The 565,460-nt window shown below is 37.7% G+C and overlaps 1 protein-coding gene, 2 long non-coding RNA genes, 1 other non-coding gene and 1 pseudogene across 4 annotated transcripts; 3 read left to right on the top strand and 2 right to left on the bottom strand.

The window, feature by feature from the left end:
- Window positions 1-27,380: 27,380 nt before the first annotated feature.
- LOC119538969 lies at window positions 27,381-27,486 on the bottom strand. Its single transcript, XR_005217746.1, has one exon. It is a non-coding gene; the product is annotated as a U6 spliceosomal RNA (small nuclear RNA).
- Window positions 27,487-35,893: 8,407 nt separating this feature from the next.
- Window positions 35,894-39,496, top strand: LOC119538325. Its single transcript, XR_005217541.1, has 3 exons — window positions 35,894-36,373; window positions 36,981-37,044; window positions 39,319-39,496. It is a non-coding gene; the product is annotated as an uncharacterized LOC119538325 (long non-coding RNA).
- A 90,098-nt stretch (window positions 39,497-129,594) lies between these two features.
- Window positions 129,595-146,211, top strand: LOC119538328. Its single transcript, XR_005217545.1, has 3 exons — window positions 129,595-129,634; window positions 145,243-145,414; window positions 146,061-146,211. It is a non-coding gene; the product is annotated as an uncharacterized LOC119538328 (long non-coding RNA).
- A 67,620-nt stretch (window positions 146,212-213,831) lies between these two features.
- TRPC6 (transient receptor potential cation channel subfamily C member 6) lies at window positions 213,832-456,361 on the bottom strand. Its single transcript, XM_037841196.1, has 12 exons — window positions 455,758-456,361; window positions 314,731-315,505; window positions 285,434-285,619; window positions 282,868-283,032; window positions 277,726-277,942; window positions 271,749-271,982; window positions 269,689-269,953; window positions 268,348-268,543; window positions 267,464-267,667; window positions 216,877-216,960; window positions 215,538-215,613; window positions 213,832-215,011 (listed from the first exon to the last, which is right to left on the bottom strand). Exons 1-12 carry the CDS (start codon window positions 455,919-455,921, stop codon window positions 214,860-214,862), a joined length of 2,718 nt encoding a protein of 905 aa, XP_037697124.1. The 5' UTR covers window positions 455,922-456,361; the 3' UTR covers window positions 213,832-214,859.
- Window positions 283,700-284,183, top strand: LOC119535876 (annotated as a pseudogene).
- Window positions 456,362-565,460: the final 109,099 nt, after the last annotated feature.

A 565,460-nucleotide genomic window follows, 5' to 3' on the forward strand; every position in this document is an offset into this window, starting at 1 on the left:
CTCTATGTCTTATCTGAGCCTTGGTCTTGTCATCAGCAAAACTGTCATCAGTATTGTTTAAAATTCTCTGTTTACAGGAATTGTTATGCATCCTCTACTCCCTATAAAACAGACTTTCTCCCCCTCTGGGTACTCTACTCTATGCTTGAAGCAGCTAATCCTTTGCCCACAGGCCGCTTTGACTTTCATTGTTTCTTCATTGCTTTAACTGCCCTCAAGCTGCTGCTTCCTGCAGGGCAAGTCCCAGGAGGTCAAACAAGAGGAGTTTCCTGGTTTAGTCTTTCAGGCTGCCACCTATAGTTTGGCACTGACATGTAGGCACCCCAGTATAGCCATTCACAACCATTAGTCTGCTGCCTCCGGAACAGTGCTTGGGACCCACAGTGGGAGTGCAGCCCAGCTCCACACCACACCAGGGAGGAGCATCCCCTACTTATTTTTAAGGCTGCATTTTGTGAATCTGTTACTTGCCCAGTTACTGCAACCCTTGAACTGTTTTGTAGTGTTTTCACGAAGACATCTCTGACAGCTTTTGCTAGTTTTTCAAAGATTCTGTGGAGGATCAGAACCCTGGAGCATCTTATGCCACAATCTTGTTCATAAATGTGTTTTTGATAATACTGTTTTCTCATTTTAAAGTGAAAATGAAAGAAAGATTTAAGAGAATGTAATTAGCACAATAGCGATTGCAATTGTAATTTATTTAAATCGTTTTTCCAGTTTGTTGAGGGTCTGTTGAGTGTTAGTATTATAATGTATATGTGAGTACTGGGTTTAATATTACCATGCATATCGATCAGCTTTGTTATCACAATGCTGTAAACAAACTACCCCAAAGTCAGTGGTTTAAAACAACAAATCACTTATTTTCACACACACATTTGTGGGTTGACTAGGTTTTGGCTAGAACAGATTGGACTCAGCTTGGCTTCATTCCAAGCTACAGGTTATGTCCATATCTGTTCCATATGTCTCATATTCTCCTTGGACAGAGGTGGATTACCCAGAATGTGGAGTGTTTGTGTGTGTGTGTGTGTGTGTGTGTGTGTGTGTGTATGTGTGTGTGATATATCAGAAGTACAAGAGAACAAATCAGTCTGCACAAGCACATTGATATTTGGGAATTTATCTGTAACAACACTAGTAATACTGTAACTAATAAACTAGGATTAATGGAAGAAATAATACTTGAAATGGGAAAAATTTCAGGGAAAAAGTAAATTGATTTTAGTTGAGCACTTACGTGTCAGGCACTTTATATAAGTGATTGTATTTATTCTTCACAAGTGGGTATCATTATCCTTGTTGTAGAAATGAAGAACAAGAGGTTCAGAGATATTAAATGACTTATCTGGGTCAATAAACTAGTGGTGGGTCTGAGATTAGAAATCAGGTCTTCAGAGCCTATATTTAATCATATTGCAACCCCTGAAAATAGGTGGAAAGTGAATTTCAAAGTGAAGACTAAGGCAAGCAAAAGTGTGCAGGTGGGAAAATATGGGATGTGTTTGACCATTTGCAGCTAATCAGATTTGGAATGTATGATGTAAAAGCCAAAGCATGGAAGATGAAACTGCTCAGGTTGGATAGCAGGCTAATTTGTATTTAATTATGTGCAGGTTATGATGAATGATTGAACAGAAAAGTGATCATTCAGAGATATTCTTTGGAAATATTAACTCTTCAGGTATTATGGAAAATAAAGAAACATTTGGAGCTGTGCAGACAACTCAGGAAGTCATCACAATTATTGAGGTGAGTGGTAATGAGAATTGACATGGTGACATGGAAACAGAAAGGAGGAGAGGAATGGGGAAGATACCAACCAGAGAGAACAAACAGTTTTTGGGGGGAACCTGTTAGATATGGGTAACGAGAGAAAGGAAAGAGCCAACAGTTACTTCAGTATCTTGAGGAGGGATAACTACAAGAATAGTAGTGTCATTAAAAGGTGTTGAAAAGGCAGAAAGATGAGCAGGATTGGAGGAAAACAATGAGTTTTGTTTTGGATATATTGCATTTGAGGAGAAAACGACATGCCTGTCACTCAAAGAAAGGTTAGAGTTAGCTGTCAGAATAATATCTCACTTTCTTTCATACTAATAGCTGGGCTAAGATTGTGGCAATTCATTTCTCAGCCCCCCTTAGAGTTATCTCATGTGAATAAATTTTCTCCAGTGGAATGCAAACACAAGTAATGCATGCCTCTTTTGGACTTCCTCTGTGTGCACCTCTGCTTAAATGATGTTGACTAGAGCCACTTTGGACACCACATGTTGAAGATGGTAGCACTACTATCAATTGCTAATCTACCTGGAACACCCTCCCTAGAAGGTTTCCTGAGAAAGAAAAAAAGAAGGGTCTAGAAGGAAAAGAACAAGATCAGAAACAAAGCAGTCTGGTATAGAGGCATGTAGATGGACATATGGGAATAGGCACAAAGTGTAAAGACTTTTGTAACACATGTTAACACCTGTAATATAAGACCATCAACAGAAGGGGCACTGAGCAAATAGACACCATGGCTTAACAGTTGATGTTGGCCAGACTTGGTCATTGGCCTCCCCGAAACTGGCACAATAGGCATGAATTGAGTGGCCATGGTGACAACAGTAGAGGCAACATGTGGGTCCGACAGCATGTATTCCTACTTATCAAGACTGATCTAGCACCTGCTGCCTCCAGATGTCTTACCTGCCAATAACAGAGACCAATACAGAGCCACCAAGTTGGCATTAATCATCAGGAAAATCTACCACCCACTTAACAGCAAGTCAGCTTCATTGCACCTCTTTCATCCTGGAAGGACTCAAGGTTCATTCTCACAGGGATAGATATTTCTCCAGGAATGAGTTTGCCTTTCCTTTCACAGAGCCACAATTAGTATCAGGGATTTGCAGACTGTTGAATTAACAGGCCCAGTATCCTGCATAACAGGGGATCCATTTTGTAGCATTTTGCAGTAAATGAAATGTGTAAGTGGGACCATATCTACTGGGTTGCATCACGTACCACACTTTCCATATCCATACTACAGTCAGCCTACTAGATCACTGGCATGGCCTGCTGAATGCATGGCTGAAGCACCAGCTGAGTGGCAATACTCTGCAAAAATAGTGTGCTATCCTTTCATAAGCAGTATGTACATTAACCATAGACCTCTGTACGATGCTGTATCTCCAGTAGAAAAAATACATGATTCTAGAAATTAGGAGGTGTAAGCAGGAGTGACCCTATTGACCATTACTCTCCATGACCACCAAGGGACTTTATGCTTCTTGTCCCTATTACTTTAGACTATGCAGCTTTAGTGGTACTGATCCCTAAAGGAGGCACAGTCTTGCCAGGGGACACAACAAAGATCCCATTGAAATACAAGCTATGACTGCACTTTGGGTTCTTTGTGTCCAGGGACCAGCAGATGGGAATAAGGGTCGCCATTTGGGGAGAATTAATTGACCCTGACCAGAAGGAGGAGTGAGTGCTGCTTTTCTGTAATGGGGCTGGTGAAGAAAATATGCGGAACCCATGTGATCTGGTTGGACAATTCTTGTAGTTATAAATGGACATGTGCAACAAGCCTGACCTGAGAGAGGTTTAATTATCAAGGGCTTAGACCACTCAGGAATTAGTGTTCGGTCATATCATCTGTTAAGTCCCCAAGTCCTGCAGAGATGATAGCTGATGTTGAGAGAAATTTAGAATGGATAGTGGAGTACTAGTTGGAGCCCTGAGCCCACTGAAAACAATGGGTCCTATGGTTCATCCCACTGTCTTCCCTGTTCTCAGTTTCCCCTCAGGTGGAGAGACCCACAAGAGTCATGACAGAACGGCCCCTGAACATGTGTAGATATGTGGATCTTTGCAAGGGATGGACTGTGGAGGTCAATAAAGTTGTATTGTTAAGATTCCAAGGAACTTTACCTTGAGCATTGTTGGCCAATAGCCTTTATCTGCTGCACCTTCGCATCTTCTGCAGTATTCACAATTAGGTCATTTTCTGTCCAGGGATACTTCCAGCCAGTGACTGAGCACGGTGGGGAGACTAGAGCTGGGCCATTCCTGCCTGATGTAGAATTTCTCTGATGAGCAGTTTTTGGTCTGGAGCACCCGTGATTCCCGGCTTACACATTCTCAGAGCAGCACTGGTCTGAGGCTCCTCCTACCCAGTCTTCCTTTCTTTGTGCTCTCCTTCACAGGTGTCTGAAAAGCTCTCCCCACTACTCCTGCTGCTCCACTCCTTTTTCTTCTTCTCAGGCATTTTCCGCAATGAATCTCTTGCATATCTAATTCTGTCTTATTTGCTTTCCAGAGAACCAAACTTACAATAATCTCTGAAAGAATGAAGAGAAACCAGTTGAGCCCTTTGCCTAGAAATGCCCTTTTTCCTGAAAAGCCAGTCTGCCTCTTAAGATCATGAACCTTGGATTCTAATGCCGTCTCATTTTGCATTTCTCTATTCTAATGTAACCTCCTGGAAACTTTCCATAACCTTCCTGAGTAGAATTACACCCTTCTTCGGGATTCCTGTTGTACTGTCCAACTTTCTCTGTTACAGCACCGTCAGCAGCACTCCAACAAATGTTTTTTTCAAAAGTGTATAAAGACAAAAATAACTACTGTTATCATTTTGATATGTTTCACCAGTCTTTGCATTTGATGTATTTTTCCAGTCTTTATTCTTTATTTTCTATATATGAATTTGTTCAGAAATTTTAAATGAAAGCTTATCAGCTGACATGTACAGCTTTTTTTGCCGTGCTGTTTTTCACTTAATATATAGTGTTTTCACTTAATATAGCTCTTAAATATTCTTTGTCTTCACAGTTCTTGAGCTTATTGAAGTAGTTGTGATTTCTGCATTTGAAGGGAACCAAAGGAGAAGGGAGTACCTCTTAAAGGAACAGAGGTAATTAGAAAGTAGAAGGAAAGATTTTTTTTAAGACTGCACACAGGTTGAAAAAATAAGTAAGAATGGGAGTGGAGCAAATAGGATGACTTGAAACTTAATATTGGTACCCTGTGGAGGCAAGAACTGAAAGCAGATGGCCATATGATGCACCTAGAGATGCTGACCTGTCCATATGCATTGCCATTCCCAGCCTGGGAAAAGATTCCTGTGTGAAACATACTTTCCACAGCAGAGACTCTTTGGCTTCGAAGACATTGTGGGCCTTGTTAGTGAGGATATCCATGGAACTGTAATGCACTGGAGACGAGAGGTCTTTCCTCTGCCTTCCAGGACCAGCCACCTCTTGGACTCTTGGGCTGCCTTGAGAGATACAGATAAGACTGGAATTGAGTTTCTTGTCAGATGAATAAGACAGGAACTCAATGTCAGTTTTAATTTAATCAAAAGAAAATAAAAAAACAGACATACCTTGCACACCTGCATTTAGAGACCAAGATTTATACCCACTATAATCTTAATCTTAAACTGATTCTAAGGAGATCTTCCACTATATCCAATCTGTTCTCATATCCTGAAAAGTTTCTGCTCTTATTTCTCCTGTTCTTTGCATTACTTTCCCCTATCCCATTCACAACCCTTCATAATACAGTTTTATGGCAGATTTAAGATTCTTATTATTAGATAAAAAAAACAATCTGTTAAAACATATTTGAGCATATTCTTTTGATTCCATTAGATTTCTAAAATTGTGTGTGTCAGATGGGGATGGCAGGGAGGGAGAGATTAAGCTCTTTGTCCTCCTGTTGGTATAAATCTAACTTCCAAACTGTTTTTCCATTCAGCTGGTGTAAGAGAATCACTACTTCAAAGCAGTGACTTATTGAAGTTGCATAAAATGATCAGAGAACCTGGGCTGAACAGCTGCCTTCCTCCTGGGACTATACCTGGGCAGCACATTCAGTCATGATTTAGTTTGTGCGTTGACTGAGCACAAAGGCACTCTGCTCCCATGCTGGGGGGTGCGTGCTCTCTTCTGTCCTCTGGGAACTCTGTATACATCATCTCTAAAACTTTACCAAACCAAAGCCCAAGTGAAATTCACTCCATTTGATCAACCAAAAAGGCACCAGAGAAAACAGGAAAGAGCAAGGGCTGAAGCTAGACAAATCGAGGGTGACTACCCAGTGCTAAAACCTTGGACCTGCTACCGACACACCCTCAACTTGAGTATCTGTGTTTGTAAAATGAGAATAATAATGTTTACCTTGTGGTATTTGGAAAAGTAAATGAGATATATAGGTAATGTGTCAAGCACAGTGCATAGTATATAGATAATCAACAGATATTATTAAAGATACAAGCGGTGGTTCATCTTTAAGTATATATCAATAATGGTAATAGTAAGTAACATTTTGAAAGCTGACTATAGATTAGGCATTCTGGTGATGCTTTACAAATCCCCCAAATCCCGTGAGATAAGTGCTGTCATCGCTTGCATTTTGTAGGTTAGGAATTTGAGGCACAGAGGCTTTAAGTAAATTTCCTGGTATCCCACAGCTGGGCTTCAACCCAGGTATTCTACCTGTAGAGTTTGTGCTCTTAAATATCTTGCCAGATAGTAATGTCTCCTTTTCATACACAAAAAAAAAGCAGAAAAGGATTGGATTATCCAAATAAATTTAAGATCGGAAATAATAAAGTCTTTCAATGGGATTACTATATCTAAACCCATTGAAAGACTTTATTATTTCCGATCTTAAATATAACATTCAATAGGAGCTCTTTCTTTGAAGTCCAAATGGAATAATGAAATGTCCTTTGGATTTGGAATCATAAGACCTGTGAACAGTCTCCAGTTTTTCCACTTAATATGTCACTTAACATCTCTGGGTTTCTTCATATATAAAATGGGGATAATCTCTATCTTACCTTGCTGAGAGGTATAAATGTATAATAGATGTGAAATCAACTGATAAATGTAATGTCTCACAAATGCTTGTTGGTACTAATAAATAAGCATAATTACATAATATTTGAAAAATCTAAAACTGAAGTAGGGATTACAATGATTTTCTCTTCATTCCACCTGAAAAATGCAGCAGATTATTTTCCTGCACTTCATGTATAACATATAACCAATTTTTTAAAGATTTTTAAAATATCTAAATTCCTAGAGCCATTTATAATATTTCACAATTCACGTGGATGAAAACTAAGAAAGCTTCCCTACAGTGATGCCTCGTTCTTTATTTTTGTAGGATGTCTCATTGAAAGGATAAGGAACAACAGGTACCCAGTATTCTGAAGAACGTCATTATGGGGTTGCCTAGGTGACTCACCAGGATCTATTATCACGTTATGCCTCATTCTTTTGGAGTAAGTAAAAATTGCCAAGATGTGAAACAAGGTGGTTAGGACTTTTGAAAAGAAACTTGCATCATCATCATCACTATAATTATGACTATGAAAAGATTTATTTATTCATTTTCATTCCTTCATTATTATTGGAGATGTCCTATTTATTGCACTGTGCTAGATGTTGAAGTTGTTATTTAGAAACATGCACTCTCGTTGAAAGTACAGGATATACACATATGAGGTAAATAATATTGTAGAAGGGTGTTCCAGTTTGCTAATGCTGTTGTTATGCAAAATACCAGGAATGATTGGCTTTTATAAAGGGGGTTTATTTGGTTACAAAGTTACAGTCTTAAGGCCATAAAGTGTTCAAGGTAAGGCATCAACAAAGGGTACCTTCGCTGGAGAAAGGCCATTGGCATCCGGGAAACCTCTGTTAGCTGGGAAGGTATGTGGCTGGCATCTGCTTGCTCCCAGTTTGTGTTTTAAAATGGCATTCTCCAAAGTGTTGCTCTTGGGGTGTTTTGTCCTCTTTTAGCTGCAGCTGCTCTACATCTGGGCCTGTGTGGCTCTTTTTAAAATACTCCAGTGATCCAATAAAGACCCACCCTGAATGAGTGGGGCAACACCTCCATGGAAATAATCTATTGAAAGTCTTGCCCACAGTTGATTGAGTCACATCTCCATGGAAACACTGAACCAATAGGTTCCAACCTAATCAACACTAATACGCCTGCCCCCACAAGATTGCGTCAAAGAATATGGCTTTTTCTGGGGGACATAATATATACAAACCGGCACAAAGGTATGTTATTAATTGACAAAACAAGTGATATAGCTAGTAAGTGCAAAGAGAGCTCATAGAAAGGAGTAACAGGTGTATTTCTTACAGAAATCAGAAAAAAAGACTTGGGTTCAAGAATGTTGTCTTTATCTTTGGGGAACCTATGAAGAAGAAAAACTTTTTTAAAAATGTGGTGGTTTTATTCTAGAGAATATCAAGCCAAAAGATTGAATAAGTAGAGTAGTGTTTAATTATAAAGTAGAGCTTTGAATTTGGGCTTAGGAGTTTGAATTGTATGTATACAGGCAGTGGATGTCGAAGTGGCAGTGGTGTGGAGCAACAGAAGCCCTCTGTCCATTCAGAAAGCAGCCTTCTCATGGTAGAGGGATATCTCTTTAGTTTTCTGAGGTCTAGATCTTAAAATACACCAGTTACAAAAGAGTTCAGCTTTAAGTATCAGAAAATCTACTGAAAATGGCTTTAAACACATGCATGCGTGCTTTTATTGTTTTTCATGCAACAAAAAGAAGGGAAACCGGCAAGTGCAGTGGTCAAAAACACACGCAAAGAAAATCTGCCTCTTTAAAACAGTTTCCTGGAGGTTTCACCCATTAATCCCTGCTCACATTGATTGGCGATAATTAGATCACAAGACCACTTCTAATTGCAAAGTTAGCTGTGAAAGCCACAGTTTTAGCTGGATAAATTACTGCCTCAAGCAAATTTGGAGGTTTGAGTAAAAAAAAAGGATGAATGGATTTATACAACAGTGTTTATTTCCTTGGATCTTTGCATCAAGAGGCAGTGGGGGGATGTGAAATATTTTCTTCATATCTTTTTTAAAATGTGTGTCTGTTCTATGTGGTAACATAGGGATAAGTAAGTGATGAGAAGTCCAAGTGAGTGAATTGTTTTTTTTAGTTCCATCAGCTGAATAGTTGGTGGATATTCCTACCACATTTTGACATTACACTGTCCTTCAGTCTAACTTTCCTGTGTAATCATGTCATCTTTTTCAGGGCTGTATTGTGAGAAAGTTTGGAAAGCTTCACTAAGAAATGCTAGCCAGATTCCATTTTGTACCAATATTTCATAATTTCTTAGATTTTAATTTAATGCTTTATTCTCTCCTTGATCTAAACAGACTATTTTGAATCTCGTTTTGGGGGATTTGTTTTTAATGTGAGTTCTTATTTCTAGTTTTATTGCCTCTGTTTAGTTTGTTTTTACAATTTGTTTGTCTCTCCCTGCAAATATTTCCAAACATGTTTTCTCTAATCTTAAACATGGTAAGCATAGTTATTGTATAACTATGAATTCTGTTAATTCCACTCTCTTAAATCTTTGTGGGTTTGTTTTAGTTGTCTCTTATTTCTGATGGTTCTTGTTGTGTATGTGCCTAATTATTCCTATGTGTTTAAGAGAAAATATATAATATGATATCCAGCACAGAGAGAGATTTTTGTTTACTTGTAGCAGGTGCCAGGGCACTTAGTACTCCTCTGGGACCACCTTAATCCAAGTTCAAGGCTTGAAATTCTCTGGGCAATTCAGGTGATTTGCATCCAGACCACAAAGTTGACCTGAGAGTTGTATTACTTTTTATTTCATCCTCTGCTCTAGCCCTTTGGAAAGTTGTATCAGATTTCCCATCTTGGACTAGCTTTGGCTTTTGTACTCCTTCCCAAGGTCTGTTAAAACCCATTGCTTCTCGATTTGCAGATGTCCTCAGGGCAATAGTGGTTTAAAGAACTGGGCTTCCTTCTTTGAACTTCTATATTTGAGCAAGACAGTTCCTCACACTATTAGCTATGTGATGCTTTTACAATCAATTCATTCATTTTTTTTCTTTTAGTTGTCAGTGAATGGTTAATCCAAAATACCTAGACCACTTTTACCAGAAGTTAAAGTCCTACTCTATTATTAATCTTTCTTTTTTCCTTCTTCTCTCCCTCCTATCCTCCCTTTTTCTTTTTCTCCATTCTTCCTTTTTTTTCTTTTTTCCTTCCTTGCTATTTGCAAAAAATATTGATTGCACATCTACTGTTGCCAATCACATCCTGTGTTATTGTTTATACTTAACTGATATATTCTTTATAATTTATGTTATTATTAACATTGTTGTGATTGTGTGTTTGCAATTTTAAATAGCATATGGTATACTATTCTTTAACCCAATGTTTGTGTTTTTTTTTCTTTGAGGTTTATATTTTGTACTTAATAGCATAATACTCTGCTGCTTTCAGAGACAGATATGGGCCACCATTTAGCTATGTGTCCTCAGGCAAAACTAACCATCTTTATTTTCATGTTTTGACCCCTCATTAATAAATATAATATCTCCTTCATAGGACTGCTTTGAGTAGTAAATAAAATAATATATTTAAATATATTATTCACAGTATTTGGAAGCTTAATGTATATTTTCTATTGCTATTATCATTTTTATTATAATGAAATGTAACTGATAGGCTTTCCTTTACTTCTGTAACCTTTTTATAATTTCTTTAAATATTTATATGTTTTGTTTCTTCTGTTTTGTTTAACACATACACACATATATATAGTGATTTCTGGGAACACATTGATTTAAAGTCTACCAGTGGTTTACGTTTATAAAATACATAATTAAATTTATGTTTTAATTTTATTGATTGATTTATTGAATAATTCATTAATGGCTCTAAATTCAAAAGACATTAATTGGCTCTAAATTCAAAAGACATAAAAGGAAATACAGTGAGAAATTCCTATTCTAGTCTCTTGGCCACCTAATTCCTCTTTCCAAAGGGAACTAATTTTTAGTTTCTTGAGTGTACTTAAAGGTACTATTTAATGCATTTATATGTATGTATGTATTATTTCACTCCTTTACCTTCTCTCACACAAATAACTACATAGTGCCCATGCTCTTCTGCTTCATTTAACAATATCTTAAGTGTTTGCTCCATACTAACATAAAAGGATGCCCTGATATATTTTATATTTTATGGATGCTCTGAATTCCATTGTATGGATAAATCATAATTTATTTAACCATTCCTCTATTTAAGGATATTTAAGTTGTTTCCAACCTTTTTTTAATATATGTTTGTCTTTATTAAAGAGGTTTACTTCTTTATTAAAGTAGATTTAAAGAACAACAATGCATAAAATACAGGATTGCCATACACCTCTCTATCACCACCACCTTTCATTGGTGTGGAATATTTGTTAAAATTGATGATAGCATAATTTTATAATTGTACCACTAACTAAAGTCTGTGGTTTAACTTAGGGTTCACTGTGTAGTGTGGTTCTGTGGATTTTTAAAAAATTTTTATTCTTACACCATATGTACAATCTAACATTTCCCCTTTTAATCATATTCAGATATATATTTCAGTCCTGGTAATTACATTCACAATGTTCTGCTACCAACACTACCATCAAGAAAACATTTCCATCATTCCAAATAGGAACCCTATGAATTTTAAGCCTAAAATTCCCATTCCCTATCTCCACCCAGTCCCCTGATAACCTATATTCTAGCTCCTGACTCTGTGAGTTTGCTTATGGTAATTGTTTCAAATCAGTGAGATCATATAATATTTGTCCTTGTGTGTCTGGCTTATTTCATTCACATAATGTCTTCAAGAGTTCATCATGTTGTTGCATGTATAAGGGCTAAATTCTTTTTTACAGCTGAATAATATTCCATTGTGTGTATATACCACATTTTATTTATCCACTCATTGGTTAATGGTCACTTGTGTTGCTCCCATCTTTTGGCAGTTGTGAATAATGCTGCTATGAACATCAGTGTGCAAGTAACTGAGAGTCCCTGCTTTCAATTCTTTTGTATACGTACCTAGTAGTGGGATTTCTGAGTCAGATGGTAGTTCCATTAGCTCTCTGAGAAAGCTGTCTTCTATAGCAGCTGCACCATTTTACATTGCCACCAGATCCATGTCAACACTTGTTATTTTCCATTTTTGATTATAAAAGCCATTCTAATAGGTATGAAATGGTATCTCATTGTGGTTTTGACTTGCATTTCCCTGATGGCTAATGATAATGATGTGGAGCATCTTTTTATATGCTTTCTGTCCATTTGTACATCATCCTTGGAGATGATGTCTGTTGAAGTATTTTGCCCATTTTTTTATTGAGTCGTCTTTTTGTTCTTAAGTTGAAGGATTTCTTTATATGTTCTGGATACTAACCCTTATTGGATGTGTAGTTCCTAAAGATTTTCTCCCATTGTGTATGTTTTCAATTTACTTTCATGATAAAGCCGTTTGAGGCACGAAGTTTTAAATTTTGTTGAGGTCCTGTTTATCTATTTCTTCTTCTGTTGTTCATGCTTTGGATATAAAGTCTAGGAAACCATTGCCTAACACAAGGTCTTGGAGATGCTTTCCTACATTTTCTTCTAGGAGTCTAATAGTTCCAGCTTGTATTTAGGTCTGATCCATTTTGAGTTGATTTTTGTATATGGTGTAAGGTACAGGTCCTCTTATCTTTTTTGCAAATGGAGTTCCAATTTGCCCAGCACCACGTGTTGAAGAAACTCTTCTTACTCAATTGAGTGGTCTTTGCCACCTTGTCAAAGATCAGTTGCCCATAAATGTGGCAGTGGATTTCAGAGCTCTCAATTTAATTCCATTGAAGTATACGTCTTTCCTTGAGCCAATACCATGCTGTTTTGATTACTGTAGCTTTGTAATAAGTTTTAAGATTGGCAAGTGTGAGTCATTCACTACATTCTTCTTTTTCAGGATGCCTTTAGCTGGTTGGGGCCCTTTACCCTTCCATGTAAACTTGAAGATAGGCTTTTCCTTTTCTGCAAAGAAGGTTGTTGCAAATTTGATTGGAATTGCATTGAATCTATAAATTGATTTGGGTGGTATTGGCATCTTCATAGTATTTAATCTTCTAATCCATGAACATAGAATGTCCTTCCATTTATTTGTCTTCTTTTATTTTTTTAGCAATGTTTTTTAGTTTTATGTGTACCAGTCCTTTATACCCTTAGTTAGATTTACTCCTAGATATTTAATTCTTTTAGTTGCTATTATGAACGGATTTTTTTTTTCTTGATTTCTGTTCATTACCTGTGAGTGAAGATTTTTTGGTGTTGATCTTGTATCCTGTCACTTTGCTGAATTCGTGTATTAGCTCAAAGATCATTGTTGTAGATTTTTCAGGGTTTTCTGTATATAGGATCATATCATCTGCAAATGGGGAAAGTTTTACTTCTTTCTTTCCAACCTGATGCCTTTAATTTCTTTTTCTTGCTTAATTGCTCAGGTGAGAACTTCCAGTACAATGCTGAATAATAGTGACAGTGAGCATCCTTGTCTTGTTCCTAATCATAGAGAGAAAGTTTTCAGTCTTTCACTGTTAAGCATGTGAAAGTATATGCCTGTTATCATGCTGAGGAAATTCCCTTCTATCCCTAGTATTCTAGGTGTTTTTATCAAGAAGCGTGCTGGATTTTGTCGGGTGCCTTTCAGCATCAGTTGAGATGATCATGTGGTTTCTTTACTTCATTCTGTTAATGTGGTGTATTTCGTTAATTGATTTTCTTATGTTGAGCCACGCTTGCCTACCAGGAATTAATGCCATTTGATAATGGTGTATAATTCTTTTAATATGGAGTTGGATTCAGTTTGATAGTATTTTGTTGAAGATTTTTGCCTCTATATTCATAAGAGATATTGATCTGTAGTTTTCTTTTCTTGTAATATCTTTATCTGTCTTTGGTATTAGGCTGATTTTGGCCTCATAGAATGAATAAGGCAGTGTTGCCTCCTCTTCAAATTTTTGGAAGAGTTTGAGCAGAATTGTAGTTAATTTTTTTTTGGAATGTTTGTTAGACTTCCCCTGTGAAGCCAAGAGCTCCTGGGCTTTTCTTTGTTGGGAGGTTTTTGATGACTGATTCTATCTCTTTACTAGTAATTGATTTGTTGAGATCTTATATTTCTTCTTGAGTCAATGTAGGTAGCTTGTATGTTTCTAAAAAGTTGTCCATTTCATCTAATTTATCTAATTTATTCATATATAATTGTTCATAGTATCCACTTATAGTCCTTTTTATTTCAGTGAGGTCGGTAGCAATATCCCCCTTTTCATTTCAGTCTACCTAAAGGTTTGTTGATTTTGTTGATCTCTTCAAAGAACCAGCTTTTGCTTTTGTTGATCCTTTCTATTGTTTTTCTTTTTTTTTTTTTTGGTTGTTGTTGTTTTATGGTTCATTTATCTCCTCTCTAATCTTTGTTATTTCCTTCCTGCTGCTTGCCTTGGGTTTAGTTTGCTTTTTTTTTTTATTTCTTCCAGTTTTGAGGTTAGAACTCTGATTTGAAGTCTTTCTTCTTTTTTAATGCAAATATTTAGACCTATAAATTTCCCTCTCTGCACTGCCTTCGCTGCACCCCATAAATTTTTGTGTGTTGTATTTTCATTTGCTTCAATATATTTCCTAATTGCACTTCTGCTTTCCTTTTTAACCCATTGGTTGTTTAAGACTATGTTGTTTTAATTACCACATATTTGCAAATATTCAATTTCTCCCTCTGTTATTGATTTCCAGATTCATTCTGTTGTGGTTGGAGAAGATCTAGTGTATGATTTCAGTATTTTTGAATTAAGTGAGACTTGTTTTGTGATGTAACACTCGAGAAGAAAGTATATTCTATTTTTGTTGTGTGAAGTGTTCTATAAATGTCTGTTAGGTCTAGTTGGTTTAAAGTATCATTCAAGTCCTGTATTCTTTATTTATCTTCTGACTAGATGTTCTATCCATTATTTAGAGTTGCGTCTCGAAGTCTCCAACTATTACTGTAGAACAGTCAATTTCTCCCTTCAAATCTGTCAGTATATTCTTCATGTATTTTTGGGCTCTGCTGTTCTGTACATGTATGTTTATAAGTGTTACATCTTCCTGTTGAATTGTCTCCTTTGTAAGTATATAATGACCACCTTTCCTTCTTAACTGTTTTTGACATAAAGTCTGTTTTATCCAATATTAGTACAGGCATCCCAGCTCTCTTTTGTTTACTACTTCTGTGGTATATTTCTTTCCATCCTTTCACCCTCTCTCTGGCCCACATTGTTTCACCCCAAACTCAACATGTCTAAAGCAGAATTCATTTTTTCCCCACTCTACAGAGAAGGAGACATTTAGTTTCTAGCTCTGATGTATTTGGTCCTTTACATATATTAACCCTGAAATTCTTGCTATAAAAGATTATCCTCATTTTCAGGTGAGGAAATAGCTTAGAAAGTTGAAATGACATGCTTAGGGTCACACAGGAAGTCAGGGTCAGCAGAGATTCAAACTCACTTGTCTAACTTCAAAATCCCTGTTCTTCTCCTATGTGCTCTGCAGTAGAAACAATCAAAGATTTATAACAAACATCCTTTTAGGAGGTGAAGGTTTGCAGGAGTTACTGAAGAGGCAAAAATCAATAGGATTCATCTGAGGAGGCCCCATGGAGAATGCGACTACTGAATAAGAGAACTTTTGTGAACATGAAGATTAATATAGCAACCAAGAGTAAGTAGGAAATTGAAGTTTTATTGGGGAATCAGCAAATTCCAAGAGGAAGCAGATACGGAGTTCAATTTGATTGTTGTTCCTTGGCTAAGGTTTAAATGTTAACTGAAGGAAGAAATTTGGCCTCAGAAGTGTGAATGCAATATAGACAATTGGCAAAGTACCTTGAAATGTGTTTGTAAATAGGTGCATTCAAGATGAGAAACTACTTTTTTTAATCACTGAGCACATACGCTCAAAATAATGCTTAAAATTTCAGTTAAGCTAGAATTTCAAGATTTTGGAAACAGAGATCATGCATTCCTTAATGTTAAATTATAGATCCAGTGGCTGAGTAGTTCTAACTTTTGACACTTTTGACAATACTGCTACATTTCTGAAAAATAATACCAGCAGTTCTCGGTTGATTCCCATATTTCTTTTCTGATTCTGATCTGCCTTGGCAAATTTTTTAATCTCAAAATGTGCTAGTGTGCCATACTGATATGTTCCATAAGGTAAAGGACCTCTGCCCATATATCAAAGAAATTAATTAAACCATAGGTAGAAATAGAATGAAATAAAAGATCTCATGCTAGAAAGGGTTTGCCTCTGTTTCAGTGGCTTAATCAAGAAGATGAGATGCCCTTTGGCTAATGAAAACCTGAGGAGAAGAAATGTGACAAGTTAGGAGAGAAGATATCTCAGGATAGTGAATGTGCAGACAAGGGCAGATGATGGGATTCATTTCCCTAGATGGCAGCTACCTCTTTGGGCTGGCTTTTCTAGCCTACACCCATGGCTTTACCACATCAGCATCAAGAACGAGCGTTGAACACGTCTCATGGGTGAGTTACATCATGTTATATCTAAGGCTTTCTGGAGATTCCACGGTGAATAAGACAGACGGGGTCTCTGCTCTCATGGAGCTTCCATTCTGTTGGAGGGAAACAGACAAGAAAATAAGATGGCATCTTGTGTAATGTGATAGAAATTGTGCTAGAAAGACTTTTATTAGGAATACTAACACATTACAGCATTCACACATATTAGTGTGAATTTACTTCTTTAATATTTTCCAAAGAGCCAACTCTTTGAAAAAAGGTTTGTTTGACGGGAGAGAAAGGTTAATGGCACTAAGAATCTTAGCTTTGACAGAGATGTGGAAAATAATAGGTGGAAAACAGATACCAGAAAGAGAAGTTAGGAGATTTGTAAGCAATGACTGTTGCAGAGTTTGTACTCTGCTGGCCTTTTCTACAGCATTGTTACATTTACCTGCTCCAAGTACTGATTGGGTCATCATGACATTAACCTGCGAACAGACTTTTTCAGAGTTGACTAGCTAGACCTTTTGCTTCAATATCATATGAGTGGCACTCATAATACCTACTTTCAATATAAAAACGCAGCTGGCCTGCTCCAACCCACCTCTCCTTTCCAGAGATTTCCACAGAAGCCCGTGTATCAGGTAGGAATGAGAAGTCATCTTGCCTGCATAACCCTGAACGCAGCTTGAGTACAATAAAAGGAGCACTGGAATCTGATGTAATGGAAATGCCAAAGAAATACTTTTTTTCTCAAGTTCACCCTCTATGTTTGATTTAGGGCTGAATAGATTGGCAAGACCCACTTTTGTTACCACAATTCAGGTCAAGATGTATAAATGTGAGTGAATCAAAAGCCAGCATGACCTGAGAAATATCTAATCAATTGCCTTGTACACTATAGAGATCAAAAGCTTATTATGCCAAGAACACATTTACTACTTGGAGAGAAAGGAGTGATGTTTCAGCTTTCTTCACTTGTCTGCTTGAAGCACATAAACTATTTAACTTCAAGCCTGAGAAAGCAAAGCATATGTGTTGTTCTGTAGTTTCCATATGGTACTAGGGTTTATGTTAAACATTTCTCAAGTTATATTAAACCAATGGAAGTAAATCTTTAGGTTATAAAATTATAGATATATTGTTATATTAACAATACAGTTATATAAATAATTACATATAGTTATATAAAAATTCATAAAAATAATATGTATGTAAATTATAGACAATAATTGTTTTTAAAAATTTTATAACATTTATTAAAATCTTCAGAGCCATCTGCCTTTAGCTGCTTAAGGAAGGACAACTAAGTTTTTCTGTGTTTATTCATCTGTGCATTCATTTCCTTCTAGTTCTACATTTGTAAAATATTTTTATCTAAATAATACTGTATCATATTGTTTTAAATGTTTAGTTATGAAGTTATTCATTATGCTAAACTGTATATGTATTAGTTTAAGATATATACATATATACATATTTTTGAAGGCATAAGAACCCTAAAACAGACATACCACCCAATGTAAAAAATCAAGCATCATCAATTCTTTAATTTTTTTATTAGAGAAGTTGCAGGTTTACAAAAAAATCATGTAGAAAATGTAGAGTTCTCATGTATCCTCCCCATATGCACATAGTTTTCACAACTATTAGCACTTGGAATTAGTATGGTAACTTCGTTAAAATTGATGAAACTATATTATTATAATTATACTATGAACTGTAATCCATAGTTTACATTAGGGTTCACTGTTAGTGTCATAGAGTCCTATTTTGTTGTTTTTAAAATTTTTATTCTTGTGAAATATATATAATATATAATCTAGTAATATATCTGTGTGTGTATGTATATATATATAAAACCTAAGATTTCCCCTTTAGCCAACATACAAATATATAATTAATATGTAATTCAGTGATGTTAATTACATTCACAATGTTATACTATCATCACCATCACCCATTATCAAAACTTTTACATCACCCCAAACAGGAACTCTGAACTAAGTATTAACTCTCCATTTTACCCCCACCCTGGTCCCTGGTAATCTGTATTCTAGTTTCTGACCCAACATCAATGTGTTTTAAGCTTCCTATGTGTGTCCCACCCCACATTGTATCTTCTCCCTAACCCCAAAGGGTGACCACTTTTTAAAGTTTTGCATTAATTATACATAGTTATTTTGTTATAATATGTTTGTATGCTTATAACTGTGTAATATTGTATTTTTTACTTTAGATAATTGGTATCATATTGTTTGTGTTTTTTCTGCAACGTTTTGATTTTGCTTTTTTTGCTCAACATTATGATTTGAGATTTATCCATGTTGTTGAGATCTTCATTCATTAATTTTGTTGATATATAGCAGAGGTCAGCAAAATTTTTCTGTAAAAGGCCAAATAATGACGTTTTAGTTTGAAAATCATACAATCTCTGTTGCAACTCTCAACTCTCAACTGATGTAGCACAAAGCAGCCATAGACAATATATAAATAAATGGGTTTGGCTGCATCCTAACACTTTATTTACAAAAACAGGCAGCAGAATTGATGTACAGTATTGTGCAGTGTAAATATAGCTCAACTTGTTTATTTGAATTTATTAGATGGGTTTTTAGGTTGTTTCTAGGTTTTTGACATTATGAATACCTTGCAAATATTTCCTGGATTTTAAGGTATGTGAATAATGACAAGTGATGAAAGATAATGTCAAACTGTTTCCAAAATAGTATTATCAAATAATACTGATACCAAAATGTGTAACTATTTCTCACTTCTTTACATCCTTGTCCACTCTTGGTTTTCTCAGACATTTGGTGTTTAATCCAACTTATTTTTGTATAGTTTGATAAGAAATATCATATTTTTTCTATGTGAATAACCAACCAGTTATCAGTTATTGAATATTCCAAACTTAACACCTGAGCTGTAAAACTGCCTTGGTGTAAATTTCTGTTTGGGTCATTTTTTCCCTGCTCTCCAGTCTGTTCCATTGGCTGCTTTGAGAAAGTGTGGTGATAGTACAGGAATAGGCAGTTACTAGAGTTTTATATTAAGATTGGCATTTGGTAGAGTGATTTGCTATATGATGGATCTCTACCTTATATTTGAGGGGAATCCTAGTGATTTTTGGTTATTTGCTCTTCCATATAAATGTTGGAATCAACTTTTCATGTTCAATGATGAAATGTGTTGAGATTTTTATTATAATTGAATTCAATCTCTAGTTCAAATTGTGGAAAATTCACATCTTTATGATATCACAGTGTCCTATTAATGAACGTGGTTTCTGTCGCCATTTATTTATGTCTTCATCATGTCTTTCAAGAAAATTTATAATTTTCTCCATATGATTGTGGTAGTCATTAATGCTGCTGGCTAATGCCCAGGTATCCCCTCCTGGGCACAGGGAGAACTGAACTTCCTTGTGCCATTGTGACTGGATGGGGCCATGTGACTAGTTAGAGTCAGTGATTGTGACTAGAGGTGTTCTGGGTCAGATTTTCTAGAAGCAGACACTGACACAGAGTTTGGAATGCAAGATATTTCTTAGGGATCTTTTCTCACAAAGGAAGGGGGAGGAAGCAGAGTTTGACAAAGGGAGACCTCAACTGAAATAAAGGTCCAATAAAGCTTTGACCACCTGACAGGAATATTACCTGTCAGAGTTGCCCTCCACTGAAATGGCCAAAATTTATATTCCTCACTCAGTTACCAGATCCTGGCTACCCTGAGAGGAACTTGACCTTGGGCAAAGGGACTTTCTATGGATAAAGATGACCCTGAAGGAGCTAACAGCACTCTTTCTTTAAAATTTGATGTTTTGTTCTTCATGTCTTTTTTTGCATTAATTTTGATTTTTTAAGAGTATTGCATTAATTACTGAGATTTTTAATGTTCTTTTAAATTTCTACTTTGGTTTTCCATCTTTTTTTTAAAATTCAATTTTATTGAGATATATTCACACACCAGACAAACCATCTAAAGTATACAGTCAGTGGCTCACAGTATCATCACATAGTCGTGCATGTATCTCCATGATCAACTTTAGAACATTTTCATTACTCCAGAAATGAAATTAAAATAAAAAAGAAAACCCAAATCCTCCCATAACCCTTACCCCCCATATTATTGACTCATAGTATTGATGTGGTGCATTTGTTACTGTTGATGAAAGAATATTAAAATATTACTGTTAACTATAGTCCATAGTTGGCAATAGGTACATTTGGTTTTCCATCTTTTAAAATACATATATTCCAGTTCAAAAATGAATTATATTTAATATCTTCTAGTCTCTAAGAAGCAAATTATAAAACACGATGATCACTCCCTTTATTCAGGACACCATATTATATATACAGCCTTAAGGTTTTTTTTTTATTTTTTAGCAGCTACATCAGGGGATCAACTGATAGCCCTGTCGTCAGACTCCTTCCACCTGCCACATCCAACTTATTTTTGTATTAAGCTTATAATCCACTAAAACCTCTACTTTTTCTTCAATATTGACTGCTGTTTAGTTACATCTTCCATATTATACACCTGTACATATTTTTAGACCCAAGTATAGGATTTACATTTATCTGTAATACATATTGCTTCCTTGTATTTATCCTTTGTTCCAGCCCATAAATATTCTTTGCATATTGTAACATCCAGTTAATCACTATTTCAACCTTCTCACCTCTAAATTTGATATTCCACCACGTGCTCTCATCCAAGTGATTATTAAACCTTAAATCAGAGCTCTGGACACCCTACTAGAGATTTCATCCTGATGTTGACCAAAACCAACTTTTGTTTTCATTTGCTAGGTGAGATTCCAGGAATTTTTCCATAGGTCCTAGGGGCCTAGGTGGGATACGCTTTAAAAGAGGCATTCTTTGTCACCTCAGTTCCCTTACCTGTCTGTTATCTGACCCCATCACTTGATTTGCTCTAAACCACATTTTTTTATTGTAAAGCAAGTAGCAAACTGAAAAGTTGGCTTGTCCTTTGTGGAGAATAGAGGTTGAATAGAAATTGTAATCACCTGTTTGGTTTGGTGGCTCCCTTTCACATGTTTTTTCAGGATTACTTTTTCCAGAGTGTCTCATTATTGTATTTCTCTCTTTTTGAATGTTTCATTACATAAATTTTTTTCCATGCATGACTTTATTTTATTACTCGTCTAGATAAAGGGGGTGTCAGTCACAGGTTTTTACAATCACATGATCATGAGATAAAAGCTATATAGTTATGCAGTCATTATCAAAGATCAAGGCTACTGGGTTACAGTTGAACAATTTCAGGTATTTCCTTCTGGCCATTCTAATACACTAGAAACTAAAAAGAAATATCTGTATAATGAATCAGTAGTCATAATCATTTGTAAAATCCTAACTTCTCTGTTACAACTCCTTCCTCTCAATGACCATTCTAACTTCTTCCTGCTGAAAAAGGGTGTCGACATTATGGGGTAGAGGAATGAAACTGGTTGATGTTCTGAAGAGACTTGTGCCTCTAGGTTTCAGGGCTTATCTGGCATAGGAATGATCTGGAGCCTTTACGTTTCAGAAAAAAATAAACTTAAGAAAAACTTTATAGAGTCTTAGATAGAGCCCAGGGTATCCTTTAGGGTTTTCAGGAAATACCTGTTGGTTGGGACTGTGGCAATTTGCAATATCTGGCTGAAGCTTGCATAAGAGTAACCTCCAGAATGACCTCTCGATTCTATCTGAAATCTTCTGGCCACTGAAACTTTATTTTGTTTTACTTCTTTTCTCTCTTTTGGTCAAGAATGCATTGTCAGTCTCACAATGCCAGGGCCAGGCTTATCCCTGGGAATCTTGTCTCATGTTGCCAAGGAGATTTACACCCCTGAGAGTCATGTCCCACGTAGGGGGAAGGGCAGTGAGTTTATTTACAGAGTTTGGCTTAGAGAGAGACAGGCCACATCTGAGCAACAAAGGTTTTCTGGGGTTGACTCTTAGGCATAATTATAAGTAGGCTTAGCTTTGCCATTACAGAAATAAGTTCCATAAGGGCAAGCCTCAAGATTGAGGGCTTGGCTTATTAAATTGGGAATCCATAATGCTTGAGAGAATATCAGGAATTCCCCCAGGTAGGGAAGTTTAATAGTTCCACATTTTTTTCTCCAGTTCCTCAAGGAACTTTGAAAATACTTTTTTTATTTTCTGCCCAAAATACTCAGGAATGTATCAGGGTATTACCTGTATAGAATAACAAGATCTCATTCCCTATTCTAGGTTCCACGTAATTAGGTGGTTAAATAAACTGACCAGATAGTTAGATAGTGTGCTACAGAAAATTAAAATTTTTGGCCAAAGTAAACATCTCTTCCTTTAGTCTCCCAAAGAAATTCAAGTTTTAAAATACAGACAGTATCATCTGTACCCAGTATTTTGATTTACCTTAGTCCTAACCAGATAAGCTTCATTCATATCTCTAATTGAAGTCTGATCTTTTTTCACCTTCTTTAATTTGTTGTAATGCTTACTGTCAGAGCTGCAGAACTCTACCTCTGAGTCTCAAGTGTCACACAGATACCTAAATTCCAGAGAACTACCAGGTTATACATGAAGAACACAGCATCTCAGAATTTATAAATAACAGCTAAAACTCAGGCATAAATGTGACTGCTCTAAGAGCTGACAATCTAGGCCCTAATTTTCTTATAAGCGTTTTCTTAATGAAGGTCTTTTCAGAAATAACAACATTTGACAGTTGACTTATACTGGAGTCATCATCCACCAACCATAGCTGATGTTTGGCCCTGTCTAACCTTTACACATTTACCAGGATTACGTTAATTACCAGGTAGGACATAATTCATATGCTTGCCTTGCTGCTCTTTTTTTTTTTTTTTTTTTTTTTTTGTAATAGTTCTGTCCCCATACCATAAATCCATCCTCAATGTATAATCCATTGATCTTGGTATAATCACATAGTTATGCATTCATCACTACACTGAGTATAAGAGCATTCTTTCTTCCAAAGGGAGAAAAGAAAATACCATACCGCTTATATCCCCTGATTATTTACATGTAACTTTGGTATAGTGCTTTTGTTATCAATAATGAAAAAATGTTAAAATGTTGCTGTTAACTATGGACCTTAGTTGACATTAATTGTATTTTTTCCATATATACATATGTGATAGTGACATATGTTTGTTCTGGTTCATGTAAGAACTCTCTTAGATTTATACAACTAACCATCATCATTGTCCACTCTGTGTCACTCTTGCATTTTTACTGTTCAATTGAGTGGAGGAATTAAAGCAATGTATTGTGATTCCCAAACCTGGAACATGACAGAATCATCTGGGGAAGAGTTTAAAAAATGCAAATGCCTAATATCCAACTCTAGGGATTTCGATGCTGTAGGTTTAGATGGCAGGGACAGGAATCAGTATTTTTGAATGATGTGCATTCACCTCAGACCCCAAGTAACCATGATATGCAACCACCAAACCTGACATAGAATAAACCAATTTACTTGTAATGGGCAAGTGTGCAGACTTTAGACTAGATTGCTGATTAGAATAAACAGACAGCTTTGTAGATTTGCAATCAAGATTTTAGAGACTTTTTAGCAATGAGGGACTCAAACATGGTTGTAGGAAGATTGCTGGCATGAGAGTGTTGCCTCTTTGCTGTAATATATTGGTTTTGTCTTTTTTCAGCCCAATCTCAGTGACATTAAAAAAGTATTGAAAATAGTTGGATTAGGATGGTGGTATATCATGGACTTCTGATTTTCGTTTTATGCTTATATATTTATAGTAGCAATCGTGTGCATTCCAGTATAGTCTGTTCTTTTTGATTAACAGTATTTCATAAACCTTTGCCCCATTGCTATCTTACGTTCTTGAGTATAACTTTAATGTTTCATAACATTCTAAAAAGCTGATTTACCATAAATTCCTTAATATGTTCCTATTACTGTTTGTGGTTGTGTGTAATTTTATGATTTTATGCTATTATGGATAACTGAAATAAAAACTCTTGGCTGAGATGGTTTTCAAATTTTTTAGAAGTTATTTCCTTAGAGCATATTCTGGAGTGGGATTAGTGGGCTAAAACAAAAACATTTTAATAGTTCTTATGATTATTTTCCTGAAGGCTTATGGCCAAATTACAATGCCATCAGGAAAATATGTGTACAAATTTAACCAGAATGTCACCAAATCAGATTTTATCCATTTGATTAGGTAGGTAGGTAGGTAGGTAGGTTAGGTAGGTTAGGTAGGTAGGTAGGTAGGTAGGTAGGTAAGCAGCTATGTACGTACGTACGTAGGTGGTAGGTATGTAGATTTTAAAGAACCATGATATACCATCATGGTTTCCTGGTCTGTTTTGCTGGTCATTGTATTAATGCATGTAAGATTCAGGTATATGGCTTGGTCATACAGAAAAGCTGTGATAAACTGAGATTGTCAAACTTAATTGTATTTGTCAGCCTTTGCTGAGGTAAAAAAAAATACTTGATGGCTTATAACAGCAAGCATTTTGTGTGTGTGTGTGTGTGTGCTCATGGGTGTGTGGGGGGAAGAATTATAAGAGATCAAGCCAACGCAAGCAGTTGACTTTAAAGCTTCTGCTCAGTATTGGCACAGTGTTACCTCTGCTCGTGTTCCATTTGACCAGGCAAGTGACATGGCCAAGCATGACAATGGGTGGGGAAGTTTACTCTGTTTACTGATGTACCTCAGTTTACATGATGTGCATGTGGTCTGTAATAATCCTCAGATGAGGTGAGAAGATAATTGGGGATAGTCTCTGAACCTTCTCTGCTTAGATGACACCATCATTCCTTATGCATTTCCCTGTCATTGCATTTACCACAGTTTTTAAACATTATTTATTGCTATATTTGTCTCCCCTTCTAGACTTCAAGTTCCTCAAGGGCAGAAATAATACTTTCTTCAATTCTTTTATCCCCCATGCCTGGGACAGCATATAGTAGGTTCTCAAAATACGTACGTGGAACTGAATGATTTTAGTCTGTACTTCTCCTGGAGTAATGATCAACTTCAATGTTCTTTGTTCTTTGAACTAGAAAAAGGTAACACATTAACATTTTCTAAAATTATTAGACTCCCTGATGTGTCTTTTCTTAAAGTAAGAAAAGATGACTATTCATATTTATTTTTAAATTCATTTCAGGACTACAGGAGAAAGAGTAGGCTTTTCCTTGTATTAGGTAACAGTACAGGGAGCATATTAGCACTACTCTGATTCAGACGTCCAGAGCATATTAAACTGCACTCTCTCTTAATTCAATAGAATCTCTCCAGCCAAGCCAGGCTCTGCAGAAAGGAAGATAAATGTATAACAGGCTGATTTCTCTACTCTCAGAGAGAGAAATTAAAAGGTTGTCTGCCAAAAAAAGGAAATTTTCCATTAGAAAATTATTAAAAGGGTTTGGATTCTGGGTATAAAGCCCAAAGTACACATGGCCACTGTTCAAAAGAGTCACTTAAGATGGTAGGGAAGTTGAACGGGCAAGGAAAATATTAAAAGTCAAAACGAATTCAAGAAAGAACCCTTACAGTCAGGGTCAACTTGTCCATTAGGCACAGAAGGAACAGTGCCGAGGGCCCATGATGCTTTTAGGAGCCCACCCAAGTTAAAACGATTTTAATGTCTTTCAAAATCAGAAGAAAACTGAATATAATATTAATTACTCTATAATCATAGATCCGGGCTGGATTGTATTTGTCATTACACCAACACTGTCATAAAATACCATTTTTAATATTGTTTTATGGAGGAAGGGACCTATGAAGGCGAAAGTGCCAATGGCCCACAAAAGTCATGACATGGCTGTGTTTACAGTGAGTAAATCTTTTGGAGTAGGAGAGGGGATAGAGCCATTGAGCTGAGCAGAGGCCTCCATGCCTGTAATCTTGGCCTCATGCTCTGGTCTGTGGTTAGAATTATTTTTAACCTTTCCAGTATCGTTTAGATGTTGATAGGGTTGCTTTGGGGCAAAAGAAAATTTTGCTTTGCTGTCTCCTTTTTCTTTTGATAATGATTTATTTTTAATTGTAATATTTTTGCAACATAAAAATCATTTTAAGTGGACAATTCTTTGACATTAAATACATCGACAATGCTGTGTAACTTCCACCACTGTCTATTTCCAGACTATTTTCATTATCCCAAACCAAAACTTATACTCATTTAACAATAACTTCCAATTTTCACTTCCCCCACCCTTGGTAACCACTGTTCTACTTTCTGTCTCTATGAATTTGCTTATTCTAAGTAGTTCATTTAAGAGAAATCATAGTTGTCCTTTTTGTGTCTGGCTTATTTCACTTGACAGGATATCTTCAGGGTTCATCCATGTTGTACCATGTACCAGCACTTCATTTCTTTTTATGGCTGAAAAACATTCCATTGTATGAATATATCACATTTTGTTTTATCCATTCATTTTTTTTTTTTTTTGGTCATTCTTTTTTATTTTTTAAGCATTGGTATAAGTCTAAAGAAAAGAAAGCGCCTTATTTTCCTTCATGGTCATTTAGTCAAGTGACTCTAAGATCAGCTCCTCCCTCAGAATACAAGTCAGTGCATGTTACTCAGTCCTCCAGTATGTGAAAAGAAGATAAGAAGGGAGACAAATGAGTTGATGGTTGGAATCATGTGATTTTTGCAACATTACCTTGATGCAAATTTGCCAAATCTGATACGGTGAAAAAAATTGATAGCTTTTCTAATGTCCAACTAGTAAGTTTGTATTTTTTTTAAAATTTCAGTTTTATTAAGATATAGTCACATATCATACAGTCATCTGTGGTGTACAGTCAACTGTTCATAATACTAACATACAGCTGTGCATTCATCACCCCAATTTATTTTTTGAACATTTTCCTTATACAAGAAAAAGTAAAAATAAGAATAAAAAGTAAAAGTAAAAAAGAACACCCAAATCAACCCCCACCCTGTTTTTCATATAATTTTTAAAAATATGGAACACTTCACAAATTTGTGTGTCATCTTGCGCAGGGGCCATGCTAATCTTGTCTGTATCGTTCCAATTTTAGTATATGTGCTGCATAAGTGAGCACTCCATCTTCTTTTATTCATAAATTGTTCCCACTCAAGCAGTTATATAAATATTTATTGAATAATTACAATGTGTTGGGCACCATTCTAGCCACTTAGGATACATTAGTTAAGAAAGAAAGAAAACAAACAAACCAACAGAAATCTGTGCCCTCTAGACCAGTGATACTCAAAGTATGGTCTGTGATCCAGTTAATGGATTTATTATTTTCATTTTAAATTAATAATATATCTTCCTGGCTTACATTCCAAATATTTGTGGGGATTTTTCTACATTTCCTTTTGCTTGTTATTTCTTGTGGTTTGGTCATAGTAGAAAGTCTGTAAAATTTCTATCATTTAACTATCCTAAGGACTTGTATTAAGGCCCATTATAAGGTCTATCAAGATGAATATCCTATCTACATTTGAAAAGAGTGTGTATTCTACAGTTCACTGCAGTTTTCTATTAAAGTCCATTAGGTCAGAGTAGTTTGAAATGTTCAGATCTTCTAAATTCTCACTGATGTGTTGTCTGGTGTTAAAATCTCCAGCTATGATTATAGATTTGTCTTTTTTTATTTTAAATCTTTCAGTCTCTGCTTCATGCATTTTGACACTCAATTATTTGACACAGAAGTACTTATGATTGTTACAAATCTTCCTGATGAATTGACATCTTTATGTCTTGTATTATTTTTGTTTTGAGAAATTGCCGATATTAATATTGCCACTTCAGTTTTCTTATGCTTACTGGCTGCATGAGGTATCTTTTTTCTGCCTCTAACTTTTAAACTATCTGGTATTTCCAGTTTGTCTCTTTTAAACAACATATAGCTCACTGTTGGTTTTTCATCCATTCTGACAGCCTCTGCCTGATATGGTTGAGTTTAGGTCTACCATTTTGATATTTGTTTTATGTTTTCCAAAATGTTTTGTTTTTCCTGTTTCTTCTTTCTTTAATTCTTTTTGGCCAATTTATCTTTCATTTTTTTTTTTTTTTTTTTTTTTTTTTGGTATTCAATTTTGATTTTTATACTGACTTTTTTGAGTTATATCTCTTTATACTTTTTTTTTTTTAGTGATTGTTCTAGGGATTACTATATCATCTTTAAATTACCCATTCTACTTATATTTAATATAGTACTATTTCTTGAAAAATGTAAGAAACTTGCAGCAGTATTTTTCCATTTACCCCTTTCCCCCATTCTTTTTTGTATTTTTGTCATATATAATACTTGTATGTATGTTATAAACTATACAATACAGTGCTGTAATTTTTTCTTTATGAACCATCTTTTAAAATAGAAGAAAAAAATGACATTATTTATACCAACGTATTTGTCAATTCCAAGCTTTTTATTCCTTCCTATAGATTTGAATTTCCATCTGGTGTCTTTTCCCTTCAACCTGAAGAATTTCCTTTAGCATTTCTTGTGGCACAAATCTGCTCCTACAAATATACTTCTCATTTATCTGCAAATGCCTGTTTTCGCCTTAGCAATTTAGAGGATATTTTCACTGAATCTAATTCTGTGCTGATAGTTTCCAGTCCCACCATCCGCCTCCCCTGGCACTTTAAGATGTTATTCCATTGTCTTCTGGCTGCCATAATTTCTGATGAGAAGTTAGCTATAATTCATATCATTACTCCTGAATGTTTACTGTGAACTATTATTTCCTCCTGGCTGGTCTCAAGATTTTCTCTATATGTTTGGCTTTCAGGAGTTTGATTTTTCACCCTGTTTGTAATTTCATTATGTGTTGTTTGTTGACCCTTAGTATCTGTAAGTTTGTTTATTCAGCAAAATTTTGGGAAAATTCAATCATTATTTCTTTAAGAATTTTTCTGTCCTGACTATATTCTCTTCCTATTTTGGAAATATAATTATGTATATGTTAGAGTGCTTCATAGTATTCCTCAAGTCATTGAAGTTCTGTTCATTTATTCAATCTTTTTTTCTATTTTTCATTGGGTTGGATAATTTATATTAGTATGTTTTTCAAATTCTTTGCCTTGCTTATTACATCTTCAGTATTTCTATCAAATCTATCTAACTTTTTATTTTAGACTTTGTAGTTTTCAGTTCTGTAATTTCCATATGGTTTATTTATTTCCCATTTCTCTGTTAATATACCCAATTTGTTTATTCCTTATGACCATATTTTCCTTTATTCCTTGAACATATTTAGAACAGCTGTTTTAAAGTCTTTTCTGTGCTAATTCCAACATCTGGGTCACCTTGATTTCATTTTTTACTTACTACTATTTTCTTGACTTTCTGTCTCAGTTTCCTTCTTCCTTGCATGCCTAGTAATTTTTCCTTGACTTCTGGACATTGTGAATGATACATTGTAGAAATTTGACTTTTTTTTTTCTTCATCTGAAGATTGTTGATTCTGTTCTAGCAAGCAACTTACTTACCTAGACTCAAACTCCAAACTCTCTCTCCTTTGGTGCTGCTGAAATCACTGCTCAGTCCTTTCAGACTTCTTGTTGCTTTACTCCTGGGCCTTGTGAATGCCAAGATAGAGATCAGCCAAAGTTTGGGGCAGAATTTTTGCTCATATTTCAAGGCTCTGCCTCTCTGTGACTCCCCCATTTTCCAATATCTGGAAGCATGGAAATTGCATCCTATTATTCCTCAAGCCTCTAAAACTACATCTTTCAGCTTGACTTCCAGCTTCCCCAGTCCAAGCAAACTGGGGAGTAGTTTCCGGTGAAAAGCTACATAGATACAATTCTAACCCAGCATAGTTCCTCTCTTTAAAGATTTAGCTCCCCTACAATTTTTCCCTGTTTTTTGTTGTCCTCTAATACCTTTAAAAAGTCTTTTATATTTCATTCACTGTTTTTAATTATTATATATGTGAGGGTTGGTCTCCTACATGCTACTTTGCCATTACTACAAATGGAAGCCAGTGTTTGACTGATTTTTTATATTTCAAACTTTAAGAATAATTCTTCAGCATTGGGATAACTGTTTGTATCAAAATCTTTTTACATTCACCATTTTTTTACTTTTTTCTAAAATAGCTGAATATTCTTATTTCTGTATTATAAACCTGATTTTTGTTTGTGTATGAAATATGTGAGTTTGAGAATGTGTCTCTTGGAAAGCAAAAGGAAGTTCAGAAAGAAAGGAAAGGAACAATATATTGTTGAAAATATTTGCCCAACCTTTTGATTGATGAAATATTTTTTTTCTTTGGGCCTTAGATCATATTTATCTAACCAAACATTTTATCTCATGGTAATTTCTTAAAAATAACATTGATTTAGAAATGAGGAAACCTGGATTTGAGGGTTAAATATTCCATACACTATCTCTGTGACCTTAGGCAAGTTATTTGTGCCTCAGTTTTAATCTAAAAAAGAAAGGATTGAACAAAATAATCCTAAAGTTTCAATTCGTAATCTCATAAATTTATCAATCCCATCCTTTGACTTTGCTCTTAGGCCAGGTGTTCCAGTGTTATCTTTAAATTTTTTCTTTGCACTCTTCTTTGTTGCTAATTGGGTCTTCCTTCTAGAACCCTGCCTTTGCCTTACTGGTAGTCCATCCATCATCCCCTCCCTGTTGCTTATTTGCCACCTACCAATCATTACTGTATTCCGACTGCTAATCCAAACTGTAAATACTTTGACTTACTTATCTGGTATCTGTAGTACTCAGATCTAGGGGCTCTGTGTCTTCTCAGATACCTCTTGACAATTCTAATTAACAAAATTACTTGTTAATGGGAGAACATAAGACCAAATTTGTGTTTTAGGAACTGGACTATTTCTCCCTTGTACAATTGAATACTTGCTATCCCATCTCACCCTAATTTGAAGAAAAAAAAAAAGCACATATAGAATTTTCTACATTTTATTTTAAAAAGTATTTTCCTTTTTTCTCTAGTTTGAAATATTGTCTAATATTATAAAATTGTGTGTTATTTTTAATGTGTCAAGATTTTACGCTGTTCTGTAATAAGCATTATGACTTCCTGGGAGTCCACAACGTAAAGATCTGGAGGAATCCCTGAGCAAAGAGAGTGGTTCTCCTTAAAAAATTTCAATGACTAAGAAAAAATGCAGAATTTTTTCAATTATATTAAAAATTATATCTACAAATCTTAAGAAGACCTATTATGCTGACTTGAGGGAATTTTTTTAATTGAACTGAACTTACAGTTTAATTTAAGCCTCTGAGGATTCTTGCCAATTTATTCGGGAGTCAAATGTTTTTCTATTGATTGTCAGTAAATCAAGTTAAGCGTCTGTTCTTGTATTGATAGAAATTAAGAATAGTGCCCTGATATTTGTATTACTGATAAGGAGTTAAGGTTGCTCAGAAAATCCTACAGAGAAATTTAAACTGTTCTCAGGTTCTGTATTAGCTACCAGATTAGTAATGATGGCAAAGTAATTTACCAGAGACCCAGAGGTTTTACTTTCCTTAAGAATAAAAGTTAAAGGAGTTAATTCTCTTTAATAATTAAAGAGAATTGTTGTTTAATACACTTAATATGTTCTCTATTGTACATATATTTGTGAATTTGGTACTACTTTCTATGTTCTACTTCTGAAGAAAGGCATATATAATTTAGAGCAAAGCTAAAAAAAACAAAGACTCCTGATTGCCAACTAAGTACCATTTCATTAATTTAATCTTGACTTTTCTAAATATTGGCTTATCTTTCTTCTACCTGTTAGCTGCCCTCTGCCCTTTTCATAGCTTCAGGCCCTGTCTATTCCATATTTTCTAAGGTTTAATTGTCTTCTCAATACTTTCCTATTCCTGCTATTCTGAACTTTAAACATTTCTTACCCTTATGTTTTCCCAGTCTGCACTATCTTTCTTACCATTTGAAGCCTTGGCATCTTTTATCTAAATCTGTAGTCTCAAGGATAAAAAGTAACATGGTTTTTTTGTTTGTTTTGTTTTTGTTTTGTTTGCTTGCTTGCTTTGCCCACCTTTTCTAAATTAAGCCACTAAAGATGAATGACTCATTATTCCTAGTAAACTTACCATATATTAAACAAGACAACTTTAACATGTTTCATGTAATCATTAAAGTGCTATTTGTAGGTAGTCTCGTGTGCATGGGTTTCTTGCTTTTCTCAGTTGATTTTATTTTTAATCAACTATTTCTCAATAACTATTCACTCAATTTTATAAATATTCTTTAAGGGACAAAAAATTACATAAAAACATATTTTAGTGGTATTTTGGCCATTTGTTAAAATTGGTGTGTGTATGAAAATTTTTTTACATAGTTTAATTAATTAACTCTTTTCTTTCTTTATTGGTTTAAGCATTTCAATGCCACCTTTAAGAGACCTTACTAGGCAGAAGATACAAAAATGCATAATACATGGTCTTAGTCCTCAAGAAATAAAGTATATAAATAAATACATGGGTGACCATGTATCTTGGTTTGCTTGAGACACTGATGGCGTATGCCTATTTTCTGGTTTACTCATATATTGTTTCTTTTATATTTTAAAAACTGTCCTTGTTTGAAAAATAAATTATATGGTAATCTATTATATTTGAAATAAAACAAATAACTTTTCAATCACCTAACACAGTTATTCAGAGTATGTAATTACTTACCTATAAACTGATTGAGATACATCATTTTCAGGGGAATTCATGCATGAAGTAGAAATTTTCACCTTCTTTATAGTAAAAGGACCATTTCCCCCCATTCATTCTGTAGATACATATTTGTGATCTTCATGAGACCAACTATTCTGCTGCTATTAAGAGGTATTTTTAAGGCTTGTTTACGACTTCTAAAATTTGCAATTGCAAGACTACTACAGGAATAATTACTAATTCCACATTACATTTTTTACCTCCCCTCCATCAGATGAAATATATAAACACCACAAATTTGCATCAGTTGAGGTGTTCAGACTAGTATGTCCTCCCCAAAGAATACTTTGTCATTTAAAATAAATAATTTAGAGTTTCCCAGCAATGAAAGTGGCACTTTCTTTTCTGAGAGATTAATTTACATAAAACAACTTTCAAGTGTTTGGTTATATATGAAAATTAGAACAATGTAGTGAGTTCTGTGATGGAGGCCTATATGAAGTGTTGGAGAGAATAATGGAAAGAACTCAGACTTGAAATTTTTTCAGGAGGCAAAAGAGGAAATAAGAGGAGGGTGCTCCAAGGAAAGGGAAGAGCACGTGCAAAGGTACAAAAGAGAGGAAGATGATGCTTCAGAGACCTGCCAATGCCTGGATCCTGGGATGTATGTGAGGGAATAGTGGGAGAATGGCCTAGTGGGGCTCACCAGGAGAGACTATGGTGGCCACATCTTCCAAACTTCAGATTGCAACATATGAGCAGACAGAGATGTCTTCTGATTTGTGAATTTATTTACTAGAAAATTCTGATGGGATATATTTTAAACTACATTTAACTATATATTTAACAAATTTCTTTTAATAAAGAAATTTTTATGATATTGGACTATTAGATGTAGTAGTCAACATTGGTATAGCTCAAACCACTTCCTTCAGCCAAATACAAAATATCAAGTCAAATGAACTTGAGAGACAAATGAGAAATCATTTTGCACATTTATAATTTTTAGCATACAGCATGGGAAATCTTAAGACACATTGACTTAGCATCCTTCTGAGAATACCAGTCCATACCCAGCAGTAGAGGATATACAGAGGAGAGACAACAAGTAGTTTCAAAAAATACCTAAATGGTGAGTTGAAGTTGGAATTAGGGAACATGAGAAGAACAAGCAGAAGAAATACTGGAAATGACTGCTAAAGTTTATTTCAAATAGGGGAAGTAGCACTCTAGAACTTTGGAAAATGACAGTAGCTAATACAGAACATCTTGACACACCACAGCCCAGGACAGGAACAGTTCTCTTGAGAAAATGTCTCATGACCTCAATCAATGAGTCCATTTACCAGGAGTACTCATATTCCAAACTTCCATGGGGCATTTATTAGGAAGAGCAGATATCATCGCCCTTGCCCACATTACAGAGACAGAGTTCCAAGAAATAGTTGACTGAGAAGGTTTAGTTTCTTATGTATGACATTTTTCTGATCATAAAAGTTAATACCTGCTTACTATAAAATATGGAAAAAATCTAAAGAATAAAAAAAAAATAGAAATCAACCCAGAGATAGGACCAGTAATCTTCAGTCTTATACCTGTGATATCCACTGATACATGTAGATACGAAAAGAAACAAGGAGCTTCCTATAAAATGTGTAGCTCTTGTATTTAGTATTTGAAGCAAACCTATAAAAGTAATGGGGCACTTTCCTACCTCTACCTCTACTCCTGCCCTACTCTGTATTAGATATGCTACTTTTTTGAAGATGAGGAAGGAGTGAAAGCTTGATCTGGGAAGAACAGGCTAGAGGAAGAAGACTGAAAGAAAGAATAGGTGACATTGCTGCTATTGCCCCTGAAGCCCCAGGGCCTGGGTTTGAGCATCTGTGATAGGGGTGACAAAATCTGATGCAACTAAGCCAAGCAACTTCATAAGGCTTTAGGAACAAGCAGAGCTCTTTGGAGACCGGTGAAGAAGACTCCTTTACCCCAAAGCAGACAGCCAGTCTACCTGCCAGATCCCAGCAATATACCTGTGGCATGAGACAGGAAGTTATGGATGCATTTGGAGGCAGCACCCTGGGTGTGGATATTGGTGTTCTCCTGGCAGGCAGTAGTAGCAGTGGGACATCCCCAAATGACTTTGCAAGAAGCAGATGTGGAAAATTGGAGCTGCCACAGGAGAACAATAGGCTGGATGGATGTGGAAATTGTAGCTAGTCAGATGGATTATGAACTTGTTCCTCTTGAGAAAAGCTTTGAAGCAGAGCAATTTTCCTGTAAGTATATTTATATTTTAGCTCTTCGTTCTAATAAATACTGATTTCCTAAAGCATATTTTCTTCTTGGTTCATCAGCCATGAGAACCCAATAAATGGGAAACAGTGATCTGTGCAATGCTTCAGGAGTCCACATATTGGGTATTACGTGGTTAAATTATAAAGTCTTCTAGTTTAGGTGCTGCTGCTAGGAAGATATTTGTCAAAGTCAAACGAAATTTAGTGCGTTCACGTTTTTTATGCAACATGTGATCTCTTTTCACTTGGGCCCAATGTAAAAGGCCTCACTCTGTTTCAAAATGTGTAGACAATGAAATGCTCGTTCCGTTATCCAGTGAGGCAGGTTAGGAATTAAATAATGTCCTCCATAAAAGGTATGCTCACGTCCTAACCCCTGGTCCAGTAGATGTAAACCCATTTCTAAATAGTACCTTTGAAGGTGTTGCTAAAGTGTACCCAAACTGAATGAGAGTGGGGTTTAATCCAATATGGCTGAGTTCTTGTAAGCACAGGAAACTGGACACAAAGAGGAAGCCATGGCAAAAGCAAGAAACTAGAAGTCAACAGAACCCAGAAGAGAAAGGTGAAGACAGTGCCATGTGCACTGCCATGTGATGAAAAAGCCAAGGAACCGCAAGCAAGCCTTCTAGCCTCTGAACATGTGAGCCAAGACACTCCCGTTAATTAAGCCAATCCATGGTATAGTATTTGTTTTAGCAGCCAGGAAACCAATACAGGCAGAATAAGGAAAATCAACTGAGCACAGATCACTCAATGCAGAGAGATTGACGTGAGCAATAGCACGCCCCACACAGTCATACAATTCTTGGGTAATAATTACCATGAGACATTTTGCAGCTGTAGTTGAGGGAAAGAATCCTCCTTAGTACAACCACAAAGACTCAGTCTTTTCTGCAAATATATGTAAGCTACAGAATATAAGGAGTCAGCTTTCTAGGGAAGACCTACCTGGGAAAGCACAAAGAAGAGCAGCAACACAAGAAGAAGAAAAGAGACTATAGCAACTACTCAGTGTGGAGGTGAGAGATTTAGTGCCCCACTACATTTAATTTATTATGCTAATTTTTAGCACAGTAAGCTAAATAACTCAGCTCCTTTGTTTCTGAGTTCCATTTCCTGCTTGGCTTGTGCATTTCTTAGGCTGTGCCCTTTGTTCCTTCCCAAGGTTGTACTTCAATTTGCTGGATTTAGGCCGAGCTACATCACCTAAGTGGGGAATGTGGGTGGAACTGTCTGGTCCCTGTTTCATTGTCCTTACCCGCAAGGCCTATTTAGTCTCCATTGCTTCAGTGCTGCATCTGGGGAATAGAAATATTTTAAATGCTGCCCGTTTTCTGTGTGTCCAAATGTACCCCACACTATTTCTTTTTTGGGGTCCTATCTTCTCTGAACAATGCTGCTAAAAAGTCAGGTAGCGGGTGGCTCCACAGGATGTTCCATTTTCTTTCCCTTATTCTTCTAGCCTAGGAGAGACTCATTCTAATCAAGGGAAGGGGTTGGATTGGGAAACAACATCCCTCTTCCAAAATATTGGAGTATATGTTCACCCCGCTTTGTTCTTTAGAGAAACAAAAGACACAAAAGCTTACATGTCTTTCTGTTTTCACCCTAACACATACTTTTCAGAAATAACTACCTGTTGAAATATGGGAAAAGGAAAAGAGAAGATTCAGAGAGACCAAAATAACATGTAAGTCAATATCTCAAAATATGTTCTAGTTATAATTTTTGGCTGTGTAATTATTTGTTAAGGCAGATAACTAAGCAATGCATGCTGTTTTATTTGGTAGTTTGGTGGGTACCCAGGCAAGGCTTGCAAAACCAGTTTCAGAAAATACAGAGAAATACGCTATTGGACCTGCCCACAGCCCACACCCTTTGCTCACAATCTGAACATTATGAAGTAACATAGCAGGGAGAAGCAGGTGATGTGGTATGGTGCAAAAAGCACTAGTGCTGCTGTTAGAAAAACCTGCATTCCAACCCCTTTTTTACTCACTAAGTATATGACTTTGGGTAAGTCATTTATTTATGATTGTCACGTATCTGTACAGCAAGCTCCTTGAAAGAATGTATCATGATCTTTCTGTCCCCAGAGATGAATACAATTCTGCTACATGCTTGGCAGGTAATATATGTGGAATGAATGTACACATTTAACGTTTCAGAACTTTAATTTTTTCATCAGAACAACGTGATCGTATCAGCTGCTTTTGGAAAGGTTTTATGAAAACCCATATAAATAAGCCTGAAACCCTGGAAAAAGGCATTCAATAGATGAAAATTTCCTCCTTCTCTTCTTTTCTCCTTTCTCCCCTGCTTCTCTCTCTTTCCTCCCTTATATTCAGTGAGTACCCATAATCAGTGTTTGTTTTTTTTCCCCCACAGTGGGCACGGTGTCTCCCCATTTATTGACACACAGTAGATACAATCACCGCTATAACATAATAGTGTAAATAGAAACTGAGTGTCTAATCTGCTAGACATTAGGCTGCTGACTTGACAACTACTTTGGATTAAGAACGCTCCCCCAAACCTTCCCCCACCTCCCAATATCTTGATGAGCCTTTTACTTTACTGCCACTTACCCAGGTAAATTAACTGCTGCTCTCCTTGTTTGGATCAAGTTAATTCTTCCCTTTAATGAAACCTGTCTATGTCCCCACTAAAGTTTCTAATCCATCGTTCATCTATACTCAGTTATTTAATTTCTTTTCTCAGCTTAAATTTTTTCTTGTATACTTTCTCAGTTTTGACAAATCATCCCGAAGAATGATACTTTGTAAATATGATTATATGGTTTAAGATTTATATGTATGCATTTCATTTATCATATCAGCTGAAATCCCTAAGGGATGAAACATTGAGTAGATAATGCCCATTTCTATAACCTAGAGCAGTGATTCTAAATTGTTACAGAAATAAAACATCTTTTCCCACAGATAAATGCCAATTATATTTTTCTAAGTTTAGATTTATAAACATAATTCAATTTATATTTAGTTTATTGTAAAATCAGTCAATGAGATGAGTTTTTTTGATGAATACAAAGACTTGAGTTGGCAGTTTTGCCAGTTTTACATCAGTCTTGGCAACATATTTATTTCTCTATTTCATTTGGTTCACAGTTTGGAAAGATCCTGATTCTTACAGGATAAGTACTTTCAAATGGTACTTGCTGTGTTATTTGTACTCATCATGCAATTGTAGACACTCTTCAAATAATTAGGAGGTTGGAGAAGCGAATCTAAGATCCACCTACAAACCAGTTAATCTGGCACCCTCTAATATCTTTTGAGGAAATGTTCACTATAGTTTTATAAAATTGTTAAAAGATTCTTAATCTAGAATGGGAATCAAATATTCAGCATTATTTTCTTACAACGTCTTTGTTGACAAGTTATACCTAAAGTCACTTGAAAGTTCATTGCCTAAAATGTTCAATGTTACTTGCTTTGGGTTATTAAATTGAAAACAGCCATTTGGGAAAAACATTAACTTCAGTTGTCTTTGATAGGCCTTGTTATGCTGATAAACATGTAGTTGTAATGATAAAAATGGCTACCTTTCATTGGTGATACATTCTGTGATAATTATTTTACATTTGTGATCTCATTTACTCCCTATAAAAAGGGTATTGTTATCTGCAGTCAACATTTGAAAAGAGGATTTTTAAATTGCTCCAGATTAGACAGCTGGTTTCAAGAACTAGGTATTCAAACACAGGTCTCTGTGACTTGGACGCTCAAAAGCACTGAGGGGTCCCAAGATGGCATCATCCACAGTTTGTGCCCTGGTAATGGCAGCCCGTGTTCACTGAACAGAGGGTCTAGGATGTACTTTTTATTGTTTGTTTACTAAAAACAAACCTTCAGTATTTATCAAAGAATGCATAGGGGGAATATTTTATTCACAACAGTCTTTCTTTGAGAGAGTACAGTTTTTTTGTTTTATTGTTTTTAAGGAATGCCTTGGAAAGTCTTAAAGGGGTAGAAGTGGAACTCTTCTCAGCACCTGGCTGGTCTGGCTCCAAATCCTAAGAGGAGAAAACAGTTCTACATCACTGCTGGAGAATGAGGAGGTGAGTAAGTATAGAATAGAAAGAATTTTCTCTTTTTTTAAATCTCAACCAGTGGTAGCTGATAAACTTAATTTTTCTGTTCCTTTTTTTTATTTTATCTGCTTTCTGAACATAATGTAAGATAATCTGAATGGTCTTTCACTGTGGCCTTTAGAGTGCCCTGTGTCAATTTAGGGGTTAGGAGCATTTAATATGGTAGAGGTCATGGTTTGAACCCAAGAAGTCAGATTCCAGATCCTGCCTTCTTGGCTCCTACTCTGCTGGGTTGTCTTCCATGCTGATGAATGTATTGTTTCTAATAGCCTTCATTTCTTAAGGGTAAAGAACTATTCAGACTATTCAACATCACCCAAGTTTTCTGACACTTGTGGTGTCCATGCAGAAGCTGAAAAGCCACTAGTTAAAATGTAGAGGAGATTCCTTTTTTGGACAAGAAGTTTGATTGGAAACTTCTTTGAAATACTTTGAAAATACTTTGAAACCAGTATTTTAATACTGAGGCCTTTAACCTCTGAGATTCATAGACTCTAAATTGGATGGGTTGCAAAGAATCCATGAACCCCCAAAATAATAAGCAAAATGTTATGTATGTGTTTAACTTTTATGTATGTATATATAATTAGCTTTTACCATATTTATTACTGAAAAAAGGATTAAGAATTAATTTATTCATTGATTTCATTGATTGTAAATACCAAACTCAAAGGATAATATTTTCTATGAATTATTAAGCAGTCATAATATTTGGGAAAGATTATAATTTAAAATGGGTTAAGATCTTTAATATTACTAGAGTAATAGATAATATAACATATAACTATATAAATAAGATGTATAAAGTAAGTGATACATAGTGACACACACATCATGTTTGTATGGTGTGTTTAGTTTACAAAGTGCTTTTTGCATATTCTATCTCATTTAATCCAGCAACCACTCTGTGAGATGAATGGCATTATTACCATTTTACAAATAAGAAAACAGAGGTTATAGGCCATGCCAATTCACTTGCTATTAAGTAGGGGAGCCAGGACTCAAACCCACGTCTATTATCCAACTTCAGCCATTTTTAATATTAACATTAGATTCGTCTTTCTATTTCTTAACCTTTTTGCAGCTTCGATGAAGAATAATAAACAATACACTAAATTTATTTAAAGCGTTTAAATTGATAACTTTTGATAGATATACACATCTTCAAAACTACTACAATCAAGATAATGAACATAGCCATCTCTCCAAAATGTTTCTTCATGGACCTTAGTAATCTCTCCCTCCTGCCCCCATCCCAAGGCACCCACTAATCTGCTTTCCTTGACTGTAGATTACTTGCATTTTGTAGAGTTTTATATAAAAGGAATTATGCAATATGTATTCTTTCTTTTCTGCTTTCTTTTACTCAGTATAATTACTTTGGAATTCATTGACATATTAGCATTTCATTCCTTTTTATTTATGAATAGTGTCTTTTTATGGACACACTAAAATTGGTTTATCCATTCACCCGATGATGGACATGTACAATTCTTTGCATAGAAATGTTCTTTCATTTCTCTTGGGTAAATAGGAGTGGAATGGCTTGGTCATATGGTGTATGTACAGTCAATCTTTTAAATTATAGTCATTCTAACAGGTATGTAGTGACATATCATTGTGTTTTGAATGTGAATTACTCTAATGAATAATGATGTTGAGTATCTTTCATGGTCTTATTTGCCATCTCCGTATGTTCTTTGGCAGTGTCTGTACAAATATTTGCCCATTTCTTATTGTGTGGTTTGTTTTCTTCTTATTATTTTTTAAGAATTCTTTATATGTTCTAGACATATGTCCTTTATTAGATATATGATTTGCAAATGATTTCTCCTAGTCTGTGATTTCTCATTCTCTTAACAATATCTCTTATGAAACAGAGGATTTTAATTTTGATAGAGTTCAGTTTATCATTTTTTTTCTTTTATTGATCATACTTTTGATGTCGTATCTAATAAATCTTTGACTAACCCAAGTTTTGTCTAATCACAAAGATTTTCTGTGTTTTCTGCTAGAAGTTTATAGGTTTATATTTAGGACTATGATCTATTTAGAGTTAATTTTTGTATTTGGTGAAAGTAATGGACCAAAGTTCACTTCTTTTTATGTATGGATATCCAATTTTTCCAGCATCATTTATTGAAAAAACTCTTTCTTCACTGAATTGCTTTTGCATCTTTGTTAAAGATCAGTAATCAATATGTGTGTGAGGGTATTTCTGTTCATTTCAATAGATCTGTTTATCTTTATGTCAATTCCACAATGTATTAATTACTGAAGTTTTATAAGAAGTCTTGAGAACATGTACTATTGATCCTCCAATTTTTTTTCTTTTTCAAGTTATTTTGACTATAATGTTTGCTTTGTATTTTCATGAATGTTAGAATCAGTTCATTAACTTCTATCACATGAGCCTGCTGGGCTCTGAAAAATATAGTTGAGCACCTCCTTTTTTCACTTTACTAATTTGTATATTTACAGTTTAACTTTTTGTCTGTAGACTCTTTATATGTTGGAATAAAAATAACTGTTTTTATCCAATATAGTAAACCCACTGTCTAATACAATTACCAGCAGATAATATTCACCTTATAAATGTTTGATTTAATAAATAAACAAATATATAAAATTCCAGCTGTACTAGGGGAAGGGGGGACGAATAAGTTGTTTATGTAATGCATAGTAGTTTTAAAATTGAAATAGAAGTGAAAAAATAAACGCAGAAGGAAATTCAAGAAAGACTTGCAGAAGTAATTAGCTCTTGCTTCAACATAAGGAGGGAATCCAGGCTTCCCAAAAATAAATACAGCATGTAATACACCAGGGTTTTGAAGATTATGTTCTGGCCGTTTTTAATTTCTGCCTTTGTATATTCTCTCTCTCTCTCTCTCTCCCTCTCTCTCTCTCTCTCTCTCTCTCTCTCTCTCTCTCTCTCTCTCTCTCTCTCTCTCTCTCTCTCTCTCTCTGTCACACTTCCAAATCTGATATTACAAATACTATATTAAGGAGTCTAAAACTCATTAGCCAAATAACTGTGTTGATAAGGGTCATTGGAGACTAGACAGACTGCCAAGTATGACTGTAACTGAAATTGAACAAGATGACTTCTAGGTACCTTCTAAATCTGTGTTTCTTTCTTTACGTGGGTGATCCAAGGGGAAGTGAGCAGTCCTCTGGATTGCATGGAGGGTGCTCTATGTCATTTACTGTTTTCATCTTACAACTGAATACGTTCACACAATTTTTCCTTTGATTTGGTGATCCTCCAAAGGATTACTACTCATTTAAGATGTTATTATTTTAGAAGCATTTTACATGTTAAATGCTGTATTTGTTACTTTTTAAACATTAATTTTCCATGGCTACAAACAGAGGCATTGTTTTAAAATAATTCAAGGTTGGGGCAAAATCAAATTACCAAAATAATAATTGTACATATGAAGTCTTTCAACTAATGTATCAGTGTTCCCAGAAAACAAAATAAAACAAACCACAACAATCACTGCCTTTTTGAAGCTAATTCTTCCATGAAAACCATGATGGGTCAGGACACCCTTGTGTATTTTTATACCTGCCCATCTTGATATAATGTCTAGAACTTTTTCTTGCTTTAATTCTGTAAACATTCTGTCCTTAGAGTGCTTGTTTTGATGCAATCAAATCCATGGCACACCTGTCTCTGCAGATGAAATGTGTGAGTCATTTGGGAGGAGGGTGGTTATATTCACTCTTGGAAGACACAAAGGATAATTTATGAAATTAGGTTTTGATGACATAACATGATGTCCTCATGACTGAAAAGAACACAGATGACCTGAAAGGGGTCATCTCCTCTACGCTCACTGAGGGACTACAGAGCCATTAAATGCCAAATTAAACTCTAGAGTCAGTGTTGCAGGGTTTAGACAGTAGTCGTAAAGTATCTGTAAGTAGTTGTATCGAGTATTTGTAAGAAATACCATTTAGAATGTTTATTCTTTGGCTGCTCCTATGTGGCTTCATATCAACTTACTGAACATGTTTGTGCCTTGCTGTTCTTCACTTTTGGAAATTCGCTTTTGCCTCTTGTATGTGTTCTGTGTTTTAGGGACACAACTCTAAAGAGTATCTGAGCCAGTATTGGATTTTCACTGTGGTCTTGGATTTTCACTGGAAACTGGACTCTTCATTTTATCACTGAGTTCTTTTCCTAGCTATACTCTGTAAAGGGAGAAAAGCATAAAAATGAATGGTAAGAGCCAACCCTCGGATGGACCAGGGCAAAGAGAACACAGTGTCAGGATGGCATTTCATAATGATAAGGAAAAAGCAGTTTGCTCATCTAGGTGAGTGCTTTATCCTCTAGAGTGTATAACCTGAAGAAGGTAAATTACTTTTTCCTGGTACTACTTGGTATCCAAGAAGAGGTAATTTACTTCAGAATGTCATGACACCCTGCTGCTATGAAAGTGGTTGTATCTCTGGCTTGCTACAAGGAGTGTGCTTGGCTCACAGTCGAGCTGATCCTTTCATAAATCACCCAATCCAAGGCTGAGATGTTTCAGAGCTTTCGAAGCAAGTGAACAAATGAATAGATACTTTTTTTTAAGAGGATACATGTTTTCTGCTCCTCCATTGGTTGTGTTTAACTGTGCTGTTCCCTTGGAAACAATTTCTTTTAAATTCTAAAATGTTTAAAAGGAAAGTAAACTCTTTCCACTGGTGCATAGGACTAACTTCAGTCCTACACATGCTTCACAGCTGGATGCCAGGGGCATGCCGCCTTCTGCTTGCTCTTCTGTGGTCCCACATCTGGAAAAGGGGGTTTTGTCAGTTGAAGACCCTGGGAAAAGCCCACCCCATTAGAGAGGGTTTAAAAACTCATTGTAAACAAGAGAGCAGCCTATAAACAGAATGGTCTCATTTGAACTCTTTCATTATGAAAAGCTGGGATGTCATTACTTTTGCTACATCTTTTGAGACAGAACTTTATGGAAAGTAACACTGAGTGTTGCTATTCATTCTTAGGCATTTTTGAACAAAATAGTAACATTACATCAAGCCACTCAAACTGAGTGTCTAAAGCTCAGCTTTGGCACATCTGTCTTTCACAAACTGATGGAACTGCATTGCCATTTTCCTCCATAATATATAAGAAACTCAAAGGGAACACGATTGTGTACATAGGTGGAGGGTGGGGGTATCATTTGTTCATTCATTCATTCACCAAATTTTTATTGGGAACTACCATGTGCTGGATACTGTGCTAGATGCTGGGGTTAGAACATGAACAATACAAATACATTCCTAGTGCTGGCATCCTGGACCATCTAGTCTGGCTAGGTACATGGGAACTAGGTAGAAAATCATACAAAATCTCAGTTGTGTTGTGTCCTATAAAGGAAAAGAAGAGAGTGCTATGGAAAAATGTAATAGGGGGTCTTATCTTAATCTAGAGAGTAAGGTGGCAGTGAAGTCCTCCCTGTGTAAACTGTGGACCTAAGAATGAGTGGGAAGTAACAAGGATAAGAGGTGGGAGATGAGAATTCTCAGTACAGAAATTAACTTGGACAGAGGTGATGAGAGAACTAGCTTAATGTACTCAGAGAACTAAAGGGAGCCAATTTAATTGGAAAAAATCAAGGGAGGGAATAATGACTCAAGGTAACATGTATTTATTTGTTTGTTTAATGAATGTGTATAGCATGAATTCTGGGCCAGAAAGAAGCGGTTCAAAGTGCTTTACAAATACCAATTTGTTTAATCCTTATAATAATCCTAAAAGGCATATAATATTATTTTCACCTTTGTATACATGCAAAAATTAAGGAGCATAGACTTCGGTAATGAGAGCAGGGAAGATATCATCCAGGGACTGAAAAGCCATACTTAAATATTTAAGACAGGCCAATGTAGTGATATAGTCTGTAAAACTAGTGAAAGTTTTAAGATGATAGAGACTATACAGATTATATGATAGCATTGGGAGTGTTTATGCTACATATGTATAGCTGGTTGAGAGGAAAAGGAGGCAAAAGATTCCTAGTCATCAAGTTTTGATCTTTTAATAGCAGAAATTTTTGGTAGTTTCCAAATAAAACTTTAAGAAAACCTTCACTCCATTGTTATCTTAAACCACTGAGGACCCCAAGCCCTGATGAAAATCACTAACACCCACTAAGAGCCTTCTCCTAAAATCATGATCCGAATTTGTAATAAGCTGTTCTTTGACAATTTGTGACACCTAATAGCATTTTCTGAGAAAAGAGCAAGAGCTTTGAAAGCCATTGTCTTTACTTCAATCCTACAGTCTACTTTCTCCATAACCTCCTATTCAATTTATTACCTTTTGCTTTCCTATATTCTCCAAGTTTGGCTTTTCCTAAATCTTGTCCCAAGTTTTCTGTTTATTTTCTCCTTCTGGTTCATTAATGGACATGTGACATTGCACTGTCTTTGGAGCTGAAGAAATCTGTGGAAAAAAATTTGTGTGTATAGGGTGTGTGTTTTTGTGTGTGTGTGTAAATGTATGTGTATATGACTCTATCACAAATTTATTTATAAAACATGATAATAGGCAAACTAGCTTTCCTTTCATTTAATGCCCTCTACTTTTCTAACCAGTATGAAATCTGGAGGTAGATTCTCAGGTCCTTGAGTATGTGCTCTGTGCTCTGTAGAGTGGGAGAAGGGCTCTATAAAGTGTCAGTTCAACTTTTGATTCCGTCGGGTAACTTCTTGGACTCCAGTAGCTCAAAAGGTTGGACAAGATGATCTGAAAAAATCCCTTCTAGCTCTAACATTCCATGGTTATGTATTTCTGGAAAAATTCTAATTTATGATAGAATTTTAAAAGAAGAATATCAGTTTTAATGAGGCTGAAACATCTTTGAATTTTCCAGAAAAGACTGGCAATATGAGGATGTCAGATAAAGCAGATTGTAAGGAAAATTGTCATATTTTCACAACAAAAGTACCTGTGAGCCAAAAGAGATAATTAACACTTCTGTAATATTATGTTCTTTTCTCCAATCAAAAAGTAATAATTGAGAATGGGAGAAGGATAGGAGTGTATTTCCTTCCTCAGGGAGTTTAGGCAACATAATATAAGTTACTGTTCTAGTTTGCTAATGCTGGAGAATGCAAAACACCAGAGATGGATAGGCTTTTATAAAATGGGGGTTTATTTCGCTACACAGTTACAGTCTTAAGGCCACAAAGCGTCCAAGGCAACACATCAGCAACCGGGCACCTTCACTGGAGGATGGCCAATGGCATCCGGAAAACCTCTGTTAGCTAGGAAGGCAGCTGGCATCTGCTCCAAAGCTCCGGCCTCAAAACGGCTTTCTCCCAGGATGTTCCTTTCTAGCAAGCTTGCTTCTCTTCAAAACATCACTCCCAGCTGCACTCTCTTTTCTCTCTTTGAGTCAGCTCATTTATATAGCTCCACCAATCAAGGCCCAACCCGAATGGGTGGGGCCACACCTCCATGGGAACATCTCATCAAAATTATCTCCCACAACTGGGTGGGACACACTCCAAGCAAATCTAACCAGCACCAAAACTTCTGCCCCACACAAGACTACAAAGATAATGGCATTTGGGGGACACAATACACTCAAACCGGCACAGTCACCTAGGGGTCAAACAGCAGACCCAGAAACAGTTTCACACCTCCAAATTCCGGGACTCATAAAGAAAGATCAAAGAGTCAATCAGCTTATCCTGGGAAGGCTAGATGAGTGTAGTACTTCTGATGCCACACTGCTCAGCCTCCAAGCCCAACTTACATGTTTGCATTGATTTCTTTTGCTAGTTCTACATCATTGGCACTGTAAACATTTAGTTTCTGTTTCTGGAATTTAGAAATTTCAAAGGGATATAATAAGGAAAAAATATAAAATAAGGGAAAATATGCTTTTTTCTGACCTAAATGGCAGTGACACTGTGAGCATAACCTATTCTGTAAGAAAGCTGTGAGCTATGCTCACAAAAGATGAGGACAAATACGAACAAGTGAAAGAAAATGACCTAATGGAAATATGCCAGCATGGTGCAGAATAAGTTCTAAGAGAATTGGAAAACATTCTCAACATGACATTATTTCAGCCCAAGGAAAACCTGAATAGCATGAGTTTCGCTTTGGGCAGAAATATGTAGCCCCAAGAGTGGCAGCTCTCAGAGCACTGCTTCTGAATATCAAACTGGGCACTAAGGTGAGAAACTTAGCTAGTCTAGCACAAGGTCTCTACATTTTTCAAGGGCCTCTATTGTAAAAACTGTTTAAAGTACATGAAATTATAAAGAAGAATGTAAAAATGTCGTAAAACCTCACATGCAGAAAGATAATGCCTCATCACACTTTCCAGTAGTGCAAGGATGAGAGTTAGATGAGAGGAGGGATAACAGTTCTGAGGAAGGGAGTGAAGAAAGTTAGGATGGATTTGGAAGTGAGAGATGAAGGTGAGAATAAAAGGACCTCTGTTCATTTTGTAAATTAGGACATATGCTATCTGTGGTTTCACTGTTACTTTCTGACTCTTTTTCCTACCACTAAACTGTAAGCTCCTTGAGGGAAGGGACTGTGTAATTTACATCTTTAATTCCCCAAGGACTATTACAGTAGCTGTTACAAAATAGATTCCCAAAAATTATTTGTTGAATGGTAATAGGCAGGTAAGTAGATGCTAAATTTAAAAACATGATAAAGACCAGAAGGAACTGAGGCTTGTTAGAATGTATTAATGACAATGAAAAGACTTGTAAAGATTGTTGGGGATTAGGGAAGGATAAAGAGGGTAGACACATAGCTGTGTTCCCTAATGAAAGGTAGATGGAATACCAGCTGTCTCTCGCTTTTGATTCATCAGTCTTCATCAAGAATCTTAAAATGAAAAAGAGCAGAACAATCTTTGAAAGTGAAGACCCAATATAAGAACACTTCAGTGATTTAACGTCCTGGAAAAATACACATATGTGGAAGTGCTTGAAGAATCACAGAAAATAGAAGTACCGGAATTCTGTAGGGGAAAATGAATCCTGGATCTTATGGTCTAGTTACCAAACTTGACTATTTTCTGCAAAATTCTAGACTGGATTATTAGGCAAAGCCAGATGGACTTGGTTGAATCCTGGCTGTACCACTTACCAGCTGTATAACTTTTAATAAGATACATAACCTCTCTATGCCTCAGTTTCTCATCTTGAAACTGGAATATTCTTAGTACATAGGTTATAAAGATGATGTGAAGTTTAAATCCTCTTACAGCATGTACAGCATGTCAGCTATGTAGCAAAGTCTCAGTAAGACTGAATATTATTATTATTATTATTATTACTAACACTTTAAAAGTAAGTGATTATTACCAGGGAATAACTCTACTTAGAATAAATCATATTTTACAAACTTATTTTCCTTTTCTTAAAAAAAGTTTTTAGATTACTTATTCAAAAGCATTTCATAGATATGTCTAGATGACAGTAAAGTCCCTTGACAAAGTCGTTATGACTGTCCTCGTGTGGAAAGAGACGGCATCATTGTGCAAAAGATGTTTGACTGGAATATAATATATTAAGAGGGCATGTGGCTCAGTACACATTCTGCCCTTAAAAGCCATACAGAATACTAGAAAAGTTACAGTGAAGATTTTTGCTCGTTATAAAGAACTTTTTACTAATTAAAATTTCTTGAAAATTATTGACTTTTGAAGTTGAACCTAAAGGACCTTCCAGTCCTGAAGTTTATATTATAACTAGAAGCTGAGGCTGAAAGAAATTGACATAAAGGCGAACAGCTAGTGTGTGGCATAACAGAGCCTTGAACCCACATTTTATGGTATCAAATATGCTTCTAATTACCTTCTGGCAAGGAAAGTCAGAGTATAGATACTACTTGTTTCTCCATTGTGGATACCATCTATAGGTGGCAATTTCTTCCTCAGTCAGTAATACAAAATCAAGGTGCTCAATGGCTGACCATAGTGGCAAAGGTAGTGAGGTTATCTTGTTCACCTGTCCAGCCAAAACATGAAGTGGACTCTAATAGTATTTATTGAGGGGTTTAGGCAATTTTCTTGAAGCCATACAGAAGCATCAGGTCTAGAGCATGTGTGTGGATCAAGCAGGTTTCCTTTGTATTTTAACACAAAGCACAAGGCTTCACTCGCTGGGTCATGGATTGCAAACTTGTGGCATTAAATTTAAATGCCTGTAGGTTGGGCAGGCCTTCTTTGGTTTGAGAGAGACTCCAGCACTCCCTCTCTTTCTGCCACTTGAATTCATTTGAGTTGTGGTCCCTGACCTGACACAACTCCAAAGTTCCACATGGACATGTCTTCACTTCCAGACATTCTCTTCATATTCAGCATCTCTTATTTTTAAATTTCTCTATGTGAGTTTTCCTACCCCTACCAGCTTTTCCCCATAAGTACCACTTCTCTTCACAGAGGATAGCTTCTATTTCTATTGGGTTCTGAAGATATTTGAGAAGGGTGGAGTCTGTTCTCAGGGCTTTCTATTTTGAGGAATAGGGAGTCTTGTGACTAGTAGAGGGGGGCATGTAAGAGTGAGAGGGCTTTAACTGTACTTTTCCTGCAATATCCAAAATCAGAGATACTTTACCATAATATGAATTATTTCCTTTCTGAAATTACCTTCAATTCCATATTAGAAGCTCATATTTTTCAACTTAATATTATGTTGACACCACTTTTGGGTATAATATAACCCTGACCTTTGAATGTTAAGAGTGCATTAGCCTTCTTATTGCATTTGATATGTTTATAAACTTTGTTACATTAGCTGCCAGTGAATGGCCCTGGACTTAAATTGCTTTTCTGTAATCTTAAATTTAGCTCTGGACTTCAGGAAGTGATGAAAGGATTTTTTTCTCACCCCCAACTTCTGTACTAACTTATTAAAAAATCCCAAAACATTTCTTGAGTGCCAGTTATGCTTTGGGCAATGTGTTATTTATCTCTGCATTCCAAGTGTCTTAAGACAGAGCTCCTGCGCTGGAGGAGATGACAACATTTCTGTGGTTTTTAGTTTTATGGGAATCCAATGAAGAATAAGGTCAACAAGAACTGGAAACATCTGAGAAAACCTCATGTATCAACTGAGGATTCTGAGGACTCTGTGGGATGTGGATGCACAGAACAGATAGGGAAGATGTTGTAGGTAAAGGGAATAGCTTTTATGAAGGATTGGGAATGTGACTAGCAATGGAAAAGGAGACTAAGCTAATTCTAGAGGAAGGTAAGAACCATGCTAAGAATTAGCCATGGAAAAGGTAGGTAAGTAGGTAGTGGGGTAGGCAGGTAGATAAGTCAGGTTCAGAAGTTTATTCTTAATGAAGCAATATGGCATTTGACTGTGCTCCAGAAAATGACGCTCATTTCCTTATTCACCATTTTTTGAACATCATGTGTTTGCCAAGCACTATGTTAGGGTTTTGTAATAAAGATTGAATAAAATACCGTCTCCTCTGGTAAGCAGCTGACAATCTAGTGATTCCAATTCAGTCTTTCCAAATGAACTTGGAGTGTTCCTGCAAGACAAGCATGCAAAACAAAACAAAACAAAAAAAAAAAAAAAAAGAAAGAAAGAAAGAAAAGAAAAAGAAAAAACTGTTTTAGAAAAATGGCAGAGAAGAATTTTGAGGAGGCTGAAGATCGGATAGCATTCAGTTGTCCACTTGTTGATAAAAATTGCCCCAAGCTCTTCCTAGGTATCTAATAATAAACAATACCACCCTTATATATCTTCTGTTTTGTTAGCATTCATTTATCTATTTGTTTTTAATTTAGAACTTAAAATTGAATCCCTAATGTGGGCCAGGCACTGTGCTAGATTCTGGGTATTCAGAAATAATCAAAATAGACTTATCCCATACCCTTCCTGAATTTATAAACTGTTATGACTAGAGAGTGTAAGGACAGTTATGGGAGAGACACATAATATAGATTTAAGAGGGGAGAAGATTTGAGAGAGCCTCTTAGAAGAATCTATGCTGAGAATAAATTGGAGTTTTCTAGAAAAACAATAAGGTGAAAAGTGTTCCAGACATAGGGAACTGCTTGTAAGAAGGTCTGAAGAAAAGGTATATTTGATGGAACTCAGAGAAGTTCAGTGTAACATGAACCATCTGGGTCTTCATGCATTTACCTTACGGCCTGTTTTCATGTAGTGATACATTCAGAAGAAACAAAATGTCAATTGACCAGAAAGCTTGGGAATGAGCTAAGTCACACAATATATAGCAAAGTTCCTGAAAGTCCTTTTTAGAGACTATCTGTGGTTGGGTTCCCTAGAAGCAGAGCTAAGACAGGAATTCAGGTGCATGTGTGTGTGTGTGATTCCTTGAAGGTTTATTCTTCAGGAAGGTCCTGTAGAGCTGAGCAAGGATGTGATCTGAGGTGAGAGCTGGCCTTTGCCTGATCCACTGGGGGAGGGTTCTGGAAGCATAAACTACACCAGAAAGTTGCGCACCCGCTTCCTCCCCCTTGTGGAAAGAGGCCATCACAGCCAGTCACTGGTAGAAGGCATGATGTTGGGAGCGTAATTTGCTGGTTCTTTCTCATATATATAATTTTAGCCCTTCCTAGCTTCTCTGTCTCCATTATCTTGACCACACGGTGGTGTCCAGAGCTAAGTAATACAAATGCAAACTTCCTGATCGGGGAGGGGTGCAGAGAGAGCATGGATGTTTTTGCTGTGATGTCCCTGTTGGTATTGCTGGTGTGCGGAGTGTGAGGGGAGGGGGCTGAAGAGACATGGAGGCTGGGGACGTAAGAAGGAGCTGGTGATATGGAACATAGAAAAACATCTGACTGCACTCAGGATAAATTTAGTAAAAGTTTCTGAGATGGAGGTCTGAAAATGTGAACTGGTCTGACTCAGTGTGGCTCTGAAAAGACTTGACAGTTTGTGTTGGCCTCTGTTTTATCCAGTGTGAATCATGGATTCCTGAGGGAATCATAAACTTGGTTTTTAGTTGTGGAGGTTAGGGCAAGGGAGAGTATTTTTCTGTCTTGTGATTGGGGTTGGAATGACCTACTCCTACAGTGATTTTGTAGGATCATAAAAATAGAGAAGGCTGCCGCGAACTATGTCCTCTACATGTCTCCATGTCTACCCCACCCCTCAAATTTGATCTTTCAGAAAGAAAGCATTTTATTTACGCATTCTGTTATTTTAATTTACATACTTGTCTATTTTTTTTCTAAATGTGCCAGTTGACTATCTTTTTGGTAAATGATTTTACTCAAGATAAGGAAGTTATTTTATTTTACTTTAGAGTTGGTGTATTTTATGGTGATTGTTAATTAATAAGACATCTGCCTTTATGGATAGTACATTGAGAACCTAATGATGCTGTTTAGACACCAACTCTTAAAAAGTAATAGTGATTTGTTCAGTTTCCTGATTTCTGGAGCATGTAGTCAGATAATGTATGTTTATAAACCATCCTTCTTCTTCCATAATTTTTCCTGACCCTATTGGATGTTATGATGGAAAAAAAGTAGAAATAATTCCTATTTCTGAGGAGATAACAAAATAGTAGAAGAAATAGAACAAAATCAAGTGAAAATGCCCTATTCAACAACAGTGTCACAACAACCTATAAACTGGAGGCAGCCTTGAACTGTGTTGCTACAAAAAGCCCTTATTTCTTTGAGGAGCAACGCTAGGCGTTTCATTATCAGAAAACTGAATGACTCAATTTCATACAACATTTGCAAGTCAGAATTCTTACAAAAGGTAATTAAATGGCTCATAATATTCAGGTACTCCGAAGTTGTTTTTTAAAATATTCCAGATGCAGTGGACGTGCATTAGAAACTGGCAAAATGGTCAGTGTGGTGTGAGCTTAATGTTTACACTCAGTCTTCTCAAGAATGACTGGGTTCCACAGATGCCCATGAGGCTTTAAAAATAGTTTCCAGGGCTCATGCCAGATCTAGTGAATTAGAATTTCTTAGTTTGAGGTTTGCGTTTTCAGAAAGCGTTGTAGATGATTCTGATGCTTGGCCAGATCTGGTAACCACTTCCCTAAGGATTTATTTCAATGCTCATGTATTCTAGATCTAAAATACTGTGGTGGAGAGTTTGTATTCAACGTAGGATTCTGGTCTGTCATCTGCCCTCCAGAGGTCTGAGGGAAAACTTCCTCAATGTACTCTGTATACTAGAATCTTAGGCATCTAAGGGGAAGAATTTATACCCATTCACCAAGCCGTTTCTGGGACTACCCAGAGGATAGGCTAGAATAATACATCCACTCAGGGTTATCTCTGAATCCCAATAAATCCATCAAAATTTCATTTATTCATCTCTTGAATGAAAAAAAATATATATATGTATATATATTTTTATATGAATATATGTATACACACATATATAGAGAGGGATTTAGAGAGAGAGGAGAGAAAAGAGCAAGCTGTGGGATTCATGGGCAGACCCATGTCTTGGCAGGACTGACAGTTGCTAGTCTTGATTCCTGAGTCTAGCAGCTTCCCTAGGAAATGGCTATAAGTCAAAGAGCTCCTCTAGGAATATCGGAAGGGTTAGGGGATCATTTGGATCTAAAGCAGTTGAGGGTAATTGATCTGGAATGATTCAGACCTCTATTTTCACAGAAAAATGAAAAGTGACTTGTGCTAGGGAAAACCTTCTTACAGAAGACACAAAACTTTAAAACCCCTGTTCACAAGAATGAGAAAAGTAGCACCATGGAAGGAATTCTTGTAAAAACCAAACTGGAAGACAATATTTGCAACACGGATTAAAAATGGAGGATGAATGCCCAAAATATATTGAGTTCCTGCTTATTAATAGTTAGAAAAAATAACCCTGTGGGAAAATAGAAAAAATGTGTAAACAAATAATTCACAGAAGGAATAACAAATAGTCAAGAAACTTGAATATGCCAAATAGGTTTCTGACTAATTGTTTTTTCAATTGCTGCTACCAGTTGCTTGAAACACTATTACGTGCAAATATCCACGTAGGACGTCACCCTCGCATTTCCTTCAGGTCTCTGCTTTATAAGTCATCTTGTCAGAGATACTTTCCATAGCCAACTGTATAAAATATCATGCTCTCAAGTTACTCTCTGTCCTCTTTTCCCTACTTTAATTTAATTTATACAATTTACAAGCCATCTAACACATTGTTTGTTTATTTGTGTATTTTCTATTTCCCTGGGTTATAAGTTCCATGATGGTGGGGAGCCTGTCTGTTTTACTTACTATTTATTATATCCCCAGCACCTAGAATCAGCCTGCATGCAGTAAGGACTCATAAAAAAGCTTTTGAATTAATAAATAAAACTCATCTAACTAATAATCAAGGAAAGTAATGCTTAAATGAGTGTGATGTATTTTTCCTGTCAGATTGGCAAGTATTTTTAATATTATTCAGCTTTGGTAAGGATGTGGTGAACTGGGTACTAGCAGACACTGCTAAGTAACCCTCTAAAAAATTATACCAACTACAAAACCACTAATTAAATATGTCAAATTTAAAATACACACACCTTTCAATATAGTAACAGTGTGTGCAGTATTCAATACAGTAATATTGCAGCATTAATAATGATTACTCAAACTTATAAGCAGCCTAAATATTCATCAATGGAAAAAAATCTTAAATAAATTACTATATCCACAGTACTGTATGCTATTTAGCTACTAAAATAATGATATAAATCTGTATTAACAATGGTAGAAAGTTCTCTGAGATATATATGGTTATGTGAAAAATCAAATGCAGAAAAATGATTCTGTTTATGGAGAAATTATATATTTGTATATAACATGTGCAAATTGCACAAGAAAATAACAACACACACTAAGCCATTATGTAATGGTTCTCTCTGGGAAAGGAAGGAATTTTGGTAGGTTTTGGCATGCAGCAGGGACTGTACTTGAAACTGTTTACCTTATATACTTTCATATTTTAATACAATTAGAAGATATGTATACATTACCTAAAATAAAAGGAAAATTGGGTCAAACAAGTTAATATGAAAACTTCAGTTAATGAAGAATGCCTTCAACAGTTTTGTTGCCATACCTTCAGGATCTAGGACTAAATAAATAAATAAATAAATAAATAAATAAATAAATAAATAAGACTGTCAGTTCTTCATCAAGGAAGAGTTACAAGATGTAGTCATTTATCAATAACTAAGGGAAATTGTCTTCATGGCCCTTCACAGGGACTTGCTGGGTCACTGTGCTCTCCTATCCCCACTGAACCATCTTGATTTTTGACCATCTGAGTCAGGTTTTAATGACAGATGAATTTTCTTTTGCCAGAGAAGAGATTCTCCAGGATAATTCTAGTCATATAAGGGTAATATTAATAGATTCTTGGAAATAGTCTGGGAAAACAACCTCTTTTGAAACAATTTTAGTTAGATTGTATCTATATAGAAGAATCAGGATAAATATGTATTTACTACTTATTACATATCAACAGGGTACCAGGGTACTTTAAGAAGACATGGTTTTCACAAGTTGACTAATTTGTGAACCCCAAAGGTGAATGACCAACCCTCCTGGTTTCCCTCAGTCTCAGGGTTTCCTAAGTGCTAAAACTGAGAAAGTCCTAGGCAAATCAGGACAAGTTGGCTACCCCATAGAACAAGGAGTAAGACTATTTAATTCAACGATTAATTTAACATATTTATGAAATGCTTAGTACATGCTGTGCACCATGCTAGACACTGGGAATTCCAGTATTGAACAACAGACAAATCCCCACAGTTTCTGCCCTTTTGTAGCTTAATCCTTATTGAAAGAGTAAAAAAGTAATACTGATTTTGCCACCCATTTTCCTCCATTATTATATGCGGTTTAGTTAAGTGCTATTGACACTCAGGAAGAGGAGAGATCTACAGTCCACTGGTTGGGAGGAAGCATACAGAATTATCGACCAGCTCCTGTTTCCTATTGTTTAAAAGTTTATTCTACAGTGCATGATGCTGCTTTTCCTGGATTATATATGGGTGAACATCACATGAGGTCCCACTACTTTCCACACTTTGGGAGCAAGAAGCATCCCTGGGGAGGAGGTGAGAGGTACATTGCACCTGGACCAGCTTAGACACTCTGCTTTCAAGTTGCTAGAGAGTCCATACAGTTCACTCTGGCAGCAGCTGGACCAAAAGACAGGAAAAAGGATCTGAAGTGGTGTTTAAGAGGTAATTGATACATTTCCCCCCCTGGGAGCTAGATAGTGTGGGGTGTATTCATTTTTATCTGTAGAGAGGAGATCTTCCCAGTATTTGAAGTGAGGTGAGGCTATCCAATCCATCCACTAGATTCATATACAAAATACCACCACAGAGTCAGAATATTTAGGTTTGATCCAAGGTTCACTAGATTTTTGACCATGAACAAACCACTTTAATCTGTAAAAGTGTCCTGGAAAGATGCAGGAGAAATCTGGATTTGTGTGCCTGGCTTCTTCTCCCTGATAAACTACTCTGTAGTGGCTATAAATTCCTCATTCTTTGAAAAGTGGATGTACACCAGTAATCAGAATATGTAAGGATTAAGTTTAAAATCATGAGGAGAGCAGAGCTGATCTGCACAATAAATGTTTTCCTGGTTTGTCTAGCAGATGAGCCAGAGGGGATGGGCCTGAAATCTGTCCTGATTGATGTGTCTGTTGTGAGTGTTCTGAGCTCCAGCCACAAGGTCATGTTAAACTGTCCTGAAAGAGATAAAAGCCTGACTCAAGGGAGTGGTCAGCATGACACTGCTGTGAGTAGAGACCTCTTGTTGTCCTTGCCTTGATGCTCCCAGTGATTGTTTCTTGTCTCTTTTGCCTTCCTACAATGCCCAGAGGAATTAGCCTGTCTAATTCCACCCAGTACTAGAATGACATTATGCCATCCATTGGCAGGAATAGGCTTCACTACTAACCTGATGATTTCCCTCTTCTCCCAGATCTGTGTGTTTACACTGTGACTGATTGAATACCGTATTCATTAACTGACCCAAGACCAGGAAAACCTGTAGCCTCTCTTATCTGCATCTCTTGGCTAAAAGGAAGCAGGTGCTGAAATAAAGCTTGCTTTTGTAGTAACCTTAACACTAATATATGCATCTCAAAGTAGTGTGGATCAACTGAAATAATAATGCTTGTGAATCAGAAATCTCAGATTAATCATAAGCACTTGACATTGGTAAGGGTTCAGATGTTTCTTGTGACTTATAGTATGACCCAAAAACAAGTCAGCCCAAGGAAGCCAGGAGCAGGCACCAGGTGTTTGATTTAATAAATAAAAACTTTAGGTGCCAGAATAGAGATTAGCAGAATAGAGTGAACTATCTCTTTCACAGTGCCACAAACCTGGGTCTAGGTTCCAGTGAGACAAGGACCCATAATTAAAAATGGAGACAGCTGCTTCACTAAAATTCTGTTGGAGAGGAATGAAAGCAGCCCTTTGTATGTTCAAGGGTTTTATAGACTGGAGTACAAAATGCTGTACAGCATTGGCAACCCGAGGATTCCAGAGCATCAGAAGCAGGAAGCAGCAGAAGTGTGGAAGTATCAGAGGTGTCCAGGAGGTAGTACACAGACGAGGACTAGATTGTTTTTAAGCTCTTGTGAAATACTCCCAAAGACTCTAAAACATTGAGATCCTGTGTTGGTAAGTGGAAGCAACAGCTATGAAATTTGGCTTGTAGTCTATGAAAAATGGGAAAACTTTGGCTCTAAGTTCAAGAACACACAACAAATGAAATTTTTCCAACAAATTTTATGTCACAGAAACTCATTGTCTTTCCCTTCCTCTCATTCCAGCCATCCAGGCCATACTGAAATTGCCTGTATAGACATGTGGTTAAGGCTGTGGTCAGCTTCCCTATTGCAGCCACCTGATGGTCTGCTAACTGTGGTTTTAGTGTCATTTGAAAGGACTGAATGGTCAAACTTGTTTCAAAATCTCTCTCACACTCCCTATTTTGGAACCTAGGGTTCTGTCCAGTAATGCTTGAAATGTCAGTCATTCTGGTTTTTTAGTCATATGAAAGTGAGTATTTACAAATCACAACTCAAGTTCTAACTTCTTCAAAAAATCTCTTCAGCTAACCCCACTCTGTTAGTACCCTCTGACTGTATCAGATAGGATTAAGTTCAGCTGCACATAACAGAAAATCCAAAACAACAGTAGTTTAAATAAAATAGAAGTTCTTTTTCTCTCATGTGGTAGAAGACCTGAGGTGGGCAGCTCAGGGCAGTTAGGCTGCTTCTGTCTGTCTGCTTCTCTAGTCTTCTTGTGGGGCTTTAGTTCTCATGGCCACCTGATGGTCCAAGATGGTTGTTGGATTGCCAGTCATCATAGCTTCATTCTGGGCAGGAAGTTGAAAGAAAGAATGAAGAGCAAGTAATAGGTATACCCCAGATGTTCATCTTCCTTTCGAGAACCCTTCTGGAATTCCCACCCCAAAACTTCTGCTTTCATTTCTCTGGCCAAAGTAGTGTCATATAGCCACATATACCTGTAAGTCAGGTTGGGATATGTCACATTTTAGCTGGGGACACTGCTGCCCTGCACACCATGAGGGTTATATTAGTAGGAAAAAGGGAGCAATGGATATTAGGGACCAATTAGTGGCCTCTGCCACTCTGAGATCCCCTCCCAAAACACTAAATACTTATTACTATGGATTACATGATTTCTTGTGGGTTTTTCTTTTTTTTTTTTCCCAACTCTTTCTCCTTCATTAAATTGTTAATCCTTTGTAGGAAGGATTTCTCTCTAATCCTAAACACATATTCCCCAGGACATGTCCATTGCTTTCTATTCCAGGTTGTTATTCTCCTGGGAGTCAGAAAGGGAAGGATTGGGGAAGCTGTGTTGATGGGACACTTTATGGGTCACCATGTAAGAGAACTGTTTGTGTCCTCAGGGGACAAACATAGCAAGTTGATGTAAAGATCAGTGTGAGCTGGAATAGGATGTGGACTGCAAAGCCAGCTCCCCTCCTTTGCTCTGTTGTGGTAACATAGTCTCTCACTTGAAGCCCTGTTGTCTTTCTACATTCTTTTGTTCTGTCTCTACCATCCAGTTTCTTCATAATTCTGTTGCCTCATTACTTCCATGGATACGTAGTCATCATGGCCTCCCCCTTCTCTTTTTAGATCATGGACGCTTTTTTCTTCATGTCCCACTGCCTCCTTCCTTTGATATTTCCAATGTTCATGAGCACCTTGGCTCACTGTTTTGCACCAGGCCACAAGTCAAGTACCAACCCCTGGTCCCATCAGCTATGGAGGGGGAGATCTGGGTCAAGTGCTACAAAATATAGCCTACTGGGCTTACCCCTTCAGTCACAACCGTTGGCTGATATGTTCTCATAGATACCACAGGTCAAGCCTAGACAGTTAAACCAAGAGGAAATGTATTAGACAACTTTCCACATTGTCAGATCTAAGTGATTTTGATAATGCTTATGAGACAATCCAAGGTTGAGGTTGTCAGGTGTTGACAAGGAAAACTAAATGGGTCCAAATCAGTTCTGACTTTTCCTGGGGAGCTTCTCAAAATTGAGGCTTCCAACCTGTTTCAGCTTCCAAAAGCTGAAAAAGAACCCAGACTTTAATTAGAGATATGCATGAAGCAGATGTTTAAGTCTAGGGCAAATCGGGCCAAAGGGTGAAGGTCAAAACTGTGTTTTAAAACTTTAACTTCCATGTGAGACCAAGGATGCTTATTTTCTAAACCATATAACTTCTACAGTCACTTCAAACACCATAATTACATGGAACTTTAAATAGGAAGTGAGATATGGTACGTTTGTATAGGCTAGAATGAAATAGCGACACATCCCGAAGTAATTTGGGCGGAGAATGAAAATATATATGCAGGGCTCCTGTGAGAAGATGGAGGAAATGCAGAAGCATTGAACTTCCTCACCTGGATTGTTGCTGATGTTCTCACAAATATTGAGGACTGACTGGTATGCCAAGCCCTCTATCTTGGGGCTTGCCCTTATGAAGCTCATTACTGCAAAGGAGAGGCTAAACCTGCTTATAATTGTGCTTAAGAGTCTCCCCCTGAGTACCTCTTTGTTGCTCAGTTGTGGCCTTCCCTCTCCAGCTAAGCCAACTCAGTAGGTGAACTCACTGCCCTCCCCCCTTCGTGGGACCTGACTCCCAGGGGTGTAAATCTCCCTGGCAACGCAGAATATGACTCCCGGGGATGAATCTGTACCCGGTATCGTGGGATTGAGAACCATCTTCTTGACCAAAAGTGGGGTGCAAAATGAAACAAAATAAAGTTTCACTGGCTGAGAGATTTCAGATGGAGTCAAGAGGTCATTCTGGTGGACATTCTTACGCACTATATAGATAACGCATTTTAGGCTTTAATGTATTGGAATAGCTAGAAGTAAATACCTGAAACTATCAAACTCCAACCCAGTAGCCTTGACTCTTGAAGACGATTATTTGACAATGTAGCTTACAGTGGGTGACAATGTGATTGTGAAAACCCTGTGGCTCACACTCCCTTTTTTCAGTGTATGGATGGATGAGTAGAAAAATTGGGACAAAACCTAAATGAAAAATAGGGTGGGATGGGGGGGATGATTTGGGTGTTCTTTTTTACTTTCATTTTTTATTCTTATTCTTTCTGGTGTAAGGAAAATGTTCAAAAATAGATTGGGGTATCAAATGGGTAAGTATATGATGGTACTATGAACAGTTGATTGTACACCATGGATGGTCTGTGAGTATATCTAAATAGAACTGAATTTAATTTAAAAAAACTGAATTTAAAAAAATTGAGGCTTCCATTTTGAAATAGCACGGGTCTCTTTCAAAGTAAATTAAAACATAAACATAGAAGGCATTACAGTCTTCTTTAGTGCCTTTCTTTGTAATTAGTAAGCATTGCTTTAGCAAAAAAAATCCCTCTTCCCATTCATAATTAACAATTACTATATATTTTCTTTATGTAATATAGGAAAAATAAATTTTATTTTAAGTATTGAACAACTGACATAAAGTTTAACAAGTGGTAGTTGTTACATAGCAGTGATGATTAAAATGAGGTTCTTCTTAAAGAAGGAGATACTGAAATAATAAAGACCCTTTTAATTCATTCCTTATTATTAGTAAAAACAGCTGAATTCTCTATTCTATTGATGTTGTTCTAGATCCATGCTTTATTCAAGCATATAATTCTGATAGTTTATGTGACAACAGGGAACTTATTTTTTTTGTACCACATCTTTCATATTTGTGAAATGATCATTACAAATTTCCTAATAGCCAACCAAAAGGAGTGTGAAGTAGTGATCTCATTTGCAAATCCTTGGAAAGGATATCTATACTCAAGGTATCATTAATATATTTATATTTTCCATTTGAATTCAGCCATTCATCCAGTAAATATTTATTGGGAGTCTTTAATGAACAATCACTGGACCATGCATTTGCATTTTATATCATTTTAAGTGATTACTTGGAATTCTAATGTCTGGTCTGCCACAGTATGACACTCATAGCTTTCCAGTTAGGTGCCATGAATGGAAATTTTTACTGCAAAGTCAAATCCAACTCTACATAATGACTTTCAGATTTAATGTGTAAAATATACTTGCCAAAATAATAATTTAGATAGAGTATTGTAAAATTGAATTTTCTTTAACCTCTCAAAATTCCAGTTTCCTCATCCATGAAATTACTTGTTCAAAACACCATAGCTAAAATTAGTGGATCAGGGATTTGAATCCCAATTTGTCTGAATCCGAAGTCCAGACTGTCAACTACCATCAATGCAGTGTGCTTAAAGTATATGTTTACTATGTGGAATTTAGGCTGTCAAAGGAAAGGAGATGTTAAAGTGTATTCAAGATTGGGAATGAATCATTTTGATTGTTTACTACTCCTGAGTAGGGACAACTTTAGAATAACCTTCTAAGGGCTAGGGAGGGGTGAAAAACTAGTTTGGGTCCATTTCTTGAACTGAACTCTAATGCCACTCTTTTGAACTATTTTAACATAGGCTATTGTGGCAGTTACTATAAACTAATATTTCCCTCCTCTCTTGGAGAAGTAAGAATGAATTTTCAAGACAACCATACAATTATTATTGATGAGTAGTGAACCCCATGAAAACTCTCACCTTAAGTTGGATATTTAAGATGGAGCAATGAGCCATACATCATGTTAAAAAGTATGATAAATCCCATGACTCATTTCTTACTGAAATTATATGGCTTGGCTTTTGGTAGCATTCAACCAGCAATTCCAAATTTTGGTTTACCAACATTGCTTAACTATCTCAGGCAGTGTCATTAAATTTTAAAAACATTCTGAGCATAAAATTTGCTCTAAATTTAGGAAACCTGCACACATTTCCATTTTGCTCTTGAAAAGATGTTTTGAAATTCACAACCCAAAAATGTTTGTGTATCATAGTTTTAGACATTCCTGTCTACTGGAGGAAGGGACTCATTCATAATTTACATAAGGATCTTGAGATTCTAATCTTCTCATTTATAGGGACTTTACGTTCCTCTCAGTCTTACCTACAAAATAAGTACAGGATGTGGGTGATCTTGCCTGCACTCCAAAATGAATTTAATTTATGTCAGTAGCTACATTGATGCTGATGGGGAATTTAGAGTGTCTGTGAATGTGTGACTTTGACCATGCACACGCAGTCCAAACACATACACACAATTCCAGAAGAGCAAAGCTTTATGGTTTCTTTTCATATACAGAATTGCTGGAAGACCTGTTTTGAAATGTTGTTTTATTTATATTGAGTACCTCATCATATAGAACATTTGGTATGAGAACAAAGATTTTGGCAATGTTCAGTTGTGAATTTCAGTCCTTAAAGATGTACATAGATATCCAGGAGGCAGTATACTCTGGAAAAAACAGAAGTCTAGATGGAGTTTATATCATTATAAACATCCTCACAGCTGCGTGTCCCAGGGCACATTCAGCAGAAGAGATGCAACGCTCTGCACTTTGAGGCATCGGAGTCCTGTTGCTTGAACCCAGATCTTTGTATGTCCCTGGACAAGTTGTTTAACTTTCCATGCCTTAGTTTTCTGTACCAAGTAAGATTGTTGTGAAGATCAAATGGAACCTTTACATAAAGCAGTTTGCACAATGCCTGGCTCATAATGATATCTCAATAAGTTACGTATTTAAGCATCTCAAAAATTCACTTTTTTTGTTTCTATAAGATGAGGATGGTAATAGTTACTGCCTCATGAGTAATTGTGGGAATTAAATGAGGTTCTGTGTTAGGTGACTTTCAATGCTTCAGACACATAGTAAGTTCCTCTTCCCTCCTTATAATAGTCATCCTTTCATTCCACAAATATTTGTTGAGAGAGTAATATGTGTTTGTGAGTCTATAGATAATTACATATACCAGGGTCTTATAAGTAGAATAAGAGAGACGGCATGGGCAAGTGAACAAGCACTGGTCCTAGAGGGAGAAGGCCAGGATTCCAATCATAAATTCACTTGTCTTTAGCTTTGTGAATTTGGTTCTCAGTTAACCTTCTTGTAGACAGCTTCCTAAATTGGGATAGTAACAACTGCCTAACTTCAGGGGTATTGATAGGACCAAGGGGATGCATGTAAGTGTTCTGTGTAAAGTGCCAAGGTTGTTGTTATTGATAGCAATTTGCTCCTGTTCCCCAGACTGAGGGAACAGAAGAGAGGAATTTCCTTGGTGCACTAAGGTGAGAAATAGACTGGCAGGAAACTGTTATTCAGAGTTTCCCCTTCTCGTTTTTGTAGTCATATTATATGCAAGGTCCTAAAAGTAAAAATCATCTTAACTCCAAGGAATACAGTCCCATAGAAATTAAAAATTGAGTTTGTCTGTGGTATCGTAACACTTGGGCTAAGAAGTTGATTTGTTTGCTATAAGCTGTAGTTGCTGCAATAATTTTTATACTCATTACCGCGAAATAAATTAATCCTCCATGCAGAACTAGACCTTGCATGCCCATCCCACATCTCAATATCTCAGAAACAGATTTATTACCACCAAATCTGGGCTATTACTATTTAATGCTCCCCACAGAGCACACCTCTAGTCAGTCTGTGCTTTGCTGGCTTGTGGGAGAATTCTCCAGACTAGCAGTGTGCTGCTTCCTGCTCCCTTATTGGCAAATTGTTTTCCTCAGTCCTTGATAAACAATATGTAAAGGCTTAGGGGTCCTTAAAATGGTTCAGATCAGCAGGGTATATCAACACATTCTGGATTATAAACAAATTCTGTCCTGTTCCTGTGTTTATAATCCAGAAACCTCAAACCTTAAGCCGAAGAAAATGTGTAAGGCAGTCAGCAGTAGAAACACAAAGTGTCAAGGAGCCCTGGTTTTCAAACTGGCATGGTACCAACTGTGAAGTAAAGAATTTTCTTCCCAACATTTTTTATGCTTTCTCTCATGAAGAGAAACAATTTAGTTTTATGATAACAAATCTTTTTCATATTCTTTGCTCAGGATGGAATTGTGAAAGTTGTGTCTTTACAAAAAACAGCCATGTACAAGTTGGAGTTAAGGAAGAAACTCATGATTATCTCAGAATCTCAGAATGGTTTTCCAAAATCTGGAAATGCCAAGCAAACATTTATAATTAGTAAAATAACCTTTCTCTGAATTAGAGATATATTCCTACATTATCTCCAGGAATAGCAATGACTATCCTAATTGTCAGAACATTGAATCCCAGACATTTCTGAAAGTTGAAAGTGACATACTGCCACAAAAGGGACCTTATGTGTTGACAAAGCAGGCATTCTTTGGTGTTATGACTTGACCAGAAATATCTCATCTACATCTATACCTAGATTACCTGTAGTTAGTCATTCCTTTGGGAAACTGTATTGGTCATAAATATTTTGGGGTGGGGGAAATGTGAACCACTGTTAGACAAATGAGCAAGTAGATCCACAGGAGAGATCAACACTGACAGATCATAGAGTGACTAAGTTTTAATGTGGAAGAATAGAAGAAAACCAGTTGATGCAGGACACTAGAGAATCTAGGTTATCTTGGAAGTTACATGACAGGAATGTGGGATGGGAAGAAGAAAAAGGAAAATTGTGCCTCCTTCTTTCCATCAATTCAAGAAATAGCATAAAAATGTGTTAGGTTCTAGGAACATGTAATATCCTTCCTGAAAAACCTTAGAGGAGCTGGAGATATAGAAGTAAAGAGGTAATTTTCATATCCAGTAAACTGTGCTACAATAGAAGTAGTAAAGGAATATATAGAAGCACAGGAAGGGACACCTAATGAAGTCAGTTTCCTAAAAGAGGTGACTTCTGGACTATGGCCTTTAGGCAAAGAGAGGAATGTCACAGGCAGAGGAGAGAGGATTCTCTCCATATCATCTTCAGGCTGCATTTCAGGTTAGCTGCATGGAGTTCAATACAATGCAGTAGAGTACTGGGGAGGAACATAACTAGAAATGAGGCTGTTAAGCTTGATCCATGAAAGACTCTGCCAGCTTTGTTAGGAATTGAACTTTATCTTGGGGGCAATGGGGACAGTTCACTTTTAACGATGCTGTAAGAAGAGGCAGCACAGTAGAATGTTTATGATTCTGGTCTCTGCGCCTTAGTTTCCTCATCTGCAAAATGGGGGTAATAATAGTAAAACCTCCCTCATAGGGTTGTTGAACAAATCGAACTTAAATCATATCAGAAACTTAGAACAGCGCATGAAACAGAGTAAGCCCTCAATAAATGTGAACTATTGGAACTATGACGTGTTTTAACCTAGGGAAAGACGTGATTAGACTTGTGTTGTGAAATGATTACTCTGACTTTTCAAGGGGGAATGGTTTCTCAGGACTAATTTATCCAAAAGTGTGAGTTTTTTCAATGTGGAGAACACTTGGATGCCTGTGGTGGTTGAGGGAAAGCGATATTTTGATGTTCAGAGTAATTGTTTTGTTGAAGCTAAAGAGCAGAGCTTTAGACTTTTGACATTGAAAAGGAAATTTATATGATCATTTAGGTTTAATCCTCATTTAAGATAGGAGTACACTGAGGGTCAGAGGGGTTATGTGACTTACTCAAAGTCTCACAGCTAGCAAGTGGCAGATTTGGTAATAAACATTGGGACCTTTGGGTCTTAGTCCATAGCTTTCTCCATATTCCTCTGTGTCCTTAAAGGACCATGAGAGAAGTGGGTAAATAATGACTTAACGTCTGTTCCTTAGACCCTTTTCCCTATGGCAAGTCCTATTCAAGCTACCAGGAACCACTGTGTCCTGCATCTCAATAACCTTTCTAGGTTCTATTCCTGTTATTGAAAGATTTTTGTTGATTTTGTTTTCTATCTTACATTTAAAAAACTGAAAGGAGCCCTCAATTGAGTATATTCTATCTATTTTCCAATTTCTGAATCAAATCCCTTAAGTGAAATGAAAAACAAACTGCCCTCTCAAATGTAAGTGGTTGTTAGGAACTGAGACAGCCTGGAAAATGTTTTGTTTCACAGACAGTGTCCCATAATATAACCTTTTAAGAACTAATTCAAGAGCAGCATTTTTGACTGTGGAAAATGCTGCATCCATTCAAGAAACTTAGAGCAAGGGAAGCTTTTAGGGCTTCCATGTTTCTCTACTGATGCATTGTTAATCAGAACATCGCAAATGGCCTTGTGTGTTTCTGTACTGGGTGGTGGGATCATGGAGCTTGGTGCCAACATTGTTTGTCCTGTGACTTTGATCAAATTATTTGATCTCTCTATTGACCCACCCATGAAATAAGAAAGAATGAATGGCTTAAAAACATAGCTCTGAATGTGACAAGGCACAAAACATACAATATACTTTTTTTTGTAGATTAAATGTTTATTCTTCCATTGAAATTAGGTTGGAAAAGTTTTATGGTTTAAATTTAGGTTAAATTGTTTTAATGGTGCTTGAATATGTTCCATTTACTTTTTTTTCAATTTTATTGACATATATTCACACACGACACAAACCATCCAAAGTATACAATCAATCACTGGCTCCAAAGTATCATCACAATAGCTGCACATCCATCCCAATGATCATTTTAGAAAAGTGTCATTACTCCAGAACAGAAATAAGAATAAAAAATAAAACCCAATCCTTCCTTACCCCTTATCCCCACCATTAATGACTCATAGTATTGGTGTGGTAAATTGTTACTGTTGATGAAAGAATATTAAAATATTACTGTTAACTATAGTCCATAGTTTGCAAAAAGCTGTATTTTTCTCCATATGCCTATTACTTTTTTGTACATTTGTAGTAGTTCATGCAAGAACTTATATCTTTGTAGTGTTAATCAGTGACATACATGACTTTAAAAAAAAATTTGAATCAAATTCACCTACAATATGCCACTATTACTTATAATCCCAATAACGAGCTAACCATCACCTCTAATCTATTCCCAGACGTTTAAGTTCATCCTCATTAACAATTCTGTACATATGAGTATGTCTAACTCTAACCCTTTAGTCTTCTAGTCTATCTCTAGGTACTCTATATTCCTAAATTTAAGACTGAGTTTACATGTTCTATTTAATTCATGTTAGTGAAATCATACAATATCTGTCCTTTTGTATTTGGCCTATTTCACTCAGCATTATGTCCTCAGGGTTCTTCTATGTTGTTACATGCTTCAACACAATATACTTTTAACTCAAGAGAATTGAATTGAAAATAGTGATTATCATATTACTTTTTTAATACCTTAAAAATTGATTTGTTGAAAAGAGTGTCATTTATTGAGGCAGGGTTCTTAAGATTATGAACATGTAAATAGATAACATAATATTTACTGTGTTTTTGGTCCATTTACAACTATCTCTTGCCACTCTGCCAAAAAAGATACCATGTTGGTGAGGCCCACTAATAAAAAATACTGTCTATTGGAACAGTGAACATCAACTGAATCCCTTTCTCTAGAATCAAGCAGAGTGATAAGCAGGGTTGGAATAAAGGAGCATTTGTTGGAATAAATGGGCATTTTCCTGAGAGCCTTACCTATTCTATTCGCATTTATTCTGGGTGGGAAAAGTTGCAGATAGGGCCTGCTGCCCCTGGAAAGGGGGCTTCATGTTATGTAGCGGTAACCAGTGACTCCCATTTTCAGCATCTACTATAAATTTCCAAGTAACATGCTGAACCAGACCCAGCACATAGTAGGTGATTAATGTTTGTTCTTCTAAGGAGGCTGTTCAGGTGAACAGTTTATTTCATGGGTGTGTAGGAAGAGAAGGGAGGAGAAGGGAAAGGGCATTTTCAGCAGAAAAATTAAGTGAAGATGCTTGGGAGTTTGAGGGATATAGATAGATATTATTGAACTAATACTTCCATTATTCATTACACAAATAATTTGTAGGAACTTCCTATTTATAAATGTGTGTACTATAGAAGATTTTCCTAAGGACTTGTAGGGTGCAGCACAGTGGAGACTAGACTCATTTTATTGATATTTTAGATGGTAGTCTTAGCCTAATGCCTTTAGAACTATAAGAAGCAAAGAGGTAGTGAAAAGAGTTTGGACATTAGAGTCAGACAGATCCAAATTCCAATGTTAGCTCCTTCCCTTATTGGCTGTTGGAATTTGGCCAAGCTACCTTAATCTAGTGAATTTCAGTTTCAGGATCTGTAAAATGAGCACAATGATATCCACAATGCTATCTATTTTTATGAGTATTCAGTGAAATACCATACATGAAATATGTGGTACGTAGTGTGTAATTCATAAATGTTGACTATAATAATAACTATTATTGTTATTATTAGCAACAAGAAGAACTATTTCATGCCTAGCTGGTGAGCATTGACCTTCTAGATGCTACACTGAACTCAGCTCTCAATCTGGCTCCTTAGACCCCAGGGCAGTGTTCCCTGGTCCTGCTCACCTCGCTGACCCGATTTTACAATGTGCTGTTGCTCCTCTCTCCATCCATCAAGTTACCTATATCCTGATCTTATACCCTTCTTTTTTCCTCTACTGAGACCAAGTCTTAAAGCCCAGCTCTGCAAGTTTTCTCTACTGGCAGCTATTTAATCTAATACATAAATACGACTTACACCTAATAGAGAAAAGGCTAGAGCAATAGGAGTGTACCATACTTCTAAGGTCCTTTTTTAAGAAAGGATTGATAGTAACGGTGGGACTATCATGCCCTGAGAGGGACCTGTAAAACTGGAGTCTCAAAGCCCATCCCATCTGGCCTGAAGGATCAGAGCACAGCTTTGAGAAAAGTTACAGGGACAGCAACAGTGAGCTTTAGGAAGTACCTGTGAGTGGATGTTCTCTCATCTTTTCACTTTCTCTCTCTCTCTTTTTTTTTTGTTTGTTTACGTGACTATGATGGACAATAGTGTTTCTGTTAATAGTAGTAATAAAGGCCAACTCATCTTCTCTTGACTAAGGACTCAGCCATTTGAGTATCTTGGCGTTACGTGAAAGTCTCGGTTCCAAACCACCCCTTTCATGAAATACCAAATTAAGTCTGTAGTGGAAAATTATATAATCCTCACCCCACTTAAACACACACATTACACACACAACACATACACATACACACAGACACTGCCAGGCTTACATCAGATTTCTGCTGAGTTCTTCAGTTTATGCTTTGATTTTGGGACCTGGGGATATTCCGTCTTACCTGGAGAGCTCAGCTGGAAACGTATAGTGTGCACACACCCATGCACATACACACATATATGCACTCATACACGTCTATGTATAAACTTTATACATATCACATTTATATAGAATACAGCCTTTCTGTGTGCATGTATGGAGAGTTTTTGTATTAGTTTACTCTGCCCTTTACCTGCAACCTAAATTCTTCCTCAAAAGAGAATTAATATGAATTTATCCTTCACTTTTTTTTCCTCATTCACTATACAAGGCTACCTATTGCAACAAGCCAAGAAAATTTTGTATTCAACTTAAGCTTCCAGTTCTTTCCTTGTAACTCACAGAATCGAATTTAATTTGAAATAGAAGTATAATTTATTTTGAAACAATGAAGGAAGGAAACAAACTGGAACTCATGGTAACTAAAATGGGTTTAGATTCCCTCATAAGAGATCTTGGATTTTTTTTTTTTTTTTGCTTTGACTGAGTCTTTTATGTAAATAAATGAGAGTCATTTGTGTGTGTGTGTGTGTGTGTGGCAGTTTGAATGGATTAAATAAAACCTGAGGGAATAAACACAAAAATTATGGTCAAATTTTTTTTGGAATGTTATTGAGTGTAGTGGAGATGATTTCATTCAGCTTGTTGGGTGGCTGGGAGAGGTGATGAGGGTAGCAACCCTGGGCTGCTGGGTTCATCATATGCCTTTTGCAACACCCCTGTGAATCTGTTCCTAACTCCTAACTCTAGCAGGTATGCCTTTGAAAAGTTACATGACTTGCACCTCAACAAATGGTTAGAAAAGATAGGAATTCTGGATGGATTTTCTTTAACCTTTATTATGGAAAATTTCAAGCATATCCCAAAAAGGAAAGAATAATATAATTAAACTCCCTCATGTTCTCCTTACTGAGCTTCAACAATGACCAACACATGGTCAGTCATCTTTCATCTGTATCTCCAGTTCTTCCTCTTACCACTGGTCTATTAGGAAGCAAATCCTGGCAGCTTATCATTTCAATTGTAAATAATTTATTATGTATCTTTAAAAAAGTATGGGGTTTAAAAAAAACACATGAGCAATATCATTTCAGACACACAAAAATAGACAATTCCTGAATATCGTCAAATATCTTTGAAATGTTTTCTGTTGTTTGTTTAAATGAGGATTTTAATAAGGGGCCTCATATTGCATTTCTTGATATATCTCTTAAGTCTCTTAATTTATAGGTTCCCCTCCCCCTGCCTTTTTATTTTTGTTGATGATTATATTGTTTTTGGATAATAAATAGGTTATTAGGCCTGTAGGGATTCCCACATGCTGGATTTTATTAATTGCATATCCATGCTGTCACTCAATATATTATTCTAACCTCTGAATTTTCTGCAAAGGGTATTTAGATATATATGCTTAATCTACCCCAGTTGGATTTTTTTGTTTTTGATAACACTTTTTCATGGGTGCTATTGTGTGTTTCATCAAAAGGCACATGATGGCCAGTTGTTCATTTTATAATGTTGAGCCACTGATGATCATTGCTTAGACCCATTATTTCACTGGGGTTTGCAAAATGGTGACATTCTAATTTCTATCATTCCTCCTTAATTTATTAGCTAGATTAGTACTATAAAAAGAAGCTTTTATCAGCTATTTGGTTACTCTGAGGAAGTAGTTCTCAGTAGGTTCAGGGAATCAAGCCCTAAAGCATGCATTATATGTAATAAACTACTTTTCTCCTAGGCTTTTAGAATGGTACTGGCTATGTACCATCCTTGGGAGAACTAAGAAGCAGCCACTCAAGAAATTTTCTGTTGGGTCTAATTTTCTAACAGAACCCCAGTTAAGAAAGGTTGCTATGAGGATCAGTTTTTTAAGAACAGCAGGTCAAATGCTTGATCCTTTCCCTCCATTAGTTTTCTACAGTACTGAGTTCGTTCCTTTTCATTGTCCAGAGGAAATGGTATGTATCAGTCATGTCCAATAAGAGACAGTCACCCCACCAATAATTTGAACAAGTAGAAGAAACAGACCTCAGAGTAGGGAATATGACTCAGCTGGCATCAGAGCTCAAAGAGAGGATCCAGAGGGCCTGGTTTCAGACCTCAGAGGAAGGAGCACTGGTGCTAGTGTCCTTGAGGGAACATGATGAGGCAGTTATGTGAATGCTGCAGATAAAGCAAACTGATTCAGCTGCTATTGCTGGAATCAACTTTTGCTGGTGGAGTAAGTTTTGCCACAGTAATGTTGATAGGAAGAGAAAGTAAAAATAAAGTCAGGAAATAGAAAGGAAAAAATATATCTCTTCATTTTTTTTGGTCTTTGAGTCTCCCTCTAGTGTCTTCTATTAGCAGGATGTAATGGAGAGCCGGTTGCTGTATGAAAAATAGTTTGCCAAAATTCTAGCCCTGGCCTCACAAGGCAGAGAATAGAAGGGTGGGTTTGAGGCTGAAAGACAGTAGCTTAATATCTGCTACATTCCAAACCTTTGACTACTCAATATTCATAAATACCCTTACACATATTTGAGTTTCCTTACAAAGGAAACAAAAGAACTCTGCTTCTACCTAACAAGCTACAACTCTCCTCTATGTAAACAAAGTTGTTCTCACCCCCTCCTCAGCAGTACAAATTCCAACAGCTAATTTATTCATCTCAGGTATAGAAGGTATACTATTTCTGGACTATGTTAATTACTTTTCAAATTTGTAGTCCCATTTGTTCATTAAAGATTAAATTGCAAAGTTCACCACCACCACCAAAACTTGTATAAAATAACAATAGGCAGGAGGAGAAAGAAGAAGCCATCCAAATATGCACACAGAGACAATAAGGAATAATATGCATGGCTGCTACAGTCCTTATTTCCATAACTAGACACAAGATATTTATAACTTCCTTCTTCAGCTATCCATTCTATGTATCCCTTGCCTTTAGCCAGGATTTCAGTCTTAGTTGGTCAGAATTCTTGACCTGGCAGGATGATTCTAGTCTTCATTTCTGAAAGATTTGTGTCCTTCTTGAGCCGCCCTTTTTTTTTTCCCAGATTGCTTAATTAGTTATCTGTCCCTGCATAACAAATTATCTGAAAAGCTAGTGGCTTAAAAAAACAAATATTTATTATCTCACAATTTCTGTGGGTCAGGAATTTAAGAATGGCTCAGTTGGATGGTTCAGGGTCAGGTCTCTCATGAAGTTGTAGTCAAGCTGTCTTCTGGGGCTGCAGTCATCTAAAGGCTTGGCTGGGGCTGGAGGAACCCTTTCCAAGAAGGCGCAATCATATGGCTGTTGGCAGGAGACTTTAATTCCTTGCTGGCCCTCGGCAGGTACCTCAGTAGTTTGGCACATGGGTCTCTATATAGGGCTGTCATATGTCAGATGATTTCCCCCAAACAAATGATCCAAGAGAAAACAAGGAGGAAGCCACAATGCTTTTTATTAGTAACCTATTTGTTAGAAGTGAGTCACTAAGCACAACCCAAACTAAATGAGAAAGGAATTAGTCTCCATTTTCTGAAGAGGAGAATATCAAGAGGTTTGTGCACATACTTGAAAATCATCACAGCCTGTAGTTTTTCATGAGGTTTTACTATTGCTCATGTAAGTTCTAAGATGCACTCTAGAAAGCATCCCTGCCCCAGTTGTATAACAACAGCCCAGTGTCTCTGATGAACATCAGGCTCAAGCACCAGGCTAGCAGAGTGATCTTTTCTATGTCTGTTGATTCATTGCTATGAGGAGTCCAAATGGCCAGATGGCAGTCTCAGCTTCCAATTCAGTGAAACAGTTGTGTACCCTGGTCAAAGCATTCCTCCATTGGGAACCAAATCAGCAGAGCTCAAAGTTGCAGGGACAGGAAGCAAAAATTCTGCTTAAAGAAAAAAAAAAACACTTATATTTTTGTCCTTAAGTCATATCCCACAAAGGATGTACAGTCAAAATTCTATTTGTAAGCAGTTCATAAATACTTCTTCTCTGGGTGGTGTTGCCTCCCTTTCTATAAGCAATTACTTGTTTCATTTTACATTTTATTTTTAGGAGTGTTTATTATTTGATTTGTTTTTATAATTATATAATTCATCTTTATCTATCAGACAAGTTATATTTTTAAAAGTCTAGTTTTAAAACTTGTGACCTCTACCATGTTCCTTCCTTTCCCTTGTAGAAAACCACTTTTAGTGCTATTGTTTACCTAGCAGTCAGCATGCACAAGCGGACAAAGTGGTCCCGAGAAATCAGAGTGACCCATAGCAGAACCATTGGGAAGCTGTGCACCCTCCCAGCCTGGTCCCTAATTGCTGGGGTACCCAAACATAGAATAGAGTGTTTTTGAACATTAACACCGTCTGGCTCCATGGGTTAGGACCCCTAATGCAGAAGTTACTGCAGGTAGAAAAGATGAATGAAATGGGGCAATTGAATTGCTATAGGGCAGGAAAGACCCAGAGCTGAAAACTGGAGTGAAAAGACAGCCCACAAACACAAGAGAGAGGTTGAGCAAATCATAACCACTGGGTAGGCAAATTTGTATACAAACAAAGAGAATAGCCCAGGACTCCCAAAGAGGAATAGATGAAAGGAAATCCTCCCTTGGAGGGAAAACGGTGGCAAGTAACAGAGTATTCTTAAGAATTGTTATGCATACTTAAGGTAAGAGGTAGATGTGGAAAGACCTGAGGAATTTGAACTGTTGAACAGGGTCAGTTCTAAAAGTTCAGTGTAAGCTGGAGCAAGTGTTGAAAAAGAGCTTTAACACACAGTCAATCTACACTAAAACCCTAAGCAAGAAGGAGAAACTGAATTCCAGAGTTAGCACATCAAAACAACCAAATGCCCAGACATAAACAAAAGATGACAAGATACAAAGAAACAGGAAGAGATGACTCAATCAAGGAAACAAATTAAAACTTAAGAGAAAACACAGACAGTAGAACAACTAATCAAAGATGTACAGTTAAATCTCCTAGATCAAGGAGCTAAAGGAAACTATGGATAGAAATAAAATAAATTTGGATATAGGACTAAAGGTTATAAGGATAAGCATGTGTGAACATAAAGAAGAATTAGAAGGTATAAAAAGGAACATAACTTAGGGGATGAAAAATGCAATAATGGGTATTAAAAATACACTAGATGCATGAAACAGCAGATTTGAACAGGCAGAAGAAAGAATCAACAAACTAAAAGACAAGACAATCTAAACCATACAGTTGGAAAAGCAGATAGAGAAAAGAATGGATAAAAAGTAAGCAGAGCCTAAGGCAAAATGAAGCATAAGACATATGCATTATGGGAGTCCCAGAAGGAGAGGAGAAGGACCGAGGGGAAGAAAGACTATTTGAGGAAATAATGACTGAAAAGTTCCCAACTCTTATAGAAGCTATAAATATATTTCTGAGAAGCGCAATGATCTCCAAACAAAATAAACCCTAATACTCTTAATTCAAGACACATACTCTCTGAAAGCAGCAAGAGAAAAGTGATTTGTCATATAAAAGGGATTTTCAGTAAAAGTAGCTGCATGATTTCTCATCAGAAATCATGGAGGCAAAGAGGCAGTGGTATGACATATTTAAGTGATGAAAGAGAAAAACTGCCAGCCAAAAAGTCTTTATCTGGCAAAACTTGCCTTCAAAAATGAGGAAGAGTTTAAGACCTTCATGGATAAACAAAAATATAAAGTTCATCACCAAGATTGGCCTTACAAGAAATGTTAAAGGGAATTCTTCAGATTGAAAGAAAAGGACAAAAGATAGTAGTATGAAAAGCATGTTAGAGTAGTATGGAGAACTGAAGATCTCCAGTAAAGATAATTACATGGGTAAATGCAAAGCCCAGTAGTACTGTACACTCAGTATGTAATTATGCTCTTTATTTCCTATAAGATTTAGAATACAATTAAATAAGAAGTAATCATATTACCATGTCAACAAGCAAAATATAAACAGGTAATGTGTGATAAACATAGAGGGGAAATGGAGGATTATAGGAGCAGAGACTGTATGCTATTGAAGTTAAGTTGTGTCTTTTCATACTAGTAGTTTATAGACTTGGATTTTTTAATATAAACCCCAGGGTAACCACAAAGAAAATATTTAAAATGTATGCAGAAATGGAAGTGAGAAAGGGATCAATCACAAAAGATCAACTATACACAAAAGAAGGCTTCAATAAAGGAAAAGAGGGACAAAAAAGATATAAAACATACAAGAAACAAAAGTCAAGATGGTTTATGTATGTCTTGCCTTAGTAATTAAACTGAATGTAAATGGATTAAACTGCTCAATCAAAAGGCACAGATTGGCAGAATGGATAAAAAAGTGTGACCCAACTACATGTTGTTTATAAGAGACTCACCGTAGACCCAAACAAATTGGTTCGAAAGTGATAGGATGGAAAAAAACATTCATCGCAAATAGTAACTGTTTTAGTTTGCTAAAACTGCCAAAATGCAATATACCAGAAATGAGTTGGCTTTTGTAACAGGGGTTTTATTAACTCACAAGTTTACAGTTCTGAGGCTGTGAAAAATACCCAAATCAAGGCATCAACAAATGATACCGTCTCCCTGAAGACAGCCTACTGGCAATCCCCAACACCTCTGTCCCATGGCCAGGCACATGGCAACATCTGGTCTCTCTTCTCTCCCGGGTTTTGTTGCTTCCAGCTTCTGGCTTCAGTGGCTTCCTCTTTGAGCTTCTGTGTGTCCTTCTCTCTCAGACTCTCTGTCTCTCTTAGCTTCTTTGGGGCTTATTTCTGTGTCTTCTCTCTGTTTTTTATCCTCTTATAAAGGACTCCAGTAAGAGGATTAAGATGCACCCAGTCAGGCCTATAGTGAAATAACCTAATCAAGAGGCCCCACTCACAAAGGTCTGCTCCCACAGGAATGGATTAGCTTTAACAACATGCTTTTCTGGGGTCCATGCACCTTCAAACCATCACAGCAGCCAAAAGAGAGCTGGGGTAACTATACTAATAGCAGAAAATGGACATTAAGTAAAAAACTGTTATAAGAGGGAAAAAAAGACACACTCTATTAATAAAAGGGTCAATTTACCAAAAAGAAATAACAATCATAAACACTTACGCACTTATCAACAGGGTCCCAAAATACATGAGCCAAACATTGACAAAACTGAAGGAAGAGGGCTTCTGGGGAAGATGGAGGAGTAGGGAGCTCCATGACTCAGTCCTTCCACCAAAATAACTATTAAAAAGGCAGGAACTGTCTGAACCAACTGTTTTGAAACTCCAGAGGTCAGAACACTGTACAGCATCCAGAGAAGAGCAGGAGGAAGTGGCTGATAAATTATGGTAAAGAACAGTAAATTGTCTCCATGCAGCTATGAGGCCCATTCCTCAATGCCCATTGCTCACTCTCACGGCAGACTACCAGGGGTCCAGAGCCTAGCTAGCTGCTGCAGACAAAATGGGAGTTCCCCAAGAACGGGAGTACATGGCTGATCACTGACCACAGCTTTTGATTAACAAATTTGGATTGCTGGGTTCTGGCTCTGAGGGCAGCTATTGTATTAACACTCCCTAGAAAGGGGCAGAGGTGGTGGAGATTTAAAGATACAGGGCTTCCTCAGGATTGCAGAGGGAAGTTAGCTGAAGGCTGCATTTACTGGCTAGGCCAGGAAAACTCAGCTTTGGGGAGCAGTTGGAGAAACGTTGGGCACCCTTCCTGAGTCCCTCCACAAGGCATTTTGGAGCCTCTCTGCACCCCCTTTGTGGGTCCCTGGCCCTGTTTTGACTGGGAACGGCCAAATTGGGAACATCCTCCCTGGGGTGACCCTCTTCCCAGAATCTTCCCTCCAGGCAAACACAGCATGAAACAATAAAAAGAGTGTAAAAAATTATAGAGGTGGAGAGTCTGAGACAAAGGCCTCCTGGCTTTAGATACCCAGGAGAGGAAGGGTTGTCCCTTGGGAAACAGATGACCAAACTCCTGTCTACAGGGGAACTCTGAAACAACTAACAAACAAAAGCCCAGGACAAGATAAAGGCTCTGTAAGAGGGAAATCCCTATACACTGCATTTGCTTTGGGTAGACCTTCCTGATAGAAGGGCTGAAGCTCAAGAAATCTCTTTCAAAAATCATCAGCTTGTTACAAAACCAGGAAACAGATATCCCAGGGAGTGAATCCCAGGGATTTACAACAATAGAGTACAAGACAAACAAATAACAGGAACTGATAGCCCATCCAAAAAAATATGATAAAATACAGAAAACACCAACAAAGAGAATGTAAGCAAAGCCTTTGAAAAGATGATCTTAAAAATGTTCAAGGAGGAGAGGGGCAAGATGGCAGCATAGAGAGGTGTGGAATTTAGTTAGTCCCCTGGAGCAACTAATAAAACATCTAGGAACAACTAGTAAATAATCTGGAACAACTGCTGGGGAGCAACCATGATTGTCTACACATCATACACCAACCTGGATTGGGTGGAATGGCTGAGATCGCAGCATAAAATCTGTAAGTTAAAACTGTGGACCCGTGCTGGGAACCCCCCGCCCCCATGATAGGCTGAGCTGTAAGACCTCACTGTGGGAGAAAGCAGCATTCTTGAAGCAAGTGAATATAGCTCAGCCCAGCTCCAACTGGGGTTTTAATTAACAAAAGTGGACTGCTGAATACAAGCTACAAACACGAAACCCTAACAAGCAGCTAAGTATCCTGACGTCACTCCCAGCAGAGAGGAGGTGGGGCTGACAGAAAAAAAAAATTGAAAAAAAAAAAGGAAAAATATGGAGCCTTTTAGAGACTGACTTTGGAGAGCTGTGGAGGACACCAGTGCCCCAGGAAAGGGAGCCCAGAGGACCAGGTGCTCTATCTGACCAAAGGGCAAAATCGGGGGGGGGGGGGGCTATAGACTGGCTCTGAAAGGGGACTTTCTTTCCCTTTTTCTCTCTCTCAACCTGAGTGGCCATTTTCAGTTTATAGCACTCTGACCTACACAGGGGTGGAGTTACAGAGTTAGAGAGAGAAAGGAGCTATTCAAATGCAGAAGATAATTCCCTAGGGGGTGTCTGTTCCCTAAGAGGAAGGAAGTGGGGCCCAGCTCTAGTGCAGGCCTGCCCTTCAGAACTCAGACCCCAGGGCCTGGGGGAAACAGTCAAAGCAGAAACAAATTAAGCTAAGAATTAAAGGGGCCACACCTCCTTACACCAGGCGGGAGTGATAGGCTGACAGGCGCCACCTGCTGGGCAGATTAGGAATAGCACAGTGGCTAGAGGCCTCACAGGAAAGTCTGTCAATCTTCTAAGACACACCCTCAGGGAAACTTGACTCTGAATATAGCCCCACTCTGAGACCTGAACCCAGTCTGCTCTGGGAAAATCTGATTGGGGTAACCAAGGAAACCAGATGCCTAGACAACAGAAAACTGCAAATTACATTAGGAAAAACAAAGATATGGCCTAATCAAAGGAACAAACTTACACCTTAATTAAAATAGAGTTGAGATATTGTTTCACTTTAATGAAACAATGAAAGATTTTCAAAGAAATATGCTAAATCACATCAAAAACCAAGTCAACAAGTTCAGGGAAGATGTGGCAAAAGAGATGAAGGATATAAAGAAAACACTGGGTGAGCATAAGGTCGAAATCAAAAGTTTGAAAAAACTGGCAGAATCTATGGAAATGAAAGGCACAACACAAGAGATGAAAGACACAATGGAGACATACAACAGCAGAGCTCAAGAGACAGAGGAAAACACTCAGGAACTAGAGAACAAGACACCTGAAATCCTACACACAAAAGAACAGATAGGGAAAAAAACACAAAAATATGAGCAACATCTCAGGGAATTGAATGACAACATGAAACACACCAATATACATCTCATGGGTGTCCCAGAAGGAGAAGGGAAAAGGGGCAGAAGCAGTAATAGAGGAAATAATCAATGAAACTTTCCCATCTCTTATGAAAGACATAAAATTACAGATCAAAGAAGTGCAGCATACCCCAAACAGAATAGATCTGAATAGCTCTACGCCAAGAAACTTAATAATCAGATTATCAAACGTCAAAGACAAAGAATCCTGAAAGCAGCAAGAGAGAAGCAATCCATCACATACAAAGGAGGCTTGATAAGACTATGTGCAGATTTCTCAGTAGAAATCATGGAGGCAAGAAGGAAGTGGTGTGATATATTTAAAATACTGAAAGAGAAAAACCTCCAACCAAGAATCCTATATTTGGCAAAACTGTCCTTCAAATATGAGGGAGAGTTTAAAATATTCTCTGGCAAACAGACAGTGACAGAGTTTGTGAACAAGATACCTGTTCTACAGGGAATATTAAAGAGAGCACTACAGACAGATAGGAAAAGACAGGAGTGAGAGGTTTGGAACACAATTGTGGGTGATGGTAGCACAACAATGTAAGGGCACTGAACAAAGATGGCTGTGAGTATGGTTGAAAGAAGAAAAGTTAGGAGCATGTGGGACACCAGAAGGAACGAGGAATGATAAAAGACTGGGACTGTATAACTTAGTGACAACTAGAGTGCTCAAAAATTGTGATAAAATGTACAAAAATGTTTTCACATAAGGGAGAACAAATGAATGTCAGCCTTGCAAGGTGTTAAAAATGGGTTGGTATTGGGGGAAAATACAATCAATGCAAACTAGAGACTATAGTTAACAGAAACATTGTATTATGCTTCATTTAATGTAACAAAGGCAATATACCAAAGCTAAATGCCTGTAAAAGGGGGATATAAGGGAGGGGTATGGACTCTTGGCATTGGTGATGTTATCTGACTCTTTTATTGTACTTTAGTTTAATTCTGTCTTTCCTTTTGTTGCTTTTTAGCTGTCTTTTTTTCTTTCATCTCTCTACCTTCTTTGACTCTTCTTCCTTCTTTGTAGAAGAAATGGAGATGTCCTTATATAGATAGTGGTGATGGTGATGAATGCATAAATATGTGATTATGCAGGAAGCCATTGATTATTTACTTAGGATGGAATGTATGGTGGGTGAACATAACCATCTTAAAAAACAAAAACAAAACAGGTTGATGAAGAAACCTTGAGGGCACTATATTGAGTGAAATAAGTCAGACCCAAAGGGACAAATATTGTATGGTCTCACTGATAAGAACTAATATGATATGTAAACTCATAGACAGGAAATATAAGTTACCAGGATATAGAATGAGGCTAAAGAATGGGGAGCAGTTGCTTATTATGAGCAGAATGTTTAACTAGGTTGAGCTTAAGTGTTTGGAAATGAACAGAGATGATGGTAGCATGTTATTGTGAGAGTAACGGTGCTGAATGGTGTGTGAATGTGGTGGAAAGGGGAAGCTTAGAGTCACATATGTCACCAGAAGGAAAGTTGGAGGTTAAAATATGGGAATGTATAAAATATGGGAATTTTGTGGTGGACAATGTCCATGATTAACTGTACAAATATTAGAAGTCTCTTTCATGAACTATAACAAATGTATGACACTATAACTAGAAGTTAATAATAGAGGGGTATATAGGGAAAAATATACCTATTGCAAGCTATGTACTAGTAGTATTTTAACATTCTTTCATCAACAGTAACAAATGTACTATACCAATACTATGAGTCAGTAATGGAGGTGGTGGTTAGGGGTATGGTAGAATTTGAGTTTTCTTTTTTTTTATTTCTTATGTGGAATAATGGATGCATGACTTTATGATGGTGCTGTGGGCAATTGATTGTGCACTTTGGTTGATGGTATGGTATGTGAACAATCACAATAAAACTGAATCTTAAAAAAATATTCAAGGAGATGAAGGAAACTACAGAGAAAGAACTACAGGATATCAGGAAAGCAATGAATGAACAATATGAGAGTCTAAGAGATAGAAATTTTAAAAATGAACCAAACAGGATTATTGGAGTTGAAGACTATACTAACTGAAAGGAAAAATGCTCATAAGGGTTTCAAGAGCATAATGAAGCTGGCAGATGAAAGAATCATTGAACTTTAAGACAAAACACTTGAAATGAGTGAGGCTGAGAATCATAACAAAAAAAATATTGAAAGTGAAAATAGCCTAGGATAGCTATGGGACATCCTAAGCACACTGTGGTAGTTAGTTTCATATGTCAACTTGGGTAGGTGGAGGTGCACAGGTGTCTGGTCAAGCAAGCACTGGCCTAATGTTACTGCAAGGACATTTGTGGCTGGTTAATAAACCAGAAGGCTGATTTATTAAATCATCAGTCAGTTGATTGCGTCTGTGACTGATTACATCAACGAAGGGAGTGTCTTCCACAATGAGAGAATTCAGTCAGCTAGATTTAATCCAATCAGTTGAAGACTTTTAAGGGAGAAGAGAGAGAACATTTTTCTTATTCAGCCAGCCAGCCTCTCCTGGGGAGTTCATCGAAGACCTTTATTGGAGTTGTCAGCTCGTTGCCTGCCCTATGGAATTTAGACTCGTGCATCCTACCCTGAGGAATTTGGATTCATGCATAACCACCATTGCATGAGAAAGTTTTATAAAATCTCATATTTACAGATAGCTACCTCCTGTTGGTTCTGTTTCCCTAGAGAACCCTAATAATAAATACACTGATATGCATGTTTTGGGAGCCCCAGAAGAAGAAGAAAGAGAGAAAGGGGCAGAAGGAATAGTCAAAGAACTAATAATGGAGAACTTCCCAAACTTAGCAAAAAAGGTGAATAAGCATATCCAGGAAACTCAGAGAATACCAAACAAGATAAACATGAAGAAAAATACACCCCATCATATATTGATTACACTATCAAAAGCAAAAAACACAGAGAGAATTCTGAAAGCTGCAAGAGAAAAGCCACATGTTACATACAAGGGAATCCCAATAAGATTGGTATGATTTCTCATCAGAAACCACGGAGAGAAGAAGGCAGTGGGTTGACAAACTTAAAGTGGTGTCAGAAAACAACTGCCAGCCAAGAATTTTTTTATCTAGCAAGATTATCTTTCAAAAGTAAGGAGTAGAGTAAGACATTCTCAGATAAACAAAAGCTGAGGGAGGACATCACCACTAGATCTGCCCTACAAGCAGTGCTGAAGGGAGTTCTTCAGACTGAAATGAAAGGACACTAGAGAGTACAGAGTGGTTCAGAGCCTCATAAAGAAAGATCTGTAGTAAGGATAACCATTTGGGTAATTATAAATGCCTGTATTATTCTGTTGTGTTGTTTGATATGTAATTCCACTTTTGCTTACAGATGCTAAAATGCAAATGCATAGAAAGTAACGATAAACCTAGATTTTAAGACAATGTACAAAGATATGTGATAATAAGTACCAAAAATGGTGGGGGGACAGAGGGATATAAGAAAAGTAAATGTGCATGCTATTGAAATTAAGTTGGTATCAAACAAAATATAATTGTTATCTATTTAGGATGTTACATGTTAAACCCAAGGTAACCACTCAATATGGTACAAAAGAATTGAAAGGAGGGACTCAGAGAGATGTTTACACACTGATGTTCACAGAAGCATTATTCACAATTGCCAAAAGGTATCCATCAACTGAAGAATGAGTAAATAAAATACGATATATACATACAGTGAAATATTATTCAGCCATAAGAAGGAATGAAGTCCTGATACAGGCGACAACATGGATGAATCTTGAGAACATCATGTTGAGTGAAATAAGCCAGACACAAAAGGACAAAACAAATACTCCTCAACAAAATACTAGCCCGCCGAACACAACAGCACCTTAAAAGAATTATATGCCATGATCAAGTGAGATTATCCTAAGTATGGAAAGGTGGTTCCACCATAGAACATCAATTAATTTAATACATTGCATTAATAGAATTTAGGGGAAAAATCCATTTGATCATCTCAATTGACATAGGAAGGGCATTTGACAAAATCCAGCACCCCTTCTTGATAAAAACACTTAGAAAACTAGGAACAGATGGAAACTTCCTCAACGTGATACAGAGCATGTATGAAAAACCTACCACTAACATCATACTCAATGGTGAAAAACTGAAAGCTTTCCCTGTAAGATCAAGACAAGACATGGATGCCCACTGTTGCCACTGTTATTCAACATTTGTACTGGAAGTTCTAGCAAGAGCACTTAGGCAAGAAAAAGAAGTAAAAGCATCCAAATTGGAAAGGAAAAAGTAAAACTTTCCCTATTTGCAGATGACATGATCTTATATAGAAAATCCTGAAAGCTACGGTGAATACATATAGATCTCATGATTGGCTTTTACATTTCTGTAAAGTAGTCTGCTGGCATCTTGATTGGGAAAGTGTTGAATCTGTATATCACTATGGGTAGAGTTGCCATCTTAAAATATTTAGTTTTCCAATCCGTAAACATGAAATGTCCTTCTGTTTATTTGGGTCTTCTCTAATTTCTTGAAATTAAACATTACTAAAGCAATGTTTTGTAGTTGTCCATCTACAAGTCCTTTACATCCTTGATTAAATTTTTTCCTATGTATTTGATCCTTTTTAGTTGTTATTGTAAATTGAATTTTTAAATTGATTTCCCCTTTGGATTGTTCATTATTAGTGTGTAGAAACACCACTGAGTTTTGTGTATCCCACCAGTTTGCTGAACTCATTTGTTAGCTCTAGAAGTTTTATCATCGATTTTTCAGAATTATCTATGTATAGGATCGTGTCATCTTTAATAGGGAGAGTTTTACCCATTGATTGTTTAAGAGTATATTGTTTAATTTCCACATTTTGTGAATTTTCTAGTTCTCCTTCTGTTATTGATTTCTAGTTTCATTCCATTGTGGTCAGAGAAAATACATTGTATTATATCAGTATTTTGTAATTTATTGAAACTTGTTTTGTGAATTAACATATGGTTTATCCTGGAGAATTATCTATGTGTACTACAGAAAAATTTGTGTCCTGCTGCTTTAGACTGAAGTATTCTGTATTGTTTGTTAAGTCTTGTTGGTTTAGAGTATCATTCAAGTCTTCAGTTTTCTTATTGATCTTCTTTCTAGATGTTCTATCCATCATTGAAAATGGTGTATTGAAGTCTCTTACTATTGATGTAGAAACATCTATTTCTCCCTTCAGATCTATCAATATTTGCTTCATATATTGTGGGGCCCCACAGTTAGGTACAAATATATTTATATATGTTATGCTTCTTGTCGAGTTGACCCCTTTATCAGTATATAGTGACATTCTTTTTCCCTCATAGTAGTTTTTAACTTGAAGTCTATTTTACCCAATATTAGTAAAGCTACCCCAGTTCTCTTTAATTTACTATTTGCACAGTATATTTTTTTCCATCCTTTCGCTAAGTGAGTCTCTTGTAAGCAGCATCTTGTTGGGTCATGCTTCTTTTTTTTTGAATCCATTTGCCATTCTCTGCCTTTTAAATCCATTTACATTTAAAGAAACTATTGATAATGCAGAACTTTCTAATGCCATTTTGCTACATGGTCTTTGTAAGCCTTATACCTTTTTTTGTTCCTAAATTCTTCTGTTAAGGCCTACTTTCATATTCAATTTATTCCCTTCTTATTTCTTTCTGTGTATATTTTTCATATATTTTCTTTTTGGTTACCATGGGGGTTTAAATTTGATATCCTAAATCCATGACAATCATGTTTGATTTCATACCAACTTAACTTCAGTAGTGTAAACATACATTGTTCCTATACCCTTCTTTACCCCGCCTTTTCATTATACTTGTTACACATTTTATCTTCATACATTTTATGTCCCAATCCATAAACTTAGTACATATTATGCCTGTGCATTTTTTTTTAATCCTGTGGGAAGGAAAAAAGAGGAGTTATATGCCAAACATATAACAGTACTGGCATTTATATTTACTCATATGGTTACCTATACAAAAGGTCTTTATTTCTTTCTGTTGTTTTGATCCACTGTCTAGTGTCCTTTGTTTCCCTGTCTGAAGATCACCCTTTAACCTTGACTGTAGGGCAGATCTAGTGGTGACAAACTCCCACAGCCTTTGTTTACCTGGGAATGTCTTTATTTCCCTCTTACTTTTGAAAAGACAGCCTTGCTGGATAGTAAATTCTTAGTTTGAAATTGTGTTTTTTTCAATACTCTATTTAATCCCACTGCCTTCTTGCCTCCATGGTTTCTGATGAGAAACTGGAAATCCATCTTATTGGGACTCCCTTATACATAATATGTTGCATTTCTTTTGCAGCTTTCAGAAACGCTCTCCTTATCTTTGGTATTTGTCAGTTTGGCTAGTACACGTTGGGGCATGTTTACTTTTAGTTCATCATGTTTGGGGTTCTTTAGTATTCTTGGATGTGCACATTCATATCTTTTGCTTGGTTTGGGAGGTTTCCTGTCATTATTTCTTGGAGTATTTTCTGCCCCGTTCTCTCTTTTTTCTCTTTGTAGGACTCCCCTACAGCATTTATGCCTGGTGGTGTCCCACAGGTCCCTTAGGCTGTTTTCGCTTTTTAAAATTCTTTTTTCTTTTTGCTCCTCAACCTGACTCATTCCAAGGTCTTGTCTTTGAGTTCACTCATTCTTTCTTCTGCCACCTCAGATCTGTTTTTGAAACCCTATACGGAAGTTTTCATTCAGTTGTATTCTTCAACTTGAGTTTTTCTTGGTTCCTTTTAAAAACTTCTGTCTCTTTACTGAGATTCTCTTATTCATTCATTGTTTTCCTATATCCTTTAGGGTTTTTTTTTCTCTCTCTCTCTTTTTTTCTTTTTATCCCCTTGAAATATTGAAGGTAAATATTTTAAAGCCTTTGGTATGTCCATATTCTGGTCTTCTTTGTTGATGTTTTCTGGATTTTCGTCCTGTTTTTTGGATGAGCTATTATTTCTTGTTTCTTTATTTGTCTTGCAGTCTTTTGTTACTCCCTGTGTATTTTAATATTTTAGGGTGTTAACTCAGATTTAGTCCCTGAGCTCTCTGTCCCTTGAGTTTGTAGCCTGCTCAAGTGTTATGACAGTAATTTCCTTGACTACCAGGAGCTAACAAAACCAAACAAACCAACACACAAATAAAACACCTTTCATAGTGATTGCAAATTGGCTTTGCCTTGGCTGAAGCTCTTTTTCAATATTCAGTCCTGCTATCAAGATGATCAGCCTGAGGCAAATGCACAGTGCAGGGTCCTCCCTGTCTTTTCTGAGCCTGTGTCTTATCCTGGGTTTTTGCCTTAGGAATTCTCCCATTTACAGAAATTCAGATACCCCTTCTATTCCCTATGAAATAGACCCTCTCCTTTTCCCAGGTGCTCTGTTCTATGACTTAAAGCACATAAGCCTTTGTGACAAGCTGTTTCCCCCTTATTGTTTCTTACACTGCTTTAGAGGTACCAAGCTGCTTTCTGCCTGGAGGGCAAATTCTGGGTGGAAGCCCAGGAGGAGTTTCCTAGATCAGTCTTTTAATAATGCTTCGAGATTGATTGGCACTGAGCTGGAACAGGGCCAGTGACCCATAATGAGAGTGCAGGCTGGCTCCAAACTGAGCTGCCCAGCCTAAAGGTACCAGGAGCTTCTCCTGTGACTTTTGAAACCGTGTTTTCTTGATTCAGCACTTGCCCAGTTATTGCAGCCCTTTAATTGTTTTCCATAGTTTTAAAGATGGTTTCTGTCTTTAGATTCCTCTGCAGCTTTTGCCTGAGGAGTTTGAACAATATCTGCCATGAGAGCTGCCCCTCAGTGATCTAAAATTGTTGATCAAAAGCAGTGATCAGTGATCAGATGACACCCCCAACGCACAGTGCCAAATATTGGAGGACTAGGTCTTTATATCTCACCCTGTCACCAGTAAGCTGCACCAGGAGTCAGAACTTAGATCCTACTGCTGCCTGCCAGGAGGCTGGGAAATGGAGGACGGTACCACTGCACAAAGGGTGAAATTCACTAGTTTTTACCTCAATTTACCAGCCTCTTCCTTCAACTCTTTCTTGGGTGCTCTACAATGTTCCATGAAACTCTAGAACTTCAAAACAGTTGATTCAGACAGTTCCTGCAGTTGAATAGTTGTTTTAGTGCAGGGACTGATTCCTGGAGCCTCCTACTCTGCCACCTTCCCACAGTTCTTTGCCCCTATTTTATTTTAATTCACTACAGATTTTTCCTTCTGAGATGCAGATTTCATTTTTGGAATTTTTACTTTGGAAAGTAAAAATAGTATTAAAATTTACAAAATGGCAGATAGATGACAATACATTTAGTTTGGGAATTAATATATTTTATTTTTTTGGATTTAAATATTATTTCCATTTCCTAGAGAAGTTATGGGGTGATAAAATTGTTCACTAAAGTCATTTAAATTGACTATCAGAAACAGAAATAACCAATTGAAAGTATTCCATCATAATATCATTGCATACTTAGTTGATATGGTAAAGGGAGAGATTAAGTTAGAAATTAGGCCTTTTCATAGGGACTTTGTTGGAAAATAATGTATTTTTAAATGTAATTGATGTATTTTAAAAATTCTTTTGGTTCATTCCATATGTTGTCATCTCTGTTCTTCAGATAGAACAATCAAATGGAAAAGAAGTTAAGCCAATTAACTAAGATTACTGGTAAGTAATCAAATCAGGATATACAGTGGATCCATAGAGGTCTCAACCTGTGATTGAAATATTCAGGGAGTGCTCATCCAATCCAGATTCCTGGGCTCTATTAAAGATACTGTAGTGCATCGTTGTGTATTAGTTATAGATACACCATTGTATCTGATAAATAGTGCACTAAAGTATACTCAGTAAAAGATACATAATACTGTAATGTCCAGAGATGATGATTTTAATATGCATGTTTGTGAATGTTTGTGTGCATTTATTCTGTAATGGGTGAGTGTTAACTTACAAAAGAAAGGTGCTTCAAACCCTACAGGAATCATTTTGACATCAGTTTAATCAAAGGCAATTAGTTAAAGGTAGCCCCGAAAAGAAGTAAATGGATAGTGGTGGATAATTATATCTACTGAGCTTTTAAGGCAACTCACAAAAGCCAACTTAGGACATTTGAAAGATATATCACTTAACAGTTAATAGCTTTGTAATGAAATAGTCCTATATTCTTGTAAGTCATATAAAACATATTTATATGGTGTTTGTGAAAATTATGAATTGAATTTAGACCTTTATTAATAGAACAGATTTGATTTTCTACAGCATCTTTTTAAAGAAACTGATAATTACATATCCATCTCTAGCTCAGCAGCCTTTTCATTATAACATTTAACTCTAAAAATATCAGCTATGTTAAAAATGGGCTTCCATTAAGTATTGAAAAGCCTCTTCTCTCATGGAGTACTCATGGAGTTGTCTGCTTGGCAGCCTGACATACTCATGTACCAAATGTCCACTTTTGGATCTCTTGGGGAGCACATAAGAAATAGCAGAAATAGCACCCCTCTTTTGTTTCTGGTTCTGAATTATTTGAAAAGTAAAAGAAAAATGCAGTAGATAAAGACCAAAATATCACTGATAGAAGTTAGAATGTGGTTTTAGATCTGTCAGTAAACTGATTGCTAATACTAAACCCACAAATTAGTCAGACTTACTCAGTCCTAGGCAGCACTGGATGGGACAAGCCCCGTCCTCCTAAGAGTGCTGAGCACAGTGTATACTTCTTATTTATAATTCATGCCCACAAGGAGAGAACAGGAACTATGCATGCCTTGTTGTTTTTCCTTCCTTAATTCCCCAATCAGAAAAAAAATCCCTCTAAACCTCCAAGGGCTGAGTGAATAAAAGTGTAGAGAAGGGCCCAGAATGTGTTAGATAATGCCTCCTTAGGTTCCAGAAGAGCAGTCACTTAGGATACATCTCCACAGTTCATGTCCTCCACCTTTTCCAATATTATTTCTGTATGATGCTGGTGTGACTTTTTTCCCCACTGAAGATCACATTCATCATCTTTTAACCTGTTAATTATATGCTGTGCCTCCACTCTTGAATCTCCTCTAGAGTTATCAGGAGTCCTGTATATGTAGGACATGCCCTATATTTAATTATTTTGGGGCACATCCTGTATTGACTTTGTCAGGGCACCCTAAAAAAGAAGTCATATATTCAACTTTTTTAAATGAATTACAAAACTTCAGCAGTTAGAGCTGCTTTTTCCAATTTAATTGTGCAACCTGTATTTTTTATTTGTAAAATCTGGCAACCCTAATCTATACACTGGTAAAACTAATGTATTAAAGTGCTTTTAACTATAAGAAGACCAACACAAACTAGCTTAAGCAAAAAAAAGAGAAACTTACTGATATATAAGTTTATATATATGTTTATATATAATCAAATTTTATATATATGTTTATATATAATCAAAAAAACATATATGTTTATATATAATCAAAGTTTATATATATAAGTTTATATATAATCAAATAACTGAAGGATAAGTTAGGAACATTTGGATCAGACTCAAGCAATGGCATCAGGATTACATTTCTTTCCATCCCGTGGTTCTATCTTTTGATGTGTACCTCTGTTACAAAATGATGGCAGGGGCATCAGACCTTACTCTTCTTAACTTAAATCTCCATGAGAAAGAGCAGAAGTCTCATTGTGTCTTGTTGATTCTGTGTCTATCCCTTGACAATGGCCAGTAGAGTACAATGTGTTAATTAATTTATGATGATCAGGTCCCTTCTCTGGAGTTGGGGATATTTTTCTAAAGGACAGAGTACACTTGAAGAGGTTTTGAAAAGGAAATTTAAGATACTGTTATCCAAAATAGACAAATTGATTGTGGGCAGCCAAAACCAAGAAATTTCACTACAGATACCTTGCCCCAATAGGCCACTTGGAACCCAAACATGATTTCAGTTTGTTTATTGTTTAGACTGAACTCTAGAAATTAACCAAAGGCCTGTGGCAACATGGGAAATGTTTATTCAAGAAAAATGACTAATTCTCAATAAGAACAGTGAACTTTGTGGTGTTTTAACTTGCCCCAGTCCCACTCCCCTCCCAAACTCAACAGTAGCTGTGAAAATGACAGCCCACATTCCTGGTACTACAGATAGCTGAAAAGACCTCATTCATAAAGAGATGTAATTAATTATTTGTTCTGACCTGTCTGGTGGCTCCATAGAAGACCAGCTCAAAAGCTTGTCTTTGTTTAGCCTAACTCAGAACTGCTCTAGTGCTAAAACTGATTCCCAAGAGCATTTGTTGAAAACTTTTACAGGCTAATGTCTGAAGTTTTTTTTGCCTGAGGTGATAGACTAACCAAAATCTTGGGAGGGAAGGCTAGGGAATGAGGTGTCCTTAAGGGCATTCAGGACCTCCAACAAAATCCTGGGAATCTAGAAAACCATGCATCTGTTCAGGGCTGTGCCTGTGCTCAAGAAAGACCTGAGAAGGCCCTAAGCTCTCACCATCTGCTGATTTGAGGCTCTGTGGAAGCAGGAAGTGAAGGCTAAGACAGAGTTGTAAGCTGCCTGGGTGAGTGTTGAAGGCATGCTCCAATACATACAAAATGCCCCTTGGCAAAGACTGGAAGATTTTTTCGGATCTAGGTGCTTAAGAAAAACCTCTGTCCAATGGTAAGCTGACCACTAAGCTAATGTATTAGAGGCTTAAGGAATCACATATAACAAAGAACACACATTTTTCAGAATTATTTTAGAAAAGCCACTAAAAAAAAAAACAACAAAAATAATTACAATAACTGTAGCAACTACAAATGCTGGAGAGGGGAGAGAATCTGATTTCTGGAGTTACCACATTATAACAGTCTCAATGTCCAGTTATCAACAAAAAATTAAAATACATGCAATGAAAAAACAAAGTTGGCCCATGTACAGATAAACAAGAAATCAATAGAAACCATGCCTCAGATCTTCTAGACAGATATTCTAAATCAGCTATTTTAAGTATGTTCAATGAACTAAAGGAAACCATGCCTAAAGAACTAAAGAAAGGTATAAAAATTCAGTCTTACTAAATTGAGAATACTAATGAAATGATAGAAATTATAAATAGAAGCCAAATAGAAATTCTGGAATTGAAAAAATACAATTAGAAATCACTGTAATTCACTAAAGGGGCTCATGACATATTGGAGCAAGCAGATGAAAGAGTCAGTGAACATCGTGACAGGTCAAGTGAAATTATCCAGTCTGAGGAGCAAAAATTAAAATGAAGAATAATGAACAGAAGCTCAGAAACCTCTGAGGCACTATCAGGCATACTAACATACATATAATTGGAACCCCCAGAGGAAATGTGAGACAGGAAGGGGCAGAAAAAATATTTGAAAAAATAATGGCTGAAGTCTTTTCAAATTTGATGGAAAGCAGTAGTGCATATATCCAAGAAGCTCAACAGACTCCAACTAGGATAAAATAATAATTAAAAAAACATACCCAGACACATAATAAATGGTCAAAAACTAAAGACAAAGAGACAATATTAAAAGCAGAGGGAGAGAAGTGACATGTACAAGGGATCCTCAATAAGATTAACAGTCAATTTCTCTTCTGCAAGTTGTCTGTGTTTTCCACATCCTATTCATTTTCCATTTATTTTTCTTATTTTTCTTTCATTCACGAAAACTACATAGCAGGGATTATGGGAAGAAATCATAAGCGAGAATTTACATGGATATTGTTTAGAACAATCAGTATTCAAGTTGTCTATGTTTTCTTCTTTTCTCCATCACCACTGTTACTACTAAAGAACCTTCTTCACCTGAACATTTCACTGGTCTTTCTCTTTTATGACTGTCTTCTACTATCCATTTCATTGGCTCATTTTGCAGTTATTTTTCTAGCATTTTTCCTAATATAAGGTTGTAGGGTTGTAAAATTATCTCTATTGCTTTAGCTGCATCCCACAAGTTTTCATATGTAATGTTTACTAAGCTGAAAATATTTTCTAAATTTCATCATTTCCTCTATACATTTGCATTATTTGGTATATACTTCTTAATTTCCAAGTACTCAGAGTTTGTGTAGCTGATGTTAGAGAAAAAAACTCTGTGATCATTTTTCTTTGAAGTGTATTGTCTTGCTTTATTGTTCAGTCTGTGTTCTGTTTTAATGTTCTGTGTGGGCTAGACTAAAAAAAAAAAAAAAAAAACCACAATCCTGTTGTGTTGTGGTGCAGTGTTCTGTGTGAGTGTCCATTAAATTTACTTTATTGTTTTATTCACATTTTCTCTGCCTCACTGATTTATACATCTCTTAATCTACCAGTCATTTAGACAAATGCACAATTATATCTTCAATACGTAAAGCAAAAATTCACAGTAAAAGGGGAAATAAATGTATGTGTTAAAAATCTTCCACTATATTTTAAGTCCTTACATTTTAAAGATAATTCTTGGTAATTCTCCCAACTTTTATGGAGCTGTCCTCTTCATTTCTGTTAATACCTTTGCTTCAAAGTTTATTTTATCCAATTTTTTATATAATTTTTCAATAACTTTCTTTTGGTTAATATTTGACTTAAAATATCATTTTCTGTCCTTCTACTTTTAATCATTCTGTACCCTTATTATCCTTAAATATGTTTCTTATATAGAGCTTGTTCCTGGGTTTTGTTTTTATATTATTTAATCTATATTTTTTTCATTTTTAAATTGGAAAATTTTGTTTATTTGTAATTATTTTAATTGCTGATGTATTTTGGTGTTCATGTACCATATTATTTTATGCTTGCTATTTGTTCTGTCTTTCTGGGTTTCATTTTCTCTTCTATCTTGTTTTCCTTTGGATTTATTGAATGGTTTTTCCTCTATTTTTTTTTTTCCTCTACCAATTTGCAAGTTTTACCCTTTTTTTCTCTTTAAGATGCTAGACCAGGTAGTATTACATGCACCTTAACTTTTCAAAATCTGAAGTTGATCAATTACCTTCATACTTCCTAAACATACAGGGGAACTCAGAAAATGTTAATTCCATTTTTCCCCACTCTCAAATTATGTGTTATTTTTCACTGTGGTTTTTTTTTTTTATCTTTTTAAAAATAGGATAAGATATTTGTGCCAGTTTGAATGTATTATGTCCCCCAGAAAAAGCCATATTCTTTGATGCAGTTTTGTGGGGCAGACATATTAGTGGGGATTAAGTTGGAACATTTGGATTAGGTTGTTTGCATGGAAATGCACCCCACCCAACTGTAGGTGATAACTGATGAGATATTTCCATGGAGGCGTGGCCCCACCCATTCAGGGTGGGCCTTGATCAGTGGAGCCATATAAATGAGCTGATGGGCAGAGGGAACACAGTGCAGCTGTGAGTTGACGTTTTGAAGAGGAGCTACAGCCTAGAGGGACACTTTGAAGACAGCACAGGAGCTGCAGATGGGAGAGAGTTTGAAGGCAGCCGTTGAAAGCAGACTCTTGCTCCGGAGAAGCTGAGAGAGGACAAATATCCCAAGTGCAACTAAGAGTTACATTTTTGAGGAGCTGCAGCCTAGAGAGGAACGTCCTGGGAGAAAGCCATTTTCAAGCTAGAACTTTGGAGCAGATGCCAGCCACGTTCCCAGCTAACAGAGGTTTTCCAGACACCATTGGTCATCCTCCAGTGAAGGTACCCAAATGCTGATGTGTTACCTCGGACACTTTATGGTCTTAAGACTGTAACTGTGTAACCAAAGAAACCCCCATTTTATAAAAGCCAATCCATCTCTGGTGTTTTGCATTCCAGCAGCACTAGCAAACTAGAACAATATTATTATTATTATTATTATTATTATTATTATTACTATTATATACTAGCAATATTAGCTTACATTTATCTATATATTTAACAGTTTATTTGATCTTTATTCCTTGTTTCATCTCAGACATTCTATTTGGTATAATTTTCTTTCTAAATGAAGTCCATCCTTTAGAATTTCCTTTAGTGAGTGTCTGCTGTTGATAAACTCAATCAGTTTGTATGAAAAAGTCTTTATTTTGCTCTCATTTTTGAAAGATGTAAATGAATTTTTTTAATTTTATAGGCAGAATATGCATAATTCTTGAGTATTCAACTCAGTGAATTATTGCAAATTGTATATTCCTGTGTAACCGCAATCCTAACTCAAAACAAAGAACATCTTGGAGTGCTCTACTGCCATTTTTTAATCCTTTCCCTGGTGCCCTACTCTGTTTCCCTCTTCCCAGAGGCATCTTCTATCCTGGCATCTAACAATGTCAGTTATTTGTTGCTCTTTCTCAAAATTTACATAAATAATTTCATACAGTATGTATTCTTTGGTTGCTGCTTTCTTTTGTTCAATATTATGTTGGTGAGATTCATCCCTGTTGTGTGTGTAGCAATAGTTTGGTCATTTTCATTGTTATAGTATTGAATGAATATGGTACCAACTTTTTATCCATTCTACAGTTGATGGACATTTGGATTGTTCTGGTTTGGGGCTGTTACAAATAATACTGCACATGCTTGTACATTTCGCTTGTTTACATATACTAATTTCTTTCCATTGGTTATATACCTAGGAGTATAGTTGCTTAGGCAAAAATTACGAGTATGTTCTGTAATATTATAGTTTTCCAAAATCTTTGCACCAATTTGCACTTCCACCAACAGCATATGGCAGTTCCAAGTCCTTGACAACTTAGAATTGTCAATTTCTTTAATTTTCATCAGTCTGTTGGTTATATAGTGGTATCCCATTGTGGTTTTAATTTGCATTTCCCTGATAACTAATATTTTTGTCTTGCGTACATGGCGGTGCGGGGAGGGGTTAGAAATCTTCCTTCAGTTAGGATTTACTTTGCTTCCAACAGTTAAGGTTGAGACAGGGTGTTTAAATTTGATTAGACATCAAAGCTGTTTCCAAGCTGGCCTTGAGAGTCTGTATTTATTTCTAATTTATCCCTATTCCTAAAGTTTTCTCTTTTTGGTAGTTCCAGTTGACAGCCTGGGGTTTGTCCCCAACTCCTTGCTGGAACTAATCTCTATTTTAACTTTTGTCCTTCAGCTCCATAAGATTACTGAAAGTTCTGCTCAGATTCCAGGATCTCAGTGAGAAAAGTGGCAGTGAATGTTGAGTTCACTTCCCTTTGCCTGGTCCCTCAATTCCTTGCTGCCTGGGTAGGTCTCTGATGCTTTCAGACAGATGTTTTGTTTTGTCTTTTGTTCAGTCTTCGTAATTGTTTTTGGAAGAAGTTTTGATCTGCAACAAGCTGCTTTACAATTACCAGAAGCGTCTGGTAAAATATTCTAGGTTTGCAGTTATTTTCTTTTGACATATTGAAGATTTTATTCCTAGCCTCACTTCCAGTGTTGCTATTGTTATGCCAACTAGCATTCTAACTATTCTCCTTGGAAAAACATCTTTGGATGATTTTAATATATTATCTTTATCTTTGGTGTGCAGACTTTCACTATGAGTGTCTAATTATGGATTGATTTTTATCCTGCTTTGGAAAATTTTGCTCCTTGGGGGATTTAGGAAACTGTGTCTTTTATAAGATTTGGAAAATTCTCAGCAATTATTCTTCATCTCTGTTCTTCTTCTTTTTTTTTTTTTTAGCCTCTGTTATTTTTTATCTAGGAGTCTGAATTGATATATATTGGACTTGCTTATTCTGTCCTCCACGTATGTATACCTCTCTTTCATATTTTCCATACATTAGGTCCTTTTGCTGCCTTGTATATTATTCTTTCCTGACATATTTTCCAGTTCACATGGCCTTTAGTTGCAGGTAAGCTGTTGTTAAACCCATCTATTGATTGTTTTAAATTTTTATTGTTGGTAATTTTTTTCTTGAATTTATATTTGCTACTCTAATTTTTTCCTAGATCATTATAGTTTCCTGTTCCTGCGTTTATAGTTAAGCTTGTTTTTATTACCTTGAATAGTAAACATAACTATTTTATATTCTCTGCAGGTCTGTTTCAGCTGTTTGTTGTTTCCGCTCATGATGCCTTGTTTCATTTGGTGTTTAGTGATTTATTTTAATTTATTTACTGTGAGCTGCTCATTTTCCCTGTAGCGTTATTTGTGGGGATTCTTTGGAGCTTAGGATAAAGGTGATTTCCTTCACTGTGAATTTGCTGTACTTCTCAGGCAGTTGTAGAGACTACCAGTATGGGACCATTTGAAGCTAAAATCACCACTTAAGGCATTTTGCTCTGCACAGACAATGTGAGCCTGAGCTGCAAATCTGTGAGTGGGCCAGACAGCTGATGTCACACTTCACAGGGGTGTTTTCCCCCTTTGCTTAGTGCCATAGTTGAAACAGGCAGTTTTCCTTGAAAAAAGAGGGATTAGGAGATGATGAATATATGTCTAATTCACCCTAATACTGAGGATATGCCTTTTGGGGTAACAGATTTATAAGGGGAGGGTCTCCTGTTACCTTCCTTACTTGGGTGATCTCGCACTGTGTCTCCTTTTGCCTGTAACCAAAAAGCCTGAAGAACAAAGCTCAAGTTCCACAGGACTGGCTGAACTCAGGCCAAAAGCTGGTTTCTGTTCCTGCCATTATAAAGATTTTGACCTCAATATCCCATACATTCTTTCCAGTTCATTGATGGTTTTTATTTTTATTTAGAATTTTTAGTTGTGTTCAGTAGGAAGTTTGGTCTACTTACTAAATCTGTCATAACTAGAAATGGAAGGTCCCTCCAAACTATTTTATCTTGGAGGCCATATGATCTTACTTTTAAGAAAAGAATCTTGCCATGTTACAGCAAAGCTGAAACTCTTAAATGGATTTCTGTTTCCCCAAGGATAAAGTAAAAAGGTCATCCTGGCTTACAAAACCCTGCATGATCCAGTTTCCTAAATCTCCAGTGTCATCTCAGGTCACATTATCCCTTTGATTTCTGTGCTTTTGTCAAGCTGTTCTTACTACAGTTCCTTGCATGCCTCGTTCACATTGTTGGTGATTTGGATTGTGAGTTCATGTCTGAACTTAAGAGTTTCTGTTTTCCCCTTAGCAGATGCTGGTTATGTGATCATGGGTGAAGTGTGGGGTGTCCCATCACCTTGACTTCTAGGGGAGACTGGTCTCTACCTCTCTGGGAGTCAGACTCTATGGGACTTGCGTTGCATCTCCTCCCCGAGTACCTATGCGGAGCTGCAGGCTGTGAGCCAACATTGCCACCACCCAATGCTCATCTTAAGTCAGGAAGGACAAACAGTCAACTGGTCCATCTAATCTGAGTATAGCAACTAAATTAATAATCCTGACCATTGCTTGAGGGCTTTCTTCTATAGATTGTATCTGTTAGTGCAATTGTGAAGAAAATAATGGTTTTTGAAAAAACCTTGCTCAGTCTTCCCTCACGTGTGTTGAACCATGATTCCTTTTTTGCCAATAAATATTGTTTTCATTTTCTTCTCTTTTTTAGGAATTCCTCATATACTAATCTACTTCGGAAACCCTTTCTTATTTTATACACTTAATGTAATTATATTATATTTTCCCGTTTCATGGTTTTTTGGTGGACTTTTGTTTCCAGTATTCCATCTTGACCCAAAAATCTGAACTTTTCTTTCAAAGAATCACTCAGTAGCTGTAGAAGAATTTGAAAATGTCGTAGGTCAATGAGCATTTCCTAATAACTCCTGAGTCAGTTTTGGTGACAGATTTTTCTTTAAAATTTATTTTATTAAGAATTTATTTAACTTTTATACCATATATCCTGATTGTTTATCTTTTATCTCAATAGTGTTTCCTTGCAATTTTCTGGCTTCACAATCAACCTACCTTTTATCAACACTAGAAACTATTAGTAACTGTGTACAAGAGAAGGATAAGGGAATGAGATAGAGATGGGCCAACCTGTGGAGAAAGTAAAGTTGACATGATAATGTATCTAGGATGTGCTGGTTTGGATCTGTTTTGTACCCCATAAAAGACCATGTTCTTTTAATCAAATCTTGTGGGGGCAGACCTATTGTGGGTGGGACCTTTTGATTAGATTGTTTTCATGGAGATGTGACCCTACACATTCAAGGTAGGTATTAGTCCTTTAATAGAGTCCTTTAAGAGAGCTCAGAGATAGAGAGAGATATTTTGGAGAGAAGCTAAGATATGTAATCCAGAGTTTGCCCCTGGGAGAAGCTAAGAGAGAAGTTGAGACAGATGCCCAGAGACATTTTAGAAAAAGCCACAGTCTTGTCTGAATCTATTATTCCCCCCACAAAGCCATGTTCTTTTAATCCAGTCTTGTGGGTACAGACTTATTGTGAGTGGGATCTTTTGATTAGGTTGTTTCCATAGAGATGTAACCCACCTAACTGTGGGTGAGACCTTTTGTTTTTTTAATCTTCATTTTATTGAGATATATTCACATACCACGCAGTCATACAAAACAAATCGTACATTCGATTGTTCACAGTACTATTACATAGTTGTACATTCATCACCTAAATCAATCCCTGATACCTTCATTAGCACACACACAAAAATAACAAGAATAATAATTAAAGTGAAAAAGAGCAATTGAAGCAAAAAAGAACACTGGGTACCTTTGTCTGTTTGTTTGTTTGTTTTCTTCCCCTGTTTTTCTACTCATCCATCCATAAACTAGACAAAGTGGAGTGTGGTCCTTATGGCTTTCCCAATCCCATTGTCTCCCCTCATAAGCTACATTTTTATACAATTGTCTTCGAGATTCATGGGTTCTGGGTTGTAGTTTGATAGTTTCAGGTATCCACCACCAGCTACCCCAATTCTTTAGAACCTAAAAAGGGTTGTGGGTGAGACCTTTTGATTAGATCATTTCCATGGAGTGTGACCCTGCCCATTCAGGTGGGTCTTGATTAGTTTACTAGAGTCCTTAAGAAAGCTCAGGGGCTGACACAGCCCCAGATGATTGGAGATGCAGATAGAAAGATGTTTGGAGATGCTAACTTAACACATGAAGCCCAGAGTTTGCCCTGAAGAAGCTAAGAGAGGACCTCCAGATGCTTAGAGAGAAATACCCTGTGAGAACAAGCAAGAATGCAAGAATGCAAGAGAGAGAAGCTAAGAGAGACAGAAGCTCAGAGACGTTTTGGAGAAAGCCATTTTGAAACCGGAACCCAAGAGCAAAGGACCAGCACACACTAGCTACATGCCTTCCCAGATGACAGAGGTGTTCTGGATGCCATTGGCCTTTCTTCAGGGAAGGTATTCTCTTGATGCCTTAGTTTGGACACTTTCATGGCCCTAGTGCTGTAGATTTGTAACCTATTAAATCCCCTTTATAAAATCCAATCCATTTCTGGTATTTTGCATAATGTCAGCTTTAGCAAACTGGAGAAGATTTTGGTACCAGAGAAGTTGGGTGCCTCTGAGTTTGCAAATATGTAACATGTTGGAATGGCTTTTTAAATGGATAAGGGAAAGATTTGGAAGAATTGTGAGGAGCTTGATAGACCTAGATTGCTTTGAAGAGACTGTTGGTAGAAATACGGACTCTAAAGATACTTCCGTTGAGGCCTTAGACAGAAATGATGAATGTGTCACTGCAAACTGGAAGAGAGGTGATCTTTGTATTAAAGTGGCAGAGAATTTGGCAAAATTGAGTACTGGTGTCAGATGGAAGGCAGAATTTGAAAGCGATGAGCTGGGATTCTTAACTGAAGGGATTTCCAAACTAAATGTGGAAAATGCAGCCTTGCTTCTCCTTGCAAACTGTAGTAAAATGCAAGAGGAAAGAGATAAGCTGAGAATTGAACCGTAAATTGATGGTCTGGAAGATTCTGGGCTTCCAGAAAGTGAGACTCCAGAGGCTAATGCTCCACTGAGGATTTAACCAATCAGCCATTTCATTTCAGGACAGAATTGGAGGTGGAGTTATCCAGAAAGGATTTGTGGAAAGTCCTATTGTCTGATGGCTTTGACCCCAGTATGCTGCATGCCAAGCCAACAAATTTCTTATGAGATCTGTATAAATGGAACCTCTGCAAGTCTGGACTAAAAGGGACAGAAAAGGGACAGATGGAAGGAAAAATATCTTCAAAGGCAGAACTACAAAATCTGAGATCTGGAGTTAAGAAATCTTGGGCTAGGAGAGTGGACCCCCCCATGCACGTGGAAAGGTGAGTTTAAGAGTCCTCCAGAGTTTAAGAGTGCTGCTGCCTAAGGGTTCTCAGTTGCCTGGGGAATTCAGGGAACTTGGCCACTCTGTTGTTCAAGAGTGTTAGTGCCCCAGGCCTCAGAGGGGGTGGAGCACATTTCCTGGGATTGGGGAGAGCTTGGCCACCACCCCACTGTTCTGAAGGGGTTGAGCATGTGCCCCAGAAATGGCAGAGAGTTTGGGTGCTGCCCCAATGCTTGAGGAATGTGGGGCCAAGAACAAGTTGGTCTCCCCAATGTGTGGATATGTTGAAGCAATCACATCAGCGTTTGGAGCCAACAGGGCTGCCATGAAGGCCCTTGGGAAGGGTGGGACTCCTGCTACTCTCAAGCCCCAAGGATAAAGCGTCATTTTATAAATGACAGGTTTTAGGAACTGTTTTGCCCTGTGGGTTTTAGGAACTGTTTTGGTCCAGTGACCCTGTTTTTCTTTCAATTTCTCCCTATGGCAATAGGAATGTTTAGCCTATGACTGTCCCTCCTTTGTACATTGGAAGCAAATACCCTGTTCTAAGTTTCATAGGTCCACAGCCAGAGAAGAATTTTGCCTTAGGAAAAACCATGACTGTAACTGATTTTGATAAGACTTTGTACTTATCTGTTGTTACTGAAATGATTTAAGGCTTTTGTGATATTGTGATGGGGTGGATGTGTTTGCATATGGAAAGAACATGTCTTTTGGGGGTCCAGAGGGTGGAATGTGCTGGTTTGAATTTATTATGCCCCCTACAAAAGCCATATTCTTTGAATCCAATCTTGCTGCAGGCTTATCATGGATGGGATCTTTTAATTAGGTTGTTTCCATGGAAATGCAACCTACCTAACTGTAGATGAGACCTTTTAATTAGATTATTTCCATTGAGGTGTGACCCCACCCATTCAAGGTGGGTCTTGATTAGCTTACTGGAGTCTTTAAGAGAGCGCAGGGGCCACCACAGACCCAGATACTTGGAAATGTAGACAGAAAGATGTTTGGAGATGCTAAATTAAGACATAAAGCCCAGAGTTTACCCCAGAGAAGCTAGGAGAACCCCAGATGCTTAGAGAGAAACGCCCTGTAAGAACAAGCAAGGATGCATAGGAGCTGAGAGAGAGAAGCTAAGAAAGACAGAAGCCCAGAGACATTTTGGAGAAAGCCATTTTGAAAAGAAAACCCAGGAGCAAAGGGCCATCAGAGGCCAGCCACCCCTGCCTTCTCAGCTGACAGAGGTGTTCTAGATACTATCACCTTTCCTCAGTGAAGGTATCCTCTTGTTGATGCCTGAGTTTGGACATTTTTATGGCCTTAGAACTGTAAATTTGTAACCTAATAAATCCCCTTTATAAAAGCCAGTCCATTTCTCATGTTTTGTATAATGGCAGCTCTAGCAAACCAGAACAGCCACTGAAACCAGAAGCTAAACCTGGGAGAGAACAATCAGCAGACTCCAGTGATGTGCCTTCCGATGTGACAGAGGAACCCCAGATGCCAATGGCCTTTCTTCAGAGAACGTTTCATCCTATTGATACCTTAATGGGACATTTTCATGGCCTTAGAGCTGTAAATTTATGGACTAATAAACACCCATTGTAAAAGACAATCCTCTTCTGGTATATTGCATTCTGGCAGCTTTAGCAAACCAGAACATAGGGGATGAGACTTCCCTAATTCTGTGTCTCAATATTGAATCAATTTTGCTTATAAGCCTTACTTGATCTTTTAATGAGTTGATCATAATGAATTATATGTTAGTATACTACCAGATCCTATTTCTAGTATTTTGTATAACTCAAAAAATGTTTTCCTTACATTTTATATTCATACAGGTATACTGAAGACATACCAACTGACTGATACATTTTCCTTTCACCCCTTTCTTACTACTTTTAATATTGAAATTGTGGAATTGGAATGCAATTCTCTTTCTTTGTGTACCATGAGCCTTAGACTTTTACTTTGTGCCCTCTTCCCAAAAGAGAGTTATAGCCAGGATAAGCAGCCTTACTTTTTTTCCTTTAACTGTATGATTCCATTTATTTAAAATTACAAAAAGCAAACTAATCTAATGACAAAAAAAAAGCAGGTCATAGTCTTCTGGGCATAAGGGAGGTGTGAATTACTTAGGCTCACATAGAGACTTTTGGAGATGATAGAAATTGTTGATTTATAGTCATGATTTTTATATTTAGGTCTTTAATCCATTTTTAGTTAAATTTTGTATATGGAGTGAAATAGGCATCCTTCTTCATTCAACTGAACCCATAAGAAAAGGGAGAGGCCAGGAGAGTTTGCCATGTGCATTGCCATGTGTCGGGAACCCAGGACCAAGAGTTACCAGGAAACAGTCCCAGAACACCAGTCTTTGGGAAAAAAACATCACCTTGATGATGCCTTAATTTGGACTTTTCCTAGCCTCAAAACTATGAGCCAATAAATTCCCATTGTTTAATCCCAGCCCATCACATGGTATTTGCTTGAGCAGTCAAGAAAACTAAAACACTGTGCACGTGAAAAGAATTGCTGTTTGGGGGGTGCAATGTTCTGTATAGTTCTGTTAGGTCTAGTTAATTTATCATATTTTTCAAATTTTCTCTTACCTTGTTGATCTTCTGTTTTTTCTGGATGTTCTATCCATTGATGAAAGTGGTGTATTGACTTCTCAATCTATTACTGTTGAGTTGTCTATTTCTCCCTTCAGTTTTGCTAGTGTTTATATATTTTAGCACACTGTGGTTAGGTGCATAAATGATTGTTATTTCTTCTTGGTGTATTGACACTTTTATTAATAGAGTGTCCTTCTTTGGACTTGTTTGTAATAGCTTTTGACTTAAAGACTATTTTGTCTGATGGTATAGCTACCCCATCTCTCTTTTGGTTACTGTTTGCATGGATTGTCTTTTTCCATACTTTTTCTTTCAGCCTACTTGTGTCTTTGGGTCTAAGGTGAGTGCCTTAAAAACAACATAATTGGATCATGCCTTTTTATCCATTGTGCTAATCTGTGTCTTTTAGTTGGGGAGTTTAATCTATTAACATTCAGTGTTATTACTGTAAAGTCAGGACTTACTTCAGTCACTTTGTCCTTTGTTTTTTTATATGTCATGTATGTTTTTGCCTCTCTTTTCCTTAAGTGCAGCTTCCTTTTGAGTAGAGTTGATATTTTACAATGTGTCTTGATCCCTTTCTTATTTCCATTTCTATATATATTTTTAAATACTTTTTTTGTGGACACCCTGAGGTTTGTATTATACAACATAAGTCTATAACCTACCAGCTTGAAAAGATACCAACTTAACCTCAATAACATACATGTTCTCTGTTCCTATATCCCTCTGCTTGCCTTCTTTGTATGTTTGTGTCCCACATTTCCTGTTTATATTTTGCATGTCTGTTATCAGGAAATGTGATTATTTCTTGTTCAATTGTACTCTCTCATCATAGCTAAAGAGTAATGTGTTGAGGATACAGTACTATAGGGTTTTGCATTTGCCCATTTAGTTACCGTTACTGAAGATCTTCACTTCTTCATATTGCTCCAAGACACTATCTCTTCTCTATTCCTTTCAACTTAAAGGACTCCCTTTAGCAGTTATTGTAGGGCAGGTATTTTGTTGATGAACTCTCTCAGTTTCTGTTTATCTGTTAATGTTGTAAACTCTCCCTCACTTTTGAAGGACAGTTTTGCTAGATAAAGAATTTTTGTTGGCAGTTTTTCCCTTTCAGTGCTTAAAATATATCATACCACTGCCTTCTCACTTCCATAGTTGTTTATGAGAAATTGGCACTTAGTCTTATTGAGGATCCCTGTATGTGATGAATTGCTTTCTCCTGCTGCATTCAAAATTCTGTCTTTATCTTTGGCATTTGACATTCTGATTAATATGTGCCTTGGAGTAGATCTATTAGTTTTTATCCTATTTGGAGTATGTTGTACTTCTTGGACATGTATATTTATGTCTTTTGTAAGAGTTAGGAAACTTTTGGTTGTTATTTTCAAATATTCTTTCTGTCCCTTTTCTATTCTCTTCTCCTTCTGAGACTCCAGTATTTTGTACTTAGGTATCCTTCATGCTGTCACACATGTCCTTTAGCCACTGCTCAGTTTGTCTGTTCTTCTCCCTATCTGTTCTTCCAACTGTTTGAATTTTATTGTCCTGTCTTCTAGTTCACTGATTCTTTCTTCTGCCTGTTAAAATCTATTATATGCCTCTAGTGTATTTTTAATCTTCATTATTGTGCTTTTCATCCTCATAATTTCTGTTTTGTTTCGTTTTAAACTTTCTAATTCTTTCTGCTCACATTGTCTTCCTAATATCCTTTAACTCTATATCCATATGTAGTTTATTTTCTATCCATATTTTCCTCAACTCCTTGAACTGATTTAAGAGATTTGTTTGAACTTCTTTGGTTAGTTGTTTCAAAGTCAGTGTCTCCTTGAAGTTTTAATATGTTTCCTTGACTTAGGCATTACTTCTTGTTTTTTAGTATGGCTTTTCATTTTTTGTTGATGTCTAGGCATCTGAATATTTTGATGTGCTAAATCTGAAAGTCAATTTCTTCCTCTTGCCTAAATTTTTATTGTTGATTGGCTATGGGTTAAGGTTCTTCTTCAATGCTTGGTTCAACTTATCCTGAACCTTTACATCAGCCTTGTGATTCAGATTTCTTGCCATGGACATGCAATACAACTTTTAAGATTGCCTTTTATATGCAATTGTTTCATCTCCAGGAGAAAGTTTCCTTTTGTCTGTATCTTCTTCAGGGGTCCTGAGCTATTCTGTTTGTTTTTGTGCAGACTTTTCTCTTCAGCTACTACGATTTGCTCAAATATATTCCCTCACTCAGTGCCCCATTTTCATTTCTCTTTTCAGTCCTGGGGCCTATCCTTCCTTATGGCAGTTCAACTTTTCCTTTTTTTCTGTGAGGCTTTTCTGTCTGTGCTAACTTCCTTGTTAGGGTATCTCATTCCAGGGAGTTAGATGGGGTTAACATTCAAAAAAAATTTTTTTTTTCCATTTAGGTGTTCCAGGTTGGGTGTGTGTTCCACTTGCCAAGTTCTGCCCTGTGTCTCTTTTGTTTTCACATTACGGTGTCCCTCTCCAGGGAGCCAGATGGGGTCAACATTCAGAAACACCTGTTTTTTCATTTAGATGCTCCAGCACTAGAGGCCGGATTGGGTGTGTGCTCCCTTTGCCACAGTTCTAACAAAGGTCTCTCTTGTTTCTTAGGGTCTCGTTTGCCAGCCACTTGGGTTCTGTCCTGGATCTATGTGGCCTCTGGACCCTGTACTCTGGGTATGCCTGGGGTTCTAAGTTGATGCTGTGAGTAGTTTGATGATCTGCATCCATCGCAGAAGGTACTCATGCCAGAGTGCTACCTGTATGACTCTTAAGCTAGGCAAACCAAAGATGGGGAGGGGTTCAGTCCAAATCACAGACTTCCTACCTTCTTTTTGGTGTTTTTTTCTTTTTTCTTCCTTTTTCTGTTTTTTGTTGTTGTTGTTGTTGTTTTTGTATTCATCATTTGTGGAGTCCTTCTCCAGTCTTTATCTTCTTCCAGAGTTCCAAGCAAGTGGGATTTGTCCTTTTATTACTTGTTTCTGTGGGGAAGCTTTTCCAGGGAATGTCTTATGTAGCCCACCAGTCACCCTTCATTTACCTGGGCGATGATGTTGAGTGCCACTTTGCACCAGCCCTTTGTCTTCATTAATAATGTGTTTTGCCAGCCAGTGATTGCAGGTGTTGTTGTGAGTTTGAGGGGGTAATTTACTTCCCTTTCTCTGCCGCGTACCTTGAAAGTGACTCAAAGCTTTTTACTGTGGTTCAACGGGGATGGAATCAAAACCATGCAGGATTAGGGGATAAAAAGTTGAGTATGGCAATTTTAAAGTAGCAGAAATATTCCCAAGAATCAAATAAAATGTGCTATCATGGTGCAGACCTTTTAAGAGCCCCCTCAAGGAGATTCTGTCAGTATTGCTAATGCATAAATTCTTTGCCTCCTCTGCATTCCTAGTGTGCCAGTTCAATGTATTATGTCCCCCCAAACGCCATTATCTTTGATGCAATCTTGTGTGGGTAGACATATTAGTGTTGATTAGAGTTTGGAGTCCTTTGGGTGTTTCCATGGAGAAGTGATTCAATCAACTGTGGACAAGGCCTTTGGTTGGATAATTTCCATGGAGGTGTTGCCCACCCATTCAGGGTGGGTCTGAATTAAATTACTGGAGCACTATATAAGCTCAGGCAGAAGGAGTAAGCTTGCTACAGTCAAGAGGGACACATTTGAAGAATGCACAGAAGCTGAGAGAATAGCTGCAGTTTACAGAGACATTTTGAAGACGACCATTGAAAGCAGACTCTTGCTCCAGAGAAGCTAAGAGAGGACAAACACTCCAAGAGCAACTGAGAGTGACATTTTTGAGGAACTGTACCCTAGAGAGGAATATCCTGGGAGAAAGCATTTTGAAACCAGCACTTTGGAGCAGACTCCAGCCACGTACCTTCCTAGCTAACAGAGGTTTTCCGGACACCATTGGCCATCCTCCAGTGAACGTTCCCAATTGCTGTTGACTTACCTTGGACACTTTATGGCCTTAAAACTGTAACTGCAACCAAATAACCCCCCTTTTTAAAAAGCTAATCCATTTCTGGTGTTTTGCATTCCAGCAGCATTAGCAAACTAGAACACCTAGGCTGGGGCCCTTTCTCAGCCCAGTGTGTTTTGGTAGCTGGGTGCATAAGTTACAGCTTTAACTATACTCTTTTGCTGCTGACTAGGTGTCATGAGTTAGGGTCCAGCTACAAAGCCTGAGGTAGCAGTTCCCACACAATTGCCCTCACTTCAGATACCAGCTGCAAATTTGGGGTATCCGAGGGCCACCCCAACTTCTAATCAGCTGGCTACAAATCTAGGGGTTCTTACCACCATGTTCAAGTTTGAGAATTTGCTACAGTGTCTCATAGGACTCATGAAGTTGCTATACTTATGATTCAGTTTTATTATAACAAAAGATACAAACCAGAACCAGCTAAAGGAAGAGATGTATAGGGTGATGTCTGAGAGGGGCCCAAATGCAAAGATTCTGGTCATTCTCTCCCTATGGAGTCTTGGAAAGCATTACATCCTCCTAGCTAATATGTGTGAGTATATGCAGAGTATTGCCCACCAGGGAAGCTCACCCAAGCCCTTGCTGTCCAGAGCTTTTATTGATGCTGATCACATGCTGCCCATGTGAATGACCTTTCATCTCCAGCACCTCCTGGAGATCACCCTAATTCTGTGACCTGAAACCCACATCATTAGGCACATTGTTAGGCTGTTTTGATGGCCAAACCCCCCAGGCAAACAAGCATGCTCCTATCAGGCAGGCCTTTACAGAGGTCTGGAGATCACCTCCCAGTAGTTGGAGGCAAAGGCTGGATCTCTCTGTAGGTAAGATTAATTTTTCACTACCCACCAGCAAAGGGAAAAAATTCCAATTCTGAGGCTAGAGCAGCAAAGGAAGACTTTAAGGTTATCTTGAATCCAGACGCTGGTTCATATTGTTTTACTGTGCCTGCTGGCTTTAGTTGCACCCCAAAATTTGAAAAAAAATGAAAAAGATCAATCTTCTGCCAAAAGCCCTGTCACAGTCTACCTATGAGGTACATGTCCTCTCTGTTAGCATAATTTTTATTTGTTACAATCCTGAAAGGGTGTTGGCTTCCTTTAAAAATCTGCATTGCATTATGAAGCTTTTTCTGGTCACTTAATCTTGAGGCATCATACCCATTTGAACCTTCTGGATTACTTTTCTTTAATTGACTGCAGCAAGAAGGGCATTTTCTGCCTCCCCCTCCCCCCATTGATGATTTTACTCTTCATCAGTTGTGAGAAGACTATATAATTTTTTTTTTCTACACACCTGCCTTTTTGCTTTTGAAGTCATTAGCAGCTATACGGAAACAATGGTCACAGTGGTGGAAATCTCATCAAAGTTATTTAATCATTAATATATATATATATACACACACACACACATATGTAAAACACATATACATCTATAATTTGTGTATGCATTTATTGAACACATGTAATATATTACACAATGTGCTATGCAATATTCTAGTTAATGAAAGTACAAGATAAACTACACAAAATATTTTCACTTATTTTGTGGAGATTGGGGAGACAAACAATTCAATAAATAAAAGTAACTTCAGATTGTTGAGAAATACATGAAAATAAAGTGTGTTAAAGGGATAGCAAGGTGGGAGAGAGCCACTATGCTAAATTGAGTGGTCATGTGGCTCTCTCGAAGACCCAAATGAAGGATTGAGGCAATTTCAGTAGGCAGGCATCACTATTTTGTTAAAATGAAGGACTGATGGAGAGTTGTTCTGTTGGTTTGGAGCTATGTACCCCAGAAAAACATATTCTTAAACTTAATCCATTCCTATGGGTGGATGTGAACATGTTGTAAGTAGGACATTTTGATGAGGTTACTTCAGTTAAGGTGTGCCCAGCTCAATCAGGATGGGTCTTAATCTTCTTACTGGCTTTTTATCCTATTCGTTTGTAAGCAGAATGAAATTCAGACAGATAGAGAGAAAGCCATGAGCAAGAATCTCAAGGTCAATGGAATGCAGAAGAGAAGGAACAGGCTTAGGAGAGTCCGCCATGTACATTGCCATGTGACAAAGGAGCCCAGGACCAAGGATCACCAGCAGGTAGCCTCAGAATGCCAGTCTTCCCTGAAAAAAAGCATTGCCTTGTTGACATCTTGATTTGGACTTTTCCTAGCCTCAAAACCATGAGCCAATAAATTCCCATTGTTTAAGCCAATCCATTACATGCTATTTGCTTTAGCAACAAGGAAACTAAAAACAGTTGTTTAATGTGGTTAACTGACCCCATGTTTCCTGCCTGTAGTAACCCACAGACCTGATCTTTTCCCATCACCACCCCTGGACCTCCCTTCTCCTTTTCCACATGTGCTATTAACTCTAAGGGGAAAAATATGTGAGTAAATGTCTAAGTTTTGGGATATATAACAAAAAATTCTTCTGCTTTCCTTAATAAAGAATTAAATCTATGTTTCACAGGAAAACCTTCCCTGTCATTAATCCTTTTGCCATTCTGGATGATTTTTCTTCCCTCTGGATTCACAGTTTTACAAATCCTCTCAATTTGAGACTGTCTACTGACTTTTCCCCCTGTTTTGTAATCTTCTTGTCAAAGCTAGGCTGGAGGAATATGAAAAATCCCCTTTGCCCTCCCCATACACTTTGAATCTAAATGTGCCTGTGGCAATGTTCACTTGTCTTTTCAGACTAGCCACAAATCATATTACCACTTTCAATGGTATATTACAAAAACCATTGTAAAGTACTCAGACAGCCTTGTTTTCTCCTTGCACGGCTTAAATGCAAAATGACTATCAGATTTTCTAACCTAAAATGTGATAGACAGGAACACAGTGGACTTTTATCAAATTGCTATATTGGCAACAGCCTGATTTGTCTTCCAAGGGAAAGAGTGATTCTTTTTCCCTTTGCTTTAGTGGAGCTATCAGAGAGAAAGTTAGGACAGCATTCTCCAGCTAAGGTAGAGTGATAAATGGCAAGAGAAACATTAGGACTATACAGAGGTGGATTATAAAGAAAAAAATAAAAACTCTGCTCCAGGTTTTTGTTTTGTTTTGTTTTGTTTTTTTTAATAAGAATGCCTGGAAGAGAGAAAGCCTCTTGAAAGTAAAATAATAATTAAAAGGGAAATTGAGAAAAATAGTAAAGGAAATTAATTCAGTAAACATTTATGAAGCATTTCCTAAGTGCCAGGCTTCATACTAGGTGCTGAGAAGACCAAGATAAATAAGATGCTGTCCTTGTCCTTAAAGAGCTCATGACCCATTAGGTGTTACATGGTGCTCATTTTGACTTTTTTGGTACACAATTTAGTATTGTGCTCAGACTTGTAAAGGAAAATGAGGAAACCCAGCAGAAGGAGTGATTATCTCTCTATGTATTGAGTAGAGATCCAGAAAGATGTCCCAGAAAATGTTACATTCAAGCTGCGACTGAAAGGCTGAATTGCAGCTCATCAAGTGGCTGTGATGAAGGATAGCTGATGGTTGGAAGAGCATTTCAGGCAAAAAGACAGGCATTTGCAAAGGCTCCAAATCATGAAGCAGCCTAGTGCACTCAGGAGTTCAGAAACAGGTTGAGATTGTTGGAGTATAAACCCCCAATGGGAGCAGATTGGAGAGAGAAAAGACTCATTGGTGAGTCATGAAGCCGAGCCCAGATCGTGATGAGTCTTATGTTTTAAGTAAACAAGCTTGGATTTTATTTTCTAGAGCTATGAATCTCAATCTTGATGGTATATTAATCATTAAGGGTGCTTTAAAAAATATCCTAGAACCCATTTCCAAAGATTTTTGTTTAGTTTTTATGAAATAGGGCTTGGGGTCCAGTTTTTATGAAATAGGGCTTGGGGTTTAAAAAGCTGCCCAGTGATTTTTATTTTTGTTTTTGTTTTGTTTTTTTCCTGAGAAGCCAGAGATGGGAACCACAGTTTTAGAAATTGGTTCTTAGCCAGTAAAGAGTGTGACTCACTCTGGGCATAAGGTCAAAGAAAGAATTTGGATTCAGGGGTCATGTCTGGAAATAAATGGGACCACTTTATAACTAGCTACATGCTCTGGGGTTCCATTCCTGCATCTGTGGAACTGGGAACCTAGTAATATCCACCCCAACAGCATTGCTGTAAAATCATATATATGAAAGCAGTTTCTATTAAGTGTGAGTTATAACCTGGCTAGACTCAATCTACAAGCTGAAGTAGACATTGTTCTTATTTGTCCAATACCCATTCCACCCAAGTCAGTGATGAGATTCTCATCCCCTGCCTACAAAGTTGTACTGATTCTGAGAGAGCGCTATAGAAAGAGAGAGTTGCTCTTCTTTCTCTGGATCCTGTTATTTCTGGAGGTGAGTCCTAGAACTGTTGCTGCCATTTTGCTGTGGAAAGGAGAGTTTCAAAGAACCTTTTTCCTTTAATGACTGTGATGACTTGATGAGTAAACCAACCCTGGAGACCACCCTACTTCTGGATTTTTCCTGTTACGCGAGATAATAACTTCCATTGTTGTTTGGCCAGTTTGAATAGCATTTCTTTGTAGCATCCTAATTGATATATAAACTGTGGTTCAATAAAAAAGAGTATTAGTGGAGCAAATACTCACAAGTTGAAGGCAGACTTAATTCTATTCTGAGCCAGAACTGGTTGAACTGAACAAAGACAAATCTGAGATGTCTGCCTTGGATCTGATTTAAACTTACTAAGAATGAAGAATTGATTCCAGTTAGATGGAAGAAGTCGCAGAACTGTAACGGAACATTAAGGGCATGTGGGGAAACTATTAAATCCATTTAATCTTAGGTCCTTGGAGCCAATGTGACTTTATCTCATTGTGATTCTGAGACTCCTTAGAATACAAACCTCCAAGGAGACCATATAACATAATGCAAAGCAGTTTTGAGGTCTCACAGACTTGGTTTTGAACTTTATTGCTTTTTGTGTCACATCTGACAGATTACTTAACCTCTCTGAGCCTCATTTTCCTTAACCATAACGTGAAAACAATACTACCTACTTCAAAAGGTCTGTTGTGGATATTAAATAAGGTGCTAGTGAAGCACTTAGTGCAGTACAGGGTATATCATCATCATAATAATTACAATTGTGTTGGTGAGAATATCTGTTTGTTGAATACTTAAATGGAGAGGAAGGGGCCATGTTTGACAGTGGTATCCCCACTAGGGTCCTTCCAGACAAAACCTAGTGCCCAGAACTTAGCCCCCAGTAGAAATGGTAGAGCATAACTTGTCTTCTTCTTTCTTTAAAAATCCTAAGTAGCTTTATGGGAGCATTTCTTTATTCAGTGTAGGATTTCCACAGAGAAGTTGAGAATTCCACAGTTTATATAAAGAACAAAGGAAGTGCAATAAGCAGCATGATAGCTTCATGCAGTAAAAATGTAGTGCATACTTAAAATACATAAATGATTACCTTTTATCTTGATTTTTGGCCTCTTTCCTTAGACCAACAGCCTGAATTTCAGGAATTAAGGAGTCATTTCATAGTGATTAATATCCCACACAAGTTCAAGAGTTGCTCAGACTCTGAGAATTAAAAGATAGAGAAATGAGATTTCCCTGGGAAACTGGAACATAATTTTCCCTAGGATAAAATGGCAAAACTATAAAATCTGGAAGGAAGTTAGGGGAGGAGAATCAAAAGAAATATAAAGAAGACTCTGGGATGCAATTGAGCTTCAAATCAAATTGAAGCAAAGTGTCATGAACAGAAAAGCCTGGGATGAGAGTATTGATGAACTGCTGAAAGGAAAAGATGAAACTAGCAGATTTAAGGAATGAGCTGCTGCTTTTCACAACTGTTCCCAACCTACTATTTCAATGTCATCAGAAATCTAATCTGGTCAAAATCCAGACCCAATTTTATTTTTGGGTCATTTTGCTTGACCAACTCTATAAATATCCTTGAATTAAGTTAGAGTTGTTCTCTGGTACCAGCCACTGCTAGCTGTGTGTAGGGCCCTGTGTAAACTCTCTCCAGCTTCTGCTAAATTTGGTTTTGACTGTGCTTTATAGCATAAAGAATCTCATGTTATAAAAATGGGAGAAACTGGTTTGGTATTTTGTCTTTCAAATGGAAAGAAAACGTAAATACAAAAATTCAAAATGATATATTTGTTAAACAATGTTATGATTATATGGAGTATGCTTTTTATACAGCTGTACTTAAAAAAATATCATTTTCCTTGTTGGCAAAAAGTTCAGACATTCTTTAGTAGAACAATTCTAAAATTTAGATCAATAGCATTTTCAACTGACTGTCTCTCAGAAGATGTCATGGTTAAGACTCACATCTATCACATGATTTTGTATCAAAAGAAGCTGATATGACTTAGCAAATGTATTTTCTTATATTCAGGTATTTCATGAATTTATAGTTAATACAGATCAGGCATTCCTGTAATCTAAAAATGCCTAAATGATGAAGTTCAACTCTATCATTTTACTAGTGAAGGAAAAAAAAACAGAGAATCAAAAATTACTTTCACAGGGTCATACAACATAGTGAGTTGATGGCCTACATCTTCTAATGCTTAAAGACCTTTCCAAAATGAAATTTACATTGGTCATCCTAGTATGCCTGGTTATTTCCCAGAGGCAAGCTAGGCATTTAGTTTAAAAGTTACTTCATTTAACTCCCTCTTTACTCAAAAGGAATGTTTTATCTAAATTTGGATCAGATGATTATTAGCCAAAAGAGTAGAACAAAAACTTAGCTGGGTTCTCGAAGTCTCATCAGTACTTCTTAAACATTGATTAGATCCAGCTAAGTATAATACATATAAAGTCAATATTTCCTTTTCTACAATTCTACCTTCAGAGAATTATTAATTTGTGGTATTGGACTATTCTCCAATATTGGAAATTTGGTGAATAGGTCTTAAGTTGAATCTAAGTCGTTTGCACCCTAGTGCAATTTATTTTAATGAGCCATTTCCTCACACCCACCCCCAACAACCATAGCTAGATAGATTTGAAAGAAATGTGTTCAGTTGATATGGATGATTACAGATTATTGAAAATTTCCCAGTGAGGGCAGATTTTGTCTAATAGCAGAGAATAGTCAGTCACATAGTAGATGGGGGATTTGGGGCACCTGGACATACGGAAAGAACAAACCTCAGAAAGAGGAGAGAGGCAGCTTGGTATCTTTTACAGAAATGGTCCTAAAAATCCTCATTCTAATAAATTAAACTCTGATATTCCTTTTAAGTCATACTGGTAAATAATTTCTTAACACTAAATGTTCCAATACCATCACTAATTTCCCTAAGGATAGTATCAGCTATGACAAAGCCCTAGTGAGCTGAGCGGGAGGAGTAGAATCTACAAGGGATTTGGTCCTGGGTCCTGAAGACAAAGGGGTGGGAGTTTCTCTCCCTAAAATGGAATCCTTCAAGGAGATGAGCAGGAGCCAAGGCAGCTTTATCTAATGCTACTCCCACTCTGGCATCTTCAAGAGATACTAATAATACAGCAGGTGGGACTAGAGGCTTGTCCCCTCTGTAACTCAACTTTAAGACAGGAACCAGTTGCCCTGGCCAGAAAGACCTGTGAAGACTTCTCATCTTGTCTGTGCAATGGTGAAGGGGAAGACGGCACACAGATTGGGTTACATACGTCAACAGAGACATGTTCTTAATCTTAATCCACATTCCTGTGGGTGTGAAAACGCACTTATAAATAGGACCTTTTGAAGATGTTATTGTTAGTTAAGGTGTGACCCAACTGAATCAGGATTGGCCTTAATCCATATTAATGGAGCACTTTTAAAAAGCCAGAGGAACCCAAAGCTGGAAGTTGGTGAAAACTGGAAGAGCAGACACAAGGAGAGAGAGAACAAGCCATAGAAGCCCAAGGATTGCAGCAATCCAGCACCAGAATGCTACAGACTTTGGGGAGAAAGCATGACCTTTGGGACTTCTGGCCTCTGAAACAATAAACCAATAAATTCTTGTTGTTCAAGCCAAACCATTGTGTGGTATTTGTCATAGCAGCCTGGAAAACTAAGATGGACTGAGAGGTAAATTTGTGTCTCCTCTGGCATCCATTTCCAAATCACCTATCAGCTTTCTTCCCCAAATGCTGTTCTCTCACACTATCCAACATCCCTTAGGGTTTCCTCTAAGCTCTTCAGACTTTCTTTTCTCAAGGCCTTGAACCCATTGGCCCCTCCACTAGAACTTCTCTTTCTCTAATTCTTCACATTGTTCAAAGGCTGAAATACCACTTTTCCTGACTGCTCTTTCTAGAAAATGTCTTTCCTGTTGTTTTCTTTCCCAACCCACTTTTTTTTTTTTAATCATCATTTTATTGAGATATATTCACATACCATGCAGTCATACAAAACAAATTGTACTTTCGATTGTTTACAGTACCATTACATAGTTGTACATTCATCACCTAAATCAATCCCTGACACCTTCATTAGCACACACACAAAAATAACAAGAATAATAATTAGAGTGAAAAAGAGCAATTGAAGTAAAAAAGAACACTAGGTACCTTTGTCTGTTTGTTTGCTTCCCCTACTTTTCTACACATCCATCCATAAACTAGACAAAGTGGAGTTTGGTCCTTATGGCATTCCCAATCCCACTGTCACCCCTCATAAGCTACATTTTTATACAACTGTCTTCGAGATTCATGGGTTCTGGGTTGTAGTTTAATAGTTTCAGGTATCCACCACCAGCTACCCCAATTCTTTACAACCTAAAAAAGGTTGTCTAAAGTGTGCGTAAGAGTGCCCACCAGAGTGATCTCTTGGCTCATTTTGGAATCTCTCTGCCACTGAAGCTTATTTCATTTCCTTTCACATCCCCCTTTTGGTCAAGAAGATGTTCTCCATCCCACGATGCCGGGTCTACATTCCTCCCCGGGAGTCATATTCCACGTTGCCAGGGAGATTCACTTCCCTGGGTGTCTGATCCCACGTAGGGGGGAGGGCAGTGATTTCACCTTTCAAGTTGGCTTAGCCAGAGAGAGAGGGCCACATCTGAGCAACAAAGAGGCATTCAGGAGGAGACTCTTAGGCACAAATACAGGGAGGCCTAGCCTCTCCTTTGCAGCAACCGTCTTCCCAAGGGTAAAACTTATGGTAGAGGGCTCAACCCATCAAACCACCAGTCCCCTATGTCTGTGGTCATGTTAGCAACCATGGAGGTGGGGTAGGCGAATACCCCTGCATTCTCCACAGGCTCCTCAAGGGGGCACTACATCTTTTTTTTTTTTTCCTTGTTTGTGTATGAAAAAAAAAGTTAAAAAGAAAACAAACATACAATAAAAGAACATTTCAAAGAGACCATAGCAAGGGAGTAAGAAAAAGACAACTAACCTAAGATAACTGCTTAACTTCCAACATGTTCCTACTTTACCCCAAGAAAGTTACATAATATAGCAACATTTCAGTGAACTTGTTCCTACTACATCCATCAGAAATTAACAGACCATAGTCATTTCTGGGCATCCCCAGAACGTTAAATAGCTTATCTGTTCTTCTTGGATTATTGTTCCCCCTTCCTTAATTGCTCTCTACTGCTAGTTCCCCTACATTCTACATTATAGACCATTTGTTTTACATTTTTCAAAGTTCACATTAGTGGTAGCATATAATATTTCTCTTTTTGTGCCTGGCTTATTTTGCTCAGCATTATGTCTTCAAGGTTCATCCATGTTGTCATATGTTTCACCAGATCGTTCCTTCTTACTGCCGCGTAGTATTCCATCGTGTGTATATACCACATTTTATTTATCCACTCATCTGTTGAAGGACATTTCGGTTGTTTCCATCTCTTGGCAATTGTGAATAATGCTGCTATGAACATTGGCGTGCAGATATCTGTTCGTGTCACTGCTTTCCGATCTTCCGGGTATATACCGAGAAGTGCAATCGCTGGATCGAATGGTAGCTCTATATCTAGTTTTCTAAGGAACTGCCAGACTGACTTCCAGAGTGGCTGAACCATTATACAGTCCCACCAACAATGAATAAGAGTTCCAATTTCTCCACATCCCCTCCAGCATTTGTAGTTTCCTGTTTGTTTAATGGCAGCCATTCTAACCGGTGTTAGATGGTATCTCATTGTGGTCTTAATTTGCATCTCTCTAATAGCTAGTGAAGCTGAACATTTTTTCATGTGTTTCTTGGCCATTTGTATTTCCTCTTCAGAGAACTGTCTTTTCATATCTTTTGCCCATTTTATAATTGGGCTGTCTGTACTATTGTCATTGAGTTGTAGGATTTCTTTGTATATGCAAGATATCAGTCTTTTGTCAGATACCTGGTTTCCAAAAATTTTTTCCCATTGAGTTGGCTGCCTCTTTACCTTTTTGAGAAATTCCTTTGAGGTGCAGAAACTTCTAAGCTTGAGGAGTTCCCATTTATCTATTTTCTCTTTTGTTGCTTGTGCTTTGGGTGTAAAGTCTAGGAAGTGGCCTCCTAATACAAGGTCTTGAAGATGTTTTCCTACATTATCTTCTAGGAGTTTTATGGTACTTTCTTTTATATTGAGATCTTTGGTCCATTTTGAGTTAATTTTTGTGTAGGGGGTGAGGTAGGGGTCCTCTTTCATTCTTTTGGATATGGATATCCAACTCTCCCAGCCCCATTTGTTGAAAAGACCATTATGGCTCAGTTCGGTGACTTTGGGGGCCTTATCAAAGATCAGTCGGCCATAGATCTGAGGGTCTATCTCTGAATTCTCAATTTGATTCCATTGATCTATATGTCTATCTTTGTGCCAGTAGCATGCTGTTTTGGCAACTGTGGCTTTATAATAAGCTTCAAAGTTAGGGAGTGTAAGTCCTCCCACTTCGTTTTTCTTTTTTAGAGTGTCTTTAGCAATTCGAGGCATCTTCCCTTTCCAAATAAATTTGATAACTAGCTTTTCCAAGTCTGCAAAGTAGGTTGTTGGAATTTTGATTGGGATTGCATTGAATCTGTAGATGAGTTTGGGTAGAATTGACATCTTAATGACATTTAGCCTTCCTATCCATGAACATGGAATATTTTTCCATCTTTTAAGGTCCCCTTCTATTTCTTTTAGTAGAGTTATGTAGTTTTCTTTGTATAGGTCTTTTACATCTTTGGTTAAGTTTATTCCTAGGTACTTGATTTTTTTAGTTGCTATTGAAAATGGTATCTTTTTCTTGAGTGTCTCTTCAGTTTGTTCATTTCTAGCATATAGAAACATTACTGACTTATGTGCATTAATCTTGTATCCCGCTACTTTGCTAAATTTGTTTATTAGCTCTAGTAGGTGTATCGTTGATTTCTCAGGGTTTTCTAGATATAAGATCATATCATCTGCAAACAATGACAGTTTTACTTCTTCTTTTCCAATTTGGATGCCTTTTATTTCTTTGTCTTGCCGGATTGCCCTGGCTAGCACTTCCAGCACAATGTTGAATAACAGTGGTGACAGCGGGCATCCTTGTCTTGTTCCTGATCTTAGAGGGAAGGCTTTCAGTCTCTCACCATTGAGTACTATGCTGGCTGTGGGTTTTTCATATATGCTCTTTATCATGTTGAGGAAGTTTCCTTCAATTCCTACCTTTTGAAGTGTTTTTATCAAAAACGGATGTTGGATTTTGTCAAATGCTTTTTCAGCATCTATTGAGATGATCAATTGATTTTTCCCTTTCGAGTTTTTAATGTGTTGTAATACATTGATTGTTTTTCTTATGTTGAACCATCCTTGCATGCCTGGAATGAACCCCACTTGGTCATGGTGTATGATTTTTTTAATGTGTCTTTGGATTCGATTTGCAAGTATTTTGTTGAGGATTTTTGCATCTATATTCATTAGGGAGATTGGCCGGTAGTTTTCCTTTTTTATAGCATCTTTGCCTGGTTTTGGTATTAGATTGATGTTAGCTTCATAAAATGAGTTAGGTAGTGTTCTATTTTTTTCAATGTTTTGAAAGAGTTTGAGTAAGATTGGTGTCAGTTCTTTCTGGAAAGTTTGGTAGAATTCCCCTGTGAAGCCATCTGGCCCTGGGCATTTATTTGTGGGAAGATTTTTGATGACTGATTGGATCTCTTTGCTTGTGATGGGTTGGTTGAGGTCTTCTATTTCTTCTCTGGTCAGTCTAGGTTGTTCATATGTTTCCAGGAAATTGTCCATTTCTTCTACATTATCCAGTTTGTTGCCATACAGTTGTTCATAATATCCTCTTATAATTTTTTTAATTTCTTCAGGATCTGCAGTTATGTCACCTTTTTCATTCATTATTTTGTTTATATGGGTCTTCTCTCTTTTTGATTTTGTCAGTCTAGCTAGGGGCTTGTCAATCTTGTTGATCTTCTCAAAGAACCAACTTTTGGTGATATTTATCCTTTGTATTGTTTTTTTGTTCTCTATGTCATTTATTTCTGCTTTAATCCTTGTTATTTCTTTTCTTGTACTTGGTTTAGGATTGGTTTGCTGTTCATTTTCTAGCTTCTTCAGTTGATCCATTAGTTCTTTGATTTTGGCTCTTTCTTCCTTTTTAATATATGCGTTTAGTGCTGTAAATTTCCCCCTTAGTACTGCTTTTGCTGCATCCCATAGGTTTTGGTATGTTGTGTTCTCATTTTCATTCGTCTCTATATATTTAGCAATTTCTCTTGCTATTTCTTCTTTAACCCACTGATTGTTTAGGAGTGTGTTGTTTAACCTCCAGGTATTTGTGAATTTTCTAAGTCTCTGATGGTTATTGACTTCTAATTGTATTCCATTGTGGTCAGAGAATGTGCTTTGAATAATTTCAATCTTTTTAAACTTATTGAGGCTTGTTTTATGACCCAGCATATGATCTATTCTGGAGAAAGTTCCGTGAGCACTAGAAAAGTATGTGTATCCTGGTGATTTGGGATGTAATGTCCTGTAGATGTCTGTTAAATCTAATTCATTTATCAGATTGTTTAGGTTTTCAATTTCCTTATTGGTCTTCTGTCTGGTTGATCTATCTATAGGAGAGAGTGATGTGTTGAAGTCTCCCACAATTATTGTGGAAACATCAATTGCTTCCTTTAGTTTTGCCAGTGTTTCTCTCATGTATTTTGTGGCACCTTGATTGGGTGCATAGACATTTACGATTGTTATTTCTTCTTGCTGAATTGCCCCTTTTATTAGTGTGTAGTGGCCTTCTTTGTCTCTCAAAACATCCCTGCATTTGAAGTCTATTTTATCTGAGATTAATATTGCTACACCTGCTTTCTTTTGGCTGTAGCTTGCATGAAATATTTTTTTCCATCCTTTCACTTTCAGTTTCTTTGTGTCCCTGTGTCTAAGATGAGTCTCTTGTATGCAACATATTGATGGTTCATTTTTTTTGATCCATTCTGCGAATCTATATCTTTTAATTGGGGAGTTTAATCCATTTACATTCAACGTTATAACCGTGAAGGCATTTCTTGAATCAGCCATCTTATCCTTTGGATTATGTTTGCCATATTTTTCCCTCTCTCTATTAATATCCTTTATTGTACCCATACCGAATCTCTTTAGTACTGAACCTTTCTCCAAGTCTCTCTGTCCTGTCTTTGTTTCTCTGTCTGTAGGGCTCCCTTTAGTATCTCCAGTAGGGCAGGTCTCTTATTAGCAAATTCTCTCAGCATTTCTTTGTCTGTGAAAAATTTAAGCTCTCCCTCAAATTTGAAGGAGAGCTTTGCTGGATAAAGTATTCTTGGCTGGAAATTCCTCTCACTCAGAATTTTAAATATATCGTGCCACTGCCTTCTCGCCTCCATGGTGGCTGCTGAGTAGTCACTACTTAGTCTTATGCTGTTTCCTTTGTATGTGGTGAATTGCTTTTCTCTTGCTGCTTTCAGAACTTGCTCCTTCTCTTCTATGTTTGACAGTGTGATCAGTATATGTCTCGGAGTGGGTTTTTTTGGATTTATTCTATTTGGAGTTCGCTGAGCATTTATGATTTGTGTATTTATGTTGTTTAGAAGATTTGGGAAGTTTTCCCCAACAATTTCTTTGAATACTCTTCCTAGACCTTTACCCTTTTCTTCCCCTTCTGGGACACCAATGAGTCTTATATTCGGACGTTTCATATTATCTATCATATCCCTGAGGTCCATTTCGAGTTTTTCAATTTTTTTCCCCATTCTTTCTTTTATGCTTTCATTTTCCATTCTGTCATCTTCCAGGTCACTGATTCGTTGTTCAACTTCCTCTAGTCTTGTACTATGAGTGTCCAGAATCTTTTTAATTTGGTCAACAGTTTCTTTAATTTCCATAAGATCATCCATTTTTTTATTTAGTCTTGCAATGTCTTCTTTATGCTCTTCTAGGGTCTTCTTGATTTCCTTCATATCCCGTACTATGGTCTCATTGTTCATCTTTAGTTCTTTGAGTAGCTGCTCTAGGTGTGTCTCTTCTGGTCTTTTGATTTGGGTGCTTGGGCTTGGGTTATCCATATTGTCTGGTTTTTTCATATGCTTTATAATTTTCTGTTGTTTTTGGCCTCGTGGCATTTGCTGAACTTGATAGGGTTCTTTTAGGGTTTGTAGACCAGTTGAAGTCCTTATCTCTAATTTATCAGATCTACAGCTTCGTGGAGTACACTTTCTCTAACTAACCAGCAGGTGGCGTCCACGAGCCACCTGTTCTCCACAAGCCAGATCTCCCCTGCTTAGCCTTTTTGGTGAGTGGGGGAGTGAGTCTTGTGGGGCCCAATTGGTGTACCAAGCTTGCGTGTGTAGTTGGTGTTGCCTGCCCTGTATGTGGGACGTGTTTCTGGGCAGTCGGGGAGGGGGGGTGGCCCTAACAATCAAATCTCCCTGATGATCCTAGAGTTTTAAAGCTACTGCAATAGTCTAATCCTTCAGTTCAGTCCTGCCACAGTTTGTCTCTGCCACTGACCCACAAGTCTTTGGTATTGGCGTATGGCTCCTGAGACTTGCAAGTGGGCCCCTCTTCCAGGCTGTGCACCCCGGGTCCTCTGTTGAGGGATGACTGTGCTATGTCACAGGTGAGTGCCGTCCCCCCAGGGCAGTTCTGGGCTGCTGGTCTGTGTTGGGAGGCTCCCAGTCTGCTCAAATGATGGCTGAATGGGGCTCTGTTAATTCACACTGCTCCCCCTTCCCAGCTCTGGGACATTCAGCTGAGGTTGCAGGGAAGGCTAATGTCCACGCCCAGTTTTGTGGTGTGTGCCTGTTATTTGAAGCACTTCCGTCACACTGGGTTGTCTGGGGCAGCTCTGGGCTATGGGGCTGGCGATGGGCAGGAGTGTTTCCTGTCCACCAGGATGGTGGCTGTGAGCGGACACCCCCCTTTTCTTGGGAAGTTGTGTTGTTTAGTGAATTTTCTCAGCCACTGGTTTATTGCCTTTTGTCTCAGAGCTCTCTTAGTTCTGCTCTTGACTTGACGTGCCCAAATTTCAATTCTTTGAAGCTTTTTGTATTGAGCTTCTTAGAGTAATTGTTTTAGAAAAAGCAAAAAGGATTTAAAAAAAAAAAAAAAAAAAAAAACGGCCCTCCTCAGAGATCTAATGGGTTATTGAAATGCTAATAGACAAAGCAACCAGGGCCATTAAGGAAAGGTGCACAGGGCAGAGAGATCAGCCTTGCTTCGGGATTTGCATATGCGCCTCAAGGCCTGATCTCCACCCTTCCCCTTTCTGTGTTCACCAGAACTCCAAAAATCCTCTGCTTTTATTTTGGAGTTTTTCGTGTTGTTTTTTTTCTATGCCTGTCTCCTCTCTGCTGGGCTGGCTGCTCTCAGAGTCTCTGGTGTCTGGTCTCAGTCTATCTATGGTTGGAGTTTGAATCAGTAGAATGAGTTTCCGATAAGAGCAGCCACTGCAATTCTCCCTTCTCCTTCCTGGAGCTGACAGCCCCTCCTCCCCCGGGACTGAGCCTGGCAGGGAGGGGCGCGGGTCCCCTGGCCGCAAAAACTTACAGATTTCGCTGATCTCAGCAGTTCCACGTTTTCATGAGTGTTGTATGAAGTATGCCCAAAGACAGATTGCTCTGTGGTGTCCAGTCCACGCAGTTCCTGGCTTTTTACCTACTTTCCTGGAGGAGTAACTAAAACATACAGCTCACCAGTCTGCCATCTTGCCCCGCCTCCCCAACCCACTTTTAATTACTTGAATGACTTAAAGGAAATAATTCCAGGTTCTGATGTTTAGTAGTTTATTTGCTGTCCTCTCCCTCTCACTAGAACATTAGTTATGTGTAGACAGGCTATGTCTTATTTACCACTGTTTCTGTAGCACCAACCACATGATTGGATTTCTTAAATTGCAGCTGCTGTTCTGGTTTTAGTGAGAGTACGGTGCTATAGCTCACAGTTCTGGCAATGGCCAGGCTGCCATTCTTCCATGGAAGATGAAGAGTGGGATTTGTGGACTTGCCCTGACAGAGGGGCACGTCATCACAGCATGAGGCAGAGAGAAGCAGGGAGCAGGTGTCAGCAGGAGGAACTGGCATTTTTCTCAGGAAAGAGCTTTATCTCTTTTTCAGCATTTGCACAAGCCACTTGTTGAGGCTCTAGAATTCTGCACTATGTGGCATGAGGAACTTGAATCTTAAAATGAAAGATTATTTGGTCAGACATTACCTACTGCTTATTATTTCCAGAGAAACAAACAAGCATGAAACCTTGGATAGCCTTGGGAAACCTGAAATTTTAATAATTGCTCTATCAAAAGTGTAATCTTTATGAAGGAAGGCCCACTGCCTCATTCATCTCTATGGTATAAAGCCAGACACACACACACACACACAAAAGCATGCACATTAACTGCACCTAAAGAAGGCCTTCCAGTGTGATAAGGCTGCCAAGAAAACCCGCAATAGCCAGAGTCATCAGATTTTGGTTAAGTTTGGGTATAATATACATGTTTATTATTAAGTTAATAGCCATTTCTAGCTCCCTGCTTTCCTTTTTCTCTGGTTCCCCTATCATTGAAATTGAGTAATCTTGGAGACTTCACCAAGTAAGGGACAAGAAAATTTATGAAGTGCTCCCTATATATCAGACCCAGTTCCACATGAATTCCTTAGAGTTTGTTGTGAGAGTTACATGGAATAGTTTCAGTGTAGGTATTATTTTTAATGTGATACAGAAGAATAAATTGGGATTAAGAGTGATACTTATGCAACTTGCTTACAATCACGAAGCAAGAAAGTGGCAAGGCTGAAGTTTGAAACAAAGTCAGGTGTGTTTGAAAAATGTCAATTTCTATTACAAGACTGTTCTTAGGAAAATGATCCAAGAAACTGAAGAAATTACTCACTAGTAGAATCCTAGGGCTCTCCTTCAGTAATGGCAGGAAGAGCATCATGCTTAGACCAAAGAAAGGGCTCTCTAATAGTACAATCTTAAACATTCTAGTAACTGCACTGGATAGACTTTGGGGAGGAGAATCTTTCACTGTCTATAAAAATGATCTTCATATGGGCCAGCCCTTGAGCTTCCACATTACTTTTCAACCACACCATTTTTACATCTTATTTCCCTTGGAGGTTGGTCATCCTATATTTCTAGTGCATGGCGATTTTTGCAGAATCACTGCAGCATTTGAAGAATCACCGTTAGTATCCAAATTCTTGAAAGGGTTTTAAATAACATAAGTTTTGGTTCTTTCTGCAAATGCAAATCATGTCTAAAGCTTCCGGTTTGTTTTTAGCATGTGATTGCACATGATAAGTGTGCCAGATGCTGTCCTGGCCTTTGTTTATTCCTCTTTGAGGATCAGAATGACAAACTATTAATCTAGGTTGTCACAGTCCATGTCAGAGTTTTTTGTTTGAAACTCAGCTATATCACACAATAATATGTAACCCAAATAGAGTTTCTAAAAGGACCAGGGCACAAAGAAATACACTTTTTTTTTTTTTCCTTTAAGTCTGATGTAAATTTATTATGTAAATGCAGTATAATTACTATATAAAATATACATTTGAAGGTAAATTTATACAACAGAATTTTTTTTTTTAATCTTCATTTTATTGAGATATATTCACATACCACACAGTCATACAAAACAAATCGTACTTTCGATTGTTTACAGTACCATTACATAGTGGTACATTCATCACCCAAATCAATCCCTGACACCTTCATTAGCACACACACAAAAATAACAAGAATAATAATTAGAGTGAAAAAGAGCAATTGAAGTAAAAAAGAACACTGGGTACCTTTGTCTGTTTGTTTCCTTCCCCTATTTTTCTACTCATCCATCCATAAACTAGACAAAGTGGAGTGTGGTCCTTATGGCTTTCCCAATCCCATTGTCACCCCTCATAAGCTACATTTTTATACAACTGTCTTCGAGATTCATGGGTTCTGGGTTGTAGTTTGATAATTTCAGATATCCACCACCAGCTACCCCAATTCTTTAGAACCTAAAAAGGGTTGTCTAAATTGTGCATAAGAGTGCCCACCAGAGTGACCTCTCGGCTCCTTTTGGAATCTCTCTGCCACTGAAGCTTATTTCATTTCCTTTCACATCCCCCTTTTGGTCAAGAAGATGTTCTGCGTCCCACGATGCCAGGTCTACATTCCTCCCCGGGAGTCATATTCCACGTTGCCAGGGAGATTCACTCCCCTGGGTGTCTGATCCCACATAGGGGGGAGGGCAGTGAAGAAATACACTTTTAAACTCTTTTTAATTCAGTTATGAAAGGCATCTTTTGAAATCCACTCCACGGTATTACCATAAGCTCAGCAACGCATCTACATCCTGTCATAACACTAACATAACCTAAAAATCTAAATATTTTCACATCTATATCCATTATCTTATTTATTTCCACAAAAGTTCTCTGAGGTAGGTATTGCTATACTCTTTGTATGAGTGAAGCAAGTGACTTAAAGCAAAGTGAACCAACAACTAACAAATTTGTCTGGGACAGGAGAACCTAGTGATGGACAACACAGGTTTTGGAATCAGACAGAGCTACTTTTAAATTGTGCTTCCATTATTTATTAGCTGTCAGACCATGGACAAATTTCTTATCAGCTCTATGCATTGGGGGAAATAATCTTAATAGTCTTACCTCTTTTAGAGGATCATGTGTGGATTTTTAAAAGATTATCTATTAAGATTAATTATGATTACTTCCTTTTATTTGGGTTTATCATTCTTTCCAGCTCATTTTAGCTGCAAGTGAGCAGTCCTGCAGCAGTAAATAGTTGAATCCACCTCTTGGCTAGAAAGCATCTTGCCATCTCCCAGGGTGCTTTGTACATACTCTTTATTCTTACTGCAGAAAACATAAACAAGGAATACGTTTTTCACTGAAACTACATTTCAAAGTGAAACTGGTTCTTGGTTCTGTCTTTAAGCCTAGATGGATATGAACACCACTTCCAATATTGATAGCTGTAAAAGCAAGGTATTGGATTCCCACTGCCTGCTAAAGAAGATATATTCCTTAAGCATGCAAGGCCCTCTGTAAGTTCCTTTGAAAATGTTTAAATAAATCCTCTCCAAAGAGTAAGTCCTCAACCAAGGCAATCGTGTTACCTGTGTGTACAAAAACAAGGAAACTAGGCTTCTGGATAAAGGCGCCATGAGAAGCAAGAAGTCACAGTCATGGGGCTGGCAGAGAGTGGGACCAGATCTTAAGCAGCATTGGGGCAGTGGTGAGGCTGAGAAGAGTGGGGGTTGTGGAAGCTTATCTGAGGCAGCCCTGAGGAGGAGGAGAGGGAACCAATTTTAAGGCACCTGCACCAAAGTAGGGGAGGGAGGAAGGGGAAGGGGCAGGAGGATGGTGAGGGTGTGGTAGAGGGTCAAGTTCTGCCACTCAGGTGATACTTGTATGGGAGTGGGTAGCAGCATTTTAGCCTGTGTTCAGCTTCTGCATCAAATATTAGCTCCAACACTTCTCAGATTCACAGAGAATTTTGAGGGTGTTAAGACGTCCAGGACCCTGTGTGGGCTGCTTCCAAAACCAGGAAGAATGCAGCAGGCTTGCCAAGGGATGAGCTGCCCCTGCCTGAAAGGAGGAGAGAACAGTTCTTTATTCTTTCTTTCTCCCACAGCAAAATGAAAGGCCATGGAGACCTGCTCTCTAGGACATCATGACCGTTCACGTCCCAGGCTGGCCAGGAAATGGGGCAGAATCTGCTGGTTGGCCTGTATATCTAGTTTGGGAAATTGTTTTGCGTTTTTGCTTCTCAAAGATGTTGTGCAGAATACTTGTACATTTCTTTTAACTTTTCCTGGTTTAATATTTAACTAATGCAAACATTTGGATATGACATGAAGAAAGAGATTTAGAAAGATGAAATTTAGAATACAGAATTTCCTTGTTTAATTATTCAGCATCTTCTTCAGTGACATGTCAACAAACATGTAGAATCAGGTTTAATTCTGCTTCTGAATTCCATTTTTATATCAAAGTCAAAATTAAAAATGACTAAAGCATTCTGAAAGATATAATGCATTTAGGTTCTGTAATGACATTTGTCAAATGTTGACTTCATTGACAATGAGGCTCCGTTTATATCACAACGAATTGAAATTTTAGTAGAAAAATGTCTGAATTAAAGTTTGACTAAAGCAAAATTCAATTAAAAATAATTAGGGCTATCATTCTATTTTGTAATAAAAGGTGACACAAAATAAAGAAGTGAAGGAATCCCAGACATTAAAAACAGGTCATTACAGCTTCTCTTTCACTCTGCATCATTAACCACACTCTACGTTGATGTAAATAATGTAATCCTTCCCTTGGAAATTGTTTTAAGATAAAGAATAAAATAACAGTATCACTTTATTTCTGCGGGGAAACAAAACAAAATTCTATTTGCTTGTTGAAGTCATATTATTACAGACATTATGAATTATAATGAAATGCTCAAATTGTTAACTGGAATCTCTCCCTCACTGTATGCAGGTGGTTTATCTGGGAACACCAATAGACAGTTTTGATTTTCTGCATGGGTTATTGGTGGCGGCAACTGGAGTGAGACATTTGAGTCAATGGGAATAGGAATTTTGGCACATGAAAATCACCACTAAAGCATTTGAACACCCTGACAGCAAACCCAAAATGTCTCATGTAGCCAGTTTAGGTTTTGCTAAATTACATGCCTTTCCAAAGCTATCCTACATCAGCATTCAGATTCAGGCTTCCCAAGATTTGTTATGTGCTAAGAACTATGCCAGACTTGCTTGCATATTTCATCACAGGTAATTTCCACCACAAGCCTTTGGAGTAGACTCTATTGCAATTGTTACCCTATCTAGGATTGGGTTCTGGCTCCCACTTTTTAAGAGAGTATAACAAGTGAATATTCTTATCAGTTTTATTGATGCATTCAAAGAATGAACAAGGAAATACTAAAAAATAAAATATCGTATAGATCATCATAAAAAAAAAAGCATGCAACTTTGTACACATCTATTGACCTATCTTAGACAAAGGTTTTGTTTTGTTTTTGTTGTCCCTCTATGTACTGCAAAATCACAGATAGACAAAAGCAGTGTTGTTGACCTGGGGAATTTTGCCCCATGGGGGCAAAGTTGGCAATGTCAAGACAATTTTGATTGTCATAACAAGGAAGGTTCTACTGGCATCTAGTGGGTAGAGGCAAATGATGCTGCTAAATTTCCTATAATGCACAGCAAATTATCAGAGCAATCAGTTATTTGGCCCAAAATGGCAATAATTCTGAGGTTGAGAAAACCTGGGCAAAAAGAAGAAATTGGGCAGGTAAGTCATGGAAGATAAGTTTAAATTGGCAGTAGACATGAGCTCAATAGAAGGAAAAGAATAGAAACATTTTTAAACTGTATCTCTTTCAACTCATCCATTCTTTTGACAATCCAAAGATTTTTTTTTCAGGAACAGTGAACACAGATTTCCAGTTACTCAGTATTTATTAAACATTGGTTGTGTGCCAAACACATGAAGACATAAAAATAATTAAGACATGGTTGCTGTCCTTCGGAAGTTCAAATGAGGTAAGGCTGACTGAAAATCCAATCATTTTTCTATAATGTGTAAGTGCTGTGATAGAGGTCCCACATAAAAGGGTGATGGAGCTCTCCAGATGCAGTCAGAGAAGTTTTTCACTTATGAAAATTAAAAAAAAAAAAGACACACATTTTAGATATTTAGGACATTTGACTACAATTTGAAATTATGGTATGCTGGTAGAATTTCAGTCTACTGGATTTTTCAATGTGCTTAGTCATTATGTACTTTCTAGTATGCTTTTAAAGTCCCGGAATTCATTTCAAATTCATTCATTTGGGCTAATGCTTTTATCAAACATGGATCGAATAAAAGATATTCTCTACATTCTTTATGAATAGGATTATGAGTCTGGTTTAATAGTCTTTTTCTATGGAAAATGGCCATCCTAATGTCACCCCCCACCATGTAAGCTCTTAGAATTCTGGTAAAGCACTCACCACAGTCCTTTTAATGAAAATAAAGAATTGTGATCTCTTTATTCAGATCTCTTCACATCCTTAGCGATTTTTACATCTAGATAATTTTTATAACTTTTACTTTCTAAGTAGCAACACCCAGAAAATAAATCAACATTTTTCCAGGGCTATTTGGGAATAAAGATATGTTAATTGATAAGCAGTTCACAGAATACTTACTATGTGACAGTTACTAGGTGAGGGAGTGGGGGCTACAAAGAAATTAAGGGGGATAGACAAGTGTAGGAATGAATATAAATATGAACCCGCCATCCCTTTAATCACCAATGACACTGGTTCTGCGTTTCGATACTTTCTGAATCTGTGGACATCTCTTTTAACTTCGCTGCCACTATGGAGTCTTGCAGTCGCTTCCTAACTGGCTCCCAACAGTCTCTCTGGCTACAGAGTAAGGAATGGCCTGGATGGAAGGGCAGGAGTAATCCATTATAAATGGAAATTCTGATCACTTTGATCCTCAGTTTAAACCTCCTTAATGGCTACCCTAGCCTTTTATGAGGAATTAACTCTTCGAAAGTACAAACAGATCAATAGCCTTGCAGGAAATTGAAATGTTATCAAAATGACCCAACAAGAGATAGATAATTTATATTTTCTTATGAATTCATTTATTTCATTTAGCTATTCAAATCTGTTTGTGTATTTTTGCAAAGTTCTTTTATAATTTCTAATAGAATCTTTCAGTGTCCAATTTTTTTACTTTGTGCCTTCTTATTTTATTCTTGTTAGCTAATATCTATTTTGTTGTGTGTACATTTGAAGCGCATCATGCATATATTTAGTGATCAGGCTCTGATCATTTTTTCTCTTTTTTAACTTGTTCCTTTCTAACACACTGTAAAATATTGTTATTTACTTCTGATCCTATAGATTCATTTTGTTGCTCTCTTCTGTCTTTGTAAATTGCATATTAAGATTACCAAAATTATATAAATGGATCAAATTTTTTAAGCTATGATTTTTTTTTTGGTCATAGATTTAGCCATATTTCAAAAAATGTTTACATATAGTATATTCATTATTAGTGTCTTAGATATTCTGAAACTTTGTTTCTTTTTAATTTCTACTTTGAAACAGTTATGTAGGAAAGCTCTTACCATGAAGTGAGGGAATTTTTTGTTTTTGCAATTTTCTCTGTAATTATTTTCTAATTTTACTGCATTTTGGTCAGATAATTTCTAGTTTGGTAAGTTTACTGAGTTTTCTTGGTGACTTAATCTTTGGTCGGTTTTTGCAGAATGTTCCATGCGTTTAACCATCAGTCTGATAAAAAAAGAAAATCTCTTCTGTTAAGGGACTTTATCCTGATGATGAAGAGCAACTGTAGTAGTCATAAGGTTGTGAGAGGATTGTAAAAAGATTGATTGTGAGAGGAAGATTCTAAATTTAAAATTTCTGAGTGGAACAATTTCAGATGAGATCAAGCTCTGATGTGTAACCATGGAAGTGGTTAGTGATAGACAAGGTGATGAGAAAGTAATGCTGTGCAGCAGGCAGTGTGAGCCTCAAGCAGTCATGGGACAACTGAGGAATTAGGAGCAGCCCTCATTGAAGAGATCTTCAGTGGGTGCTGTACCCTCTAGGGACAGCTCTGAGTTAGTTAGGTCAGGGAGGTATAGGGAAAGTTCTTTGAAAAATGTGAATATTTCATTTGGGTTGACCATATATCTCTGTTTGGCCAGGACAGTCCCTCTTCAAAATCTGTTGTGTGGCCTAGTTAATCTCACTCTCAAAAGTGCCTTGGTTTGGATAATAAATTATATGGTCACCCTAGACAAAAGGAAGTTTGTTTTTGAAATCCATACAACATTATAAAGGATTCAATATAAATGCTGGGAATAGGAGAGAGATGGAAGTAATGATGAAGACACAGGCAGCTGCCTTACTTCCCCAGGGCTGCTGTAACAAAGTACCATAAACTGGATAGCTTGAAACAACAGAAATGTATTGTCTCACGGTTCTGGAGGCTAGAAATCTGAAATCAAGGTGTCAGCAGGACCATGTTCCCGCTGATGTCTCTAGGGAAAATTCAGTTCCATGCCTCTCTCCTGGCTTCTGATGATTTGCCTGCAATCCTTGGGATTCATTCTCTGCCTCTGTTGTCACATGGCCTCCTCCCCTGTGTCTGTCAGTTTGGGTCCAATTCTACCCTTCTTACAAGGACACAAGTCCTCTTGGATTAGGGCTGATCATAATTCAGTTAGGCCTCATCTTAACTAACCATATCTACAAAGATTCTATTTCCGAATAGGGTCACATGTACAAGACCAGGAGTTAGGATTTAAACATACTTTTTGGTGGTGGTGGTAGGGGAGGGAAAGAAACTCAACCCATGAAAGAGGCATAAGGGTTTGGCAATAAGAATTTTCTGTTGTTTGCAACTTTATAGAGAAAATTAAAGCCAGCAGATGGTACCTCCTTAAACACTCTCCCACCAGGCCCATACAGTTATAGAACCTACACCTATATCCTTCCCTCCTTCTTGCCCATTAAGCAAAGGAGTCCTCTTCTTCCTTTAGGCTAAGCTCTCCACCTATGTCCTGCACATCTACATATTTCCACAGGAAATTTGCTTTTAGCGTTACTGATTGGTCTCTTAAACTTCTGACTCCTCAGCATTTAAATATGTCTAAGTGTTTCCTACCTTAAAAATAATAATCTTTCTCAAAAATAATAAACTTCCAGGTACTGTGTTGTGGTTTTCTATACCTGGTATTATTTCTTCTTCACCTTCCATTCACTCTTCAACTCTGTTATCTGGCCTCAGCTCTTTCAGCTTTATTGAAACTGTAATTGTCAAGGCCATCAGTGATTTCCTTTTACTAAATTCAGTGGTTACTTTTACATTCAAATGTTACATGCCTGTGGACTGAAACTGCTGACCACTCCTTCCCCTCTTCTTGAAACCGTCTCCTCTCTCGGGAACACCCTAATGTTCTTCCAAACTCCCTGACATTCCTTGTTAGAGTTTCCTTTTCAGTTTCTTTTTCATTATCCACCCTTTCATTATTGGTGTTCTTTGGATTTCTGCCCAGGTCCCTCTTATTTTCTCACTCGTCCTGATAATTCTTATCCACAGACATTATTTTAACTTTTATATATATATAACTTGATGCTTTAAAATCTCTATCTCCCACCCAAATCCTGCTCTTCTCTCCTGAAGTTCCCCAGTTGACTGTCCCCAAAATACCTCAAATCAGCGATTTTTACAACTATAGTCATTATCTTGTCCTCAGACCTGCTCTTTCCCATGTTTTCATCATCTAGGTGAGCGGGGCACTGCCATCCACTCATTTGCTCAAGCTGGAAATAGGGGAGTTGTTTTGACCACCTTCCCCTTTCCCTCATCCATAATATCTAGTTAACTCCAAAGGACTTTGAATTCAACTTTTATTTCAAAATTTGTCTAATTGTTTCCATTTCTGCTGACACTACTCCACCTTCTAACTGGTCTGTATCTTTCTATCTTAATCTCCACATTCCTCCCCTTCCATGTTATGTGGTTATGTGTATATTCACACACGCACACACACACACACACACACACACACACACACACACCTACAACCCATTCTCCATATTGTATATTGCACCATGTGGTCTTTCTAAAATGTAAATATGATAAGAGCTTCCTCTTTCTCAAAAGACTTCAATGTTTCCTCATTGCGCTGAGGAAAATTTCAAACTCTTATAGCTAGCTTCTTGGAGTGTCTCCATCTGGTGGGGTATAATCCTGAAAAGGGTTTTATTTTTCTCCATTGGTGGTCAATATTGATTATCCCTTGTTTGCTCAAAAGCAGAGCCCTTCATGATGTTTTGGGCAGTTTCCTTAAAACCAGATCATTTTTGGCGATTTAAGGTCCCCCACAAGGCAAGATATACTTCCTTTAAGAGCTGACCCTAACTCTTCTTCTTGATGACAGGCTGATAACCAGTGGAGATGTGCTAGGCCTGATAAGAGAGAGAGGAGACTATACACCAGAGGAGCTCCAAGAACTAGGTAGCACAGACCAACATTGGACTTTTTTTTTTTTTTTTTATCTTCATTTTATTGACATATATTCACATACCACGCAGTCATACAAAACAAATCGTACATTTGATTGTTCACAGTACCATTACATAGTTGTACATTCATCACCTAAATCAATCCCTGACACCTTCATTAGCACACACACAAAAATAACAAGAATAATAATTAGAGTGAAAAAGAGCAATTGAAGTAAAAAAGAACACTGGGTACCTTTGTCTGTTTGTTTCCTTCCCCTATTTTTCTACTCATCCATCCATAAACTAGACAAAGTGGAGTGTGGTCCTTATGGCTTTCCCAATCCCATTGTCACCTCTCATAAGCTACATTTTTATACAACTGTCTTCGAGATTCATGGGTTCTGGGTTGTAGTTTGATACTTTCAGATATCCACCACCAGCTACCCCAATTCTTTAGAACCTAAAAAGGGTTGTCTAAAGTGTGCATAAGAGTGCCCACCAGAATGACCTCTCGGCTCCTTTTGGAATCTCTCTGCCACTGAAGCTTATTTCATTTCCTTTCACATCCCTCTTTTGGTCAAGAAGATGTTCTCCGTCCCACGATGCCGGGTCTACATTCCTCCCCGGGAGTCATATTCCACGTTGCCAGGGAGATTCACTCCCCTGGGTGTCTGATCCCATGTAAGGGGGAGGGCAGTGATTTCACCTTTCAAGTTGGCTTAGCCAGAGAGAGAGGGCCACATCTGAGCAACAAAGAGGCATTCGGGAGGAGGCTCTTAGGCACAACCATAGGGAGGCCTAGCCTCTCCTTTGCAGCAACCGTCTTCCCAAGGGTAAAACCTATGGTAGAGGGCTCAGCCCATCAAACCACCAGTCCCCTATGTCTGTGGTCATGTTAGCAACCATGGAGGTGGGGTAGGCGAATACCCCTGCATTCTCCACAGGCTCCTCAAGGGGGCACTACATCTTTTTTTTTCCTTGTTTTTCTTTTTTTTTTTTTAACTTTCCCTTCTTTTTTAAATCAACTGTATGAAACAAAAGTTAAAAAGAAAACAAACATACAATAAAAGAACATTTCAAAGAGACCATAACAAGGGAGTAAGAAAAAGACAACTAACCTGAGATAACTGCTTAACTTCCAACATGTTCCTACTTTACCCCAAGAAAGTTACCTAATATAGCAACATTTCTGTGAACTTGCTCCTACTATATCCATCAGAAATTAACAGACCATAGTCATTCCTGGGCATCCCCAGAACGTTAAATAGCTTATCTGTTCTTCTTGGATTATTGTTCCCCCTTCCTTAATTGCTCTCTATTGCTACTTCCCCTACATTCTACATTATAAACCATTTGTTTTACATTTTTCAAAGTTCACGTTAGTGGTAGCATATAATATTTCTCTTTTTGTGCCTGGCTTATTTCGCTCAGCATTATGTCTTCAAGGTTCATCCATGTTGTCATATGTTTCATGAGATCGTTCCTTCTTACTGCCGTTTAGTATTCCATCGTGTGTATATACCACATTTTATTTATCCACTCATCTGTTGAAGGACATTTGGGTTGCTTCCATCTCTTGGCAATTGTGAATAATGCTGCCATGAACATTGGCGTGCAGATATCTGTTCGTGTCACTGCTTTCCGATCTTCCGGGTATATACCGAGAAGTGCAATCACTGGATCGAATGGTAACTCTATATCTAGTTTTCTAAGGAACTGCCAGACTGACTTCCAGAGTGGCTGAACCATTATACAGTCCCACCAACAATGAATAAGAGTTCCAATTTCTCCACATCCCCTCCAGCATTTGTAGTTTCCTGTTTGTTTAATGGCAGCCATTCTAACCGGTGTTAGATGGTATCTCATTGTGGTCTTAATTTGCATCTCTCTAATAGCTAGTGAAGCTGAACATTTTTTCATGTGTTTCTTGGCCATTTGTATTTCCTTTTCAGAGAACTGTCTTTTCATATCTTTTGCCCATTTTATAATTGGGCCGTCTGTACTATTGTCATTGAGTTGTAGGATTTCTTTGTATATGCAAGATATCAGTCTTTTGTCAGTTACATGGTTTCCAAAAATTTTTTCCCATTGAGTTGGCTGCCTCTTTACCTTTTTGAGAAATTCCTTTGAGGTGCAGAAACTTCTAAGCTTGAGGAGTCCCCATTTATCTATTTTCTCTTTTGTTGCTTGTGCTTTGGGTGTAAAGTCTAGGAAGTGGCCGCCTAATACAAGGTCTTGAAGATGTTTTCCTACATTATCTTCTAGGAGTGTTATGGTACTTTCTTTTATATTGAGATCTTTGGTCCATTTTGAGTTAATTTTTGTGTAGGGGGTGAGGTAGGGGTCCTCTTTCATTCTTTTGGATATGGATATCCAACTCTCCCAGCCCCATTTGTTGAAAAGACCATTAGACTCAGTTCAGTGACTTTGGGGGCCTTATCAAAGATCAGTCGGCCATAGATCTGAGGGTCTATCTCTGAATTCTCAATTCGATTCCATTGATCTATATGTCTATCTTTGTGCCAGTACCATGCTGTTTTGGCAACTGTGGCTTTATAATAAGCTTCAAAGTCAGGTAGTGTAAGTCCTCCCACTTCGTTTTTCTTTTTTAGAGTGTCTTTAGCAATTCGAGGCATCTTCCCTTTCCAAATAAATTCGATAACTAGCTTTTCCAAGTCTGCAAAGTAGGTTGTTGGAATTTTGATTGGGATTGCATTGAATCTGTAGATGAGTTTGGGTAGAATTGACATCTTAATGACATTTAGCCTTCCTATCCATGAACATGGAATATTTTTCCATCTTTTAAGGTCCCCTTCTATTTCTTTTAGTAGAGTTATGTAGTTCTCTTTGTATAGGTCTTTTATGTCTTTGGTTAAGTTTATGCCTAGGTACTTGATTTTTTTAGTTGCTATTGAAAATGGTATCTTTTTCTTGAGTGTCTCTTCAGTTTGTTCATTTCTAGCATATAGAAACATTACTGACTTATGTGCATTAATCTTGTATCCCACTACTTTGCTAAATTTGTTTATTAGCTCTAGTAGCTGTAGCGTCGATTTCTCAGGGTTTTCTAGATATAAGATCATATCATCTGCAAACAATGACAGTTTTACTTCTTCTTTTCCAATTTGGATGCCTTTTATTTCTTTGTCTTGCCGGATTGCCCTGGCTAGCACTTCCAGCACAATGTTGAATAACAGTGGTGACAGCAGGCATCCTTGTCTTGTTCCTGATCATAGAGGGAAGGCTTTGAGTCTCTCACCATTGAGTACTATGCTGGCTGTGGGTTTTTCATATATGCTCTTTATCATGTTGAGGAAGTTTCCTTCAATTCCTACCTTTTGAAGTGTTTTTATCAAAAAGGGATGTTGGATTTTGTCAAATGCTTTTTCAGCATCTATTGAGATGATCAATTGATTTTTCCCTTTTGACTTGTTAATGTGTTGTAATACATTGATTGATTTTCTTATGTTGAACCATCCTTGCATGCCTGGAATGAACCCCACTTGGTCATGGTGTATGATTTTTTTAATGTGTCTTTGGATTCGATTTGCAAGTATTTTGTTGTGGATTTTTGCATCTATATTCATTAGGGAGATTGGCCGGTAGTTTTCCTTTTTTTGTAGCATCTTTGCCTGGTTTTGGTATTAGATTGATGTTAGCTTCATAAAATGAGTTAGGTAGTGTTCCATTTTCTCCAATATTTTGAAAGAGTTTGAGTAAGATTGGTGTCAGTTCTTTCTGGAAAGTTTGGTAGAATTCCCCTGTGAAGCCATCTGGCCCTGGGCATTTATTTGTGGGAAGATTTTTGATGACTGATTGGATCTCTTTGCTTGTGATGGGTTGGTTGAGGTCTTCTATTTCTTCTCTGGTCAGTCTAGGTTGTTCATATGTTTCCAGGAAATTGTCCATTTCTTCTACATTATCCAGTTTGTTGCCATACAGTTGTTCATAATATCCTCTTATAATTTTTTTAATTTCTTCAGGATCTGCAGTTATGTCACCTTTTTCATTCATTATTTTGTTTATATGGGTCTTCTCTCTTTTTGATTTTGTCAGTCTAGCTAGGGGCTTGTCAATCTTGTTGATCTCAAAGAACCAACTTTTGGTGATATTTATCCTCTCTATTGTTTTTTTTGTTCTCTATGTCATTTATTTCTGCTTTAATCCTTGTTATTCCTTTTCTTCTACTTGGTTTAGGATTGGTTTGCTGTTCATTTTCTAGCTTCTTCAGTTGATCCATTAGTTCTTTGATTTTGGCTCTTCCTTCATTTTTAATATATGCGTTTAGTGCTATAAATTTCCCCCTTAGCACTGCTTTTGCTGCATCCCATAGGTTTTGGTATGTTGTGTTCTCATTTTCATTCGTCTCTATATATTTAGCAATTTCTCTTGCTATTTCTTCTTTAACCCACTGATTGTTTAGGAGTGTGTTGTTTAACCTCCAGGTATTTGTGAATTTTCTAAGTCTCTGATGGTTATTGACTTCTAATTGTATTCCATTGTGGTCAGAGAATGTGCTTTGAATAATTTCAATCTTTTTAAATTTATTGAGGCTTGTTTTATGTCCCAGCATATGATCTATTCTGGAGAAAGTTCCATGAGCACTAGAAAAGTATGTGTATCCTGGTGATTTGGGATGTAATGTCCTGTATATGTCTGTTAAATCTAATTCATTTATCAGATTGTTTAGGTTTTCAATTTCCTTATTGGTCTTCTGTCTGGTTGATCTATCTATAGGAGAGAGTGATGTGTTGAAGTCTCCCACAATTATTGTGGAAACATCAATTGCTTCCTTTAGTTTTGCCAGTGTTTCTCTCATGTATTTTGTGGCACCTTGATTGGGTGCATAGACATTTAAGATTGTTATTTCTTCTTGCTGAATTGCCCCTTTTATTAGTATGTAGTGGCCTTCTTTGTCTCTCAAAACATCCCTGCATTTGAAGTCTATTTTATCTGAGATTAATATTGCTACACCTGCTTTCTTTTGGCTGTAGCTTGCATGAAATATTTTTTTCCATCCTTTCACTTTCAGTTTCTTTGTGTCCCTGTGTCTAAGATGAGTCTCTTGTATGCAACATATTGATGGTTCATTTTTTTTTTATCCATTCTGCGAATCTATATCTTTTAATTGGGGAGTTTAATCCATTTACGTTCAACGTTATAACCGTGAAGGCATTTCTTGAATTGGCCATCTTATCCTTTGGTTTATGTTTGTCATATTTTTCCCCTCTGTCTATTAATATCCTTTATTGTACCCATACCGAATCTCTTTAGTACTGAACCTTTCTCCAAATCTCTCTGTCCTGTCTTTGTTTCTCTGTCTGTAGGGCTCCCTTTAGTATCTCCAGTAGGGTAGGTCTCTTGTTAGCAAATTCTCTCAGCATTTGTTTGTCTGTGAAAAATTTAAGCTCTCCCTCAAATTTGAAGGAGAGCTTTGCTGGATAAAGTATTCTTGGCTGGAAATTTTTCTCACTCAGAATTTTAAATATATCGTGCCACTGCCTTCTAGCCTCCATGGTGGCTGCTGAATAGTCACTACTTAGTCTTATGCTGTTTCCTTTGTATGTGGTGAATTGCTTTTCTCTTGCTGCTTTCAGAACTTGCTCCTTCTCTTCTGTGTTTGACAGTGTGATCAGTATATGTCTCGGAGTGGGTTTATTTGGATTTATTCTATTTGGAGTTCGCTGAGCATTTATGATTTGTGTATTTATGTTGTTTAGAAGATTTGGGAAGTTTTCCCCAACAATTTCTTTGAATACTCTTCCTAGACCTTTACCCTTTTCTTCTCCTTCTGGGACATCAATGAGTCTTATATTCGGACGTTTCATATTATCTATCATATCCCTGAGGTCCATTTCGATTTTTTCAATTTTTTTCCCCATTCTTTCTTTTATGCTTTCATTTTCCATTCTGTCATCTTCCAGGTCACTGATTCGTTGTTCAACTTCCTCTAGTCTTGTACTATGAGTGTCCAGAATCTTTTTAATTTGGTCAACAGTTTCTTTAATTTCCATAAGATCATCCATTTTTTTATTTAGTCTTGCAATGTCTTCTTTATGCTCTTCTAGGGTCTTCTTGATTTCCTTTTTCTCCCGTACTATGGTCTCATTGTTCATCTTTAGTTCTTTGAGTAGCTGCTCTAGGTGCTGTGTCTCTTCTGATCTTTTGATTTGGGTGCTTGGGCTTGGGTTATCCATATCGTCTGGTTTTTTCATATGCTTTATAATTTTCTGTTGTTTTTGGCCTCGTGGCATTTGCTGAACTTGATAGGGTTCTTTTAGGATTTGTAGACCAATTGAAGTCCTTATCTCTAATTTGTCAGATCTACAGCTTCGTGGAGTACACTTTCTCTAACTAACCAGCAGGTGGCGTCCATGAGCCACCTGTTCTCCACAAGCCAGTTCTCCCCTGCTTAGCCTTTTTGGTGAGTGGGGGAGTGAGTCTTGTGGGGTCCAATTGGTGTACCAAGCTTGCGTGTGTAGTTGGTGTTGCCTGCCCTGTATATGGGGCGTGTTTCTGAGCAGTCAGGGAGGGGGGGTGGCTCTAACAATCAAATCTCCCTGGTGATCCTAGAGTTTTAAAGCTGCTGCAATAGTCTAATACTTCAGTTCAGTCCTGCCACAGTTTGTCTCTGCCACTGACCCACAAGTCCTTGGTATTGGCGTATGGCTCCTGAGACTTGCAAGTGGGCCCCCCTTCCAGGCCGTGCACCCCAGGTCCTCTGTTGAGGGATGACTGTGCTATGTCACAGGTGAGTGCCATCCCCCCAGGGCAGTTCTGGGCTGCTGGGCTGTGTAGGGAGGCTCCCAGTCTGCTGAAATGATGGCTGAATGGGGCTTTGTTAATTCACACTGCTCCACCTTCCCCACTCTGGGACAATCAGCTGAGGTTGCAGGGAAGGCTAATGTCCACGCCCAGTTTTGTGGTGTGTGCCTGTTATTTGAAGCACTTCCGTCACACTGGGTTGTCTGGGGCAGCTCTGGGCAATGGGGCTGGCGCTGGGCAGGAGTGTTTCCTGTCCACCAGGATGATGGCTGTGAGTGGACACCCCCCTTTTCTTGGGAAGTTGTGTTGTTTAGTGAATTTTCTCAGCCACTGGATTATTGCCTTTTGTCTCAGAGCTCTCTTAGTTCTGCTCTTGACTTGACCTGCCCAAATTGCAAGTCTTTGAAGCTTTCTGTATTGGGCTTCTTAGAGTAATTGTTTTAGAGAAAGAAAAAAGGATTAAAAAAAAAAAAAAAGGGCCCTCCTCAGAGATCTAATGGGTTATTGAAATGCTAAGAGACAAAGCAACCAGGGCCATTAAGGAAAGGTCCACAGGGCAGAGAGATCAGCTTTTCTTCGGGATTTGCATATGCGCCTCAGGGCCTGAGCTCTGCCCTTCCCCTTTCTATGTTCACCAGAACTCCAAAAATCCTCCGCTTTTATTTTGGAGTTTTTCGTGTTGTTTTTTTTCTATGCTTGTCTCCTCTCTGCTGGGCTGGCTGCTCTTAGATTCTCTGGTGTCTGGTCTCAGTCTATCTATGGTTGGAGTTTGGATCAGTAGAATGAGTTTCCGATAAGGGCTGCCACTGCAGTTCTCCCTTCTCCTTCCCGGAGCTGACAGCCCCTCCTCCCACGGGACTGAGCCTGGCAGGGAGGGGCGCGGGTCCCCTGGCCACAAAAACTTACAGATTTCGCTGATCTCAGCAGTTCCACGTTTTCATGAGTGTTGTAGGAAGTATGCCCAAAGTCAGATTGCTCTGTGGTGTCCAGTCCACGCAGTTCCTGGCTTTCTACCTACTTTCCTGGAGGAGTAACTAAAACATACAGCTCACCAGTCCGCCATCTTGCCGGGTAAACCCAACATTGGACTTTGAGGGTTTTTATTCAAGGGTGCTGGAATGTAAGAGTAGATAAGCAAGAATTCATCGACTTGGTAGAACTTTCTCAACACACTTAATTCAACACTCTGGCAAGGATGGGCAAACTCACTGCAAGGATGGCTATTAGAAGCCTGGAGAAAGTGACGGCCCAGGCTGAGTAAAGTGTGAATGCCTAGATACCCTGGAAAACAAGAGAGGAAGGAAGAAAGAAAGAGGTTGGGAGGAGTGGGCAATGTTGGCATGGATATATTATGTGAGGTTGAAAGACCCACCAGAGGATTCTGTTTCACAGGCAGGTCCAAAGGACATACTGTTCACCAAGGCCATCAGGAATGCACTGATAACAGTGGCCCCAACATCCCTGACAAGTTTAGGGTGACTCTCCTCTGCAGGCCAGGGCTGACAGTGGGAGAGCCAGTCACAGAGCTCACAGGGCTGGGCTTGTTACTGTCCATGGGAATAGTGGAGCCTTGAAGCACTAAAGGTCAGGTGGTGGCACTTAACTGCCAGAAGCCAGAAGGCAGTAATTCCTCTTATAACTGGCAAGGGCAGAGGGCAGCCAAGAGCTCTTGAACTTCAGGGAGGTTTGGAGATGGTAAATGGTAAATGGAGCACATGGTTCCTAGGAGCAAAATAGATGGGAGCTAAAAAGAATACTCTAAAAATCTACAATCAGAAAAAAGAATAATGAAGTAGGAAGCTGAGGATGGTTAGTCCTATAACAAGCCAAGATCCTTGTTTGGTTCCCAGATCTGAGCCAAATCTCAGATGTAGAACTTACTGACGTAACTCATCCTGCAGGGAATGGTGCACCCATTAAATACCTAAAGGATCCATGGGTGGCAGCCCCTACTGTATCTTCATTTAATTGACCAGTCTGGCCTCTATGGAAACAGGATGGATCCTGGAGGATGACTGTAGAGTGCTAAAGTACAGCTGAGTCATAGCCTGTTTGTAGCTGCTATGCCAGAGGACATAGCTGGTGAATGCATTTTATTTCTATTCCAGGTAGAAAAAAGGATCTTGAACAGTTTGCATTCACACAGAAGGGACAGCAATACTCACAATTTCATCCCAGAGCTGTGTTAACTCCCCTGCTCTCTCTTATAATATAGTACAAAGAGCTGGACTGCCTGGATATCCCACAGGATGTCACATGTTCACAGAACATTCATTATATTGATGACATTGGGCTGATCAGACAGGACAAGAAAGAGGTGACTAGTACACTGGAAGCCTTGGTAAGATGCATCACTCCACAGGGTGGGAGATAAACCTATGAAGATTCAGGGACCTACCATTTCAGTACATTTTTAGGGCTCTGGTGGTCAGGAGCATGTTGGTTTATCCCTTCCAAAGAAAAAGACAAATTGCTGCATCTTCCATCTCCTACCTGGTAGGCCTATTTGGGTTCTGGCAACAACACACTCCACCCCTAGGAGTACTTATTTGGCCCTTACACTGGGTGACACAGAAGTCTTCCAGCCTTGAGAGAGGCCCATGGCAGGAGAGAACTCTGCAACAGGTCCAAGCTGCAGAGCAAGCTGACACTGTGGGTCATGCAGTCTGGCCAGTGAGGGGGAAAGATTCAGTGTGCAGCTTGTGGTGGTGGGAGAATCACATTGCTGACCCTTAACATTCTGGAGCAAGGCTATGCCTTCTAGAGCAGAGAATGACACAGCTTTTGGGAAATAGTTCTGGGAGTGTTTCTGGGCCCTGGTAGAGATGGAACCCTTGACCATGAGGCACCAAACAACCATACATCCAAAACTGCACATTATGAGCTGGGTTCTGTCAGACTCACCAAGTCATAAAGTTGGACAGGCCAGATTTGCTGTGGGGTAAAATGTGGGTCCATTTCTGTGACACATGGGACTCCTTAAAAAAACACTTTGGAATGCTCCTCACTGTCTGGCGGAAGCTTCCTTAGAATGTGCTGCCAGTTTTCTCCTCCACCCAACTGTACTTGCTCCCTCTTCTCCCTCGCAGTTGCGTGTTCCTCCTGCCTTCTCTGTTTCCTGCCATTTCTTCTTACAGCCATTTCCTCCAATACCTCTCTTGCACACCTAATCCCATCTTGGTGTCTTTTCAGGAGGATCCAGACTAACCCAGGGAGCCCCCTGATGATAGTCTTAAGAGGGAAAATGCCAGAAAGAATAACAAACTCCATGAGGACTTATTTTTCTTGAGGAATTTCTACACCAAATCTCCAGTAAACAACTTTAAGTTATAAGTTGTTTGTCTTCAATCTGTCCCTACACATTCAGACTAAGAATTCAATTTCCCAAGGCCAGTCCCCTCCACAGGAGAATATCACTTCTAACCCTAACTACAGCAGAGATGGAAGAATGTGAGCTCCAGTTTAGGCTTCTGGGCCCGAGTCCTCTGTCCTCAGGGCCCCCATTCCAATTCAGCTTTCAATTAACGATCATGAAAACAAAAGGAAGCTTGCTGACCTTAGTCTTGTGTGGTCTCTCTGTGTGCAAAAACTTGTGTCCTCTCCCTCCCTTTACTTTCATTCTTTGTAGTTTTGTAGGTGGCCCACTGGGGAGCCATAAGGCCTGTTCCCACATACAGCCCACCCCAGATGAATCCTTGTGTGGTTCTGATCAAATTTCAGGATCTACCCTGCCCAGGACTTTTGTGATATTACAAGGAGAGCTGCCTTGGGAGTTGATGGAAATATCTGGAGGTGAGAGCCCCTGCTGTGCCAGCCGCCTTCCATTTCAGCTGAAGTTAGCAGTCACCTTAACTTCTCTGTATGGAACCCTCAGATCTTAGGGTAGACCCTTAGTGCTTACAAATACACCTCACTTGTAAGCAGTGAACCTCCTGGTCGATACTGACTGTCTTCATTGCAGTACTCCCTAAGTCTTCTAGAGCATGGATTTATACACATATTCTTCAGCACCCCTCACCATGATTAGGTTTTTCCATGGTAATCTGTTGGGTGAGATGCATGTTTCTTTGGTATGATTTAGAATAGACTTCTAAAAACGGTATCGTGGAACACTGATTCCTCGAGATGTTGATAATTTTTCTGCCAAAATGTTTCCATGGTCAAATACAATTTTTTTTTTAAATGTGGAGTTAAAAATATATAAAAGAATACAATAAAATTAAAATGTTTTGACTTCAGGACTTTCCAAAGTCTTTAAGATGATTAAGAGCATTGTGCATCTTCAAGAGGAAAACAGAGTATGTAACATTTCCCAAAATTATTTACTGCAGAACTCATGGAGTCCATCCTGGTTTTTGCAGGGTGACTTTCCAGAAGTAATGTCTAATGGACAGCATATATAAAATTAAAGCCTAGCTGTGAGATGGATTCAGAGTGCTGTCTCCTGCCTTATAAGGTGTCGCAACTGGAGCAAAGCTGGTCCCTGTTGTCCCTCTCTGTGGAGGGTCCTGCAGCCAGAGGCGTCAAGACTAGGTACAATTTGATTTTGGAGTCCTGGATGTTTCTCTGACGACACAAGAGTGTTTAACTCCTTGCCTTCAACTTTAAACGTTGCCAGATGCAGACTGTGAGGTGTGTCACTAATTATTTTACACTCATTTGGGTCCCATCAGAAAACAAAGCTCATGGTAGCTGAGAAAAACAGGTCACAGTTTGAATTTATTTGGCAATGGAGGGTATTGGATTTTGTCCCTGAATATCTCCTTTGGCAACTCTAAAACCTCCCAGCTTTTGCTAAATAAACTGTCTCTGTTTATGTGACACCCTCTAACAGCCTGGAGTGCAGACCGTCCTTCTGATTGAAGGCCTCCTAAGTTATAGTTTATGTTCAACCTATTGCATATCACCATGCAATATTTAGCAAACAGTCGTAGGATACATATACATTCAGAGGCCCCCTGGTATTTGCTGTGATCTAAACATAACCTGGATTTAGAGTGAATGACTTTGCTAATTACTCTCTGGAGTTAAGGATCAGCAGGACAGATAGAAGCAGGGAAAACAGCCTAAATCAAATTGAAAAGATTTAAATAGTTGGCTGATACTCACAGCAAATCCTAGGGACGTAGGTTTGGGAAACGTATGCTTGTAGGAACAATTGTTGTTGGTTTTCTTACAGGTTTGAGGCTCAGTCTGGCTACTGGACATAATTCAATTTTTAAATACTCCATGGCTGGCTCAATGAGACTAGCTTCGGGAACTGTCTGGAAATGTAAAGGAACTTGCTGCCGCACTGTGGTATATTCGGTTCTTGCACGCAATCTGTTAAAAAGTCTGCAGATTTTCTGAATATAACATTGAGGATTTATTTCAGCATTTAATTATATTTATATATTTATCACTCACTTCTTTTCACTGAAGATCTAAGGGCATGGATTTATCTTTAGAGTATCAGATTTTTCCAGATAAACAAGACATTTTCTGTCCCTTCATTGCTCTTATGCATTCTTTCCAAAACAGCGAGCTACACTGCTATTTCTGTAGTGATAAGATGTCAAGTCTCTCCTCTTTGCCATTTATTTTTTCCTAGAGAAGTGTAACCGTGTAGACAAGACAGACTTATTTGTAACATAACAGGTAGATAGGGAGAGGGTCTGTGTAAGACCAGGATTGATAGAGCATGTGTCCAAGAAAGGATGAGGGGGAAAATGAGGACAGAATCAATGAGCATGTTAAGGAGGTGAAGATAGATGTCAGGAAACCCTGTGTGTTTGATTTTCTAATGTTTCCAATTTAATTCTATGTTTTCACCTTGAGGCTTAACTACGGAGCTTTAGTAATGCTCTTTTCCTAAGGGAAACATTGGCACTTCTGGCCTTTGAAGAAAAGAATACTCTACTTGAATACGTTTTCCAGGATTTTCTTTTTTTGTCCAAAGGAAATAAATTGAACATCACAGATGATTTTGTAGGAAAAAAAAAAAGTAATGAAATTCGACTCACAGACCCTGAGGTCGTACTGAGGCCATGGCACCCTTCTGGGGGCAGGGGTGGAACGCTGCAAGGAGCTGGAATAGCAGGGACCCTGACTATTTGCAGGGTCTTTGGAGGATGCTGGGAGGAATCTCTGCCCGTGTAGATGAGACCAGTCCTTTGACCCATGAACTCTCTTGTCATCACTTACAGGAGGGAAAAGTTAGGATTGTGTGCTAGAAACCCATTTGAATTCCTTCCTATGGAGTTCTCATTTCCATGAACTGAGGAGTTTTCCATAGTGTTCCTCATTGTACAGTAATAGAGTAAATGACTCCCATGTCTGTACTGCATCTTTGTAGCTTTTGTGCAGAGACCTATTGTCACAATTACCACCCCATTTGATTGCAGGTCTGTCTTCTGTAGTAAACTAACCCTGGAAGGGAAGGTAGCATGTCATACCCATCTTGCCTCCTCAGTGCCTGCTACAATATCAGACCTTCAATAAGAGCTCAGCTGATGTTTGCTAGACTTAATCGAATTGAAAGTGTCCACAGTGGGAGCAGAGAGGGGAAAGAGAAAGGTGTAAAACCTACCTTCTTTTCATTCTCAGAAGGAAATTAAGGAGAGACTTCTTAGAATCATTAAGCTTCATTTTCCCACTTGCAACCAGAAATCCATCAACTCTAAGTTTGCACAGACACACGAACACTGACCACATACCCTACCTCTTTTATAGTTCAAACTGAAAACCAAGGCTCTGTCCTCATAGTTCACAGCCTAAATAAGCCAATCTGGGTTTGTACCAGTTACCAGCTGCTCCTTGTCCTTGTCAGACAGAAAAATAGATACATGACTTATAGCTGTCACAAATTACAGTGCTCATGCTACCTAGAATAGTACAAGCTGTACTTTCTTTTTCTCAACAATCAACCTAGATGTGGAAAACCCATTAGGACATCTTTGCTGTGCTTTCCCCTGCCTCCCTCATCCTCTCATTGCATCTCTGCAGGACAGCCTCTAGGCGTATTTCTTTTTCTAAGTTAATTAAAACAGGGGACAGCCACTGCTACAGTTGCAAGGTGATTACACACACAAGTAGATTTCATCATTAATGTCTACCCCTTAAACTGTTGCATACTCAATTTGCCATTGCTCAGTTTCATCCATTACTCCTAATTGGAGCCTGCACCTACTTATTCAATTCATCAGGTATTTATGGAGCATCTACCAAGAGTGAAAAGCTGTGTCGGTGACACTGGCAGGGAAAGGACAAATCTAAATATAGGCTATGCTTGATCTTCTGTGTGCTCACACTTAATACAAGCAGGAACAGCTCAAAACCATGGTGAGGTAAGAAGCTAGTTAGTGGTCACCTCTTATTGCTGGGGGTATTTAAGCAGAGACTTCATTCATTTGTTCCTTCAACCAATATTTATTAAGTGCTCACTGTAGACAGAACTCCCCATATTGGTCACTATTGTACTACCATGCCAAGTAAAGTGGCTAGAAGAGAACTTAGAAATGATGTTGGTAGTGGTTCAGGATAGGGCTAAAGATCATTCCACATCAACATTTAAACTCTCTGATTCTTCTGGCAGAACTGGGCAAAACTGCTTATGTACAGACTAATCCTCTCGACCTAGAAGAGGAAATGAGTTCTTCCAACAGAAACAGCATGAGTTATTGTTTTCTCTCCTGGGTCTCATTTAGTCATGTCCTAACATTTTATATCTAGTCTAGTGAGTTAAAAAAAAACTTTCGAAGACAGGTTTTTATCTGTATACATAAAACTAAGTTATCTATACACATAAAACTCAGCTACCTGTTTGCTTATAAGAAAATTTTCTTACGGTTCTCCTAAATCTCATGAAAAGCAGATGCAGGGGTCTTATAGCCCCTAGAATTTGTGGACCTCTCTCCTGGGCCTCTCTTCCTTTAGGCGAGACAGGCAAGCATTTCAGGAGTGCATTATCACATCTACAGGGAGGGGCAAGAGCACCCTCTAGTGGCTCATTTGTATCAAGATGACTTTTGCTTCTACCCTCTCTTGGCAAATTGAAAGACAATTTGTTCTTTACCAAACTTCACTGCTGGAGCAACTTGACCTGAGTCTGGTGAGTACTTCAACTCTCTTCCTCTCAAAGATAGTCACTTCTTCTACTATTATATGCTTGTGTGCAAAAAGTACTGGCCTTGGCATTAAAAGAGCTGGGATTAGAATCCTTGTCTCAAGCAAGAAAATGGTCGTCAGTTCTTTTCTCTAATCTTCAACATGGGAACTGCTGTAAGGATTAAACAAAAAATTGCATTAAAATATGACACAAAGGACACACAGGGAAAAATAGGTCACATTAAATTAGCATTCTGTTAGGGAATGACTCACCTATTTTTTCTCTTACTTTGGGTATCAGCATAATATTTTACTTTAATAATAGTCATATGGGTTCCAAACAATCACAGTATCTAAAAATAACCAGAGTGGTTCAGTGATTCTTAATAAATCTTTTAGTCATCTTCATTAAGCATTGCATTAAGTGTTGAGTTAAATTTTCTGCTAGGAGAATTAAACAAAACTTACTCTATACATTTATCAGAACCTTCTATGTGTGGTTGTGTATGTGTGTGTGTGTATCTTTAATTGGTTGCATAACTCAGCCTCCAAATTCTTACTAAAGAGCTGTTGATTGTGATGCAGGCAATAGAAGAGAATTCAACAAAACTGAAATTCTCACCAGAAAAGACCATCCTTTTTATATCTGTTTCTTGCTTTGAGGCCTTCGAAATCAACCAAAAAATTTTTGTTTTTATTAACTCCGGACATAGCAGTGCCAAGCAGGAGCTGTCTCTGAGACCTGAACTTCTGTATACCGGGATTGTCACAGGTTCCCTGAGGGACCGGTTTTCTCCTTGGGCTCTCATAATGAGTGGGGTGAGCTGTTTTTCTTCTCAGAGTGGGAACTGAAGTGGGAGCTGAAAATACAGTGCAACAATATTACATAACCTGTTCAACACCATTAAACGTGTTCCCCTTACCCTCCAGCTACAAAAGCAACCACAGCTATGTAAGTTAAATGCATTTTTTCTGTATTCCTTTCACTTCAAGGTAGTCTGAAACAGAGCTGTATTCAAATCCTGTTTCTACCACTTACTAGCTATAGGCTTTGGGTAAGTCAATTGACCTGGCTAAGCTTGAATGTTTTCATCTCTGATAGAGTAATATCTACGTCACAGGGTTGCCATGACGATGACATGAGATATTGTAGATAGAAGATCTAGCACAGAACCTGGCATTTATGTTTAATAACTGATAGTTATTGCTGATAAATATTACTAAATCATCTATAAGTTATAAGGATTTTAATGATTTAAAAATAATTATTTTTAGATGGCTTCATGTTGTATTTGCACACATTTATTTGCAAAAACCTGAATATCACAGCCTAGTCCCACTCATTGCCGGGGAAGAGAATGTGATGAAATAACTTGTGTGACCATTGTACAAGTCAAGGCCATAATTGCATCCACCCTTCAGTCTTCAGGGACCCGTCTCAGACTCCATGGTTAGGAGCAGGGTTATAAAGCCTTACCAGTGACCTCATAAAAGCCATTGAGCCAGCAAGTGTAACAGTGTTCCTGGCTGCCTGGCAGCCTGTTCCAGAAGCTGGAGCCCAAGCTGCTCTTCGCTGGCTGCATCGCACCTGGGAGCCCTGGGAGCTGGGCCAGCCACCTGGAGAACCACACTCATTGCCTTTCTCTGCCACAGAGAGTGGTTTGGGGAATATGGGCTCATGCTGGCCCTGGCTTGTTTCAGTTACAAAGCACTTTTCCTTTGCCCTGAAATGCTGAGTCAAGTCAGTCAATTTCAAGAAGAAAAAAGAAGAACTTCTTTGTTTCTTTTTCTTTAATCGATTCTCCTCTTGGCCTATGATTCCTGAGGCAAGCACTACACTGTTTTAATTGCCGCTTCTTGGCAGAAATGGGTGGGGTTGGAGGCATGGAAGCTTCAGGTTCAGCACCCACCAGACAACCTGGTAACTGTCATCTCTAGCTTCTCAGTGGGTATTTAGAAACCCCAAGGTTGGTGCCGGTTACATGGCATGCTGGGATGCGAAAGAGCCCCTGTCAAGGCAAATGTGAGGGAAGAGTTGGGGGAGGGGGAGAGTGAGAGTCCCCTGTAAGCTGGCAGGAATGAGGAGCAGCTGTGGGGAGTGGAGGCTGTGATAAAGGGGGTTGTAAACAGGGGCGGAACTGAGCCTCGTCAGTTCCTGCAGGTGTCCCGAGTAAAGGCAATGCTCTCTGCAGGTAGATTCACTGCACGGGTCTTTCACCCAGCCCGGTTCCCAGGCTCCAAGTTGCGAGTTGCCATTCAGAAGAGTATAAAGCAGGAAGATGAAAGACAGGGCTCCGCTTCTAGAAAACGAAGGTAAGAAACAGGTCTGGGACAGAGAGCTGGAGAACAGTGTTGCTGTCAGTGTCTAAAATCCTCCTATAGCGTCCTGCTCCCCTCAGGTAAAACCAAGGCCTTCCTGTGGCCAGCAAGGCCCTCTGCCGCCTGGCTTGTTCAGGTTGCGTCTCTGATCTCCCGTCCTCCTGCTTTTCCCTCCCTCCCTCCCTTTGCTCCAGCCCCACTCTGTCCTCACTGTTCCCGAGACACAGAGGCACACCACACATGCCCCTGCCTCGGGGTCCCTGTGCTCACACTCGCCCAGCCTGGAATGTTCACCCGCTTGGCTCCCGCAACTCCTTATCTCTTTCCAGTCTTTCCTCATGAGACCTGCTCCGAACCCCTATTTAAAATTGCAACTCCCTCACCTCTTCTTTATTTTTCTTCATAGCACATATCACCTTTTAACACGGTGCACTTTTTTGTTTATTGTCTGATTCCCCCTTCCTGAATGCATGCTCCATGAGGAGGCCAAGTTTTCCCTGTTTTCATCACTTGAAACAGTGCCTGGCCCAAATTAAGCACTCAGTCAATACTGATTTACAACAAATGAATATTGGACTTGCTGTGCTCAGCACCATCTCTTTGGTGGGGTGGGTAAACTCCACAGAGTCCAATCCCCTGAGCATAAGTGATCCATCTGGAGGTATCATGGTGGGGGTTCTAATCCAGTGGGGATTGGAAATGCCTGTGTGTTTACGACTTGGCACCAGAACCCTTCTGGTCTGTGGGGTGGTAACTAGGATGCAGTACCCAGCTGACTTTGAGGAATAGGGGTTAGGCTGGGGAAAACAATGCCCAAGACCCTGACATCAGGAGCCTGCGAGTGTCAGAAATACAAAGCTCAGGATGATGCCATATGTTGAAGGCAAAACCAGTGTGAAGTTTAGAGTAAAAACACAGTATTCAGATCCATCAAGGGCTATAGAAAAGCACGGGGTGGATCACCTTGTCGTGGCTCTGGACCATCTGCCTCCCCCAATTCCCCAATCTGCTCACGTCTTAGCCTGGGCTTCACTGGCCCAAATGCACACCCTGAGGCTCACCCTGGGATTGTCTGACAGGCATGATGGCATCTGACATGCTCAAAACTTGAGTTGGGTGTCTCAGGTGGATGGAATGGAGAGGCATTGTATCAGCTCATTTCCTGACAGAGATGCTCAACTGTAAAATCGTCAAAGGCCAAGTGCTTTATGTACTTTCGATATTTAATTCTTGCTTGTACCTCATGAGATAGGCATCATCAAACAGATGAGAGAAAGTTAAAAATTTGCCCAAGCCCATGTGGGAGGTGGTACATGGCAGCATGGGGGTTTCTTTCCAAACCTGTCTCTGGAGCTATGCTCATTTCTGTGAACCCCATTACCCAATTATCCCATTACCTCTTGAACCGAGTCAGTGTGACCTCCCAGTCTGGATAGACTACCCTGTGGTTTGGCCAATAACCGAATAAGAGCCCACATAAAACCAGGTTTGTGCACTCTGATCATCTGTGTGTAGATGGCTATGTAGTGAGACATTGGAGATCCGTGTCCTTCAGTAGGTCTGAATGCTGCTGAAGATTACTGAGGCACCCGCATCCAAGTTTTTAGCCATCAAGTCCCTCAGGAGTGTTTCTCTGCCTGGGGCCTGTTCTGTTTTTTTCCTCCTGGGGTGCTGCTGCAAGTCCTACTGGGGGTTGCAGTTGTCACTAAACAAAGGATTCATTCAACAAATTTATTCGTTCAGCAGACATTTTTAAAGCAACAGATATGTGCTAGGCACTCTGAAAGTGCCTGCAAAATAGCTTCTTGGGTTATGAGTCTCCAAGCATCATGTAAAGTCTTTCTTGGGGGTGGCAACAGGAACATGAGTATTAAGAACTAGGCCAGGTAAGGGAAACTAGTCATTGCTGCTCCCCACTGCGTATCATTAAGGCTGCCCTTGACTTTTTTTAAATGCAATTTTATTGAGATATAGTCACATGCCGCACAATCCATCCAAAGTACACAACCAGTGGGTCACAGTATCATCACGTTGTGTGTTCATCACCACAATCAATTTTAGAACATATTCATTACTGCAAAAGAAAAAGAAAAGAAAACCCAAAACATCCCAACTTCCTTATCCCTACCTCCCATTATTGACTCCTAGCATAGATGTGGTACATTTGTTTCTGTTGATGGAAGAGTATTAAAATATTACTGTTAACTACAGCATATAGTTTGCAAAAGGTACATTTCCCCCATATTCCACTCTATTAACTCTTTGTAATAGTGCTGTGCATTTGCTTCAGTTCATGAAAGAGCTTTCCTATATTTGTACTATTAATCACAGTCATCATCCATCACAAGATTCAGTGTATTCGGTCTCATGGTTTAACCCATAGCTTTCCTTTAACATATGATTCTAAATTTCCCCTTTCAACCACATTCACACACAATTCAGCATTGTTAATTACACTCATAATGTGCTACCATCACCTCTAACCATTTCAAAACGTTTAAATTCAAAGTTGTTAAAAATTCTGCACATATTAAGTAACCACTTCCCATTCTCTAGCCTCAGTCTATCTCCTGGTAACCTGTATTCTAGATTTTATGTCTATGAGTTTACATAGTATAATTAGTTCATATTACTGAGATCATATAATATTTGTCCTTTTGTGTCTGATTTATTTCACTCAACATAATGTCCTCAAGGTTCCTCCACGTTGTGGCATGCTTCAGGACTTCATTCCTTCTTATTGCTGAATTATATTCCATTGTATGTGTATATCACATTTTGTTTCTCCATTCATCGGTTGATGGACACTTCGGTTGTTTCTATCTTTTGGCAATTGTGAATAATCTCTCTATGAACATGGGTGTGCAAATGTCAGTTCATGCCCCTGCTTTCAGTTCTTCTGGGTTTATACCGTGTAGCCAGATGGCCATATCATAGGGCAACTCCACACTTAGCTTTCTGAGGAGCTGCCAGACTTCCACAGTGGCTATACCATTTTACGTTCACACCAACAGTGAATAAGTTTTCTATTTCTCCACATCCTCTCCAACACTTGTAGTTTCCTGCTTGTTTAATAGTAGCCATTCTTGTGGACATGAAATAATATCTCATGGTGGATTTGATTTGCATTTCCCTAACAGCTAGTGAAGTTGAGCATCTTTTCATGTGCTTTTTGGCCATTTGTATTTCCCCTTTTCGAAAAGAATCTCTTCATGTATTTTTCCCATTTTATAGTTGGGTTGTTTGTCTTTTTATTGTTGAGTTGTAGGATTTATTTATATATTCTGGCTATCAAACCCTTATCAGATATATGGTTTCCAAATATTTTCTTCCATTGAGTCGCTGCCTTTTCACCCTTTTGACAAAGACCTTTGAAGCACTGAAGTATTCAGTTTTGAGGAGGTCCCAGTTATCTATTTTTTTCTTTCATTGCTTGTGTTTTGGGTTTAAGGTCTAAGCAACTACCGCCTATTACCAGAACTTGAAAATGTTTCCTTACATTTTCTTCTAGGAGTTTTAGTTAGTGGCTCTTATATTAAGGTTTTTGATCCATTTTGATTTAATTTTTCTGTAAGGGTATGATACAGGGGTCCTCTTTCATTCTTTTGGGTATGGATATTCTTTTCTCCCAGCACCATTTATTGAAGAAACTGTTTTGTCCCAGTTGTGTGGACTTGGAAGCCTTGTCAAAAATGAATTGACCATAGATCTGAGGGTCTTGAACTCTCGGATTCCATTGATCAATTTGTGTATCTTTAGGCCCATACCATGCTATTTTCACCACTTTGGATTTATAATGTGACTTAAAGTCAGGAAATGTGAGTCATCCCACTTCATTCTTCTTTTTCAAGATGTTTTTGGATATTCGAGTCTCTCTACCTTCCAAATAAATTTGATAATTAGCTTTTCCATTTCTGCAAAGTAGACTGTTGGAATTTGGATTTAGATTGTATTGAATCTGTAAATCAATTTGGCCAGAATTGACATATTAACAATATTTAGCCTTCCAATCCATGAGCACAAATGTCCTTCCATTTATTTAAGTTGCTTTGATTTCTTTTAGCAATGTTTTGTAAACATCGTAGCTTTCTGTGTACAGGTCCTTTACATCCTTGATTAAGTTTTTTCCTAGATATTTGGTTCTTTTAGTTGGTCTTGTAAAAGGAGTTTTTTATTGATTTCCTCCTTGGATAGGTCTTTAAAAGTGTATAGAAACACTGCTGATTTTTGTGTGTTGGTCTTGTATCCCACCACTTTGCTGAATTCGTTTATTAGCTCTAGTAGCTTTGTCAGTTCTTTCAGAACTTTCTAAATATAGGATAATGTTGCCTGCAAATAGTGAACGTTTACCTTCTTCCTTTCTGATTTTGATGCCTTATATTTCTTTTTCTTGCCTAATTACTCTGGTTAGAACTTCTAGCACAATGTTGAATAATAGTGGTGACAGTGGGCATCCTTGTTTTGTTCCCAGTCTTGAAGGGAAAGCTTAACATTGAGTCCAGTGTTAGCTGTGGGTTTTTCAAATATGCCATTTATCATGTTGAGGAAATTTCTTTTGATTCCTACTTTTCGACGTATTTTTATCAAGAAAGGATGCTGGGTTTTGTCAAATGCCCTTTCTGCACCAATCAAGATGATTATGTGGTTTTTCCCTTTCCGTTTGTTAATGTGGTATATTACATTAGTTGATTTCCTTGTGTCAAAACACCCTTGTATCTATGGAATAAAACCCACTTGATCATGGTGTATAAATTTTTTAATGTGCTGTTGGGTTTCACTTGCAAGTATTCTGTTCATGAATTTTGCATCTGTATTCATTCGGTAGATTGGTCTGTAGTTTTATTTTCTTGTAATATCTTTATCAGGCTTTGATATTAGGGTGATGTTGGTTTCATAAAATGATTTATGTAGTGTTTCCTCTTCTTCAATGTTTTGGAAGAGTTTGAGCAGGATTGGTATTAGTTCTTCACGAAATACTTGGTAAAATTCACCTGTGAAGCCATCTGGCCCTGGGTTTTCTTTGTCGGGAGAGTTTTGATGACTGATTCAATCTCTTTACTTGTGATTGGTTTGTTGAGGTCTTCTATTTCTTCTTGAGTCAGGGTAGGTTGTTGATGTTTTTCTAGGAAATTGTCCATTTCATCTAAGTTGTCTAGTTTGTTGCCATACAGTTGTTTATAGTATCCTCTTATTATCTTTTTTATTTCTTCAGGGTCCATGATAATGACCCCTCTCTCATTTCTAATTTTATTTATTTGCACCTTCTCTCTTTTTGTCTCTGTCAGTCTAGCTAGGATTTGTCAATTTTATTGATCTTCTCCATATCATTAAGATTACCTTCAATATTTTATCTGTTCATATTAGATTGTCATTCGCCTTCAGTGGCTGCTGTCTATCTCAAGGTCCCCTATATTCCACAATATAAGACACTTGTTTACATTTTTCACAGAGTTCACATTAGTGCTCATAATGTCTCTCCTTTTGTATCTGACTTATTTCACTCAACATTATGTCCTCAAGGTTCATCCATATTGTCATATGCTTCACAACCTTGTTCCTTCTCACTGCTGCATAGTATTCCATCATATCTGTGTACCATATTTTGTTTATTCACTCATCTGATGTAGGACATTTATGTTGTTTCCATCTCTTGGCAATTGGGAATAATGCCACTATGAACATTGGTGTGCAAATATCTGTTCAGTTCACTGTGTTCAGGTCTTCTGGGTAAATACTGAGAAGGAAATTGCTGGATCATAGGGTAACTCAGTACCTGGTTTTCTGAGGAACTGCCAAACTGTCTTCCAGAGTGGCTGAACCGTTATACAGTCCCACCAGCAATGAATAAGAGTTCCAATTTCTCCACGTCTTCTCCAGCATTTGTAGTTTCCTGTTTCTTTAATGGAAGCCATTATTATTACTGGTGTGAGATGATACCTCATTGTGGTCTTGATTTGCATCTCCCTAATAGTTAGCAAAGATTTTTTTTTTTAGCTATTTATATTTCCTCTTCAGTGAAAGTCTTTTCATACCTTTTGCTAATTTTATAATTGGGCTGTTTGTACTATTGTCATTGAGTTGTAAGAAATACAAGATATCAGTCTCTTATCAGATAGATAGTTTCAGATATTTTCTCCCATTGAGTTGGCTGTCTCTTTACCTTTTAAAAAAAAAAATTAGTTTTATTGAGATACATTCACATATCATACAGTCATCTGTGGTGCACAATCAACTGTTCACAGTACCATCATATAGTTGTGCATTCATCACCCCAGTCCATTTTTTGAACATTTTCCTTGTACCAGAAAAAGTAAAAATAAGAATAAAAAATAAAAGTAAAAAAGAACACCCAAATCATCCCCGCCCCCGGACCCTATTTTTCATTTAGTTTTTGTCCCAAGTTTTCTACTCATCCATCCATACCCTGGATAAAGGGAGTATGATCCACAAGGCCTTCACAATCACACTGTCACCCCTTGTAAACTACGTTGCCATACAATCGTCTTCAAGGGTCAAGGCTAGTGGTTTGCAATTTGATATTTTCAGGTATTTACCTCCAGCCACTCCAATGCCCCAAAACCAAAAAAGGGTTATCTATATAGTGCATAAGAATGCCCACCAGAGTGACCTCTTGACTCCATTTGGAATCTCTCAGCCACTGAAACTTTATTTTGTTTCATTTCACACCTCCCTTAACGGTCAAGAAGATGTTCTCATCCCATGATGTCAGGTCCAGATTCATCCTCGGAAGTCACATCCTGCATCCCCAGGGAGATTTACACCCCTGGGAGTCAGATCCCATGTAGGGGGGAGGGCAGTGATTTCACCTGCCAAGTTGGCTTAGCTAGAGAGAGAGGGCCACATCTGAGCAACAAAGAGATACTATAGGGGGAGAATCTTAGGCACAATTATAAGCAGTTTTAGCCTCTCTTTTGTAGTAACAAGCTTCATAAGGGCAAGTCCTGAGATAGAGGGCTCGGCACATCAAACCACCAGCCCTCAATGTTCATGAGAACATCAGCAACAATACAGGTGAGGAAGCCCAACACCTCTCCATTTTCCCCCAGCTCCTCATGGGGGGCCCTGCATATATATTTTTCTCTCTGTCCAAATTACTTTGGGATGCGTCGCTATTTCACACTAACCTATAGAAACCTACCAGGTCTCGCTTCCTAGTCAAAGTTCCATGTAATTATGATATTTGAGCACACTCTATGAGTTAAATTTTTTAGGAAATATAGATCTTGCACCAACTAAACATCTCTTCCCTTGGTCTCACATGGAAGTTGAAGTTTTAAAACACAGTAAGTATTGTCCTTTACCCTTTGGCCCGATTAGCCCTAGTCCTAACCAGATCTGCTTCATTCATATCTCTAATTGAAGCCTGGATTCTTTTTCAGCTTTTCTAACAGTTGCTGTATGTGTTAATACTGACATTCATATCTGCTGAGTTCTAACTCTGAGTTTCAGGTGTGACAGAGATACCCAGAGATCCAGGGATTGATCAGGTTATACACAAAGGGATCAGCATTTCAGAATCTGGAGATGGCTATTACAATTCAGGAATAGATGTGGCTGCTATAAGAGATTACAATCTAGGGACCATTACAATAAGCATTGCCCTGATAAGCTGTGCTCTAAGATTCCGTTCTGAGTTTACACATGGTAGTTAGTCCATATTGGTGAGGCATTATAGTGTTTGCCTTTGTTTCTGGTCTAGTTCACTCAGAATGCTGTCTACATGTTCCATTCACCTCCTTGCGTGTCTCACAGTTTCACTCCTTCTCGCAGTTGCTCAGTATTCCATTGTATGTACACACTGCATTTCACCATTCTATTCCTCAGTCGATGTACCCTTAGGCCACCTCCACCCATTACAAATCATGCATACTGTCTGCATAAACACCAGTGTGCAAATGTCCATTCATGTCCCTGCTCTCAGATCCTCCAAGTAAATGCCCCCTAATGAGGTTACAGGACCTTGTGGCACCCACATACTTAGCTTCTTGTGGAACCACCACACTGTCCTCCAGAAAGGCTACACCATCTGCCTCCTAACCAACAGTAAATAAGTACGTCCCTCCCTCCATGTTTTCTACAGCAGTTTTATCCCTGTTTATAATTTTCCATATAATTTTATAGAGCTGTATTCACATGCCATATAATTATCCACAGTGTACAATTAGTTGTTCATGGTATCATCATATAGTTGTGCGTTTATCACCACAGTCAGCACTTGAACATATTGATTACTACAATAGAGGTTTTTTTTAACAAATAATAAAAAAAGAAAAATAATATATCCTACAGTACAATGTAATAGTACAACTATTATTAACAAATAATAAAAAAAGAAAAAGAAAATCTCTTACAATACAACAGTACAACATCACCACTACCAAGAATCCCGTATCCCTCCATATATCCCTCTCTCATACACATCTAGAGTATATTGCCTTTGTTACATTTAATGGAAGCATATTACTATGTTATTGTTGACCGTAGACACCAGTTTGCCTTGATTGTATTTTTTCCCCAATACCATCCCCTTTCCAACACTCTGCATGGTTGACATTCGTTTGTTCTCCCACATGCAAGAACAGTTTTATATTTGTACATTTAGTCACAGTCATTGACCACTCCAGTTTTTGCCAAGTTAAATGGTCCCAATCTTTATCTTCTATCTTTACCTCAGGTGTTGTTCATGCCCGTAGCCCATCTCTTAAAGCTTTACTCATGGGCATCTCTGTTTGGTGTAGTTACAATATTGTGCTACCATCACACAGCAGTATGCTATCTATTTCTGGAGCTATACAATCAAACATGCTGAACATTCTGTAGTCCTTCAGCATCAAATGCCGAATCTCTACCTTCTTTCTATTTCCTGGTATCCTGTGTTACCAACTTTTAACTCTCAAAGTTTTTTCATTAATGTTATTTCATATTAGTGAGAACATACAGTATTTGTCCTTTTGTTTCTGGCTAACTTTGCTCAACATAATGTCCTCATCCATGTTATTATATGTTATGTGTCTTTGTTATTACAGCTGTTTAATATTCCATCGTGTGCAGCATGTACCACAGTTTGTTTATCCATTCATCCATTGATGGACATTTGGGCTGTTTCCATCTCTTGACTATTGTGAGTAATGCCTCAATAAACATCAGTTTACAAATGTCCATTTTTGTCTTAGCTTTCAGTTTCTCTGAGTATATACCTAGTAATGGAATAGCTGGGTCATATGGCAAATATACACTTCGCTTCCTGAGGAATCACCGCACTGTCTTCCTGGAGTGGTTGCACCATTCTACATTCCCACCAACAGTGAATAAGTGTGCCTCTTTCTACACATTCTCTCCAGCACTTGTAATTTTCTGTTTTTTTGGATAGTGGCCATTCTGGTAGGTGTGAGATGATATTTCATTGTGGTTTTGATTTGCATTTCCCCAATAGCCAGCTAAGGTGAGCATTTTTTTCATATGTTTTTGAGCCATTTATATTTCCTCTTCAGAAAAGTGTCTATCCATGTCTTTTGCCCATTTCTTAATTGGGTTGTTTGTCTTTCTCTTGTTGAGGTGTAGAATCTCTTTATATATTCTGGATAGTAAACCCTTATATGTGGTTTCCAAATATTGTCTCCCACTGTGTAGGAGACACTTTTCACTTTTCTGACAGAGTCCTTTGATGTACAAAAGTGTTTAATTTTGAGGAGATTCCATTTGTCTATTTGTTCTTTGGTTGCTCATACTTTGGGTGTAAGGTCTAGGAAACCACTGCCTATCACTAGATCTTTAAGATATTTCCCTACATTTTCTTCTAAAAGTCTTATGGTCTTAGTGCTAATGTTTAGATCATTGATACATTTTGAGTTAATTTTTGTATAAGGTGTGATAGGAGTCCTCTTTCATTCTATTGGATATGGATATCCAGTTCTTCAAACATTTATTGAAGAGGCTGGTCTGTCCCAGTTGCTTTGGCTTGATTGCCTTATCAAAGATCAATTGTTCATAGATGAGACGGTCTATTTCTCAAAACTCAATTCTGTTGTACTGGTCAGTATATCTATCTTTATCCCAGTACCATGCTGTTTTGATTACTGTTGCTTTGTACTGTGTTTCAAAGTCAGGTATTGTGAGACCTCCCACTTCTTTCCTCTTTCTTAAGATATTTTTGGCTTTTGGGGGCACCTTGCCCTTCCAAATTAATTTGGTTGTTGGTTTTTCTGTTTCTGCAAAGTAGGTTGTTGGGATTTTAATTGGTATTGCATTGAGTCTATGAATCAGGTTAGGTAGAATTGACATCTTATCTATATTTAGTCTTCCAATCCATGAACATTGTATGTTCTTCCATTTTTTTACATCCCATTTGATTTCTTTTAGCAGTTTCTGGTAGTTTTCTCTGTATAGGTCTTTTGTGGCCTTCGTTAAGTTTATTCCTAAATACTTGATTCTTTTGGTTGCTATTGTAAATGGAATTTTTTTCTTGATTTCTTCATCCTGTTGCACATTACTTGTGTATAGAAAAACTACTGATTTTTGCATGATGATCTTATAGCCTGAGACTTTGTTGTATTCATTCATTAGCTCTAGTAGCTTTCCTGTAGATTTTTCTGGATTTTCTGCACTGTCATCTGCTAAAGTGAAAGCTTTACTTCTTTTTCTCCAAATTGAATGTCTTTTATTTCTTTTACTTGCCTAATTAATTGCTCTAGCTAGAATTTCCAGCACAATGTTGAATAACAATGGTGACAGTGGGCATTCCTGTGTTGTTCCTGATCTTAGACAGAAAGCTTTCATTCGCTCCCCATTGAGTATGATGTTAGGTGTGGGTTTCTCATATATTGCGTTTATCATATTGAGAAAGTTCCCTTCAGTTCCTATCCTTTGAAGTGTTTTCATCAAGAAAAAATGTTGAATTTTGTCAAAGGCCTTTTATGCATTAATCAAGATGATCATGTGGTTCTTCTGTTTGGCTTATTGATGTGGTATATTACATTAATTGATTTTCCTGTGTTGAACCACCCTTGCATATCTGGAATAAACCCCACCTGGTCGTGGTGTACAATTCTTTTAATGTGCTACTGTATTTGACTTGCGAGTATTTTGTTGAGGATTTTTTTAAATTCAATTTTATTGAGATATATTCACGTACCATACAATCATCAAAAGTGTACTATCAGTTGTTCACAGTATCATCATATAGTTGTGCATTCATCACCCCCAATCTTTTTTTTTGAACACTTTCCTTGTACCAGAAAAGGTGAAAATAAGAATAAAAAATAAAGTGAAAAAGAACACCCAAATCATCACCTCCTCCCTCCCTATTTTCATTTAGTTTTCTGTTCCCATTTTTCTATGCATCCATGCATATGCTGGATAAATGGAGTGCAATCCATAAGGCTTTCACAAACACACCATCACCCCTGTAAGCTGCATTGCTATACAACTGTCTTCAAGTGTCAAGGCTACTGGGTTGCAGTTTGATAGTTTCAGGTATTTATTTCTAGCTATTCCAATGCATTAAAACCTCAAAAGGGTTATCTATAAAGTGCATAAGAATGCTCACCAGAGTGACCTCTCGACTCCATTTGTAATCTCTCAGCAACTGAAACTATTTCATTTCATTTCGCATCACCATTTTGGTCAAGATGTTCTCAATCCCACGGTGTTGGTCCAGATTCATCCCTGGAAGTCATATCCCACATTGCTGAGGAGATTTACACCCCTGGGAGTTAGATCCCCTGTAGCGGGGAGGGCAGTGAGTTCATCTGCCGAGTTGGCTTAGCTAGAGAGAGAGGGCCACATCTGAGCAACAAAGAAGTACTCAGGGGAGACTCATAGGCACAACCAGTAGCAGGTTTAGCTGCTCCTTTGCAGTAATGAGCCTCATAAGGGCAAGTCCCTGATAGAGGCCTCACATATCAAACCATCAGTCCTCAATGTTTCTGAGAATAGCAACAATGCAGGTGAGGAAGTCCAACACCTCTGCATTTCCCCCCAGCTCCTCACGGGAGCCCTACATATATATTTTTATTCTCTGTCCAAATTACTTTGGGATGTGTTGCTATTTCACACTAACCTATGCAAACCTACCAGGTCTCACTTCCTATTCAAACTTCCATGTAATTATGATATTTGAACAAACTTTATGAGTTAAATTGTTTAGGAAATATAGAACTTGTACCAACTAAACATCTGTTCCCTTGGTCTCACATGGCATTTGAGATTTGAAAACACAGTCAGTATTGTCCTTTACCCTTTGGCCTGATTTGCCATAGTCCTAACTACGTCTGCTTCATTCATATCTCTGGTTGGAGTCGGGACTCTTTTTCAGCTTTTTTAACAGATAGTGTATGTTCTAATACTGATACTGTATGTTCTAATATCTGCCAGATTTTAGCTCTGAGTTTCAGGTGTCACACAGGTACTCAAAGTTCCAGGGATTGATCAGGTTATACACAAAGGGATCAGCATCTCGGAATCTGGAGATAACCATTACAATTCAGGAATAGATGTGACTGCTGTAAGAGATTACAATCTAGGGACCATTACAATAAATGTTCCCCCAATAAGCTGTGCTCTAAGATTCAGTTCTGAGTTTACACATTGTAGTTAGTCCATATTGGTGAGGCATTATAGTGTTTGCCTTTGTTTCTGATCTAGTTCACTCAAAAAGCTGTCTACAGGTTCCATACACCTCCTTTCATATCTCACAGCTTCACTCCTTCTTTCAGTTGCTCAATATTCCATGGTATGTACACACTACAGTTCACCATTCTGTTCCTCGTTCGATGTACCCTTAGGCCACCTCCACCCACTGCAAATCATGCATGCTCTCTCCATAAACATCAGTGTGCAAATGTCCATTCATGTCCCTGCTTTCTGATCCTCCAAGTAAATGCCCTGTAATGAGGTTGCAGGACCTTGTGGCACCCACATACTTAGCTTCATGTGGAACCACCACACTGTCCTCCAGAAAGGCTATAACATTGTACCTCATAACTCTCCATGTTTTCTCCAGCACTTTTATCCCTGTTTATAATTTTCCATATAATTTTATAGAGCTGTATTCACATACCATATAATTATCCAGTGTACAATCAGTTGTTCATGGTGTCATCATACAGTTGTGCATTTATCATCACAGCACTTGAACATATTACTATGAAAATAAATTTTTTAATGAGTAATAAAAAAGACAATAAGTAAAATAAAGTTTCATACAGTACAATGTAATAGTAGGGTCAGACAACACCACTACTAAGAATCCCATATCCCTCCCTTCTATCCCCCTCTCATACACATTTAGCTTTGGTATATTGCCTTTGTTACATTTAATGGAAGCATATTACAGTTTTACTGTTGACCATAGACTCCAGTTTGCTTTGATTATATTTTTTCCCCAATACCATCCCTTTTCCAACACTCTGCATTGTTGGCATTCATTTGTTCTCCCTCATGCAAGAACAGTTTTATATTTGTACATTTAGTAACAGTCATTGGCCACTCCAATTGTGGCTAAGTTACACAGTCCCAGTCTTTATCATCTATCTTTCCCTCTGGTGTCATACATTTCCCCATCCCACCTCTTTCAGCTTTACTCACAGACATCTTTGTTCACAAAGATGCTACCATCACGCAGTATTATGCTATCTATTTCTGGATCTATACAATCAATCCTGCTGAACACTCTGTCCTTCAGCATCAAGTGCCTGATCTCTACCTTCTTTCTATCTCCTGGTATCCTGTGTTATCAGCTTGTACTCTCAAAGTTTGCTCATTAATGTTAGTTCATATTACTGAGAGGGTGCAGTATTTATATTTTTGTTTCTGGACAACTTCGCTCAACATAATGTCCTCAAGGTTCATCTACCTTATTATATGTTCCATGTCTTTGTTCTGTCTTACAGCTCTGTAATATTCCATCATATGTATGTAACAGTTTGTTTATCCACTCATCCGTTGATGGGCATTTGGGCTGTTTCCATCTCTTGGCTATTGTGAATAATGCTGCAGTAAACATCAGTTTTCAAATATCCATTCCTGTCTTAACTTTCAGTTCCTCTGAGTATGTACCTAGTAGTGGAATAGCTGGGTCACATGGCAAATCTACACTTTGCTTCCTGAGGATCTGCTACACTATCTTCCAGAGTTGTTGCACCATTCTACATTCCCAACAGTGAATAAGTGTGCCTCTTTCTCCACATCCTCCCCAGTACATGTAGTTTTCTGTTTTTTGAATAATTGCCATTCAATTAGGCAATTGTAAGGTAATATCTCATTGTGGTTTTGATTTGCATTTCCCTAATAGCCAGTGAAGTTGAGCATTTTTTAATATGTTTTTGAGACACTTCTATTTCCTTTTCAGAAAAGTGTCTGTACATGTCTTTTGCCCATTTTTAATTGGATTATTTGTCTTTTGGTTGTTGAGTTGTAGGGTCACTTCATATATATATGGGGTATTAATCCCTTATCTGATATGTGGTTTCCAAATATTGTCTCCCATTTTGTAGGTTGCCTTTTTACCTTTCTGACAAAGTCCTTTGATGTACAAAGTGTTTAATTTTGAGGAGATCCCTTTTGTCTGTTTTTTCTTTGGTTACTCATACTTTGGGTGTAAAGTCTAGGAAAACACCTCCTATCACAACATCTTTAAGAAATTGCCCTTTATTTTCTTCTAAGAGTCTTATGGTCTTATTGCTAATGGTTATGTCTTTGATCTATTTTGAGTTACTTTTTGTATAAAGTGTGAGATAGGAGTCCTCTTTCATTCTTTTGGAAATGGATATCCAGTTCTCCAAACACCATTTATTGAAGAGATTGCTGTGTCCCAATTGCTTTGCCTTGACTGCCTTATCAAAGATTAATTGTCCATAGATGCAAGAGTATTTCTGAACACTCAATTCAATTCCATTGGATAGTATATCTATCCTTATGCCAGTATGATGCTCTTTTGAGCACTGTAGCTTTGTAATATGCTTCAAACTCAGGTAGTGTGACACCTCCCACTTCATTCCTCTTTCTCAAGATATTTTTGGCTATTCGTGGTACCTTGCCTTTCCAAATAAATTTGGTTATTGGTTTTTCTATTTCTGCAAAGTAAGTTGTTGAGATTTTAAATGGTATTGCATTGAATCTATAAATAAGTTTAGGTAGAGTTGACATCTTAATTATATTTAGTCTTCCAATCCATGAACACGGTATGTTCTTCCATTGTTTTTAGGTCCTATGTGATTTCTTTTAGCAGTTCTTTGTTTTCTTTGTACAGGTCTTTTGTGGCTTCCGTTAAGTTTATTCCTAAATACTTGATTCTTTTGGTTGCTATTATAAATGGATTTTTTTAAATTTCTTCCTCTTGTTGCACATTGCTTGTGTATAAGAACACTGCAGATTTTTGCATCTTGATCTTGTAGCCTGACACTTTGTTGTATTCATTGATTAGTCCTAATAGATTTGCTGTTAGTTTTTCTGGATTTTCTACATATAGAATCATGTCATCTTCAAAGAGTGCAAGTTTTACTACCTCCTCTCCAGTTTGGATGCCTTTTATTTGTTTTTCTTGCTTAATCACTCTACCTAGAACTTTGAGCACAATGTTGAATAACAATGGTGACATTGGCATCCCTGTCTTGTTCCTGATCTTAGAGGAAAAGTTTTCAGTCTCTCCCCATTGAGTACAATGTTAGCTGTGGGTTTTTCATATATTGCCTTTATTATATTGAGAATATTCCCTTCTTTTCCTGTCCTTTGAAGTGTTTTCATGAAGAAAGGATGTTGAATTTTGTCAACTGCCTTGTGTGCGTTGATCAAGATGATCGTGTGGTTGTTCTGCTTAGATTTTTTGATGTGCTTTATTACATTAATTGATTTTCATGTGGTTGAGCCAGCCTTGCATACCTGGAATAAACGCAAACTGCTCTTGATGTGTACTTCTTTTAATGTGCTGCTGGATTCAATTTGCCAGTATTTTGTTGAGGATTTTTTCATTTATATTCATTAAAGAGATTGGTCTATAATTTTCATTTTTGTAGTATCTTTGCCTGATTCTGGTATTAGAGAGATGTTGGCTTCATAGAATGAGTTAGGTAGCTTTCCCTCCTCTTCAGTTTTTTTGATGAGTTTGAGCAGGATTGGTACTAATTCTTTCCTAAATGCTTGGTAGAATTCATATATGATGCCATCTGGTCCTGGGCTTTTCTTTTTTTGGAGCTTTTTGATGACTAGTTCACTCTCTATTTGTGATTGGTTTGTTGAGGTCGTCTATTTCATCTTGAGTTGATGTTGATTGCTAATGCTTTTCAAGGAAGTTGTCCATTTGGTCTAAGTTGTCTAGTTTATTAGCATATAATTGCCCATAATATGTTTTCATTATCTCCTTTATTTCTGCATGGTGAGTAGTTTCCTTTCCTGTTTCTGATTGCATTTATTTGCATCTGCTCACTCTCTTGCTCTCTTGCTCTCTTTGCTAGCCTAGCTAGGAGTCCAGCAATTTTGTTGATTTTTCTCAAAGAACCAACTTCTGATTTTGTTGATTCTCTCTATTGTTCTCCTGTTCTCAATTTCATTTATTTCTGCTCTAATCTTTGTTGTTTCTTTCCTTCTGTTTGCTTTGTGGTTGGTTTGCTGTTCTTTCTCGAGTTCCTTCAGATGAACAGTTAATTCCTCAATTTTTGTTCTCTCTTCTAATATAGGCATTTAGGGCAATAAACTTCCCTGTCAGCACCACCTTTGCTGCAACTCATAAGTTTTTATATGTTGTGTTTACATTGTGATTTGCCTTGAAGTGGTTACTAATTTCTCTTGTAATTTCTTCCTTTACCCACTGGTTTTCTAAGAGTGTGTTGTTAGTCTCAATATGTTTGTGAATTTTATAATCTTCTGCCTGTTTTTTATTTCCAACTTCATTCCATTATGATCCAAGAAAGTGTTTTTTTATATCAATATTTTAAAATTTGTTGAGACTTGCTTTGTTACCCAAAATGTGATGTATCCTAGAGAATGTTTCATGAGCAGTTGGGAAAAACGTGTATCCTGCCATTGTGGAGTGGAGTGTTCTATAAATGTCTGTCAAGTCTAGTTCATTTGTCATACAGTTCAACATCTCCGTTTCCTTATTGATCCTCTTTCTAGATGTTCTATCCCTTGAGGAGATTGGTGTATTGAAGTCTCCAAATATTACTGTAGAAGAGTCTACTTCTCCCTTTGGTGTTGACAGTGTTTGCCTCATGTATTTCAGGGCACTCTGACCCAGTGCATAAATAATTACGATTTTTATATTTTCTTGATGTATTGTCACTTTTATTAATATATGGTATACTTCTTTGTCTCTTTTAGTTGTTTTCCTTTGAAGTCTAATTTGCCTGTTTTAAAATAGCTACTTCTGCTTTTTCTGTTTGCTGTTTGCATGAAATCTCTTTTTCCAACCTTTCACTTTCGGCCTATTTTTTGTCCTTGTGTCTAAAGGGAGTTTCTTGTAAACAGCATATAGATGGGTCATGTTCTTTTAATCCATTCTGCCAGTCTGTTTCTTTTTACTGGGGAGTTTAATCCATTACAGTTAGTTTTATTACTATAAGGGGAGTAGTTTCTGCTGTCATTTGCCTTTTGGATTTTCAATGTCTTGTCTTATTTTTTCCTGTCTCTCCTTTTACCCTTTCTGATAGTCTTCATTTCTACACTCTTCTCCAAACCTCTCTCTCCTGTCTTTTCCTAACTGCCTGTGGCACTCCCTTTAATAATTCTTGAAGCACCAGTCTCTTATTCACCAACTCTCTCAGTATCTGTTTACCTGGAAACATTTTAATCTCTCCCCAATTTTATTTCATTTTATTTTTTTTGGTAAATAGTTGTTCATTTTCTTTCTTTCTTTTTTTTATTGTGATTGTTCACATACTATATAATTATCCAACGATCCCAAGTGTACATTCAGTATGCCAATGGTACCATCATACAGCTGTGCATCCATCACAAAAAAAGGAAACTCAAATCCTCCCATACCCCTAACCACACCCCCTCCATTACTGATTCATAGTATTGGTATAGTACATATATTATGGTTGATGAAAGAATGTTAAAATACTACTAACTGTAGTATGTAGTTGGCAATAGGCATATATTTTTTCGTATATGCCCCCCTATTATTATATTCTAGTTATAGTGGCATATATTTGTTCTAGTTCATGAGAGAGATTTCCAGTATTTTCACAGTTAATCATGGACATTGTCCATCAGAAGATTCTCTGTTTTATACACCCCCGTCTTTTAACCACCAACTTTCCTTTGGGTGACATATATGACTCTGAGCTTACCCTTTCCACCATATTCACAGACCATTCAGCACTGATGATTATTCTCACAAACATGATATTATCACCTCTGTCCATTTCCAAATGCTTAAGTTCTCCCTAGTTGGACATTCTGCTCATAATAAGCAACCGTTCCCCATTCTTTAGCCTTATTCTGTATCCTGGTAACATATTTCTCGTCTGTGAATTTACATGTTATGATTAGTTGATATCAGTGAGACCCTGCAATATTTGTCTTTATGTGTCTGTCTTATTTCACTCAATATAGTGCCCTCAGGCTTTCTTCATCAACCTATTTTTTAAACACAGTTTTGTTCATATACCATACATTCCATCCTAAGTAAACAGTCAATGGTTCCATGTATAGTCACATATTTATCTATGTGACTATACACCAAAGAGAGAATCCTGAAAGCAGCAAGAGAAAAGTGATCCATCACATACAAAGGAAGCTCTGTAAGACTATGTGTGGATTTCTCAATAGAAACCATGGAGGCAAGAAGGAAGTGGTGTGATATATTTAAGACACTGAAAGAGAAAAACCACCAACCAAGAATCCTATATCTGGCAAAACTGGCCTGTCACCACTATCTGTAGAAGGACATCTCCATTTCTTCCACAAAGTAGGAAGACTCAAAGAAGGTAGAGAGAAACAAGACAAAGAAAAAAAGAATGAGAAAAAAAAGACATGACAGGCAGGAAGCAACAAAAGGAAAGATAGCATTAAACTAAAGTAGAATAAAGAGTCAGACAACCTCACCAATGCCAAGAGTCCCATACCCTTCCCCTATGTCCCCCACCCATAGGCATTTAGCTTTGGTATATTGCCTTTGTTACATTAAAGGAAGCATAATAAAATGTTTCTGTTAATTATAGTCTCTAGTTTGCATTGATTTTGTTTTCCCCCAATCCCACCCTATTTTTAACACCTTGCAATGTTGACATTCATTTGTTCTACCTCATGTAAAAACATATTTGTACATTTTATCACAGTCATTGAGCACTGAGTTATACAGTCCAAGTCTTTATCTTTCCTCTTTCCTTCTGATTTCCTACATGTTCCTAACCTTCCTCTTTCAACCATACTCTCAGTCATCTTTGTTCATTGTACTTACATTGCTATGCTACAGTCTCCCAAAATTGTGTTCCAAACCTCTCATTCCTGACTTTTCCTTTCTGTATGTAGTGTTCCCTTTAGTGTTTCCTGTAGAGCAGGTATCTTGTTCACAAACTCTGTCATGTCTGTTTGTCAGAGACTATTTTAAGCTCTCCCTCAAAAGCCAGTTTTCCCAGATACAGGATTCTTGGTTGGTGGTTTTTCTCTTTCAGTGTCTTAAATATATCACACCACTTCCTTCTTGTCTCCATGGTTTCTATTGAGAAATCCACACATAGTCTTACAGAGCTTCCTTTGTATGTGATGGATCACTTTTCTCTTGCTGCTTTCAGGATTCTCTCTTTGGTGTTTGATAATCTGATTATTAAGTGTTTTGGTGTAGGTCTATTCAGATGTATTCTGTTTGGGGTATGCTGTGCTTCTTGGATTTGTAATTTTATGTCTTCTGGAATTGTAATTTTATGTCTTTCATAATAGGTGGGAAATTTTCATTGATTATTTCCTCTATTATTGCTTCTGCCCTGTTTCCCTTCTCTTCTCCTTTGGGGACACCTATGATGCTTACATTCCTGCATTTCATGTTGTCATTCAATTCCCAGAGATGCTGCTTATATTTTTCCATCTGTTCTTTTGTGTGTAGGCTTTCAGTTATCTTGTTCTCTAGTTCCTGAATGTTTTCTTCTGCCTCTTGAGATCTGCTGTTGTATGTCTCTATTGTGTCTTTCATCTCTTGTGTTGTGCCTTTCATTTCCATAGATTCTGCCAGTTGGTTTTTTGAACTTTTGATTTCTACCTTATGTATGTCCAGTGTTTTCATTATACGCTTCATCTCTTTTGCCATATCTTCCCTAAACTTTTTGAATTGATATAGCATTAGTTGTTTCAGTTCCTGTATCTCAGTTGAAGTGTAAATTTGTTCCTTTGTCTGGGACATACCTTCCTTTTTTTTTTAGTGTAGGTTGTAGTTTCCTGTTGTCTAGGCATCTGGTTTCCTTGGTTACCCCAGTCAGGTTTTCCAAGACCAGAACGGGCTCAGGTCTCAGAAGGAGGCAATAGTATCAGGTCTTAGAAGGTTGATGCACCCTGTGAGGCCTCAAGCCACTGTGCTTTTCTGCCCAGCAGGAGGTGCCTGTCAGCCTATCACTCCAGACTGGTGTAAGGAGGTGTGGCCTGTGGTTGTCTTCCCTCAGGCTCTGGGGTCTGGTTCTGAATGGAAGGCATGTAGTAGAACTTGGCACCACCTCTTTCCTCTTAGGGAAGATATACCCCCTAGGAAGATATCATTTATATTTGAATAGTCTCTCTGACTCTGCTATCTCCACCCTTGTCTGGGTCAGACACTGGGATGTGAAAACAGCTGAGGCTTTCTTCACTGAGCCAAAAAAGGGACAGAAAGCCCCCCTTCAGGGCTAGTCCACAGCCACCCTCAGTTTTATCCATCGGCCAGAGATAGCACCTGGTCCTCTGGACTTGCCCTCCCTCCCAGGGAGGTCCTCCAGCTCTCCAAAGTCAGACATTATCAGAATTTCATAGCTCATATTGAGCAGTCAACATTTGTTAGTTAAAACCTCAGTTGGAGCTGGGCTGAGGTATATTCCTTTGTTCAGAAAGTGCTGCTCTCTATCACAGCGAGATTTTGCAGTTCAGGCTGCTGTGCGGGAGGGGTTCTCAGCACAGGTCTGCCATTTTTACTAACAGATTTTATGCTGTGGTCTCAGGCATTCCTCCCAATCCAAGTTGGTGTATGATGTGTGGACAGTCACATTTGCCCCCCAGCAGGTATTCCAGATTATTTACTAGTTGTTCCTGATTGTTTATTAGTTGCTCCAGGGGGACTAATTATCTTCCATTCCTCTCTATGCCATTATCTTCTCTCTCTCCTCTCCCTAATTTTTGAAGGACAGTTTTGCCAGATATACAATTCTTGGTTGTTCTTTTCTTTTAGTATCTTAAATATAGCACACCACTGTCTTCTCACCTCCATGGTTTCTGCAGAGAAATCTGTACACAGTCTTAATGAGTTTCCCTTGTATGTGATGGATTGCTTTTTTCTTGCTGCTTTCAGAATTCTGTCTTTGTCTTTGACATTGGACAATCTGATCAGTAAGTATCTCAGAGTAGGTCTATTGGGATCTATTTTGTTTGGGGTTTACTCTCCTTCTTAAATCTGTTATTTTCTGTTTTTCATAAGAGTTGGGAAAATTTTAATGTTCTTCTATTCTTTCTGCCCCTTTTCCCCCTCTTCTCCCTCTGGGACACCAATAACATGTATAGTCATGCACTTCATGTTGTCACTCAGCTCTCTAAGACCCTGCTCTTATTTTTCCATCCTTTTCAATATCTGTTCTTCTATCTGTTTGAATTCAAATGTGTTGTCTTCCAATTCACTGGTCCTTTCTTCTGCCTGTTCAAATCTGTTGTATCCCCATTGTGTTTTTCATCTTGTCCATTATGCTCTTCATTCCCATAAGTTCTGCTATTTGTTTTTTTGAGTATATGAATTATTTTTTATGGCTTCCAATTCACTGGTCCTTTCTTCTGCCTGTTCAAATCTGTTGTATCCCCATTGTGTTTTTCATCTTGTCCATTATGCTCTTCATTCCCATAAGTTCTGCTATTTGTTTTTTTGAGTATATGAATTATTTTTTATGGTCAGCCAGTGTCTTCCTTATATCCTTTATCTCTTTTGCTATATCTTCCCTCAGTTCATTGACTTGATTTTTGAACTGATTTGGATTTCTTTGAACATCTTTAATTAGTTCTTCCTTCAGTTCATGGAATTGATTTAGCATTATTTGCCTCAACTCCTTATCTGTTGAACTATTAGTTTGTTCCTTTTGCTGGTCCATATTTTCATATTTCCTAGTATGGTTCATTATCTTATGCTGTCTAGGCATCTGACTTTCTTGATTAATTTATTCTGGAGCTTGTTTTCACTCTTTTACCTAGGGTTTTCTTGTTGGTTTTCTTTGTTCTCTAACCTTTGGTGTTCAGTTCAACTTATTCTAGATCTCTAACTTAGGTTTTGTTTAGTTGATCATAGTTTTTCACCTCTTGTTTTTCTGTTTCTTGCCCTGCCTCTATGTAGCCTTGTTCTGTGAGGGTATCCTCAGATATGGTCAACCCCAGTTAGGTTTTCTCCATCCAGAGAGGCCCAGGTCTCAGGAGGGATGTATGGAGTTTCCTTGAGAATGAGACCTCCTGTGAGGCCTTTAGATTCTGTGCTTTTCCTGTCCTGTTCAGGTGGTGCTTGCCAGCCCACAGCTCCCCCACCAGTGTAAGGAGGTATGGAGCCTTTAGTTCTCCTTGACCCTGGGCTGACTGCAGTTGGTTTCTGAATTCCTGCCCTGAGAGTCTGAGTTCTCTGAAGGGGGGCTGCCACTGGAGCTGGGCCACACTCCCCTTGGGGAAGTTATGGCATTTTTAGTGAATTGTCTCCCCCACTAGTCCTATTGCTTGGTCTTTCAGAGCTACCTTAGCTCTGCTCTTGCCTAAGCCCAAATTGCAAGTCTTTGAGGCTTTCTGTAGTGGGCACTTTGGATAGTTATTTTAAAAAGAGAGAGAGAGGAAAAGATAAATAAAAGAAAAAAGAAAAAGATATGCCTAGTATAGACTATTTAAAGAAAAGTGCTTTAATTCTGTCCTTGCAGTTCTGATGAGCTATTTAAATGCAAAAAGACAAGGAGTTGGAGAGCAATTGATGAGCAAACATGAAACCAGAAAAACCAGCTTTTCAGAGAAGGGCACTGGCCCTCTGGGTTTGCATATGTGCCTGATTCTGTTTGATCCCAACCCTTCTCCATATTATGTTCACCACCAACTCCAAAAGTCTCTGTTTTTGTTTTTTTCTGCTGTTTTTGCTAGCTCTATCTCCTCTCCACCAGGCTGACTGTTCGCAGATTATCCAGTGTCTGGTCTCACTTTATCTGTGGTTGGGGGTTTTGTTCATCAGTCTGAATTTGTTAATCATTTCTGCAACTGGGACTGGGTTGAGCCTCTCCTGGTTCCCAGCACCAGTGGCCCCTCTTCCCTCAGGGAACCAGCTGCAAAACTGTCCACTGTGCCTGGCAGGGAGGATCATGGGCCCCCTGGCTGCATAACTTACAGATTTTGCTGATCTCACCTGGTCCACATGCTTGAGGCTGTTGTGTGACATGTATCCAAACTCTGATTCCTCTGCAGTGTCCATTCCAACAATTCCTGGCTATCTACCAGCTACCCCAGTGGAGTAACTAAAACACACACCTCACCATTCTGCCATCTTTCCCCACCACCCTGTTGAGGATTTTTTCATCTATATTCATTAAACAGATTGATCTATAATTTTGTTTTCTTGTATCTTTATCTGGTTTTGTTATTAGGGTGATGTTGGTGTCATAGACTTAGGTAGCTTTCCCTCCTCTTCAATTTTTTTGAAGAGTTTGAGCAGTATTGGTACTAATTCTTTCTTGAATGTTTGGTAGAATTAGCATGTGAAGTCATCTGGTCCTGTGCTTTTCTTTTTGGGAGCTTTTTGATGACTGACTCAATCTCTTTACTTTCTTTGTTGAGGTCGTCTCTTCTTGAGTCAATGTTGGTTGTTCATGCTTTTCTAGGAAGTTGTCCATTTCATCTAAGTTGTCAAAATTATTAGCATACAGTTGCTTATAGTATCCTCTCATTATCTCCTTTATTTCTGTGGGGTCAGTTGTTATATCCCCATTCCCATTTCTGATTGTGTTTATCTGCATTCTGCCTCTCCCTCTCCCTCATTAGCCTAGCTGAGGGTCCATCAATTTTATTGATTTTTCTCAAAGAACCAACTTCTGATTTTGTTGATTATCTCTATTGTTTCCCTGTTCTCAATTTCAATAATTTCTGCTCTAGCCTGTGTTATTTCTTTCCTTCCATTTGCTGTGAGTTTAGTTTGCTGTTCTTTCTGTAGATCTCCCTGTGAACTGTTAATTCCTTGATCTTTGCTCTTTCTTCTCTTTTAATATAGGCATTTAGCACAATAAATTTCCCTCTCATGACTGCCTTTGCTGCATTCCGTAAGTATTGATATGTTGTGTTTTCATTGTCATTTGCCTCAAGGTATTTACTAATTACTCTTATAATTTCTTCTTTTACCCACTAGTTATCTAAGAGTGGGTTATTTAGCTTCCATATATTTGTGAATTTTCTGAACTTCTGGCTGTTACTGATTTCCTACTTCCTTCCATGATGTTCTGAGAAGGTGTTTTGTAGAATATCAATTCCTTTAAATTTGTTGTCACTTGCTTTATGACCCAACATGTGGGCTATCCTAGAGAATAATCCATGAGCATTTGAGAAAAATGTGTGTCCTGCTGTTGTGGATGTAGTGTTCTATAAATGTCAAGTCTAGATCATTTACCATAGAATTCAACATCTCTGTTTCCTTATTGATCGTCTGTCTAGATGTTTTATCCATTGATGAGAGTGGTGAATTGAAGTCTCCAACTATTATTGTAGAAGTGTCTACTTCTCCCTTCAGTGTTGACAGTGTTTGCCTCAGGTATTTTAGGGCACTCTGACTTGGTACATAAATATTTATGATTGTTATGTTTTTTTTTATTTTGAAATAAATTCAAAGTTACAGGAACAGTTGCAAAAACAATACTAACCCAATACACAGAATTCCATCATACCCTGACCCCCCTCCCCTGATAGCTCAATCCACCAACTTTAACATGCTGTCACATCGCTATTTCTTTCCCTCCCTCCCTCCCTATCTATCATCCATCATCTGTTGCTCTGTCTTCTGAGCACATGAGAGCTAGCTGCACACATCCTTGAACAAACACTATAATTCACATATACACTTCCCATGAACAAGAACATTCTTTTATGCAATCCCATTAAGCACAGCTAAGAAGTACAAGAGATTCAACAATGATACAAAGCTTACATTCTGTATTTCCTTTTCCTTATGTCTCAACTGTGTCCCTTTGAGCCACCTGTCCTCTGTCCTCCAATCCCATCCAAGTTCATCCTTGGCATTCAATTGTCATCTATTTAGACTGTCTTTTTTTTTTTTTTTTCAGTTGTGGAAACATATATACAGCCTAAATCTTCCCATTCCACCCCCTCCCTAGCCTTCCATTAGTGGAATTAATCACATTTAGAATGTTGTAACGCTCTTTCCCATCATCCATTTCAGAAATTTCCCTTCACCTCAAACAGCAACCCTACACTCATTTCTTAACTCCCCATTGCCCCTTCCCCCATTTCTCTTAACCCACACTCTACTTTTCATCTCTCTGGTCATATTCTCTGATAATTTCTTTGTGTTTACTGTGGGGCTTAAAATTAACCTCTTAAATCCATATCAATCTTGTTTTTCTTTGATACCACCTTCACATCAATAGGACACGTAAACTATGTTCCTATACTCCTCAATTCCCCCACCTTTATATAGTTGTCTAAAATTACATATTTTACATTGAGTTCAAAACCACTGATTTGTCATTAGAGTTTGTATATTTTATATCATGTAGGAAGTAAATAGTGGAGTTACAGTTTAAAAATTATTGACTTCTATTTGTATTCCATTGTGGTTGGAGAATGTGCTTTGAGTATATTCTTTTTTTTTTTTTTTTTTTTTTTAATTTCTTGAGGCTTTGTGTCCCAGCTTATAGTCCCTTCTGGAGAAAGATCCGTAATCACTACAGAAAAATGAGTGTCCTGGTGATTTGGGATGTAAGGGACTATATATGTCTGTTAAAATTCTCTGTATCTCTTTCTCCTTTGTTTCTCTGTTAGTAGGGCTCCCTTTAGAATCTGAAGTAGGGCAGGTCTTTTATTGGCAAAGTCTCTCAGCATTTATTTGTCTTTGAAAAATTTAAGCTGTCCCTCAAATTTGAAGTAGAGTTTTGCTGGATAAAGTATTCTTGGTTGGAAATTTTTCTCTCTCAGAGTTTTAAATATGTCATGCCACCGCTTTCTCGCCTCTGTGGTGGCTGCTGAGTAGTCACAACTTAGTCTTATGTTGTTTCCTTTGTATGTGGTGAATTGCTTTTCTCTTGTTTTCATAACTTGCTCCTTCTCTTCAGTATTTGAGAGTCTGATCAGAATATCTCTTGGAGTGGGTTTATTTGGATTTATTCTATTTGGAGTTCACAGGGCATTTATACTTTGTGTGTTTATATTGTGTAGAAGGTTTGGGAAGTTTCCCCCAACAATTTTTTTGAATAGTCTTCCTAGACTTTTACCCTTCTCTTTCCCTCCCAGAGCACCAATGACTCTTATTTTGGATGTTTTGTATTATCTATTGTATCCCTGAGGTCTATTTTGATTTTTTCAATTTTTCCCCCATTCTTTATTTTATTTCTTCATTTTCCATTCTGTCATCTTTCAGGTCACTGATTCACTGTTCAGCTTCCTCTGTTCTTGTACTGTGAGTATCCAGAATTGTTTTAATTTGTTCGACAGTTTCTTTTATTTCCATAAGGTTGTCTATTTTTTTATTTACTCTTGCAATTTCTCCTTTATGCTCTTCTAGGGTCTTCTTCATGTCCTTTATATCCTGTACCATGTATCTTTTTTTTTTTAATCTTCATTTTATTGAGATATATTGACATACCACGCAGTCATACAAAACAAATCGTACATTCGATTGTTCACAGTACCATTACATAGTTGTACATTCATCACCTAAATCAATCCCTGACACCTTCATTAGCACACACACAAAAATAACAAGAATAATAATTAAAGTGAAAAAGAGCAATTGAAGTAAAAAACAACACTGGGTACCTTTGTTTGTTTGTTTGTTTGTTTCCCCTATTTTGCTACTCATCCATCCATAAACTAGACAAAGGGGAGTGTGGTCCTTATGGCTTTCCCAATCCCATTGTCACCCCTCATAAGCTACATTTTTATACAATTGTCTTCGAGATTCATGGGTTCTGGGTTGTAGTTTGATAGTTTCAGGTATCTACCACCAGCTACCCCAACTCTACAGAACCAAAAAAGGGTTGTCTAAATTGTGCGTTAGACTGCCCACCAGAGTGACCTCTCACCTCCTTTTGGAATCTCTCTGTCACTGAAGCCCATTTCATTTCCTTCCATATCCCCCTTTTGGTCAAGAAGACGTTCTCTGTCCCACGATGCCGGGTCCACATTCCTCCCCGGGAGTCATATTCCACGTTGCCAGGGAGATTCACTCCTCTGGGTGTCTGATCCCACACAGGGGGGAGGGCAGTGATCTCATCTTTCAAGTTGGCTTAGCTAGAGAGAGAGGGCCACATCCGAGCAACAAAAAGGCGTTCGGGAGGAGGCTCTTAGGCACAATTATAGGGAGGCCTAGCCTCTCCTCTGCAGTAACCGTCTTCCCAAGGGTAAAACCTATGGTAGAGGGCCCAACCCATCAAACCAGCAGTCCCCTATGTCTGTGGTCATGTTAGCAACCATCAAGGTGGGGCAGGCCAATACCCCTGCACTCTCCACAGGCTCCTCAAGGGGGCTCTACATATTTTTTTCCTTGTTTTTTTTTTTTTTTTTTAACTTTTTCTTTTTTTAAATCAACTGTATGAAAAAAAAATAAAAAAAAAACATACAATAAAAGGACATTTCAAAGAGACCATAACAAGGGAGAAAGAAAAAGACAACTGACCTAAGATAACTGCTTTACTTCCAACATGTTCCTACTTCACCCCAAGAGAGTTACCTAATATAGAAACATTTCTGTTAACTTGTTCCTACTGTATCCATCAGAAATTAACAGACCATAGTCATTCCTGGGCATCCCCAGAATGTTAAATAGCTTATCTGTTCTTGGATTATTGTTCCCCCTTCCTTAATTGCTCTCTATTGCTAGTTCCCCTACATTCTACATTATAAACCATTTGTTTTACATTTTTCAAAGTTCACATTAGTGGTAGCATATAATATTTCTCTTTTTGTGCCTGGCTTATTTCGCTCAGCATTATGTCTTCAAGGTTCATCCATGTTGTCATATGTTTCACAAGATCGTTCCTTCTTACTGCCGTTTAGTATTCCATCGTGTGTATATACCACATTTTATTTATCCACTCATCTGTTGAAGGACATTTGGGTTGTTTCCATCTCTTGGCAATTGTGAATAATGCTGCTGTGACCAAAGGCTTGCAGATATCTGTTCGTGTCACTGCTTTCCGATCTTCCGGGTATATACCGAGAAGTGCAATCGCTGGATCGAATGGTAACTCTATATCTAGTTTTCTAAGGAACTGCCAGACTGACTTCCAGAGTGGCTGAACCATTATACAGTACCACCAACAATGAATAAGAGTTCCAATTTCTCCACATCCCCTCCAGCATTTGTAGTTTCCTGTTTGTTTAATGGCAGCCATTCTAATCTGTGTGAGATGGTATCTCATTGTGGTCTTAATTTGCATCTCTCTAATAGCTAGTGAAGCTGAACATTTTTTCATGTGTTTCTTGGCCATTTGTATTTCCTCTTCAGAGAACTGTCTTTTCATATCTTTTGCCCATTTTATAATTGGGCTGTCTGTACTATTGTCATTGAGTTGTAGGATTTCTTTATATATGCAAGATATCAGTCTTTTGTCAGTTACATGGTTTCCAAAAATTTTTTTCCCATTGAGATGGCTGCCTCGTTACCTTTTTGAGAAATTCCTTTGAGGTACAGAAACTTCTAAGGTTGAGGAGTTCCCATGTATCTATTTTTTTCTATTGTTGCTTGTGCTTTGGGTGTAAAGTCTAGGAAGTGGCCACCTAATACAAGGTCTTGAAGATGTTTTCCTACATTATCTTCTAGGAGTTTTATGGTACTTTCTTTTATATTGAGATCTTTGGTCCATTTTGAGTTAATTTTTGTGTAGGGGGTGAGGTAGGGGTCCTCTTTCATTCTTTTGGATATGGATATCCAACTCTCCCAGTCCCATTTCTTGAAAAGACCATTATGACTCAGTTCAGTGACTTTGGGGGCCTTATCAAAGATCAGTCGGCCATAGATCTGGGGGTCTATCTCTGAATTCTCAATTCAATTCCATTTATCTATATGTCTATCTTTGTGCCAGAACCATGCTGTTTTGACAACTGTGGCTTTATAGTAAGCTTCAAAGTCAGGGAGTGTACGTCCTCCCACTTCATTTTTCTTTTTTAGAGTGTCTTTAGCAATTCGAGGCATCTTCCCTTTCCAAATAAATTTGATAACTAGCTTTTCCAAGTCTGCAAAGTAGGTTGTTGGAGTTTTGATTGGGATTGCATTGAATCTGTAGATGAGTTTGGGTAGAATTGACATCTTAATGACATTTAGCCTTCCTATCCATGAACATGGAATATTTTTCCATCTTTTAAGGTCCCCTTCTATTTCTTTTAGTAGAGTTATGTAGTTTTCTTTGTATAGGTCTTTTACATCTTTGGTTAAGTTTATTCCTAGGTACTTGATTTTTTTAGTTGCTATTGAAAATGGTATCTTTTTCTTGAGTGTCTCTTCAATTTGTTCATTTCTAGCATATAGAAACATCACTGACTTATGTGCATTAATCTTGTATCCCGCTACTTTGCTAAATTTGTTTATTAGCTCTAGTAGCTGTATCGTCGATTTCTCAGGGTTTTCCAGATGTAAGATCATATCATCTGCAAACAATGACAGTTTTACTTCTTCTTTTCCAATTTGGATGCCTTTTATTTCTTTGTCTTGCCGGATTGCCCTGGCTAGCACTTCCAGCACAATGTTGAATAACAGTGGTGACAGCGGGCATCCTTGTCTTGTTCCTGAGCTTAGAGGGAAGGCTTTCAGTCTCTCACCATTGAGTACTATGCTGGCTGTGGGTTTTTGATATATGCTCTTTATCGTATTGAGGAAGTTTCCTTCAATTCCTACCTTTTGAAGTGTTTTTATCAAAAATGGATGTTGGATTTTGTCGAATGCTTTTTCAGCATCCATTGAGATGATCATTTGATTTTTCCCTTTTGAATTTTTAATGTGTTGTAATACATTGATTTTCTTATGTTGAACCATCCTTGCATGCCTGGAATGAACCCCACTTGTCATGGTGTATGATTTTTTTAATGTGTCTTTGCATTCGATTTGCAAGTGTTTTGTTGAGGATTTTTTTTTTTATCATCATTTTATTGAGATATATTCACATACCACGCAGTCATACAAAACAAATTGTACTTTCGATTGTTTACAGTACCATTACATAGTTGTACATTCATCACCTAAATCAATCCCTGACACCTTCATTAGCACACACACAAAAATAATAAGAATAATAATTAGAGTGAAAAAGAGCAATTGAAGTAAAAAAGAACACTGGGTACCTTTGTCTGTTTGTTTGCTTCCCCTACTTTTCTACACATCCATCCATAAACTAGACAAAGTGGAGTTTGGTCCTTATGGCATTCCCAATCCCACTGTCACCCCTCATAAGCTACATTTTTATACAACTGTCTTCGAGATTCATGGGTTCTGGGTTGTAGTTTAATAGTTTCAGGTATCCACCACCAGCTACCCCAATTCTTTAGAACCTAAAAAAGGTTGTCTAAAGTGTGCGTAAGAGTGCCCACCAGAGTGATCTCTCGGCTCGTTTTGGAATCTCTCTGCCACTGAAGCTTATTTCATTTCCTTTCACATCCCCCTTTTGGTCAAGAAGATGTTCTCCATCCCACTATGCCGGGTCTACATTCCTCCCCGGGAGTCATATTCCACGTTGCCAGGGAGATTCACTTCCCTGGGTGTCTGATCCCACGTAGGGGGGAGGGCAGTGATTTCACCTTTCAAGTTGGCTTAGCTAGAGAGACAGGGCCACATCTGAGCAACAAAGAGGCATTCAGGAGGAGACTCTTAGGCACAAATACAGGGAGGCCTAGCCTCTCCTTTGCAGCAACTGTCTTCCCAAGGGTAAAACTTATGGTAGAGGGCTCAACCCATCAAACCACCAGTCCCCTATGTCTGTGGTCATGTTAGCAATCATGGAGGTGGGGTAGGCGAATACCCCTGCATTCTCCACAGGCTCCTCAAGGGGGCACTACATCTTTTTTTTTCTTTTTTCCTTGTTTGTCTTTTTTCTTTTTTTTTTTTTTAACTTTCCCTTCTTTTTTAAATCAACTGTATGAAAAAAAAAGTTAAAAAGAAAACAAACATACAATAAAAGAACATTTCAAAGAGACCATAACAAGGGAGTAAGAAAAAGACAACTAACCTAAGATAACTGCTTAACTTCCAACATGTTCCTACTTTAACCCAAGAAAGTTACATAATATAGCAACATTTCAGTGAACTTGTTCCTACTACATCCATCAGAAATTAACAGACCATAGTCATTTCTGGGCATCCCCAGAACGTTAAATAGCTTATCTGTTCTTCTTGGATTATTGTTCCCCCTTCCTTAATTGCTCTCTACTGCTAGTTCCCCTACATTCTACATTATAAACCATTTGTTTTACATTTTTCAAAGTTCACATTAGTGGTAGCATATAATATTTCTCTTTTTGTGCCTGGCTTATTTCGCTCAGCATTATGTCTTCAAGGTTCATCCATGTTGTCATATGTTTCACCAGATCGTTCCTTCTTACTGCCGCGTAGTATTCCATCGTGTGTATATACCACATTTTATTTATCCACTCATCTGTTGAAGGACATTTGGGTTGTTTCCAACTCTTGGCAATTGTGAATAATGCTGCTATGAACATTGGCGTGCAGATATCTGTTCATGTCACAGCTTTCCGATCTTCCGGGTATATACCGAGAAGTGCAATCGCTGGATCGAATGGTAGCTCTATATCTAGTTTTCTAAGGAACTGCCAGACTGACTTCCAGAATGGCTGAACCATTATACAGTCCCACCAACAATGAATAAGAGTTCCAATTTCTCCACATCCCCTCCAGCATTTGTAGTTTCCTGTTTGTTTAATGGCAGCCATTCTAACCGGTGTTAGATGGTATCTCATTGTGGTCTTAATTTGCATCTCTCTAATAGCTAGTGAAGCTGAACATTTTTCATGTGTTTCTTGGCCATTTGTATTTCCTCTTCAGAGAACTGTCTTTTCATATCTTTTGCCCATTTTATAATTGGGCTGTCTGTACTATTGTCATTGAGTTGTAGGGTTTCTTTGTATATGCAAGATATCAGTCTTTTGTCAGATACATGGTTTCCAAAAATTTTTTCCCATTGAGTTGGCTGCCTCTTTACCTTTTTGAGAAATTCCTTTGAGGTGCAGAAACTTCTAAGCTTGAGGAGTTCCCATTTATCTATTTTCTCTTTTGTTGCTTCTTCTTTGGGTGTAAAGTCTAGGAAGTGGCCTCCTAATACAAGGTCTTGAAGATGTTTTCCTACATTATCTTCTAGGAGTTTTATGGTACTTTCTTTTATATTGAGATCTTTGGTCCATTTTGAGTTAATTTTTGTGTAGGGGGTGAGGTAGGGGTCCTCTTTCATTCTTTTGGATATGGATATCCAACTCTCCCAGCCCCATTTGTTGAAAAGACCATTATGGCTCAGTTCGGTGACTTTGGGGGCCTTATCAAAGATCAGTCGGCCATAGATCTGAGGGTCTATCTCTGAATTCTCAATTCGATTCCATTGATCTATATGTCTATCTTTGTGCCAGTAGCATGCTGTTTTGGCAACTGTGGCTTTATAATAAGCTTCAAAGTCAGGGAGTGTAAGTCCTCCCACTTCGTTTTTCTATTTTAGAGTGTCTTTAGCAATTCGAGGCATCTTCCCTTTCCAAATAAATTTGATAACTAGCTTTTCCAAGTCTGCAAAGTAGGTTGTTGGAATTTTGATTGGGATTGCATTGAATCTGTAGATGAGTTTGGGTAGAATTGACATCTTAATGACATTTAGCCTTCCTATCCATGAACATGGAATATTTTTCCATCTTTTAAGGTCCCCTTCTATTTCTTTTAGTAGAGTTATGTAGTTTTCTTTGTATAGGTCTTTTACATCTTTGGTTAAGTTTATTCCTAGGTACTTGATTTTTTTAGTTGCTATTGAAAATGGTATCTTTTTCTTGAGTGTCTCTTCAGTTTGTTCATTTCTAGCATATAGAAACATTACTGACTTATGTGCATTAATCTTGTATCCCGCTACTTTGCTAAATTTGTTTATTAGCTCTAGTAGGTGTATCGTTGCTTTCTCAGGGTTTTCTAGATATAAGATCATATCATCTGCAAACAATGACAGTTTTACTTCTTCTTTTCCAATTTGGATGCCTTTTATTTCTTTGTCTTGCCGGATTGCCCTGGCTAGCACTTCCAGCACAGTGTTGAATAACAGTGGTGACAGCGGGCATCCTTGTCTTGTTCCTGATCTTAGAGGGAAGGCTTTCAGTCTCTCACCATTGAGTACTATGCTGGCTGTGGGTTTTTCATATATGCTCTTTATCATGTTGAGGAAGTTTCCTTCAATTCCTACCTTTTGAAGTGTTTTTATCAAAAAGGGATGTTGGATTTTGTCAAATGCTTTTTCAGCATCTATTGAGATGATCAATTGATTTTTCCCTTTCGAGTTTTTAATCTGTTGTAATACATTGATTGTTTTTCTTATGTTGAACCATCCTTGCATGTCTGGAATGAACCCCACTTGGTCATGGTGTATGATTTTTTTAATGTGTCTTTGGATTCGATTTGCAAGTATTTTGTTGAGGATTTTTGCATCTATATTCATTAGGGAGATTGGCCGGTAGTTTTCCTTTTTTGTAGCATCTTTGCCTGGTTTTGGTATTAGATTGATGTTAGCTTCATAAAATGAGTTAGGTAGTGTTCCATTTTTTTCAATGTTTTGAAAGAGTTTGAGTAAGATTGGTGTCAGTTCTTTCTGGAAAGTTTGGTAGAATTCCCCTGTGAAGCCATCTGGCCCTGGGCATTTATTTGTGGGAAGATTTTTGATGACTGATTGGATCTCTTTGCTTGTGATGGGTTGGTTGAGGTCTTCTATTTCTTCTCTGGTCAGTCTAGGTTGTTCATATGTTTCCAGGAAATTGTCCATTTCTTCTACATTATCCAGTTTGTTGCCATACAGTTGTTCATAATATCCTCTTATAATTTTTTTAATTTCTTCAGGATCTGCAGTTATGTCACCTTTTTCATTCATTATTTTGTTTATATGGGTCTTCTCTCTTTTTGATTTTGTCAGTCTAGCTAGGGGCTTGTCAATCTTGTTGATCTTCTCAAAGAACCAACTTTTGGTGATATTTATCCTTTGTATTGTTTTTTTGTTCTCTATGTCATTTATTTCTGCTTTAATCCTTGTTATTTCTTTTCTTGTACTTGGTTTAGGATTGGTTTGCTGTTCATTTTCTAGCTTCTTCAGTTGATCCATTAGTTCTTTGATTTTGGCTCTTTCTTCCTTTTTAATATATGCGTTTAGTGCTATAAATTTCCCCCTTAGCACTGCTTTTGCTGCATCCCATAGGTTTTGGTATGTTGTGTTCTCATTTTCATTCGTCTCTATATATTTAGCAATTTCTCTTGCTATTTCTTCTTTAACCCACTGATTGTTTAGGAGTGCGTTGTTTAACCTCCAGGTATTTGTGAATTTTCTAAGTCTCTGATGGTTATTGACTTCTAATTGTATTCCATTGTGGTCAGAGAATGTGCTTTGAATAATTTCAATCTTTTTAAATTTATTGAGGCTTGTTTTATGTCCCAGCATATGATCTATTCTGGAGAAAGTTCCGTGAGCACTAGAAAAGTATGTGTATCCTGGTGATTTGGGATGTAATGTCCTGTAGATGTCTGTTAAATCTAATTCATTTATCAGATTGTTTAGGTTTTCAATTTCCTTATTGGTCTTCTGTCTGGTTGATCTATCTATAGGAGAGAGTGATGTGTTGAAGTCTCCCACAATTATTGTGGAAACATCAATTGCTTCCTTTAGTTTTGCCAATGTTTCTCTCATGTATTTTGTGGCACCTTGATTGGGTGCATAGACATTTACGATTGTTATTTCTTCTTGCTGAATTGCCCCTTTTATTAGTATGTAGTGGCCTTCTTTGTCTCTCAAAACATCCCTGCATTTGAAGTCTATTTTATCTGAGATTAATATTGCTACACCTGCTTTCTTTTGGCTGTAGCTTGCATGAAATATTTTTTTCCATCCTTTCACTTTCCGTTTCTTTGTGTCCCTGTGTCTAAGATGAGTCTCTTGTATGCAACATATTGATGGTTCATTTTTTTTGATCCATTCTGCGAATCTATATCTTTTAATTGGGGAGTTTAATCCATTTACATTCAACGTTAAAACCGTGAAGGCATTTCTTGAATCGGCCATCTTATCCTTTGGATTATGTTTGCCATATTTTTCCCGCTCTCTATTAATATCCTTTATTGTACCCATACCGAATCTCTTTAGTACTGAACCTTTCTCCAAGTCTCTCTGTCCTGTCTTTGTTTCTCTGTCTGTAGGGCTCCCTTGAGTATCTCCAGTAGGGCAGGTCTCTTGTTAGCAAATTCTCTCAGCATTTCTTTGTCTGTGAAAAATTTAAGCTCTCCCTCAAATTTGAAGGAGAGCTTTGCTGGATAAAGTATTCTTGGCTGGAAATTCCTCTCAGTCAGAATTTTAAATATATCGTGCCACTGCCTTCTCGCCTCCATGGTGGCTGCTGAGTAGTCACTACTTAGTCTTATGCTGTTTCCTTTGTATGTGGTGAATTGCTTTTCTCTTGCTGCTTTCAGAACTTGCTCCTTCTCTTCTATGTTTGACAGTGTGATCAGTATATGTCTCGGAGTGGGTTTTTTTGGATTTATTCTATTTGGAGGTCGCTGAGCATTTATGATTTGTGTATTTATGTTGTTTAGAAGATTTGGGAAGTTTTCCCCAACAATTTCTTTGAATACTCTTCCTAGACCTTTACCCTTTTCTTCCCCTTCTGGGACACCAATGAGTCTTATATTCGGACGTTTCATATTATCTATCATATCCCTGAGGTCCATTTCGAGTTTTTCAATTTTTTTCCCCATTCTTTCTTTTATGCTTTCATTTTCCATTCTGTCATCTTCCAGGTCACTGATTCGTTGTTCAACTTCCTCTAGTCTTGTACTATGAGTGTCCAGAATCTTTTTAATTTGGTCAACAGTTTCTTTAATTTCCATAAGATCATCCATTTTTTTATTTAGTCTTGCAATGTCTTCTTTATGCTCTTCTAGGGTCTTCTTGATTTCCTTCATATCCCGTACTATGGTCTCATTGTTCATCTTCAGTTCTTTGAGTAGCTGCTCTAGGTGCTGTGTCTCTTCTGGTCTTTTGATTTGGGTGCTTGGGCTTGGGTTATCCATATCGTCTGGTTTTTTCATATGCTTTATAATTTTCTGTTGTTTTTGGCCTCGTGGCATTTGCTGAACTTGATAGGGTTCTTTTAGGGTTTGTAGACCAGTTGAAGTCCTTATCTCTAATTTATCAGATCTACAGCTTCGTGGAGTACACTTTCTCTAACTAACCAGCAGGTGGCGTCCACGAGCCACCTGTTCTCCACAAGCCAGATCTCCCCTGCTTAGCCTTTTTGGTGAGTGGGGGAGTGAGTCTTGTGGGGCCCAATTGGTGTACCAAGCTTGCGTGTGTAGTTGGTGTTGCCTGCCCTGTATGTGGGGCGTGTTTCTGGGCAGTCGGGGAGGGGGGTGGCCCTAACAATCAAATCTCCCTGATGATCCTAGAGTTTTAAACCTGCTGCAATAGTCTAATCCTTCAGTTCAGTCCTGCCACAGTTTGTCTCTGCCACTGACCCACAAGTCTTTGGTATTGGCGTATGGCTCCTGAGACTTGCAAGTGGGCCCCTCTTCCAGGCTGTGCACCCCGGGTCCTCTGTTGAGGGATGACTGTGCTATGTCACAGGTGAGTGCCGTCCCCCCAGGGCAGTTCTGGGCTGCTGGGCTGTGTTGGGAGGCTCCCAGTCTGCTCAAATGATGGCTGAATGGGGCTCTGTTAATTCACACTGCTCCCCCTTCCTAGCTCTGGGACATTCAGCTGAGGTTGCAGGGAAGGCTAATGTCCACGCCCAGTTTTGTGGTGTGTGCCTCTTATTTGAAGCACTTCCGTCACACTGGGTTGTCTGGGGCAGCTCTGGGCTATGGGGCTGGCGATGGGCAGGAGTGTTTCCTGTCCACCAGGATGGTGGCTGTGAGCGGACACCCCCCTTTTCTTGGGAAGTTGTGTTGTTTAGTGAATTTTCTCAGCCACTGGATTATTGCCTTTTGTCTCAGAGCTCTCTTAGTTCTGCTCTTGACTTGACGTGCCCAAATTTCAATTCTTTGAAGCTTTCTGTATTGAGCTTCTTAGAGTAATTGTTTTAGAAAAAGCAAAAAGGATTTAAAAAAAAAAAAAAAAAAAAAAAAAAAACGGCCCTCCTCAGAGATCTAATGGGTTATTGAAATGCTAATAGACAAAGCAACCAGGGCCATTAAGGAAAGGTGCACAGGGCAGAGAGATCAGCTTTGCTTCGGGATTTGCATATGCGCCTCAAGGCCTGATCTCCGCCCTTCCCCTTTCTGTGTTCACCAGAACTCCAAAAATCCTCTGCTTTTATTTTGGAGTTTTTCGTGTTGTTTTTTTTCCTTTGCCTGTCTCCTCTCTGCTGGGCTGGCTGCTCTCAGAGTCTCTGGTGTCTGGTCTCAGTCTATCTATGGTTGGAGTTTGAATCAGTAGAATGAGTTTCCGATAAGAGCAGGCACTGCAATTCTCCCTTCTCCTTCCTGGAGCTGACAGCCCCTCCTCCCCCGGGACTGAGCCTGGCAGGGAGGGGCGCGGGTCCCCTGGCCGCAAAAACTTACAGATTTCGCTGATCTCAGCAGTTCCACGTTTTCATGAGTGTTGTATGAAGTATGCCCAGAGACAGATTGCTCTGTGGTGTCCAGTCCACGCAGTTCCTGGCTTTTTACCTACTTTCCTGGAGGAGTAACTAAAACATACAGCTCACCAGTCTGCCATCTTGCCCCGCCTCCTGTTGAGGATTTTTGCATCTATATTCCTTAGGGAGATTGGCTGGTAGTATTCCTTTTTTTGTAGCATCTTTGCCTGGTTTAGGTATTAGATTGATGTTAGCTTCATAAAATGAGTTAGGTAGTGTTCCATTTTCTTCAATGTTTTGAAATATTTTGAGTAATATTGGTGTCAGTTCTTTCTGGAAAGTTTGGTAGAATTCCCCTGTGAAGCCATCTGGCCCTGGGCATTTATTTGTGGGAAGATTTTTGATGACTGATTGGATCTCTTTGCTTGTGATGGGTTGATTGAGGTCTTCTGTTTCTTCTCTGGTCAGTCTAGGTTGTTCATATGTTTCCAGGAAATTGTCCATTTCCTTTACATTATCCAGTTTGTTGCCATACAGTTGTTCATAGTATCCTCATAATTTTTTTAATTTCTTCAGGATCTGCAGTTATGTCACCTTTTTCATTCATTATTTTGTTTATATGGGTCTTCTCTCTTTTTGATTTTGTCAGTCTAGCTAGGGGCTTGTCAATCTTGTTGATCTTCTCAAAGAACCAACTTTTGGTGATATTTATCCTCTCTATTGTTTTTTTCTTCTCCATGTCATTTATTTCTGCTTTAAACCTTCTTATTTCTTTTCTTCTACTTGGTTTAGGATTGGTTTGCTGTTCATTTTCTAGCTTCTTCAGTTGATCCATTAGTTCTTTGATTTTGGCTCTTTCTTCCTTTTTAATATATGCGTTTAAGTGCTATAAATTTCTCCCCCAGCACTGCTTTTGCTGCATCCCATAGGTTTTGGTATGTTGTGTTCTCATTTTCATTCATCTCTATTTATTTAGCAATTTCTCTTGCTATTTCTTCTTTAACCCACTGATTGTTTAGGAGTGTGTTGTTTAACCTCCAGGTATTTGTGAATTTTCTAAGTCTCTGATGGTTATTGACTTCTAATTGTATTCCATTGTGGTCAGAGAATGTGCTTTGAATAATTTCAATCTTTTTAAATTTATTGAGGCTTGTTTTATGTCCCAGCATATGATCTATTCTGGAGAAAGTTCCATGAGCACTAGAAAAGTATGTGTATCCTGGTGATTTGGGATGTAATGTCCTGTATATGTCTGTTAAATCTAATTCATTTATCAGATGCTTTAGGTTTTCATTTTCCTTATTGGTCTTCTGTGTGGTTGATGTATCTATGGGAGAGAGTGATGTGTTGAAGTCTCCCACAATTATTGTGGAAACATCAATTGCTTCCTTTAGTTTTCCAGTGTTTCTCTCATGTATTTTGTGGCACCTTGATTGGGTGCATAGACATTTATGATTGTTATTTCTTCTTGTTGAATTGCCCCTTTTATTAGTATGTAGTGGCCTTCTTTGTCTCTCAAAACATCCCTGCATTTAAAGTCTATTTTATCTGAGATTACTATTGCTACACCTTCTTTCTTTTGGCTGTAGCTTGCATGAAATATTTTTTCCATCCTTTCACTTTCAATTTCTTTGTGTCCCTGTGTCTAAGATGAGTCTCTTGTATACAACATATTGACGGTTCATTTTTTTTTTGATCCATTCTGCAAATCTATATCTTTTAATTGGGGAGTTTAATCCATTTACATTCAACGTTATAACAATGAAGGCATTTCTTGAATCAGCCATCTTATCCTTTGGTTTAGGTTTGTCATATATATTTTTCCCCTCTCTCTATTAATATCCTTTATTGTACACATACCAAATCTCTTTAGTACTGAACCTTTCTCCAAGTCTCTCTGTCCTTTCTTTGCTTCTCTGTCTGTAGGGCTCCCTTTAGTAACTCTAGTAGGGCAGGTCTCTTGTTAGCAAATTCTCTCAGCATTTGTTTGTCTGTGAAAAATTTAAGCTCTCCCTCAAATTTGAAGGAGAGCTTTGCTGGATAAAGTATTCTTGGTTGGAAATTTTTCTCACTCAGAATTTTAAATATATCGTGCCACTGCCTTCTCGCCTCCATGGTGGCTGCTGAGTAGTCCCTACTTAGTCTTATGCTGTTTCCTTTGTATGTGGTGAATTGCTTTTCTCTTGCTGCTTTCGGAACTTGCTCCTTCTCTTCCGTGTTTGACAGTGTGATCAGAATATGTCTCGGAGTGGGTTTATTTGGATTTATTCTATTTGAAGTTCTCTGAGCATTTATGATTTGTGTATTTATGTTGTTTAGAAGTTTTGGGAAGTTTTCCCCAACAATTTCTTTGAATACTCTTCCTAGACCTTTACGCTTTTCTTCCCCTTCTGGAACACCAGTGAGTCTTATATTCGGATGTTTTGTATTATCTATCATATATCCCTGAGGTCTGTTTCGATTTTTTCAATTTTTTCCCCATTCTTGCTTTTATGCTTTCATTTTCCATTCTGTCCTCTTCCAGGTCACTGATACGTTGTTCAACTTCCTCTAGTCTTCTACTATGAGTGTCCAGAATCTTTTTAATTTGGTCAACAGTTTCTTTAATTTCCATAAGATCATCTGTTTTTTTATTTAGTCTTGCAATGTCTTCTTTATGCTCTTCTAGGGTCTTCTTGATATCCTTTGTATCCCATACTATGGTCTCATTGTTCATCTTCAGTTCTTCAGTAGCTGCTCTAGGTGCTGTGTCTCTTCTGATCTTTTGGTATGAGTGCTTGGGCTTGGGTTATCCATATCGTCTGGTTTTCTCATATGCTTCATAATTTTCTGTTGTTTTTTGCCTCTTGGCATTTGCTTAACTTGATAGGTTTCTTTTAGGATTTGTAGACCAATTGAAGTCCTTATCTCTAATTTATCAGATCTACAGCTTTGTGGAGTGCACTTTCTGTAACCAGCAGGTGGCTTCCACGAGCCACCTGTTCTCCACAAACCAGTTCTCCCCTGCTTTGCCTTTGTGGTGAGTGGGGGAGTGAGTCTTGTGGGGTCCAATCGGTTTACCAAGCTTGCGTGTGTAGTTGGTGTTGCCCGCCCTGTATATGGGGTGTGTTTCTGGGCAGTCAGGGCGGGGGGTGGCTCTAACAATTAAATCTCCCTGGTGATCCTGGAGTTTTAAAGCTACTGCAATAGTCTAATCCTTCAGTTCAGTCCTGCCACAGTTTGTCTCTGCCACTGACCCACAAGTCCTTGGTATTGGCGTATGGCTCCTGAGACTTGCAAGTGGGTCCCTCTTCCAGGCCGTGCACCCCGTTGTCCTCTGTTGAGGGATGACTGTGCTATGTCACAGGTGAGTGCCGTCCTCCCAGGGCAGTTCTGGGCTGCTGGGCTGTGTAGGGAGGCTCCAAGTGTGCTGAAATTATGGCTGAATTGGGCATTGTTAATTCACACTGCTCCACCTTCCCAACTCTGGGACAATCAGCTGAGGTTGCAGGGAAGGCTAATGTCCACGCCCAGTTTTGTGGTGTGTGCCTGTTATTTGAAGCACTTCCATCACACTGGGTTGTCTGGGTCAGCTCTGGGCTATGGGGCTGGCGCTGGGCAAGAGTGTTTCCTGTCCACCAGGATGATGGCTGTGAGCGGACACCCCCCTTTTCTTGGGAAGTTGTGGTGTTTAGTGAATTGTCTCAGCCACTGGATTATTGCTTTTTGTCTCAGAGCTCTCTTAGTTCTCCTCTTGACTTGACCTGCCCAAATTGCAAGTCTTTGAAGCTTTCTGTATTGGGCTTCTTAGAGTAATTGTTTTAGAAAAAGCAAAAAGGATTAAAAAAAAAAAAAAAAGGTCCCTCCTCACAGATCTAATGGGTTATTGAAATGCTAAGAGACAAAGCGATTAGGGCCATTAAGGAAAGGTTCACAGGGCAGAGAGATCAGCTTTTCTTCGGAATTTGCATATGAGCCTCAGAGCCTGAGTTCTGCCCTTCCCCTTTCTATGTTCACCAGAACTCCAGAAATCCTCTGCTTTTATTTTGGAGTTTTTCGTGCTGTTTTTTTCTATGCCTGTGTCCTCTCTGCTGGGCTGGCTGCTCTCAGATTCTCTGTTGTCTGGTCTCAGTCTATGTATGGTTGGAGTTTGGATCAGTAGAATGAGTTTCCATAAGGGCTGCCACTGCAGTTCTCCCTTCTCCTTCCCGGAGCTGACAGCCCCTCCTCCCACGGGACTGAGCCTGGCAGGGAGGGGTGTGGGTCCCCTGGCCACAAAAACTTACAGATTTCGCTGATTTCAGCAGTTTCACGTTTTCATGAGTGTTGTGTTAAGTATGCCCAAAGTCAGATTGCTCTGTGGTGTCCAGTCCACGCAGTTCCTGGCTTTCTACCTACTTTCCTGGAGGAGTAACTGAAACATACAGCTCACCAGTCTGCCATCTTGCCCCGCCTCCTCCCCTGTGCCATGTGTCTTAAGTTCTTTGTTTAATTGCTCCAAGTACTGTGTCTCCTCTGATCTTTTGATTTGGGTTTTTGGGTTTGGGTTATCCATATCATCTGGTTTCTTCAGGTGCTTTAAAATTTTCTGTGGTTTTTGGCTTCTTGGCATTTGCTTAACTTGATAGGGTTCTTTTAGGATATGTAGACTTATCCAACTCCTTATCTGTAATTTATCAGATCTACAGCCTGATGGCATACACTTTCTCTAACTAACCAACCTGTGGCATCCGCGAGCCACCTATTCCCCTCAAGCCATTTCTCCCCAACTTTGTCTTTGTGGTGAGTGGGGGTCTCAATCTTGTGGGGGTCCAATTTATTCACCAAGTTTCCATGTGTAGTTGGTGCTGCCCACCCTGAATGTGGGGTATGTGTCTGAATGGTTAAGGAGGGAGGGCAGCTTTAGTATTCAAACCTCCCAGGTGTTCCTGGAGATTTAAAGATGTTGCAAGAATCTCAGCTTTCAGTTCAGTCTCACCACAGTTTGTCTCTGCCACTGACCCACAAATCCTTGGTATTGGCATATGGGACTTCTGGTTGCATCCCTCTTCCAAGTCATGCCCTCCTATGGCCTCTTCTGAGGGAAGACTGCTACATCCCAAGTGAGCACCATCCCCCAAGGGAAGTTCTGGGCCACAAGGCCATGTAGGGGTATTCTCAGCCTGCTGAAATGATGGCTGTATGGAGCATGTTAATTTCCCCATTTTCACACACCTCCACCTTCCTAGCTCTGGGACAATTAGCTGCTGGTGTGCAAAAGGCTATCGTCCATGCCAGATATTGTGGCTTGTGTGCATGTTGCTGGAAACACTTCCCATTGTGCTGGGGTTTTTTTTTTTTTTTTTTTTTTTTTTGGTTCTTTTCTGGCCTGCAGCACCAGCGCCAGGCAGGATTCCCAGCCCACCAGGAAGATGACTATATGGGGCATGGTTATTTTCCCCTTTTGGCTAACCTTTGCCTTCGTAGCTCTGAGACAATTAGCAGCAGGTGCATGAAAGGCTATCATCCATGCCAGATACTGAGGCATGCCCACAGATTGTAGGGATGCAGTTCCTGCTGCGCTTCACTGTGCAGTTCTTGCTGCCATATCCATAGCCACTTTTAGGTTTTTAAAACTAGTCTCTGGTGGTTTGATGGGTTGAGCCCTCTATGACTGGACTTGCCCTTGGGAAGACTGTTGCTGCAAAGGAGAGGCTAGGCCTCCCTATAATTGTGCCTAAGAGCCTCCTCCCAAATGCCTCTTTGTTGCTCAGATGTGGCCCTCTCTCTCTAGTGAAGCCAACTTGGCAGGTGAAATCACTGCCTTCCACACTACGTGGGATCTGACACCCAGGGGAGTGAACCCCCCCTAGCAATGCGGAATATGACTTCTGTGGAGGACTCTAGACCCAGCATCATGGGATGGAGAACATCTTCTTGACCAAAAGGGGGATGTGAAAGGAAATGAATTAAGTTTCGGTGGCAGAGAGATCCCAAAAGGAGCTGAGAGGTCACTCTGGTGGGCACTCTCATGCACAATATAGACAACCCTTTTTAGGTTCTAGTGAATTGGAGTAGCTAGCAGTAAATACCTGAAACTATCCAACCCAGAACCCATGAATCTTGAAGACAATTGTATAAAAATGTAGCTTATGAGGGATGACAATGTGATTGGGAAAGCCATATGGACCACACTCCCCTTTGTCCAGTTTATGGATGGATGAGTAGAAAAATGGGGGAAGGAAGGAAAGAAACAAAGGCACCCAGTGTTCTTTTTTACTTTAATTGCTCTTTGTCACTTTAATTTTTATTCTTGTTATTTTTGTGTGTGTGGTAATGAAGGTGTCAGGGATTGATTTTGGTGATGAATGATCACTATGTGGTGGTACTGTCAACAGTTGAATGTACACTTTGTTTTGTATAACTGCATAGTATGTGAATATATCTCAGTAAAATGAATTAAAAAAAAAAAAAACTAGTCTGAGTCCAAACACCAACCCACAGTTTCCCCACACTGCAGTGGGGCTGTTGGATATTCAGCAGGCTTACTCACTCATTTCAGAATGCAGACTCCCGGTTTCACCAAATGCACAGTCCCTGTGGATTTAGCAGACCTTATGCAGCTGGTGCATCGCTAGAACTGGTGTTCTGGGTCACTTTCTGTCTTTTATCTAGTATTTTTCACATAGAAGTTTTTCCCTGTCTCTTCTAACTGCTGTCTTCTGGAAGCTCTCTTTCTTCCTTTTCAATGTATGCATTTAGAGCTATAAATTTTCCCCTCTATAACCCCTTCACTGTATCCCATCAATTTTGATATGTTGTATTCTTATTTTCGTTCATCTCCAGATATTTAGCAATTTCTCTTGCAGTTTCTTCTTTGACCCACTGATTGTTTAAGGATGTGTTGTTTAACCTCCAGATACTTGTATCTTTTTAAATTTATTGCGGCTTGTTTTATGACCCAGCATATGATCTCTCCTGGAGAAAGTTCCATGAGCACCAGAGATGAAAGTATACCCTGGTAATTTGGGATGTGATGTTCTATATGTATCTGTTAAGTCTAATTCATTTATCACATTAAGTTCTCGGTTTCCTTATTGGTATTCTTTCTAGATGATCTATCTATACGAGAGAGTGTCATATTGAAGTCTCCCACAATTATTGTGGAAATATCTATTGCTTCCTTCAGTTTTGCCAATATATGTCCATATACTTTGGAGCACTTTGGGTGCATAACATTTATGATTTATTTCTTCCTGGTGAATTGTCCCTTTTATTAGTATATAGTGTCTTTCTTTGTCTCTTATAACATCCTTGGATTTAAAGTCGATTTTACCTGAAATAAATATTACTACCCTGCTTGCTTTTGGCTATAGCTTGCATGGAATATCTTTTTCCAGCCTTCACTTTCAATTTCTTTGTGTCACTAGGTCTCTTTTTTAAATCTTTCCTTCTGTTGTCATACATGCTCCTAGCCTTCCTCTTTCAACCATACTCACACTCAGCTTTGTTCATTATGCTTACAATATTGTGCTGCCATCAGATAGTATTGTGCTATCCATTTCCAGATCTTTACAGTCAATCCTGTTGAGCATTCTGAACTCCAGCATCAAATGCCCAATCTCTACCCTCTTGCTACCTCCTGATTACCTTTGTTCTTAACTAGAGCTTTCAGAATTTGCTCATTATAATTTATGTTAATGAAACCATACAATATTTGTCCTTTTGTTTCTGGCTGATTGCATGCAACATAATGTCTGTAAGGTTCATCCATGTTGTTATATGCATCATGACTATATTTTGTGTAACAGCTACATAATATTCCATTGTATGTATATAGTATAGTTTGTTTATCCACCTGTCCATTGATGGACATTTGGGCTGTTTCCATCTCTTGTCAATCATGAGAAATGCCACTATAAACATTGATACTCAAATGTTTGTTCTCATCCTAGACTTCAGTTGACTTGACTGCCTTATTCAAGATCAATTGTCCATAGATGAAAGGGTCTATTTCTGAACACTCAGTTTGATTCCATTGGTCAGTACACCTTTCTTTATGCCAGTACCTTGCTGTTTTGACCACTGTAGCGTTGTAATATGCTTTAAAGTCAGATAGTGTGAGACCTCCCAGTTCATTTTTCTTAAGTTTTTTTAGCTATTCAGGGCACCCTACCCTTCCAAATAAATTTGATTATTGGTTTTTGTATTTCTGCAAAGTAAGTTGTTGGGATTTTAATTGGTACTGCATTGAATCTATAAATAAATTTGGGTATAATTGACATCTTAACTATCTTTAGTCTTCCATTCTATGAACACAGTATGTTCTTCCATTTATTTAGGGCTTCCTGGATTTCTTTTAGCAGTTTTGTGGTGGTTTTCTGTGTATAAGTCTTTTATGTCCTTGGTTAAATTTATTCCTAAGTATTTGATTGTTTTGGTTGCTATTGCAAATGGAAATTTTTTATTGATTTCCTCCTCAGCTCCTTACTAGTATATAGAACACTACTGATTTTTGTGCATTGGTCTCGAATCCTGACACTTTGCTGTTCTTGTTTATTAGTTTTGGTAGCTTTGCTGTAGATTTTTGAGGATTTTCTAAATATAGGATCATGTCATCCACAAACAATGTAAGTTTACTTCTTCCTTTCCAGTTTGGATACCTTTTATTTCTTTTTCTTCCCTTATTGCTCTAGCTAGAACTTCCAGCACAATGTTGAATTTCAGTGGTGACAGTGGGCATCCTTGTCTTGTTCCAGATCTTAGAGGGAAAGTTTTCAGTCTTTGCCTATTGAGTATGATGTTAGCTGTGGATTTCTCACATATTCCTTTTATCGTGTTCAGGAAGTTTCCTTCTATTCCTATCATTTGAAGTTTCCATCAAGAAAGGATGCTGAATTGTGTCACATGCCTTTTCTGCATCATGTGAGATGATCATGTGGTTTTTCTGCTTTAATTTATCGATGTGCTATATTATGTTAATGGATTTTCTTGTGTTGAACCACCCTTGCATACCTGGATTAAAAACCCACGTGGTCATGGTGTGTAATTCTTTTAATGTGCTGTTGGATTTGATATGCAAGTATTTTGTTGAGGATTTGTATGTCTCTTCATTAAAGAGGTTGTTCTAAAAAAAGATGCGAAATGAAATGAAATAAAGTTTCAGTGGCTGAGAGATTCCAAATGGAGTTGAGAGATCACTCTGGTGGGCCCTCTTATGCACTATATAGATAACCCTTTATAGGTTCTAATGTATTGGAATAACTAGAAATAAATACCTGAAACTATCAAACTGTAACCCAGTAGCCTTGACTCTTGAAAGCGTATGTGTAACAATGTAGCTTACAGGGGTGACAATGTGATTGTGAAAGTCTTGTGGATCACACTCCCCTTTATCCAGTGTATGGATAGATGAGTAGAAAAATGGGGACAAAAAAACTGAAGGAAAAATAGGGTGGGTGGGGATGATTTGGGTGTTCTTTTTTTATTCTTTTTTTTTTAATTCTTATTTTCACTTTTTCTGATACAAGGAAAATGCTCAAAAACAGATTGGGGTGATGAATGAACAACTATTTGACAGTAATGTGAACAATTGATAGTATACTTTGGATGATTGTATGGTATGTGAATATATCTCAATAAAATTGAATAAAAAAGAGAGATTGGTCTATAATTTTCTCTTCTTGTATCTTTGACTTGGGTATTAGGGTGATGTTGGCTTCATAGAATAAGTTAGGTAGCTTTCCATCCTCTTTAATTTTTTTTGAAGAGTTTGAGCAGGATTAGTACTAATTATTTCTTGAGTGTTTGGTAGAATTCACATGTGAAGCCATCTGGTTCTGAGCTTTTATTTTGGGAGACTTTTTGATGACTGAGTCATCTCTTGTGATTAGTTTGCTGAGGTTGCCTGTTACTTCTCAAGCCAGTGTTGGTTGTTCATTTTTTTTCTGGGATGTTGTCCATTTTGTCTAAGTTGTCTAGTTTATTAGCATATGGTTGTTCATAGTGTCTTCTCATTATCTCCTTTATTTCCGTGGGGTTTGTAGTTATGTCCTCATCCCATTTCTGATTTATTTGTGTCCTCTTTTTCCTTTGTCAGCCTGGCTAAGGGTCCATCAATATTATGGATTTTTTCAAAGAACCAACATCTAGTTTTGTTGATTTTTCTCTATTGTTTTCATGTTCTCAATTTCATTTATTTCTGCTCTAATTTTTGTGATTTCTTTCCTTCTGTTTGTTTGGTGTTAATTTGCTGCTTTTTCTCAAGTTCCTCCAGGGGAGCAGTTAAGCCCTTGATTTTTGCTCTTTCTTCTGTATTAATATAGGTGTTTGGGGCAATACATTTCCTTCTCAGCACTGCCTTTGCTACATCCCATAAGTTTTGTATAATATCAATATTTTTAATTTGTTGAGACTTGCTTTGTGACCCAACATGTGGTCTATCCTAGAGAATGTTCCATGAGCACTTGAGAAAAAAGTGTATCCTGCTGTTGTTGGATGTAGTGTTCTATAAATGTCTGTCAAGTCTAGTTCATTTATCATACAATTCGACATCTCTGTTTCTTTAGTGATCCTCTGTCTAGATGTTCTATCCATTGATGAGAGTGGTGTATTGAAGTCTCCAACTATTATTGTAGAGGTATCTATTTCTCCTTTCAGTGATTGCAGTGTTTGCCTCATGAATTTTGGGGCATTCTGGCTTGGTGCATAAATATTTATGATTGTTATGTTTTCTTGATGAATTGACCCTTTTATTAATATATAGTGTCCTTCTTTGTCTCTTTTAATTGTTTTGCTTTTGAAGTCTAACTTGTCTGATATTAATATAGCTACTCCCCCTTTTTTCTGGTTGTTGTTTGCATGAAATATCTTTTTCCAACCTTTCACTTTCAGTCTATGTTTGTCCTTGTTGTGTCTAAGGTGAGTTTCTTGTAGACAGCATATAGATGGGTCCTGTTTTTTAATCCATTCTGCCAGTCTGTGTCTTTTTATTGGGGAGTTTAATCCATTTACATTTAGTGTTAGTACTGTAAGGGCAGTACTTTCTACTACCATTTTGTTTTTTGGAATTTATATGTCATATCTTATTTTTTCCTCCCCTTTTACTTTTCCTGATAATCTTCATTTCTGCACTCTTCTCCAACTGTCTCTCTCCTGTCTTTTCCTATCAGCCTGTAGCACTCCCTTTAGTATTTCTTGTAGTGCCGGTCTCTTATTTACAAACTCTCTCAGTGTCTGTTTGTCTGAAAATGTTTTAATCTCTCCCTCATTTTTGAAGGAAAGTTTTGCTGGATATAGAATTCTTGGTTGGCAGTTTTTCTCTTTCAGTATCTTAAATATATCATGCCACTGTCTTCTTGCCTCCATGGTTTCTGCAGAGAAATCTGTACATAGTCCTATTGACCTTCCCTTGTATGTGATGGATCGCTTTTCTCTTCCTGCTTTCAGAATCCTCTCTTTGTCTTTGACATTGGACAGTCTGACCAGTAAGTGTCTTGGAGTAGGTCTATTGGGATCTATTCTATTTGGTGTATGTTGTACTTCCTGAATCTCTAATTTTCTGTCTTTTATAAGAGTTGGGAAATTTTCAGTGAATATGTCTTCTGTTACTCTTTTTGCCCCTTTTCCTCTCTCTTCTCCTTCTGGGATATCCATAACACGTATATTTGTGCATTTCATGTTGTCACTCAGCTCCCTAAGACCCTGCTCATATTTTTCCATTTTTTTCACCATCTCTTCTTTTGTGTGTATGAATTCGAATGACCTGTCTTCCAGTTCACTGATCCTTTCTTCTGCCTGTTCAAATCTACTGTTGTGTCCCTCCATTGTATTTTTCATCTCCTCCATTGTGGCCTTCATTCCCATGAGTTCTGCCATTTGTTTTTTTAAGTTTATGAATTCTTCTTTATGGTCAGCCAGTGTCTTCTTTATATCCTTCAGCTCTTTTGCTATATCTTCCTTCATTTCATCAAATTTATTTAGCATTAGTTGCCTCCACTCCTGTGTCTCAGCTGAGCTATTAGTTTGTTCCTTTGGCTGGTCCATGTTTTTGTGTTTCCTGGTATGGCTTGTTGTCTTAAGTTGTCTAGGCATCTGATTTTCTTCATTAGTTTATTTTGGAGCTTGTTTTCTGTCTTTTACCTAGTGGTTTTCTTGTTGGTTGGCTTTGTTCTCTGGCCTCTGTTATTCAGTTCAACTTATTCTAGACCTCTAACTTAGGTTCTATTTAGTTGATCAGAATTTTTCCCCTCTTGTTTTTTCTGTTTCTTGCTCTGCCTCTACGTAACCTTTTTGTGAGTGGGTCTCCTCAGATATGGTCGACCCTAGTCAGATTTTCCCAGTCTAGTGAGGCCCAGGTCTCTTTGGGAGGGTATGGAGTTTTCCTGAGAATGAGACCTTCCTATGAAGCCTTTAGAATTGGTGCTTTTCCTCTCCTGTCCATCAGGTGGCGCGTGCCAGCCCGCAGCTCCCCCACCCGTGTAAGGAGGTATGTAGACTTTAGTTCTCCTTGTGACTCTAATCCTGTCGGGGGCATGGCTGACTGAAGCTGGAATCTGAATTCCAGCCCCTGGGGTCTGAGTTCCCAGAAGGACTGCCATTTGAGCTGGACCTCCCTCCACTCTCCCAATCCTCAGAACTCCAGATGTCTCTCAGAGGCACTATTCCCTTCTCCCCTCTCCTCTTTGGGGCCTCTCCAGGTAGATTCCTTGGTCAGCTTGAGTTGCCAATTAAAGACAGGGGTGGAGACCTTCAGTAGTGAATACGGAACTCAAAGACGCTGTGGGTGCTCTGTCTCCCCCCAAGCCCAGCCTAGTCCCTCAACCTGGGCTTTCCGATAGAAAATAACCACATTTATTACTTTTAGATTTAAAAAAAAAGTAGAAAGGAAAAACAAGAAAAAGAAGAAAGAAAAAAAAAAGAGTCTCTTTTAAAAGTCTTTCCCCAGCCTGGAAGTTCTGTCAGTGTCAGAATAGAGCATTTAAAGATATGCTTTGGGCTATTGTCTGATAATTACTCTCCAACAGCTTCAGTTCCACCCCTGCTGGGGGAATGTTCACTGCGATTTCAGCTTTTCCTCCAATTCCAAACTTGTGTCCGATGTGTGACTGGTTACTGGAGACCCCGAAAACACTGTTTCATGTAGTTCTTGGGTAATTGCTAGCTGCTCTAGGGGAGAGATGAAATTCTGCTCCTCACCACTCCGCCATCTTGCCCCGCCCCTACATCCCATAAGTTTTGGTATGTTGTATTCTCATTTTCATTTGCCTCAAGATATTTACTGATTTCTCTTGTAATTTCTTCCTTGACCCACTGGTTGTTTAAGAGTGTATTGTTTACCCTCCATATATTTGTGCATTTTCCTGCCTTCCTCCTGTTATTTATTTCTAACTTCATTCCATTATGATCTCACAAAGTGTTTCATTTAATTTTGTCTTTTTAAATGTGTTGAGACTTGCTTTGTGACCCAACATGTGGTCTGTCCTGGAGAGTGATCCATGAGCACTTCAGAAAAATATATATCCTGCTGTTGTTGGGGGCAGTGTTCTGTAAATGTCTGTTAAGTCTAGTTCATTTGTCATTTTATTCAAAATCTGTTTCCTTATTGATCCTCTGTCTAGATACTCTGTCCATTGATGAGAATGTTGTATTGAAATTTCCCACTACTATTGTGTATTCCCTTCAGTTTTGTTAGTGTTTCTCTCATGTATTTTGGGGCACTATGGCTTGGTGTGTAGATATTTATGATTGTTATGTCTTCTTGATGGATTGTCCCTTTTATTAATACATAATCTTTCTTTATTTCTTTAAATTGTTTTTCATTTGAGGCCTACTTTGTCTGATATTAGTATAGCTGCTCCCATTCTTTTCTGGTTGCTTGCATGAAATACCTTTTTCCAACCTTTCACTTTCAAGGTGTTTTTCCCTGGGTCTTTAGTGAGTGTCTATAGACAGCATATAGATGGGTCCTGTTTTTATATCCACTCTACCAATCTATGTCTTTTGATTGGGGAGTTTAATCCATTAGTGTTTAATACGATTACTGTAAAGGCATTACTTTGTTCAACCATTCTTTCCTTTTGGACTTTATAGGTGATATCTTTTTTTTCTTTCTTTTTACCCTTTAGTTATCCTTACTGCTAATCTTCCTTTCTAAACTCTTCTCCAAACCTTTCTTTCCTGTCTTTTCCTATCTGTCTATAGTGCTCCCTTTAGTATTTATTGTCCGGCTGGTCTCCTGTTCATGAACTCTCTCAGTGTCTGTCTTTAAATATTTTAAACTGTCCCTCATTTTTGAAGGACTGTTTGGCCAGATATAGAATTCTTATTGGTAGTTTTTCTCTTTCAGTATCTTGAATATATCATACTACTGCCTTCTCACCTCCATGGTTTCTGCTGAGGGAGCCACACTTAGTTTTATCAAGCTTCCCTAGTATGTGATGCATTGCTTTTCTCTTGCTGTTTTCAGAATTCTTTCTTTGTCTTTGACATTTGACACTGATTAGAAAGCTTCTTTGAGTAGGTCTATTTGGATCAATTCTGTTTGTGGTACACTGTACTTCTTGGACTGTAATTTTATGTCTTTCTTAAGAGTTGGGAAATTTTCATTGTTTATTTCCTCAATTATTCTTTCTGCCCCTTTTCCCTTCTCTTCTTCTGGGACATCTATAACACATATATTCATGTGCTTTGTGTTGTCATTTGGTTCTCTGAGACCCTGCTCATATTTTTCCATTCTTTTCCCTATCTGTTCTTTTGTAGGATTTCAGATGTTTTCTCTTCTAGTTCACTAATTCTTTCTTTTATGTCTCTTCAAGTCTGCTGTTGTATGTCTCTATTGTGTTTTTTATATCTTCTGTTGTGCCTTTCATTCCCAGAGGTTCTGTCATTTGCTTTTTTAAGCTCTTGAGTTATGTTTTTTTCTATGGAGAGGTCTTTTACATCTTTGGTTGATTTTATTCTAAGGCTCTTGATTTTTTTAGTTGCTATTGAGAATGGAATCTTTTTCTTGCATGTCTCTTCAGTTAGGTCATTTCTAGGGTATAGGAACATTACTTAATTATGTGCATTAATCTTATATCCCACTACTTTGCTAAATTTGTTTATTAGCTCAAGTAGGTGTGTTGTCAATTTCTCAGGGTTTTCCAGGTATAAGATCACATGACCTGCCAATAATGACAGTTTTATTTCTTCCTTTCCAATTGAGATGCCTTTTATTTCTTTGTCTTGCCAGATTGCCCTGGCTAGCACTTCTAGCACAATGTTGAATAATAGTGGTGACAGCAGGTATCCTTTTCTCATTCCTCATTTTAGAGGGAAGGCTTTCAGTCTCTTGCCACTGAGTACTATACTGGCTGTGGGTTTTTCATATATACCCTTTAGCATATTGAGGAAGTTTCCTTCAATTCCTACCTTTTGAAGTATTTTTATCAAGAAGAGGATGCTGGATTTTCAGATGCTTTTTCAGCATCTATTGAGATGATCATTTTATTTTTCTTAAATTGAATGATCCTTGCATGCCTGGAATGAACCCCCGCCTTGGTCATTTTGTATGATTTTTTTAATGTGTCTTTGGATTCAATTTGCAAGTTTTGTTTAGAATTTTTGTGTCTGTGTTCACGAGGGAGATGGGCCTGTAGTTTTTCTTTCTTGTAGCATCTTTACCTGATAGAGTGATGTTGGCTTCACAGAAGGAGTTAGGTAGTGTTCTATTTTGTTCAATTTTCTGAAAGAGTTTAAGATGGTTTCAGCTCTTTTTGGAAGGTTTGGTAGAATTCCCCTGTGAAGCCATCTAGCCCTGGGCTTTTATTTGTGGCAAGCATTTTGATAACTGATTGGATCTCTTTGCTTGTGATTGGTTTGTTGAAGTCTTCTATTTCTTCTCTGGTCAGTCTAGGTTGTTCATGTGTTTCCAGGAAATTATCCATTTCCTCTAAATTATCCGGTTTGTTGGTGTACAGTTGTTTATATTATCTTCTTATGATTATTTAATGTCTTCAGGATTCACAGTAATGTCCCCTCCCTCATTTATGATTTTGTTTATTTGAGTCTTCTTTTTTATTTTGTCTATCTAGCTAAGGGCTTCTCAATCTTGTTGATCTTCTCAGAGAACCAACTTTTGGTTTTAATTTATTCTCTCTCTTGATTTTTGTTCTCTGTATCATTTATCTCTGCTTTAATCCTTGTTATTTATTTTCTTCTACTTGGTTTAGGATTATTTTGCTGATCATTTTCTAACTTCTTCAGTTGTCTCTTTAGTTCTTTGATTTTGGCTCTTTCTTCCTTTTCAATGTTTGCGTTGAGAGCTATAAATTTCCCCCTTAGTACTGCCTTTGCTGCATCCCATAAGTTTTGACATGCTGTGCTCTCATTTTTATTCATAACTATATATTTATCAATTTCTCTTGCAATTTCAACTTTAACCCACTGATTGTTTAAGATTGTGCTGTTTAACTTCCAGATATTTGTGAATATTCTAGATCTTTGATGGTTATTGTCTTCTAGTTGTATTCCATTGTGATCAGAGAATGTGCTTTGAATAATTTCAATCTTTTTAGATTTATTGAGGCTTGTTTTATGCCCCAGTATATGATCTGTCCTGGAGAAGGTTCCATGAGCATTAGAGAAGAATGCGTATCCTGATGATTTGGAATGTAATACTCTATATATGTCTGTTAAGTAAAATTCATTTATCACATTTTCAGTTTTTCAGTTTCTTTATTGGTCCTCTGTCTGCCACTATTATTTTGAAACATCTATTGCTTCCTTCAGTTTTGCCAATGTTTGTCTCATGTACTTTGGGATACCTTGATTAGATGCATAGACATTTATTATTGTTGTTTCTTCTCGTTGAATTGTCCCTTTTATTAGTAGTGTCCTTCTTTGTCTCTTATGACATCCTTGCATTTAAAGTCTATTTTATCTGATATTAATATTGCTACCCCTGCTTTCTTTTGGCTCTAGCTTGCATGTAATATTTTTTCCATCCATTCACTTTCAATTTCTTTATGTTTCTGGGTCTAAGATGAGTGTCTTGTAAGCAACATATTGATGGTTCATATTTTTTTCATCCATTCTGCTAATCTGTGTCTTTTAATTGGGGAAGTTTAATGCATTCACATTCAGTCTTATTACTGTGAATGCAGTTCTTGAATCAGGGATCATATCCTTTGTTTTTTATTTCTCAGATGTATTTTTTCCTCTCTGTCTTTATTTCCTTTAAGGTACCATTACTAAAACTCTTCAGTCCTGTGCCTTTTCCAGACCTCTCTCTCCTTTCTTTTTTTCCCAGCCAGTAGAGCTCCCTTTAGTATTTCCTGTAGAGCTGGTCTATTGTTGGCAAATTCTTTCAGCATTTGCTTGTGAAAATTTTAAGCTCTCCCTCAAATTTGAAGGAGAGCTTTGCTGGATAAAGAATTATTAGTTGAACATGATCTCTTCTGTATATGCCAGAGCACCTGTGGAAAACAAATATGGGATCATAGAAGGGAGAGCTCAGAAACCTCTGCAGGGAGAGAGGCAGGCCTGGTGAATAGGCCAGTGCTGCAGACAAACAAAAAAGAAAATATTGGAACTTAAATGGGTGGGTGGAGGATAGGTTGGTCTTCTATTCCACTGCTCTTTTTCCATCCACAGAATTACTCAATAGTTGGATGAAAGGAGTTCTGTAGATGTTATGGATTTGGAATTGACAGGATTCCTAGTAAATTTCAACTTGAGGTGTGCACAGCTTATTTTTGGAAGCACTGCAGCCAGTTCCTTACTGAAAGACTGGCCAGGTGGTCAGAGGAAGCCTCCGGATAAGGGTGGTCGCAGCTGCTGGTATTTGCTGTCAATATTGGTGTGGATCCTGGAGTGGGATGGCTGGACGAAAAAAAAAAAAAGAATTATTGGTTGGCAATTTTTCTCTTTTAGAATTTTAAATATGTCACATCACTGCCTTCTTGCCTACATGGTGGCAGCTGAATAGTCACTACTTTGTCTTATGTTGTTTCCCTTGTATGTGGTGAATTGCTTCTCTCTTGCTGCTTTCAGTACTTTTTCCTTCCTTTGAGCATTTTATAATCTGTTCAGAATATGTCTCAGAGTGAGTTTATTTGGATTTATTCTATTTGGATATCACTGGGCATCTATGATTTGTGTATGTGTGTCATTTAGAAGGGTTGGGAAGTTTTCCCCAAAAATGTGTTTGCCTACTCTTCCTAGCCCTTTGCTCTTCTCTTCCCCTTCTGGAAGGCTGATGATTCTTATATTTCTGTGCTTCATGTTTTCAATCATTTCCTTGAGATCTGCTTCAAATTTTTCAATTTTTTTCACCATTTGTTCTTTTGTGCTTCCACTTTCCATCACACTATCTTTGGGTTTGCTAATTCTTGCCTCTACCTCTTCAAATCTGTTCTTATGTGACTCAAGAATCTTTTTAATTTAGTCAACAGAATATTTTGTTTCCATAAGATCTGTTATTTTTTAATTTACTCTTGAAATTCTTCTTTATGCTCTTGTAGGGTCTTCTTCATATCCTTTATATCCTGAGCCATGATATTGATGTTGCTGAGTGCTTCTTTGACTAATTGCTCCAAATTCTGTGTCTCCTATGTTTTTTTTAATTTTGGCATTTGGATTATCCATACCTTCTAGTTTTTTCATATGCATTATAATTTTCTGTTGTTTTGGCCTCTTGGCATTTGCTTATCTTGATAGGATTCTTTTAGGATATGTAGGCCTATTTGAACACTTATCTATAATTTGACAGAGCCACAACTTGTTGGAGTGCATTTTCCCTGAGTCATCAGCAGATGGCACTCCTGAGCCCCCTCTTACACTCAAGCCAGTTCTCCCCAACTTCATTTATGCTCTAAGTGGGGGTCCAAACCATGTGGAATTCCTATCAGTGCATCAATTTTCTGTGTGCAGTGGGGACCACCAGCCCTGTGGGTGGGGCTGTGTGCCCTATGCAGTTTGGCAGGGAGACTGCTTCAGGACACAGTGATCCCAGTCTTTCCTTGGTCTGCATGTGGCATACCCTAGGGCTTCAGACCTGTGTGTCTCCCCTTTCAGTTCAGATGCCCCACAGTCCATCTCTGTGGGGCATCCATCGGTCCCCAGATTGGTGGAGGGTTCCTGGCACTACCATGCAGCACCCTTGCCTCTAGGCTGTGCACTCTTCAGGCTCCAGTGGAGGAAGGGTGGATGCCGTCACAAGCCCACCAAATCCCAAATTCTCTTGAGGCTTTTGGCTGCTGTGCTGTGCAGGAGTGTGTCTCAGCCAGCTGCAAAGATGGCTGCACAGGGGGTGGAGGACTACCCACTTCTGCTCTCCTCTGCCTGCTGCAGTGGACTGTCCCTGGCACAGGGGTTCTTGGCCACAGGTTTGCTCATCTGTGACTTTTCTGCCCTTTCCCCCAGTGGCTTTCTAGGGCAAACACTCACCAGCTCATCTGAGGCTCAGCTCCCTTCTCCCCAGTGGCTTTCTGGGCTGGACCCTCACTTGCTTGTCTGCCCGCTATTTCTTCTCCAATTCAGCCTTTGTAAGGTCTTTCTCCAGTCTATATCCTCCTCTAGAGTTTCAAACAATTCAGAATTGTCCTTTTTTTCACTGAATCTCTGGAGAGAAGTTTTCAGTAGCTGTTTATGTCACCATGTTGATGACATTACCCCCCTCTATTGGGTTTTTAATTTTATCTATTTTGTCTTTCACTAAGATGTTATTTTTCTCTGTATGCTTTCAAATTCTTCTTTATGCTCACCCAGTGTTTTCTTAATAACCTTTATCTCTTTAGCTATCACACTGAATTTTTTTTATATTTGTTTTGCTCACCCCTGATGAGTTGCTCCAATTTCTTTGTCTCCTCTGGCTGGGCCATATCTTTTTGTGTTTTAGTATGTCTTGTGATTTTTTGCTAACATCTGGTCACCCGATTATCTTTATAGGTTTATTCAGAAGGTGAGTTTCTTTATCTTGCCTAGGATGTTGTTATTGTTTGGGTTTGTATTAAGCCTATTCTTTGACAGTAGGATTTGTCTGCATTTCTGAGCCAACACAAGGCCAGGTACCTATGTATGCATTGTAGACCAGGTCCAGTGGGCTCTGGGAGAGGGTCTGGAAAGACTCCAGAAAGTCCTTTTTTTCCTGTGCTTTCTGGCCTTCATAGCAAATATTTCTCTTTGGCTACCTCTTCCCCTGAACCCTGCCACAGCAGGCTTTTATGGCTTTTTGCTAAATCTACCTTAAAGCCATTGAAACAGTGATGCCCATTGGCATCTGACTAGGAGGAGCTGAAACTGTAGGGATCCCATGTACTCACTTCATCAGCCAGTATCTGGTTTGGTGTTCATCTGTGTCCCCTTCTGTACTTGTTGCAGAGGACTTCTTCAGCTCTCCCCCAGGCAAGCATCAGGCTGCCGGCTGCTGCTTCCCTCAAAGGTGGGGGATGTGAGTGCCAGGAGCCGCGGAGGAAATTACAGTTTCTGAGCAGTTTTTCAGTGTCTTCATCCTGCTCTTCCCTGGGTATTTTACTGTCTTCCCCTTGTCCCTGGATCACCAAAAAGTTGAGTTGGACACTTTGTGTCTGGCTACCCACTGCTTTTTGGAGAGTAGTAGTTTCTGCTTCTCCCTCCCTATTCCTCCATTTTGGAACCTCCTCTCTGGGACCCTTTTATACTCAGTATCCTTAGCATCTTTTTGTTCTGCCCTGGGTTTCTGTGGCCTTGGGTCCCTGTGTCTGGATATGCATGGGGGTCTAATTAACTGTTTTAGTTACTTTGTAGTCTGTGTCTCTGGTGGGAAGTGGAATGGTTCCAGACTGCTGTATCTGAGCATTTCCCATGGTGCATGGGACTGAGTGAGGGGGAGGGAAGAGGACTGGCTGGTCCAGGATGGCAGTTTCCTACCTGACATGTTTCTCCTTCTTTGATCCTTCTCTAGTCTCTCCCTTTCTACAGGGTTCTAACCAAATAAGATTTGTCCTTTTTTTACTGAATCTTTAAAAAATCAGCTAGGTATCAACATACTCCTGGGGATTTCTGAGGAAAGGTAATTAGGTCCCAGAATGAACATGTCAGGCAGAAGCAAGAAACTGAGCATTATGCCCTGCTCATTAGTAAGGCTAGATGCCGAGTGAACTAATAACACAACCTAGGATTAACGATACCCTGTTAGTCCATCATGAAAGACCACTGGATCATGACTTTAAGTCAGCCTAATAGACTAGACCCATAAATGAATTAACAAAAAAAGCTGGTATGTGATTAATTTATTACATATTACTACTTCTTGAGCCAAAAGGTAACTTTCTCATTAAGCAAAAGCATGAAATGAATAAGTCAAGTTGTACCCTCCAAAAGGAAGATGGAAATCAATTAGGAATCTCAGCATGACTGGACAAGGTCAAGATTTCCTTCTGTGGGTTTGGTATATCCTCTAAGAAATAAGATGAAGCCACAAACTCTGGTGGGTAAACTAAACCTAACATGAATTTGTGCGGGCTTCATTTTCTACTTTGTAAATGTTGAAGGACTTCTCAAATTTTGTTTAGCTAATCTAGGATGAATACATTAAAAATGTGAAACTAGCTTGTATTAATTAGGTCTGTGGCTTTTAAAGCAACTATTTGTATTCTGGTTCTAGTTCTATTATTGGCAATAGTGCAATGAACATCATAGTTTTAAATGAATGTTTTATGAACCGGATCTGATATGGTACCTGGTCTAAATCACCTCATTATGCTATTATAAAATGATACAAAATGACCGAAAGTAATGAGTGTCTTGAAATTTTCCCAAATACTGTTCAAATGTGATTCCTCCCTGTCAGGGATGGCAAATATGTGACATGAGGGTCAACTTCCCATGTCCATGGCAAGTGTCCTCAATTGTCCTTATGTCATTCTCTCCTGCTGATTCCATATGGGGACTCAGAATCCTTCTTAGCACAACAGTACAGACACTGTGTACCAATTGATCAGACAAATATGAGAAACATGAGTTGAAACCTAATTTTCATTTGTTTTTAAGAGGTTTGAGAAGAGGTAGTTTCAGGGAGGATGGAAAAGGAATTCTGGAGCCACATCCCTTGTCTACAATTACTAATATTAGCTGAACGCTTTAATATGTGCCAAATACTGTTCTGAGTGCTTAAAATGTATTAATTCATTTTCTCTTCACAGAAACACTATGTAAGACATGATTTTTTTTTTCCATCTGTAGAATTGGGATAATGAGGCTCGGAAAGGTTAAGAAACTTGGAATGCACGGCTGACAATAGTCAGAGCTGGTATTCAAGCCCACATGCTTTGGCTCCAGGTTAAAAATAAATCAGTAGAAGGGGTAACCAATATATAAGGACCAGAAGAAAGGGTGAAATCATTGAAAGGAAAGAAAAGAGCATGTGATAAAAGAAACCAAAAAGATCCATATATATAAGCATGATTTTTTTCCCCTACGTTCATAGCTATCCTTTGAAAAATGTCTTTGCTCATATACATGCATATGTGTGTATACACATAATACTAGTTATATATATGTGTGTGTGTGTGTGTATATATATATATAGACTGCATGTGTGTATATAGATAAGTATATATATTCTCTTACATATTAACAAATAGAAGCAACAATATGACAAAATGTTAACATTTTGTAAAATACAAGGAAATATTGTAAAACTTGACCTTTTCCAATTATTCTGAGGGATAGTCCATTTTCTGAAGAAGAGAAAAGGGTAAATGTCAGATGGCTGAATCACAGAATATTGAAAAGGTTAAGGCAAAAGCAAAGCACTGCCTTAGTTCTTTAGCCTGAGACATGACAATAAGTAAACATAATTTAGATTGTTCTTATGTTGCTATGAGAGCCTATTTTCATGGGCAATGATAGGGACAAAAAATACAGGGCAGTGAAGTTCAAGATTCAGTTCCCGAATGTCATCATTAAGGTATTCTTTCATGATTTAGGAAAAAATGTCCTGATGTTCTGCACATTTCCCAGAGGATATGCCTGTCCAACCACCTTTCACACACTGTTCCTACCGTTCGTCAGAGGACAATGATAGAAGCTTTGTGACTGGCAAGATGAACATTAGAAAAGAAGGTAAATCTTAGATTCTGTATATTCCAATATCTCCCCTGGCTTTTACTTCAATGACCCAGGTAACATTATACTTAGGAAGCATTCTGACTATTATGAATATATGATCTTAATTGGTATAATCATCTTAATCAGTGAATATTTGATTATTTGATATGTCATTTTCATGAGAGTTTAAAAAACATGAGTCAATATCCCAATGATCTACTTATACTTGTTAAATTGATTATCCATCAAGTGGTACTACTATTAAAAAACCCATCATATAGTTGGCCAGTCTCTAGCATTTAATGACTCAGTTGTATAAAAATCTCAAACATTGATTCCAAAATGTAAACTTGTGAATAGATCATCCAATGTGAATTGTGAATAGATCATCTGTGACTTGTGACTTGTGAATAGATCATCAAATTTATCCCAGGGAAGTGTCATAAAAAGTGTTTGTGGAAATTTTTATATCAATGTGTTCATTGATGGTTTTGCTGAGAGCAGTGGGCAGAACTAGGCAGAGCAGGAAGCTCTATCTTCATAGATCCTAAACTTCCAGAAAGCATCAGCATCACATTGGAGGGGAGAAACAAGACAGAGGAAGCAATTTGGATAGATGCATGCCAGCTTATTCATCACCGATTCTCAAAGGTTAAGGTGACATGAATACAGGATTTAAAGCTGGTCGTCTTGAGGCTTTCATAATGCCTATGACCATCCTTTGACAATATGCCTTTATTAAGCTTTTCTTGGAATTTTCTAAACCTTACTTAAAGTATGTTGGTTTCTATTTTCATCTTCTAACTAAAGTGGAATTATAAGAGGTGCCACTTCAGCTGCACTTTGAGGAAAATCATCTGATTTCAGGACATGCTGATTTTGAACAATACCAGGTGCCACTTGGAGGGTAATGCCCTTACCAGAGGGATTCACAGTCATGCCTGTTGCATTCCCAAAAACTTCACATCTTTTCAAGTCAATCCAGCTTAAAAGACACCAAGGAATCTCTCTATATTTTCTGGAGCCTTCTGGAGGCAAGTACTCTTGCTGTCATAAAGCTTTCCTTGGTATGAAGACAAATCTCTTGCATGGCATAACACACAAACCTTGTGAATGTTAGCTTATTTTAATTTTCTGATAATTCATTTGGTATGAGATTGATCTTTACAACTTCTCATTCAAATAGTGCCACAAAATATTTGAAAACAGAACTTTTCTCTATCGCTAAGTAGTTTCTTAATAAATAATACCCACAAATAGAAAATCAATGAATAAAACTTTTCAGCCATAGTTTCTAATTTGGTTGGAGTGGAGTAGATTTTCTGTGACCATTTTTTCTTTAAAAAATGAAGCTAAAATTTCTGATGCCTCTTTTTATTGAATTTAAAGCAGCTCTTTTGAGTTAATACCCAGCACCATCAAAATATTGAGACAGTCGGCAGTTGATGAACATTTGTTTCTCTTTAGTTGTTTCAAATATTACCTCGTGATGAATGCTCATGAATATAAGTCTCTATTTTAAGTATAAGGGTAGAACATACTGAAAATGAAACAGTGTTTGCAAGTTCTTGCATCACTTTTTTTCCTTCACATTTAATAGCCAAAAATTGGGTATTCATCTGTGCCTTCAGTGATGGTACAAAAATGTGCTATAACTAGACCAAGTAACCACATTGTTTGTGGCTTTATTTCTCCAACAGAGTGCTCTCATTTGGTCAGTAATTTTTCAGTCACAATAAAAAATTATAAAGAGCTCTCGGGTGTCCACATTATTAGATGCAGAAGAAATAGGACAAATATTTAATGCATGTGCAGACACAGATGCACACAACTATTAAATGTAATGTTTTCAAAGATGAATCAGAAAATTTTGGAAAAATTAAGCCCATTTTTCATGGACACTATCAAGCAGGGAAGGTGATGATTAATCAGCATTCTTTCAATGGCCATTTTTCTCCGGATTCTGGGGCGCTAAGTCACCAGAAGGGGATCCTCAGAGCACATAATAGGTGCCTGAAAGTACCTGTGTGAAGTGCCACACAGGAAGTGTCGTGCATTTGCCTGCCACCAGCAGACACAATTCCCAGGCAGAGGCTACATGGGAATTGTATCATCACAACAACCATACACAAGAAGGCAGTTTATAAGGCAAGCACCGCACAAGTAGACATACCCTTCATCCCAATCTGCAAACTTTAGCCTGAACAATGAAATTTAATCACCCACAATATTAAATACTAGGGTTCGGAATGGTAGGATGACCCAAATTATCTTTTAACTTTTTCTTGTTTAAGAGGAGGGGACACTGGCACTTAAAAAAATAAATTGGAAAATAATATGGCTTCAAGTGGACAAATAAATTAGAATTTCTAAGGAAGACTTTGCATTATCTATTGCTTTCCTCTTGGTTCTGTTCCATTGATAATTTCTCCCCAAGTTTTCTAATAAGTTCTGCTAGGTCTTCTGTATTCTGAGATTTTTCTTCAAGGAGTTCATAGCGGAGACTTGAGATATCCTGTTTAATTTCTTTCAGTTCCCCTTTGAAAAAGAAGAGTGATAAGATGTTAACTGTAAATATGTAATGCAGAGAAACTAGTGATTCTTAGGTTGAAATTAGTCCTAGTTTCACATACATTTGTATTTTGAAACCTTTCAAAGGAAATGTTTCCCTAATGGAGCAGGTTTCTATGGTCTAAGTGTTTTAGTAAATGAAAAGATTATAGCAAAATTATAACAAAAGTCCTCCTAAAATAAGTTAAATGAAAATGGGGGTGGTGAATGTTGCAGGGGTTGGAGTAAGTAGCTCCTTTGCCTTTCCCAACCACATCCTCCCCTCTCAACCCCTCCCCCCAGTAGCCCCCAAAAAGCAACAACAAAAAAGAACTGGGGAGAAACTAGCCTATTCCCCAGTGTTTAACGGTACTGAATGGTTGGTGAGACCCTGTTCTTCCCTTCCCCATGAAGCTCACCCGTCCCCAGCCATCCCCTCCAGCTCTCACTCTGCATCAGGCCCAGGGCCCTGGCTCACTCCCAGAGCCCAACTGTCTTTGCATTCAGCTCTCACCTTCATTTACTTCATCACTCTCCTTATCTATTTGGGCTTTCAGTACATATCTTTTAATGAGCCTCTTCATTATTTTCTAGACAGAGAAGGGAGAAATACATCACAGTTTTTATTTCATGACAAATATCTCATATGGAATAAATTTCTGAGTATTCTCTATAGTAAACACTTTGGAAGTGATGGCTATTCATGATTAGTGAATTAATTCTTAATAATAAGAGATGGCAGGGAATGTATACAAACTGCTTTTCTTTTAAGGTGATATATCACCTAGACTGCTGACTCAAAAGTTAATTCTTGAGAAGAGAATCAGTTTGGAGCAAGCGTCTAATCCTTTATGTCCATTGCATGTATTTTATTTGAAAAGTATTAGAGTAAGACATGCCCTTTCATTTGGGCAAGGTAAAGATGCACAAACTGCGTGTGGAAATAGGAAATCAAGCAAATACATACTCATTTTTGCTTTCCCTCACCAAGGAATATAGCCGTTTTTAATTTTATGCCGGCTATTAATTCAGCAATGGCCAGTTTCAATGTAATAAAATGTCTCCCGTATCTGGGCTTCTAGTATGTGCATGTTGCTATTACATACCCTTTTCATTTTAAGCAGAAGGCTCAGTACCTATGCAGGAATTTCTGGGGTAGATATATAGCCAAACAAAAACTTACTACTCAAGCCCAAAATTAAATGGTAGGCAGTAAAACTCCACTTCTAGGAACTTATTCTAAGGAGATAATTGGGTAGATGAACAAGTATATTCATAATAGTTCTGCTTATAATGGAAAAAAAATAATAATTCCCTAAATACTCATCAATAGAGATTATTTTAATGAATTATATATTTATACAAAGAAATACTATATATTCATTATAAATAATATGTATATATATTTTGTGGAGTGCGAACAGACGACAAAACTTTCTGTGTATTAGTAACTCATTTATATAAGTTTATATGTACATTTATATAATAATGTGTGTAAAATTATTCACACACATACATATATCATCTGGCACAATGTTTACCAAAAGTAAACAATATATTTGTCAGTGATGGAATTTTACTCTTATATTTTTGTAGGATTAGGCCTTTTACCATGAACACATAAACTATAATCTCCATAATGCCAAAGACTTCATCTATTTGGTTTATTTATGTATCTCCAGCCCTAGAAAGTGGCTGACACCTGGTATCTAACAAATATGTGTTGAGTTTATGCGCTATTCTGATATTCATGAAAAAAATCCTAATAGTTCATTTTCATTTAAAGAATTATGCAGTTTGAGGATGTAAATATTACAAATAACTAGCCTATTTCTTTAAATATCCATGCTTACCAAATACTGTCTTGGAGGATTATTGAAACTATTTAAATGGAAATCTTCTGAGCTCCGCATCCTTGATTGCTTACTCTGCCCAAGCTGTAATTTGAGAAGAATGAGAAATAGATTCTTATTCAATTTTCTTTCAAATAATGTGATTAGATTATTAGATTATAAAATATTACCTATGTCACTTCATATTATATATATAAATCATTATCTATGTGTACACTGCATTTTAGCTTAACTTTAACATTACATTCAGTCTTCCAAGACAAATCACTGGCATTTCAGATATGTTCAGTTAGTTTCTCAATGGTTATTAGAGGTTGCCTGAGGCGTATATTAGACATTTTTTTAGCCATGAATTATGCTGTCATGCCTTCCTATAACTACATCTGTGGTAGAGAGAGGCAAACCAGTTGGGGAAGTGATGGTGATTTCAGAAGTGCCTTTGATGAGGGATCGATAGGCCAGTATGATTGACTTATAATATCCACACCTGCAGTGGATTGTGAAGGAGAGTCTGAAGAAACACCAGAATAGGACTTTATCATAGGACAGAATTTAGGGTGCCAAGAAAACATTAATCCATTTGAATTTTAAGGTCTGAATAGGATCCCATTTAGACAGCCCTTTCCAAATGTTTCCCTGGATAGGCAAATAATACTGAATTAAGAATTTTTGCAATCTGCAGTAAAGGTCATAATATTCCATATAAGCATGCTGAGAAGATGTTTTAAAAAAACCCTTTAATGCATTTTCTAAAGAAAAAAATCAGTTTTAAAAAATAATCATGTAGGAAAACCTAAGCAAAACAGAGCAGCACTAAATTTCTATGTTTTTGGTGTAAATGTCTTTAGAGTACATTTAATGATTAGGAAATGCAATATCAAGAAATCTAAAGACTGTCTTCAAAGACAGTCATGATATATATTTTGTAATCCCATCTAAGATGCTATAAGTAAAGCTCAGTGAGGCTCAATTTAAAAATTTGCCTTAACTTCAATGCCTAGTTGCTTTAAATGGCCCTATGCTGAATTAAAACAGCTCATTAAAACATTCAGCCATTTAACTAACATGTATTGAGTGTCCTCTATTTGTAAGGTGCTGTGCTAGGTTATGGGTATTAAATTAGGAACATAAACAATTATGGTCTAGCTGAGTTAAAAATAATAGGAAAATATGGCAAGGATGATGAAATCCATAAAAAACAATATATAGTTTTAAAAATATTATTTAGATAACATCCATCCTTTTTAATGTAGCTATTTCCCTTTTTCGTTTACCCCTATAAAAATATCAGCAAAAGGTCCATGGGTTTTACTTATTTTGGTTTTAAATGTCATTAGGATCAAATTATAATGATCAAATTATGCAACTCACAAAATAACCAAATGGAGGCCTCTTGAACTCTCAAAAAGAATCCAAGTAGACTGATTGAAATTTGGCTCTGTCACAAACTAGCTGAGCACACTAGGCAAGATGCTTACAATTTGTGTAATCTTTTCTAACAATGAAAGGAATGGTCTTGTTGACCTCTATAGTTCTTCAAGCTTTACAAATATATAAATCCATGAAATGCTAAGGAAATTTCAACAAAAATTTTTACTACTATAACAGAACCATGACTTTCAAATTATGATTTATGCTGTAAGAAACATCATTAAAAATGAGGACCAGGTTCAAGCCCACATCCATCCCCCACATGTTATGATAGAGCATGGAGGATGAAGACAGGTTCATAATTAGAAGGATAGGGTCCAGAGAAAGGAATTTTAGAGGATTATGTCATTAATTTACTATCTATTCATGATCTTATGATTGCAAATAGTTAATTGGATATTTGATATCTCTAATGTTTCATTAGAAGCCATTAGTACATACAAAAGGTGCTTATGGAAATAGGAAATTGAAAAATGATGCTGCTTTGGGATATTTTTGAAGGCTAATTCCCAGTCCTTCATACTCATTTGGGTCTATCATTTCCAGTTAAGGTGTCTCCACAACACACTGCCTAAGAGACAGTGATTTTTGTTTTTAAACCTAATATTTCATTGATGTGCTACATCTAGTCACATCTGCTCTTTTCTAATTTTTTTATTTAAGAAGTGGGTTTACCCAACAATCATGCATAAAATACAGGATTCCCATATACCACCCCAATATTGACACCTTGCATTGGTATGGTATGTTTCTTCCAATTCATAAAAGCACATTTTATGATTGTGCTATTAAATATAGTTCATGCATTAACAGGATTTATTATTTGTGGAGTACAGCCCATGGATTTTTTTAAAAAAATTTTATTCCACTACCCATATATACAACCTAACATTTCCCATTTTAACTACATTCAGATATATTTCATTGCTGTTAATTACATTCATAATGTTGTACTACAATGACCACATCTATCCTCCAAACATGCCCATCGTTCCAAATAGGAATCCTGTACATTTTAGCCTGAACTTTCCATTCTTTATCCCCACCCCATCCCCTGGTAACTTATATCACTGAGTACATATAATAATTGTCCTTTTGGGTCTGAATTATGTCACTTAACATGTCTTCAAGGTTCATACAGGTTGTTGCATGTGTCAGAATATTATGACTATATAATAATAGTCCATTGTTTGTATATACCACATTTTATTTATCTGTTCATCAGTTGATGAACACTTGGGTTGCTTCTATCTTTTGGCAATTTTGAATAATGCCACGATGAACACTGGTGTGCAAATGTCTCTGAGACTCTTCTTTCAATTCTTTTGGGTATATAGCTAGTAGAGGGATTGCCAGTTTATATGTTAATTATTTATACTTTCTGAGGAACTGCCAAACTGTCTTCCACAGTGGCTGCACCATTTATATTACCACCAGCAATGAATGAGTGTTCCTATTTTTCCACATTGTCTACAATACTTGTTATTTTCTGTTGTTTCTTTTTAATAGTAGCCATTTCAGAGATTGTGAAATGATATCTGTTTGTGGGTTTTTTTTTTTTTTTGCATTTCCATGATGGCTAATTATCTTGAGCATCTTTTCATGTGCTTTTTTGGCAATTTGTAGACCTTCTTTGGAGAAATGGCTATTCAGGCTTTTTTCCCATTTTTTAATTGGGCTGTTTGTCTTGTTAAGTTGAAGGATTTCTTTATATATTCTATATATTAAACCTTTCTCAAATATTTTTTCCCATTGTGTAGGCTGTCGTTTCACTTTCATGATAAAATCCTATGAGGAACAAAAGTTTTTAATGTTGATGATGTCCCATTTACCTATTTTTTCTTTTGTTGCTTATGCTTTGGGTTTAAAGTCTAAGAAACCATTGCCTAAAACAAGATCCTGATGGTGGTGTCCTATGTTTTCTTCTAGGAGTTTGATAGTTCTGGCTCTTATATTTAGGTTTTTGATTTATACTGAGTTGATTTTTTTATAAGGTGTGAGGCAGAGGTCCTCCTTTCTTTTGCAAATGGAAATTCAGTTTTCCCAGAACCATTTGATAGAGAGACCATTCTTTCCCAATTGAGTGGTTTTTGGCCCCTTGTCAAAAATTAGTTGGCTGTAAATGTGAGAGTGATTCTGAGGTCTCAGTTCAATTCCATTGGTCTATATGTATGCACTTGTGCTAGTACCATAGTGTTTTGATTATTGTGAGTGTGTAATAAGTTTTTTAAAATTTTTTATTGTATTTTTTTGAGATTGTTCACATACCATACAACTATCCAAAGATCCAAAGTGTACAATCAGTTGCCCATGGTACCATCATACAGCTGTGCATCCATCACCACAATTTTTAGAACCTTTTCATTACTCCAGAAAAGACAGACAGAAAAAGGAAACTCAAATCCTCCTATACCCCTAACCACCCTCCTCAACTATTGATTCATAGTTTTGGTATAGTACATTTGTTACTGTTGATGAAAGAATGTTAAAATACTACTAACTGTAGTATATAGTTTGCAATAGGTATATATTTTTTTCCTATATGCCCCTCTATTATTAACTTCTAGTTATAGTGTCATACATTTGTTCTAGTTTGTGAGAGAGATTTCTAATATTTACAGTTAATCACTGACATTATCTACCACAAGGTTCACTGTTTTATACATTCCCATCTTTTAACCTCCAACTTTCTTTCTGATGACATACGTGACGCCGAGCTTACCCTTTCCACCACCTTCACACACCGTTCAGCACTGTTAGTTATTCTCACAACATGCTACCATTACCTCTGTCCGTTTCTAAATGTTTAAGTTCACCCTCGTTGAACATTCTGCTCATGATAAGCAACTGCTCCCCATTGTTTAGCCTCATTCTATATCCTGGTAACTTATATTTCATGTCTATGAGTTTACATATTATAATTAGTTCATATCAGTGAGATCCTGCAATATTTGTCCTTATGTCTGTCTTAAACTCAATATACAGCCCTCAAGATTTCTGCATCAATCCATTTTCTTAAGACTGTTTTGTTCACACACCATACATTCTATCCTAAGTAAACAATCATTGGTTCCCTATATAGTCATGTATTTATGTATTCAGCACCATCACCACTACCTATATAAGGACATCTCCATTTCTTCCACAAAGAAGGAGGAAGAGTCAAAGAAGGTAGGGAGACAAAAGAAAAAAAAAGAGAAAAAACATGACAGCTAGAAAGCAACAAAAGGAGAGTTATCATTAAACTAAAGTAGAATAAAGAGTCAGACATCACCACCAATGCCAGGAGTCCCATTGCCTTCCCCTATTCTCCACACACCACCCCCACCCCCCAATATGCATTTAGCTTTGGTATATTGCCTTTGTTATATTAAAGGAAGCATAATATAATGTTTCTGTTAATTATAGTCTCTAGTTTGCATTGATTGTATTTTATCCCCAATCCCACCCTATTTTTAACACCTTGCGATGTTGACATTCATTTGTTCTACCTCATGTAAAAACACATTTGTACCTTTTATTACAATTGTTGAGCACCCTAGGTTTCACTGAGTTAATACAGTCCTGGTCTTTATCCTTCCCCTTTCCTTCTGGTGTCCCACGTGCCCCTAACCTTCCTCTTTCTTAACCTTCCTCTTTCAAACATACTCACAGACATCTTTGTTCAGTGTACTTACATTGCTGTGCTACTATCTCCCAAAATTGTGTTCCACACCTCTCATTTCTGTCTTTTCCTTTCTGTCTGTAGTGCTTCCTTTAGTGTTTCCTGTAGAGCAACTTTGTCATTGTCTGCTTGTCAGAGAATATTTTAAGCTCTCCCTCATATCTGAAGGACACTTTTGCTGGATGTAGGATTCTTGGTTGGTGGTTTTTCTCTTTCAATATCTTAAATCACCCCACTTCCTTCTTGCCTCCATGGTTTCTACTGAGAAATTTGCACATAATCTTATCAAGCTTCCTTTGTATGTGATGGATCGCTTTTCTCTTGCTGCTTTCAGGATTCTCTCTTTGTCTTTGATGTTTGATAATCTGATTATGAAGTGTCTTGGCATAGGCCTATTCAGGTCTATTCTGTTTGGGGTACGCTGTGCTTTTTGGATCCGTAATTTTATGTCCTTCTTAAGAGAAGGGAAATTTTCATTGATTATTTCCTCTATTTGTGCTTCTGCCCCTTCTCCCTTCTCTTCTCCTTCTAGGACACCAATGACAAATACATTCCTGATTTTGTTTTGTCCTTAAGTTCCCGAAGATGTTGCTCATATTTTTCCATTCTTTTCTCTATCTGTTCTTTTTTCTGTTCTTTTGTGTGTAGGCTTTCAGATATCTTGTTCTCTAGTTCCTAAGTGTTTTCTTCTGCCTCTTGAGATCTGCTGTTGTATGTCTCCATTGTGTCTTTCATCTCTTATGTGGTGCCTTTCATTTCCATAGATTCTGCCAGCTGGTTTTTCAAACTTTCGATTTCTACCTTATGTACGCCCAGTGTTTTCAGTATACACCTCATCTCTTTTGCCGTATCTTCCCTAAACTTTTTGAATTGATTTAGCATTAGTTGTTTAAATTCCTGTATCTCAGTTGAAGTGTAAGTTTGTTCCTTTGACTGGGCCATAACTTCATTTTTCTTAGTGTAGGTTGTAGTTTTCTGTTGTCTAGGCATCTGGTTCCTTGGTTACCCCAATCAGGTTTTCCCAGACCAGAATGGGCTCAGGTCCCAGAAGGAAGTAATATTCAGTATCTGGTTTCCCTAAGGGTGTGTCTTAGAAGATTGGTACACCCTGTGAGGCCTCAAGTCACTGTGCTTTTCTGCCCAGCAGGTGGCATCTGTTGACCCATAGCTCCCAACTGGTGTAAGGAGGTATGGCCTGTGGCTGTTTTCCCCCAGGCTCTGGTTCTGAATGGAAGGTGGGCAGTAGAGCTTGGCCCTGCCTCTTTGCTCTTAGGGAAGATACCCCTCCTAGGGTGAGGTCATTAGCATTTGAATGGGCTCTCTGCCTGTGCTATCTCAACCCTTGTCTAGGTCAGAGCACTGGGAACTGAAAATGGCTGAGGCTTTCTCCACTGAGACAGAAAAAAGGACAGAAAGCCCCCTTCAGGGCCAGTCCGCAGCTACCCTCCGGCTCTCCAAGGTCAGTCATCACCAAAAGCCTCTGCTTGTTGGGGATTTGTAGCTTGTATCCAGCAGTCCACATTTGTTAATTAAGACCCCAGTTGGAGCTCAGCTGAACTATATTCACTTGCTGGGAGAGTGCTGCTCTATTGCACAGTGAAGCTTTGCTCAGGCCATGGGTGGAGGGGGCTCCTGCCTTGGATCCGCAGTTTTGACTTACAGATTTTATGCTGCAATCTTGGGTATTCCTCCCAATTCAGTCTGGTGTATGATGAGTGGGCAGTCATGTTTGTCTCCCTGCAGTTATTCCAGATTATTTACTAGCTGTTCGTGGTTGTTTATTAGTTGTTCCAGGGAGACTAATTAGCTTCCATTCCTCTCTGTGCCACCATCTTCTTCTGTCTCTCCTGTAATAAGTTTTAAGGTTAGGAAGGATGAGTCCTCAACTTAGTTCTTCTTTATCTGGGTGGCTTTGGCTATTTGAGGCTCCTTACCCTTCCATATAAATTTGATGATTGCTTTTCCAATTTATGAAAAATATTGAAAATCTGATTGAGATTGCATTGAATCTGTAAATTGCTTGGTATAGAATTGACATCTTAACAATATTTAATCTTCCAATCCATGAATATTTATGTCTTTACATTTATTTAGGTCTTCTTTGATTTCTTTTAGCAATATTTTATAGTTTTCTGAGTATAAGTCCATTATATTCTTGGCTAGATTTATACCTACATATTTGACTCACCTAATTTCTATTGTAAATGGAATTTTTTCCTCGATTTCTTCTTCTGATTGTTCATTGCCTGTTTATAATTTTGGAAGTTGGTCTTGTGCCTTACCACTTTGGTGAATTCACATGAGATGAATCTCCAAATGTTTGTCTTAGATTTTTCAGGGTTTTCCACATATAGGATCATTTCATCTGCAAAGAGATAAAGTTTTACTTCTTCCTTCCCAATTTGAATACCTTTTGTTTCTTTTTTGTGATTGCTCTGTTAAGAACTTCCAGTACAATGCCGAATAACAGTGGTGATAGTGGGCATCCTTGTTTGTTCCTCAGCTTAGAGGGAAAGCCTTCAGTCTTTCACTGCTAAGTATGATGTTAGCTGTGGTTCTTTCATATGTGTCCTTTATCATGTTGAGTAAGTTTCCTTCTATTCCTAGTTTTCTAAGTATTCTTTTCAAGAAGGGGTGCTGGATTTTGCCAAATTCCTTTATATGTCAATTGAGCTGATCATGTGGTTTTGTCCTTCATTCTCTTAATGTGATTTATTACATTAATTTTTTTTTTTTTATGGTGAACCACCCTTGCATACCTGGGATACATACTACATGATCTTGGTGTATAATTCTTCTAATGTGCTGTTGGATTTGGTTTGCTAGTATTTGGTTGAGGATTTTTTCCATCTATATTCATAAGATATTGGTCTGTAGTTTTACTTTCTTGTGGTATCATTATCTGGTTTTGGTATGAGCATGTTGATGGCCCCGCAGAAAGAGTTAGGCCATGGTCCCTGATCTTCAATTTTTTTAGAAGAGTTTGAGCAGTATTGGTGTTTGTTCATGTTGGAATGTTTAGTAAAATTCCCCTGTGAAGCTGCCTGGTCCTGGGCTTTCTTTGTTGGGAGGTTTTTGATTACTGATTCCATCTCGTGGAATACTTAAATTCTTAGAATTATAAGAATTTGTCCATTTCATCTAGGTTATCTCATTTGTTGATGAACAGTTGTTCATAGAATCCTCTTAAAGACCTTTTTATTTATGTGGGGTCAATGGTAATGTCCCCCCTCTTCATTTCTGACATTTGTTAAAGGTTTGTCAATTTTATTGATTTTTTTTTCAAAGAATCAGCTTTTGGTTTTGTTGATTCTATTTTTTTGTTCTTTATTTCATTTATCTCCACTTTTTTTATTTTTTCCCTCCTGCTTGCTTTGGGTTTAGATTGCTGTTCTTTTTCTAGTTATTCAAATTTTGAGGTTTGGCCTCTGATTTTGAAGTCTTTCTTCTTTTTTAATGCAAACATGTAGAGCTATAAATTTCCCTGTCAGCACTGCCTTTGCTGCATCCCATAAATTTTGTTATATTGCATTTAATTTAATTTGCCTCAAAACATTTCCTAATTTTGCTTCTGATTTCCTCTTTAAACCATTGATTAAGAGTATAAAACATACCTAAATTGCCACATATTTTTGAATTTTCTCTTTCTCCCTCTGTTTTTGATGTCTAGTTTCATTCCATTGTGGTTAGAGAATATACATTATATGATTTCAATATTTTTCAATTTATGGAGACTTATTTTGTGACCCAAAAAATGTTGTTTCCTGGAGAATGATACATGTGCACTAGAGAAAAAATTGTATTCTGTCTTCGTTTGGTGCAGTGTTCTGTATATATCTGTTAGGTCTAGTTGGTTCCGTATTGTTCAAGTCTTAAATTTCCTTATTGATCTTCTGTCTAGATGTTCTACCCATTATTGAAAGTGGTTTATTAAAGTCTCCTACTCTTAAGGTAGAACCGTCCATTTCTCCCTTCGAATCTGGCAGTATTTGCTTCATATAAATTAGAGCTCTGCTGTTAGGTGCATATGTTACATCTTCTTATTGAATTGACTCCTTTATCAGCATAAAAAGACCATCTTTGTCCTGCACAACTATTTTTGACTTAAAATCCATTTAAACTAACATTAGCATAGCTATGCCAAATCTCTTTTGGTTGCTACTTACATGGTATATTTTTTCCATCCTTTCTCTTTCAACCTACTTATGTCTTTGAATTTAAGGTGAATCTCTTGCACACAGCATATAGGAGGGTGATGATTTTTATCCATTCTGCCAATCTCTGCATTTTGACTGTACAATTTTATCCACTCACATTTAAAGTCACTACTGATAATGCAGGACTTTATTCTGTCATTTTGCTAGTATGTGTTCGTAAGTCTTAAACTTTTTTGTTCCTCAATTCTTCCATTAATCCCTACTTTTATATTTATTTGATATTTTATGTGTCATATTGAATGCCTTGTCTTTTCTATCTGCATATATTTTTCATATATTTCCTTGTAGTTGCAATGGAGTTAAATTTAACATACTAAATATATAACAATCATATGTTTTATACCAATTTGATTTCAATAGCATACATATATACTTTTCCTATACTACTCTTTCTCTCCCCCCCTTTTTGTATATTACCAATTATATATTTATAAATTATATGTCCAAAACCATAAATTTATTATTATTTTTTATGCATTTTCACTTTAGCACTTGGTAGAAGTAAGAAGTGGTATCACATCCCCCAAATACAATACAATAATAATTTATAATTACCTAAATAGTTACCTTTACCTGAGCTCTTTATTTCTTCATGCCGCTTTGAACCACTGTCTATTGTCCTTTCATTTCAATCTGTAGAACTCCCATTGCTTTTAGGGAAGGTCTAGTAATGAGGAACTCCCTCAATTCAACTCTGTTTACCAGGAAATGTCTTAATCTCTCCTTCATTTTGAATCTCACCAGATATAAAATTCTTAGTTGGTAGTTGTTTTCTCTCAGAACTAAGTTCTGCCTTCTTGTCTCCAGCGTTTCTGATGAGAAATTCTCACTCAATCTCATTGGGATTCCCCGTGTATGTAACATGTTGCTTTTCTCTTGTAGCTTTCAGAACTCTTTCCTCATCCTTTTTATTTGATAGTGTGATCGATATATGACACGGTGTATTTTTTTTCATATTCATCCTTTTTTTTGGTGTTCTCTAGGCTTCTTGTATGTGCATATTAACATCTTTTGCTATTTTGGGAAATTCCTTCATTATTTCTTTGAATATTCCTTCTGCCCTTTCTCTTTTTTCTCCTCTGGGTCTCTCATAATGTATATGTTGATAAACTTGATGGCATCCTAGAGGTCTCTTAGGCTATTTTGCTTTTTATAATTCTTTTTCCTTCCTTTCTTCCTCAGCCTTACTTATTTCGATTGTCTGTCTTTCTGTCCACTGATTCTTTCTTCTGCTAGTTCCAATCTGCTGTTGAAACATTCCTGGAAATTTTTTATTTCAGTTATTGTGGTCTTCCATTAGTTGTGTTGAGTTCCTTTTTAAAATTTATATCTCTACTAATATTCCCATAATGCTCATTCACTATTTTCCTTATATCCTTTGGTTCTTTCTCTGTATTTTCCTTCATCTCCTGAGCATTTTAAATATCATTTTTTTAGTAGATTCTTTTATTGATGACAGAATCCTTAGTCCTTTGTTAGATTGCATTTATATTAATTAAAAAATTAAAAAATTAAAAAATCAATTCTTAATTTTAGAAAATATGCATAGGTTTACATTTTAAAGGATTTAATAGGAGAACTTAGTAATGATAATGTAAGGTACTAGCTATATACTGTATTTTATTTTTAGCAGTGTAGATGAGTGTAATCTTTTATGCACATTTTTTTTATTGTGATTGTCCACATACCATACAATTATCCAAAGCCAAAGTATACAATCAGTTGCCCCCAGTACCCTCATACAGCTGTGCATCCACCACCACAATTAATTTTTGTTCCATTTTTAGAACATTTTCATTACTTCAGACAAGAAATAAAGACAAAGAAGAGGGGGAAAAAAAAAGGAAAGGAAACTCAAATCCTCCCGTATCCCTAACCACCCCCTCCATTGTTGACTTGGAGTATTGGTATAGTACATTTGTTACTGTTTATGAAAGAACATTGAAATACTACTATCTGTAGTATATAGCTTGCAATAGGTATATATTTTCTCCCTACATGCCCCTCTATTATTAACTTCTAGTTGTAGTGTCATACATTTGTTCTGGCTCATGAAAGAGATTTCTAATGTTTGTACAGTTAATCATGGACATTGCCCACCACAGGATTAAGTTTTATATATTTCCATCTTTTAACCTCCAGCTTTCCTTCTGGTGACAGACATGACTCTGAGCTTACCCTTTCCACCACATTCACACACCATTCAGCACTGTTAGTTATTCTCACAACATGCTACCGTTACCTCTGTTCATTTCCAAACATTTAAGTTCATCCTACTTGAACACTGTGCTCATACTAAAGCAACTGCTCCCCATTCTTTAGCCGTGTTCTATATTTTGGTAACTTATATTTCATGTCTATGAGTTTACATATTATAATTAGGTCCTATCAGTGAGACCCTGCAATATTTGTCCTTACGTGTCTGTCTTAAACTAATATAGAGCCCTCAAGATTTCTGCATCAACCCATTTTTTTAAGATGGTTTTGTTCACACACCATACACCCCATCCTAAGTAAAAAATCAATGGTTCCTCTGTATAGTCACATATTTATGTGTTCTCCACCCTCACCACTATCTATATAAGGACATATACATTTCTTCCATAAAGCAGGAGGAAGAGTCAAAGAAGATAGGGAGGCAAAAGTAAAAGGAAAAAGAAAGGGGGGAAAAAACATGACAACTAGGAAGCAGCAAAAGGAAAGATAATCTTAAGTCGAAGTAGAATAAAGGGTCAGACAATACCACCAATGCCAAGTGTCTCACACCCCTCCCCTATGCCCCCCGCTTATCTGCATTTACCTTGGTATATTGCCTTTGTTACATTAAAGGAAGCATAATACAATGATTCTGTTAATTATACTCTCTAGTTTATGTTAATTGTATTTTTCCTCCAATGCCTCCCTATTTTTAACAACTTGCAAGGTTGACATTCATTTGTTCTCCCTTGTGAAAAAACATATTTTCATATTTCATCACAATTGTTGAACACTCTAGGTTTCAGTGAGTTACACAGTCTCAGTCTTTCTTTTCTCTTTTCTTCTGGTGTCCCACATGCTCCTAACCTTCCTCTTTCAACCATATTCGTAGTTATCTTTGTTCAGTGTACTTACATTTCTGTGCTACTGTCACCCAAAATTGTGTTCCAGACATCTTAGTCCTGTCTTCTCCTATCAGTCTGTAGTGCTCCCTTTAGTATTTCCTGTAGGGCAGGTGTCTTGTTCACAAAGTCTCTCATTGTCTGTTTGTCACAGAATATTTTGAACTCTCCCTCATATTTAAAGGACAGTTTTGCTGGATTTAGGATTCTTGGTTGGTGGTTTTTCACTTTCAGTATCTTAAATATATCACCCCACTTCCTTCTTGCCTCCATGGTTTCTGCTGAGAAATTTGCACATAGTCTTATCAAGCTTCCTTTGTTTGTGATGGATCGCTTTTCTCTTGCTGCTTTCAGGATTCTCTCTTTGCCTTTGACATTTGATAATGTTATTAAGTGCCTTGGCATAGGCCTATTCAGATCTATTCTGCTTGGAGTACACTGTACTTCTTGGATCTGTAATTTTACATCTTTCATAAGAGATGGGAAATTTTCATTAATTATTTCCTCTATTATTGCTTCTGCCCCTTTTCCCTTCTCTTCTCCTTCTGGGACACCAATGAAATGTACATTCTTGTATTTCATTTGGTCCTTAAGTTCCCAGAAATGTTGCTCGTATTTTTCCCTTCTTTTCTCTATCTTGTTCTTTTGTGTGTAAGCTTTCAGGTGTTTTGTTCTCCAGTTCCTGAGTGTTTTCTTCTGCCTCTTGAGATCTGCTGTTGTATGTTTCCATTGTGTCTTTCATCTCTTGTGTTGTGCCTTTCATTTCCATAGATTCTGCCAGTTGGTTTTTCAAACTTTCAATTTCTACCTTATGTACGCCCAGTGTTTTCATTATATGCTTCATATCTTTTGCCATATCTTCCCTAAACTTTTTGAATTGATTTAGCATTAGTTGTTTAAATTCCTGTATCTCAGTTGAAGTGTAAGTTTGTTCCTTTGACTGGGCCATAACTTCATTTTTCTTAGTGTAGGTTGTAGTTTTCTGTTGTCTAGGCATCTGACCTCCTAGGCCACCCCAATCAGGTTTTCCCAGACGAGAACAAGCTCAGGTCCCAGAAGGAGGAAATATTCAGTATCTGGTTTCCCTGACCGTTTGTCTTAGAGGATTGACACACCCTGTGCCCTTCTGCCCAGCTGGTGGTACCTGTCAGCCTGTCACTCCAGGCTGGTGTAAGGAGGTGTGGCCTGTGGCTCTCCTCCCCCAGGCTCTGGGGTCTGGTTCTGAATGAAAGGTGGGTAGTAGAGCTGGGTCCCTCCTCTTTCCTCTTGGGAAGCTGTGCCCCCTAGAGAGAGGTCATTTGCATATAAATAGATTCTTTGTTTCTCTGACTCTGCTATCTCCACCCTTGTCTGGCTCAGAGTGCTGCGATTTTAAAATGGCTGAGGCTTTCTCTACAGCAGGGCACTGAGAGCTAAAAACAGCTGAGGCTTTCTCCACTGAGAGAAAGGGACAGAAAACCCCTGTCTACGGCCTGCAGATTGACTGTTGGCCAGAGATAGCACCTGATTCTCTGGGTTTCCTGTCCTGAGACGGATATGTCCCCTGACTCTCCCAAGGTCAGTTGTCACCAAAAGGCTCTGTCTGCTTTTTGGGGATTCACTGTCTGTACTGAGTGGTTAACATTAAAACCCCTGTTGGAGCTGGGCTGAGGTATATTCACTTGTTCAGAGAGTGCTGCTCTCTAGCTCCGTAAGGCTTCCATGAGGGAGGGGCACTCCACTCAGATCCGCAATTTTTACTTACAGATTTTATGCTGCGATCTCAGGCATTCCTCCCAATTCAGGTTGGTGTATGATGAATGGACAGTCATGTTTGTCTCCCCACAGTTATTCCAGGTTATTTACTAATTTTTCTGTATTTATGAGTTGTTCCAGGGGGACTAACTAGCTTCCACTCCTCTCTATGCCACCATCTTAGCTCCTCTCCCCTTAAATATCATTTTTAAAAGTTTTTGTCTGTTATGTTCACATTCTACTTCATTCTTGTTTTCTGGATTTTTATCCTCTTCCTTTGGATTTCTGGTTTCATTCCATTGTGGTCAGAGAAGATACATTGTATCACGTCAGTATGTTCTAATTTATTGAGACTTGTTTGATGACCTAAGATAGGTCTATCCTGAAGAATGATCTATGTGCACTTGAGAAAAATGTGTATTCTGTTATTGCTGGATGAAGTGTTCTATGTGTGTCTGTTTCCTTATATGTCTTGTAATATTTTGTTGTATACTGTCCATTTTAATTTTTTAAAGTAATATTTCGGGTTTATTCCCTGAGATGCCTGTTTGTTTCTTGAGTTTGTAACCAGCTTTTGATATGACAGATATTTTCTTGAGTTGTCAGTCTCTTGTCAGAAAGGGTCACCCAAGGTGAATACATAGTGCAGAGCTCTCCCTGTCTTTTCTGGTCCTGTGTCTTATCCTATGCTTGTGCTTGCTAGTTGCTTTGGAGTTCCCCTGTTCACAGGAATTTGCATGCCCACTCTACTTCCCAGGAGACAGACCTTATCCTTCTGGGTGTTTAAAGCAGATAAGCCTTTGCCCAGGCCATCTGCCCCAATTGTTTTCTTTCACTGCTTTCACTTTCTCAAGCTACTTTTGACTGGAGGGCAAATTCTAGGAACAGATGCACCCTGAAAAAGTGTCTCTAAAATCAGTCTTTCTCATCTGGAAAAAGGCCAGGGACCCACAAAGGGGGCACAGACTGGCTCCAAACTGCCCCAGGGAAGGGATCAGGAAGAACCAGGAGCTTCTTCCATGGCTCCCCTAAACTATGCATTCTTGACCTACCCAGCAGATGCAGCCCTTACCTGTCCCCAACAGCTCTAAGGAAATGTAGCATCTTTAAGTTTCCTCTGTCACTTTTGGGGTGAGCTGGAACAATGGCCACCCCCAGAGCTGGGCCCCCAGTGATCAGGAGTCACTAATCAAATCCATGGTCGGCAATTGGTCTTGGAGAAGTGGATTTTTATGTCCCTGTTTGGCACCAGCAAGCTATACCAGGTGCTGGACCCCACTGTTGCCTGCTGCAAGAGTGGGGGATGGATGCCATTAACCATCTCACGGAAAAAGCAATTTAATGATATTTTCTGTAATCTACCATCCTCTTCCTCCCACTCTTTCCTGGATGCTATACAGTGATCTTCTGGACTCTTGAGTTTTTAAATAGTTGATTCGGACAGTTCCTGTCTGTTTAATAGTTGTTCTGGTGGAGGGACTGATTTCTTGAGCTTCCTACTCCATCATCTTCCCACAGTCCCCTCTCCTTTCTAACTTAAGGGCATTATGTTTGCTGTTCCCAATTCCTGAAACATTATTTTCCTGAGTTTTACCAGGCTGGCTTGCTCTGTCTCATCCTTGGATTTTAGCTTCTCAGAGAGGCATTTGCTTGCCATCCTGTGTAAAATGGTTTTTGTTGTTAACCTTGAGCAAGCTAGGCCTTTAAGTTCCTTGATAACACACATCACAACTGATAATTATTTAATGTCCTTGTATGCTTGCATGTTTTTCTGTCTATATTCACCTAGGCTCCATGAGAGGAGGGACTTTGTTTAGTTCATCCCAGTATCTCTGATGTGGTGTTACATGGCATATGGTAAGTGCTTAAAAGGTGTTTTGAAGAAAGAGACATGAAATGAAATGAAGGAAGGAGTGCTTTTTGGTCACCGATGGACTGTGTGTAGTTTCTAGACACCTTGCTATACAGGATACTTGCTATCTGGGTTTATGAACCAGTTGAATGCAGCTCAACTACATGGCAAAGATAAAGCTGAAACATGGGGAACTGGTGTAAAGGCAGGAGGCTGACACCTTACACACTTTGAGACTGGATGGCCCAGAAGAAGTAACAGTCCCAGGAAAGCCAAGAAAAATGATGCCCTGTTATTTTGAGAATGTGTATGATTGTGGATTTTGCAGAGCGTTGGCCTTGAGGCTCTACTGACCCAGCTACAGTCTGTTCACAAAGTGCAGCACAACACTCAGCTCCTCTCTGCACACAGTCATTGGGGAGAGTCCAGGCTGTCTAAACTGCAACACTGTTGACATTTTGGCGCTAGCTAAATCTTTGATGTGGAATGTTTAGCAGCATACCTGGCCTCTACCTACTACATGCCTGCAGCACTCCTCCCCCAACCCCAGTTATGTTATTAGAACCAGAAATGTCTCCAGGGGGACAAATCATCCCTGGTTGAGAACCAGTGGTATAATTAGATGGCATATGACTACAGAGCTATAATTTCATTTGGATTGATTTAATGTGACCAGTTTGGCTCTAAATCTGAAGAACCAAGTTTTGCATTCAAATATGACATTTTTTTCAGCAAAAATTTCTAATCAATGTTTAATGCATAATAGATAGTCAATAAATACATACCATTTCTTTGTATTACATAATTTTTTAAACAAGTTAAGGGGAAACTTGTTTAGTGGTGCAAAGAAGCATTTTTACCACTTGGTGGCAGAAAATTCTAAGGTATAATTGTTTCCATGTACAGCTACTAAAAAGACTGAAAACTGATGTCTGTAACACTTTTGCACATACGAGGGAACGCAACTTGCAATATGCATAATATTTAAACCTTAAGGATTTGGATATTTATAGATCTTACTGACATGTGTAATGTGACAGGAGTGGGAATGTGAGAACTTGCTGAGTGAAAGCAGGAAGGACTGGATAAAATCTTTGTTCCTAACTAGTATGAAATATATTTTTTCTCAGCTGCATAAACCATCAACTGTCCTTCTGTCCAAGAATACCTTTCTTATCAAGAAATTCCTCTGTGTGATTTACTAAGCTATATATATCTTCCATCTCATTTCCTGCATTGTTTTCTTTTTTTGATTTCCTAGTAGTTAGTTTGAAATTAGCATTTCTCATCTTGTTGTAGTTTCATTGGAGGAGCAGAGTGAGTAACACTAAACCCTTGTTTATTAAGAACAACAAGTAACTTTCAGTCTTTGGAATTTCTTATATTGTCAGACCTAGCAACAGTTCTGGAAGTCTCTCATTTCCCACATGCATTAAATGACCAGAAGCCAAGAACAAAGCAATGGACTACTAAAGTATAGGCAATGCTTGCAGTCAGAGAGGACTGCAGAGATGAAAAAAAGGCATATTGTACAGCACTTACAAGCCTCTTGCTTTGGGATCTAGTAGGTGGATTTGAATTCTGGCTCTGTCACTTGCCTGAAATGAGAGTGTGGGCAAGTCATTTCACCTCAATAATCCTCAGGTTCCTCATGTGTAAACAGGGAAAATATTATTACTTACCTCATAAAGCTAATGTGAAGATTAAAGAGATAAGCTGTGTAGAATATGTAGCTTGACATACAAAGGGTATTATGCAAATAACAATAGCTATTGTACAGAAGGATAAGAATCTATGTGTGGCTTTAGGTTAGTTTTCAGCTAGTCTATTCATTCTAAAGGTAATTCACTTAATATTGTTTCTTACTGACATGACACAGTGATTCAAAGAATGAAATATTCAGCCATTCCTATGCCCAGATGAGCATTAGAACCTCCTCAAGTGCTTATTAAAATACAGATTTCTAGGTTGCACTATCAGAGATTTTGACTCAATAGAACTAAGTTAGAGGATTGGGAATTTAGAAAACAGACCTAGGGCACTAGCATTGTAATATTGATGTAGCCCTGGTCCTAATTAAAGGCTAAATAGCGTAGTTCCTGGCTCTATATTTTAAAAAACTGAATTTCATTTAACTCAGTATAAAATGGACTGAAAATGCTAAACTAATGTGTCCATGCTCCGTATTTACCTAATATATGGGGTGTAAAAATCTGCTCTAAAAACTGAAAACTTTTAAGTGATGTGCTGTGAAGCTGGAACAGAACAGTTATTCAAGGTTTACAGGTTTATACATTTAATGAAGTATAGCAGAGATCAGCTTTTCATGTATACTATCTTTCAGACTTTATATCTGAAAAGCAGAGACTAGCAACCACCAAATTCAGTGACCTTTAGAATTGAAGGATATGACTGAAAATAATGAATAGGGCTGCTCACTTTGGGATTCCCTTGTACATAACTTGTTGCTTTTCTCTTGTAACTTTCAGAACTCTCTATTCTTGGCATCAGACGGTTTGATTATTATGTGTCTCGGTGTGGTTCTCTTGGAATTTATCTTGTTTGGGGTTTGTTGGGATTCTTGAATGTACATGTCCATGTCTTTCATTAAATTTGGGAAGTTTCCTGCCATAATTTCTTAGAATATTCCTTCTGCTCCTTTCTCTCTCTGTTTGACTTCTGGGACTCACATAACAACTTTATTGATATGCTTGATCGTGTCACATAGGTTATCCAGGCTCTGTCCACTTACATTTTTTTTCTTTCTATTTCTCAGCCTGAAAAATTTCAATTGCACTGTGTTCAAGATCATTAATCCTTTCTTCTGCAAACTACAATCTAATGCTGAAACCCTCGAAGGAATTTTTCATTTCAGTTACTGTGGTCTTCAACTCTAGTATTTCAGTTGCTATTGAGAATCTCAAAGATATTCTCATATTGTTCATTCACTGTTTTCCTCATATCTTTTAGTTCTTTCTGTGTTTTCCTTTATTTCCTTGAGCATATCAAGGATCATTTTTTTAAAGTCCCTGTCTGGATGTCCCAAATATAGTGCTCTTCATTGATGGTTTCTGGATTTTTATTCCCTTCCTTTGGACAGGTCATTTCCTATTTCTTTGTTTTGTAAACTTTTGTTTCGCACTGTGCATTTTAATAGTTAAAGTGTTAACTCTGAGATTTAGTCCCTGAGCTGTCTGTTCCTTATGTTTGTATCCAGATGGTGATATGACAGATTTCCTTGAGTGCCAGGAGCTAAAAACAAACAAACCAATCAACCAAATTGGCTCTGCTTTGGCTGGTGGTCTCCTTCAGAGCTTTGCCCTCCTATAAAGAAGATCAGCCCAAGGCAAATGCTAAGTACAGGGTCCTTTCTGTCTAGTCAGTGCCTGCCTGGAGCCTGTTTTGTGTGTGTGTGTGTGTGTGTGTGTGTGTGTGTGTGTGTGTGTGTTTTCCTGGGTTTGTGTGCTTGCTCATGGCTTTAAGAATTTCCCTAGTTACAGTTTACAGGAGTTTGAATGTTCCTTCTACTCCTTTCAAAACAGACATTCACCCCCTCTTGGATGCTCTATTGTATGACTTAATTCAGGTAGTCCTTTGCCCCAGGCTGCTTCAACTCAATTGTTTCTTACAGTCCTTTAGCTGTCCACAAGCTGCTTCTGTGCTTTCAGGAAAAATTCTGGGAGCCCAAGACAAGTTTCCTGATTCGATCTTTCAGGCTTCTGTAAGATAGATTGGCACCAACATACAGGCACTCCAGTATGTGCCTAGGGTTTACTCTGCTCTCTCTGGAACAGGGCCAGAAACCCACAATGAGAATGCAGACTGGCTCCACACCATGCTGGAGAAGGCATAGGGGAGGGGTTAGTAAGGGCTCCATGAGTTTTTCCTACCATTTTTCAGGCAGCTTTTTCTTGATTTGGTACTTGCCCAGTTACTGCAACCCTTTAACTGCTCCTGCAGTTTTAGGAAGGTGGCTCTGCCCGTTTTTGCTGGTTGTTCAAAGATTCTGGGAGGGGATGTGTTCCAGTTTGCTAATGCTACTAGAATGCAAAATACCAGAAATGGATTGGCTTTTATAAAGAGGGTTTATTTGGTTATGAATTTACAGTCCTAAGGCCATAAAAGTGCCCAAACTAAGTCATCAACAGGAAGAGACCTTCACTGATGAATGGCCGATGGCATCTGGAACACCTCTGTCAGCTGGGAAGGCATGTGGCTGATGTCTGCTGTTCCCAGGTTGTGTTTCAAAATGGCATTCTCCGAAATATCTCTGGGCTTTTCTCTCTTAGCCTGTTCAGCTCATGTGCATCTAACCGTCTGGGGGTCCTCTTTCAGTTTCTCCAGAGCAAACTGTGGGCTAGCATCTCTTAACTTAGCATCTCCAAGCATCAACTTTCTCTTATAGGACTCCAGTGATTTAATTAAGACCCACCCTGAATGGGCGGGGTCCATATCTCCATAGAGATAATTTAGTCAAAGGTGTAACCCACAGTTGATTGAGTCATATCTCCATGGAAACATTCAATCAAAAGGTCACACCCTAATCAAAAAGATTAATAATTCTGTCCCCACAAGATTGCATTAAATAATGTGGCTTTTGTGGGGACAAAATATATACAAACTAGCACAGGATGACACCCTAGAGCATCTTATGCTGCCATGTTTGTCAACCAGAAGTCTGCTCACTTTGTTTGAAGAGTATTTTTATATGGTTCATCCTACTGCTTTCCATGGTGTACCTGGAGCAGGTGGAAAGGTAGTAAGTGTGTAACCTAAACATTTTAACCATCAGGTAGTTGGAGGGAATGAATACCTGAGTGAAATAGAAACTAGGTCATCTTAGATTTAGACCTTAAGAAAAAGAATGAGCAAAAGCCATGTGAACTAAGTAAGCAAGAATGCACCATGAGCGTTTTTCTTAGGGCCAAACATGTTCCTGTAAAAGCCCATGTTAGTAAAGATGGGACAAATGATTTGAGATATAAATAGTTGGTTTAAAAGTCATTTTCTTAGTCATACAGCTAATATATCAAGTAAAATCAAGCTATATGAAATGTACTTCAATTTTTGTTCACCATAAGCTCACATTGCCAGAGAAAACAATGTAGATAATTGGGTTGATTTAGTCCTCCAAATTTAGTCCTCCAGAAATCAGATGCCAAGAATTATAAGTGGGAGAGATGTACTGAGGATTACGCCTATGAAATAAAGGGGGAGTGGGAACAGGACAAAACAGAGAAAGCCTGCACACTGCGAGGCTAGGCTCAGCTGTGAAAGGAGAGGGAAAGGAAAGAAGACAGTCTGAGAAAACCAGTTGGCCCAGTGGGGAGCTTTGGTGCAAAGGCCACCCATAGAGGAGTCCATGCTGGCAAGAAATAGACACGACTTGGGATCCCTGCCAGGCACGGGCACTGATGGGGGCTGTCCTCCCTGGAAGAGCAAGACCGTGGTTTGAAAGCTGAGAGGGAGCCTGAGATTGCTGTTGCTGGAGGTTGCCAGCCGATCTTTGTGTGATGACTGACTTGGAAAGCAGAGACTATGTTCCTGAATTCTAGCTGTTTTATTATAGATCTCTGCTGCCACATTATGGTCCCTGAGGCTCACAGGCTTCAGCAGGCCTCACAGACTTCAACATGGGGCTCATATTCTGTGCCACCTCCCGCTGTATCCCTTCCTGCCTCTGATACTGTTCTTTGGAGGTTCTTTCCAGTCAGATCCCCTAATCTTAATAGGGCTTGTGTTCCAGGATTTCTCACCCTAAAGCTCTCCTTTGTCTTCTGACTTAAAATGGCAAACACTTGGTGTACTTGTGGCAGAAAATGTTTGTAAAGAAGCTGGGAGGTTGAATGTCAGGACTTAAGAGTACTCCTATTTTGTTGAAAGAGTTAATATATCCAGTTTCAAAACAAAACAAAATAGCCTTTCTTCTTGGCATTTATGTTATATGGGGTGGCAAGAAAACATAGTTTTGGCCAGTGAGATATAAATAGAAATTGTTGGGAGGCGCTTCCAAGGGTGGAGGTAGATTTGGCTAGTGTGTGCCACATTTCCTTTGCCCTTAGTCCTTCTTCATGTCTGAAAAGTGGATGTGATGGCTAGAGAGGAATTTGTCATTTTTCATCTGACTATGACAAAAATCCAAGAGAATCATAGACTCACCCCGGATAACAGTCCTGGAGTGCCTAACTGTAGATCAGTTGTTAAATGAGGAGGCAGGGAACAACTGTCTTGACTAAATTGCTGTGATTTGGGTTTTTATTATAGTCAGCTGAATGCAAGTTCTACCTGATATACTGCACTCTTCCTTATTCAGTCATCTATAACTTCCCTTTAGCAACAAGCATTTATTGCACTCCAATGACCGCATCATTGAGGATTTTGCTAATCCATATTAGGGAATCAACACATCTTGAGGGCAAATGGTTCATTAAGAACTGTGCCAGCCACAATAGCTATTAAATTCCTATAAGGGTCTTTTCAGCAGCTCTTGATTACTGACAAATAAGGAGGCACTGTGGGATGTGTGTGCACTCCACAGGAGCTATAGAGAGTTAAGTTAATTTTACCTCCTTTGTATCACTGACTGGCTTGTCTTATATTAATTTTTGCTTTTTCTGCCTTTCAATAACAGATTCTTTGAGTTGTTAAAATAGTTAAATCCTTTAATGTGTCTATTATCTAGTTCTTGAAATTGCTTCTGAACATCTGTCCCTTTCTCTGAAAAGATGAGCCTAATGATATGCATGACTTACTATTTTCAAACATCATCTTACCTTTTTTTTCTCAAGTTATAATTTTGAAAGGTCATGACTTCCTAAAATTCCAAATTTTTCATTTGTTTGAAGATAGTAAAATGAGTACAACTGCATAACCATTTGGAAGTACAAAACCAATTTCTCTGCTTTTTCATTCCATATTTTAAAAACTGGTCTAATTCCCCAGCAAGTTTTAATGAGAGAGACATTCTTTTTGGGTTCTTCCCTTTGGCAAGCACATGGATGTTACCTTTGGACATCAAATTCTCTAAAGTTGATTTCTAATCAGATATGTAAAATGTACACTTTATTATATGTAAAGTGAGGGAGCTTGCCATTCAACCCACTGAGTTCTATACGTTACATCTCTAGAAGAATTCCATTGACAGAATATTTTCCCCAAATTCCTATGCAAAATAATCATGATAACCACAGTTAAAGAGGACTTCAGAACTCTCAAAGCACTTTTACATATTTATTTGATTTGATCATCATGATATATGTATAACTTTTTTCATTTAATATACATTTATTGAGATATATTCACACACCATACAGTCCATCCAAAGTATAAAGTCAGTAGCTCACAGTGTAATCACATAGTTGTGCATTCATCACCACAATCAATTTTAGAACATTTTCATTACTGAGAGGGTGGTTGAGGGGTATGGGATGTTTTGGGTCCCCCCCCACCCCATTTTTTTTCTATCTTAGACCCCTTTGTGTGGTACATTTATTATAGTTGATGAAAGAATATTAAGATATTACTGTTAACTATAGTCCATAGTTTGTAAATGGTGCATTTTCCCCCACATACCACACTATTATTAACTCCTTGTAATAATGTCATACATTTGTTAAGTTCATGGAAGAAATTTTTTATACTTGTAAAGTTAAATATAACTGTTGCTGTCCACCACAAGATTCATGTCCCATGTTTTAACCACTGGCTTTCCTTGTGGTGACATACATAACTCTAAATTTCCCCTTTCAACCACATTCACACACAATTCAGCACTGTTACTTATATTCACAATAATGTGCTAACATTGTTTCTACCCATTTCCAAACATTTAAATTCAACCTAGTTAAAAATTCTGCACATACTAAGCAACCGCTCCATATTCCTTAGCCTCATTCTATTTCCTGGTAATTTACATTCTAGATATTATGTCTACAAGTTTATATTTTAAAAATCATAAAATATTTGTCCTTTAGTGTCTGACTTATTTCACTTCAACATAATGTCCTGAAGGTTCAATCTATGTTGTCACATGCTTCAAGGCTTCATTCCTTCTAACTGCTAAATAATATTCCATTGTATGTAAATATCACATTTTGTTCATCCATCATTGGTTGATGGACACTCAAGTTGTTTCCATCTTTTAGCAATTGTGAATAATGCCACTTGAACATGTGGCATTATTATATGCCAGATCATAAGGCAACTCTATATTGTATTTTGCATTCTGAGGAACCATGAAACTGTCTTCCACGGTGGCTTCCACCATTTTACATTCCCACCAGCAGTGAATAAGTGTTTTTATTTCTCCACATCCTCTCCAACACTCACAGTTCCCTGTTTGTTTAGTAATGGTCATTCTTGTAGGTGTGAGATGATAGCTCATGATTTCATCATAAATCATTGATTTGCATTTCTCCAATACCTAGTGAGGTTGAGCATCTTTTCATGTCCTTTTTTTGCCATTTATACTTCCTCATTGGAAAAAATGTCTTTTCATGTCTATTGCCTATTTTTTAATTGAGTTGTTTGTCTTTTTATTGTTGAGTTGTAGAGTTTCTTTATATATTCTGGATATCAAACCCTTACCAGAGAAGCGGTTACCAAATATTTTCTCCCCTTGAGTCACTGCCTTTTCACCCCTTTGCCAAAGTTCTTTGAAGCACAGAAGTATTCAATTTTGAGAAGTTCCATTTATCTATTTTTTCTTTTGTTGCTTGGGGTGCAAGGTCTAAGAAACTATTGCCTACCACAAGATCTTAAAGATGCTTCCCTACATTTTCTTCAAAGACTTTTATGGTACTGGTTCTTATATTAGGTCTTTGATCCATTTTGAGTTAATTTTTGTATACAGAATGAGATAGGAGTCTTTCATTCTTTTGGATATGGATATCCAGTTCTCCCAGTACAATTTATTGAAGAGACTGTTGTGTCCCAGTTGAGTGGACTTGGAAGCCTTGTCAAAAATGAATTGACCATAGATCTGAGGATCTATTTCTGAACTCTCAATTCAATTCCATTGATCAATATGTCTAGTTTTTGTTTTTGTGTTTGTTTGTTTGTTTTGCCAGTAACATGCTGTTTTGGCCACTGTAGCTTTATAATGTGCTTTAAAGTCATGAAGTGTGAGTCTTCCACTTCATTCTTCTTTTTCAAGATGTTCTGGCCATTACCTTTCCAAATAAATTTGACAGTTAGCTTTTCCATTTCTGCAAAGTAGACTGCTGGAATTTTGATTGGGATTGTATTGAATCTGTAAATCCATTTGGATCAAATTGACATATTAACAACAGTTAACCTTCCAAACCATGAACATAGAATGTCCTTCCATTTATTTAGGTTTCTTTGATTTCCTTTAGCAATGTTTTGTAGTTTTCTTTGTATGGGTCCTTTACATCCTTGATTAAGTTTTGTTTCTATATATTTGGTTCTGTTAGTTGGTATTGTAAAAGGAATTTATTTCTTGATTTCCAACTTGGATGAGTCATTAAAAATGTATAGAAACATTATTGATTTTTGTATGTTGATCTTGTATCCTGCCACTTTGTTGAAACCGTTTATTAGCTCTAGTAGCTTTGTTGTAGTTTTTTCTGGACTTTTTAAATGTAGAATCATGTCATCTACAAATAATGAAAGTTTTCCTTCTTCCTTTCTGATTTGGATGCCATTTATTTCTTTTTCTTTCCTAATTGCTCTAGTTAGAACTTCTAGCACAATGTTGAATAATAGTGGTGACAGTGGACATCCTTGTATTTTTCCTGATCTTAAAGGGAATGTGTGTTAGTTACATCAGTTGATTTGCTTGTGTTAAACCACCCTTGCATACATGGAATAAAACCGTCTTGATCATGGTTTGAATCTATAGATTAATTTGGGTAGAATTGACATCATAATGATGTTTAGCCTTCTAATCCATGAATGTGAAAAGTACCTCCATTTATTTAAGTTTTCTTTGATTGCTTTGTGCATTGTTTTGTAGTTTTCTGTACACAGGTCCTTTACATCCTTGGTTAAGAGAATTCCTAGATATTTGATTCTCTTAATTGCTATTGTAAATGGATTTTTTTTCTTGATTACCTCCCTAGATAGGTCATTACTAGAGTATAGAAAAAAGAAAAATTACTGATTTGTGCATGTTGATCTTGTACCCTGCCACTTTACTAAACTCATTTATTAGCTCTAGTTACTTTATCATGATTTTTTCAGAACTTTCTAAATATAGGATCATGTCTTCTGCAAAGAGTGAAAGTCTTACTTCTTCCTTCACACTGTGGGTGACTTTTATTTCTTTTTCTTGCCTAATAGCTCTGCCTAGAACTCCCAGTACAATGAATGTTGAATAACAGTGGTGATGGTGGGCATCCTTGTCTCATTCCTGATCTTAGAGGGAAAGCTTTCAGTCTCTCACCATTGAGTATGATGTTAGCCGTGGGTTTTTCACCTGTATCCATTATCATGTTGAAGAAGTTCCCTTCTATTCCTATCTTTTGAAGTGTTTTTTATCAATAAAGGATGCTGGATTTTGTCAAATGCCTTTTCTGCATCAATCAAGATTATTATGTGGTTTTTCCTTTTTAATTTGTTAGTGTGGTATATTGCATTAATTGATTTTCTTGTGTTGAACCTCCCTTGCATACCTGGAATAAAACCCACTTCATTGTGGTGTATAGTTCTTTTAATGTGCTGTTGGATTCAATTTGCAAGTATTATGTTAAGGAACTTTGCATCTGTTTTCATTAGAGAGATTGGTCTACTTTTCTTTCTTGTAATATCTTTATCTGGCCTTGGAATTAGGATGATGTTGGTTTCATAAAATAAGTTAGGTAGTTTTCCCTCTTCAATTTTTTGAAACAGCTTGAGCAGGATTTACTAATTGTTCTTGGAATCATTGGTAAAATACAGCTGTGAAGCCCTCTAGTCCTGGGCTTTTCTTTGTTGGGAGGATTTTAATGACTGATCCAATCTCTTTACTTGTGATTGGTTTGTTGAGGTCTTGCATCCTTGAGTCATGTGTTTCTAGGATATACTTCATTCATTTCAACAATGTTGTCTAGTTTGTTGGCATACAGTTTTGGTATGTTGTGTTCTCATTTTCATTCATCTAGAGTATTTACTGATTTTTTCTAGCAATATCTTCTTTGACCCACTGATTGTTTAAGAGTGTGTTGTTTAGACTCCCTAAATTTGTGAATTTTTTTCCAGTTCTCCAGAAGTTATTGGTTTCCAGCTTCATTCCATTTTGATCAGAGAAAGTGCTTTGTATGATTTCAATCTTTTTAAATTTATTAAGTTCTATTTTGTGCCCCAGCATGTGGTGTATCTTGTAGAATGTTCCATGAGAACTTGAGAAGAAAGTATATTTTGCTATTTTGGGGTGCAATGTTCTATATATGTATAGTGGGTCTAGTTCACTTATCATGTTATTTAGGTTCTCTTTCCTTATTGATCCTCTGTGTAGATGTTCTGTCTATTGAAGAGAGGGGTGTGTTGAAGTCTCACACTGTGAATGTGGAGACATCTATTATTCTCATCAGTTAACAGTGTTTGCCTCATATACTTTGGGGCATCTTGGTTAGGTTCATAAATATGTGTGATTGTTATTTCTTCTTGGTGAATTTATCCTCATATTGATATATAATATCCTTCTTTGTCTCTTATACCATTTTTGCATTTAAGGTCTATTTTGTCTGATACTAGTATAGCTACCCAGCTTTTTTTTTTTTTGATTACTGTTTGTGTGGAATATCTTTTTCCAGCCTTTTTCCAGCCTTTCACTTTCAACCTATTTGTATCTTTGAGTCTAAAATCAGTGTCTTTGGACAGCATATAGATGGATCATACTTTTTTCCATTCTTCCAACCAGTGTAATTTGATTGGGGAGTTTAATCCATTAACATCCAATGTTATTACTGTAAAAGCAGTACTTACATCAGCCGTTTTATCCTTTGATTTTTAATATTATGTTTTCTTTTTCTCATTTTAGTTACTCTTACTAACAATCTTCATTTCTTTTTTTTTGTTTTCTTTAACTTTATTGAAAAATTAAAAAAAATAACATTTCAAACAAAACAAAGTATTAAGAAAAACAAATAACCTAAAATAACTACATTGCTTCCAACATGTTCCAACCATACCCAAGAAAATTTGCAAATCATAATCATTCCTGAGCATTCCCATAACATTAAGATTACCCTCAATAGCTTCTCTGTTCTTATTAGGTTATCGTTCCCCCTTCACTAGTTGCTGCCTATCTCTAGGTCCCCTACATTATACAATATAAAATATTTATTTTACATTTTTCACAGTGCTAACATTAGTGGTAACATATACTATCTCTCTTTTTGTGTCTGGCTTATTTCACCCAGCATTATGTCTTCAAAGTTAATCCATGTTGTCATATGTTTCACAACCTCATTCCTTCTTACTGCCATGTAGTATTCCATTGTGTGTATATACCACATTTTGTTTATCCACTCATCTGTTGAAGGACATTTACATTGTTTTCATCTCTTGGCAACTGTGAATAATGCTGCTATGAACATCTGTGTGCAATATCTGTTTGTGTCACTGCTTTCAGATCTTCTGGGTATATACCCAAGTGAAACTGCTAGATCGTAGGGTATCTTGATATGTAGTTTTCTAAGGAACCGCCAGATTGTCCTCCGGAGTGGCTGTACCATTATACAGTCCCACCAGCAATAAATAAGAGTTCCAATTTTTCCATATCCTCTCCAGCATTTGAAGTTTCCTGTTTGTTTAATGGCAGCCATTCTAATTGGTATGAGATGATATCTCATTGTGGTTTTGCTGCATCTCCCTAATAGCTAGTGAAGATGAACATTGTTTTCAAGTATTTTTTAGCCATTTGTATTTCCTCTTCAAAGAAATGTCTTTTCATATCTTTTGCCCATTTTATAATTGGGCTGTCTGTACTATTGGCATTGACTTGTAGAATTTCTTTATATATGCAAGATATCACTTTTTTTGTCAGATACATGGTTTCCAAATATTTTTTTCCCATTGAGTTGGCTGCTCTTCCCTTTTTTGACAAATTCCTTTGAGGTACAGAAGCTTTTGATTTTGAGGAGTTCCCATTTATCTATTTTTTTTCTTTTGTTGCTTGTGCTTTGGGTATAAGGTCTAAGAAGCAACCTACTAATACAAGGTCTTGAAGATGTTTCCCTACATTATATTCTGGGAGTTTTATGGTACTGTCTCTTATATTGAGGTCTTTGATCTACTTTGATTTGATTTTGTTGTAGGGTGTGAGGTAGGGGTCCCCTTTCATTCTTTTGGATATGGATATCCGCTCTCCCAGCCCCATTTGTTGAAAAGACTGTTCTATCCCAGCTCTGATTTGGGGCGCCTTATCAAGAATCAGTTAACTGTAGATCTGGTTGTCTATCTCTAAATTCTCAATTCAATTCCATTGATCAATGTGTCTGTCTTTGTGCCAGTACCATGCTGTTTTGACTACTATGGCTTTATACTAAGCATCAAAGTCAGAAAGTGAAAATTCTCCTGCCTTTTCTTTTTTAGAATGTTTTTAACAATTTGAGGCATCTTTCCCTTCCAAATAAATTTGATAACTAGCTTTTCCAAGTCTGCAAAGTAGGTTGTTGGAATTTTGATTGGAATTGCATTGAAACTGTAGATGAGTTTGGGTAGAATTGACATGTTAATGACAGCCTTCATATCCATGAACATGGAATATTTTTCCATCTTTATAGGCCCCCTTCTATTTTTTTTGTAACTTTCTGTGTAGAGGTCTTATACATCTTCGGTTAAGTTTATTCCTAGGTACTTGATTTTTTTAGTAGCTATTGAGGATGGAATATTTTTCTTGAGTGTCTCTTCAGTTAGGTCATTTCTGGTGTATAGGAACATTACTAACTTATGGGCATTAATCTTGTATCCTGCTACATTTCTAAATTTGTTAGCTCAAGTATCTGTGTCATCGATTTCTCAGGGTTTTCCAGATATAAGATCATATCATCTGCAAATAATGACAGTTTTACCTCTTCCTTTCCAATTTGGATGCCTTTTATTTCTTTGTCTTGCCGGATTACTGTGGCTAGCACTTCAAGCATGATGTTGAATAACAGTATGACAGCTGGCATCCTTGTCTCATTCCTGCTCTTAGAAGGAAGGCTTTCAGTCTCTCACCATTGAGTACCATGCTGGCTGTGGGTTTTTCACATATGCCCTTTATCATATTGAGGAAGTTTCCTTCAATTCCTACCTTTCGAGGTGTTTTTATCCAAAAGGGATGCTGAATTTTGTGGAATGTTTTGCAGCAGGTATTGAGATGATCATTTGATTTTTCCCTTTTGATTTGTTAATGTGTTGTATTACATTGACTGATTTTCTTATGTTGAACCATCCTTGCATGCCTCGAATAAACCCCAGTTGGTCACGGTGTATGATTTTTTTTTTTAATGCGTCTTTGAATTTGATTTGCAAGTACTTTGTTGAGAATTTTTGCTTTTCTATTCATGAAGGAGATTGGCCTGTATTTGTCCTTTCTTATAGCATCTTTACCTGGTTTTAGTATTAGAATGATGTTACCTTCAGAAAATGAGTTAGGTAATGTTCTGTTTTCTTCAATGTTTTGAAAAGGTTAAGGAAGTTTGGTATCAGTTCTTTTTGGAAAGTTTGGTAGAATTCCCCTGTGAAGCCATCTGGCCCTGTGCTTTTATTTGTGGGAAGCTTTTTGATGACTGAATGGATCTCTTTGCTTGTGATTGGTTTGTTGAGGTCTTCTGTTTCTTCTCTGGGCAGTCTAGGTTGTTCAAGTGTTTCCAGGAAATTGTCCATTTCCTCAGTAATATCTAGTTTGTTGGAGTACAGTTGTTCATAGTATCCTCTTATGATTTTTTAAATTTCTTTGGGATCAGCAATAATGTCCCCTCTCGCATTTATTATTTTATTTAGGTCTTCTCTCTTTTTTATTTTGTCAGTCTTGCTAAGGGCCTATCAGTCTTGTTGATCTTCTCAAAGAACCACTTTTGATGTTAATTATTCTCTCAATTGTTTTTTTGTTCTTTGTCATTTATTTCTGCTTTAATCCTTATTTCTTTTCTTCTGCTTGGTTTAAGATTAGTTTGCTGTTCACTTTCTAGCTTCTTAAATTGTGCCATTGGTTCTTTCATTTTATCTCTTTCTTCCTTTCTAATGTATGCATTTAGAGCTATAATTTTTCCTCTCAATACTGCCTTCGCTGCATCCCATATATTTTGATATTCTGTGCTCTCGTTTTCATTTGTCTCTAGATATTTAGCAATTTCTCTTGCTATTTCTTCTTTAACTCACTGATTGTTTAGGGGTGTGTTGTTTAACTTCCAGGTATTTGTGAATGTTCTAGATCTTTAATGGTTATTGACTTCTAGTTGTGTTCCATTGTGATCAGAGGATGTGCTTTGAATAATTTCAATCTTTTTAAATTTATTGAGCTTGTTTTATGCTCCAGAATATGATCTATCCTGGAGAAAGTTCCATGAGCACTAGAGAAGAATGTGCATCCTGGTGATTTGTTAAGTCAAATTCATTTATCAGATTGCTTAGGTTATCAGTTTCCTTATTGGTCCTCTGTTTGGTTGATCTATCTATAGGAGAGAGTGATGTATTGAAGTCTCCCACAACTATTGTGGAAACATTTATTGCTTCCTTCAGTTTTCCAATATTTGTCTCATGTACTTTGTGGCACCTTAATTGGGTGCACAGACATTTATGATTGGTGTTTCTTCTTGATGAATTGTCCCTTATATTAGTATATAGTGTCCTTCTTTGTCTCTTATGACATCCTTGCATTTAAAGTCTATCTGAGACTAATATTGCTACTGTTGCTTTATTTTGGCTGTAGCTTGCATGGAATATTTTCAGTCATTTTCAATTACTTTATGTCTCCAGGTCTAAGATGAGTTTCTCGTAAGCAACATATTGATGGCTTATATTTTTTAACCCATTCTGCCAATCTGTATCTTTTAATTGGGGAGTTTAATCCATTCACATTTAACATTACTTCTGTGAGAGCAGTTTTGAATCAGCCACCATATCCTTTGTTTTTTATTTGTCAGGTATATTTTTCCTCCTCTTTCTCTTTAATATACCTTACTAAAACTCTTTAGTTCTCTGCCCTTCTCCAGAACTCTCTCTTCTTTCTTTTTTTCTCAGTCAGTAGGGCTCCCTTTAGTCTTTCTTGTGGGGAAGGTCTCTTGTTAGCACATTTGCTCAGCATTTGTTTGTGTAAATTTTAAGCTCCCCCTCAAATCTGAAGGAGAGCTTTGCTGGATAAAGGATTCTTGGTTGGCAGTTTTTCTCTTTCAGAATTTTAAATGTGTCATACCACTGCCTTCTCACCTCCATGGTGGCCACTGAGTAGTCAGTACTTGGTCTTAAACGGTGTTTCCCTAGTATGTGGTGAATTGCTTCTCGCTGCCTTCAGAACTTGCTCCTTCTCATCAGCATTTGACAATCCAATCAGAATATGTCTCAGAGGGGATTTATTCTGTTTGGAGTTCATTGGGCATCTAGGATTTGTGTATTAATGTTATTTAGAAGGATTGGGAAGTTTTCCACAACAATGTCTTAGAATACACTTCCTAGGCCTTTACCTGTCTCTTCCCCTTCTGGAACACCAGTGATTCTGACATCCATGTATTTCATGTTGTCCATGATATCCCTGATAGCCAATTCAAGTTTTTTTATTTTTTTCACCATTTGTTCTTTCATGATTTTGAATTCGTGTATTCATTCCTCTACTTGTTCTAATCTTGTGCTATGTGTTTCCAGAATCTTTTTAATTTGATCAACAGATTCTTTTATTTCCTTAAGATCCTCTAATTTTTTATTTAGTCTTGCAAATTCTTCTTTATGCTTTTCTAGGTTCTTCTTGATGTCCTTTATATCCTAAGCCATGATATGGGTGTTTGTGATTGATTAATTGCACCAAGTTCTATGTCTCCATTTTTTTTTTTTTTTAATTTTGGGGTTTGAATTATCCATATCCTCTGATTTCTTCATATGCATTATAATTTTCTGTGGTTTTGGGCCTCTTGGCATTTTCTTGTCTTGATAGGGTTCTTTTAGGATATCTAGACTTATTTGAACACTTATCTATAATTTAAGAGCGCTACAGCCTGGTGGAATGCACCTTCCTTGAGCTATCAGATGGCACCCCTGAGTGACCTCTTACCCTCAAGTCAGTTCTCCCCAACTTTGTCTATGCACTAAGTGGGGGTCTAAAGCATGTGGAAGTCCTATCAGTGTACCAGTCTTCCATAAGCATTGGGGACCGTGAGCCTTGTGGGTGGGGGGGCATGTTCTATGGAGTTTGGCAGGGAGACCACTTCATGACATAGTGATCCCAGCCTTTCCTGGGACTGCACATGGCTTACCCTGTGGCTGCAGACCTGCATGACTCCCCCTTCAGTTAAAATGCCCCACTCTCTGTGGGGTGCCCATGGGTCCCTGAGATTGAGGGAGGGTTCCTGGACTTCAGTGTGGCTCCCCTTCCTCTAGGCTGTGCACACCATTGGCTCCCGTGGAGGAAGGGTGGATGCCTTCGCAAGCCCACTGAATCCCAAATTCCTTTAAGGGGGCTTCTGGCCCCAGTACTGTGAAGGGGGTCTCCCAGCCAGCTGCAAAGATGGCTGCATGGGGTGTGGAGAGCTACCTGCTTTTGCTTTCCTCTGCCTGCTGCAATGGCCTGTCTCTGGCATGGGAGTTTTTGTCTGTGAGTCTGCTTGTCTACAGCTTGGCTCCCCATTCCCCCAGCATCTTTTGTGGGTGAACACTCACCCGCTTGTCTGCAGCTTGGCTCCGGCATGGCTCCCCACTCTCCAGCGGATACTCCCTCACTTGACTGCCTGCTGATATTTCTCCTCTTTCTTCAAGTCGGCCTTTGCAGTGTCTTTCTCCAGTCTATAGCCTCCTCTAGAGTTTCGAACAATTCAGAATTGTCCTTTTTTTCATTGAATTGCTGGAGAGAAGTTTTCAGTAGCTGTTTATGTTGATGAGGTCACCCCCTAATCTTCATTTCTATACTCTCCTCCAAGCATCTTTCTTCTGTTTTTTACTGTCAGCCTTCAGAACTCCACTTAGTATTTCTTCTTGGGCAGGTCTCTCTCAGCATCTGATTGTGAACAGTTTAAACTCTTCCTCATTTTTTGAAGGTCACCTTTGCCAGATAAAGAATTCTTGGCTGGCAATTTTTCTCTTTCAATAGCATAAATATATTATTCCACTAGCTTCTTGTCTCCGTGGTGTCAGATGAGAAGTCAGCACTTAGCCTCATGTGGTTTCCCGTGAATGTGGTGACTCACATTCCTCTTTCTCCTTGCAGAATTCTCTCTTCCTCTTTGGCACTTGACAGTGTCTTGAGTGGGTCTACTCAGACTTACTCTGTTTAGAGTGTGTTGGGCTTATTGGATTTGCATATTTGTCTTTTGTAAGCATTGGGAAATTTTCAACCATTATTTCCTCAAATATTCTTCCTGGCCCTTTTCCTTTCTCTTCTCCTTCTGGGAAACCCATGATGCATATGTTGGTGTGCTTTGTGTTGTTAACCATTTCCCTGAGACACTGCTTGAATTTCTCCATTGTTTTTTCTCTACTTGTTCTTTTTCCATTCGAATTCAGTTGTTCTGTTTTCCAGCTTGCTAATCCTTTCTTCTGCCTCTTCAAATCTGCTGTTGTGTCTCTAGTATATATATATATATATATATACACACACACACACACACACACATATATATATACACACATATATATATGTATATATATGTATATATATACACTTGTCTACGGTGTCTTTCAGTCCCATAAGTTCTGTTATTTTTTTGTGTATGCTTTGAAATTCTTCTTTATGCTCATTTGGTGTTTTCTTAGTATCCTTTATCTCTTTAGCCATCTGTTTGAATTGATTTAGGAGATTTGTTTGAACATCTTTTATTAGTTTCAAAATCTCTGTCTCCTCTGACTTTTTAATTTGTTCCTTTGATGGGGCCAAATCTTCCTGGATTTTCATATGCATTGTGTTATTTCACTGATTATCTTGATGGGTTTATTCTGAAGGTCGGTTTCTCTCTTTGTCTAGAATTTTGTTGTAGCTTGGGGTTTTATTAGGGCACAGATCATCAGTATTTCCCAGCTGAAAGACTGCCAGGTTATGCAGTCCAGATCCAGTGGGCCCTGGGAGGGGGTCTGGAAAGATTCCAAAAAGCCCTCTTTTTTCCTGAACTTTCTGACCTTCCCAGCAGATGGTGATCTTCTGCTACTTATTTCTCCTCTGAAACAGTTGAAACAGTGGTACCTGTTGGCATCTGACTGGGAGAGGCTGAAAGTGTGGGAATCTCATGTACTCACTTTGCTAGCCAATATCTGGCTCAGTATTGTTCTGTGTCCCCTTCTGTACTTCAGGCAGAGGACCCCCAAAGCTTTCCCCCTCCATAGCTGCCCACCAGGCAAGGATCGGGCCACCTAGTGCTACTTCCCTCGAGGGTGGAGGATGGGCACCAGGAGCCACAGAGGGGATTATAGTCTTTGCCTATGGTTTCTCAGTCTCTTCATCTCATGCTTCCCTGGGTACTGTACTGTCTTCCCCTGGTCCCCGGATCCCCTGATAGTTGATTCTGACAAGTTCTGCCTCACTAGTTCCTGCTTTGAGGAGAGAAGTAGGTTCTGCCATTCCCTCCCTTATCTCCATTTTGGAAGCGCCTCCTTGGGCCCTTTTGTATTCAGCACTCCTCAGTGGCTTGTCATGCCCTGGATCTCTGTGGACTTGGGTTCCTATATCTGGATTTGCTTGGGGATCTAACTCACTGCCCTGAGTGTTTTTATGTTCTGTGTCCCCAGTGTGAGGTGGGAGGGAGCCTGGCTGCTGGCTTTGGGCACTTCCCAAGCTGCATGGGACTGAGTGAGGGGGAAGGAAGAGGAACAGCCAGTCTGGAACAGAGATTTCCTGACATGAATCCTTTTCCAGTCTCTACCTTCCTCCAGAGTGCTAAGCAAATTAGATTTGTCCTTTTATTCACTGAATCTCTGGGGAGGTTTTTTCCTGGGGACATCTTACATCATCATGTTGATGATGTCACTCCAGTATAACTGTGATTCTCATATTATAGTTGAGAAACAGCTCAGAGAATTTATTACTACAGGTATAACTTGCTTTAGTCTTCATAGATATTACATATGTTTTATGAATTGAAAGTTTTTCACATCTGTGTCTTGAGCAAGTCCATCAGCACCATTTTTCCAACAGCTTGTGCTCACTTCATATGTCAGTCACATTTTGGAAATACAATATTTCAGACTTTTTCATTATTACTATATCTATCATGGTGATCTGTTCAATGATATTTGATGTTACTGTTGTAATTGTTTAGGGGCACCATGAATCTTGCCCCTATAAGAGGGTGAAAATTGATAAATGTGTGTGTTCTGACTGCTCCATCTATCAGCCATTCTCCCATGTCTTTCTCTCTCCTTGGGCATCCCTATTGCCTGAGACACAATATGAAATTAGGGCAATAACCCTACAATGACCTCTAAGCATTAAAGTGAAAGGAAGAGTTGCATGTCTCTCACCTCAAGTGAAAATCTAGACATGATTATACTTAGTGGGGAAGGCATGTCAAAAGCTAGGTCTCTTGCATCAAATAGTTTAGACAAGTAGTGAGTACCAAGGAAAAATTCTTAAAGGAAATTAGAAGTACTACTCCAGTGAGCACATGAATGAAAAGAAAGTGAAACAGCCTTATTGCTGATATGGAGAAAGTTTTAGTGGTCTGGATAGAAGATCAAACCAGCTACAACATTTCCTTAAGCCCAAGCCACATCCAGGGCAAGGCCCTAACTCTCTCCAATTCTGTGAAGGCTGATATAGGTGAAGAAGCTGCAGAAAAAAAATGTGAAGCTAGCAGAGGTTGGTTCATGAGGTTTAAGGAAAGAAGTCATCTCCATAACATCAAAGTAGAAAGTGAAGTAGTAAGTGCTGATGTAGAAGCTGTAGAAAGTTATCCTGAAGATCTAGTTAGGATCATTGCTGAAGGTGGATATACTGAACAACAGATTTTCAATGTAGATGAAACAGCCTTCTATTGGAAGAAGATACCATCTAGGACTTTCAGAGCTAGAGATAAGTCAATGCCTGGCTTCAAAGCACAGGTTGACTGTCTTATTAGGGTCTAATGCAGCTGGTGACTTTCAGTTGAAGATAATGTTCATTTATCATTCTGAGAATCCTAGGGCCATAAAAATTATGCTAACTGTATTCTACCTGCAGTAACTCCAAGGTACGCCTGTAGTTGAGAATCCCAATAGGTGGGAAACAGAGCAGAAATTACAACATGTTTCCCTTTTATTAAATGTTAGAGTTTCAGAATGTTAAGGAACATTTAAAATTTTGTGGCCCAATTGTCCACTCAATATGAAAGATCTTGTAGAAACCCTTAATGGCAGTCATTCAGCATTTTGTCTGATGAGCTGCTATGATGAGGAGCACAGTACTTCTTTGTTTTTTTTGTTTTTTTTTTTTTTTTTGGTTTATCAAAACTAAAAAAACAAAAACAATTCAAACAAAAAGGAAAACAAATAACCTAAAATAACTACATTGCTTCCAAAATATTCCTACCATACCCCAAGAAAATTAACAAACCAAAGTCATTCCTGAGCATTCCCATATAATTAAGATTATCCTCAATATCTTATCTCTTCTTATTATTGTTCCCCCTTCACTAGTTGCTTTCTATCTCTAGGTCCCCTACATTCTACAATATAAAATATTTATTTTATGTTTTTCACAGAGTTCACTTTAGTGGTAACCTACAATATCTATTTTTGGGTCTGGCTTCTTTCACTTAGCATTATGTCTTCAGGGTTCATCCATGTTGTCATATGTTTCAAGACCTTATTCCTCTTTAATGCCACATAGTATTCCACCATGTCTATATACCACATTTTGTTTATACACTCATCTGTTGAAGGACACTTGAATTGTTTTCATTGCTTGGCAATTGTGAATAATGCTATGAACATTAGTGTGCAAATATCTGTTTGTGTCACTGCTTTCAGATTTTCTGGGTATATACCCAAGTGAAACTGCTAGATCATAGGGTAACTTGATGTGTAGTTTTCTAAGGAACTGCCAGACAGTCCCACCAGCATTTGAAGTTTCCTGTTTGTTTAATGGCAGCTATTCTAATTGGTGTGAGATGATATCTCATTGTGGTTTTGATGCATCTCCCTAATAGCTAGTGAAGATGAACATTTTTTTCATGTGCTTTTTAGCCATTTGTATTTCCTCTTTGGAGAAATTTCTTTTCATATCTTTTGCCCATTTTACAATTGCTTTAGGATTAATTTGCTGTTCATTTTCTAGCTTCTTCAGTTGTTCCATTAGTTCTTTGAATTAGCTCTGTATTCCTTTTTAATGTATTCATTTAGAGCCATCAATTTCTCCCTCAATACTGCCTTCACTGCATCACATAAGTATTTTTTGGGGGGGGAGGGGATTAGAATCTGGTTTTTATTAGTGTTTTTGGCTTTATTTGAATTTTTTTAAATTTTTGTTATTGTTATTGACATTGTTCACAAACCAATTATCCAAGGTGTACAATCAATTGCCCACAATACCATCATATAACTGTGCATGTCATCAGTTAATTTTTTTTCAATTTTAGACCATTTTCATTACTCCAGAAAAGAAATAAAGACAAAAAAAAAGGAAACTTAAATCCTCCCATACCCCTAACCACCCCCCATCCACTATTGATTCATAGTTTTGGTATAATACATTTGTTACTGTTGATGAAAGAATGTTAAAATACTACCAGCTGTAGTATATAGTTTGTTATAGGTATATCTTTATTCCTATATGCCCCTCTTTTATTATCTGCTAGTTATAGTGTCATATATTTGTTCTAGTTTGTGAGACAGATTTCTAATATTTGCACAGTTAATCACAGACATTGTCCACCACAAGGTTCACTGTATTATACATTCCCATCTTTTAACCTCCAACTTTCAACTTTCCTTTTGGTAAGATACATGACACTGAGCTTCCCCTTTCCACCACCTTCACACACCATTCAGTGCTGTTAGTTATTCTCACCATGTGCTACCATGACCTCTGTCCATTTCCAAACCTTTAAGTTCACCCTAGTTGAACATTCTGCTCATAATAAGCTATTGTTCCCCATTCTTTAGCCTCATTCTATATCCTGGTAACTTATATTTCATGTCTATGAGTTTATATATTATAATTAGTTCATATCAGTGAGACCCTGCAATAGTTGTCCTTATGTGTCTGGCTTATTTCACTCAATATAGGGCCCTCAAGTTTTCTGCATCAACCCATTTTTTTAAAGATGGTTTCATTCACACACCTTACATTCCATCCCAAGTAAACAGTCAGTGGTTCCCTGCATAGTCACATATTTATGTATTCAGCGCTATTGCCACTATCTGTATAAGGACATCTCCATTTCTTCCACAAAGAAGGAGAAAGAGTCACAGAAGGCAAAGAAGGCAAAAAAGGCAGAGAGACAAAAGAAAAAGAGAAAAAAACGACAGCTAGAAAGCAACAAAAGGAGAGATAGCATTAACCTAAAGTAAAATAAAGAGTCAGACATCACCACCAATGCGAGGAGTCCCATACCCTTCCCCTATTCCCCACCCCCCCATATGCATTTAGCTTTGGTATATTGCCTTTGTTACATTAAAGGAAGCATAATACAATGTTTCTGTTAATTATAGTGTCTAGTTTGCATTGATTGTATTTTTCCCCAATATCACCTTATTTTTAACACCTTGCAATGCTGACATTCATTTGTTCTCCCTCATGTAAAAACATATTTGTACATTTTACCACAATTGTTGAACACTCTAAGTTTCACTGAGTTATACAGTCCCAGTCTTTATCTTTCCTCTTTCTTCCAACATGCTCCTAACCTTCCTCCTTCAACCACACTCACAGTCATCTTAGTTCAGTGTACTGACATTGCTATGCTATCATCACCTGAAATTGTGTTCCAAACCTCTCATTCCTGTCTTTTCCTTTCTGTCTGCAGTGCTTCCTTTAGTGTTTCCTGTAGAGCAGGTATCTTGTTCACAAACTCTGTGATAGTCGGGTTGGCAGTTTTTCTCTTTCAGTATCTTAAATATCCCACTTCCTTCTGGCCTCCATGGTGTCTACTGAGAAATCTGCAGATAGACTTATCAAGCTTCCTTCGTATGTGATGGATCACTTTTCTCTTGCTGCTTTCAGGATTCTCTATCTTCAATGTTTGATAATCAGATTATAAAATGTCTTGGTGTAGGCTTATTCAGATCTACTCTGGGGTACACTGCGCTTCTTGGATCCATAATTTCCCATCTCCTATGAAATACATAAAATTTTCATTGATTATTTCCTCTATTATTGCTTCTGCCCCTTTTCCCTTCTCCTTCTGGGACACCCATGGCACGTATATTCCTGCGTCTCATGTTGTCATTCAATTCCCTGAGACGTTGCTCATATTTTTCAATTCTTTTCCCTATTCTTTTGTGTGTAGGATTTCAGGTGCCTTGTTCTCCAGTTCCTGAGTGTTTTCTTCTGCCTTTTGAGATCTGCTGTCGTATGTCTCCATTGTCTCTTGTGTTGTGCCTTTCATTTCTGTAGCTTCTGCTAGTTGTTTTTTTGAACTTTTGATTTCTACCTTATGTACACCCAGTGTTTTCATTATGTGCTTCATATCTTCCTTAAACTTTTTGAATTGATTTAGCATTAGTTGTTTAAGTTCCTGTATCTCAGTTGAAGTGTAAGTTTGTTCCTTTGACTGGGCCATAACTTCATTTTCCTTAGTGTAGGTTGTAGTTTTCTGTTGTCTATGCAACTGGTTTTCTTGGTTACCCCAATCAGGTTTTCCCAGACCCAAACAGGCTCAGGTGTCAGCAGGAGTTAATAATCTCAGGTTTCCTTGAGGGTGTGTCTTAGAGGATTAATACAGCCTTTGAGCCCTCAAGCCACTGTACCTTTCCGCCCAACAGTTGGCATCTGTCAGCCTGTCACTCCAGACTGGTGTAAGGAGGTGTGGCCCATGGCTGTTTTCCCCCAGGCTCTGGGGTCTGGTTCTGAATAGAAGGGGGGTAGTAGAGCTGGGCACCACCTCTTTTCTTTTAGGGAAGATACACCCCGTGGGGAGATATAAGTTGCATTGGAATAATCTCTCTGACTCTGCTGTCTCCACCATTGTCTGGGTCGGAGCACTGGGAATTGAAAAATGGCTGAGGCTTTCTCCACTGAGCTGAAAAAGGTACAGGAAAACCCCCTTTAGGGCCATTCCATGGCCACCATCATTTTCACCTGTCAGCCAGAGATAGCACCTGGTCCTCTGGGTTCCCCCTCCCTCCCAGAGAGGTCCTCCAGCTTGCAAAGGTCAATTGTCACCAAAAGCCTCCGTCTGTATTTTGGGGAGTCATGGCTTGTATTGAGAAGTCAACATTTGTTAATTAAAGCCCCATATATGCGCTTTTTCAGAGAGTGTATCTCTCTCTCACAGTGATACTTTGCAGTTTGGGCTGCCATGGGGGAGGGGCTCTCTGTGCAGGTCCATGGTTTTTACTTACAGATTTTATCTGCATTCTCGAGCATTCCTCCCAATTCAGGTTGCTATATGATGTGTGAACAGTCATGTTTGTCTCTCAGCAGTTATTCCAAGGGGAGTAATTAGTTTAAACTTCTCTCTCTGCTGCCATCTTCTTCTGACTCCCCCACAAGTTTTGATATGCTGTGCTCTTGTTTTCATTTGTCTCCAGATATTTAGCAATTTCATCTTTAACCACTGATTGTTTAGGGATGTGTTGTTTAACCTCTAGGTATTTGTGAATGTTCTAGATCTTTGATGGTTATTGACTTCTAGTTGTATTCCATTGTGATCAGAGAATGTGCTTTGAATAATTTCAGTTTTTTAAAATTTATTGAGGCTTGTTTTATGCTCCAGAATATGATCTAGCCTGGAGAAAGTTCTGTGAGCACTAGAGAAGAATGGGTATCCTGGTGATTTGGGATATAATGTTCTATATATGCTTGTTGAACAAATTTATTTATCAGATTGTTTAAATTCCTTATTGGCCTTATGTCTGGTTGATCTATCTATCGGAGAGAGTGATATGTTGAAGTCTCCTTCAGTTTTGACAGTGTTTGTCTGATGTACTTTGGGGCACCTTGATTGGGTTGCATAGACATTTATGAATGTTATTATTTCTTGTTGAATTGTCCCTTTTACTAGTATATAGTGGCCTTCTTTGTCTCTCATGCCATGCTTGTATTTATTTTACCTGAGATCAATATTGCTACCCTTGCTTTCTTTTGGATGTAGCTTGCATTGAATATTTTTTTCATCCTTTCACTTTCAATTTCTTTACTCTCTGGGTCTAAAATGAGTCTCTTGTAAGCAACATATTGATGGCTCAGATTTTTTTAACCCATTCTGCCAATCTATATCTTTTAACTGAGGAGTTTAATCCATTCACATTCATCTTATTACTGTGAAGGCTGTTCTTGAATCAGCCACCCTATACTTTGTTTTTTTATTTCTCAGAAGTATTTTTCCCTTTTATTTCCTTTAAGTTACCCTTAATAAAACTCTTCAGTTCTGTGCCTTCTCCATAGCCTGCCCTCCTTTCTTTCTTTTTTCTTTTTTTTTTTTTTTTTCAGTCAGTAGAGCTCTCTTTAGTATTTCTTATAGGGCAGGTCTCTTGTTCACAAATTCTCAGCATGTCTTTATCTGTGAAAATTTAAAGCTCTCCCTCAAATTTGAAGGAGAGCTTTGCTGGATAAAGAATTCTTGGTTGGCGATTTTTTTAAATATATCATTCCACTGCCTTCTCAGCTCCATGGTGGCTGCTGAGTAGTCACTTCTTAGTCTTATGTTGTTTCCCTTGTATGTGGTAAATGCTTCTCTCTTGCCGCTTTCAGAACTTTCTCTTCAGCATTTGATAGTCTGATCAGAATATATCTCAGAGTCGGTTTAGTTCATTGGGCATCTATGATTTGCTTATTTATGTCATTTAGAAGGGTTGGGAAGTTTTCCCCAATGATGTCTTTGAATAGTCTTCCTAGCCCTTTTCTCTTCCCTTTCTGGAATGCTGATGATTCTTATATTTGTGCCCTTCATATTGTCCATCATTTCCCTGTGCTCTACTTCATATTGTTCAGTTTTTTTTCACCATTTGTTCTTTTGTGCTTTCAGTTTCCATCTTGCTATCTTTGAGTTTGCTAATTCTTTCCTCTGCCTCTTGAACTTTGGTCTTATGTGACTCAAGAATTTTTTTCTCTTTATAACAATATCAAATTTATTTCAATATTTAGTTTCATTTTTAAATTAGAGCTTTAGCTGTTGGACAGCTATTTGTAAAAAAGTTAGAAAAACATTAATAAGCTATTAAAGACTGACCAAGAAAAAAACTTTGAGCACATATTTACAAAAGCCTTGTTTACAACAGTAAAAATTACAGTTACACTACTTATTGAGAATAGTCTTGAGCTCTTTCCTTTTAAATGTATCAAGCTCTTTCCTTTTAAATTATTTCAAAATGAGAATGATACTTTTATCTATTTTCACCCCAATTACTATGCCCAACAAAATTTTTCCAAGCTTTTCTTACCACTTACAAAGTATGACTCAATTAAAAGAACTCTTTCGTTTGATCAAAAACTATAGGACATCACTATCACAAGTTAAACAGAAAATGGAGTGAAAAAGAAGAGTGGTATCTATAGAGTGAGCAAATTACCTGATAAAAATGTTAACTATATCACATTTCTACCTACTTAGCACAAGCAAAAATAAAGAGGCTCCAAGGTACTACAATGTTTGGCATTTGTATAGCAAGCTTTAAATTATAATTTTATTCTGCACAAAAAGTCATGTGTAAGAAAATGGCCATGCTTATAAATAAAAATAAAAATAAACTGTTATATCCAGCAGCCAGTATTCTACTAGTCAAGAGTACTCTTTATAAAATTAGGTTAAAAAAATGCAGAATGTCTGATAGTACCAGTATAAAGGGTAAAAATCACACAAACTATACAGAAAATAAATGATTAATAGTTGCTTTGAGGAAACCAGAAATAATTATATTCCAAAAGATATGATTAATACACTTTTTTTTCATCTTAAAGAGGACAATTCTGACTTTTACTTTCTTTGTCCAGAATAGGACCTGAATTTAAGCTATTATTTGAAAAGAGTTCATAATCTAAAGTCATTTTTTTCAGCATAGGATATTTTTATTTCAGTAGATATGCTATTAAATGGCAAATGATTGTCAGTTATAAAGTCCAATTTGCCCAATTGTCACAGATACCAACATATTTCTATATCCAAGCCTAAAAGTTACTACATTACTGAGGTCATAACTAACATGATTCTTCCATATGGTCAGACTTTGTTGACTATATAATACTGTTGTTGAGTCCTTCTCCAAAGATGCATAATTTTCCACATAATTTTTCTCTGGTTTCAGAGCCTGTTCTTTTCTTCAATCCTTTTTCAGTCATTTGGCTTTTGCAATAGTTTTTCCTTCTGCTCATTTTCCCTGGCCTCAGTCATCTTGGCCAATTTTCAGGATAGTACAGCACTTGCTAGGAACAGTAGAGTAAGGGGCAAAATCACTGTCTTAAGGAAGCCATATGGGTCCTTTGCAGCCCATTCCACAACATACTCCACCCAAGCCTTTATATCAAACATCTTTGTATTGGTCTTGGGAAAACTTATGCTTGAGTCGTGATGTCTAACTTTGTCCTGGGATTATTAGAGAGCCAGTCACAATTACAGATGACCCTTGGTTGTCTTCTTAAGTTCTACTGTACACTTCTGAGAGAAGGTTTAAATTTGTCAGACTGCAAGAATCTTTTTAACTTGATCAACACAATCTTTTATTTCCATAAGATCTGCTATTTTTAAATTTACTCTTGAAAATTCTTCTTTATGCTCTTCTAGGGTTTTCTTTATATCCTGAGCCATGATATTGATGTTGGTGAGTACTTCTTTGACTAATTGCTCCAAATTGCATTTCTCCTCTGGCTTTTTAACTTGGGCATTTGGATTATCCATATCTTCTGGTTTCTTCATATGCATTATAATTTTCTGTTTTTGGCATTTTCTTGTCTTGATAGGGTTCTTTTAGGATATCTAGATTTATTTGAACACTTAGCTATAATTTAAGAGAGCTACAGCCTGGTGGAGTGCACTTTCCCTGAGCTATCAGCAGATGGCACTCCTGAGCCACTTCTTACCCTCAAGCCAGTTTTCCCCGACTTCAGCTGTGCACTAAGTGAAGGTCTAAACCATGTGGCAGTCCTCTCTGTGCACCAATTTTCCATGTGCAGTGGGGACAGCCAGCCCTGTGGGTGGGGTTGTGTGCCCGATGCAGTTTGGCAGGGAGACAGCTTCTGGATGAAGTGATCCCAGCCTTTCTTGGGACTGCAGTTGACATACCCTCAGACTACAGACCAGTGCCCTTCCCCCTCCAGTTCAAATGCCTTGCATTCCATTTCTGTGCAGCACCCCTGCCTCTAGGCTGTGCACACCATGGGCTCTGCTCCCATGGTGGAAGGGTGGGAGACACCCCTACAGCCAAAGCCTCCTTAAGGGAATTCAGGATTCAGTGGACTAGTGACAGAGTCCACCCTTCCTCCATGGGAATAGACTCTCCACATGCCCTCAATATTTCTAGCATACTGTGACCATCCTAACCCTTCATATATACACTATACATGTTATTGCTTCTTGAAATTGCCTTGCCTTGTGTTAGTATTGTTTCTGATTAGCATCCTTAGCTCTCTTTCTTGAACTACTGCCAAGCCTGGTTTCTCCCACATTGCATGTGAGCAGTTGAGTTTTGAACCCTTCCATGGGTTCTGCCAAGTTCCTCTGAATCCTAATTAGGTATTGATGTTTAACATAGTTATATAAATTAAAGGTTAATTGAGGGATAGTAGCTACAAAAGCAAAAATGGGATGCAGAATAACTTGCTCCTTTCAGGAGTTACTCCAGATATAAAACAATATAATACAGTATTTTTGTTACATTTCATGAATTTTCCTTATTCCCTTTAAATAGGAAATGTCCAATGTACTCTTGGTAAGGAACCCTTGGAGTAAAATAAACTTGTGGCCTGTTGAGTTTCCTCTTTATCTTTTGAAATTCAAAATCCCCACCAAGGCAGCTGACCCAGACAGTTAATCAAGCCCTTAGTTCATTACCTTTGACCCAATTCAAAATAAAGCCCAACTGCCCCAAACCCACCCCTATAAGATGAACAAACCCTCATCCAATATTTTTATGTCTATAAAAATGTTTGCTATCACTAGAACCCTGATGCTACTTGTGTTCTGGCTTCCTTTGCTGTGGCGAGATGTTGGTATCCTGAACAAAATGTGTAGTCTGCAAACTCGACTACTCCAGTTTGTCCTTCACAAGTTTGGAGGCCCCAGCAACCAGCAGGTAAGGAGAGACCCTTTCGAGTCTGCTGTGCTATCACTGAGAGAATCCCTGCATCCCTCCAGGTAACCCCTTTCTATATCTGTACTTTTCTCCCTCCAGCTCTCTAATTTTCTGTCTCTTAGAGACACAGGATTTGGGAATCCATGAGGCTGAGTAAACCAGCTCCCAACCTGGTCCCATGGTGAGTGGTTTGCCAATCCTCATACTCCTGTGTAATGAACCTGCTTTTCTACCCATTATGCTGCCTGTGTTCAGTTCCAGCTCCCGTCTGGAACATCCACTCACCAGGAGATCCTGCTAAGGTCAGAGCAGGATCCAAGGGACTGAGCTCAAGGCCCAAGAGACATTTCGTCTGACCACAGCATAATGGGGGTCTTCTGCTCTAAATCTCCTTCTTCTTGCACTATGAACCTGTGCTTTTCTGTTCATGGGTGGATCTGATGAAGAACAGTTTGAGAAACTTTATAGGAACAAAATCATGCACTTTAGAGGTGCCTTTAAAGAAAAGAAAAGGGGAATCCAAGGTTGGTACTTGGAGGCTGCTGGAGGATAGTAGCTTCACTTAAAGGTTCAGTAGAAAAAGAAAAGGCCAAAAACTAGATGAAGGGGAAAGAACTCCACACCAAACCTATACCTCCTCCACAGTTGCCCTACCCAGGTCCTCTTGAACCCTGGCTGCCCTCAAGAGCAGAATTTAAACCTTGGACCTGAACTGAATTAAGAGCTATAATTAAGTATTTCCCCAAATAAGAACAGCAAATATTCATAGAAGAATTTAGAATTCTTTTGGGTACATATGATCCAAGGCTCCCTGACCTGTATCAGCTCGTACCCATGTTGATCAAAACCTCAGATACTAAATCCAGGATGGCAAAAGCTGATTGATTGGACCGACTTGGAATGTGACCTGTAAGATTCCTGTTTCCACAATAAATCTGATAGTCAAATAGGCCAGAGAAATAGGGTGAAGTTTCTGTAAGATTACGTGTCAGAGCAAAGAAAATCTTAAAATTCCCCTCCACAAATTATGATGGGAAAGCTTTTGCCATAATCTCAACTTGTCCCATCTACCAAGAATAAAAATTCTGATAAAAATGTAAGCATGGCACAATGAGTGAAAGCCAGCTGTTCTATATAAACTAGTAAATTTTATATTTGTGTTATTTGGCCATGAGTCTGACATAATTTTTTAATTGAAGCTTTAAGCTCTCTATTTCTCTACCTCTGGATGGTAATACCAAATTAACAAAAATTCTTAAAAGAGCTCTATTCAAAGTACTTAAGGATAAATAGGTGTTTAATGCTCCTAATGTTCCAGAAATGAAGGAAACTGAACTTGTAGTACTTCCAAAATGTAAAAAGAGTATTCATAGAATTAAATCTAAAATTCAAGTGCACATAATCTAGGTAAACCTTTGACAAACAGGACTAGTTTAATATTGTTAAATAAAAACAGCTATGTCTTCTTAGTTATCAATCCTAAATTCATTACAAACACAATTTTTATTCTACTTGGGTATGTTCTTCCTAAATTTATATAGGTTTACTGAGCAAATATGCTAGCATTTTATATCTATGAGATGTTTATTTCAAGAGTTATTGGGGAACATAAGTAAGGTATGCAGAATGCATGCATTTTTGTTAAGGAAGAAGAGTAGTTTTATCCTAAAGTAATTTGACCAGGTGTTGCATGAAGTGTAGGACAAACCTAAATTTCTTGTAGAAGGTTTGTGGAAATGAATTTTATTTGCTATTGTCAATGCTAAGACCTTTCATATCTAACAGTATATTCGTGCAAAACTAGAATTTGGTTTTCTCTCTGTTAAAATGATGAAATTTTCTTGGATTATTGGTCTGTGAGAGGTTATAAAAGATTTTTCTTAGCCATTTGAGTAATCAGCCTAGAAGACAAGGATTCTATGTTGTATCAGACTGTTGTCAATGATTGTTTAAGAGAACAAGTCTTCTCACCTTTAAAAGAATTAAGTTTTTTTTCCTTTTTTACAAACATGTTATTTCCTATCTTTACTTTTATTAAGCAGATAACCAACCATTGTTTATCAGTGACCTGTGATCCTAATTAGCCAAATGTTCAAACTTCCCAACAACAAATTTTAACATTTTGCCTTCTCAAAATGAAGCCCTAAAGGATAGCTTTTTAATTTCAAACTGTCTTTGAGATATTTCAGAAGACCCCTAGAAAATTACAATGAATTTGCTCTTTCACCTTGTGCCGGTTTGAATGTATTGTGTCCCCCAAATGCCATTATCTTTGTGGTCTTGTGGGACAGACGTTTGGTGCTGGTTAGATTTGCTTGGAATGTGCCCCACCCAGCTGCGGGTGGTGACTTCGTTGGGATACTCCTATGGAGGTGTGATCCCACCCATTCAGGGTGGGCCTTGATCAGTGGAGCCATATAAAACATGCTGACTCAAAGAGACTGGACGGAGTGCAGCTATGAGTGATGTTTTAAGAGGAGCAAGCTTGCTAGAGAGGAACATCCCAGGAGAAAGCCATTTTGAAACCAGAACTTTGGAGCAGACGCCAGCCATGTGCTTTCCCAGCTAACAGAGGTTTTCCAGACGCCATTGGCCATCTCCAGTGAAGGTACCCAATTACTGATGTGTTACCTTGGACGTTTTGTGGCCTTAAGACTGTAACTGTGTAGTGAAATAAACCCCCATTTTATAAAAGCCTATCCATCTCTGGTGTTTTGCATTCTGCAGCATTAGCAAACTAGAATACACCTTATAAAAAGGGAGGTGCCAGAAATTGGTTCCTATATGACAAGACTTCTTTTACTTTCATGAGTCAGGAGCACACTGGATGGACCAGACCCTGTTTAGAGACACTATTTTTCTCCAAGGACTACAAGGGAAATTTTTGGTTAAATGGGACTAAGATATCAGAGAACAATGATGATGGGTGATTCTCCTTTTGGAGTTTACACCCAATCAGTTCTACCTGTCACTAACCCTTCAACACTATTTTGTCGGTAGACCAAGAAATACAAAATAATACTACCTGGTAAATTGGATTAGTTTCTGTTATATAGCTTATGCTGTTCCCCAAGTGGCTATTGATAATAAGCTTCCGAAACATGAGGTCTCAAGGTAGCTTTAGAGTTATAGAATCTATCACTCACTAGCTGATTAAGTATTGGATCTTCACAAAATTGATTGATTGTCATTAGACCATATTTTGGCTTCCCAAGCAGGTGTGCACTCGTGAGGACCCCGTGCTGAGTATTTGCAAATGACAGTCAAGATGTTTACCAAGAGGGAGTGGCAACAGAAGGCCATGCTGAAGAAGCAACCAAATCAGCTTACATACCTCATGAATCTGATTGATCTGAATCCCTTTTTGGCTTCTAGGATCATGGAAACTTAGCTCAGAAAGGTCCTAATAGGAGAACTTGTTTTCCTCGTAATCATATTCGTAATATCCTTCAGTCATTGTTGGAGCTCTCTATTCTTAAATGCTACTACACAGCCACTAACTTGACCAATAACACAAAACCAGGGGTAAATGGGACAATGAAAATCTCAAATTTCAGCTAACCCATGAAGTCAACAATGAAACACTAGAAACTAACACGGGGGAAATCGACAAAATTGTATAGAGAAAGCCTTGCATTACCCCCAGAGTCGAAAAACCCATGCCCTCCTGAGTTTCCTCTTTATCTTTTGAAATTCAAAACTCCTTCCAACGCAGCTGACACAGATAGCTCATCAAGCCCCTAGTTCATTACCTTTGACCCAATGAATCCCACCTGACCTCAACCTTCTCCTATGGAGCCAAGCTACTTCCTTTCCATGTCTATTAAAATAGTTTGCCATCCCTAGAACCCCAAAGCAACTTCTGTTCTGGCTTCCTTTGCTGCAGCAAAACAGTGATGTTCTGAATAAAATGCTGTAGTCTGCAAACTTGACTCGATTTGTCTTTTACATCATGTTAAAGAGAACCAAGCAAAAGGACCATGTTGAGCTAAGTGACTGCATTTGGGAATGGATGGACGTGACATCATGAGCTGCCTCTTTTACACAGTGATTATAGTGGTTGCAGCATTTAAAAATAGTATTCTAAATTATCAAGTCAAATTACCTTGTTCATCTCTGCATCCTCCTGGAAACCTTTTTTATGACCCTGGAACAGTTCAGAAATCCACTTTTTAAGCTTCAGTAAGAGATAAAACAGGGACTTTGGACTTGGCACCAAATTGAAGGGAACAGGAAGTGTTCTCCCCTCCTCAAAGTAGGAAAACCAAAGTTTGGCCCTTGCAAATTTCCACTCCACATCAGCGTCATCCTATACAAAATACATATGGCAGTTCAGCAAGAAAATGCATAAACAGAATTATTGAAATTCTTCTAACAGACCCAAAAACCATTCCAAGATTTTTTCTAAATGTTAGTAGCTGTTCCGTTCTACACACACATGCTTGAAATCTAAAATTTTACCTGGCTCACATGTGTTTAAAACTTGCATGTAGATATAAATGTATTTTCCTACATTTTAAAAAATCAGAAATTATTCTTTCATTCTACAACAGATCACTCATTCAATTAATTTAGGACACAGTCCAAGATTTCTGGAATAAAAAATTTAGAATATTTTCAATTTGAAAAAGGGTCAATTTTGAACTTTTCTCAAGAAATATTTGGAGAATAGGGTATTTGTAAGTAATATTTTTGTATAAAAAATTCATTCTGATATAGTATTTCTAAGGTTTGTTTTAAACAATAATGTATCAGAAAACATTTCTGCTACTTACGCTATACTACCATACCATGCCCCATCAATGTTGCATTTGGAAGAAAAGAGTTAAAACCTTCTAGGTTACTGGTTAAACATATATATAAAACACAAACAGATAAAGGAGGGAAAGCAGTACCTACTTTCTCCCCCACTGCTGAGTTAATCCATGGGATAGCTAAAACACATGCGCACAGACTATAAAAATGAATGAAATGCTTTTGTTATTCTACCTCAATTTCCTGGAATGAACTGTTGATCATTGCAATTAACATATTTAGCAAAACAATGACCATTGTAACATTATAGACTCCATAAAGAACATAACCGATGTTTTCAATGAATTTGTGATTATAGTTGATGACCACAGATTTCACTTCAGAAAGTCCAAATATAGCCCAGAACAGTGTCTTAAAACTCTCTTCAACTCTGGAGAAAAATAAAATAAAGGAAATCAGAAAATCTATCAATAAATGACACTAGTACCATAATAAGCTCCAGTCAATTTAGTGTCTGCAAATTAAGTATCCATGAGAAAATTCTTTTCTTCTCTGAATCTGTTTTCTTCTCTGTAAAATGGGTACTTATAACACTTATTTCCAGGACTTGCAAGAATGAGATAATATTTTGCATATGAAGCACGTAGCTCCATATCTGGCACAGTATAGGCACTCAATAAATGCAGTGAACATACTTTCTTTGCCACAGGTATTAACATTTAAATAATCTATAGCTTTGGCAATAGAAGTGTTAAGTGTATTACTTAATAAAAACTTAGAGTTCTTTTAGTTTTCCTTGATCCTCTATACTTCTACTTATCTAATAAAAAGATGATAGTATGTGTCTTAAGGAAAAATGGCAAAAAACATAGAAAATATTACCAAAATCACTGACACATATTAGGAATTTCAAGGCTTTGGGCATAATTATTCACCAAAGCTAAGCCCATCTGCTTAACCAGGTGGTTTCATTTCTTGACAAACCACTTTCAAAGAATGTGGAAAACAGGTTATGCCTCAGTTGATGTTATTCACTGTAACACTGAAGGCCTAATGTTTGAGAAGTCTTAAGCAGGTGTGTCCATGGTGAACATAAGTCAAAACTCTTGTCACTGTTGATAGCTTGGATCTTCTCAATGATGAGACCTGAGAAGGTAAATTAGGAAAGCGGCTGTTCTCATAGCCAGGGCCCCAGAAATCTCCAGAAAACAGCAGTGCACAGGGGATATGAGCACAGGCTCTTCGTTATATGAACTATGCAACATTCACCAAATTATTTAACTTTTCCAAATTTCAGTTTCTTCTTTTTGTGAAATGAGGATAATAAAATAATGCATGAGAGGTATTTGTTACAATACTTACCTCTAAAAAAGTTAGCTGCTATTATTCAATATTAGGAAGGTATCTACATTTTAGAGTTCTTCCAACTCAGTTTAAAATCCTCACATTTTGCTGAAGAGGAACTAGAAAGGATGTCTTTACTAAACCATTATTTATCCCATGGACATACATGAACACTGTTACAATAACATTTAATCTGCAAACACCATCAGCAAAACATCTGAGAGCACATACGTTGTGAAGGCTTCATTTTGTTTTGCACCAATGTAGTAGGAGTAGAGGTTGAACATTCCAATCATAAAGGCCACAAACACCATGATAAATATGACCATGAATTTGAAGATGTCTTTCACTGTTCTTCCAAGTGATATTTGCAGAGGTCCAAAGCTTTCATTTGCTGGTAAAATATAAGCTATTCTGGAGAAACTTAAAACCACAGCAATTGCATAAAGACCTTCAGATATAATTTGAGGATCAGAGGGGTCCCACTTTATCCTGGCTAGGAAAAAAGAAACAAGAGTTTGGGTGGGTTTCTTTAAGCTGTTTACTTATAACTTTTTCTTGGAAAGAAACATGATTACATTAACAATCCAGTTCCCGAACTGAAGACTCTGAATGTAAAGAGCTTCTTAAGTATCAGGCATATATAAACTTCTGAATTTTTTAAGACCACCCTCTTGGTTTGTTAGTTTTCCATAAGGGTAGAGCATAATTGTTAAGTGCTTAGTCTAAGGACTCAGAAAAGTATCTGTAAAACTTCTAGCTTATATATACCAACTGGAAGACCCTGTGCAAGTTATGTAGCCTCTCAGCTTCATTTTCCCATTTTAAAAAATGAGATAATACCTCCCCCAACCATCCATTGTGAGATTTAAACAAGGCAAAATATATTAAGTGTTTAAAAGTGGAAGGCATTTAATAAACGGTAGCTTTTTCTATCTAATCTTGAACTATAATGAAAGAGAAAGGCGACCCACATAATTTTGTGCTCATGGAATACTTGTAGTTATTTACACTTAACTGGAAGTAATTTTTATTGGTCACTAAGCATGTCCATTTTTATTATAAAATGTAGCAATTACTCATTTATGAATTTTCTGACATGTCAGGTCATCAAAGACCCAATTAAGGAACTATTATGAAGAAAGATGCAGAACACTGTGTAAAAAAGGTGAAAAATGGAATTATAAATTTGTATCTGCTTATTTTCTGAGGTGGAATTAGGAAAGGATAACAAGAAACTAATAAAAGGAGTTTCCTTTTTATATTGCTTTGAAGTAACTACAGTATACATAAATAGATAGCTTTGAATTTTTTAAACTATATATATTTTTAATTTTATTAAACATTAAAATAAATACTAAATATTAATTATAAAAGGAACCCTTACATGATACAGCCAAAAAACCCATAATGGTGTCAACTGACTACTAACTGATTTCTTAACAGATGATTTAAAGTATTCAAAGGGAATATATATTCCCCATACCAGGTTTCTAAGGGGAGGAACTGTCTGTGAAAGTCCATTTCTATCCCTTAGTCGTTTTCCTCCTGGGGAGGTAGAGTAACATCTGATTGCTCAATTGGGCTGAATAACTGGGCACACTTGGGTCAGCTCCACCTTCTCCTCTGGTTCTCCATGGAGTTGTCTAACATCACACACTTGCTGACCTGCCCTCCTTATGCGGGGACCGCACTGGCCCATTGCTGTCTGGTAACTGAAGGTACATCTGCCTCATTCTGGGGTTCAGTATTAGTGAGCCCAGTGGCTAACAGACCCAGAACCACGACATCCATCTTGAACTTTATCAGTGTTAGAGGTTATAATCTGGCCTCTGTATTAAATTTTTTTGCTTTATTTCTCTACTGGTTCAAAGCCTGGATAAGAAGGAATAGTGTTATTTATTGGGGGCCCTCTCAGAGACCCAAACGGCAGTTCCCTTGCTTTTAAACAGTTTATATGCCTTAGATGGAAATCATACTCAAATGTGAACTATTCTTTATAGACAAGAGGAAAAACTAAATCCAAGACATAAGACTAGGATTCTCAATGTAGTTTGGTAGTTAGCCAATTGATCCAAAAGATAATGGGAGGGAATTCTTGCAATTAAAAGAGCCTTCAAAGGAAGAAGCAGAAAGCAAGCTTATTCAGACACAGATATTCTAAAGAAGCTGGAAAATGACCAACAATTTTCTGAGAACTGGAGAGTAACCTAACTACTATTGAACACCTGCTTTTATAATAAAGTTCTTCATTCTTATTAACTTATATTGAGTCAGTGCTATAAACTCACCCAAATTGTAGTATTTCACATTGTCTCCCAACGTCACTTTTGTCAAGTCCTTCAGAGTATCATTTGCATCAATGATGCTCTGGGCTTTGGAAGCATGCCAGAATGCCATGAATCTTGCAATGAACGATGCTGCAAAGATTGCTAACATACCAAAATCAAGCATATTCCACAACTCAAACAAGTATTCCTTGGGGCCTTGAGTCCAAATTTCTTTACATTCAGCCCATATCATGCCTGCATTAGGAAGGGGTTAAAATATTAATTCAATTTAATTTCAAGCTTTTCCATGAAACAAAACAAAACCAAGTTGAAAGGTCTAAGCCTCACATTCAAACCCCTTCAAAATCGGACTTCAACCTGCCTGTCCAGCCATAATTCAAATATCCCCACAAATCCCACAGCTCCGGCAACATCAGTGTATTTCTTGAAAGCAACTTGACAAAGTTCATCAAGTGCCTTAAGTCAAAAAATATCCTGCTGACCCATTAATGCTAGACATAAAATATATTAAAAAAGATGTTCATCACACACACACACAAAATCAGAAGAATAAATCATGGGACTTCACAGGTGGAGCATTATGCAGCCTTTTAACATGATGTTTTAGTCTTTAACGTGATAGCAGCCAAGAGAATGTGCCTGACCTCCAAGTATAGGAATTTAAATTGACTGGGGCCTCAGAGACCGCACTCTGAAAATCAGCTTGCTTTTGCCCCAAGGCCATGCTTCCACAAGTCGCTCCCAGCCAGTGACTGAGGGTGCCTGTTCCTGGGAGACACAGGACTCGTCTGACAGCTGACTTTGGCTCAAGGATTTCCTGACACCTTGCTGAACTTTCCTTAGACTGCATGGAGATCTGGGATGCATCTTCCTTCCCTCTCTCCTTCACTCAAGATCACACTTGCATCCCAGTGGGCAGCCTTCCTCAGCTACCTCCCCATTTTCTCTCACAAGCATTTCTCTTAAAAAGTTCTTGTACATTTAATCCCATCTTGGCATCTGCTTCTTGGAGGCTCTGGACTAACACATGTTGGCAAAAGTTCATAATATTAAGTAAAAGAGTTAATGATATATATTCTATGACTATATTTAAAACAAACACAGTAAAAGATTACAAAGAATTACAGTAACGTAATAGTAGTTATCTCTTGCTGGTGGAATTATTAATAATATTGTGTGTTCTTTTTAAAATTTAGTGTGATGTTTAAAAGGGCAGGTTTTGAGATCAGACAGCCATAATTTGAGACCTGGTTCCTCTTATTAGCTTTGTAATCTTTGGCAAGTGTTTCAACTTTCTAAATCTTGATTTGTAAAATGGGGATGATAATAGTTGTATCTACTTCTTGGTTTTTTTTATGGAACTTTAAAAAAATATGAAGTGTACATCACTCTGTCTGGCACTTGGAAAAATGACTAACATTTATTGATAACTTACTATCTTCAAACTTCTATAATTGGCACATATTTTCTGTCTTAATTTGAAGACTATTGCTTAATTAAAAGACGCTATTATACTCCTGTTACTGTTAAGACCCCAACCCTCTGCCACCCTGCCCCCTCCTAGAGCTACCCGGAGAGATACAATCCAAAGTCCAACAACTGATCAAATGCTCTCTCCATCCAGCCTTTCTGAGGCCCCTTGAAATTAATCTTTTCCCTTTCTCCCTAGGAATCATACATCCCGAATTCTCACAACACTTGTTATGAGCCTGTCACAGAACCTGCCTTAGAAGGGAATGGATGTGGAGCCCTGTGGAGATTAATAATGGCCCTTGCTCTTCAAGAGTCTACGGTATGCTTTTCTCAAAACAGGCACTCAGTGCCTGTTTTAAAAGACCACTTCATTACTTATTTTGAATTATTTCAAGTTGTGGGGACATATGCTTTAGTGAATCAGATTTAAAACAGGAACTGCTGCATTTGTGCATGTACGCACACACTAAAACAATGAGAAGGGATGAAAAAAAAAACTGAAGGCAGCATCCTTTAATGGTTTTTGGGTTCCTGCCAGGCTTCTCAACAGGAGGCAAGGGTAGTTTAGAGTTAACTGAAGCATAGAGATTACAGAGCCCTTTAAACCCAGAGAGTCTAGTTGTTTCCAGATGAACTCTTCCTCCCCTCTTCTTCCTTCCCCTCCTTGTTCTTTTCTCTGTCTCTCTTTAAGAAGTATTGGTACAAATGATATCTTACTGAAGCTTAAAAAACAAAACAGTTTGACGGTACTATTCTGCCTGAAGGAAGAATCCCTGTCTTATTTTCCTTGAGAACTCCAGGGCACTGCTGAGCATAATTTCAACTCCTACATCTAGTCCAGATCCCCTCACAAGCAGGGAACCTCTCCACAGGGATCAGCCTCAGTTGCATGTGTCTAGAGATGAGGTGCTTACTACTTCAAAAGGTTGCTTATTCCCTGGTTAATTTCTCCCTTCCATGTGGATTCACTGGTCCTGTTTCTTCCCTCTGGAGCAGTAGAAAAGCAGTCAGCTCCCTTTGCCTTTGAATTTAGAAAACAAAACAGACGAAAACCACTTTTGTGCCTATTAAATCTATTTTCCACCACAGAGAGGCAAGTTTACCATGAAGCTAATGAAGCTTAAGCCTTGGGATGCTTCACCTGCATGCGCTCTTTCTAAAGAAGGCCCTCCAAATAAATAAGCTTCAAGCTCCACAATTCCTGGATCTTCCTGGATCGCACACCCACCCTCAACTCTCCCCTCTCCCCTCTCCAGGTTACACTTCCTCAGCTCTCAGGTGCTTTTCATGGAGGGCATGTGGCATGCAGAGACACACCTAACCCTCCACAGGTTGTCTAGACAAAGTAGAGAGCAACAGAGTAATTAAAGCCCTGACGGCAGTAGTTGCTCTCCTTTTGTTGAGAAGTGTCAACCCAGGATTATATTTTTTTTCTCAGTAGCTCACACTGGGCTTTAAGTTACAACTGCTCCTTAGGATCTTTTCACATGAAGTGACATCAAGCATGTCTACCTGGTGTACCTGCTGTACCTCCTGGGCTCGACATTCTGCCTTGTCAAGATCTCTTTGAATAGCAATTCTGTCATTCAGCCTTTCAACTTTTTGCCAACCAAAAATTAGATTAATTTGCTTTCTGTGGCCAATATGTGAGTCCTTTTCCTGATGCCAATATTAACACGCCCAGCATTTGAACCAATTAAACCAATTCTTATTAGTATTTCCAGAAGGTACAACAACTTTTTTACAAGACTACTTCAAAAAGGACCAAAAAAAATAAAAAATACTGGTGTCACTAATGAACCAGGAGTCTAACATGTTATAATAGCATCAGCCATCTGCTCTGAGTTGTTAACTGTTTTCTCTTTAAATAAACACTATTAGATAATCTCTGAAGTCAAATATAAAGGTTTGTAGTTCTAAGGAAAATATTTTTATTTATAAAATTAAGGATTAATGTTATTGGTTTAGGTTTCTAAGTGAAAAATGAAATTTTTCTAAAATTTATGTTAAATATTTTATTAGTTTGAGGACAGTGAATCATGACAAAGAATAAAATGAAAATTCATAATATCTAACTCCTTTATCTGAAATTTAATTTTTTTCAACGTTTCATCTCCTGGTCCGTACACAAGTCATGTCTTGCTTAACACATCTTCAATAGGGACTACTACTCCTCTGTAAAAGTAACATAAACACTCTTAGTGAAACATTTAATAATTATTTTAATTATCTGAAATTTACTGAACACTTCCTATTTGCCAAGCACTGCATTATGAGCTCTACATATACTGACACATAAAAAAAAAATAAATTATAACTCATAGGCCTTTGCTCTAAAAAAATAAAGGTAGTGTCCAGTGGCAGCAATCCAAATGGTTGATTATTGTTTCAAATCAGATATTAAAGGTGAAATATAATTTATTTGTTATAGTTTTATGGTATAAGATAGATAATTAAATTACAGAAAAATGGTAGAAAATCAAAGTCCTATTCTGAGCTTAGATAAGGTTTATCATTATCTTCATGATGGAATTCACATTTTAAGCCACTATCCACATTTTTCCTCAAAACATATCCAGAAAATGAAGTGATTCACAAGTTTGGCAGAGTCTGAATTGCTGTTAAATTACCTCACATCTGTTTAAAATGATCATGTGGTAATTTGTGTATTGCTTCACAACATTTCAACGATCATCCCATCAGGCCCCAGTGTGGAGAAGTGGAGAAGCCAAGAAGACACCACCTGCCCTGGAAGTGGTACAATACTGACTGTAGGCTTTTCCAGATCACTGCGGGGGAGAGGAGCGGGATGCGGACTGGGGTAGGGAGAAACAAAGCCTATGGAATATTAAGATTCCTTGATCCCTTTTCTCTTTACACTTTACTTATTTCCACCCAAGGAAATTTCATGCATAGGCAGGCCCTCAAGTACCATCTGGGAACTACGGATTGCTGAAACTGTATTTACAGCCCAGACTTCTTCCGGGGGCTGTATTTTCTATTTCTTAATGGATATCTTCACCTGGAAGTCCCAGGGGCACTTCAAAGCCAATCACTCTCCAAACATAATTATGAGCTTTTCCTTCCCCCAGTCCCAAACCTGATCTTCCTTCTGTACTTTCCACCTTAGGGAACTGCAGTCACCTACCCAATAAGTAATCTAAGCCAGAACCCCCAGCTCCCCTTCCTCTCCCTTTCCATGTACAAAAAAATCACCAAGTTCTTTGGAGTTTATCTTTTAAAATGATCTCAGGTCTCTTCCTTTCCCCCATCCCCTGAGTTCAGACCCTCATCCTTCTCATGCAGATCACTTCCGCCTCTCAGCCCTCAGGCTCACCCTCTTCTAAGCCACCCTCTACTTGACAACCACTGTGGCCTTTCCAAAATATTATCTGATCGCATCACCAGTAGAAAATATAGTTCCTGTATAAACCCTCACTCCCACACACAAAACTGTTTTCCCTATTATTAACACTTTGCATTAGTGTGATACATTTGTTACAGTTGATTAAAGGATATTATTGTAATTTTACTATTAACTATAGTCAATAGTTTACATTAGTATCCACTGTTTGTTCTGTACAGTCTAATTTTTTTTTTTAATGTTTCTAGTAACATACACAACCTTTGTCTTTCCTTATCTTCAAAGTCTCAGAGAAGGAAGCCTTCTCCGTCCCTTCCAACTCACTCAGATTTAGATGACCACTCTGTGTGTTCTCATAACAATTCCTCAATTAAAGTATCTGTCACACTGGATTTTAATTATTTACTTATTGACCTGCCCCCCAGCCTTAACTTCCTGAAGTGCAATGACTGAGTCTTTCACCTCTGTATCCTCATTATCTAACAAAGGCACTAAGGATCTACTGAATTTATTCACTAATAAATATCCAATTGAAATATCTTTCTCATTTGCATTATATTTAACAAGGTGCATGTATGATTGATTCTAAAGACAAATAGTGAATTCCTTCACTTTCACTTACCAGCTTGGAGATCTAAAGTTACTCAATCTTCACATAAATCCTGTAACATATTATATATGTTACAGAATAGAAAATTGAGACACAGATTACATGATTTGATATATGTGAAATGCTTTGAACAATTCCTAATACATGATAAATGTTCAATAAATGTGAGTGTCTATTAGCTTCAGTTCCTGTTAAATCTCAGTATAAAATCATGTGGTTGTTTTTAAGCTTGAAGCCACCATTCTCCTAAAACATGTATGTTCTCACAAAACATGTGGTTTTATTAATACTTTCCTGTTGGTTTCTTCCTGGGTTTTTCTTGGAAATACAAAAAGCACATGGCATTTGAGGCAACTGTAGCTCTAATAATGAACACAAGACAACTGAGCTTTCAGAACACGAAAACATGGTGTGTGGTGCATTTTATCATGCTGTACACATTTGTATAACCAAAGTGTGAAGCAATCAGTGTCATTCAATCCAACTGCTAACACTGCAAAAAGAAATGACAGAAAAAAATCAGTCCTTACCTATTACCCAGGATATAATGAGCATCTCCATCCATGAGAAGCAGGATGTCTTCATCCTGAACAGCTGTTTTGCATTATCTGTGCTGGTTTCATTAGGAAGGAGTTTGGTGCCTTCAAATCTGTCCGCTGCATTCATGACGAGCAGTCCCAGAAAAATGGTGAAGGAGGCTGCGTGTGCCACGAACTTCATGAATGGTCCACGCATTACCTTCCCCATCTGCCATAACACATACCAAAAAGAAAACCTTAATTTTGTTTTGTACACTTTGCAAAACACACACACAAACATGAGTAGTCTGACGTTTTCCTAAAATAATCACTTATATTTGTATACTTAAATGATAGAATAATTCTTTATGCTGTTATAAAATTTCAGTCACATTCCCCATCGACATATGCTGATATTCTTGATTAATAATTAAATAAATTAACTTTTCTATTTCATGATGTTTAAGTGCCTAAAATATAATGCAGTATTGAAGACCAACTGCAAAGCATAGTGTCAGCATTATTCACAAAAAGCAAACTACTGTACCAGACAGGAAGGATTGAGGGAGCAGTGATGAAAATATTAAACTCATTCTACTTTACAATGTATGGATCCTTGGTTGGTTATTGCCTTGCTGTTGTGCTTATGTATATTTCATCTACATGGGGGCAATTCAGGCCTCAGCTGATGGGGCTATCTTAGGGAGGTTATAAATGCAGTAAAAGTCAGGGGTTCTGAGAAGAGAACTCACACTGAGGATATGGCAGGAGGGCAGTACCCAGAGTGTACTGGAACAATGTCCTGGAATAACACAGGACTTAAAATCCAACATTTTAGATTCAGGTTCCAGTCTCATTCCCTAATTAGCTAAGTGAATATGAATACATTTCCTAAATTACTTGAAAATCAGATTCATTATATGAAACACAGAAGCAGTAAAAGCTATTGTGCCTCCACAGTCCAGGATTCATTTCAGTCTGAAATTCACAAATCTTGGCCTATGCAGAGGGAAGGTGTATGTCCACATGTGTCTCAGGGGTTCTGTGCATGCCCAGAAATGGTAAGCAAAACTTAGTATGTGTGAGCATTTTTTTCTGAGGAGAGAGTCCATACCTTTCAACGGCTTCCCAAATGAGTCTATTATTACAGAAAATTTATAAATTAATAATAATACCACCAACATATAGTTTGTGCCAATTACTGTTTTAAGTGCTTCACTCTGTTAACTAATGCAACCGTTACAACAGTCCAAAGAAGTAGGTGCTAGTAAAATGTTCATTTTATACTTGAAGAAACTGAGAAAGTTTATATGTGAAGAAACTTGTTCAGGGTCACAAAGCTTGTAACTGGAGGAGCTGGAATTTGAACCTAGGCATTCTTGTTCCAGAGTTAATGCTTATAATCACTATGCAATAATTCTACCTGGATTACAAAACAATTTCATACTTTTTCATAAAGTGCATACAGGATATGTAAATTCTTAGAGAAAAAGAGTTTTTTTTCCTTAGGCTTGTAAAAGGTAAATGCTATAACAGAAGGAATAAAATCAATGTTCTCTGTTCCTATAAACTTTATTTGGCTCAATGGTTTTTAAAAGTTGTAAAACTTACAGCTGAAATGTAGCTCAGTCCCTTTACTCTTAGTTCAGAATCTTAGAGCCAGGCAAGAGGTGTGTGTGTGTATGCATTATTTTTTTTCCAGGCTAAACATAACTGATCAAGGGTTTTAAGCCAATGTATCTACCTAGTTGGATGTGTTATGGAACCAATCCAAAGTCACTTTGTAAAAATCTGCTGTGAAAATGATTCCTAAAAATAATACCTCTGGAAGATTGTTCAGTATATTGATTCAAAGAGTACTGTATCTTGTTTTTTAGATCTGGTTTGAGTTGAACTTTCAAAAAATCAAATAAGGGCAAAATTAAAACTGTTGGGAGACAAAGTACGTTTGATTTTCTGCTTCTTTTACCTATTGTCTTTAGCTGCCTATTGCCCTCGTTTAAATATAAACAGTTAAAAATTAACATTAATATGGCTTAGTTTCTTTTTCCATGGGTTAGAACATATACAAATTTAATTCTATAATGTGCTATATATGATTTATTTAAATCAAGTATTAGATCAAATGAAAATCAATTGCAAGATTCAATATCTTCTTCATGGGAAGAGCTATTATAAAACAAAGTAATTTTTAAAAATTCTCAATTTATTTGCTTGTTGTGGGGAAACTGAGATTGGGGCAATGATTGTTAGTAGTGAAATCCGTGGAAAACTTATTTATGGCTTGCCTTATTCCAGAAAAATAAAGAGCAGCCTTCAAGGACACCAAAAGTACAAGAAAGCAAAATTAAAGTAGGACACAAAATAAGGAAAAAATAAAGGTTGGGGACATTAAAAGAGGGCAAAAATAAAGCTAACCACATAAGATTTCCATGAGTCTAGGAACTATGGAACTTGAGTTTAAATATTGAGAATGCATTTGAAGTCAGTTATTCAGGGTAGGGTGTTTGATCTGTGCTTCACTCCTGACCTGGCTTATCTTCCTTCTCCATTGGGCTGCTGGACCTCAAGTACCTCCTTTATTTTATTCAGGATCAAATGATGCATTTTTGCTGCTGATTAAAAGTTCCACTTCAAAAAAAAAAAACATAAGCAAACAAAAAAATGTTGGTTGGCAGGAAACTAAAGTGGTATGTTTGGATCGTCTTATTCTCTATTTCTTATTTCATTATTTCAAATCGTTGAGATTTGTGTTTCTAATTTTTTTGAAAAGTGATACTAGAGAGATTTTTGCACTTCTCACTGGATGGTAGAAATTAATGTGAGATCCATTGTACTAAAATTTTTCATCTATATGTTCAGGAATGCAAAAATTTCTAAAAACCTGTAATGAGGGGGACTTATCAATTAAACAAGTTTAGCAACTGATATATTGGCATATTATTGAGGGTTAGCACTGAAAGAAATACTTGACTTTAAATATTACATGTCATACTCTTTTCAAGTATGGATTGATGATCAAATATTTAGCTTCTATAGAAATGGAAAGGGTTGAAGTTAGCTTAAACTAACATGATTCAAAATCACATTATAACCTATTTTTATTGGAATGAGCAAAGATTGATATTTGTGTTACAGTGGAAAAAAAGAGAACAAGTAAGAATTAAAAGAAAAAAAGCTGGAAGGGGAAGAGAGCAGACTTGAGAAAGGAAAACCAACTTTAAAAAGAAACGGGAACTCTACAATGTTATCTGGCTTGATCTTCATAGATTAACTGGAAATTTTAGACTATTTAAAATAGCTTTTAAAATAAAAGCTTCATTTCACTTGAGCACTCTTCCCCATTACAAAAGAGCAAAACAATTGTGTAACACATTAGTAATGTTTATGTGCCTTATTGAATTGAAAAGTTGTAAAACAGATTTTATTATCAGGCTTCAAAGGACAAATCACAGTCAATAAAAATAGATTTTAGACATGAGGAAAAAAAAATACCCTGACAGTGTCCTTTTAATTTGATTATTTGCCTCAGTGTTCATAAATGAGGCTGGGAAACAGATGCCAGAAAGAAACATGGCCAGGAAAAATGAACAGTGAAGGAAATAGTTTAATTAGGATTCAATCAAAATTTAAGAAATGTGTAACTCTAAAGACTGCCAAATAATCTCTGTCGAAACACCAGACACTCTGACAGGCATTATACTTTTGAACTTGTTGGATATGGAAAAGAATAACTAGTTCAGAAAAGATGTAATTGGATGACAGAGCGATAACAGGGATAGATAATTCAGAAATTCCCATCCTTTTAATTCAACTTAAATCTCTGAAGACCAGGAAATGTAAGTAGGGTCAGAATAAAGAGATTCTATACATCGATATAGTCTATGTTCTAGAAAGGAAAATTTAGAAAATTTCTTCAAAGTAAAGGCTATCATTCCCATAAAGAAAAAAAAAAAGAAAAATTATAACTTTTTGGAAGAAAATCTATGCTATACATTTCTATTTCTAGGAAGTCTATTTTCATATTCTTTTGCTCATTTATATTTATTGACATAAATTTTGAACTTTACATATCTTAAAAAAATCTATGATTTTTTTATCATTATGAGAAACTGTCAATCATGAAATTCCTATTACATAAAAGGCTTTGCACTAGCTCTCCAGTATGAGTTACTTGAAAGGGTCCCTATATGGCTAATATGCCAAATATGTCACTAAGTAATAAGGAGACAGTATATTGGTAATAGTGGGATGTGTGCTTGTTACAAATCTTTTAAAATTAACCATGCCTATGTTTAAGAAAAGCAAGGGATCCAAATGATATTTTTACATAGCACATAAATGGTTCAACAGACATTTTATTTTCACAGCTTTAGAAATATTTCAGTCTGCCTATTAAAGTTGGAACTTAAGTAGATCCAGAAATCTAGCTTCAAGAACATGAAGAATAAGATTTTTAGCAATGCAGGACAAACAAATCTTTGTGCCTGTTAATACAATGATAGGTTAACATTTCTCAAACTTGTTCTACAACACTAATGAAAGGCCCGGTCCATTTGAATCTATTATCTTCACCAAAGCCTGGGCAGATAGATTTTGCTAAGAAAACAGGTTATCTTTGCTGCCAGGTTCTAATGTACTCCATCCCTGAAATAAATATTTTTCATGATATGAGTATTACATTAGTATTTACATGGTTGTCCTTTATTTAAGATTTAGCATCATACTAGCTAAAATAAATGCAAAATGAAGACTTCCATCTCAAATTTTGCCAGAGAAACAGAGGAAAAATGTTCATTTTTTAGATAACATTGGAAACATCTGCATCATAGGACTTCATTGAAACATATAAAATATATGTATATAAATACCTAAAGAGAGGACTAGAAGGAAATATGCTAACATAATAAGTAAGGTTTTCTTTCACACATTAATAATGGTGATATTTCAGATGACTTTTCTATCTTTTCTTCTATTCCCTATAGCAAATTTGTATTATTTTTATATTAAAAATAAAGATTATTTAAACCTAATTATTTTTTCCCTGAAAATTCTATTTTGGAAATAGAGTTTTTTCCCTATTTAAATGCTTTTGGTATATCAAATTAGCCATAGTTTTAGTAGGAAGTAGAGGCCCAGGCTTTATAGACCCACCTTGCTGCATGGAGCAAACCAGTAAATGAGAGCCAGGAAGGGGAGGCCAATGGCAACAGCGAGGACCACGAGGAACTTGACTGCCATCGTCTGCTGCCGTAAACCGGAAAGATTCTCATACCAAATGGAGAGCAGCTGCTGCTGGCAGTTTGGATGAGCTACAAACTAGCAGGGAAGTAACAAAACATTTAATTGCTTGATTAAAGAAAAGTTCAGCATAAGCTAATCTCATGCGTTATAATATTTAGTTTTATGCTTTCCTTTGAAAAATATTGGCAGAATTAAAGAACCAACACAAAACATCTAGTTAGCAGGCATCAAACAAGATGGCAGGAAGCTCTAAAATGTCCTAAATAAATGAGAAGATTCCAATTTATCAAACTTTTCCTTTATGGCTAATGGGCTTGCTTTGAAAGCATAGAAAAACTTTTGATTTAATATTATAAAAATATTCACTTATGTTTTACCCAAGTACTTTTATGATTGTATTTGATTTAACAATGCAGGCTGTGAAAAGATATAGTGGATGTTTATTGACTTATGTAAAGATGTCCAAGATGTAAATTTGTTGAGAGAAACATATGACTATGTTACTTCTAATTAGGAATTGTGGAGAAATAAAAGGGGCATGTCTATACCGTTTGAAAATTAACCATAGGCATGCATTACTTTCATTGTTGAAAACTAGTTTTTAAAAACTTTTTAAAAAGGTATTTTACATAACCTAAGAAGGAGCTGAGTGTGGACACTGCGAGGAGTATATTCCAAAAATATATAGTTGGAGGTGACTATTCAATGGCACTAAAGGAGGAATTGCGGTGCGCCTGACTTCATGTGGGCACCCGCGCTGCGGCACCGCATCACCCAGCTGCAGCAGCTCCGTGTGCAGGCGGCAGTTGGCCCCATGGTGAAAAGTGGAGACAGACAACATCCGGAAGAGGCAGGGCTTCCTGTTCCGGTTCAGCACCAGATGTTGTGAGCGCAGACAGGCGTCCATGCAGCAGTTGCATCCGTGCACTGAGCGCTGCCATGCGCCTCTGGCTCAAGCCCAGGCATTGATGACCAGCGAGTTGGAGACGTTCCAGGACCACCTGGCCTGGTGCATTGTGCACGGCAACAACAAAGCCTAAGACGCAGTGGAAGCAGGGATTAAGGAGCTTCAAGTGAAGCGGCAGCTGAAAAGCTCTGTGACCAACTGCGTGGACGACCACATGCACCTCATCCCATCCATGACTAAGAAGATGGAGTCTCTCTCATCCATTGGGAAACGAGAGTCTTTGCCTGTGCCATCAGGGATGAAGGCAGGAATATTTTAAAAAGAAGATTAGGAATGTGGTTCATTTAAATGTAGTTTGTGAATGAAGAAATTAAGGATGGTTGGCATCAAGGTTAAGTAATATATCACCTGCCTCTGGACACTGGTTCCTTTATATACCTCAGTCCATAAGAAGTGAAATGTAAAAAAACGGTACTAAAATTTAGATCAGAGATAGCACAGGAGTATTTTTTTAAAGCCTAAATTTCCTGTGGCAAGTGCCTGTCCTGCCAGTAGGACACTCCTTGCTGTACCAACCGAGAGCCCTCCAACACACCAGAATCTTCCTGGTCCACATGTACTAACAGGCTGAGAGTTTCCTCTAACTTGCCTGTTTGAGGAGGGGTATTTCTATTTGTTGCCAACCTCCTGTTTGCCAGAAGTATCATCACACCATTTTCCATAAATTGTAAAACAAAATCCAGAAGGTCACTAATTTAAAAGGGGAAAAAGGATTTCTGGGTCTTTGATTTACTTGATTTTGTTTATATATTAGGGCCTGAGTTATGAGAGGGAACTTTCAAAAAGAATTTTGAAAGGCTCCTTGTAGATATTATCTCGCCATCAAGACGTAGTTGTGTTTTTCTTGAAATTCCCACATATTACATCTCTCAGCCTGTCGTCCATGCAAAACTATGAGCAAAGGAGGGGCAGCCCCCCTACCAAATACCACATTCAGCCTGGGGCCTCTGCATGCCATGTTCTTGCCCCAGCACTGACACCTTATCATTCTGACAAGGACCTTGTCTTTCTACCTACCTGAAGCAATAGTATAGCCTGTCTGCTGTTTCAAGACTGTGATATATTTTCCTAGTGGTTTGGTTTAAAAAATAAACAAAGTTTAATTCCTCTCACCACATGCACACACCAAAGAAGAAATTGAAAGCATTGGTCTCGAATTGGAATATATTAAAAAATGAGAAAGTGGACTTGGGACTTAAATAATAATGCTCTCATCATATAAAAATGTCTTATAATTTGGGCACTTGAAATTGTTATTTCATTATTTAAATAAAGAAAAGTGGCAATCACTGCAGTGTTCTATATAAACAAGTCTAGATTTTAAAGACTGGTATTTATTGTACTATGAGGTTAAGTCCCTCACAATAGGCTGTCAAGATTCATTAGAGAAAGTGTTGTGGTGTTACTGTTCATTAGAAAAGCCCAGCTCTATCTAACCATGCCAACACATCCTTATTTTGCCCCAGTAAAAATCAAGATAATGCAAACTGGCTTCATGCCTGAACTCACTTTTTTAACTTCATATTTAATGGCAAGTTTTAAACGGCTGAGATTTGGACGACCGTGATCTCCGCCATCATGGCACATTTCGACATCTCCATTCAGAACGGCCTCTACTTCTTCGGTATTTCTGCACAGATCAAGGAGTCCAACGACAAAATCTTTACATTGCATCGACAGTTTTTTGTAGTCATTCTAGGGGGAAACAAAGCAAAACAGAAAATAACAAAATAATGCTGCAGTAGTGAATTTTACTCTGCTATGCAGAATTTTGCAGTGACTTGAAGGTTTGTGAACTTCAAAAGAAAAAGTGTACTTTTAGTTTTATAGTTCTTTTAACATCTTTCAATTACTGTTCTGAGTGGTCTCTGAAGTATGGAATAGCACCATAAAGACGTTTTCTGGGCCCTAAGAAAGGAAATTTACCAAAATCATAATCTAGGTTATCAAAAAGCAGTGTAGCTGTGTCAAATTCACCTGTTGATTTAAGAGAAAATACAAAATAATCAACTTTTCCCACAACATGATCATAGTACTTTGCATACATATCATTTTATGTTCAAACTTCATCAGCTGGGAGCATAAAATACATTTGATAGATCTCCAGAAGACTTTGTAGGTGCTTGGTAAACTTGAGAAACAGAATGTTTGGAGACATGCCAGAGATGAGCAAACACACAGCACTCATCTATTTCACAAATGGTTACTGAGGAACTTGATGTGCCAAACACAGGGTCAAAAGACAAAATTGAGATATAAAGTCTGCAAACTGAGATGCTTTTTAGAGAAAGGAAAATTTAATGAAAATGCTTTCATTATTTTAGTTTATCACTGATGACCTAACATTATGTTGGGGAAGATTTAGTGAGTGCAAGTCATGTTCAGATACCAAAATCTTATGCCACCCATATTTATGTCATCAATTCACATTTTCATTCAAGTCTTTCCAATATTTTCTTCCTCTTAATTCTCTTACCCTGCAATGAGACCATTTACAACCCAAGAAAAGCAATTAACAAGAGTTCATCATGTTACAGTGATTTATATTATCTCATTTAATTTCTACAATAATCTTGCTCAGTTAAGTAAAGTAATATGTCCCAAATCACATAGCCATTACGTGTCAAAATCAAGCTTTAAACCTAACTCTGGCCCCAAACCCTTTGCCTCTAAGAATTATGGCATGTTTATCTCTTCCTTGTAGAATGCTTTTTTATTGTGATCTTTGAAACAACTGGGAGGCAAGCAGGGAAAACATTCTCCTCATCTTGCACATGAGAAAACTAAGCTCCCTCAAGTCACTCAGCTTCAGTGATAAGAGTTTGCTCTTAAATCCAGCTCTGCAGATTCAAAGTTAGTTGCCTCCCTGGTTCTGAAGACACCAATGTGTTCAAGAGTGAAAAAAAATCCCTCAGAATAATCAAGAGAAGATGTGTGGCTCTTGATATCAGTCAATAAGGTAATATTTGGGGGAATTCCAAATGGAGCCCAGCTTCATACTGGGTATGTAAAAAACACCTACTTGGTCTTCTCTCAGCAAATCATGTCAAGCAAACATTCAGTATAGTTAGTAACTACTAAGCAGGTTATGCTGTGCTAACTGCAGGCCTACACAGGTCCCATAGAAGCAAATTGATATTAGTAAATTATGACTGATCTGCAAATGGCTCAAACTACTTCTATACAGGTATGTGGTCACATTGTGTAAGCAGGGTCACAAGGAAATAGCTTTGCCTCTTTCATAAAATAGTGTCATGAGGACCAACTTTTAGATGTGGAGGTATATATGTTGTCCATTAGGAAATAAACTATAGTGGTTAGGAGCTTGGGCTTTTAGGACCAGGTATACCTGTAATCAAATTCTAGCTCTTCCACTTACTAAACTTATGTGACCTTAAATAAGTTAAAACCACTCTATGAGATAGGTGCTAATGTTACTTCCATTTTACATATGAGAAAACTGAGGCTCATGAGATTAAATAAGCATTAGAAAGAGCATGCATCCAAAGTATTTGGTGCCAAGCATTCAAAAAAGTATAATTATTTTTTAATCATCAAAGACAAGATCTGAAAACATGCCATTTCTTGACATTCTTAGGATACCATGGAGAAGGTTTAATGCACCTGGTTCCTCTTGTATTTAGCGCTCAATTCTAGAAGTCCTGTTTGTCCTTTTAAAGGCAACAAATAACAGACAAAAATTGATGCTCTTTAGAATTCTAAGAAGGCTTATGTGAAACTATATATTTAAAGAGACAATAGGAACCTTCAAGTGTGGGGCAAAATTTTTTTGGTAGAAGCCACATGGACTGAAAGAGTAAAGTGCATGAGCTTTGTTCTATTTACTACCTTACCTTAAAAAGCATTCCAGTTCACTGCTAATGCTCAAGATATCTTCCCAAGCAAAAGCAAACAGTATTTGAAAAAATAAAGAATAAGGCTTTGCTTTTAGAAATGTACTTTTGTTTCATCTTGGGAATCCATTTACAACATTTTTCATAACTCAAGTTCTCTCAAATTGACACATAAAACCACTTAAAATGAAATTTTGGGAGGATTCTGGGATGACAGTGGAGTACAAAGCTCCAGGATTCAGTCCCTCCACCAGAACAACTTTTAAACAGGAAGAACTGTCCAGATCAACTATTTCAAAACTCCAGGAATCCAGAAGAACACTGTATAGCATCCAGGGAAGAATGGAAGGAAGAGACTGGTAAGTTACAATTAATACCAGTAAATTGGTCTCTCCATGCAGAGGTAACTGTTGCCCAGCCCCCATTCTTGTGGCATGTTGCAGTGGGGTCCAGCCCCTGGGGTAGGTTGCTGGTACCAGAAAATGACATAATCCACTTCCCCAAGTTCTGGGGGAGGCATGGGCCAAACACTGATTATGGTTTTTGATTAGCTACTTTCAATCTCTGAGGGTCTGACTATGAGGGTAGATATTGTCCCAACCTGCCCTAAATAAAGGTGGTAGCAGAGACTTAAAGGTGGTTTGCTTCCTCAGAGCTGATGAGAGTAGCTGAAGAGCTGCACTGCTAGGAATGACAAGAAAGCACAGCTTTGGTATGGGAAAATATATGTGTAGGCAATTGAAGTCAAGTTGGTATAAAACTAAATATGATTGTCATATATTTAGGATACTAAATTTTAACCCCATGGTAATCATAAGGAAAATATATGGAAAATACATCCAGAGAGAAATGAGAAGTGACTCAGTATGTTGTAATACAAAAAAAAAAAATCAAATAAATATGAAAATAAGCATTAACAGAAGAAATGAAGGACAAAAAAAGTTAAGACTTACACTGATAATGGCAGAAGAAAGTCCTGAATTATCAGTAGTGACTTTAAGTGGATTACACTCTTCAGTCAAAAGGAAGAGATTGGAAGAATGAATAAAAAACATGATCCAACTATATGCTGTCTCTAAGAGACTCACTTTATTTCAGAGACAAGTATGTTGAAAGTGAGAGGATGGAAAAATATACCATGCAAGTAGTAATCAAAAGAGTGCTTCAGTAGCTACACTAATAGAAGATTAAATAGACTTTAATTTAAAAACTGTTATAAGGGACAAAGAAGGTCATTATATACTGATACAGGGATCAATTGAACATGAAGATATAGCAATTATAAATATATATGCAACTAACAGAGACCCAAAATATATGAAGCAAATACTGAAAGTTTTGAAAGGAAAACTTGATGGTTATACATTAATAGTAAGAAGTTTTTAAAACACCACTTTCAGTAATAGATATAACATCTAGTAAGAAGATCTATAAAGAAATACAAGACTTGAATGATAGACTAAACTAACTAGACCTAACAGACATATATCAAAAACTTCACCCACCACAAACAGAATATATATTCTTCTCAAGGGCACATGGATTATTCTCCAGGATAGACCACATGTTAGGTCTCTAACAAGCCTCAAAAAATTCAAAAATATTGAAATCATATAATATATCTTTTCTGAGCATAATAAAATGAATTAGAAACCAATAAAAGAGGGAAAATTGGAAAATTCACAAAAATGTAGCTATAAACAGTATACTCTTAAACAACCAATTGGTTAAAGAGAAAATCACAAAGAAAATTAGGAAATATATTGAGATGAAAGAAAATGAAAATACAACTTACTGAAACTCAAGAGATACAGTCAAGGTAGCACTGAGAGAGAAATTTATAACTAAATGCTTACATTAAAAAAAAAAAGCAATATTTCAAATCAGAGACCTAACCTCAAAGCTGGAAGACCTAGAAAAGAAGAGCAAACTAAACCCAAAAGAGCAGAAGGAAGGAAATAAAGGATTGGAGCAAAGATAAATGAAAGACAATAAAAAAATGAAATCAACAAAATGAACAATTGGTTCTTTGAAAAGATCAGTAAAATTGACAAACCTTTAGCAAGACTAATGAGAGATGCTGCAGGTAACAAACATCAGAAATGAAAAGTGGACATTACTACCAACCCTGCTGAAATAAAATAGACTATAAGAGGATACTGTGAACAACTGTGCACCAACAAATAAGATAACCTAGAAGACAAGGAAAAATTATTAGAAACACACACACTACATACACTGACTCAAGAAGAAATAGAAGATCTCAGCAAACCAATTACAAAGAGATTGACTCAATCATCAAAAACCTCCCAACAAAGCCCAGACCAGACAGGTTCACAGAAGAATTTGACCAAATATTCCAAGAAGAATTAACTCCAATTCTGCTGAAACTCTTCCAAAAATTGAAAAAGAGGGATATTCCCCAATTCATTCTATGAGTCCAAGATAACCCTCATTCCAAAGCCAGATTAAGATACAAGAAAAAAAAGTTCCTGCCCAGTATCTCTTATGAATATAGATGACAAATCCTCACTAAAATATTACCAAACCAAATCCAACAGCACATTAAAAGAATTAAACACTGTGATCAAGTGGGATTTATTCCTGCTTTGCAAGGACGGTTCAACATAAGAAAAAAATCAATGAATATAATATATCTCATTAACAGAGTGAAGAAAAAAGCACACACTAGATTCTTTCAATTGATACAGAAAAGGCATTTGACTAAATACAGCACACTTTCTTGAAAGAAATATTAGAAAACTAGGAATAGAAGGAAATTTCCTCAACATGATAAAGGGCACATAGGAAAAGCCCACAGCTAACATCATACTTACTAGTGAAAGACTGAAAGCTTTCTCTAAGATGAGGAACAAGACAAGGATACCTACTGTCACTACTGTTATTCAACATTGTACTGGAAGTTCTTGCCAGAGCTATTAGGCAAGAAAATAAATAAAAAGCCATCTAAATTGAAAAGGGAGAAGTAAAACTGTATATGGACCCATATACAGAAAGTCCTGAAAAATTCACAACAAATCTCCTAGTGCTAATAAATGATTTCAGCAGAGTGGTGGGGTACAAGAGCAACAAAATCAGTAGTGTTTCTGTACAGAAGCAATGAACAATGGGAAGAAGAAATTTAGAAAAATTCCATTTATAATAGCAACTAAATGACTTGTACACAGAAAACTACAGAACATTGCTTAAAGAAATCAAAGAAGATCAAAATAAATGTAAGTATAATCCCTGATCATGGATTGGAAGGCTAAATATTGTTAAGATGTCAATCCTAAACAAAGCAATTTATATATTCAATGTAATCCCTATCAAAATTCCAACAACCTTCTTTGCAGAAATGGGAAAGCTAATCATCAAATTTATATCAAAGGGTAACTGGCTCTGAATAACAAAAGCCATCTTGAAAAAGAAGAATGAAGTTGTAAGACTCATATTTCCCAATCTTTAGTCTTATTACAAAGCCACAGTAATGAAAACAGCATGGACAGGCACAAGGACAGACATGTGGGACAATGGAATTTAATTGAGAACTCTGAAATCAACCATCACATTTATGGCCAATTGATATTTGATAAGGGGACAACATCCATTCAATTGGGAAAGAACAGTCCCTTCAACAAATGTTGCTGGGAAAACTGAACCTCCTTTTGCAAAAGAAGGACGGAGGACCCCAACTCATACCATATACAAAATCAATTCAAAATGGATCAAAGACCTAAATATAAGAGCCAGAACTATTCAACTCCTAGAAGAAAACAAAAGGCAGCATCTTCAGGACATTGTGGTAGGCTATGGTTTCTTTGACTTTACACCCAAAGCACAAGAGACAAGAGAAAAATAGACCTCATCAAAATTAAAAACTTTTGTACCTCAAAAAACTTCAACACGAAAATATAAAGACAGCCTACATAATAGGAGAAAATATTTGGAAACCACATATCTGATAAAGGTTTAATATTCAGTATATATATATATATATAAATCCTTCAACTTAACAACAAAAAGACAACCTCATTTAAGTGAGCAAAAGATTTCCGGAGAAGGTATACATGTAACCAAAAACACATGGAAGGTTGCTCAACATCATTAACCATCAGGTAAATGCAAATCAAAACCACAATAAAATATCATTTTATACCCATGAGAATAGTTACTATTAAAAAAACAGAAAATTTTAAGGTTTGGAGAAGATGCAGAGAAATAGGAATACTCATACATTGTTGGTGGCAAAGTTAAATGCCAAAATTCCATAGCAGCTGCTGTGGACAAGTTTGGCAGTTTCTCAGAAAGTTAAGGATAGAATTGCCATATGACCCAACAGTACCACTACTAGGTTTACTCCCAAAAGAACTGAAAGCAGGGGATTGATCATAGATTTGCATACCTATGTTCACAGAAGCATTATTCACAATGGCCAAAAGATGGAAACTACACAAATATCCATCAACTAATGAATGGAAAAGTGAAATGTGATGTATACATACAATATAATATTATTCATCCATAAAAAGGAATGAATGCTTCAGAACATGCAACAACATGGATGAACCTTAAAGACATCAAGTTGAGTGAAATAAGCCTCACACAAAAGGATAAATACTGAACTATCTCATTTATTTGAAATAATTGGAAGAAGCAACTCATAGAGTCAAAATATAGAATATAGGTTACTAGGGGTCAGAGTAGGGTTAGGGAATGGGAAGTTAACATTGAAAATGTACAGAAGTCCTATTTGGAACTATGAATATGTTTTAGTAATGGATAGTGGTTATGATAGCAACATTGTGAAAATAATCAACAGCCCTGAAATATATAATTGAATGTGGTTAAAAGGGGGAAATAGTAGGTTGTAAATATGGTACAGAATTTAAAAATAAATTTTTAAAACCCATGAAACTACACTATACCAACAGTAAATCAAACAGTAAAATTATAAATTATATAAATTTAAATTATAAATATGTGCTTTCCTCAATGGTAGCATATAAACAACACCAATGGAAGGTGTTAATAGAGTGACATGTGTTTCATATATATTATATATATAAATACACAGACATACACATACGTATATATATGTATGTATCTCATGAATGATTGCTCTGTAAACCCATAACTTCTCTAATAAAGAAAAAAAAAGTACAGCTTTTAGGAACCATGAGAGAAGCTCCAGGTGACCTTCCCAGCCCATAACTTAACCTTCTCGAAGGCATTTTGGAACTGCCTGTTCTCTCTGTGGGTTCTGGGCCTTGTTCCTGCTGGAAAAAAAACACTGGGTAACTCCTCTCGATAGCCCCTCCTAGAATTTGCCCTCCAGGAAAAAATTTTTAAAAGCAACTGAGGAATATGGCCTGGGGCAAAGTCATACCTGCACTAAGTCCAGCAGAGGAACACCAGGGAGGAAGATCTATCTCCTGGGAAGTTTAGGGGGCAATCAAACTCCTATAAATGGGGGAAATCTTAAGTCCACTAGCAAGCACAAGGTCAAGACAAGACACAGGCCCAGAAAAGACAGAGAGGATCCTGCACTTTGTAATTGCCTTGGGGAGAATTTACTGATAGGAGGGCTGACACTCAACAAAATCTCTGTCATGTTACCAGCTGGTTACACACTCAGACATTTCAGGGAATAAATCCCTGAGCTAGCATTTTAGGTACTAAAATGTACAATGTGCAATGAAAGAGCAAAAGACTAACAAAGAAACAGGAAATGATGACCCATCCAAAGGAAGAGGAGAGCAATGCAGAAAACATTAGCAAAGAAGAAAGACTAGACATACCAGACAAATATTTTTTTTTAAATTTCAATATGCTGAAGGAAGTGAAAGAAAATACAGAAAAAGAACCAAAGGATATGAGGAAAACAATGACTTAGCAACATGAGAATCTCATTAAAGAGAGAGAAATTTTAAAAAGGAACCAAACAGAATTGCTGGTGTTGAAGACCATAGTAACTGAAACGAAAAAATTCCCAGGTAGGATTCAAAAGCAGATTGGAGCTAGCAAAAGAAACAATCAGTGAACTCAAAGACAAGACAAATGAAATGAGGTTGAGGAGCAGAAAGAAAAAAAGAATCGTTAACAGCAAAAATAGCCTAAGAGACTTCCAGGACACCATCAAGCATACCAATATACATATGGGAATCTCAGAAGGAGAAGAAAGAGAGAAAGGGGCAGAAGGAATATTCAAAGAAATAGTGACAGAAAACTTCCCAAACTTAGCAAAAGATATGAATATGTACAACCAAGAAGCCCAGAGAACACCATATAGGATAAACCTGAAGAAAAATATGACCTATCACATACCAATCAAACCATCAAATGCAAATGACATAGAAAGAGTTCTGCAAGCTTCAAGAGAAAAGCAATGTGTTACATACAAGGGAGTCCCAGTACATTAAGTGCCAATTTGTCATAGAAACCATAGGGTCAAGACGGCAAGAAGAAATGGGTTGAAATACTTGAAATGCTGAAGGAAAACAATCACCAACCAAAACTTTAAATCCAGAAAGACTTTCTTTCAAATCTGTGGGAAAGATAAGGACACTCCCAGATAAACAAAAACTGAGGGAGTTCATCATCACTAGACCTACACTATAAGAAATGTTAAAGGGAGTTCTTCAGCCTAAAATGAAAGGACATAGACATTGATTCAACACAGCATAAAGAAATAAATATCTTCAGTAAAGGTAACCATTTGGATAATTATAAATGCCAATTCTATAGTATTGTATTTTTGGTAGGTAACTCCACTTCCTACTTCCAACAGGTGCTAAAATGTAATGATAAATCTATGGTTTTGGACATACAGTGTACAAAGACAAAATTTGTAACAAGTTCAAAGAAAGGTAGGAGGATGAAGGAATTATACGTATAATGTATATATACACTATTGAAGTCAAGTTGGTATCAAATCAAATATGATTGTTATATATTTAGGATGTAAAATTTTGACACCATGGTAACCACAAGGAAAATAATGGAAAATATATCCAGATAGAAATGAGAAGGGATTCAGTATGTTGTAATTAAAAAAAATAAAATAAATATGAAATTCAGTATTAATGGAAGAATTGAGGAACAAAAAATGTAAGACTTCCAAAGGCTAAATAGCAAAATGGCAGAAGTCAAAAGGCAGAGATTGGTAAATGGATGTTAAAGTAAGACCCTAATATATGCTGTCTGTAAGAGATTCATCTTAAATTCAAGGACATGAGTAGGTTGAAAGTGAAAAGATGGGGAGAAAAAAACCATGCAAGTAGTAAGCAAAAGGGAGCTGAAGTAGATTTATTAATAGTAGATAAAATAGACTTTAAGTCAAAAACAGTTACAAGGTGTGTAGCAAGGCAAGATGGAGGCATGGTGAGGTGGGAATTTAGTTACTCCTCTAGGGCAGCTGGTAAATATCCAGGTACTGTCTGGAACAACTGCTTAAGGGACTTCTATGACTGGACACACATTGTATACCAGTCTGGAATGGGTGGAATGGCTGAGATTACAGTGAAGAACTATAAGTTTCCCTGGCTAGCCTCCCCAGCTGGCACAGCAGACTGTCTTGGAGCTGGCTCCCAGAGGGAAAAAGCAGCAGTCTTGGCTGGCAGCAAGGAGTGTGGCTCAAGCAAGCTCCAATTGCAGAATTAATTAACAAATTTGCACTGCTGAATAAAATTTCTGAGACAAATATATCAAGATTAAGCACAGAGAATTTTTGCCCCAGCAGAGAGGAAGCAGGACTAACAACAACAAGAAAATAGAGACTATTGGAGTTGGAGGAACTCTGAATTCTGAAAAGAGCTGGGCTCTAAGACAAAGGAGCATATAGAAACAGATACCAACTCCAGCTCTTGATTGGCAAACCCTGGGAGCCGGGGTCTAGATCTGAAAAGGGTTTTGGTTTTCTTTTCTCCCCTCCCCCCCCTTTTTTAACTTACTCTTCAATAGGCCATTATTGCTGCCAGAACTCTCAGGTTTCAGCACTGTCCTGGGCAATGGAAGAATTAAAGTTCTCTTGAGACTAACTAGTCTGGTAAAGGAGATAATTCCCTAAAGGGCATGTCTTTAAATATTCTCTACTGGGAACAAGGGAAAGTAGCTCAGCAAAGCTACAACTGTGGCTTTAATCCTGGCACAGAGGAGGCAGGGCTGACATAAAAAAATAAAATGAATTAAAAAAAAAGGAATAAAGGTGGAGATTTTTGAAGTTGGCTGAGCTCAGAGTACTGGAAAGTGGCTGTGCCTAAAGAAGGAGGCAGTGCAGAGAGCTGGGTACCAATACTGGCACTGGATTGGCAAAACTTGTGGGCTGGGGCAAGTCTTGGAAAAGGGATTCCATTTTTTTTGTCTTTTGCTTTCCTTTTTCTTTTTGTTTTCCTTTTCTTACTTTATTATTATTATTATTATTTTTGCTTCTCTTCTTTTTAAAACCTATTCTAAGTATCTCATTAGAGAAAGCTTCAGATATTTTCAACTGGCAGCTGAACCTAGCAAGGATAGAGCTAAGACAGGTCTAAGAGACAAAGCAATGAGTCAAGTGGGAGAGATAATTCCCTAAAGGTCATATTTTCCCCAAGAGAAGGGGAGATGGGGCCCAGTTAAATAGTGGCCCTCCTTCAGAGAACTCAGACCACAGTGACTGGAAAACAGAAACAGCTTGAGTCAGCCACACACCTGGCAGGGAAAGGGTCTGCTGAGAATTAGAGGCACCACATCTCTTTCTGCCAGAAGGGAGGTGTGGGCTGAGAAGTGCCACCTGCTGGACAGAATAGGAAAAGCACAGTCTAGAGGCTTCACAGGAGGGTCTGACAACCTTCTGGGTCTCATTCTCAGGGAAACTTGATATGAATTACACCCTCCTGCTGAGATCTGGGCCTGAATGGACTGGGAAAATATGATTGTTGGTCGGTCATATCTGGGGAGACCCCTCATGAAAAGGCTACATATAGACAGGACAAGAACCAGAAAAACAAGAGCTGAAAAATTCTGGTTTTACAGAATTAAACAGAAGTTATGCTAGAGGTCCAGAATAATTTGAACTGATCACCAAAGAATAGATAGAGAACAAAGCCAACTAACAAGAAAACCCTAGGTTAAAGAGTGAAAATGAGCTCCAGAATAAACTAATCAAGAAAATAAGATGCCTAGAAAGCAAAAAGTCATGAATCATACTAAGAAGCACAAAGATACAGACAAGCCAAAGGAGCAAATTAACACTTCAACTGAGATACAGGAGTTGAAACAACTAATTAAAAATGCTCAAACAAATCTTATAAATTAAATCAATGAGCTGAAAGAAAATGTGGCAAGAAATGAAGGATATAAAGAAGACACTAGGTAACCATAAAGAATAATTTGTGAGTTTGAAAAAACAACTGGCAGAACTTATGTGAATGAAAGGCACAATAGAAGAGATGAAGAATACAGTGGAGGCAGACAACAGCAGATTTGAAGAGGCAGAAGAAAAGATCAGTGAACCAGAAGGCAGGACATCTGAAATCATACACACAAAAGAACATATAAGGAAAAGATTGAAAAATATGAGCAGGCCTTGGAAAACTGAATGACAACATGAAGTACATGAATATACATGTAAGAAGGGTTGAAGAAGGACAAGAGAAGGGAAAAGGGACAGAAAAAATAATGGAGGAAATAATCACTGAAAATTTCCCAACTCTTATGGAAGGCATAAAAATACAGATTCAAGAAGCTCAGCATACCACAAACAGAATTGATTCAAATAGACCTACTTCAAGACACTTACTGTTCAGACTGTCCAATGTCAAAGACAAAGAATTCTGAAGGGAGCAAGATAAAAGTCAACCATAGCTATAAGGGAAGCTTGATAAGACTCTGTATGGATTTCTCCGCAGAAACCATGGAGGTGAGAAGGTGCCAAGCTATAGTTAAGATACTGAAAGAGAAAAACTGTCAACCCAAAATTCTACATCCAGCAAAACTTTCCTTCAAAAATGAGGGAGAGATGAAGAAGATGACAGCATAGAGAGGAGTAGAAGTTAGTTAGTCCCCCTGGAACAACTAATAAACAATGAGGAACAACTAGTAAATAACCTGGAATAACTGCTGGGGGGCAACTGTGACTGTCCACACATCATACACCAACCTGGATTGGGAGGAATGCAGCATAAAATCTGTAAGTAAAAACTGCAGACCTGAGCTTGGAACCCCCTCCCCCCACAGCAGCCTAAACCACAAAACCTCACTGTGGCAGAAAGCAGCACTCTCTGAACAAGTGAATATACCTCAGTCTGGCTCTAAATGGGGCTTTAATTAACAAATGTGGACTGCTCAATGCAAGCTATGAATCCCCAAAAAGCAGACAGAGGCTTTTGGTGATGACTGACCTTGGAGAACCAAAGAACCTCCCTGTCTTGGGAGGGAAATCCCAGAGGACCAGGTGCTATCTTGCCAATGGGTGAAACTGGAGAGTGGTGGGCTGCGGACTGACCATGAAGAGGGGATTTCTGTCCCCTTTTCCCTCTCTCAACCTGAGCAGCTCAATGGAAAAAGCCTCAGCCATTTTCAGTTCACAGTGCTCTGACCCAGAAAAGGGTGGAGACAGCAGAATCAGAGAGACAAAGAACCTATTTAAATGCAGATGATAGCTCCCTAGGGGGTGTATCCTTCCTAAGAGGAAGGAGGTGGTGCCCAGCTCTACCACCCACCTTCCATTCAGAATCAGATCCCAGAGCCTGGGTAAAAACAACCAAAACAGAAACTAAGAGAGCCACACCTCCTTCCACAAGTTAGGAGCAACAGGCTGAAAGGTACCATCTGCTGGGCAGGTTAGGAAAAGTACAGCAGCTTGAGGCCTCACAGGGTGTGTCAATCTTCTAAGATGCACCCTCAAGGAAACCTGATACTGAATTTTTCTTCCTTCTGGGACCTGAGACCATTCTGGTCTGGGAAAATCTGATTGGGGTAACCAAGAAAACCAGATGTCTAGAAAACAGAAAACTACAACCTACACTAAGAAAAACTAAGTTATGGCCCAGTCAAAGGAACAAACTTACACTTCAACTGAGATACAGGAATTTAAACTAATGCTAAATCAATTCAAAAAGATATGGCAAAAGAGATGAAGCATATAATGAAAAGACTGGGCAAACATAAGGTAGAAATCAAAAATTCAAAAAAACAACTGGCAGAATCTATGGAAATGAAAGGTACAACTCAAAGATGAAAGACACGATGGAAGCATACAAGAGCAGATCCCAAGAGGCAGAAGAAAACACTCAGAAACTGGAGAACAAGACACCTGAAATCCTACACACAAAAGAACAGATAGGGAAAAGAAGGGAAAAATATGAGCAACATCTCAAGGAATTGAATGACAACATGAAACACATGAATGTACATGTCATGGGTGTTCCAGAAGGAGAAGAGAAGGGAAAAGGGGCAGAAGCAATAATAGAGGAAATAATCAATGAAAATTTCCCATCTCTTATGAAAGACATAAAATTACAGATCCAAGAAGTGTAGCATACCCCAAACAAAATAGATCTGAATAGGCCTACACCAAGACACTTAATAATCAGATTATCAGTCAAAGACAATAAGAGAATACTGAAAGCATCAAGAGAAAAGCAATCCATCACATACAAGGGAAGCTTTATAAGACTATGTGCAGATTTCTCAGTAGAAACCATGGAGGCAAGAAGGAAGTGGGAAGATATATTGAAGATACTGAAAGAGAAAAACTACCAAGAATCCTATATCTAGCAAAAATGCCCCTCAAAAATGAGGAAGGGCTTAAAATAGTCTCTGACAAACAGAGAATGACAGAGTTTGTGAACAAGATACCTGTGCTACAGGAAATACTAAAGGCGGCACTACAGAGAGATAGGAAAAGACAGGAGTGAGAGGTTTGGAACACAATTTTGGGTGACAGTAGCACAACAATGTGAGTACACTGAACAAAGATGACTGTGAGTATGGTTGAAAGAGGAAGGTTAGGAGCATGTGGGACACCAAAATGAAAGAAGAAAGATAAAGACTGGGACTGTATAACTCAGTGAAACCTAGAGTGTTCAACAATTGTGATAAAATGTACAAATATGTTTTTACATGAGGGAGAATAAATGAATGTCAACCTTGCAAGGTGTTAAAAATACAGTGGTATTGGGGGAAAATACAATCAATGCAAACTAGACACTATAATTAACAGAAACATTGTATTATGCTTCCTTTAATGTAACAAAGGCAATATACCAAAGCTAAATGCATATAAGAGGGGGATATAAGGGAGGGGTATGGGACTCCTGACATTGGTGGATGTCTGACTCTTTATCCTACTTCAGTTTAATGCTATCTTTCCTTTTGTTACTTCCTAGCTGTCATTTTTTTTCTCATTCTTTTTTTTCTTTTGTCTCTCTACCTTCTTTGACTCTTCTTCCTTCTTTGTGGAAGAAATGGAGATGTCCTTATATAGATAGTGGTGATCATGGTGAATACATAAATATGTGACTATACAGGGAACCATCAAGTGTTTACTTAGGATGGAGTGTATGGTGTGTGAACAAAACCATCCTTAAAAACTGGGTTGATGAAAAAACTTTGAGGGCACTATATTGAGTGAAGTAAGTCAGACATATAAGGATAAATATTGCAGGGTCTCGCTCACTGATATGAACTAATTATAATACATAAACTCATAGACATGAAATATAAGTTACCAGGATATAGAATGAGGCTAAAGAATGGAGAGTGGTTGCTTATTATGTGCAGAATGTTCAACTAGGCTAGGGTGAACTTAAGTGTTTGGAAATGGACAGGGGTGATGGTAGCACCTTGTGAGAATAACTAACAGTGCTGAATGGTGTGTGAATGTGGTAGAAAGGGGAAGCTGAGAGTCATGTATGTCACCAGAAGGAAAGCTGGATGTTAAAAGATGGGAATGTATAAAACAGTAAATCTTGTGGAGGACAATGTCTGTGATTAACTGTACAAATATTAGAAATCTATTTCATGAACTAGAACAAATGTATGACACTATAACTAGAAGTTAATAATAGAAGGGCATATACCAAAAAATGTACCATTGCAAACTATATACTACAGTTAGTAGTATTTTAACGTTCTTTCATTAACAGTAAGAAATGTATTATACAAATACTATGAGTCAATAATGGAAGGGGGTGGCTAGAGGTATGGGAAGATTTGAGTTTCCTTTTTTTTTTTGTCTTTATTTCTTTCCTGAAGTAATGAAAATATTCTAAGAAAAAAAATTAATTGTGGTGATGGATGCAGAGTTGTATGATGGTACCATGGGCAACTGATTGTACACTTTGGATCTTTGGATAATTGTATGGTATGTGATCAATCTCAATTCAAAAATGATGGAGAGTTTAAAATATTTTCAGACAAACACACATTGAGAGTTTTGAAACAAGAGACCAGCTCTACAAGAAATACTAAAGGGAGTGCTGTAGGCTGATAGGAAAAGACAGGAGAAAGAGGTTTGGAGAAGAGTGTAGCAATGAAGAGTATCAGGAAAGTTAAAAGGAGAGAGAGAAAAAATAATATATGACATATAAAATCCAAAAGACAAAATGGTAGAAGAAAGTACTGGTCTTACAATAATAACATTAAATATTAATGGATTAAACTCTCCAATAAAAAAGATATAGACTGTCAGAATGGATTAAAAAACAGGACCTACCTGAATGCTGTCTACAAGAGACTCACTTTAGACACAAGGACAAAAATGGCTTGAAAGTGAAAGGTTGGAAAAAGATATTTCATGCAAACAACAACCAGAAAAGAGCAGGGGTAGCTATATTAATATCAGACAAATTAGACTTCAAATGTAAACAATTAAAAGAGACAATGTAGGACACTATATATTAATGAAAGGACAATTCATCAAGAAGATACAACAATCATGAATATTTATGGGACAAGCCAGAGTGCCCCAAAATTATGAGGCAAACATTGACAACAATGAAGGGAGAAGTAGACACCTCTATAATAATAGTTGGAGACTTCAATATACCAGTCTCATCAATGAACAGAACATCTACACAGAGGATCAATAAGGAAATAGAGATGGGGAATTGTAGGATAAATGAACTAGACTTAACATTTGTAGAAGCAAGATACACATTTTTCTCAAGTGCTCGTGGATCACTCTCCAGGATAGACTACATGTTGGGTCACAAAGCAAGTCTCAATAAATTTAAAAATATTGATATTATATAAAACACTTTTTTGGATCACAATGGAATGAAGTTGGAAATCAATAACAGGTGGAAGGCCTGAAAATTCACAAATATATGAAGGCTAAACAATACACTCTTAACCAGTGGGTCAATGAAGAAGTTACAAGAGAAATTCATAAATATCTTGAGGAAATGAAAATGAAAATAGAACACAGCAAAACTTATGGTATGCAGCAAAGGTGGTACTGAGAGGGAAATTTATTGTCCTAAACACCTATACTAAAAGAAGAAAGAAAGAGCAAAAATCAAGGAATTAACTCTTCACCTGGAGGAACCAGAGAGAGAACAGTCCAGTAACCCAAAGCAAACAGAAGGAAAGAAATAAAGATTAGAGCAGAAATAAATGAAACTGAGAACATGAAAACAATAGAGAGAATCAACAAAACCAGAAGTTGATTCTTTGAGAAAATCAATAAAATTGATGGACCCTTAGCTAGGCTAACAAAAGGAAAAAAAAAAATGATGCCCTACCATCCAGAAATTTCCCTTCTCAGTATAAACCCAAAAGATCTTAAAGCAGTGACATGAACAGACATTTGCACAATGATGTTCATAGTGGCATTGTTCACAATTGCCAAGAGATGGAAACAACCCAAGAGTCCTTCAACAGACAAGTGGATAAACAAAATGTGGTACATACATACAATGGAATATTATGCAGCAGTAAGAAGCAATGAGGTCCTGAAACATATGACAACATGGATGAAGACATAAAGCTGAGTGAAATAAGTCAAACACAAATGGAGAGATATTGTATTTACCACTAATGTGAACTGCCTGAACAATGTAAAATCAGTGTCTTATAATGTAGAATATAGAGGACCTAGAGACAGAAGCTAGTGAAGGGGGAATGATAACCTAATATATAAAGACATGGTAATGAGGGTAAACCTAAAGGTATGGGAATGGACAGGGGTGATGTTGGTTCATTAATGAGCTTATAGGTATCAGTGCTGCATTGAAGGATAACATGATTGAAAGTGGTTGTCTAAAGGCATGTAACCCACAGAGTAGCACTACAAATGTAAATTACTGTTTGCATGATATAAGTCTAAGGTATGATGCTTGTACAAAGAGTTAACAACAGAGAGGTATAAGGGAAAACTCTCCATTACATATTAAACACTATATTTAATAGGAATACCTTACCAGCACTACACTAATACAAGGATGATTAGCAGCTGAAAAGAGCTCTGGGATATTTTGTGTTATAATAATTGTTTAAAATTGAGAGTGATGATGATTGTACAACTAAGTGAAGATAATGTGAGATACTGATTGCTTATCTTAGGATAATGCTATGTGAAATTAGGAATCCCCTACTTAATAAGTCAAGCCCTAGAACTTAAGGCTTGCTTTTGTGAAACTTAGGGCTGTAAATGGGAGGGTAAGCCTTCCTATAATTATGCCTAAGAGACACCTCCATAGAACAAATAAATTCATTAACATACACCCCCACACACACAGGGGAGGGAATCTCCCTGGTAATGTGGGACACGATTTCCAGGAATGAGCCTGGTCCTGGCATCGAGGGGTTGAAAATATCTTCTTGACCAAAAGGGGGAAAAGAAAGGTAACAAAATAAGGTTACAGTGGCTAAGACATTTCAAATAGAGTTGAGAGGCTATCCTGAGGTTACTCTTATGCAAACTCCAGCTAGATATCCCAAATGGCCACAGTATGAGAAGTCCTAACCAACAGGAGTCCTTAAATACCTAGGTCCCTATCTGAGATTCTATAAAAGTTTCACTCACTAAGTTTATTTTTCAAAAATTTAAATCCACCAGAGTGTTCCTATGCCAGACAAGTCATAAAACCCAGAGGGAACAGCCTCTTTAAGAACAACAACTAGATGCAGCCCCCTTTCCCATAATGTTGACACCCCTTTTCAACATGAACAAATTAGGATGGTCACTGCCTAGGAACCTCTGAAAATCAAGAAAGTGATTAAATGAGAGGAAGGGTATCAAAAGACAAGATAGGCTTTAACAAAGGATTACAAATACTGAATCTTCATATAAATATTTCTTAGATGCCAGGGTATTAGAATAGCTAGAAGGAAACAACTGAAATGGTGGAACTGTAACCCATAACATTCTTTGAAATTTGTTTTCTACCTACTTGTTAAATCATACTTTGAAAGTTGTCACAGTTATGTACATATGTTAAATTTAACAATAAAAATATATTTAAAAAGGAGAGAGGATGCAAATAAATAAAATCAGAAATGGGAAAGAGGACATAAATACTAACCCCACAGGAGATAATGAGAGGATACCATGAGCAACTATATACTAATAAACTAGACAACTTAGATGAAATGGAAAACTTCCTAGAAAAGCATGAACAACTAACATTGGCTTGAGAAGAAATAGGTGACCTCAACAAACCAATCACAAGTAAAGAGACTGAGTCAGTTATCAAAAAGCTCCCAAAAAAGAAAAGCCCAGGACCAGAAGATTTCACATGTGAATTCTACCAAACATTCAAGAAAGAATTAGTACCAATCTTGCTCAAACTCTTCAAAACAATTGAAGAGGAGGGAAAGCTTAACTCATTCTATGAATCCAACATCACCATAATACCAAAGCCAGACAAAGATACTACAAGAAAAGAACAGACCAATTTCTTCACTGAATACAGATGCAAAAATCCTCAACAAAATACTCACAAATTGAATCCTGTAGCACAGTAAAAGAATTATACTCCGTGACCAAGTGGGATTTATTCCTGGTATGCAAGGCTGGTTCAACACAAGAAAATCAATTAATGTAATACACCACATCAATAAATCAAAGGAGAAAAACCACAAGATCATCTTGATCAATGCAGAAAAGGCATCTGACAAAATTTAACATCACTTCTTGATGAAAACACTCAAACAGAGAGGAATAGAAGGGACCTTCTTCAATATGATAAAAAGCAATATATGAATTACCGACAGCTGACATCATACTCAATGGGGAAAGACTGAAACTTTTCCCTCTAAGATCAGGAACAAAACAAGGATGCCCACTGTCACCATCATTAGCAACATTGTGCTGGAATTTCTAGCTAGAGCAATTAGGCAAGAAAAATAAATAAAAGGCATTGAAATTGGAAAGAAAGATGTTTCACAGTTTGCAGATGAAGTAGTGTTTACAGATCAGTAGTGTTCCTATACACTAGTAACAGGCAACATGTGGAGGAAACAGAAAAAAATTCCATTTAATAGCAACCTAAAGAATCAAATATTTAGGATTTAACTTATTCAAGGCCACAAAAGAACTATACAAAGAAAACTACAAGAAATTGCTAAAGGCAATCACAGAGGACCTAAATAAATGAAAAAAAAATACCATGTTCATGGATTGGAAGACGATATAGTTAAGATGTCAACTCTACCTAAATTGATTTATAGATTCAATGCAATACCAATTAAAATCCCAACAACTTAATTTGCACAAATAGAAAAACCAATAACCAAATTTATTTGGAAGGGCAAGGTGCTCCAAACAGCCAAAAATATTTTGAGAAAGAGGAAAGAAGTGGACGGTCTAAAACTACCTGACTTTAAAGCATACTACAAAGCTACAGTGGTCAGAACAGCATGGTACTGGCATAAAGATAGATATACTGACCAATGGAATTGATTGAATATTGAGAAATAGACCCTCTCATCTATGGACAATAGCTCTTTGATAAGGCAGTCAAGCCAATGCAACTGGGACAGAGCAGCCTCTTCAATAAATGGTGTTTGGAGAACTGGATATCCATATCCAAAAGAATAAAAGAGGACTCCTATCTCACACATATACAAAAATTAATTCAAAATGGTTCGAAGACCTAAACATTAGAGCTATGAACATAAAATTTTTAAAAGAAAAGATAGGGAAGTATCTTAAAGATCTTGTGATAGGTGGTGGTTTCCTAGACCTTACACCCAAAGCATGAGCAATGAAAGAAGAAATACATTAATGGGATCTCCTCAAAAGTGAACCCTTTTGTGCAGCAAAGGACTTTGTAAAAAAAAAAAAAAAGTAAAGAGGCAGCCTATGCAATGGGAGACAATATTTGGAAACCAGATATTAGATAATGGTTTAATATCCAGAATATATAAAGAGATCCTACAACTCAACAACAAAAAGACAAACAACCCAATTTAAAAATGGGCAAAAGACATGAACAGACAATTCTCTGAAGAGGAAATACAAATGGCACAAAAGTATGAACAGATGCTCAACTTCACTCATATTAGGGAAATGCAAATCAAAACCACAATGCGATATCATCTCACACCTACTAGAATGGCCATTATAAAAAAAAAAACAAAACAGAAAATTACAAGTGCTGGAGAGGATGTGGAGAAAGAGGCACCCTTATTCACTGTTGGTTGGAATGTAGAATGGTGCAGCCACTCTGGAAGATAGTGTGGCACCTCAGAAAGCTAACTATAGATTTGCCATATGATCCAGCAATCCCATTATTAGGTATATACTCAGAGGAACCAAAAGCTAGGACACAAACAGACTTTGTATACCAATGTTATAATAGCATTATTCATGATTGCCAAGAGATGGAAACAGCCCAAATGTCCATCAACAGATGAGTGATTAAACAAACTGGTATATACATATGATGGAATAGTATGCAGCTGTAAGACAGAATAAAGTCACAGAGCATATAACAATGCAAACAAACCTTGAGGATGTCATGTTGAGCAAAATTAGCCAGAAACAAAAGGACAGATAGAGTATGGTCTCACTAATATAAACTAATTAATGAGCACACTTTGAAGATAGAAAGAGGTTAGAGATCAGGCATTTGATGCTGAAGAAGTATAGAATATTCAACAGGATTGATTGTATAGATCCAGAAATGGATAGGGCAATTCTGTGTGATGGTAGCACAATACTGTAAGTACCCTGAACAATGAAGACTGTGAGTATGGTTGAAAGAGGAAGGCTTGGGTATGTATGAAGATAAGACTGGGATTGTATAATTTAGTGAAACCTAGAGTGGTCAATGATGGTGATTAAATGTACAAATATAACAATGTTTTCACATGAGGGAGAACCAATGAATGTCAACTTTGCAAGATGTTGAAAAGGATGGTATTGGGGAAAAAACACAATCAATGCAAACTAGAGTCTATAGTGAACAGCAACATTATAATATGCTTCCATTAATTGTAACAAAGGCAATATAACAAATATGAGAGTAGGATATAATAGAGGGGTATAGGATTCTTTGTGGTGGTGTTGTGGTCTGACATTTTTATTGTATTTTATTATATTTTTATTTTTTCTTTCATTTTTTATTCTTATTTTAATTTCTGTGGAATAATGAATGTGTTCAAGGGCTGATTGTGGTGATGAATGCACAACTATAGGATGATACTGTGAATGATTGTACACTGTGGATGACTGTATGGTACATGAATATATTTCATTAAATTGCAGGGGGAAAATAAACAAAGGGATATAAGTGCTGGAGAAAATGTGGAGAGAGGGATATATCTATTCACTGTTAGTGGGGGAGTAGAATGGTGCAGCACATCTGGAAGGCAGTGTGGGTGGAAGCCAAGTAGAAGTTAGTGGAAGCTAAGTCTGGGGTCTCCATAGGGTCCTGCAACCACATTACTGGGTATATAGTTGGAAGAACTGAGAGCAGGGATACTAATGAACATTTGCACATTGGTGTTTATGGTGGCAGCATTCACAAATTGCAATGGATGGAGGTGGCCTAAGGGTACATTGACTGATGAACTGTGGTACATGCATACAATTGGATATTGAACAGTTGCAAGAAGGAATAAAGTTGTGAGGCATGCAACTAGGTGAATGGACCTTGATGACAGCATTTTGAGTGAAATAAGCCACAAATGAAAAGACAAGCTTTATAACACCTCACTAACATGGACTAACTATAATGTGCAAACTCTGAGAATTGAATCTTAGAGCATAGGTTTACCATGGAAGGCTTATTATAAATGTCCCTAGGTTGTAGGCTCTTACAGCAGTCACATCTAATCCTGAGTTGTAATGATTATCTCTAAATTCTGAGATACTGAGCTCTTTGTGTATAACCCGGTCAGTCCCTAGAACTTTGGGTATCTATGTGACACGTGAGACTCATAGCTAGAGTTCAGCAGCTATGACTATCAGCATTACCCCATATAGCAACTGTTTAAAAAAGCCAAAAAAGAGTTCAGACCTCAATTAGAGATATGAATGAAGCTTATCTGGTAAAGACTAAGGCAAATCAGACTAAAAGGTAAAGGACAATATTGATGGTGTTTTAAAACTCCAACTTCTGTGTGAGACCAAAGGAAGAGATGTTAATTTGGTGCAAAAATCTATATCTTCTGTGGCATCTATATACTTTAACTTGTCAGTTTATTCAAACACCATAATTACAGTGAGATCTGGTTGGTTTGTACAGATTAGGGTGAAGCCCCAATACATCCCAGAGTTAATTTGGGCAGAGAATAAAAATGTATTTGCAAAGACCCCTTGAGTGACTGGGGAAAAATGTGGAAATATTAAACTTCCCCACTGGGGAATTATCGATATTTTCACAAGCATTGGGGACTACCAATTTAGAAGACCGAGCCCTCAATCTGGGGGCTTGCCCTTTATGAAGCTTGTTACTGCAAAGGAGAGGCTAAGCCTACTTACAATTGTGTCTATGAGTCACCCCTAGAGAACCTGTTTTTTTGCTCAGATGTGGCCTCTCTCTCTAAGCCAATTTGGCAGGTAAACTCACTGCCCTCCCCCTCTACATGGGACAAGACTCCAAGGGGTGCAAATCTCCCTGGCAATGTGGGACATGACTCCCAGGTATGAGCTTGGACCTGGCATTGTGGGATTGAGAAAGCCTTCTGGACCAAAAGGGGGAAGAGAAATGAAACAAATCAAAGTTTTAGTGGTTGAGAGATTTCAAATGGAGTGGAGAGGTCATTCTGGAGATTATTCTTATGCATTATATTGATATCCCATTTTAGTTTTTAGTGTAGTGGACTGGCTAGAAGGAAATACCTGAAACTGTTGAACTGCAACCCAGTAGCCTTGTTTCTTGAAAATGATCCTATAAATATACAGCTTACATGGTGTGATTGTGTGATTGTGAAAACTTTGTGGCTCACACTCCCTTTTTCCAGTGTATGGACAGATGAATAGAGAAATGGGGACAAAAATTAAATGAATAATAGGGAATACGGGGGAATGGGATGTTTTGGGTGTTCTTTTTTATTTTATTTTTATTCTTACACACACACACACACACACATATATATATACACACATACACACATACATACTTTTTAGAGTAATGAAAATGCTCAAAACTTGATTGTGGTGATGACTGCACATCTATATGATGGTACTTTGAACAACTGATTGTACACTGTGGATGCTGTATGATATGTGAATATATCTCAATAAAACTAAATCATAAAAAAAGTTAAGAGGGACCTGTAATTGACTGCTATATCAGTATACAGTAACTGTTATTATGTACTGATATAGGGGTCAATTCAACATGAAGACATAACAATTATAAATATATATATGCACCCAACAGCAAAGCTCCAAAATGTATGAAGCAAATACTGACAGATTTGAAGGAAGAAATTGATGGTTCTACATTATTAGTAGGAACTTTATAACACCACTTTCAATAATAGATAGAACATCTAGGAAGAAAATCTATAAGGAAATACAAGATTTGAACCACTCTAAAATAAACAGACCCAATACACATATATAAAACACTTTATTCAACAACAGAATACACCTTCTTCTTAAGTACAAATGGATCATCTCCAGAATAGACCATATGTTAGGTTTCCAAACAAGTCTCAATAAATTCAAAAATATTGAAATCATACACTCAATCTTCTCTGACCATATTGGAATGAGGGTAGAAATCCATAACAGAGGGAGAACTGGAAAATTCAAAAATAAGTGGATATAAACAATATACTCTTAAATAACCAATGGGTTAAAGAGGAACTCACAATGAAAATTAGAAAATATTTTGAGGTGAATGAAAACAAAAATACAACATACCAAAACTCATGGGATACAGACAAGGCAGCGTTGAGACAGAAGTGTATAGCTCTAAATGCTTACATTAAAAAAGAAGAAATACTTCAAGTCAAAGACCTAACCTCAAATCTGGAAGAACTAGAAAAACAAGACAAACTAAACCCAAAGTGACGATAAGGAAAGAAATAACAAAGATTAGAGCAGAGATAAATGAAATAGAGAATAACAACAACAACCAAAAAAAAAAAAACAAAAAAAAAACAAAAAAAAAACCAAAAGAGAATCAATAATCAATAAAACAATAAGTTGGTTCTTGGAAAGAGCAATAAAATTTACAACCTTTAGCTAGACTGACAAAGAAAAAGAGAAAGGACACAAATGACTAATATCAGAAATGAAATGGAGACATTACTACTGACCCTGCGGAATTAAAAAAGGATTATAAGAGGACACTATGAACAACTGTGCACCAACAAATGAGATAACCTGAAAGAAACAGACAAATTCTTACAAACAGAAAAACTACCTACACTAACTCAAGAAGTAGAAGAACTCAACAAACCAACTACTATTAAAGAGACTGAATCAGTAATCAAAACCTTCCAATAAAGGAAAGCCCAGGATCAGATGGAATCACAGATGAATTTTACTAAACATTCCAAGAATACTTAACACAATCCTGTTCAAACTCTTTCCAAAAGTTGATGTGTAGGGAACAGTCCTTTATTCATACCGAAGCCAACATCACCCTCATACCAAAGCTAGACTATGATACCACAAGAAAATCACACACCAATATCTCTTATGTATATAGATGTAAAAATCCTCAACAAAATGCTAGCAAACCAAATCCCACGGCATATTAAAAGACTTATACACCATGATCAAGTGGAATTTATCCCTGGTATGCAAGGGTTGGTTCAACATATAAAAATCAGTAAATGTAATACACCACATTAACAAAGTAAAGGGGGTAAAAAACCACATGATCCTCTCAATTAATGTGGAAAAGGCATTTGACAAAATCCAGCATCCTTTCTTGACAAAAACACTTAGAAAACTAGGCATAGAAGGAAACTTCCTCAGCATGATAAAGGGCACATATGGAAAACCCACAGCTGTCATACTGGTGAAAGATTGAAAGCTTTCCCTCTAAGATGAGTAACAAGACAAGGATACCCACTATCACCACTGTTATTCAATATTACACTGGAAGTTCTTGCCAGAGCAATTGGGCAAGAAAAAGATATAACAGGCATCCAAATTGGAAAGGAAGAAATAAACCTTTCCCTATTTGTAGATGACATGATCCTCTATACAGAAAATCCTGAAAAATCTACAACAAAGCTACATGAACTAATAAATGAATTCAGCAGGGGTACAAGATCAACACGCGAAAATCAGTGTTGTTTCTATATACTAGTTATCCATAATCAGAAGAAGAAAATGAAGGGAAAAAAAATCCAATTCCAATACCAACTAATAGAATAAAATATCTAGGAATAAATCTAAGGATGCTGTTTTAGTTTCCTAGGCTGCTCTAGCAAATACCCTGAAATGGGGCAGCTTAAACAATGGCAATTTCTCTAGTTTATGGTTTTGAGGCTAAAAGAGAGTCCAATCAGGGCATCAAAACAATGCTTTCTCCCTGAAGACTGGTGTTCTGGGCCGGCTGCTGCCAATCCTTAGTTCCTCTGTCATATGGCAATGCACATGGCTTCTCAAGTCTCTTCCTTCTCTTCCAGATTCTATCCATGTCCAGCCTCTTGCTTCCTGTTGCTTTCTCTCCATCTGAATTTCACTCCATTTGTAAAGGATTCCAGAAATAGGATAAAGATCCTTCCTGATTGAGGTGGGGACATACCTTAACTGAAGTAACCTCATCAAAAGGTCCTACTAACAATGGACTCACACTTGCAGGAATGGAGTAAATTTAAAAACATGTTTTTCTAGGTACATACAACTTCAAATCACCACAGATGTAAAGGATTTGTATGCAGAAAACTACCAAACATTGCTAAAATAAATCAAAGAAGACCTAAATAAATGGAAGGACATTCTGTGTTCATGGATCAGAAGACTAATTATTGCCAAGATGTTAATTCTACCCAAAGAGATTTACAGATTCAATGCAATCCTAATCAAAACTCCAGCAATCTTCTTTGCAGAAATGGAAAAAACATTCATAAAATTTATATGGAAGGTAAGGGACGCTGAATAGCCAAAGTCATCTTGGTAAAGAAGAACCAATTTGAAGGACTAACACTCCTGATCTTAGAACTTATTACAAAGCCATAGTAATCAAAACAACATGGTACTGGCACAAGGACAGACATATACCTCAATGGAATAGAACTGAGAGTTCAGAAACACTCTGGGGCTTTTCTGCTTTTTAATATAATCATCACTAAGTATGCACTGATCTTTGAACTCTGTCACAGCTGATAAAGTGATGATTAGCAGGCATTTCAAAGTACCTACCATGTGGGGCCATGAGAGACAAAAAATATGAATCAGACCCTATTTTATAGAAAAGGTAAAAAAAAAAAAAAAAAAAAAAAAGATACAATTTCAAAGCAGAAATTTTTTAAAAAATTTCCTAGATATGTCAGATGCTACTGACTTTTCCAATGATTGTTGCCATCAGCAGAGGCTGCTTATTTAACTTAATGTAGTGCTGCTAACCAGCTTTTATTCTTCCTTCAGCATAAGAATTCTATGCTTCAGCATAAGAAACTATGAAGTTTGATGGGCAGCAGTGAAGGTAAACAGGCAGCTTAAGGGGTTGGGTCCTCCCATAAAGCAAATTTCTGCACTTAACTTCCCTCCTTAACTGTTGGCTTGTCACCTATCTAAATTCCTGACAGAATGACATTGTCCATCTATTTCAAACTGCAAAGGGAAATTCAAATACAAGAATACACACTACACACACACACACACACACACACACACACTCACACCCATATCCATATCTTCAATCCCTAACACTGTATTTTACCCAAAGGGGAATTGGGATCTATTTGCTACACATTGAAAGTATGTGACCTTTTTACTCCAACAGCTTCTTCCTACTATACATTATTTGTAGAGCGACTTCGCAGCAAATTTTGTTTACACAGCTGTCTCTCTTGGATAGACTCAAATATCCTTCGAGACAAGGGCCACATCTTATTCATCCGAATCCTCTCATCATAGTGCAGTGTATGGGGCACAGCAGGTAATCAATAAACTTTGTTAAATGATATAAAGAAAGGAACATGGACTGGGTACAAACAAAACATACCATTGTTTTGTATCAAAAACAGAGTTCTAGGTTTTCTATTATTTACTGATTTTGTATTTCTTGCTGTATCTTGTATTTCTTTTCTGATTTGCCCATTTGAGATGCTTTTCTTTTGTATTTCTTGCTGCCAAAATTAGGTTTAGCCCAATTTTAAGCTTAAAATGGTTGATATCTCATGCTACTAATACTTAAAATTTTTCATAAAGTCAGGATAAAAATTGAATTTGAAGGGCAGAAAGCTTTTGAATCTATTTCCTCCCCCTTCTCTTTAAATACTTGCAACTCCCCAAGGCACAGTGGTTTCTTTCTTGTTCCCATGGCTCCATATAATTGTTAGATTTCTCTGCTAAGTCACCTCTGCTTGGAGCCAGCTACAGATCTGGCTATATGGGTGATATGTGCAATTTGTTTCACTTGGAATATTCAAGACACAAGGCTAAAATTACCTGAGAAATTTAGCAGCAACTCTTCTGACCTCTTTTGCTAAGAGATTATGGTTATAATGGATGGAGATCAGAGAAGTCATATATTGGATCTTAAAAAATATATTCATTCTCCGACTCTCACAGACTGGAGAAGTTGTCTATGAACAGAGGCACATGAAGACTTTTCAGAGGGTCACAGAAAATTGATAGTTGTAAGGGAATCAGTTTCCACAACCTCCACTTCCTTAAAACTGATTTCCTTGAAATAGATCTTTTGTCCCTTTACAAAAAAGGGTGTCCTTGCTCTTGCCTACCCATGCACTGAACAATGGGAAATCCCCTTCAGCTATTAATCCATGTACCATAAACCTCATTGGCTTCCTGTATTTCCCTGCCTTAATCCACATTTCTGTTGAGAGTAAGTTTAGTGACAGAAATGTGGCATGTTAGGCTCACATTGGGACTTTCTGAATTTTGGATGTTTGGTGGAGTATGGTGGTGAGGGCAATAATAATTTTCACTTAATATACGTTGCCTCTTCCACTTCCCAACAACTGTCAAAGATTGAATCCCACTTGAGTGAGAATCCAGTGAGGTGAGCAAAGAAAGCATCATTAGTAAGGAGGACAATAGTAAAAATTGCTTTTTCATGTATATAAATAAAAGTGGTTTTTTTTTGTTTGTTTTTTTAAGGGATTCTTTTGAATACTATTAACTATTCTAAATACTCACCCTCAGGCTGCATCATTAGCTAGAAAAAAAAAAAGCATCACAAATGGGCAAAGCAGAAAAGGTAGTGTGGAAAATTATTTTAAATGTGACTGGTATGGTTTACAGGACTCAAAATTTTCACAGTGCCCACAGTAACCAGCATGGAGCCAAGCAGAGAGAGGAGGCTTGTAAATACACCTGACTTCAACATCTGGAGGGTGCCATCCCAACTGTTAACAACCTACCTTGAACTCTTTCTCAATGTTGGCCAGCACTGCCAGCTCATTGCTAAGTTCTAAAGCTGTCATGACTGGATCTTCACTAGACAATGACAGGTAAGCAGGGCTCGCCAGGCCTTTGTAGGCATTAATCCTAGATCTGGAGTGGCTAAAAGAGTCATGCTTCTGTTTCTGGTTGCATTCGCTGCACTTGCAAAAATAATCATGAGGCCGTTCAATCCGAGCACCCTTCCGCAGGAGGGTGTGCACAATTTCATACTCTTGGCAGTGAGCAGCCAGAATGATTGGAGTCACGTCATGGGAGAACCGTGTCCCATCTTCATCATAGGCATAAAAATCATCTTGCTGGAGTTCAGACTGACTGGGGCTGGTTGTTAACCTCTTGCCTTCAGCAAAAGCTGGATGATTGAGAATTGCTTCCACAATCCGAACATAACCCTTGCTAATAGCTAGAAGCAATGCGTCCCCAACCCGAGAGAGGTTTTCTTTCTTGAGAAGAAGTTCTGTAATTTCCAGATGCTCATTGGCCACTGCCAACTGCAGGGCATTCTGGCCCATGTAATCCACACAGTTAACATTGAGTGAAAGGCATTCTTCTAACATCTTCCGCACCACTGGGATATTGCCATATTCAGCTGCATCTAAAAAGCGTTCCTCTTCGATAGATAGGCTTGTGGAACGATCATTAAACATGTATGCTGGCCCTCGATTCGCCAACCTTCTCCCCTTCTCACGGAGAATTGTCTGCCGCCGGTGGGTCAGTCTGTTGTCGGCGCCTCGGCTGTAATGAAATAGAAATATTGTGAACAAATCGTATTAAGAGCATTTTAGTGTGCCAAATGCCTGGCCATTCGTCTAATGCAATCCTTGTCTCATCAGACCTAGACCAACTATATTATAAAATGAAGATGCATCTGTTTGCTAATGGATTCCAAGAACTTCTCCTTTAAGAACACCAAGAACTAACTTTGCAGATTTTAACCTTCCAGTTTGAGGTGGAGACTCTGGCAATTCCTGTCAACCGTTCTCTGCCATTTTACACAGAGATTAATATGTGTTTCTCAATTACAGATGGTATAGACATAAGAAAGGCTAACTCTATTACCCATACTTAGTTACCCCTTAACTCCAAAATGATATAGAGTGTGAAAATATAAAAAACATAGAGACAATTGCAAATCCATTCAAGTCAACACATGTTTATTGAGCCCCACCTATGATAAGGCCAGTCACTGTGGTAGGGCCTGGAAAACTCAATCTGGGAAAAAGCAGAAACTTTTCTGCCCTTACAAATCTATAGTCTGGATGGAGAGATGGGCAATTGACACGATGCCTTTTTATCAGCTATTACAGGGCTATGATAGGCCTAGAGCAAAAGCATATAATCTGGTTTCTGGGAGAAAGTGACATGCTGAAAATGGAAGAATGAGCAGGACTCAGGTGAGAGTGCACCTGGAAGGGTGGGGAGGTGGCGGGGTACAGGTGGAGGGCTTTCTCCAGCAGAGGGCGCAGCAGATACGGGAGCACAGGTGTCATTAACAGGGACATTAATTCAGTGTTCCCATGATAAATGCTTAGACTGTGCTGGGAATTGTTCTAAAAATCACTGGAAACCTGAGAAAACTGTGGTCAAGGTGCTAGGTGGGAAGGGATGCTTCTGTGATGGAGACTGGGGTCAAAGTGGTAGCCAACCTTTATGGAGGTGACTTTTTTGATGTGAAGGGAAGGCTATTCCCCTCCTCATCAAAATGCTATGATGGGGATGTTTTCCTTATTAATTCATAACTTTATGTATTAGGGTCATTTTGAGCTTGAACGTCTCTCATTAAAATTAGAGGTTCAAGCCTTATCACTGTTACTATCAGAAAACTAAAAAATGTTGAGTCCTTGCAGTATAGGGGACAGGCCAAGGTATGGGGGAATACCTGAAAAGAAAGAGAATGATGTGATAGGTGAGGATTGTTTCCTGTTTTTATAAATGTCCTAAGGATCATGCCTATTTAAAGACTGTCACAAACTTCCCAGTCTGAAGAGAACTTAAACAGTTCAAACACTCAAAAGCCATCTTGCACTGCAATGCGGCCAGGCCTAGAGAAACTAAATCTTTTTCCCTACCAGCCTTTAACCATCTTGACACCAAATCTCCAGGCAATATTGTCTGTGACAGTGAGAGGTCCAGCAGTAAAAAATAAGTTAGTAAATTTCAGCAATGCAGAAAGAGAATATGGTTCTTCAAGGAGCTTGAAGAAAATGCTGCCATTTTCACAAATCTTTTTCATAGATTTTCATTCAACAGTGATCCCTTTAGCCATCCAAAGCCTCTTAAACACCAAACAAATGATGAGTTATTAGAGACATCTTCATAAATTTTTAAAAATTATATGAAGGGCCAACAGCCAGACATAAAACATTTCTGCTAATGATTTCTAAAATAGGTCTTTAGATAATGCATACATAATTTTTTAAAAAAATAAGGGAATGATTTCTATAATTATTCTGTTCTGTACTGTTTTGTTTTCAATTCCATTTTTATCTGTAATCAAAGTTATGCATGTACATATTTTAAACACTCTACAAATCTTGTTAAAAAAAAAAACAAAAACAAAAAGCAAAAAAAACAGCAGTTCCTTACTCCACATTTCCTGATACCAGAAGCAATATATTTTAAAACTCTTCTACCTGGTCATTTTATAATTTAAATCCTTTCATTAATATAACTCAGTTAGTTGCTATTTCTTGATTTTTTAGGGTTTGCATGATCTGTGGACTTCCTAATATGAAAGTTGAGAGTAACTCATTTCTACAATCCCCCACACCTTTGCAAACCACGCCTCCTGCCCCCCACATAACTCCAGCATGGATGCAAACAAACACACTTTGTGGTCCCTTATCATTATAGTATAATCATGATTTGTTATATTTGCTGTTTATATCATGACAGTGCAAATGCTAGTCACAGCTAAGTCAAGTAGTATACTACAGTGTACTTTCTGGTACAGCCTCCCTATGTTCTGAAACCCAGAAGTTAAAAATTCTTTTTTTTTTTAATCATTTGCTTAATGCTCCATGTACTTCTCATCAACTCATCCCAAACTCTCTTCTCCTTAAATTCTGTAAAACTTCTTTCAATAACATTCAAAATATTGAACTTGGGTTCCTTGTTTTCTGTATCCCAGGTCTTCTTTCTTAGTTTATTCCCTTGTTCAGCACATCCTCCAGTAGCTACTTGAGAAAGCATGAACGGGAAGTAAACCTCTTGAGCTGTTGCCTGTCTGAAAATGACTCCTACCTCCAAATTTAAGTGATAGTTTGGATGGGCAGAGAATTCAAGGTTGACAAGAATTTTGAAGGGCTTTCTCTGTTGGATTCCAGTGTTTGTAGTCGCTGCTGAAAAACATGATGTGATTTTGATTCTGGATCTTCTCTTTGTCTTTGGTGTCCTAAAATTACCTGACCATTTATTGGAGAGTGTCTCTTTTCCTTCACATTTCTGGGCATTTGGTAAGTCCTTTCTATCTGAAAAAAAAAGTGTTCTTCATTTCTGAAAAATATTTTTGCCTATTTGTCCTATGTATTTTTTTCCCTTTCAATGTTGTTTCTGCAAGTCCTTCTTTTTGGATGTTGGATATCCTTGGATTGACCTTTATTTTTCTTATCTTTTCTCCACTATTTTCTAATTATTTTTTAAAATTACATTCTGTGTGGTTTCTCAACTTTATCCTCATATTTATTGAATTTTTTCTGCTATTATGTTTTTACTTTCTAAGAGCACTGATTTGTTCTTCAAATGTTTCTTTTCATAACTGTTTCTTCTCTCAAAATTGCAGCATCTTGTCCTATCTGTCAGGGGATATTACTTATAAAGACCCTGCACATATCAGAATACTTCAGACAACTTACTCCTAAGTTGTTTTTTCATGTTTGTTTGCTTTGGTATCTATACTTCACATTAAGAGTTTTTCCTCAAATAGCTAGCAATCTTTGGTAAACTCTCAGTTCTTAAAAAAATAATTTTTTCTAATGTCTTTTCTTAGAGAGTACAATTTCCCCTTATCAGACTTAAACTCACTCTAATGTTGGTTCTGACAAAGGCAAGTCTTGTGTTAGGGGTGAGTTTCTAGAAATGCAGCATTATTTCTGTGATAACAGGGTCGATGAAATAGAAGAGACTGGAAGTCACCATGGATTGTTGCATGAGAAATCATCCATCTTGCTTCTAAAATTTTTAACCCCTTTCCCTTCTTCTTCTGTCACTTTTCTGGCTTCTAATAACCTCTTTGGTCTTTCACTTCCTCTCCTGTCCCCTCGTTATTTATTTATTTTTCTTAGTTTCTGTTGTAGACAAGAGGAAGTTCAAAGATTAGGGAGAAGGGAAGCGTCTGTTGAACACTGAGAATGCACTGGGAAAAAAACTTGTAAAATTAAGAGAGGAAAGAGCTAGGATCTGGGGATTTATAAAAGTGAGATGAAAGTACTGGAAGTGAGAACTTGCAAGAAAAATTCTCATGTGTAACTAAGAAAAATGACACAAAATAGTACCAAGAACCAAAAAGACCAAGGCTCTTTTTTCCTCTTTCATTCATAAAAGTGGGAGAAATAATTATTCCAGCCTGCCTTTCTGGGTTATTTCCAGAGTTAATTAAAATTATGAATGTGGAAAGCTCTTAAATTTGGGTTTCAGTTTTTTACAACCAGGGAATATGCACATATTTGAACAAGAAATGCACATTGGCTTTATCATTTTTCACTTATTAAAATACAAGACCTATGAAAAAGACAAGGACTGTGTTGGTAATTAATGTAAGTGGTTTTGGTCTTCTTATAGAAAGAAAAATTATAATCAGTAACTTTACTTAAATTTCAATTTTTAATCTGGTTTCTAAGCTTTTAATATTCACATAACAACTCTAAATTTATATCGAGATAAAATCAACTTGAGTGGTGAAATCTTTAATTCTAAAATTTAAAAATCACAAACTATGATATTTATATCCATTTATGTGAATCATGGCAAATTCTACCTTGGCAAGTTACTAATCCTAAGGCTATGTCCTGTTTCCTTCTACACTGTTATGGCTTTTAAACCTACAAACCTCATCCTTTTAAAGGAACAGGGAAGACATTTCCATAGAAAATAACAGTTTTCTCACATTTCCTATCTCAGTTTTTATGACTACAAATATTAATCATATGCAGTGACATAAATTTCAGATACATTTTTATAAGAAGACATGAATTATCATCATCTCTTTAGAATTCTGTCAACATGAAAAAACAGATACAGATGTTTATGTACACATTTGAGCTTGCTTTAGGAAGATAACAAATGCATGCACAATGAAGTTAGCACCTATTGCATGGGTACTGAGATAAAACGAAGGCTGTGTGCTGATGACAGAACAAAATGCATGCTCTGCCTTTCTCCTTGTCTTCCAAAACTGCAGCTTAGAGAAGCAACAAAAGGCATATAATTTTGTTGCAAATGGAGTTAATCTCTGACTTTCAAATACAGAAGCAAAATATGTAAAACAACTTTTTAAATAACAAATATTTGAAAAAGAAAGACACTGTTGATAATATTGCTTCTGAGAATGGGTTTTCGAGGCTATATTCTAGAATCATACGTGAATTTTAATCTAGGAAAATTGTCTATTAAAAAGAGGAACAACTTAGTCCATAGCATCATGGTAACAAAAGAGAGATCTTTCATTTCAGCTAAAAGGCACACTTTGCAAAGTTAGATCTTCTATTTAAGAAAATATTCATATTTTCTTCATCCATTTAGCTGCATTTAGCATTGTTGAAAGCTTAGTAGCATACATTTGTATGTCTAGGTTTTTTAAAAATTGTTTTATCACTATATATAAATATAGGTTCTAGGAAAGAGTATAATTAGCTACTGCCCTGATGATACCCAGATATAAAATAGTTCATGAAAATCAAAAAATTTTACATACCTCATTTTCCTGGCTCTTTTCACTGGTGAAATAGTGCCTACTGCCCTAGATAGTGAGAGATGGAATAATCCATCTCTATTGAAAATGCCAGCAACACAAATTAGCTTGAGTGGAATGGACTGTGTGCTTGTGTCCAGAGCATGTGCAGCAATTTTCTATACTTCCTGTTTGAATATGATGTGCTTTTATCAAATAAAACTAATCCTATACAAATTAAGTTCCTTATTAAGTACCCAGCTTCACTTTTATTTTTTGCTTTAAAAATGTTTGAGAATATTTGAGTTAATACATAATTCTATTAAAGCCAAAGCATTAACAATGTAAATGGCCTGTAACTATACCAAGCATTCTGGAAGAGCCATGAGAAAGGACTTATTAGAGTCAACCTAGGAATCTGGAAATAAAGGAAATTCCAGAATATACATTTTATGACATGCACAATTAGCCACAGGAAGAATTAGAGTTAGGTACTTAGAGATTAACTATCAACATAACTAGCAAGTTTGCATACTACTTCAGGAGGATAGATGATAAAAGTAGTTTTATTCTAATTTTATAACAAGACTCTTCACCCTATTTACTTAAGTTCTGGCCATATACCACCAGCCCTTCCGACATGGTTGAGGGAGCGGTAATCGGAGTGTTTTTTCCTTAGGCCATGAGATCAAGGACTGTTTTGCCTTATTCACCACTGAATCCCCAGTGTTTAGCAGCACTGCACACTGCAAGCGCTCAGTGGATAACTGTAGAGTGCATGAATCCCTCAATAAAGTTCCATGCCTGCTTGTTGCCTATTAACCCTACAGCAAATCACTACAATGTACACTGCAGGGAGTCCTGGTGTATATATAATATTTTATATCTCAAATAAACATTATGCTCAAGAGAACAAAGGGAGTTGAAAGACATGTTTTTAATGGCATCCCCTGTGATTTTAGCTTGATCCAGAAGTAGAGATTTTGTCCTTAAAGGCAGCACTAATATTCTCTCACCTCCCAGTTCCCTCCAATTATCCCTGACACTGCAAATAAAGCATCATCACCCATCTTCACAAATCTCTTTGACTTCCAAATAGTTTTCTAGATAGCAATTCTTTATTTTTATTCAATTAGCTTCCACTTTCCCCATAGACTCCTCTCATTTCATCAAATACTAACTTTCTGTTTGATCAGTCACACTACATCACATCACTGTCCCACTGTCCTATACTCCATGGTGAGATAATAAAAGCCTGAACTGTTTGTCACTTTTTGTTGGGAGCCAGCAAATAACGTGTGACTGAAATTTCTTGAGAACATCATACAGTTTTGTTTGTTTTTGTCATCAATTGACATCTCATTTGTATAAAATAGACATCTATCTGTGTGAAAAAATAACAGGAGTAAATAATGGCACAGTTATAGAAAGTTGGAATTTAATAAGTCATCTATGCCTGAAATGCAATGTTCCTCTTCAGCCTCCAGTTTGTGGCTTAATTTATTTCATGTGTCATGTCTTCCTTCTTAGAAATACTCTTAGGTAGAGTTTTGGGCTCAGGCATTTATTTTTGATCTATTTTGATACAAAACTCTTGGGAATATTAAAAAGCTTATGTGCAATGCAAGCAAAATATATCTTAATTATCTCATCAAAGGAAGAGGTTTAAACACTTTGCTTCTTTTACCAACAGCTCTCATGGGTCCTGTGTGCTACACAAGCATATTTTCCCCTTCCACAAATAACCTTTGTATGAGACAGATTCCAGGCAGAAAAAGCACACTCAAATTGGGTAATCTAAGGAGTTTAATGGCAGAAGTCTGGGAAAGTGTGTTAGGGAAATGCGACATGGGGCACAGACCAGTATCCCAGGGACATAAGGAAGAATCATTACCGGAACTTAAATAGTAGCTATATGGCAAGGGCCATTTGACAGAGGCTGTGACCTTTGGTTGAGAGTAACACACAAACCTCAAGAAGAGAGCCAGGGGAACTGATATCCTGCCCTCTGATATCCCATAGGTGCCTCCCATAGGCTGAGCCCAGAGCAAAGTCTGGGGACAAAGGGGTCCATTAATGGGGTCACACAGGACCACCACCCACCCAAGCAGAGGACAGTATGCAAAGGGTGGAGAGTGGACCTGGAGGGCCAAGCTGAGGACACCCAGCACAATCTCTATAAGCAAATTTGACTTTGCCATGATTAACTCCATCAGGAATTACTGATGAAAACATATGCACAGAGACAATACTAGGTGTATAATTATTTTATTTTGAATCATTGATGCATCATCAGTTCTTACCTTTCTGGGCTTACTTTTCCCTCCTATAAGCTGTCAGAAAAGACACCCACATTCAATTTCAGACAGTCCATTAACTTAAAAAAATGAGCCTGTAACTAAGATTCATCCATCTACATTTTAAGGTGATGTTTATGTGAGGCTTAGGATGAAGAACTCTGATTCTGAGAACAATCTGGTGTCATAAAAACATTCAAAATTGTTGAGATGAGCACAAGCTGAAGCAGCTGACTGCCTCTGATAACAGTGCTAAAGAGGGAGTTGGGAACATATTCTCAACCTCCACTATGAGGGCAGGTAAAGCCCATACAAGCCTGGCATGTATAAGAGAACACAAATAGAAAAAAAAGGGCACACTGCATTGTTTTCATTTATTTAGAAATCAACATTGTGGAATACCTTTATTTGCTGATGGGGTATGATTTTAGACACCCTTATCAAACCTCATATCTACCACCAGTTTGTTCATTCATTCATTCATTCATTCATCAACTCAAACATTTATTGAGCATCTGCATCCGCATGTCTCATTCACTGTGCTAGGAACAACAGGGATGCAGCAGGGAAAGACACAGTAGAGCAGGAAAGAGAGAAGTAAACAAAAGATGACAGGATAAGAATGTTATCAAAGAGAAGGCATGGTGTGCTATACAAATGAATAACAAGTGGTTATCAACCTAGTCTGTGGTCAGGGAAAGCCTTCTGAGGAGATGTTACTTGTTCTAAGAATAAGGAAGAGTTAGCAGGGAGAATGGAAGTGGAGAAGCAGCCCTCCAGACAGAGAGAACCACACTTGTATAAATCAGTAGTCCAGGGAAAATGGGAAGACATCCATTATGGCTGGAGTGCAAATGACTTCCTTCCCCCAAGGGAATTTCTGGTTTCTGGCTCAGTTTAGGGGAAAGTCTATGACTCAAGGTTAGAAGCTGGGACCAGGGTGCCTTTGTATTCACAGTTCAGCACTTAGGAATTATTCCCTGGGGGCAGAAAGTGAAAAGTTTAGGTACTTTCCTAAGAGCACAGGATTCTATTTAGGAGATACAGTCCTCAGAACTCAGGTCTCCAGCCCAAGGAGTCTCGTTCAGGGGTGTTTGGAGCTTACATAATTCAAGGTTCAGGGCTTAAAATAATTAAGAACAAGTTTAGGGAGCTGAGAACTGAGTCCTTAAGGATCTGGACTTGAGGCAACTCTGGGGAGCCATGAAAAATATTAGGAAGAATATAGCTTTGAAGAAAGATGGGATTTATTGGGAATCCTGATTCAGCTACTACTAACTGCGTCATTTTTCTCAGCCTCGGTTTCCTTAGTTGTAAAATTGGGAGTAGTAATCTCTTTGCAGGGTTACTGTGAAATTGGTGATTTGTGGAATTCAGCTCAAGGTAATTTGGTGCCTCATCTATTACAGACTTCAAATCTCTCTTGATCATAATTGTTTGATACTTCCCAGTTCGAAGATGCTCTGCTTAGTAAAGATGAAGCTAAGTAGCAGTTAAACAGCTTCTCTTTCCCTAAAGTGTTATCTGTTAAATTTGCACCATCTGCCCCAAACACACTTCCTTGTTTTCTTCTTGGTCTAAAAGTCAATATGACAAAAAGAACATTGTCATTGCCTCAGTAATAATTTTAATCTTCAGCATATTCGGTGCTTTAGCCTTGTTGACATTGTTCTTTTTTTAATTTTAATCATCATTTTATTGAGATATATTCACATACCACGCAGTCATACAAAACAAATTGTACTTTCGATTGTTTACAGTACCATTACATAGTTGTACATTCATCACCTAAATCAATCCCTGACACCTTCATTAGCACACACACAAAAATAACAAGAATAATAATTAGAGTGAAAAAGAGCAATTGAAGTAAAAAAGAACACTGGGTACCTTTGTCTGTTTGTTTGCTTCCCCTACTTTTCTACACATCCATCCATAAACTAGACAAAGTGGAGTTTGGTCCTTATGGCATTCCCAATCCCACTGTCACCCCTCATAAGCTACATTTTTATACAACTGTCTTCGAGATTCATGGGTTCTGGGTTGTAGTTTGATAGTTACAGGTATCCACCAGCTACCCAAATTCTTTAGAACCTAAAAAAGGTTGTCTAAAGTGTGCGTAAGAGTGCCCACCAGAGTGATCTCCCGGCTCGTTTTGGAATCTCTCTGCCACTGAAGCTTATTTCATTTCCTTTCACATCCCCCTTTTGGTCAAGAAGATGTTCTCCATCCCACGATGCCGGGTCTACATTCCTCCCCGGGAGTCATATTCCACGTTGCCAGGGAGATTCACTTCCCTGGGTGTCTGATCCCACGTAGGGGGGAGGGCAGTGATTTCACCTTTCAAGTTGGCTTAGCCAGAGAGAGAGGGCCACATCTGAGCAACAAAGAGGCATTCAGGAGGAGACTCTTAGGCACAAATACAGGGAGGCCTAGCCTCTCCTTTGCAGCAACCGTCTTCCCAAGGGTAAAACTTATGGTAGAGGGCTCAACCCATCAAACCACCAGTCCCCTATGTCTGTGGTCATGTTAGCAACCATGGAGGTGGGGTAGGCGAATACCCCTGCATTCTCCACAGGCTCCTCAAGGGGGCACTACATCTTTTTTTTTTTTTTTTTTTCCTTGTTTGTCTTTTTTCTTTTTTTTTTTTTTTTTTTTTTTTAACTTTCCCTTCTTTTTTAAATCAACTGTATGAAAAAAAAAGTTAAAAAGAAAACAAACATACAATAAAAGAACATTTCAAAAAGACCATAACAAGGGAGTAAGAAAAAGACAACTAACCTAAGATAACTGCTTAACTTCCAACATGTTCCTACTTTACCCCAAGAAAGTTACATAATATAGCAACATTTCAGTGAACTTGTTCCTACTACATCCATCAGAGATTAACAGACCATAGTCATTTCTGGGCATCCCCAGAACGTTAAATAGCTTATCTGTTCTTCTTGGATTATTGTTCCCCCTTCCTTAATTGCTCTCTACTGCTAGTTCCCCTACATTCTACATTATAAACCATTTGTTTTATATTTTTCAAAGTTCACATTAGTGGTAGCATATAATATTTCTCTTTTTGTGCCTGGCTTATTTCGCTCAGCATTATGTCTTCAAGGTTCATCCATGTTGTCATGTTTCACCAGATCGTTCCTTCTTACTGCCGCGTAGTATTCCATCGTGTGTATATACCACATTTTATTTATCCACTCATCTGTTGAAGGACATTTGGGTTGTTTCCATCTCTTGGCAATTGTGAATAATGCTGCTATGAACATTGGCGTGCAGATATCTGTTCGTGTCACTGCTTTCCGATCTTCCGGGTATATACCGAGAAGTGCAATCGCTGGATCGAATGGTAGCTCTATATCTAGTTTTCTAAGGAACTGCCAGACTGACTTCCAGAGTGGCTGAACCATTATACAGTCCCACCAACAATGAATAAGAGTTCCAATTTCTCCACATCCCCTCCAGCATTTGTAGTTTCCTGTTTGTTTAATGGCAGCCATTCTAACCGGTGTTAGATGGTATCTCATTGTGGTCTTAATTTGCATCTCTCTAATAGCTAGTGAAGCTGAACATTTTTTCATGTGTTTCTTGGCCATTTGTATTTCCTCTTCAGAGAACTGTCTTTTCATATCTTTTGCCCATTTTATAATTGGGCTGTCTGTACTACTGTCATTGAGTTGTAGGATTTCTTTGTATATGCAAGATATCAGTCTTTTGTCAGATACATGGTTTCCAAAAATTTTTTCCCATTGAGTTGGCTGCCTCTTTACCTTTTTGAGAAATTCCTTTGAGGTGCAGAAACTTCTAAGCTTGAGGAGTTCCCATTTATCTATTTTCTCTTTTGTTGCTTGTGCTTTGGGTGTAAAGTCTAGGAAGTGGCCTCCTAATACAAGGTCTTGAAGATGTTTTCCTACATTATCTTCTAGGAGTTTTATGGTACTTTCTTTTATATTGAGATCTTTGGTCCATTTTGAGTTAATTTTTGTGTAGGGGGTGAGGTAGGGGTCCTCTTTCATTCTTTTGGATATGGATATCCAACTCTCCCAGCCCCATTTGTTGAAAAGACCATTATGGCTCAGTTCGGTGACTTTGGGGGCCTTATCAAAGATCAGTCGGCCACAGATCTGAGGGTCTATCTCTGAATTCTCAATTCGATTCCATTGATCTATATGTCTATCTTTGTGCCAGTACCATGCTGTTTTGGCAACTGTGGCTTTATAATAAGCTTCAAAGTCAGGGAGTGTAAGTCCTCCCACTTCGTTTTTCTTTTTTAGAGTGTCTTTAGCAATTCGAGGCATCTTCCCTTTCCAAATAAATTTGATAACTAGCTTTTCCAAGTCTGCAAAGTAGGTTGTTGGAATTTTGATTGGGATTGCATTGAATCTGTAGATGAGTTTGGGTAGAATTGACATCTTAATGACATTTAGCCTTCCTATCCATGAACATGGAATATTTTTCCATCTTTTAAGGTCCCCTTCTATTTCTTTTAGTAGAGTTATGTAGTTTTCTTTGTATAGGTCTTTTACATCTTTGGTTAAGTTTATTCCTAGGTACTTGATTTTTTTAGTTGCTATTGAAAATGGTATCTTTTTCTTGAGTGTCTCTTCAGTTTGTTCATTTCTAGCATATAGAAACATTACTGACTTATGTGCATTAATCTTGTATCCTGCTACTTTGCTAAATTTGTTTATTAGCTCTAGTAGGTGTATTGTCGATTTCTCAGGGTTTTCTAGATATAAGATCATATCATCTGCAAACAATGACAGTTTTACTTCTTCTTTTCCAATTTGGATGCCTTTTATTTCTTTGTCTTGCCGGATTGCCCTGGCTAGCACTTCCAGCACAATGTTGAATAACAGTGGTGACAGCGGGCATCCTTGTCTTGTTCCTGATCTTAGAGGGAAGGCTTTCAGTCTCTCACCATTGAGTACTATGCTGGCTGTGGGTTTTTCATATATGCTCTTTATCATGTTGAGGAATTTTCCTTCAATTCCTACCTTTTGAAGTGTTTTTATCAAAAAGGGATGTTGGATTTTGTCAAATGCTTTTTCAGCATCTACTGAGATGATCAATTGATTTTTCCCTTTCGAGTTTTTAATGTGTTGTAATACATTGATTGTTTTTCTTATGTTGAACCATCCTTGCATGCCTGGAATGAACCCCACTTGGTCATGGTGTATGATTTTTTTAATGTGTCTTTGGATTCGATTTGCAAGTATTTTGTTGAGGATTTTTGCATCTATATTCATTAGGGAGATTGGCCGGTAGTTTTCCTTTTTTGTAGCATCTTTGCCTGGTTTTGGTATTAGATTGATGTTAGCTTCATAGAATGAGTTAGGTAGTGTTCCATTTTCTTCAATGTTTTGAAAGAGTTTGAGTAAGATTGGTGTCAGTTCTTTCTGGAAAGTTTGGTAGAATTCCCCTGTGAAGCCATCTGGCCCTGGGCATTTATTTGTGGGAAGATTTTTGATGACTGATTGGATCTCTTTGCTTGTGAGGGGTTGATTGAGGTCTTCTATTTCTTCTCTGGTCAGTCTAGGTTGTTCATATGTTTCCAGGAAATTGTCCACTTCTTCTACATTATCCAGTTTGTTGCCATACAGTTGTTCATAATATCCTCTTATAATTTTTTTAATTTCTTCAGGATCTGCAGTTATGTTACCTTTTTCATTCATTATTTTGTTTATATGGGTCTTCTCTCTTTTTGATTTTGTCAGTCTAGCTAGGGGCTTGTCAATCTTGTTGATCTTCTCAAAGAACCAACTTTTGGTGATATTTATCCTTTCTATTGTTTTTTTGTTCTCTATGTCATTTATTTCTGCTTTAATCCTTGTTATTTCTTTTCTTGTACTTGGTTTAGGATTGGTTTGCTGTTCATTTTCTAGCTTCTTCAGTTGATCCATTAGTTCTTTGATTTTGGCTCTTTCTTCCTTTTTAATATATGCGTTTAGTGCTATAAATTTCCCCCTTAGCACTGCTTTTGCTGCATCCCATAGGTTTTGGTATGTTGTGTTCTCATTTTCATTCGTCTCTATATATTTAGCAATTTCTCTTGCTATTTCTTCTTTAACCCACTGATTGTTTAGGAGTGTGTTGTTTAACCTCCAGGTATTTGTGAATTTTCTAAGTCTCTGATGGTTATTGACTTCTAATTGTATTCCATTGTGGTCAGAGAATGTGCTTTGAATAATTTCAATCTTTTTAAATTTATTGAGGCTTGTTTTATGTCCCAGCATATGATCTATTCTGGAGAAAGTTCCGTGAGCACTAGAAAAGTATGTGTATCCTGGTGATTTGGGATGTAATGTCCTGTAGATGTCTGTTAAATCTAATTCATTTATCATATTGTTTAGGTTTTCAATTTCCTTATTGGTCTTCTGTCTGGTTGATCTATCTATAGGAGAGAGTGATGTGTTGAAGTCTCCCACAATTATTGTGGAAACATCAATTGCTTCCTTTAGTTTTGCCAATGTTTCTCTCATGTATTTTGTGGCACCTTGATTGGGTGCATAGACATTTACGATTGTTATTTCTTCTTGCTGAATTGCCCCTTTTATTAGTATGTAGTGGCCTTCTTTGTCTCTCAAAACATCCCTGCATTTGAAGTCTATTTTATCTGAGATTAATATTGCTACACCTGCTTTCTTTTGGCTGTAGCTTGCATGAAATATTTTTTTCCATCCTTTCACTTTCAGTTTCTTTGTGTCCCTGTGTCTAAGATGAGTCTCTTGTATGCAACATATTGATGGTTCATTTTTTTTGATCCATTCTGCGAATCTATATCTTTTAATTGGGGAGTTTAATCCATTTACATTCAACGTTAAAACCGTGAAGGCATTTCTTGAATCGGCCATCTTATCCTTTGGATTATGTTTGCCATATTTTTCCCTCTCTCTATTAATATCCTTTATTGAACCCATACCGAATCTCTTTAGTACTGAACCTTTCTCCAGGTCTCTCTGTCCTGTCTTTGTTTCTCTGTCTGTAGGGCTCCCTTTAGTATCTCCAGTAGGGCAGGTCTCTTGTTAGCAAATTCTCTCAGCATTTCTTTGTCTGTGAAAAATTTAAGCTCTCCCTCAAATTTGAAGGAGAGCTTTGCTGGATAAAGTATTCTTGGCTGGAAATTCCTCTCACTCAGAATTTTAAATATATCGTGCCATTGCCTTCTCGCCTCCATGGTGGCTGCTGAGTAGTCACTATTTAGTCTTATGCTGTTTCCTTTGTATGTGGTGAATTGCTTTTCTCTTGCTGCTTTCAGAACTTGCTCCTTCTCTTCTATGTTTGACAGTGTGATCAGTATATGTCTCGGAGTGGGTTTTTTTGGATTTATTCTATTTGGAGTTCGCTGAGCATTTATGATTTGTGTATTTATGTTGTTTAGAAGATTTGGGAAGTTTTCCCCAACAATTTCTTTGAATACTCTTCCTAGACCTTTACCCTTTTCTTCCCCTTCTGGGACACCAATGAGTCTTATATTCGGACGTTTCATATTATCTATCATATCCCTGAGGTCCATTTCGAGTTTTTCAATTTTTTTCCCCATTCTTTCTTTTATGCTTTCATTTTCCATTCTGTCATCTTCCAGGTCACTGATTCGTTGTTCAACTTCCTCTAGTCTTGTACTATGAGTGTCCAGAATCTTTTTAATTTGGTCAACAGTTTCTTTAATTTCCATAAGATCATCCATTTTTTTATTTAGTCTTGCAATGTCTTCTTTATGCTCTTCTAGGGTCTTCTTGATTTCCTTCATATCCCGTACTAGGGTCTCATTGTTCATCTTTAGTTCTTTGAGTAGCTGCTCTAGGTGGTGTGTCTCTTCTGGTCTTTTGATTTGGGTGCTTGGGCTTGGGTTATCCATATCGTCTGGTTTTTTCATATGCTTTATAATTTTCTGTTGTTTTTGGCCTCGTGGCATTTGCTGAACTTGATAGGGTTCTTTTAGGGTTTGTAGACCAGTTGAAGTCCTTATCTCTAATTTCTCAGATCTACAGCTTCGTGGAGTACACTTTCTCTAACTAACCAGCAGGTGGCGTCCACGAGCCACCTGTTCTCCACAAGCCAGATCTCCCCTGCTTAGCCTTTTTGGTGAGTGGGGGAGTGAGTCTTGTGGGGCCCAATTGGTGTACCAAGCTTGCGTGTGTAGTTGGTGTTGCCTGCCCTGTATGTGGGGCGTGTTTCTGGGCGGTCGGGGAGGGGGGGTGGCCCTAACAATCAAATCTCCCTGATGATCCTAGAGTTTTAAAGCTGCTGCAATAGTCTAATCCTTCAGTTCAGTCCTGCCACAGTTTGTCTCTGCCACTGACCCACAGGTCTTTGGTATTGGCGTATGGCTCCTGAGACTTGCAAGTGGGCCCCTCTTCCAGGCTGTGCACCCCGGGTCCTCTGTTGAGGGATGACTGTGCTATGTCACAGGTGAGTGCCGTCCCCCCAGGGCAGTTCTGGGCTGCTGGGCTGTGTTGGGAGGCTCCCAGTCTGCTCAAATGATGGCTGGATGGGGCTCTGTTAATTCACACTGCTCCCCCTTCCAAGCTCTGGGACATTCAGCTGAGGTTGCAGGGAAGGCTAATGTCCACGCCCAGTTTTGTGGTGTGTGCCTGTTATTTGAAGCACTTCCGTCACACTGGGTTGTCTGGGGCAGCTCTGGGCTATGGGGCTGGCGATGGGCAGGAGTGTTTCCTGTCCACCAGGATGGTGGCTGTGAGCGGACACCCCCCTTTTCTTGGGAAGTTGTGTTGTTTAGTGAATTTTCTCAGCCACTGGAATATTGCCTTTTGTCTCAGAGCTCTCTTAGTTCTGCTCTTGACTTGACGTGCCCAAATTTCAATTCTTTGAAGCTTTCTGTATTGAGCTTCTTAGAGTAATTGTTTTAGAAAAAGCAAAAAGGATTTAAAAAAAAAAAAAAAAAAACGGCCCTCCTCAGAGATCTAATGGGTTATTGAAATGCTAATAGACAAAGTAACCAGGGCCATTAAGGAAAGGTGCAGAGGGCAGAGAGATCAGCTTTGCTTCGGGATTTGCATATGCGCCTCAAGGCCTGATCTCCGCCCTTCCCCTTTCTGTGTTCACCAGAACTCGAAAAATCCTCTGCTTTTATTTTGGAGTTTTTCGTGTTGTTTTTTTTCTATGTCTGTCTCCTCTCTGCTGGGCTGGCTGCTCTCAGAGTCTCTGGTGTCTGGTCTCAGTCTATCTATGGTTGGAGTTTGAATCAGTAGAATGAGTTTCCGATAAGAGCAGCCACTGCAATTCTCCCTTCTCCTTCCCGGAGCTGACAGCCCCTCCTCCCCCGGGACTGAGCCTGGCAGGGAGGGGCACGGGTCCCCTGGCCGCAAAAACTTACAGATTTCGCTGATCTCAGCAGTTCCACGTTTTCATGAGTGTTGTATGAAGTATGCCCAAAGACAGATTGCTCTGTGGTGTCCAGTCCACGCAGTTCCTGGCTTTTTACCTACTTTCCTGGAGGAGTAACTAAAACATACAGCTCACCAGTCTGCCATCTTGCCCCGCCCTCGACATTGTTCTTAAAATGTGTTCTATTCTTTTATTTGCATCCCTGATTGTATTTCCCTTATCTTTCTTGTATACATGTGTTCTTAAAACCTGAACTCATGTTCTTACTCCAAAGCCAAGCAGAGGGCCAGGCAAAAAATGTTTTATAAATCTGCAAGTGAATAAACAATAGAAAGAAAAGATGATGAAAAGAAAAATGAATGGAGAGCATCTTATTTTGTCAAACTTTTAAGTTTCCTGAACTATCTTATTCCATATCAAGAGCATTTTTTACTAGTTAGAAAGTAATTCATCATTAATAACCAAATGTGTAAAGTCCATACTATGCATATTACATCTATCATCAGAGAGTTAAATTTTGAAGACATGTGTCCTGTATTTATCAAGTAAGTGTGACTTTTATTTGCATCGTAAATGTTCCTGCATTATTCAGGCAGCTAAGGAGAAGGTTGACAGACCACTCTGTATACAAAACTATATTTGCTTCACTTCTCCACAAAATGACAGTCTATTCATTTTAGGATTTCTTCTACCAAAAGATGTAATCTAATTAATAGTATGGCAGTTTTGAGATCATGGATCTGTGGGAATGAAAGAATTTTATATCTGAATGTGAAAATGGTCACTGGACTAAATTAATCAACCATTTTTTACATACTTGCTTGATTCAACTAAGGTCTTCCAATAATCCACAATGCCCTCTTTACATTGGGTTGGGCCTTTAAGACCTGGGGCAAAGTATTAGAAAGCATTATAAGTAGTAACAGTTGCCCAATGACTTTCAAAACCAATCTACGGTCTAAAGATTTTTCCTTTATACAATTCCCAGCATTATAATGTCAGACATTTTTGAGCTGCACTTTTTTTCATCCTTATTCTACAGTATTTTAAACTGATTTTTACTTGTCACAAATGCAAATGTATATATCCACCTCTGGTGAAAATGAAATATGGTAACCTGGTAGAGTTTGATTTTGAACATAGGTCACTAATTCTGCAAGCAAAGTATAACTTCATCTATTTCCCCCCCCCCCTTTTTTTTTAATTTTTATTGAGATTGTTCACATACCATACAATTATCCAAAGATTCAAAGAGGACAATCAGTTGTCCCTGGTACCCTCATACAGCTGTGCATCCATCACCACACTTAATTTTTGTTCAATTTTTAGAACCTTTTCATTACTCCAGACAAGAAATAAAGCCAAAGATCAAAAAAGAAAAAGAAAAAAAAAGAAAAGAAAAGAAAAAGAAAAGGAAACTCGAATCCTCCCATATCCCTAACCAACCCCCTCAACTGTTGACTTGTAGTATTGGTATAGTACATTTGTTACTGTTTATGAAAGAACATTGAAATACTACTAACTGTAGTATATAGTTTGCAATAGGTATATATTTTTTCCCTACATGCCCCTCTATTATTAACTTCTAATTGTATTGTCATACATTTGTTCTGGTTCATGGAAGAGATTTCTAATATTTGTACAGTTAATCATGGACACTGCCCACCATAGGATTCAGTTTTATACATTCCCATCTTTTGACCTCCAACTTTCCTTCTGGTGACATACATGACTCTGAGCTTCCCCTTTCCACCTCATTCACACACCATTCGGTGCTGTTATTCTCAAATCTTGCTACCAACACCCCTGTTCATTTCCAAACATTTGAGTTCATCCTAATTCAACATTCTCCTCATATTAAGCAACTACTCCCCATTCTTAAGCCTCATCCTATATCTGGGTACCTTATATTTCATGTCTATGAGTTTACATATTATAATTAGTTCTTATCAGTGAGACCCCGCAATATTTGTCCTTATGTGTCTGGCTTATTTCACTTACTATACTGCCCTCAAGGTTTCTTCATCAATCCATTTTTTTTTTTAGATGGTTTTGTTAAATGTCATACATTCCATCCTAAGTAAACAATTGATGGTTCTCTGTATGGTCACATATTTATGTGTTCACCACCTTCACCACTATCTATATAAGGGCATCTACATTTCTTCCACAAGGCAGGAGGGAGAGTCAAAGAAGGTAGAGAAGCAAAAGAAAAAGAAAAAGAGGAAAAAAAATGACAGCTAGTAAGCAGCAAAGGAAAGATAACCTTAAATCAAAGTAGAGTCAGACACCACCACCAATGTCAAGTGTCTCACATACCTCCCCTATGCCCCCCATCTGCATTTACCTTGGTATATTGCCTTTGTTACATTAAAGGAAGCATAATATAATGATTCTGTTAGTTACAGTCTCTAGTTTACATTGATTGCATCCCTCCCCCAATGCCTCCCCGTTTTTAACACCTTGCAAGGTTGACATTTGTTTGCTCTCCCTCATAAAAGAACATATTTGTACATTTTATCACAATTGTTGAACACTCTAGATTTCACCGAGTTACACAGTCCTGTTCTTTATCTTTCCTCCTTTCTTCTGGTGTCTCACATGCTCCCAATCTTCCTCCATCAACCATATTCACAGTTATCTTTGTTCAATGTACTTACATTGCTGTGCTACCATCTCCCAAAACTGTGTTCCAAACCACGCACTACTGTCTTCTCCTATCACTCTGTAGTGCTCCCTTTAGTATTTCCTGTAGGGCAGGTGTCCTGTTCACAAAGTCTCTTATTGTCTGTTTGTTGGAAAATATTTTGAGCTCTCCCTCATATTTGAAAGACAGCTTTGCTGGATATAGGATTCTTGATTGGCGGCTTTTTTCTTCCAGTATCTTAAATATATCACACCACTTCCTTCTTGCCTCCATGGTTTCTGCTGAGACATCTGCACATAGTCTTATCAAGCTTCCTTTGTATGTGATGGATTGCTTTTCTCTTGCTGCTTTCAGGATTCTCTATCTTTGAGGTTAGATAATCTGATTATTAAGCATCTTGGCATAGGCCTATTCAGATCTATTATGTTTGGAGTACACTGCACTTGGATCTGTAGTTTTATGTCTTTAATAAGAGATGGGAAATTTTTACTGATTATTTCCTCTGTTAGTGCTTCTGCCCCTTTTCCCTTGTCTTCTCTTTCTGGGACACCAATGGTACGTACATTCTTGTACTTTGTTTCGTCCTTAAGTTCCTGGAGACGTTGCTTATATTTTTTCATTCTTTTCTCCATCTGCTCCTTTGTGTGTAGGCTTTCAGGTGTTTTGTTCTCCAGTTCTGAGTGTTTTCTTCTGCCTCTTGAGATCTGCTGTTGTATGTTTCCATTGTGTCTTTCATTTCTTGTGTTGTGCCTTTCATTTCCATAGATTCTGCTATTTGTTTTCCTGCACTTTCAATTTCTGCCTTATGTATGCCCAGTGTTTTCTTTATAGCCTTTATCTCTTTTGCCAAATCTTCTCTAAACTTTTTGAATTGATTTAGCATTAGTTGTTTAAATTCCTGTATCTCAGTTGAAGTGTACATTTGTTCCTTTGACTGGGCCATAACTTCATTTTTCTTAGTGTAGGTTGTAGTTTTCTGTTGTCTAGGCATCTGACCTCCTAGGCCACCCCAATCGGGTTTTCCCAGATGAGAACAGGCTCAGGTCACAGGAGGAGGAAATATTCAGGGTCTGATTTCCCTGATGGTTTTTCTTAGAGGATTGACACACCCTGTGCTTTTCTGCCTGGCAGGTGCACCTGTCAGCCTGTCACAAGCTGGTGTAAGAGGGTGTGGCCCGTGGCTCTCCTCCCCTAGGCTTTGGGGTCTGGTTCCGGTAAGGAAGGCAGTAGAACCGGGCCCCTCCCTTTCCTCTTGAGAAGCTATGCCCCTTCCAGAGATGTCATCTGCATATCAATAAGTTCTATGTTTCTGTGACTCTGCTGGTCAAAGTGCTGTGATTTTAAAACAGCTGAGGCTTTCTTTACTGCAAAGCGCTGTGGGCTGAAAATGGCTGAGGCTTTCTCCACAGAGACAGAAAGAGACAGAAAAGCTCCCAGTTTCACCCATCAGCCAGAGATAGCACCTGATCCTCTGAACTCCCTGAGACAGATATGTCCCCTGACTCTCCCAAGGTCAGTTCTCACCAAATGACTCCGTCTGCTTGTTGGGGATTTGCTGTCTGTATTGAGCAGTTAACATTAAAACCCCTGTTGGAGCTGGGCTGAGGTCCATTCGCTTGTTTGGAGAGGGCTGCTCTCTAGTACCACGAGGCTTCCATGAGGGAGGGGCTCTCGGCTCTCAGCTCTCAGCGCGGGTCTGCAGTTTTACTTACAGATTTTATGCTGCAATCTCGGGCATTCCTCCCAATTCAGGTTGGTGGATGATGAATGGACAGTCACGTTTGTCTCCCCACAGTTATTCCAGGTTATTTACTAGTGTTTTGGTCATTTATGAATTGTTCCGGGGGGGACTAAGTCTTCCACTCCTCTCTATGCCACCATCTTAGCTCCTCTCCCCCCTATTTTTAACTTTATAAATAAAACTATTGTATAAACTCCTAGGACAAATATCTCATATTAAATTAATTTAACTGGAACTGGGAGGATGGGAACTGACACTTACTAAAGGTTTGCTGTGTGCCAATCGCTTTATAGACATTATTTTATTTAATTTTCACTGCAGCTAGGTGAGGCTGATTTCATTACTTCCACTTCACACATGAGGAAATGCTCAGGGATCCTTTTTAAGTTAATGCGGAAAATAAATAGTAAAGCAAGGTTTCAAACTTAGGTTTTAGATGTCGCTTTTCAGTTTTTAAAATCTTATTTCTCTTATTGAGAAACATCAGCATGCCGAAGAGAGCTGTACTTTTAAAATTAGTAAAAAATTTAAGGCCATTTACCTAACCATCTCCTGGTCTAAGAATTAGATCACTGATAACTTTGAAGAACCCTGTGTGCCCCTTTTTCGAATTACTACCTCCACCCACAACCCAAGTAACCATTATCTGGCTTTTGTGTTCCTCAGCCCTTGAATTTTTTAAAGTACCTTTCCCATCTTTGTATGCCCTAACCAACATACATTAGTTTTGAAAAAGTGAATATTAAGCACAAGTCCAGCAGAATAAGGAATGGACAATATTGCCACTGTTAGACAATTGGAGGGACTCCAGCTTCCCTAAGAGTTCACAAAGGCTCCTGTGGGTTAGTCAAAGACCGACTACCAGTGAGTCTTGGGAAACGGCTCAGCGGAGCTGTGACAGCTGGAGGAGCATCTGGCAGGGGATCTGGCTGGGCATCTGCTGCTCTCTACTCTCTGCTACTGAGAAGTGGGTCATGGAAAAATCACTCAGAGGGGAGAGAGAAATTACCCTCTTTCTGCTATTCCATATTACTTTTGGGAGTAAGATTGTTAACCAAGGTCTTTTGCTTCGTCTCCTATTTTGTCTCTATTTTTAAAAGCCAGTTTGAAAAAGAAAAAAAAATAAAATAAAACACAGTGAGATTCTGAATTATACTGAATGCTACATAGTGTGACTATTTAAATTGGGATTGTCAAGGTGACTTGAGCTAAAACTTCATATGACTTCCCTAAAGTTAGATTAAAGGAAAATATACATTCAGTGAACCCATTGAATCCACTGCTTATGCAACAGGAAGCAAACCTGGTTGACTGCTTTTCTGATAAATTACTGCTTTTGTATTAAATAAACAGAAAAGAAGGTTCTACATTTCCACAGGGAAGTTATTCTTAATTAGTCATTTTTCTAATTCATGACACTCCTACCTTCTAGCTGCTCAGGGAAAAAAAGCTTGGTGTCATCCTTGGCTTTTTTCTTTACTTCATATGCCCCCAATTTTTAATCAGGCTGTCCTGTCTGTACTTCAAATTTTAACCATAATCTGAGCACCTCTTTCTACTACCCTAGTCCATCCCATATCATCTAGATTTATTGCATATGGTCTCCATCCTGCTTTCCTTGCCTCTTTGCAACTCTGCCCCTTCTCTCCCATCCCCCATGAAAGTCTAGTCTTCCTATAGCAACCAGAGTAATACTTTTAAAACATTAATCAGATAATGTCACCTCTCATCTCAAATCCTACAATGATTTCCTGTCTCACAAGTATAGCAGGGTCCTTACTATGATATACTAGGTGCAGGACAATCTAATCCCACCTTGGTTCTCTGGGTGATCTTCTCTGATGCCCCCACACAAAATTCCTTGCTCTTTCTTTGCACAGCAAACATGTTCATGATTTTGCACTCACTTGCTCTACCTCTGGAAGCTCTTCCCCTGAAATATAAGTGCATATCCCCACCCCACCACCAGTTCCCTCAGGTCTTTATTTCAAAGTTACCTTCTCACTGAGGCCTTCCCTAATCACTATTTAAAATTAAAACCCCAATCTCCAACATTTCGAATCTTCTTTCCCTCTTTTGCTTTTTTCATCTTACCACATATCCCTAACAACTGTATGTTTTACCTGTTTATCTTGCTTATTATCTGTCTCATAAGAAATGTGTTTTCATAAAGGCACAGATTATTTTTCCCAATGTACTCCCAGTGCCAAGAATAGCATCCACACCTAGTAGGTTCTTGGTAAATATCTGTTGAATTGATGAGAATATGCATAGCTATAACCTGGATTGCCTACCTCTGGGGAAATCATAAGTATGGCTCCAGTGCCAACATTATAAGAGTCCTTCAAGAAGATCAATAAAATTGATAAAGCTCTATCAAACTGATTAGGAACATAAAAGACAGCAAACAAAAATTACTAATATCAAGAATGAGAGAGGTGACTACTACAGGTTCTACAGTTAGTAAATGGATAATAATAGATAATAAGAGAATATTATGGATTACTTTATGCCTATATTTGACAACTTGGATTAGTGAAACATTTTTAGATACAACTCCAAAAGCATGATTCATGAATTTTTAAAAAATGGTAAATTAGACTTCATCAAAATGAAGAAGTTTTGCTCTTTGAAAACTCTGTTAAGAAAATTACCAAATAAGTCACAGAAAAGGGAGAAAATGTTTGCAAATCACATACCTGATAAAAGATTTGTGTCCTGAATATATAAGAAACTCTGAAAATTAAATAAGAACTCAATAAAAAAGGGAAAAAAAGAATCCAATAAAACAAAGAATCCTATTAAAAGTGAGCAAAGATTTGACAGACACTTCATCAAAGAATATACATGTTTGTCAAACACAGGAAAAGATGTACAACGTTATTAGCCATTAAATAAATGCATATTGTAACCTCCATGAAATAAATACCTTTATATACCTATTAGACTGGCTAAACTTAAAAAGAATGATCACGCCATGCTTTGGTGAGGATGTGGGACAAGTGAACTTTTCCCTGTCCCTTTTCATGATGCACTAGATTCCTAGTTCAATGGTACCCTCTTCTGTTGGTAGTGCAGAGTTCAGAAACTTCTATTAGTGGATTGTAGGCAGTAGGTGATGGCATTGTGTGCCCTCCAATTTTTACAGGACAAAGAATTTTCCCTTTTGGTCCTTGTCTCCTTCACTACCTAATTAGCCAAAGGGCATTTTTCACTTCCTTTTGCCTTTCTCCCTCAAGAATTATGCATTTTGAAAACCGCCTCTTCAACTCATGAGTACTTTGCAGTCCCTGCCCTGTAGTCCACCCTCTGATCTTACCAGGGTACCTTTCCTAATATGTCTCAGACTTAGAGTGGACTTCAGTCTTTCTGGCAGTGATTTTAGATCAACCTGAGACCTGTTACTAGTTTCCTTCTTCTCTCTTCACTGCAGTGTTTCTTGTTCTATCTCGACTTGCCTCAAAACAGGTCTGGATAGGGGGAACAAGCCAGGAGTATGAGAAATTCTGCAATAAGATTTAGAGGTGTTTTTTTTTTCTTCTTCTCTGTTCAGTTATTTTGAATTTTGCTCATTCTGTGTCTTCAAGTTGTGATATGGACATGGTATTTGTGAAGCTTTATTTCCCCTTTCTTGATATTCTGTGTTGTTTCCAACATATATTAGAAGACAGAGAGCTGGGGAGTTGCCGTTGTCTTCATCTACCTGGAATCTTCTACTCTTTTGTGTTTCTTATGAACTACTTTAAATGAGTAGTAGCAGAAATCAAACAGATTCCACTAAATTTTGCAAGTAACTCTGGATCAAACCAATTTCAATCTTCTGTGAAGAGTAAAAAAGTAAAAATTCTATATTTTCCCCTTGTTAGATAAGAGTTCATTTTAGAGAGACTTATTGTTGCCTGAAACTGAATAGAATAAATTGAAAACAGCTAAACCATTTCAGTGGTTTTACATTTGAGATAAAAAAATATCTAATCTCTACTCAAATATTCTGCTCCACTTGGCAATGATCATTTAAGACATGTACATTGTTTAAAGGTTTTTAATTGGGGATTCTATTGGGGATTCTACAAAAAGATTAAGAGTAGATATGGTGATTCCATGAGAAAATTTCTAACCACTCCCCCCAGCATAACATTTGAATAATTTTTATCTTCACTATAGTCTTCTATAAATTTGGATTGTAGACCCTTTTTCTACATTTTTATCTTCAGTACCTTGAGATCTAAGGGGTAAAAAGGCCTGAGTTCTGGTCTCTCCATAAATTGGTAAATTCTGAAACTTGAAGGAAAGTGAAACTTTTCTTAATGATGTGAAAGGATATTTATCATACATAAGTGAAAACAAAGCAGGTTTGGAAAAGAATAAATTAAAAATTATACCATTGTCTCTGTATATATACCATTGAATACACTGTATACATACAATCTTTATATATAAAAAGTAGAAAACAAAATGTTGCAATGGTTATCTATGGGTAGCATAATTATGGGTGATTTTTTTCTATACACTATTTAAAAAAATTTTTTTTAATTAGAGAAGTTGTAGTATTCCCATATACCCCCCTATTGTTGACACTTTGCATTAGTGTGACACCTTTCTTACAATCGATGAAAGAATATTAATATTGTACTATTAACTACAGTCCATAGTTTACATTAGGGGTATTTTTCTGTCCACATAGCTCCCTATTATTAACACCTTGTATTAGTGTGGTACATTTGTTATTATTCATGAAAGAACATTTTTATACTTGTACTATTAACTATAGTCCATCATTTATAATAGGGTTCACTGTTATACAGTCCTATATTTACTTTTTCTTCTAGTGACATATATACAATGCAAAATTTCCCCTTTTAACCACATTCAGATATATAATACTGTGCCTTTAATTACAATCACAATATTGTGCTACCATCACTACCATCCATTTCCAAAACTACAATCAACGTGAATAGACATACTTTACAAATAAGCTCAATTCCCCATTCTCTACCCCCACCTCCCACACCTGGTAACGTAATTTAGATTCTAACTCTATGAGTTTGCTTATTCTAATTAGCTCATATTGATGAGATCATACAATATTCGTCCTTTTGTGTCTATATCATTCATCATGATGTCTTCAAGGTTCATCTTCATCTATGTTGTTGCATGCATCAGGACTTCATTCCTTCTTATACCTGAATAATATTCCATTGTGTGTGTGTATCACATTTTGTTTATCCATTCATCTGTTGATGGACACTTCGGTTGCCTCCATCTTTGGGCAGCTGTGAACAATGCTGCTATGAACGTTGGTGTGCAAATATCTGTTTGAGTCCCTGCTTCGATTCCTTAGGGTATATACCTAGTAGTGGGATTGCTGGGTCATATGGTAATTCTATACTTAGCTTTCTGAGGAACCACCAAACTGCCTTCCACAGTGGCTGCACCATTTTACATTCCCACCAGCAATGAATGAGTATTCCTATTTCTCCACATCCTCTCCAACACTTGTACCTGTTTTTTTGTTTGTTTGTTTGTTTGTTTAATAGCCATTCTAGTGGATGTGAAGTGATATTTCATTGTGGTTTTGATTTCCATTTCCCTAGTAACTAGCGATGCTGAGCATCTTTTCACATGCCTTTTGGCCATTTGTATATCCTCTTTGGAAAAATGTCTATTCAAATCTGCCATTTTTAGATTGACTTGTTTGTCTTTTTAGTGTTGAGTTGTAGTATTTCTTTATATATTCTGGGCATTAAACCCTTATCAGATATATAGTTTCCAAATATTTTCTCCCATTGAGTAGGTTGTCTTTTCACTTTTGTGACCAAGTCCTTTGAGGCACAAATGTTTTGAATTTTGAGGAGGTCCATTTATCTGTATTTTCTTTCTTTGTTTTTCCTTCAAGTGTAAAGTCTAAGAAACCATTGTTTAACACAAGATCCTAAAGACATGTTCCTACATTTTCTTCCAGAAGGTTTATATTCCTGGTTCTTATACTTAGATATTTGATCCATTTTTAGTTAATTTCTGTTTATGGTGTGAGATAGGAATCCTGCTCATCCTTTTGCATATGGATATCCAGCTCTCCCAGCACCATTTTTTAAGAGACTATTCTTTCCCATTTGAGTGGACCTATCAGCCTTGTCAAAAATCAGTTGGCCGAGGCGGGGCAAGATGGCAGACTGGTGAGCTGTATGTTTTAGTTACTCCTCCAGGAAAGTAGGTAAAAAGCCAGGAACTGCGTGGACTGGACACCACAGAGCAATCTGTCTTTGGGCATACTTCATACAACACTCATGAAAACGTGGAACTGCTGAGATCAGCGAAATCTGTAAGTTTTTGCGGCCAGGGGACCCGCGCCCCTCCCTGCCAGGCTCAGTCCCGGGGGAGGAGGGGCTGTCAGCTCCAGGAAGGAGAAGGGAGAATTGCAGTGGCTGCTCTCATCGGAAACTCATTCTACTGATTCAAACTCCAACCATAGATAGACTGAGGCCAGACACCAGAGACTCTGAGAGCAGCCAGCCCAGCAGAGAGGAGACGGGCATAGAAGGAAAACAACACGAGAAGCTCCAAAGTAAAAGCAGAGGATTTTTGGAGTTCTGGTGAACACAGAAAGGGGAAGGGCGGAGATCAGGCCTTGAGGCGCATATGCAAATCCCGAAGCAAGGCTGATCTCTCTGCCCAGGGCACCTTTCCTTAATGGCCCTGGTTGCTTTGTCTATTAGCATTTCAATAACCCATTAGATCTCTGAGGAGGGCCGTTTTTTTTTTTTTTTTTTTTTTTTAAAATCCTTTTTGCTTTTTCTAAAACAATTACTCTAAGAAGCTCAATACAGAAAGCTTCAAAGAATTGAAATTTGGGCACGTCAAGTCAAGAGCAGAAATAAGAGAGCTCTGAGACAAAAGGCAATAATCCAGTGGCTGAGAAAATTCACTAAACAACACAACTTCCCAAGAAAAGGGGGGTGTCCGCTCACAGCCACCATCCTGGTGGACAGGAAACACTCCTGCCCATCGCCAGCCCCATAGCCCAGAGCTGCCCCAGACAACCCAGTGTGACGGAAGTGCTTCAAATAACAGGCACACACCACAAAACTGGGCGTGGACATTAGCCTTCCCTGCAACCTCAGCTGAATGTCCCAGAGCTGGGAAGGGGGAGCAGTGTGAATTAACAGAGCCCCATTCAGCCATCATTTGAGCAGACTGGGAGCCTCCCAACACAGCCCAGCAGCCCAGAACTGCCCTGGGGGGACGGCACTCACCTGTGACATAGCACAGTCATCCCTCAACAGAGGACCCGGGGTGCACAGCCTGGAAGAGGGGCCCACTTGCAAGTCTCAGGAGCCATACGCCAATACCAAAGACTTGTGGGTCAGTGGCAGAGACAAACTGTGGCAGGACTGAACTGAAGGATTAGACTATTGCAGTAGCTTTAAAACTCTAGGATCATCAGGGAGATTTGATTGTTAGGGCCACCCTCCCTCCCCGACTGCCCAGAAACACGCCCCACATACAGGGCAGGCAACACCAACTACACACGCAAGCTTGGGACACCAATTGGGCCCCACAAGACTCACTCCCCCACTCACCAAAAAGGCTAAGCAGGGGAGATCTGGCTTGTGGAGAACAGGTGGCTCGTGGACGCCACCTGCTGGTTAGTTAGAGAAAGTGTACTCCACGAAGCTGTAGATCTGATAAACTAGAGATAAGGACTTCAACTGGTCTACAAACCCTAAAAGAACCCTATCAAGGACAGCAAATGCCACGAGGCCAAAAACAACAGAAAATTATAAAGCATATGAAAAAACCAGACGATATGGATAACCCAAGCCCAAGCACCCAAATCAAAAGACCAGAAGAGACACACCTAGAGCAGCTACTCAAAGAACTAAAGATGAACAATGAGACCCTAGTACGGGATATGAAGGAAATCAAGAAGACCCTAGAAGAGCATAAAGAAGACATTGCAAGACTAAATAAAAAAATGGATGATCTTATGGAAATTAAAGAAACTGTTGACCAAATTAAAAAGATTCTGGACACTCATAGTACAAGACTAGAGGAAGTTGAACAACGAATCAGTGACCTGGAAGATGACAGAATGGAAAATGAAAGCATAAAAGAAAGAATGGGGAAAAAAATTGAAAAACTCGAAATGGACCTCAGGGATATGATAGATAATATGAAGCGTCCGAATATAAGACTCATTGGTGTCCCAGAAGGGGAAGAAAAGGGTAAAGGTCTAGGAAGAGTATTCAAAGAAATTGTTGGGGAAAACTTCCCAAATCTTCTAAACAACATAAATACACAAATCATAAATGCTCAGCGAACTCCAAATAGAATAAATCCAAAAAAACCCACTCCGAGACATATACTGATCACACTGTCAAACATAGAAGAGAAGGAGCAAGTTCTGAAAGCAGCAAGAGAAAAGCAATTCACCACATACAAAGGAAACAGCATAAGACTAAGTAGTGACTACTCAGCAGCCACCATGGAGGCGAGAAGACAATGGCACGATATATTTAAAATTCTGAGAGAGAGGAATTTCCAGCCAAGAATACTTTATCCAGCAAAGCTCTCCTTCAAATTTGAGGGAGAGCTTAAATTTTTCACAGACAAAGAAATGCTGAGAGAATTTGCTAACAAGAGACCTGCCCTACTGGAGATACTAAAGGGAGCCCTACAGACAGAGAAACAAAGACAGGACAGAGAGACTTGGAGAAAGGTTCAGTACTAAAGAGATTCGGTATGGGTACAATAAAGGATATTAATAGAGAGAGGGAAAAATATGGCAAACATAACCCAAAGGATAAGATGGCCGATTCAAGAAATGCCTTCACGGTTTTAACGTTGAATGTAAATGGATTAAACTCCCCAATTAAAAGATATAGATTCGCAGAATGGATCAAAAAAAATGAACCATCAATATGTTGCATACAAGAGACTCATCTTAGACACAGGGACACAAAGAAATTGAAAGTGAAAGGATGGAAGAAATCAGTTGGCCAAAGAATCTATTTCTGAACTCTCAATTCAATTCAATTGGTCATTATGTCTATTTTGGGCCAGTACCATACTGCTTTGACCACTGTAGCTTTGTAATATGCTTTAAAGTCAGGAAGTGTCCTCCAACTTCATTCTTGTTCAAGCTGTTTTTGGTTATTTGGGGCTCCTTATCATTACAAGCAAATCTGATAACTGGATTTTCCATTTCTAAAAAGTAGGCTATTGGAATTTTGTTTGGAATTGTGTTAAATTTGTCAATCATTTTGGGTAGAATTGACATCTTAATGATATTTAGTCTTCTAATCCATAAAAATAGAATGTCCTTCCATTTTTTTAGGTCTTTTTTATTTCTTTCAGCAATGTTTGTAGTTGTCTGTTTGCAAGTCCTTTGCTTCCTTGGTTAAAGTTACTCCTGGATGTTTGATTCTTTACTTGCTATTATAAATGGATTTTTTTTCTTGATTTCCTCTTCTGATTGCTTGTTTCTAGTGTGTAGAAACACTACTGATTTTTGTGCATTGATCTTGCATCCCTACCACTTTGCTGAAATTGCTTATTAGCTCTAGCAGCTTTGTTGTCAATTTTTTTTTTTTTGGACTTTCTATATATAGGATCATGTCATCTGCAAATAGTGAAAGTCTTACTTCTTCCTTTCTGATTTAGATGCCTTTCATTTCTTTTTCTTGCTTAACTGCTCTGGTTAGAACTTCCAGTTACAATATCAAATAACAGTGGTGACAGTGAGCATCCTTGTTTTCTTCCAGATCTTGGAGGGAAAGCTTTCAGTCTTTCATTATTCAGTATGGTGTTATCTATGGGTTTTTTTTTTTTTTTTTTTTTTTTTAATATATGCCCTTTAGTATGTTGAGGAAGTTTCCTTCAATTCTTATTTTTTCTAAGTGTTTTTATCAAGAAAGGATGCTGTATTTTTTCAAATGCCTTTTCTGCCTCAATTGAAATGATCATGTGGTTTTTCCTTTCCTTTTGTTAATATGGTATATTACATTCATTGATTTTCTTATGTTGAACCACCCTTGCATACCTGGGATAAAACACACCTGATCAAGGTGGATAATTCTTTTACTGTGCTGCAGGATTCGGTCTGCTAGTATTTTGCTGAGGATTTTGCATCTTATTCATAAGAGATAGTGGTCTGTAGTTTTCTTTTCTTGTAGTATCTTTATCTGGCTTTGGAATTCAGGTGATGTTGGCCACATACAATAAGTTTGGTAGTGTTCCCTCTTCTTCAATTTTTTTGGAAAAGTTTGAACAGGATTGGTATTAATTGTTCTCGTAATGATTAGTAGAATTCACCTGTGAAGCCACCTTATCTTGGGCTTTTGGGGGCGGGGCAGTTGATGACCTATTCAGTCTCTTGCAATTGGTCTGCTGAGGTCTTCTATTTCTTGAAGAGAAGTATTTCAATGTAGGTTCTATTTCAGTGTAGGTTGTTTGGGTGTTTCTATGTCCATTTCATCTGGGTTATCTAATTTGTTGGCATACAGCTGTTTATAGTATCCTTTTATGATCTTTCTATTTCTGTGGGGTCAATAATAATGCCCCCCATCTCAATTCTCATTTTATTTTTGTCGTCTTTTTTTAATTTGTCAGTCTAACTAAGGGTTTTCCAATGTTATTGGTCCTCTCAAAGAACCAACTTTTGGTTTTGTAAATTCTCTCTATTGCTTTTTTTGTTATTCTAAATTTCATTTATTTCTGCTCTAATCCCTGTTATTTGTTTCATTCTGCTAGCTTTGGGATTAGTTTGCTGCTCTTTTTCTAGTTCCTCTGCTTGTGCAGTTAGGTCTTTGATTTTAGCTCTTTCTTCTTTTTTAATGTAAGTGTTTAGGGCTATAAATTTCCGTCTCAGCACTGCCTTTGCTGCATCCCCATAGTTTTTATTGTTGTGTTCTTGTTTTAATTCATCTCAAGATATTTACTGATTTCCCTTATAATTTCTTCTTTGACCCACTGTTTGAGAGTTGTTATTTAAATTCTGTATATTTGTGCATTTTCCAGTTCTTTGCCTGATTTCCAGCTTCACTGCAGATAGAGAAGATGCTTTATATAATTTCAATCTTTATAAATTTACTGAGACTTATTTTGTGACCCAGCGTGTGGTCTATCCTGGAGAATAACCCCTGTGCACTTGAGAAAAAAACAATCCATGTGCACTTGGAAAAAAAAAAATGTTCTTTTGAGGTGCAGTGTTCTGTATATGTCTGTTGAGTCTAGTTCATTTATCATATTATTCAAGTTCTTTGTTTCCTTATTGATCTTCTCTATACATGTTCTATCTATTGATGAAAGTGGTGTACTGAAGTCTCCAACTGTTCTTGTAGAGTTGTCTATTTCTCCCTTCAGAATGCTTCCTTTTTGCCTCCTGTATTTTGGGGCACCATGGTTATGTTCATGAATATTTATGACTGTTATTTCTTCTTGGTGGATGTGCTGGTTTGAATGTATTATGTTCCCCAGAAAAGGCCATATTCTTTGATGTAATCTTGTGTGGGCAGACGTATCAGTGTTGATTAGATTGTAGTTCTTTGAGTGTTTCTGTGGAGATGTGCCCCACCCAGCTGTGGGTGATGACTCGGATTGGATAATGTCCATGGAGGTTTCGGCCCGCCCATTCAGGGTGGGTCTGAATTAAATTACTGGAGCACTATATAAGATTAGACAGAAGGAGCAAGCAGCTACAGCCAAGAGGGACACTTGGAAGAAAGCATAGGAGCTGCAGATGAGAGACAATAGCACCAGAGAAGCTAAGAGAGGACAAACACCCCAAGAGCAACTGGGAGTGACATTTTTGAGGAACTGCAGCCTAGAGAGGAACATCCTGGGAGAAAGCCATTTTGAAACCAGAACTTTGGAGCAGACACCAGCCATGTGCCTTCCCAGCTAACAGAGGTTTTCCGGACACCATTGGCCATCCTCCAGTGAAGGTACCTGATTGTTGATGACTTACCTTGGACACTTTGTGGCCTTAAGACTGTAACTGTGTAACCAAATAAACCCCCTTTATAAAAGCTGATCCATTTCTGGTGTTTTGCATTCCGGCAGCATTAGCAAACTAGAACAGTGGATCACCCTTTTTATTAATAGAGTATCCTTCTTTGTCTCTCTCTCTCTTTCTTTTACTTTCAACATTCCTAGCTTTTTTTAAAAACAGTTTTATTCAAACACCATACATACCATCCTAAGTGAATAATCAGTGGTTCTTGGCATAATCACATAGATATGCATTCACCAACTTAGTCAATATGAGAACATTCTCATTTCTTCCCGGGAAAAAAAAAATCCCATACCCCCATGTTCCCCTATTATTGACATTTAGCTTTGGAATAGTGCCTTTGTTATAATTAATGAAAGAATATTACAATTTTACTGTTAATAGACCTTAGTTTGCATTAATTGTATTTTTCCCATATACTACCCTATTATTAACACCTTGTAATAGTGACATACATTTGTACTATTTCCTGTAAGAACTTTCTTATACTTGTACAATTAGCCACTGTCATCATTCATGCTAGGTTTCACTAAGTTATACAGTCCCAATTTATATCCTGTAGCTTGCACTCTGGTGACATACACGAAGCTAGCCTTCCACTTTCAACCATACCCACACTCAGCTTTGTTAATTACACTTATAGTATTGTGCTACCATTACACAGTATTGTGCTATCCATTTCAGAACCTTAATATCAACTTTATTAAACATTCTGTATTCCTGAAGCATCAATTGCCCAATCTCTGCTCACTATCTCCTGATAACCTATGCTCTCGAATTTAACTCCCAGTGTGCTCATTAAAGTTAGTTCATATTATTAGTGAGACCATACAGTATTTGTCCTTGTGTTTCTGACTTATTTTGCTCAACATTATGTCCTCACAGTTCATCCATGCATTGCATGCATCATGATTTCATTCCTTCCTACAGTCTAGCTTTCAAGCACATTATAGCATGCAGGTTTTGACAGATTTACTAATAATCTTAATGTGGTAAAAAAACAAACAAACCACAAAGTGATAGGCTCTGATACCATATGAAACAAACTGATTTTAATGTTAAGGCTTAGTAGTATGAGCTGAATAGGCTGTGCCACGTAAAATTTACTCATCCTTCAAAAGACCCATCATAACCATTACTTCTCTGTGAAGCCTTCCCTGCATTCATAGGAAAATGGAGCCTTTCCTCAAAGACAGAGCACCAACCTGTGGGGCCCTTGCTCCAAACTCCTAGGTTCTGGACACCCCATCCTTCCCTTTGTTGTACCTAATCCTAGAGGTGTTGGCTGCCTCCTGCAGTTGTCTCTGGAATACCTTGGTGTTCCACTTTGGTTCTTTTAGTCCTCAGAAAGTAATTCTCTGTAGCAAACCAAATTACCTCTTTTTGAAATATTTAGTTTGGCTTTTGTTTTTCTGACTGGACCCTAACTGATGCAGTAGTTGATAGAAGAGCGGTCCAAAGAAACAGATCCTTGAAGATAACATTCTCTCACCAAGGGACACAATGAAGGCTCCACTGACTAAGAATTTATTACCTGATCGTTTGGGAGTCCTTATGCTCCTGAACAAGCATGCAAAGAAATGGTTACTCAATTAACTCCGGTGACTGATTCCATTTACCAATGAGAAATTTGACTGCTGTTACAAAATGGGAACAGGAAGTCATATTTGGAACACAGTGGATTCTCTGAGCTGCCTGTTTTTTTAAAATGCAATTTTGTTGAGTTATATTCACACAGCATATACTCCATCCAAAGTATATGATCAATGGCTCACAGTATCATCAAATAGTTATTCATTCATCTCCACAATTTTAGAACATTTTCATTACTCCAAAATAAAGAAAAAATAAAAAGAACACCCAAAACATCCCATACCCCTTATCTCCCCTACTATTTCTCTATTTTTTGTCTTTATTTAATTGTTCATCTGCCCATGCACTGAATAAAGGTTTTCACAATCACATGGTCCCACGATGAAAGTTTTATAGTTATACAATCATCAAGAATAAAATGGACTGGATTACGGTTCAACAGATTCAGGTATTATCTTCAAGCTATTCTAATACACTAAAACTAAAAAGGAATATCTATATAATACATAAGAATAACCTCCAGAATGATCTCTCAACTCTATTTGAAATCTCTTAGCCACTGAAAGTTTATTTTGTCTCATTTCTTTTCCCCCTTTTGATCAAGAAGGCTTTCTCAATCCCATGATGCTAGGGCCAGGCTCATTCCTGGGAGTCACGTCCCACATAAGGGGGAGGATACTGAGCTTACTTGCAGAGGTGGCTGAGAGAGAGAAGCCACATCTGAGTATCAAAACAGGTTCTCTGGGTATGATTCATGCATAGTTATAAGTAGGCTTAGTTTCTCCTTTGCAGGAATAAGTTTCATAAGGCCAAGCCCCAAAATTGAGGGTTTGACTTATTAAGTCATGAGTCCCTAATGCTTGCAAGAATATTGGGAATACCCCATGTATGGAAGTTTAATATTTCCACATTTTTCCCCAGTTCCTCAAGGGGACTTTGCAAATACTTTTTTATTTTCTGCCCAAAATATTCTGGGATGTATCAGGGTATTACATTAACCTGTACAGAATAACAAGATCTCATTCCATATTCTAAGTGATTATGTTATTGAAATAAAACTGACCATGCAGGTTAAATTAGATAGTGTGTTACAGAGAATATAAATTTTGTATCAAATAAACACCTCTTAAATAACAGTTAAAACTCAGGAACAGATGTGACTGCTGTAAGAGCTTACAATCTAGGAAGCTTTAAGCTTATTGAACCTTATTGTACATTCTTTACTCCTGCATCATCGATTGCCCAATCATTCTGTCTCTCATAACAGCTTTTGATTTAGTCTATTTTGTCTGATATTAGTATATCTACCCTGGCTCTCTTTTGGTTACTGTTTACACAGAATATCTTTTACCACCCTTTCACTTTCAACCTATTGGTGTCTTTGGGTCTAAGGTGAGTGTCTTATAAACAAGATATAGTTAGATAGTGTTTTCTCCCCCTCTGCCAATCTGTTTCTTTTGACTGGGGAGCTTAATCTATTAACATTCAGTATTATTACTGTAAAGGTAATACTTACTTCAGCCATTTTGTACTTTGGTTTTTATATGTTACATCATTTTTTGTCTCTCTTTTCCTTTATTGCAACCTCCTTTCTGTATAGTTCATCTTTTGTGATGTGTCTGACTTGTTCGTTTCTCATTTCTCTTTCTGTATATTTTTAAAATACTTTTTTTGTGGTTACCCTGGGGTTTATATAACACAACCTACATCTATAACCTACTAATTTGAAAGGATACCAACTTAGCTTCAGTAGCATACATATTTCGTGCTCCCATATCCCTCTGTTTCCCCTCTTTATGTTGTTTTTGTCCCACTCTACCACTTTATATTTTGCATTTGCATTATCAGCAAATATGCCTTTTTCTTGTTCAACTGTACTCTGACTCTTATAGGACTTAAACAGACTTGTATATTGAGTTCACGATACTACTGGGTTTTGTATTTACCTTCCTAGTTACCCTTACTGAAGATCTTCACTGCTTCACACTACTCCAAGCCACTGTTCTGTTTTTTTCCTTTCAACCTGAAGAACGCCCTTTAGTAATTCTTGAAGGGCAGGTCTTTCATTCACAAACTCTCTCAGTTTCTGTTTATCTGTGAATATTTTAAACTTTCCCTCTTTCTTGAAGGACAGTTTTGCTGCATAAAGAATTTGGGGCTGGTACTTTTTCTCTTTCAGTACCTTAAATATGTCATATGATTGCCTTCCCTTCTCCATGTTTTCTGAGAGAAATTGATACTCAGTTTTATGCATCCCTTGTATATGACAAATTGCTTTTCTCTTTCTGCTTTCAGAATTCTCTTTACCTTTGGAATTTGACATTCTGATTAGTATGTGTCTTGGAGTAGGTCTATTAGGATTTATTCTGTTTGGAATATGTTGAGCTTCTTCAACATGTATATTGATGTCTTTCATAAGAGTTTGGAAATTTTTGGCCATTATTTCCTCAAATATTCTTTCTGCCCCCTTTCCCTTCTCTTCTCCCAGGCTGTATATTTTGCTTCATGCTGTCACTCAAATCCCTGAGACTCCTCATTTTTTTCTATTATTTTCTCTTTCTGTTCTTATGACTATATGATTTCAATTGTCCTGTCTTCTAGTTTGCTAACCTTCCTTCTGCCTGTTCAAATCTGCTGTTACATGCCTCTAGTTTTTTTTTAATCTCTAATATTGTGTCTTTCATCCCATAATTCCTGTTATTTTTATACTTTCAAATTCTTCTTTATGCCTACATGTTGTCTTAATATCCTTTAGCTCTGTCTCCATATTTTCCTTCATCTCCTTGAATTTATTCAACAGATCTGTTTGAACTTATTTGATTAGTTGCTCCTAATTCTGTATCTCCTCTGAAGTTTTAATTTGTTCCCTTGATTGAGCCATATCTTCCTGTTTCTTAGTATGGCTTGTAATTTTTCGCTAATGTCTAGGCATCTGATTATCTTGATGAGTTAACTCTGAAGGTCAGTTTCTCCCTCTAGTCTAGGATTTTATTGTTGATTGGCTTTGTGTGAAGACTCTTCTTTGACACTTGGTCCAACTTATTCTAGACCATTAGAGTAGTCCATGTTTAGCTGTTCAGTTTTCTCAGCTCTTCTTCATATGATTGTTGCCCTGGATATGTGTTACAATTTTTAAGATTATACTTTTTGTGTAATTGTTTGATCTTCAGAAGAAAATTTCTTTCCTGTTCTCCTTCCCTAGGAATCTTCATCTGTTCTGTTTGTTTTAAGCAGAATTTTCTCCCCAGCACCTCTGATTTGTTTAAATTCTCTCCCTCAATCAGTGCCCCCTTTTCCTTACACTTTCAGTTCTGGGACCCATCCTGTCTTACAGCAGTTCAGCTTAATTCTCCCTTTATTTCTCTGTGAGGCTCTTCTGCCTCCAGTTTCCTCTCTGTTAGGGTATCATGCCCTGGGGAGCCAGACAGGGTCAATCCAGAATGATGGGTCACTCCAGAAAAGTTCATTTGCATTTAGGTGTTCTAGCCAACAGAAACTGGATTCAGCGAGCACACCTCTTGCCAACAGTACTACACAGTCTCTCTCTCTCTCTCTCTCTCTCTCTCTCTTTTTCCTCTGGGGGTCCTTTGGTATGCAGCATACAGTACAACTCAGCGGCTTGTGTTGCATCCTTGGTCTTTATGGACTTGGGTCCCTGTGCCTGGATATGTTCGGGGATCTAACTCACTGCTGTGAGTGGCTCTGCCATCTGCAGCTCAAGGGACCCAGATCATGCTGCCTCTGATTGACACTCAAGCTGCACAGGACCAAGTGGTGGGAGGGTTCTGGACTGGCACATACAGGACAGAAATTTTCTACCTAATTTTCTTTTTCTTTGCTTCAGCATTTGTGGTGTCCTTCTTCAGCCTACACCATCCTCTAGAGTTCTAAACAATGAGAATTCTCCTTTTATTAGTTGATTCTCTGGGGAGGCTTTTTAAGGGGGAATGTCTCATATTGCCATGTTGATGATGTCATTCTGTAGGTGATTTTATTTTTCACTTGTTTCTTTGTCATTATTTTATGAACTTTCTACAGTGTGCCTGCAATACTTTTTAAAAATTTTAGTTTTCCTTGATATAAAGTGAAAAGACCTGCTTCATTCACTTTCCAATTATCACCTTCTATGCTTTAGAAGTACATGCAAGTATCAAGTCTCATTGCCTCATTTAAAATAGCTTCTGTTTTAAGTAGAAATCATAAAGGAATTATTGAAGAGATGAAAATGTTTAAAAGGCTAGAGCTCAATTATGTTAGCTACTGATTTTCATACAATCACTGAAGAACCAATTAAACAGAATGAGGTAAAACGTCTCAAAGTAATAACAATTTTGGAACAAACATGTAGTACTCGTTCACATCCCCTGCCTTGGAAATGCAGTGTGGTAGAACATTTTGGCTTTATAGTCAGATGGAATTTGTTTTTAATCCCAACTTTGTGACTTATTAAGTGTGTGTCCTTAAATAAATAACTTAATCTTTTTTCACCTCAGTTTCACCAACTATGAGAGAGAAACAATACGAACCTTGCAGCTTTGTTTTAATATGCAGGAAAAAATTAAAGAGCCCACAGCAAAAACAGGATTTGGGAATGGATTGGAAATGTCTTGGTTGAGGGAAAAGACTAGGATGACACACATATTTCTGTCTTGGAGAGAAGTTCTCACATGAGACCTAAGGGGCGAGTAAGAATTCACCAAGTAAAGGTTGGAGATGATGAAGAGAACATTCTGAAAAGAGAGAATGTGTGCCCAGAGGGGAGGAGGTAGAAGAGAACGTAACGTGTTTCTGAAGCTCAAGGTGGTTTAGTGTGCCTTGAGAGTCAAGTCCAACAGAGAAGTTAGAGATAAGGATGGGAGGAGAATAGCAGCTCAGTCACGAAATGACTTATGAGCTATGATGCAGTGTCTGGGCTTTATCCTGAGGGTGATCAGAGGATCTGAAAGCCTCTAAGTGAGAGATACAATCATATTTGGAAATGGAGAGGCGCAAAGGACAGGATACAAGATGACCAGTTAGGAGACTATGGCTATAAGCTGGGTGAGAGAAAATGGTGACCTAAATTAAGGTAGTGACAGTGTGGACAGCCCTCTATGACCCTTCAGGAAGGGGGCAGTTGCTTCTCTTCTTTGCTCCATCATCCACTGTACTCACTACCCTTATTGCAGGGTACTTATCACTGTAGGTTTTAATTATACAGTATACTGCAAATTCCCAGAGGACAGAAACAATACGTTGTGTCCAGTCCCTCACACAATTTCTGGCACATTATGGATGTTCAGTGCATATGTGTTCCTGAAAGAATATAAATATGAATCTCTCTCTCCAACCAAGTGCCTGTCTTTTAAACAATGATTGCTCATAGGGATAATGCAGACACTTCTAATTAATGGCAATGTTTCCTCCAATAGGGATCAGACTGCTGTCAGCCTCATGAAACTATGAGTGCTAATTTCCTTGTGAATTTGCAGTAAACATTGAACATTAAGTTAAATATGACATATATAAGCTTCTAAGGGCAGAAAATATAAGATACAATTTTTTAATTTCAAAAACTTACATCTGGGTATATTTTAGTTTCCCTTCCCCTTTTTTAAGTCAAGATCAATATGTATAGCTTTTTTTTTTTTTTATTGAGTGGACCTTTAGTGTGTTATTCCTAAATTAACTCTCTGTTTGTATACATAAAATCCTTTCCAGAGTTTTCTGAATATCAAAATATGAGTTAAGTAAATAGGCTTAACTCCAGAACTGTAGAGAATGTATTTTTCAAAGCATAACTTATTAGGTACTGTGTCTAATGTTATACTGTTCGCTGTCTACATAAGTACTGAAGGGAAGAAACTTTCAAAAGATATTGTGTAGGTAAAAGGCTGTACAGTACTTTATAAGCATAGTACTGACATGGGTGAAGGAAAAATTGCGGCAATATAAGAGAAATTTAAATAATTTATAATTATTCAGGAATGAAAATATTTTGAAGGATCTTGGAAAATATTTATTTATCTAACACTAATATACTGCTTACTAGGTATGTGCCCTGGGCAACTCAAAGCCTTATTTTATAAATAATAACTCAATCCTTATAACAACACCATGAGGTACATACTATTAATATCTTCATCATCAGATAGGAAAACCGGGGAACAAAAGTATAAGGAATTTGCTCTTGGTCACACAGCTCATAAGTGGCGGAGATGGGATTTGACCTCAGGAAGTCTGGCCCCAGAGTTTGCACTCTTAACCTCGTCAGTGCATTGCTTCTTATCTTGGTAGTCCATCCAGTGTTTCTTTTTCTAAATATGCAAGACTGTCAGCATGGATGCCCAGCATGCATAGCATTTTCTCTAAGAAGCATTTTGCTGAAATATCTTGATTCTAAAAATATCTGCTTAGTTGTACTTAAGGAAGATTATTTTTCAATTACTGTTCCTGAGTTCCATGCAAACAATGAATGAAGTGGACATAATTTGTGGCTTTTTGTATTTCACAATTTGACTCTCTGCCATGTTTTCAACTGATCTCAAGACATTAAGGCCCAAATCAGCAACTCTTCCACATCCATTCTTCCCACCCCGTCATTCAGTATTGATGTCATATATTATGTTTTCCCTTTTTCATCTTATAAACAGTCAAGTTCATACTCCATTCTTCCCATTCTCTCTGCTACTGCTGCAGTTCAAACCCTATCACACAGATAGTTACAACTGTGTCCTAAGTGTTCTCCCTGGCTCCTTTCCTTTTTAGCCATAGCAAGGATGGGCTGGTCAGGGGGATTAGGGATGGAGTCGGTTTTGCTGGTTGGAGTTGAGACAAATAAGTCCTCAGATAGTGGCTTGCTTAGCTGGATGGATAAGGACAAAAATCAGACCAATTCCTCATGGTACCAAAGTAAAAGAAGTAAGGTCAAGTAACAACATAGCAAATTTAGACCCGGGGGGTGCAAATACCCTGAAGCTCAACCCTCAGAGCCTCTCATGCACACAGACCCCTTCCAAGACCCGGAGGAGGACTCTGGCAAGTTTCCATTCCTAATTTTGAATTATTTTATTTTTCAACAGGGCCCCCAAATTACATATGATTTAGGCCTCATACAGCTTAGATCTTCTCCTGGTGAGTGGTTTTAATCATACCTTCAAGGTTGAATTTGGTTTGCTATTAGGAAAAAAATAGTAACCAATCAAAATGTATCTCTTTTGCCTTATAGGCTATCTTCTATTACCTCTGAAGAATTCTTATTTGTTTTATAAATTATTGAGGATAACCTGAACTTGAGATAGGTCTTCTCTCTCTCTCTGAAAGTGTGCAAGGATAAAAATGGATTTGATAGGGTTTACTGAGTCCTAGCCTTGGGTACGTTTGTTTTAGAGTCACCATACCATGTCCTGAGGACAATCAAGAGTTGCATGGTCCAGTCACCAGGACTGTCCAAGGGGTGGAGGTTAGGGTGAGGGAGTAATGTAGAAAGCTTAGTCAATCTGTGAAAAAGAAGAAGACTAATTAAAAGTGTGGCCCCATTCCTCAGCCAACATACCTATGCTAGTGAAATCAGGCTGGCAAGAATGATTCATTGTGGAGGATAAAGAATTAGCTGAGAGCAGCCAGCAGCATGACAGAGGTGTGCAGGACAGAGGAACACAGTCTTATTCACTGTCACTTGGTGATGCATTGACAGGGTGGAGCAATGAAGGGGAAGCACATCAGATTTCCAAGAGCAGTGGCTCTTGACACTACATCGTAAGTGTGCCAGTTTGGATGTATTATGTCCCCCAAAATGCCATGTTCTTTGATGCAATCTTGTGGGAGCAGAGGTATTAGTGTTGATTAGGTTGGAATCTTTGGATTAGTTTGTTTCCCTGGAGATGTGACCCACCCAACTGTGGGTAATTCCTTTGATTAGATTGTTTCTATGGAGGTGTGGCCCCACCCATTCAGCATGGGTCTTAATTAAATCACTGGAGCCCTATAAGTGCTCAGACACAAGGAGCTCGCTGCTTCAGCCAAGAGAGATATTATGAAGATGGCCACTGAAAGTAGGCTTTTGCTACTCCCAACTTTGCCTGGGAGAAACTAAGAGAACACCCCCAGATGCCTAGACAGAAATGTCCTGGGAGAAAGCCATTTTGAAGCACAACCTGGGAGCAAAGGAAGAAGATGCCAGCCACGTGACTTCCCAGACAATGAGGTGTTCCTGACACCATTGGCCATTCTTCTGTGAAGGTACTCTATTGTTGATACCTTAGCTTGGACACTTTTATGGCCCTAAGACTGTAACTTTTTAACCAAATAAACCCCCTTTATAAAAAAAAATCTATTTCTGATATTTTGCATAATGGCAGCATTAGCAAACCAAAACAGTAAGCTCAGACCCTTCTTCCTCTCAGCTTCCCCAAGCTTGCATTGGCTCTAAGCCCCTCCTAAGTACAGTGATCACCACACCTCAGTTTACCAGTCCTCTGCATGGCTTTGCTGGTTGAACTGCATGACTAGAAGTTCAACAGCTCCTTGAAGAGCCATAAGCCAAGAAATTCAAGGTAAGAAGCACTTAGAGAAATGAGCCTGAGAATGTAGGAAATGAATGCTGTATGAGACTCATTCTTTGGGAGGTGATCAGGAATGAAAAGGATAGCAGTAAGAGCAGTGGGTCTCAAGTCCCAGATGGAATGCAAATGTCAAGTTCAGTGGGTCAGCAGAAAGAGTCTCACTATATTGAGACCTTGGTGTTAACCCTGAGTTTAAGTTTTTGCCCTTCCTTTCTCATGTTATCTCAGTCTATAGGAATGGCTCCCCAGTCATTTATTCTAACTTGCTCTCTGCAAAGGACTCCATTCCCTTTTGGACTGTGATCATATCCTAACCCTCTGCTATTCATAGACCCACTCAGGCAACTGTGGGCTCCATAATATACTGACTTCTAGCTGATGACCACTCACTCCCCCTCCTCCATCCTTGCTGCATTCCTTGATTCTGTGCTCTACATGCCTATCTAGAAGCTTCCATTTCATCCACCCCAAGAGGCTGCTCTTCCATAATAAGACTCTGCAGACAGCAAGTTCTCTCAGTTCCTAGCCTTCCCTAGTGTTTGGATCCTGTTCTGACCCCAGCTCCCTTTGACTTCTTATATAATCTGTGCCCTTCCCACACTCAAGTTATCATTATAAGATATAACTGTAGGATTAATGTAAAGTTATTTAAGCTACATGGTCCAAAGATAAATGAATTTATGTAGAGTTGCATTTGGATAATGTCAAAAAAGTTCAAAACACAGGTAGCCAAATACTACAAGCAAAAGATCAATAGCTCTATACATTCCTAATCTACTTGAAGGGAAGATTGAGTAACAACTAATATACATTAAGAAATAATGGTTCATTTAGCATGAGATGACTCAGTTCTCTTCAGCAGACCTGAATCATAGCTAAGTGAAGTTTCAATCCAATATGATTTTTCAGAAATTCAAAAAAATTTGTTAGGAGATACTTGCCAATTGGAATCAAGCACACTTCACACATAGATGCAAGATTTATGTGAGAAAAGAAACACATATAAATCATTTCGGAAACCAAACCAATTAGGAAATGCAAATAACATGAAAGAAGAGCTCAAAAATTTCCAGAATGCTCAGGTGTGACATATTTTAGTTAGTTTATTTTTATGGTTAATTTAGTTACTAGCCAAACTATTTTTTTTTCTTTAACCTTTATTATTGAAAGTGTTTGTAGAAGATATTTGTCTCCTTTGGTGCCAATGTAATTTTATGACTCAGGACTTCAGAAGTTTAGAAGAAATCATTATTCACTATTGTTCACTTCAAATACAGAAAATGTAGAAAACTGGTTGACTCTGGGATATGCCTTAGTACTTTTTTTTGCATGTTAGGAAGACCCCCGACAATGAACTTTTTCTTCTTTGTGGCTAGTCTAGTATAATGGTCACAAAAGTTCAATTAGCAATTTCAATAACTTCTGACACCAACTGCAGAGACAGCAGTGACTCAGTTCAGTTCTGACTCGCACCATCTAGAGTCAGGCCACTCGCCACAGGGTAAGGGCATCCTCAAGGCTGCTCCTCAGGCACAAGTCACAAGTTCAGGGCCCAGGCCACCCACATTTCAGACCAAGGGACTGTGAGTTCAGGGGGTCACCGTCAGGTTCAGTAATTCGCTAGAATGACTCACAGGACTTGCTAAAAGTGCTATACTTATGATTATAGTTTTATTATAGTAAAAAGATACAAATAAGAAAAAGCCAAAAGTAGAGACACTTGAGAGGTCTAGCAGGACTCAAACACAAGCTTTTGTGTCCTCTCCACTTGGAGTCAGAATGAGTCACCCTCCAGGACAGCAGTGATGTATTTTCTCAATTATGGAAGCTCTTTGGAGTTTCACGTGTCCTGGGTCTCATTATGTAGGTATGATTGATTGAATCTATGCCCAAGTGGTGGAACTCAATCTGCAGCCTCCCTCCCCTCCTAGTTGTCAGGGAGGTGAGATGATATGATGTAGCTCAAAGCCCCAAATCTAATCACAAAGTTGGTTTTTCTGGCGTGCTCAACCCTCCAATATATGACTGCAGGTGTGGCTAGCCCCACCCTGTCATTTATTAGCACATGATCTATCAGGTGTGGTCCCAGGCCCACCAGGAATAACCAAAATAAAATAAAATAAAATAAAAAACACTCCAAGGATTCAAAGGTTACCTAACCAGGAACTGGAGACAAAGACAAGCAAAGTTTTTCATTATGCTACACTTAGTCTGTCAAAAGCAGAGAATAAAAGCATTACTGATTAGGAGTTCTAATTATTCAGCTTTTACTAAATTAGGAGTTAGGAAGGAAAGACTGAAATACTGTGCAGATAAATGAAATTACTTGCTTGGAAAAATTTTAATAACAAAAAGTTGAGAGCAAGATTAATGGCTGTGGAATGTGAGAATATCCTATAAATGATATTCTTGTAAAAATAAAATAGATGACATCACAGTTTTTAATAAAAGCAACAATCAGAGCAACGGAGAGAGCAGACTTTTTTTATGCTCCCATCCTGACTACTTAGACTGTTTAAACTATTTAGGCTAATAAGGCTATTTAGACAGTCATTCATTTATTTATCCATTAAAAATATTTAATTAGCATCTGCTATGTGCTAGGAGAAGGGGGATAATACACAGTTTCCTTTCTTCATGAAACTTCTCTGCTGATGGGAAAAATTGGCATTGAATTAATTACAAGTGCTCTGAATATTACTAAGAAGTGCAAGGTGCTATGCAGGTAGGATATATTCTCTAGTCTAGGATTGGGAACAGGAAAATCCTCCTGGAGAAAGTGCTATTTATTGAGAATGCATTAATTTTTTTGCATGCCTTCCTTTTTTTGTAGTTTTATTCTGTCTGGACACATACACATTGTACACTATACTCTCTCCCATTCATTCTCATTTACCTGAGTTCTATAGGTAACTATACACTTAATGCCACCATGTGACCTTATGTTAATGTATCTCTAGTCATTCTTGTTGTCAGAAGCACATCCCCTAGGAGATTTGTCAGGATGGACTCTTGGGAACTATTCCCCTGATTTATGACGTTGTTCACAGTCTGTACCTTTTATACTTGAAGGTCAGTTTTGTGAAATATATAATTCCTGGCTCAAATTTATTACCTTGAGAATTTTAAATATGATACCCCACTTTCTACTAGCATACAACAGCCGTCACAAAAAGTCTGACAGGATTCTGGTCAACCAAGATGGCAATGTAGGACACTCCAGTGTGCTGTTGCCCCACAGAATCTTTGAACAACTAGCAAAAACTGACAGAGCCATATTCCTCAGCATTCCAGTAAACAGTTAAAGTATTTCAGTAACTAGATGAGTGCTGAATCAAAAAAATGTACCTCTAAAACAGTAGGAAAGGCTCATGGTGCCCCTGCTGGCCCTTTGCCCACCTCCCTGTCAGGGTGTGGAACCAGTCTGCACTCCCTTTGTGGGTCCATGGCCCTATTCAGAGGGAGGAGAGTACACCCTATGCACATACTGGGGTGCTTGAATGTCAGTGCCAATCTATTGGGTGACAGCATGAAAGACTGAACCAGAAAACTGATCTCAGGCTCACCCACCCAGAAACTTGCCCTGCAGGCAGAAGCATCTTGAGGAGAGCTAAAGGAATGTAAGAAACAATTCAAGATGAAGCAAGGCAAAGCATTATCTGCTTTAAGTCATACAATAGAGCACTCAGGATGGGGAAAAAGTCCATTTCTTGGGGAGTAGAGGGAGAATTTGAATTCCTGTAAATGGGAATTCCTAAGGCTGTGAGCAAGCACAAACCCAGGACAAGTCACAAGCTAAGAAAATACAGTGAGGAACCTCAGACTGATCTTCTTGATAGGAAGACTAAACTCTGAGGGAGATCACCAGCCAAAACAGAACCAATTTTCAAAGACAGTGAAAGATGTGTTTTGCAGTCATGACTCCTAGGAATGAGTTTGGCCCTGGCATCAAGGTATTGAAAATGTCTTCTTGACCAACAGAGGGGAAAGAAAGGTAACAAAATAAGATTTCAGTGGCTAAGAGATTTCAAAAAGAGTTGAGAGGATATCCTGGAGGTTACTCTTATGCAAACTCCAGCTAAATATCCCAAATGGCCATAGTATACCATGCCCTAACCAACAGTAGTCCTGACATACCTAGGTCCCTATCTGAGACTCTATAAAAGTTTCACTCACTAAGTTTATTTTTCAGAAACTTAAATCCACATGAGTGTTCCTATGTCAGACAAGTCCTAAAACCCAGAGACAACAGCCTCTTTAAGAACAACAATCAGATGCAGCCTCCTTCCCCATACTGTCAACACCCCCTTTCAATATGAACAAGTTAGGGTGCTCACTGCATAGATACCTCGGAAGATTGAGAAAGTGATTAAATGAGAGGAAGGGGTAGCCACAGACAAGATAGGATTTAACGAAGGATTACAAATACTGAATCTTTATATAATTTTTTTTAGATTCTAGGGTATTAGAATAACTAGAAGGAAATAACTGAAATGGTAGAACTGTAAACCATAACATTCTTTGAAATTTGCTCTATAGCTACTCATTAAATTGTACTTTGAAAATTATCATCTTTCTGTATATATCTTATATTTCACAATAAGGAAATAACTGAAACTGTGGAACTATAACCCATAATATTCTTTGAAATTACCTATATAATTACCCATATAATTGTATTGTTAAATCATACTTTGAATGTTATCATCTTTCTGTATATATCTTATATTTCACAATAAGGAAATAACTGAAACTGTGGAACTATAACCCATAACATTCTTTGAAATTTGCTTTCTAACTGCTTGTTAAATTGTACTTTGAAAGTTCACTATTATGTATATATGTTAATTTTCACAATAAAAAATGAATTAAAAAAAGACAAAGAAATGGGAAATGATGGCACATCCAAGGGAACAAGATAAAAGTCCAAAAGTAATCAACAAAAAGACCTAACCTATGATATACCAGAAAAAGATGTTAAAAAAAAAATTATCCTCAGTATGCTCAGGTGATAAAGGAAAAAACAAAGACTAAAGGATATCAGGAAAACAATTAGAACAATACGAGAATTTCAAGAACAAGATAAAATTCTTTGAAAGTTATTAAACAGAAATACTGATTTTAAAGACCACAATAAATGAAATGAAAAACTCCCAAGAGGGTTTCAATAGCAGATTGGAGCTGTCAGGAGAAACAATCAGTGAACTCAAAGATAAAACATTGAAATGATTCAGGCTAAGACATAAAAGAGAAAAGAATGAAAAATGGGAACAGCACCTACGAGTCCCATGGGACACCATTGAGCATACAAATAAATGCACTATGTGAATTCCAGAAGGAGAAAAAATAGAAAGAAGTAACTGAGAAACTTCCTAAATTTAATGGAAGACACGATTATGCACATTAAAGAAGTGCAACAAACCTCAAATAGGATACACTTGAAGAGAACCATGCCCAGAAACTTAGCTATCAAAAAGGTAAGAAAAAAAAAAAAAAAAAGAAAGAAAGAAAAGAAAGAAAAGGAAAGGAGAGATGCAAGAGAAAAGCAATGTGTTATGTACAAGGAAGTCCCAATAAGATTAAGTGCCTTTTTCTCATCAGAAACTGTGGTGGTTTGAAGCTGTATGTACCTAGAAAAACATGTTCTTAAATATATACTATCCCTGTGGGTGTGAACCCATTGCTAGTAGATCCTGTGAAGAGGTTACTTCAGTTAAGTTGTGACTTAGCCCAAGCAGGGTGGGTCTTCACCCTATTACAGTCATCCTTTATAAACAGAATGAAACTCAGACAGAGAAAAGGCCACAGAAAGCAGGAAAGTGAGTATCACTGGAACTCAGAAGAGAAGGAGAGACCAAGTGACACCATCATGTACCTTACCGTGTGATAAGCTAAGCACCAAGAATTGCCAGAAGCCAGCCCCAGAATAACAAAGTCTTTGGGGAGAAAGCATCACCTTGATAACGTCTTGATTTGGACTTCTTCCCAACCTCAAACGGTGAAGAAATAAGCTCCCATTATTTAACCTGACCCATTTCATGGCATCTGCTTGAGCAGCCTAGGAAACTAAAACAGAAGCCATGGTGGCAACAAGGTACTGAAAAGAGACTTCAATTCACCACTTTCAATACTGGCTAGAACATCTAGACAGACAATCAATAAGGAAATAGAAAATTTGTATGACACTATAAACCAAATAGATCTAACAGACACTCAGAGAATACTTCACCCAACAGCAGTAAAATGCACATGCTTCTCTAGTGCACATGAGTCACTCTCCAGGAGAAATCACGTTAGGTCACAAAGCAAGTCTCAATACATTTAAAAATACAGAAATCATTCAATGTATCTTCTCTGATCACAGTGGAATGAAGCTAGAAATTGATAAAGGAGGGAGAAGTGGAAAATTCACAAATGTGTCAAATTAAACAGTACACTCAAACATATAATAGGTCAAAGAAGAAATCACAAGGGACATTAGGAAATATCTTGAGGCAAATGAAAACGAAGGAGAGCACCAGCCAACACAATATACCAAAACTTATAGGTTGCAGTAAAGGCAGCAGTCAGAGGAAATTTTCTTACATTAAAAAAAGAAGAACCTCAAATCAAACAACTAACCTCACAACTGGAGAACCTAGAAAGAGAAGAGTAAACTAAACCCAAAGTGAAGAGAAGGAAGAAAATAAAGATTACAGCAGAGAAAAAAATGAAATGGAGAATTAAAAGATAGAGAGAGATGGATATAGGTCCCAAGATGGTAGAAGAGGGAGCTCTAGGATTCAGTCCATCCTCCAGGGCAGCTAGTAAAGAGCAAGGAACTGTCTGAATCAACTGTTTGGGGTGCTCCAGAGACCAGAAGCACATTGTACACCATCCAGGGATGAGAAGAAAAAGACTGATAAATTATGGTGAAAAGTTGTGAGTAGATCTCTCCACACTGTGGGGGCTGGTCCCCACCCCCATTGACATGGCAGGCTGCCTCAAGAGCCACTCTCTGGCTGGAAATAGAAGCCCTCTCTCCTAGGATCAGGAGGAAAGGGACTCAGCTGAGCACAAATTGTGGCTTTTGATTAGTGAATTCAGATTGCTGGATACCACCTCTGAGCACAACTAAATTTTTCACTCACCCAGGACAGAAATAATCCAGCAGGTTCTGTTTCAACCCCACTCCCAGCAGGGGAGGAAGCAGGGTGGATAGAGAGACACAGATGCTTCTTTAGGTGGCAGAGATCAGTTTGCTGAAGGATGGCTCTTCCCCAAGAAAATGGGGAGACAAGGACAGGCACTAACCATCTGGCTCCTGAATGGTGAATTCAGGGTGTTGGGCTCCAGTTCTGAGAAAAGATACATTCTTAAACAGTCCTTTAAAGAGAGCAACTAGCAGCCTCTGTTTTGGACCCACCCCTGGCAGGGGCAGAAGTGGGACTGATTGAGAGATGCAGTACATTTTTGGGATGGGAGATGGGTTGCAGAAAAGTGGCTCCTCCCCAAGAAAAGAGAGGAACAGACCCAGTGTAGTTTTAAGCTGTTGTTTAGATAATTCAGATTCCAAGGTCTTGGATCCCAGCAACAGATTCAACTCACAAAAAGCAGCTGGCAGCCTCTGTCTCAACCATGCACCTGGCAGGAGTGGAGTCAGCTGAGAATTGAAGGCACACTACTACCTTAGGACTGTGGGGAACAGTTGGCTGAAGAGAGCCATCTGCTGGGCAGGACAGGAAAAGCACAGAATCAGGAGACTTCATAGAGAAGATTGGTGCCCTTTTGGGTCTCCTCCCCAGGGCACTTTGGATCTGAACTACACCCCTCTCATGGATCCTGGGCCTGTTTTGATTGGGAAAGACTGATTTGGGTCAGTGTTCTCCAGGGGGACCCTCCTCTCAGAATCAGCCCTCCAGGTAAGGGTAGCTAGAGATAAAGAAAGGTGTGTTAGAAACATATAGAGGCAAATAAAAAACAAACAGAATAGATCAATATTTCCAGAGGAGGAAGAGGGGAAAGGAAACTTCTTCCTAGGGTGAAACATTTGCAAGAATAGTGCAATCTCAAAAGTCATACCACATATGCAGTGCAAGAATCAGATAAATAAGAGCCAAAAGTCTGCTCAGTTAAACATGAACTATATTAGAAGTCAAGAATAAGTTCAACCAAGTGTCAAAGTAGAGTTATAGCACAAAGCCAATCAACCAAAAAACTCTAGGCAACAGAGAGAAACCAGTCTCCAGAATAAACTAATCAGGAAAACCAGATGCCTAGATACCAGCAAAAAGGCACAAGCCACACTAAGAAACATGAAGATATGGGCCATACAAAGGAACAAACTAAAACTCCAGGCAAGAGTTAGGAGTTCAAACAACTATTTATTGATGTTCACCAAATCTCCTAAATCAATTCAGGGAGAAGAAGGAAAATGTGGTAAAAGAGATAAAGGATATAAAGACACTGGGTGATCATACACAAGAATTTGAAAGCATACAAAAAATAATGGAACTTATGGGAATAAAAGGCACAACAGAAGAGATAATAAACACAATGGAGACATACAACAGAAGATTTGAAGAGGCAGAAGAATGGATCAGTAAACTAGAGAATAGGACATCTGAAATTTTACACACAAAAGAACAGATAGGGAAAAGAATGGAAAAAAATTGGGCAGGATCTCATGGAATTGAATGACAGCTCAAAGTGCATAAATAAACTCATCATGGGTGGCCTGGAAGGAGAAGGAAAGGGAAAAGTGGCAGAAAGAAAATCTGAGGAAATAAGGATGCCAAGTTCCCCAACTCTTATGAAAGACCTCAATATACAGGTCCAAAAAATGCAACATAATCCAAACAGAATAAATCTGAATAGACCTATTCCAAGACACTTACTAATAAGACTGTCAAATGTGAAAGACAAAGAGAATTCCAAAAGCAGCAAGAGCAAAGTGATTTACCACATACGAGGGAAGCTTGTAAGACTAAGTGCTAATTTCTCATCAGAAACCAAAGAGGTGAGAAGGCAGAGGTTTTATATATTTAAGATATGGGAAGAGAAAAACTGCTGGCTAAGAATTCCATATCCAGCTAAACTGTCCTTCAAAAATGAGGGAGAGGGGCTTCCAGAAGATGGCAGTTAGGATAGACAGGGCAAAAAAAAATCTCTGCAAAAAATACTAGATAAAAGACAGTGACCCAGAACACCAGTTCCAGTAATGCACCAGCTGGACAAGGTCTGCTAAATCCACAGGGACTGTGCACTTGGTGAAACCGGAAGTCTGCATTCTGATATGAGTAAGCTGCTGAATAACCAACAGCCATGCTGCAGTCTGGGGAAGCTGTGGGCTGGCATTTGGAGTTGGGCTAGTTTTAAAAACCCAAAAGTGGCTGCAGATACAGCAGCGAGAACCACACAGTGAAGCATGGCGAGAACTTCATCTCAACAGCCTGTGGGCATGCCCCAATATCTGGCATGGCTGATAGCCTTTCACACACCCAGTAATAACTGTCTCAGAGTGAGGAAGGCAGAGGTTAGCCAAAGGAGAAAACAACCACACCACTTACAGCCATTTTCCCAGCAGGCTGGGAATGCTATGCCCAGAGCCAGTGCCACAGCCCAGAACTGCACCAAAAAACCCAGTGTGACAAGAAGTGTTTCCAACAACATGTGCACATGCCACAATATCTGTCATGGGCAATAGCCTTTCACGCACCCATAGCTAATTGTCCCAGAGCTGGGAGGGTGGAGCTGTGTGAAAAGGGGGAAATTAACACGCCCCATGCAGCCATCCTTTCAGCAGGAAGGAAATGTCCCTATACAGTCCTGTGGACCAGAACTTCCGCTGGGGGAGGGTACACAGCTGTGAGTATCAGCCTTCCCTCATCAGAGGCTCTAGGAGGGCACAGCTTGGAAGAGGGACCCACTCGGAAATCCCAGGGACCATATGCCAATACCAAACACTTGTGGGTTGGTGGCAGAGACAAACTTTGGTGACACTGAACTGAACATCTGGACTCTTGCAACAGCTTTAAATCTCCAAGAACACCTGGGAGATTTGATTATTAAAGCCACCCTCCCTCAATAACTGCTCAGACACATGCCCCACATTCAGGATGAGCAGCACCAACTACACATGCAAACTTGGTGCACCAATTGGAACCCCACAAGAATCAGACCATGACACACCACAAAGACAATGTTGGGGAGAACTGTCTTGAGGGGAATAGGTGGCTCATGGATGCCACATGCTGGTTAGTTAGAGAAAGTGTATGACATCAAGCTGTAGATCTGATAAATTAGAGATAAGTGTTTGAATAATCCTACATATCCTAAAAGAACCCTATCAAGTTAAGCAAATGCCAAGAGGCCAAAAACAACAGAAAATTTTAAAGCATATGAAAAAAACAGATGATGTGTATAACCTAAATTGAAACACCCAAATCAAAATACCAGAGGAGACACAGTACTTGGAGCAATTAAACAAAGAACTAAAGACAAACAACAAGAGCATGGCACAGGATATAAAGGACATGAAGAAGACCCTAGAAGACCATAAAGAAGAAATTTCAAGAGTAAATAAAAAAATAGATGATCTTATGGAAATAAAAGAAAACGTCAACCAAATTAAAAAGATTCTGTGTCATAGTACAAGACTAGATGAAACAGAACAGCGAATTAGCAACCTCAAGGATGACAGAATGGAAAATGAAAGAACAAGAGAAAGAAAGGGGAAAAAAATTAAAAAATCAAGAGGGATCTCAGGGATATGATAGATAATATAAAACATCCAAATATAAGAGTCATTGGTGTTCCAGAGGGGGAAGAGAAGAGTAAAGGTCTAGGAAGAATATTCAAAGAAATTGTTGTGGAAAACTTCCCAAAGCTTCTAAACAACATAAATACACAAAGCATAAATGGCCAGTGAACTCCAAATATAATAAATCTAAATAAACCCATTCCAAGACATATTCTGATCAGACTGTCAAATACTGAAGAGAAGAAGCAAGTTCTGAAAGCAGCAAGAGAAAATTAATTCACCACTTACAAAGGAAACAGCATAAGACTACGTAATGACTACTTAGCAGCAACCATGGAGGCGAGAAGGCAGAAGCATGACATATATCAAATTCTGAGAGAGAGAGAAATTGCCAACCAAGAATTCTTCATCCAGCAAAGCTATCCTCCAAATTTGAGGGAGAGCTTAAATTTTTCACAAACAAATGCCAAGAGAATTTGCTAACAAGAGACCTACCCTGCTTGAGATACTAAAGGGAACCCTACTGACAGAGAAACAAAGAGAGGAGAGAGACACATGGAGAAAGGTTCAGTACTAAAGAGATTCAGTATGGGTACATTAAAGGACATTAATAGAAAGAGGGAAAAATATATCTGACAAACATAAACCAAAGGATAGGATGGCTGATTCAAGAAATGCCTCCACAGTAGTAACACTGAGTGTAAATCAATTAAATTCCCCAATTAAAAGATACATTGTCAGAATGGAGCAAAAAAATATGAACCATCAATGTGTTGCATACAAGAGATCCATGTTAGACACAGGGACACAAAGAAATTGAAAGTAAAAGGATGGAAAAAAAATATTTCATGCAACCTACAGCCAAAAGAGAGCAGGAATAGCAATGTTAATCTCAGATAAAATAGACGTTAAACGCAAGGATGTTACGAGAGACAAAGAAGGCCACTACATACTAATAAAAGGGGCAATTCAACATGAAGAAATAACAATCATAAATGTTTATGCACCCAATCAAGGTGCCACAAAATACATGAGACAAACACTGGCAAAACTAAAGGAAGCAACTGATGTTTCCACAATGATTGTGGGAGACTTCAACACATCACTCTCTCCTATAGGTAGATCAATGAGACAGAAGACCAATAAGGAAATTGAAAACCTAAACAATTGGATAAATGAATTTGACTTAACAGACATATATAGAACATTATATCCCAAATCACCCGGATACACATTCTTCTCTAGTGCTCAGGGAACTTTCTCCAGAATAGATCATATGCTGGGATATAAAACATGCCTCAATAAATTTAAAAAAATTGTAATTGTTCAAAGCACATTCTCTGACCACAATGGAATACAATTAGAAGTCAATAACCATCAGAGACTTAGAAAATTCACAAATACCTGGAGGTTAAACAACACAGTCCTAAACAATCAGTGGGTTAAAGGAGAAATTCCTAAATATATAGAGATGAGTAAAAATAAGAACACAACATATCAAAACCTATGGGATACAGAAAAAGTGGTACTGAGGGGGAAATTGATAGCACTAAATACATAGATCAAAAAGGAAGGAATAGCTAAAATCAAAGAACTAACAGAGCAACTGAAGAAGCTAGAGAATGAACAGCAAACTAACCTAAACCAAGGTGAAAAGAAATAACAAGGATTGAAGCAGAAATAAATGACATAGAGAACAATAAAACAATAGAGGATAAATAACACCAAAAGTTGGTTCTTTGAGAAGATCAACAAGATTGACAAGCCCCTAGCTACACTGACAAAATCAAAAAGAGAGAAGACCCATATAAACAAAATAATGAATGAGGAAAGTGACATTACTGTGGATCCTGAGGAAATTTAAAAAATTATAAGAGGATACTATGAACAACTGTATGACAACAAACTGGATAATGTAGAGGAAAAGGACAATTTCCTGGAAACATATGAACAGCCTAGACTGACCAGAGAAGAAATAGAAGACCTCAACAAACCAATTCCAAGCAAAGAGATCCAATCAGTCATCAAAAAACTTTCCACAAATAAATGCCCAGGGCCAGATGGCTTCACAGGGGAATTCTACCAAACTTTCCAAAAAGAACTGACACCCATCTGACTTAAACTCTTTCAAATCATTGAAGAAAATGGAACACTACCGAAGATATTTGATGATGCTAACATCAATCTAATACCAAAACCAGAAAAAAATGGTACAAAAAAGGAAAACTACAGGCCAATCCCCCTAATGAATATAGATGCAAAAATTCTCAACAAAATACTTGCAAATTGAATCCAAAGACACATTAAAAAAAATCATACACCATGACCAAGTGAGGTTCATTCCAGGCATGCAAGGATGGTTCAACATAAGAAAATCAATCAATGTATTACAACACATTAACAAACCAAAAGAGAAAAATCAAATGATTATCCCAATAAATGCTGAAAAAGCATTTAACAAAATCCATCCCTTTTTGATAAAAACACTTCAAAAGGTAGGAATTGAAGGAAACTTCCTCAATATGATAAAGAGCATATATCAAAAACCCACAGCCAGCATAGTACTCAATGGTGAGAGACTTGAAAGCCTTTCCTCTAAGATCAAGAATGAGACAAGGATGCCCACTGTCACCAGTGTTATTCAACATCCTGCTAGAAGTGCTAGCCAGGGCAATACAGCAAGACAACGAAATAAAAGGCATCCAAATTGGAAAAGAAGAAGTAAAACTGTCATTATTTGCAGATGATATGGTCTTATATCTGGAAAACCCTGAGAAATTGATGATACAGCTACTAGAGCTAATAAACAAATTTAGCAAAGTAGCAGGATACAAGATTAATGCACATAAATCACTAATGTTTCTATACACTAGAAATGAATAAAGTGAAGAGACACTCAAGAAAAAGATACCATTTTCAATAGCAACTAAAAAAATCAAGTACCTAGGAATAAACTTAACCAAAGGTGTAAAAGACCTATACAAAGAAAACTACATAACTCTACTAAAAGAAATAGAAGGGGACCTTAAAAGATGGAAAAATATTCCATGCTCATGGATAGGAAGGCTAAATGTCATTAAGATGTCAATTCTACCCAAACTCATCTACATATTCAATGCAATCCCAATCAAAATTCCAACAACCTACTTTTCAGACTTGGAAAAACTAGTTATCAAATTTATTTGGAAAGGGAAGATGCCTTGAATTACTAACAACACTCTAAAAAAGAAAAACCAAGTGGGAGGACTTACACTCCCTGCCTTTGAAGCTTACTATAAAGCCACAGTAGTCAAAACAGCATGGTACTGGCACAAAGATAGATATATCGATCAATGGAATTAAATTGAGAATTTGGAGATAGACCCCCAGATCTATGGCCAACTCATCTTTGATAAGGCCCCCAAAGCCACTGAACTGGGACATAACAGTCTTTTCAACAAATAGGGCTGGGAGAGTTTGATATCCATATCCAAAAGAATGAAAGAGGACCCCTACCTCACACCCTACACAAAAATTAACTCAAAGTGGATCAAAGACCTCAATATAAAAGACAGTAGCATAAAACTCCTAGAAGATAATGTAGGGAGACATCTTCAAGACCTTGTATTAGGAGGTCACTTCCTAGACCTTATACCCAAAGCACAAGCAATGAAAGAAAAAATAGTTAAATGGGAACTCCTCAAACTTAGAAGTTTCTGTATCTCAAAGGAATTTATCAAAGAGGTGAATAGGCAGCCATCTCAATGGGAAAAAAATTTTGGAAACCATGTATCTGACAAAAGACTGATATCTTGCATATATAAAGAAATTGTACAACTCAATGACAATAGTACAGACAGCCCAATTACAAAATGGGCAAAAGATATGAAGAAACAGCTCTCTGAAAGGGAAATACAAATGGCCAAGATACACATGAAAAAATGTTCAGCTTTACTAGCTATTAGAGAGATGCAAATTAAGACCACAATGAGATACCATCTCACACCAATTAGAATGGCTGCCATTAAACAAACAGGAATGTATAAATGCTGGAGAGGATGTGGAGAAATTGGAACTCTTATTCATTGTTGGTGGGACTATAATTGTTCAGCCACTCTGGAAGACAGTCTGGTGTTCCTTAGAAATCTACATATAGTGCTACCCTTTGATCCAGCAGTTGCAATTCTCAGTATATACCCGGAAGATATGAAAGCAGTGACATGAACAGATACCTGCACGCCAATGTTCACAGCAGCATTATTCACAATTTGCAAGAGATGGAAACAACCTGAGTGTCCTTCAATAGATGAGTGGATAAATAAAATGTGGTATATACACATGATGGAATACTAAAACAGCAGTAAGAAGGAATGATGTCATGAAACATAGGACAACATGGATGAACCTTGAAGACACAATGCTGAGCAAAATAAGCCAGGCACAAAAAGAGAAGTATTATATGCTACCAGTAATGTGAACATTGAAAAATGTAAAATAAATGTAAAATAAATTGCTCTCCTTTGCTAGGTCAAAGGAGAGCAATTAGTGAAGGGGGAATGATTACCCAATAAGAACAGATAATCTATCCTATCATGGGTAAATTTAACATTCTGGGAATGCCCAGGTATGTCTATGGTTTGTTAATTTCTGGTGGGTATGGGAGGAACAAGTTCACAGAAATGTTGCTATATTAGGTTACTTTCTTAGGGTAGAGTAGGAACATGTTGGAAGTAAAGTAGTTATCTTAGGTTAGTTGTGCTTTTCTTATTCCCTTGTTTTGCTTTGTTTGAAATGTCTTTTTATTGTATTTATTTTATTTTATTTAGCTAACAGTTAATTTTTTAAAAAAAATGAAAAAAAAAATATGTAGAGCCCCCATGAGGAGCTAGGGGAGAATTCAGGGGTATTGGGCTTCCCCACCTCAATGGTTGCTGATGTGCTCACAGACATTGGGGACTGGTGATTTGATGTGCTGAGTCCTCTATCGTGGGACTTACCCTTGGGAAGACTGTTACTGCAAAGAAGAGGCTAGGCCTGCTTATAATTGTGCCTAAGTGTCTCCTACTGAATGACTTTTTGTTGCTCAGATGTGGCCCTCTCTCTCTAGCTAAGCCAACATGGAAGGTGAAATCATTGCCCACCCCCCTGTGGGATCTGACACCCAGGGGTGTAAATCTCCCTGGAAATGTGGAATCTGACTCCCAGGGAGGAATCTAGTCCCTGCATCATGGGATGGAGAACATCTTCTTGACCAAAAGGGGGATGTGAAAGGAAATAAAACAAGTTTCAGTGGCAGAGATATTCCAAAAGGAGCCAGGACATCACTCTGGTGGGCACTCTTATGCACAATATAGATAACCTGTTTTAGGTTCTAATGAATTGGAATAGCTAGCAGTAAATACCTGAAACTATTAAACTACAACCCAGAATCCTTAAATCTTGAAGATGATTGTATAACAATGTAGCTTATGAGGGGTGACAATGTGATTGGGAAAGACATGTGGATCACACACCCCTTTGTCCAGTGTATGGATGGATGAGCAGAAAAATGGTGGCAAACGAAAAAAGGCACCCAGTGTTCTTTTTTACTTTAATTGTTCTTTTTCACTTTAATTTTTATTCTTATTATTTTTGTGTGTGTGGTAATGAAAATGTTCAAAAATTAATTTTGGTGATGAACATACAACTATATAATGATAGTGAACAATTATTGTACACTTTGTATGACTGCACAGTATGTGAATATATCCCAATAAAATTGAATTTATAAAATGAGGGAGAGTTTAAAATAATTCACAAAAATAAATAGAAACTGAGAGAGTTTGTTAACAAAAGATCTGTCCTACAAGAAATACTAAAGGGAGTGCCACAGGCTGATAGGAAAAGCCACGAGAGAGAGTTTAGAGAAGAGTATAGAAATAAGTATATCAGTAAGGGTAACTGAAAGGGTAAAAAGAGAGAAAAAATTAGACATGACATATAAAAGTCAGAGGATAAAATGGTAGAAGAAAGGACTGCCTCTACAGTAATAACATTGGATGTTAATGGATTAAACTCTCCAGTCAAAAGACAGACTGCAGAATGGATAAAATAAAAATATGATCCACCTATGCTATCTCTGAGAGACTCACTTTAGACCCAAGGACACAAAATAGGGTAGAAGTGAAATGTTGGAAAAAAGTATTCAGTGTACACAGTAACCAGAAAAGAGCAAGGGTTGCTATACTAATATCTAACAAAATAGACTTTAAATGCAAAACTGTTAAAGACAAAGAAGAATTATTTTCTTAATAATAATAAACAGAATTATTATCTGTTAATAAAAGGGATGTCCAAGAAGAAGAAATAACAATCATAAATATTTATGCACCTAACCACGGTGCCCCAGAAAACATGAGGCAAACACTGGCAACTCTATAGGGAGAAACAGACATCTCTACAAGAATAGTAGAAGACTTCATTGCACCACTCTTAATAGAACATCTAGACAGAGGATCAATAAGGAAACAGAGAACTTGATTAATATAATAAATGAACTAGACTTAACAGACATTTACAGAACATTGCACCCCACAACAGCAGGATATACGTGCTCACAGATCATTCTCTATGACAGACCACATGTTCAGTCACAAAACTGGTTTCAACACATTTAAAACTATTGAAATTATATAAAGCACTTTCTCTTAACATATTGGAACAAAGATGTCAATTCTACCCAAATTGATTTACAGATTCAATGCAATCCCAATCAAAATTCCAAAAGCCTACTTTGTAGAAATGGAAAAATCAATCATCCAATTCATTTGGAAGGGTGAAGTACCCCCAAATAGCCAAAAACATCTTGAGAAAGAAAAACAAAGTTGGAAGACTCACATTTCCTGACATTAAAGCATGTTACAAAGCTACAGCAGTGAAAACAGCATGGTACCGGCATAAGGATAGAAATATTACCCAATGGAATCAAATTGAGAGTTCATAAATAGACCTTCATATCTATGATCAACTGATTTTTGACAAGATGGCCAGGTCCACTCAACTTGGATAGAAAAGTCTCTTCAATAAAAGGTGCTGGGAGAACTGGATATTCATATCCAAAAGAATGTAGGAGGAGACCCATATCTCACACCTTATACAAAAATTAACTCAAAATGGATCAAATATCTAAACATTTTAGCTAGGACCATAAAACTCCTAGAAGAAAATGTACGGAAGCATCTTAAAGATCTTGTGGTAGGAGGTGGTTTCTTAGACCTTACACCCAAAGCACAAGCAATGAAAGAAGAAATAGATAAATGGGATCGCCTCAAAACTGAATACTTTTGGCTTCAAGGGACTTTGTCAAGAAAGTAAAAAGATGGCCTACTTAATGAGAGAAAATATTTGGAAACCACATATCTGATAAGAATTTTATATCCAGAATATATAAAGAAATTCTATAACTCAACAATATAAATGCAAACAACCTAAGTAAAAAGATGGGAAACAGACATGGATAGATACTTTTCTAAAGAGGAAATACAAATGGCTAAAAAGCACATGAAAAGATGCTCAACATCACTAGCTATTAGGGAAATGCAAATCAAAACTACAATGAGATATCATTTCACACCTACTAGAATGGACATAATTTTAAAAATTGGAAAACTACAAGTTCTGGAGAGGATGTAGAGAAATAGGAACACTTATTCACCCCTGCTGTGAATGTAAAGCGGTACAGCTGCTCTAGACGGCAGTTTGGCTGTTCCTTGGGAAGCTGAGTATAGAACTGCCATATAATCCAGTAATCCCATTACTAGGTATATACTCAGAATTGAAAGTGATGAGGCAAATATGCATTTGCATACTCACATTTACAGAGACATTATTCATGATTGCTAATGATGGAAACAGCTCAAGTGCCCATCAATGGATGATATGGATAAACAAACTGTGGTATATACATATGATGGAATATTATGCAGAAGTAAGAAGAAGTGAAGTCCTGATGCATGGAATAACATGGATAAAGCCTTTAGAACATTATGTTGAGCAAAATAAGCCAGGTACAAAATGACAAATAATGTATTGTCTCACTAATATGAACTAAGTATAACCATCAAACTCTGGGAGTTAAAATCTCGAGTATAGGTTACCAGTAGATAGAAAGTGTTAGAGAATGGATAGATGATGCTTCATCTATAAAGAATTATTAAAAAGGTTGATTGTAAATGTTATCCAAGAATGTAAAGTACTTGTACATGGAAAACTACAAAAACATTGCTAAAAGGCAACAAAGAAGACCTAAATAAATGGAGGACATTCTATGTTGATTGGCCTGGAAGATTAAATATGGTTAATCTCAATTCTACCCAAATTGATTTACAGATTCAATGCAATTCCAATCAAAATTCCAACAGCCTTCCTTGCAGAAATGGACATTCAAACCATCAAATTTATGTGGAAGGGGAAAGGGCCACAAATAGCCAAAAATAATTTGAAAAATAAGAGCAATGTTGGAAGATGCACACTTTCTGATTTTAAAAGTAATTACAAAGCTACAGTAATTGAAAGAGCATGGTACTGCCACAAGGACAGATATACAGACCAACGGAATTGAATTGAGAGTTCAGAAATAAACTGTCACATCTATGGCCAATTGATTTTTGACAAGGTTGCTAAGTCCACACAATGGGGAAAGAATTGTCTTTTCAATGAATGGTGTTGAGAAAACGGGGAGGCCAAATGCAAAAGAATGAAAGTGGACCCCCACCTTACACCATAAACAAAAGCTAATTCAATATGGATAAAAGACATAAATATAAGAACAAAACATATGAAACTCATAGAGGAAAACATACGAAGGATCTTCAAGACCTTATGTTAGGCAGTGGTTTCTTAGACTTTACAACAAAGGCACCAAGCAACAAAAGAAAAAATAAATAAATGGGACCTCATCAAAATTAAAAACTTTTCTTTCTCAAAGGACTTCATTATGAAAGAAGAAAAAAAAAAACCTGCAGAATGGGAGATCACTTATCTAATAAGAGTTTAATATATCCAATTAGTCATAGTTAATGTATTTACTAATTTATACCTTGCCTCACACCACAAAAATGTGAAACAGTGGGAAAACAAAAGCACATAAAATGTAATGATTAAATATGAATCTGAACATAAAATCATGGTCAAGGAATTTTAAAGTATATAAAGTAATCCTACAACTCACCACAGGAAAACAAACAACCCGTTTAAAAATGGACAAAAGACTTGTATAGATATTTCTCCAAAGAGGATATACAGATGTTCCAAAAGCACCTGAAAAGATGTTCAACATCATCAGCCATTAGGGAAATGCAAATCAGAACCACAATTAGGGAGGAGACTTCCAGGAAGATGGTGGAATAAGTGAGGCAGAACTAGCTTCTCCTCCACCTGAGTAGCTAAAAAGGGGCTGGAGGACACCAGGGACCATGGTTCTGGGCTGTGACCAGCAATAGAGGATCCCCCAAGTATGTGGAGGGGACACCCAACAAAAACTGAGGAGAGACAGTGGCTGGAGGGTCATGGTGAGTGAGTTCCCTATCCAGACCCCACCCCCCAGACCACCAGCAGCAAAACCACCACTGGGCAAGTGAGTGAATAGCAGCTCTCCACTCCCATCCACCTACCTTGACAGTTTGCTGGGGGAGTGGTCCTCTGGCAGATAGAGGGGATCTCCCATGAGGGATCCTGGCAGGTGGCGATTGCTCTCCCCCTACAGAAGTCTGGGGGTACAACAAAGTGTGGGAGGGAATAGGCACCATACCAGCAATTGGGAACCCCTCCCACACCACAGAGACTTGCAGGCACAAGGCAGGCAGAGAACCGGCAGGCAGGGCCCACACTCAACCTGCAGGTTGCCCTTGATCAGGCTCCCTGCCTACCTGCTTGGGGCCCACACTGCATACCCACGACCAGGATTCCCCAGAGCATATGGAGATCCAGTGCACTGATTGGTTCCCCACCTGGCTTGGATTCTGCCCACCACACAGAAGTTCAGGGAAGACCTACTTGAGAACACCACCTACTGGTAGCTTAGGGAAACTGCACTCCAGCAAGCTGTACCTCAGGAGCACCACCTGCTGGTAGAATTAGGAAACTGTACTCCAGCAAACCAAATTATATATAAATGCTCAATTAATTCTGCACTTCCCAAAATAACATTATCAAGACAAGCAAATGCCCCAAAGCTAGCATAAAATTACAAAGCACTTAAAGGATATAGAAGACATGGATAAGCCAACCAAACAAATTGAAAAGCCACAAGAGGAACCTAAGATGGTGGCTAGGTGAGACAGGGCAAAAAAACACCTCCATGAAAAATACTAGATAAAAACCAGAAAGCGACCCAGAACACCACTTCCAGAGTAGCACCAGCCAGACAAGGTCTGCTAAATCAACAGGGACCATGCATTTGGTGAAACCAGGAGTCTGCATTCTGAAATGAGTGAATGAGTCAGCTGAAAGTCCCTCAGCTATGCTGCGGTGTGGGGAAATGTGTTGGCATTTGGAGATGGACTAGTTCTTTAAAAAAAAAAAAAAAAAAGCCCAGGAGCAGCAGCAGATACGATGAGAGCAGGCTAGGCTAATGCTTCGGTGTCTGGTGTGGAGGATATCCCTTCCCACACCCACTGCTGATTGTCTCAGGCCCAGGGAAGCAAATGGGAGCCAAAAGGAGAAAAAAACACATGACTTGCAGCCATCTCCCCTGCTGGTGGGGGCACTCCTGCCTGGGGCTGAACCCACAGCACAGAGCCACACCAAGAAACCCAGTGTGACAGGGAGTTTTTCTCACAGCACCATGCACGCACCACAATATCCACTGTGTACAGTGGCCTTTCATACACACACGGCTGATTGTCCCGGAGCTGGGAGGGCGGAGCTGTGAGGAAAGGCGGAAGTTAATGCGTCCCATTCAACCATCTTTGAAGTGGGCTGGGAATGCCCCTGCATGGCCCAGTGTCCCAGGGCTTCCCTGGAGGCTGGCGCTCACTTGTGAAGTGGCACAGCCCTCCCTCCCTCAGCAGAGGTCCTGGAAGAGCACAGCAGGGAAGGGGGAAACACTTGGAAATCCCAGGGAACCTACACCAATACCAAGGACTTTTGGGTCAGTGGCAGAGAACAGCCTTAAATCTCCAGGAATACCCAGGAGGTTTGATTATTAAAACTGCCCTTCCTCCTTAACTGCTCAGACACACGCCCCTTACTCAGGGAGGACAGCACTGACAACACACCCAAATTAAGTGCACCAATTGGACCCCACAAGAATCAGATCCCCACACACCACAAAGACCAAGTTAGGAGAACTGACTTTAGGGGAATGGACGCCATCTGCTGGTTAGAGAAAGTGTATGCCACCAAGCTGCAATTCTGACAAATTAAAGATCAAGTAAAGCAAATGTCAAGAGGCCAAAAACAACAGAAAATCTTAAAGCATATGATAAAACCAGACGATATGGAGAACCCAAATCCAAACACGCAAATCAAAATATCAGAAGACACACAGTACTTGGCACAATTAATCAAAGAACTACAGACAGGCAACGAGAGCATGGCACAGGATATAAAGGACATGAAGAAGAGCATGGCACAGGATATAAAAGACATAAAGAAGACCCTAGAAGAGCATAAAGAAGATATTGCAAGAGTAAATAAAAAAAATAGAAGCTCTTATGGAAATTAAAGAAACTGTAGGCCAAATTAAAAATACTCTGGATACTCATAATACAAGATTAGAGGAAGTTGAACAACAACTCAGCCTCCTTGAGGACCACAGAACAGAAAATGAAAGAACAAAAGAAAGAATGGGGAAAAAATTGAAAAATCGAAATGGATCTCAGGGATCTGATAGGTAAAATGAAACGTCCGAATTTAAGACTCAGTGGTGTCCCAGAAGGGGAAGAGAAGGGTAAAGGTCTAGAAAGAGTATTCAAAGAAATTGTTGGGGAAAACTTCCCAAACCTTCTACACAATATAAATACATAAAGCATAAATGCCCAACAAACTCCAAATAGAACAAATCCAAATAAACTCACTCCAAGACATATTCTGATCAGACTGTCAAATACTGAAGAGACGGAGCAAGTTCTGAAAGCAGCAAGAGAAAAGCAATTCACCACATACAAAGGAAACAACATAAGACTAAGTAGTGACTACTCAGCGGCCACCATGGAGGTGAGAAAGCAGTGGCATGACATATTTAAAATTCTCAGAGAGAAAAATTTCCAACCAAGAATACTTTATCCAGCAAAACTCTCCTTCAAATTTGAGGGAGAGCTTATATTTTTCACAGACAAACAAATGCTGAGAGATTTTGACAATAAAAGACCTGCTCTACTTCAGATACTAAAGGGAGCCCTACCAACAGAGAAACAAAGAAAGGAGAGAGAGAGAGAGAGAGAATTTTAACATACATATATAGAATATTACGACCCAGGTCACCAGGACACACATTCTTCTCTAGTGATCTCGGATCTTTCTCCGGAATGGACCGTATGCTGGGACATAAAAACAAGCCTCAATAAAATAAAATTTAAAAAAAATGAAATTGTTCAAAGCACATTCTCTGACCACAATGGAATACAAATAGAAGTTAATAACTATCAGAGATTTGGAGAATTCACAAACACCTGGAGGATAAAAATGAGGGGGAGATGAAAACATTCACGGATAATCAAAAGCTGAGGGACTTCATCACCAGTAATCAGTCCTATAAGAAATGCTAAAGGGAGTTCAATAGGCTGAAAGGAAGGAACACTAAACAATTGACTGAAACTACATAAAGAAATAAATATTTCCAGTAAAGATCACATGGTAAATATAAATACCAATACTATGTATTTTTGATTTATAATGCCACTGTTTACTTCCTACAGGATCTAAAATACATAAACTGTAATGATAAATCAGTGGTTTTGGACTCAATGTAAAATATGTAATTTTTGATAAGAACTACATAAAGGTGGGGGAATGGAGGAGTATAGTCAATAGCTTGTGTGTCATATTGAAGTTAAGTTGGTATCAAAGAAAAACAAGATTGTTATAGATTTAAGATGTTAAATTTAAGCTCCATGGTAAACACAAAGAAAGTATCAGAGAATATGACCATAGAGATGAAAAGTAGAGTAGGGGTTCCGAGAAGTGGAGGAAGGGGCAATGGGGAGTTAAGAAATGAGAGTAGGGTTTCTGTTTGGGGTGAAGGGAAACTTCTAGAAATGGATGGTGGGAAGGTGATAGCACTGCAACATTCTAAATGTGATTAATCCCACTAATGGAATGCTAGGGAGGGGATGGAATGGGAAGATTTAGGCTATATATATGTTTCCACAATTGAAAGAAAAAAAAAAGACAATCTAAAAAGATGACAATTAAATGCCAAGGATGATTCTGGATGGGATCTGAGGATGGAGGAGAGGAGGCTCAAAGGGACACAGATGGGACACAAGAAAAAAAAAAGGAAATATAGAATGTAAGCTTTATATCAATGTTGAATTTCTTGAACTTCTTAGCTGCGCTTACTGAGACTGCATAAAAGAATGTTCTTGTCCATGGGAAAGGTATATGTGAATTATATTGTTTGTTCAAAGATATGTGCAGCTTGCTCTCATATGTTCAGAGGACAGAGCAATAGATGATGGATGATAGATAGGGAGGGAGGGAGGGAGGGAGAGAGGGAGGGAAAGAAAGAAACGGTGATGTGACAGGATGTTAAAGGTGGTGGATCGGGATATTGGGGGAGGGGGGTCGGGGTATGATGGAGTTCTATGTATGGGGTTTGTACTGTTTTTGCAACTCTTCCTGTAAAATTGAATTTATTTCAAAATAAAATTTATTACATTAAAAAAAGAAAGAAAGAAAGGAGAGCAGTATAGGGCTGGGAGGAGGAGAGCACTGTTAAATCCTTCCTGCCATCTTCCTCTATTTTATAGAGTCTCAGAGTTAAAATCACACAGGATGGGAAACTGAGCTCCCATTGGAAAGATAGGTGCTTGGGCATTCACACAAGTCTGCAAAAGATGTTAACACTTTCTCTTCATTTTGCTGTTATGACAATATTATGGCATTGTTATAGAAGTTGTAAAATTCACAAAACAAAACTTGGAATAAAATAACAAAACCCATTCTAGCCCCATCTTCTTGATTTTTTAACTAAAATGATGAGCCTACATTTGGGTAAAAAAAATCTACAAGAGACACAAAATGTGGAACAATTAATCAAAGAGGTACATACAACATCAATATTATGGCTCATGATATAAAGGACCTGAAGAAGACCCTAGAAGAGCATAAAGAAGAGTTTACAAGACTAAATTTAAAAAATAGTGGATCTTATGGAAACAAAAAATACTATTGATCAAATTAAAAATATTCATGAAACACATAACACCATATTTGAAGAAGGAGAGGAATGAATTAGTGAACTTGAGGATAAGGAGATGGAAAGTGAAGGCACAAAGAACAAATTGAAAAATTAGAAATAGATCTCACTGAAATGATGGACAACATGAAGTGCTTAAATAAGAATCATTAGTGTTCCAGCTCAAATATAAGAATCATTAGTGTTCCAGAAGTGCTCAAATATAAGAATCATTAGTGTTCCAGAAAGGGGAAGAGAAGAGTAAAGGGCTGGGAAGATTATTCAAATAAATTGTTGGGGAAAACTTTCCAACCCTTCTAAATGACATAAATATGCAAATTAAAGATGCCCAACAAACTTCAAATAGAATACATCCAAATAAACCTACTCTGAGACATATACTGATTAGATTATCAAATGATGAAGAGAAGGAGAAACTTCTGAGAGCAATAGGAGAGAAGCGATTCACTACATACAAGGGAAACAACATAAGACTAAGTACAGGCACCACGGAGGCAAGAAGACAGTAGTATGACATATTTAAGATTCTGAAAGAGAAAAATTGCAAGCCAAGAATTCTCAATCCAACAAAGGTTTCCTTCAAAATAGAGGAAGAGTTTAAAATTTTCACAGACACACAAATGCTGAGAGAATTTGTTAAAAAGAGACCTGCCCTGCAAGCAACACTAAAGGGAGCTCTACCAGCTGAGAAAAAAAGAAAGGAGAGAGAGGTCTGGAGAAGAGCACAGAACTGAAACCTTATTAGTAATGGTAACTTGAAGGAATAAAAGAGAGGGGGGGATAGATCTAACAACTAAAAAACAAAGAATAACATGGCTAGTTCAAGAACTCCCTTCACAGTAATAACTTGGAATGTGAATGGATTAAAATCTCCAATTAAAAGATACAGACTGGTAGAATGGATTTAAAAAATATGGCCCATCAATATGCTGTTTACAAGAGACTCATCTCAGACCCTGTGACACAATGAGACTGAAAATGGAAGGATGGAAAAAAATTATTCCACACAAACTGCAATTAAAACAAAGCTGGGGTAGCTACACTAATATCAGAAAAAAAAAATAAACGTTAAATGCAAAGATGTCATAAGAGATAAAGAAGGACAGTATATATTAATAAAAGGGATAATTCACCAAGATGAAATAACAATTATTAATGTGTATGCACCCAATCAAGGAGCTCCAAAATATATGAGACAAACACTGGCTAAACTGAAGGGAGCAAGAGACACATCTACAATAATAGTGGGAGACTTCAATACACCACTCTCTTCTATAGATAGAACTAGACAGAGGACCAATAAGGAAATTGAGAACCTAAACAATATGATAGATGAATTAGACTTAACAGATATATATAGATCATTACATCCCAAAGTACCAGGATATATATTCTTCTCTAGTGCCCATGGAACATTTTGCAGGATAGATCATATGCTGGGGAAAAAAATAAGTCTTAATAAATTTTAAAAGATTGAAATTATTCAAAGCACATTCTCTGATCTTAATGGAATGCAACTAGAAATCAACAATCACTGAAGAATCAGATCTTTCATAAATGTATGGAGGTTAAAAAACACACTCCTAAACAACCAGTGGGTAAAAGAAGACATTGCAACAAAAACTGGCAAATCTCTAAAGACAAGTGGAAATGAGAACATGACATATCAAAACGTGTAGGATGGCATGAAGGTGGTGCTGACAGGATAATTTATAGCTCTAAATGCATATGTCAAAAAGCAAGAAAGAGCTAAAACTAAAGACCTAACTGAACAACTGCAGAGGCTAGAGAATGATCAGGAAACTAACCCTAAAGCAAGCAGACAAAAGAAATAACAAAGATTAAAGCATAAATAAATAGTTGGAGAACAATAACAACCAAAATAAAATAAATAAAACCAAAATTTGGTTCTTTCAGATCAACAAAATTAACAGACCCTTAGCTAGACTGACAAAGTCAAAAAGAGAGAAGACCCAAATAAACAGAATCAGAAATAAGAAGGGGATAGTTACTACAGATCCTGAATTAAAAAAAAAAAAAAAAAATTCATAAGAGGCTACTATGAACAACTGTATGCCAACAAGCTAGATAATTTAGAGGAAATGGATAATTTCCTAGAAACATGTGAACAACCTAGACTGACCCAAGAAGAAATAGAAGACCTCAACAAACCAATAAAAAGCAAAGAGATCCAATCAGACATCAAAATTCCAACCACAAATAAAAGTCCAGGGCCAGATGACTTCACAGGGGAATTTTACCAAACTTTCCAAAAAGAATTGACACCATTGATGTTCAAACTCTTTCAAAAAGTTGAAGAAAAAGGAACACTATGCAATTCATTTTATGAAGCTAATATCACTTTGATACCCAAACCAGATAAGGACACTAAAAAAAAAGGAAAATTGTAGGCTAACCTCCCTAATGAATATAGATGCAAAAATCCTAAACAAAATACTTGTAAATCAAATCCAAATTCACATTAAAAGAATTATACAGCATAACCAAGTGGAGTTCATTCCTAGAATGCAAGAGTGGTTCAACATAAGAAAATAAATCAAGGTAATTCAACACATTAACAAATCAAAAGGGAAAAATCAAATGATCATCTCGATAGATGCTGAAAAAGCATTTGACAAAATTGAACATCCCTTTTTGATAAAAACACCTTAAAAGTTACGAATTGAAGGAAACTTCCTCAATATGATAAAGGGCATATGTGAAAAACCGACAGCCAGCATAGTACTCAAAGGTGAGAGGCTGAAAGCCTTCCCCCTAAGGTTGGGAATGAGATAAGGATGCCAACTATCACCTCTATTATTCAACATTGTGCTAGAAGTTATAACCAGGGCAATTTACCTAGATAAAGATATAACAGGTATCCAAATTGGAAAGGAAGAAGTTAAACTGTCATTATTTTCAGATGATATGAACTTATATTTGAAAAATCCTGAGAATTCGACCACAAAACTACTTGGGCTAATAAAAAAATTCAGCAGAGTGGGAGAATATAAGATTAATGCACATAAGGCAATAATGTTCCTATACACTAGTAATAACCTAAATGAAGAGGCAATCAAAAAACAAATTCCATTCACAATACCAATGAAAACAAATCAAATACCTAGAAATAAACTTAACCAAGGACATAAAAGACCTCTACACAGAAAATTACAAAATTTTGCTAAAAGAAATAAAATAGAACTAAATAGTAGAAAAATATTCCATGCTCATGGATAGGAAGACCAAATATTCTTAAGATGTCAAGTCTACCCAAACTGATCTACAGATTCAATGCAATCCCAATCCAAATTCCAACAACCTACTTTGCAGACTTGAAAATGCTAATGATCAAATTTACTTGGAAGGGAAAGGGGCCTTGAATTGCCAAAAACATCCTAAAAAAGAACACAGTGGGAGGACTTAACACTTCCAGACTTTGAAGCCTACTGTAAAGCTACAGTGGTCAAAACAGCATGGTATTGGCATAAAGATAGACATACTGATCACTGGAATTGAATCAGGAGTTTCAGAAATAGACCCCCAGATATTTGGTCATCTGATTTTTGATAAGGACCCCAAATCCAGTGAACTGGGAGGGACAGAACGGTCTCTTCAACAAATAGGGCTGGGAGAGCTGGATAGCCATAACTAAAAGAATGAAAGAGGACCCATACCTCACACCCTATGCAAAAATTAACTCAAAGTAGATCAAAGACCTCAATGGAAGAGACAGTACCATAAAACTCCTAGAAGGTAATATAGGGAAACATCTTCAAGACTGAGTATTAGGAGGTCACTTCTTAGACCTTATACCCAAAGCACAAGCAACAAAAGAATAAGTAGATAAATGGGAACTCCTCAAAAACAAAAGCTTCTGTGCCTCAAAAAACTTTATCAAAAAGGTTATGAGGCAGCCCACGCAATGGGAGAAAATATTCAGAAACCATGTATCTGAGAAGAGACTGATATCTTGCATATATAAAGAAATCCTACAACTCAATCACATTATTACCAACAGCACAATTATAAAATGGGCAAAAGATATGAAAAGACATTTCTCTGAAGAGGAAATATAAATGGCTAAAAAACACATGAAAAAATGTTCATCTTCACTAGCTATTAGGGAGATGCAAATCAAGACCATACCAATAAGAATGGCTGCCATCAAACAGGAAACTACAAGTGCTGGAGAGGATATGGAGAAACTGGAACTCTTATTCATTGCTGGTGGGACTGTATAATGAAACAGCCACTCTGGAAGACAGTTTGGCAGTTCCTCAGAAAACTAGATATTGAATTACCCTATGATCCAACAATACCACTTCTTGGTATATACCCAGAAGATTTGAAAGCGGGGACACAAACAGACATTTGTACACCATGTTCATGGCAGCACTGTTCACAACTGCCAAGAGATGGAAACAATCCAGTGTCCTTCAACAGATGAGTGAATAAACAAAATGTGGTATATATATATATATGATGGAATACTATGCAGCAGTAAGAAGCAACAAGGCCCCAAAACATATGACAACATGGATGAACCTTGAAGAAATAATTCTGAGTGAAATAACTCAGACACAAAAGGAGAGATATTGTATGTTACCACTGTTACCACTTCTGTAAACTATCTGAACAATGTAAAATCAATGTCTTAATATAAGAAAATGGGGGACCTAGTAATAGACAGTAGCTACTGAGGGTGAAAGATAATCTAATATGTTCAGATATGTTAATGATGGTGAATTCAAAAGTATGGTAATGGATAGGGGTGATGATTGTTAATGGGATTATAAGTATCAAAGCTGTATTGAAGGTGAGTAGGAATGAAAAGGGTTGCTTAAAGGCATGTTTCCCACAAATCAGCACCACAAATGTAGACAGGAGCTTGCATGATATACTTCTAAGGTATGATACTAACACAGAGAGTTGACAACAGAAGGGTATATGGGAAAAAACTACATACGGCATATTAGGGACTATAAGGACAAATAATTAAGGGCTGACAAGAGCTGAGATGTTTTGGGTCATGAGAATTGTTTAAAATGGAGAGTGATGAGGATTGTACAACTAAGTGATGATAATGTGAGATATGGATGGATTATTGTGGATATAACATATGCTATGTGAACTTAGGAACCCCCTACTTTATAAGTCAAGCTCTCGATATTGAGGCTTACTCAGGTGAAACTAATGGCTGTAGAGAGGAGGCTAAGCTCACCTGTAATTATGTCTAGACGTTGCCGCCAGAGAACCTCTTACGTTGCTCAAATGTGGACTTTCTTTCTCTAAGCCTAACTGTGCAAATAAATTCATCATCCTCCCCACAAGGCGTCACAGCTTTCCCAGATGAATGAGCCTCCCTGGCAACATGGGACATGAATTCTGGGAATGAGCCTGACCCTGGCATCAAGGGATTGAGAATGCTTTTTAACCAAAGGAGGAAAAGAAAGGCTTCAACATAAGGTTTTAGTGGCTAAGCAAATTCAAATAGAGTCAGATGGTTATCCTGGAGGTTACTCCTATGCAAGCGTCACATAAATATGCCAAATGACCACAGTATGATAAACCCAAGTCAATAGTAGTCCTAAAAAACCTTAAAGAGTACCCAGATCCCTCTCTGAGACTCTATAAAGGTTTCACTCACTAAGTTCATTTGTCAGAAACAGATCCTTCAGAGTGCTTCTATGCCAGCTAAGTCCCAAAACCCAGAGGTAATAGCCTTTTTAAGAACATCAACTAGATGTGTCCCCTTTGCTCATAAAGGTGACACCCCTTTACAACATGAACAGGTTAGGGTAGTCACTGCCTAGACATCCCTGAAGATAGGGAAAGTGATTGAACTAGAGGAAGGGGTAGCACAGACACAATGAAATTTAACAAAGGATTATGAATATTGAATATTTATATAATTTTCTTTTTCTTAGTTGCTAGGGTATTAGAATAATTATAAGGAAAGAATTGAAATGGTGAAACTGTAACCCATAGCATCCTTTGAAATTTGTTCTACAGCTATTTGTTAAATGGTAATTTGAAAGCTATACTTTTTTGTACATAGGTTATGTACAAAAAAATTTGCTTTCTAACTACTTGTTAAATTCCACTAGGAAAGTTGTCACTTTTATGTATATATGTTATATTCTACAATAAAAAAAGAAAAGAAAACCCACAATTAGATACTATTTCACATCCTTTAGAATAGCTACTGTTAAAAAACCAAAATTACAAGTGTTAAAGAGGTTGTAAAGAAATAGGAACACTCATTCATTGTAGGTGGGAGTATAAAATGGTGCAGCCACTGTAGAAGAGTTTGGCAGTTCCTCAGAAAATTAAGTATATAATTACCATATGACTCAGCAATCCAAATTCTAGGTGTACACCCAAAAGAACTGAAAGCAGGGATTTGAACATACACTTTTACACCAATGTTCACAGCAACCCAAGTAACCACTAACAGATAAACAAAATGTGGTAGGCACATATAATGGAGGATCATTCAGCCATAAAAATGAATGAAGTTCTGATATATGTGACAACATGGATGAACCTTAGAGTCATCATTTTGAGGGAACTAAGCCAGACAGAAAAGGACAAATATTATATGGCCTCACTGATATTAAATAATTAGAATAAGTAAATTCATGGAGTCAGAAACTACAATACAGTTTACCAGAGTCTAAGGTGAGGTATGAAATGGGAGTTAATTCATTCCCTAGATTTTCTATTTCATAATGGATGGCAGCAATGGTAGCACAACATTGTGCATATAACTAATAGCACTAAAATTATATATCTGAATGTGGCTAACTGGGGCTAGTTTAAGTTGTATATATGTTAAAAGGATAAAAATTGTTTTTAAATGACAAGACTGTATGACACAAACAGTGAACTTTGGTTAAACTATGGACTATAGTTAGTAGTAGAATTATAATAATGTTTCATCAATTATAGCAAAGGTTCCACATTAATACAAAGTGTTAATAATAGGAAAACTGTGTGTGAGGGATCATGTATGGGAACTCTATTTTCTGCATGATTTTGCTGTAAACTTACTTCTGTAATATAAGAAAATGTCTGACAAACTAATTTTCTTTTTCTTATGAATCACTTGTTTGTTTTGCCTTGATTTCAAATTACTTTTTTTTCTCTCAGGTATAATAATTTTAATAGAATATATCTCAGTGCTGTTCATTTTGGGTTGACAGCCTTAGGTATCCAGTGTGCTTTTGATACAAAGTTTCAAGTTGTGTGGGTGTGCACATGTGCATGTGTATGCTAAGTTTTCTTGAACTAGTCATTTTGTTCTGTTTCCTTGCTTTAATTTTTTATTATTTCCAGAAAACTCAATTACTTTAATGTTGACTCTTCTTTGCCTATTGCCAATATTTTTTCCCTTCTCTCTAATCCTTTAAGCCTCTATCTTCAGTTTTGGTTTTTAATGTTGTCCTTTTCCACCTTCTAGCTCTCTTAAAGTACTCTCTGTTGTGTTTACTATCTCTGTATTGAATGTTTTTCCCCCTTTTATTTCTAATACTTAAATTCTGTTAAGCCCCTCCTGAGTTTTTTTCTCACTCTGATTACTGCTCCTCTAGCTTGTTTTTTTGAAATAAAAGGCAATGTATATACTTTTCCATTGCCCTCTTAAAAAATGTGAAATTAATTTCCTTGAACTTTTAGAAAGAGGCACTGATCAGGGTAAATTTTCTAATGTTATGGAGCTCCCTCTTCTGTCAGTTTGTACAGTAGCTTGCTTCCTGAGATCTCTCGGCTCTGTGCCCCTCCTCCACTGTGACTGGCTGGCTGAATGGACCCCCAAAAATGTCTGTGCCTCCATCTCTAGAACCTGTGAGTACGTTACGTCACATGGCAAAAGGGATTTAGCAGATGTAATGAGGTTATGGACCTTGAACTAAAATCTAGGGAATTTATTCTGGATTATCTGGGTAAATCCAATCTAACCACATGAACCCTTCCTGAAAAGCAAAGAACTTTCTCTAGGCAGAAACAGAGATTAGAGAGCTCTGAGGTGTGAGAAGGATTCAATCCACTCTTGCTGACCTGGAAAATGAAGAGGGTTACAAGCCAGAGAATGTGGTGAGACTCTAACAGCTAAGAACGATCCCTGGAACAGCCAGCAAGGAAATGGGGCTTCAGTCCTACAGCCATGTAGAACTGAGTACTTCAGCACTCTCAATGAAACTGGAGGTGGATTCTTCCCAGAGTTTTCCCAATAAAAACCCAAAAGAGCTGATACTTTGGTTTCAGCCTTGTGAGACTCAGAGCAATGAGCCCTGCCTACTTAGTTTTCTGATCTATAGAACTGTGAGAAAATAAATGTGTATTGTTTTATGCAACTAAGTTTGTGGTGATTTGTTAACAGCAACAATAGAAGATGTATATATCCACTTTTATTTGAACCTTCTCCTTCCTCCTTTCCTGTCATCCTTATTCTGTTCAATTTTGACCTGATCCAGGCAGTTTCTCATTATGAGGTCTTGTCCTAGAAAGGAGCCCCAATGGCTCAATATTGAGATTTCACAGAGGCTGGGCTGCTCCTACCCAGGGACTAGACTGTTCTTGCGTTTAGAATCTACCATAAGCCCCCTGCAGTCTGCAAGTAGAGTTTTAGCTGTTATTCTCAAACTGGCCTGGGTTTTTCAATACCTATTGGCTGTTGTGGAGCTAACCTGTTCTCATTTCTCAGATGCCACACTGACCTTTCCTTTGCTTTCTGCAGAAGGCTCTGATAATTGACAGACTTTGTGGCTGTTCCTGGTTTGTTCCAGCAGCCTGAAAGTTTGGAGTTTGTGGGGATACCTTGTCACCAATTTTGTTGTAAATGTTATCAGTTTTTGGTTTTGCTAAACAGTTGCTCTATTTGTGTATATGTGGGGAGTTGGAGAGATTTTTAAAAGTATGCCTCTGCTGCTTCCATCTTCCCAGAATCCTGGGCCTAATCTAACATTTTTTTTAATTGATTGTAAATATTATTCTTAAAAATCAGGCCATATATCAATCTCCCAATGGCAGCTCTCCCTATAAAGCAACTTAGTGATAAGTTTCTCTGTAAAGAGAGTTATATAAAAATATATATTTGCCCCCTATGGTCATCTGTTTTGTGAATTTTGGGTGTTTGCAAAGTGTAGCCAACTTGTGCACTACAGCTGGGTGCATTGGTGCTGAGGAAATAGCAGGTGATGGAGGCAGCAGCCATTTGAGGTCAGTCATAGAGGTCTCAATGGGATTTTTTTGTTTAGTAATTATAGATTTAAAATACTATATCACTTTTTAGCCTCCAGCAAGGAATTGAGTGAGTCACATAAGATGAAAAAGTTGTTCAGAACTTCTTTAGCTCCTCTTAGCACTGAGCAATGCATACGTATAAAACTTCCTGTTCTCGAGGAAACACTGAAATGATTATCAGCAGGGAAATGAGGCAACACCAATGGGGCAGACACACAGAAGACTCCCTAAGGCCTCTGCTTGCTAGCTCTGGTGGGAAGGACATTAGCAGATGATGAGAGAGAAACATGATGCAGGGTACAAGGAGCCTCTGGAGGACTAAGTAGACTTTAGTATTCAAAGCAGTTATCTTTTAAATTTTTATTATTTTTAAAGAGATGGAGAAAAGAAAAGATGTACTATTTTTCACATATTTAAACAAACATTTTATCATCTGCATTTTCCCAGGTGTATGTAGTTTATATGCCCATTCTTGCTATATGTAATAGGAAGTAACCACCCATCTGTGCCAGTTTGGATGTATTATGTCCCCCAAAATGCCATGTTCTTTGATGCAATCTTGTGTGGGCAGATGTATTAGTGTTGATAATGTTGGAACCTTTTGATTGATAGTTTCCATGGAGATGTGACTAGTAATACCTTTGATTAGGGTGTGACCTGGTGATGGGATTGTTTCCATGGATGTGTGGCCCTGCCCATTCAGGGTGGGTCTTGATTTGTTAACTGCAGCCCTATAAATGCTCACAAACAGAAGGAACTCAGAGCAACTGAGAGTGACATTTTGGAGAGCAGCTGCAGCTTACAGACATGTTGGAGATGGCCATTGAAAGCAGACTTTCGTAGATGCTAGCCCAGAGTTTGCTCCACAGGAAGCTAAGAGAGGACAAAATGCCCCAAGAGCAACATTTTGAAGAACACAGGAGCTGAGAAAGAAGCTGGAACACAACCCAGGATCAGCAGATGCCAGCCACATGCCTTCCCAGCTAACAGAGGTTTTCCAGATGCCATTGGCCTTCCTTCACTGAAGGTATACTTGTATTGATGCCTTAATTTAGACATTTTCATGGCCTTTAGACTAAAAATTTGTAACCAAATAAACCCCTTTTATAAAAGCCATTCCATTTCTGGTATTTGCATAATGGCAGCATTAGCAAACTGGAACACTATCCAAGACAAACACATGTATAATTCAGATGCCATAGTCATTTCATCAATGTAAGGATGGTAGAGGAAATGTATACATGTAATTTAAGGAAAAATATTTCTGATCTGAAGAGCCCAGATGATCCAGCTATAATCATTTCTTTGTTCTAAAACATCTAAACAATTTGCTTTGAATATGCACTCTAAATAAAGTTGAGCCAGGAGTCGAAATATTTTGGTTATATTCCTAATCTGACCACCACTGGTGATTTTTTTGAGAATGCTTTCTTTTCTGAGTCTTTGCTTCCCATCTGTGTAGCATACAGACAGATGTCCTGTTTGGACCCCATGGGTATTGTGAAGATCATATGATACAACCTACACAAAAAGCCTTCAAGAAACTATAAAATCCTTTACATATGTAATTTTTTTTAACTTTAAAACAATTTTTTGACTGTTGCTTAATGGATGGGGAGGGGGGCAAAATCAGGTACACAAATCACCATAGTCTAGCAGAACCAAGATGTGAAAACAATAACCCCCAAAGTATGTATTTTATTAATTAAAAGGAAAAATTTATTAATGCTTATAAGTAAGGAAATACGATTGGAACTTTTGTCAGGCAAAAATATTTTTAGTTGTACCAACTCCAGAAACAAGTCCCTTTGACAGATAGAAAAAAAAAAAAACAAAACAGTAAGGTCTGCTTCTATGTAAAAACATGTGATAACTTTTCAAAACCAATCATCTTGTTGCCTCTCCATCATCCAATTATGTGAGGTTTCTGGCAAAGTGGGGCAGGAAGTCATGAGGCTTTGAACATAGTTTTTTTTTTCTTAAAATAATTATGTTTTTCATAGTCTATATGAGACAGAAAGCTTAGACCAGGGTCAGGCTGAGTGGATAGGATAAGGTGAGGGAATTCTCCATGGACAATTCCAGGTCAGAGGCTCTACTCATGCCTACTTTCGCCAAGGACTGCAAAGCAACTTGGAGGACATTGGGCTCGAGGGTGACTTTTCTATTGGTGACTCAGTGCTAGAGAAATCCTGGGTTGCCTTATTTAGTATTCTTAATAACTACTTCTAGAACTAAAGCTCAGAGGGTGCAAAAGTGTGTGCATGTTTAGCAGTGGTGATCACAACATGATCTCAAGTGGTCCAGCAGGAGAACATCAAGCCAAGTTCCTCCAACTAGGAACCACCCATGTAGTTGATATTATCTTGAAAAACATACTCTGTCTAGAAGTCTGGAATATCTGGAAATATCAAGCAACACTTGGAAAATTCAGATTGGGATCATCAATTGTCAGATCTAAAATGACACTGGTAGGGTAGCTGGTGTATTCTCTGTCAAAAGAGAAAAGGGACCCTTAGATTAATCTTTAAAAGAATTGAAAGACAGTTTTGAAACTGGAAACATAACTGTATTCAGTTTATTTATTGTGCCTTGATCTATAGCATACTGATGGTTATAATTTCAGGGGTAATATCAGCCAGGACACAGAGTCAAATATAAGTACCAGGTGTATTGGGCACCTTAGTAAATAATTAATACTGGAATCAATAATTTAAAGATGCCAATTAACTCCTCATGACTGGAAAAAAAATGTAAATTGGTCACTCTTCTCTCACTAATGAAGACAGCACTTGTGCTGGTTTGGATATATTATGTCCCCCAAAAAGTCATATTCTTTAATGCAATCTTGTGGGGACAGAGTTATTAATCTTTTTGATTAGGGTGTGACCTCTTGATTGAGTGTTTCCATGAGCTCAGTCAACTGTGGGCAAGACCTCTGATTAAATTATTTCCATGGAGGTGTGGGCTGCACCCATTCAGAATAGGTCTTGATTAGTTCACCAGAGTATTTAAGAGAGCTAAGAGCCAGCACAGACCCAGATGCTTGCTGACACTTGGAGATGCTTGGAGATGCAGACAGAAGGATGTTTGGAGATGCTAAGCTAAGAGATGAAGCTCAGAGTTTGCCCCAGAGAAGCTAAGAGAGGAACCTCAGGTGCTTAGAGAGAAATGCCCTGGGAGAAAGCAGCAAGGACACAGAGGAGCTGAGAGAGAGGACCTAAGACAAAAGTCCAGAGACATTTTAAGAAAGCCATTTTGAAACACAACCTGAAAGCAAAGGACCAGAAGACGCCAGCCACATCTTCCCAGCTGACAGTGGTGTTCTGGAGCCCATCAGTCATTCTTCAGCAAAGGTATCCTCTTGTTGATGCCTTGTTTGGACACTTTTATGGCCTTAGAACTGTACATTTGTAACCAAATAAACCCCCTTTATAAAAGCCAATCCATTTCTGGTATTTTGCATTCTGGCAGCATTAGCAAACCAGAACAGTGACCTTAAATGAAAATCTAAAATCACTTCTTCCTGGGACAAACCTAGCTCTGTTAGGTAGTTTTTCAAGTTTATCTTGTCAAAAGCTGATTTCAGGGCCTCAGAAGTTGTCTAAGAAACCAACAGATAAACACTAAAGAGGCAGTTGAAAGGTCATTTGTTGTCCTTTTTACCACCAAATCTTGGAGGTCCTCAGTATTTTCTACAGATTTATCTTCTCCTTGGTTCTTTATTAATAAAACCATATCCTGAGACACGTCATCAACATGACAACATAAATGGTCACTGAAAACTACTCTCAGAGATTCAATGAAGAAAAGGACAATTCTGAATTGTTTCAAACTCTGGAGGAGGATATAGACTGGAGAAAGACCCTGCAAATGTTGAATTGAAGAAAGAGAAGAAATACCAGGTGGGAATTTTTCCATCCCAGACCAGCCGGTCCTCTCCCCTCACCCTCATCCTGTCTCTGTGTGGGAAAGACACAGAAACAACAGACAGGAACCCTCCCACCAGGGACACAGATTTTATAATCTCTCACAGCAGTGAAAATGACCCTCACTGTTTGACGACCTGATGGACAAGGGAGGACATTTTAAGGCCCAGATCAGTGAAGGACAGAGAGACCGAAAACATGGACAGAGATGCATTTCAACCCTGGGTCTGAAAACACTTTCACCACCCTTGAGGAAAGCAGTAGCCAGCAGCTATTTTTTTGCCTTGGAGACAGCTAGAGTTCTGGATCAACTGAGGGAGTACTTTGCCACAGGTGGAGCCCTACTTCCAGCCAGATTTTGGCTGGCAAAGTAAGGGCATAGGAATCCCACAGTTTCAGCCCCACTGGGTCATACACAGCCTGAGCTCAGAAGCAAAATAGCCTCTAAGGATGATTAGGGTACCAAACAGCACCATCTGCTGGACAACCCAGAAAATGCAAGGGAAGTAAAATACTTTTTAAAAGATGCTTCAGACCCTTTCTTAGGAGCAAAGGAGCTGGTCTACATACCCTGTATGGAAACCTGGCCCTGTTTTAGCTGAGAAATAGGGAAGGCCCAACTGTTAAAGCAGGGCCCCAAAACAAACCCAGATCTTGCTGGCTGGTGGAAAATAGAGCACCACTGAAAGCCAGCAGATTTGTTTTACACAGGCAGTGAACTTGCTGGGGTGCCCAGTGCCTACCTCCCACCCTTGTGGCAGGCCATGGTGGGAACCTGATTTGGGGGAAAATACTGGGGGGAAGAGCCAATCTGACAATTGGCCAGGGAGAGAAACACAGAAAAGATAGAGATAAAAGTCAACCAATGAGAAAACCTTAGGCAAAAGAGAGAAAACAACCTCCAGAATAAACCAACCAAGAAAATCATATTCAAAAAATCATGAGCCACATCAGGAAACATGAAGATATGGCCCAGTCAAAGGAAGAAACTAACACCTCAACTGAGATTCAAGATGGGAAACAACTAATTTTAGAGTTCAAGCAAATGTTTAAATCAAATCAACAAGTTGAGAGAAAATGTGACAAAAGAGCTGAAGGATATAAAGAAGACACTGGGTGATCATAAGGAAGAATTCATAAACTTGAAAAAACAAATGGCAGAACTTATGGGAATGAAAGGCACAATAGAAGAGATGAAAAACAACAGAGTCATACAACAGCAGACTTGGAGAGGCAGAAGAAAGGATCAGTGAGCTGAAGGACAGGACATCTGAAATCCTGCAAACAAAGGGAAAAGAATGGAAAAATATGGGTCTCAGGGAAATGAATGACAACATAAAGTGCATGAATATATGTGTTATGTGTGTCCCAGAAGGAGAAGAGAAGGGAAAAGTGAAAGAAGGAATAATAGAGGACATAATCAATGAAAATTTCCCAACTCTTTTGAAAGACATAAAATTACAGGTCCAAGAAGCACAGCATACCCCAAACAGAACTGACCCAAATAGACCCACTCCAAGACACTTACTAATCAGATTGTCAAATTTCAAAGACTAAAGAGAGAATTCTGAAAACAGCAAGGGAAAAGCAATCCATCAATACAAGGGAAGCTTGATAAGACAAAGTGTGGATCTTTCAGCAGAAACCATAGAGGTGACAAGGCAGTGGTATGATATATTCAAGATACTGAAAGAGAAAAAGTGCCAACTAAGAATCCTATATCTGGCAAAACTTTCCTTCAACAATGAGGGAGAGTTTAAAATATTTACAGGTAGACACTGAGAGAGTTCATGAACAGGAGACCTCCTATATAGGAAATACTAAAGAGAGTTCTGCAGACAGACAGCAAAAGACAGGAGAGAGAGGTTTGGAAGAGAGCGTAGAAATGAAGATTTCAGGAGATAGAGGGTAGAGATCAGGCAGTTGATGTTGAAGGAATATAGATTGTTCTAGAGGACTGATTGTGTAGATCTAGAAATGGATAGCACAATACTGTGTGATGGTAGCACAATATTGTAAGTACACTGAAAAAAGATGACGTGAATACAGTTGAAAGAGGAAGGTTAGGGGTATGTATGACACTAGAAGAAAAGATTGAAGATAAAGACTGGGACTGTATAACTTAGTGAAACCTAGAGTGGTCAATGAGTGTAATTAAATGCACAAATATAAGAATGTTTCTGCATGAGGGAGCAGCAAGAAGGAATGAAGTTGTGAGGTATGTGACTAGGTGAATGGACTGTGAGGACAGTGAGTTGACTGAAATAAGCCAGAAATGAAAAGACAAACATTATAATGCCTCACTAATATGGACTATTAATAATGTACAAACACTGAGAATTGAATCTGGGAGCATGTGTTATCAGGGGAACACTTATGTAAAGGTTCCTAGATTGTAAGCTCTTACAGCAATCACATCTAGTCATGAGTTATAGCAGTTATTTCTAAATTTTGAGATTCTTAGCTGTTTGTGCGTGACATGGTTGGTCCCTGGAACTTCAGGTGTCTATGTGGCGCAAGGGAGCCAGAGTTTGGCAGCTGTGAGTGTTGACATTACCCCATGAATCAGTTGTTAAAGAGGCAAAAAAGGAAATCAGACTTTTATTGGAGATATGAAAAAAATGGACTTGGTTGAGATTGGGGTAGATCAGACTAGAAGGTAGAGGATGATATTAACCATCTGTTCTAGTTTGCTAATGCTGCCAGAATGCAAAACACCAGAGATGGATTGGCTTCCATAAATGGGGGTTTATTTGGTTATAAAGCCACAGTTCCAAGGCCACAAAGTGTCCAAGGCAAGTCATCAACAATTGAGTACCTTCACTGGAGGATAGCCAATGGTGTCCGAAAAACCTCTGTTAGCTGGGAAGGCATGTGGCTGGCATCTGCTCCAAAGCTCTGATTTCAAAATGGTTTCTCCCAAGACATTCCTCTCTAGGCTGAAGTTCCTCAAAAACGTCACTCTTAGTTGCTCTTGGGGTGTTTGTCCTCTCTTAGCTTCTCTGGAGCAAGAGTCTGTTTTCAACGGCCATCTTCGAACTGTCTCTCATCTGTAGCTACTCTCAGCTTCTGTGCATTCTTCAAAGTGTCCCCCTTGGCTGTAGCTCGTCTTCAAAATGTCACTCTCAGCTCACTCAGTTCCTTCTGTTTGTCAGCCCATTTATATGGCTCCACTGATCAGGGCCCACCCTGAATGGGTGGGGCCACGACTCCATGAAAATATCTCATCAGTTAACACCTACAGTTGGGTGGGGCACCTTTCCATGCAAACAATCTGATCCAAACGTTCCAACTTAATCCCCACTAATATGTCTGCCCCACAAGATTGCATCAAAAAATATAGCTTTTTCTGGGGGACATAATGCACTCAAACCAGCACACCATGTTTTAAAACTTTGGCTTCTGTGTGGGACCAAAGGAAGAGATGTTTATTTGGTGCAAAATCTATATTTTCTGTGGCACACTGTATAATTTAACTTTTATGGTCAGTTTTCTCAAATACTATAATTACATGGAACCTTGACTAGGGCGGGAAATCTTGTTGGTTTGTACAGGTTAGCATGAAGCCCTGACACGACCCAGAGTAATTTGGGCAGAGAATAAAAACTATTTCCAAAGCCCCCCCTGAGGGCCTTGGGAGAAATGTGGAAATATTAAACTTCCCCAGCTGGGGAATTCCTGATATTCTCACAAACATTGGGAACTACCAGCTTAGTAGGCCGAGACCTCAATCTTGGGGCTTGCCGTTAGGAAGCTTGTTGCTGCAAAGGAGAGGCTAAGACCATTTATAATTGTGCCTAACAGTCACCCCCAGAGGGCCTTTTTTGTTGCTCAGATGTGGCCTCTCTCTCTAAGCCAACCTGGGAGGTGAACTCACTGCCCACCCCCCTATGTAGGACATGACTCCCAGGGGTGGAAATCTCACTGGCAACGCAGGACATGATTCCTGGGAATGAGCCTGAACCCTGAATTGCGTGACTGAGAAAATCTTCTTGACCAAAAGGGGGAAGATAAATGAAACAAAATAAAGTTTCAGGTGCTGAGAGATTTCAAATGGAGTTGAGAGGTCACTCTGGAGGTGACTCTTATGCATTATATAGATATCCCTTTTTAGTTTTTAGTTTATTAGAATAGTTAAAAGGAAATATCTGAAACTGTTGAACTACAATCCAGTATCCTTGATTCTTGAAGGCGAGCATACTACTATACAGCTTAAATGATGTGACTATGTGATTGCGAAAACCTTATGGTTCACACTCCGTTTACCCATTGTATAGACAAATAAGCAGAAAAACGGGGACAAAAAGTAAATGAATAATATGGGGGAAGATGGTTATGTGGTGTTCTAAGTGTTCTTTTCACTTTAATTTTTATTCTTATTTTTATTTTTTGGAGTAATAAAAACGTTCAAAAATTAATTGTGGTGATGATGCACAACTATGTGATGATACTGTGAACAACCGTTTCACACTTTGGATGATTTTTCAATATCACTTTGGATGATATTTCAATTAAAAAAAAATAAAGGTAAAATAAAAGATATTACCATTGGGTCAAGGGCACAGGGGCTCTCTGTATTATTTATTCCAGCATGTGAATCTACAATGATCTAAAAATAAAGTTTTTTTAAAAAATCAAAACAAAACAAAACAAATCACCACCATCCCCCCAAAAAAACTGAGTTCAACCAGTTGATAATCACTATCAAAGTCAACTGTCAACTCAGCTGATACTCAGAAACAAAATAATGTCCACTTCATGCTTTTTACATAGAATAAGTGGTCTGTTATTTAACATGTAAAACTTTTATGTATTCTGAAAAGTTATACTCTTCAGAAAAACACAAAAGAACTCTAAAAAGAGTACAGCATCCACAAAAAAAGTAGAAAATATTTTGCCATCATGAATGCCATGAAAATAAAGTATCTAAACACATTTTGAGCAAGTCTTTATAGTTATGTTTATATAAGCCACCATTATGCTTAGTGAATGTGATGAATATATAATTATAAATAATAAAATATGGAAATGAAAGATGAACCTAAATAGATTGAAATGCTATGGTCTATGTACCTAAACATAAGAACTAAAACTTTTAGAAGAAAATATATGAGAATATCTTTGTGACCTTAGGTTAGGCAAAGATTCTTAGAAAAGATACAAAAAGCATGAACCATTAAAAAAAATAATAAACTGACTTCATCAAAATTAAAAACTTCTGATATTTGATAGACAGGAAAATGTACAAATTACAGACAAAAAATATTTACAAACATATCTAATAAAGAACTTGTATCCATAATATATGAAGATTTCTTACAACTCAGTAAAAAGATGACAACACCAAAAGGGGGCAAAAGATTTGAAGACACTTCTGCAGAGTAAACATATTAATGACTAATAAGTACACGAAAGGATACTTAAAATCTTTAATCACCAAATGGCTAATTAAGAAGACTGACAATATACTAACTGCTAAGTAGCAAGAGGGAAATTCAGGGATGATAAAAATGCTCTATATCTTTATTTTGGTGGTGTGTTCACTGGTGCATACATTTGTCAAAACTTATCGAATTGTCTGCTTAAGGTGAAATTTATTGTATGTAAATAATACTCAAGAAAAACATTTAAAAACAGAATTAATATCAATTAATAATAATAGAATTGAGACTTAAAATACAAATACTGTAGACTTAAAAACACATACTTTTTAATTTTTTAAATTCTTGCTGTGAATTATGACATATCCAATAACCATGTAGTTATTTTCAGTAAATAACATGTTATTTAGATTTAAATAGAAGTGTTTGAAGACAAAGTATTATTCTGAGCCCCACATATCAATGCCCAGCCCCACTAGGATAGCATAGAAAGCAGATATTTGTGCAGTGGTCTTCAAATTAATTGACAGAGTTTGAACTTTTTCGGGAATGGGCTGAGAGCATCAGAAGTTTGCTATAGGTAGAAACTCTTCCCTGTAAAATAGCATCTTAGAAATTTGTTCAGTTTGATTCATGAAGATCATCTACCCCTATAAGTATGTGATTCCTAGAAGAGTTATGGTTCTGAATGAGAAATAGATCCATATGAGCTGTTGGACACATAAATATCGTGTTAGGTACCATATTACCACCATACTTGAAACAAAATTAATAATGTCCATAAGGCACCTCAGCTTCTGTTTCATAATCCACAAAGTTCCTAAGGAACATTTTATTAGCGTGCCTGGGTCTTTTGACTGCTAATCCAATACTGTATCAACCACATCATGGAATCCTCTGGTGAAAACCAGTCAGTTGGATACCGCACTCATCAAGCGTCAGCCCCAGTACATTTCTTGTCGTTTAGCTAACAACTTGGAAGAAAGTTTTACCCACTACTTAAAAAAATTAAGCCAATGATGGGGGCTTTACTAATATTTTTCTTTCTTTAGCTGCTGCATCTCTCCACTTGCCTTATTCAACTGAGACTGACTATTTTTCCTATCAGCTACTAAGCATAAACATCAATTTTACCTGATCTGTTTACCCTTGTAGCATCCCTCGTACCATCTAGAGTTTACACAGATGACAGTCCATATTGGTTTTGCCTGTGACTATCACACACTGCTTCATTTTATGAATGAGGTAATAAAGAAGAGGTGAAAATCAGGATAAATTATTTGAGTTCACAGGCAATAGAAAAGTGATGTATCTAGCATCAGACTCAGGTGAAATGAGATAAAGAAAGCAAATGCAAAGATTTCAAGGGAATATAGTTTCCCTTGAACAAATACATGAATATATTAATGAATGAGTGAATGAAATGGCCAGAGAAAACTGGCCAGAGAAACCTAAGTTTGAATCTCAGCTCTTCCACTTAGTAAATGGAAATTTGGGTAAGTAACTTAGACTTTCTGAGCCTAGCTTTCTTCACTAACAAGATAGGAATAAAAATACTTTGAAAAACTGCTTTGAATATTAAACATGATGTATATAAAGCATCTATTACTTTATTTGGAAGGTAATAGATTTTCCAAAAAGCAAAGTGCAGCTACAGGAAAACTGTAAGATAAAATTCAACTTCCATTCATGGTTTAAAAAGAAAAGTCTCTTTATAAACAAGTAACTTAAGGGAAGGTCCCTAGCCTGACAAAGCATATCTACATCTATATCTATATCTATCTATATCTATGTAAATAGATAGATAGATAGATAAAAGCTTGCAAATGCAAAGGTCTAATGGTAGCCGATAAAACACTTCAAGAAAAAGAACAAGTTGGAAAAACTTGTCTACCAGATACAAGACTTATTGTAAAGCTTCGGTAATTAAGAAACAGTAGTATTGAAACGGGTAGAAAAAACAGGGCAATAGAATTGAATAGAGTAATATAAATGGACCTACAGACATTTTATATACAGCAGGGATGATATTACAGATTTTTTGAAAAAAAAAATTTAATAAATAACGTTGAGAAAATAGGCTTTCTCTGTGGAAAAATAAAATTTTACCCCTACCTAATATAAACAAAAAAACAATCCCAGGTAGAAAAATGTCCTAAATGAGTAAAACGAAACTACAAGGCTTTTGCAATGTAATGTAAAAAAAAATTTTCATAACTTCTGGATAAGAAAGTGTTTCTTGACAAGAAACAAAAAGTACCAACCATAAAGCAAATATTTGTCACTCTAAGTAAATAAAATTTAATAACTTTTTTAGAAAATAAGTAAATAAAAGGCAAATAACAGAGTAGAAATAAATGCAACACATATAGTCATAAAAGCACTAGTGCCCAGAATGTAGAAAGGGCTCGTATTGAACTTTCTAGAGTGATGGAAATGTTCTATAATTGGTGCTGCCCAATGCTGTAGCCACCAGTCACATATGACTATTGGGCACTTGAAATGTAGCTAGCACAACTAAGGAACTAAATTTTCCATTTTACTTAATTTTAAATAACTTACATTTAAATTTAAATAGCCACTGTCTAACGTTAGCATACTTGACAGTACAGCTTTAGAGCAACTTAAATAAATATGCACCAGGATCTACACATAAGAAACTTTATAGCAGTATTGATTGCAATTGTTCAAACCCAGATAGATATAACACAAATATCAATAATAGAATGGATAAATAATGGTGTATTTATACAATGGGATCCATGCAGTAATAAAAATGAATGAACTAGAGGTGCATACAAAAATTGATGAATCTCACAATCATAATTCTGAGCAAATTGAGCAAGAAATAAAAGAATACAAATGGCATGATAGAGTTACATAAAGACGCAGTGTATCTATTTAGGGATAAATACATAGGTGGCAAACGATAAAGAAAAGCAAAGAAATGATTGTTTCAAGAATCAGGTTGAAAAGAGCCCCATGGAAGTTTTGTCAGTGTTGTATTTCTTGACCTTTGCATTGGTTACATGTGGTTCATTTTATAATTACTATTTAAATTGTACATGTTTGCTTTATTTACTCTTCTGTATCTGCAATGTATCTCAATAAAAAATGAGAACAAAAATATTACTACTCTTTTTAATTAATTGCTTTTAATTAATGATGTTGCTTTGACATAAACACTTAAAGGGTAAGTGCATGGAACCATAGAGATTTTTAATACAAATTCAATTGTATTTTAATTAATGATGTTAATTTGCTTTTAATTAATGCTTTTAATTAATGATGTTGCTTTGACTTAAACACTTAAAGGGTAAGTGCACACTGCTGTACATTTTTAACTCCCCTAATGGTGTGTCTATAATTGTTAAATCTAAGTGCTTCCTCTCCATAAAGCCTCCGGGCGCCAGGCCTTCCTGCTCGACTGAAAAAAAATCTCTTTGAAAAAAAAACCCCTATACTCATGGCCCACAGTAGAATATCCAAAATGCCTCGGCTTTCAGGCCTGGCTTTTCCTACAGGGAGCTCAGTACCTGGACAGCTTTAAGGCTGGAATGATGAAATAGGTAGGTATGGTGAGTTCGACCGTTTTTGCCCTTGAATTGATGCCCTTTGATGTATGCCATTTAGTAAAAGTGCTAAGTCTTAAAGTTTGCTACCACCTTGGTTTCATATTTTGGACTTAACAAAGTTGTGAATAGCACAGTCGAGGGAAATTGATAACCTGCAGTAACCCATAGGAAATAAATTGTAGAGTTCCATATTCTGGTATTGTGATTATATTGTTTTATATTAAAAAAAGAAAAGAATTTTTTTTAAATTTTGTTTTTCCCCGTCTTGCAAAGTATAGTGACCCGTTTCCATTAAATTTGAATAAAGACTATTTTTGCTTGAAAAAAAAAAGGGTAAGTGCATGGAACCATAGTTAGATATTTTTAATACAAATTCAAATCCATCAAGCTCCTCCCCCTCATTATCCAGATTCTTCAATTTAAAGACACAATCCAATGACCAAATACAAAACACTCTCCTAAATTACCTTCTCTCATCCGACTCCTAGATTAACCAATGTTCTCCACTTTGAAAACAAACTCCCTAATGCCCTTAGCACACTGAATGTTTGTGGTTAATGTGTATGGTACATCTTCTCTGACAGATCAGTTATATATTTACAAAAAATCAATTATATATATTTATAGATGGAATAGGAATGTAAAATGAGAATTGTCAGTTCTATGAAAAGTAATTTGGCTACTTTGGGGAGACTGGATAAGCGAGAGTCTACTAAGAAAACATATTACTGAACAATTAGGTTGACTGAAGCACCTGTAAAAGAAAAATCGTAAAAATCTAGAAGGATCATATACTCTGATGGGATGAGATTTGGAGTTCTCATTCTATTTTTAAAAATGGATACTGTAAGTTAAAGATGAGGTGTTTTAGTGTGGTTGAAGGAAGAAAGAAACCATAAAACCCCAATGAGCTGACTGTCTCGAGTATATGCAAGGAAAAACCTTGGTACCACATCAAAATGTTGGTGAATCAACACTAATATATGTTTTAATTTATTATATTTCAACTTCAAATAATGTAGTAAGCTATGGAAAAATCATTTTTCATAATTCTCTGATTAGTGGATTCTTCCAATTAAACTACTTCCTGAGGAGAGGCGGGGCAAGATGGTGGACTGGTGAGCTGTATGTTTTAGTTACTCCTCCAGGGAAGTAGGCAGAAAGCCAGGAACTGCGTGGACTGGACACCACAGAGCAATCGGACTTTGGGCATAGTTCATACAACACTCATGAACATGTCGAACTGCTGAGATCAGCGAAATCCATAAGTTTTTGTGGCCAGGGGACCCACACCCCTCCCTGCCAGGCTCAGTCCCGTGGGAGGAGGGGCTGTCAACTCCAGGAAGGAGAAGGGAGAACTGTAGTGGCAGCCCTTATTGGAAACTCATTCTACTGATCCAAACTCCAACCATAGATAGACTGAGACCAGACACCAGAGAATCTGAGAGCAGCCAGCCCAGCAGAGAGGAGACAGGCATAGTAAAAAACAGCATGAAAAACTCCAAAATAAAAGCAGAGGATTTTTGGAGTTCTGGTGAACATAGAAAGGGGAAGGGCAGAGCTCAGGCCCTGAGGCTCATATGCAAATCCTGAAGAAAAGCTGATCTCTCTGCCCTGTGGACCTTTCCCTAATGGCCCTAATTGCTTTGTCTCTTAGCATTTCAATAACCCATTAGATCTGTGAGGAGGGCCCTTTTTTTTTTATTTAAATCCTTTTTTCTTTTTCTAAAACAATTACTCTAAGAAGCCCAATACAGAAAGCTTCAAAGACTTGCAATTTGGGCAGGTCAAGACAAGAGCAGAACTAAGAGAGCTCTGAGACAAAAGGCAATAATCCAATGGCTGAGAAAATTCACTAAACACCACAACTTCCCAAGAAAAGGGGGGCGTCCGCTCACAGCCATCATCCTGGTGGACAGGAAACACTCCTGCCCATCACCAGCCCCATAGCCCAGAGGTGTGCCAGACAACCCAGTGTGACAGAAGTGCTTCAAAGAACAGGCACACACCACAAAACTGGGTGTGGACATTAGCCTTCCCTGCAACCTCAGCTGATTGTCCCAGAGTTGGGAAGGTGGAGCAGTGTGAATTAACAAAGCCCCATTCAGCCATCATTTCAGCAGACTAGGAGCCTCTCTACACAGCCCAGCAGCCCAGAACCGCCCTGGGGGGATGGCACTCACCTGTGACATAGCACAGTCATCCCTCAACAGAGGACCAGGGGTTGCATGGCCTGGAAGAGGGACTCACTTGCAACTCTCAGGAGCCATACGCCAATACCAAGGACTTGTGGGTCAGTGGCAGAGACAAACTGTGGCAGGACTGAACTGAAGGATTAGACTATTGCAGCAGCTTTAAAACTCCAGGATCAACAGGGAGATTTGATTGTTAGAGCCACCCCCCCCTCCCTGACTGCCCAGAAACACACCCCATATACAGGGCGGGCAACACCAACTACACACGCAAGCTTGGTACACCAATTGGCCTCCACAAGACTCACTCCCCCACTCACCACAAAGGCAAAGCAGGGGAGAACTGGCTTGTGGAGAACAGGTGGCTCGTGGACACCACCTGCTGGTTAGTTAGAGAAAGTGTACTCCACAAAGCTGTAGATCTGATAAATTAGAGATAAGGACTTCAATTGGTCTACAAATCCTAAAAGAACCCTAACAAGTTAAGCAAATGCCAAGAGGCCAAAAACCACAGAAAATTATAAAGCATATGAAAAAACCAGACGATATGGATAACACAAGCCCAAGCACCCAAATCAAAAGATCAGAAGAGACACAGCACCTAGAGCAGCTACTCAAAGAACTAAAGATGAACAATGAGACCATAGTATGGGATGCAAAGGATATCAAGAAGACCCTAGAAGAGCATAAAGAAGACATTGCAAGACTAAATAAAAAAATAGATGAACTTATGGAAATTAAAGAAACTGTTGACCAAATTAAAAAGATTCTGGACACTCATAGTACAAGACTAGAGGAAGGTGAACAATGAATCAGTGACCTGGAAGACAACAGAATGGAAAATGAAAGCATAAACGAAAGAATGGGGAAAAAAATTGAAAAAATCGAAACAGACCTCAGGGAGATGATAGATAATATAAAACGTCTGAATATAAGACTCATTGGTGTTCCAGAAGGGGAAGAAAAGGGTAAAGGTATAGGAAGAGTATTCAAAGAAATTGTTGGGGAAAACTTCCCAAATCTTCTAAACAACATAAATACACAAATCATAAATGCCCAGAGAACTCCAAATAGAATAAATCCAAATAAACCCACTCTGAGACATATTCTGATCACACTGTCAAACACAGAAGAGAAGGAGCAAGTTCTGAAAGCAGCAAGAGAAAAGCAATTCACCACATACAAAGGAAACAGCATAAGACTAAGTAGTGACTACTCAGCAGCCACCATGGAGGCAGGAAGGCAGTGGCACGATATATTTAAAATTCTGAGTGAGAAAAATTTCCAACCAAGAATACTTTATCCAGCAAAGCTCTCCTTCAAATTTGAGGGAGAGCTTAAATTTTTCACAGACAAACAAATGCTGAGAGAATTTGCTAACAAGAGACCTGCCCTACTGGAGATACTAAAGGGAGCCCTACAGACAGAGAAGCAAAGAAAGGACAGAGAGACTTGGAGAAAGGTTCAGTACTAAAGAGATTCGGTATGGGTACAATAAAGGATATTAATAGAGAGGGGAAAAATATATATGACAAACATAAACCAAACGATAAGATGGCTGATTCAAGAAATGCCTTCACAGTTATAACGTTGAACATAAATGGATTAAACTCCCCAATTAAAAGATATAGATTCGCAGAATGGATCAAAAAAAATGAACCATCAATATGTTTCATACAAGAGACTCATCTTAGACACAGGGACACAAAGAAACAAAGTGAAAGGATGGAAAAAAATATTTCATGCAAGCTACAGCCAAAAGAAAGCAGGTGTAGCAATATTAATCTCAGATAAGATAGACTTTAAATGCAGGGATGTTCTGAGAGACAAAGAAGGCCACTACATACTAATAAAAGGGGCAATTCAACAAGAAGAAATAACAATCATAAATGTCTATGCACCCAATCAAGGTGCCACAAAATACATGAGAGAAACACTGGCAAAACTAAAGGAAGCAATTGATGTTTCCACAATAATTGTGGGAGACTTCAACACATCACTCTCTCCTATAGATAGATCAACCAGACGGAAGACCAATAAGGAAACTGAAAATCTAAACAATCTGATAAATGAATTAGATTTAACAGACATATACAGAACATTACATCCCAAATCACCAGGATACACATACTTTTCTCCAGAATAGATCATATGCTGGGACATAAAACAAGCCTCAATAAATTTAAAAAGATTGAAATTATATAAACTACTTCCTACCGGTCCCAAAAAGCTCAGATAAGATGAAAGCTACTGAATTTTCAATAGGTCAATGTAAGAAAAAAGGCAAAAGGAGGACACTGGAAATGTGACTGCAAAAAGGCTCCCCCACAAAGAAAATGTTTTTAAAAGTCTTTTCTGGCTACTTACTGTCTCCTTTTTCTTAGTCCTATTCTCTCCTTAGTTTATTCTAATCAGGATTTTGTACTTACTATTCCATCAAAACACTTTTCATCAAGGTTATTATTGACTTCTACCTTGCAAATTCAACAGTCAATTCATTTACTCCCATCTTGCTTGTCATCCCAGCATCACTAACAGAAATGTGTATTTCCTGCTGGACAGACTTAATTTCTTTAGGATTTTGAGATGCCAAAGTCACCTGTTTTCCTTCTCTCTTACTAGCTGCTCCTTTTCAGTCTCCCTTGTGACAGCAGCCTCTTCTATCTGAGCTAAATGTTAGACTGTCCCAGAGCTCTCATCTAGGTCTCCTCTTTTCTATCTTCACTCACTCCCTAGAAGAGCTCATCCAGTATCTAGCTTTAAATATGAAATCCCTAACTCCAGCCCTGGCATTATCCCTAAGTTCCAGATCTATAGAGCCCACTTCCTGATGCCTAACAGGCATCTAAAATTTAATATGGCCAAAATGGTACTCATACTCCATTTTCTCCTATTCCTCAGCCTTCCTTAGTGCAGCAAACGACAACTCCTCCACCCGCCTCAGGACAGAAACTGTGAGTGGCCCTTCATCTTTCTCCCTTCCCTACATCTAATATCGATGTATCAGCATGTTTTTCAGTGGTTCTGCTTCCAGTATATCTCTGTAATCCAACCACGTATCTGGAATGAAACCTCAAGCAATATGTTATGCTTCTAAAATCCTGGACCAAGACACCATCATCTCTTCCCTGATCTACTGCAATAGCTCTCCAGCAGGTCTCCTTGTTTCCATTCTTACCCCTACACGGAGGTCAGAACATTTTCTCAAAATATAAAACTAGGCCATGTTTTTACTTTGTTAAAAACAATCCAAATAAAACAAACAAACAACAACAAGAACAAAAAAACACACAATAAAACTCTGTTTCCCATAGCAATTAAAATAGTACCAAACTCTTTCTCAGGACAGATCAGGAGAAAAAAATCAGAGAGCCAGCAACCTAATTATTTAGGACTCATTCTTCTTTTCATCTTCCACTGTACTCCAAGGACACTGGTTTTGTTGTCATCATTGTTGCTGGAATATGCCCACCCCTTTTCTATTTCAGAGTCTCTGTTTTCTGTCTGGAATGATCTTCCCTCCAGAATGCCATATAGTTGCCTCATTCTCATCTTGTCACTCTCTGCTCTTCAGACCATTTCCTTGCCCAGCCTAGCTAATGCAGCTTTCCATTATCATATTATATCCCACTGGACAATATTATTTTCCTAAAGTAAATTCTAAAATTACTTTGTTTTATTAAAAATGTAGGTTTTAGGGGCAGAAACCTCGATCAAAACACTGGGTTAAATTCATGATCATAAAAGTGTTGATGAATAAACAAAAGATTGAATGAATGAATAAGAGAAACCTGCTTTTAAACAGATAAAACAGAGACCCATAGCTGTGGTTCCAGATGGAGAGACACTAGAGCAGGAAACTCATGAAGGTCTTTATATCCAGTGTTCTCTGAATTCCCAAAATATCTTGATGCCCCTGAGCTAGATGGGCCTTAAGATTCCTGGCTGCTGACAAACATTAACATAGCAAAATTTTCCTTTTTGATGTGGGAAATGTTAGTTTCTCCAAAGTGTATCTATAGGATGAATGGCATGGAGGAAAAAGGCTCCACTGCCAAAATATGTCCAAGAACATGCATCCGATTTAGAAAACTCCAAAACCTCTTTGGTTCAAACTAAGAACTTCTAGTCCCCATGAGATTAGCACAAACCCTATCGATTGTGACAGTCCTGCCCCCAGGGTCTCTTCCTGTTTGTAATTTAGAAAGCAGCATGTTGTCATTAACTTTGTGCAGAAGATAATGATAATAGGCATCCTGGTGTGACAGTCTTTCTGTGAATGTTTTTGACGTGTCTGAAAGGACTGCCCAAAGGCCAGCCATAAATTAACAAAGGGGTGTGGAAAAAGGAACAGGTGCACACAGGTTTATCTCCGTCTTCCTGGTAGGCACTATGCTTCTAGCCTGAAGCCTCTCTCCTCCTTGTCACCAGAGAGCTCCACATTCAGAAACACTTAGCAAACTGCGAGTCAATGAAATGAGACTACTAGCCAATTCTGACACCAAATATAACTTATGTCAGTAAGTATGCTATATTTAAATATATTCACATATATTTCCCACATATAGTCTCTACAAGATGCTAATTATGACTAAGTTTCCTGAAAGCTGTTCAGTGCATGAAATCTTGCCGTTATTATTATTATTTCAGTAATGAAGCTATTATTTCAGTAATGGGGCTAAAATAGGATTCCTATAAAAACCAACCCTAATTCAAGTGAATGTCATCACTTCAAAGCAGGGTTTCTGAAATGTTAGCCCCTCCTTCCTTCCCTTCTTGTACTATATGCCAGACATTTAAAATTCACTCTCTCATGTAATCTTCCCAATAGTCTAAGAAAATAGGCATTATACTTTTATCACAGATGAGGAAGGAGAAGTTTTAAGAGGTTAAGTAGCTTGACCAAGAATAATCAAGGTAATCCAATTTTGTCTGATATCCCATATCCAAACCATAGAACATGCTGCATTCATAAACAAAACAATTCAGGTCTATGAAAAGAGGACTGTGATGAAATAACTATTAAAATATTTTTAAAATTATTTCCGTAAAGTGGAAGACAATGTGAATATAATACCACTATTAAACAGCATGAACTAAATCTATAGTCATTGCTTACATTTTCTGGCTGCCAAGGCAAATACCATGCAATGGGTTGGCTTAAATAATGGGTATTTATTAGCTCATAGTTTTGAGGTTAGAAGAAGTCCAAATCAAGGCATCATCAAGGCAATGCTTTCATCCCAAAGACTGGCATCCTGGGGCCTCAGCTCCTCCGTCTCATGGCAATGTACATAGTGGCCACTCTTGGCTTATAAAGACTCCAGAAATAGGATTAAGGCCCATCCTGATTGAGTTGGGCCACACCTTACCTGAAGGACCTCATCAATAGGTCCTACTTACAATGAGTTCACACCCACAGGAATGGACTAAGTTTAAGAACATGTTTTTTTGAGGTACATAGCTCCAAACCACCACATCTGTTAAAATGCAAGATTCAAAATACACAGAGTGAAAAAAAAAAATCATAGTGCAGAAGAATCTGAAGATATAATCTAATGTTGCCTTATAAAAAATACATACATAAAGGATTGCATATGCATAGACATTTTCTGACAGGAGATGCAAGGAAATAACAGTAGACAATTCTGGGAAGAATAGTATTGAGGGTTGGGCTTATGCAGAGAGATTTAAAATTTTCCTTTTATACCTTTCCATATTTTCTAATTTTTTCATACCCAAGTATAATGTTTTATTAAGAAACAACCTAGTTTTTAAAAGCATGGTTTCAGATCATGTAAAGACCTACTACTAATAGGAACTGACTATAAAATATGCCTACTTTAATCACAGAATTAAACACAGAATTGAACAGAAGTCAAAACCCAGAAACATGTCTGATTTATTCAACAGTTTGACTAAAAAAGGATACATTATGAAGTAAGGTAATTATTTAGTGGAAACACTCTCAGATAGTTATTCAGCTATGTGGAAAAATATTAGCTTAGACCCATACCTCGTATTACACCATATAGCAAAACATATTTTACATAAAGGAGTTAACTAAATGAAAACAAACACAAGAAAATTGGAAAAAAGATCATTCAATATTTATCAGATATTGTATTAGTAATTATAAGCTTTGATGAGATAGAAGAGACCACGATGAGAAGTTTTAAATATTTATAATAAAATAATTTCAACAAGAAAATGGCAGAGAAAAAATATTAAGATAGCAAAGGGTTAATTTTGAAAAGGGTTGATCTTGCTGTATATTTTTAAAAGAGCTTATATAAAGCCATGAGAAACATATTACAATCCTAATATATAGATGTGCAAAGTTCACGGAAATGTAATTCAGAAAATATAAAGTAAATTTAGTAATTTCAAGCCCAATAGAATGGCTACTATTTTAAAAAGAGAAAATTACAATTTTTGGAAAGGATGTGGAAAAAGAAACACTCATTCATTGCTGGTAGGAATGTAAAATGGTGCAGCTGCTATGGAAGACAGTTTGGTGGTTCTTCAGAAAGCTTGAAGACATCATATTGAGTGAAATAAGTCAGATACAAAACGACGTATGTTGTGTGAGATCACTGATATGAAAAGATTAGAATAAAAAACTCAGAGTCAGAATCTAGAATATATGCTACCGGGGGCTGGGGTGGAGGTAGGGATTGGGGAATTAATGCTTCAAATGTGCAGTGTTTGTCTTTGGGTTGATGCAAAAGCTTTCGTAATGGATGGTGGTGATGGTAGCACAACATTGTAAATATAATGAACAGCACTGAATTGTACATTTGAACATGGTTAAAAGGGGGGAATTTTAGATTGTATATATGTTACCAGAAGAAAAATTTTAAAACAATCAAACATAGGACTGTACAACACAAACAGTGAACTCTAATGTAAACCATGGACTATAGTTAATAGTAAAATTATAAAAACGTTCTTTCATCAATTTTAACAAATGTCCACATTAATGCAAGGTGTTAATAATAGGTTGGTATATGGGAACTCTCTATTTTCTGCATGACTTTTCTGTAAACCTATAACTGCTCTAACAAAAAATTGTAAAGTAACACATGGAAAAGTATTCAATTAATAATCAAATAAATGCAAACTAAAACCAATAAGATATTTTCAAGTACTAATTAACAGTATAAACAATGCTATCACCAAAAGTACACAAGACTACAGTGAAATTCATATCCTTTCTTTTTGCTGATGATTCATAAGGTGAAACAGCCTTTTTAGAAAGTTTGCTGATATGGTCCGAAATTATGAAAATATTCATATTAAGCTTTCATGTGTTAGAAATTTTTCTTCTTGAAATTTAGTTAAAAAAATCTAAACTATAAAAAACTATTTAACATATTTATTGCAACATTTAAGGCCAAAAATTTAGAATCAAATTACACTTGTCCATTAATAAGAAAATTAATGATATAATAATTAATTTCTCAAAAAATTCCTCAGTGGAATTTTTTGTGACTTTCAACATAATTTCTATGCAGAATACATAGCACATGAAGAAACAAATGTTATGTTGTATTAAATTAAAATATAATACAGGGATACATGCTATGATGTAAAATCATATTTCTATATGGTTGGGTATGAGAAGGTAAATGAGAGAAATGCAATTTGATTTGCTAGAATTCAGATATATTGATACTTTTGCCTAATTTTAATTTGACTTTTGTTAATGTTATTATGAAGGTGTTTGTGCAATAATTTTCATAACCCCCAAAGACAGTGTAGTGTTTTGAAACACAGATAATGAAAACTTGATTCCAATGGAAAAATCTATAATATTTGTCCCTAATAAAAAGGGACAAAGGACAATTGAATAACTGTATTCATTATATATAAATTTTTCATAAGGTCATTTAAAGATGATAAATCATAAAATATAAACAGAGATTAAGTAGAAAATATGTGCTACATACATAGCAGGTTATATAACTTTCCAACTTTTGTAAAAATGTGTTCTAATCAAATGTAGCATTTCTTGATTGATGTATTTAAATTTTTATTTAAAAAATAATATATTTGCTTAATTATGTGCTTACTGGGTTCACCTAATGTTGTGGGATAAAAGAGTGTTCTGATATTTTATCATCTTGTAATATTTAAAAGAAATTAACCACAAAATTTTAAAAAGAAACAATTTTGATGTTGCATTAACCAATATTAAAATAATAATTTCCATTAAGAGCACAGGGCACTCATATCACTACAAATACATAACTACTTAGGACAAAGGAGCCAGGTTCTATATTCTAGTTAGCTTGGAGAAAATGCTTCTGTACTTTAGCAATCAGAAAATAGTTTCTCCATATAAGAGCATATTTTCATGTCAATGCACTTCTATAAATAAACAGTTTAATTTCGAACTTCCTGGAAATGAGTATTTAGCATTTAATCAGTAAATACATTCATTCAAACTCCTAAGTGAATTAAAAGAATAAATGAGTATTGTGAATTGGCACTCATTATGCTTGACCTATGTTAAAGCCTAAAAGAGTAAACTGTATTTATGGAGTGAAAATCTTAAAAGAATATTTGTATAAATAGCCTGTCAAAAAGAAAGCCAAAAATATGATACATTTGACCATTTAAACTATTTTTCTTTTGGGGGCAAAATTTCTTCTTTAAAAATGAGTAATTTTATTTAAATTCTTTCACAAGAAATAACATTTAGAGAACACCTGATTCATGAATTTCAAACCTAAGTTAAATTGTTTTTCATTCTTCCTCATATGTCATGTCTGTAATTTTTTTGTAGTTCTAAATAACTTTTAAATCAACTTTTTTTCCCAATAAATTCTATCAATTAATGAATACTCAAAAAGACTCCTAAAATCCAGCTATTGGGAGACAATTTACCATGGGTCCTGAGTCTCTGTATGTCTTGTGTGCAAGACAATGATGCCGTTTGTTCAAAACTATATTTTCAAGGGTGTCTGTGTAGCAGACAGCCTTGGAAGATAGAGATGGTATCTCCCTCCAGGGTATAGGGCTGTCATGGTTCATTGCCCATTAGGAACATTTTGGGGTTCTCTAAGCTCTCTTGTAACACAACCCACTGTGAGTTCAGCATCATCTGTCCTTTTGTGTCTCCTTGTGGGAACCGAAGCTTGGGAAACTGACCCCAAAATGACAATACAATGGCTCCCGCTATTGCCGTGATCACAACTGTCCTTCGCCAGGAGTCTCGTGTCTTCTACCAGCATCTCTGACACTGTGACAGGTTACCTCACTAGTGTGTAGGTGAGGTAAAATCTCAGACCCTTCACAGTTCTTTACACCAATAAGGTGACATAATTTATTTATGGTTTAGAAATTATTTCCAGGACCTAGAAGATAAAAAAAAAAAAAAAAAAAAAAAAAAAAACTTAACAAAACAAAGCCAGGGCCATTTAGTACAGATTTAGTACAGTTTCCATTGTGCAGACGGTCACCCCTGGCTGAAGGACACAAGACAAATAGATGATGAAGAATAATTAGCGTAACCTGAATTTGAAACATTCTATGACCTATATTTGAAAAACTAGCAACAACAGAGCCACACAAGGCAGATTTTCCTAATCATCCAGAATTACTTGGCTCTAAATATTTTTTATCATCTTCTGTCTCAGTAATTTATATGTCAAGAACCAAAGTGGTCCAGGAAACGTTTGAGCCAAATAATAAAGCTTTAATCAGTCCATTTTGGTACTCACAAAACAGACACAAGGAGGTAAGCCAAAAATGTAATGTTTTGCTATTGAGACATCTTTTCTTCTCCTCATTTAGGTTTGTTTATTTGTTGCCCAAATCAAAGAGCATTGGCTGACGCTCCCACAGGTTCTAAAAGAATTTTAGTCATAGCTATCAGATTGCCTAATTTTTTAAAAATTCAATTTCTAATTAATATTACAAATTTTTCTAACTCTGCATATTTCCCACATTATTTTTCTATGGGTATTAGTCTACATCTTACCCCAAGGGATGAGGATCAGGTCTAATTCTGGGTTTTGGGCAGTGCCTAGAACAACATATGTGTAAACGACATGGCATGAATATGCATGATAGTTACATACATTGTCGGGCTTTATCAAGTGTGGTTTTCCGGTTTCAAGTGGCAGAAAATAAGAGAAAATATCAGAACAAAGAAATCATTATTTTCTTTGAAAGTGGAAGAGAAAGTATGTTGTATTCAGCTAATGTGAAAACAGAAGCTTCCTGAAAGCCTGGGTTGCAGAAATTCAGGAAGCGGGGTATGAATGGGAAGTAAGATAGTGGCTACATGGTGAAGCATAATCAAAAAGAGCCAGTGTCAGTCCCTTCTCTCTTCTTTCCTGCATGACTCAGAAGCTGGTGCTCAAGATCATCAACCTGAGCTGGACCTGAACAATTCAGTTATTCTAGCCAATGAAGTTTAGAACTGAAACTGGCTTAGGGCAGAAACTAAATGCCTCCCTGAGCTGTACTTGTTTCCCCATAACTCATCCCATATTCCCCTACCCTGCTGCCAGCTTTGGGGTATATGTGTGTGTGTGTGTGTGCTTTATTTTCTCCCTGACTGGCTTGTAATTCTCTCCCTGACCCTCCATTGTAACTCATGTCCTATTTCAAACTGAATAGATAAAAATAATTAAAATGAAACCAGACACCATAGGCTGAATCCAGATATCCACTGCCCATTAACTCTTGCTCTCTCACCCATCCATCAGATCAGACTCTCTTGGATGCCAATACTAGCCTAAACCAAGCAATAGCAGTCTCAGGTCTTTGGACATGATAATCTAGACTACTGACCAATACTTCCAAAATCCATTTAGATCTTTTTCATAATAGTTTCCAACCTTTTTCTTCCCAACTAGCTTACATGCTGAGATCTGAGCATACATTAAGTCATGGTCACTAAGAATTATACATATTCCATCACATACGTACTAAAAGTTCCCCTCTTTTATTCATGTCTCCTTTGGCCCCTAAAGTTAGTTCTGGAAAAGTAAATGCACCCATGTATCACTCCCCTCACAAATTTACTTAAACTTTATTATGTTCCATATACCAAGGAAAATAAGACACTTGGAAAAGAGAACCACTTTTAAAGTATCTGCTCTCTATAAGATGCTGTTGTAAGTATTCATAGTTTGGTTTAAGAAATGATCACATGAATAATTTTCACATTTGGTTTAAATGCTGTATGGCAGATATGCATAATATGCATATAGAAATACAGAAGCAGACACACTGAACTCTGCCTGAATCAGAGCTGAACTCACAAAAGAGGTGACTTTAATTCGATGAGAGGCAAAGGATGCAAGCAAAGAGGAAGGATGGATCAGCATTCCCGTAGGCAGATATGCAACGGAATGGATGTATGAGATGGCAGACTGTATGTTGTGTCATTTCCACAGGAAGAACTGAAAAATGGAAGTTGTCCTTTCTCACATCTGCTCTTTTATTAAGGGGCCATTTGCAGAAAAGCTGGGCAAAAAAAAAAAAGTTTTAGATTTGCATATATTCATTTTTTAACTTTTGTTTGCATTTATATTGTTCTTGGTATATTTACTAGGCACCTAAGCTTATTCTAAAGTGAAACAAAAATGGAAAATTAACCTATTAAAAGAATAAGCAATAGCCTGAATATGCTGGAATCCTTCATGGTTCCCAGGCATACACGAATCTGTGCATTAAACATATACAGATGGGGAATATGGTGGATACCCCCAGCCCCAGTGAGAGACAGAGGGCTCCACACTACCCCTCAGTCCTTGGCCAGTTTCAGATGATGGTACCCAGGGCTGGTTAATGAAAAGAAGCAGGTTGCCAGCCTCGCAACTGCCCTTTCCCTGCTGTGCCAAAACATGAGGGAAAAATCAACAAAATTTGTTATTAACTAAAAGTTAAGGTTACTCAGAACTCCAGACTGAGGCAGACAGCTCAGCCTTGAGAGCCAGATGCTCCCTGAGTCGATCCCAGCCCCACTGCCTTGCCACGCCCTGCCCTCCTGCTGGTTGTAGGTACACGGTCCCCTTGGCTCCCTGCCTGCTTGTTCTCCCTAATCTTGCCTTGATCCTTATGCTTCCGAGACAAAAGAGGCCACAAATTTCCCTTCTATGGGTTCATGTTGTTCCAGGCTGCATTCGTGTTTACTCTCCTTGATACCTAGGTAATACTCTTCAGGGCAGCGTGGCTGATGCTCACTGAGCTCTATGTGCTGAGCTCTGTGCTAGGCAACAGGGATACTGCAGACAGCAGCAGTGGCAGGCTTTGGAGCTCATTCTCTGCGTCTTGTTAAATATGTGGAGTGTATATTCGTTAGCTGAATACAGCTGACTCCTCTGTGGTGAAATTGGCCTCTACCTATTTTTAAAAGGCAGAAAGCTTTAGGTTTGGTGTCAAGAGGTCATGAAACATGTAGGGGGCCCCTCTTATTTCCTCCATTCCAAATATCTCTCTTTTCAGTTTTGCCATGTGGCATCCTGCTCTTTAACCACTCTAAAGTGGATCTTCTTCTATTCTATTCTATTTTAAAAGGCTTCCTCTTAGCTCCCTTAACTTCCTTTTCCGGTCCAAGAAGGGCCCATGTGCACAATGTATTTTCTTCTGGCCTGAGTTTGGCTAGTGGCTGAGCTGATATTTCATATCCATGGCCACAGATTTGAGTCATCAGCTTTTCCCTGTCCTGGTTTGAGTACCCCTGAGTATGTGGTGTGACCCAAGGGTATACAAAGTCATAGATAAACATATTACATATTTTTGGAAGAAGCAGTAGTGGAAAACCATTTTATTTCCAGATGATCATGGGCAATTTATGGAATGTGAAAACTTTTAACTTAAAACAGACATCAGTGCTTATGATAAACCGTATCAGACTTCCATAAGAACCAGTCATTTTTTCCTGCTGTTGGGAATATAAAATGTTGAGAATTTCATAACAAAATTTTACTTATAAAACTTTAAGGTGCACTATCACAGCTATTCCCTAGGGAATAGGTTTCCATGAAGTTATCACTACAGATTTTAATGCAGTAAATACTTTAAACTTTAATAATCATGACATATCATGGGCATTCCTCTAAGTAAATGAAATTTTTTTAAACAGAGAGTTAACAGAATTTCTGGGTGATTTGGAAGGATGTTTATTGTAGTGATTTTTCAAATTTATTTCTCTATAAAGCTGAAAGCTTCTACTATCAATTCAATCTGTCTCCTTTTTTTACAGTTCTTTTTTAAACTAACAGCTGGCCACCTTGTAGAAAAGTAACATCTGTCAGTTCAAGCTTAGAAACAAGAGTAAAACTTATGTGGTACCAAGATGATAACATTTTTTTTAAATTAACAGAGCAGTAGAGTTCATTATGATGGCATGTTAGGGAGCAAAATTTGTTCAACTTCTAATTAAGGGTTTCATGGAAAATGACCTTTAATTCATTCTAAATCTTTAGAAATTGGCAGTCTTAGGGTTAGACCTGGACTATAGTCCTTTTGGACCATTTGGTATTTTAAAAATCAGAACATTTCACAAAGAAAACCTTCTGTCTTTTCTTTAAAAACCAAAGGAATTAGGAATACTGGACTCCAGTGCCTCATGGCAACAATTGGCCAGTGCTGAATGAAGCCACTGATAGGGCATCCTCTCTCTCAAGGTCACTACGTCTCCAACACTCCCTGTCTTTATGTCAGACTTGCTTTACTCGTTTACATTACTTGCCTAGACATCCGTGTTGGCAAAGCAGATTCATTCAACCACACTTCCATTCATTAAACATTTTTAGATCCTGTGCCTGATGCACTGTTCTACAACTAACAAGTAAATTACCAAGTCCTGACTCCTGTCCTGAAATATCCCAAAGTCCATGGAGCAGACACAGAAACAAATGCTTGTACTACAGTATGATAAGATTGATGGCAGAGACTTGCTCAGAACATTATAAGAGTTTTGAGGAGAAGCAACTCCTGCTGGAGGTTACAGGGAGGGATGTTCTGAAGGGATGTGCTTGATAATGAAGGAGATGAGTAATTGAGGCAGAAGGAATAGTGCAACGAAAGACTCACAGCCAGAAGCATCAGTACATCTACTGTTAGAGAAGAAAGATCAAGGAAGGTGAGAAGAGATGAAGCTGGAGAGATGAAGTCAAATCACAGAAGCCAGTACACCGAGTTGTTCCATGGTAGGGCCTCACATTATGTTTGATTGTTGCCAAATGGGTTAATCCACACAATAGAAAATTAACTATCATTAATATTATATTATGTTATATTATATTAATTATCATTAATATTATTAGCCTGCCTTATAGTGTTAACACTTTTGCTAACTAGCTTGGATTTAAAATCTTTCTAAAATGTACCTACATAGGTCTCTCCTTTCTTAAATTATGTTCAGAAGACTCGATTTAAATTCCCTTTGATAACTTGGTACCGTTATGAATGTCAACCATTATACAAATACTATCAATAATATACCAATGCTGTACATGGATCTTAGGGTTATAGAACTTTTCTTACATTAATAATATTCCATTTGAGTGATTATTATATTTTTTGGTATAAAGCTGTTAGACAAATTGACAACTCTGAAAAGTGAGAAGTCTCAAATAGTGTCGCCCCCTTCTAATTTGTTGTTCCTGATATACTATAGGCTCATTAGATATATGTAAAGTAACTCTTTTATTTAGGTTGGGATGAACACTCAGAAATGTATGCATAAGTTTCATTCTAACTCTTTCATTTAACAAATTATATGCATAAGCTTCATGCTAACTTTTATTTACTCAGAAACACCCCCCCCCCAACACACACACACTCTTTTAAATTTCCATACAGTCTCTTGAGTAGGCTGGCAAACAGTGGTTCTCATCCTTTTTATCCTTTTACTCTACATATGATCTGATGGATGTCAGACTAAAGGGAGAGAAGCTTCCTTGGGCTGGATATAAATGCTATAGGCCAGATTATACATAAATCGCACCCCCTTTCTCTTCTACTCAGGAAAGCAAATGAGAAAATGCCAATACAAGTGACTTCTAGGATAACCCTAAATCTCCTAAAATTTACTTTTTAAAAAGGTAAATTCCTTTAAAGGTTTGTTCTTTAACTTTTATTATTATTAATGTATTGCCTGGGACACACCATGCAGATGCCTAACATACACCCTAGCATCACAAAAAGACAGTCACAGCTACCTGGATGAATGAAGTGAACCTATGTTAAAAAATTTATATCCTAAGAAACTAAAAACTCAAACCTGCTTTGCCTATGGGCAGTTCCTAATTCTCTTTTGTTTTTCCTTTAATTCTCCTGAAAATGGATAGGATATATCATAGAAGAGAACTAAGGGTTAAATAAAGATGGTAACTGAAGAGAGAAAGAGATGCAAAGAGGAAGTCAAGAACTGTGGGGGAAATCACCCATTTTCAACGGGACTTGCAAAGATTTGAATTAACAGCTATGTATTTAGTACATATCAATTTGGGGCAGTCCCTAAATTCAAGAAGTTTATGATTTCATCCTGATCTTAGTCCTAGAACATTTCCAGGGTAAGTTCCTTTACAAATAAAATATTTTAACATTCTTTCTTGCTTGATTGTTTCCTTTTTACTCCTTTCATTATATAAAACATGTGTGTTTCTGTACAAACCAAATTTCTAGAGCAAGTGACTTAAATTTTACCCCACAGATATTCAAACCAAAAATCCTAGTTTGTACGATAAAAAATCTGAGCCATACTCAGAGATGGTTAGTGATGTATTGTGAGTTGAACCATAATAGGAAAAGTGCCTTTGTCCTTAGTTTCCGACCCCATTGAACTATGATATTGGAAAATAGATCTTAAAAGTACCAGATCTAAGGAGGTATAGAACAGTGGTTATGACCATTTACCCTGGTGTTAAATTGTTTGGGCCATTTACCTGTGTGACTCTGGGAGAGTTACTTTAGACATCTGGGACTTCATTTCCTACTCTGTAAAATGGAGATAACAATAGAGCCTACCTCATAGGCTCGTAATGAGGATTAAATGAGTTAATATGTACGAAATGCTTAGAACAGTGCCTGGTACATAGTATGGTCTTTATTAATGTTGACTCTGCCAGGAATCTGGCAAACCCATCTGTGTAAAGGTGTTAGAACTGCACTGTCCAATAGGGTAGCCACTAGCTACATGTGGCAATTCAAATTGAAATCGAATTAATTAAGATTAAATATAGTTAAAACTTAGTTTACTTACTCACACTAGTCACATTTTCAGCGCTCAACACAGTTTCTGTCATATTAGACAAATTAGATGCAGAACTTTTCCACCATTCCAGAAAGCTCTATTGGACAGTGCTGTATTAGAAACTGATACTAACAACCGAGACTGGATGGAAAAAGGACAAGAATGTGCTGAGTCAGGCAGTCATTAAATACTGGTAGGGTTTTCTCTGGACCAGAAGCTGTGTGAAGTGTGGAGGATACTGTGTCTGGCTGTTCATATGTGCCTGCGTGGCTGCATAGGTGAGGTGGGGTTGCTGTGCTAGGAAAATGAAATTTAAGGAGACTTGAAGAGTGAGTAGATTTCAGGTAGGAAAATATTACAAATGTTACAGCTGTTTATTGTCTGTCTTCTTGACTAGAATGTAGACTCCCAAACCAAGGCTATCAGTGTCTTGTTCCCCTTTTTTTATCTACTGATACTAATACAATGTTTTCTGCATAATAGTTGTGTGTAAACATTTGTTGGATTAATGAATTTTAAAAGTCAACTATGGAGGGACTTCTAGGAAGCTGGTGGAGTAGGTGAGGCAGAATGGGCTTCTCCTCCATGAAAGGTAACTAGAGAGGGGCTGGAGAACACTAGCGACTGTGTTTTGGTGGTGTGACCGGCCACAGAGGATCCCCTACAATACATGGAGGGGACACTGACAAAAATGTGAGAGAGATGGCAGTTCCAGGGATGGGGTGAGTTTGTTCCCATCTGGACAGTCTCCTGGTCACTGGCAGCAGCGAGACCACCACCAGGCAAGGGAGCGAGCAGCGGCTCTCCACTCCTGTGCACCGACCTTAACAGTTTGCTGGGGAGGTGATCCTCCACAGCCCCCGGAAGTCCAGGGGGTGTACCGGCGAGAAGTGGAGGAAAAGAGAGGAATAGTATCAGTGCATCAGGATCCCTTCCCACACCCTAGAGACTCGCTGGCACAGGGCGGGCAGGGAGCAGGCAGGCAGGGCCCATGTTCTATCTGCAGGGTGCCCTTGAGCGGGATGCCCTTGAGCAGACTCCCTGCCAACCTGCTCAAAGCCCATGTCGCAGCCCTGGGACAGGCAGTCCCCGGGGCACACAGAGATCCAATGCACTGACTGGTTCCCCAGCAGGTTTGGACTACGCCCACCCCACAGAAGTTTGGGGAAGAGGGACTTGAGAGTGCCACCTGCTGGTAGTTATGGAAACTACACGCCAGCAAGCTGTAGCTGAAGAGTGCCTCCTGCTGGTAGGATTGGGAAACTGCACTTCAGCAAGCTATAGCTTTACCGAATTATATATAAATGCTCAAATAATCCTGCACTTCCCAAAATAACCATATCAATACAAGCAAATGCCCCAAAGCCAATAGAAAATTACAAAGCACTTGAAGAATCTAGAAGATATGGACAAGCCAAATGAACAAATATAAGAGCCAGAAGAGACATCAAATTTGGAACAATTAGTTGAAGTACAAACAAATCTCCAAAACAACTTCAATGAGATGGCTAAAGACATAAAGGAAATCAAGAAGACTCTACAAGAGCATAAAGAAGAATCTGAAACAGTAAATAAAAAATAGCAGACCTTATGGAAATAAAAGACACTGTGGATCAAATTAAAAATATACTAGAGACACACAATAGCAGATTTGAAGAGGCAGAAGAAAGGGTAAGTGAACTTGATAATAAATAATTGAATGTGACCATACAAAAGAACAAATGGAGAAAAAAATAAAAAAATTTGAAATGGATCTCAGAGAAATAATGGACAACATGAAGCAAACAAATATAAGAATTGTTGATGTCTCAGAAGGAGAAGAGAAGGGTAAAGGGCTAGGAAGAGCGTTTCAAGACATAGTAGGGGAAAACTCTCCAACCCTTCTAAATGACATAAATATGCAAATCAAAGATGCCTAACAAACTCCAAATAGAATAAATCCAAATAAATCTACTCCAAGACAGATAACCAATTAGAGATTGTCAAATGCTGAAGAGAAGGAGAAAGTTCTGAAAGCAGTGAGAGAGAAGCAACTCACCATATACAAGGGAAACAACATAAGACTAAGTAGTGACTATTCAGCAGGCACCATGGAGACCAGAAGGCAGTGGTATGACATATTTAAGATTCTGAAAGAGAAAAATTGCCAACCAAGAATTCTTTATTCAGCAGAGCTCTCCCTCAAAATTGAAGGAGAGTTTAATATTTTCACAGACAAATGTTGAGAGAATTTGTTAATAAGAGACCTGCCCTGCAAGAAATACTAAAAGGAGCTCTATCAGCAGATAAAAAAAGAAATGAGAGAGAGGTCTGGACAACAGTACAGAACTGAAGAGTATTAGTAAGGGTAACTTAAAGCAATAAAAAAGAGAGGGGGAAAAATAGATCTAACATCTAAAACCCAAAGGATAAGAGGACTGGTTCAAGAATTCCCTTCAGAGTAATAACTTTGAATGCGAATGGCTTAAGCTCTCTAATTAAAACATACAGACTGGTAGAATGGATTAAAAAGTATGACCTGTAGATATACTGTTTAAAAGAGACTCATCTTAGACCCTGTGACAAAAAGAGACTGAAAGTGAAAGAATGGTAAATATATATATTTTCTATGCAAACTGCAACCAGAAGAAAGCAGGGGTAGCTATGCTAATATCGGACAAAATAGACTTTAAATGCGAAGATGTCATAAGAGACAAAGAAGGACACTGTATATTAATAAAAGGGACAATTCACCAAGAATAAACAACAATTATAAATGCTTATGCACCCAATCAAGGAGCTCCAAAATACATGAGATGAACATTGGGTAAAATGAAGAGAGCAATAGACAGGTCTACAACAATAGTGGGAAACTTCAATACACCACTGTCTTCTACAGATAGAACTAGAAGAGGACCAATAAGGAAATTTAGAACCTAAACAATATGATAAATGAATTAGACTTAATAGACAAAGATAGATTATTACATCCCAAAGTACCAGGATATACATTCTTCTCTAGTGCCCATGGAAATTTCTCCAGGATAGATCATACACTGGGGCACAAAACAAGTCTTAATAAATTTAAAAAGATTGAAATTATTCAAAGCACATTCTCTGACCACAATGGAATGCAACTAGAAATCAACAACCACAAAAGAACCAGACCTTTCACAAATATATGGAGGTTAAACAACACACTCCTAAACAGCCAGTGGGCAAAGAAGAAATTGCAAGAGAAATTGGTAAATATAATAGAGTCAAATGAAAATGAGAACATGACATATCAAAATGTGTGGGATGCAGTGAAGGCAGTGCTGAGAGGGAAATTTATAGCTCTAAATGCATGTATCAATAACCAAGAAAGAGCTAAAACCAAAGGCCAAATTGAACAACTGAAGACGCTCGAGAATGAACAGCAAACTAACCCCAAAGCAAGTGGAAGAAAAGAAATGAAGATTAAAGCAGAAATAAATGAGCTGGAGAACAAAAAAAGAGAGAATAAATAAAACCAAAAGTTGGTTCTTTGAGAAGATCAGCAAGATTGACAGACCCTTAGCTAGACTGACAAAGTCAAAAAGGAGAAGATCTAAATAAACAGAATCAGAAATGAGAATGGGATAATTACTACGGATCCCAAAGAAATAAAAGAAATCATAAGAGGATACTACGAACAACTGTATGCCAACAAGCTAGATGATATAGAAGAAATAGACAATTTCCTGGGAAGACATGAACAATCTAGACTGACCAAAGAAGAAATAGAAGACCTCAACAAACCAATTACAAGCAAAGAGATCCAATCAGTCATCAAAACTCTACCTACAAATAAAAGCCCAGGGAAAATGACTTCTCAGGGGAATTTTACCAAACTTTCCCAAAAGAATTGACACCATTCCAGCTCAAATTCTTTCAAAAAACTGAAATAAAAGGAACACTACTTAACTCATTTTATGAAGCTAATTTCACTCTAATACCAAAACCAGATAAAGATGCTACAGAAAAGGAAAATTATAGGCCAATCTCCCTAATGAATATAGATGCAAAAATCCTAAACAAAATACTTGCAAATAGAATGCAAAGGCACATTAAAGGAGTTATACACCACGACCAAGTGGAGTTCATTCCTGGCATGCAGTGGTGGGTCAAAATAAGAAAATCAATTAACGCTATCCAACACATTAACAAATCAAAGGGAAAAGTCATGATCATCTCAATAGATGCTGAAAAAGCATTTGAGAAAATTCAACATCCCTTTCTGATAAAAACATTTCAAGAGGTAGGAACTGAAGGAACCTTCCTCAATATGATAAAGGGCATATTTTAAAATTCCACATCCAGCAAAGGACTCAAAGGTGAGAGGCTGAAAGTCTTCCTCCTAAGATCAGGAATGACACAAGATGCCCACTGTTACCTCTATTATTCAACATTGTGCTAGAAATTCTAGCCAAAGCAATTCACCAAGACAAAGATATAAAAGGTATCCAAATTGGAAAGGAAGAAGTAAAACTGTAATTATGTGCAGATTATATGATCTTATATTTTGAAAACCTTGCAAATTCAATAACAGAGCCACTTGAGCTAATAAAAAAATTCAGCAGAGTGGCAGGATATAAGATTAATGCACATAAGTCAGTAATGTTCTGATACACTAGTAATGACCTAACTGCAGAGGCAATCAAAACAAATTCCATTCACAGCAGCAACTAAAAAAAAAAAAAAATCAAATACCTAGGAATAAACCTAGCCAAGGATGTAAAAGAATGCTACACAGAAAATGACAACATTTTACTAAAATAAATAGAGAAGAATCTAAATAGGTGGAAAAATATTCCATGCTCATGGATAGGAAGACTAAACATTGTTAAGATGTCAATTCTATCCAAACTGATGCACAGATTCATGCATTTCCAATAAAAATTCCAAAAATCTACTTTGCAGACTTGGAAAAGTTAGTTATCAAATTTATTTGGAGGGAAACAGGGCCTTGAATTGCCAAAAACTAAGTGGGAGGACTTATACTTCCAGATTTTGAAGCCTATTATAAAGCTGCAGTGGTCAAAACAGCATGATACTGGCAAAAAGACAGACATACTGATCAATGGAATTGAATTGGGAGTTCAGAAATAGAGCCCTAGATATACAGTTGACTGATTTTTGATAAGGCCCCAAAATCCAGAGAACTGGGACAGAATAGTCTCTTCAACAAATAGAGCTGGGCGAACTGGATAACCATAACAAAAAGAATGAAAGAGGACCCCTATCTTACACCCTATAAAAATATTAACTCAAAATGAATCAAAGACCTCAATATAAGAGACAGCACAATAAAACTGTTAGAAGATAATATAGGGAAACATCTTCAGGACCTAGTAATAGGAGGTAGTTTCTTAGACTTTATACCCAAAGCACAAGCAACAAAAGAAAAAAAAAAAAAAAACAGATAAATGGGAACTCCTCAAAAACAAAAGCTTTTGTGCTCAAAAAACTTTGTCAAAAAGGTGAAGAGGCAACCAACTCAATGGGAGAAAATATTTGGCAACCATATATCTGATAAGAGACTGTTAGCCTGCATATATAAAGAAATCCTACAAGTCAACAGTAGTACAAACTGCCCAGTTATAAAATGGGCAAAAGATATGAAAAGATATTTTCCAAAGGCTAAATATAAATGTCTAAAAATCATGTGAAAAAATGTTCACCTTCACTAGCTATTAGGGAGATGCAAATCAAAACCACAATGAGATACCATCCCACACCAATAAGAATGGCTGCCATTAAACAAACACAAAACAATAAATGCTGGAGATGATATGGAGACATTGGAACTCTTATTCATTGCTGGGGGGAGTGTATAATGGTACAGCTGCTCTGGAAGGCAATTTGGTGGTTTCTCAGAAAACTCAATATTGAATTACCCTATGATCCAGCTATTCCACTTCTCAGTATAGACCCAGAAGATTTGAAAGAAGTGACACAAAACAGACATTTGTACATCAATGGTCATAGCAGCATTGTTCACAATTGCCAAGAGATGGAAACAATCCATGTGTCCTTATACAGATGAGTGGATAAACAAAATGTTGTATATACATACAATGGAATATTATGCAGCAGCAAGAAGGAATAAGGTCCTGAAACATGGCAACATGGATGAACCTTGAAGATATTATGCTCAGTGAAATGTCAGACACATAAGGAGAGATATTGTATGCTATCACTTCTATGAACTCTCTGAACAATGTAAAATTAATATCTTATATTATAGAATATTGGGGATCTAGTGATATATACAGTAGCTAGTGAGAGGGAATGATAATCTAATATGTTCAGATATGTTAATTACAGTGAATTCAAAGGTATGGGAATGGATAGGGGTGATGATTGTTAATGGGATTATAAGTATCAGAGCTGTATTGAAGGTGAATAGGATTGAAAGGGGTTGTTTAAAGGCATGTATCCCACAGATCAGCATGACAAATATAGATAGGTGCTTGCATGATATACTTCTAAGGTATGACACTTAGCACAGAATTGAATACATAATGGTATATGGGAAAAATTGACTTATTGAATACTAGGGATTATAATTAATAGGAATACCATACTAGTACTACACAAATACTAGGGACAAATAATTAAGGGCTGACAAAAGGTACAAGGTGTTTAGGTCATGAGAATTGCTTAAAATGGAGAGTGATGAAGATTTTACAACTGAATGATGATAATATGAGACGTGGATGGATTATTGTGGACATAACATACGCTATGTGAACTTAGGAACCCACTACTTTATAAGTCAAGCCCTTGATCTTGAGATTTGCTCAGGTGAAACTTATGGTTGTAAAGGGGAGGCTAAGCCCACCTATAATTATACTCAGGAGTTACCTCCAAAGAGCTTCTTTTGTTGCTCAAATGTATACTCTCTCTCTAGGCCTAACTGTGCAAATAAATTCATCACCCTCCCCCCGATATGTGACAGGACCCCAAGATGAGTGAGCCTTCCTGTCAATGTGGGACACAGATTCTGGAAATGAGCCTGACCCTGGCATTGAGGGACTGAGAATGCCTTTTTGACAAAAAGGGGGAAATGAAAGGCAGCAATATAAGGTCTCAGTGGCTAAGAGAATTCAAATAGAATCAAGAGGCTGTCCTGGAGGTTACTGCTATGCAAGCCTCACATAGATAAGCCAGATGACTGCAGTATGATAAGCCCAGTCAACAGTAATTCTGAAAACTCTAAAGAATACCTGGATCCCTATCTGAGATGCTATAAAAGCTTCACTCACTAAGTTTATTCTTCAAAAACGTAAGTCCTTCAGAGAGCTCCTATGCCAGCTAAATCCCCAAACCCAGAGTCAATAGCCTCTTCAAAAACATCAACTAGATATGTCCCCTTTTCTCATAAAGTTGACACCCCTTTTCAACATGAACAAGTTAGGGTCGTCACTGCCTAGACATCCCTGAAGATCAGGAAAGTGATTAAACTAAAGGAAAGGGTAGCAACAGATAAGATGGAATTTAACAAGGGATTATGAATCTCTACATAATTTTTTCTTAGTGGCTAGGGTATTAGAATAGCTAGAAGGAAAAAATTCAAATGGTGGAACTGTAACCCATAGCATCCTTTGAAATTTGTTCTATAGCTACTTGTCAAATTGTAATTTGAAAGTTATCACCTTTTTGTATATATATTTCACAATAAGGAAATAAGTGAAACTATGTTACTGTAGCTCATACAACTTTAGAAATTTCCTATATAACTACTTGTTAAATCACACTTTGAAAGATATTACCTTTTTGTATATGTATATTTCACAATAAGGAAATAACCGAAACTTGGAATGGCAACCTATAATATTCTTTGAAATTTGCTAACTACTTGTTAAATTGCACTTGGAAAGTTATCACTTCTATGTATATATATTTCACAATAAAAATATGATTAAAAATTATGGATAAATTAATATATGCTGAATTTAAAAATATGTTCCTAACCAAAAGGGGGAAAAATTGCAAAAGCTGTGTTCAGTAAAATTACTTTTTCTTAACAATTATATAATCCAAATATAAAGAAAAATTTCTGGAAATAAATAAACCAAAATATTATAGTGAAATTATAGTGAGGATTTTACTTATTTTTGTTTATCTATATTTTTTAGCTTTCCAAATAAACTTGTTTTAGTAATGTGATTTAAAAAGAAGTCACGTATGAATGGGGTGGAGATGAGGCTAGAGGGAGGAGGAAATAGAAGGGCAGGAAAAGAGGAGAGACTGAGGCATCTGGCAAAACTGGGTAAGTAGAGCACAGGGCAAGGAGGAGGCAAACACACAGAGAGGATATAGACCAAAGGGGAGGGCAGATTGGACCTTTTCATCCTTTTGCGTGGGAACATTCAGCTAGTTTTACTTTAAGTCTTTTCCTTCTTTGTTCCAGTTTCTACTTACACATCTAGAGTCAGGAAAAGATAGCATTGGAATAAATAAGTGAATATGAAATATGTAAATATGTTCATCACATGAAGTAATAGAAATCGAGAATGTTCTTGTACATATTCCAAGATTCTAAACAGCTTACCCTTTTTTGTTGTTGTTGTTGTTTTTTTTTTCTAGAAAAGAATCCAACCTGAGGGGAATTTAGTTCCCAGACCCTGGGCTACATGAAGTCTTTTCAAGAGGTACGAGAACAGAAATAAGTTACTGGAGTCTACTTTCAAGTTCCCCATATCCATGTGTATTCTTTCCTTAGACTGATTTCCCTTAGAATGCTCTTGGAGTCAAGTGGTCACACTAGTTTTCCTTTCCCACCTTTCATTTTGCAAGTTTCCTTCTCTCACATTACTAAATAAAAGACGTAACTCTCACCCATTTCCCCCATTTCCCTGGTGTATAAAGGCCTCTCAGATATTAAATGTCACAAATTTCAAACTAATCCTCCTTTAATCAAATCACCCTATGTCTCCCCATCCATTTTCTTAACAGATGAGTTTCCAATAATTATTAAACAAAAAGAAACTCTGACTGATCAAAATGTGTGAGGTTTTGGTCTATTGGTTAAAAGTCTGAACTCTGGAGACAAGAAACCACAGCTGATTAGCTGTGAAATCTTGAGCAAGTTAGTTATCTCCCTTGCTTCAGATTCCTCATATGTGAAATGGAGATAATAATAAGTACCTCTTAAGATTAGCTAATCTTAAAACAAATCTTAAAACTTGGCCACAGTCTCAAGTTTTCAACTTTTTTGGCACAAGGTTATTCATAATATTATCATACCTTTTCAACCTCTGATACCTGTTTTGTTCTCTCTATTCTGTATTATCACTTTTTAAATCTTCAATGTACTTTGAAGATTATGTCTACTTTTCATGCTTAATATTATTTGTGAATTCTCTTTTCTTGATAAGTCTCAGAGTTCTTTTTTCCTTTTTTCACTTTTGAAAAGAATAATCTCCACAATAGTTATTTTTTTCATTTTATTCATTAGCTAAGTGCCCAAGTTAATAAAGGAGAAAGTAGACACTAATAAATATACAAAAAAAGAAGAAATGAGATCATAAAAATAAAGGCAGGAATTATTTGCTATCTTTTGTTTTCTCTCATTTAAAGCTAAGTGACAGTTTCACTGCTACCACCAAATTTTGTTATGTAAGATTTTCATTATAATGCATTTTAAAATATGTAAAATTTTCTATTATGATTTCTTTGATCTATGAAATGTATATATACATATATATGTATATATTTACTTTTGTTATTCATCTCTAATTTAATTGTTTTGTGATCAGAGAGTGTTTTTATGAGATGCATATTCTTTGACTAAAATTGTCAAGTTCCAAATGACAGAGCAAATCTCAATAAAAGTTGATGTTACACATGTACTTGAAAAAATACTGTATATTCTTTAATCATGAGGGAAAAATCCTACATATGTCCACTAAATCATGCTTGATAATTTGATGTTCAAGTTTACCTTAATTAAAAATCTTTATTGGATCAACCTATCAAACATTGAGATATCTCACTATGATGACAGATTTGTCACTATTGCCTTTACAGGTCCTTCATTATTTGCTCTATATTTTAAGTCTACTTTGTTATGAGTATGGTGATTTCTAAGTTTTATATCTGCAAGATGAATTACACCTCTTTTTATTTTGTAAAACCCTCTACCTCTCTACTAATGATTTTTGTTTTAAAGCATTTTTTGTCTGGTATTAGTATAGCTACCCATATTTATCTTCTTGTTTGCCAAATGTATCTTTGTCCCTTTCCTTATGTTCACTCTTTCCTTGTCCTTGTGTTTTAGATGTGTCTCATATTTGAATAAAAAATGGCTGGATTAAGGAAAAAACTATTTTGTAAATCTCTGCCTTTTTCCTGGGGGAGTAGGGTTTAGACCATTTACATTTATTGTCTTAACTGATATATCTGGACTTGATTCTGAACTTTTTTTGCTTTGAATTTATCCTGTTTTTTTCCATACATTTCTTTTATCTTGCTTTCCCTCCCCAGTTCTTTATCTGTCTGTTTTCCTCTTTCTCTTTATTTCCTCCACTGATGTGGAAAGTTGTACCTTCTCTTTCTATTCTTGTTATAGTTTACCTTGAAATTTTATAATGTATAGCAAATAGTGTTACCTGTTCCTGAGCAACAAAGGATTCTAGAACTTTTTAGTCTCCCAGCTTACATGATATCATTATTTTAGTTCTGTCCTCTTTTTTAACCCTCAAAGTAGACATTATTATTACATTGTAGGAGAATGTTTATAATTATTTATATATTTATCAATTTCATTGTATACCAACATCATATCTCAGACCTTGCTCCTAAGATAGTTTTCCATTTTTCTGAATTACAGTACATCCTTTGCAAGTTCTTTTATATAGGTTTGTCAATGATAAACTCTTGGGATATTTTCCCCTGAAAATGTCTTTATTTCAACCTCTTTCTTGTATGAGAATGTTGCTTTATACATAATAACATGACTTTGTTATATCATTCTGTATCTTTTGCCTTCCATTTTTGCTATTGAGAACTTTGCTGGAAAAAAATTCTCTTTCTTTTGTAGATGTTCTGCATTTTTCTCTCTGGCTATTTATAAGAACTTTTTAATGAATAAGGAGTAATGCAATTTCAGTTCCTTGTATCTAAGTATGTATTTCTCTTTATCCTGTTTGGTATGTATTGTACCTCCTCTGTCTGTAGCTACATGTCTTTCATCAATTCAGGAAAATACTTATTTTCCAATTATTTCCTCAACTTTATTCTCCTTATTCTTTGCTTATGGAAGTTTGATTATATGTGTGCTAACCTCTCCCATGCTAGCCCCTATATTTTTTAACCTCTCTAATATTTTACATTTCTTAACTCTCTGTGCTGTTTTCTAAGAAACTTCTTAGTATTCATCTTCCAGTTTGCTAATTCTCTTTCATAGTATTAAATCTTCTGTAATTAACTCTGATACATTAATTTTTAACTTCAACAATTTCATTTTTTATTTAAGAAATTGTATTTGATTTTTTTTGATCATTTCCTTTTGCTCATTTTGATCATTTCCTTTTGCTTGTTCATTTTGAGGATTCCATCTTTTATTTCTTTTTCAATTCATATAAAGCTATTTTATGTTCTTTTTCTTTAATCCTTATATGGACATTCTTGGGAGTTTAATATCTTGTTTGTTGTTTCTACTGACTTTCATTCAGGATGGCTGTTTCCTTGTGTATTTAAGAGAAATTAAATATGCATTCACAGCCAAAGATCATCAATTTTCAGAGAATGGAGGAGACCAGAGATTAACTGGGAAATCTCAGGTTGAAGGTAGAGTCTACAGCACTGATAAAAAGAACCTGACCTAAGAGACTCGGCTTTCAAGAGCACTCACTGCTCACTGTTCTCTGATATCAGCCTATGCTTTGTATATGTGTCACTTGCCATGTGCACATTTAGGGGGTGGATGGAGATTTCCCTTACATCCTAAAGCACACAAATATGAGTGATGGTTTATCCAGAATCTAGTTTTTTAATAATTGGATGACTTTCAAGATTACTTAGTATACTACAGTTTTGGAGTCATAATTTCAAAAAGATATTCTTCCTAATCTCATAATATTCAGAAAAAGAAACCCAGTAAAAGTGATAAGTTAGGGTAGGAACAGAATTTTCACTCTTTGGGGAAATTTTATCCCAGAAAATCTTACATGACTTGAAAATGGACAAAATTTCTACATATTTTCTGAAATTACAGAATTTGAAAATTACAAATAGAGAAGGTCAAAATTTGGATACAAATAAAATTCAAACTCTTTTATCCCCTAGCTTAAATATGAAATCACTGCATATTTTTATTTAAGAAACAAATGAGAAAGGTATTTTTTCATTAAAAAAATTATATTACTCTCCTGACATCTTATGAAACATATAAACCCATCATTCATTCTCCTAAACTTTATCAAGAATAGCCCCTTGTATATAATATGTATTTAATGAGTATTTGATGAAATAAAGTATACTATTTCCCAGTTTTTCTAACAATATATGGCCTTTGGATCCCAGTAAGAAAAAGGAATTTTTAAATCTCATAGCTGTGTTCTTAGATGAATACAGAATCATGGATTTCTTGATTGCAATTAGGTCTAATTTGTAACTATGGTTTTCACAGTGAATCAAATATAGCTAAAACAATAGGTTTACAAAACTGGTCACACATTAGAATCATCTGGGGAATTTTTTAAAAATATGATTCCTAGGCCCTACCTCCAAAAATTCTGACTCAGTTAGACTTTGTTAAAGCTTAGGGAACCTATATTTTTAAAAATCATATAGATAGACCCGGCATCGTGGGATGGAGAACATCTTCTTGACCAAAAGGGGGATGTGAAAGGAAATGAAATAAGCTTCAGTGGCAGAGAGATTCCAAAACGAGCCGAGAGATCACTCTGGTGGGCACTCTTACGCACACTTTAGACAACCTTTTTTAGGTTCTAAAGAATTGGGGTAGCTGGTGGTGGATACCTGAAACTATTAAACTACAACCCAGAACCCATGAATCTCGAAGACAGTTGTATAAAAATGTAGCTTATGAGGGGTGACAGTGGGATTGGGAATGCCATAAGGACCAAACTCCACTTTGTCTAGTTTATGGATGGATGTGTAGAAAAGTAGGGGAAGGAAACAAACAGACAAATGTACCCAGTGTTCTTTTTTACTTCAATTGCTCTTTTTCACTCTAATTATTATTCTTGTTATTTTTGTGTGTGTGCTAATGAAGGTGTCAGGGATTGATTTAGGTGATGAATGTACAACTATGTAATGGTACTGTAAACAATCGAAAGTACAATTTGTTTTGTATGACTGCGTGGTATGTGAATATATCTCAACAAAATGATGATTAAAAAAAAATCATACAGATGATTCTGATACATAACCAGATTTGGAAATTATTGATTAAAAAATTTTTAAACACATCATCTGGTGTTACAAATCTTTTCTCTGTGTTCACATCACTTAATGTGCAACACTATTCTTTCAGTAATATCTCTCACCATGATTTTCTAGTAAGAGTCCTGTCAGTTCTTTGTGGATAAGAAGTGGGGATGGAGGTAATTCTAAGCCACTCTGGACATAAGGGGGACAGTGAACCAATTTGCAAATAATTGATCTAATTTGTAAAAGGCAGGTTAAAATACATATCTACTAAATGACTTTCACTGTAAGCTTTGCTGAGGCACATCCTGGCCCAAATCAATAGTTTGTAACTTTTAGAGCATTGTAATTTAACCATTCTCTCCTCACTTTCTTGATTTTAAGTTGGATATTTAATTTAAGCATTTAAGATTTTCTTAAATATAATGAGCCATGGTCTCAGAGAGTTCAGTTTTCACAAATTCTTTCAACTAAAAGTAAATAAAAATTCAACTAACTTTCTAGTTGCCACTTTAATAAAAGCAAATAAGATAAATCTCCATGGGTGTTCTATTAATATGACATAAAAAGAAATTCTTGATATTCACAATTTCCTGTTTGTGAGATTAAAAAATATTGAATAAACACCTTTTAGGAATCAAACAAATACCAAAGGGCAAGTAGGATTGCTCATGTAACTTGAGCTGCAAGAATATATAACTCCAATATTGTAATATCTCTGAAAAGACTAATAGGAAAACATAGTGCACTAAAGGTAAAGTCTGGTAATGCCACATGAAGCCCATAGAGAAAAGAAATTTAGACATAAGGCCAATTCACTGAAGTAACTGTGTATAAAGGAGGCATTGATTTACTCATCCAACAAATATTTATTGAGTTCCTACAAAATGCTAGTTACTTTTAACAGATCCCTATCATTGGGGAGCTGTCTTTCTACTGGAGGCAAAGCAATATAGAACAGTGAGTGTGAAAAACAAGCCAGTCAGATGTCCATAAAAATGGAGGAATAGGGAGGGAGGGGCAGAACCTACTTCCCTCCCAAAAGCATGAGCAGTCAGGCAGAAACTTTTTGAAACAACTATTTTGGGGACTCAGACCAGAGGCATTCTGTACAACACCCAGGGAAGTATGGGAGGATGAGATGGGGAACCACGGTCACAGAGTGTAAGTAATTCCACCCGTGGATCCTGGTACCCATCCCTCATCATAGCTATGGGGGTGTGATCCTTCCCTGGGGAGCATCTGCAGACTAGGACAGCCACAGAAATCCTCCACCCCAGGTATAGAGGGGGCACAGCCCAGTACTGAGCCACATATTGGCTGGCAAAGTTAGAACAGAGAATCCTGAGTCCTGGCCCATCCCACACAGCTGACACTGGATGCCAATGTATCAACCATGTCAAGAGGTAAAACTGTCAAGAAGCCATTAGAGCCTGCCTTCATAGGGCTGAGAGGAATAGGTCACCAAAGAGCGCCATCTGCTGGGCAGGCCAGAAAGTGCAGTCTGGTGGTATTGAAGGAAAGAAAAAAGGACTGTTTGGAGTCTTTCCTGACCCTTTCCCAGGACCCGTTAGATCTGGTCTGTGCCCCCTACATGGTAACTGGCCTTGTTTTGGCTGGGAGAAACTAATAAACCAACTGTCAAAGAAGAGCCTTAAATACCCAACAATAAAATCCTAGACAACAGAGAGAAGCCAACCTACAGAATAGACCCATCAATCAAAATAATCAGATGACCATATATCAGCAAAACACACACATACACACACACACACACACATACACACACACACAAACCATAAGGCTATGGCCCAGTCAAAGGAAAAAAATTAAAAAGTCAGAAGAGATTAAAAAAAAAATTGGGGATAACTAATCAAAGATATTCAAACAAATCTAAATCAATTCAAGGAGATAACTACAGAGATAAATGATGTTATAAAGACACTGGGTGAGTATAAAGAATTTGAAAGCATGCAGAGAAAAATAACAGATCTTATGGCAGTGAAAGACACAATAGATGAAATTAAAAATACACTAGAGACAAATCAAAGCAGATTTGAAGAGGCAGAAGAAAGGATCAGTGAGTAAGAAGACAGAGCACATGACTTCAGACAGATAAAGGAATGGAAAAATTTGAGAGGGTCTCAGAGAAACGAATGACAAGAAGTGCACAGACATACACATCATACGGTCTCCCAGAAGAAGAGAAGGGAAAAGGGTCAGGAAGAATATTTGAAGAAATAATGATCAAAAATTTCCCAACCCTTACAAAAGTCTTAAATATGCAAATCCAAGAAGTCCAATGTGCTCCAAACAGAATAAATCCAAATAGACCTACTTGAAGACACATACTAATCAGACTGTCAAATGCCAAAGAGAAAAAGAGAATTCTGAAAACAGCAAGAGAAAAATGATTCCGCACATACAGGAAGTCAAATAAGACTAAGTGCTGATTTCTCATCAGAAACCATGGAGGCAAGAAGACAGTGGTATGACACTGAAAGAGAAAAATTGCCATCCAAGAATTATTTATCCAGCAAGGTTGTCCTCTAAAATGTGGGAGAGTATAAAATATTCACATGTAAACAGATGCTGAGAGAGTTCATTAACCGGAGGCCTGTCCTACAAGAAATACTAAAAGGAGTTCTGCAGGCTGACAAGAAAAGACAGAAGAGAAAGGCTTTGAGGAGAGTGTAGAAATGAAGATTACAAGTAAGGGTAACTAAAAGGATAAAAAGAGAGAAAATATATATATTTCAAATAAAAGAAAGGATAAAATGGTTGAAGAAAAATACTGCCTTTACAGTAATCATATTAAATGTTAATGGATTAAACTCCCCAATCAAAAGACACAGATGGGCAAAATGAAATAAAAACATGATCCATCTATATGCTGTTTACAAGAGACTCATTTTAGACCCAAAGATGCACATAGGTTGAAAGTGAAAGGCTGGAAAAATATATTCCATACAAATAGTAACCAAAAATAAACAAAAGCAGGGGTAGCTATACTAATATCATACAAAATGCACTTTAAATCCAATAATGTTATAAGATACAAAGAAAGACATTATATATTAATAAAAGGGGCAATTCACCAAGAAGAAATAACAATCATAAATGTCTATACAGCTAACCAAGGTGCCCCAAAGTACATGAGGCAAACACTGGGAAAGTGAAGGGAGTAACAGACATTGCTACAGTAATAGTGGGAGACTTCAACACACCAATCTCATCAATAGATAGAACATCTAAACGGAGGATCAATAAGGAAAAAGAGAACCCAAATAATATGATAAATGAACTAGACCTAACAGACATATTCAGAACACTGCACCCCAAAGCAGCAGGAAATATATTCTTCTCAAGGGCTCATGAATCATTCTCCAAGACAGACAACATGCTGGGGCACAAAATAGGTCTTAATAAATTTAAAAAGATTAAAGTTAAAGCACTTTCTCTGAACACAATGGAATAAAGCTGGAAATCAAGAAGAGCTGGAGAACTGGAAATGCACAAATACATGGGGGTTAAACAACACATGCTTAAACAGTCATTAGGTTAAGGAAGAAATTTAAAGAGAAATCAGTATATATCTCAAGAACAATGAAAATGATAACACAACATATCAAAACTCATAGGATGCAGTGAAGGCAGTGTTGAGAGGAAAATTAATAGCCAAAAAAACACCTACATTAAAAGGGAAGAAAGAACTAAAATCAAAGACCTAACTGAACACCTGGAGAAACTAGAGAAAACAGCAAATTAATCCCAAAGTGAACAGAAAGAAAGAAATAACAAAGATTACAGCAGAAATAAATGAAATTGAGAACAAAAAAAATAGAGAAAATAAGACCAAAAGTTGATTCTGAAAAAAGTCAATAAAATTGACAAACACTTAGCTAGACCAACAAAGACAGAAAGAGAAAGTGCAAATAAATAATATCAGAAATGAGAGGGGGTCGTTGCTACTGACTCCATAGATATAACAAAGATCATAAGAGGATATTATGAACAACTGTATGCCAACAAATTAGACATCATAGCTGAAATGTCCAATTTCTCAGAAACAAATGAACAAACCACACTGACTCGAGAAGAAATAGAAGACCTCAACAAACTAATCACAAAAGTTTGACTCAGTCTTCAAAAACCTATCAAGAAAGAAAAGTCCAGGACCAGATGGCTTCACAGGTGAATTCTACCAATCATTCCAAGAAGAATTAATACAAATCCTGCTCAAACGCTTTTAAAAAATTGAAGAGGAGAGAATGCCATCTATCTCATTCTATAAAGCCAACATCACCCTAACACCAAAGCTTGATAAAGATACTACAAATAGAGAAAATTACAGGCCAATTTCTCCAATCAATATAGATGCACAAATCCTCAACAAAATATTTGTAAATTGAATCCAACAGCATATTATTGAAAGAATTAAACACCATGAACAAGTGGGTTTTATTCCAAGTATGCAAGGATGCTTCAACACAAGAAAATCAATTCATGTAATATATCACCTTAACAAATTGAAAGAAAAAAACTACATGATCATCTCAAACAATGCAGAAAAAGCATGTGACAGAATCCAGCATCCTTTCTTGATAAAAACACTTCAAAGGGTAGGAACTGAAGGAAACTTCTTTAACATGATGAAGAACATAAATGAACACCCACAGCTAATATCATACTCAATGGTGAGAGACTGAAAGCTTTCCCTCTAAGACCAGGAAAAAGACAAGTATGCCCACCATCATCAACGTTATTCAACATTGTGCTAGAAGTTCTACCTAGAGCAATTAGGCAAGAAAAAGAAAGAAAATGCCATTATCTTTGATGCAATCTTGTGTGGGCAGACATATTCGTGTTGATTAGATTGTAATTCTTTGATTGAGTGTTTCCATGGCGATGCAACCCACCCAACTGTAGGTGATAACTCTGATTAGATAATTTCCATGGAGGCGTGGCCCTGCCTATGCAGCATAGGCCTTGATTAGTTTACTAGAGCACTACATAAAGCTCAGACAGAAGGAGTGAGCTTGCTACAGCCAAGAGGGACACTTTGAAGAATGCACAAGAGCTCAGAGAGGAGTTTCAGCTTATAGAGACAATTTGGAGATGGCCTTTGAAAGCAGACTTTTGCTCTGGAGAAGCTAAGAGAGGACAAACACCCCAGGAGCAACCAAGAGCGACATTTTTGAGGAGCTGAAGCCTAGGGAGGAATGTCCTGGGAGAAAGCCATTTTGAAACCAGAATTCTGGAGCAGATGCCAGCCACATGACTTCCCGGCTAACAGAGGTTTTCCGGATGCCATTGGCCATTCTCCAGTGAAGATACCTGATTGTCGATGTGTTATCTTGGCCACTTTATGGCCTTAAGACTGTAACTTTGTAAACAAATAAATCCCCTTTTATAAAAGCCAATCCATTTAGGGTGTTTTGCATTCCGGCAGCATTAGTGAACTGGAACAGCATCCAAATTGGAAAGGAAGTAGTAAAACTTTCACTATTTGCAAATGAAATGATCCTATATTTAGAAAGTCCTCCAAAATTCTGCAAAGCTGCTAGAGCTAATGAATGAGTTCAGCAAAATGGCAGGATACAAGATCAATATTCAAAATTCTGTGATATTTCTATACACTAGTGTGATGGTTCGGTTCCTGTGTCAATTTGGCCAAGTGATGGTGTCCAGGTGTCTGGTCAAGCAAGCACTGGCCTGTTACTGCAATGACATCTGTGACTGGTTAATAAACCAGAAGGCTGGCATATTAAATCAGTCAATTGATTGCATCTGTGGCTGATTACATCAACAAAGGCCATGCCTTCCACAATGAGAAAATTCAGTCAGCTGGACTTAATCCAATCAGTTGAAGACTTTCAAGTGAGAAAAGAGAGAGCTTTTTCTTCTTCAGCCAGCCAGCCAGCCTTTCCTGGGGAGTTCATCAAAGACCTTCATTGGAGTTGCCAGCTTGCTGCCTGCCTTACAGAATGTGGACTCGTGCATCTCCACAGTTTCATGACACACTTTTATAAAATCTCATATTTACAGATATCTCCTGTTGGTTCTGTTTCCCTACAGAACCCTAACTAATACAGTTTGTAATGAGCTGAGGCAGAAATCAGAAAAAAATTCCATTTACAATAGAAGTGTCTAGGAATAAACTTAAACCAAGGATATAAAGGATCTGTACACAAAAAATTACAAAAGACCTAAATAAATGGAAAGGCACTCTGTGTTCATGGATTGGTAGGCTAAATGCCATTAATATGTCGCTTCTACCCAAATTGATCTACAGAATCAATGAAATAACAATCCAAAGTCCAACAACATACTTTGTGGAAATGGAAAAGCTAATTATCATATTTATTTGGAAGGGTAAGGGCCTTGAAAAGCCAAAAATATCTTGAAAAAAGAAGAATGAAGTTGTAGGACTCACTATTTCTGACTTTAAAGCATATTACAAAACTACAGTGCTCAAAACAGCATGGTACTGGCATAAAGATAGACATACTGATCAATGGAATTGAATTGAGAGTCCAGAAAGGCCCTCAGATCCATGGTCAATTCATTTTTGACAAGGCTCCCAAGTCCACTCAACTGGGACAGAACAGTCTTTTCAATAAATGGTACTGGGAAAACTGGATATTCATATCCAAAAGAATGAAAGAGGACTCCTATCTTGTAGCCTACATAAAAATTAACTCAAAATGGATCAAAGGCCTAAATATAAGAGCCAGTACCATAACACTCCTAAAATAAAAAGTAGGGAAGTATCTTTAAGATTTAATGGTAGTTGGTAGTTTCTTAGCTCTTACACCCAAAGCACAAGCAACACAACTGATGAAAAAATAGATCAATGGGACTATCTCAAAACTGAATACTTCTGTGCTTCACAGGACTTTGTCAAAAAGTTGAAAAAGCAGCCTACTCAATGGGAGAAAATATTTGGAAACCACATATCTGATAAGGGTTTGATATCTGAAATATACAAAGAAATCCTACAACTCAACTATAAAAAGACAAACAACCCAATTTTAAAAATGGGCAAAAGACATGAAGAGACATTTTTCCAAAGAGAAAATACAAATGGCTAAAAAGCAAGTGAAAAGATGCTCATTTCACCAGCTATTAGGGAAATGCAAATCAAAACCACAATGAGCTATCATTTCATATCTACCTAAATGACCACTATTAAACAAACTGGAAACTAGAAATGCTGGAGAGGATGTGGAGAAATAGGAACACTTATTCGCTGCTGGTGTGAATGTAAAATGCTGTAGCCACTGTGAAAGATGGTTTGGCAGTTCCCCAGAAAGCTAAGTACAGAACTTCCATGTGTGATCTGGCAATCCCACTACTAGATAGAATTGAAAGCAGGGATATGAACAGACATTTGTATAACAATGTTCATAGCAGCATTATTCACAGTTGTGAAAAGATGGAAACAACCCAAGTGTCCATCAATCAATGAATGGAAAAAATATGTGGTATCTATATACAATGGAACATTACTCAGCAGTTAGAAGGAATGAAATCCTGAAGCACATGACAATATGGATGAACTTTGAGGACATTGTGTTGAGTTAAATAAGCCAGAGACACAAAAAACAATATTATATAATCTCACAAATATGAACTAATAAGTAAACTCACAGAGATTATCTAGAATATAAGTTACCAGAAGGTGGAATGAGGGTAGAGAATGTGTAGTGGATGCTTAATATGTGCAGAATTTTTAACTAGGTTGAATTTAAATGTTTGGAAATGGATAGAGGAGATGGTAGCACATTGTGGTGAGTGTAATTAGTAGCACTGAATTATGTATGTAAATGTGGTTTAAAGGGGAAGTTTAGAGTCATGTATGTCACTAGAAGTAAAGCTAGAGAATAGAGCATGGACTGTATAACACAGTGAACCTGTGCTGGGCAATGACTATGATTAATAGTACAAATATAAAAGTGCTCTTTCATGAACTAGAACAAATGTACATTACTATTACCAGGAGTTAATAATAGAGTGGTATATGGGGGGAAATGCACCTTTTGCAAACTATGGACTATAGTTAACAGTAATATCTTAATATTCTCTCATCAGCAGTAACAAATGTACCACATCAATAATTGGGGGTGGGGGTGGGGGCAGTGTACACAATGCTTTATTTTTTTTTCTTTTGGAGTAAAGAACATGTTCTAAAGTTGATTGTGGTGATGAATAAACAACTATGTGGCGATACTATGAGCCAAAGATTGTATAATCTGGATGGATTTTATGGTAGGTGAATGTATCTCAATAAAACAAAAAAAACAAACAAACAAACAAAAAAAAAAAAAAACCTACAACCAACCAACCAACCAACAAAACAATCAAATCTGAGCTCAAATACTGTCTGAGAGATTTGAAAACTATAAGTTCTTGGGCAAGTTATTTTACTTTTCTGAACTTCTGTCTCCTCATTTACAAACAGAAATATATTGCCTACCACACAGGTTTGCTGTGAGGATTAAATAAGCTAATGTAAAAAGGCAGAAGACTGTCATGGTCTTACCTGTGTTTTAAAGTCAACTAGAACAAAGTTCAACATCTTATATTCTGGACATATTATAAAGGATTTTGTTTGCCTTGTAAGTTTCCATGTGTTCTCTCCCATTTACCCTAACTCTAGCACATTGAACACCATATTTCATTGATTCTAAGACATGCATTTCCATTTCATCTTCTTTGGAATCGGATCTTGCAATCGCTGTCAGTCCGTTGCCAGCCATTACCATGACATAGTTTTTATTACCAGTGTACATATAAGCATTAAAAGCAACAGCATACAAAGTTTCATGATTGGTAACTGTAGATAAAAAACAAATCCTGGAGAAAGTAGTGAAACACTCCTTTCAAACCTAGACATAAACGTGTGTGTGTATGGCTTTGTGTTTATGTTTGTATTGGGGAGGTGAGGTGAGAAGTAAAAGGGACAGTGGTGAATCAGATTTATATAACATTCTGAAACTATTAGTCAAAATAGGCTAGCTCTATATAATTGCAAACCCAGTTTACCTATTCCCAAAAGCTTTTCAATCTATCATGAATTCTTTGGATTCTTTAAAGAAATGCTGCATTACCAATGTTCTTCTGTGGCACAGAGGACAATACTCTTTGGAAAAACGTGGACACTGAAGATTCTGAGTTAAAATATGATTGATTATCCATCCCTGAACATGAACAAGCTTTAGAAATACCTTAACAGATGTATTTTGCTTGTATTTTCCTTTTACATGCACATGGGACTGACATGACACAAATCTGTATTATGTATAAAGAGCTATTTCAATAGGAATGAAATAAAAATCAAAGATCTAGTTTAATTGATACCATTTTTGTGTGGTTGTTTCTTAAAGGTAAATAAAATGGGGCAGGATAGTGTTTATATAGACTTGGACTCGATGAAATATGGTGTTCACTGTTCCCAGATATGGAGCCTGGCACAGAGAAGGAGCTTAACAACTATTTGTTGGTTGAAATCAATGAATCTTTCCGGACGAACACAGTATCTGGTACTCAATGCCCTCCTAGAAAAGGGGTCCTACAGAAACCACTCCCCTGCGTGGCAGGAGGGATTCCCTCACAGCCCAGGGATCAGCCTTTCATAGCTAACATTGCCACCCTTCACGGCACACAATGCGAAATTCTGTTTCATGAAGGCTAACATTGTAACCACAAAAACAAGTTTCATCTATAAGAGCTTAACTGCCTAAAAGAATTTTTAAAATAGCCTTAGAAATCATGTCATTTCCAATTCTGATTATAACACTTAGGGTCACTTTGTGTCTTATTTTCCCAGCTACTAAAATAAATAGCATACAATGGATTCTCAACAACAGGAATTTATAGGCTCATGGTTTTCCACAAGGCATCCACAAGGTAATGCTTTCTCCTTGAAGGCTGTGGCATTCTGGGTCTGGTTGCCTGCAATCCTTGGGTCCTTGGCTTTTCTACCATGTGGCCATGTCTCTCCTTTCTCCTTTGCATTCTGTTGACTTCTCACTTCTAGCTTCTCAAGTGGTTTCTCCTTTCTGGAGGAAAGATTTCAGCCTTGGTGTATCAATGTCCACCCTCATTCAGTTTGGGCACACCATAACTAATAACAGTTTCAAAGGTCCTATTTACAACGGGTTCATACCCACAGGAATGGATTAAGATTTAAGAACAAGTTTATAATCCCCATTTTATTGATAAGAAAAAAATACCACAGTCAAGAAGGGTTACATAATTTAATCTGCTATAATTTGTTGGTAATTCACAAGAAAAAAACTCTTCCCAGTTTTATGAGAGGGTTTTGTGCTGTCAGGATAAAATGCTCTCCATCCTGCAAACCAGATTTATTGTAAATGAAACATGAAATTTGCCTTGAATAGGCAATCAATCTTAATATCACTATACATACAGTAATTGATTTGTGGCAATGTGAACCTTCAAAAGATTACCAGGTAAAATGCTCTCAAAATTATGCAAATTCTTCAGTGAAATCTCCAGTTTCACACACCATTTGAGTGAGGTCAGTTTCTCTGAAACAAGCTGCAATTATTGAACTCATTCTACCCACATGATAGAGAGAAATTAAAGTTTTATTTCTTGCAGTCTTTAAATAATCATGATCCATGTATGGACCATTTGGTAAAATAAGTAAGTGGTCTACAGACTACTTGGTTTTGGTAACATGTCTTCTCTTCCTTTGCACACAAAGATCAGCAGTTAAAAAAAAAACAGTTTCATTATTGATAAGATAAACCATAAAACCAAATTTTCTTCTCCTTCCCTTCCTTTTTCTCTTTTTCCAGTTACTATCTGCGTAACCTTTGACAAGTTACTTAACCCTTCTTTACTGTAGTATTTTTTTTAAATAAAAAAAATAGGGATTATAAAGTACATACCTCATAGGTTTATTATGAGGATTAAATGAGTTAACACTTAAAAGGCACTTAGAGGAGAGCCTTGACACAAAGATGCCCCCCGAAATGTTAGCTATTATTTATATTATTACTGGATATAAACATATAAGGTCCACAGAAATTAATGATTAAGCAGATGAATAAATTAGTGAATGAAGAAGTGGAATTCAAAGATGGTTAAGATTTCAAGAAAGGGAAGTCGGAGATGTTGAACACACTCATTACTGCTATTCATGTTTTCTTCCTGTCTTCTCCCCACACCCAAAGCATGACTTGGATATAATGAGCACAGATTAAGAAAGCTTGGTTCAGTGGCTCAGGACCAACAGGTGGCTCCCCAAGTGCTATGAAGGGGGAGAGTAGCAGGAGCAATGGATGAGCAATCCAGGAGCACAAAGCACCATGCACGGGGCTGTGCCAGGCCCAAACATGAGTATATGGGATGCCGAGGGAGTCGAGAACCGTGCAACCCACCAGCCTGTCTAGAAGTTCCAGATTGCAGTGAGATGTACTAGTTTGTGCCCACTTGACAACAACTTACTGTCTGAGTAATCTTCTGAAGATTGTTTAACATTTCTACATTCAGCATTTGTCGTTTATAAAATGGAATTGAAAAATAGCCACCACAAGTGGCTGCTCTGATGAGCAAATGACATTTGTATGATAACTAGAAAAGGACTTGCTATGGAGTAGATATTCCAAAAATGTTAGTCCTCCCAAATCATATATAAATATTTTAGATTAGTCCTATAAGAGAAATAGTCAATTGCATTGAAATGTAATTAATCATAGTTAACATTGTTTATCATCTTTGTCCTGGCTGAGTTACCTGAATTAGGTACAGAAAATCTATGCTCCAACCTTATACATTGTCCAGGTATCTGTAATACTCATTTTTATATTTATATTGCTTTAAACAAACAGACATTCTAGAAGAAATGTAATTCAATCAATTCCAATGGCTTAAAGAGTCTTGAGCAGCATACCAAATTTTAGATGCCAAAGTTTAATTGAAATTTGGCATACAGATGAGTCATTGGCCATGTATTGAACGCTAGAAGAAGACTCCTTAACAAAGAGCAATCACAAATGTTAACTGTATCCAACTGGATCCAATTATATTTAGCACTTTGTGTGAAAGAGAGAGAAACACAAGAATGGAATCAAGAAAATGTTTTCCTTCTATGATTTTTACTTTCTAAGAGGAAAAGATGAATTTTCTTATGCAGATACTTCTCATAACTCAAGGAACATTACTGTCTAGAGAAAAAATTTATGCAATGTCTTCCTACAAGTAAACAAATACTCAGTTATAGAATAAGTGTTGCCATTTAAGCACATCTAGCAATAACACTACAACCTACAAAGCTGATCTCCTAAAAGAGTGTTTCATGATAATTTTTTACCAACAGATGTTGATTACTTCAAGCCAGGGGGAGTTTTGAAACAAAGTACATGGTTTCTGACACACTATTATGCAGAACATAGACTTCCAAAATGGTCACTTATGAGAGACCCACCATTAATCCAAGTGATGGGGGAGATGTTAATTCCTAAATGGAGTAGGAGAAGGGGATCCAAAGGTGATTTTTACACTTGCTTTTTCCCTGGGGAGCAGCTTCCAATCTCAAATTCTTAACCAAAATACAAGTATTTGTTTTATGGTTTTAAGAGTTATTTATAATGACCTCACCAATATTAGAATTCAATCTGAATTCTAAGTCAATACATATATATAAGAAATCATGATATCACACATGCCTTTGAATTTTATTTATCACTTGATGAGTGTTTTTGTAAGGAAAGGAGTCCCTTCTTTTATTTGGAAATCCCTTATTCTGCTGCTGTCCTACTGTGTTCTGATGTGATCTTTTGGGGCCAGCTAGTGAAGCTACACCTCTGTGGATAAAATGATGGAGCCTTCCTTAAAGGAGTGGACACATCTAATATCAATCATCCAGGAAAGCAGATCTGAGAAAGAGAAAGGGAGTTTGAAAGGCTACCTTAGACAGGAGAAAAAGTGGAGAGTGCTTCCTCTGTCTGGGCTAGGACCCTTACAGGCTGGATTATTTGAGGATGATGTGAAGAGGGAAGGAAGAATGCTCCCTGCCAGCTGGATGAAGACTTGGGGCTAGGCAGGGGTTAGTCCTTAGGAAGATCCATAAAAGAGCTGTAAGAGTAATTATAACTAGCCCTAAGTTTTTCTATGTATGTTAATTCTCTTTGGTTATCTCTGAGTATTTAACAGCTTCTGGTAAAGGTACAGGTGTATATAGAGAATTTTAAGAGAAGAACGTGGGGCTAGAGAGCTAAAAAGGGAAGCAGCATGGTGGTGGCAGCAGTTTTAGTGAGAGATTCCACAGAAGAAGGTAAGTATCAACAGACATGCCGCTGGAATATAAAATCTAGATATTTCCTATGTGAAAATTCACTCTTCTGCCTAACTTAAATGCTATTTTATTATAAAATTTTAATTTTCTTTTAAAAAGTTAGATGATATTTTGTTAAAGGATCTGACTTTGCTTTATTCTTTATTAGAATAAATATCAAGGACAAGTATCATGTCTTTGTGGAGGAACAAATTAATTCATACCTTCTCTTTGGTAGGTGCTATTCTAAGATAGCCCCTCCTCTGATGACTTACAATCTAGTAGGTGAAATAAGTGTAAAAAAGTGTAACAGATGCATATATATATATATATATATATATATATATTTGAATGATATATGGAGGCAGATAAAAGGGAAAAGCATCATAAAATTATTTAATATGATTCACAGATCTGATTCCATACTCGAACTTCGATCAAAACTTATTTACTAGTGTAGAGAATTCTGTCAGCACATAAGGTCAGGAAAAAAAAAAATTCTAGCCTATAATCTGAATTTTGCTTTCCCTTATTTATTTGTAAATGTGTCCAGGAGAAAAGAGATGGTGTTTGGGTAATTTTATTTATCTGCCATCCATAACATTAGATTAACACTCCAACTGTATAAAACACTTTGTTAATACCTATAGAGTAAACAATGCTTTTTATATAAAAGTAAAGCCATAGTACTTACAAGATACACTTTTCATAAATTATCAAAAGTATTGAGTGCATTTCAATTTCAAATAATTTGAATTTTAAAACTTACTGGTTCAAATCCTTTGTATCTCAGTACATTTTTAATATTTCCTCTTGTCTTTGGTGTTCTGCAATTTCAATATGTTTTAAAATAGGTTTAGTTTTTAAGCATGCACTAATACTACTTAAAAATTAGAATTCATCATTTCTGGAAAATTATCACCCATTATATATTCAAATGTTGCCTTTCCCCTCTTCTCCTTTTCCTCCTTCTGGAAGTTCTTATCATTTCATAACTCCTAATTTTTTTAAATTTTCCATCTCTTTGTGTACTGCATTCTAATTATTATCCTCAAATATACTATGTATAATTTGCTGTTAAACACTTTCATTGAATCTTTTACTTCAATAATTGTATTTTTCATTTTCAGGTATTCTTCTTGTTTTATTTTAATAAGTCTTGTTTTCTTAAGGCTTGATTTCTTCTTTTACATTGTCAACATTTTATACATATTTTATATTCTCCTTAATGTTGCTATATTATCTGAAATCCATAAGGATCCAATACTGCTAGTATGTTTTATGCTGATTCTTACTTATGGTTTATATCATTTGCTGGCTATCATTCATGGTTGATAGGTTACTTATGTGTTTTGTCATTTATTATAGTGAACATATCTTTAACAGGACTTTTTTTTTGAAAATCTTTGGCAGTCTAGATGATTGGTACCATTCTCTCAGACAGGTTTTGTGTTTTACGCTGCTAGAAGCCCCAGGGGTATTTTTCACCTTGAGGATGTCTAGGTCAGCTAGGTAGTATTTAAAAAAAAATTTTAAATTACATGGCATGTAGGCCCAAAGAATGAAATTCTTATGGGATGACTGCATTTCCTCTTACTAATAAAGTTTCATTTCATCTTTCTCAGCTGGTAGACTGATTTTTCTAGAATAACTTTACATTAAAATAAGGGTTCTGGTTTTATGCAGTGTGCAGGGATGTGTATTCCAATTCTCTGCTTCATCTGGGAGCAAGGTCTTGTTTTCTTTTTTTTTTTAATCCCCATATGGACATTAGACTCTAAGCTCCTTGGTTACTGAGACCCATAACTCCCCAATGCAGAATTAGGTGATATTTGAAAGCCATTTTTAATATTTTATCCAGTGTTCCTAGATTTTTTAACCATAATGTTTTTTAGATTATCTCAATTTACTGTATTGCCCTAGCTTTAGTTTAGAAGAAGTTTACCATGTCATTATTCATAATTCTTTAATCAATTAGTCATTCCCAAACAGAAAGTTTAGTTGAATGGTTTTGCAGATCTCGAGAAATCCTTGACATTATTTTTTACATCCAGGAGTCTTCCTCATGGTTACATGTGATGGACTAGAAACATATTTTCTATAAGTTCTAAAAGAAGGAACTCTCTGATATACCTCCTGGAACCTTGGCAGGATATGAATAATTTCTTGCTAATCACCATTGTAAATTGATCACAAGACAGTGTATTAATTTCTTTCCAATTGAAAGTTAGCAAAAAGAAAATTTGAAACTTTTTCTTTTAAACACCATTTAGAAATGTTACTACTTACACTACAAGGTCTAAAAATATGTAGTTGCTCTCAAACAAGATAATTTACCACTCCTAAATATATTAGCTTGCAGCCAACGTGACACAGGGGATGCTCATTGTGAAATGAACCACACTAAAGTATCTCTGTTCATCTCTCTGCTGTTCAAGTCCATTGTTTAAGGGTGGTCTAGGATTCCTGAACTAAGGGAGAAAAAACTTATTCTCTAAACGGTAAAGAAGTAGATAAATCAGGAGTTAAACCATATAGAGAAAGTTTTCAATCCAACTTGGAGTTAGGAGTTTTTTAGTCTCTTTGACTACTAATATATAACCACATGTTTTTAAATCAAATCATTCTTCCCAGACATAGCAATAAGCGATTATAGAGTGATCAGGCGATTAAAAAACAAAAAAGGAAATGATTGTGTCCATGAGCAGTCTAAAACAACAACAAAATGGTCTGGCTTTTTTTTTTTTTTTTTTTAAGTTGCTTAATTTAGCCAACAGGTAACTTTACCAAATATATAGTCCTCGGGCTTAGTAGACCTCAAGTTTTACCCAACAAAAACTCTACCTTCATTTAAAACATATAACCTCTGACAAAGCAAATTAGCAAATCTGAAAATGGGAGTTCAGAAAACCAGGATCAATTTATTTTTCTTTCTATTTATTTCTTGTCATTTATTTCCTTGCTACTCAGAGCGTCGTTCACTCACCAGCAGCCTGGACTCTACCGAGAGACTGTTAGAAAAGCAGAACCTCCAGCTGCAATTAATACCTACTGAATCAGAAACTGCAGTTTATCAAGATCCTCAGGTGATTCATATGCCCATTAGAGTTTGAAAAAGCTCTTTTCTATGGGACATAAAAATACTTTCTAATTTAAGTCAGATATAGGGTTTCTTTTGGGCGTGATGAAAATGTTTAGAATTTGATACTGACGATAGTTGCATAATTTTGAATATACTAAAAACCAACAACATTGAATTGTACCATTTAAAAGGATACATGTTATGGTATTTGAAGTGTATTTCAATTTAAAAACAGTGGGGATGGGTGGGTTAAGCTGTAGTAAACGCTTTCCAATTCCATAGCACACGGATGAGTGCAGCGAGTTCTAATTTTTTTTTCTCTTATCGTGGGGGAAAAAATAGATGTACCATTTCCTGAGACTTAGCTCTTACTGCAAAAGAGAAACATAGCGGGCCTTGGAACGAGGAGCTGTGGCCAGGGCTCCGAGGGCGCCCCTATCCATCATTAGGGTGTGCCAAGCCCCCTTTGGGCAGAATGCCCTCCCCTTAGAGCTGCTTTACGGATCTGAGAACTGCAGCCTTCAGGAAACCGCATGTGGATGATTGTGAAAGGTCAGGAAACTTGGACTACCCAATCAAGCAAAGGGGCAAAGAGGCAGAAACTCTATCTACAGACTGCACGTGTGGTCACAGGCTTTTCGGGAAAGGGAGAGTTTTTTTTTCCTTTCTTTCCCCGCCCGGGCTTTAAACCCAGACCCTAAAATAAACTTTCGCAGTTCGCGGAGTCCGCTACAAAAGATCCTGACCTCCCCTCTACGGTTCTCAAGTCTCCTGCCCGCACCCCTAACCCGCTGGTCTTCCGACAACCTTGGTAAAGTCTTCACGCCACCGGTGCAGAAGCCTAGAGGTTCTACTTCCCTGTCTTAACCCCAACGCCTGGGGATTGGGGAGAGGATGCCCGAGAGCCCATTAGCCAGGGCCACCCACTCCCACGCACACCTCTGAACTTTCCGGTAGTTCTGCCGCGCGGCGACCTCTACGCGCCATCTGAGAGACTGAGGCACAGCGCCCGGCGCGCGGGTACCCGATTTCCCAGATAAACCTAGCTGGCGCCAAGGCCCCCCGAGAGTTCTAGTCATCTCTCTTCCCAACCTGGGCTAAGAGTCACGGGATGGGGAGAGGGGGAGCGCAAATCCGAAGCTGTCCCCAGCACAGACGATGCCTTTTGCACGGCGACACTGAGTCTCTTTGGAGTTCGCAGAGTGACATCCGATCACCTGCGGCCGCGCGGTCCCCGCGGTCTCACCATTCGCGTGGGTTTACCTATGAGTAAACCTGGGGCAAACCCAGACCCACGCGCGCCTCTCCACTTACTCGGGTACCAACCCACATTCGCGAGGACCTATACTACCACCGGCCTTTGTAGGCACACACGCGTGTTCAGACCCTCCCTCGCGGACCCTCGCGTGTTCACCCGCGTCAGGCACAGCGCAGCCCGCGCCCACCCCGCCCGCACTTACAAACAGGGGTAGTAGCCGTAGGGAGGCAGCGAAGGTGGTGGGCAGCCATCGTCCCCCAGCTCCGAGTCCAAAAGCAGATAGTCCTGGCTCTCATTGCGCCGCGCCCCGGCCGCTGCCCGGGGAGAGCCGCCCGTCCGGGGTCCGAACGCCGGGCTCGGGTTCATGGCGGGAACGGCTGAGCGACCTGGGCGCTGCTCCCGGGGCAGGCGTCTCGGCAGTTCCAGCGCGGACTCTGCCTGGAGGGGCCGCGCCCGCCGGACTGGCCCCGGGCAGCAGGGAGCGCCCAGGGCACTAGGGTGGGGAAGGAGGTGCGTTCGCCTGGCGGTCTGGGCTCCGCGAGGAGCGCCCCCGCCGCTGGACCCCGGGGAGAAGGCACCACGTAGCGGGGCACAACGGAGTCCTTGCCCTAAGCGTGTCCAGCCAAGGGGACCCGCGAGGAGGCGGCAGTCGCTCTCCGGCCGAAAGAGCACAGGCGGGGCCGCGGGCAGCAGCCGAGTCCCGGGAGCAGAGAACTAGGGAGACACAGCTGAAGAGTTACCATGTCAACCACGACTCTCCAGTCTTCCTCTCCCGCCTTCTTCCCCCGCATCCTCCGTCATGATCCCCACCTTTAAAGGGATCGGAACGACGTTCTACAAAGCAGCCAAAGCCTAGCCTGGAGTCACAACTTTCAGAGCCAGGATGAACACAAACTAGGCTGAGTCAGACACTTTTTTTTTTTTTTTTTTTGGGGGGGGGGTCTACTGTTTCCAGAGTCTGCTTATTTTGAACACGATTACAAACTGAGGACTTTCTAGGAAGCTTCTCTTCAAGACGACTAAGAATCAAGATTAAGAAGCTGCTTCTTAATTATGGATCAAGGAAACCTGTTTTGTAAACGAGACACAAGCCTTTTCTGACTTTCTCCAGACTGCCTTCGTTTTCTTAGGACATTTTCTTTCCCATTCCCAACCCCAAAGTTAATCAGATTCTAAAATAAAAAGTGTTCTGTATATGTCCAGATGTTTCCAGTTCCTCAATGAACCAACAAAAATTGGCAAGCGTTTTCCTATTATACTATAAAGACGCCAACACCCTGCTTATTTCAGAGAAAAGCTTCCCTTCCATCACTCTGTTTCTGATAGCATGAATGCTGTAATTGCTTCTCTGTCAGATGTCTCCTACATTAAATTTTTATTAATCTTCATATACAGAAGTAAAATTTTCTCAGTAAGGATTAATCAGAATCTGTAGTAGTGTTGATACCAAAAGTGATAGTCAATTAGGAATCCATTCATTTATTCAACAAATATTTAATATGAAAGCCAACTGTGCCAAGCACTATTTTGGAATTCAGAGGTGAACATGCCAGATAAGGCACTGTCTGCCCTCATGGAGCCTTCCTGGAAGAGATTAAACAAGCAAATAAGAAAATACCAGATAGAGACAAAGGCTGCAATGGAGCAAAAACAGGTGAATGTGATAGTAACGGGACTGACTACTTAAGGTTAGGTGATTAGAAGAGGCCTCTCCAAAGAAGTGCTAGTTGAGGCATACATAAAAACGAGTCAGCCATGAAGAGATGAAGAGCCCACTACAATTGTATTGAAGAAAGCCAGACAATCTGAAATCCTGCTGACACAGCTGCCATTACTGCCCTTAAACAGGTGGGCAATGAAATGGATGTTGAAAGTGTGAGTAAAAACAATCAACTTGATAAAGAGGAAAAGAGGTCAGAGCCTTGCCTTCTACAAATTTAGAAGTTTTTTCCTTTGTTAGAACACTAAGAATTAAAGTCTGAGAGGGCAGAAGCCATTGTAACCCTGGGATGTACTTCTGTATTGGGTTCAGGTATGTGGAATGAATGAATTGATGGATAGATGAAGTATAGAAAAAGTAAGAAAACATTCTTTTCCACTAAAAGAACATTTATCCTGGAAAACTAACCTCAGTCATTCTAAAGTCTGTTGTTTTTGATTTAAGAATCTCAACACATGGAGCCATGATTAAATATTCTTATTATTTTCTAGTAATCGTATATAACAATGGGATACTCTGCTTGAAATTTGCTTGTTTATTAACCGCTACATGTAAGTACTCAACAGCTTTGATGCTTGAGGGTATTAGTTAATACATGTTTAATTTAAATGTTCCAACGTAATCTGTTTAGAAGTACCAAACATGGGAAACAATTTAGTGGGGAAAGTGATATTCAAATGTTTTCTACCTAACTCAAATTCTATGAGTTAAAGCAAAGTTAGAAAACCCTGATGTGTTAAAGTGTTAGACTTTAACTCAAAAAACAAAAATTTAGACAGGATTTATTTTGTTTTTGTTACAGTTGAGCTGTTTGTACCTTTCCTCATAACACTATTTTTCGTTCTCAGGTAAAAATCTTCACACTGAAAATATTACTGTAAACTTATGTGACATCAACTTATTCTCTGCAAGATAAGAGATGATTTTCTCTATTATTTGAAGTATAATTAATACTGGACCAATAAATCTCAGGAGCATTAATGAGTTCCCAAGAGGAGGTAGGTTGTGTAGAAAGGATTAGAAGATTCTGAAAGAGTTTATGGTATGATAAAGTAGAAAGAGCATTAGATTGGAAACCTGAAAGCCTGTATTCTAGTTCCAACCATTCTTCTATATAAAACTGTGATTTCAGGGAGGGCATTTACTCTCACTCTGCCCTCATTTATTCATGGGTAAACTGATACATAATTACAAAAGTCTCCTCAATCTCTACCTTTTTTCACTCTGTACTTATCTGTGCAGTTTTATCTCTTCAATTACATTAAAAACAGCGAAACAAGAAAAGAATGAGACTTCTCAACCAATATATTTTTGAATCAAGTGCAAAAGCGTTGAGTGGATCTGGAGTAATGGAGAAAGTTGAGTGAAAAGAAACAATAGTTCACAAAGTTAAAAAGTTGGGTGAATGAAGAAATTAAGAGGTCTCACAAATTTAAAAATCGCTAAGCAATTTTATGTTATGTATGTATATGCAGGATGTTTATGTCATTAAAATATTAAAAAAGAGCACTCAGTTGTTAACTCCAGGAAGTGAGAATAAAGGTGGGCTGTGTGTCTCTGTGTTTTGAGAGAGAGAGAGATGGTATTGAGAAAGGATATTTGCCTCATTATACATATCACCCTGTTTGATTGATTGATTGACTTTACCAAAAATACAGTATAGTTATTATAACACAGTATTTTGAAACAGCAGTAAGGGCAAAATGAGTACAGAAAAAAGGTTGCCCTGTAGAAGGCCTCAGGCTAGGAGCCCAAGGATAAAGAAAAAGAAATTGAGACTGGCATCAGAGACCAAAGGTTGAGAAAATGTTATAAGTTGATTAATTGCCCAAGAAGAACCTAAGGAGTTCCAAGAGTTACAGGGAAGACTTAGGGCAGCGCAGTTTATGAAACATTTTTGCCGATGGGTAACCATTGAGATGCACGGGTGTTAGCTGGCCAGCACCTACAAATAATAGTTTAGACACCAATTTCTCTGGATAATTTAAAGTATGGAAACCCTCATCCCTCACTCCTCAAGCATGTAGACTCCACAGTGAAAAAACAAAAACACCTTAGAAGCTTCAGAAAAGCTGACCCTCTATGTATGAAGATCCTCTGTAAGTTCTGGTTGGAGTGAAAAAGGAACAGGTGTTACTAGCTTTTTGAACTTTGTTTTCTTAATTTTTAAAGTCAAGAAGTTGGAATAATTACATTTAATATCTCTTCTACAGCTGAAAGTTTAATATTATTAAATATTGAAAATAAATAGAAAAATTAAAATATAAAACGGTTTTATTATTGGATTTATTCACGTTTCACACAGGTATTGTCCAAAAATTCTAAAATATTACCATATGGGTATTTCACAAGTGCTTGTAGTAAACATGTTTCACTTAGAACAAGTCATGTTACATCATGTTTCTCTTTTGATAGAATTATTAGAATGCTTTCAGTAAACTATTTGCCAAGGGCATCATGTGATATATTTGTCAGTAAGAGAGAATAGTAGGGGCTGGATAACAGAGGAGTGATTCATAAATAGAAGACTGTTGGGAAGACTGCTGATTTATGGATCAATGTTACCCAGGATCAGTAAATGGAAACATTTCAAGAGTGGTCTGAGCTGTTTTATAGGTAGTTTCTTGTTACTGGACATGCTCAAATGAAGGCTGGACTTCGATTTTCCGGGTATGTTATAAAGTGGCAAATTAAATGACCACTAAGTTCCATTAAGAAAAAGTCTGTAATTCAAAAATTAAATGCAATCTTCATAGACCTAAATTACACAATTGATAAAATTCAGTATCTATTCCTGATTTTAAAAATTAAGAGCTTAGTAAACTAAGTATAATAGATACATGCTTAACATGGTGAAGACAACCTATTTTAATTAAAAACAACATGAAGAAATACAAGAGATGTTTCCATTAATGTAAGGAATAAGACAGAGAAGTAACTATCATTACTATTATTTCATTAGCTAAGAACTTCTAATAAGTTAAATGAAATATGATAAATAAGAGGAAAAATCAGAAAGGAGACTATAAACCTATTAGTTTACAGATGAAACTGTCTACTCTAAAATATGAAATATTTCTAATAGAAAATTATTAAGTGTGTTCAGAACAATGTTAGATTATAAAAGTAAATGTAGAAGATTAAGTAGTATTCCTACAAACTAAAATTAGCCAGTCAAAATATAATAAAAGCTATAAAATTAATACAAACAAATTTAACAAAGATTTATAAGGCCTATCTAAAGAAAATTATAAAGCTTTATTAAAACGTAATTGAAAAATGTGTCAAAGATTTACATCAAATTACACAATACATCTTACTGATAGTTTGATTAGACTTGTATTAATTTAGGTAGAATTTAGTATTTTCTATATTGTCTTTCCACCTAGGGACAGGTTTTTGCCATGATTTATTTTTCCTAAGAATAAATGTGATGAAAACAAGAAACTTCCAAAAAATGAAAAGCAATGAAGGGAACTTGTTACAGAAAATATTAAATAATTAGTAAAACTACAATAAATAAAATAGATTGGTACTCAAAAATAGAAATATGAAAGAATAGAAAAGATTTTTATATATAAAAAAGTTTTTAATACAATAAAGAATACCTCTTAATTCAGTGGGGGAAATGAAGAAATATCAATAAATAGAATTGGGTAAAAGATTTCTACTTCATAGCTCTGCCAAAATTAATGCAATGCATTAAAAAGTCAATGTAAATCAAAAAACCATAAAATCTACTAGAGAAAAATACAGATGATACGCAAATATATATATATATATATATATAATCATCAGGTGAATTAACCCAGCCTAAGCATTCAGCAAAAGCTGAAACAATACAAGAAAAAATTTATAGGACTAATAAAAGCAAAAACTTATATTTGTCAAAAATATATTTAAGGTTTTAATAACCTGGGAAAATTATCTACAATATTTTTTTAAAGATAAAGGTTTATTTTTGATATAGGAAGAGGTCTTATAAATCAGCCAAGGAAAAGTCCAATCCACAATAAAATGAGCAGTAAATATGATTAGGCAATTTAAAAACATTAATAGTAGACTAGATAATTTGTACTTATTATCCACCTTAAGCAATTATAAGAAACTTGACTAAATTTTTAAAAATCCTCTTAAAAGTATCAAAGTCCTAACAAGATTGTGACAAAGGACCAGTGAAAATCAGAACACTGGTGCTCAGTGAGTTGAACCAACACCACCTAGCTGAGCAGCTTTATCCCTTGGGGCATTCAGTAAGGAAGCAGCTGAGAGTTAGAGCTTTCCCAAATTGGGGGAAAAGCCAGAGTACCATGTTCACCAAGGGTGGGGACTGGTGAACATTCCCCCTTTGGCCTCTGTCCCTACACAGCACACATTGATAATGGAGATATTGTCTACTACCAAGTGGATCATCTGGACAGCACACAATATTTCTAGTTCTTCTAGGCCCACAGTCACCCAAAAGAAGGAAATTAAAATCCTCTCTGGAGGGAGAAATTATTATCCAAGGCTTCAAATTATCTCTGCAAATAATTTTTTAAATACAACATTAGGAAAATAATCGAAGATAATGAAGCCCATGAACAATCAAGGTAATATAAACAAGATAAAACAAAAACAAAAAAAACAGATGACAGGAATGAACCTTTAAGGACCCCTAATAATGGAATTAACTGATACAGCCTGAAAATAATTATCCTTCCTATGTTCATGGAAATAAAGTCAAACTTAAAATTTGCAGCAGCATAGTAAACTATAAACAGTGACTCTGAGAATGTGAAAAAGAGCTAAAACAAAATTCAATAATGCGATTACTAAAATTAAGATTTCAATAGATGAGTTTAGAAGCATATTAGACATAATTGAACAGAGAACTAGTAAATGTGAAAAGTTAAAACATATTCAGAGAGAGGCATGGGTGAAGTATCATTTCCATTCATAGAGATGGGAAAAATGGATGACAGGATAAAAAACTAGAAGGTACATTGAGAAAGTCTGACAGATGTTTAAATGAAATCCTAAAATGAGAAGAGAGAAAGAGTGGAGTGGAATCAATATTTGAAGAAATAATTGAGAATTTTCAAAATAGATGGATGGTAATCCTTAGATTATAAATTCTAGTGATCCCCAAGGAGAATGAAAATACATCTACATCTAGACCCACCCTAGTGAAATGGTATGACATCAGAAAATTAAAAATCCTAAAAGCAGAAAGAACAAAGACAGATTACCGTAAAGGAACACTTGTTTACAAATGAGGATGGTAAAAAAAAAAAAAAAAAAAAAAAAAATTCCTCAAATTTCAGTGGCTAAAAACAATAAATGAGGGTTTCTTGCTTTGGTTATGTGTCCTTCCTGGTTCAGATCCAAGCTCTATCCTTTACTCTGCCGGAGACTGATGGGGCAGCCATTGTTTGGAAGACTGCCATCATTGTGACAGAGGGAAAATGATCTCTCCAAGTCTCAAATTGGTTATTAAAGTCTCCCGGTCAAAAGTGACACAAGTCACTTCAATTTATAATCTACTTAATAGAACCAGTTACATGGCCTCCTCCAACACCAGGAGGCCAGGAAGTATAGTCCCATCGTGCACCCAGGACTCAAAGAGCCACGAGTGTTTGTGGAACAGCATCAATTACTACCATTGTACACCCACAAATAGACTTGCTCCCTCTTTCAAGTGTAAAACACATTTACCCTCAAGAGAAACAACCAAAAAGTTACAACCAGTCACAGCATCAAACTCTAAATCCATCTTCTGATGGTGAAGAGCAGTAGTCTTGTCTGCAGGGTTGACCACTATTTTCTGTGGTCTTTGGCTCTGCTTCTGGAAATTTTCTCCTTTTCCGTTATCCCCCTTGCCACATCTAAATTGAGCTGATCCTTGGAGAATGTGCCTTCCTTGTGGATTAAGCAGCTATTCTCTGCCTGCTTTCTACCCATACAAAGTTGGGGGTCCAAAGGTCATTTTAATATTTTTTAAAAATCATGTATTTTAGGCCAGGCTTCTGGTTCCTTTGGCAGAACACTCTTCTCAGAAACTGGAAAATTTCTGTGATCCCATTCAATTTCATGTGCCAATGTTTGCACACATTTTTTCCAAGTCATACTTCTTAGATTTACCGAGCTTCATTGCATCCTCACCGCCATGCCTCTTTCTTACTCTCTCTCTCTATCTCTTACAAACTCAGATACTTTAGGCATATCAGGCTTTGGTGAGACCATCACCCCTTTAAGCCATTTCCTTTCATTGAAAGGATTTACTGGGTGTCACCTTAATCCAATCAGGATTTTTTAAATAGGTGTCATGGCCACACATTTTATTTGACCCTTGATATAGGCTAAAATTGATAGGCCATTGTGGCTCAAATAATTTCACAATTTTACATTTTACTATTTGAGAATAAAAAGCAGTGGCCTTTTCAACCCTTACAGTCTCTGAATTGCAGGACTTTTTCTGTACTCTTTCAATTCTGTATCATTCAATACTACTCTGAGCTCATCTTGTTCTTATATTAAATTGCCAAATGCAGCCAGCCAATATTTGCTAAGAACATTCATTTTTCCACCCTTCTTTACAAGAGGAAGCTCACTAGATAAACTAAATGTCTTCCAAGCAATTGAAGGTGACAGTTTTTGCCATTTTTCCACCACATAAAACCACATAGCATGGACTGCCCACTTTGCAGCCTCTGATTAACAGGTTCCTCATCAATCACCACCTGACACCTGAGTAAATGCCGCACATTTTCATGGTTCTTTTTTTTAGAGAATCACTCCACTTCTACTCACTAATTTCTGTGACAGAGACAGTTACTTCATAGTGACAACATATTTAATTTTTTAGGAAAATATAGTTATAACACACAGAGCTCATCCCCAAGGTTAATGATTTACCAGTTTTAATCCTCTTGGTTTTTAAATACCCAAACTTTATGGAAGATACATAGCTCTCATTCTAACACTTTCTTCAGACAGCATTTCTAAGGGATAAATTAATATTTACATACTCAAAATTAAAACCAACATTTTAAATAAAATTATGTACATTTAATTGAGCTACATTTCATATACAATTAGGTCATAAAAAATTACAAGTCGATTTTTTCTGAGGTGTAGGCAGGTTTATTGAGAACCTCCTGCTGTGACAGGAGTGTGAATAAGGGTTGGATGTATTAACTTTCTTTTTAAAGTTTTTATTTTGAAATAATTTCAAATAAAACCTTACTGAAAAGCTAAAAGAAGGTAGAAAGTATTCATATACATCCTTCACCCGAATTCACCAATTATTTAACTTTTTATTTATATGCTACATTTGCTATATCATCTCTCTACATAGACGCCATTTTATTCTTTCTAGCCCATTTGATAGTAAGTTGCAGAGCTCATGCCCCTTTACACCAAAACACTTCCTCATGGATTTCCTAAAAACAAGGATATTCAGGTACAGTTATCAAAACCAGAAAATTCACTTCTGTAATTGCATTATCTAATCTACAGATCTTAAACTGATTTTGTAAATTGTCCCAGTAATGTTCTTTTTGGCAATTTTGTTCATTTGATCTATTAACAATTCTCCACTCCATGTTTATGCACTGAATTTAGTTGCCATGTCTCTTTAGTTTCCTTTGATATGGAAGTTTCTCAACTTGTCTTCATCACAACATTGGCATTTTGAAGGGAATAGTCTAATTAAGTTTTACAGTATTGCTCAACTTGGGTCATCTGGTGTTTCTTCATTAGACTGAAATTATACATTTTGGGTAGGAATAGCACGGAAATGCTGTTATATCCGTCTCAGCATATACAGCAGAAAGCATACACTATCTGTCCCATGATTACTGATGTTAACTTCAATCACTTGGTTAAGGTAATATACTCCAGGTTTCTAGTGTGTAGTTAATATTTTCCCTTTGTGATTAGTAAGTAATTTACAGGGTGATCCTTTGAGTCTGTGTAAATACTTGGTTCCTCATTCAACTTTCACACACTACTTTTCGTATCCACTGATAATTCTTGCCTGAATCAATTGTAATTGTGATTGATTACAAAATAGTGATTGTTCTAATGTCATCATTCCATCTATATTAATTTGTTAGCATTCTACTATAAAAAAAAGTTTTCCTTCCTTCCTTCCTTCATTCTTTCATTCATTATCAATATGGATACTATCTATTTCAGTCATTATTACTTTGATGCTCAAATGGACCTACATTTGGCTCTGTTGATCTGGCCTTTGAAAATGGCATACTACGGCCTTCACACAAAATCTGGCCCACTGCCTTTTTTTGTTAATGAAGTTCTACTGGACCACTGGCCTGCACATTCATTTACAAATTGTTTATGGCTGCTTTCAAGCTACAATGGCAAAATGAAGTAAGTAGTTGTGACATTGTATATTGGCCATATATAATGATATATAATGGAAATACTTGCTCCCAGTTTATTTTGATATTGATTTTGTTTATGTTGTTTTTGTTTTTGTTTTTGTTTCGTTATTCAGTATTATTTTTTAATTTGATGTAGTCAAATTTAGCAGTCTTTTCTTTTATTGAACCTAGATTTTGAATCTTAGTTCAATTATCTTTCCCTACAGCCAGGGTGTGAGTAAACCCTGGTTTTCTTCTAATATTTGCCTGGCTTCAATTTTGTATCTGTATATCTGGTCCATTTTGGAGTTTATTCTTGTGTAAGGTATGAAGTATGGATTTGATTTCAGTTTCCAAATGGCTATCCACTTACCCCAGCACCATTTATTAAAAGAATCACTTTTGTCCCCATGTTTTTAAATACTATCTGTATCATGTATTAAATTTCTATGTTTACTTGGATCTATTTCTGGACTTGCTGTGCTGTTCCATTGGTCTATTTGTTTATGTATTTGTGAGTTCCACATTGTTTTAATTTATAGTATATCTTAATATATTGTAAGGCTGATCCCTTTTCTTAGCTTCTTTTTTCTGTGTTTTCCTAGCTATTCTTGTGTGCTTATTTTTCCATATGAACTTTGGTATCAGGTTTCCCAACTCCAGAAAAAAATGCTTGTTGGTGTTTCCATTGGGATTACATTACATTTATAAATTAATTTAAGCAAGACTGACATCTTTATGATGTTGAGTCATCCTATCCAAATACAAAGGATGCCCTTTTATTTGCTCAAATCTATTTTTGTGCTTTTCAGAGTTGTTTTAAAGTTTTCTGCATATAGGTTTTGCACTTTACTTGATATGCACATCCCCAAGTTTTAAAATTTTTCTTTCTATTGTAAATACAGTTTTATCTTCCATAAAAATTTTCTAACTAGTTATTTTTGTGTATATGAAGGCTATTATTTCTATAGGTTAATTATATATTTTGTTACTTTACTGAACTCTTATTGTTTCAGTAAATTTTATCATTTTGCATCCTAACATGTTAGTTTGTAGCCATATAGGTAGTTACAAATAAATTGTTACCCATGTTTCAGTAACATTTCAGGAAATTGCGTGTGAAGGCAGTATTGTCATTGACAAGGAATGCATTATAGTTTTTTCAACTTAAAATAGTGAGAAATAATCTCCTCATTAGTGTTTTTGCATCTAATTGATGGACATATTACTGATGTTAAGCAGAAATTGCTTGTGTATCAATTCTAATTTTATGTGCATTCAATAATATGGCCTCAAAATACATAAAGCAAAAACTAACAGACATACTAGGAGACATAGATTTTCCATATCAGAGAACATTTGACAGGGAAACAAAATCCTGCCCAAATCAATAAAGTTATAAAACATTTGAGCAACGCAATTGGCAAACTTGGCAGCAGTTATAGATAGAACAATGCTTTAGACCAGTGGCACAGCAAATTACAGTCCACAGACCAAATTCTGCCTATGGCCTGTTTTTGTGCACAAGATAAGCTAAGAATGGGTTTTACATTTTTAAAGAGTTGTATAAAAAGAAAAAAGAAGAAAAACATGCTACAGAGATTATATGTAGCCTGACAGTCTAAAATATTTACTATCTGGCCATTTATACAAAAACTTTGCTTACCCCTACATGAGATAAACTGCAGAGTACACTTCTTTATAAGCATACCTGGAATATTAAAATAAATGGGCATGTGAAGCCATAAAATAAGACTCATCAAGTTTCAAAGGATTGAATTCATGCGGGGTATGTTTTCTGACCACAATGCAATTATTCTAGAAATAATTGATAAAAAAGTAGTCTTCTACTATATGGAGATTTTTTAGTTAATAAATATTGCTTCCAAATAGCCAGCCAGTCAAAGAAGATCTCATAATGGAAATTAGAATAGTTTTTTTTTTTTTTAATTTTATTGAGATATATTCACATACCACACAAACCATCCAAAGTTTACAATCACTGGCTCATGGTATCGTTACATAGTTGCACATACATCCCCATGATCAATTTTAGAACATTTCATTACTCCAGAACAGAAATAAGAATGAAAAATAAAACCCATTTTTTTCCTGGTCACCCTATAAACTGACCATAATGCATGATCTGTCAGGATAGAGAATGTCCACGTTTTCCTCTATTTAGGGAGGCAAGTGGAGAAATGAAGGAGGGGCATCATTTGTTTTTGTGTGTGTGTTTTTAATACAGTTTTATTGAGATATAAATACCCTACAATCATCCACTGTGTACAATCAGTTATTCACAGCACCATTGTTCTAGTTTGCTAATGCTGTTGGAATGCAAAATACCAGAAATGGATCAGCTTTTATAAAGGGGGTTTATTTGGTTACAAAGTTACAGTCTTAAGGCCATAAAGTGTCCAAGGTAAGTCATCAACAATCAGGTACCTTCACTGAAGGATGGCCAATGGTGTCCAGAAAACCTCTGTTAGCTGGGAAGTCACGTGGCTGGTGTCTGCTCCAAAGTTCTGGTTTCAAAATGGCTTTCTCCAAGGATGTTCCTCTCTAGGCTGCAGTTCCTCAAAAATGTCACTCTTAGTTGCACTTGGGGTATTTGTCCTCTCTTAGCTTCTCCAGAGCAAGAGTCTGCTTTCAAAGGCTGTCTTCAAACTGTCTCTCATCTGCAGCTCCTGTGCTTTCTTCAAAGTGTCCCTCTTGGCTGTAACTCCTCTTCAAAATGTCACCCTCAGCTGTGCTGAGTTCCCTCTGTCCCTCAGCTCATTTATATGGCTCCACTGATCAAGGCCCACCCTGAATGGGTGGGGCCACACCTCCGTGGAAATTATCTTATCAGAGTTATCACCTACAGTTGGGTGGGGCACATTTCCATGCAACCAACCTAATCCAAACATTCCAATTTAATCCCCACTAATATGTCTGCCCCACAAGATTGCATCAAGGAATATGGCTTTTTCTGGGGGACATAATACATTCAAACCAGCACAACCATCGTGTAGTTGTACATTCATCACCAGAATCAATTTTTGAACATTTCCTTACTCAAAAAAAAAAAAAAAAAAGTGAAAAAGAACACCTAAAACATTCCATCCCCAACATCCCACACTATTTTTCATCTAGTTTTGTCTCCATTTTTTCTACTCATCTGCCCATACACTTAGTCTCTAAGTGAACTCCAGCCATCAAGTCTTATCAGCTGAGGCCCCAGACATTGTGAAACAGAGACAAGTTATCCTGATGTACCCTGTCTGAATTCCCGACCCACAGAATCTGTGAGTGTAATAAAATAGTAGTTTGATGTCAGCAAGTTTTGGGGTAGTTTCTTAAGCAGCAATAGTTGGATAGCACTAATCAAGGTAGAAATTATATATATCGCATCCTAACTTCTAATCCTGGCCATAAATTCCTCTTACTCTTACATTCTTTTCCACAATGACTATCTCAGAGCAGGAAGTTAAAGAGTTGGCTTCATTATAAGATGAAAGATCTTGGATCTTTGAGTAGCCACTTGAAGGAGACTTGACAATGAGAACCACCCGTCTCCCATTATACTCATGCAAGAGTAAGAAATAAGCCTTTGTCATGTCAAGCCACTGATATTCATTTGTAGAGCCCATCCTATCTTACTAAATACAAATACATTTCATAATTTGACACATGAAGCTAAAGCAGAACTTAGAAAATTTAGCTTTTAATAAATATATTACAAATGGAGAGTGGTGGAAAGTTGATGAAATAAGCATCCATAACAAAATGTAATAAAAGAAATACAAAATAAACCCAAAAAAGTAGAAACAAAGAAATAATAAGTATAAGGGCAGAGAGTAATGGAATACAATTCATTCTAAGAAATTTACATTTAAAAAATCAACAAATTCAATGATTGTTTATTAATTTAATGAAATCGATAAACCTATTGCAAGACCTATCAATAGAAAAAGAGAGCAAGCAAAAGGAAGCAGTATCAGAATTACAAAAGGGGATAGCATTCATATCTTAGAGATATTAAGAAATAATGGAAAAAGTTGTAAATCTTAATAGCCCTATATTATTAAATTAAATCAGCATTTAAAACTTTCCCTAAAGAAAACCTAAGTGCCAAATCACTTCACTGGCAAATTCTAACAGATATTTCAAGAAGATATGAGTCTAATCTTATACCAAGTTACCTAGAGAATAGTAAAATAGGACATACTTTCCAATTACTTTTAGAAGTCCAGCATAACTTTAATAACCAAACAAACCTAGATTATGTAAGAGAAGAAAATTACAGACCAATCTCATTTATTACCACATACTCATCGATCTCCTGAAGTCCATCCAGAAGTCCAAACATATGTTACCAAACAAAATACATAAATACATAAAAATCATGAATGTCATGACTAAATTGCATTTATCCCAGGAATGTAAAGTGGATTTAATACTAAAATACCAAGCAATTATTTGCTATGTTTATAGTTTAAATGAAAAAAAGGAAATGATCACTTGTCTTATAATTCCTATTTTTGGCTTTTATTTCAAAGTGAATAACCATGGATGTTGTGTGGGTTTGGATGTATTGTGTCCCCCAAAATGCCATGTTCTTTGATGCAATCTTGTGGGGGCAGACGTATTAGTGCTGATTAGGTTGGAATCCTTTGATTGAGTGTTTCCATGGAGATGTGACTCAATCAACTGTCAGTGAGGCCTTTGATTGGATAATTTCCATGGAGATTCCATTCAGGGTGGGTCTGAATTAAATCACTGGAGCCATATAAAAGAGCTGACAAATAGGAGGAACTCAGAGCAGCTGTGAGTGACATTTTGGAAATTGACTGAGAGAGCCATTTTGAAGACGGCCGTTGAAAGGTGACACAGACGTTTTGGAGAAGGCCATTTTGAAACACAACCTGGGAGCAAGCAGATGCCAGCCTTGTGCCTTCCCAGCTAACAGAGGTTTTCCAGATGCCAATAGCCTTTCTCCAGTGAAGGTACCCTACTGTTGATGCCTTACCTTGGACACTTTATGGCCTTAAGCCTGTAACTTTGTAACCAAATAAACCCCCTTTATAAAAGCCAATTCATTTCTGGTGTTTTGCATAATGACAGCATAAGCAAACCAGAACAGATGTGGATAAAGATTTTCTATGATAGTCCTGATTTTTCACCCATTTCCCTTTCTATGCTCTTTGCCTTAAGACTGTGCAGGTCTTCCCACTAAAGAGGCAAAGTCAATCTCCTTGCCCCCTAATTCTGAGGTTGGCTATGTGACTTGCTTTAGCCAGGGGACTTAGCAAAAGGGCTTCTGCTTCTCCACCTCCTCTCTTGCTGTTTCTCAAACATTTGAAGTGTGCATTTGACTTGGGGATTTTGTCCTTTCTGCTCCCTCCATCTGGAATGATCTTCACTGTAGTTATCTGCACAAATTACTCCTTTCTTTCAGTCACATCTCTGCATAATTGTTACTTCATCAAAGAAGCCTTTCCTGAGTAACCAAGATAAAATATGGTATCCACAAAAAGAAATTCAGGCCATCACTCTTTATCCAGTTTTCCCAGTTTTCTTCATAGCACTTATCACCACTTGACACACAGAATTTATTCACTGTCTGTCTCCCCTCATTGGAATAAAAGATCCAGGCGTGCAGGGACTTTTCCAACCACTGAATTGCTAGTGCCTAGAAGAGTGCCTGGCATAGAATCAGTGTTTGAGGATCATTTGCTATATCAGAAATATGCCTTGGGTCTTATTGATTCAACCACTTCAATCTTTATTAATTTTGCAAACTATAAATGGACCAGAATCTGACACATGCCTTGGGTAAGGATGATGAAGGGAGGTGGGAGTTCAAAGTTGCTAAAAGACTGAATAGTTACTTAAAATTTAGTTAAAAGAGAACCTAAAGTGATATAAATATATTTGGCATTGTTTTTTGCAGCTATCTGACTCTGAAGTGATTAACAAACTGAATGTTCATAGAAAGTCATATGAAGGTATAGAGAGGATAGACAATGTCTGGGAGAACTTGAAGAAAAGGTGAAGGAAGAACTTGAAAGACATACTGAGGTAGGAGCCTAAGCATGGATGAGGTATTGATGAATGATGATCAAAGTATGCAAGGAAGAAAATGAAGTGTCTTGACTTGAACAAAGTGTATGTAGCTAAAACCACAAGAACATCTGGACTCAAATTCTCAATATAATGTGCCCCATGAAACCTAGAAATTAACAAAAGGAAAATGTATAAGACTACCTAATTTTCTTCAGTTCCAGTAAAATATTTAGTGTTAAGAATGTGCTTACTTGCATAGCTGAATGTGTTGTCAGTAATTATGCAGATGATAAAAGATTTGTGGTTATAATATAATTTAGTGTATAATAAAATGCAGTTGGAGAGACAAATAATAGATGTTTAATACTACTTGATTCTGAGAGTTACTTTAAGGAAGTGACTCAATACGTACATCAGTTTTGTTCATACCACATAGATGCCTTTTCATCGAAGCTAATAATGTAATGATTGGATGTTAAAAAAAAACTATGTACAACAGGAGAAATAGCTTGCTTAACTGAGCCTAAATTAGACTAAGCTATTTTTAGTCTGTGATTCTGTCCTAGTAAGCCCATGGGAATTGGAGGGAAATATGGATAGAGAAAATTTGTTTTTTTCCCAGCTGAATGATACCGAGATAGTCCTGAAATACACTTAAAAAGGTTTTACATTCCAAAGATAACTCAGTTTCTGTCAATCATAGAGAAAATAGAAAGGTGGAAAGTTTATTTTTATAGCACAACATTTCTTCCAGCCAATCCTCTCTAGGGTAACTTCTACTCCTTACTACAGTCAGTGGAACTAGATAAGGATATAAACTCCAAGTAAATTAAATATCTGTAAGTTAAAGAATCTGGTTTTGTTCAGTCTGGGAGAAAATTCTTTTTAATTTTATTTGTCTGGATATCTTTGCTCACCCTTCTGAATCCAAGTCCAGATTGTTCTCAGTCCAACATTACTTCTTCAAATTAAAAAAAAACTCATTGTGAGAGGATCTAAGATGGCAGCATAGAGAGGAGTGGAAGCTAAGTAGTTCCCCTGGAACAAGCAAAAAAAAACAGAAACAACTAGTAAATAATCCGGAATAACTGCGGGGGGACAAACGTGACCATCCACTCATCATATAAGAACCTGAATTGGGAGGAATGCCCAAGATCACAGCATAAAATCTGTAAGTAAAACCTGCAGATCCAAGTCGGAAGACCCCTCCCCCTACAGCCCCAGCTGCAAAGCCTCGTGGTGCCAGAGAGAAGCTCTCTCCCAGCAAGCGAATACAGCTCAGCTGAGCTCCAACTGGGGTTTTAATTAGCGAGTGTGAACTGCTCACTACAAGGTACGAATCCCCAACAAGCAGACAGAGGCTTTGGGTGACGACTGACCTTGGAGAGCCGGAGGGTCACCTTGGACTAGCTCTGAAGGGGACTTTCTGTTTCTTTTTCCACTCAGTGGAGAAAGCCTCAGCCATTTTCAGTTCCCACTGCTGTGACCCAGACCAGGGTGGAGATAGCACAGGCAGAGAGAGACCATTGAAATGCTAATGACCTCCCCCTAGGGGGTCTGTCTTTTCTAAGAGGAAAGAGGAGGGACCCAGCTCTACTACTTGCCTTCCATTCTGAACCAGACCCCAGAGGCTGGGGAAAAACAGCCACACCTCCTTACACCAGTCAAGAATTACAGGCTAACAGGCACCACCTGCTGGGCAGAAAAGCACAGCAACCTGAGGCCTCACAGGGTGTACCGATTTTCTGAGACACACCCTCAGGGAAACTGGATACTTGAATATTTCTTCCTTCTGGGACCTGAGCCTGTTCTGTTCTGGGAAAACCTGATTGGGATAACCAAGGAAGCCATGCCTAGACAACAGAAAACTACAACCTACACTAAGAAAAATGAAGTTATGGCCCAGTCAAAGGAAGAAACTTACACTTGAACTGTGATACAGGAATTGAAACAACTAATAATAAGTCAATTCAAGAAGTTTAGAGAAGATATGGTGAAAGAGCTGAACTGTATAATGAAAACACAGGATGTACATAAGGTAGAAATTGAAAGCTCAACACACCAACTGGCAGAATCTATGGAAATGAAAGGCACAACATAAGAGATGAAAGACACACTGGAAACATACAACAGCAGATCTCAAGGGGCAGAAGAAAACACTCAGGTACTGGAGAACAAGGCACCTGAAAGCCTACACACAAAAGAACAGATAGAGAAAAGAATGGAAAAATATGAGCAACGTCTCCAGGAACTTAAAGACAAAATGAAAAGCAATAATTTATGTGTCATTGGTGTCCCAGAAGTAGAAGAGAAGGGAAAAGGGGCAGAAGCAATAATAGAGGAAATAATCAATGAAAATTTCCTATCTCTTATGAAAGATATGAAATTACATATCCAAGAAGCACAGTGTACCCCAATCAGAATAGATCTGAGTAGGCCTATGCCAAGACACTTAATAGTCAGATTATCAAACATCAAAGATAAAGAGAGAATCCTGAAAGCAGCAAGAGAAAAGCAATCCATCACATACAAAGGAAGCTTGATAAGACTATGTGCAGATTTCTCAATAGAAACCATGGAGGCAAGAAGGAAGTGGGGTGATATATTTAAGATACTAAAAGAGAAAAACCACCAACCAAGAATCCTATATCTGACAAAACTATCCTTCAGATATGAGGGAAAGCTTAAAATATTCTCTGACAAATAGATAATGACAAAGTTTGTGAACAAGATACCTGCTCTACAGTAAACACTAAAGGAAGCACTGCAGACAGAAGGGAAGAGACAGGAGTGAGAGGTTTGGAAAGCAATTTTGAGAGATAGTAGCATAGCAATGTAAGTACACTGAACAAAGATGACTGTGAATATGGTTGAAAGAGGAAGGCTGGGCCCATGTGGGACACCAGAACAAAAGACGAACGATAAAGACTGGGACTGTGTAACTCAGGGAAACCTAGGGTGCTCATGATTGTAATAAAAGGTACAAATAAGTTTTTACATGAGGTAGAACAAATGAATGTCAACATTGCAAGGTGTTAAAAATAGGGTTGGATTGGGGGGAAAATACAATCAATGCAAACTAGAGACTAGACTTAACAGAAACATTGTATTATGCTTCCTTTAATGTAACAAACGCAATATACCAAAGCTAAATGCATATGGGGGGTGGGGAATAGGGGAAGGGTATGGGACTCCTGGCATTGGTGATGTTGTCTGACTCTTTATTCTACTTTAGGTTAATGCTATCTTTCCTTTTGTTGCTTTCTAGCTATCAAGTATTTTTTTATTATTTGTTTGTTTTTCTCTCTTTCTCTTTTCTTTTTCTTTTGCCTCTCTGCCTTCTTTGACTCTTCCTCCGTCTTTGTGGAAGAAATGGAGATATCCTTATATAGAGAGTGGCGATGGTGCTCAATACATAAATACACGACTATACGAAGAACCAATGATTGTTTACTTAGGACAGAATGTATAGTGTGGGAACAAAACCATCTTAAAAGAAATGGGTTGATGAAGAAACCTTGAGGGCACTATATTGAGTGAAATAAGACAGACACATAAAGGCAAATATTGCAGGGTCTCACTGATGTGAACGTATTATAATTTGTAAATTCATAGACATGAAATATAAGTTACCAGGATATAGAAATGAGGCTAAGAAATGGGGGGCAGTTGCTTATTATGAGCAGATTGTTCAACTAGGGTGAACTTGAATGTTTGGAAATAGACAAGGGTGATGGTAGCATGTTATGAGAATAACTAACAGTGCTGAAAGTTGTGTGAAGGTGTTGGAAAGGGTAAACTCAGAATCACGCATGTCACCAGAAGGAAAGTTGGCGGTTAAAAGATGGGAATGTATAAAACAGTGAATCTTGTGGTGGACAATGTCCATGATTAACTATACAAATATTAGAAATCTCTCTCATGAACTAGAACAAAGGTATGTCACTATAACTAGAAGTTAATAATAGAGAGGCACATAGGGAAAAAATATATACCTATTGCAAACTATATACTGCAGTTAGTAGTATTTTAACATTCTTTCATCAACAGTAACAAACACAGTATACCAAAACTATGAATCAGTAATGGAGGAGGGGGGGCATGGCTAGGGGTATGGGGGGATCTGAGTTCCCTTTTTTTTTGTCTTCTTTTTTTCTGGAGTAGTGAAAATGTTCTAAAAATTGAAAAAAAAATTAATTGTGTTGATGAATGCACAGCTGTATGGTGGTGCCATGGGGAATTGATTGTACACTTTGGATCTTTGGATAGTTGTATGGTATCTGAACAATCTCAATTAAAAAAAAAAACAACACACCTCATTGTGTTCCACTTGGTGCCTGGAGCTGCTGGAGGCACCAAGAACACATAGTGACCAACTTACATGGCACTGATGCTAGAAATCTCAGGATTATCTCCTATGGGAAATAAAATTTCCTGTGCTTTGTTTACTTGTGAGCTTGAACTTTTTCAGATATTTGCACAACAGAAATGTAAGAATATTTGAAATATTTGAATTTCAATTATATTCCTCTCTCTTCACTCAACAAACATTTAGTCACTTCCATCTAGGTCCGAGGTACTGTGTTGGGCCTAATGAGGACAAAGATCAATAAATTTAATGTGTTCTAATTAGAAGTTATGATAGTATAAGAAGTATTAACTCTCTTAACTCTACTCCTACTGGTGAAAGAAGGGGTTCAGGGAGGATTTCCTTTTTGAAGAGTCATGTCAGTTGAATTTTAAAGGTGAGAATATCATTATCAGAGAAATAGTACAGAATCCCTGACATGGAAATGAAAGGGTAGGAATGAGAAAGATAAAGATTGCAGAGAGATGCCAAGTCAAACCAGGCCCAGATGTTGACATTATCTTGAAGTGTGTGGTGAATCTCTGAAAAGCCTTAAGCATGCAAGCAACGGGGTTAGTTTTAGACAGATGGCCCAGGTAAGACTATGCAGGATGGACTAGCAAGAGACAAAACTTGAATGCATGCACAGGGGGGATAAGAATACTGATTCCAGTGTTCTAATTCAAGTCAAGTGAAATTAATGTTGTTTTTTTTTTTTTTTTGACCTATCACTACATACCTCTTTTCAAGCTGCATCAATTCATTTATGAACTCTCTTTGTTTTTGATTGCTTAATCAATTTTGAAATCATCTAGGTGCCCTAAACTCTTGCCTACAATTCCCCATTAATTCTGAAGTGGTATCAGATGATCTTAATGCTGATTGAAATCTAGAGGATTCTCCTGATCTACCAGTAATCCTATCAAAAAGGATGAACACACAGTATCTAGGAATATTAAATGAAAATTTCTAAAGAGTAATGCATTTCCTCTCTCCTGACTTCTTCCGTGTTCTTTAATGTTATCAGAAAACTCTTTGGGAAGGGTCAGGTCTGCCAGAGTTTTCAAGTAGAACTTAAATAATACCCAAATACCCAAATGAGAAATTAGGGCTCTGAGACCAGCTACTATCTATCTGTTTCCTCACTAATCCAATAAAGCAGGAAATTGCTAAAGTTATTGTATATGCATTTTCCATTAGAGGGAATTTAAATGAGGATTTAGAACATAATCATCTAAGAGGTGGTTTGAACTTATTCTACGTCTTCTTTGACTCCTTGCTATATAGCTCCATTGACTGCTGTAAAAGAAGGTATCTTACTTGTCATAAATTAAGCTTATTTAATAATATTTGTACTTAACCCATAACCTTATGGTATTTCCCTGAAATTTTTTTCCAAAATTCTCAATGCTATACTGATTAAACTTAGTATACATTCTTATGAAAATCTGAAACTGAATCCCAAAGAAACTTGTTGGGTTCGAGATCAAGAGACCTACCAAAATCTCTCTATTTACCTCTCTAATGTTTTGTCCCTTGAAATACATTTTTTTTCTTTTCACCTTAATTTTATGTTTAATGGAAACCTATATTTTTCCCTTATATAGTCAGTAACAATTGGTTAATATATTATAGAAAATCAATGACAAATTTTAAGTTATGTATTGCATTAGGTTTTGTTGAGACTTTGTAAGCTGTGTATTGATCTTGTCATTTTTTGACAAGGTAAAATCCAACTCCTTACCATGGCTCAAAAATTGTACATGTCACTTCTGGCTTCTTTTTATTTCTTCAGCCTCATGCTGTTTGTGGCCCTTACCACTGAACATATCTTTGCAGATCCCCATAGCTTTCAGTCCCTGATGCAATACATATGCCTTCTCATATCAAGTTTGTTTCACCTCTAGATTTATTGCAGGGATAATAGGAATGTGGATAACTCAGGAAATTGTCTCATCTACCATTTAGTCAATCTCTCCTAACTGGACTTAAGTGATACACCTTCTCCTTCTCTTTTATAGTATTTACTATTGCCAAAGAGCAAATTTAATCATGCCAGGGTACTTCCTACCTGATTGTGGCAACCTGATACAGTTTTCCTTTGACTCAGTCCAAACAGCTACAGCCAGAGAGAGATTTCAATTATTTGATTCTTTAGACATAAAGAAACTACTTAGAACCATTTTCCTCTTAAGGAGATGATGTAACCAGAAGGATTTAGGGGCTCCATAGTCTGTCCAGAACCTATAATTCAATAGTAAGTTCACTGTGTTAGGGCAGAGAATAACTTTTTTTTCCCTGGCTTTGTCACTATGGTGTGCAGGGCCTGGCACATAGTAAACCATAAAAATAATTAAAAGAGAATAAATGGCTTGTGTAACTTTTACTAACTCTCATCCTTTTAGGTCTTTTTTTTCCCGTGCATTGCAAAATAAAGATGTTGGATAATTTGATTTCTAAGACTTCTTGTAACTCAAAAATGGTATGATCTAAGCAAAGAATGCTTTCTGCAGCCCATTCCCAGCCTTAAACGTATTTGGGCAATATGAAATGGATTATCCAATCAACTTTCTATTAAAAATTTTTTAAAACATTATTTTCCATTACCTGGATATTGCAAGAGGAAATTCAGTGCTCTAACTTACCTGGATAATGGCCTCAAGTTCCCATTTTGCTAACACAGAACCCTGTCAGAAACTTCCTATCAGATTTTCATTTTGTGGTCATCAATCTTAGGTTTTGCTTACCCATTCTCTGCATAACTAAATTTAAGCATATTAATATAAACTCTGATTCAAGTTGGAAAAGATGTAAGCATTGCTCTCGCTGGTTCAAAAGCAGGGATGAGTGTCTGGTGAGGCTCAGGGCCCTGGTCAGTGACAGGCCCACAGTGATGGAGAAGAAGCTGCAATGGTGCTTTCAGGTCACCAGGGGGAGCCATCCATGGCAGGCCAAAGCACACAGATGTTTTCTAATACCACACTGCTTCACCCACAACTTCCTTGGGGACTTAAAAATCACTTGCTTTTCAGTGCAGTGTTCAAAACTGTTTATAATTCTGTGTTCCTCTTCTTGGTGTGGTCGCATAATTTCATTCTTCCTGGGTTTGGCCTTAGGCTCCCACTTTTCATCTAAAGTACCTAGAGTTCCAGAAGCATGAAGGGCACAGGTGTGAGCTCCTGATCTGATCTAAGTGCCCGTCACTCAGCCTTCACTCCAGCTCCTTCCCCTGGGACTTGTTTAAACACTTGGCAGCTTTCCTGCTGAGAGAATGAGCCTCCAACAATTCTCCTGCTGTCCAGTCTTCACAGTGAGGCACTTTGATAATATTCAGACACACACATTTAAAGAAATATACTACTATGTAAATATCTCAAACTAGATATTGAATAAACCAGTACTTGATAAGTTACATCAGATAATGCTTCTTCACTTTTAAAAAATGAATTTAAAATAGAAATTTGGTAACATGTTTCAGTGTATCAAAACTCACTCTCAGATTTGTATCAAAGTCCACATAGTCACAGATTTTTCAAGAAGAGGTTTAATTTTCATAAGGTGCTAGACATAGTGCTAGGCTCAGGATGTACCTGTTTTGTGAGTACTTACGGGTGATATTTACATATGCAAGGTCATAAATCCAACATATCAGTGCTCTTAAATTTAGTTTGTTTTGCACTGAGTCTTTGTGTTTCTTGTGTCCACTGACTGTTTTCTCAGCATGGGCTTTGAACACGTCACACAGATGGACCCTGTTAGAATCCAGTGGAAATGAAAAAGTCCAGCACTCAGATAACCCAGACAGTCTCAACTTCATTCTGTTTTAAGGTCTTAAATATATTTAGATCTGCCTTTTCTCTCCCTGAAGCAGCAAAAATAAGCAAGGGTGACCTTTACTATTCTGCTTAAGCAGGACCTGTTTCCTTTGAGGCGCCTTCTGAGGATTTATTGGACGTTCCCCTACTTGTCCTGTGATCCCTTTTTCCTGAATTTGCCTGCTCCTCTCCTCAGCCTGCCTTCTCGTACATACGTGGAGTTCATACTTAAGGGAGGACTTTAGATTAAATTTTTTTCTTGGAAATGATGTGACATATTCCATTAAAAAGTCAGAGCTCTGGTGACAACTAACAAAGCTGTTAAGAAAAATCAGGAACTCATTCTCTACATACTGGTAATAAAGCATACCATTTCTACTCTGTACAATCCTAGACAAAATGAGTAGCATCGAAATGGTTCAAGACAAAGGAAATAAAGAAGGTGACTTAGAACCTTTAATTCTATTTTGTTCTTGACTAAGAACCTACAAACAACATTTGGAACAATACTTTCACCTTTTCCATTCCTGTTCTCCTTTCCTAAAATAAAATTATAAAATGTTAGCTATCACTTATTGAACAATTTTGATATATCAGGAACTATATTGTACTAGGCAATTTTACATCAATATTTTAAGATACTTGCCTGAATTTGTCAGATGATTAAGCAGCAGACCTGAGATTTCTAAATGCAGAGCTGCCTAAGTGCAAAGCCCATGATTTGGGATACATGGTTTCTCCATATTTTTAACCTCAAATCCAAGTGATAAGTTGGGCAGGATGTATGTGATCAGGGATAGAGAGGGATGGAAATCTTTGCAGCAGGAGAGGTAACACAATGGGATGTTTCATTAAGTTAGGGAGGTGAGGGGAGTGAGGGAGGAGAGCAAAAGGACTAATCAATAGAGTTAATGGGAAAAGTTACTTCCACTCCTTACTCTGTCATTTCCACCTACTTCCTGAAATATTCACTGAAGCTTGATCTTAGAGATTGGCCTTGGCTCCAGATATTTGTTACAGGAGATGTATATTTAGTATTTCTGAATATTGGTATGTAATGAAAATTTTGATATTCCCAGTTAAAAGCAGAAAATAAGGACAATATCTAATGAATTTCACATAAAACTGCAAGTTTTAAATTTATGCAATACCCTATTTTCTGAAAAATGCCCATCTTATTTTCAAAAGCATTGCATTAAAAATGTTAAATAAAAAAATAAAAATACTTTGAAGTTTTTATTTTGTTTTGTTTTTGGAGGCTGGGTGGAAATGCTGTTTGAAATCCTAAAGGTTTGTAATCACAATTCTAACTGAAGCAAGGTTGAGAGAGGATGATTAAGGAAAATTAACCAAAAAGCATATGTAGAAATGGAAGGATTGAAATATAGGAGTTGAAAAGTTGCTTAGGAAATTATTGCAGTAATCCAGCATGGTTTCAGAAGAGCCTGCAGTTATATGGAGGCAATGGGGTAGAGAGAAGAGTTGGATTATGAGACATATTTCAGAGGAAGATCCAGGAAAGCTTTGTGCCACCGGGAATAAAGAAAGAAAATAATTGTTAAAGGCAACTGTAGTGATGAACTAATTAGCTAAGCAGCTGTTGTACACCTGGTCAACTGCTTTGAAATTGCTGCGAAATCAGTGAAACTTCCTCATTACCCTGAGAGAAGCATTCCAAAGCACAGTTCCACCGAGAATCAGACAAGCCATGTTCCATCAGGTTAATGGCTGAGTGAAACAGTGTCCAGGTCACAGTAGACGCTTGGTAACTATTATTCACTTCCAGATATATGATTTTCTTTACCTCTCACTGCCTCTGAAAGTAGGCATGGGTAGCCCACTTGACAAATGAGAAAGCTGACTTTCAGAGAAGCTAAGCTCACAGCACTGGAGAGTGGAGCAGCGGATACCTGAGTACAGATGAAGGAGTACCAGGCAGGCCTGATGGCACTACATCAAGCCCCTTTTGAATAGTTCATCAGAGAAACCCAAAGAGACAGAAATGGTTTGTTCTTGTGGCCTCATTGGTAAGAAGATTCTGTGGTTCGTTTTATTGACGGCAAGTTGCAAACACACATTTTGGCCCTACTATGTGCTCAGTCCTGGGCATAGGAAGATAAGATACATCCTGCCTTGGAGGAGCTCGGGGCCTGTGCAGAAAACGAGCAGGGTTCTAAAGTTGCCATATTGGGATGCCAGGTCTATTCTGGACAGAAGGAACCCTACATTCCTGGCAAGAGCATCCCATCTGAAATACATGCTTGCAGTAAATGCTTTATATTTTGCATACTGTCACGGGTAGGAAGACAATTAGTAAACAACCTTTTAGGGTACTACAGAAACTTTGAGCAGAAACCTTACTACTAACAAATTTTCAGCTTTAGAATCTGCAGTGTGAGGTAACCAATATTTATGTTACACAGAAACATGTAAAAATTCATTAAGAAATCTAATTGGGCTTTATGATACTATAAAATTTCAAAACAGCTATAAAAAACTTTCAGTAATATTTTAACTAGGAATGATCATTAATCCTGTTCTGTATTTGTTGGGTCAAGGGTTTTTAAATTACGACCAAATGAGGAAAACACTTGAAAAATAGTCTACTTTACATTCATATGTCATTCCCATTAAAAGTATGGACTTTGATTTCTTACTACCCAGGTGGGCCAGCAGGTAGAATTGTTAAGAACAGCCATCATTAACATTTTAAATACGTGATTTATTTAGCTCTAAAAGCAATCAATGCTTATAAGGCCCTGGCTTGGATACTATATTGGACTGTTGTTGCTCTCACTCAATAATCAACAATGACTCCCTATTGCCTGTTTCTTCCACCTATTTTCTTAAATATGACCACTTACTACAGGTCTAGACTTATTCTCCCTATAAGCCCCACTTCTGTCCCCCATCAGTGTCATCACTCTCTTCGCACACTCCCCACACATCCCTACACCTATCCCCCACCCCACCCAGCACACACATACCCATAGAGTGTTTGTGTCAGTGCTGGGCCTGTTTGCCCTTAAATCTTTTTCTCACCCTTCCCCTGATGTGCTTTCGTTGCAAGAGGGCAGTAGGGACGGGGCAGGGAGGAAGAAGACAACTTTCCCCCTGCCACTTCCCACTTCTCAGGACACCAGCTTTCAGCTGGATTCAGCTCATGGGAAGCATTCAGTGGAGCCTGGGGGCACAAGGAAAGGAGAAGCCAGGGTATTTGTCCCCCTCGCCTGTACCAAGGCTCCTGCGGCAGGAGCCGCAGCGTCTCTGTAGTTCTCGCCCCTGCTCTGTGGGCCCCTGGCCCCACCCCTCACTCAGCGGCCCTGACCCTGGTTACCCCACGAGCTCTTCCCCTTTTCCTCCAGCCTGAGCCTGGGAGCGGCCTCCTGCTGTCCTGAATCTCTGGGATACCTCACCCTCCCCTATGGTATTTGCAGATTTTCTAACACCTGTGTAACTATTTATGCGCATTAGATTTCCTATTTCAAGTATTTAAAGTGGTTTTTGTTTACCTGGTTGGACCCTTACTGAGGAAGTTTTTTAAAAATGGGAGTTTTTCACTATTTGCTAGGCACCATATTAAGTATTTTATGTTCATCATCTTATCTAATACTCATGATAATCCCAAGGGGTGTGCTTTATATTCTTCTGTTATAAGTAAGGAAACTGCTTAATCTCTCTTAGCCTCAAAGTCACACATGTTAGAGACAGGGACAAGGTTGGAACAAAGGTCTAACTATTTTTCACTCATTTTTGACATGTTTATTCAATTAGACCATAACCTCATTAGAGTCAGGGTCTATGAGTATCCTTTTTATTGTCTCCTCCATGGCATTTGGCATAGTCAGAAATACACAGGTAGAGGTTCACTAATACTGACTGGTTAATTTACATGTATAAGAAGTATTCAGCCACAGGAAACCCATCTTTTGAGAGCATGCCTTAACTATTTCAGTTGCTTACTCCCATTCATGTTCTCTCACCCCATCAGACACGGGAAGATTTATCAGGGAGAAGACAATCAGCAAAAGCGAGGAGGCATTCCCAGGAGTGGAAACGGTTGCTCCTAGAAAGGGTGGTCTCCAAGGACTCACATCAAGTGGCAAAGCCTCAAAGTTCAACAAACAAGACAGACGTTTGACTTCAGGAGGGTAGGACAGAGACAGGAATGGAAACCAGATGGCACCAACATGTCCTGGGCAATCTTTCTGAGCTGAACCATGGAAGACTCAAAATAGGGCTGAATCCAAAGAAACAGAGCTGGGCAGGCGTGAGAGGAATGCAGGCTCCAGCCAGCTGGCTCAGGTACAGCACAAGATGCCTGGCAGAGTCCAAGAACTGAGCAAGGGAGACAAGTTCTGAACCCAAAAGACTGGGCAGACAGGCCCTCCTTGACAGTGGCTATTTATTACTGTCACTGAAACACACTGAGGAATTTAATTTCTTCAAATATTTTAGCCCTTTGGCATGAAGCTATGCAAGACCCTTTCCAACCGCTGGTGGGGGTAAGGTCGAGCCCAGCTTAGCTCTACTGGATTATGAGGACAGCTTGCATATGGTAGCTGCTTTGTAGGTAGGCCTGACGATGGGGGCTGACAGCATCCACTTTACTGAGAACTATATGAACTTTTTCTAAATTTCCTTTCCTTTTCAAGAGAAATGTGGTAATTTCACCAGGAATCTCACAATTATTGGCATACATTTAGTTGGCACAAAATAGGGAGATCGGCCTGGGAGTTCATTGTTGGGGTTGAGACCTACTGTTCTAGTTTGTTAATGCTGCCAGATTGCAAAACACCAGAGATGGATTGGCTTTTATAAAGGGGCTTATTTGGTTATACAGTTACAGTCTTAAGGCTATAAAGTGTCCAAGGTAATGCATCAACAATCAGGTACCTTCACTGGAGGATGGCCAACGGTGTCTGGAAATCCTCTGTTAGCAGGGAAGGCACATGGCTGGCATCTGCTTCAAGTTCTGGTTTCAAAAATGGCTTTCTCCCAGGATGTTCCTCTCTAGGCCACAGCTTCTCTTCAAAATGTCACTCTTAGTTGCTCTTTGGGCATTTGTTCTCTCTTAGCTTCTCTGGAGCAAGAGTGCTTTCAACGGCCATCTTCAAACTGTCTCTCAGCTGCAGGTACTCTCTCCACTTCTGTGCATTCTTTAAAACTCCCTCTTGGCTGTAGCAAGCTTGCTCCTTCTGTCTGAGCTTGTATATTGTTGCAGTAAACTAATCAAGGCCCACGCTGAATGGCAGGGCCACACCTCCATGGGAACTATCCAATGAAAGATCTCGCCCACAGTTGAGTGATCACATCTCCACAGAAACATCCAATCAAAAGTCTCCAACCCAATCAACACCAATATGTTTCCTGCCCACACAAGACTGCATCAAAGATAATGGCATTCTGGGGGACATGATACATCCAAACCAGCACACCTACCTTCCAGCTCCTCTTTTTCCAAGAAAGAGTTGTCCATTCTTTCCCCACTTGGCCTTGCCTTCCTTTTCTTGTCCTTCTTCCCTTTAGGATAATAGTTATAGTCCTTTCCCATTTAAGGAGAGGACTACTTAGTGGAACTAATCTTACAGAAATAAGCAAGGAAAGAACTTGAAGGAGGGAGAGAGGTCAAAAGAGTTGATTTTAGCTGAAATGTTTTGTAAGAAAAAGTTCCATTCAATTTGGTAAGATGTGAGTTATTGGAACCTTTGCCATATTTAAAGACTATAAGGGCACAAACTAGATTAAAGTGAATGAATGAGTAAAAATATGTGTATGTTCCTCTTTAAATAATCTTGGCTGTAAAGGGAGAGAGGCGATGAGACAGTTAGGGGAGGATATATGGGAAAGCCTATAGAGCATGAGCATGGCAGGATGACATCCTGATCAAAGGTGGGTTTATGAGTTTAGATTAAAGAAGGACAATTCTTTCTTGAAGAAAGGAAGAGTAAGGACAGGTATGACAAAGAGGAGTTTTGTGGAGTGTTGAAGGACAAGAGTGAAAATTTATGACCAGGTTTCCTCTAAATGCTTTTCACTAAATTTATATATTAACCTCCTACTAGTTCAAATACCAATAGTAAGTCCACATCTATATAGGTCAACAGGGTGTTTTCTCTCAATTCTATTTCTCTCTCTCTCTCTCTCTCTCTCTCTCTCTCTCTCTCTCTCTCTCTCTCTCTCTCTCTCTCTCTCTCTCTCTCTCTCTCTCTCATCCTATATTGTAGGAAGCTATAATTCCCAGGAGCTCTTCCTTCTGGCCTTGTGGTAAGTTTGGGGAGTTGGTACCACCAGTGGAAGTTTAGGAGACAGAAGGAAGAAATCAAGGTATTTCTTTCCCTCCCCCTTTCTCTCTGCTACTTACGGTCTCCAGCAGCAGTTACTTTGCAATGGCTCAAGATTTACCCAGTTGTGTTCCCAGGTCTTATCTGATGTGATGGTTAGGTTCATGTGTCAACTTGGCCAGGTGATGGTATCCAGCTGTCTGTTCAAGCAAGCACTGGTCTAACTGTTGCTGCAAGGATGTTTGTGTCTGGTTGATAAACCAACAGGCTGGTTTATTAAAACATCAGTCAGTTGGCTGCAGCTGTAACTGATGACTCAACGAAGGGCGTGTCTTCCACAATGAGAGAATGCAGTTGGCTGGATTTAATCCAACCAATCAGTTGAAGACTTTTAAGCGAGACAGATAGAGGACCTTCGCTTCTTCTTTGGCTGACCAGCAAAGCATTTCCTGAGGAGTTTGTTGAAGTTTCCAGTTCATTCCCTGAGGAGGTCATCGAACACGTTTGTCGAAGTTGCCAGTTTGTTTCCTGAGGAGTTAATCAAACATCTTCATTGGAGTTGCCAGTTTGCTGACTGCCCTACGGAATTTGGCCTCGTGCATACCCACAGTTGCATGAGTCACTTTTATAAATTGTATATTCATAGATACCTCTCATTGATTCTGTTTCCCTAGAGAACTCTAACAAATGCATCTAACAACCCCAACCTTATTCTAGCACTTTCCAGACAGCCTTGGCTTCTAGATTCTGGAATCACTTCTTCTGTTGTCTTCCTGCTGTTGCTTATATTTCTAGGTTGCCTCACCAACTTCTCTTAACTTTTCAGCATTTCTATCCCTGTATAACCAATTTCTTATATTAAATTCACTCTGAAAGAGCTGGAGTGATTTCTCTTTTCCAAGCTGGACTCTGACTGATCAAGTATAAATCTCTTGTTAATTATTTAAATGACCACATGTAAGGTGCGATTCCTGTGCCAAAGCAGCCTCACCTTAATCATGTGCCTTCTTTCTGAGAACATACTCAACTACAGCTAAGCCTTTCCAAATTTAGGAAACCAGCTATTATTATTTTTCCCTTTTCAGAATCACTATCATTAATATATTATTATGATCCCATAAACTAATTTTTAATATTCTTCAATTATTGAATAAATTAACCATCCATTCCACAGAAGACTATAGATTGCTGAGTTTAGATAATCTCTAATCTGTAAGTAATGGAAGTCTGCAGTTTATCTTTATTTTGAATTTTTAAAATATTTCAAAAAGAAATTTCTTTGCTCTATAGTATGATATTACTGTGCAGTCATATAACAATAAAAATATTCTCCATCTTTCTACACAATAAAATATAGTGATGTTTGTCCCTTAGGAGCAAGTATAAGAATTCCTCATAGAACAAGGTCAGCCTCTGTTGGCAAACTGCTTATAAGTTTCTTGAGATGGAAAATGAATCCTCCAAAACGGCTGGGGGATTTCAAATTCCCAGAGGGAAAATCAGAATAAGGAAACAAGCTTCAGCAAGGCTCCAGGGATGCTCCTTGAAGGAATGAAAGAAGACACTCTCTTCCCTTGAACTGCAGGGCTTCAGGCTAAGAACGAACTTAGAAAAATTCAATTGCCCTGTCTGTTCTTCCAAATTATTGTCTGTGAGATTTGTGATGTAAATCTCCTCTGTCTCCCCTATGAAATCTTCATAAAAGTGTATGTTTCTTACCCATGTTTTATGTAAGTTAATTCTAAGAGATCGTACAAGAAAGCTGATAAATGAAAGGCAACTTTTGAGAGAAAAATTGTGTCTAACTAACTTCCATAAGTGTGTATTATCCATTTTGTGTGCTTCTGGATTTGAAGATATGGAATTCTGTATAACTAGATTTCACTCATTCATCCAGATGATAATCTCCATGTCCTGAAGTACAGTCACATGTGTACTGAGCATGTTCAGTGTACACCGAATTCTAGAGTTGGAAAATTATTGTCAGGCTAAAATATTCAGGCGAATTACGAATTTTGCAATGTGAAGTCTTCTTGCAATATTGGGTTTAAACTCTGATTCACACAGTTCTGAGGAATCAGGAAGTGGGAACAAGGTCACAGAAGGGAATGATGGGAAGTATTATTATAGGTCACTTTTTCCATGACCTGCCTTGGACATAAAGAGATTTCTTTTAAGAGCACATTCCCTTGTCATTTTCTGGGCAATCACTCACTGACCTTAGGGTCCAAGATTCCTTTCCATGGCACCCAAGCAGTTCTCCAAATACATTTATTTCTCTTGTCCAAGATTTGCATGCTTTATGTGTGGGAGTGAGCTGACGTGTGTGCAGAAGCATTGCCTTCTGAGAAAATGCCGCTGGACATAGTCCTCTGCTTTGAAGGCTCAGAGACATGCCTGGGTCAGTGCCTCGAGGTGGTCAGACCCTGGGAACCTGACTCATGCTGACAAAAATATATGGGACTAGTGTTGACCAGAGAGAAACAACTGTCATAGGGACAGAGGATGTAGGAGAAGCACATTCTCTTCTTGTGTTAAGCAACATGGAAGCTGTTGAAAAAAACATGAAGTGTCTCTGCTTCAAGGAGCAGAAATATCTGAAGACCTTATTGTCAAACACATATCCCCTGTAAGTTGACTTGTGGGTGAATTGGGAAGTTCCTTTGTGAACCTCAACTCAGACAAAGGGGAATGAGCCTAACCTTATTAACACAGTCTGAAGGTTCCTTCTCAAAAGGCTTGCTCTCCTCCACTTCACTCTGTGAGGTAGCAGCAAGACATGCAATAAACTGATTTGGGTTAGTAGGGCTAAAGTGTTGATGAAGCAAAAAATGACATGCACACATGCACAAGGAAACTTGTTAAAAATGCCTCATCCCAAGAGATTGAGTTCATTCACAGAATCTTCAAATCTACTACACTTTGTGGGGTTTACTTAGGAGCGAAAATTGCTCTGTAATCACATTCCTCAGATCTCACCATGTTTGTGGTTTTGTTTTCCACTTCATGTTGGCTCTTCAGCCTTTCTTGAAGCCAGCCCCTGTTCAGTTTGGATATTTGCATCAAATTCATATCAAATTTGGATATTGCATTGAATTGGATATTTGGCCCACGCTGATGTGTGATTATTTTGATGATATCTGCCTGATGAGGACTTGTACACTTGCCCTAGCCTTCTTGTTAATTTCTCAGAAATCTTCTGACTTATGAGTCATGGTTTGTAGTAGTGGGCCAATGAAGTTGTTAATGTACAGTCTTTCTCATTTTATACATGAGGAAAGTGAGGTAGAGAATGATGACTTGCTAATGACCACAAGATGGTAAAACTGGTTTCCAGGCCATTTGTGTCTGAATTAGAGTGAAGGCTCTCTCCAGTGCCTAACTCAGCCTCCAGAATACCCAAGCCCTCACTGCACTGGGCATGTGTTTGACAACTACCCTTAGCTGTGGACCTTTGCACCAACCAGGGTGGGTGACAACAGGATGGTTGCTCATAACTACCCACAGGTAGAAATAGTTTCAGTTTGAATTCTTGAGAAAATGTCCAAATGTCTGTTTAGGTGCATAAACATTCTGTTACATGATACAGTTATCCTCTGCCATCATGTCACATCTCTCTTCTGGCAAAACTAATTTGAATAGTGCCTTTCTCTGCACAGTTAGAGGCAATAGAGTATAATGTTCTCTTTATGGGGAGTGAAGATTTACGTTCAAATTCCTGCTCTATCACTTACTAGCTGTATTACCTTGGGAGACTTATTTAACTCCCCTTTGCTTTAATTTCTTCTTCTGCAAAATACAGGAAATAAAGGTAATTGTATCAATGTTTTTGTGAGATCTAAGTGACATAGTATATAGAAAGATCTTAGCATGATTGTGGAATTGGTACTAGATATAGAAGCAGCAATAGTAGTAATAGTAATCTTTGTGGAAGACCTTAAACATTATTAGGATAAAGATCTGTTTTTACACAAATTGTCTCATTAGATCAGTATTTGTATTATCTTCATCTGACACATGAGGAAATAGCAACTTGTAGAAGTTAAATCACTTGCTCAAGACCAGGTTGCAAAATGCCAGAGACAAGACCCACATGTTTTCAGATTCTGAATTCTCTCTGCTTTCCACTACAAGCAGCCCTACCAGTCAGAGCCATTAATGAGAAATGTGTTCTGTGTCAGTGTGTCTGGTGAGGTCAGCTGAAATTGTACAGGGGTGGGGGCATGGTTTTTGGAGACTGGAGTTGGCTTGACTATTGACTAGAAAGATATTAGAATGTTAATGTTTGCTTAATAATGTCGATCTGTTAAGTAACAACTATGTGCCTAGCACTGTGCTAGGTGCTTCATATGTTACCTTTAACCCTCACAACCACTCTCTAAGGGAAGTATTTACTATCCTCATTTACAGAATAAAATTTGAGGATTAGAGAGGATAAGTGATTTGCTCAAGGTGATATCTTGGCAAACTGCCAAATGCTTGACTCAAAACTTATGCCCCTTTCAATAGGCCACACTGCTTCTAATTAATGTAGCTGACTCCAGCTTCCTTGTCCATAAATTTTAGAGAATAACTGCATTGAAATACCATGTGAGGGTGAGATGAGAAAGCATAAAATAAATTGCTTGGAATAGCGCCTGGAACATAATAGGCAACAGAATGTTAGTTCACTTCTTCATTCCTTTTAGCTTAAGGAAAGCAGCGGTCCAGGGAGAAGAGATAAGAAAGACTGTGCAGAGCCAATGGCCTCTCTGCAGGACATCTGCAGGCAGCTCATTGACATTAGGATTGGATTGTTCTTCTGTCAAAAGGGCCATTTCTCTATGAGCTCTTGTTGCGGTTTGCTAACGCTTCCAGAATGCAAAATACCAGAAATGGATTGGCTTTTATAAAGGGGGTTTATTAGGTTACACAGTTACAGTCTTAAGGCCATAAAGTGTCCAAGATAAGGCATCAACAATTGGTAACTTCACTGGAGGATGGCCAATGGTGTCTGGAAAACCTCTGTTAATTGGAAAGGCATATGGTTGGCATCTGCTTGTGTTTCAAAGTGGCATTCTCCAAAATGTCTGTGTCAACTTCCAATGGCCATCTTCAAAATGTGTCTCTCAGCTGCAGCTCTCTCCAAAATGTCACTCTTAGCTGCTCTGAGATCCCTCTGTTTGTGAACTCTTTTTATAGGACTCCAGTGAACTAATCAAGACACACCCTGAATGGGCGGGAGGACCAACACAGAAATTATCCAATCAAAGGCCTTGCCCACAGTTAATTGAGCCACATCTCCATGGAAACACTCAGTCAATAGGTTCCAACCTAATCAAGACTAAATTCATCTGCTTCCACAAGATTGCATCAAAAGACCATGGATTTTTCTGGGAGACATAATATATCCAAACTGGTACAGCTCTTTTTACAAAGATTGCTGGTTTCGCCATCCTTTGTGGGGTGGAGTTGAGAGGTGGGGCTATTGCTTAAGGAATTCTACTATGTATGGGAAACATAAATATAGAAAATAAATAATGATGAGAGAAAAGGGAGACACTCTTAACAGACACTTCCTATATTCCATTCTCTAGCTCCAAAATATTCTCTGCATTTCAGGAAGGGGAGAGGCAGAGATGTGTATGCTGTACTTATTCATTATTCATTCCATCCATCCATCCATCCAACCATCCATCATCCATATTTATTTAGCAGTTACCATGTGCCAAGCTCTCTGTTAAGAACTGGGGATGCAAAATCAAATAAGACATGGTTATGGCCTAAGGGTGCTCATAGTCTAGGCAGGAGATTGTTAAACATACTGAAAATTAAATACTGATCTCTGAGCACTATAATAGAGAAGAGTAATGCATGGGGTGCTATGAGACCACCAAAGGGGAATTCAAATGGACTGAGGAGTCACCTAAGGCTCCCTGAAAGAGGTAAGCTTTGAGCTATGTGGAGGAGCATATTAACTAAGCCCTTGGCCTGGAATAGCAAATGGTGCTCCATCTTATAACCTTTTATGAGGGGAGGCAAAGGAATATCTGCTGGCTTCATCATGCAGGTACAGATTTAAATGATGCAATTCTTTTTTTTTTTTAATTTTAAAATTTTTTATTTATTGAGATTGTTCACACACCATACAATTATCCAAAGATACAAAATGTACAGTCAAACAATCAGTTGCCCCCAGTACCATCATACAGCTGTGCCTCCATCACCACAATTAATTTTTTTTCAATTTTTAGAACATTTTCATTACTCCAGAAAAGAAATACAAACAAAAAAAAAAGAAACTCAAATCCTACCACACCCTTAACTACCCCACCTCTATTGTTGACTCATAGTATTGATATAGTACATTTGCAACTGTTGATGAAAGAATGTTAAAATACTACTAACTGTAATTAGTTTCCAATAGGTATAGTTTTCCATATATATCCCTCTATTATTTTTTTTAAGTTCCAGAATAGTATTTAATTTTCAGATATTTATAGTTATCTTATTTGATATCAGAAAATAGTGGCTGTGTTATAAATTTTACAGATGAGGATATTGTTGTCCTATTCTCACTCTCACCATACATAGGTTGCAGAATAAATCTGAATACAGAGTAATACTTCCCCTTCTTCCTCCTTTGTATATTTACAAACATGCCTACACATAACCCTTGCTATTCAAATTATTTTTATCTGAACCAAGGAACTAAATGCATTGAGATAATTTTGTTTTGTTTATAGGAATTCTCACTGTAAACTATACAAGCTTAGGGATCAGGGAGTAAATAGATTTTTTTTTTTTTTTGGACAAACCCTCTATCTGAACTCAGAAGCTAAAATTGTTCAGTATTTTCCATTAACTATGCAATAAATAGCAAATCTTGTGTCCACAATTAATGTTCTTTTGTTTCAGTGTATGAAATGGAAGTTAATAATTTCCACTTAAATTTAGTGGTTCAATGACTACAATAACAGATGTCTCTCTGCATATAAATAGACATTTTCACAACACTGCTCCCTATATGCCTATGCTCTATATATCCCATGCCTATCTCCAGACAATGGCATCTAATCTACACCAACCAATAAAACATAATTGAGAATACACATATTTCAATGCTCTCAAAAAGTATAAGAGTATTCCTTTGGATTTTCAAAAGAAGTCTATATTTGCAGACTTAAATTTAATAGTTTTTAGTTATTCTCAGTCTAATTCCTGTTTTATCAATTAGGAAACTAAGAGTCATCTTACAAGTTAAGTGAGATAACCACATTTACAATCAGCAAGTCAGAAAAGTGAGGCAAGTATCTTCATCTTCTGATTTCTAGTGTTTCAGAAAGAATGCCATACCATAAACCTGAGTTATCCATTTGAAATAGAGTGAAAGAAATGGTAGCATGGAATAGGATGTGATACCAAGTATGTTTTCTCCATAATGTCACCATTCTGCAAGGTCTATTTATTCCTCTCTGAAATATGGAATTAAAAATAATTGAATATAGGGTTGTGTCTTATGATGACTATGATGATAATAAAGACAAACATATTCAGTGGTCACTATATGGCTTAAAAATGCATCTTCATCTAATATTATGGAACCTTTCTCCATCTCTCTCTCTCCTTTCTTTGTTTCTCTGTCAGTAGGGCTCCTTTTAGTATCTCAAGTAGGGCAGGTCTTTTATTGGCAAAATCTTTCAGCATTTGTTTGTCTGTGAAAAACTTAAGCTCCTCCTCAAATTTGAAGGAGAGCTTTGCTGGATAAAGAATTCTTGGTTGGAAATTTTTCTCTCTCAGAATTTTAAATATGTAATGCCACTGCCTTCTCGCCTCCATGGTGGCTGTTGAGTAGTCACTACTTAGTCTTATGTTTTTTCCTTTCCATGTGGTGAATTGTTTTCTCTTGCTGTTTTCAGAACTTGCTCCTTCTCTTCAGTATTTGACAGTCTGATCAGAATATGTCTTGGAGTGGGTTTATTTGGATTTATTCTAAGTGGAGTTTGCTGGGCATTTATGCTTTGTGTATTGGAAGGTTTGGGAAATTTTCCCCAACAATTTCTTTGAATGCTCTTTCTAGACCTTTACCCTTCTCTTCCCCTTCTGGGACACAAATGATATCATATCCCTGAGGTCCATTTCAATTTTTTCATTTTTTTCCCCATTCTTTCTTTTGTTCTTTCATTTTCCTTTTTGTCATACTCCAGGTCACTGATTCGTTGTTCAGCTTCCTCTAGTCTTGTACTGTGAGTATCCAGAAGCTTTTTAATTTGGTTGACAGATTCTTTTATTTCCATAAGATCATCCATTTTTTTATTTACTCTTGCAATTTCTTCTTTATGCTCTTCTAGGCTCTTCTTCATGTCTTTTATATTCTGTGCCATGCTCTTCTTCATGTCCTTTATATCCTGTGCCATACTCTCATTGTTTGTTTTTAGTTCTTTGATTAATTTCTCCAAGTACTGCATCTCCTCTGATCTTTTGATTTCAGTGTTTGGGTTTGGGTTATCCATGTCATCTGGTTTTTTCATATGCTTTAAATTTTTCTGTTGTTTTTGGCCTCTTGGCATTTTCTATAGGGTCCTTTTAAGATATATATGCTAATTCAAAGACTTCTCTCTGATTTCTCAGATCTAACTAACTTTCTCTAACTAACCAGCCGGTGGCATCTGTGAGTCACCTATCCCCCTCAAGCCTGTTCTCCCCAACATTGTCTTTGTGGTGTGTGGGGGTCTGATTCTTGTGGGGTCCAATTGGTGCACCAGTTTTGCATGTGTAGTTGGTGCTGTTCGCCCTGAATGTGGGGTGTGTGTCTGGGTGGTTAGGGAGCGAGGATAGCTTTAACAATCAAACCTCCCAGGTGTTCCTGGGGATTTAAGGCTATTCCAAGAGTCTAAACCTTCATTTCAGTCTTTCCACAGATTTTCTCTGCCACTGACCCACAAGTCCTTGGTACTGGTGTAGGGTCCCTGGGATTTCCGAGTGGGTCCCCCTTCCAAGCTGTGCCCTTCTAGGGCCTTTGCTGAGGGAAGGCTGTGCTATGTCACAAGTGCATGCCAACCCTCAAGGGAAGTTCTGGGCTGCAGGGCTGTATAGGGGTGCTCCCAGCCTGCTGTAAGGATGACTGAATGGGGAGTGTTAATTTCCCCCTTTGCGCACTGCTCTGCCTTCCTAGCACTGGGACAATTAGCTGCAGGTATGTGAAAGTCTATTGTCCACACCAGATATTGCAGCGTGTGTGTGAATTGCTGGAAACACCTTGTCACACTGGGTTTTTTGGCACAGCTCTGGGCTGTGCTTCTGGTGCCAGGCAGGAGTAGTCCCAGCCCGCCAGGAAGATGGCTATAAGGGGCGTGGTTTTTTTCCCCTTTTGGCTAACCTCTGCCTGCCTCACTCCAAGACAATTAGCAGCGGGTGCGCAAAAGGCTATCATACACGCCAGATATTGAGGCGTACTCACAGGTTGTGGAGACACCATTCCTGCTGCACTTCCCTGTGTGGTTCTTGCTGCCATATCTGCAGCTGCTTTTGGGTTTTTAAAAGAGAACTAGTCCAACTTCAAACACCAACTCATGGTTTCCCCACACCACAGCGCGGCTGCCAGCCTTTCAGCTAGCTTACTCACTCGCTTCAGAACGCAGACTCCCGGTTTCACAAACTGGATTTAGCAGAACTTGTCCAGCTGGTGCATCGCTGGAACTGGTGTTCTGGGTCACTTTCTGGCTTTTATCTAGTATTTTTCACGGAGGTGTTTTTTTGCTCTGTCTCTCCTGCCATCTTCCGGAGGTCCGCAATGATGCAATTCTAAACTACTTAAAACCCTTATTCTAGATTGTTACTCTTACTTTGTTACTTTTGTCTGAAAATTCTAAATAACTCTTCAACCAGTGAAAGTATAACTTTTAAAGACCAACTGCCATATCACCATTTTTAAGTAGCAAAATAACAAAAACCAAATTCTATCTCAATTGAGCACTGCCAAGATAGAAAGAAGGTAGGGAGTAAAATGGGCCCTAACTGGATCTCACAGTTAAGTTCTCTATGCTGTAAAACTTAGCACAATGCTTTGGAATCTAAAAATTATTCCCTTTCTTTAATATTTTCCTTGAAGTTTAGTAACTTTGTCAGCCCAGTCCTAACACCACTCATGTTAATACTGAGATACTGTTTCAGGAACGGCATGTGATACATCACTGTCTAAGAAATCATAAATAAGAGGATAAATACGGCATTAAGTCTTCTGAGTGTTTGTGTAGGTTACTGGAAGTTAGTATATTAGACTCGTCTCATTAAATCCTTATACAATGAATGTGTATAGGCATTCAGAATTTTATTATTTTCAAGTACTTAGAAAATATTTAGCAGAGAAACATTTGTCAAGTCTCAAATGAATGCTAAAAAGAAAGTGATTATATCTTTCAAGCATTTATTAGGCAATTGCTTTATACAAGTCACTATGCTAGGTTATATATTTGTAGACGTTAAACAAAAACACAATCCCTGTTTCAATAATCTCATGATTTAGTTGTGTGGGAGACCATAAAGTAAATTAATAATCACTTTACTAGGTGTGAGTAATCATGTATGGTGCTCTACGGGAGGCAATACATGGGGGACATATAACCAAGACAAGTTTAGGGGTGAGGGGGTCAGGGAGGGCTTCCTAGAGGGGCTGACATTGAGCTAAGTTTGAAATATGAGACAGCTTTTTCCAGGCAAAGAAAGTAGGAGAAGTACATACTAGACAGAGGGAGGAGCATATGCAAGGGCAGAGGGATGCAATAGTTTGGACAACATCAATGAATAATTAAAATGATTAATCCTGAGATCAGGCCTGGATGGGGAGAATCTCATGGATTGGATAACAATGGAGGATTCAAGTTATTGAAAGTCTTAATGAGGTCCCAGAAAATATAGTGTGTGAATAAATCTCATGATAAAGTTCATGAAATGGCCATGGAGCAAGTGATGAAACGAAGTGGCGGGAAAGGTCACTGGAGTGAGAAGGTCCAGGAACTGTGATGATGGTGTATTCTATGGGCCATCATGTGGACACTGATATCCCCTAGGAAGGTAGAAGTTCTTAGAGGTGTAGAGAAAGACTGTGATCCTGCTGCCAATGTCAAGTGTCCACCTCCTCTGCTCTTAGGATCCAAGTGCTGCTTTGAGCAAATTTCACAGCTCCTGGTTGGAGCCAGTGAAAATCCATGGTTTTGAACCACAGCTGTTTCCTCAGAACTGCTCAGGAAGCCACCTGTGATCTCCAGTTAAATCTCACTCCTAACCCTGCCATAACTATTTCTGACTTTCACAATTCAACTCCAATCCTTTACTATATCAGAAGCGTAGTAACTTCTTATTCTCAGATTTCCTCACTTTCTACTTTACAGGGCCAAACTGAGGTTCACAAGTAGTAAATACCTTGATTTCTTTCACCACCTACAAACTTGGCTGCATCTACACTATACCTCTTTGTGTCTTAATTTCCTTAGCTATAATAATAGAGTAATAATTATACATGTCTAACAATGTTTTGGGGGAAAAGATTAAGTAACAAATACAACACTTAGGCAGGAATGGAACATAGTGATCAAAACTTATTAGTTATCATTGTTGCTATTATTATAGTGGGTGCCCAACCCTGACACCAACACCTGTCCTGAAGTCCCATCCCCGGTGACCTCATTTCATCACTTTTCTCTTCTCTGTCCTGTAATTTCCACATTTTCCTCTCTAGCAGTTCTTTCCTCTCAGCATATATGATCAATTCATTCATATTTGAAAAAAAACCCTCTTCCTCTGTTTTGATTCCTCCCCCCAAGTCACCAACCCACATTATTCTTCACTTCAAGCTTCTTGAGAGCTACTCAGAACCTGCCGGGTCCACTTCCTTCCCTTGATGTAAACCCACTACCTTCTAGCCTCTACCCTGCACAGACTCCTTTTGCAAAAGTTACTTATCATGTCCAGGATATTACATCCAGTGGATGCTTTGTGTTTCTTATTGTATTTTAACACTCAGAAATATTGACACTATCAAAAATCCCTTCCTTCTAGACACCTCTTTTTCCCTCCCTCCTCTTTTCCCTCTTCTTCCCTTTCTCCCTGGGTGATTTCATTATTTCCTAACCTTAAATCCCCCTTGCTTAGCATGGCATTTAGTACATGATTTGTACTCAATAAATATTTGTGTAATTAATAAAACTTGCCTTGATAAGGATAATGTATTAAGCAAAAATAAATCTTTGTTGAAGATGTTTTTCAGTGTCTAAGGCCTATTGGACCTTGACTACATACATTGTGGTGGTTTGGGGTTATATGTTCCCAGAAAAACATGTTCTTAAACCTGATCCATTCCTGTGAGTGTGAACCCATCGTAAATAGAAACTTTCAATGAGGTTACTTCAGCTAAGGTGTGGCCCATCTCATTCAGGGTGGTTCTTGATCCTATTCCTGGAGTCCTTTGTAAGTGGAATAAAATTCAGGCAGAGAGAGGGAAAGCCAGAGGGAGCAGCCAAAAGCTGAACATCAACAGAACTGGGGAAAGAAGGGAGAGACCAGGAGATACCACCATGTGTTTTGCTATGTGACAAAGCTAAGGGCCACGAATCACCAGCAGCCAGCCCCAGAATGCCACAGTCTCTGGAGAGAAAGCATCGCCATGATGATGCTTTAGATCATCATCTTTAGACTTTTTCCTAACCCCAAAACACTTCAGACTTTTTCTTAACCTCAAAACCATGAGCAAATAAATTTCCATTGTTTAAGCCAAACCATTGCATGGCATTTGCTTGAGCAGACAAGGAAACTAAAACAGACAGACTCAGGGTAGAAATCTGCCTGCGTCAGTGCAGAAATTAGACCACCCCCTGAACTGTCTTTTCTTAGTAGTGTAAAAAGCCAACTATCCAGTACCCAACCAACAATATTTAAAATTAATCTGGTTTTATTTGTTCTCAATCTTTAGCAGAAACAGACACATTACAAAAGAACAAGCTAATTTACTGTAAATTCTTTTTATCATCTTGCTTTAGTTTTACTAGCTCATAAAATGAAAGTTTCAATTAAAAAAATTTCCAACTGATCCAAAATTACAAATATTTGGGGTGTGGCTAGGTGTGGCTTCAGTGTACCCTTTTTATGAATCTGGTGCTTTAAATGAGAAACAAAGGGCTATTTAATGTTTCACAGCTGGCAGTGGACTGTGGTAAGATTTACCTATTTAAGATATCTCAAATCTCTGATTAGCATTCATGGAACTTGTAATTGTAGCATAGCAAATATCTCATCGAAAATGCTCCGCACTGCTTCCCTCAGCACAGTCTTTGTATTTACAAGTACAGCAGAGTCAGATGTGACGACAAAGACAGCTTGTCAGCATCTCTCTAGCTTATTACCATAGCCCTACAAACAGTAGAACCAGTACTTCTGGACCCACTCTATTCATGAGACTATAAAGAGACTTACAACATCTGTTTCACTGATTGATTCGTTCACTGATTTATTCATTGATTCATTAATTCATTCATTCATGTTTTCACACATGCTTTGAATGGACTAGGCTGAGTACTTTTGTGGTGACATAGAGTTGGCCCTAGTGAAATCCTGGAAAATGAACTCTAAGATAGAGTTTAAGCTGTAGGATATTTACTAAGGATTGCTATTAGGATCAACACCTGTGGAAGAGAGGGAACATGTTTGGTTTGCTAAACCTGCTGGAATGCAATATATGAGAAATGGGTTGGCTTTTAAAATGGGGATTTATTAACAGAATTCGCAGTTCTTAGGCCATGGAAATGTCCAACTCAAGCCATCAACAGGATGATATCTGGACTCTGAAGACAGGCTGCCAGCATCCAGGACACCTCTGTCACATGGGAAGGCACATGGCGGCACCTGCTGCTCCTTCTCTCCCAGGTTTCATTGCTTTCAGCTTCTGGCTTCAGTGGCCACCTCTCTGAGCTTCTGTGGGTCCTCTCTTAGCTTCTCTGGGGCTTTTCTTTAAACTTCTCTGGGGGTCTTTTCTGTCTTTTATCCTCTTATAAAGGACTCCAGTAAGAGGATTAAGACCCAGTTTGAATTGGGTGGGTCACATCTCAATGGAAATAACCTAATCAAAGGGCCCCACCCACAATAGGTCTACACCCACAGGAATGGATTAAAAGAACATGATCTTTTCTGGGGTACACAACAACTCCAAACCATCACAGGAAGGAAGCATTAGTAGGCAGAGAGTGAAGTCACACTGCAGTAAAACCCAGCTAGAGCCTCAGCCTACCCTTCCTAATGGGAGCTCTGAAGTTAGAATGACACTAGAGTTGTCCCTAGTTGGCTAAGATATCCAGGGGCCTTTATATTCTCCAGCCTTGATCAGATATTTGATGTGAGCTGCTTCTGCAAGGGGCCTGGCTTTGGGTGAGGTGGCTTTCCACAGATGAGGCAACCCATGGCTAGTCTGGCAACTGAAAATTGTCTATGAATAGCTCTCGCAGCAGCACTCCCTCCACCCCTACCCCAACCACTGTCGGGGGACATGGGGAGCATGTAATCTTCTCCCCATTGCAATCCATCACACCCATTATTTCCATATTAATCTTCCCACAGTCCAGGTTTAATCATGCCACTCAACTACCCAGAAACCTTTGCAGGCTTCCCTCTGGCTACCATATTCAATGCAAATTATATTTGGCTAATTCTCCATTGTTTTCCCCAAAACCACCTTTCTAAGTTTTATCCACAGAACTCAGTTTTGCATCCTCAATTTAGCCAAACCACAATCCTCTGAGCTGGCTCAAGGACCTTGTAATGGCTGGATGAACCCTGTATATAGAAGAGTACTGGTGAACAATCTGGAAAGGCATTTTTGGAAAAGAGCTTTGTTCATTCCCCATGCTTTGTTTGCAGCTTTGCTCCTACCATTTCCTTTCTGAATGCCTTTCCCCTTGATTTCTACCTGTAAACATTCTAGTGTTCTTCAAGGTCTAGCTAATTATTCTATTTCTCCCACATAAGTCATCAGGTAGGGAATGTCTAATTGACATTTATGAACCAGGATGTTTAATATTAAATTTTATGTGCTTTCTAATGCTGCAGTGTACCTCTCCTGTGCCAGTTTGTATATATTATATCCCCCAGAAAAAGCCATATTCTTTTATGCAATCTTGTGGGGGCAGATTAATGTTTTTGATTAGGGTGTGATCTCTTGATTGAATGTTTCCATGGAGATGTGGCCACACCCATTAGCGTGGGTCTTGATTAGTTTACTGGAGTCCTTTAAAAGGAGCAGACCCAGACAATTGCTGATGCTTTTGAGATGCTAGTCCAGTGTTTGCTCCAGAGAAGCTAAGAGAGGACAAAACACTCCAAGGGCAGCTGAGAGAGACTTTTGGAGCTTGGTAGTTAATGCTTAGAGATTCTAAGAGTTAATGCTTGGCTAAGAGAAACCCAGAGACATTTTGGAGAAAGCCATTTTGAAATGCAACCTGGGAGCAAAGGAGCAAAGGAACAGCAGACACTAACCATGTGCCTTCCCAGCTGAGAGAGGTGTTCCGGACACCATCAGCCATTCTTCAGTGAAGGTATCCTCTTATTGATGCCTTAGTTTGGACACTTTCATGGCCTTAGGACTGTAAATTTTTAACAGAATAAACCTTTATAAAAGCCAATCCATTTCTGGTATTTTGCATAATGGCAGCCTTAGCAAACCAGAACATCTCCCTTACCCTCAAAACTGCTGACTGCCTTGTGGGGGTGAGACTGGAGACATCACAGACAAAGACTGTGCTCCATGTCTTGATCAGTTCAGAGATAACAGGACAGGAAAGTCACAAGAGATGAGACTTGATTAAGACAAAGGGTTCTTAGAAACATGAAACTGGAATGGAAAGGGACCATGAAAATTAAAATCAATGCCAAATTGCAGGAGTTGGGCAAGACACACCACTCCCCTCCAGTCATCTAACTTTTAAATATTAAGCAAAAGAGTGACCCCATTCAGTCAGAAGACTTGGGGACTGCATACACAGTTTATAGTTGGATTTCATGTATAAAATAAACTGGATGGATTAGGTGGTTTCCAAGTGTCCTTCATGTACAACAATCTGGAGACATAGGTGGCACTTTGTGTTTGTATAGTTACTCTTATGTCCATGTTTGTATGTGCCTTGAGTGTACAAGCTTTTACCTTGTTCATCTTTCTATTCCTACATAACAGTGCCTTACACATAGCAGATATTTGGTAAATGTTCAGAAAATGTTTACTGAAATGAACCTTAATAATGTCGGCTCACCATGAAGAAATTTAATTTGTGTGCATTGTTTCAGGTGACTGATTTAATTAGAGAAATAAAATGCTACCAATGAATAAGCTCTAAAGATATCTTGCATATGCCCATTTTGTTCTCTCATCCTCTTAACAGCTGTCAACTGAAGGGGTCAAGTGTTACAATATAGAGTTAGATATTCAAATGTGGTATAATCTTCAGAGTCTGGGGTAAATTATCTTTTTTTTTTTTGGACAGTCATAATTAAATGACATGATAAATACAAAGCAATTTCCCATTGCCTAGTAAGCATTCAATAAATGTCAGTTATTGTTACTATTTCTTATAATATTTATGTCCAGAGGTTTGACCTTACATGACACAATTCATGCACTGTTCCTTCCATGAGGAGGCCTACTGGGTCCCCATGCTAATGGCAATCCCAGATCTCTAGCTGACATCCAGATTAGCTCTCCACTCCTCATTTGTGGAAAACCCAAGATAATGAATTTGAGCATGATAAGCTCATGAGTTTAAAATCTTGAAGACTAACCGGAAAAGTAAGAGTATATTTTTTCTTTTCGCGGATTTTCATTCTTTCTGTAGTGCTGGTTATTTCTAGGATATATTGCTATTTGTTTAAGAAGAACCCAGGAGTATAAGAGGGGCTTAGACTTGGAGATTTTAGTCTTCTCCTTTGCCATTCCAAACATCCACGATAGTGGTAAGAATTGCTTGCTTGCACAGTACATATGGTGCAATTTTTAGGCAAGTGTATAGGTCATTTCTCTGGAAAAAACTGTCACTTTATTTCTTTTAATTTTCTATATTCTATATTCCATATTTTTGTTCCTAATTTCAACCACTCTAAACAATCATTCATTATTTGTTATTCTATTTTTTCTGTCCTTCTGCCCCCAAACCTAGTTATTTTAATTTGAATGGTTGAAAATGCCCCTGATCTGAGGTGATATGAGAGGGCCACCATAGGGTAAAAGTGATGAGATATATTGACTTGTGTCTCCAACAGAGTGGAAATAATCCCAGCCTTTTCTATTACTGTCTGAATCTGAGACCAAATATTATTACAAAAACAATCCTGCAAGAAACCACGTGGATATTAGTAATGTGGACTCTGGAGACAGAGTGTCTGGGTTTGATTCAGGTTCTGACATTTACTAGCTGTGCAGTATTGGAAAACTGAGGCACAGACTGGTTAAAAGCCTTGCCCATCTGTAAACAGGGAAGCTAATTGTGAGGATTACATGAGTTAGTATCTAAAAAGTGCAGAACAGTGTCTGGAATATACCAAGCACCTATAAATATTTGTTTTATCACTTTCTTTTCTTGATGAGAAAACTGGTGCTCAAAGAAGGGGTTGTCTTGCCCAAGTATGCACATTTCTTAAGAGGTCAAACTAGGATTCAGGAATTCTTTCGGCTCTAGATCCAGTGTTTTCTAATTATTGCTTTGGTTGCAAAGTTATGGCTCTTTCACTGTCTCCTGCCATACATCTACTGTAAGGCATGTGGGTCTGGATAAGCAGTGTCATGGAGAAGAAAGAACATGGGAAATAGTGTAACAAGACCTAGGTCAAGTCCAATCCTTTTTGAGTCTCTCTTCTCAACCATAAAATGGGTATACAAATAATCCCAACTTCATGTAGATTATTAGCCATGCATGAGACCATGTAAACTACCAAAATCCAAATTCAAAAGTTAAGAAATCACTCATCCATGTTTTGTTATCAGGAATTGACAGTCCTAAATATTGTTTTTTTGTTTCCTCATCTGTAAAATAAAAAGATTAGATAATAGTTTTCAAGTTTTTAAAAAGCATAATTCTGCCTTCAAACCCAGATATGTATTAAAGCTATAAAACAGATAAAAGTGTAGCTACTCATGCAGACAGGTTGATGTGGGATGCTGGCATCTTGTCTGCTCAACTTCTCTAAAAGCCCTATAGCTCACCCGGCTCCAACAAATATAGCTGAAATCAGTATTATATTGGATGTTGATAAAGTCCTTTTTGGTTCTGATTCCGTGGTTCTGTGATTCAAATCTCCAGTTAAAACCCAAACTCATAGACTGTATATATCACAGCTTAATAAGATGCTAGACAGTTTTGAGAGCTGGCAGGATGCTGCTTCACTCTCCATGCACACACACTAGAGCTGAAAAAGAGATAAATTATTTTAAAACTTAGGAAAATGATCCACTTATATTAGTTGAGGTTCTCCAGGGAAACAAAACCAAGACATATCTGTAAATATAAGATTTTATAAAAGTGTCTCAAGCAACTATGGGGATGCATGAGTCCAAATTCCATAAAGCAGGATGCACGAGTCCAAATTCCATAGGGCAGGATGTATGAATCTAAATTCTGTAGGGCAGGCAGCAAACTGGCAATTCTGGTGAAGGTGTTCTATGTACTCCCCAGGAGATGCTGGCTAGCTGAGGAAGAAGTGAAGGTTCTCTCTCTTCTCCCTTAAAAATCTTCTCTCATTGCAGAAGACACTCCTTTCATTGATGTAATCAGCTACAGAAACAGTCAACTGACTGATGATTTAATAAACAAGCCTTCTGGTTTATTAACCAGCCACAAATGTCCTTGCAGTAACAGTTAGGCCAGTACTTGCTTGACCAGATACCTGGGCACCATCATCTGGCCAAGTTGACACATAAATCTAACCATCACACCATTCTTCTGAGATGGTCACATATTATAGCCTCAACTTTTTTCACTAAACAGGTATATCAGTCAGTGTCTTGGGAGAAAACAAATGGCTCCCCAAAGAGGAAAGCAAGGGAATTTTATGAAGAGGTCAATTGAAAGTCTGTGCACCAGTTACAGGAAACTATGAGGAGCAGTGAAGCATCCTGGAACTATAAATGGTAGAAACTCTTTACCCTCCTTTGGTATAAAGGGGTGGTACCTATTAACAGAACTCAGCAAATGCTATAGCTGTAGAAGAAGGGCCATCTGACAATAGCTATGGACTTAGATAGAGGAAAGCAGCCACTGCAAAACCATGAAATTAAATACCCTCCCTCCTCCCACCTGCCGATATCTGGCCGATAAGAGTCACCTGTAAAATCCAACCAGAAGCTAGAGAGTGAGGAAATGTGAAGGATGCAATCTAAAGAAGTCAACCTCCTAGGGCCCACAACCTCCTACGACACAATGATGAAGGTAGGGAATGGACATGGAGAGGCAAACAGGAATATCCAGAACATCAGGTAATCCTATACTTATACCATCTGTCAAGACAGTAAGTGCTTAATGGGGACGGGAGGAAACCAAATAAATACAGTAAGGCCTAGTGAAAGGGCATGAGTAGAAAATGCAATAGGAAGTTCTCATCTTGAATTGTAGATTAATGTTGAGGGGAGAAAAATGATAGAGAAAAAGGTTGGGACAACAATATTATGTAGGCTTAAAGAAGGATATATGTGAAGAAGATGAGGAGTAAAATGAGGAAGGGATTTAATCTTATGGGTCATATTATATGCTTAGTTAGGCTGTGGATACCATTATTGAAAGTAGAATCAAATGATAATTTTGGGGAGTGTCATCATGCTTCTTTATTATACCATTTTCACTCTCCATGAAAAATGTTCAAGGCCTTGAATTATGGTGTGACCCTGGGAATTGAGAAGTGGGGGTAAATATGAGAGATACAGTGAGAAGGAAAATGATGGAATTTGAAAAGCATCAAGAGAAGAATGTGAAACATAAAAAGCATGGTTTATAAATAGGTTCCATTTTGCTGCTATCAGAGTAAGCCTTTGTGTAATTTATTTGAGATGTTAAGCTGTTTGTCTCATGAGAACAGAAGGGAAGGTCATCATGCTGTTATTAGGTTCATAACTGCTGACCACAGTAAAATACAGTCTTCTGAAATAGTCTGATATGAGGGCAATTTTAGTCGTGAGTAAGGTGGAAATCATAATTTTCTTCTTTTTCAGCTAAATCAAGTTTAAAATTTTGGCTAAAAATTCTGAATAGAAATTGAGTTTGTTTCTTTAGCATATATTATTACTGTTTTAAAACAATATGCAAGATAAATATGTGTCTGAAAATCAACTGAAATGAATAGGGTTCTAAAGGAAAAACTTTGCCACAGTCTTTGTTGAACATTTACTTTTTGTGAATTAATTAATTTCTTTGTTCTTTCATTCAATGGAACTTTTCTTTTTGTATTTAATTGTTAATGAATTATAATTTACATTCAGTAAAGTGCACAAATCTGAATTGCATAGTTAAATGAATTTTTCTTATGTATATGCCCATTTGAATAAAATCTCAACAAAAATATAGGACATTTTCATCACTCTCTGTAACCCTTCCCAATCAATATCCCTAACAGATTAGTTTGGTCTATTCTTGGCCTTCATTTATAAAAGGAATCATACTATGTACTTGTGCTGGTTTGGTTGTACTATGTCCCCCAAAACACCATTATCTTTGATGCAGTCTTGTGTGGGCTGGAAACATGTTGGTGTTGATTGGGTTGGAGGCTTTTGATTGGATGTTTCCGTGGAGATGTGATCACTCAACTGTGGGTGAGATCTTTCATTGGATAATTTCCATGGAGGTGTGGCCCCACCCATTCAGCATGGGCCTTGATTAGTTTACTAGAGTACTATATAAGCTCAGACAGAAGGAAGAAGCTTGCTACAGCCAAGAGGGACACTGAAGAATGCACAGGAGCTGAGAGAGGAATTGCAGTTTACAGAGACATTTTGGAGATGGCCTTTGAAAGCAGACATTTGCTCCGGAGATGCTTAGAGAGGACAAATGCCCCAAGAGCAACTGAGAGTGACATTTTGAAGAGAAGCTGAAGCCTAGAGAGGAACGTCCTGGAAGAAAGCCATTTTGAAACCAGAACTCTAGAGCAGACGCCAGCCACGTGCCTTCCCAGCTAACAGAGGTTTTCCAGATGCCATTGGCCATCCTCCAGTGAAGGTATTGGATTGTTGATGGTTACCTTGAATACTTTATGGCCTTAAGACTGTAACTGTGTAACCAAATAAATCCCCTTTTATAAAAGCAATCCATCTCTGGTGTTTTGCATTCCGGCAGCATTAGCAAACTAGAACAGCACTCTTTTGGCTTCTTTCACTCAACATATTGTTTTGAGATTCTTCCATGTTGTTGCATGTATCAGTTGTTTGTATACTTTCATGTTACTATCCATTCTTCTGTTGATGAACAGTTAAGGTTGTTTCTAATTTGGGGCTATTATTTTAAAAATTTTCTGTTTGCTCCATGTTCTTGGTGTTTTAGGCCATATAAATTTTAGTCATTTGGGTGGGGGTGTGCCAGTATATTATGGTGGTTTTAATTTGCCTTTCCTTGATGACTAATGATGTTGAGCACCTTTTATTTTAGATATCTTCTTTTGCAAAGTGCCTTTATTTTAGATATTTTCTTTTGCAAAGTACCTTTTAAGTCTTTTGCTTATGTTCAAAAAATAGGATTTTTTTTCTTTATGTATTCTGGATATTAGACCCATGCCAGATATGTGTATTATGAATATTTTCTCCCATTTATGTGGCTTGACTTTTCACTTTCTTAATGGTGTCTTTTGATAAGCAGAAGATTTTAATTTTGTTGAGTTACTTTTTTCTCTTATGGCTAGTGCTTTTGGTTTCCTGTTTAAGAAATCTTGGTATACCCTAGGTATTAAACCTATTCTCCTATGTTTTTTTTTCTAGAAGCTTTATAATTTTTGCTTTCACATTTAGGTCTGTGACCCATCTCAAATTAATTTTTATATGCGGTATAAGTTAGGTGATAAAGAATCACTTTTCCCCATATGAATATCCAGTTTCTCCAGTACCATGTATTGCTAAAACCTTTGTTATGCCTTTTAATCACATTGAGATCCTTTCAAAAGTCAAGTGTCTGCATTTGTGTACTCTATTTCTGGAGTCTCTGTTCTGTTCCATTGATCTTTTATTTATCCTTGCACCAATACCATGCCATTTAATTAGTGTGTATTTTACAGCAATTTTATTCAATAAATATTTATTAGGCATTAATAAATAAGCATTAAGCATATTTATCTGGTATGAGAAGTCAGTGTGAGACACTGGAGCTTGTATAGGAACAGAGTGAACAAAACCTGGGAGACATGACTGTTGATCTACGTGGAGATACCACTACCACCATTCTCATTCCACAAATATGTACCAAATACAAAACCGTGTTCCAGGTTCTGTTCTAAAACCTGTGGATATAGCAGAAAAAGCAGTGGACAGTAGAGACAAGGTTTCACCTTGTTGGGATGGGAGCAGCAACATGCAAGTACACATTCTGTAAAGTAAATGAATAAATAACAAAATTTCAGATAATGATTAAGATTCTGTGCTCATGACTGATGGTGGGAGCAAGATGGGAAGAATATAAAGCTGCACCAGTCTGTGCACTGCCCAACTCCAGTACCATTTGCATAGAGTATAATGTGACTATTTTTCTCACAAGCTGTGCTACACAGCAGCCCTGAGTGGTCAGGGAAAGGCTTTTTTGAAGAGATGATATTTGTGTGGAATCCTGGATAATAACACAGTATCATCCATGTGGCTCTCTGGGATAGAAGAGTTCCAGGCAAAAGGAACAAAAGATCCCAAGGCAGGTAAGAGTTTGGTGTGTGGAGAATAGAAGACCATGTTGGCTGGAGTCAAAAGGAAGGCAATGTTAGACAAGATTGGATGGTAAGCAGAAGCCAGATCATGTGTGGCCTTGTCAGTTGAGGTAGATAGTTTGGTTTTTATTCTAAGTGCTCAGAAAAGTTTTCAAAGGGGTCTTAAATAGAAAGCTAATCTGATTCATGATTGAAAAAATTATTTTGACTGCTCTGTAGAAACAGGATGGTAGGCAATTCTGCTTCGGTCTATGGAAGACTAGTTTGTGTCATGCCAACCTTACGGATAAGGACAATTAACAAAGATGGGTAAAATGTTTTCAATTTTATGTTTGAAAGCATAAGAGTGCTCACAAAGCAACCAACACTGAGTGGCCAAGATACCAAAGACCAATGTAGCAAGAAGAGCAAAACATTCTATATTGATGGTCTCCTCCAGGTATTTTGATAATTCACAAATGACAGATAAGAGACTAACAAGTCTGGCAGAGCTGTCAATAGTCTCACTGTGCTGGGGAGACAAACACTGGCATTCAGGACTTGTGAAGATGGGGGGATGCTGGTGAACACCTTTGGCTTTCAGTGGGGCTCATAAAGGACTGCTGTATATACCCAGGAGTAAGAGGAAAATGGAAATAATCCAATCCTTCTCTAAAACTAAATTCCAGCCTCATATCAGCTCATTCCTGGTTGAAGTAAGGCAGTCTGCCACTAATGTATCTGTTCGCTAGAAAAAAGTGAGTCCTTCCCAGATATACATACAATTACCCAGGGCCTCAAATGTTCTCTAAAATGTTTGTACATGATGAGTGTCATTCCATCAAAAATATACAGGCATGAAAAAAAATTAATGAAATGATAAACAATAAAAAAGAGACAATAGAAAAACTCATGAGATTCAGTTAACCTGTGCTTAGAGGTTTTTATGGCCTTAAATACAATATGTTAGACAAGAAGAAAGACTAACATCCATGATCTAATTATTCACCTCAAGAAGGTAGAAGGAAAACTATAAAATAAACTCAAATAAATTTGGAAAAATAAAATGAAAAAATAAGAACTTAATGAGATAGAAAATAAACATCAACGAAGCCAAAAATTTTTCCTTTGAAAAGACCACTAAAATAGATAAACCCCTATGAAGAAAATAAAATACAAATCACCAATATCAGCATTGCCAAAAGGAATCATCCCAACAGATCCTAGATATTCAAAAGAAAATATTAGAAAATTTAAAAATATATATAATAACAAAAAATGAAAAATTAGATTTAATGGACAAATCTTTTGAAAAGTACAATTTGCCATATTTGACTCAGAACAAAATGGAAAAATCTGAATAGTTCTACAGCCATTAGTTATGCCAAAGTAACTGTAAATCTTATTGCAAAGAAAATCCTGCCCCCAATGGCTTAACAGTTTATTCTCTCATATGTTTAAGATAGAAGTAATACCACCATAATAGAAATGGAAAAGAAAATCATAGACTACTATTACAAAAAAATCATGGATGCAAAACTTCTAAATAAATATTAGCAAATTAAATTCAGCAAAAAGTAACAACACATCACACCCAAATTGTCCATTCCAGTAGTATAAGGTTGATCAGAAACCAGTCTATGCATTTGACCACATTAAAAAAATGAAGGAGAAAAATCATGTAATGATCTCAAGTGAAATGAAGAAAAAACATTTGATAAAATTCAACACCTGTTCGTGATTTAAAATTCTTAGCAAACTAGGAACAGAAGGGAACTTTCTTAACCCATGTAAATCAATAGCAAAGTCATCTGTAATATACATATTGAAATCTTCCCATGGATATCAGGAGCTACACAAGAATGCTCGTTATTGCCACTTCTATTCATCATTGTGCTGGAGGTCCTAGTCAATGTAATAACGCAAAAAAAAAATACAAAAATTAAAACAAATAAACGTTATAAAGATCTGACTAATCTGTGATTATTCTCAGATGACATGATTTTGTAAATAAAAAATCCAAAATATAATTATACTTAATTAGTAAGGTTAGTGTTCTGGTTTGCTAATGTTGTGCTCTCCCTGGTTGGTATTCAATCACGTGGATGAGAGACAATCATTACTTACACAAATAGAACCGCTCTTGGCTATATTGCTGGTATGTGATTTTCACAATCTTTTATGTTTTCTTTTAGTGAACTGAAGTTATTAAATTTAATTAATAGTATATATCAAATTTTAATTTAGAGTTAATTCTTTTTCTGTCTTCTAAGAAATATTTCTCTATCCCCAAGGTCACAAAGACATTCTTCTGTTTTCCTCCAAAAGCCCTACCTTTAACATTGAGATCTACAGTCCTTCTGGAAACAGGACTTACATGTTTAATGTGGAGTAGGAGTCAAGGAGTCAAGATTCATATTATTTTTATATGGATATAAAATTTACTCAGCATTTATCAAAAGGAATATTCTTTCCCCATTGCTCTGCAGTGCTACTCACGTCATTAATAAAGTCACCATACACGTGTGTATGCCTATTTCTGGTTTCTCCAAGCCACTCCATTGGTCTAATTCTCTGTCTTAGCATCCACACTGTTAAGACTTAATAAAAAGCCACTGTAATTAAGACAATACAGTGTGGATGCTAAGACAGAGATTCCCCATGTAACTTGGAGACAAGAGAGGACCTCAATTGTTGGCATTGTGGCAACAATCCTGAAAGTCCTAGGAAGTGATGGTCACAGCTACCTTGCAGGACTGCCTGACATGAACCACAGAGCCTGCAGAGGGTGGGTAATCGCTGTGGGTTCTGATGGTGGGGACCCAGTGGTAGAGGTTGCCCGCTGCCACCCCTGGCATCCTCACCTACTACAGACTGGAAGCAGCACCTTGGTCAGAAAACAGAAAGCAAGAGCCAATGCACAAGCCAACAACATGCCTCAAGCCCTGAACTAGACCCGTGTACAACATGAATGGGAATCACCCCAAATCAGTGTGTCTGCACAATTTTGGTGGTCCAATCTCTAGGCTAGAGGAGATATCCACTTGCTAGGCTGGAATCAGAGGTAGAATCATGAGTCACGAGGCCTCAGCACAACTCCGTAAGTGCAAGTTGCAGAGCTCCCAGGAACAACAACTTGAGCCCACATGGGTTGAGAGTAAAAGGAAGGTCACAAAGGAGAGAAATGGGATCAGGCCCACAGGCATCCCAGTCTGGGCTTGTAGTACCAGTCCAGATGGTGCTGCTAGCCCAGGCTTCTCCCACATACTGGAGGGGGACCTAGAACATTTTCCAGGAAAATACCTTTAATAGGGTTCTCTGAGACATAGCCCATAGGAGTTCCTTACTTGCTCAGGTCTAAGGGTGATAACTTGCGATAAAGCCAATGTGACAAACTTATAGATTGAATATAGGGAAAACTTTTAGTTGTTTTTCTGTTTGTTTGTTTTTGCTTGATTCATTGGCTTAATGATGTCATTTACTGAGATGGGAAGCCTGGGGGAGGAATAGATTTTAGAGGAGTAATTAAAAGTTTTATGTTGGCCATTTAAATTTGAGACTCCTGCTAAATACATAAGTAGGGATTTTGAATATCCTGTTAGAAATTTAGAGGAGTTATCAGATATGGGAATTTAATTTGGAAGTTATTAGAATGTAGTGATTTTTAAAGTAATGGGATTTGTTAATATTCACGCAGGAGGTAAAGAAGGGAAGAGAGCTCAGGCCCCAGCCTTGGTGCATTACAATACTTAAGAGTTCTGGCCAAAAAGAAGGGGCCAGCGAATGAAATTCAGAAAGAATCATTAGCAAGGCCATAGGAAAACAGAGGTTGGATCTTGTCTGTTCTCACAGACTAGTTTCCCCCACTGAAAGACCCAACTTGTCTGACACTGACATGCTCAACACTCCACACATTACTTCTAAAATCATATCTTGCCTCATTTATCCCAGGCTCACCACCCCAACTTCGGATGTCCATGGTCAACCTAGAAAAAAACCTGAATTTGTAATGACCCATTTGGGCTTGGTTTCTGATTGTTGTTCCTCTCTCAGAGATCCTGAATTGGCTTATTGTTAACTCCCAGCATGTCTCATAGCTTGCATAACTTAACCTCTTGATAAAAATATTCCCAGTCACTGAATATGAAACTACCAGGATATAGGTATTTACTTTAGAGGATTCATTTGGGACCTAGGTATATAACCCTGAGATAGCACCTATTAAGCTGATACCAGCTTAGAAGTTTGAGTTCTTTAAGAAAATGATATTAGAATTAGCATTGTTTTTATTAATATTTACAGTTAGGCTAAGGCATGTGAACTGTGTATAGAGTCAAGATATTCTGCTTTATGTTGTTTATATTCTGAGGAGTATTTTTACAGCTCCTGTTTTTAAAACTATTGTCATGGCAATTTGTAAAAATAATCTCTATATACATTCTGAAAACTTTGAAGATCTATGTTGGCGTGAGAATTTAGATTGCACAAGGTAGTTTTTGGCTCAAATCTGATTATGTCCATGATTTCAACATGCTTCCAGATTTATAATAATATTTGAACTGTAATGTCTCTATAGTGATGCATATTATAGGGCTCATTTCAGAGGTGGCACTTAACCAGCATTACTGACATCCTTTAACTACAATACAAATTTGTGTCCATTATTCACCCAACGAATCAGTACTCAGGTCCACCTACTACCTAAAGAATAATGTCTATTGTTGAGTGAGATGATGACGTGGTGGAGCAGCCTCTAAGAAGGCCCCCAATGATGCCCACCTCCTGGTGTTCACACCCTGTGTAATTCCTGCCTCTTGAGTGTAGGCAGGACTTAGGGACTTGCTTCTCATGGATACACTATGGCAGAAACGATGAAATGACAGTTCCAAGATTAGGTTATAAAACGTCTGTCACTTCTACCTTAGAAGCTGTTCTAGTTTGCTAATGCTGCAGAATGCAAAACACCAGAGATGGATAGGCTTTTATAAAACGGGGGTTTATTTCGCTACACAGTTACAGTCTCAAAGCCATAAAGTGTCCAAGGCAACACATCAGCAACCGGGCACCTTCACCGGAGGATGGCCAATGGCGTCTGGAAAACCTCTGCTAGCTGGGAAGGCAGCCGGTGTCTGCTCCAAAGCTCCGGCCTCAAAACGGCTTTCTCCCAGGACGTTCCTCTCTAGCAAGCTTGCTCCGCTTCAAAACATCACTCCCAGCTGCACTCCGTTCCCTCTCTTTGTGTCAGCTCATTTATATAGCTCCACCAATCAAGGCCCACCCTGAATGGGCGGTGCCATGCCTCCATGGGAACATCTCATCAGAATCATTACCCACAGCTGAATGGGGCACATTCCAAGCAAATCTAACCAGCACCAAAACGTTTCTCCCACAAGACCACAAAGATAATGGCATTTGGGGGACACAATACACTCGAACCGGCACAGAAGCTCTTTCACATACCATCTCCTGCTCTCTCTGGATCATTCACTCTGGGGATAGCTAGCATCTATGTTGTGAGGACAACCAGGGAGCCCATGGAGAGGTTTCTGTGGTGAGGAACTGAAGTCTCCAGCTAAAAGCCAGTGAGGAACTGAGGCCTGCCAACACCCGCGTGAGTGATCCTGGAAGTGAATCCTTCAGTCTCAGTCAGGTTTTGAGAAAACTGCACCCTGGCCAACTGTTAGACTGTAACCTCGTGGGGAAACTTGAGCCAGAGACACCCATGTAATACACACTCAGATTCCTGACCCCAGATACTGTGAGACAATAAATGTTCATTGTTTTGAATCACTAAGTTGGGGGTATTTTAAACAAAGGGAATTTATTGGCACACAGTTTTGAGCTAGAAGAGCAAAACTGAGACATCAGCAAGGCGATGCTTTCTCCCCAAAGTGTGTAACATTCTGGTGCTGCCTGTCAGCATCCTTGGAGCTCTTTGGCTTGTGTCCCTGTCCCATGTCACATGGTGATATCCTGTCCTTTCTCTTCCAAGTTCTATTGACTTCTTGCTTCCAACTCCTCCCCATTTTCTCTCTCTCTCTGTCTGAATTGCTCCTGCTTATAAAGGACTCCAGTAATCCAGATTGAGGCCCACCCTCATTCAGTCAGGCCCCACTTAACTAAAATTACATCTTTAAGAGATTGCATTTATAATGAGTCCATAACCACAGGAATGCAGATTAAAATAAAGAGCATATCTAAATTGGAGTACATGATTTAATCTACCACAGTACTTAAAGGTGGTATTATTTATGTTTTTTTTTTTTTTTTGGAATTTGTTGAATCTCTGACTCTATGAATTTTTATCTTTTCCCAAGTTTGGAAATTTTCAGCCATGATTTTAAAAATACTTTTTCTGTCAAATTTTCTCTTTCTTTCTCCCCTTCTCCTGAGAGTACAATTATATGTATACTAGATTTTGTGACATTTTCCTGCAGAACTTAAACCTTTGTTTATTTCAATTCCTGTCCTCTCTGTTCTTCAAAGAGGTACATAGGTGTTACGTAGTCTTCAAGTTCAGATTCATTCTTTTGTCGTGTCCAATCTGCTATTAAACCCATGTCATGAATTTTTATTTTAAATATTTTATATATTATTTATTTTATTTTTATTATATTTAATATTTCAAATAGTTTCCTTTTTTTATTTAAAACTACTGAAATCTCCTATGCATATATTCATTATGAACATAGTTTATGACTGTTAGTCAAGTTCCAGTCAGAAGATAGAAAACACATCAGCAATTTGAATTGGAAAATGTAATATAAAGAATTATTGATTAGTACCAGGGGATTCACTACTAAGAGATAAAGAGAACCCTAAAGGATATAGAAATAGCAGACATAGGGAGCAGTCACAGCCTTCAGACTGATGCAGAGCAACCACGGAATGAACACGCCTGGAATAAAGCCCCACTTCCACCCCCAAGGCTGAGAGTCAGTTACAGTTGGAGAGGGTGTGGCTGTGACCCACTGGATGGCAGGAAATTCATGATTATTTCAGACTGTGGCTGCCAAGCCATCTCCCAGTGGGGAGACTACTGGGGAGCTGCCTGCTGAGTTGCAGCTAAAACTCATTGGGAAGCCACGCTCTAGGTGGCACATATCATACTAGCTCCCACACACTGCAAGAACCGAAATTGTAAAAAGTAAAAAGCACATCAGAACCAGGAAGAGGAGCCTCTTCCTCCTTCAGTGTCACTTCAGCACGTTCTACTAACAAGCTTAATACTGTGCTAGCTGGCAAGGGAGAAATGTTTATAGGGATCTGGCTCCAGTACACCAAAAAAAAAAAAGGCGGGGGGGGCAAAGAAGAGTAGATTTGGAGCTTAGCGACAATAAATTGATAACTGTCCTTTTCAGAATAGCTGTGGTAGCTGCTTTAAAATTCTTGTCTGCTAGTTTCAACATTGGAGTCATCTAGTGTTGGCTTCTATTGACTTAATTTTGTCTTGACTATGGGTCATTTCCTGTTTCTTTGCATATCTACTAATTTTTAATATGTCCTGGACAATGTGGATGATATATTGTAGAGGTTCTGTATTCTGTTATCCTCTTCTGAATGGCATTGATTTTTGTTGTAATAGGCAACACAATTGGCTGATCACATTGAACTTGTCGAGCCTGGTTTTATTATTTTTTCAGAGTGGGTCTCTTATGGTTTATCCTTAGACCTAGGATGCCTCCTTCAGACTCTGGACATAGCCTTTACTCCTACTTCTAGGGTTTCCATGAGCCGCTTGAGTTTATCAAGCCCCTCTAACATAGTGGGACTCAAAATCCAAAATCTATCTTTCCTATGAAGTGCAGCAATTGAAATCTCTTTCAACATTTTCTTGTTGCTTTCTGCTGGGCTCCTTAGACTCTCGCCCATGTGTCTGCATTGCAGGGGCTAGCCAAGGATTTGAGGGGATTTACATATAGGTTTTGGGACTTCTCCTTCTGGAGCTTTCTCCCTGCCAGGATTTTCCTGCTCCATTTCAAATCTCTCTGGCACCCTCAAGTCTGTCCTCTCACACATCAAGCCAATAAGACAACAGCTTTCCACTTACCTCCAGCTGCTCTGTGCCTTGCTGACTGGAGAGTGCCCTCACAGAAAATCCATACTAAAGTGTGTCTCACCCAGTGAGGTTTTCCTCTTTCAAGGGTCATATCCTTTAAAATTTCTGCCCTACTTTTTGTCACTCTCAAGTTCTTGAGACAAGCTACTCTGCTATTACTGGAATCAGAACTAAACAGGATAATTTCTAAGGGTCATTCTTACACTGGGACTTTTGATGTAACCTTGAGCAGTCAGTAGATTGTAAGGCACATAGAAATGAATCTGTGTATTTATTGAAAACAGTTATAAATTTGTTTTCCTTTCTTTCAAAACTGGAATAGATTATGTTCTATTTTACAGAAAGAGCATAGGTTCTCAGTTAAGAGGGTATAGCATTGACCCAGCTCTCAGCTCCCTTGTCATGTGTAACAGAGCAAAATATTTAGCTTCCTTGTGACTGAATTTTCACCATCATAAAATGGAGTACATAAATCCTTGCTTAATTGCCCATGTGAAGCAAGTGAGATAAATTGTTACAATAGCATTTTATAAGCTACATTGTGTTATACATATGCTAATTATAGTATTTACTTATTGGTTAAAAATTAAATTTGAAATTAATGTGCATGAAAACTATTGAATATTTATTTCATTCTTAATAATTACATGCTTCATTCAAAGAAAACTGTAAACTAATATTTTGATTAAAATGAATATTTAGAATTTTTATTTTATTTTTCAGTTAGATATACAGTTTTAAAAATTCTTGTATTTTTAGACAGTCAGTATAATTTACAAATGATTAACCTCAGTTAAGGCCTATAATAAAAACAGTCAATATTCATCTGGTGTTCACTCTGCATCAAGAACTCTGCTGAATAGTTTTTAATGCATTAATTCACCTAATCCTCTCAAGAACCTTACAAGGGAGACATAAATTTCATCCCAATTTTACAGATAGGCAAATAGGAAGCATAAAGAGGATACATAACTTAGTCCCACAACTTGTAAATGATGGGACCAAGATTTGAACCCAGACAGCCTGATTCCAAAGACTTTGCTCTTAACTACAGGATCAAATCTACTATCTCCCTAATATTTCTATTGAAAATTATAAAACTTGTTACCAAACAGGTATTCATTTTATTGTCACTGCCTTTTGGAGGTATTGTGAGCAGGTTTCTTTATCTTTATTTTGTATGTGAGAAAACAAAGCCCAGAGAGGTTAAGTAACTTGCATAAGGTTACACAGCTAATCAGCAGGAGAGCTGGGACTGTAATGAAATGAAAGGAATAGAAACAGAGGCCAATTACAACCCACCAGATTCTTTTAACTGTTTCTTCTTAATTTACTTAATTGTGCATGCATATGTGTGTGTAGGCCTTGACACACATTTAATAGCCATTACCAGTAATGAATTGTCAAAATGTTATTATTGGCACTGTATTAATTTGTAATATATGTTCCTTGGTGAAAAGCAAGAGAATTAAGGTACGCATACTACCCATCAGGCACCTTAATGATGGTATTATTATCCCAATTTAACAGATGAAGATTCTGACAGAAAAGAATGTTCCCATAGCTTGTTGAAAGGCAGAACTTGGATTTGAACTCAGATATTTCTGGCTCCAAAATTCATGCTTTAGCATGGTACATAGTTTACTAAAATTGCTATTTTAGTAAACTATGTACTTGTGTTAGTTAGGGTTTTCTAGAGAAACAGAACCAACAAGAGATAAATATAAGATTTTATAAAAATGTCTCATGCAACTGTGGGGATGTCCAAATTCCACAGGGCAGGATGTACAAGTCCAAATTCTGTAGGGCAGGCAGCGAATGCAACTCCAATAAAGGTGTTTGATGAACTCCTCAGGAGACCCTGGTTAGCCAAAGAAGAAATGAAGGTTCTTTCTCTTCACCCTTAAAAGTCTTCAACTGATTGGATTAAATTCAGCTGACTGAATTCTCTCATTGTGGAAGACACACTCTTCGTTGATGTAATCAATCACAGGTGCAGTCAATTGACTGATGATTTAAGAAACAAGCCGCCTGGTTTATTAACCAGCCACAAATGTCCTTGAAGTAAAAGTTAAGCCAGTGCTTGCTTGACCTGACACCTGGACACCATCACCTGGCCAAGTTGACACATGAACCTAACCATCACAGTACTGTACTGTAGTACACACTGATTGCACTTCTAGACAAAATCTTAATTACTCTGGAGTATAATAAAATGGAAAAATGGGATAAATGTGGCCATATAATAAGGTGTCTGATTCCCTCTTTCAGAGTGAGCATAGTGTCTCATATCTTTATAATAAATCTTTGGTCAATTGAGCCTGATTTTAATGTGCGTATGTACAAATAAAGAGGTCAGCTCAGTTTGGAATTCATATTGTATTTGAACTTGCATAGTGTTCTTCTTTGGAAATAGACAAATGCTTCTGCATGGGTGAATTGTTGCTACACCATGATCCATTGAACTTAGAAGGTCTCCTGGGCAAAGCCCCGGGTTCCACAGCGCAGCTGGCAGAAGAGAAGTAATTGGGGAAAGAATTTATAGCCCAGTGACAAGCAGACATCCTTAGTGGTCTGTTTCCTTCTTGTCTTATTAGTTTGTCTGAAGTTCTATTTCCCTGCAACTACAACCACACATGCCTCCATCCTTGTTCAGATGGACTGCTAATAAATCTAGTCTTGCATAGTACTTAATACTGTTACAAAAAAAAGAGGAAAAGGTTAGCAGGAAGAGCAGCGCCTCCATGTAATGGTGAAAGATCATCGACCTCTGTCTGAAGAGGAGATGCTTAGAGGCAACCTGTCTGTATTCCTCTTACTCTATTTTTAAAAATACTGCTATTGCTTTTATTACTGAAAAATAAAATCTTTCATGGTGCAAAAAATTCTAGAAAACACATGAAGTTATAAAGAAGAAAAACTTTAGAGCTCACCCTTAACCTCACTGGCCAGAGTTACCCATTACAAACATTTTGCTTTATAAACTTATAACATACACAAGGCACAGAAAAACACATTAAAAAAACAATATTTTTCCTCTTTACTCAAATACACATCTGTGTCATTATTTTTATTGGCAGCATATTGAATGGACATATTGAACTTTACATTATCAATATCCTCTAGTGATGAGTAATGAGTTTATTACTGTTTTTGTTCTTTGAGTGATATTAAGAAAAGTATCCTTGTATTTTGCATTCCTTTTCTCAGTTCCTAGAAGTGAAATTGTTGTGTCAAAGGATATAGACATTGTTAAGGCTTTTCTTGGATTTTGACATAAAACCCTCCAGATAAATTATAGCAATATTTACTTCCACTGTGATACGAGAGTTTCCTTTATCCTTAAGATACATTTCATGCCTAAAAATTTAAACGTGAGCAATAATAATAATGATAAAAACTAATATTTTTAAAATACTTACTATGTGCCAGGAACTGTTCGTAAGCATTTTGCATGCATGGTCAATTTAAGTATAAACAACTCTGTAATGTAGGGGCTGTGATTATTCTCATTTTACAGAAGAAAACTTGAGGCAAGAGGAAATTAAGTCAGCTTTCCAAGTTCAACAGCTAGTAGTGGTAGTGCCAGGATCGGATCCCAAGCAGTCTGATTCCATAAACTAAAATTAACAAAGTCTGGAGAAGAACATTTTGGCATAACTCAGTTCGAAGCACAAAGCCCTTGGTGAAAGAGCAGTTGAAACTTTCCTTTCTTGCCTTCCGTGACACCATGCTTTTGCTGGCCCCTCCTTGGTTAATTCCTAAATGTCTCAGGTTTAGTCCAGGGTTTTTGTCTTCTCTATATTTACACAGTGTCCTAGGTGATCCTTTGGTCTCATTACTTCTTTGAAGTGATAAAAACACATAAAAGATAATGAGTCCCATATTGTACTAGCAGCCCTGATCTTCCCACAGACTCGTATATTCAACTGCCTACTTTCTAACTCCACTGTGGAGTCTAATAGGATCTCAAACTTACCAAGGGCAGAACAGAATTCATAAGTTTTCCTCCTGAAATTGCTCATTTGTTTTCCCTATCTCAGTGAAAGATATCACTATTACCAATTGATCAGACTAAAACTCTAAGAGTTATCATAATTCCTCACTTATTTTCTCTTACAACCATGTCCATTCCACATATAATTTCTGTCTCCTCTATCTCCATAACATATCAAATCCATCTTCTCCTCTTCAGCTTCACTACCACCACCCTACTTCAAGCCACCATTGACTCTAGCAGCCACTCCTCCTCTTCTTTAATTAAATCTCTATATAACAGCAAAAGTAATCTTTTAAAAATGTAAATCTGATAAAGTCTCACCACTACTTGAAATTTTCAATGGCTTAGAAGTAGACCTAGAATAAAACCCCAAATACTTTCTTTGACTTACAATCCCTTCATGACATGGCCAATGCCTACCTTTCCAATTGCATTAGGTTCCATTTTTCCCCTTGACCACCATGCTACAGACTTACCATTCTCCTTTCTGTTCCTTGAAAATATCAAACTCATTCCCAATGATGTACCTTTGCACTAGCTGTTCTCTTTGCTGGGAATTGTCTTCTCCTTAATCCAGTGGTTCTCAAACAAGGGCAGTTTTGTCCCCCAAGGGGATTGCTGGCAATATCTGGAGACATTTTTGATTGTCCTAACTGGGGAGGTGCTATTGGCTTCTAGTAGATAGAGACTAGTGATGCTACAGTGTACAGGATAGCCCCTCTTCCACACCAAAATGAAGATTATCTGGTCCAAAATGTCAATAGTGATGAGATTGAAATGACATTTGTCCATGCATAACTGGCCTTTTCTTATTTTTTAGATCCTAGTATATATGTTATCTCTTCAGAGACCTTCCTTGGTCACTTAAATCTAAGTACCCATCAAGTCACTCACCAGTGCAATAGTTTATTTTAATTCCCTACAAGTCATTTTTTCATCATTTGACTTTGTATGCATGTTGGCTCATTAGTTTACTTGTTCCTTTTCTGTCCCTGTCTCTAAATTGTAAGTGACATGAGAGTAAGGACATTCTATTAAGCACTGTAACCCAACACCAAAAACAATGTCCTGCACAAAGTCTTAATAAACATAGAAGTGTGAATGAAAAACTGAGAAATACTTTTTTTAGTTGAGAAGGTGATAATATTGACCACTATGCTTGAAATTTCATACTGGAAACCTAGGGTTCAATGTGGGTCAGACACTAGGGCAGAGAGATGAGCTTGGAAGGTGGGATAAGCTAGGGCAATCATCTGATAAATAAGTGTAATTCCAGGGAACTAAACATTTTTAGAGTCTCCAGGAACAGTGGTAGAAGTGCAAAGAGGAAGGTGTTATAGCAAATCTAAAGGTAGCAGCAGAAGCCCCAGGCAGCTCAGCAGAATTCTAGTTTGCCTGTCCCCCACTCCCCAACCCGTTGTCAGTCCCAACCTTAGCAGCCATGTCACCAAGGGCTCAAAGTTCTAAACAAACCCCCAACTATTTCACCACTTATCTCAAATATTCTTTGGCATTGACAAGGTTAGGTAACAAGAACCATTTCTGAGACCTAAGTGATCTGAGACTTGTTCTAAAATAGTCTCCGAGCATAACTTGAGCATGTAAGAGAGATTGGCACTAGTGAGATTAAAGAATTTTCTTGTAAAATACAGTATTAATTAAATCCAGTTCAAATATTCACCAAGTCTCCATTGTGCACTTAGGCTAGTATTCCCAGCTATTCCAACTCTGTCATGGCCTGGATAATTGTTGGAAGTGTGGCAGACTGAGGCTGGGCATATATAAAATGTGACCTAGGCACAGACAATGAAACATGGTAAGCACTGGACTTAATTGCAACTGTAGATACTAGAAAAATCAGTCCTCGAAGCTAAGCATGGTAACCAGGGGTAGGGGGACAGAGAAAAGTATCTACTCCACAGACCTGGCATTGAAGATACAAAATAGAGTAATCTATGTCCCAAAATGGAGCCAGTACACCATAATGAGGATTCTAGAGCATGCAACAAAATCACCAAATAGAAGAGAGGCAGGCACTGGGCCAGAACTTCTACCCAAAAGTTTTGGGATTGAAAGGATAGGGATGAAGGGAGGAATCAGTAGAAAGAAGGCATGGCCCAAATACTGTTGAATGATACTGGACATGTTACCAGTGTAGGAACTCTAGCAAAAATGGAAAAATCACCGTATGAGACTTTGCATAGTGAAGACACCTGGATCAGCACAGGCAGGAATCAATATATTTTCTCTGCTTTGGAATGATCTGGAGACAGAGCCAATGAATGGTTTCCATAAGGAGGTCAGTACTGGACAGTGAGGTTCAACATTTAGTCAGGCCAAAATTGTAAGAAAGTCTCATAGCAGACAGAGCAATTGCCACTCAATATCTATTCTTTTCTTCCTTATTAAAAAAACTCTGGTTTTATTTGGCTCAACAGTAACCACAGTTAAAAACTACATTTCTCAGCCTCCTGTCTTAGTTTCCAGGCTGCAATGACAAATACCATAAACTGGCTTTGGCTTAAACAACAGGAAATTTTTGGCTGACAGTTTCAGAGGCTGGAAGGCTTGCTTTCTCTCAGGGTTGGTAGCATCCTGGCTGGCTGGCAATCCTTGGGTTCCTTGGCTTTCCAATCGCATGGAAAGGTCTTCTTCTTTCTCTTCTGGGTTCCATTGACTTCTGGGTTCTGGTCCTGCCTCGTAGCTTTCTTTTTGTAAGGGAATAAGACCCATGCTGATTCAGTTGGCCACACCTTAACTAAAATAACATCTTCAAATGGTCTGTTTACAATGGCCTTACATCCACAGGAATAGGATCAAGATTAAGAACATGTTTTTTTCCTGGGGTACATAATTCAATCTATCAACTTCCCTCTCAGTTATGTGAAATTAAAATCTGGCCACAGTAATGTCAATGGAGTGTTTGTGGGATATGCAGAAATCTCTCTGAAGAGAGCTCCTTCAGTTGGGATGAACTCTTTTCCTATCTCCCTTTCCTTTAGCTGTTGGTGATGGCTATAAGTGCAAACAGCCATATTGGACTGGGAGGCGACTTGGAGACTAAAAGCCGTGACTGAAAGTCACGAACTAAGATTTGCATAAAGCAAAGATAAAAAGAGTGTAGGTCCCAGATGAACAAGTGCCTTCCTCTAGACTTAATTTTTTTTCTTTTGTGTATGAGAGTTAAATCAAGTTCTATTTTGCCTTTGTCACTGTTAACTTGACTTTTCTGTTATATGCAGTTTTCCCAAATCTCAGTTGATACTGACAGGTTAAGGAGTAGGGTAGGCAGTCTCTAGGGTGGCCCCTCATGATCCCCACCTTCTGTTGCTTACACCTTGTGTGACCCCATTCCCTTGAGTGTGGACAAGATCTGTCACTTTCTTCTAACTAAGAGAAAATGGCAAAAGTTAAGGGATGGCACTCCTGTGATTAAGTTGTGTTAATAAGACTGTGTCTTGCTTGCAGATTCACTCTAGAAGACTGCCTTCCTAGCTGGATATAAATGAGTGGCTGTGTTTGAAGGCCCATGGAAAGGAGCTAAGGGTGTCTTTTAGGAGCTAAGGGCAGCCTCCAGACAACAGAACAAGAAGCCAGGGTCCCCAGTCCTACACCCACAAGAAAATTGATTCTGCTAACAACCTGAGTAAGTGGATTCTTCCCATCAGCCTGCAGAAGAGAACACAGCCTGGTTAACGCCTTGATTAGGCCTTTTGGTCCTAAATAAAGAATCCAGCCAAGTGCACCCAGACTTAGGACCCATAGAAACTGTGAGATAATAAATGTGTGCTGTTTTAAACCACCAACTTTCTGGTAATTTGTTATGCAGCAATAGATAACTACTATAAGAAATCTGGATCCATACATTAATCTGTGGTTCTCAAAATTTTCTATGGCTGTTGTTCATCTTCACCTAGAAATTCATGAGTTTGTTATCCTGCAGGTTGTTAACACGGGGAGTTCACATTATCTCGCATTACCTATTATATGAAATAAATTCAATAAATATTAAAAAATGAAGGCATCATCTTTACCTACAAGAAGTTTGTCAGAAGCTTTTTTTGTTTACTAACTGCCATTTCTTTTTTATCATATTTTTAAAATTGTGGAATATAACAAATATACATAGAAGTGATAACTTTCCAAGTGAAATTTAACGAGTACTTAGAGAGCAAATTTCAAAGAATGTTATGCGTTACAGTTCCACAGTTTCAGTTATTTCTTTATTGTGAAATGTAACATATATGCAAAAAGGTAATATCTTTCAAAGTATGATTTAACAAGTAGTTATATAGGAAATTTCCAAAAATGTTATGAGTTACAGTACCATGCTTTCAGTTATTTCCTTATTGTGAAATATAACACATATAAAAAATGGTGATAACTTTCAAATTATAATTTAACAAGTAGCTATAGAACAAATTTTAAAGGATGCCATGGCACTACAGTTCCACCATTTCAATTCTTCCCTTCTAACTACTCTAATACCCTAGCAACTAAGAAGAAGAAAATTATATGGAGATTCAGTATTCATAATCCTTTGTTAAATTCCATCTTGTCTGCTGCTACCCCTTCCTCTAATTCAATCACTTTCCCAATCTTTAGGGATGTCTAGGCAATGACCACCCTAACCTGTTCATGTTGAAAAGGGGTGTCAACTTTATGGGAAAAGGGGGCACATCTAGTTGATGTTCTTGAAGAGGCTATTGCCTCTGGGTTTTGGGGACTTAGCTGAAATAGGAGTTCTCTGGAGGACTTAAATTTCTGAAGAATAAACTTAGTGAGTAAAACTTTTATAGAGTCTCAGCTAGGGATCCAGATACTCTTTAAGGTTTTTGAGACTACTGTTGAATTGGGCTTATCATACTACAGTCATTTGAGGTATCTAGATGAAGCCTGCATACAAGCAACCTCCAGGACAGCCTCTTGACTCTATTTCAATTCTCTCAGCCACTGAAACCTTATTTTGTTGCCTTTTTTCCCCCTTTGGTCAAAAAGGCATTCTCAATCCCTCGATGCCAGGGTCAGGCTCATTCCCTGAATCTGTGTCCCAAGTTGCAAGGGAGACTCACTCACCTGGGTGGTCCTGTCCCTCGTTGGGGGGAGGATGATGAATTTATTTGCAGAGTTAGGCTTAGAGAGAGAAAACCACATTTGAGCAACAAAAGAGGTTCTCTGGAGGTGACTTCTAGGCACAATTACAGGTGGGCTTAGCCTCCCCTTTACAACCGTAAGTTTCAGAAGAGCAAGCCTCAAGATTGAGGGCTTGACTTATAAAGTAGGGGGTTCCTAAGTTCACACAGCATATGTTATGTCCATGATAATCCATCCATATCCCACATTATCAGCACTTAGTTGTACAATCCTCCTCACTCTCCATTTTAAACAAATCTCATGACCCAAAGCACCTCATAGCTCTTTTCAGTCCTTAATTATTTGTCACTAGTATTTGTGTGGTACTAGTATGGTATTCCTATTAATTATAGCCCCTGGTATGCAATAGGTAGATTTTTCCCATTTATCATTCTATTGTCAACTCTCTGTACTAGTGTCATTCCTTAGAAGTATATCATGCAAGCACCTGTCTATATTTGTAGTGCTGATCTGTGGGATACATGCCTTTAAACAACCCCTTTTAATCCTATTTGCCTCCAATACAGCTGTGATACTTACAATCCCATTAACGATCATCACCCCTTTTCTTTCCCATACCTGAGTTCACCATCATTAACATATCTGAACATATTAGATGATCATTCCCCTTCCACTATCTTCTGTCTATCACTAGGTCCCCAATGTTCAACCTTGTAAGACATTGATTTTCTGTACAGTGACGTGAACAGACATTTGTACACCAATGTTCATAGCAGCATTGTCCACAATTGCCACGAGCTTGAAGCAATCCAAGTGTCCTTCAACAGACAAATAGATAAACAAAATGTGGTATATACATACGAAGGAATACTATGCAGCAGTAAGAAGGAACAAGGTCCTGAAACATATGGCAACGTAGATGAACCTTGAAGATACAATGTTGAGTGAAATATCAGACACATAAGGAGAGATATTGTATGTTACCACTGATGTGAACTAACTGCCATTCCTATTCATTCTTCACTGGCACCTTCACTGAAGGTAGGCAGGAGTATAGTTAGGACACTTTCAGACCCCTTGAGAGCAATAGCTGGGTGAGATCCTTTTTTCATTTTTACACAAATACAGTGCTGGACATAAAGTAGGTATCTTTAATGCACTTTTTATATTTCAAAAGGAAGAAGCAGAAAACATCACAGAGTCACATCTCTGCCAGGAGTTTGAGTAAACACTGAGATTCCCAGACAAAAGAGTGTTGTGGAATTGCAAAACATTGTCATAAATTACATTGCTGTAAAATTTCAGGTTCTAAGGAGAGAAATATCTTGAAAGCAATTATAAAATTCAGGGTACAACATTCAGATTAAGTAAACACTTAAGGAAAACAACACATCAAGCATATCTTTTGATTTCCCAAATATGAGTAATCCAATTAGATAGCCCCTCACCCATCACTCAGTGGTAATGAAAATTGGTAGATGAACTAATAAACATAGATAGCTTCTAACAATATCACCCCAAACCAATGTATTATATTATATGAAACATAATTGCTCTTTTGTCTTAATAACTAGATAACATAAATGTCATAGAAAGAGCCAGACACAAAGGGGGTATATTCTCTGCCTTTTGAGGTAACAACCAGAGAACAAATTCCAAAAAATAAAGCATCCGGTGAGCCAGTATCTTCCCATAAATGATATTCTTCTTAGGGGTGGTGGTGAGGGATGAGAATGATGAAGGTATATTTAATTTAAGATATTTAAATTTTTTTCAAAAAGGAGAAGTTCTAACTATGTCAATTACTCCTACCATGTTTCAGCTAGAGATGAAGAATTTGAACTCCAATCTAATAAAACTAAGATAAACCTTTGAAATGCAATTTAATTACTGGGGTTTAATTTTTCTTTTCCATTTAGGGATTTTATTAGCTACAAGCTTGCCTCGAATGAATGGCATATGGAAGTCTTTACTCCTTCTTCTATCCCACCCTACCAAAAACAACAATAACTGTGAAAATTATTATTGTGAGCCTTAAATATTCCATGAGACTCATTGGAAATAAAGCATTTGAATGGAAAACTACTTCAGCCAGCAATTGTAAATCTCAATTCTGTTCTATAAGCCTTGTGGTTAGTGGGAAATTTCTCCAAATTCTGACAATAAGTTGACCATCATTCTTAGTTGTCGGTCATGGTAAGAGTTGTTAACATTTTCTATCTTCAAAAGAAGTTGAGGTAGTAGAAAGTATAAGAAGAAGAACTCAGGAGACTGAATCAGGCATTGCTTGCCTCACACCAACATACCAATGGGATATAAGATTGATATTATATTAGTTTTCAGCATGCTTCTGAATTTCTAATGCATTAGAACATATAATCCCCATTTATTTTGACCCAGATTACTCCCATTTACTAAACGAGTATGTGATAACTTTTTGGTATGTTTGTTTATGTCAAGTAATTATCTTTGTTTATGAAAATAGTTCATTGCTAAATCTTAATTGACAAAGGCTTTTATGAAAAAATGATCATGCTTAGTCTTCCAGAAAAGGGAGAATGGTTCAAAAGTTCTAGAGTGGAGGAAGAAAACAAAACAAAAATGAAAACACCCTGAAAAAGAATTCAGGAATGTAGGGAGATGAACTAATAAACATAGATAGCTTCTAACAATATCACCCCAAACAAATGTATTATATTACATTGTGAGAGAAAAAGTGAGGTTAGTTAAGTGGAAGCTGGGAACCAAAAGGTTACATGCTTATCACATATCTTCAAGTTCAATACTCTTTGAATACTTTTTCTGAAGATACAGGTAACTTTCATCTGTATATTATTTGGCACTTTATAAAGGCTTTCACATCCATTGCACTGAATTTGAGCTTCATTGTATCCCTGTAAAACTGGCATTAATGGTTTCCATCAGAGAGGAGTTCATTGTTGTACACTAAGTGGCTCCAAAAGGACTTAAATACAAGTGGTCTTGAGCAATGCTTCTCACACTTTATATGCAGATTTCCTGTAATGCAGATTCTGATTCCGTAGTTATAGGGTAGATCCTGAGATTCTGCATTTCTGACAAGTTCCCAGATGGCACCCATTGAGAATGGATCACACTTCGACTAGCAAAGTTCTAGATTAGATATAGTGCTCTCCTGTTTACCTAAACTCCTCTCTCCTCTTCCATGGCCACTAACACCTATTCAACATATTTTGTTACTTTAAATATACCATATTTTATGTGCATTTATTTTTTCTAATTTTCTCATAGATGATTATATCACCATTCCAATAATGCACCTGGTAATGTTGAATTGAATAAACAAACTAGATAATAAGAATCCAAAGAGCAGCATCTGTGTCACATGAGCCTTTGACTTCCAAATAGCTGGGAACATAGAATCTATTAAATCTGAAAATTGAAATAAAAATTTAAAAAACAAAAAAAGTGACATAAAAACATGAGATTTGTTTTGGCTACAAGAGAATACCACTGGTATCTGAGGATAGAATTCAAGGAAATGAGAAGAGAGTCCTGGACTGGAAAAAGGTTGGGGCTTGAGGCCCAGTTAAAAGGAACTGGGGAGGCTCTAAGTCAAACTCAAGATTCATGAGATTCTACCTCTCATTACCCACCCACCATAGTTTTTCACTTTCATCAATCCTGACAGCTGTAGTAAAGCAATGAAATAGGATGATCGTATCAAGGTTTCCACGAAGACCCAGAGATACAATGGATGCTGCATGGCCAAGTTAAGTGCCAGAAAGCACAACACATAGTCTCCTGTCTCCTCGGCTTTTCACTCAAGGTTCCTGACACTACCCCAAGGTTATGAGACAAAGACTTCCTCCAGATGCAAGGACAAAAATCTCCCACTGGTTAAATTTTAAAGGGAGAGTAAGAGTACAAATAAGATTATATTTTTATTGTAACCCACATACCATGTTTGACTAGGATATCCTTTATGTATCTTGATCTGGTACTTTGGGTTGAATTTAAGGTGGTTGTCTTGAAAGCATGTTGGCCTACTCACTAGGAGGATGGACAGATGAAGGCAGAGCTATGATGTCAGGGTCACGGGCACAGGAAGGAGTGTTGTGGCTCGGTGAAATCAGGGACGGGCTGCTGTAGCATCAAGCCAGAGTGTGGAGAACTGAGACAGCAGCCACAGCTCTTGCCTCTTAGTCCACTGAGCTAACTCTAATCAAAAGATTGCTAAAAAAATGTTCTAATAACTAATAATTTTCAAATTTATAGTCCGTTTTTTTCTACTTAAAGTGAAAATATGACTTGTTTAAAATGAACATATGCTTCAACTCACAAGATAAATTAGTCTTAAAAAGATTCACTGCCTAAAATGGAGAGATGCTAAAAGTGTTTACATTCTGTGTTGTTATAATCCATGAGGTGCACTGTGCAGAATGAAATTTTTCTTTTTCTTAAGACAGAAAAACAAAACAGTTTGAAAGCAAAGCAAGGATAATTATTTGACAAGATAATATTGAAAATAAATGACTGAGTTCATCATTACAAAAATTTTTGGACAATCTCAACTCTTCCTTTCAATACTTCCAAGTTGTAATTTAAAATATTTATATATTTATCTACTTGGATTTAGTTCTAAATCCTTTTAAACTTCTATTTCCATACTGATATATGAAAAGTATAAATGGTCAAAGAAGTGTTACTTTCCTAAGTGGACTTTTCTTATACATATGAAGTATCAGTAAGATGATTAAATGTAATTGATCAAATTTTCTCATATTGAGAGAAACTATGACCATTCAAGTCACTAGTTTCTTTATCACTGTGAAACGCAATAACTATCTGTGGTAGTTTGGCGATGTTATGTACCCTAGAAAAGGCCATGTTCTTTTGATCCACTCCTGTGGGTACAGACCTATTGTGGGTGGGATCTTTTGGTTGGGTTGTTTCAATTGAGATGTGACCCACCCAATTCAAGGTGGGTCTTGATCCTTTTACTGGAATCCTTTGTGAGAGGATAAAAGACAGAAAAATCCCAGAGAGCTGAGAGAAAAAAGCCGCCAGAGAAGCTAAGAGAGGACTCACAGAGAGCTCAGAAAGGAAGCTATTGGGACCAGAAGCTGAAAGCAATGAAACCCAGGAGAGACAGACCAGCAGACGCCAGCCATGTGCCTTCCCATGTGACAGAGTGTCCCAGATGCCAGCAGCCTCTCTTGAGAGAAATTATCCTCCTGCTGATGCCTTAATTTAGACATATTCATGGCTTTAGAATTATAACTTGTAAGCAAATAAATCCCCATTGTTAAAAGCCTGTCCATTTCTGGTATATTGCATTTTGGCAGCTTTAGCAACTGGAAACACTGTTCTATGTATTGTAACTTACTTTGAGGACAATATTCCATTTGGGGAAAAGAAACCATTTAACTTAACAACAATGGCTTGACAACAATACTGACCACCTGAAAAGATATTTCAACAAAATATACTGACAGAAATTCAAGGGAAAAGAAAAAAGACAAATTTTGAATTAAGTTGATTTAACTTACCAATATTTTTGTTAAAGAACAACAGAAAAAAATTTACAGGAATAGCACCTTTTTAAGTTATTATTTGGAATAGCAATACTAGTTTAAAGAGGTTTTACTGTATGCAATGTGTTATAAATAAGAGCAGATGACTGAAGACAGCTCTTGTGAATAGCTTATTTGAAATCATTTCCTTATATAAGGAAGCAAATGAAATAGAGACTTTATTTGATTTTTTTTCTTGAAGGAAGTCCTTTTGACAAAAATTTCAATCCATTTTAATTAAAAGATACTTCTTAACTTCTTTATGTAATACTCTGTTAGACAGTATCAAGCATTCATAAAAAGCATTTGACATATCATTCACATCAAGGTAAGTATGTAAAGGGAAATAAGATGAACACAAGAAACTGTAAGCAAAATGCTGAAATCTATGATGTAGGTTAAATAATTACATGGAAAACAAGAAAGGATAGATATTAGTGTGGGCTAGTTTTATTAAAAACAGGTTCCTTATAGATTAGTACCCAAATTGCTGGATTTTTCTACTTCTGATCTGTATTTTTTATAGATATGAATAATCTATTAAACCTACTTTAATTTTATCTTTCAGAGCTAACACTATTCTACCCTGATCAAAGATCACCAAATAGCATAGAGTGAACCCTTTGTACAGACATTACTAAATGAATCTATCTGATAAAAATGCCATACTGCTTTATGTATCTTAGATTTATGAAGCTGCAGATGCCCCTCCAGCTGTTGCTTTTCTTTCTAACGTATTAATTCAAGTTTCAATATGACAAAGGAGTTTCTGTACTTAATCATCCATTTTCATACACTGGATTCTCTTACCTTTGACTTGCTACTGGAAAGATGAATAAAGGAAGTCTGTAGAAGAAATTAACAGCTCCCTTTTGGTACCACACTTGTAGAAAGGAATCTTCATTCTCATGACCCAACTCCCATCTTTACCTTAATTGCTACTCTTATACTACATGTTTCCTTCCTTCCATCCATCCTTCCTTCCTTCCTTCTCCCCTTCCTTCTTTCCTTCATTTCCTTCAAAATCAAATTCATTGCTGAATACTTTTAAAAACTTGGCTTTGGGAAATGTGCCACTTTGTATGCATTGTGTCCCCTAGATAAAGCCATGTTCTTTGGTGCAGTCTTGTGGGGGCAGACACATTAGTGTTGATTAAGTTGGAACATTTGGATTACATTGTGTCCCTGGAGATGTGACCCACCCAACTATAGATGATAACTCTGATTGGATAATTTCCATGGAGTCATGGTCCCACCCATTCAGCATGGGCCTTGATTGATTCACTGGAGCTCTATAAAAGCTCAGACAGAAGGAGCTCACAGCTAGCTGGAGCTGACACTAACGTTTTGAAGATGGCTGTTGGAAGCTGATGCAGATATTTTGGAGAATGCCATTTTGAAACGCAACCTGGGAGCAAGCAGATGCCAGCCACGTGCCATCCCAGCTAACAGAGGTTTTCCAGACACCATTGGCCATACTCCAGTGAAGGTACCCAATTGTCCATGCGTTACCTTGGACACTTCATGGCCTTAAGACTGTAACTGTATAACCAAATAAACCCCCTTTTATAAAAGCCAATCCATTCCTGGCATTTTGCATCCTGGGAGCATTAGCAAACCAGAACAGGAAGTAAAATGGTTGGAAAGGCAGCAAAAATAGCTTGGAAGAGTAGTAGGTTTGAAAATCACAAGTAGATACTGATTGAGATCCTATCATTTATTAGCTGTGCAACTCTGGCCTGGTCCTTTATTTCCTCATCTATAAAAAGAAAAGAATAAAAGTTTTTTGTTTTTTTTTCCCACAGACCTGATGTGAGAATTAAATGATAAAATGTACCTGAGAACACTTTGGATACTTCAAAATATTATATATAAATGTAAGGAATTATTATCAATTGTATATGCCTCCAAAGCAGATATTAATTGGCCCCAGTTGATTCTAATTTTTTTTTTTTTTTAGTGTGCCTCATATGCATACCAAAATGCCTAGGGTTGTCACTGTTAAGATTTATTTTTAAGTGAAAACTGGGAGAAGAAAATGTCTCTTAAGATTCATAGTAAAAATTTTGTAACTGTATTGACTGGGAAAGGTAACATACTAACATATTGGGAATTTTTTTTTTTAATCAGTTCAGGAAAGAGAGCAGCACTCTGAAGAAATAAAACAGAAACAGTGCAGTTTTGGTGGGAGCGTGGGAAGGAGAGAAACAGTGAATGAGAGAAGTTAAACCAGGGAGAAAAGTCTGAGCACCATGAGAATACTGAAAATTAAGGAAACCTGGGAGAAAAGGGAAGGTCCCAAATACCCACTACTCATTCTGCTTTCCTCTAAATTAGTATCTTCTTTGAGGGCTGAGGAAGTCTTGGACTGGTTCAGCGGCCATCTCCCAGCCCTCGGCTCCCTTCCCATCCCCTTTTCTTTGTGTGCAGATGTTTCAAAATGCTTCCATTTCACTGCTAAGGAAGGAGCCAGTAATGGCCTGAGGCCTGACCCTACCATGAACCCAAAACCAAGAACCAGAAGCCCCAGCTGCTTATCAGGGCGGGAACTCAGAACAAAGGTTGCTTGATACATGCTTTTTGCTGGGTGGTGGGACCCACTCTTGGCAGTACAGGGGGCTCTCCTCTCGGGCGGGCAAAGCTGTCATCCATGGATGCTGACTGGGCAGTTGCCTTCCCTGGGAGACCAGCCACAATGGGATCTCTTTCCCTGCTCTTTTGGACCCGTGGAGCTATGTAAGTAAAAAAGGGGTCATTTGCTGAAAGTTTCTGTTGTGTCTGAGCCTGTGTTTCCATGATGCAAGGTATAGCAACTTGCTCCAAAGGGGCATATCTAATTTATATTAATTCCTTATATTTATAGAAGATTTTGAAGTTTCCAGAGTGTTTTCAAAGTTCTATGTCCTTCCCTCCCCATTCATCCCCCTTATTCGACCTTCCTGCGCTTACATGTCACTTTCCACATTATATTGCAATTTCCTGTTCACTTATGTCTCGTGAAATAAAACAAAATCACCTTGGATGCAATAATAAATTTTCTAACCTTGTACGGTATAGCTGTGTATAATTGGCAATCAACAACTTAGTGAATCAATGAAGTCTGCTTCATTCTCTTGAGACCTGTCCCTCCATCTGTCCACACCTTCATCCTTCTTTCCTTGTTGCCTTCCAGCCTTCAGACACTTACTAAGTAAATAGTAAGAGGAAGAAAGTGAGAACTGGAAAGTGAGAGGGAGTCCTGTATAAATATGAGGTTCTCAAGTATCAAATAACAGCATTTTATCTCAATTTTATTGAAATTGCTAATATGGAATATATTGGGGATTTGATTTCCCTCATGTAAAATTGAAACTGAGACACAAACGAATCACTTGTTCCAAGTTGAGCAATTGTTCTAAGTATTAAAGAGGTTTGAAAGACTGAAAGTTTTTCTTTTCCAGTTAATAGTTTTAATAACATTCATCTCAGGGATTCCTGAAAGTTTCTAATTTATAATGGTCAAAGTTAGATTATACACAGGGCCATGGTGTTGTGTGTGTATTACATCTTGCTTACTTGGTGGAAGGGTGGGTTGATATGTTTGGCTGCTCGAGTCCAACTCTGGATGGCTATTTGTTAAGTGTGGTTAGCAGATCTTCACGGTGAAATTCATTTCCAGTGACTATGACAGATGGGAGAAATGCCTGCAGTTAGAAGGATGCCAACAGTGTGCCTTTCCTGAGGACAGCAATGAATGACTCTGGCCCTGAGTCAGCTGAACTGGTATGCCTAGGAAAATGCTAGAACAAACCATGATAAAATCAATTTTCAAATGCTTCTAAAAGAACATGGCTTTGTAAAGAACAAAGCCTAGAAAATTAATCTCTTGTATCAGAGTTCAGACTGACAGGATGCTTGGTTGATTAAGAAGATATGTTGAAGTTTGACTTTACAAGAATTTTGATCTTTCCTGCTTGACACTACCAACCCAGTGGAAAATTAACAGGTGAGCCAGGGAAACAGAGGCATGTCCTCCTACAAAGGGATCCAGTGAAATCAGGCTGCACGCTTGGCCAAAACCACATGTGGAACATCTGGCAATAGGGAGGACAGGTTCTGAGTCAGCTGTGACTTTCAGCTGTTACATAGTAAGCACCGGACTAGAAAGCAATCATCTTAAATTTAAAAACCCTCCCTTGACCCCACATCCTCCTCTGGCTCCATTTTTCTGATTCCATTTACTATAAAATTACTTTAAAGAGTTGTCCATAATCACTATGTCCATCCTCTTCTTCCATTGCAGGACCAGTTACACAATTTGCGGGGACAAGTGCAAAATAAAAATGTGAGGCCCTTTGTTTAAAAATTATTAAGAATTTCAAGACAGTGACAGCAGAGCATTAATTTAAGTGTGGGTCTCTTCTAAGTGTGAGGCCCTGTGTGACTGCACGGGTCACACATGCATGGACCTGGCCTTACTCCGTTGTCTTCTGAAACCACTTCCATCATCAGGCTTTCGTCCTTCACCAATTCCACTAAAATAGTTCCTGTCAACGTCAATCTATTGGAAAGTGGGTTAAATCAAATAGTCAATTTTCATCTGCATCTTTCTGGATCCATAGGTGGCATTTAACAGAGTTGATCACTCCCTTCTTCTAGAAGCCTTGTCTTCACTTGTTCCTGGAGTGCAGTTTCCTCTCTGTTTTCCTTCAACCTCATTGAATGCGGTTCCCTTTAGTCTTATTTTCTGTGTCCTTCTTGTGGTAGGCTGAATATTGGCCTCAAAAGATGCCTGTGTACTAATCCTCAGAACTTATGCATATGTTACCTTTCCTGGTAAAAAGGATTTTGCAGATGTGATTAAGTTGAGGATCTTGAGAGAGATTATCCTGGACTAACTATCAGGGTGCACCCAGCATAATCAGAAGGGTCCTTCTAAGAGGAGGCAGGAAGACCAGTGTCGGTAGTAGATGTGACTGTGGAAGTGACAGATTGGAATGATACAAAGAAGGAGTCATGAGCTAAGGAATGCAGCTGCCCTCTAGAAGCTGAAGACATCAAGGAAATAGTTTCCTCCCAGAAGTCTCCAGAAGGAACACAGTCCTGCCGAAATCTTGGTTTTAGACTTCTGGTTTCCAGAACTATAAGAGAATAAATTGATGTTGTTTTAAGCCACTGATTTTGTTATAGCAACAATAGGAAACTAATACACTCCTCATCAATCCAGCCTCTGTATATTGGCCTGCCCCAGGGCTAATCCCTATGACCTCTGCCTTCTCTGTCTACATCTCACCCAGTTTCATGACTTCAAATTCCAGCTAAAGACGAATGTTCTCTCACATTTTATTTCTTTGGATCTCACTTCTTCCCTAAACTCAAGATTCTTGTGGCTAAAACTCACTTGACATTTTCTCTTAGATGTCTAAAAGACATCTCAAGTTTAACATGCCCACAAATGAATGACCCTCCTGCTGCCTTCTTTGTATCATTCTAGCTCAGTTCTTCCAGTTTCACAAGCCCAAAGCCTCAGCTTCATCCTTGACTCCACTCTTTAACATCCCACATTCTGTCAGCCAGGAAATCCTTTTTGTTGGGCCCCCAAAATAAATACCAAATCTGACACTACCATCTCCCCTGCTACTACTATCCTGGATGGAGCCATTGTCATCACTCACCTGAAATAGTACAACAGCCTCCTGTTTTCCTGGAATCCACCCTTGCTCCCCTTTGGTCTAGCGCAACCCAACCACCAGAGTGATCCTCTTAAACTGTCATGTCACTTCTGTGCTCAGAAACCTGTAATGGCCTTCCATTTCACTCAAAAAGGAGAATCCTTACAATTCCTAAAGAATTTTCATGGTCTGGCCCCTGCTACTTCTCTGACCTCTTCTCCTGCCAATCTCTGACTCAATCCTCTGCTCCAACACACTGGTCTTGCTTGGCCCTTCCTAGAACACACTCAAGTATGCTCTTGCCCCAGGCCTTTTCAGTTGTTCTACCTTAAATCGGACCCCAGATACTGACATGACTTACTCCCTCACTTCTTTCAGCTCCTCTGCTCAAATGTTACTTGATTCCTGCCACTCTGCCACTCAACCTCCTGTCTGTCTTACCTGGCTTTATTTTTCTCCATAGCATTTTTCACTATACTATGTATTTACTTGTTCTAGCCAATAGAATGTATTCAGCTTTATTAAGGCATGTATAGTACTTTGTTTTCTAATGTATTCCTAGTGCTAGAACAGTAACTAGCCAGTAGTAGGCACTTGATAAGTACTCATTGAATTAAATGAGTGACTCGTGACCTAAGACTAGGAGCGCTGGATTCATCATTTACCGATTTCTAACTAACTTTTCAGTGAAGATCCGTGAATAAGCTATAACCCAATCCCACACAATGGAATGAAAGTGAGAAGACTAGTATTAAATTCCGGAGTGCCCACGAATTTCATGAAGAGCGTGTGTGACCTTTGTGGCCGAGAGGCTGCCTTGCTCATAAGGCCGGGTGACTTTCCCCACTGCTCTGCCCTCCTTCCTCCCCACACACACGCTTCACGACAGAGCTATCTCCAATCAGTGGTTCTCAACTGGGGATGATTTTTCTCCACGGGGGACAGTTGGCAATGTCTGGAGACATTTTTTGTGGTCATAAATAGGGGCAAGGGTGCTCCTGGCAGCGAGTAAGTAGAGGCCAAGGATACTGCTAGACATCCTACAACATGCAAGACAGTAACCCACAACAGGGAATTAACCAGCCCCAAACGTCAGTAGTGCCGAGGGTATGCAGTTGTTGGATAGAGTGTTCTAAAATGTCAATTAGTTCACGTTGATTTGTTAAACTATCAGTTATTGAGAGACGGATGTTGAATTCTTTGACGAGAATGGAGGACTGATATATTTCTCCTTGCAGTTCTATCAGTTTTTGCTTCATGTGTTTTGAAACTGTATTATTAAGTATATAAATATGCAGGATTGTTTTGTCCTCTGGATGAATTTATTCTTTTATTATTATGAAAGTACCCTATTTATTACTGGTAAGATTCTGAAATCTGCTTATGTCACTCCAGCTTTCCTTTTATTAGTGTAAGCATGCTATATCTTTTCCATTCTTTCACTTTTGATCTATTTATGTCTTTATGTTTAAAATGGGTTTCACATAGACAGCATAGAGTCAGGCCTTGGTTTTTTTGTCCAATATAACAATCACAGCCATTTAATTAGGGTGGTTAGATCATTTAAATTTAATATGATTATTAAAATGGTTACTATAAACTTTGCATTTGCCCAAACTCTTTGTTCATTTTAAATTTGGATTGAGTCTTTTTTATAATTCCATCTGGTAGGCAGAGTTCTAAGATGGTCCCCAAGATTCCTTTCCCCTGTGTACACATCATGTATGTTCTCCTTTCCTTGGGTGTGACCAAGATTTGTGAATATGGTGGAATTTCACTCTGTGATTAGGTATGCTATATGGCAAAGATGAAAAGATTTTGCATAAGTAATTAAGGTCCTTGTATAGTCAAGTTTCTCCACAGAAACAGAACTGACAGAATATAGATATGTAAAATATTAAGAGATTTGTAATAGGAATTGGCACATGAAACTGTGAGGATTAGCAAGTCTGACTTCCATGTGGCAGGTCACAAGTGAGAAACTTGATGTAGGTGATGTTGAATTCCCGTGGAGAAGCCACAAGTGGGATATTCCAATGAAGATGGCAGTGGATTCCCCAGGAGAGGCCGGCTTCCTAGAGCAGAGATAGAAATTCTCCTTTATGACTGCTGAAATCATCTGTTCTCCCTTTAAGGGGACTGGATGAGGAGACTTTTCTCATTGCTGAAGGCAGTCTCCTCTGTTGATTGTGGATGTAATCAGCCATAGGTATAATCAATTGGCTAATGATTTAAAGCCATAAAATACTCTCATAGTAACAATCTGATCAATGCTTGCTTGACCCAACAACTGGATTCCATAACTGAGCCAAGTTGACACACAAACTTAACCATCACAGTCCCTAATCAGTTGACTTTGAATTAAGTGAAAGAGAGATTTATCCTGAATGGGCTGATCTAATCAGGTGAGCCCTTTAAAAGAGGGTCTAGGCCTACCCTAGAGAGAGATTAGAAACTGGAGAGATTCTCCTGCTGGCCTTGGAGAAGTAAGCCGCCAGGAGTGTGAGAGGGCCGTGAGAAGGCTGCTAGGTGAGGACCTGAGAGTGGCACTCGGTGTTGAGAGTGAACCCTGACAACAGTTGATGAGGAATGAGGACCTCAGTCATACAGTCATACAACCGCAAGGAAATCAAACCTGCCAACAACCTCAGTGAGCTTGGAGACAGTCTTCCTTAGTCTAACCTGCTGATGAGAATGCAGCCTAGTCAGTGCCTCAGTCTCAGCAGTGGGGGACCCTGAGCAAAGCGTCAAGATAAGCCGTGCCCAGATTCCTGTCCTGCATAAACTGTGCTGTTTAAGTCATTAAATTCATGGTAATTTGTTGTATAGCAATAGGAAACTAATACATCCCATTTTATCTCCTTTATTGTTTTATGTCCCAGCATATGATCTATTCTGGAGAAAGTTCCGTGAGCACTAGAAAAGTATGTGTATCCTGGTAATTTGGGATGTAATGTTCTGTATATGTCTGTTAAATCTAATTCATTTATCAGATTGTTTAGGTTTTCAATTTCCTTATTGGTCTTCTGTCTGGTTGATCTATCTATAGGAGAGAGTGATGTGTTGAAGTCTCCCACAATTATTGTGGAAACATCAATTGCTTCCTTTAGTTTTGCCAGTGTTTCTCTCATGTATTTTGTGGCACCTTGATTGGGTGCATAGACATTTATGATTGTTATTTCTTATTGTTGAATTGCCCCTTTTATTAGTATGTAGTGGCCTTCTTTGTCTCTCAAAACATCCCTGCATTTAAAGTCTATTTTATCTGAGATTAATATTGCTACACCTGCTTTCTTTTGGCTGTAGCTTGCATGAAATATTTTTTTCCATCCTTTCACTTTCAATTTCTTTGTGTCCCTGTGTCTAAGATGGGTCTCTTGCAAGCAACATATTGATGGTTCATTTTTTTTGATCCATTCTGCAAATCTATATCTTTTAATTGGGGAGTTTAATCCATTTACATTCAACGTTATAACCGTAAAGGCATTTCTTGAATCAGCTATCTTCCTTTGGTTTATGTTTGTCATATATATTTTTCCCCTCTCTATTAATATCCTTTATTGTACCCATACCGAATCTCTTTAGTACTGAACCTTTCTCCAAGTCTCTCTGTCCTTTCTTTGTTTCTCTGTCTGTAGGGCTCCCTTTAGTATCTCCAGTAGGGCAGGTCTCTTGTTAGCAAATTCTCTCAGCATTTGTTTGTCTGTGAAAAATTTAAGCTCTCCCTCAAATTTGAAGGAGAGCTTTGCTGGATAAAGTATCCTTGGTTGAAAATTTTTCTCACTCAGAATTTTAAATATATTGTGCCACTGCCTTCTCACCTCCATGGTGGCTGCTGAGTAGTCACTACTTAGTCTTATACTGTTTCCTTTGTATGTGGTGAATTGCTTTTCTCTTGCTGCTTTCAGAACTTGCTCCTTCTCCTCCGTGTTTGACAGTGTGATCAGAATATGTCTCAAACTGGGTTTATTTGGATTTATTCTATTTGGAGTTCTCTGGGCATTTATGATTTGTGTATTTATGTTGTTTAGAAGATTTGGGAGGTTTTCCCCAACAATTTCTTTGAATACTCTTCCTAGACCTTTACCCTTTTCTTCCCCTTCTGGAACACCAATGAGTCTTATATTCGGACATTTTATATTATCTATCATATCCCTGAGGTCCATTTCGATTTTTTCAATTTTTTTTCCCCATTCTTTCTTTTATACTTTCATCTTCCATTCTGTCATCTTCCAGGTCACTGATTCATTGTTCAACTTCCTCTAGTCTTGTACTATGAGTGTCCAGAATCTTTTTAATTTGGTCAACAGTTTCTTTAATTTCCATTAGATCATCTATTTTTTTATTTAGTCTTGCAATGTCTTCTTTATGCTCTTCTAGGGTCTTCTTGATATCCTTTGTATCCCGTACCATGGTCTCATTGTTCATCTTTAGTTCTTTGAGTAGCTGCTCTAGGTGCTGTGTCTCTTCTGATCTTTTGATTTGGGTGCTTGGGCTTGGGTTATCCATATCGTCTGGTTTTTTCATATGCTTTATAATTTTCTGTTGTTTTTGGCCTCTTGGAATTTGCTTAACTTGTTAGGGTTCTTTTACGATTTGTAGGCCAATTGAAGTCCTTATCTCTAATTTATCAGATCTACAGCTTCGTGGAGTACACTTTCTCTAACTAACCAGCAGGTGGCGTCCATGAGCCGCCTGTTCTCCACAAGCCAGTTCTCCCCTGCTTTGCCTTTGTGGTGAGAGGGGGAGTGAGTCTTGTGGGGTCCAATTGGTGTACCAAGCTTGCGTGTGTAGTTGGTGTTGCCCGCCCTGTATATGGGGTGTGTTTCTCGGCGGTCAGGGAGGGGGGGTGGCTCTAACAATCAAATCTCCCTGGTGATCCTGGAGTTTTAAAGCTGCTGCAATAGTCAAATCCTTCAGTTCAGTCCTGCCACAGTTTGTCTCTGCCACTGACCCACAAGTCCTTGGTATTGGCGTATGGCTCCTGAGACTTGCGAGTGGGTCCCTCTTCCAGGCCGTGCACCCCCTGGTCCTCTGTTGAGGGATGACTGTGCTATGTCACAGGTGAGTGCCGTCCCCCTAGGGCGGTTCTGGGCTGCTGGGCTGTGTAGGGAGGCTCCCAGTCTGCTGAAATGATGGCTGAATGGGGCTTTGTTAATTCACACTGCTCCACCTTCCCAACTCTGGGACAATCAACTGAGGTTGCAGGGAAGGCTAATGTTCATGCCCAGTTTTGTGGTGTGTGCCTGTTATTTGAAGCACTTCCGTCACACTGGGTTGTCTGGGGCAGCTCTGGGCTATGGGGCTGGCAATGGGCAGGAGTGTTTCCTGTCCACCAGGATGATGGTTGTGAGCGGACACCCCCCTTTTCTTGGGAAGTTGTGGTGTTTAGTGAATTTTCTCAGCCACTGGATTATTGCCTTTTGTCTCAGAGCTCTCTTAGTTCTGCTCTTGTCCTGAGCTGCCCAAATTGCAAGTCTTTGAAGCTTTCTGTACTGGACTTCTTAGAGTAATTGTTTTAGAAAAAGAAAAAAGGATTTAAAAAAAGGGGGGGGCCCTCCTCACAGATCTAATGGGTTATTGAAATGCTAAGAGACAAAGCAATTAGGGCCATTAAGGAAAGGTCCACAGGGCAGAGAGATCAGCTTTTCTTTGGGATTTGCATATGAGCCTGAGGGCCTGAGCTCTGCCCTTCCCCTTTCTATGTTCACCAGAACTCCAAAAATCCTCCGCTTTTATTTTGGAGTTTTTCATACTGTTTTTTTCTATGCCTGTCTCCTCTCTGCTGGGCTGGCTGCTCTTAGATTCTCTGGTGTCTGGTCTCAGTCTATCTATGGTTGGACTTTGGATCAGTAGAATGAGTTTCCGATAAGGGCTGCCACTGCAGTTCTCCCTTCTCCTTCCCGGAGCTGACAGCCCCTCCTCCCACGGGACTGAGCCTGGCAGGGAGGGATGTGGGTCCCCTGGCCACAAAAACTTACAGATTTCACTGATTTCAGCAGTTTCACGTTTTCATGAGTGTTGTGTTAAGTATGCCCAAAGTCAGATTGCTCTGTGGTGTCCAGTCCACGCAGTTCCTGGCTTTCTACCTACTTTCCTGGAGGAGTAACTAAAACATACAGCTCACCAGTCCGCCATCTTGCCCCGCCCTCTATCTCCTTTATTGACTTACTAGATATACTGTTTTCCCACTGGTGGTATCAGGGGTAACAGTATACACCTTTAACTCATCACAGTCTACCTTCCAGTGATATTGTACCACTTTATCTAGAAAATAGGAACCTTATAGCAGCTTACTTCCATTTCACCATTCCAGGCCTTTGTGCTACTGTTGGCATACATTTTACTTTTACATATGTAATGAATTCTCATATCTTGTTATTATTTTGCTTTAGAAGTCAATGATCTTTTAAAGAGTTCTTCTTAAATAATAAAAAAAAGTCTCTTTTATTTACTCATACATTTACCATTCCCAGTGCCCTTTATACCTGTATATAGATCCAAATTACCATCTGGCATCATTTTTAATTTTCCTGAAGGACTAAATTTAGCATTTCTTGTAGTACAAGTCTGCTGGTATTAAAGTCTGCTAGTTTTGTGTGGCTGAAAAAGTCTTTATTTCACCTTAATTTTTGGAAGATATTTTGGCTGAGTATAGAATTCTAGGTTGACAGGTTATTCTTTTTCTCAGAGCTTAAAAAATGTTAATTCACTGTGTTCTGACTTGCATGCTTTCTGACAAATAGCTATCATTCTCATCTTTGGTCTTCTTTTCATAATGTACGTTTTTCCTCTGGCTACTTTTAAAAATTTTTTCTTTATTACTTATTTTAAGCAATTGATTATGATGTGTCTTGGTAGTTTTCTTCATTTTGTGTGTGTGTTTAGGGTTCATTGAGTGTTTTTGGATCTATGGGTTTATAGTTTATGTCAATTTTGAAAAACATTAAGTCATTATTTCTATTTCTTTTCAGCCCCCAGTCCCCAAATCTCCTTTCCTGGGGGACTCTAATTATGTGGGTATTAGCTTAAAATTGTTCCACTGCTTAATGATGCTCTTTTCATTTATTTTCAGTCCTTTTTCTTTCTGTGCTATATTTTGGATCATTTCTATCACTATGTCTTAGAATTCACCAGTCTTTTCATAACTGAAAATAGAGAGAAGTCAGAGAGAAGTCATCTTCAGATCTCCAGTGCTCTCTGCCCTTCCAGTCCTCTCCCCTCTGGTACCTGCCCTGAGAATTCTGGCCACCTTGATCTCCCTGATTTTTCAACTCTGCCTCCACATCTTGGGGAGACAGTACAATCTGTTTGGTTTCTCTTTCTTGCCCTGTGGCTACGGAAACTCTATCTAGGTGTAAAATGAGGCACTCTTCAGACTCAGCTCATTTGTTTCCCTTTACTCAGAGATCACTGTCCTGTACTGTATGTTGTCCAATGTCTAAAAAACATTGTTTCATATATTTAAGGAAGAAGAGTAAACATAATCCCTGCTTCTCCTTCATGAACAGAGGCAGAAGTCTATATCTAGGTCAGTTGTGAAAAAGAACAAGGATGGGCAATTTGCTTTACCAAATAAATGTATTTTTTTTATGAAGCGAGGGTAATTTAAAGACTGCAATATTAGCAAAAAGATAGGTGGATAATTGCAAACACTTAAAACAGCACCCAGTGTTTAATATGCAATTTATTTATGTATTTATATGTACTTTCTCTATTAATTTATTGAATCCTCATAGTTATGTCATAACGTAGGTACTAATATTATTTCTGTTAAGTTGATTATGATGAAATTGAGGCACAGAGAAGTTGAGTTACTTGCTCCAGTTCATTAGGTCCTAAAGACAGAGCCAGGATTAAAACCCAGGCGGTCTGACTCGAGAGGCCATACCCTTAACCAGTAAGTTACCCTATTTCTTCATACTAGATATCAGTAGGTTATTAACGCAACTTCATAGAGAGCCCAGAAATAGACCTAAGCATATACAGCATGAGATAAAGTGACTTTTTAATTATTGGCTAATAAACTTGTCATTTTTGTCCAATCAAAAGATAAGTGCCTCTATTCACCTATCCCTTCCTATATAACTTTGGTTCTCTCTCCAGTATGGCCTGATTGCTTGCCTTGTCTCACACTTTTCCTTATACGCCTTCTGAAAGCCTGGGTCTGAAACAACCCCCAGATCATTACTCCTCATACTGGAGTGAATTCTTGCCTCTATGCTGTTTTTGAACTTTTCATCCCTCTGTGTCATGTCATCTACCAAAAATCTGGTTTCTTTGTGCATCCCTCTATTTTAGAACATACTGCAGTTCTCTGTTTCACATCTCCACTTTCCCCAGTGCAGTTCTGATATACTATGGGTTGGCATAAGAAATTAAATGGGAATTTTAGGGGAGTTTTGCAGAAGCTAAAAAATGGTTGCTGCAGTTGGCCACCAGTATGCCGTTATTGAGCTGACCCTAAGGCCTATCAAGAAAAAAGAGAAGAAAATCCATATGCCATTGCTACAGCTACAACCAACCACTGCAAAGCACTTGCATAAACCACAAGATCTGCATCTCGTGCATAGAAAGTGCAACATTCTTTGGGGTGCAGGATTGTTATAGAAAAGGCATTCCAGTAGCCTCTGGCATCATATGAGAAAAGGCTACTTACTTTATGATTTCCTAAAGGAAAATGAAGGCGAAGGGTGTACCCCTATGGATTTTCAGGCCAGCAAAGGCTGGTTTGAAATTTTGAAAAAAAAGGGTCAGCCTATGCAGTGTAAAATTAACAGGAGAGGCAGTGTCTGTCGATGGAGCGGCAGCTAGAGAGTTTCCTGAGACCCTGAAGAAACTTACTGAAGACTTCTTCTCTGGTATGAAGGGAGGGCCAAAAAACTTTATACGGATTTTCCAGATCACGGGGACACCGCACCCCTTACCCCTGCGGTGTGGAAGGGATGGATAACTGTAGTTTAACTTTCTGGTTAAACCCCTGACCCTGGAAGGCAAAACGGTGCCAGAAACATTGGAGATGCTCATCAATATGTGACAGATACTTAAATCAATGGCAAGAAAAAAAATTCCTCCAGAAGTCAGAATGCTATTGTATATACTAGGGGTCTGCTACTAGCTTAAAACAGTTTGCCTTTTGTCTCCTGATTGCAATCCATGATTGCTTCTCATGGATGAAACAGAGGAGTCTTTTGTGTTGGAAACAGATGGAAAGCTGCCACCTTTAGGTATCTTGGCTCCAGATCATGACTTGTTGATTCATTAACAAACTATAATATACATTAGAATTTTTCCCATCTACACTCTGTGCATTCGTACAGAGGAAGAATTGCATATAAATGTTGACAGATAAAATTATGAATGTTTCCAGCAGTAAGGCTGTTACACTCACAACAGAGTTGTCTTAATAGCCAGGTTTTCAATCATTCATCCCTGTATCTAATATAATAACAGGGAATTGATGTATGTATTTAGGTATTACTTTGCCTTTATTCTAAGACTCAAATAATGTTATATGTTCTAATTTCATACCACTTTTGAGAATTAAATGAGAAAATATTTGGTAATCTCTATAAAGCCCACTTAGTGAGGTGAATCTAAGCTTTGCCGTTTTACAGATGATGAAGTCTAGGCTTAAAGAAGGGGTGTGACCTGCCCCAGATTACTTAGAAAATAGAAGATTTGGGATTCAAATCTATATTTAACACCATATCCATGATTTATTGCAATTTATCTATGTCCAGCTCTGGGAACACTGGAGCTGGGCGTGGGTTGTAGGGCTGGCCTCTGGGAAAGCTGCTGGAGCTTAGTGATGGGTACCAGCTCAATGTTAAAGCAGCACCAGCTAGCTGGCATCTTTAAGAGAACCTGAAATGGAAAGCCAGGCAGAATATCCAACCAAACTGTCAGTCCAAATGGACTCAGCAGAGAGAAGCTGGGCAAAGCTGGAGAAATAAGAGGGGGAGTTCCAAGAATGGTGTCTTAGTTTCCTAAGACTGCCATAACAAATTACCACAAACTTGGTAACTTAAAACACCAGAAATTTATTCTCTTACAGTTCTGGAGGCTAGAGTCTGAAATTAAGACTTCAGATTTGAGCACAAATCTGTGCTCCCTCTAAAGGATGGGAAAATCCTTCCTTGCCTCTTCCATCTTCTGATGACTTCAGGCTTTCCTTGACTTGTGGCTGCATAACTTGAATCTCTGCCTTCACTTGGCCTTCTCCTCTATGTCTCCTCCTTTGTCTCTTACAACAATATTTCTCATTGGATTCAGGCCAACCCTGCTCAGATAATCCAGGATGAATTTATCTTGAGATTCTTAATGATATTTGCAAAGACCCTGTGGTAGTTTGAAGCTGTTATGTACCCAGGAAAGGCCATGTTCTTTTAATCATTCCTGTTGGTGCACACCTATTGTAGATAGGACCTTTTGATTAAGTTATTTCAATTGAGATGTGACCCACTTCATTCAAGGTGGGTCTTAAAATGCTTACTGGAGTCCTTTGTAAGAGGAAGAAACACACAGAGAAGCTAAGAGATGAAATAGACAGAAACACCCTGAGAAATTTAGAGAAAAAGCCACAGATGGAGAAGCCAGAGCTGAACCTGGGAGAGAAGGACATGTCACCGTGTGCCTCACTATCTCACAGCGGAGCCAAAGCTTGCCAGTAACCGGTCTTCAGAGAAGGTATCATCCTGTTGATGCCTTAATTGGGACATTTTCACGGGCTTAGAACTGTAAATTTGTAAGCTAATAAATCCCCCTGTTAAAAGCGAGTCCATTTCTGGTATATTGCATTTCATCAGCTTTAGCAAACTGAAACAGACCCCTTTCCCACAAAAGGTCACATTTGTAGATTCCGGCAATTAGGATACAAACATATCTTTTTGGGGGGACTACCATTCGACCCACTACATATGGCATGTGAGGCAGGTCCTGAAGGGCATCTCAGGACTAGAGAACGGAGCTCTTTGTTATAGGCTCCAGAGAGGCAGGAGTTGTTCAGGACCATCTAGAGCTCAGTTATTAGCTACCTCCTCACTACTCCAGGGCCACCCCATGCGGGGTCCTGTAGGGAAAATGCTTTCTTCCTCATAGTCTTGAGACTCCCGTGTTTCTAAGAGCAGGTGGAAGGAAATGTCAGATTTTCTTTTTCCTGATTTTTCATCTGTCCTAAACTGAAGAGGTAAAAGTTGCAGCCTGGAAAAGAGCGGGGAGTAACACTCTCAAGAGGTATTTTCCAGAAATTTTTAAATGAACAGTTAGTGGACTCACCATCTAAGTAATTCAGCTCTTAATTTTGGAAAATCTGGCCTCATAACTCACCACATGTTATATCCTTCCACCCAATGAAATCAAATTCATCACGAGTGAGTTCAAATATTTTAAAGAGAGCCATCAAATTCATTTGCCATGGTAAACTTGTATGGGGTTTTACCTCAGGCTACCACTCAATTCCAATTTGAGTATGATTGGCCTAAGACCAGTTTCTAGTCAAACATTGTTTGAAACTGGGTCAGATGAGATTTCATGGTGGTGAAGTTCCGTACCTGTTTTTTCAGGTTTTCTGACAAGTCGACACAAATTTTATGTCTAGTTTATTGGGCTGTCACCCTTTTGCATAATTTACAGTTTCCTCCTTCAGAATAACATGGTACTGTCTTTGTGCTAGGCAGGTTATATAATCATAAATATTTCATTTTCTAAATAAAAATTTTGCTAACACTCCGACTCATATGCAGTAGAAAGGAAATGAAATGGGATGCTATGTGGTAGGACAGGAAGAGCTTTAGTATTGGGCTTCTCAAACAACATCTTTGCAAAGAAAGCAATGGATATAATTTGAAGGGTTTGAAGTGCTTTTGCCAGGGAATGAGGGGTTAGAGGTTTAAGGAAGTGAAAGGAAAAATACATTGAAAAGTTACTAAGGCCAGGAACTCTACAAACCTTTTGATTGTTTGGTTGTTGTTGCTATTTTTATTTAATCATTTCAGTAACCCTGAAAGACATTTATACTTATGCGCACGTTAAAGATGAAAAACACCTGAGCTTCATTAAGGTTAAGGAATTTGATCAAGGTCACCTGGACAGTCCAAATTTATTCAGGGCTTGAATCCAGGTCCACCTGGCTCTACAACACAGGCTTTTTCTATGCATGATTCAGTGGTGCACAGTAACATGGCAGATGCTGTTGGTTGCCTACCCAGCATCTACCCTTCCTTCTTCTTTCCTCATAAAATCCAAATGTTGTCCAGGTATTCACCCTCTCATATCACCACGTAGTTCAGAGGAAGTGGACCTCATTTACTGCTCAAGGGATACCTGATTGGATTAAAGGCCAGTCCGCTTCCCTGGCAATAAATGGTTTAGGGTAGGAATGTAACTTAATTCTGGCCAGTAACAGAAGGGAAATCTGCTGGTGGAAAGGGGAAGTGGGACATCCTTTGAAAAAAGTTTCCTTCCTCATTAGAGAGAACCAAACAATAAACAATTCTCTTCACCTTTGGGATGGTTATGTCTGGAAATGATCTCTGCAGTTGCTACCAGCAACTTGGTACTAACCTGATGATAAAGTCTCTGCCAAAAAGAGCAGAGGGAAAAAAAGCTTAGTTTTTGAAGCCCTCGTGGAATTGACCATGAAGTAACCCTGGAATCTGCTCTATCCCTTGGCTTCCCCTTATATGAAATAATATATGCCTGTATACTCCAGTATAAATTCTGCTCTCTGTTAATTGGAAGCATCCTAATGATACAGTTGGATGCCAAGACTAGATTCAGCAAGAATTTGCTGCCCTCCATGCTTGTAGCCCTCAAGGCAGGTAGTTTTAAATTGAAGAAAATTGATCCAAGCAGGGCAGACAAAGGAGTCAAAGTGGCTAGGGTTTGTAACTAGAAATTCTAAGGCAGAGCATTTAAGAAATCATAGGCTAGCTGGTACCTGGGGCAGGGATATTTGCAGAAATGAAACCTGGGTCTCCTATCAAAGCAAGCTGTCTGGTTTAATAAGCTGAAGTTCAGCCTTTTTACAGATACACAGAACAGGTGGTCAAGTCCTATCAAGCTGAGGTCACTTACTACGGAAGTGAAAAGACGTTTCTTGGCAAGAGCCAAGTTAATTAAATTCACTTCCTAATAATTTCTTCTGGGCATTGATTTTTTCACCTAAAAGAAAATTTTGAAAAATAATTATCTCCAATCTACTCCCACAATCCCTCTCAATTCATTGGTTTAGGGATTTAAGTTTAATGTGTTAAAAGTTTTATGTTTAATATTCCAAACATAATGAATTAGCAGTTTTAATATATCTCTCAATGAAAATTCTAAATAGGTGAGTTATTTAAATTCGTAACAGTATTAGTATTTATTAGAGGAAAAGAGATCAAGAGGGAGAGAATGCTAAGAACATACCTTGGTCACAGTTGTTATCATGGGTCATATTCCTTGTTTTTCCTTAGTATGCATAACAGAGAAATTCACTTGCAGCATCTTATGATTCACTGCATTTTATTTGTTAGAAATCATGAAATGTCTCCAAATAAACCATATGTGCCAAAGCATTGAAATAGCTTCCCTGGAAAAAACTGAAGGTAGTCACCATTTAAGTAGAGAAATACAAAAACCAGTGGATGCTAAATCACCACTTCCCTTCCTCCACATTCTGACTTCTCTCACTCAGGTTGAAATTAGACTACCATTATGGTAGACCTAAGAAAAATGGGGAGGATGTTGCACCCTAACTGAAGAACTGTGATTCCCTATATATCTTTAAAGACATAAAAATGCATATGAATACACCTATTTTACTGGAGCATTATATTACATCATTATGTGTGTTCCATTATAACAGGTTTAAAATGAGTTTCCAGAATCCTCCTCCTAATTTGGAGTGCTGTTCTCCCACATCCAGAACAAACAACGACAAAATGTGTTGCACCAACACCAGAGAATAGAATAGACAAGGAGGAGTATTTACATTTTAACAAGGTGGCTCAAACATCTGGGGCAGCTCTACCTCATGGGAGGGCCACAACCAGTCTTAAAGTAACATCTTTCCCTTGGGATGGGGTCTGACACTTGCCCTGTGGGCCGCATTATTAACTTCGAGGAAAAAATAAATACACATGTGGCATCTTGCCTAGGTGTATAACATATTTGACAAGCTAAAGTGGAGGTGTTTTTCACTCTTAAAATATATTATGAATATTTAAGGTATATAAAAAGGCAAAAAGAAAAATATATTAAATTTTCACTGCAATATAATATATTATTGGAGAAATACTCATTTATCCAGTCTCTTGTTAAAGGATATGTAGGTGGTTTCCCTTTCTTGCTCTTTCAAATAGTGCTTGCAAATAGAGTATTTATGTAACTCCTTGTCTGTATGTATATGTGTGAGATTTATTTATCTTTTAGATTTTAGGAATGGAATTTCTTCATCATAAGGTATGGCCATCTTTAACTTCAATAAATATTGCCAAATTGTTCCCTAAAATGGTTGGACCAATTTACACTCCCACCACCCATGCCATAAATATTTACTGAGAACCTACTCTTTGCCATGTACTATCCTAGGTACTTGTGGATACATTCTTGAATAAGAACAGGAAAAAAAGAGTTCTTTGTCCTTATGGGACTTACACTGTATTGGTGGAGACAAATGATGAATAATCAATATTTAAAAATGAGTGAATTTTATACTATGTTCAAAAGTGATGTGGGGGAAAACACCAAAAAAGGGGATTGAATGATTGGGGAGGAGAATGGGGAGTTACAATGTTAAGCTGTTGGTGGCAGCCTCGTTGAGGGAGCCTGAGCAGAAATGTAAAGGAAATCAAGGAGTCAGCCCTGCAGCTATCGGGAACACCATTCCAGGTAGATGGAATACCCTCGGCCAACGCCCTAAAGTGGAGTGTCCCTGGCATCTTCTAAGTATAGGGAAGTTAGTGTGTTTGGAGTGGAATAAAAAGGTAGAGAGAGGTAGGAGACAAAGTGGATGAGTATTTTGAGACTTGTAGGCTACTACAAGGATTTTACCTTTTAACTCTGAAGGAATAGGAATGCATTGCAGAGGACTAACTTGACTAGACTTCAATTTTAAAAGGATCACTGTTGCTATAAGAATAGATTGTAACAAGCAAGGGTAGAAGTAGAGAGGCCATTAGGTTACTGCAGTAAACTACGTGTATTAGTGTACTGTGGCTGCTGTAACAAACTGCCACAAACTTGGTGGCTTAAAACAACACACATTTATTCTCTAACAATTTTAGAGGTCAGAAGTCTGAAATTAGTTTCACTGGGCCACAATTAAGGTGTTGGCAGAGCTGTCCTTTCTCTATGGAAGCTCGAGGGAGACTCTGTTTCCTTCGTTTTTCCACCTTCAAGAGCTGTATTCCTTATGTTCCTTGACTCATAGTCCCTTCCTCCATCTTCAAAGCCAGCAGTGTAGCATCTTGCTTCAGTGGTCTCATTGCCTTCTTCTGTCACAAAATCTCCACCTGCCTCACTCCTATAAGGACATTTGTGTTTACATTTAGGGCCCCTTTGGATAATTCAGAATAATCTCTCCTTCTCAAGAGCCTTAACTTTGATCGCAACAGCAAAGTCCCTTTTGCCATAGAGGGTAACAGTCACAGTTTCCAGAAATCAGGACATAGATATCATCAGGGACCATTATTCAGCCTACCACACTAGGCAAGAAATGATATTGACTCAAACCAGGATGGATTCGTGAAAGGGATGAAAAATGGTATTTTGAAGGTTGACCAAAAGAATTTCCTGAAGGAAAGGATGTATGATGTGAGATAATAAAAGTAATCAAAGATTAAGGTTGACTACAAGTTTCTGGCCGGGAAAAACGTTAAGGAAGGAATTGCCATAATTAGGATGTAGAAAACTATTAATAAAACAGGCATGGGGTGTGTGGCAGGAATTCAGTTTGGACATGTACATCTTGAAAGATCTATAGGCTGTCAAAGTGGAGACATTGAGTAGGCAGCTGAGCATATGAGTTCAATAGAAAGAGGTCAGGCCTAAGGATATTAATTTGTGATTTATGATTATATAGATAGTATTTAAAGCATGAAAATTGATGAGCTCATCAAGTGAGTGAGTATAAATGGAGAAGAGAAGAAAACCAATAATTGATCCCTTGGACCCACCAACTTTGAGAGATAGAAGAGTAGCAGAAAAAACAAACAAACAAACAAACAGAAAAGGACAAAGAAGAAGTGACCAGAGAGGAAGGAAGCAGATCAAGATAGGAAGATGCTGACAGGCAGAGTATATGTTGGTGCAGGTGCTGGAAGGTGGATAAATGTGCCTGGAAGTTCTCTCCTGATTGCTTCAGTTTTCTCAGTGAAATGCAAAGCAAGATCTACACTGAGAGTGACAATGAAGGGGGAGAGAAGAAAGTTGTGGCTGATGGGAGCATGAATGGACTAGGAAAATAGAGCTAACTGCCATGTAGCTTAAGGGACCTCTTGAGTTTTTCATTTTTTTTTCTTTATTAGAGAAGTTGTGGGTTTACACAACAATCCTGCATAAAATACAGGATTTCCATATTCCCCTTGAGTTTAGAATTATGAAAGTACATTTTTTCAGCCACATTTAGCCACAGAGTAAGCAGAAAATTGAGGTTTTGACAAGAGAACAACAGAGTAAGAGGGGGCATTAGATCAATTATGATGGTTTGGCCTCAACACTGTGGATTTAACATAAATACACTCAAATCTGTGATTCTACTCAACCTTGTTAAAATCTTCAGTGAAGGGCAAGTTTTCAACCAGGTAATAGAAACTGCAGTGGTGGTAGGGGTTGCCATCTAATACTGAAGTTGAAATGTGAAAGTTGCTTCCTATGTTCTTCTATCATCTTCTGATGGAATTGGGAATAAAATTCCTTCCAGGTTAAAAGGAAAATAGGGAGCAAGACAAAATCTTAAAATAAATAAATAAAGGGTGGGAGTTGGGAAATTAGGGCTCTAAGGATGACGTACCATCAATTGTGCTGGATAATTACTGTTAACCTATGTGACTCAAAATTAGAATTGCTTTTAATAAGAAAATTTGACTCAGAGGAAGCTGTTGTGCCTTTGTACTATGTCAAAATGGCTGAGTTAAGACTATATTTCCCACAATTCTTTTCCTTCTATGATTCCAGGTTAGGATCAGTTACAAGAGAAATTTACCTGAGGCTTGAAAGGCAGAAATGAAACGTGAGTCCTTCTATGCTCTGAAAGCTTGTCTCGAGCCATGTGTATTGCAGCTCAGACATGTGTTGCTCATCTCTTAGTTCACCTTGTTAATGTGGGGCAGCACCTGGACTCACAGTTTCTCCAGCGCTCATCAGATCTTCTTCAGCCAGAAAATGCACTGTCCACCAAAGCAGTAAGAAATGCATGTGTAAGAGGTGTGCAAGCACCATAAAGAAGTTCAGTGGTGACCCTTCTCTGCAGGCAGGGTTAATGGTGGAAGAAATCTCAACAATCTGAGCTCTCTGATAGCAAGGGGGATGAGAGGAGCCAAAAACCACAGCAGCCAGGTGTCGGCACTTGAGAGTCAGATGACAGGTGGATGCAATTATCCTAATGAGTAGCAAAGCTGGCGTGGCATCCAGGGGTGTCTGACCTACAGACAAGTATGGAGAGGACTAAATAAACACAATATTCCTGTGGGTAAAATAAACATGCAGCCACCACGGGTAATATTCAGTCTGTACAATCAAAAAGAAATCAAGAATGAATGATTAGGATGCAAAGAGAAGTCATCATAATAAAGTCACAGTGCCTTGCACAGTTTCTAGACCTGAGCCATTTTTCAGACCAGAACCTATTGACCAAAGGAGAAGCTGGCTCCCCAGAGGACAGATCCATCCATACCACAGCAAATGATTCCCTCCCACCCATGGTCCTTCCTCAAGGGATCTACAGCCATTTAGTTGGGTGACTATACTTTGAAAGGACTACTGGATATAGGGTCCAAGTTGACATCAATACTTGGAGACCCAAAGCTTTATCACTGTCCCACTATTAAAGTGGGAGCAGGTGGAGATCAAACAATAAAACGGAGTCATGGCCCAGGTCTGGCTGGAGATCCTCAAGGTCTATGGACTCATCTGGTGGTTATTTTCCTGGTCACCAAATATATAATTGGAAAATATGTATGAGATAATTGGCACAAACCCCACATTGGTTCCTTGGCTATGGGGTAGGAGCTAACGTAGGGAAAAAACAATCAGGAGCTTCTAAAACACTGTCCCCCACCCCCACCCCACCCCAATTCAAGACAATATACCTAACTGCCAGGTGCAAGATGGGCTCCTTAGTACTGTCCTTAAAGACTTAAAAGTTGCAGGGGATGTAATTCTCCATTATGTCCCTACATGCCATGCCTGCAAGCTTGGAAGTACAGGTAGTTTACCTGTACTTTGGTGATGGGTGGAAGCTTAGTAAGCTTAATCTGTCTTCTCGTCTTTTCTAATATATGTACCTAAAGCTATAAGTTTCCAAGTGCTGCTTGAGCTGCACCCTACCAATTTGGTATGTTATGTTTCATTTTCATTTAGTTGAAAAATATTTTCTAATTTCCTTTGTGATTTCTTCTTTAATCCATGAGCTATTTGATAGTGTGTTTAATTTCCAAATATTTTATGATTTTCTACATATCCTTCTGTTATTTCCCAGCATATGGTCTATCCATGTGCACTTGAAAATAATTTGTATTCTGTGGCTGGGTGGAATGTCTTATAAATGCTAATTCTAAGTCAAGTTGGTGGATAGTCTTGTTCAGATCTTCTATACAGCTTTATTCATTTTCTCTTTGATCTATCAATTACTGAGAGTACAGATTGAAATCTTCACCTAAAATTGCAATTTATCTATTTCTCCTTTTAGATATGTCAGTTTTTGCTTTGTGTCTTTCAAATTAAAAACTGTTTTTAATATGTACTGTGAATTCTTCTTTGACCCATGAATTCTTAGGAAGTGTCTTAGATTTCTAACTACCTGAGGATTTTCCAAGTATTTTTTGTTTATCATTTCTAATTTAATTCCACTGTGAGCAGACAAGAGTCTGAATGACCTTTGGGTCACCCGGTAATCTTGAAGATTTTCAACTTTGCTAAAGGTTCTTTGTGTTCTTATAATTAATATGTATATTGTTGTTTTGAGTTTAGTCTTTCATTTGTGTAAATTAGGTCAAGCTGATTAATTATAATATTCAGATCTTTTATACCCTGATGGGGAATTCTTGTCTTCTTATTGTATTTATTACTGATAGAAGTGTATTGTAGGCAAATCCACAATCAAAACATTTACTCATTTAATTTGTCAATTTTTGTTGACATATTTTGAATCTATTTTATTTGGTGCATACACATTTAGAATTATTTCTTCCTGGTGGTTTGATTCCTCTATCATTATAAATGTTCCTCTTAAGCTCTAGTAATAACTCTTGCCTTAAAGTTTTAGTACAGCTATACCTTTATTATCTGTTATAGTTAGCCTAGTGTATATTTCACTCCATTTATTTTCAAGAGAAACAAATACTTAAAGTGTTTCTCTTAAGCACCTTTCTCAGAGGCTGGGTTCTCAAAAAGTAGACCCTGAGATGGAAATTTGGTGCAGGGAGTTTATTGGGAGGTGCTCTTGGGATCAACACCTGTGGGAGAGTGGAGGCCATGCCCTTAGGCAGAGGGGAAGATGGGCTGCATGAAGGCACAACAAAGCCATGAGCCAGTCCCACCGGGAGCTCCGAAGCTAGGATGACCCCAGATAATTCTCTGAAATAGGGGCTACGATGCCAGACCTTTACGCCCCTAAAGCTTACCAACTTCACTGAAAAAAATCTGCCCACAGGGAAGCAGTGGGATTTTGGACCACACCAGTGATTCTCAAAACACTGTGCCCAAACTAGCAGGATCTGCATCATACGAGAACTTGCCAGAAATGCAAATTCTTTGGCCTAACACCATATTTATTAAATCAAAATGTTGGTGCTCAATAATCTGTGTTTAGCAAGCTGTTCAGGTGATTCTGATACACAGTGAAGTCTGAGAACCACTGGGCTAGATGGCTTTCTTCAGCTGAAGGAAATCGCCTAGAGGGAAGACTTATCTGTGAGCTGTCAGGCCTGGAGTAGCTGGGAGAGTGAATACTTCTGTCCTGAAAGGGGGAAGGGGAAAATCTGAGGTCCGACACAGAATCTACCATAGTTGAGTATTATTCTTATCTTAGTCTTTTACTGGTAGAATGTACTTAATTGCAAATATAATTGGGTTTATTTTTACCATCTTAATTGCTTTCTATATGATCCATGTGTTTTATGACTTTTCTCTCCTTTCTTGACTTTATTTGCATTAATCTAATACTCATTTTTCCTTCAGTTAAGTTGTTATATATTTCGTGGTTATCCTAGAAATTTCAGTATGCATCCCTAGCTTATCACAGCCTAAATAACTTTTGCCACATCCCTGATAATGTTAGACTTAAAAACACAATTTCTTTTAACATCCTCCCTCCTTTTGTCTTATTGTTGCCATGCATTTTATATCTACAAATATTTTAAATTACAACAATACATAACCATTTAGTGTTTTACACACACACAAAAATATTAATTCATATTTACACACACTTTTACCCTTTCCAGTGTTCTTCATTCCCTTCTGCATTTTAGGTTTCCGTCTGGGAGCATTTTCATCTGGAACTACCTTTATTATTTATGTCAGGACTTGTGGCAAAAGTAAATTCAGTTTTGTTTCTTTACCTCACCTTCATTTGGGAGGATATTTTCTCTTGGTAGAAAAATTGTTGTCTAAGTTGCCATTTATTTTATTTCAGGGATTTAATGATATTATTATCTTCTGGCTTCCATTTCTGTTAAGAAGTTAGCTGTCAGTATTATGGTGGCTCATTTAAAAGTAATGTATTTTTTCCGGGGCTACTTTAAAGATTTTTCTTTGTCTTAGGCACATCATTGTCAAACTGATAAAAGCCCATGTGTAGTTTTTGAGTCTATAAAGTTGATGTTTTTCAACAATTAAGTGAAGATCACAACAATTATTACTTCATATATTGCTCTGCCCTATTTGTTCTCCCTCATCCTTATGGGATTATGATTATATGTACATCTTTAGAGCTTTTGAGTAGATTTCATGTATTTGTAATACTTTTATCTGGTTTTTAAATTTTTTCTCCCTCTGTGCTTCACTTGGGTTTCTATTGAATCGACCTCCTGTTCAGTAATCCTGTCTCTTCTCTTATGTCCACTCTGCTTTTAAACACATACACTTGTTCTTATTGTTAGATAATATTTGTCAATTCTAGAATGTCCATCTGATTCTCTTTATATATGGTCAGTTCTTTGGTGAAAGCCTCTACCCTCTCATCTCTTTTGGCCAAATTTTTATCTGTTTTCTTGAATATAAAATCACTGTGATAGTAAAGTTCTTCTCTGCTAGCTCCAATATCTAGATTATCAGAGTGCCTGCTTCTATCATAGGTTTTTGTCTCTTGGTTATCTTCATATGTCTTCCTCTTCTCATGTCTAGTGACTGAATTTTATGCTTTAAAATTAAAGGTAGTAGAGGATTCTTTCCTCTGCTGTGCAGATAACTTGGATCCTTGTGTCTATGCGTTGAGACTGGTTACAGTTTGGGAAAGATTCAGCCCATCCCTGGTTTGTTCCTTTTCAAGCTCCTGAGGCTTGAAAGGCTGGTGGTCTTTACCAAATTTTGAAGGACTCATGGGGCGTGAGGCTAAATAGCTAAACCGAAAACCTCTGAAGGGTGGAATGAGCCTCCTATAGTCTTTCAGGAATGAGGAGACAAATGTCAGAAAGCAATATTGGCTGAGTATTTGAGACCCCTGAATTATCTGTTATTATCATTCCAGCCCCATGTAAATACCAAAATTTATCATGGTTTCTTCATATCCCAGTAGAGGCTTCTGCCAATGGCCAAATCTGGATACTCAGCCTCTAGATTTAGCTCTAGATCCTCTGTATCTACTTACCATTCCCTCTAGGACTTTTGAGTCTAGCTTGTTTTGTTTTGTATTTTTAAAAATTTTTACAGAAAAAATCATGCTTAAAATACAGGAGTCCCATATATCACCCTTTTATTAACATCTTGCATTAGTATGGTACATTTGTTACAATTCATGAAAAAACATTTTTATAATTGTATCATTAACTATAGTCCATCCTTTACAGTAGTGTTCATTGTTTGTGTTGTACAGTCCTATGATTTTAAAAAAAGTTTTCTAGTAATGTATATACAACCTAAAATTTCTCATTTAACCACATTCAAATAAATAATTCAGTGCTGTTAATTGCATTCACATGTTGTGCTACCATCACTACCATCCATGATCAAAACTTTACGATCTACCCAAATAGAAATTCTGTAGAACTTAAGCATAATTCCCCATTCCCTATCCCCACCCCATCTCTTGGTAAGGTATATTCTAGATTCTGACTCTGAGTTTGCTGATTCTAATTATTTCATATCAGTGAAGTCATACATTTGTCCTTTTGTGTCTGACATTTTTCCCTCCACGTGGCTGAATAATATTCCATTGTATGTATATCCCACATTTTATTTATCCATTCATCAGTTAATGGACACTTGGGTTGCTTCCTTCTTTTGGCAATTGTTAATAATGCCACCATGGACGTCAATGTGCAAATATCTATTAGAGTCCCTGCTTTCAATTCTTTTGGGTATATACCTAGAAGTGGGATTGCCAGTCATATGATGATTCTATATTTAACTTTCTGAGGAACCACAAAACTGTCTTCCATAATGGCTGCATTTTACATTCCCACCAGCAAAGAATGAGTGTTCCTATTCTCCACATCCTCTCTAACATTTGTAGTTTTCTATTTTTTTAATACTAGCCATTCTAGTGGCTGTGAAATGGTATCTCCTTGTGGTTTTGATTTGCATTTCCCTAATAGCTAGTAATGTTGAATATCTTTTCATGTGCTTTTTGGCTATTTGTATATCTTCTTTGGAGAAATGTCTATTCAAGTCTTTTGCCCTTTTTTAAAGTGGGTTGTTTGTCTTTTTTATTGTTGAGTTGTAGGATTTCTTTATATATTCTGAATATTAAACCCTTATGGGATATGTGGTTTCCAAATATTTTCTCCTATTGAGTAGGTTGTCTTTTTAGTTTTATGATCACGTCCTTTGCACAAAAGTTTTTAATTTTGATCAAGTCCCATTTATTTATTTTTTTCTTTTGTTACTTGTGTTTTGGGTGTAAAGTCTAAAAAACCATCACCTAACACAAGATTCTGAAGATGCTTCCCTGTGTTTTCTTCTAGGAGTTTGTTAGCTCTGCTTCCTATATTTAGATCTATGAGCAGTTTTGAGTTGATTTTCATATATGGTGTGGGGTAGGGTTCCACCTTCATTCTTTTGCACATGGGTCAATCCTAGTTTGTGTTGTTTTCAGGCCCTCTCTCCTGAAGTACTTTTTTTTCCTAAACACCATGAAAGTGTAGGACGTTCCAGAAACTTTAGCATAGTTCTTAGACACTCTTTGTCACTGTTACATGACAAATATCACATAGTGGGCTGGCTTAAACAACCAGCACTTATTCGCTCATGGTTTTGAGGCCAGAAGAAGTTCAGAATCAAAGCACTGGCAAGACCATACTTTCTCCCCAAAGACTAGTGTTCTGGTGCTGGCTTGCTGCAATCCTTGGGATTCCTTGACTTACATCTCTACTTCCCATCACATGGTGATCTCTTTCTCCATGAATCTGATCTTCCAGTTTCTGGTGACTTCCAGCTTCTCCCTGTGCTTTCTCCAACTTCTGGCTTCCAGCTTTTTCACTTTGTAAGGTCTTTAGTCATATGGACTAAGACAGTTATTCAGTTGGACCACACATTAACTAAAAATAACATCTTCAAGAGGTTCTTTTACAATGGGTTCATGACCATAGGAATGCAGATTAAAATTAGGAAGATCTGTTTTTGGGGCATGCATAATTCAATCTACAACACCCATATAGGAACAAAATTGAACAAATACCTTGTGGGGAACTGGCCCTATTTGTTTCCTCAGACTTGCAGGTTTTACTACAGTCTTTCTTTGCTGTTTTCTCTTTTCCTTGTATTGACCTTCTGCCTAGGCCAAGTCCAGATACTCCAAATCTAGCCAATGCCAATAATTAGTTAATGCCCCCAGGGAAAATAAATGGCTGCTGATCATGAGTTCACCTCAGAAAAGTTTTCCATTCTCTGGATTTTTGTCTATATAGTTTTTATTGCTATCATAGCTCTCTGTGCCCTTGAAATTATGATTTAAAAAACAAATGTCTTTCAAGTTTACATCCAACCCAAAGTGAAAGTTTGAAATCCTTAGATTTTTTTTTTTTTTTAGTAGCTCTGGAAACTGATCTTTCCTTTCCATTCCCACTTTTTGAAAACCTCAACTTTCTCCAGATTGTTGAAGTTCTGTAATTGATCTTTTTCTGCCTCATTTTGCCCATCTCCAATCCATTTCCCAAATAAACTTTATGACACACACATACACCTATATAATCTTCTTTCTTCAATGGGTAAAACTACTCATCAGCCCTCCAAACTTTCCAGAATAGACTTAATGGGTTTTGGTTTGGCTGTCTATTATCTCATTCCTTTCACCTCATGGCTCTCATAGTACATTATACAGTTGAACAACTTCTTGCCTTTACATACTCTGTTCCCCTACCTGTCATATCCTTCTTCTCCTTGCTCATTTCATCTACTTAGTGACTACTTTTTCTTTAGAACTTTCTTTTTAAGTTTAGCTCATCCAGAAATTCTTCCTGGCCATGTCTACACATGCTCAATAGGATCACTCCCCTTTGGGCTTTTGTAACACTTTGTTAACCTCTGTTATACTGTTTACCTAGCTAAATTGTAATAACTGAATTGAATATGCCAAATTAGTCTCTAATCTCTTGAAGTTCTTGGCAGAATGGTTGCCTAAAAATATGTATTTGTGAATAAGTGAATGAATGGATGGCTGAATGAATGAATAGTATAAAAAGGTATGGTTTGGAAACCATAAAGAGAAAATATTAAGTAGCACTGATAACATTTGAAGCTATTTAAACATGCAGGGTGAAGGCGGTGAAAGAATGAAAGAAAATATAGGTAGAGATGCACATTTTTAGTAGAAGAAGAAAGGATTTTGAGGAATCTCAATCTTTTCAGTATAGTGGGACAGAAATTTGTCTGCAGAATGGAGAACGTGGGAAACATATCATAAAAGTTACAGGGTGCCACATAAAAGTGAATGAGGTTGTTGTGTAACTGAGTATAAATTTACTTCAGGACACAATTGGCCTGGATTGATGAATTCCTTCAGAAAAATGGCAGTCTTGAAGTAGAAAAACAAACCAATAGTGAGTTTTCCCCTAGGACTGAATTTAGCAGGCAGGTATGATAGAAAGAGTTAGAGAACTAAGCTTCTAATGAGCTCACATTTTCTGGGGGATCAGGTGAGAATTTAATAAATCATTTGGTGTTATTTCCTCAAGTTTTGGTAAAATATGTTGGAACAATTTATCAAAGAAACCAGTGCTGATATATTGACCAAACTAAGGTCATCTGGTTATCCTTGGAAAAAAGCCTCAAATGTAAAGCTCTGAGTGGTAGAGGGAGTGGGGAAACTTAGAAAAGTGTCCATTGCTGTTTTTATAGGTTCTATAAATGAGAATGTCATGAATAAAGAGAAATTATTACCTGAGGATCATCTGGCAATGTTATAATCAAAAACATTGATTATTCTGTTGTAACCCTATTGTGTGCCAAGAACTAGTTAAGTGCTTCATATGCTTATCTCTATCTCATTTAATCCTCAAAATATTTCTCTTATATAGTAATAATGCTATTATTATATCTATATAGAAAATGAGGAAACAGAGTTTTAGCAAGGTTAAATAACTTGTCCAAGTTCATACCACCAGTAAGCACTGGATATTCTTACATAGCTCTGACATCCTTAGATGAAATCATTTGTTGAAGTGACATCGATGTAAGTTACCTTATATTAGGAAGACAATAATTGCATGGCATCCAATTTCAGATTCCATTTCAATGAATGTATATTGCTTGCCCACCATGTACCAGCATTATGGTAGGTAACACGTATATTGTGATAAACCACATAAACATGATTTTTGTTGTCATTGAATTTTCAAAGTAGGGAAAAGCAAAAAAAAAGTAGTGAGGAACATAAACAAGTAGGCACGCAGTTGTGATCCAGGGAATACGTAAACCACAGGATGGATGGGGCAAGGAGTTGATGATGAGAGATCAGAGGAAGTGATGAAAGTTACATACTAGATGTTCCAGGAAAGAAAGTAGAAGACAGTTATGGGCAGAAGTAGCAATGTGGGTAAAGATACACAGATAAGATACAGTGTGGTGGGTGCCGCTTAGAGGCTACTATTCTCCTGTCTACATGTCTTCATGTCACTGTGAGTAGCTTTCTGCTAAAGGAGAAATTCTGTGCTTTCTATAACTTCCACTCAAGGAAGAAAGACTTATTTAATAAGTGACTTTGGGAGAAGAGAGTGAGCACACAAAGCTCAATTCTCAGATCTCTCCCTTCAGTCTCCCTCTCGCTCTCTCTCTCTCTGGCTGTCTCTCTGCCCCTCAACCCTCTACCTTTCTCTTCTCCCTTCTGCTTGCGTTGAGGAAGGGGGGTCTACCCTGCCTCTGAGTCATAAGCAGTTAGAGCCCAGCTTGCTTTTTTTAATGCAATTTTATTGAGATATATTCACACACCATATAATCCATCCAAAGTATACAATCAGTGGCTCACAGTATCATCATATAGTTGTGCATTCATCGCCACAATCAATTTTAGAACATTTTCATTACTCCAAAATAAAGAAAATAAAAACAAAAAAAGATCACCCAAAACATCCTATACCCTTTATCCCCTGCTATTATTCCTATATATTTTTTGTCTTTATTTTATTACTCATCTGCCTATACACTAGATAAAGGGAGTGTCTGTCACAAGGTTTTCATAGTTATCACAGTCACACCACAAAAGCCATGTAGTTATATAATCATCGTCAAGAATCAAGTCTTCTGGATTACAGTGAAACAGATTCAGGTATTTCCTTCTAGCTATTCTAATACACTAGAAACTAAAAAGGGATATCTATATAATCATAGGAATAACCTCCAGAATGACCTCTCAACTCCATCTGAAATCTCTCAGCCACTGAAACCTTATTTTGTTTCATTTCTTTTCCCCTTTTTGTCAAGAAGCCATCCTCAATCCCATGATGCCAGGGCCAGGCTCATCCCTGGGAGTCATGTCCCACTTTGCCAGAGAAATTTACACCCCTGGGAGTCATGTCCCACATACTGAGGAGGGTAGTGAGTTTATTTGCATAGTTGACTGAAAGAGGCCACATCTGAGCAACAAAGAGGATTTCTGGGGGTGACCCTTAGGCATACTTATAAATAGGCTTAGCCTCTCCTTTACACGAGTAAGTTTCATAAGGGCAAGCCCCAGGATCAAGGGCTTGACTTATTAAATTGGGAGTCGCTAATACTTGTGAGAATATCAGGAATTCTCTAAGTGTGGAAGTTTAATACTTCCACATTTTCCATTGCCTCAAGTGGACTTTGCAACTACTTTTTATTTTCTGCCGAAATTACTCTGAGATGTATCAAGGGATTACATTAACCTGTATAGAATTACAAGATCTCATTCCCTAGTCTAGGTTCTATGTCATGTTGTTGTTTAGATAAACTGACCAGACAGATTAAATTAGATAATGTGCTGCAGAGAATATAAATTTTGTACCAAATAAACATCTCTTAAACAACAGTTAAAACTCAGGAATAGCTGTGACTGCTTTAAGAGCTTACAATCTAGGAACATTTACAGTAAACCTTATTGAACATTCTGTGCTCCTGCATCTCTGCCCACGTTCTATCCCCTGATAACCTGAGCTCTTGAATTCAATTCTCAGCATTTGCTCATTATAGTTAGTTTATATTAGTGAGGCCCAACAATATTTGTGCTTTTGTCTCTGGCTTATTTCACTCAACATAATGTCCTCAACCA

This window comes from Choloepus didactylus, chromosome 6, assembly GCF_015220235.1.
Source record: "Choloepus didactylus isolate mChoDid1 chromosome 6, mChoDid1.pri, whole genome shotgun sequence".
Lineage (NCBI taxonomy): Eukaryota > Metazoa > Chordata > Mammalia > Pilosa > Megalonychidae > Choloepus > Choloepus didactylus.

Bases quoted from the DNA above. Each gene is read 5' to 3' on its own strand.
- TRPC6 (XM_037841196.1), bottom strand. From the start codon at position 455,921: ATGAACCCGAGCCCGGCGTTCGGACCCCGGACGGGCGGCTCTCCCCGG. The intron at 315,506-455,757 runs GTAAGTGCGGGC...ATTTCATTACAG, and splicing joins TACGGCTACTACCCCTGTTT to CCGAGGCGCCGACAACAGAC. The intron at 283,033-285,433 runs GTGAGTTCAGGC...CTTCCCTGCTAG, and splicing joins TTAAATATGAAGTTAAAAAA to TTTGTAGCTCATCCAAACTG.